This window comes from Vulpes vulpes, chromosome 14 (genome assembly GCF_048418805.1).
Source record: "Vulpes vulpes isolate BD-2025 chromosome 14, VulVul3, whole genome shotgun sequence".
Classification (NCBI taxonomy): Eukaryota; Metazoa; Chordata; class Mammalia; order Carnivora; family Canidae; genus Vulpes; species Vulpes vulpes.
Genome location: NC_132793.1, coordinates 111593262 through 112169977, shown reverse-complemented (window position 1 = coordinate 112169977; position 576716 = coordinate 111593262). Strand labels below are relative to the sequence as shown.

Sequence of the window (576716 nt, the reverse complement as noted above, 5' to 3'; positions counted from 1 at the left end):
GAAGCGCTAGTAAACCTCCGCCATCTTGTATACTTCTCAGAATCACCTGGTGGATGGACATATAACCAACCCCACTTCACACATGAGGATGCTGTGACTCAGAGAGGTTCACAGCCTTGCTCAAGGACATGCAGCCATCAACTAGGAGAGCTGGCATGAAAATCAGGTCTTTAATTTCCTTATCTGTGAAAGGAGCTAATGATGCTTACTATTGCAAAGATGTCTTAAACATAACCACATAGTAAAGGTCTAGTTAGAAAGTCAGTACATGTTAGCTAGTTTCATTATTCAGAAAGAATAAGTTAAAATGCCTATTTCTAATGATATATACGTTAAGGATCTTTGGTTGCAACAACAGAAACCAATTAACTTGCTAATAATCTGCTAAATTATCTCTCATTACACCAGGCCCCCCTTCCACCTCCCACCCCACTGTGAAAAAATAGAATTTATTGGAAGAACACAGAATAGCTGCAGAATCAGAGGAAAAGCAGATGAGCCTGGCCTTGTAGTACATGAGGCAGGAGAGATTGAGATTGACCCACTTTGAACACCAGATATACTCCATAGCTAGGGGAGACAAGGTCGACACACAGCCCTGACAGGTGAGGGCAACTTATCTGAAGGGGACATAGGGGTACTATCATAGAAGAAGAAATAAATACCCAGCAGGAAAAAAAAAACACCATCAGATGTCATTGCTTAGAATATTTCTAGAATGAAGACCTTAAACATCACTTTATGCAGGGCTAATGATAATGGCCTATATTTACTGAATACTTATATGCCAGGCACTATTACATTTATTTACTTGTTTAATCCCCTGATAATCCTACAAAACAAGTGGTAGTATTACTACCATTTTACAGGGAAGGAAGCTAAGGCCTATTTGACCAGAGTGGCAGAGGGGAGTTTCAAACTCAGCTAGAGCACATCATACCAGAAAACAACAGTCTTTAGCAGATTGTAGTTGAAATAAAAAAAAGTTGTTATCAGATGGAAACATGAATTTTTGATATTTAGCCATTTTGAGCCTGGAAAAACAGCAGTTTCCTATGACTTCATGTAATACTCAGAATAGTGCCTGGAATGTGGTCAGTGTCCAATGATGCTTCTCATTATTATTAGATGATCCTGCCCATCTATAAGTAATTTTACAAACTAAAATTGAGCGAGGGTATTATTATTTAAACTAGACTGGGAGTAAAAGCCCAAGAGGGTGCCCTTTGGTTATTGTCACATTTAAGTTCCCCAAGAAGAGAGGTAGATGTTGTACTTATTCTTTTCCACTTATGATCTCTGGGCATCTGTACTGTTTGTTCTCCTCTTTCTTCTCAGATGCCAGTTTATAGCATATTCCTGGGGACTGGGGGCAACACAGAAGCCCATGCAGATGTTTGTGCCTCAGCCTTTGGGGCTTGATCTTCTCTTTCTCTTTGCCTCCCTCCCGCCTTATTTGCCTTTCCATCTCTGCAACTGGAATTTCCCAGAAGAAATTGGATGTGTGACCAGAGCTGGAATTGTCTCTGGGAGCCACTTAGCTCAACCTTTGAACTGTTTATCAACAAGGAGGTGGGAGCAGCTAATCACACTGTTGTGAAAAGGTGGCAGGAAATGGCCCATGCCTAGGAGGAGTAGCTGCCACCAGCCAACCTGGGGAGCTCTCGGATTCTCAGATAAGGTGGGATAATCCATGACTCCACAATTCACTATAGATCCACACACCACCTCTGAAAAAGAAAAATAATTCCTGAGCACAATGCCATGCTTCTCTTTCAAGCACAAGAATCGCTGCAATCTGCTTGAAGAAGCAAGGTCGTGCATGAGCCAAGGGTTACTTATTTTCTGGAAGGATAAATGAGGACCTGTTTCCAGTGAAACTGATTTCCAAGAAGCATGTATCTTCTTGACTGCTGACCCACTTCCGGATTCAATCCTGGCAGTTGCACTTTCGAGAATATCAACCTGCTGTGAGTTCAGGTTGGAACTTACATAGTCTTTAAAAGGCACAAATAGCTGCATTGCATAATGTAACCTGATGTTCTGACAACCCCACTTATACTCAGGATAAATTTAAAGGTCACCATTGTGGGGAAATAGTGGCAAGAGAATGGAAGTGCCTTAAACACAAATTTCACCGATGTTTTCTCATTTTGAGAGTCTTGCACTGTAAAATAGAGGCCAGATTACCAGCGAGCCAGTGAGTTTAACAAAATGCACAATAGAGGCCAGATTGCCAGTGAGCTTAACAAAATGCACAAGCATGGAATCCATTCCTTGGCAACAAGGTAGCTTTAGGAAAAATTGTAAAATAGATAGACGCAAGTGTGAAATGGTCCAAGTTTGTCTTAGATGTCCTCTGGAAGATCATTTATTCTTTCCCCTTATATTCATCAAGAATGGGCTAAGCCCTGCGAATCAAATAGTACACAAGACAAATGTAATCCCTGCCTTCACAGAGCTCACAGCTTATTAGGGAAGAAATACACAGAAACATGTAATCACAGTAATGGGAGAGAAGGGTATAAGAGAAGCAATTGGGAACATTTCAGAAACGGGGTGTGGACAAAGTTATGAATAGTGCACCTTCCCCAGGGAAGTAATGCTTTAGTTAGGAACTAAAGGATGAGAAAGAGAAAAGTATTTTGAAGAGAAAGGATGATGCAGAGAGGGGGAATAGTATATCTAGAAGTTCAGGAGAAGGAGCAGAGGTAGTTGGCACTAAAGATAATCTAGGGCAGGCTCAGCAAATTATGGCCCAGAGGTCAAGTCTATCCTGCTGCCTACTTTTAAAATAAAGTTTAATTGGAATGCAGCTACTTTCACCTGTTTCCTTATTGTTTATGGTAGCTGTTGCTCTACAATCGTTCAGTTGAGTAGTTGTAGCTGAGAATGTACGGCAACTAGCTCATAGTAGGCACTTAATAGTGCCTTTTATACTATCTGCATTCTCTTCATTTTGCCAATGAGAACTTTGAATTGAAATGGCCTAATGGGGAATAGAAAGGGACTCATTGTTCTTTAGCCATATCTTGTTTTAAACCCATCCTACTTGATCAATAACCACTTTGCATTAGCACCCATAGTGCTGGAAGTCATCAAGTCAATAACACTGTCACACAAGCACCCACAGCAAAAGGTCAACCAATCTGTGAACACCCATCTGAAAAATTCATTGATCTCTAAATTCTAATCTTCCCAAATATCTCTATATATTTCCAGCTCTCAGCTTTGCTTAGAGAGATCAGACCTTACAAATTGTTATTTATTTCTAGTTATGATGGCTTCATTTTTGGAGATGGCCCAAGTGAGAAATGTGTCTGAACCAGGATTCGAATTCAGATATATCTTGCTGCAATCACATGCTCTCTTGTCCATCTCTGTATTTCTTATGTTTGGAATGCATACCCTTGGTGTTAGCTGAGATGATAGTAGGTGGTAGACAACCAACCTTGACATTAAATAACATCATGTCCAAAAAAAAAATAAAAAATAACAAATAAAATAAATAACATCATGTCACATGAGGAGGAAGTAATTTCCTTTTCCATCTTCCATTGTCTCACATAGCAATGAAAAAAAATAGGCTCTGGGGGAAGATCATTCTACTGGATTAGTTATCTTTTGATGTGAAACAAATTAACCTCAAACCCAGAGATTTAAAACCCCAATTAAAATTTGTTATGTTATATGGATCATATGGGCCAGACACTTGGAAGCAGGTAAGCCAGTTTGGGGGTCTCTCATGAGATTACAGTCAAGATGTCAGCCAGGGCTGTAGTGATCTGAAGGATCCTCTTCTCAGATTATGCACTCATGTGGCTGGCAAATTGGTTCTGGCTGTTGGCAGAAGACATCAGTTCCTTGGCATGTGGACCTCTCAATAGGGCTGTTTGAGTATCCTCATGATATAGAAGCTGCCTTTCCCAGAGCAAATGATCTGAGACAATAAGGTGGAACTAACAGTATCTTTTCTGACTTAGACTTGTGTTTTTGTCAGTTTGGGTTGCTATAGCAGAGTAACACAGATGGGGTGGCTTATAAACAACAGAAATTTATTTCTTACAGTTCTGGAGGCTCTAAATCCAAGACCAGGGTGCCAGCAAGGTCTGTGTCTGGTGAGAGCCCTCTTCTGGTTTGCAGATGGCTATCTTCTTGTTGTATTCTTGTATCAGGGGAAGAGGGAAAAGGAGCTCTCTGCAGTGTCTTTCACCAATGGATGGGCACCAATCCCATTCATAAGGGCTCTACCTTTATGACTTAACTATCTCCCTATAGCCTCACCTCCTGATATCATCATACGATTTTAACATATGAATTTGGGGGGGACACAAATGTTCAGCCTAACATCTTGAAAGTCACACATTATCACTTCTGCTGCATTCTTTGGTTACACATAGTAATTTGATACAAAAAGGGAATGGATTACACAAAGCTATGAATTCCAAGAGGCCAAGATCACTGGGGGCTATTTTGGAGGCTACCAGTACCACTTATTAGCTGTGTAATGTTGGATACATTATTAAATTTCACAGTGCCTCAGTTTCCTTATCTATAGAATCAGAATGATATTATCAACCTTTTTTGAGAATTAAATATGTATTATCAGTAAAACCCATAAAACATTGCTCAGAAATAGAACATACTAAGAAATATCCACTGTTAGTACTTTGATAACTCTTTAATTCACTGCTACTTAAAGAGCTGATCTTATCAGGAGGTAAGAGGTTAATACAAGAATGTAAATGAAGGAGTTGTGCTACCAAAAAAAAAAAAAACAGTGGTAAATTAAAAATAATTTTTAATTTAAAAAAAAAGCCAACCAAACACAATACTGCATGTTGTGATGTCTCTGACTTACATTCTGGAGCAAGCTGTTAACTGTTTATAGATCAAGGAAACAGTTTGCAGACTAGCAGCCAGTCTCTAAACCACACTTTGAGTAGTGCTTTTCTAATTTTTGACATTCCCCTTTTTAACCACAGGAGTGCAAGCAACAGGGATTAATGCTGTTGTGTTCTTTTTTCTTTTCTTCTCTCTTCTTAATTTCTCAAAATGTAGAAGGAGGTGGGTGAACTGCAGAAGGATGGAGAGAAGCAGCTAAGAGGAGTAGGTGTTGACAGGTGGGAGAGTCATGGAAAATAATGGAAGGGCAGTTACCATCTGTTTTTTTTTTTCTCCACTTAACAAATTCATTGCAGAATTTCTTTTTAAATAAACTTATGTCTTAGCCTGGGTTCCCTAAGAGCAGAGGCAGAGACAAAGACTTGCCTGTAGGCTATTCATCTGGAAAGCAATTCCAGGGAGTAGACACTGGGGAGAATATAGAGAAGCAAATACTAGAACAAACTGTTGAATTGACCATTGCTGCAGGCTCTGGTGTTTTGTCTCACCAGGATCTTCTGAGAGCTTTTTGATATTTCCATCTCCTTGGGATTTAAAGGGAAAAACATTTATCCACAGGCTTCTTTCCTCTATTGGTCTTAATTCTCCTTTCTCCAGTGTTGCATGTTGCATGTAAGTGTTGCATGGGTTCCCGCAGGGAGTTGAGGCCTGTGTCAGAAAAGCTCCAGGCTAGGAAATAGGAAGTGTGTGGTGTAGCTGGAGACCAGGTTCTCTGTGCTTATTCCTTTGCAGACCTCCTCGGAGTCTACTACTTGGAATGTTCACAGCAGCAGCTATAGCAAAATATAGGCCCCAGAAGGTTTCTGTGGATCACAAGAAATGTCCAATAGAATGCACTGAAATAAAGAAGCATGTTTTGAAAAAAAAAAAAAGACAAAAAAAAAAAAAAAAAGCAGTAGGTAGGGACTTCAAGCTTCAGCTCAAACATGTAAAGAGCTTAGAAGCCATCATTCCCATCCTTATAAGGAAAAGCTGAATAAATTGAAGATTGATGACTTTTCCCAGACTCATCAGAATATTAAGGTTGGACCTATCAGAGAAGTGTAAATGCTGGGTCAATTGCCAGCTCAAGGTGAAGAGAAACAGAGCTGCTTACCTAGAGAGAAGTTGCTAGAGCCATGATCTGGTGGGAACATCAACATGGTAATTTTAGCAAATTATTAGACATGGACTAGTGTGATCATGAGAAACTTCTTTTTTTTAAATAAGATTTTATTTATTTATTCATAGAGATGCAGAGAGAGAGAAAGAGAGGCAGAGACACAGGCAGAGGGAGAAGCAGGCTCCATACAGGGAGCCCCATGTGGGACTCGATCCAGGGTCTCCAGGATCACGCCCTGGGCTGCAGGCGGCACTAAACTAATGAGACTAATGAGAAACTTCTGAGGCCCAGCAGTCTTAGGGGTCTCCCAAACTTTCCTGGGTTTTCCCTCTAGGAGTCCCATCAGGTTCTCATGGGGGAATCTGAGAAAAATCCACTGGCAATAATGGCTCTGGCAATAATTGTGAAAGAAGTCCAAAGCCTTCTTCACAACAAGGACCTCCACTTCTAGGGAAAGACTTTGCTAGAGCCTTATTCCAGATGGAAGAAGGGAGTTCCTTCCCCCCTTGAGTCTTCCTGTCCCACCTAAGGGAAAAAACAGAGACAAACTAATTTTATCAGGGAATGACAGCAATGCCACAAAGGACAGGAGGGAGGAATTGTTAATTCTCTAAGATCCCTGCACAGTCCACGAATTGGTAAAGTGTCTTGTGGGCTCAGATTAGTGCTGTGTGGCCAGCGTATATCACAAACTCTGGCAACCACTGAGAGAGCAGATAGTATGGAGTTATACTTAAGATCATGAGGCCGTAGGCCTACATGTAAAATGCAAAACTACAAAACTCCTACAAGATAATGCAGAAGGAAATCTTCAGGTGACCTTGGCTTTAGTCACTCAGATGATTGAGAAGGTGATAATCGATAAATTGATAAGTTTGGCATCATTAAAGTTAAACACTTTTGCTCTTTCAAAGACTGTTAAGAGAACAGAAGGGCAAGTCATAGACTGGGTGAAAATCTTTGCAAATCACATATCTAATAAAGAACTGGTAATCAAACTTTACAAACAACTTTTAAAGCTCAACAATAAGAAAACAACTCAATTAAAAAATCAACAAAGTCCCTGAAGAGACATCTGAAAAGATGCTCAACACAATGTGTCATTAAGGAAATGCAAATTGGAATGACAATGTGACACTACTACATGCCTTTTAAAAATGGCTGAAATCCAAAACACTGGCAACAACAAATTCTGGTGATGACATGGTGCAACAGGAAATCCCATTTGTCGCTGGTGGGAAATGGCACAGCTATTTTGGAAGACAATTTCTTAAAAAAACACACATACTCTTACTATCTGATCCAGTAATCATGCTCTTTGGTATTTATTCAAATGAGTCAAAAAGTTATGTCCATACAAAAACTTGTACATGAATGTTTATAGCCACTTTGTTTATAATGCCAGAACTTGGAAACTACAATGTCCTTTGATAGGTGAATGGTAAACAAACTGTGATATCCATTCAATGAAATATTATACAGTGATTAAAAGGAATGAGCTATCAGGCCACAAAAAATATATGAAAGAGCCTTAAATGCGTGTTGATAAGTGGAAGAAACCCATCTGAAAGGCTATGTACTAGATGATTCCAATATATTACATTCTGGAAAAAAAGTAGAACTATGGAATTAATAAAAAGATCAGTGGTTGCCAGGAGTTTGTGAGAGGGAGGAGGAAGGATGAATAAGTGGAGCATAAGGAATTTACCCACAGTGAAACTATTCTGGGGGATACTGTAATGGTGAATGGATGTCACTATACGTTGGTTAAAACTCACAGTATATACAACACAAAGAGTGAATCTTATGTAAAGTATGGACTTCAGTTAATAGTAATGCATCAATATTGGCTAATCAATGTAAGAAATGTACCACAGTAATGCAAGATGCTGGAGGTGGGAGGAAGTATATGGAAACTCTTCTTTCTGCCCAATCTTTCTGTAAACCTAAAACTGTCCTAAAAAAATAACACCTATTAATTAAAAAATGTTATCATACAAGATGCTCAATTAAAAGCAGAGAAGACAAAAAAAGAGGGAAAAGAAACCAAGAAAAAAACCAGTGAACAGAGAGCAGTTACAAACATAAAAGATATTAACGCAACAATACCAGTAATCACTTTGAATGTGAGTAGTCTAAATACGTCCATTAAAAGATGGAGATGCCATGGCTTACTATGTAGAAAATCCAAGAGAGTCTACAAAATACCTCAACAATTCTTGGAACTAATAAGCAAGTACAACAAGCTAACTGGAAACAAGGTCGATGTGCAAAAGTCAAAGGCCTTTCTATGTATCAACAAGGTACAACTAAAGTCTGAAAAGAAAATACCATAAAAAATGTAATAGTTTAATATAATTCTAACAAAATAACTTGCCACTTGGAATGATATAGATGGAGCTAGAGATTATTCTGCCAAGCGAAGTAAGTCAACCAGAGAAAGACAAACATCACATGATTTCCCTCATCTGTGGAATTTAAGAAACAAAACAAATAAGGAAAAAAAGATGAACCAAGAAACAGACTCTTAACTATGGAGAACAAATTGATGGTCACCAGAGGGAAAGTGGGTGGGAGATGGGTTAAATAGGCTATGGGAATTAAGGAAGGCACTTGTGGTGAGCACTGGGTGTTGCATGGAAGTGTTAATCATGAAACTGTATATCTGAAACTAATATACTGTATGTTAAGTAACTGGAATTTAAATAAAAACTTGGAGAAAAAAATAACAAAAAAATATGGGGCATCTGGGTTGCTCAGTCAGTTAAGTGTCTGACTCGTGATTTAGGTTCAGCATGATCTCAAGGGTCATGAGATTGGCCCCTGCATGGGGCTCCATGATGAGCATGGAGCCTGATTAAGATTCTCTCTCTCTCTCTCCCTCTCCCTCTGCCCCTCCTCCTACTCCTTGCTTGTCCACTCTGTCTCTCTAAAATGCATATATATACACACACACACACACACACACACACACACACACACAAGATATGTATATGGAAAATGCAAAAAACCAATGAAAGAAATAAAAGGAGATTAAATAGGTGAAAAGGTATTCCATGTTTATAGGTTGAAAGAAACAATATCACTCAGGTGTCAAATATTCTCAACCTGATCTATAGATTCAATACAATTCCAATCAGAATCCCAGCAAGCTATTTTGTAGATGCCAACCCTCTGACTCTAAAAAATTCAGACCTTACATTTTTGCATGGACAAGCAAACGACCTAAATATAGCCAACACAATACTGAAGAACAAAACTGGGGGACTTGCATTACTAAATTCAAGAATTCAAGACTTACATTAAAGGTAAAGTGTATTGACAAAAGAATGGACACATTGATCAATGGAACACAATAGAGAGCCCAGAAATAGAACCACAAAAACTTAGTAAACGATTTTTGACAAAGGGACAAAGACAATTCAATGGAGAAAGAATAATTTTGTTCAACAAATGTATTGGAACAATTAGGTGTCCATATGTAATACATAAACCTAGACACAGATCTTACATCTTACTAAAAATTAACTCAAAATGGATCATAAGCTTTAATGTAAAATGTAAAACTATAAAACTTCTGGAAGAAAATATGGGAAAAATCTCTGTGATTCTAGATTTGGCACTGAGTTTTTAGATACAACACCAAAAGCAAGATTCATGAAAGAAAAAATAAGTGAGATGGCCTTTGTTAAAATAACAACTTTTTTTTTTCACTGAAAGAAGATACTTTTAAGACTATGAAAAGGCAGCCACAGACTAGGAGGAAATATTTGCAAATATAACTGATAAAGGACTTATATACAAAATATACAAAGAACTTGCAACTCAACAATAAGAAATGAGAAACTCAATTTAAAAAATTGGCAAAACATCTGAAAAGACATCACTGAAGAAGAATGACAAATGGAAAATAAGCATAGGAAAATAGGTTCAGTATCTTCTGTGTGGTGGGCAACATAGTGGCCCTCCAAATACATACATGTTCTAATCTTCACAACCTGTGAATATGTTACCTTTCATGGCACAGGGACTGCACATATGCTTAAGGTTATGGGCCTTAAGAAGGGAGATTGTCCTGAATTGTCCTGGTGGATCCAATCCTGTGAGTCCTTCAAACTGGACAAATGTCCTGATTGCACTCAGAAGGAGATACAGTGACAGGACAAAGATCACAATGATGCTTAGTTGCTGGGTTTGACAAGGGAGGAAGGGGCCATGAACCAAGGAATGTAAGCATCCTCTGGAAACTGGGAGTCAAGGGAACAGATTCTCCCCCTAGAATCTCCAGAAAGGAGTATAGTCCTGTTTACTCCTTGATTTTACCTCAGTGAGACCAGCGTTGGACTTCTAACTAATTCTATTGGAATATAGCACTTTTGTGTTATTTAAATTCACTTAGTTTGTGGTAATTTGCTACAGCAGCAGTAAACAAATACAATTTGTCATTGGAGAAATGCAAATTAAAACCTCAATGAGATATTGCTGCATAGCTATTAAGAGGGATGGAATAAAAAAATTGGCAATACTAGTTCCTGGTTAGCATGTAGAGCAACAGGAACTCGTATTCTGATCGGAAGGCAAAATGGTACAGCTACTTTGGAAGACAATGGAAGTTCCTTACAAAGACAAACTGTGTTGTCATATGATCAGCAGTCATATCTTAAGGTGTTTACTCAATTGGTTTGAAAACTGATGTCCCCACAAAAACTTGTATGTGAATGTTTATAACACCCTTATTCATAATTGCCAAAAACTGAAAGCAAACTGGTATGTCCTAAAATAGGTGAATGGATAAGAAAACTGGCATATCCGTACAATGAAATATTGTTCAATGACAAAAAAGAATGTGCCATCAAGCCATACAGATACATGAATGAATCTTAAATGCATATTGATAAATGAAAGAAGCCAACCTGAGAATTCTAAATACTTTATGATTCCATTTATATAATATTCCAAAAAAGAGAAAACTATAGAGTCTATAAAAAAAAAACCCAAAATCCAAACCAAAATCAACAAAACAAAATAAAATGGTGGATTCCAGGTTAGAGAAAGGTGTGGTTGAATAGGTAAAGCACCTGTAATTGTTTTATAAGTGAAACTATTCTGAATAATACTGTTATTATACCATGTATTTGTGAAAAGCCATAAAACATTAAAGCATGAACCTTAAGAAGTGAACATTAACTCATGCCACTTAAAAATAATCATTTTGAGGGTACCTGGATGGCTCAGGTCACAATCTTGGGGTTGTGAGATTGAGCCCCCATCAGGCTCTGCATTCAGTGTGGAGCTTGCTTAGGATTCTCTTTTCCTCTCTCTCTCTGTCTCTCTCTGTTTTTCTCTCCCTCTCTCCAAAAAAAAAAAAAAAAAAAAAAAATTATTTAAGAGGTTGGGGTATGGGACATACCAGGGTGGGATGCAAAATGTCTAACTATATTGCAAATGTTTGAAATAACTTTATTGAAGGAGATGGGGAGAAAGATGCTGATCCTTGTGCCTGGAAAAAAGTGGAGTCTGTGAGAATAAAGGTAGAAGAAACTGCACATAAGTGCTGTACTTTAGTTGATAAAGTTATCTCCCACAGGGGTAGTTAACAATTCTGATACCTCTAACATGTATATGGGAATTCAATAATGAAGTAAAGGGGTGGTGAATGGTGGGAGCCAGGCTTCTCATGGTTGGAGTGGCAGGATACAGACAGGCAAGGGAAAAGGCTAGAATGGTTTCTATGGTAACAAATTAGAATTGGAGACATCAGTATGAACTCATGTTAAGCTTAAAATTGATACCGATGGTTATATATAGAGATGTTTACAGATATCTGTATATCTCAGGTTAGTATACACACCTATATTTCTTTGCTCTGTCAACTGAAAGGGACTACAAGCAACAGTACCCAGTAACAATGAGCATATCTAGAACCTAGGTCTTATTTCCTAATATCATTCTCAACAAAGGAACCAAGGCACATTGGAGAAATGACATTCTATGACTGGGGCAGGAAATATATGAGATGAGCCTGGAGCCTTTTACAGTGTCAAAAAGTAAGGAAGTGCTTAAAAAGAAAAGAGGGAAGGGTGAGGCGCCTGGGTGGCTCTGTTGGTTAAGCATGTGCCTTTAGCTCAGGTCATGATCTCTGGGTCCTGGGATTTAGCTCCGAGTTGGGCTTCCTGCTCAGCTAGGAGTCTGCTTCTTCTTCTTCCTCCACCCCTCCTCTCTGCTTGTGCTCCCTCTCAAATAAATAAATGAAATCTTAAAAAAAGAGAGAGAGAGAGAGAAAACTCACAATGATGGGGGCATATCAAAGGAACACAGGAGCCAACTGAAAGAACACCTAATGACCATATCTGAAACAATTAGAGCAGCAAAACAGATAAAGTAGTATTGAGTTAAGAGAATAGAAGAAGTATACGTGTACCTATACTGATATAAATAAATGAATAAATAGGTGGGAGAGAATAAATAAATCTCTCATGCAGAAGAAATCCAAATAATTTATGTGGATGGTTACCCAGTCTTCAAATGGTGGAGCATAACTTCCCAGTCCTTAAGTGCTTTAATAAAACCACCTTTTTGCACCAAAAACATCTCAAGAATTCTTTCTTGGCCGTCAGCACTGGAATTCACCCCACCAAACTTCACCTACATTCCAAAAACTACATCAATTTCTTTTTGATTTGATAACACCTAGGCAATTCAACTGCAATATGTCTGTGTATGCTGACAATCCTTAGCTTTGAGTGTATTGGTGGTGGACACTGTGTGTACTGGGGGAGGCATATTTGAAAAATAAAATGACAGAAAGGCCTATTATCAACCAAAAAGGATAACCTTGAGGTTTTTCTGAAGTCTGGATAGAGAAAGGAGGGCATCTTGCAATTACAAAATTGATATCAGAGGAGTTCTGATCTGTCAGTGGAACAAGCCCTGGTAAGGAAGGCAGATACAGCAAAAAGTGAGAGTCGCACAGCTGTGTATCAATGAGCCCTAAGGGATCATTCTGGGCCAAAGGATTTAGAGACTCAAAGAGTAAACTCGGGGGAATGACAACCAGGATTGCCTCCTCTGTCACTTGCTTGCTTTGTGACCTTGGGCAAATTAACCTCTGAGCTCTTGTTTCCTATCTGTAAAGTAGGAATGATAACAGTACCTGCTTCCTTAGGGCTGAGGTATAGTTTAAATGAGTTAATGGAGTAGCCTTGGCACACAGGCAGAACTTCCTGAGGAGCCCGAGACCCCGGAAAAATGAGTGTCCCCCTCCTGACCCATTCATGCAACACCATTTTCCAAAGCTGCTTCTGTGAGGCCATGCTGTTATGCTGGCCATGGCCACAGAGAGAGCCAGAATCAGGGTTCATCAGTGAAGGAGTCCCAACCGTCATCGATGGTTAAGCTCTTGGGCATCTCCAATGACAAATGAATCAGGGCCTTTGGATTTGGGTTGTTTTATCTTTATAGTCTTAATGACCAGACGGGAGTCCCCTCCCACCTCCACTATGGGTCTGAAAGCTTCCTCCTGTTTGTTCTACCTGTTGACTCTGGTTTCACCCACCCGGCAGTGTGGACCGAATCCTTCCCCTGACACTCCAGCAGAGGCCCTGGAGTCGGCCACCAAGTCCAGTCCTTCTCCCACCTAACTCTGGAACAGTAAGAATGCCTGAGTGCCTTGGTCGGCCAACTCCAGATACCTGAAATAAAGCCATCATATCAGGACCTGGGTGCCTCTGTCGTCCTTAGGCGCCAGCCTCACCGAACTTGGTGCTGTGTGTGTTTGGGAAGAAGGGATGATTTTAAGGGCATTTTGTTAGCAAGTTTGCTCGCCTAAGGGCCTGTATGCTCTGATTTTCTCCAAAACCCTTGAGAAGCTCTGTTTCCTGATGATCGGTGGTAAAATCCCCAGAACAGGATTGGTTGTGTGAAATTTCAGATTTTATGCAAGTTCATAGCTAGAACCCATGCACAATTACTGCTAAGAGTTGATTTTGTCCCTGTGAAAGCCCCGCGGATTAGGCCTTTCAGAAGAAAGGACAAAGCCGCTTCTGAACTTTTAGCCTCCATTGGCTATTCCATGATAAAATAGTCTTCGTACTGCCAGTGCATTTACAATGTAAACGTTTTCTTTTCAAGGTCAGGGTTTTAGAGCCCAAGGCCACTATTGAAACTGCAGGGGCAGAGCCGGAACAATTCTGCTGGCATTCTAAAAATAAGACGCTTTATTTTCAAACTGCAGGATGTGGTTTAAAAGACAGTCTCAACAATTTACTTTTTTGACTGCCACTTGGATCCCTTTCTGTCAATTTGGCCTGAGAGAAAGAGGCTGGTCCCATACAAAGGGAACACCAATTTCTGAGAACTGCCCAAGATAAACTCTTTTGGATTCTCCAAACTTCCCCTCCCTCTAGGGCCCAGGTGAGGAGCTGTGAGAGTCAGGGTGGCTGAATCACAAGTGGGATCAGGCCTCCATCAGATATACCAGCAGGGAGGAAATTCTGCCTGGGAACCAAAGCTGCAGTGACCCACAGAGCTGGAACACTGAAGACCTGGGGGGGGGGGGGGGGGGGGCGGCGGAGGGAGGGGGAAAGCGTCTCTTTGCTGTTCTAGAGGCTGAAATGTGCCTGTGAGGCAGGCTGAGATTCTTTGTCCTCTTCATTCCCTCTTTCTCTCTGTTTTTCATGCTCAGTGGAAAGGAGAGAGTGGCCTTTAGCATAAAAATGCAAATGAAGCATTCAGGACAGAGCACAATAGTGGCACTCAGAAGATTTGCTGGTCCTGAAGATGCTTCTCCACCACCACCCCTCCAAGTCAAAGGTTGATTTGACTTGTACAAGTCAACCTTGCCCTTTCTGGTTGCTGATCTTTGCTTTGGGCATATGGGACTTGGGCAGCATGAACCTGAGGCTGAGTTTCTTGGGAGAAGGAAGGCAGAGGGAGGTTAGAGAATCTGGAAAAAAAGTCCAGGGGTGAAGGGCACTGCCCTATTAGCATCTGCGTCCTGAGGGTGTGTGGATAGAGAGCTGACCCCACAAGATCAGCAAGCACATGCCAGTCTTCTTACCTGATTCATGTCAGTAATCAGGAAGACCGTACTTTCTGTTCAGACACTGCACTAACACACCCATCTGGACTTCCCTGGGCATAACAGTAGCCTTTTACATATTTTTATATAATATATGTAATGAATTACATTTACTACACATATAACTGTATGTGGTACATATGGGTGTGTTTATACATATGTGTGTGTGTATTTTTTTCCAGAGCCATGTTATTCATAAGAGCTTACTTGAAATCTTGATTTTGACAAAATTAAAGTGACCATTTTACAACCATCCTAACCAACATTCTCTTTTCCATAATTCTTTTGGGACTTTTGAATGACGCTTTTTTTTTTTTTTTAAGTATCATTTAGAATTGCTTTTACGGTGCTTGAGAATCCTGAGTGACTGGATAGTTCTCTAAATGGAAGTCGGGTTAATATGCATTTAAGTGCTTTTTTCTGTTCTTTCCTACTCTATAGCTAAATCATGTTATCTGCCTCCTTGCTGGAGTCATGTCACAGATTTAGGATATGTATGGAAGTCTAACATCAGATACGTAGGAGTGTACGCAAGAAGTGTCATGGTGTAGGAAGAGCTAACTGGCTGGCATTCAAGAAGGTGACCTTTATTCATGTTGCCCAAGCTAGGTGGTCTTTTGAAAATACTTTTTCTGAACCTTTGTTTATGTATCTGCATTATGGGAAGGTTAAGCTGACTCAGTGGTGGTCAATTCTTCAAATGTAAGATGTGAAACTCCCTCTCCCTTTTCTTTAACTCTTCCTATGAATCTTTTTCAATACCGGGATTTGCCCTCATTGATTCCTGCTCCTATATTCTTATTTCCCTGACTCTTTCCACAGTTGGTTCATTTTCATTCTGTAAAATGCTCAGCTCAAAAGTTATACCCTCAGAGAAGCCTTCCTGGACTAGTTGGTCTAAGTTGCCCTGTTCTCCAAATTACCCTGTCTGTATATATGTTGTACATATTTTCTCTCTCTCATGAAGGCTAGGATCTTGTGTGTCTTATTCGCTGCTGGACCTTCTAAATTTGAAGAGTGCCTGGCATCTAGGAAGTGCTCAACATCTATGTTAAGGTAAAAGAACCTTTGACAGAAAGAATTCTTTTCACAGAATTAACCTCCTTCAGTGCATATTTTGCTATGATAGAGTTTAATGTCTTAATTGCATCAACTTTAGAGTTATGAGAGATGGGGAGAGTGTGATGGCTTTTGTATTCTTGCCAGTCTGGCTCACAGCCTCTTTGTTGAGGCTATGTGGGAATCCCTGGAATCTGCGATTGAGTCTAGGCATGATGTGTGGGCCATATATCCAGCTGTCTTCCAGCTGCAGTGAAGCACTGATAGAGCAGTTCAGTGACCATCTCTGGGTGGATATGAAGGGACCTGGCAACCATCTCTGATGGAGAAGTCACAAGAAGAATCTGCTATAGTTCCTTATGTCAAACGATCAGTTTAAGTGATTTAGAATTCACCCCATTAGTGTTTGAGGGTAATGAAGAATGCTAGCATTACCTATATACAAATCTCATACTAATAAGTTAAGGTCAGGAAGTGCTCTTTTCTTCACTTCCCCAGAGAAAGTTCTGCATTCTTTGAAACTGTACTATACATAGCAAAGTATACCAGTCAGCCAGCAAATATTTCTCACACATTAACTTGCCACGTGACATGCTGTGATGATGGAAAATCTCTTGTCATAACCTCCTTCAACTTAAAAGCACCCAAGAAGCCCTTTGTGGATAGATTTTAGAATGATTAAATGGGATCCCAAGCCAGGCTTTAGTATAAGTATTGGATTTATCAAAACCATCTATCGTTCTTAAATGGTGTCACAAAGTTGTCACTTTCTACCTTTCATTTTTCAAATCAATACCCAAAGGGGTTCGTTCACTCTTAAAAAAGTGGCTCATGAAATGTAATCCTCTAGTGGCAGCTTTCTAAGGTCACATGGTCCAAGTATTATGGCAAAAATCATAGGCACTCTTGTCTGAGATAAGAGATTAGCATCTTTCTCTAAGTTTTTTTTTTCTTTAATCCAAATGAGTTCTCTTTAATAAAAGAGAAAAGCATGTGCAAATCTCAAGGAAACCTATAAAGTTCATACTTCAGAGCAAACCATTTCTTAAAAGCAAGTTTTTATTTTATTTTTTTAAGAAAAAGAAGACTGTAACATAAAACTAGGTATTTTTTCTTTCTACTACTTGGTGTGTGTTATTAGTAAAAATTGCAGTCTTTTTTTTCTAGTAAGATCATGAGCTCTAATCAGCAGTAACCTGGAGTTTTACAGCTTTGGCAGTGGTTTACCCAATCTCATGCCCTTTCTACAGGAAAAGAGAGCAAAGGAAAACACCATACAATCTCAGAAGCACAGGACAAATTGGGAGAAATATTTCCAACTCATGTCCCAGACAAATGGCTAATTAGGAAAGTGTAAGAGAAAGAGTCAGTGTTTAGAAAACCCTCATGTCTTCATGTCTCTCCATTCCTCTGACACCACTACTGCACTCACAACACTCTGATACCAGGTGTGTCACAATTCAGCAACACCAGCTGGGTGTCCTACAATTTATCTCAAATCCAATGCCATCTACTGGGGGATAGTGTCAAATCACACAGGGTAAGGTCTCAGTCCGTAAGACCGCCCCCAGAGCCCCTTAGTACACAGTCCCAAGTCCAGCTGGTAACCAGTGCTTCTGACTCATCAGCTGTAATTCAGAGGTTCCCATGACCTCCTCCTTGGGTTTGGTTAATTTCTATAGGGGCTCACAGAACTCAGGAAAACTGTTTATGTTTATTTTAAAAGGTGTGGTTAAGGATACAAATGAACATCCAGATGGAAGAGGTGCATAGGACAAGGCAAATGGGAAGGGCACAGAACTTCTACATCCTCTCCAGGTATGCCACTGTCCCATAACTCTGTAGGTTCACCAACCTGAAAGCTCTCTGAACCTGTACTTTTGAGATTTTTATGGAGGGCGCATCACATATGCACAATCCATCATTAACTCCAGTTTCATCTCCTCCTCCCTTGCTGGTGAATGGAAGGTGAGATTGAAAATTCTAAGCTTCTAATCATGGTTTGGTCTTTCTGATGAAGCCGCCATCCAGGTGAGGTAGGGACAAATGGGGCTAGGCAGGGCTAGGTAGGGGGCCATGGAATCAGGCTCACAAAAATCCCAAAAATGTGGAGGTGAAAGTAAACCAGAGATAAATAAACCAGACCATCCTGTCCCAGCTGCCAGAGGTGGGGTCTTGTTATAACAGCTACTTGTGACCAACAAAGAGTTACCGGGCCCTAAAAAGGAAGTAAGCCATTAGAGATGTTATCACTAGTCCTTACTCAATGGCGATATCAATAGATATGTTAAAGGATTTAGGTTCCCTTGTTGGCTTTCAATAAAAGCCCTCAGTGACAACTCTGTTGGGACCCCTCTCACTTCTGAAAGCTTTCTCTGTATCTTTGCTTAATAAACTTCTATCCTTTTACTCACTCTCCTGTGTCCGTGAAATTCATTCTTCCGCTCTGTGAGACAAGAACCAAGCTCTCCCGTATTACAGGAACCCACCAAGAGTTCCCTCATTAGATCAAAAGATTTTCCTATCACCCAAGAAATTTCAAAAGATTTAGAAACTTGGCTACAGGAAGCAGAATCAAAAACCAATTAGAACAAAGGATGCTCCTAGTGCTCTTGTCACTTACAAAGTTGTAAGAGTTTTAGGAGCTCTTAGGCAGGAACTGGAAGCAGAGACCGATATACATATTTTCTATTATTTCACACTCACAATCAGAAGACAAATGGGCAAAGGAAGTGAACAGATAGAAAAAAGATATAAATGGAATCATATAACATATAAAAAAGGTTGTACTTACTCATAAAAGAGATGCAAATTAAAACTACCCAGGAAATGTCATTATTCACCTAGTAGATAGGCAGAAATCTGAAATTTGGAGCCACAGGAGAGCAAATACTTTTATATGTACCTGGCAGCAGTGCAAATTTGCACAACTCTACAAAAGACAATTTGGAAGCAGCTGTGTAATTTACAAATGCATGCATTTTTTGACCTGGCACTTCCACTTCTAGGAATTTATCCAACATTTATGATCATATGGGGAAGAAATGCTGTATATACAAGGTTATTCTTTCCATCATTGTTTATAATTGCAGAAAATCAGAAACAACCTAGATGTCCATCAGAAGGGGACTGATAAATAAATTTTTATTCATCTTCACAATGAAGAAGTTCTTCATGTATATTTGTGGGAAGATTGCTAAGATGTATTAAGTAAAAAATATAAGATTCAGGAAGTGTATAGTAGTCTCCTGTTTGTTTCAAAAAAGGATAAAAACATATGTATGCCTGTATTAGTAGTTTAGTAGGAAAGTATTCACTTGTATATGGGCAAAATTGGTAAAGGGGGTCAAAAGGCATAAACTTCCAGTTATACAATAAATAAGTAATGGAAAGGTAAGCTGCAGCAGGAGACTATAGTTAATAACACTGTATTGCATATTTAAAAGTTGCTAAGAAAGTAAATCTTAAAAGTTTTCATCACAAGACAAGATGTGCAACTACTGTGATGGATGTTAACTAGACATAACTGATCATTTTGCAATTTACATGTATACTGAATCATGTTGTATACCTGAGACCAATATAATGTTATATGTCAATTATATCTCGATAAAAAAGAAAAAAAAACCTAACCCTATGAAACAGGTATCTTATTCATCCCATTGTACAGATGAGGACATTGAAACTCAGAGAAGTGAAGCACTGTGGCAGAGATATAAACTGAGTTCAGACCTGTCAGATTTCAAAAGCCATATTGTTGGGACACCTGGGTGGCTCAGTGGTTGAGCATCTGCCTTTAGCTCAGGGCATGATCCTGGAGCACCCGGGATCAGGTCCCACATCGGGCTCCTTGCAGGGAACCTGCTTCTCCTCCTTCCTGTATGTGCCTCTCTCTGTCTCTCATGAATAAATAAAATCTTTTTAAAAAAGCCATATTGTTAAATATTTATACTGTATCACAAATTGTGTCGCTCTGCTGAGACTCAGATTATCAATTCTTTCACTTGTTAAATGAGGACAGGGGTCCATCTCACTGAATTGGTGAAGATGTGTTGGTAAGAGCTGAGGTTGGTGCTTGGTATATAGTAGGTGTTCAGTATTTCTTTCTCCCATTACTAAGATCCTAGAACCCAGAGTCTAGGGTTTCTAAGTTGATAAGGGCCTTATCTCTGAATCCTGGCCAAGGTTATTGGGAATGTGGTAGTATATTTGTGAAAAATGAACCAGATTTCTAAAAAATACAAAAAGCAAAAGAAAAGAAGCCCAAGAGTGTCAAGCAATTATCTTCTCACAGGAATAAATGCTATTGATATTTTTGCACACTTCCAGAGTTTCCATATTTCTTTTTATCATTTAATAAGTTGAGTACATGTTTCCACCTCAGTACATGTAGCTCTGTCTCATTCATTGTCATAGTTGCATGATATCACATTATTGGAATTCATCCATTTATTTAACAAATATTTACTCAGCCCCTGCTCTGTCCAGGACTCAATGTAGGCAGCAAGGATATAGCCATGAACAGACATAGTGGTCTCTGCCAGTCAGGAAGCTCACATCTTTTATTTGGCAGCCCCTACTCATAAATAGTCAAGTTGTTCCTAGCCTGTTGCTCCAAAGACAATGGTATTGTGACCCCTCAGTGAACCTGTGAGCATTTATCTAAAGCATGGTTCCTGGAGGGTATTTGATCTATCAAAGGGTTTGTGTTCCTTTAGGATCTTGATAGATGGTGTACTCCACACCTAACCCTAATACTTCAAAAAACATGCTCAAAATTTTTATATGTATATATGTATTTTATATATAGGTAGTTAAATATTTGCTTGTACAAGCTTGAAATATCTGTGGAATGAGGAACACACTGCACAAGCAACGAGAGAAGAAATGATTCTCTGACTGTGCAGAATGTGATAATGTAGAGGAAAGTATAAGGTACCATGGGTGCTCAGAGACAAAAGTGACACTCTCTAGGAACTGGTAAAAGGAAGAGTAAATCTTGATCTATGGGTGACAGTTCTCCAGATAGTAAGTATGGAATAGGACACTCCAGGTAGAAAAAGTGCTCAAGGGCTAGAGAGAGGATGATGTGACATTTGGTACTTGGTAAAAAGTGCAATGTGACCAGAGTTTCTGGTGAACTGGAAGGGAGTGATAAGAGATGTGTCAAGGAAGGCTGACTCCAAGCCAAGGGAACAAGATAGGTGAAGATGCTGGGATGGGAAGGAGATCGGTGAATGGTGCCAGCCTCATTGTGGCAGAGCTGTCCCTTTGGGCCATCAGCAATACAACTAAAGATGCAAGAAAGAGCTTTGCACACACTCTTAGCCTCATGACAGTAATCCTTCCTGGGAAGCCTGGATGATAATAAGCCTGGTTCCTACCCTGCCCAGCCCAATGCGTCCTCCACTACACTGAGAGTGTGATTTCTGGTGCCCAGATCAGATCAAACTGTGCCCACCACTGCTCCACTGCTCTCAGAATCAAGTCCAGATTGCTCAGTGCAGAACATAGGCCTCTGTGATGTGGTCTGGTCTCATTTCTCCCAGCCCCATCTCCTTGAGTGGGATTCTCCAGCTATCCTGTACCACTTGAGTGTGGCCCACCAGCCTAATGATATTCCATGCCTCTAGGCTTTTCTTCTGCTGAGGATGCCCAATCTCCCCTTCCTTCTTGCTCGTGCCTACTTGACATTCCAGACCTAGCTCCGATGTCTTCTCTTTTGGGCAGCCTTCCTCAAGGATCCACTCTCCCCTATCCTACTCCAGGCTGATTACAGGGCCCTCCTCTACTCGCCTGAACTACACCATATATGTCTCTGGGAGAAGTGGGGGTGGGGGAATTCAAGTCTGGTGCCAGAGATAATTGGTTCTCTCTTATTCTATCTGCTACTTCAAATCTTGGTGACTTTCAGCCAACTAGTCAACCTGGCTATACCTCTTTGTGTTCTCTTCTATAAAATGAGGCGGACAATCTTATTTTGCATGATCGCCACGTGGTTCAGATGGGATTATGTATACAAAGCATGATTCACAATGTCTGACTCCAAATAGGCAATCAACCAGAGCACCTCTCACTGTGAGTATTACTACAGGTGTTCTCCTTGCTGTTGCCACTGATGAAGTATTTCTTTTCCCCTATCAAAAGTATTTGTTTATGTACTTTATTCTTTTGGGTTTTCCTTTTGCCACAGGGGGACCATCTTCTGAGCATCTCCTGTGCTCAGTGCAGAGAGTACCTCCTATTAGGCACCCAGAAGATATTTATTGAAATCAATTAATTAACTACAAAACATATATAATATATAATACCATAGTCATACTAATGATGGTGATGGCAACATGGATTTGCACAGCTTCACAGCTTAACGAGGCACTTTGGCATACTTTTATTAAGTTCTACTCCTTACTTCATTTTTCATTACCAAAAAACATCATTATTTACCAATGCTCCCACTTAAACCAAGGATGTGTTGTTACTGCATTAGTTTAAATGTTCCTAAGAAATGTACCTGTGTGCTATCTCTTTGATGAATTTGACCTATAATTTGATTATATAAGAAAACATCTCCGCAGGGGCTCCCTGAAGAAACAGGAAAGAACACGGGAGATGAGGAACAGCTGATGGTGAGGAACTCAGCCGGATGCAGGGAGGGGGTGGTGTTAATAAAAAGAAAAAAGACAGGATTTTCATCTAAAATGAAAAAAGAGAGAGAAAAACAGCTGCATATCAAGATAGTATGATTTGCTTCCATTTATGGGCATAATGCGAAAAAATAACTTGAACATTGGGGTTAAAATTGGGTTGAATTGAAAAGAAATCCTCCTGGATAAAATGGCAGATTTGAACTGAAATGTGAGGTATCCTTGAATGCCTTTAAAAATGTAAGGAAAATGGTTATACTTTAGAATGGGTGATTGCTCTGTGACCCAGAGGAGCCTGGGGTATATGTTCATTTCAACTTCCTTGGTTTCTAGCCTATTAGAGCTTACAGAGACCTCAGTTTCATTGGTGTCACTCTGTGCCAGGTAAGTGAAGGGCTGAACTGTGGATGAGGATGCCTGTGCTTCTGCATCAGATTTCACAATCCCGGTGATGCTGCTGATCAGTATAAATTGAAGCCCCATTTACTTCACCTCCATGCTGTTTTTCAACTTGTCATTACCCGTCACCCAATGGTACCACAATTCCCCCATCAACCCAAGACAGAAATCTTGGCGTCATCCTCTTCCCTCCTTTTCTCTTAACTTCCTTATCCAGTCCATCAGCAAGTGTGTCAATGTTACCTTGTAAATATGTCTCTAATCTAAAAGGTTCCCTCCCTCACCACTCCCAGGTTGCTAATCCAAACTTTCAACATCTTTTACATCTAATTGGTGTCTCTGTTTCCCCTTGTGCCTTTTGCATAGCCAGTTTCCTAAAGGTAGCAAGAAGGAGCTCTTTAAACCAAGGTCAGACTTTCAGTGGCTTGAAAACAAAGCCTCCTTTGGCTTACCAACCCTGAATCATGTGACTCACATCTTTCACTCCAAACCCTGCTCCTACCATTCTCCCTCTCATCTAACACACTCTAGCCCAAGCCTTCACTCAGGGTTTTCATTTGGCCATACGTGTTCCATTCATCAGGGGCCACCAGGGTATCTAAGATTTCCCCATCCAACCTCTCACAAATCCTCAATCCTTCAGGTCCATGTGTACAATCCCAAGGTATCCAACCTTGACCTCCAGAATTCTGACTCCCTCATACCCTACCCCTCACAGATGTGGTTACCTCTGCCTAAGACACTTGTCCCTCCCCCACCATGCCCTCTTTGTTAAAACAGTGAAGGGAGACAAATCAAGACCACCTCAAGGTCCCATTATTCCCCCATACAGAGGTTTCTTATCAGCTGGCATAGCAGGTCTTCCTTCCACTCTTCTAGAAGACCTGCAGCTGCAGATCCAGTCCACCTTTGTGTGTGGGATAATGAGTGCTGGGGATATTGTGTACCTTTTGCTACCTCTACATATTTTAGCATCCCTCCAAGAAGCCCATTTTGTGTATTTACAGTGCCTGGCCTTAGTGTGTGCCTGATGACTGACTTCATCTCATTCCCATCTCTAGAATATACACTCCATGGGGGCAGGGCTCCTACCTGGCATGTTTACCTCCATTTTTTCCCTTCCTTCTTGCATAGTGCTTAAGAGTGCTGACTCTGGCAGCCAACAACTTGTGCAGAATCTTAGCCCCAAACTGCTAGATGTGTCAATTTGAAAAAGTGACTTCAAATCTCAGTGTTTCCTTTTTATCCGTGTAAAATGGGGGAAACTAACAGAACCTGTGTCATAGATTCTTGAGAATTAAACTAGTTAGCATACATTAAACATGTAGGCCAGTGCCAGCTACTTGGAAGGTCCCATGTCAGTTTGGATTACCCTTTTTATGATAGGTGCTCAATAAAGGTAGGAAAGAATGAATGAATGAACTATGTAAATATCACCTTAAGTATCACCTCTTTCCTGAAGCCTTCCCTGAAATCCCCGCTTAAAAATGTTCTTCTCCATCAAGGAACATTGTCACAGTTTGTCCTTTCTCTCCTGGTGTCTTAGTCTCAGAGGTTTCTCTCCCCTAACTACATGTGAACACTCCAAATACCAGTCCTTGTTTGCTTCATTGGGTCATTTATCTATACAGTGCCCAGCACAAGGTGTTGTCCAAGATTAAGTAATTAATGAAAGAAATGGAACACAAAGGAAAACTTGTGAGTGTGTCCAAGTGGCTGTGTGTTCCAGAAATGCAGGACATTGGAGGCCAAGGTTGGATACCCTGGGATTATATGCACATGAACCACATGGCTTTGGTGATCCAAGCACAGCTGGTTAAGGGTGCTTTGGGGACACAGATGCCAAAGATTAGTGGAACTGATAAATTTGAATGTCCATGTGTCCACCCTTCAAATCAGAACAGAATCACATATGGCTAAAGTCATGGTCTTAGGGGTCAGAACTGGTTCTGAATCTTGGTTCTGTCACCTGCAGGCCATGTGACTTAAGGCAAATGCCTTAGCATTTTTGAGCCTCAGTTTCTCTGTCTGTACAATGAGGGATCATTACCGTTCATCTCATGGATGTGAGAACTAAATGAGAGAATGCATGTGATTTGTTTAAGATATATCAGTATTGATCTTATGTGTACCTCAACCTCTCTTTGGGTCTCCATCAAAAAGAAAGGAAAAGAATAAAAGAGAAAAGAGCGGTGCCTAGGTGGCTCAGTTGGTCAAGTACCCTACTCTTGATCTCAGCTCAGGTTTTGATTTCATGATCATGAGTTTGGGCCTTGTGTTGGACTCCATGCTGGGCGTGGAGCCTACTTAATAAAAATAAAAATAAAAATAAAAATAAAAATAAAATAAAATAAAATAAAATGAGAGAAGCAAGAGAGGAGAAAACAGTATATGGAGAATAGCCATAACTGTCAGAAGTGTACAGAAGAGGGGTAAATGACTCAGCAGAGTGAAGGAAGCAGAACCTCAGTGCCTACAGGGAGTGAGGAGGGCATAAAGAGAGCCCATGTTTGCCTTATAGAACCCAATAAAATTTGAAGACTTGGAAAACCATGAACCGCTGAAGTCTGAAGATGAGGACCAAGACTGAGAACACTAGAATGACTTGAAAATATGTGACAGAACAGTGAGATCTTAGATCTTCCATTTCTTGCTGCCAGGAAACAGTCCCTCTCTCCTCTCTATGGACTGGAGGTATGGTCTCAGGCCTTGAGGACACTAGTCAGAGTGGAGTGGAAAAGAGAGGCATCAGATTGAAATATGAGGCATCAAATGAAAGTCTTCAGACTAAATGATGAGACACTGCAGCCTACCCTGGTCCCTGCTATATGACTTACTTCCAGAACATCAGCTTCCTATCACTACCAACACAAACAGGAGATCACATATTCTTCTTTGGAGCTATGGAATTGCTGAAGAGAAAACTGCTACATATCTTGACACCCTGCCCATGCAGAGGTCTCCCTGATGAAAGATCCAGTTTGCCTACAACACATCTCAGTGAGGCCCGCCAGCTCAGAGCTGCCACTCATGTCTTTGAGGCTCATTCTCACATATACAGCATCACTCAATACTTGAAAAATTCCAGAAAGATGCCAACATGAAAGAGATAAAAACAGAGAAAAAGAAACTCAGAAGGAATAAAGGCAAAAAAGAGAGCAAAAGAACATGTAAAAATTGTATTATTAATATCCTTAACGATGTAAAGCAACATATTGAGTCCATGAAAAAGACAGGATGACTTAACAAAGGAACAATATGTAAGGAATAACTATTCAATTTTAAAAATATAATAACTGAAATGAAAAATTAAATAGAAAGATTGGTAGAAATGTCAAGAAAATTTTTCAAAAACTGGAGCTAAATTCAAAGAGGTGAACATTAGACTAGAAGAGATAGGAAAAATTAGAGAACTGACCTAGGGGATCTAATATCCAGCTAATGAGAATCCTAGAAAGAGTAAAGAGAAGAAAAATTGGGAGGAAATTATTAGAGAAATAGTACAGAGAACTTACAATAGAAATACATTGCTTTTCAGAACTGAGGGCCTTCCTCTTATCCCCATCACAGTGAATGAAAAGAGACCTCCAGCAAAGCATAACATCAAGAAATTTTAGACTACTACTGAAAATGAGAAGAATTAAGGTTTTTAGATGAAAAAGCAAGTCAATACAAAAAGATTAGGTTTGGAATGGCATTAGAAAATACAACAATGACACAATGTGCAGGAAGACAAAGAGCAATATCCTCAAAATTCTGAAGGACATTTAATATTTTCAACAAATAATTCTCTTTTAAGTCACCTTTTCAAACAAGCCTGAGTGTAAACTAAAGCTATTTTTAGACAGTAAAGGCTTAAAAATTTTTATCTCCCATGCACCCGTTCTTATAAAGCTATTGGAAGATACATTTCTGCAAAAAGGGGAGTAAACCAAGAAATAGGAAAACATGGGATCCAGGGAATCCAATAGAAAGGTAGTGGAGGTGAGTTACAGATTATAGCCATAGAATGGTCCTGGGAATTCATCTAGTCTGTTCAGCTATCCAGCCACAGAATAGGGAACAGGAAGTCAGGCAGAGCCCAGTGTACTCAAGGAGTTGAAGATACAGATGTAGGGGTCCTGGGAAGATGAGGCAATTAAAACTAACAGGGTATAATACCAATGAGGAACATGCTGCCCAGAGAACTCTGAAGAGTTACAGAGGGTCTCCTCCTTCAAATATACAGTTGAGTAGCAAACAATACAAGTCCCTGTGAAAGTCATTCAGGACCAAAGAAAGAACCACCCAAAAGGATTTGAGGGAACAGTGTCCAGAGCTTACACAGGGATAGGAATGATGCCTTTTTCCAACAGCCACAGCAGAAAACCTCATAATTCATAAGGCATTCATGAACAAGAGTTCTGCAAGAATATCTACCACCCAGTCAAAAATTATCAGATATGCAAAGAAACAAGAAAATGTGACCATAATTAAGAGAAACACCATTCAATTGAAACTGATACAGAGATAACACAGATGAGGGGCCCCTGGGTGGCTTAGTCAGCTAAACTTTTGGCTCTTGATTTCAACTCAGGTCATGATCTCAGGGTCCTGGGATGGAGTTTTGCTTTGGGCTTCTCACTCAGTAGGGATTCTGCTTGGAGATCTTTCTCCCTCTCCCTCACCCTTCCCCTGGTGCATTCTCTCTTCTCTCTCTCTCTCTCTCTCTCTCTCTCTAAATCTGAAAGATAGAAAGAAGAAAGAAGAAACAAACAAACAAACAAACAAACACAGATGATAGAATTGGTAGATAAAGCATTAAAAGTTACTACATCCATGTTCCATGTGTTTAAGAAGCAAGAGGAATGAGTGAACACATGATGTAGAGACATAGCAGAGATTTTAAAAAGACCCAAATCAAAATTCTAGAGGTGGAAATTATAATGTCTGAGATGAAAAACACACTAGATAGGATTAATAGCAGATTAGGTATTGTGCAAATCTCATTCAAATATTATCTTGATTATGTAAGAGCTACAACATATTTTTTAAATCCTGGAGGAAGCAGTTCCACTGCCTTAATTCTCATTTATAATCAACACCGGACTTTCCTATTGACAGTACCTGTGAGTTAATTAAGAAATAATTTGGCATTGATGTTAAGAAACCTGGCACATCCTTCATCAAAATAGACTCTTCTCAGGCCATGAGGATAAATGCTGCCTGTTTAATGATACTAAGTGGTTGGCTCATTAGCTTGTCAGGAATAAATCCCCTTTTCCAAATACCTGCATGCCATGTTTTTAACCTTTTGTGCTACAGATAAGAGAGTCTAGTGGGAAAGACTCAGGATTTGAAGCTTGGTTTTCAGTAACATTCAATAAATATATATTGAACATGTTCTGTATTCTAGGCATGGTGCGAGGTTGTGGGGATCCACTAATGAACAAGCCATAGCACCCACGTTTCATGATGCTCAGAATCTAATGGCAGAAGACACACAGGAAACTTGCTGTTGTGACAGCATGATAAGGCTAAGATGGGAGAGAAGAGGTGCTCATGGGAGCATGTAGGGAGGTATCTCTTCAGATTTGGAAGCCAGAGAAGATTTGCTGGAGGAAATGAGCTCTCCTATGGGAGCAGGAAGATGAGCAAGCTTCACACATTGAAGAACTGGAGGAAGACATTTTTCGGAGAGGAACCAGCCACAGGCTCAGTCAAGAATGGGCAGGGCATCTTTGGGAAACGGCAAGACACTCAGTGTGGTCAGAAGTTAGAGACTGGACTCGGTAAGAGTTAAGGCAGGGCAGGTTCAGTTGAGATATTGTCCTGAAGGAAAGAGAAGGAATTGAAGGGATTTAGAATGTGATTGAACTTACTTTTTAAAATGGGGACTTGGCATATAGTGTCAGAATGGAAGAGAAGGGTGCCTTAATAATCCAGGTGAGATGGATGTCAAACCCAACTTGGGCAAAGGCTGCAAGCATGGGGAGAAATGGACATTTAAAAAAATTTATTTAAGTAATTTCTATACTCAACATGGGGCTTTAACTTATAACCCTGAAATCACGAGTCACTGTTCCTCTGACTGAGCCAGCCAGGTGCCCCTGGAGATGGACATTTTCAAGTGGAATTCAGGAACTGAATTCAACAGAATATGGTGATTAGTTACTTATGGGAAGTGGAGAGAGAGGGAGGAGTCATAGGTCCTTGTTGACTAGAGCAACTGTAAGCCCTGTCCCTGGGCCAATCTACTTGACTTTCTCCCTGAGTGTCCACCTGGCTCCTGGGCACTACTGCCAGTGACCAGCATGTGTTTGGGTTCCTGGCCTTTGAACTCACTTGGGTTTTTAACACTTCCTCATATCACTTGTGCTTTTCTGGGATAAGCTCAATTTCCTTTTATATTTTTTTTAAGATTTTATTTATTTATTCATGAGAGACGCACAGAGAGAGGCAGAGACACGGGCAGAGGGAAAAGCGCGCTCCCTATGGGGAGCCTGACATGGGACTTGATCCCAGAACCCTGGGACAACGACCTGAGCTGAAGGCAGCCGCTCAACCACTGAGCCACCCAGATGCCCAGGATAAGCTCTATTTCCAATTCTCTATAGTGCTTCACACCTTTCCACTTTCCTTAAAGCTCCCAACCAATCATCATCCCCTTTTCAGTTCACAGACTCACATCCTATTTTCTAAAAACAAAGCCAACTGAATTGATGTCCTTTACCACCTTCCTCTTTGTGCTCATCTATCCTTGCAGCCTTGTCTTCAAGGATTCCCATGCTCTGTTGCAAAGATGTGCCCCCTTCCTGTGCACTAGATGGCTTCCCTTCACACCTCTGTCACCTGCTTTATGGCTCCCTCAATTATCTACTCCCTCTTCAGCTTCGCTTCTCTTCTGTCTTCTTCCTGTTAGCACCTAAATATTCCCAAGCCTCTACCATCTTGGGACACCCCCTTCCTCATCCCTTGAGTGTTTCTGGTTTCCACAACTCTCTCTCTTTCCATTATGGTTCCCTAAAGACCCAGAACCTTCTCTCTCTCACCACTTCTGACATCTCATTGACTTCTCAGCCTTCTGAGGCCACCAGTGCCTTTCATAGGTTGAACCCAATGGGTATTCTCTTAGCCTTTATATTACTTTTCATACTGAAACTATTGGGCAGTTTCCTCTCTGATGTCCCACAGGCCCTGGAACTCCTGCTTTTTCCCACCTTTAGGTCTTTGCACACTTTGCTATTTTGGTTTGAACACTATTGTCTCCTTTCATCAAGTAACATGATTTTATTTGTCCCTCAAGACTCAAGGAATGAGTCTTCTCTTCTTTGGGAAGCTTTTTTCAGATGAGTTTTAATATATTCTAGAACTATGCCTGTTTTAATTTTCATTCTGTACTATAAATGCCTGTGTTTATGTGTCAACTTTCTGATTTAATTACTCCTTGTAATCACAGTGTTTGGACCGAGACTGGTACACAGTAGACACTCAATAAATATTTGTTGAATATATAAGATCAGAAATAATGGTCTTTACAGCCAGCATTTATTTTTGAAACTGTCTTTAAAAAGGTGCAGCTTCCTTTAGGTTTCCAACCCAGGAACTTCCAACATTTTCTAACTAATACAGTCTAGGAAGAGGAGATGGCAAATTTGACTTCATACCAGCTCTGAGGGTTGTCCAAAGACCTCAGATCCTGTCAGATGCCTCTCTCCTTGTAGCTACTTGCTTTGAGGTCCCTAGTAAGTTTGTCTCCCTTTTTCCATTTCAGGATGAGAGGCATACTGCTCCCGGCTGTGACTAGGTGCAGTTCCTGCACTAGTCCTTATAGGCTTTTCTATCCTGCCTGTCTATGCAAATATTCTCTCTATTATCCTCTCCTTAACTTACTCAACTTGAATATGCTCTCTGCTTCCTACCAATATGGCCAGTGGGCATACTGAACTGGTAACCAGATCCTCAATACTTAGACTGTATCCCATACTCAGATAAGGTTTATGGAATGAAATATTATAAAAGTTGTATACTTTTGTAGTGTCATGCAGTAATCATAAAATATAATAACTGGAACTTATCTTAGCTCTGTCCCGAGTAAGACCCATTATTTTACCTAAGAGGACTTTTAGTGTGGGTTGTGGTAGCACTGGAATGTGAAATAGAAGGCTGATAAAAGACTTTGGAATTGCATAGGCTTGGGTTTGTATCGTAGGACCACCGCTTAGTAGCCTGGAGACTTGGGTATACTCAGTTTTATCAATTGCAAAATGAAGACAATATTAATTTTGTCACTGAGTTGTTTGAGAAGATTAGATGAGCTAATGCATCTGAAATTCCCAGGCACAGAATGTAGCACTTCACTGACTGGATTTCCAGTTCGAGGCATGCTTTCCACTCCACCATTTGGCCAATGAAACTGAAAAGAACATGAAATAGTTCAGTAGATAGAAAGGACTTGATGTGGTCCAGATTCTAGTGTGAACTTCCTTGCTGTTAGACTGGTAATAAGGTGAAGGAGGCTTGCACTTGGTTTTCAGCCTTCTTTTCCTCCAGACCCTGATTTGATGTTTGTGACTTCTCTTTCCTCCTAAAGTTACAGGTGTTTTTATAACTCTAAAATTCTCATTCTCATAGAATACAGAAAAGGAAGCTAAAATGTGGTTCAAGAGAGCTTGATGCTTGTTCCCCAGAACCTTCTTTCCTTCCTAACACAGGTTTCTTCCCAAGGTGATGGGAGCTCCATGAAACCAATGTCCTATGTGAAGGCTCCAGCAAGCTCTTACTTTCAAGGATAGAGTTTGTGAGTCTGCAGTCCTAATCCAGCAAATCTCTTGATAGAACAAACATTTCCTGTAGTCTTATTTCCTTCCCAAGTATTTTGGAGCTTGCGAGCTTGGATGTAATGAATGGAGCCATTAGAGTGAACAATCACTCAACAGCATAAGTTATTTTAATGGGCCCATCACTTGAAACTAAACTTCCACCATCTGTTCTACCCTTTAACTGCAAATGCAAAAAGAACACCATCCCCAATGGCATCATAAAAAGTTAGATATAAGTGATTTAAATGCATGTTTTGGTTCTGTATTCAGTGCAAGATAGATCTGAAAGAAGGCTCATATTGGATGTATTTTTTTATGACAAAATCAAAATTCAGAGTAGGAGAGTTTCTCTGTTCACAAAAGAATGGGTTTTTAGTTGGCATGGAATATGTTCTAATATGTGATTCATTCATTCATTCATTCATTCATTCATTCATTCATTCATTCAATCACACTTTTCTTCCCACAAAGTATTTATGGAATGCCACCCTGTGCCTGGTTTCATACTAGACGCTGAGAATAGAGAAGTTAACAGTGATAATTGGCAAGACCCTTGGCACTTCCAAAGGAAAATAAAACAGAGCATTTCTTATAAGTAAACATAAAAGTCATATAAAAACCCAAACATAAATTTTGTTTTCTGCTTCAGAATGGTAATGTGTTAGAGTGGAAAGTTTGCAATTAGCCAGATCTTGGTTTTAAACTCCCAATTCTCCACAATGGGACTTCTCTGAATCTGTTTCCTTATCTGAGATTTACTTAAGTATCTGATTCTATTAATCCTCATCTGGAAAGTGGGAACAATAATATCTTCCTTATGGGTGTGCTGTGGTTGAATGAGTTATATATGCAAAGCTGCCGGCTCATAGTTGGCACACTACGTTGATTCTCTGCCTACTTTTTAACATTGCATTTTTAATAGATTTTGGGAAATTACTTTTGAGATAAAACTATAGAGTCATAGAACACCAGACTTGGAGAGAGTCTAAGAAATATTCAGCTCTACATTCAATGTTCCTTGTTTTATAGACAATCAAATTTAATTAGCAATGTGTCTAAAAAATTCTGTTTAAAGTGGTGTCTAAAATAATTCATAGACATGAACCACGTTATTAATATATTGTGTACCTTATAAAATATATGTTTTAGAAATAAAGCATGAGGTGATGATGAGTTGAATAATATTTGTTGTTTCACGAGTTGTGATGACTTCATACTATGCTTAAAGCATACATCCTAGTCTCTCAGGAAATACTGTATACTCAAGTGAAGTTCATTATTAATGTGAATTTTAATTCCACAGCACAACACTTTAAAAATATTTTTGAGGGATTTTACTGATTTAATTATTTCTTATGATAAGGCTAAGATTTAGTATCAGGAGGAGAAAACTCAGATCTACTGTTTTCTTATTTTTCTCTTGTACTTGTATAATACTCAATCCAGTTTCTTTGCCGGGGTATTTGTAGTCCCTACATTTTGGGATTATTAGGTTGATTAATATGCTGACAGTGAATTGACATGTGAGGAAGCTCCTGCTATCTCTTGTGCATCCTGGAACTTGTCCTATGGGATCTCCTGTGGACATTGTGTGGCAGGCACAAGAACCCCCTGACATAAGGGCTGAAGGAGGGTGAGAATATCAGTCTGTATACCATATACCAGTGGCAACTGGATGCCACAGTGGTTGAGTTTCTGCTTGGGCTCAGGTCATGATTCTGGGATCCTGGGATTGAGTCCTGCATCAGACTCCCTACAGGGAGCTTGCTTTACCTTCTGCCTATGTCTCTGCCTCTCTCCTGTGTCTCTCATAAATAAATACAATCTTTTTTTTTAATACAATCTTCTAAAAACAACAACAACAAATGCCAGTAAGGATTTTCTAATTTTTTAAAAGGTAAACACTTAAATAATTGCCCTAGTATTTTCTTCTTATATCTGAAATGATGATTTTTGCCCATTTCGTTTTGGAGGCCATTGAATTCATGGAAGAGGAAAAACTACAATCCGAGTCTACTGATTTTCCAATAAGGGCTTTTATTCCTTAAAAAATATGAAGAAGCAAATAGCAAATTTTGTGTTTTAATTAGTATAACATGTATTCATAAAATTGTACTTGGTATAAGTGTACAACTTCGTGCAGTTTCCCGAAGCGAGCCCATACGACCAACCAGGAGTATCAGGAATTAGAACCTTTCCAGCACTACAATGTGTTCTTGTGCTTCCTCCTTCTCCCAGATGACTCCTATTCTGACTTGGTTTTAAATTGTATATACAGAGAATTATACACTATGAATTATTTTGAGGCTGAATTTCTTTTTTTTTTTTAAGATTTTATTTATTTATTCATGAGAGACACAGAGAGAGAAAGGCAGAGACACAGGCAGAAGGAGAAGCAGGAGGCTTCATGCAGGGAGCCCGGCGTGGGACTCCATCCCCGGTCTTCAGGATTAGGCCCTGGGCTGAAGGCATTGCTAAACCACTGAGCCACCCGGGCTTGCCCCTGAGGCTGAATTTCTTATATTTGACCTTATCTTTGTGAGATTGATCTGTGTTGGTAGGTGTGGCAGAAATGGATTCATTTTCTTTGCTAGGTAGTCTTTCAGTGAGTATACTACTATGTATTTATCCATTCTGAAGCTGATGAATATTTGAGTTGTTTCTAATGTCTGGCTGCTAAGAATAAGGCTCTATGAGCATTTTTATACATTTGGTATGTATATGCCTGCATTTCTTTTGGATACATACTTAAGAGGTATATGTAGTAGTGACAGCTCAGTAGACATATGTCAAGCTTTAGTATATAGTGCAAATATCAATCAACTATTATTTTAATAGTGCTACATAATTAACCACATCAAAGTGAGTTGCATACGACAGTAAGCATTTAACGCTCACAAATCTGTGGGTTGGCTGAGGTGCTAATGATCTAAGCTGAATTCAGCTGTACTTAGATCAAAGCTGGACATTCAGTTCAGATCCGCTTCATATGTCAGTCATCCTTGGAGCAGTGGCTTGTTAAGTCACACTTTTCTTACGGCCAGCTGAGCCTCTTCTCAAGGCTGCAAACAATAGGATACTTACTGCTAAAGTACATTTTAAGTCTCTGCTCACATTATGTCCACCTACATCCATCATATAACACAAATCACATGACCAAACCCAAGAGATGGGGGAAATTTGCTCCACCTACCAGGGAGTATTTGTTGGTGTATGGATATATGATTCTATTACACAGAAATGAGGAATTAAAACTCATAATTCAACTGACGATCTAGTCTTCTAAAGCGTACCAACATATATCCCAGTGGTTTCTGAAAGTCCTTATCATTCCACATCCTCAATATTTGGCATTTTCAGTCTTTTTAAAGGTTATCATTCAATGTCATGGCTTAATTTATATATCCCTAATGATTAATGAGCTTGCATACCTTCTCATATGTTTATTGGCCTTTTCTGAACTGCTTGCTCAAGCTATTTACCCAGTAAAAAATTAGGTTGCACGTGGATGGAACTGGAGGGTATTATGCTGAGTGAAGTAAGTCAATCGGAGAAGGACAGACAGTGTATGTTCTCATTCATTTGGGGAATATAAATAATAGTGAAAGGGAATATAAGGGAAGGGAGAAGAAATGTGTGGGAAATATCAGGAAGGGAGACAGAACATAAAAACTCCTAACTCTGGGAAATGAACTAGGGGTGATGGAAGGGGAGAAGGGCGGGGGGTGGGGGTGAATGGGTGACGGGCACTGAGGGGGACACTTGACGGGATGAGCACTGGGTGTTATTCTGTATGTTGGTAAATTGAACACCAATAAAAAATTAATTTATTAAAAAAAAAGATTAGGTTGCCAAGTCTTTTTCTTATTGATTCATAAGATACATTCTAAAATGAAATCTTTGTTGCTTATCTTTTTCCACTCTGTCTTGTCTTTTTACTCTATTAATTGTGTCTTTGCATGAACAAATATGTTTAATTTCAACATAGTCCAATTGATCAGCCCTTCCCTTTGTAATTAATGCCTTTTATGTCCAGTTGAAAAAATCTTTGCCAACCCCGAGGTCATGAAGATATTCTATGTTTTCTTGTAAAAGCTTTATTGTTCTTTTCATATTTATATCTACTATCTATCTGGACTAGACTTTTATATATTTTATGAGGTAATAGTCCAGATTCACATAGATATGTAAGTGACACATACTATTTATTGAAAAACCATCTTTTTTCCACTATACTGCCTTGCTATTCTCATGTCAAATGTCCATTATGTGGACATTCCAGGACTCTCCATCCCATTTCACTGGCCTATTTGTCTATCTTTATGTCAATACTATGGTCTCTTAATTAGTGTAGCTTCATATTACATCTTGATATCTGACACCATAAATCCTCTAGCTTTGTTCTTTAAGATTATCTTGACTTTTTTTGACCCCTATGTTTCCATTAAAAATATTTAAACCAGCTTGTCAATTTTTATGGCAATCCTCCTGGATATTGATTTAAATTACAGTGATTAACTTGTACAGAGTTAATCATTACAGAATTTTTTCAGTCTGTGAACATGATGTATTTCTCTATTTTTCAGGTTTTAAAAATGCCTTTCTCAACCTATTTCTCTATAGAGGTCTTATTCTTTCTCTCACACTATCTCTCTTTTCAATATTATTCCTAATTATTTGGTATTTCTAATGCAAATATAAAAAGTATCTTTTGAAATTTAGTTTTTTTAGTAGTTTGTTGTCAGTATATAAAAATAAAACTGAATTTTTATATTAAGCAATTATTTAGTAACCTTGCTGTGTTTACTTATAAATTCTAATATCTGGGATCCTTGGGTGGCGCAGCGGTTTGGCGCCTGCCTTTGGCCCAGGGCACGATCCTGGAGACCCTGGATCAAATCCCACGTCGGGCTCCCGGTGCATGGAGCCTGCTTCTCCCTCTGCCTGTGTCTCTGCCTCTCTCTCTCTCTCTCTCTGTGTGACTATCATAAATAAATAAAATTAAAAAAAATTCTAATATCTATATTAGTTTAGATTTTCTATATACACAATACTGTTATCTGTGGATAATGACACTCTTGCTGCTTCTTTTCCAAACCATGTCTATTTTATTTCTTTATCTTGCATCATTACTTTGAATATCTTACCTTTAAGTAAGATGTTTTCTGAAGGTTTTTTGGTAGGTACCCTTAATTAAGTATATTATATTCCCTTCTAGTTTGCGGAGAATTTTTAGTAGTGAATTTTATCAGACTTTTGCATTATTAGCATGTTCATATAATTTCCTATGTTCGTCTATTAAATATGATTGATTATATTCATTGATGTTTGTCTATTAAGTTGATCTTATGTTCCTGAAATAAACATGATGTGGTCATGATGTATTATCCTTTATATGTGTTGCTCGATTTGTCTTGTTAATATTTTGTTTGCTATTTTAAAAATTTATGTTCATGTTAGATATTAGTCTCTAATTTTTTCTTGCAACGTCTTTGGCTTTGGTATCAAAGATGTACTGGCCTTATATAATGACTTGGAAAATGTACCTTCTTTGATGTACCAGCCTTGTCTATACTCTAGAAAAATTTATATACTATTGATGTTATTTTTTTCCTTAAGTTCTTGGAAGAACTCACTAGTGAAGTTATCTTGGTCTTGAATTTTTTATGGTAACATTTAATTACTTTAATATCTTTAGTATACATAGGGATATTTAGCTTATTCCTTCTTATGTCAGCTTGATAAGTTGTTTTCTAATAAATCATTTGCTTAAGTTTTCACATTTATGGAAACAGATTATCATAACATTTTAGTACTTTTAGTGTCTGTAGGATCACTACTGTTTTTCACTTATATTATTTTTTGCAATTTGGCATTTTTTTTCTTGATGTGTTTTGCAATTAATTTACCAAATGTATGAATTTTTCAAACATCAATGTTTGGATTTGTTGATTCTCTATATTAAACATTTGTAACATACTGTACTGATTTGAAATTTTGTTTTCATTTTTTCCTTCTTGACATGTCCTTCCTGCTATTATCTTGTGTTACTTACCTCTAGCCATTCTTCCTACCTGATATATTTAATTGAGGCTATACATTTTACTATATGCATGGTTATAGCCACATACCAAAAGTTTTAATATCTTGCATTTTTATCATCATTTGGTCTAAATTATTTTTAAGCTCAATTTTGGTTTATTCTTTGACTCATGAGTTAGAGAGCTTAAATTTAAAATATTAGGAGAGGGATCCCTGGGTGGCGCAGCGGTTTGGCGCCTGCCTTTGGCCCAGGGCGCGATCCTGGAGACCTGGGATCGAATCCCACATCAGGCTCCCGGTGCATGGAGCCTGCTTCTCCCTCTGCCTATCTCTCTCTGCCTCTCTCTCTCTCTGTGACTACCATAAAATTAAAAAAAAACAAAACAAAAATAAAATATTAGGAGATTTTCCAGCTAGCTTTTGTTGTTCTGTTCTTGTTTAATTTCACTATAGTCAAAGAATATACTGTAGTTTAATCATTTTATAATTTGTTGAGACTTACTTTTTAGCATAGCACACATAAGTTTTGGAAGATCTTATATGGGAATTTCAAAATAATATATTTTCTGCAGTTGTTGGATGAATTATTTTATGTAAGTCAGTTAGGTTCACTATTCCATATATGTTCACATGTTAAGGATTTTTTTTTTTGATAGTATGTTCCACCAAGTACTGAGAGAACTATGTGAAAATCTCCCACTATTATTGTAGTTTTGTATATTTCCCTTTTGAAACTCTCTCTTGCTCTTTTTTGCTTTATATATTGTGAAGCTATGTTATTTTGTGCATACAAGCTTAGGTTAATTCTTTTTTTCTAGTGAATTGACACTTTTATCATTACTAACATCCTTTTCTGTACCTAGTAATATTTTATGCTTTAAAGTCTGCTCTGTTTCCTATTGCATGGTACACACTTTCCAATCTTTTACTTTTACTTTTTGTATTCTTTTTTTTTTAAGAATTTTATTTATTTATTTATTTATTTATTTATTTATTTATTTGAGAGAAAAAGAGCAGAATTGGGGGAACAGCAGGCAGAGGGAGAGGGAGAAGCAGGATCCTTGCTGAGCAGGAAGCCCCAAAGTAGGGCTCTATCCCAGGACTCGGGAATCATAATCTGAGCAGAAGGCAGATGCTTAACTGACAGAGCCACACTGGTGTCCCTCTTTTTGTATTCTTATATTTAAGGAATATCACTTGAAATTAGCATAGAGGGGGATCCCTGGGTGGCTCAGCAGTTTAGCACCTGCCTTCCGTCCAGGGCGTGATCCTGGAGTCCTGGGATCGGGTCTCACGTCGGGCTCCCTGCATGGAGCCTGCTTCTCCCTCTGCCTGTGTCTCTGCCTCTCTCTCTCTCTCTCTCTCTGTGTCTCTTATGAATATGTACATAAAATCTTAATTTTTTTTAATTTATGAAATTTTAAAAAATTAAAAAAAAAAGAAATTGGCATAGAGTTGGGTTTTTTTTCCCTTTAATCCAATCCGGCAATCTTTGTGTTTTTTCCATTAGAATACTTTATTTGTTGACATTTTATGTAATTACTGATATCTTTCGATATAAATCTATTATCTCACTACTTGCTTTTTGTTTCATTTTGTTAATTTTCCCTCCTTTCTTGCATCTAGTGTCTATCATCTATCTATCTATCTATCTATCTATCTATCTATCTATCTATCATCTATTTATCTATCTATCGTCTATCTATCATCTATCATCTACCTATCTATCCTTCTATATCTTTAAATTATTTCCCTTTCCTCTGCTGTTTGCTTTTAAGTTTTACTTTTTTTTTTTGAGATTTTATTTATTTATTCATGAGAGAGAGAGAGAGAGAGAGAGAGGCAAAGACACAGGCAGAGGGAGAAGCAGGCTCCATGTAGGAAGCCTGATGTGGGACTCCATCCCAGGACTCTAGGATGACCCCTGGGCGAAGACAGGCACCAAACCGCTGAGCCACCCAGGGATCCCCAAGTTTTACTTTATTCTAAGGCTGGGTTCCCTAGAAATACAACCTAAGATGTAGATCCTTTTTTGAGTAAAATTTATATGAATTTTGTATCTTGAGTCCCCTTTCCTCTGGCTTCCAATAACCAATTCCTCATTTCCATCAGTCTCTCACTAGCAATACCTTTAATATCATATTTTTACCCACAGCCTGTTCACGACAATGTAGGACTTCTCTAGAATGATATAAGCTTTCTTTATCATTATTCTTACTTCTTTTGGGTCCTCATTAACAGAGCAATTAACCTTAATATTTCTACTACCTCTTTTCAAAACAATCCAGGACCTTTCTCTCTCTCTCTTTTTTAAAGATTTTATTTATTTATTCATGAGAGACGCAGAGAGAGAGGCAGAGACATAGGCAGAGGGAGAAACAGGCTCCTCACGGAGAGCCTGATGTGGGACTCGATTCCCAGACCGGAATCATGCCCTGAGCCGAAGGCAGACGCACAAGGACTAAGCCACCAGGTGTCTCAATCCAGGATCTTTCTATCGTGCTTCTCAAAATTTTTCTAGCCTCTGCCCACTGCACAATTCTAAAGCCATTCATATTTTTAGGTATTTGTTTTAACAGCACCCCACTTTCAGGTACAAAATTGTTGCTGTAACAAATTACGATAAATTTGGTGATTTAAAACAACATAAATTTATTATATCATAGTAATGGAAGTTCAAAGTCTAAGATGGGTTTCACTGAGCCACAATCAAGATGACAGGACTAAATTCCTTGTGGATGCTCTAAGAAAGAATCTATTTTCTTATTTTTTCCAGCTTCTAATAGTAGCTCACACTCCTTGGCTCTTGGTTCCCTTCTTCCATCTTCAAAGACAGCAGTGACCACTCAAGTCTTTCTCATAGTATATCTCTCTGACTCTTTTGCCTCCCTCTTTCACATTTACAGACCTGTGTTATTATACCAGGTCTAGATAATCCAGGATAATCATTTTATTTTTTGGCAACTGGTTAATAATCTTAATCCCCTCTTGCCATGTACTGTACTATAACATTCTGGGGGTTAAGATTTTTTGAATTAAGATGTGTACAACTTTGTAGGGCCATTATTCTACCTACCTTATGTTTGCTACAGGTTTCTGTATCTTTTTAACAAGTAACTTTTATTTTTTTTATTTTTTTTTTAACAAGTAACTTTTATTAATATACTTTAAGAAAATTAAGAAAGTGTCTGAAATTTTGTGAGACGCAATTGTATATTCATTCACTTATATATTCATTCGTTGTGAAGATGTTTTTGATTGCCATTGTTGGTTCTGAGTACTCTGGGAGGAGGCGTCAAGAAGGAAACTGTCTCTGAGAGGCAGCAGAGCATTGTAGGTAAGCCCACAGACTCTAGGACTTAATCACCTGGGCTTGAATCTAGAACCTCAGCAGAAACACTATTGAGTTCTCTGATTTTGGGATAGTTTTCGCCCTGCATGCCTTAGCTTCCTTGTCAACAAGGGCTTGAAATAGTGCCTGCATATATAAACAATAGATAAATGTTTACTTGTATTATCATTTTCATTTTCTGCCCCAAAGAAGCTCAAGGTTTGGCTGTGGATTCAGGCAAGTAAACAGAGTGTTATTATTTCCATGGTTGAAGCAAATTTTAGATACAATGAGGTTTAGTTAATTCTGATTACAGAATAAATTCAATTTTTCTGAACATAAGCAAATTATTTTCTTCTCCTCCACTCTAATCTGCCCTTTCTCCTATGTTCTCTCAGGAACCATGGTTCTCCACTCATCCATATTAGAAATATTAGAAATCTAGATACTATCCTGCTCTTCCCTGGCTCCTATCCCTCACATCTCATTGGTGGTCTAGTACTGTCCATCCTCTCTCTTTAACATCTAACCTTCCTCTTCCCTTCTTTTCAATTTTCTTTCTTTTTTTTTTTAATATTTCACTTATTTATTCATGAGACACACAGAGAGAGAGGCAGATACATAGGCAGAGAGAGAAGCAGGCCCCATGCAGGGGGCCCAATGCTGGACTTGATCTTGGGACACCGGGATCATGCCCTGGGCCAAAGGCAGACGTTCAACCAGGCATCCCATTCCTCTTCCCTTTTTGCCATTCCTCTTTCTATCTCCTCTTTCAGGCTTTCATCACCATTGACTTTGATGATTTTAACATTAGCCTTGATGCCTGTTGCAACTCCAGACAACACATCCATGTTTGGGTCAGGAAAAAGAAGGAAGAGCAAAAGACTTCTCTTTACTTCGTATTGTCTAGAACTGAATCCCATGTCTACTCCTTGACCAATCACTGGAGAAGAGGAATGATTAGTTTAGGCCAGTCATGATTTATTCTCTAGGCTGGGGAGGGGATTAACTTCTAGGAGACCAAGAGATCTCTCTATGTTACTTGAATCAAGGTTCTGTTAGCAGAGAAGAACTAGCAAATAATGTTGGTGCTATAGACCGACTATTATGTCTCGTCAAAATTCAATATGTTGAAACTTTATCCAAAATGCAATGGAATTTAGAGGTGGGACCTTTGAGAGGTGATTAGGTGATAAGGGCCGAGCCCTCATGAATGAGATTCATTGCTTCCTAAAAGGGGCCCCAGTGAGCTTTCTTGCTCATTGCACAATTCTGTACATAAGAACATTGCAAGAAGTTGGCAGTCTGTGACTCAGAAGAAGGCTCTTACCAGAACTCCACCATTCTGGTGTCCTGATCTTGGACACTTCCAGCCTCTACAATTGTGAGAAATAAATTCTGTTATCTGTAAGCCACCCAGTCTAAGGCACTTTGTTATAGCAGCCTAAAGTGACTAAAATAGTTGAATAAGCCATAGGCAGCATCTGCCACAGGATACATTCCTGATCTGTCCCAGGGATACCTCTCCAAGCTAATATCTCATCAGTTATAGTTACACTGCCAATCCTTCTCCCCTTCTGCACCCAATCTGAGCCTCAGGTATACATAATTTTCCAAGGTGCCATTGGTGCATGATGCTTCTATGCCTTTCTGTCTGGTGGCTCTCTCCATCTTTCATCCTTGCAAACATATTCTCATCTTCCTGGAAGACATGTTCTTGTCTTATGAGAAAACTATAGCATCAATCCCTCTTGAAGATTTTCTTAGGTCTGTCTGTACTTTCACTGTGCCAGGTACTGAGTGTCTCCTCAAAATTTGTATGTTAAAGCCTTAACTATCAATGCAATTTGGAAATGAGGTCTTTGGGAGGTAATTAGATTTAGATAAGTCTTGAGGATAAGACCCTCATGTTAAGGTTAGTGTCTTTATAATAAGAGACACCAGAGAGCTTGCTTTTTTCTTTCTCTCTGCTCTCAAGCATCAAGAAAAGGATGTGTAAGGGCACAGCAGAAAAGATATTGTATGCCAGCCAGGGAGAGTGCTCTCACCACACACACACCTTGTATGAAAAAGAAATTCTTGTTCTTTAAATCACTCAGCCTGTGGTTTTTTTGTTATAGCAGCCCTAGGAGACTAACATACATTATAACTTGCGCATGCTTCTATCCCAGAAGGTATTATATTTTTTAAAGTCTTTTTCCTTCCCTAGACAGTAACCTCCTTGAGGAGAGACCAATGTGCTATTACCTTTGTACCCTCAGCATAGCACCTGCTACTCTTTGATCATATTTGGCTGTTGGGGAAGTTTCACAGTGGAAGGGGTGACTGAACTGGGTCCTGAAGGATGAGTAGTTTTGGCTACAGATACCATGAAAGAGGCATTCAAGCAAGAAGGAATAACCTACCTCTCCTAAATCACCTTTAGGTTCTTCCTTAAGTCATCTTCTCTGGCCCCAACTCAGGTCACCTTGCTACATTTCTACTTTCCTTATCATGACATTTATCCCTCCTCTCTTTCCATCACCTTCCCTAGCTACCCAATCTCAACAAAGGGAACCAACATTTATTCACCTAGTTACCCACACTAGAAACATAGTACTCATTCTTATTTGTTTTCTTTCCAAAGTTCCCTACTTTTAGGTCAATAGCACAATAGCACTTGTCAACTCTACCTCCAAGTTATAGCCTCACTACCTCTTTTCAAATTAGTTATGGTCAAGCTAGTTGAAGCCAGAGGGGTTCTCACTAGCACTTCTGACATCACCATCCAACTAACTGGCCTCTCTGCTGACATTCTCCCCCCACTCTCTCTCTTAGTCCATTCAGGCTGCTGTGACAATAATCCCATAGACTGGGTTGTTTATATTTTCACAGTTCTGGAGGCTGGAGATTCTCAGATCAGGGTGCTCTCAGATTCATTATCTTGTGAGATCTCACTTCCTGGTTATAGATGACCCTCTCCTCCACGTGTTCTCACATGGTGGGAGCAGCAGGGAGCTCTCTGAACTCTCTTATAAGTGTGTTAATCCCATTCATGAGACTCCATCCTCATGACCTAATCAATCACCCCACAGGGGTCCCAACTCCTAATATATCATATTGGGGCTTAGAATTCCCCATTCCATTCTTTATCCAGTGCCAAAGTCATATTTTAAAAACCTAAAAGAGATTATACCCTTCTTATATTTAAAATTTCCCATCACATTTAGAGCAAAACCCTTATCCTGGTTTTCAAAGCCCTATGTACTCTGATTTCTGCTCACCTCTTTGGCTTCTCCTTTCCCTTCCTCCTTTGCTTGCAATAGTTAAGGCCTCTTTTCCTTCCTGCTGTTCCTGGCTGTCCCCTCTACCTAGAAAGCTCTTCCCATAGTGTCTCACAGGACCAGCTCCTTCTCAAAATTCACATCTCTTCTCATCCAGATAATGTCACCAAGAGAGTGAACTGGTAAACAATGAGGGATCCTCAGCGAGACTTACTGGTTAAAATCCATCACTTATTCGCAGAGACATATTAGGGAAGTTACTGAAAGGGTCTTTGGGCCAGTATATTTATGAAGGGATGTGATACCAATACATCCTATCTTAACAGCTTTAAGATGTGTTGGGTACTGAGTAGAGTCTTGCATATTTAAATAATATGCAAATATTAGTTATTACTATTTTTTAGCTGAAACATCACTGTCTTGGAGAAACTTCTCTAGACTACTCAGTCAAAAAAAAAGTAGCCCCAAGTCACTATCATATTTGTCTGTTTTAGTTCTTCACAGGACCCATAGCATCATCTTGTTTATTTCTGCATTGCTTCTTCCTCTGAGAATATGAGCTTCAAGAGAGCAGAGGCCATGTTCCTGCTCTATGTGCAGCATCTGGAACAGAGTCCAGCACGTGGTAGCTTTCAATAAATAAATGTCGAATTGTAATCTCACACAAACACACACATGTACAAGCAGGCACTCTAATGCTGTTAGAATAAGATCCAGACTCCCTGCTTCATCCTACAAGGTGGATGTGACCTCATTCCTGCCCCTCTGACCCTGTCCCTATCCTCTCTCTTCTTCCCTCATGGGACTTCTTCCTGTAATATTGTGATTTATATTGTATATATTGTCCCAGTTCCTGGCCCACAGCTCCTAAAACCCTTGGTGGTGAAAAACGATAAAGGTATCTTTTGTTATGTTAACAGAGTGACTCTTGAAAAGGATCAGGGGCTGGTTACCAGTGGAACTAACCATGTTGATTAGATAGATGAAACTTACAGCCCTCCTGCCCCTGACTTCCAGGGGAGGGTGGAGGGGCTGGTGAGTTCAAGCACCAATAGTCAATGATTTTATCAATCATGCCCGTGTAATGAAGCCTCTATAAAAACCCCAAAGTATGGCATGAGGACAGCTTCTGGAGGAGAAAACATTTCCGTAAACCACCATGCCAGACCTCAAACACCAGGAGGACAGACGTTCCTTTCTATGAGATCTTGCCTTATGTTTTTCTTTATCTGCCTATTGATTTCATATCCTTTAACATCCTTTCAATAAAGTGGCAATCTAGTGAGTAAGTGGGTTTCCTAAGTTTTGTGAGCTGCTCTAGCAGATTAATCAAACCCAAGGAAGGGTTATGGGGACCTCTGATTTATAGCTGATCAGTCAGAAGCATGGGTGACAACCTGGACATATGACTGGCATCTGAAGTGGGGTCGGTCTTGTGGGACTGAGCCCTTATCCTGTTGAATCTGCCTGGTAGATGAAGTCAGATCTGATTTAGATTGTAGGACACCCAGCTGGGGTCTGAGAATTGGTAGTGTGGGGAAAATACCCACTACACATTGTGATTGGTGTCAGAGTATTACTTCCTTAGCATGAGTTTTTTTCCCTTATAGGACTCCTTGGAGCACTCTGCAAACAAGCTTCGTGGATTTTCCCACCCTCTTAATATCTCTCAGTTTGCAGCCAGCTCATGGCTTAGGTCTTTCTCTAGGGGTCCCGCTCCAGTGTGCCACGACTTCGCCCAGAGTCCGCTTCCATACTTTTAATCAGTTCTTGTGTCACGCTGTTCCTGTCTCCTGCCCACCCCTCCCTTCCAGAATCTTCAAAGGAGTTTAGTGCCATGCTGTTTGGTTACAAATTGAATTCTAGGGACACTGTAAATGTTAACATACCTCCTGGCATTCTTGTCTTTATCTTTTATACAGTGATTTTAGCCAACAACTCATCATGGGCAGAGTGCACAATTCCAATTCTTTATAAATATAATTATTATTCATATTTCTGAGTGAGACCCCCAACCTGGGAGGTAAACAACATCACTGTGATTTTACATGCCTACAGAGAGATAAGACAGTATAACATGATAATAGCTGAAAAGCTATTATGTTGGTTAATTAAAGTTTTTTTTAGTTTTTTTTAAGATTTTGTTTATTTATTAGAGACAGAGAGAGAGAGAGAGAGAGAGAGAGAGGCAGAGAGAGAAGCAGGCTTCATGCAGGGAGCCCAATGTAGGACTCGATCCAAGGTCTCCAGGATCAGGCTCTGGGCTGAAGGCGGCGCTAAACCGCTGAGCCACCGGGGCTGCCCAGTTAATTAAAGTTTTTAAAATGATTTATTTTTGGAAGGGGAAATAATTAATAAATAGGTGGGAATGTAGGGAAATTATGGCACCCCACATAAATAACTCTCTGAAGACACTTGTGTGTAAAATCAGTCCTTTTAAAGGTAGAGTTCTGATTTTGAACTCAAACTTTGAATATGTTTGGAATTCCATGCCTGGTCTCAGATTAATAACGCAGGAAAATTCTTTCCTATTTAACATATCACTGTGACACACAGCTTTCTTGTAAATTGGGAAAGCATAGGACCAAACTAGAATAGTGAAAGCATTAACCTCGTTCTTCAAGAAGAAAAAACTGGAATAAAATAATTACGTACCCTTTGCCTTCTAATGAACCTCATGCAACTGTATCCAATTTCCGCACTGCTTTCCCTTTGATCTCTTTAAGCTTTCCCTTGGTCAAACCTCTTCTGTTTGAATTGCACTAATTTGTAACTCCGCGTCTTCCATCTGGGGATACAGATTTGTGCAGGCCCTGTTCCACGCTGGGCTAAATTTGCCCAGCACCTGGCTGAACATATTGGTTTCGGCATATTTACCCAAATTGTTAGTAAAACATCAGAAACAGTCGGCTCCTGCGAATCAAATCGTGACAGAGTCCCTGTCACTTACGCTAATACAATTTAGACTAGAAATTCAAGAACAGAGGCACTGCATTTCCATTCACATCAACTCCAGCCACTGGAACCCGGGATTTAGCACTTAACGCATCCACAGAGAGGTAGAGAAATTAGGGGAGACAGTTCAGCTGGTTCCAGCCTCGTGTTTTATGTATATGCTGCAGATAATTTCTCGACTCTTCCTTTTCATCTTCTTTTAACTTCCCCAAGCCGTGTGACTAGGGCTGTGTCGAGAGCTATTGCCAATCTCATTTCCTGTGGCCTTTTCAAATCCAATCTTTTTAGCTCCCTCTGTTTGGCTGAGGGATTAGAGCTTCTTAGCCTTAAAGCCAGTTTTGGAATGCAGGTTGAGGGTCAATGGTGAAGAAACTGTTTCTCCCTTCCATTTCTGTCTTCAAGTGTCCCTTTTGATTTACATGTCTGGAAATTGACAAAAGCCTTCTTGTCGTAGCAGGAAAATGGCCCAGTTTCAGTCCAGTCCTTTGCAGGAAAGATTCGTTGCCTCTGTTCCTGTCTTTTGCTGTAGAATTCATTATTGTAATGCTTTATTTACTTACATTTCTACCCGGTGCTAATGAGTTTTTCAGCATTTATGTTTTAAGGTCCCCGGCCAGAGGGAAGGCCAGAGAGAGAGAGAGAGAGAGAGAAGAAAGTTGGAAAGTCTTGCCCTGTGCCTAGCTTCATTGTTCCGATTCTGAACACTAATTAACCTTTTGGGTTCTCCCCAGCTCCCTTAAAGAAATCTGGATCTGGGAATGAACCAAACTATTCTAGCTCTGTGTCTGGCTAGTGTGTCCGACTAAGGGTAAGGTTAGTCACTTTTTGTCCCTTTTAAGGTGGTGTTAGCCACAGACGGGATGGAAAGAAGTTATCAGTGCTGCTGTAAGAGGAAGATCTTCAGGTGGACCTGCCATCTTCTGGGGCAGAAAGGAGACGCCTGCCCTCTCCTCCCCCACACAGCCAGAACCAAGGAATGCTCTCCCACTCTCTGTGGACCTAGCAGCCTTAGGAAATCAAATCTTATGTTTGAATACAAGTTTCCAAGGAATGGATTGAAACTACTTCTATGTTGCTGTGATTTCAGTCAGAATCTGTGTGTTCCCTATATCACTGCTAGCTAGAGAGGAAACTTTTCACTGTACCCATCAGTTTATTCATCCACTTGTTCATTACTCATTTCTTCATGTGTTCACTTATGAGAAGTCCTTCCCAAGTGCCTACTGTCTTCTAGGCCCTGGGCTGAGCCTGATGATAGATCATCACAAAATGCTGATTGGGAAGATCTATATGAAAGCTAAAAAGAGGCTGGAGAGGGTCCCACTGGAATTAATAACCAAGAGTCATTAGTTACCACCTTGATTGAGGGGTAGAAGGGGGAGGAGGTGTGGAGGGTCACAGAATTCCATAAAGTGATTAGGCAACAAAATATTTAGTTGAAAGAAGTAGGGGTGAGGTAGACAGACTTCTGTCTTACTCAAATCAGTGATAAGTTAAAAGAGTAGTTACCTTAAGAATGGGGATTGCAAAGGTAGATCCCAGCCAGAAAACTGGGCCTTGGAACCCCTTTGATATGGCATGCAGAATCTAAAAGGGTTGCACTGTGTGCTATAGACTGGTGTCCTTTTCTTTTTTTCACCCCATCATAAGAACTCACTTCCTATGATTGAGGAAGCCCATCACTAGGACACTTGATGATAACAGGCATAGGCCATCTGCTGTTGTAAGAGCTGGAGGTCAGCTTGTGCCTTTTCTGGGATTCCCTTGCAGCTAGTTTGTTGGCTGTGTCTTAAGCTCAGCTAATCAGATACAAATGCTTTTGGCTTTGGATGACAAGTAGTTGATGTAAAGAACAGAGACAGTGGATAATGTGTGTTCTCATGGCCAGTGGAATAGCTGTGACAGGAGCATCTAGCTTCTAGAGGACTAGTAGCCATTCTGCCATTGGCATTGTAAGGGTCCAGTGCCTTCAGTACAGTGGAACAATGGAGACAATGTCATCCTTGAAAGGAAATAAAATTTTAGGGATTCTTCTGGAAGCACAGTCTTAGAAACTAGGCTTATAACCTTCCTTCAGCTCCTTTTTGTTTGTGTGTTTAAATTTCCTAGTGGTTTTCTATTGTTTTGATAGTCTATTGGTAAAGTTTGATTTTCTTCAAAGATACATACAGATTCATATGAACTCATTGCAAATCTTATTTTTAATATTTTTATTTAAATTTTTAAATTACACTTTCGGTTTTGTAAAAAATACTACAAAAAAGTTGCAATAATCCGCTCAACCTACTCTTGACCTCAAATTCATCCATTTTTGCCTTATTTTTGCTTTCTCTCTTTCTATGCAAACACACACATTCTTCTGTTATTCTCACTATTATTATTAGTTTGCTGAACAGTTATAGAGATCTGACACTTCTCCCCCAAATAATTCAACATGATTCTTCTAAAAATAGTGCCGTTCTTTAATATAATCACAGTGAGATCACAAACTCAGAAAAATTTTTTAAAAGATTTATTTACTTCTTTTAGAGAAAGAGAAAGAGTGTGGAGGGGAGGGGCAGAGGGAGACGGAGACAGAAACTCAGACTCTCTGTTGAGCATGGATCCAGACTCTGAGCTCAATCCCAGGACCCTGAGATCATGACTTGAGCTGAAATCAAGAGTCCGATGTTTAACCAACTGAGCCACACAGGAATCCCTCAAACTCAGGAAGTTAAACTTTTTTTTAAAAGGTTTTATTTATTTATTCATGAGAGACACACAGAGAGAGGCAGAGACACAGGCAGAGGGAGAAGCAAGCTCCCTGCAGGGAGCCCAATGCATGATTCAATCTTCAGACCCCAGGATCACAAGCTGAGCCAAAGGCAGATGCTCAACTGCTGAGCCACCAAAGTGCCCCAGGAAATTTAAATTTAATACAAACTACTATCCAATATATAGTCCATATTCCACTTTGGTAATTGTCCTAATGATGCCATTTTTCTTCCTTAAGCCAGGATCTTGCCTTGTATTTAGTTGTCATGTCTATTTGATCTTCTTTTTTGTCTTTCTCTGTCTCTCTTTCTCTCCCTTCTTTTTTTAAAACAACGTTGACATTTTTGAAGAGCACAATCTGTTGTTTTGTAGAATGTTTCTTAATTTGGTCTTGTCCCATTGTTTTCTCATGATGTGATTAAGGTTATACAGTCACAACTCTTTGACCAGTTCCTTGACTTTGCAACTGAGGACTCCAATCTCTGACAGCCTCGGATCTGTCATTTCGGTTGCTGCAGGAGGGCCCAAGGTGGTAATTCTATTATCTTTGGTTGGATAAGTGACTTTGTAACTCTAGAAAGTATAAAATGTAAGTATATGAATAATGAAGAAATAAACTTGGTATTTAATCCTTTGTGTAAATTGTGATTATGCCAGTGTGACAGAAAATTTTGCATTCATTGCACCGTTTGGATATACTTTGTAAGATGTTTGAAATATTTAAGGGAACCTGAACATTTTGGCGAATTTAGACTTGAGGTTCTAATTTAAAATGTCAAGAGCTTTTATCTAATTACATTGTTTAAAAGCTTAGGAGAATCTACGTTACTGAATTTATACATTGCTTTCAGAGATACTGAAATATTTAACTAACTATTTGATCTACTCATTTTATAAGTTCCTATTTATTAAAGTTAAGAAGATCTTGGAAGAGTTAGAATGATTTTTGTTGTTAGGGTTATACATCTGTCTTATTGGCTGTTTGAAGTACTTAAGAAAATAAAATATTTTTGATATATGATCATAGTTTGACATGTTTAAGGAAATTTAATTAACAATGTTTTAGATAATATGGGAGATTTTAATTTGTTAAGCTTATAACTTTTTGTGACTTTTATTTGATATGTTTGAGAAAATCTGATAAACTTTAAAACTAATGTTCACATGCTTAGGGAAAATTCATCTGTAAAATTATCAGATAAATTAGTAGAAATAAAAAATAGAACAAAAAAGGGTTTTACATTTTCACATCCAATTACTAAATTTATAAGCAAATATACTGAACTTGAAAAGTGAATTTAAAGGCTTAAGGAAAGATAAATTTTAATTAAAAAATTGAAGAAAATGATTATTAGTGAAAACCCAAGCTATGGTAAATATTTTTTTTTCACACACATATTCTTTCTTGGACATTAAAAAACCAATTTAACAAACAAACAACAAAAATTAAATCGATTGAAAGATTTATCAATTGATAGGTTTTGGGAACACAGTCCATGACTGATTAATAAGTCATAGGAGAGCTAGACACATGGCCAGAAAAGCAGGGCATAAAGTGTTAAGTGCAGTGGAAGAGGCTGCACAGTATTTGGAAGACGCACCTAATCTGGTCTCAAGGAGGAGTAGGGTCAGGGAATAGAGAGGAGTGATGTCAGAGCTGAGTCTGATATGGTGAGCAGGTGTTAAAATGGGATGACTTTTCTAATATAAGCAGCCACATGGAGGGCTGAGCATTCTGAGTTGCTGGGTTGTTGAGATGCAACAGAGGCTGTGCTTAGTAAGATCTAACCAGAGTTTACACTTCATAAGGCTCTAAAGAATTACTTCAAATTATTCATTATTTATTGAATGGCTAGTGTGCGCTAGTGTCTGTGTTTCTTGTTGAGGGTTTAAAAAAAAAAAAAAAGGAAGCTCCAGAACCCTCTCTGTATCATGATGTTTATTACATTATAATCAAATGAGCTGGTTTATTGACATGTCCACCTGACAAGGCTGAGAGCTTCTTCAGGGCAGGGTTACTGACTTACATTTTTCTGTATCTCCAACAATTGGCATAGAGCCTAAACATAGGAGGCACTGGATAAAGTCTTGGTAGATGAATAAAATAAATCACGAAGTAAATAAACAATAGTAAGTAAACCAAGCATGTTAATTCAATGTGATGATTAAAATTTTATTTGATATGTATATACATATATATATATGTATACATATATATAGGCAAATATAGTGCCTGTTGTGTGCCATACTTTTTTTTTCTAGAAACTTTGATACATCAGTGAGCAAAAATGTCAAAAGTCTCTGTATCTTTGGTGAGATTCACTGGAGGCAGAGACTAAAATGGGTTTTCTTGTTCTAGTGAGTTACCCAGGAAGTGCTTATGGGACAAGAGGAGTGAGGGAAGCAGGATAGGGGAAAAAAGCTAAACAAGAATGTGCTCTTAACTGGAAACTAGCCTTAGTTTTATTTTATAGAGTTAGTCCCACCTTGAGACAAAAGAGACTAGGCTTTTGAACCTCCATCTCAATCAGTCATTGGCTGAAGTCTGTCTCCAAGAAGAATATAGCATATAATCTCATAGGACTGAAGTCATTGTGCTTGTCCATTTGTAGGACATGGGACCCACAAGAGACACTCTGGAGAGTCACCTCCATGACTAACTTACTTTTTCCTTGTTCCACTATATAGCAGGAGTTTTATAACCTCATGAGAATTAGGATCTATTGCCCCTGGTGGTATAGAAACTGCTTCCTGTGACTGTTGGCTTATTTCACAAAGATCTCCAAAATGACCAGGTAACATTCTTCTGGGTCCCTTGGTGGAAGTATCCCCTTTTCTGGAGACCAGAACCTTTATTCTTCAGAGTCTGAAATTACAGGCAAAGGGAACCCAATATCCTATCCTATGCTCTGTTCCCTACCCTAACAGTGCAACAATGGCACTTTGGATTCCTGGGTAGTAGTGACTATTCATACCCTATATCCTAAAAACCTTGAAAAATCTGGTTATGTTCCTTTCCCCAGTTTGTAGCTGTAAGCCATTTCTTATTTTTATTGTTGCTCCTATTTGCTTCTTTGGGGCAAAGGATTGGGAAACCATTGTTATGTACATTTGTTGTATTGTTGTAGGATTTTTTGTTTCTTCTTGATCTGGTCTTTCCTTCAGTCAGTGTACTCTGGATCTGAGAATGCCTCTGGTCTGTAAACTGGTCAATCATGACTTTCCACTGGAGGAGCTGACTGTAACTTTCTGATCATCATTTCTGAACTCCTCTGGTTATGTATTTTGCTCATTGTCCATCTGTATTGTACTGTCCCTAGGAATGCCAAGTATTATGAGCCATTTCGAAGATCCCTATAGAGCCTATGCTCCTGGCTGCCATTTCATTCTTGGTGTCCAAATAGATTCACTTTATTTCTGATTGCTACTTCTATTTCTGGTTGGTTACCACCTGGCCTCTTACATTCCAGGATCTTATCATCCTCATTGCTATTAGGGAGCCCAAGTCCATAGCAGGATCTATGCAGGATCATAGCTATCATTAGTCCTGGCCTACAGAAGAAAATTACCCCTCAGTTTTTCACATCTTGTGACTCTCTCACTAGAGCATCCTTCATCATCTTGGTAAACAACGTGTCCTCTGAGCGATCCTAAGAAACATGTCTAGTTGGTACATTTTCTGGGCTCAAACAGTAGGTGTACCCTAGCATCCCCATGTCTCTGAGGATCATAATTCCTTCCTCCATGATTTCTGGGACCCTTCCTTCACATAAGGTGGGGCCTTCTTTGCCAAGTTCCCAATAGTTACTCCAGTGAGGTGTTACAACCATCACCTGGAGACTTTGTTAAGATATTAAATGCTGTGTCACAGAGAAGAATACCATATGGAGCTTTCCATTATCCAGCTTTATATTCCTCCACCTTGATCCAGCATGCTCAGGATGCAGTCCCAGTAATATTCTCTGGCCCTGACAGTACATGTTGCCTTGGTCCTACAGTTCCTTTAGTACATAATCTCTTTCTTTGCTTAGCAGGATTGGCATTTCTTTAGTTACATACAGCTGAGAGTTAACTCTAATTATGGATTGGTGGCCAGCAGGAAAGGTGGAAAGAGTTTCTGATAGGGGAAAGTACTATACTGTATAGTACCTGCTTCATTTTAGACTACTGCATGGTTTTCAAGCAAGGGAGGTGTCTATCTTTCAAAAAGGAGGAGTAGACCACTTCTGCAGGCCTAGGAAGTCCAAGGGAATTTGGAAGTCAGTGTTCTCACATACATCTGTCCAGATATCTCCATCCCAAGCCTCAGAGTGCTACTATTTTTGTATCCAATTACTTTTTTATTGGATACTTGCCTAAGCTGATGATTCAGACTTCTCATTGACTCATTTTAAAATTTTAGTCTCATGCCTGATCTTAAGCAATGCCTGCCTTGTAGCTATCAGAGGTAAAGGTCTTTAAATATTGTCGCAAATACCCTATGGCTCTCACATTTTGCTGTAGATTGTTGATTAATAGATCCAACCCTGTCATTTTCTCTTTTTAGTAAATCAATGCTGCTTAGAAACAGCTACCTGATTCCACAGTTCTTATAATGATTATTTTTTCTATATCTTTTAAGGACCAAAGACGTGTACCAGCTAGTGTACCTCTTTCTAACTCTTTAAGGTAAGAGTTTTCACCATTACAATACTTGAATTATCAGGAATGGTCTACATTACATTTAATACCAGTGATGGGGTCTTCATTGCCATTCACCTTGCAAGTAATCCAGTTTGAGAATCCCATCCTTCGAGCTTCTAAGGAGCATCCCCAACTGAGTTCCAACACTTCTGGTGCCAACTGCCTTAGGCTGGGTCCCCTAGAACCAGATAATTTATTGGGGAAATACTTTCCAGAAAAGGTGAAGTATGGGAAGAAATATAGGGCAGAAAAAATGCCAAGCAGGAGTAGAGTCTCAACTGACAACTAGTGTCAGTCCCATCTTGTAGGGAAGCTCTGGAAAACAGTTTGCACTCCTAAGTTAGCTTTACCTCAAGGCAGTGGACCAGAATTTTTGTACCTATGTGCCAGTCAGTCATTGGCTGTGATCTTCTCCTGAGAAGAAGGGCTGGCTTTGTTGGCTGAGGAAAATTCTATGAAAGATGCAGCACACATGTGACAGGTAAATGTGGAATAGATGGAGGGGAGTTGCAGTTAACGGGGATGTTTTGTTGTTCGTTGTTGTTTTGTTAAGCTAGATGAAATAACAACATATTTGCTGCTGGGGATGACCATTTAAAAAGTGAGAATGTAAAGATAAATGAGAGAGGAGAATTGCTGTAGCTGAATGCATAAGTGGAGATAGGATCCAGTTTAAAAGTGAATGGGTTTATCTAACATAGAAGCATGACATTTTATCCATGCTTCTATCCACAATAACACAGACAGAGAAGGAGTATTTGTAAGGGCTATCGTCCAGTTTGTTCAGCTCTCCAGGAATGTGTTCCATGAGGTTCCCAAGCAGATGCATCAACTCTGATTGGTGCTTGTCAGAATGGAAGAAATCTTCTTGACAGAAGCCATGTTTGGTCTGCATTTAGGGAGGAGTAAGAAACATTATTTAGATAAAGAAGAGATAAGAGTATATATTTTATGGTTCTTTCATCTGAGGAATTTTTATTACTTTCCTAATGAAACCTGCTCCTCTGGAAAATACCCCACAAATATTCTCCTGAATCAAGGGAAACAAAAGAAATCAATATTTAGTCAAGACCTACTACGTGCCAGCATAGCAAGACAAACCCATTCCATTGGGTACAGAATGCTCACTTTCCTACTGGGACTTCTTTTTTTTAAAATTTTTTTAAATTTATTATTTATGATAGTCACACACACACACACACAGAGAGAGAGGCAGAGACATAGGCAGAGGGAGAAGCAGGCTCCATGTACCGGGAGCCTGATGTGGGATTCGATCCCGGGTCTCCAGGATCGTGCCCTGGGCCAAAGGCAAGCGCTAAACCGCTGCGCCACCCAGGGATCCCCTGGGACTTTTTTCTACTGGAAATCACAACAGGTAAGAGACACAGCCCCATTTTATGACCTGAAGAGCTTTCATCAAGCCACCTACTCAGGAACAAGAGTTCTTTACAATTCTATTAATCAAATAGTACATTTCCTTCCCCATACACCCCTTCACAGTTCATTGGTTCCTATGTACATCATGTATTAATTGTGCATTTCTTTATTTTGTTGAGGTGATTGTGTCTCTGGTATAATATCTTCTGATGTCTGCCTTGTTGAGCGTGTGCCATGTTAGTGGTTAACACACTATAGACATCATATTCTCTCATCTTGGACTTCTTGACTTTTCACCTAGTCGCATTTCACATAATATGCATATATCCAAAGTTATTGGGATGAAAATGTTGTTGATGATGGTGATGGTGAGGCTGAAGGTTGCCATGTGTATTCTCAGTGACTATAATGTGGTAGATATAACAGTAAATCTTTAATTTGTTGATTGGTTGCATGGATGGAGGTGGAATGCATAAATCAATGGATATCATGAAACTAGAATCCTCAGATACTGTTACCCCTCATGTGGATATGCTCTTTTAAATGTAAAGAACCCAAAACCTGTTATTCAGTTATTAATAAAGTGGTCTTGTCTTTCTTTAGTGATTGTGCTGCTGAGTGTTGAGTTCCCTGTTTCCTGCCTGGAGAGGGATAATGGTGGCATGGAAAAACATGGATTTAGAATTTGAAGACTGATGTTAAAGGATAATTTGTTTTCTTCCTAGCAGTGTTATCTTGGAGGAGTCATTTGCCTCTTTCATTCTTTCTCCACATCTATACAAGCAGAATAATAACATCCTTTATTGTACAGGATTTTGGTAGGATTACATGAAATAGTGGGTTAGGAGGTGGTTCATGTGCTAAAAGCAACATGCAAATTTGAGCTGCTAGTGTTCTCTTTGATGTGGGCAATACCAGCTGTCCTCTCTTTGTGAGTTCTTAGGAGCTAAGCTTTTTGGATTGTTATATTTTCATTTCTGCTGAGAACACATAAAGATAATGTAAATGCTGCTAATGCCCAGGAAAATAAAAAGAATAATGACAATTTTTTACCTCTGTAGAACCAAATGGCTTACAAAGTGTGTTCCCAAACACTATGAGTTCTCACAACAGGCCCAAGCAGTGAATGTTCAAGTGCTTCATCATTGCAGTGAGCTGTGCCCCTGAGCATTCCCCTCTGGAAGGAAGGGCTCCATGGGAGTAGGAATAGACATATAACTGAATTCTCTGTTCAGAAAGTGGAACAGAGGAACAGTTCCCAGGGCTTGGAGATCTTCTGTCTTGTTGAAACCAACTCAGATGGTTAATTGGAAGTGTGGACTTGACTAGGCCACCAGGTGCCCAGACATATGGTCAAATGTTATTCTATGTGTATCTGTGTAGATATTTCTGGACGAAATCACATTTGAAGTAGTAGACTGAGTAAAGTAGATTGCCCTCCCTAACGTGAGTGGGCCTCAGTCAATAAACTGAAGACCTAAATAGAGCAAAAAGACAGGGTAAGAGTGAACTCCACCCCCCTGACTGCTTTGAGCTAGGACACTGGCTCTTCTTGAGACTTGAGCCTGCTGGCTTCTGAACTGGAATTTACATGGTTGGCTCTCCTGGTTTTCAGCCTCCAGGTTTTATGGCAATATGGAAGATTAGATGTTAAGTAAAACTCCTGCCATAATAGCACATCTAAAAATGCTGGATAAAGTACTTTAAAGTATTTTATTAATGAATGTTAAGTTTTAGAACAATTTTTTTCAGATCTATAAAAAATATTGCAGATAGCAATATTCCAAAGTTCCCATATACTCCATATCCAGTTTCTCCTGTTACTTAACATCTTACATTGGGGAGAATCCCTGGGTGGCTCAGCGGTTTGGCGCCTGCCTTTGGCCCAGGGTGCAATCCTGGAGTCCCGGGATCAAGTCCCGTGTTGGGCTCCTGGCATGGAGCCTGCTTCTCCCTCTGCCTATGTCTCTGCCTCTCTCTCTCTCTCTGTCTCTATCATAAATAAATAAATAAATCTTAAAAAAAAATCTTACATTGGTATAGAATATTTGCTAAACTAATTAACCAAATATTGATTACATTATTACTAATTGAAATTCATACTTTATTCAGACTTCCTTAATTTTTACCTAATATCCTTTTTCTGTTCTAGGGTTCCATCTAAGATACAACATCACATTTAGTTAACTTTTCTGAGAGCTCCTTTGGTGGTAATAGTTTCTCAGATTTTGTTTTTGGTTACTTTGATGATTTTGAGGATTATCTGTCAGATATTTTGTAAAATTGCTCCTCAATTACAATTGTCTATTGTTCTTATGTTTAGATTGGGGCAGAAGTTTTGGAAGAAAGTTCATAAAGGTACAATGCCATTTTCATGAAATCTTGTCAAGGATACACACTAACAATATGACTGTACCACAGCATGACTTTATTATTTGAAGTTGACCTTGATTAACCTAGAAAACGTAGCGTTTTCAGGGTTCTCCACTTCAACTCCTTCATCTTCTTTTTCTATACTGTCATTTGGGAGAAAGTCACTATATCTAGCTCACATTCTCCAATGAATCGTTTCCTTTTCTTGAAGAGTGATGTTAGAAACCAAGATCCATGTGCTTAGGTGTGTTTATTGCTATTGCAGTGTTGTTACTTTTAGGTCTTCTCAGCTGACAAAACAGGGGAACCTATGCATGTATATTAATTAATGTATACACAGGTATCTATAAATATTTCTCTATTTGACCATCTGTATAGATAATAAGCCAAATATGCATTCCTACTGATGTGCCCACTGTAATCTATTATCATAGGATTAATTCTAGCATTTCCCCTGGCATATCTGTAACTTTCCACCCCAACAGTGAGAAACTACCATTTGCTGTCCATTTATTTAATTGTTTAATTTATAAACAATTTAATTTTGCTTATATGTAATTTACATTGGCTTTAGTTTTATGGACTCTACTCATTTCCACATTACTCAGGTGAGTACCCTTTCTTCTAATCCCTTCAAATATAGCTAGATTGCCATATTCTGTGTTCCATCCTGGGATTCCTCTGAGGACTTAAAGAGTTTTTCTTTGTGCACGTTAAGATGAATTCTTGCATAGCAGAGTTCAATAGATGCCTATATAATATATCCATAGTATCATACTGTATCATACTTAATAGCTTTACCTCCCTAGAAAATATCTGCTTTACCCATTCAACTCCCTCTTCTTTCCTTTGAAACTGATCTTTTACTGTGTCTATAATTTTTTTTAGAATGTCATAAAAGTGGAATCATAAGCCTTTATACATTAATTTCTTTCACTTAGTAATATGCATTTAAGATTAATCCAAGGACACCTGGGTAGCTCAGCAGTTTAGCGCCGCCTTCAGCCCAGGGCCTGATCCTAGAGACCCAGGATCAAGTCCCACGTTGGGCTTCATGCTTCTCCCTCTGCCTGTGTCTCTGCCTCTCTCTCTCTGTATATCTCATGAATAAATAAATACAATCTTTTTTAAAAAAGATTTTCATGGAATTATCACTCTTTTTTATTGCTGAATAATTTTTATTGTACTAATGTACCAGAGTTTCCTTATCCATTTATCCATTGAAAGGTATCTTGATTGTTCCCAGTTTGTGGCAATCATGAAAAAGTTGCCATATATATTCATATGCATGTTTTGTGTGGACATAACTTTTCAAATACGTTGGGTAAATACCTAGGAGTGCAATTGTCAGATTATATTTAGCTTTGTAAGAAACTGCCAAACCATCTTCCAAGTGGCAGTATAATTTTGCATTTTCATGAAGAATGAGAGTTTCTACTGATGTGAATATTCACCAAAAATTGGTATTGTCAGTTAAAAAAATTTTTTTTAGCTATTCTAATAAGTGTGTGGTAGTATCTTATCTTACTTTGTAATTTCCTTATAATAAATTGTGTTAGTCCATTTGGACTGCTATGATAAATATACCATACACTGGGGGCTTACTTATTTCTCACAGTTCTAGAGGCTGGGAAGTCCAAGATCAAGGCTCCGGCATATATGCTATATGTTGGCAAATTGAACTCCAATAAAAAAATAAAAATAAAAAATAAATAAATAAAAAGACTCTGGCAGATTCAGTGTCTGGTGAGAATACACTTTCTGGCTCAGAGATGGCCATCTTCTCTCTGCGTCTTCACATAGCAGAAGTGGCAAGGGAGCTCTCTGAGTTCTCTTTTATAAAGGCACTAATCCTATTCAAGAGGGCTCTATGAATGACTTAATCACCTTCCAAAGATACCACCTCTTTAAACTATCATAACGGGGACTGGATTTCAACATATGGATTTGGGAGGAACACAAATATTCAGTTTACAGCACAAACTATTTAAGCAGCTTTTTATGTGCTTATTTGTCATCTATGTATCTTCTTTGATGAGCTGTCTGCTCATATTCTTTGCCTATTTTATTTAGGCTTTTGGTTTTCTTATTGTTGAGTCTTAAAATAACTTTTTAAATGCATGATAAACTTGCAGGAAGGAAGAAAGGAAGTTCTGAAAATTCTGAAATGTCAAGAAAATATAATTCCATGGGTAAGCAAATTCTGGAACCAGTGTTTTCTCTGGGGATTTTTGTCAGTACCTGGAAGTTTGGAATTTGGTATTAATGTGTAATGCAATCAATGGAGAATGGAAGAGAAAGGCTAGAGCCTAAATAATGGGTGGTCGTATGGAAGATTAATCCCCAGCCCAGCCATCAAACAGAACCTGCAGCAAATGAAAAAAGAAAAAAAGTCTAACCAACCAAATCAAAAAAGCAAAACAAAGCAAAAAAAAAAACAAAAAACTTGCTTTGCAGAGGAAGTAGCAAAAATAATTTGTTTTTTCAAGTGTCTGGATGGATGTAAGAGGATGGGGAGGGGTAAGAATGAGCAGAGGTAGAATAAAGTCTCTGCTAAGAATTCTAATAATAACTCAAATTCTTGTAAGTATGGGCAAGAATTCACATTATCTGAGTGGCTGTACTAACAAAAATCTCCAGATGAAAAGTCATTTAATTCTCAGTCATATTTTCTATCCTTTAAAAACATCTCCCTGACTGTGTATTAACTGTAACTTCCTCTTATCTACCTTCTAATTCACATATTCTTACTCTGGATTGAAAGAGTCTCCATTAACCTGGTACAGGCAAATTCCAATTATTTCTGGTTGAAAAGACTTTAAACTCAGACATCAAATAATAATCAAACATAAAATTCCATGGAACATGAGCTCACACCCACACACACACACACACACACAGACACAACACATACATACACATCACCTAAAGCACAAACAAAAGAAGCTGTCTTAAACAAGTCAGCAAGATAGAAAAACGTGTGGAGCCAGATCCTCAAACTAGAATTTTTAGATATAAAATACAAGATAAACATATTCAAATGTTAAAAATCTGAGTATTTAAAATATGGTAAAAATACAAGAATGTATTATATAATACTTTCATACATATCGAAACATATATAATTAATTCATCATAATTGGAAAAAACATATATAATATCTAGAATTTAAAAAGTAAAAGCTAACATTAAAACTCAGTGGAAAGATTAATGTAGATTAGATATAGCAAAACAGAATAAGTAAGCTGGAAGATAGATATGAGGAAATTACATAGGATGCATCTCAGAGACAAGAAAAGGAAAATATGAATGAAAATAATAGAATATAAGGAATTAGAAAGTTGAACATAAGTCTACTGGGAGTTCCAGAAAGAGATGAAGGAGAGAAGAGGGAGAATTTACATAAAAATATAAATGGAATATTACTCAGCCATCAGAAAAGACAAATACCCACCATTTGCTTTGACATGGATGGACCTGGAGGGTATTATGCTGTATTATGCTGAGTGAAATAAGTCAATCAGAGAAGGACAATCATCATATGGTTTTACTCATATAGGGAATATAAGAAATCATGAAAGGGATTGTAAGGGTAAGGAGAGGACCTGAGGGGGAAAAATTAGAGAGGGAGACAAACCATGAGAGACTCCTAACTCTGGGAAACAAAGGGTTGTTGGGAGGATGGGGTAAATAGATGACGGGCATTGAGGAGGCCACTTGATGGGAAGAGCACTGGGTGTTATACTATATGTTGGCAAATTGAATTTAAATGAAAAAAAAGTATAAATAAGTAAATAAATAAAAATAAAAATTATATAATGTCTAAGAATTTCTAGTACTAAAGAAATAAGCCATTTCTTATGAGGCCCAAAAACCTCCAGCCAAGATACATAAAATGTAAGCTATACCTAGACACATAGTGAATTAAAGATTAGTAAAAACAGAGATCTTAAAATCAGTAAGAGATAAAAGATAAAAATGTGCAAAGAAACTAAAATTAGGCTGGAAACTGATTTCTCAATAGTAACAAAGGAAATTGGAAGACTGGTAAAAGTTTCTTCAAAGTGCCAAGAGAAAATAGCTTCCAAATTATGATTTGATGCAAGCATAATTATCTTTTTTAAAAATAACTTTGGAATGAAAGTATATCAGACAAACAAAATCTGAGTCAATTAATTTCCATTAAGCTTTCACTAAAGATATTTCTAAAGAAACACACTTCAGACAGTTGAAAAATAATCCTAGAAGATCTGATATGAAAGATGAAAAGTGAATAAAGATAATGGCAAGCCTGTGGGTAAATCTAAACATACATTGAGTATAAAAAGGCAATATCAACAGTGTCTAACATATGGCAGTAGAAAATTAATTAATTAATTAATTATAAAAGATTTTTATTTATTTATTCATGAGAAATACAGAGAGAGAGAGGCAGAGACACAGGCAGAGGGAGAAGCAGGCTTCATGCAGGGAACCTGATGTGGGACTCGATCTGCGTCTCCAGGATCATGCCCTGGGCCGAAGGCAGGCGCTAAACCGCTGAGCCACCCAGGGATCCCAGAAAATGTAAAGTAGAAAGAAAATTCTGAATATTTATATGTATAAATCAGAGGGGTATTTGAAGTTAAATGCATTAAAAAGACATGTTGATGAAGAGGAAGATAAAAATATTAAGTATCTCTTGATTTTGACAAGCTTAGTATGCATTTTAAAATTTCTAGGAAAACCTACAAAAGAATAGAAATAGAGTATATAATTTCCAAGTAGTAAAAGGAGAAAAAATGGAAGTTTGTGTGGATGAGGGAGAGAAATTCAATTAATTCAGCAGGTGAAAAGGAGGGGAAAAAACAGTAAGAAATGATAAATAGGAAAAATAAATAGAATAAATAAAAAAGCATACTCAAAGAAAATTGAAAAGATTCTCATTAAGTTCAATAAAAGACCAGGATGGTCCTTGAAACTTCTCTTATTCAACCTTTTACTAGAAGCCATGCTCATATAGTCAGGCAAAAATTACGAGTTTAAAGATTTGACAAAAAAGGCAACCTAGGGAATGGGAGAAGATATTTGCAAATGACTTATCAGATTAAGGGCTAGTATCCAAGATCTATTAAGAATTTATCAAACTCTACACTCAGAAAACCAAATAATCCAGTCAAGAAATGGGCAAAAGATATGAACAGACATTTCTCCAAAGAAGACATACAAATGACCAACAGAAACATGAAAAAATGCTCCACATCACTTGTCATCATGGAAATATAAATCAAAACCACAATGAAAAACTTTACACCAGTTGGAATGGCTAAAATTAACAAATACAGTTAACAATAAATGTTGGCAAGGATGTGGAGAAAGGGAAACCATCTTGCAGTGTTTTGGGGAATTCAAGCTGGTGCAGCCACTCTGGAAAATGGTGTGGAAGTTCCTTAAGAAGTTAAAAATAAAGCTACTACCCTATGACCCAGCACTTGCACTACTGGGTATTTCACTGATATAGTGAAACAAAGAGACACTTGCACCCCAATGTTCATAGCAGCAATGTCCACAATAGCCAAACTATGAAAGGAGCTGAGATGTCCTTTGACAGATGAATGGATAAAAAAGATATATATCTCACACATATATATCATATATATATAAACCAAAACCAGATAAAGACATTACAAAAAAAGAGAATTACAGGCTTATATCTCTGATAAACATAGATGCAAAAATCCTCAACAAAATATTAGCAAACTGGATCCAACAATACATTAAAAAAAATCATTCACCACAATTTCTGGGATACAAATGTGGTTCAATATTCATAAATCAATGAACATTATACATCACATCAACAAGAGAAAGGATAAAATCATATGATCATTTCCATAGATGCAGAAAAAGCACTTGACAAAGCACAACATCCATTCATGATAAAAAAAAACCCTCAACAGGGATGCCTGAGTGACTCAGTGGTTGAGCGTCTGCCTTCGGCTCAGGGTGTGATCCCAGAGTCCCAGGATCGAGTCCCGCATCAGGCTCCCTACATGGACCCTGCTTCTCCCTCTGCCTATGTCTCTGTCTTTCTCTCTCTGTGTGTCTCTCATGAATAAATAAATAAAATCTTTTTAAAAAAAAAAAAACCCAAAACCCAAACCAAAGCAAACAAAAACCCTCAACAAAGTAGGTTTAGAGGAAAGATATCTGAACATAATAAAGGCCATATATGAAAAACCCAGAGTTCATATCATCCTCAATAGTGAAAGACTGAGAATATCCCCCTAAGATCAGAAACAAGACAAAGATGTCCACTACCATCATTTTATTCAACATAGTACTGCAAGCCCTAGCCACAGAAATCCAACAACAACAACAACAACAACAACAACAACAACAACAAAAGTCATCGAAATTAGAAGAAAGCAGTAAAACTTTCACTATTTGCAGATGACATACTATTTATATATAGAAAATTCTAAAGATATCACCAAAAATATACTAGAACTGATAAATGAATGCAGTAAGGTTACAAGATACAAAATCAATATACAGAAATCCATTGTATTTCTAAACACTAATAATGAAGCACCAGAAAGATAAATTAAGGAAACAATCCCATTTACAATTATACCAAAAATAATAAAATACTTAGAAATAAACTTAACTAGGGAGGTGAAAGATTTGTACTCTGAAAAGTATAAAACATTGATGAAAGAAATTGAAGATAACATAAACAAATGGAAAGATATTCCATATCCATGGATTGGGAGAACAAATATTGTTAAAATGTCTGTACTACCCAAAGCAATCTACAGATTTAATGTAATCCTTATCAAAATACCAACAACATTCTTCACAGAACGGGAACAAATAATGCTAAAATTTGTATGAAACCACAAAAGATCCTGAATAGACAAAGCAATCTTGAAAAAGAACAAAGATTTTTTTTTTCACAATCTCATATTTCAGGATATACTACAAATCTTGGGCACATGGGTGGCTCAGTTATAGCTCAGATCATAATTGGAGTCCTATGATGGAGCCCCACATTGGGCTCCCTGCTCAGCAGGGAGTCTACTTCTCCCTCTCCCTCTGTTCTTGCCCCCCTGCTTGTGCCCTCTCTCTAATAAATAAATAAATAAATAAATAAATAAATAAATAAATAAATAAAATCTTAAAAAAAGATATACCACAAAGCTGTAGTAATCAAAACAGTATGATACTGGCACAAAAATAGACACAGATCAATAGAACAGAACAGAGAGCCCAGAAATAAATCCATGATTACATGGTCAATTAATCTTTGATAAAGGAGGCAAGAATATGCAATGGGGAAAAAAAACAGCCTCTTCAACAAATTGTTGGGAAAACTGGAGAGCTACATGCAAAAGAATAAAACTGGATGACTTTCTCATGTCCTACGTAAAAATAAACTCAGTATGGATTAAGGACCTAAATGTGACACCTGAAACCATAAAAATCCTAGAAAGGAGGACTAGCAGTAATTTCTCTGACTTAGCCATAGCAACATTTTTCTAGATATGTCTCCTCAGTCAAGAGAAACAAAAGCAAAAATAATCTATTTGAAGTAATAAAAATAAAATTTTCTACACAGCAAAAGAAACAACCAACAAAACTAAAAGACAACCTACTGAATAGAAGAAAATATTTGCAAATGTCGTTTCTGATAAAGAGTTTTTATCCAAAATGTGTAAAGAACTTATACAACTCAACACCCAAAATACAAATAATCTAATTTAAAAATGAGCAGAAGATATGAACAGATATTTCTCCAAAGAAGGTATATAGATGGCCAACAGACACATGAGAAGATGCTCCACATTACTCATCATAAGAGAAATGCAAAGCAAAATCACAACGCGATATCACCTCATACCTGTCAAAATACTTAGAATCAGAAAGACAAGAAAGAAATATATGTTGGCTAGGAAGTGGAGAAAAAGAACACTTGCGTGCTGTTAGTAGGAATGCAAATTGGTGTAACTGCCATGGGAAATAGTATGGAGTTTCTTATAAAAATTAAAAATAGGATTGCGGTATGATCCAGTAATTCCACTACTGGTTATTTACCCAAAGAATACAAAAACACTAATTCAAAAAGATAATATGGGGCAGCCCAGGTGGCTCAGCAGTTTAGCGCCATCTTTTGCCCAGGGGAGGATCCTGGAGTCCTGGGATTGAGTCCCACGTTGGAGTCTCTGCATGGAGCCTGCTTCTCCCTCTACCTGTATCTCTGCCTCTCTCTCTCTCTTTCTCTATCTAAAAAATAAATAAATAAATAAATAATAAGCACTCCTATGTTTACTGCAGCATTATTTATAATAGCCCTTGAGACAGCTCAAGTGTCCATTGATAGATGAATGAATAAAGAAGTTGTCTATATATACAATGGAATATTTTTATTTATTTACTTTTGGTTTTTGTTTGTTTTTATCTTTATTTGAGAGAGAGGAAGAGAGAGAATGAGAGAGCACAAGCAGGGAAGGGGCAGAAGAGGGAGAGAGAAATTATTAAGGAGGCTCCATGCTCAGTGCAAAACCTGATGTGGGGCTTGATCTCACAACCCTGAGATCATGACCTGAGCCAAAACTGAGTCGGATACTTAACCAACTGAGCCACCCAGGCACCCCTGCTGAATATTACTCAGCCATAAAAAATAATGAAATCTTGCCAATTGCAACAACATGGATGGATCTAGAGAGTAAAATCCTAAGTGAAATGGAGACAAATACTATACGATTTAACCCCTATGTGGATTTTAAGAAACAAAACAAAACAAAAGAAAAAAGAGATAAACCAAAAAATAGATTATTAACTATAGAAAACAAACTGATGGGTACCAGAGGGGAGGAAGGAGAGGGGATGGGTGAAATTGATGAAGGGGATTAAAAATACACTTATCATGAGGAGCACTGAGAAATGTATAGAATTGCTGAATCACCACACTGTACCCCTGAAACTAATATAACATTGCAAGTTAACTATACTGGAATTGAAAAAAAATTGACAATGACATGCACATAATTTTTGGTAACAAATTAAAAATCTATTGGGAGACATTAAGAAGACTTTAATAAATAGACATAACATGTATATGTGTAGAAAATATTCATGTTGTAAAGATGTTAATTCTTCCTAATCTGATCAATAGATTCAATGCAGTTCCAAGCTATATCTTAACAAACTTTCCTGTGGAACATTATAAAAAAATTCTAAAATTTTCATGAGAGTGCATTCGTAGGATTCTGGGAAGCAGCTGCCAAGATGGAGTTAGAGGTGTAAGAGGTTTTTTGGGGTATGATGCCTGTGAAAGATAAAGAGAAGAGAGGGAGCAGCAGTGGGCAAGCAAAGCCTTCATACTGCTATGTCAATCTAACCCCTGTAAAAAAAAAAAAAGAGAGAGAGAAAGAAAAGAGAATGAAGCAGGAGGAGTCTCAGTGGGCAGTGCAGCTGTGGGGATAGCTCCACTAGACCAGTGAGGAGCTTGGGTGAATGATTGCTCATAGAAGAGTCCTACTCTGGCCAGATCTGGTGAGCCTTTGCTCAACCACCACTATGCTCAGTTATCATCTGAGACCTGTCTGTGGAGTGCATGGATTCAGATTTAGGCTGAAGCAGATTTTGAAGGCACCTACAGCTGGAAACTGTTGGCTGACTGCACTCCCCATGGCAGGTTCTCTTTTGGAAGGGAGGTCTAAGTAGTGTGCTTTTATGGTTGCCACAAAAGGAAAAGTGCTAAAACTGATCAAGATACTTTCCCTTCCAATTTACACATTCAATGCAATCCCTATCAAAATACCATGGACTTTCTTCAGAGAGTAGGAACATATAATCTTAAGATTTGTGTGGAATCAGAAAAGACCCTGAATAGCCAGGGGAATATTGAAAAAGAAAACCAGAAAACCCAAAAGCCTCCACCCCAAGATTGCTAGAACTCACACAGCAATTTGGTAGCGTGGCAGGATACAAAATCAATGCCCAGAAATCAATGGCATTTCTATACACTAACAATGAGACTGAAGAAAGAGAAATTAAGGAGTCAATCCCATTTACAATTGCACCCAAAAGCATAAGATACCTAGGCATAAACCTAACCAAAGAGGTAAAAGATCTATACCCTAAAAACTATAGAACACTTCTGAAAGAAATTGAGGAAGACACAACGGGATGGAAAAATAGTCCATGCTCATGGATTGGCAGAATTAATATTGTGAAAATGTCAATGGTACCCAGGGCAATTTACACGTTTAATGCAATCCCTATCAAAATACCATGGACTTTCTTCAGAGAGTTAGAACAAATTATTTTAAGATTTGTGTGGAATCAGAAAAGACCCCGAATAGCCAGGGGAATTTTAAAAAAGAAAACCATAGCTGGGGGCATCACAATGCCAGATTTCAGGTTGTACTACAAAGCTGTGGTCATCAAGACAGTGTGGTACTGGCACAAAAACAGACACATAGATCAATGGAACAGAATAGAGAACCCAGAAGTGGACCCTGAAATGTATGGCCATCTAATATTCGATAAAGGAGGAAAGACTATCCATTGGAAGAAAGACAGTCTCTTCAATAAATGGTGCTGGGAAAATTGGACATCCACATGCAGAAGAATGAAACTGGACCACTCTCTTTCACCATACACAAAGATAAACTCAAAATGGATGAGAGATCTAAATGTGAGACAAGAGTCCATCAAAATCATAGAAGAGAACACAGGCAACACCCTTTTTGAACTCGGCCACAGTAACTTCTTGCAAGATACATCCACAAAGGCAAAAGAAACAAAAGCAAAAATGAACTATTGGGACTTCATCAAGATAAGAAGCTTTTGCACAGCAAAGGATACAGTCAACAAAACTAAAAGACAACCTACAGAATGGGAGAAGATATTTGCAAACGACATATCAGATAAAGGGCTAGTTTCCAAGATCTATAAAGAACTTCTTAAACTCAACACCAAAGAAACAAACAATCCAATCATGAAATGGGCAAAAGACATGAAGAGAAATCTCACAGAGGAAGACATAGACATGGCCAACAAGCACATGAGAAAATGCTCTGCATCACTTGCCATCAGGGAAATACAAATCAAAACCACAATGAGATACCACCTCACACCAGTGAGAATGGGGAAAATTAACAAGGCAGGAAACCACAAATGTTGGAGAGGATGCGGAGAAAAGGGAACCCTCTTACACTGTTGGTGGGAATGTGAACTGGTGCAGCCACTCTGGAAAACTGTGTGGAGGTTCCTCAAAGAGTTAAAAATAGACCTGCCCTACAACCCAGCAATTGCACTGCTGGGGATTTACCCCAAAGATACAGATGCAATGAAACGCCGCAACACCTGCACCCCGTTGTTTCTAGCAGCAATGGCCACAATAGCCAAACTGTGGAAGGAGCCTCGGTGTCCATCGAAAGATGAATGGATAAAGAAGATGTGGTTTATGTATACAATGGAATATCACTCAGCCTTTAGAAATGACAAATACCCACCAGTTGCTTCGACGTGGATGGAACTGGAGGGTATTATGCTGAGTGAAATAAGTCAATTGGAGAAGGACAAACGTTATATGGTCTCATTCATTTGGGGAATATAAATAATAGTGAAAGGGAATAGAAGCGAAGGGAGAAGAAATGTGTGGGAAATATCAGAAAGGGAGACAGAGCATGAAGACTCCTAACTCTCGGAAAGGAACTAGGGGTGGTAGAAGGGGAGGAGGGCGGGTGTTGGAGGGGAATGGGTGACGGGCACTGAGGTGGACACTTGACGGGATGAGCACTGGGTGTTTTTCTGTATGTTGGTAAATTGAACACCAATAAAAATTAATTAAAAAAAAAAAAAAGAAAACCGGAGCCGGGGGCATCACAATGCCAAATTCCAAGTTGTACTATAAAGCTGTGGTCATCAAGACAGTGTGGTACTGGCACAAAAAACAGACACATAGATCAATGGAACAGAATAGAGAACCCAGAAATGAACCCTCAACTCTATGGTCAACTAATATTCGACAAAGCAGGAAAGACTATTCACTGGAAAAAGGACAGTCTCTTCAATAAATGGTGCTGGGAAATTGGACAGCCACATGCAGAAGAATGAAACTAGACCATTCTCTTACATCATACACAAAGATAAACTCAAAATGGAGGAAAGATCTAAATGTGAGACAAGAATCCATCAAAATCCTAGAGGAGAACACAGGCAAACCCTTTTTGAACTTGCCCACAGCAACTTCTTGCAAGATACATCTATGAAGGCAAGGGAAACAAAAGCAAAAATGAATTATTGGGACTTCATCAAGATAAAAAGCTTCTGCACAGCAAAAGAAACAGTCAACAAAACTAAAAAACAACCTACAAAATGGGAGAAGACTTTTGAAAATGATGGATCAGATAAAGGGCTAGTATCCAAGATCTATAAAGAACTTATTAAACTCAACAGCAAAGAAACAAACAATCCAGTCATGAAATGGGCAAAAGACATGAACAGAAATTTCACCAAAGAAGACATAGACATAGCCGACAAGCAATGAGAAAATATGCTCTGCATCACTGGCCATCAGGGAAATATAAATCAAAACCACAATGAGATACCACCTCACCCCAGTGAGAATGGGGAAAATTAACAAGACAGGAAACAACAAATGTTGGAGAGGATGCGGAGAAAGGGGAACCCTCTTGCACTGTTGGTGGGAATGTGCACTGGTACAGACACTCTGGAAAACTGTGTGGAGGTTCATCAAAGAGTTGAAAATAGAACTACCCTACAACCCAGCAATTGCACTGCTGGGGATTAACCCCAAAGATACAGGTGCAGTGAAACGCCGGGACACCTGCACCCCAATGTTTATAGCAGCAATGTCCACAATAGCCGAACTGTGGAAGGAGCCTTGGTGTCCATCAAAAGATGAATGGATAAAGAAGCTGTGGTCTATGTATACAATGGAATATTACTCATTAGAAACGACAAACACACACCATTTGCTTCCACGTGGATGGAACTGGAGGGTATTATGCTGAGTGAAGTCAATCAGAGAAGGACAAACATATGGTCTCATTCATTTGGGGAATATAAAAAAATAGTGAAAGGGAATAAAGGGGAAAGGAGAGAAAATGAGTGGGAAATATCAGTGAGGGTGACCGCACATGAGAGACTCCTACCTCTGGGAAACAAACAAGGGGTAGTGGAAGGGGAGGTGGGCGGGGCGTTGGGGTGACTGGGTGACAGGCACTGAGGGGGACACTTGGGATGAGCACTGGGTGTTATGCTATATGTTGGCAAATCGAACTCCAATAAAAAAAATACAAAAAAAAGATACTTGCACTTCTTGATACCAAGACTGTATTATACTAAAGCTATATTAATTAAGGTATCATGATTTTGATTTAAGAATTGTTAGGCAGGTGAATGAAAAAACAGAGTTCAGCATCAGATCTACACACATTCAGAAACCTGTTTGATGACTGCACTGGCCCTGCAGATCACTGGAAAAAGAATGGAAGATTCTATAAATGGTGCCAAGACAATTCTTTATCTAGATGGTAAGAAATGAAAATGGATCCTCACTCTATCTCAGACACAAAAATCAATTCCAGATGGATTGACTATTAATGTGAATAGCAAAACTTTAAAACTTTTAGAAGAAAATGTGAGAGAATTCCTTTATGATCTTGAGATAGGAAGAATTTCTTAAGATACAAAAAAAGCATATATCATAAAGGGAAATATTGATAAATTCAGCCACACTAATATTGACAACTTTGGTTCATCTAAATACATTATAAGCAGAGTAAAAATGTAACCCATAAACCAAGAGAAGATATTTTAATACCTATAATCTACAGATTACTGTTATGTACAATATGCTTTAAAAAAAAAAAACTCTTGAGAATTAAGAAGTGAAAAGCCAAATGATCCTAATGGATAAATGAACTAACGACATGAATAAGAATTTCACAAAAGGGAAACATATTTGGTCAATAAACACAGGAATGGTGCTTGATCTCCTTAGTAATGAAAGAAATGCTAATTAAAATATGAGATAAAAGTTCACAAGTATACTGGAAAGCAAAAACCTTGACAAGGCTGTTGGCAAGAATGTAGAATAATGGGAAGTCTTATACTCTGCAGGTGAAAGTGTACATTGACATTATCACTTTGAAAATCAGTTTGAGATTATCTAATAAAGTCAAAGATGCCCGCATTCTGTGACCCTTAGTTCTGCTCCTAAGTAAATATCCTGTGGCAGTGGTCTTCAAACTGGGAGCATATATTTCCTGGAACTTCATAAAGATCTCCAGGGGGTTTGCAAACACTGGTGATTTTAAATGAATTAATTTTTATACTGTCAGTATCTATCTATACTCTTTACTAAAATTGTTCTGACAATATGTTTTGGATAAAAAACATCATGTTGGTTCTCCTTTTCCTAACTCCCCTTTTACAATCACCCTTGTCTTGTTGTTATGAATGAAAACCTCTCGCCAATCTTCTCTTACTCTGGTGTATCACTCTGGAATATAAAGACCCTTGAAAGTGGGGGCACCACTGAGGTAATGCAAGATATTATTACCTTGAAGCCTCCTTCAATCAAGATTCCATATACCTGTGGTAGAGCTTTGTGATTTTTCTGATCCTGTAAATTTTTCTAAGAGCAAAGTATTGTATTAGAAATGGAATAGTTTGGCTCCTATTAGGATGTCCTGAATCCAGCATGAGTGGTGACAATTTTCATTTAATGACCTTACTTCTTGAAATCTGTGACTGCTATCCAAAATACATCAGCCCTGTGAATATCAAAAAATAGAAGCACCTTATTTCATCTGGGTAACAACTTTAGAGCAAGGTTCTATCTCAATCACTTATCTATCCATCCATCCATCTGTCCATACGTTTATCAATCTTAAGTTATATTATAAAAGTAAAATGTTTGTCAGGGCTTCATAGTAACACATTAATTTAGGATCGAAATCAGATTTTCTTCTGACACAAAGTAAGTCTGGCCTAGCTGACTGATTAAAACTAAAGACTAGTTTGCTTGTTCAGTTATAAACTGGATATTATCCTTAGATTGTTTGAGTTATATTCTTACTTCCAAGATTTAGATGAAAGTGTCTTAAGAGACCTTGATAAGATAAAAAGCATCCTATAAAAAATATTATTTGAGCAAAATTTGATGAAAATATACAGTATTTATTTTTCTTCAACCCTTTCCAACCACATTAGGTTAAGCAAGTTTATTCTAAGCGAAGAAATTATATATATGATGAATAGTTATTTGATAAATCTTTCTTGATTAGCTATATGATGAAGCCTTTTGGTTATATTTCTGAGAAACTGAAAAAAATAATGCTAAATGACTGAACAGGGTTTTGTTGTTGTTTTTGTGTTTTGTGTTTTTTTTTTTACAAGTCAAAAATTCTTTACTTTCTTTTACAAGTCAAAAATTCTTTACTGCAATTCTTTACTTTCAACCAAGTTGACAAAGGATCCAATCAAGTTGTCAACTGATGGATCATTAAAAATAATGTTTAAAAATGCTAGGTTACCAAGTGACTTTTTGCATAAAACTTGAAAGAATTCAAGAAATTGGGAGACTTTTCTGTAATAATATTCCTTCCATTTTCAGCTTTAATATCAATGGGAATACTTCTGTGTCTTGAAATTGTCCAGAATGTCCAGAAAAGTGGCAGCAATTGCAGGAATCTCTGCTAGTGGATGCCCATTTTGTCAGCCTGATCTGGGGAGTCTGGGCTAGGAGATACCTAGAGACACAGGAACTCATCTTCTGTCTTAGTTTCCCTGAAACAAGGTTGCCTGTTATTTCCTCATCCAGCTTCATTCTCTCCTTTACATCCCCTCTGTGTCTCACTACTGCAGGAGGTAAAAGCTCATTTGAGAACAGGAACGTGTGGAACAAAATGCCAACCACAACGTCTTCCTATTTGAATTGGCCTCATCAGCAAGTTTCACCATATTTACAGCATGACAAATATCATAGTCTTTGCAACTATTTAAGCCTCTATTGAAAAATTTTGCTTATTTTATTTTATTTCTAGATATTTATTTAAAACTATTGAGGGGATATTTATCTTTTCAAGTTCTTAGCAGATGGGCAAAAATAAATAAAAATTTGAGGAGCATTGCTTTAGGGAAATTCTTGCACATATGTAATAGGGCTCATATATAGGAATCTCTTTTGTTCCTAAAAGCAAAATCCTAGAAATAATCAAATGCCCATTTAAAATAGGGTTAAATAATCTATAATACCTTCAAACAATGGAATACCATACAGCAATAATATTTAAGAAATGAAAGTTATATTTATCTTCATGGTTTTCAAAGCTGAGTGAAAAGAACAAGTTACAAAAGAATATATCACTATGAGTTTTGTAATACAAAGTTCAAACCCCAGCAAGACCGAGTACTGTATTGTTTAGGGTTTATCATGCCAAAATCACACACACACACACACACACACACACACACACACACACACACACACACAAAGCCCAAGGGAATGATAAACATAAAATTTAGGATAGTAGTTTCTTATGGAGGTGGTGAAGAGGTTGAAGCAACCCATTAGTCTTGTGTGGGGACTTCAGAGGCACTGTGATGTTCTATCTTCAATTTGTTAAACTTCAAGGTAGATAATGGGTCATTATTATTATTAAAATTATAAATATGTATTGTATTTTTATGTTTAAACAATTCTCCAGGATACATTATAAATATTTTTAGAAGAAAGGGGAAAGGAAATTAAAGAGTATCTTAGGCTCAACACTACTGTCAAGGGATAAAAGTAGAAGGCAAAATGAATAAGAAGGACCTGAAAACTCCTCCAGATTGTGATCTCTTATTTTCTTGTTGGGGTCTTTTCTTGTCCCCATCCCTGCTCAGAAGCCTCCAGGCAGCTGGGATATTGGATTCAGGAGGGTAGCAATGTTCTTGTTCTGCATGGTTTTCTGTCTTGACACAAGACATTTTCTGGTGGCTGGAACATGAAGCAAAGTCATGATTAGCAAGAGGGTCTGGCAGGAAGTGGGGAACTGAAGTGCTTATCAGATTTCCAACTGATAATTAAGGCAGACACAGTGGTGGTTAGGTTTCAGGGGGCTTGCAAGGGCAAAAGACTCCCCCCAGACTTCTCGGATTCCAAGACTATGACAGCAAGAGGAATTCTAGATGCCACCAGCCTGCAGGCCTGGGTTCCCTGACACATAGTCTGCCTTGTTTAGAGTCCGCTCAGGACCTTGCTTGTTAGTGTGCACCCTAGGATTTTGAAGCAAGCTGACCACTTTATTTACTATGTCCCCAGGTTCATCTTCCTCAGTGCCTTGGGCTCATTCCTTTTGCTTCTAGAATTTTTGTTTTTGTTTTTGTTCCTTTAGTGGATCTATAGGCTTGAAATTGTTGGCTTTTCCTACTGTGCCTACTCCTTGGACTTGGAAACTGATGTCTGAGTAAGACACCCTAGTTTAACCTCAGCCCAGCCTAAAAATAGGACTTATATGGTCTCTGGTCTCATTCCAGCTCTTTCTCCACTTGGGGGCTCCCGCTAGGAACTCAAGGCTGGTGCCAACTTATTACATTGTCCTGAAGGGACTCTGCATGCTGATTCTGAAGAGCACTGAGAAAGCAAGGATTGGCAATAAATCCACACTGTGCAATGTTCTCCTCATGATGCCTAAAGAGTCTACTGTGAGGATAGCTAAGGGCTTTGATGGAACCTGAGCAAAGAACATTGAACTGAGTCATACTCAGTGAAAAGGGAATGCAGGCCTAGAATATTTTCTCCAGTATTCCCCTAAGTGATGTTCATGGAACATTATTCCTTCCAATATGCCATGCAGAGAAAATACAAAACACTGAACATCTGATCCTCTACTTGGAAAGTCATAATGGCTCTGAGAAGTCTTGCAATAAAGATCATTTAACTCTGTGTTTGCCAAACATAAAAGATCATGAAAACTCTTCCTGTCTTTCTCTCTTCCTCCCTTCATTCTTCTTCCCCTTCCTCCTCTCCTTCCTCTCTGCCTTTCTTTATTTCTCCTCATGCTCTGAAGGCCTGGATTTGTTTAGAATATACTTTGGGTAATGCAGCTTTATAAATACGGACCAATCCACAATTGCAAGTGAGAGATGGGTCTCAGAGCCATTGTATGCTGACCAGCAGCTGACCTTGACCTCCTGGTGCACTTAAGGAGGCACAAATCAACAAGCTCTGTGACATCACTGAAAAAAGCATGTTAGAAGGTCACTCTGACAGATGTTCTACATTATTAGTTGAGTTGGATGAACTCATTATGCCTAATGAGAATGAATTTGTCATTTTATTGACATAAATTTACCAGTAAAAATGTAGATCTAAATAATAGAATGGTCCCTTTGCACATAGTTTTAGAATCTTTCACCATATTTCCATGATAAATTACTTAATTGGCAACTTCTGTCATTCTGGTGACATTTTGCCTACTGATCACATAACTAGTTCTCGGTTATTGATGCTTTACAATTGAATATAAGGTAGACATTCCAAAACATTGCACGGTGTTTAAATCATTTATATGTAATCTTAGAGAGTGTTCATTCTTTCAATAAACATTAGAAGCATACTGAGATCATAGTTCCATGTTAAGTCAGAGAAATGGAGAACAGAACAAAACCAATTTCACTTCCTTAACAGAAATTTTGAAAAGAGTGAGCCTCCTGCATGCAAAGTGGAGCCATAGGGCCTTTTCCTATTCCTCGGGCATTTATTCGGTCGACATTATTATCTTCATTTTGCAAACGTGGAACCTGAGACTAGGAGACATTCAACTTTTCCAGGATCATTTACACTGTGAGGTTAAATCTGAGAGAAAAATACAAGATACTTGATACAGGCTGCATACTTAAGCAAGGAGGTTTTATACTACTTGAATCAGCAAACTTTACAAATAATGGTGATGCCCAAATGATGACTTGAGCTAAGCAAGTGCTGCTCAAACCTCCCTGTCAACTGATTTATGAGTCTTTGACAATTCCCACCACCTCAGCAGGGCTGTGATTTAAGGATTTTATGATTTTGGCCAAATACTCTTTGTAGCCAAATTTGGGCTCTTTTTGGCAGTCAAGAGCAGCAGTTTCCTATCTTTTAAAAAAAGCAGTACTTAACCCTTCTTCTGCTGAAGTAGGGCACAGATGTCTGATATATAATAGCTCTGGGAGGAACCTCTAGGCCCCTTCTCTTTAGCCTCTCCTTGGCCTTGGCAGTGGTGGCTCCAGCATATCAATATAGAAGGAGAGTAGAACCATTACTCTGGTTTTAAAAGGTACTAGTGGATGTCTGGGTGGCTTAGTGGTTGAGGGTCTGCCTTTGGCTCAGGTCGTGATCCCAGGGTTCTGGGATCGAGTTCTGAATCGGGCTCCCCATGGGGAGCCTGCTTCTCCCTCTACTTCTGTCTGTTCTCTCATAAATAAATTTTAAAAAAATCTTTAAAAAAATTAAAAGATACCAGCGACCTGGCTATGATTAAATAGCAAGGTTTTATTAGATATAACATTATTATTATTATTGTAGGTTATATGTTATAATTGTAAATACTATCTATTATATTACAAGTTATAGGTTATTATGATTATTAGTATTATAGGCCTTTATTAGATACAGGTTATTTTATAAATTTTATTAGACACAGGATTTTATTAGACTATAGGTTATTGCATTTGAGGTAACTGGTTAGCATACGGGCTGATTAAAGTTTCCTTCACCCAGGTACCCACGTGGTGCCACCTTTATCATGGAGACCCTTTGCAAAACCCCATACAGCCTGGCAAGCAGTTTGAACAGTGTTGGTCTAGGCTTAAAGCCTAGCTCTCAGCTTTTAAAGACCTGCACCTTGTGACCTTGGCAAGCCTCTCCCTCTCCCTGGACACGTTTTCCGCAGGCACAAGAGGATTCAGCATTTTGCCCGCAGGCTGTCCCCAGGATTTTCTGAAGATTAATGAAATCAAGTCCACAAAGCCTTCTCTGTTCCTTGGAGAACAGGGAGACGGAGGGAAGAGAAGAGAAAAGATGAAATTATCAGGTCTGGCCACACTAGGGTAACATTCTTGAATCTAGCCTATCTGTTTGCTTATTTACAAAAGGACTCAGAGGCTCCCTCTGCTTCCCCCTGCACCATGAAAGAATTTGAAAGTGATTGACAGTTTTGTCTTCCTTCTGGCAGCTCTCATATTTTCCTACACCAAACCTGACAGTGATCTGTGGGACGGGAACATGGAGGCCGAGCAAGTGCAATCATGTGACCAACAGCTAAGCTTCCATCCTTGACACAGGCTTACGCAGTGATCCGGCCTGAGACAGGGATTGGTGAATTACTGTAAAGAGAAACCCTCTTCTAAATGCTCAGACTCTCTGGCTCTCACTGCAGGCTTGAAGGATTTGACTGTGAATACTTCTGGAATCCTCCCTTCCTTGTTCTTGATTAACTATTGAGAGGACAATCTACATCTCTGGGAGAAGTGACCCTCATTCTGCTCTAAGCAAGAAAAATGAGATATGAAGCATTGCCCTATAATATTGGTGGATTTCATTCATTCATTCATGTATCAGGCATTGTGTAAGGCAATGGAGAAGCAGAGATTAAACAATGAAATCAGTACCATGGTTCCTTACCTAGGCTGTAGAGGTCTATGGACACCAGATCTTGTAATCAAAATGCATGCCTATGCTAATATGCATTTATCCAGGAGAGAACATATAGCTTTGTTCAGGTTCTCAAAAGTTTAAGAGCTGCTAACTCATGGGAAAGATCAGTTGTAAAGGCTTTTGTCATAAAGGGTAGAATGTATGAGTCTATTCTGTGTTGGTGGGGGGGGGTGGTGGGATGTGTTGGTGAAAATATCAATCTCAGGGGGGCAGCCAAAGATAGTCAGTGTGACAGCAGCCAGATGTGACCAGCAGCGATTTCTCCTGGGGTGCTAATCTGGTACCTGGTAATAGAAAGGTGAACACAAACATTTTGTGCAGTGAGAAGAGGATGAACCTATGGAGAGGGAAATCCGCATGGAGAATCTGTGTCTTAACGGTTCTGAGGAGTCTGCAAATATTCTGGGAAGAAAAAGTGCCTATGGTTTCCCCACCTCAATCACCCCGTTCCGGGCAGGAGGAATCCTAGTATTCTCTTACAAACGTGCTTCACGTCATTTGACTGCTACGGGTGGAATGTTTCCCAACCTGCGGATGTTTGAGGCACTTGATTTAGCATTTTGTAATTATCTACGAATCTATTTATTGTTACCCTCAGTGGAGCTCTCTGAGGACAGCAACTGTGGTCTTAACTCACCAGCGTTTCCTAGTATCTACCCTGAACACTTACTGGGTATCCTTGGCACCCACCGCTCCCCTGCGTCCTACCCTTTTGCACTCTCGTCAAGAAATGTTGTCTGTTTTCTTCACTCCTTGAATGTGGGCTGTGTGACTTGTTTGGCCAACAGAATGTGGCAGAAGCAACATCATGAGAGTTTTAGAGTTTAGGACTTAAGTAGCCTTGTAGCTTCTGCCTCCACTTCCCCCTCTTGGAGGCCTGAGAAGCCACGTTCAAATTATCTTACTAGAGAGCCCACATAGAAAGACAGAAACTGGAGGATGAGAGATCATGAACCAAGAGAGAGATCCAGCCAGACCACAGCCGATCTGGTCATGTGAGCTGAAGATCCAGATGGGGATGTGAAATGATCTTGAGTCCTACAGGCCTGACTGGGCTGTCCCAGTCAACATCATAGACACAGCTGTTCTAATTACAATTAGACCTGCCAAAATTGTAAAATGGTGATCAATTAAATGGTTGTGGCTATTGAAGCCTCATTTTTAACTTTAATCCACTAAGCTTTTAAATGATTTGTTAAGCAGCAACAGATAATTAATATGGTGGCCCTTAGATATTACATATTGATAAATGAATGATGAGTAAATGAAACAAACTGGTTTCCCCTCTAAAGACCTGTAGATTATCTGTCGTAGATACCCCGTCAATGGTATGTACTTGATAATCCCTTATCTGAGTCTGTGGGGCTAACATAAATAGTCCCATCCATTTCTACTGTGCTCATTATCTTTATATCAGCGCTCCCTGGTGGACGTCTGGAAAAATCCTGCATAACAAGGCAAAGAAGTGTTAGGGACTGAGTGGTACAGAGCTCCAAGGAGGTGGGGTGGCAGGAGCATACAGCTGCCTGGGGTGGTCAAGTAAGGTTTCAGAGGGGATGACTTCTCGGATGAGGGGGTTTCCTTTTCCATCTGGAGCAGCAGAAAGAGCTTTGCAAGCAGTAGAAACAAAATGTCCAAAGACATAAGCTAGAATGGTTTTGTAGAATTTTTAGAATCACAAGCAGCTTCTGGGACCATTTTATTCACCAGACCTTACTGACTACTCAAAGATTTCACATGTTTGTGAGAGAGTAGCAGGTGGGTAGCTTGATGGAGGTGATGCTGGGGGGCATGAATAGGGTCTCGGGTATGGGTAGCTTTTTTGGTCCATAGGAATAGAACCTTTCTCTAAAGATACAGGCAGCATGGAAGGATTTTAAGCAGGGGTTTGACATGATCTGACAACTGTGGGGTTTCAAGACTTAAGGAGCCTTCCAGCTACAAGTCTCTGATCCCATGTAACAGGTTCTGCTTTCTGTCTAACCCTGGCTGCCATGAAAAAAAGGCCAAAGGCCACTCCTCAGATGCAATCCTGTGTCCTTCATCCATCTTTTTCCCTCCATGATAGAGACCTTCGAGGACTTTGTGTTAGGATTGGGACAACTGCTAATTCATGAACTTGTTCTTCAGGTGTTGCTGTGGCTAACAGACCCTGGGGCTAGCATTTTCCTCATGTGATTAGATAACAAATATACAGTGCTTTGAGTGTCTATAAATTCTTGCTTGCAGATAATAAAGGCATAGAAAATAGTCTCAGGATGAGGCTTTGTTTTCAGAAATAATTTGGAAACATTTTTGGGTTAGCAAGTTCTGATTTTCTGCATGAACTTTCTGAGGTCTTGAACAAAATATGAGCAGACTTCTGTGAGTAGGGTCAATGTCGTTCTGGAATGTGTTAGACTCCTCCAGCCAGAGAATTTGGTTCTCCCTCTGATCCCTGGGATTTATGACATTCTTAATCAGGAGGAAGGAGCGGCAAGATTTCTTCCAGTTCAAATAAAGGCAATATTTATGTGCCATCGGGTGAATTGGTCATCTCTTTCTAGAAAAGGCCATTTCATTTCCAGTCTTCATTTAAAATTGGGATTGATTTATCCCCTTGGTTAAGTGCCACACAGTCGATCCCAAACCAGGGTGTATGTGAGATGTTGATTAGACTGTAGCATGAGCCTCATGGTATACCTGCTCCCAGTGGGCCCCCTGTCTGGTCCCCACACCAAGCTGCTGCCACCCTGTACCAAGGTGCACTCTAAGCAATGCCAGTCCCAAACCAAGGATAAGTGCAGGGCAATTCAACCTCTACCAAAGCTTTGACAAGATTTTAAATAAGATCTCAGTCTCACTCCCAGTAACATATTTTGAAATATACTTTTGCCATCTTTGCTATATAGACTTCGCTAGAATATTCCATCTCCAAACTCTGTTTCTCTCTAAACTCCCCCATACAACTCTCTTTCAGTGGGAGTACCAAAGATTCTCACTCTTTTCTTTCCTCCATTTTCCTTTTGCAGATTATTTATCAGGTCAATCAAAATCATTCCCCACTCCTCAGTATCTGGATGGAGCCAAAGAAGAGCCAGGAGTGAATGTCATCAGAATCTTCCTCCTTCAACAAGACCATGCCAACACGGTCAGGAGAAGTTCTGAGTTCTCAGCCCAGGTCTCATGAGGTCTTGCTGCTTCTGTGCTTTCTTAGAACAATGTCATAGGAACAGGTCAAGATGCCCTGGGGAGAGTGACAGTGTGAGGCACAGAGGCCACTCGTGACCAGCCAGGCTGCAGTATACACACCACTGATCACAGACCATGAGCCAACCCAGGGAAGGTCAGCCGAACCTGGTTCAGGTCAACAGAACCACTCAGGTGCCCCCACAGAATTGTGAGAATCAATATACAGTTATTGCTTTAAGCCACTGGGTTTTGGGTGGATTTTTGTTAAGCAGCAGTGTTACGGCAATAGATAGCTATCGATGGCTGTCTACTGTCTTAAATGCATTTTAATTCAGGCCAAGACTTAACTTCAATCTCAGCTCAATCCAAGAGATATCTTTGCCGACTCCAGCCTACCATGATTTTCTTCTCAGCCAAGTTTCTTTATGGTAGAATTAGGCATCAGTCTCAGCTTTGTATTGTGACTTTTCGTATTTTTCTCTTGTATATAAGAGACTCATTATTATCTCACCACATTGCCCCCACCAGAATAAGGTCTTATTATGACAACTCAATATGTAACATCATTGTGACCCACAGGAGAAAAGGATTTTCTAATTGTCTACATAAAATCAATATTATCAATTTTTTAAAAGATTTTATTTATTTATCCATAAAAGACAGAGAGAGAGAGAGAGAGAAAGAGAGAGAGAGAGAGAGAGAGAGAAACACAGGCAGAGGGAGAAGCAGGCTCCATGCAGGAAGCCCAATGTGGGACTTGATCCTGGGACTCCAGGATCACGCCTGGGCCGAAGACAGGTGCTAAACCGCTGAGCCATCCAGGGATCTCCAATATTATCAATTGTTAAACCTAACTCATGCCTTTTGTTCTGCAACAGTGTAGAAACAGTTGAGTGTTATCCAAGGGGAAAAAATGGTCCACCAGGTTAGATGGTACTACTCCCTCCCTCTTCCCCTCTGAGTCTGAGAACTCTGCTCTCTCTACGGGATGGCAAGCTTCCTGAGGTCAGTATCCTTCCTGTTGTTCTTATGCATCCCCTTTAAGACCTCGTGGGGCACCAGGTACATAGGTGGTCATAAATGACTGCTGCTGCCCTTTTGATGGATTCCTTAAAGAAACTCCCTTTTCCCCCCCAACCCCTAGTCAATGGATATTTTGCAGTTCTTGCCTGCTTGTTTTCTCCCTTCTTTCTCCTTGATTACTGCCAGGGCAGATTCCTCCATCCTAACCCCTGGGAGTCTATTTCATTTCCTAATTACTTTCCCTGCTGAGAACATTCTTGTCTTGCTGTATCTAACCCAAATTTCCCTTTCTGTGGCTTCAGGCCATTGCTCCTTAGTCTAAATCCTCTGAAAGGAAGAATAATTCCCTTGATTAATTTATATTGTAATCTCAAAGCTGTTTATACATCACAATTTCTGCTTCCCTGGAGTCTCTTTTTGCTAGATTAGAGGAATAAGATTTCTCTCTCTCCATTTTTCCTCTGTACCTAAATTTTTGGTTTACAAACTTCTAAGGTCTTTCTAGGTGCTGTATTTAGATATTTTTCTTTCCGGACTGATGTAAAAATAATTGCTTTCAATTATTGACTATTTCCTTTATGTGCTAGGCACACATTATTTTGTTTGACTCTTAGAATGAGGCAAGGGGTCTTGTTAACCCTATTTAATCCAAAAAGAAACTAAAGCCCAGAGAGGTTAAGTAACACCTGAAAGTTCACATAGCTTGTTAGCAGCAGAGTTGTGTCTTGCAATCTGGTCTTAAGTATGAACTCATAATTGCTCCTCTCTACTCCCTTCAAATATGGCCATTGCACATTGTCTTTCCATTGATTCTTGTTAGGCTATCTATATGACACCATAATCTGTTTTTCAGTTATTTTGTTTTTAAATGACTGAGGAAATGCGTGCCTTAAAAAGAGTCACGTGGTGTAGGTTAGAGTATCAGTCTGAGTACCTACTAACTCAGTGGGCCTGGACAGGTTATTTTTGAATATGTGAAATGGAAGAGTGATCATACTTCTTGTGGTGTTCAGAGTTCAGAGAAGATAACGTCTGTGATAAACTCTGAAGCGCAATACCCATCACAGATACTTGTCTTGTTATTCCAAATGATTTGTTTTTGTTACTGTTATTTTGTTACTATCTTTCTCACTGTTGTCATTAATTTTGAGAGTGGAAAATTAGAGAATTGGAAGCTTGATAAATCCAGAAGTAGAGAATCACCCATGGATCTAGGCTGCAGCAGCTTAATCTGGGCTTGGAATTTGGAATTCCATCCCTGACTTTTACCTCTGGCACTTGGATGAGCCTGGGTCAATCATTGATGCTCTGGACCCACCAACTTATTTCTGTGTCACACCATAATCTACTCTCCTTGTCAGAGAAAGGGTAAATTCCATTTGCAGAGGAGATTTCTCTGCCTCCCAAGATTTCCCTTTGCCTGAGAAGTGGTGAAGTGGTCCCTGGTGGATCACTGAGCGAAGGACCATCTCTCAGGCCTAGCCCTTGCTTGGATGTACAGTTGTGCAGGTTACCTCCAGTCTCCCTTCTCCAACAACAGCAGACTCCTCACCCACCAGCCTTGGAGAATCAGGATATTTTTGTTATTTATTTCTTTATTTTAAGAGAGCCAGTGAGTTTCTTTAAAGTACTTTAGTTCTCTCATCTTCAAGGGAGCAATAATGCTACCTATTTTTCAGGGAGGATAATATAAGTGAATGAGTATGAAACTAGCTATGAATCTTTAGCCCAAATGTTTAACCTTTCTGAGCATGTTCTCCTTTTCTGTAAAGAGATTGTTGGACTAGATGAGGGTTTGGAAACTGAAATATCTGTGGTGTCTGGACAAGTATCTCTGATGATTACAGCAGGCCTGGTGAGAACTGTAGGGATTGATAAAGGGGAATCACTGTTTACCCCCTCACCAATTGACACCATGTGGAATGGAATGCACACCAGGAGTGCTGCCAGGTTTTAGATTTTTCCAAAAAAGTTAGGGATCTGATTTCTTTGTGACATTTCTTGTCTCTTATACGTGGGAAAAGTCACATTTTATGGTAACCTGAATTAGATAAAGTTTGGTGGACAAAACAAAGACCTTGGATGTTGAGCTGCCAGGCAAATGGGCTACCATGACATTTTGGAATGTGTACATGAATTGCCTGGGGATTTGCTGACAGGCAGACTCTGATCCAGGAGGTCTAGAACCTGAGACCTGAGATTGTGGGATGCTAACAAGCTCCCAGGTGATGCAGTGATGCTGGTCCGGGGACCACACATAAAGTTACAAAGGGACTGGATGATCTCAGAGTGCTTTCCTTCATCTCAAGCAGTTGGTGGTGATGCTGGGATTCTTAAACCTCATTAGGCCAGTCTACACTGGACTTGTCTTTTAAAGTCTGTACACTACCCATTCCTGACCTCCATCCTTGTCTCCGTCGCTGCATGTCACATTTCTATCACAATAACATCCTGAATTCCCTTTGATCTTCAAGTAATTGCAGTCTTATTTGGTGATTTTGTATGCCTGATATTTCTGGATATTGCAACTAATAATCCTGATATAAAAGCATTCCAGATTTTTTCCAAGATGATTGCATAGGAATTATCCTATGGTGTTGAGAGTCCATGAATAGAGCTGAGGTTAGTAATTGGGAAACATGAATATCTTTGTATAGTAAATGAGGGTCACAGTTTCAAAATTTGGCTTTGGTCTCTCCTGATAAAGCCCCAATAGTATGGGTTGTTCTGATGGCAGGGGACAGAAATTTATTCATTCATCCATTTAATGAATACTTATTGTCTGTGATGTGCCAGGCAATAATCTAGGTGCTGAGGATGTAACAGTGAGCAAGACGAAATTACTTGCTCTAATGGAGCTACATTTCAGTGAGAGAAACAGATAAGAAACCAGTAAACAAACAAATAAATAATATAATGTCAGGTAGTAGTAAGAGCTGTGAAGAAAAAAAATTATCAGGTTTAGAAGATAGAAGATGGAGATTGTTGGAAGAGGAGTGGGAGCTATTTTGAAGAGAGTGATCAGCAAAGGTGTCTCTGGGGAGTGACGTTTGAGCAGAAACATATATAACATAAAGGAGTGAGCTATGCCAAGTTCTAGGGGAAGAGCATTCCACATAGGAGGTGCAGCCAGTGCTGATGTCCTCATGTGGGAATAACCTAGGAGTACCCCAAAAGCACCAGAAGGCCAGTACAGATTGAGCAAAGTCAGCAAGGGATGAAGTGGCAGGAAGTGAAGTCAGTAAGGGAAGCAGGGCTGCTCAGAGCTGGGAGGTAGAGAAAGATTGAGTTCCCTCATATGTGACAGGAGGTCACAGTACTGATACGAGCTGGGGGCTTATCCTGCTTGATTTGTGCTTCTTATGAGATTAAGAGGTGCTAAGAATCAGTCATCCCACAGCCTATTTTTATAAATAAAGTTTTATTGGAATAGGGCCACACCCATTAATTTAGATAGTTTCTGGCTGCTTTTGTACTACAAGGATAGAGTAGTTGCAACAGGGACGGTATGAGCCACGAAGTACTCATCTCTCAATGGGCACCAAGGAAGCCTGTCTAAAGTGCAAGTCTGACTATAAAAGGCCTGCCTCGCTTGTAACAGCAGCTCTCTCAGTCAAGTTTAAGTCCAAGTTCCTTTCATGGTATCCAAACCTTTCATGATCTGGCTCCAGCCTCACCTTTAGACTTTCTATACTATGTTAGGAATATTGAACCTCATGCTATTTTCCTCCTATTTTTCTTTCTGGCTGTTCCCTCTACCTGAAATGTTGTTCTTCCCTAGCCCCTACTGTCATTCATTTGGCTCCTATTCATCCTTCAAGGCTCCACTGGGTGTCTCTTCCCTGACCTGCCCGTGCAACCAGTGTCTCCCTGGGATCTCCTGCCACCGCTCCTTGGTTTTCCTTTCATACTTTCTGCATATATTCATCTGCTGCACCCCACATTTCTGTTCATTTGTCTCTATAAATTAGGATGAGACCAATTCAAAGTGATTGGAATCATGAGGAAATATATAGACCCTCACTGCTGGGAAGATGGGGCTGATCGGGCTTCAGGAATGACCTAATCTGGAGATTCTGCTCAATTTCTCTGTGATTCTTCTGTCCCCTGGATGCTGGCTTCATATTCAAGTTGGACACATGATGGCTGTAATGGTTTCACTGCAACCAATGGTAAGAGATAGCAAACTTTCCCTCTATCTCACTGACTTCTTTGAGGTCCTGTGTCTGCTTCTGAATCATTCTTGCTAATTCAGAAAGCTATGTGCTGACTGGGTCAGGCCTGCATTCCTGTACCGTTCACTCCCTGGCAAGGCAAGGGGGTTCTTTTAGAACCACCATGCCCAGTCCTCAAACCAAGGATGGAGCCAGCTTGTTCTGGGGCCCATGAGTAACTGAACAATAGCAGGGGTCTGTTAGGAAGGAGGAAGGGGCTACAGATGCTGAATAAGCCAACAACACTGTTCTGTGCTTTGCTTGAATCCACTATTAAGTGGATCGCCTTGAAGACAGTGATGTGTGATGTTGCTTCTTTCATCTTTTTTACTCCCAACATTGGGCACAATGCCTAATATATAGTAGGTATTCAGCATAAATATGCTGAAGAACTGAATTACAATAAAGTTAAAATATAATTTAGTTAGTTAGAAGACAACCTTCAGAGAAAAGTCATACTTTGGCCCAAACTCAGAAAATCAATGTATCCTTCTCAGCACTCTCTTCCCTACCTCCCTAGCCAATCTTGACCTTTGTTATTCCAGATGATTTCTGTCCTCTTAATTGTAGAAATGTCATCATCAGTAATTAAAATTAAGTAGGTACCCACTGAACAAAGGTTCAGAGGACAATGAGTGCCACTAAAAATGCAGACTGATGGACTGCTAATGAAAAGCATATGGAGGTATGGTTTCCACCTTTGCTGGGTGCTGTTGATGGCAATCACTCAAATTAAATGCTGAAGGCAGAACTCACTGAGTTCAGATCATAGCCAAATGTTCTAAAGCTGTTGAGTGAATGATTCCTGGGAACTTTAATCACTGTATTTGAGGTCCCTCAGGGGACAAAAACATTTAGATTTAATTAATATTACTTTCGGCACTCTGCATCATGCCCTGGGCCTGCCGAATGGTGGTGATATAGACAATATGTGCAAATCTCTTCTAGTGAGTCACTTTCCATAAAAGTGTTATAAGAGACATGAATCCGATCAGAACCAGCCTACGATTCTGAAGTTGCTCTGAGTCAGAGGAAGAGTTGAAACCCAGGTGTGAAAGGGACGCTCAACAACTAGACACATAACTCTGATTCCACTGTGATTTACTTTTTCTCCCTCTTGATTTTCCTTCTCTCTGCTTTTGGGCCTCATTTTCTCCCATTGTTTTCTATATGGGACTGGTATCAGGGTCTCCACAGCTCCTTGTTTTTCATCTTCTCAGGCTGGTCTCTGGAGAGACAAAAACTCTCAGGAAATACTCTGATTGGCCCAAACTTGGGTGATAGCCATGCAATCTGGATCTATTAGTGGTCATGGGTGAAGGTCCAATTATCAGGCCAGTTTGGGTTAGTGATCTACCCTCAAAGTACTGTGTCCAGTGTGCTACATTCATGCATCAACTTCTGCATCACCTGTGGGAGAGGCCATCTGGGGAGGTGACCACAGATCCTGGAGCTACTTTTTAGCTGCATGATCCTAGATAAGTTATTTAACCCATTGTGCCCAATCTGTTACATATTTGAAAATAGAGATGACAACTATCAATTATCATTTGTGATGATAATGATAATACGGATATTGTGATACACATACATTCATGTATACATTATCTATATGTATTATATATGTACATTTCATACATATAAGTACTAAACACTCTGTATGTAAACTGGTCACTTGTTTTCACAATATCAGTATTATTATTGAGGATAATGGAGATGATTGAAGATAAAAGTAATAATACAGATACTATTAAAACTAAATATATGTTGGCAAATTGAATAAAAAAAAAAGCCTAAGGGGGGGAACTAAATATAAATGTATACAGAATAAATGTGAAAAGATGTATATGTAATATAGAAAAGCACTAAATACTTTCTCTACATATGTATCTCTGTATATATCTATATATCCATGTCTATATGTATGCATGCATATCTATAAAATATTCATTCAGGACACTTGGGTGGGTTAGTGGTTGAGTGTCTGCCTTTGGCTCAGGTCATGATCCCAGGGTCCTGGGATCGAGTCCTGCATTGGGCTCCCCATGGGAGCCTGCTTCTCCCTCAGCCTATGTCTCTGCCTCTCTCTGTGTGTCTCTCATGAATAAATAAATAAAATCTTAAGATAAATAAATAAATAAAATGTTCATTTTTTTCTCATTTTGTCACGATGACCACACTATTATCACTCTTGCTGCTTAGAACAGTGCCTAACACATGGTACTTGTTACATAGATGTGATGACTTATTAGCTATGAACTAGAGCAGAGCTGGGAGGAATGGTTCTCCAAAAGAAGTAGGGGGCTTGGGTTGCTGTGTGACCTTGGCTATTTCTCCTAATTACAGTGCTGAAATTGTGGCCTGGATGGGTAGCCTTCTCTCTTGGGCTCATTTGCATGCCACTTGATCCCACCAACACTGACCAGATTTAAATTCAGAAGGACTCAATTCTGGGTCATCTGAACCATTTTACTAGGGTATTTTTAATCTTTCTGACTTGGATCAGGCTTGGTGTGTGGGGCCATATCCTCATGTGAAGTCAAGAGTCTTCTCTGTTCATTACATGCCTTTGCAATTGTTGACTCAAAAATGCAACATTGGGTTGAAAAGCAGTTCTTTATTCTCCAGAATGATGCATTAATGCAGAATGTGTAAGACCTTCTTGTCTTCTGTCTTTGGTCTAAAGGGTTAAAATTAAGAACATCACAAAAATATTCTGCTTTGTGCAGTTTGTGTCTGACTCGGGAATCTGATACGAACTCTTAGGATCACTATAGTTAGACTTAAGTCATATTCACTCCTTACAAACACTATAGATAGAATTGGAAGAACAGGTTGAATCAATAGCACACAATATTACATGGTACCCTTGGTTGACAAAGGCATCTGCCAAATTCCATTTCTATTTTCCCGGAGTGACGGGCCTTGTGAATGAGTCTCCTGGCTCTAAGGACTAAGTAGTCTTTAAAAATATATATGGAACTGTGGCACTCCTGAACTTACAAAATTTTCAGTGCTTCTCATGGGTCTTAAAATAAAATTTGCAGTCCTTATTAGTGCCTAAAAGGCTCCTAATCGCCTGGGTAGCCCAGTTGGCTGAGTGGGGTACTCTTGATTTCAACTCAGGTCATTATCTCAGGGTCTTGAGATCAAGCCTACTGCAGACTCTGTGCTTAATGGGGAATCTGCTTGAGATTCTTTCCCTCTGCCCGTTTCCCACTCATGCATTCTTTCTTTTTCTCACTTTCTTAAATAAATAAATAAATAAATAAATAAATAAATAAATAAATCTTTAAAAGGCTCCTAATCTGCCTAATATGGTGTCCACTAACCATGTGTCATTATTTAATTTAATTAAAATTAAAATTTCAAGTTCAGTTTTTTAATTGCACTGGCTTCATTTTCAGTGATATAGCCACATCTGTATTGAGCAGTGCAGATATAGAACAATGCCATTATCCCAGAAAATTCTGTTGGATGGTGGGTGCTGCTCTGTATAGCCTAACCCTGACTACTTCACATCATCACCAGGGGTCTTGCATTTCGGACTCTTTCTTATTTTCTCCAACACATCCCACTCTCTCCACTGTCACTCACACTTCTGTCCTCTCCCCTCTCCACCTCTCTAGCTCTAATTTCAGGCTAAATGACCCTTCCCACAGAGAAGCCTTCCATGACCCTGCCTCTAGTCTAACAATGTCCCACTGTTAGCCCCTCTCTTATCAGCATATAATTTTTGTTTATAGTACTTAGATTTATGGAGGTATTTAGAAATTTTCTTGGGTGATGCCAACATCCCCTTTAAGCTGTAGGCTCATCAGGGGAGCCATGTGTCACTACTTTAAACCCAGTGTGCAAACATAGCAGGTGCTCAGTAAATATTTGTTGTGTGAATGCACGATTGAATGAGTTCTCCCATGTACAATCTCCATGAGGCACATTCTTTCCAGTTTTCAGATGAGACAGAGGTCATAATTTTCTCTTACCATGTACATTTTCCTCCTCCCCTTACTCTGAAGGGTAACTTTGGATCCCCATGGGGTTTTCTGGAGCCTCTCTTTGTGGTATGTCCATGTCATGACCACATTATTGGGATGTACAGTTTCCCCGGGGAGAGGAGAGTAAGTTGGCCAAGTAAACTAAACTTTCTTGTCCATGGTCTATGGCTTGTTTATTTTTCATAATAATAATTGGCAGGGTAGAATATTTTAATTTTCCTATATCTACATAATTAATATGTCCACATTAGAAATCAATTATCCTTGATAATTACCATTGGTGCTATGGCTCATAAGCTGAACACTAGTCTTGCTAACGAACTGAATGAGACATAATTTCTTGTTGTTCAAAGAGATGATCAACTCTAATCAGCAGTAAATTCAATCAAAACTTACTGACATCAATTGAAATCATATTAGAGTTTGTAAAAATAGGATAATTATGCTCATCTTGTAAGTTGCAGGTATTGTAACAACTCTAAAATGTGGGCCTATTTGAATAAACGCTTACGTCTGCTGGCTCTACACTAGCAGATGCAGAAACATATAATCTGCATAAATAAATTAGAAGTCTTTTTTTCCCCTTCATAGCTCTTTAGTTTTGTAGGATTAAATTAATTCAACATTTTTAAAAAAATTTAATGAGCTTAGAATAACAGGCTAAGCAGGTGCTAGTGTGTGGGGGCAGGATAGCCCATGGTACAGAGTTGTCAGTATTAGTTCTTCTTTTCTATCTTCCTTTATTCATTAAAGATAAATTTAATAGTGGCTAAAATAGTGGATACTGGAGCTACACTGACTGGATTTAGACCCCAGCTCCATACTCAAGGCTGCGTCTTGGCCAGGAATAGGGTGAATGTTGGTGCTTAATTCCCATTCCCTTGATTCCCTTCATGGTAGAGCCCCTAGGATGATCCCTAACTAATGACTGTGGAGCGTAGGTATATAAAGGGCTCAGCACTCTGGGGTTCACACAGCTGAGATCACTTATACTCAGAGTGTAAGTGCAAGATGAGGCTGACACCACTCGGCAGACTGCCTCATTTCTTACCTTTTGCTTGTCTTCCTCTCCTGCCCTGCCCCACTTCCCCTGCCCTGTTCTGCTTCTCTGAAAGGCAATTCCTTAAGAAATCACTTGCCCATGAATCTTCCTCAAAGGGTCTGTTGTTGGAGAGCCTGACCAAAGACAGCAAGTTCCTTCAATGTCTGTGCTTTCCTTTCCCTGTCTGTTTTGGGCATGGTAATAGGACTTTGCCCCTAGGTTGATGTGAGTTAATTCATAAAGCACATAGAGCTTTATGTGCTTGACAGGCTCTACACAGAAGTTATAAGTAACAACATGATGGCAACTCTATGAAATGACAATACTGTCCTAATTCAATACAGTGTTGTTAACGAAGGAATCTGAGACAAGAGGCTTGCACTTAAGTTTTGGATGTGCTGTTGACTGTGTATCCTTGAATAAGCTTTCCTTAACCTCTCTGAATTGGCTTCCTCATTGTGACACTAGGGATGTTGAGGTGATATGGATGCCTGATTTGGCAGTTGTGAGGATTTAAAGAGAGAACAGTGGTCATATGGGCAATTTCATGCAGGGCTCATAGTAGGTGCTTCACAACCAGCAGCTCCCACTGTTAATGCTTATTGTTATTAATATGTAAAGTATTGGGAGTATTTATTGTAGTAAGAGTGAGTACATGAGAGTTGCCCCAAATACTTGAAGGATAGAGGTAATATCGAAGTATTATGACTACCTCATGGGGCCAGATGGTCTGGGTTCAAATCCAGATCCACCACTTACAATGTGACTTAGATCACAATCTCTCTCTCTGCTCTGATATTTCATCTATCAGTTGGGTTATTGTAAGTATTAAGTGGATGAATGTGTCCGAAGCAAGCCCAACTTTTCCATTAGACATTGTAAGCACATGGCTAGGGGTCACAAAACTAAATTTTAGGGACCCAGTAAAATGTTCTAATTTTTTTGTAAAGCCAGAAGAGAAAAAATGAATTTTTAGGTGGAAGAAAGTGTTTTTATTATTTGATATTAATACAGTGTAGTCATAAAATGCAATTTTACATTATTATACTATTATTATTATTTTCATGGAAGCAGGGACCCACGAAGGCAAAATACCTGGCATTCATGGAAGGTATAATGCCATCTTGGGAGGAAGTATTTATTTATTTATTTATTTATTTATTTATTGGTTGGGAGGAAGTATTTAGACCAGAGTCTGGCACCATCCAGGATCGGTATTAAGCATTTCCACCTCTAAGGGCTCTGCAGAGTTAACTCAGAGTCACTGGGGTTGGGAGAGGCCCAGTGCACTCACACATTCCACCCTCTGCCCTCTTTCCATGAGAACTCCTCTGCTTCACATGCAACAAGATAGAGAATACACTACCCCGATCAGACCTTCTTTTAGGAAGGACTTCAGCAGACTTCATGGGTTAGAAAGGCAGACTTCAAAGCAGGGCTGAACATGGATGGGACTGTTTGGGACCAGAGCAGGGAAGACCTTGACCACGACTCAGGAGTGTGTGTCTGTAGTCAGGGGAGGTGGAGCAAGAAGATGGTAAGAGGACAGCCTGGGTAGCTCAGCAGTTTAGCACCACCTTCAGCCCAGGGTGTGATCCTAGAGACCTCGGATCAAGTCCCACATCGGGTTCCCTGCGTGGAGCCTGCTTCTTCCTCTGCCTGTGTCTCTGCCTCTCTCTCTCTCTCTCTCTGTCTCTCATGAATAAATAAATAAATAAATAAATAAATAAATAAATAAATAAATAAAATCTTTAAAAAAACCAAGCAAAACAAAAAGGAAGATGGTAAGAAAAGCTGGTGGATGGACCCAGTGGGATGGCAAATTCAGTGTTCTGTGGGTGTGGGCTCCAGCTGTGATCCATCTAAGTCTTCAGTAAAGTTACTGAATACACAGAGCTTCTCCAGCCACATCCCTGGGTAGAGTCACTCTGACACATTCAGGGCCACAGGCATAACTGGGTCATGGTGTGAAGCGGTAAAGCTTTGGCGGTGAAGAGAGATGACATTACAATTCTTTATCCCATGCACTTGAATGCCTTGTCCTTCAAAATGTGGCCCAGCAGTGCTAGTAAGGACAGAGTTAGAAATACAAACTCTAGGCCCACCCTAGGCCTGCTGCTTTTTAATAGGATGAGTGACCTGTAGAAACATTAAATTTGAGAAGCGCTGCCCTCATTTGTAGGCTGTGTAGTCACTGATGTACACTGGATCTGGGACTCACCCACTTGGAGGAGGGTGGAGTAACCCTCTCCTTCTGAGAAAAGGGAGCAGGAAGGGAAAGAACAAAAGGAAGCAGCCCCCAGAGCCCCTACTTTTGGTTTAGGTCCAGATTTGAAAACCATAAATCCAGGCCTTAAAGTGTTTAAGGTAAAGGAGTTTCAGTGTTCACTGGAGGTTCTTCACCTTGCAGTGGAGAATTCCCTATAAGGTTTTGGGATCAGATCTCCGGTTACAACAATGGGATGGTTTCCCTGAAGTATCTCTGGATACATGATGGCAACCATGGCAAGTGACTAGTAGAGGGTGGAGAATTTGAGACCGTGATGATTTCTCTTTGAGTCTTTGAGGACTACTTGTTCTATGGCCGGCTCAATGCCTCTCACACTATATGGAACAAAAACAGTAAGAAGAATTTGTAGCCTCTGAAAGGAAGATCTCTGAGTGGCAGGTGTCCTTGATGTTTTTAGTGTCTAGACAAATGTAAGGCCAAGATTTCCTAGTCATGGGACATGACTAGATGATGGTAGGATGGGAGTTGAGTCTGTATATATCTTATTCCTGGATCTGTTTCACTAGCAAGCTTTCTGTTTTGTGATAAAAAGGGGGAAAAAAGATGTGAGGTGGGACTTTAGGACTTAGAAAACAGGTATAAAGTAGTCTGCAACTTTTGAGGTGGACATAATGTCATACTTCTGAATTTGTCTCAACTGAACCAACTCTAGCTCAGATTCCCACCTTACCAAGGTCCACAAGAAGCCCAAAACAGCCATTCTGTGGGGTTTGCACTGGGGCTTCTGTACACTATAATGTAGGGAGGGAGTTTAAGTCACCTGTCAGGCCATGTAGATCATGCTCCTTCTGCTGCACAATTCAGGGGTCAGAAGCTAGTCCTAAAATGTCCATCTAGGCATCTCTACTGCCAGCTACCTCAGAGACATGCCTCAACCAGATCAACACCATGCCTCAAGGACCCTCACTTGTCCTCAGAATCCCTGTGCTTAGTGTCTGCTCTCTCTCTGTGAGCCCCCACACAACTTCCATCCAAAGTTCTGCTGTCCCTGGAGTACTATTGGAAGGTGAAGCCTCAGCCTCCACCCCTGGTGAATCCTCACACCCTGTCTCCTCCCTTTGTTCTGCGGGCTCCAACTCTCTAGTAATGAGCCACTTCTTTCCTCCTCAGAGGACAAAAGCTTCTGTCTAAGATGGTGGCCTCTTGCCCAGGTAGCTCCTCTGCTGAGCACCTGAACTGTGGTCAGTGCATACTGTGGTGTTGTAAGTGTAAAATGCACACTGCAATTTGAAGACTTGGTACAAAAGAAATGTAAAAGAGATCAATAATTTTTATATTGATCTGATGATGAAATAATATTTTAGATATATTGAATAAGTAAACATAATCTTTAAAGTGTTTAATCTTTAAAGTGTTTATTAGAAAAGTGAGAATTCATGCTTGGGTCACATTACAGGTGACACTTGAACAACATAGGTTTGAACTGTGCGGGTCCATTTACACATGGGCTTTTTTCAATAAATACAGTACGGCACTGCAGATGTATTTTCTGTTTCTTGCGATTTTCTTTCTTTTTTTAAGATTTTATTTATTTATTTTAGAGAGAGAGAGAAAGCATGTGTGAATGAGGAGGTGCAGATGGGGAAGGAGAGGGAGAAAGAACCTGAAGCAGACTCCATGCTGAGTGTGAAGCCCTGTGCAGTGCTTGCTCTCACTCCTAGGAGATCATGACCTGAGCTGAAACCAAGACTCAGATGCCTAACCAACTGAGTCACTCAGACGCCCCCCTTGTGATTTTAATAACATTTTCTTTTCTGTAGCTTGCTTTATTTTAAGAATATAGAATAGAATATGTAGAGCATATAAACTATTTGTTAATTGACTATGTTATCGGTAAGGCTTCTGGACAACCGTAGGCTATCAGTATTTAAGTTTTTGGGAGTCAATAGTTAAATGTGGATTTTTGACTGTGGGTAGGTGCCCCAATCTCCATGTTGCTCAAGTGTCAATTGTGTTTCTATGATAGCACTACTCTCTGCCAGTTTGCCCTGCTCTCTTTAGAATAAAAAAACAGGACCTGAAGTCACTAACTCAGTCAGCCCATGCTCTTTTCCTGTTCCACCTTATCCTGGAATCCTGGAACTCCACACAAAGGCACCTGTTGTCCTGACAACCCCTGAGGCGTAGGGGAGAAGCAGTGGGGAGGCCCTTCCATTTTTCTTTTTTTTTTTTTTCTTTTTTCTTTTTTTTTTTAATTTTTATTTATTTATGATAGTCACAGAGAGAGAGAGAGAGGCAGAGATACAGGCAGAGGGAGAAGCAGGCTCCATGCACCGGGAGCCCGACGTGGGATTCGATCCCGGGTCTCCAGGATCGCGCCCTGGGCCAAAGGCAGGCGCCAAACCGCTGCGCCACCCAGGGATCCCTTTTTTTTTTCTTTTTTCTTTTTTTTTAAATTTTTATTTATTTATGACCTTCCATTTTTCTATCATGTGTCTGTCAGGAGGGGAACAAGATTACGAAATTGTGAGCAAATGTGAGTAATTTGGTCTCTGTTATTTGTAATCTTCTCTCCCCTTTTTTGGAGGAAGAGGCTGAAGCCCAGAGAGAGCAAGTGACTTACTTCAAGCCACACAGTGACTTATAAGAGGACAGAGCATACAGGGCCCTTGTCCACACTGCAGTATCTGCCGTCTTTCCCAAAGGCAAGAGAAAACAGCAGGAAAAGTCAGAGAGGAAGGGGAGTGCCCGTGAGAAGAGGTGACCACAAAACATGAGTTGTGAGGATGCTTGTGGGTGACAGGTGGTAATTATGGCTGATATGACTCCTCCCCTCTCCCATCTTTAAACTTTTACTGGCCTCCATTTTCCATTATTATTTCTGTAGAAACTATTTTGGTCACAGTAGTTTGTTTCTCTGTTTGCTCATTTATCTTAATGATTTTTATTGAAAGTTGCTTCAAATCCCTTGTGGAACAAGGCAGGGTGCAAACAGCCAAATAAAACACAAATCACAGTGATTTCTGTGCATCACCTCTGGTGTTGCTTTATGAAGGATCTCCACGGAAGAAGGCTGAAGAATCGGTTACACAGCTGCATACATCCAGGGGAAGTGGAATGATGGGTATGTTTCCTTTAATAAAGTACAGAACAGCCACAGGGTGAAAGGTTGTTAGAGAGCCCTTGGTAGGCCTGGAGAGAAGTTGAAAGACTCAGGATCATGTTAAATTCCCTGAAATCTCCCATTACAACTTCAGTTTCTTCCCCCTTCCCCACTCCTTGGGGGATAGCACTGCTTTTCTGCATGAGAAACTCTAGGAGAAGAAGGTTGTATTTCTCTGAGGAACTTTACCCTTGTTCTTATCTGAAAGCAAGAACAGAGATTTTTGAGGGCAGACCAGCATGTCTTTTTAGGCTGTAATAAAAATCCTTGAAAGTTCTAGCTCACACTGTTATTTCCTGAACACTACCACAGCATAGGAGTTGGAAGGAGGAGCCCTGGGCCCTCCTTGCTAGTGCTTGCTGAGTAGACAGCCCATCACCGAATAGTCTGATTACAGAGAGTTGATTCTCACTGTATCAGCCCTTTCTCGGAACACATCTTTAAGGAGAATTTTAAAGGAAGAATGGGTTAAATAGATATTTGTTAGAAGGCAGGTGAATTATCTCATGGGGACTCAGTTATCTCATCTTTTAAAAGGCCAAAGCATCATCATGGATCATCTACTTTGTGCTAAGCCACTGAGGTTCATTATCTTATTGAATCTTCATGGCACTCTGTGGATTTGGTATTATTGTTCCCCTATTACAGATAAAGAAACTGGAGCTCAGGGAGGTGATGACCTGCCTCACGTTGCATGGCTAGATGTGGAAATGTAAGGTTTCAAGCAAGGTCTGCCCACCGTCGAAGCCAGGTTATGACTGGGAGTAGGACCAGAAGCATGCTGAAGCCCCTTCAGTTCTAAAATTATCACTGCGGACCTTAATATGATTTGCAAAAGCAAACCTGATGAAACACATTCCATTGACATGCTTTTTCCATCACATTTCTCCATATTTTCATCAAATGGGAATGTCATGGCTAAAAATAAGTAGAGAGAACCATGAGGGTAGAGAGAAGTCTGGTTCTTGAGCAGCCTTTCTGAAGGGCCCTCCTCTTGAAAGCAGGCAAATGTCCAGGGAAATATTAAGCACACAAAGTCCAATCCCTTGTCTGAGTGGGTACTTATAGGACCAGTGAGTTCCCTTGTGGGATCTCTTCCTCCTCATACAGCTCCTCCAAAAAACCTCCATGCAGTAACCTGGCCCCATTTGTGGACTTGGTAATCTGATCCTTCAATAATCAGCTCCATGCTTCTTCTTCTATAGTGTCTTTTTTGTCTCTTTTTCATCCCCTTGCCTCCCTAGGAACACTTCATCCTTCCATTGCTAAGCTTCTAAAGCATGCTTTCATTTTCTGGCCTGCCCTGGGAGCGGGACACACCCAACAAAGCAAATTGGAATTGCTGGGAAGTCCCTGCCCAAGGATTCAGAGCACTTGTAGGAGGTCCCATTCTACCAAACGTGAGGGCCATTCACAGTGGGAAAGCACATACATGAGCATCTTGCTTTCTCCCTCCATACCATACTCCATTCCTTCTGCCCTACGAGATGGGGCATTATATTTCTACATGACCAGTCCTCTTTAAATTCAGAAAATGAAAGGCAAATTTTATTTTGCTAATGAACTAACTGAATCTTGGTTACATGGAATTTTGTGAATGGCATAGAAGATTGATGTGTGGCCAAGAGAAGAGGCCATATCTCTGAGACTAGGAGATAAAGCAGTTATGAGCAGAAACTCAAGTGCAGAATGGGCAATGCCCCCATGTCTCCTCTTCTTCACTGTTTTGGAAGAGTCCTCATTCTTGCTGAGTTGCTGGAATTTTGTGCTATAGAGATAGACAAAGAGCCAGAAAGAAGTCTGACCACAGTGGGGAATAAAGGCAAGAACAAGACTATGAGTCCTGCACTTTGAGAGGATTTGAACAGAGAGTTGGCATTGGAGATTGCAGATACATATGTGGCAGGTTGGGGCACAAGGGTAGCAGAGAGGAGAAAAAGAAGGGAGAATACTTTTAAGAAGCATGGAAATGGACTGCCAATCCGATCATCCTTAAGACCTTTGAGAGGCGTGTGATCTCCAATTCCACCTGGCTGCTTTTGTGGCTGGGATGTTTCTGTGGGACACTGAGACTAAGCTGCTTGGGGTCGTGAAATCTGCATCTGCTTGCAGGAGGAAAACAATGACCATGAGCTGCAGCCCATGGAGAAAGGCAGGACAAGAAAGCATGAATTCTAGAGAAGCCACATGAGCCGCCTACCCCTGGCTTTCTTAGTTGGCGTGGCCTTTTGTGTGTGGCTTGCTGGCTTTTCTGAGACTAGATGTCAGCTGGCTGGGCCAGCCTCTCACTTGGCGAGAATGAGTATAACCTTTTGTGGGGCACCTGCCTCCAGGGAAGCAAGGACTTTGTCCTGTAGGGTGGGTTTGGATATGTAACACTTGCCTGGGGCTGCTTTTGGAAGTCAGGGATGGAGAGAACAGGGTTGTCATACACACAAATGTGAGAGAGGAATTCCCAAATCTAAACGGGGGGGGGGGGGGGTGGCGAGGAGAGGAGGGGGAAAGTGGGAGAGAAATTTGTGAGAGCCTCAGCCGGGGGTGGGGGTGGGGGCGGGGGGGGGGTTGGGGGAGTGGAGTGAGCTGTGGAAATTCCATGGTGTTGAAACAGCCAAAGTAGATTTTAAAAACAACCTATTGTAACGCTCAATTTAAAATTGCTTGCTTTTCCATGATGTAAACCCATTCTCCCTCTCCCCCTGCTCCTCTCCAAATATTCACAGAAGTGTGCTATGCACGTGCACTCACAGATCATTGACACGAGCTGCTTTTTTTTTTTTTTTTTTTGTCATTGCTGGTAAAGTTGAGGAAGGGTTTGAACTTCACCTTTGGATTAAGATGTAGAACACTGTTTCAGCAAAAACAAGATGTCAAAGGCAGAGAAGCCACAAGAATATAATTGTCACCACCCTTTCCTTTTTAAAAAAAAAATATTGGCAGAAAGCTTTGGGATTTTTACAGATCATAAAATAAAGGTTCTAATCCTATCAAGATTTCAGGAGTCTGGGAGATAGCAGAAATTTCTAGTTATATGTTATTGGATAATTTTTTTCCCTCTCTCTTCTCTGTGATCTCTCTCATCTTAAGCCTGTATACAAGAATCTGCATGTAAAGCTATGAGTAGGTTGAGAAAGATTTTATAAAACCCATTTTAAAGAATTTTGCCTGCTAAGAGGATGAAGAGGTGAAGGGAGACAGTGGATAGGGAGAGCCTACTCTATGCATTACAAATTCTTTTGAAGTTTTCTATCATGAACATAATTTCAGGTAGGAAACCTCAATACAAGATATAGCACCATACAACTTAGTATGTATATGAAATGCACATATATATTTTACCTTAATTGTGCAAAAAGTTTTAGTCATTGTTAAGTACCATAGACAGCAAAGTGGTTGAATGTTATACCTCAGCTCAGGATTGGTCATATAAATCTTTCAACTAACCCACTTATTATATCTCATGCCAGGAGTTATTCAGTGTCTTTTATTGCTCATATAAATTGTCTTTATCAATATTTTCCTTCACATCCAACTTTGTTAACCCCTGGGTGCCCATAGCATGTTGCCAGTGTTGGAAATGCACTGTTATCTTTATGGACGTGTTAGTATCTAATCTGGCCATATATATTTCAGGCGTTCCTAGCCCTGTTTGAGTGATCTGGATGTCTACGAGCTTCTTGATAAAATACTGCCTTCTCTGCGATAGTAGACTTATAGTTTACTTTTAAAATAACTCACTTGAAATTTAATAGGAGGTTTTAAAGTCACATCTGATTTAAGCCGTGTAAGTTCTAGCTTTTAAGAACACTCTTGGCACATCAATCTTGGGATTTTCTGAGCTATTGAGAGGAAACACCAGCTTGCCATTGTGTTGTGCCTTGTTACTTTATTAACTATATATCAAAACAAGGCAAAACAAAACAAAAAAAACAAACTGGGGTAGCCTAGTAATAATCTCATTGACACATGATAAACAACTAGAGAGTGTCTAAACTGGGGACACATCTTTTTTTGGGGGGTAGCAAATCTTCTTTTATAGGTAAAATGTTGGAGTTACTTAGCAGGAGAAGGGAAAGAAAACACAAACCCTTTAAGACATTAGCTTATTAGAGTCAGTGATTTCTAAAAACTGAAGAAATCACCGGATCCATGATATTTCTTTACTAAGCTGTGATGTAAAACCACAACAAATGGGACTCTTGGCTTTTTTCCTTGCAAATCCAAGCATCCTTGAGGAGGAATGGGAAGGAGTTAGGTAATCATTCAGCTTCACAAGGAAAATCCTTAGCTTCCAGAAGCCTTCACCGACATTTCCTTTTCCTGTGTTTTGTAACAACCCTGCATGAAGGTATTGCTATTCCCATTGTACGGATGAGGAGGTCAATACCCAGGAAGCAGAGGTGGAATATATTGTCACATATGTAAATCTCTTTGGCTTTCAGACACATCATCGTGCTGCTCTGCCCAGCTCCTCCCTTGCCTTTCCGGTACTTGTGGTGCAGTCTTCTTTTTGGCCCCTCTGGACAATCCTTCAACATTCAGTAATAGATTTCCAAGTAGTGCATTTATATTCCTAACCAGCATCTCAGCTTGACTGGGAAATGAAGAAATCAGGTACAACCAGCACACTTAACTGTGCAAAAAGTTTTTGTGCAGTCTTCCTTACAGAACAGCATTTGTTTTCTGTACAGTGTTGATTTCATAGCACTCCCTTAAAGGCATCCTTGCTGCTCATGGAGTTCTTCCTGCTGTTCCTCTTCAGGATTCCATTTTGATTCTATCCACGGAGAGAAGTCTTGCATCTAAAGATACAAAAACAAACAAACAAACAAAATCCTCTCTCTATTCCAACATGGCCTTGATTTAAGATATGAAGAGCAATTTGCAGGGCACATGCTCCTGAGCTTGGAGAGTCTGTACACTCCCATGCTCTGTTGGTAGGTCTGTTAACCAATAAAACTATTTTGCAAAGGAATTGTGAAAACCTCTGAACTTAGTTACTAATTATATTTCCAGAAATATATCTTAAAAACAGTAATCTCAAAGATAAAAAGAACGTCATGCATAAAACGATTCATTAGTGTGTTGTTTCTAACAGTGGTAAAAAAAAAAAAGGCAATAATTTGACTACCCAACAACTGAATGATGGTTATGTGAACATTAATGCATCCACTAATAAACATGATGGAACCACTAAAACTGATGTTTATGTACATTTCAACTTTAATGTGACAAATCAAATATATGTATTTACAACATTTTGTCTCCAGATCTAACTAAAGTGACAGTAAAGGGGGAAAAAAAAAGAGAATAAAACCAAAACCATAGAGTCCAAGATAATGAGACAGGAGACTAAAGCAGATGGGAGATATCAACACATTTCTAAAAGCTTAAAAGCAGATTTACTGCTGGTAACTGGGTTCTGTGGCTGAGAAAGCTGAACTGTAAGTGCCCATTGGGGTAAAGATAAGAAGGAAACAGATATGAGCTACAGAATACTGGAAAGGTCAGGGACTCGTGGCATCAGGTAGCATTGGAGGCAGGGAATGTGATGAGCTGAAAGCAAGAAGCTTGCTTGAAAGTTCTTAGGGGAGCAATAAGAGCCTGGATCTTTTCCCCAAGTAGGCAACTATCCTTCCCCACTTGGTAGAAAACTGGGGGTTTACTCTCAGCAGAGGTTAAACCAGATAGACTCTGGACTCTGGGGCCTGAAACATAGGTTAAAAAAAGATAGATGCACTATAACAAAAAAAAAATGTGGATCGAGAGGCTGTCTACATATTCAGCTGTGAAATTCCCTGTCTCCTTTTCCTAAGTATTAAGAATGCTAGCAGACAAACCTATAGCCCCTCACAGAAGGTTGGGGATTCTCTGGGTAGAAACTAGCAAACCTGGAGAAAAAAATCTGCAGGAACTCTTAGTTATAGAGAAAGGTCCCACACAATGGCCAGGTCCAACAGGTTCTGTGTCCAACAAGTGATTATTCCAACGTGATGCTGGAATAAAGACATTTTCAGCCATTTGTGATCTCAAAAGAATCTTCCTTTTCATACTCCCTTTCTCAGAAGACTATGATTCACAATAAAAATGGAGTAATATTAGAAGCTGAGCAGTATGGAATTCTGGAGGGTAAAATTGAAACTTGAGTAAGGAAAGGATTCACAGGACGAATGGGAATGCTGTTTTGTAGCAGCCTTCAAGGGCACCAGGTGCCAGAGAAGCTGAAGTCCAGAGAGCCATGGAAGAGGGTTTCTGATAGAGATATGAATGATGGATAGGTTGAGAGGGGTTCTCAGAGGGTTTGGAAAGGAGTTTGTGATGGGTAAACAGAAAATTTAGCAAATTAAATTTAAGGCAATTATTAACTTGAGGGAGAATAAAATGTTTCAGAAGGGAAACCTAATAATGTATAGGTAACATGTACACAAGTCAGTCTGATAAATATTGAACACTGAATATTACTACCCCGGAGAGATGTGGAGAGGGAACGGTCAGCATGTGTGTGTACGTGTGTGTACGTGTGTGTGTGTGTGTGTGTGTGTGTGTGTGTGCAGGGAAATGCAAGCTAAATTCCTAGAAGGAAGATAATGTCTAAAACTGCAAAATTAAGAAATAATTGATTGAACATTATGGGAGACTGCTGTTTGTCCTCCAATATCAGTTTTCCATTGTGAATTTATCAAATTTGCATCTGTAAAGATTCAAAGCACAGGGCTGGTATAGAAGCTGCAGGGTCCTGCCTAAAGAATCTTGTGGTCTTAGATGATGAACATATGACAACCTGTAAAGAAAAGATCAGAAGGACCTTCTTGAATATTCTAAATAGCTTAAGGCCTGGAGATTGTGGGGGGGAAAGCATCCAGATGATGACTGCAATGGACTTTTTCAACACTATATACAAGAAAAGTTCTGATTATATTTTTATTTGATATGCAAAAAAGGCAATAAAATATTTTATGAACCTCAGTATTATAATGGAAATCACACCTACTAAAAAACATAATTGCAATACCTAGTGGTGAGGGCTGTGATAGATGAAGCAAAGAGCACTGCGGAGGCAGGAAGGTAGAGCCCAATCCAGCTTTCAGAGTCAAATGTTTTATACACAAAACTGTGAGCCTCAGCTCGGAAAAGAACAATCTTCAAAGACTGTAGGATGTCAGTGTTACTCCATGAAGTACCACAGGGTGAAAATAGAAATAGCATCAAGAAGAGTTCAGATAAATGAATAGGTGATAGTTCTATAGATGTGTATTTTGAGAAGGGATTGAAGATGTTTAGAATACCTTTCCTTAGGATAGATTCAGAAAGGTGAACTCTCTGCGTGTCCTCCTATCTTTTAAATTTGACAGCCAAAAGGAAGCCAGGAATTCTAACAATTTAGCTCTTATCTTTGTCAGAGTTGGAAATATAGTGTCTTCACTGTGGGTTCCGGAATCACATGACCTTAGAGTCTTCTTCCCGGTCTGACTAGGCTTCAAATGGGGTAACAGCTCCATTTAGCACTTATTATAATATTTTGTATGTATACCTCATGCAACTATACCATAAGTCTCCCCACTGGAACTCATTGTGTACAAGATTGACCCTATCACCTGGACAATTAGCTCTAGATTGTCAAATAGGAACTTGAATTGTGAGAATAGGACCTTGGTCACTTCACTTTGACATTCTCTTCTTTGTCTCACAGCACAGACTTGAGTCCAGGTGTCTGAGGAGTGGATGTACTTTTAAAAAGGCTTCTTTAATGGAGGACAGCTGAAAGTTATCCTATAAAGCAGATGATCTAGATCCATATTTTTCTTTTGTGTGGATTTCCATTTATCATATCCTGACCTGTAGTAAAGTCCCCATAGAGGTTTCTGTTTAGCAACACCTATGTTAGGGCCATCAAGAAGAGAATTGAAAAAATCTCATCAAACTCCTCATTTTACCATTGAGAAAAGGAAGGAATAAGGTGTTTTTTACGGAAGGTTTAGGTGTTCATGGTCATCCACAGCTGCCAGAACAAAGTGTTTCGTTTCCTATTCTATTCTCCAAATTGTGAAGATTCCTATGGCTCAAAATAGGCAAATCTTTTGCCATGAAGCTCTGGTGCCTCCAAAACTCAAGTCTGAAAACTTTCTTTGACTTCGATTTATTCAGTCATTACAAATTTATCCAATAAACTATTGCCATGGTTGTGTATGATTCACATCAAATATTAAGTAAATTTAAAAAACTAGATAATCTGTATAGTAGTCTATTTTATGTGCTTAAATGTACGGTCAATCTTGTGGCCATAAACATGAATAAGGAAAATTTTCCTTTTTTAAAAAAGACTTATTTATTCATGAGAGACAAACAGAGAGAGGCAGAGACATAGGCAGAAAGAAGTAGGCTCTCTGCAGGGACCCTGATACAGGACTCAATCCCACCCAGGACCCTGAGATCATGACCTGAGCCAAGGGCAGATGCTCAACTACTGAGTCACCCAGGTGCCCTGAATATTTTCCTTTTTGAGTGGTATTCTATTATTGGAGGATATCTGGTTGCCCAGAACACCTCCAAGAAGCATCTGCCATTAGAGCAAGGCTCACAAAACTAAACTATGACTCATCAACCAATTTTAACCTATAGCCTGTTTTTTGTAAATAAAGTTTCACTGGAGCACTCATTCTTTTACATATTGCCCATGACTACGTTCACAAATGGCAGAGTTGTAGTTATGGCTGGAACTAAAATTAATATCTGATCCTTGACAGATGTTTGCCAATCCTTGCATTAGAGCATGATATCTTGTGGTAGAATATGGGTGCTCCTCTAATATTGAGTGATTTTAAATTAGCTTTTTCTACAGTCTTTTTTCAATTCACTTCTGTGACCATAGACACATCCAGAGAAAAAAGGTATCACGAACAGAAGTTTCCAAAGGTGACTTGTTAGAATTGCTTGGGGGAACATTTACATTAGAAATTTCTGGGCCTGTTCCCAGAGATTGTGATTCAGTAGGTCTGAATACAGCCTGGGAAACTTGTTCTTATATAAATTATTCTGCTGCACAGACAGGCACGAGAAACCCCATGGAAGCACATGGAAATTGGAAATGGGATGAATAAGACATGGTTGCTGACTCAGTCTTACTGCGTGATCATGGACTAATCACTTCACTGAGACTTGGCTTATCTCATTGGTAAAGTGAAAACTATAGTTCTTCCTGATAGGAATGTTGTCAGGACCAAATGAGATAATAGTTGAAAAATGTCTATAGCACTGCACTTGCACACAGTGGATACTGGGTTAATGACCATGTCCTTTCTTCCATTGGAGAATCCAGTGTTTGGGAAAGCCCACCAAACAGATTTTCTTCACTTTGCCTTGTGTGTTACATTTTCACCTCTGTTTATGTAAATTTTATGTTATGTTTATGTACAGTCAGAACTGCTCTTTTGTCAGACTAGTCCTGGATTCACAAGTCGTTCTCCATACGTATTAAAGCCAAGGGTGGTTTCTGCAAACTTGTTTCAGGAAGCACTCAGGGAGTTGAATGGCCCTAAATGGCTTGTTAGACACATGGCTGCCAACGGTCTTGATTAATTTTGCTAAAACATAATTAAGCACAAGCTCTTCCAGCCTTTCTCAAGTTTTCTAAGAAACCTTGATGTAAGAATATAGACCTTATAAATTCAAAAGACAAATCACTTGACAAATTGGGATGATATTTAATTAGAATCTCTTTCCTTAGACGTAGAAAGACTAATTTTGTGTCTTTGCCTTGGCGTTCTAAATAATGTCCAGGAAGCAGTCTCTGAGCAGCAGAAACTGTTGATATTTTGCCCACATGCTCTGTTGCCCCACCTGAGCTAACTAGCAATCCTGGAAGACTTGTCAATGCAGCGGCAACTTCCCACCTCAGGGAGCTTTGTCTTTCATCTTTTCTACCTAAAGACTTTCTCTGTACCTCTGGGGCTTGCTCCCAGTAGTCAGACACAATCCAGAAATAAGGGAACCAGTGGAGGCAAAGACAGTGGATAGTTACCCCAGATCCTCTGCTCCTAGTGGGACAATACTGAGGGTTATTCTATATGGTTCCTCAGAGGTACCCCAGTGAGGTTGAGCCCCGCTTGTCCAAAGTGTTTATCTACTATCTAATGCATCCCTTACTCTTTCTTTCTTATATGCCTCAATTTCCCTTTCTCCTCACTTGGGCTTCATGGACTCTTCTACCAGACAAACTGCCTATTTGTAAGTCCTTGTCTCAGGTTCCACTTTTGTTGAAAGTGGATAGAAAATGTGTGGAAAAGGTTTTCTTTAGACCACAATATGTGAGTGATAATGGTAGGTAGTATCCGTTGGTTACTATATGTGCCAAAAATTGTTGTAAGTGCTTCACACACACAACTTATTTATCCCATATAAAAATTCCTGAAATAGATAGAGTTATAATCCCTATTTTTTTTTAAAAAAAGAAGAAGCTGAAATATAAAAAGATCAAGTAAAGTCACACAGCTTGCGAGTAGAAGGTAGAAATTTGAACTCGACCAACTTAGCGTTGAAGCCTACGCTACTCCACACTATTGCTCTGCCAACTCAGAAATCCAGCCATTTCCATCGATGGCTGAGATTCAACAATTGAGTGATTGCTTGGGTTAAGGTCTGGCCCCTATTAAATGCAAATGTCAGAAGGTCTAATGTATCATTCTGAAGGCACTTACACCTTGTAGAGAGAGATATAGTTACCGCCTCAGCTGTCTATGGCAGAGACCCAAAATCAAAGTGACTTAGAGAAACATGAAAGCTTAGTTTTCTCTTGTGTGAAGTCCAGGGTGATCAGATGGCTCTGCTCTGAAAGTTGTCATGGCCCAGATAACTTCTGTCTCATTGCTTGACATCTCTTTGTCTTCATGGTCTCGCATGGTTCACCATGGATCCATCTGCCGAACATCAGCATAGAGGAGAGACTACAGGGAAAGCATTTTAAGCACATGTCCTAAAAAATGCTCCTGTCACTTGTATTCACATCCACTGGCCAGCTCTGAGTCACATGGGAGCTGCAAGGAAGCCTGGACATGGATGTCTCTAGTGCAATTGACTCTGAGATCATCTAAAAATTCAGCTCCTGTGAAGGAGAGACTAGTGAATCTTCTGCTCCTAACCGGACACCTGTGAGAATCTTCTTGATTCAAGCCCTCTACCATTGCCTCATTCTGTGCTGTGATGTGACTTGAGTATAAAGAGCACCCCTTACTGCTCTCATCAAAAGTCAGTGTTACTGGAGCCACAGTAAAAGCCACTTGTCTCTGCTTAGGGTAAACACGCAGCTTTTCTACCTCTTTCTTATTACCCACTTGGGTTTTGAAACTCTAGGTTATACTGGCTTCATGATGTTGGACTAATAACTAAATCTCCCTAAACCAATGGTTCCCATATGGGATAATTTTGCACCTCAGGGGACATTTGTCAATGTCTGGAGACATTTTTGATTGTCCCAACTAGGGGAAGCAGTACTATTGATATCTAGTGGGTAGATGCCAGGGATCCTGTTAAATAAACTACGATGCACAGGGCAATGCTACAGTAACAAGAATGATCTGGTTCAAAGTGTTATTAGTGCTGAGGTTGATAAGCCTTGCTCTAAGCTTTAAGTTCTTTCCAGAAAACTGGGGTGATGACAAGATCTGCTTCACAGCATATGTGTGAAGATTCACTGGACTAGCACTTGTAAAAGATATAGCAGAATGCTTGGTCCGTGGTAGGTTCCAGACAACCTCTGTCCTCAGAGACCTTTAATCTCCTTGCTTGGCCTAACTTGTCTAGGCTTGTGTTCTTACAATATCTGATTCACAGCACATATGTCTCTTGGGAAGGGAAATGAGGAAAATTAAATTTTATTGAGGAACTGGTAGATGGCAAGATTTCAACATAAATCATTTTATGTAAACCTCTCCAAAGCTGTGTGAGGTTGCTATTACTGTCTCCAATTTCCAAATGGGCCAGTGAGTCTCAGGGAGATCTGACATTATCATGACAGCAGAATTAATTAGTGGGTGTGTGAAGATGGAAAGTCAAATGTGTTGACTCCAAGACTTGCACATAGCTTTCAGATTTGGCCCCTCCCAATCCTATAATGTGGAAAGATTAGGAAGGTAGAAGGAATCTGGGGGACTAAAATGCTCTGAGGATAATTGGGAGAACTGGGGGGGGGGGGGAGGGGGGGCGGAGAAAGACGCAGACACAGGCAAACAAGTGGACATCAATACAGACTCACTTTTACCTCAGGCCAGGCTTAAAAAGGCAGCTTTTACTCCCATCTGTTTAGGAGCCTTGGCCATATGATCTTGCCCACAATGCAGTGGTGAGCCTTATCACCTTTGTTTTGGTTTAATCCTGGGAATTAGCATCTGTATTAGTTTCTTAGGGCTATCATAACTTGGTGCCTTAAAAGAAATTTATTCTCTCACAGTTGTGGAGGCCAGGAGTTCAAAATGAAGGTGTCAGCAGGACACCTGAAGGTATCCTAAAGCTGGAGAGGAGAATCTATCTGTGCCTCTTCTAGTTTCTAGTGGCTGCCAGCAATGCTTGGCTTCCCTTGGCTACAGACAGCATGACTGATCTGTGTCTCTGTCTTCACACAGTGTCTTCTGTTTGTCTGCTCTCCACATCTCTGATTCTCCACATGGCCTTCTCCGGAAGACACCAACTATTGGAACCATTGGATTGTGGCTCGTCACAATCCAGTAAGACCTAATTAACTTAATTACATCTGCGAAGGCCTGATTTCCAAATAAGCTCACATTCACAGATGCCGGGGTTGGACTTGACCATATCTTTGTTGGGGACACAATTCAATACACATCAGGGTCTAAACAATATTTTTTAATGGATAAAAGCTAAAGCACATTTCCTTAAAATAAATTAAAAGCCCTTGTTACCCAGTGGCAACTTTGGATGTACAAGATGGCTCCCAGGTTCTTGACAGTGCTGGTCCCTTCTCAGGAGAAAAGGCCTCTACCAGCCCAATCCAAAAGTCTCCTTCAGTGTTTCAGTACATGCAAACAATATGAAAACTCATCTTAGTGTTTGAGGAAAATATTGAAGGATAACAATATAGATTTTTGTTTTTGTTTTGTCTCCACCTATACTTTATTTTTTCCATTAGCAAGAAAAAAATACAAATACAGATTAGGGTGAGAACTCTTTAAATTTTGGAGGTGATTTGAAAGAAGTCCTATCCAGTTCTGGTCTTTATATGGTGCTTTTGAACAGAAAATCTTAATTATGCCAATCAAGGCCACATCCTTTTACAGTGAACTATGCATTATATTTTTCCCTTCTAGACAAAAAAAGAACATTTATGCAATTAAAATAGGCTGATTGAAAAAATGCGTGGCAGGCATAAGCTTGGATTTATACTTTTGGGCCCAAATGACTGGGGGACATTAAAAAAAACTGCAAAACTGAGCAAAAATGGTCTTTTTTTCAGCACATATTTTGAAGAGGAATGAGCAGTTGGCTTTCACCTCCTCATTAGTCCACTGCAGAGCCGGGGCTGCTCCCTCAGGCCCTAATCAACTTACTCAAACAGGCTGCAAAATCGATCTGACAGCCCATGAAAGGGAGTTTGGAGGCAGGGAGGGAAGCACAGGAGAGAACTGACTTCGGTAATGTGGAATTCTGTTTTTTCAAGGATTTGCCTAATGTCAGGGACTGTGACATTAGCAGGGCCCTCTGATCTTTGGGCTACAAAATAATTGTGACAAGGACCCTACAGTGTGTGTGTGTGTGTGTGTGTGTGTGTGTGTGTGTGTGTGTGTGTTAGAGGGTATCTTTTGGGTCTGGGGCTTGGAAATACTTATTCTAAATAGTGAGAAAGAAAGTTTTCTTTGATTTAAGCCTGAATCACTTTGAAGTGAAAGGGCAAGGTACTTGGCATGTTGATCATTTAATAAATGTTAAAAGTGTTCAGGTTTTTCTTTTAATCTTCATAATGACCCCTTAAATTGATATTATTGCCCCATTATACAGATTGGGACACAGAGGCTTGAGGGCAAGAAGAATATTCAAAATATTTAACACCCAGAAAAGCTCAGGCAGCAACAATTTAGAAGCACACTGGCCGTGGTCCTGGAATTACCCACAAAAGTGTCGGGATGACTGCGGCAGTGGGTGGTGCCCCAAGGAAGCTTGAGACAGTGACTATAATAAGTACAAAAGTATCTTGATAACTAGCAGAGTATACCAGGTGAACTGGCTGTGTTGGAGAGGAAAGTTAGTTTCCACTAAGACAAACCATTTCCAGTGTAAAACCTGGGATTTGAACTCTGCAAAGATAACACTCTAATGTACCATACTCTTATCTGCTCTTTATGTGAGAACAGCTTGCAGACATACTTGGGAGGAGGAGCACTAGCAAACTCTCTTGGAGAGGTCAGGGATATCAGAGCCTTTCCTTTGGATATCTTTGTCAAAGTGGTAGGGAGATTCTCCAACAACCTCGAGAATGTGGGAAATGAATCATGAGGATCGGAGACAGTATTTCAAAGGAGGAAAAGGTGTCCAACAGCAGAGTTGGATCACTGAAAACCAATATTGCCCACATCTTTTATTTTCCCCAGATTTAATGCTGTCTTTAAGGTGGAGAAAATATTAACATAGATGATACAGATGCTCTTCTGGGGAATCATAGGTGTTCTGATGCAATACTTCAACAAAATACCATTTATGATGTAAGTGGTTATGCTAAGCATATTGGGAAAACTTCATTGAAGAATTTTTTTTTCTCCCACACATGTAAGACTGAGTTTGGAATTTAGCAAGTTTGTAGTGTTCCATGGCTTTTTCTTTATGGATTGTTGCAGGTGACACTAAAACCTATGCAACTTGTATACATTCTGATATGTATGAGGAAACACAGTCAATTCTCTTTACCGACAACCCAAAACTACAAATGAAAAGATGTTGATGGAAATTAAAGGGGAATGCCCTTTCTATCCTGTTGAAATAGAAGAGACACGTAAAATCTTTTCATTTTTTTGAGTGAAAGAAAAACCAATATTCCTCTTCAAATACAAACAGAAATTCACTCACTGGCTCTGAAAAAACAAGCCCAGAATGGACACATTTGCTTCTCCAGGGATCAGCTTAGCTCTTTTATCTCTATTTAAAAACCTTTGAATTTATGCTTCCTGCTGTTCTCTTGCATTTTTTAATTGCATCTCTCTTGCTATGCCATGTTTTCTTCATCAAGCTAGCATTGCATCTCCCTTCCTTCTTACAGGTTCAAACCTCTTCTGTGATAATCACAGAACTGTAGCATCAGAAGGCAATCTCCAAAGTGTGGTCTCCACGTCCTTGATGGCAAGCCAGGTGATCATAGGTGATGGAGAGTCAATTACCTTTTCTTATTTTAAAAGTCATGTGTTTATTTTAATGAATATTAAAACATAGAATTGGAACATCAAGCTGTGGTTACATAGATATTACTGCCTAGGACCATGCTAAGCTTTAAAAGTGAATCCATTTTTGCTCAATTAAAATATGTTAAGAAAATAATGGTACAAGTAGTGTGTGAATATAGCAAAGAGCATAAACTATTTGGGAGATGATTCTTTCAGGGCCTAAAATAGCATTCTTTACCATCAGCTATATTCTCAGCAGCTAGACAGCCAGCACCTGCCCACAAGGAAAGGAGGTAACCACAGGATCACTGTATGAAAAAGGGGAGGTGCTGGATGTTAGAAGAGCAAATATCTCCTTTTCTTAAGTTTGGCTAGCATGACATGCTGTTCACAAAGTGAACTCAAGAGACTTGCTCCCTCTACTTGCCTACATAAAGCACAAATTTGAGACTTAGATTTTACTACTCCAACTTGAAGAGGAGCTACTTCTACTGTGGAGAAACAGAAGAATATGCAAGAGCCCTAGAGCAAGTCTGACTGGGGTCCTGTGCCAGGCCTTTCTACACTGGCTATGTCAGGGGAGGTGGCCATGGGGCCTGACCTCAGGTAGGCCAGTTCTTCCTGCATGTGGGAGAAGAAGTAGCAAAGTATAGAGGAAACAGAGAAATGTTGAGTTAACTATAAATTAGCTGCCAGCTATAGAATTCAGTGTTCTGTTTATGAATGTAAATTGAGTATATCTTTATCTCAACTGTGTCTCTGAGGAAAGGAAGCAGTCCTTTGCTAAGGGGTGAATTTACACTATATATTCAGAGCTTGGAAAATGTACAGCTGACTGGTGCTTATTTTGGCTTGACCATGGAGTCTGTCCTTAGTGCTAGAAAAATAACAGAGAGGAATATGGAGTGGATTTGTTCAGGTGGACAGCTTCTGGATACAGTATTCAGTTGATGCTAGAATCTGTCTTCTCCCAAGATCTTGCCTTTGGAAAAGAGTTGGATAAATAAACTCTAAAACCTATCTCAATATTACCTCCTCCATCAGGTCTTTCCTAATCATATCTTCTCTCTTTCTCTGCTTTTTGTTCTTTCATTTCCTGTATCTCATTAGCTGGACAACTCTTTGGGTGAATACACTTGCTAATTATGTTTTTTGTAAGCCATTCTATGTTCATCTCTGCACACCCGATCAGTGCTTTGTGTGGAATAGTGATGCAGAAAAATTTGGAATGGAATTGAAGAAAAGGGAAGAAGTTCAGAGATAGTGCCAAACGCAACAGCATAGAGCCATGTGGCCACAGAACTGCCCAGGAGACAAATGTGCCCAGCTAGCTCTGAGACAACATTTGTTGAGCACTTCACAGCTGGTTACTGCTGGCTAAGTGGAGGAGGAAATCCCAAATACACTTGGCTATTCTATATTCAAGGTTTGTCTTACTGCTGCATGACCATAAGTGAAATGTGGTGATTATTCTGGGGACAAGTTAAATTGTCTCTAAAGATACACCAAGAAACACCCTATGTTCGTGTTCACCTTTGACATGCCCCTACCCTTTTGAATTAGGATCATAGGTGATAACAGTTTTCACATCTCTGCAACTTTTGTAAAATCTACAGGGTTTGTTTACAAGGTAACAAGTAGCCAAAGGAACCAGGTAGAAGAACAGGTGCTCAAGTGTATGTTGCTTGAGCAGTCAGAAAAGAAACAGACAACAAAATCATTAAATTTTAGACTTCCTGGGAACATGGCAGCGTAGGAAAATCCGAAGCTCACCTTATCCCATGGATACAACTAGATAACACCCACGTCAGTGTAAGTAACCCTGAAAATGACCCGAGACTGGCAGAGTAGACTCTCCACAACTAAATGTAGAGAAGAGGCTGCATCAAAGAGGGTAGGAAGGGCAAAGAAATGGTTGGGAACTAAGTGGACCTATAGGACTGCCCCGGGAAGTAGGGACACCACAGATATGGAGAAGGGAGAGAAACAGACTCTCATACCAACCACCCCAGACATGGGGGACCAGCATGGGGAAGATGAATCCCCATGACATTTGGCTTTGAAAACCATAGGGGCCCAATTTTGCAAGTTCTTACAATTAGCATGGCTTAATACCAGGAACTTTAAAAATCAGGGGGCTCAGCTCTGGGAGAGCCTAGAGGACAAGAGGAAATGGAGTTCTCACCCTTAAAGAGACAGCACAACAAACAGCCCTGCAGGGATACAGTATAGAAGCAGCAGTTTGAAGATTGCCAGTGTTATACAGGAAGATTTATTTACTAATCTTAGAGCATGTGCAGAGATCTTTAGGAGACTTCTCCAGGACCAAAGGAGCAAGAGGGCACCATTTCCCTTCCTTGACTGCCAACCTAGACATAAAAACACCTATAGGAACCAGCAAAGCATCAACTCTGTTCACATAACTTGTTAATAATGTCTCCTACTCCCATGTTCTCCTACAGACATGCCTCCTCCAGGCAGGCCTGGCTCCAGGTCCCCTCCTGCAGCAGACCTGTGCAAACCTTGCTAACATTGTGTGCCATGCTTTCTTGTTCTCCTATGGACCTACCCCATCCAGTACAGTTAGAGCCTATCCAAAGTGGTGCCATAAGTTTGCAGTGTGCAAGTAGCCCTGAGAGGGATCAGCACCATACCAAAGTGACTCCTGCCCCAAGGAGAGGAGAAGATACCCACACATACCAGCTTGACTGTGGCCTAGCAATGGTCTAGGGGCAAACATCTGGTCTGACTGCAGGCCCTGCATGCCAAGGGAAACTCCTCAGGGGACAATGTGAAGAACATGCTCTGCAGTTCAGTGCTATGGTATCTTTGGCAATTGCCTGTTCTGACTTAACTCAAGCTCAAGGTAGCCTCATACTTGTTGACTAACAATATAGGGACCAAACCCTGCCCACAACAGCAAAAAAAAAAAAAAAAAGCCATTATAGATGACTGGACTAAAGGTAAAAATGCCTCAGCCACAACAGTAGGGTGCATGCAACACACATAGGAGACATTCCTGAATTCCTGGTTCTGGTGAACAGAGGACACAGCAGGGCACTAAAGAACTTCTTCAGGTTACTACTTTCAAGAGCAGAAGACAAAATTTACTTTCCTAACAGAAAAATAAACACAGAAAGTTAGACAAAGTAAAGAGACAGAGGAATATGTCTCCCTCCCTGCCCCCCAAAAAACGAACCAGACAAAAAGCACAGCAACAAAGCTAAACAAAATGGAGATAAGTAATATGTCTGTTAGAGAATTTATTTATTTATTTATTTATTTATTTATTTATTTATTTATTTATTTATTTTTAAAAGATTTTATTTATTTATTCATGAGAGACACACAGAGAGAGGCAGAGACACAGGCAGAGGGAGAAGCAGGCTCCATGCAGGGAGCCTGATATGGGACTCAATCCTGGGACTCCAGGATCATGCCCTGAGCCAAAGGCAGATGCTCAACCGCTGAGCCACCCAGGTGTCCTAGTTAGAGAATTTAAAGTAATAATCATAAAAGAACTCAATGGACTTGGGAAAAGAGTGGAGGACCTCAATGAGAACCTCAACAAAAATAGAAAACATGCAAAAGAACTAATAAGAGATGAAGAACTCAATAATGGAAATTGCAAATACACTAGAGGGAATAAATAGTAGACTAGAAAAGTAGAAGAAGGGATGAGCTACCTGGAGGACAGAGTAATAGAAAACAATCAAGCTGAACTAAAAGGAGAGAAAATAATAATAATAAAAATAGAGAACTCAGCAACCTCATCAAGTGTAATGATATTCACATCATAGGAATTCCAGAAGAAGTAGAGAGAAAAAAGAGGGCAGAGAATTTGTTTAAAGGAATGATAACTGAAAACTTTCTATGGAGAAGGAAATAAAAATCCCAGGAGGCACAGAGAGCCCCCAACAAAATCAACCCAAGTAGTCCACATCAAGGCACAGTAATTAAAATGGCAAAAAGTAGTGATAAAGAGAGAATTTTAAAAACAGGAGGGGAAGAGGACAATTACATACAAGGGAAACCTCATAAGTCTATAAGCTGATTTTTCAGGAGAAGGGAGCATGATATATTTGCAGCCCAGAAGGGAGGGGCATGATATATTCAAAAAGCTGAAAGAAGAAAAAAACCCTTCAACCAAGTATATACTATCTATCAAGGCTATCATTCACAATAGAAGGAGAGATAGAGTTTCCCAGACAAACTAAAGTTAAAGGAATTCATGACCACTAAACTATTCCTACAAGAAATGTTAAAGGGGGGTTTTTTGAGGGAAAGGAAAGACCATAAGCAGGAGTAAGAAAAGCAGGAAGTACAAAGGCAGTAAAATGCAGTATATCTATAAAAATTAGTCAAGGGATTCACAAAATAAAAGGATATAAAGTATGACACTATATACCTAGAACATGGCAGGGAGTGGAATAAAGAATGTGTTCAAACTTAAATGACCATCAACTTAATATAGACTGCTGTATACATAAGATATTGTATATAAACCTAATAGTAACCACAAATAAAAAATCAGTAATAGATATACAAACAATAGGGGCACGTGGGTCGTTCAGTGGTTGAGTGTCTGCCTTTGGCTCAGGCCGTGATCCCAGGGTCCTGGAATTGAGTCCCACATCAGGCTCCCTGCAGGCAGCCTGATTCTCCCTCTGACTGTGTATCTGCCTCTTTCTCTGTATCTCTCATGAATAAATAAACAAAACCTAAAAAAAAGATATATAAAAAATATAGAGAAAGGAATCCAAACATACCACTAAAGAAAGTTGTCAAACTGGGGCACCTGAGTGGCTTAGTTGATTGGGTGTTTGCCTCTTGATTTTGGGTCAGGTTATGATCTTGTGGTCATGAAATCAAGCCCCACATAGAGCTCTGCTCTCAGCATGGAAACTCCTTGCCCCTTTCCCTCTGCTTTTCCCCCACTCACTATTTCTAAAATAAATGAATAAAATATTTTTAAAAAAGAAGAAAGCCATCAAACCATGAGAGAAAAGAGCAAGAGAAGAAAGGAACAGAGATGAACTACAAAAACAACCATAAAACAAAATGTCAATAAGTATGTACCTTGCAATAATTATTTTGAATGCTAATGGACTAAATACTCCAATCAAAAACTATAGGGTGACAGAATGGATAAGAAAGCAAGACTCATCTATATGCTGCCTAAAAGAGACTCATTTCAGACCTAAAGACATATGCAGATTGAAAGTAAAGAGATGGAAAAGCATTTGTTATGCAAATGGAAGTGAAAAGAAAGCCAAGATAGCAATACTTATATCAGACAAAAGACTTTAAAACAAAGACTATAACAAGAGACAAAGAAGGACACTATATAATCATAAATCATAAAGAGAACAATCTAGCAAGAAGATTTAACAATTGTAAATATTTATGCACCCAGCATGGGGACACCCAGTGCATAAAGCAACTAATAACAAACATAAAGGAAGTAATCAATAGTAATACAATAATAGTAGGAGGCATCAACACCCCACTTACAGCAATGGATAGATCATCCAAACAGAAACTCAATAAGGAGACAGTGACTTTGAATGGCACATAGGACTAGATGTCCTAACAGTTATGTTCAGAACATTCCATCCTAAAACAGCAGAGCACATATTCTTTTCAAATGTGCACAAAACATTCTCCAAAATAGATTACATATTAGGCCATAAAATAAGTCTCAACAGATTAAAAAAGACTTAAGTCATGCTGTGTATCTTTTCTTTCTTTCTTTTTTCTAAGATTTGAATTACTTATTCATGAGAGACACACAGAGAGAGGCAGAGACACAAGAAGAGGGAGAAGTAGGCTTGCTGTGGGGAGCCCAATACAGAACTCGATCCCAGGACCCTGGGATCATGCCCTGAGCCAAAGGCAGACACTCAACCACTGAGCCAGCCAGGCATCTCACCATGTATCTTTTCCAACTACAATACTATGAAACTAGAAATCAAACAAGAAAACTCTGAAAAGAACACAAATACATGGAGGTTAAATAACATGCTACTAAACAATGAATGGGTCAACCAAGAAATTAAAAAGGAAATTAAACCATACATAGAGACATAAACTTAATAAAAGATGTGAAAGACCTGTACTCTGAAAACTGTAAAACACTGATGAAAGACATTGAAGGGCAGCCCTGGTGGCACAGTGGTTTAGCACCGCCTGCAGCCTGGGGTGTGATCCTGGAGACCCGGGATCGAGTCCCACATCGGGCTTCCTGCATGGAGCCTGCTTCTCCCTCTGCCTGTGTCTCTGCCTCTCTCTCTCGCTCTCTCTGAATGAATAAATAAATAAATCTTAAAAAAAAAAGAAAGACATTGAAGAGAACACAAAAAAATAGAAAGATATTCCATACCCATGGATTGGAAGAACAAATATTGTTAAAATGTCTATAATACTCCCCCAAATCTACACATTTAATGTCATACCTATCAAAATACTAACAGTATTTTTCACAGAACTAGAAAAAAACAACCCTAAAATTTATATGGAACCACAAAAGACCCCAAATAGCCAAAGCGATAATTTTTTAAATATTTTATGTATTTATTTGGCAGAGAGAGAGAACACAAGCAAGGGGATTAGCAGGAAGAGGGAGAGGGAGAAGCAGGCTCCCTGCAGAGCCCAACATGGGGCTTAATCCCAGGACCCTGAGATCAGAACCTGAGCCAACGGCAGATGCTTACCCAACTGAGCCACCCAGGTGCCCCTAGCCAAGGAAATCTTGAAAAAGAAAGACAAAACAGAAGGGAATCACAATTCCAGACATCAAGTTATATTACAAAGCTATAGTAAAACAGTATAGTATTGGCATAAAAATACACAAGTAGATCAATGGAACAGAATAGAAAACCTGGAAATAAATCCACAATTATGTGGTCAATTTTTGACAAAGGAGGAAAGAATATCCAATGGGGGGGGGGGGGAAACAGTGACTTCATGGACACCTACATGCAAAAGAATGAAACTAGACCACTTTCTTATACTATACACAAAAATAAACTTGAAATCAATTAAGGTCCTAAATGTGAAACAAAGAACCATAAAAATCCTAGAAGAGATCATAGACAGTAATTTCTCTGACTTTGGCCATAGCAACATCTTTCTAGGTATCCCTTGTCTCCTGAGGCAAGGGAAATACAAGCAGAAATAAACTATTAGGACCTCATCAAAATAAAAAGCTTGTGCATAGTGAAGGAAACAACCAACAAAATTAAAAGGCAACCTACTGAAAGGAGAGGATTTTTGCAAATGACATGTCCAATAAAAGGTTAGTATCCAAATATGTAAAAAATTTATACAACCCAACACCAAAACAATCCAATTAAAAAATGAGCAGAGGACAGGACAGACATTTCTCTAAAGAAGATGTACAAATGGACAACAGAAACATGAAAAGATGCTCGACATCACTCACTATCAGGAAAATGCAAGCCAAAACCACAGTGAGATATCACATCACACTTGTGAGAATGGATGAAATCAAAACCACAAGAAGCAACAAGTGTTGGTGAGGTTCTGGAGAAAAAGGAGCCTTTGGGAATTGGTGGTAGGAATTCAAATTGGCACAGCCAATATGGAAGACAGTATGGAGATTCCTCAAAAAGTTAAAAATAGAACTATCCTATAATCCAGTATTCACATTATTGGGCATTTACCCCCCAAATACAAAAACACTAATTCAAAATGATATATGTGTCCCTATATTTATTGCAGCATTATTTACAATAGCCAAATTACGGAAGCAACCCAAATGTCCATCAATAGATGAATAGATAAGAAGTAGTATATACTATGAAATATTGTTCAGCCATAAAAAAGAATGAAATCTTGTCATTTGCAACAATATGGATGGATCTAGAGAGTATAATGCTGAGGAAAATAAGCCAGTCAGAGAAAGACATATGATTTCACTACTATGTGGAATTTAAGAAAGAAAACAAATTAAAATAGAGACAAACTGAAAAAAAAAAAAAGAAAAAAGAAAATACTCTAGAGAACAAACTGATGGTTATCAGATAGGAAATGGGGGAATATGGATGAAATAGACAAAGGGGATTAAAGGCACACTTATTGTGGTAAGCACTGAATAAATTACAGAATTATTGAATTGCTATATTGTACACCTGAAACTAATATAACATGATGTTAACTATGCTGGAATTAAAAAAGAACAATATTAAAATGTCCTTATATTTTATAGCCTGGGGACCTGGGATGAGGGCAACGTCTAGGGCCGTGTTGAGCACATAACAGAGTAGGAAAGCATGGAAGTTGCTGTCAACAGACGAGATTTGAATCCTGCCTGTATCACATAATATGTGTGTTAACTTAAGCAAGTTACTTAACCTTTCCAAGGTTCAGTGTTTTTCTACTAGAAAATAGATTTTAAAACATGTGGCCCAAGACCCAATGGGCCAATAGTGTTTTGACTATTATTTTAATTCTGAATCTCTTTTAATCCTACAACAATTTTGTGAGTACTGTATCAATAACCCCATTTCACAGATGAAGAAACTAAGGCAGTGGAGTCTTGGAGAGCATAAGATTGCCCTTGGTAACAAAGAGGCAGAGCTGGATTTTGAATGCATGTTCCCAGGCCAATCACTGATTCCACTAACATGGATTGTTGGTAAATTATATTCTATAACCAGCACAAACATGCTAAATGTGTAAATTTGAAAAATTGCCAACTGCCATTTTCTTCCAAGATAGTAGAGAGAGAGACTCACAAATATAATTTAAGATGTATTTCTGCCCTCTTCAGTGGTGTGCCATGCTGGATCAAAATGCAATAACTACTTGAACAGTTGTCTGGAAGCAGACAAATCACTTTTTTTCTCCAGGCTTCAATGTCCTGCCTGAAAAACAAGGGGGTTGACCTCTGAAGAAAGAACCTTCTGGCTCTAACATTCAGTGGAACACAAAAGGCAGAGATATTTCATTGGAAAGAAAAAAATCATGTTTGGATCACTAGAAATAAGGACAGGAATAGGAAAGTGACTAGAGTTTGGCAGATAGGAAACCTGACTTGTCATGTGGGTGAGAAGGAAGAGGAAGACCACGATGGGTGGGGACACAGGAAAGATTTGTGTTGTTGGGGGTTTCATCTAGGAGATTCTCCACAACTATCAAGAAGCTTAAATGGTTTTTGAATAAAGAGGAGTGAAATTATTTGACTCAGAAATATAGACAGAATGCCGTGTGTGTGTGCGTGTGTGTGTACATAGGCAAAACTGATAGGGAATGAGCCAAAAAGTGAGCCTCTGGTCTCCTTGCTACAGCTGCTAGGAAACACATGAGTCCATTTTGGTTTTAGGGTTTGAGAATATAAATGGAATTTGGATTGTGATCCGAGGGTAGGTGTAAGAACTGGTGAGAATATAGTAGACAACTTGTGTTTATGGGATCGGATAGGAGTAGCTGAAGCTGTAAAAGAAAGATATGAGTCAGTCTCATTTTCTGTGATTCTTCCAGTTGCCCCCAGAGGGAAGAAATAATGACTGGGCACATCCATTCCAATAAATAAATAAACACATACACATTTTGCAACGATTGCTTTCTGCTAATATTTAATATACCTCCCAAGTTGGGAAAATGGCTCATATTCTCTCACCATCTCGCCTGCCCTGCTGTTTCCCCAGATCCTCTCCCGCATCGGGGCTGAAGGCTTAATTAGTCAGCTGAGACACTCCTCCCCACATAAAAAAAATAAGTACTTGTTCACTAAACGACTCCCTATCTCTGATTGTGCTAAAAAGGGCCTCCAAGGTTTCAGCTGGGGACAATTTCTGTTGTTGTTGTTGTTGTTGTTGTTGTTTAAACACTGATGGGCTCACAGATATTGTAGACCCCAATGGGGTGCTGAGAAGTGAGGGAGAGGAACTTCTGTATCAGTCTACAAAGAATTAGAGTGGGAAGCAGTGAAAAGAACCCCTTGAATTGCTAATGCCTTTCAATTGGAGTACAAGAGGAGGGTTATCCTTTGTCAACCATCCAAACCCGTTTCCATAAATGTTGAGCATTTGGACTAAAACAAGATCTTGGCTTCACTTTCGTTCCCAATGGCCAGGGAGAAGGGAACACTCTCTCATCGGGTGCAGAGGAGAGAAAACCTGGCACCCTGCCTGGAATGGGGATTTTTCATTTTAGAGAAACAATTTAGGGAGGACATCCCGCGAGAAACTGTTGATCAGTGAAATGTGCATTTGCTCAAAACACACTTTCCCTGCTGAGTCCCACCCCTCCATTCCAGATCTTCCTGGCTGGGTCCTGCTCATTTGGCTGCCCCGTAGCCATGTTTAGGACAGTTTGTAAAGGATTTTACTTTGAAGGGTTTCAAAGTAATTCTGCTAATGCAGGAGCTTCTCCTATCTTATGGATCAGAAGGCTTTTGAAATCTGTCTTTAGCCACAGTTAAGAGCATCAGGAAAAAACAGGCATTTATAAAAGCTAACTTACTAGATATGCCAGACCCATTCTGAGCACATGAAAAATATTTACTTATTTAATCCTCACGACAAACAGTCCTTTGAGGTATGTGCATTTATTATTCCTATTTTACAGATGAAAAAAAATGGTAAGTAATTTGCCCAAGGTCACATAACTAATAAGCGATGGAGACCTTGTTTCATCCTAAGCTAACTCCAGAGTCCACACTTTTAAGAACATCGCCATATGAGAAATAATGCCTACTTCCAAGAGTTGTTCTCACCAAATAGAATTATTAGTAAGTGTGAGCTATAATAACTTAATATAGGAGAACTTCAAATATTTGAGTAGTGTTTCTATTAATACTTCTTTTTTTGTTAAAGGTTTTATCTATGGGGTGCCTGGGTGGCTCAGTCAGTTAAGCTTCCAAGGCTTGGTTTTGACTCAGGTCATGATCTCAGGGTCATGAGATTGAGCCTCAAGTCAGGCTTCACACTGGACATGGAGTCTGCTATGGATTCTCTCTCCCTCTCTCTCTGCTCATGTACTGTCTCTCTCTCTCTCTCTAAAATAAATAAATCTTTTTTTTTAGTTTATTCATTTATTTTATTTGAGAGAGAGAGAGAGAGAGAGAGCAATAGCCAGGGGAGGAGTCCAGGGAGAAGGAGGTGGAAAGAATCTCAAGCAGATTCCTCGATGAGTGCAGAGCCAGACACGGGGTTCGATCTCATAATCCTGAGATGAGGACCTAGGCGAAACCAAGAGTCAGATGCTCAACTGACTGAGCCACCCAGACACCTCTTTGTTATTGCTTTTGATTCAAAAATCAGAATGCCAAGAACTTATATTTTTTTCCCTTCTCTTCTGCCCTCTTTTTCTTCCTTCCTTCCCTCCTCCATTCCTTCCACATTCCAGAAATCTTCTCGGTGAGATCAAGTATCCAGTCACCTTATTTTCCACCAATGAAAAATAGAAGGCAGGCAGGAGGCAGGCAGGCTCTCTTTTCTATTTCACTTCCCCTTCCCTCACTTCTGCTCCCTGAGCTCACACTTCCAAAATAACTTTCTCACACATAAGCCCTTGCCTCTGACTTTGCTGCAGAAGAACCCAGGCTAAGAATCTCTATCTTTCCTTCCCATCCTCCCTGTTCTTCCTTCTTTCCTGATTCTTCATTTTACTCAGAGTGATGTTGATTTGTTTTCTCAGATAAAGAAATATTTTGATCTTAGGAGTCATCTGGTTGAAAGACCAAGTTCAAATGTAGCAGATTTAGGGGCACCTGGGTGGCTCAGTTGGTTAAGTGTATACTTACAGCTCAGGTCATGATCTTGGGGTCCTGGGATCCAGCTGTGTCAGGCTCCCTGCTCAGTACGAAGCCTGCTTCTCCTCCCTCTGCAGCTCCCCCTGCTTGTGTGCTCTCTCTCTCTCTTTCTCTGTCAAATGAATAAATACAATCTTTTTAAAAATGCAGCAGATTTGGAGCAGGTACCTCACTGCTATTGTTCACCTCTGAGCCCACAGCCAAACAGCCTGGCACATGGACAGTGTTCAATAAATGTTTATTTAAAAAATTTTCACCAGTGTGGTTAACCTAACATTGCCCAATCTACCAGAAACATAAAGTACAAAGGTTGTTTTTACATTAACAAAGTGAGAAAATTATGGATATTTTTCTTACTTTTCATAGCAAAAATCATTAATTCACAATTGACATTCTCTGTTTCACTTCACAAGTGGGATTTCAATAGTTCAAGAGGATAAGAAATGAGGAGAGATATGTTATGATATATCAATTTTGCAACACCAGAACTTTTTTCTCCTTGTCAATGTCCCTCAAATTACAATTTTGAGGATCACTGGTCCACTGATGTTTTTATCTCTTTAAATTCTTGATCCAGACCAACAACTTAGAATGAACATTTTTCCAGGAGAAACTGTTAGCCAGAGGACTAGGAGGTGGGAAGGCATAAGGAGGTACAGCTGGTGAGGCTCTGACAAGCGTGTACTATAAAATGAAATCATCCCACCCAAAGATCAAAAGTGATAAATGGAAAGTAAAGGATGGAGATGTGAACAGAGGAGCAAAATGACTCACTGGCAAGACTCAGACTTTAGGATAAAGGAATAATTGTGCTTTGTATTATAGAAGTAGTTTGTGGTTTTATTTATAGATTGACTGATTTATCATTTGTTGAGTGCCTGCTGTGTGACGGCTTCTCTGCCATGAGCATCTGTGAGTATCATTGCGATTACCTGTAATTGAAAGCTGTAGTCCATGACCTTTATAAATGTGTAGGCTTGTTTTATTTCTTTTGATTTCATCTCTAACATAACTAAGCAGTGATCATAAGGCATGGCCGTCAACCTTTGTAGCTGCCCTCTTAAATTTGAGAACTTTCCTACATGATGGGTTCACTTTTCCCCCACATGAAGCCAGAAATTCACCTTTCCAACTTCCCTTGCTGGAATGTGACTTAGGTATGAGATTTTAGTCCAGGCACTAGCAAAGAGAAGATGCAGATGCTGGTCAGAATCTACATTGGTGAGGCCAGTGACAGGACCCAACATGCAAAGGTAGCAGAGGCAGAGGTTCCAGTGGTGCCTTCCAGAACCAGCAATGCCATCCATGTATCTGTGCTCAGACATGGTGGTGGTGGTGTTACGTATGGAGCAACTCTTTGCTGTAATTTGAAAGTTCTTACTAGATCTGTAGGAGCCTTCAGGTGCTATTCTCTGGTCCACCTAAAATTTCCTAGAGATTTCTAATTAAACCAGTTAGAATAAATCTATAACTGATTCCATGCCTTGCTCATATTTCTAATTTCAGAGATGGTAGCCTGAAAAAGTTTTGCAATGTCCCCCTTCCCCATCAAAGACCTACGAATGGTAGAAAAAATATAAAATCATAAATGAATCTATGTTGAAAAATGATAAATAAATAAATAACACTAACACCTGAAAATAAGAGAAAACTCTTCATGGACCAGAAACTGTGAAAAATCCTTAGTGGAAGGAACAAGATGTGTCAATCAGCTATTGCTGTATAACAAACCACCACAAAAGTATCAGTGGCATCATGTAATGAAAATTTACTTCTCACTCATGAAACTGAGGGCCAGCTGGGTGGTATTGTTTTAAGTGATGGGATGTGAGTGGGCTGACATCTAGCTGATTTAAGCTGGGCTTAGTTTTTTCTTGGCTCCAGGCCATGGGTTTGGTTCAGATCTTTTTTCCCAAGTTTCTCATTTTTCTAGGACCAGCAGCTGTGCAGGAATGTTCCTCTAAAGAAGATGGGAAAAGTTTAAGAAGCACGATTAACCAGGAAAACAGGTCACTACTCATATCAGGCTTGCTAACAGCTCATCGGCTGGGGAAAGTCACATGACTGGGCCTAATATCAAAGGTTCATGGGTGCATACTCATTCTGTGGATGTTGGGTGTGTGGGAAGTATTATTCTTTGAATAATGATGTAATACCACAGGACATCATAGCTGTTAATGAAGGTTATCACCCCGCCAAACTCACATAAGGGAGAACAGAAGACTCATGAAATATCTGAGGAAGGCCCAGATTATGAAACAGACAGCAAACCTTAGAACGATAAACCTGTATACATAAGGAGATAGAGTGAAAAATCAAGAATAAGCAGAATTAAACTTTTAAAAGTGCATTCAAAGATTTCTAAAACTTATTTGAGAGAGTGTGAAAGAGAGAGCACAAGTAGGGGGGAGGGGTAGAGGGAGAAGCAGACTCCCCATTGAGCTGGGACCTAATGTGGGGACTCCATCCCAGGACCCTGCGGTCATGAACTGAGCCAAAGGCAAGCATTTAACTGACAGAGCCACGAAGGTGCCCTACAAAATGCATTCAATATTATTTGAGAGATAAAGAGGAGGAATGCAGTAATAAATCAAAAAATGTGTATGATGAGAAAACATTAAGCAGATAACAAACATAATTAAAGATTTTAAAGATGAAAAAATGTAACTGTTGGAATGGAAAACTCAGAAGATGCACTCAACAGGATGGATGCAGCTGAATAATGAATTTGTGAGCTTGAATATAGGGTTTTCAGGTAGTAAGTGAATACTGGATGAATGCTTGAATGAGTAGATCAAAAGGGAACTTTAGGAGATCATGCAGTACAATGTTTGCTAGTGTTCAACATGTGTCAGTGTTCTACTGTGACCAAATTCACTCAGTTTTATATCAAAGCATCCCAAATCTGTTCCCAGTGCAAGCCACCATTGTCTTTGTCCTACCATCATTGCTTCCTTGTCTCCCCTCATCAAACTGCTGCCCCATCATGATCTATTTAAGGTGTAAGTCACTGTCTTTCCTTTTTAAAATGCTTCAGTGGCTTCCCCTTGCACTCAGGATGAAGTCCCCTATCTGTGACATTGTCTACAGGACCCTGCACACACTCCCAGCCTCATCTTGTACTGCTATCCGCATTGAGTGCATGCCAATCACACTTATCTTCCCTTAGTTCTTCCAGCCAATCCGAATAGTTCTAGCCTTGGGACCCTTATACAAGCTGCTCCTTCCGTGCAGGATGCTCATGTTACTCCCTTTCTCCAACTTGCTGGGCAAATTTCTCCTTTCTCTTGAGGAATCAGTTTATTTTCATCTTAAATATGCCAGCATAAATGCTACATCCCTATCTCCCCAGGCCAGAATAGGCTTCAATCTTATACACTCCTATGGTGGCTGTTGTCTCTCCTTTGTACACTTAATCACACTCATAATTATACGCTGTATGCTATACTTTGTTTAATGTTTGTCTCAAATGTGACCACAAGATATTGGAGGGCTGGAACTGTGACGTTTTGTCCAGTGCTGTATCGTGAACTCATAACCCAGTGTTGAGCATATGATAGATGTTCGAGAAATATGAGTGAATATGTTTAAATAAACAGATCCATCAGAGTACAGACAACCAAATCATGAATGTATACCACTGGATTTCATGGGCTTAACTTTTGTGATTGATTGAATCCTACATAATCATGAAAAAAGAGCTGTAGGGAATTTTATAGCATTTGGTTTACCAAAAATAGGAAAATTAGTTTGTCCATTATTCTAAGACTGTTTTCTAGGTGATCAGTTTTGTCATCCTAGCGTTGAGCTTTACCAATGAATTAAATGGCCTTGTAGCACTTTTCAGGAAATACAGTCTTCCTTCTCTCCATTAACTATAGTTTCTTTACTCTCCCCCTCTTCACAGCTTCTATCAAAACTTGGAGTACCTCTGGGGAGGTGGCACCAGGCATTTTTAACTGCCAATCTAAATCCTACCCTCTTTCTTTCTGATAGAAGCCCAATTTTGTTCAAGCCTTTCAATTGCAGGGCTAACGGCCTGATAAGGGGCAGCTAAAGTCTCAGTCCTGGGGGCGAGTCTTGATTACTCTTAACTAACCATGACAGTTAATTATGGATATATTTTAGACAATTGAGGACTCTGAGAAAGTTGAAAACACACTGATATTTTACTGTACAAACACAGCCATTTTGAGCATTTTGTTGAAATCCCTTCCAATCCTTTTTTCTGTGCATCAGAGAATTGTTTAAGCATATAACGTTCATAATTTTATAGATTTTTGTGCTCTATTTACCTATAAAACATTGTAACCCTTTTTCTAAATATTATGCAGATTTAATTTATTTTCAGTCGTTGAATATTCCATTGAGAACTTGTTTTTCAAAGAACACAAATGTGTTATGATTTGCATTGGTTTCTTAGGGCTGAGATAACAAATTACCACAAACTGGGTGGCTTAAAATAATGGGAATTTATGTGCTCATAGTTCTGGAGGCTAAAAGTCTGAAATCAAGGTGTCAGTGGGATCATGCTTTCTCTGAAGGCTCTAGGGGAGAATCTGTCCCATGGGTTCTTCCTAGCTTCCTGTGGTTGCTAGTAATCCTTGGCATTCCTTGGTTATAGATGCTTCTTTTCAACCCTCTATGTACATGTGGCCTTCTCTCTGAGTGTCTGTATGTCTCTTCTCTTCTCAAACAGAAGAGATTTGGGCCCTCTCTACTTCATTGTGACGTCATCTGAACTTGATGACGTCCAAGGTAACCTTCACAGGTAGTGGAGGTTAGGACTCGAACATACCTTTTTGGGAGATAGAAGGCAACCTATCATGCCATTCTTTTGAAGTTGAAGAACTCTGAAAATTTTTCACTATTCTACATACCACAGTATTTAACATCTTTATTCATAGAGTGTTTTCTCTACATAGAATTATTGACTTAAGGAGATTCCCAGAAGTGGAATTGGTGGGTCAAAGTATGCAAATGAGCATTTTAAATTTCTACAAATTGCTTTGTTCCTTTCCAAAACTATCCATTAAATTGCCATTAGTAATACATGATAGATTCTGTCTCACCTCACTTTTGCCATTATTTGTCTTTTTTATTTTATTTTTTTAACACATACACAGATAAAATGGCTGATCAGCAAAAAATAGTATCCCATAATGATCATTGAGGTTGAACATTTTCTCATATTTTATTTACTAACTACAACTCCCTTCTTGGCAGATTTTTCTTTCCTTTGCTGACTCGTCTGTGGAAGTCTTCATGCATTTCTTATCTGTTTTCACATTTGTTAAATTATTTTTCGTAGTTTGCTAGTTAGCACTACATTTTTGTTTTCACTTTGCAAACATTTTAACTGATATGTAATCATCTACAAGAGTGATTTTTGAAATGTAAGCAAGTATAATGTAAGCAAGAATCCATCAGGTTGGGTGCTGCCTGTACACTGCACCAGGATGTGTCTGTCTGTCTTTCCCTCTGTGAATTAATCCAAAAATAATTATTAGAATAGAAAACTTTCTCCCTCCCAAAGCAATGAACTGAGTTCTCTTTTAAGTTTTACTTATATACATTTTATTTCTATATTTCTATAATTTCTGTAATTTCTATATTACTATAATTAATCAGAGGTGTCTCTTAGTATACGGAACAAGGTAATTATTTAAATGTATTGTGCTCCAGATTGTTAGCCGACTGTCCCAGGCTTGTTTATTGAAAAAAATCTTAGCTTTTCTGGGAATTGACTTGTGATGAATTCTTTATCATATATTAGAATATGATATACAGCAGGACCATTTTTCTGGGTTATTGTTCCTGATGCTATTTTTGCACCATTGTCACATTATTTAAAATTTAATAGCTTTATAAAATACAGGCTACTGCCCCTTAAAAAATTTCTTAAATATCCTGTTTATTTTTTATAGGTTAAGCTCTGAATCATTTTGTCAAAGTCAGGTTGGGACTTTTATTGCCACTATAGCAAGCCATGCAGTAATTTAAGAATGTAAACCTTTGCAACACTCCTCATCACCATGTGTTCTGTCTCTCTTCTTGCATTCAAGGCTTCTTTTACATCTCTCCTCCAAGTTTTTCTTTATATAGGTCACAGAGTTTTTATAAGCATTATTTATGATACCTCATTCTCATTGCTACTAGGAATAGGCTTTTAAAAGATTATTTTACCTGTTATTATTGGTAATCTTTGTTTATCTTGGATTCAAACTTCTAAATGTCATCAAATTTTGATACTTTCTACCATGTTCCTTTAGTTTCTAGACAGATAAGTAATGATCTATAAAGAAAAATATTCTCTTTGTACTATTTCTGTTTTTTAATTTCTTTTTCCTTGAGTCAGAATTCCTCACACCATGTAAAATATAATGCAAAGAAGCTTGCTTTCTTGGTTCTTGACTTTGATATTTTACCTTTAAGTGACTGCCAACTATTACAGTGAAACATATTTCCTTTTTATGCTAAAGTGGCCTTTCTTATTTTCATAATCAAATTTTTAAAGTAGAAATTGGTTACAAATTTTGTAAAATACCCTGCACCATTTATCCAAATGACATGATTTGTTGTTGCCTTTGACCTACTGCTGTAATATGTGATAGTAGTAGCTTTATTATTTGCAAAGCATTAAGTCTTACATTATATCTTGCATAGCTCTGGTCCTAGTAGGCTTTAAAAAATACAGTTGAATGCACTTAATATTTCATTTTATTAATTATTAACAATGGTTTGCTTATCATTCATTACTAATAGAATAGCAGCAATTGTTTATTTTTGTCACATAGACCTCAACTTATATAAAATAATTTTATAACCCAGAGAATTAGTCTGGTGAAAGAACATGGAACCACTCCAAGATGAAGATACTACTTATTTATTTATTCATCAACTTGGCACTCATGTATCCCTTTGATGTGAATTCACAAATATTTTCTGAGCAATTCCTAGGCTCAACAGAACTGAAAGTTCCAAGCTCAGTCTCTGCCACCAGAGAGACTTGAGTTCACATCCTAGCTCTGTTATTTCCTGGCTGTGTGAACTTGAGCAGGTTACCTAACCTTGCAAAGCCTCGAGTTCACTCACCTGCAAGGCAGGATAATAAGTAGCACCCACCTGAGAGGGCATTCAAAAATAGTATCTGTAGAGCTCTTAGCATCTTCACACACAATCTTCATACACGCTATTGCAATGTTACGATTACATCCTGGAGACAAACAGGAGTAGGTCTGAGCCCATGTGGTGGGCAACCAAGGTTATGAGCTACCTGCTGTTCACTCTGTCCTTCCCAAGCCTCCACTTCCCTGACTTGCATGTTGCTCTGGATCTCTGTAATTCCAGTCCACCTCTCTTCTTATTCCTCAAATTGGCACACCCATTCCCCATAGCCCACCCCTCTTCTCCCCCCCCCCCCACCATGTCAAGTCTGCTGATTAAAAATTAGACCAGTTTGAGGGACTCCTGGGTGGCTCAGTGGTTGAGCAACTGCCTTTGGCTCAGGTCATGATCCTGGGGTCCTGGGATTGAGTCCCGCATCCAGTTCCCCACGGGGAGCCTGCTTCTCCTTCTGCCTGTGTTTCTGCCTCTCTGTGTGTTTCTCATGAATAAATAAAATCTTAAAAAAAAAGAAGAAGAAGAAGAACTAGACTAGTTTGAGAATTATAGAAGCACAGCCCCATAGCCAGGTCACTTGTGCCACGAAATCTGATGATCTCTTGGTAGGGAAAGTTGAGGTGACTATCCTGATGGCAGTTTTCTGTTAAATAGTGTACCAGCGGGCACCTGGGTGGCTCAGTGGTTGAGCATCTGCTTTTGGCTCAGGTCATGATCCCAGAGTCCTGGGATCAAGTTCCACATCAGGCTTCCTGCAGGGAGCCTGTTTCTCCCTCTGTCTGTCTCTGCCTGTTTTTCTGTGTCTTTCATGAATAAATAAATAAAATCTTAAAAAATAATAATAAATGTAGTACCAGGTCAGTACCGTGAGCACTCACTTCCAAGGATGTTCTCACCTGACTTTTTCAGCACACATCAGCAACCTCAGCTGCAAGGAAAATTCAGAACATTCTGATGGCTTCACCTTGCCCAGTGCTGTCCTGATGTCTTCTCTCACAGGCTCAGTTTCAGAGGCCTTGGCCTCCACCGCCAGTAAACAAGCACCCTCTGCACTGCACATGCTCCATCAGTATCACCAAGGATGACCAGCTGTTATTTTCCTGGTGATTGTGATGATTTATTTTATTTTGCAAAAATGACTTATTGTTCCAACCTCCGCACCTTTGAAGAAGCTTAGCTAAGTTGTCTTGTCTCCTAGGCCTCTGCTCCAATCCTTTCTAATAAGTCACATCTCAGAAGTCCCACCCCACCTCCCTCCTCCACCATGGGTAATTTAGATCTCCTGAGCTGCTGGATGGTGTCAGCCTGGGAAACAAGAAGTTTGTTATGCATATTTTGTCAGCTGCAGACATAATTCACTAAACTACCCCAGACACAGGATGTCACCAAGTGACACTTCAATTTACAATCTCTTAGAGGTCCTGTTGGCAAATAGTGCTAACTGGAAGCTGGGAGGGTTTCAAAGGCTTGGGGCATGTTTCTCAGCCCCTTGGTTTCCCTCCACCTTGCCTCCTCCTTCCCCTTTCTATGTGGGTTGTGCTGTGCGCCCTCAAGATTCTAAGGCCAATTAGCAGGTTAGAAACTGTCAAGGCATATTGACCTACGAAATCACAGTATTAACTGTCACTATAATTTCTCATAATATTGAGGCTTATCCTGGCCTCTCTGCGGCTTTGTTCCAAGCCTGCTGGTGAGAAGGTCATTTATACATTGTAATCGGAATTCTTGAGCTGAGCCATTTTTTAATTATGGCTTAGGTAGGGGGAGTTGTGCAGTTTGGGAAAGGAGGCCAGCTGGGAGTTAGCCTCTCTTTGATCACTAGGCTGAGTGATTTGCTTTGATCATGGAGACAACAGTTCATAAAAGAGCCTGGTCTCTTCCTGAAATTTGCAGGTAAACAGAGGGATCATTTGAATGGATTGTGGAATGAGCAATTCAGATCCCAGACAATGGTCTTCTTTGAACTAGATTTAGGGACCTATTGATTAACATAGCAAAGGGCATCAGTGACTTTAGTCCCCAGGGTGGAAGGTACATCAAGAGGCCACCAGCTTGGTCCTTTGTGGCTGGACTTCCAGGTCCTGCGTGGACCTTTCTGTGGGGCCTGCATGGAGTTCAGGCAAATCGGTATTAAAATGAGCATCACAGGTAGCCCTGAAGGAAAGAGTAACTCATTAAAATGAAGGGGCTTGGAAGAGTAGAAAGCTTGCAGGCTTTGGAGTCAGGAGAATCCCAGATAAATTCCTTGCCTTTCCATTTATCGTGTGGTTCCTTCTGTGCCTAAATATCTTCATCTGTACAAATCAGACATAAATGCTTCAATGGTTATTTTTAGGGTTTAACAATGTGCCTTTTGAGAAGGGAGCCCTGCTAGGCGCCAGGCATTTTGGAGAAGAAGAAAATATGTCTTAAAGCAGGACTGGAAAGTTCTCCTATTGTATCCCTACACTGTGGAGGGGAAGTTTAGTGATGTTTTCGATGCATGCAACTGTTACCTTAAGAAGATACCCAATGTCCCCAAGCAAATTGTTTCAAAGTGATTTTTTAAAAGATTTTATTTATTTATTCATGACACACACACACACAGAGAGAGAGAGAGAGAGAGAGAGAGAGAGGCAGAGGGAGAAGCAGGCTTCATGCAGGGAGCCTGATGCAGGATCCGATCCCAGGACTCCAGGATCACTCCCCAGACTGAAGGCAGGCGCTAAACCACTGAGCCACCCAGGGATCCCTCAAAGTGATTTTTTGAATTGTGTTCTGATAGAACGTGTCTGAACAATTAAATGTAATCATTTCATTTGTTTAAATTAAAGTGTTTGAGCTTTTGGGGAGTTGTTGAGGCTATTGCCATATGGGCGAAACATATAGCCACTAGTGGTCAGTTTTAGAAATATTAGCTGAACAGAGATTATGTAGCATTTGAAGTATTTAAATTCTGTTAGTTGTGAATCTGGAGTGTGTGATTTTGTTGGTTCCCCAGGTAAGACCTCATAACACTAGTCAGTTGCCATCTGACCACAACATACAGATAAGTCACTGCTACCTGATAGTCATTGTGAAAAAGACATGGTCTTGAATAAATAAACCAGTCACCTTGGGCAGAAAGGCAGAGGCCCAGTGTCTCCTCTGCCATGAGACTTCTCAGACAGTCTGTTCATAGGGAGTGAACACCCTCTGAACAGTGGTCCCCCGGCTGCCTTCCCTCATCCTCTCCCTATAGTTACCTACGGCTCTGCTTTTGGCTACTTGTATTCTGTGCCATGTCCAATGCATTTTTTACAGAGGAGTCACAGAGGCATGGGAAAGGTGGCCATGTGGATACCTAAAATTTCTTGCCATACCAGAACCAGAGAATGCCAGGGAAGCGAGGTGTGGGACCTGACTCCTTTAAGGGCTCCAGGTCTGCAACTCTATCCCATGCGACTTCAGTGAGTTATTTTTGAACATCTACTGCATTCATTTGCTAGGGCTTTTGTAACAGAATACCATAGATAGTGGGGCTTAAACAATAGACATTTATTTGCTCACAGTTCTAGAGGCTGAAAGTCCAAGATCACAATGCTGGTGTTTCTTTGGAGACCTCTCTCCTTGACTTGTAGATGGCCTCCTTGCTGCGTCCTCACATGGTCTTTCCTCTGTGTGTCCACATGCCTGTGTTCAAATGTCCTCTTCTTCTAAGGACAACAGTTACACGGGATTAGGGCCCACCTCTATGACTTCATTTTACTTTGATTACCCCTTCAAAGGCTTTGTCTCCAAATGCAGTCACATTCTGAGGTGCTAGGAGATAGGACTTTGGCTTACGGATTGGGGCGGTTGGAATCCAGCCCATTATACCTGCTATGTTAGGTGCTGGATTAGCAGTTGGGGTGCAGTGTAAACCAGACCCAGTCACTGCTCTTGAGATCTCAGTCTCAGCCAGTCAGTGAAATTGGCTACTGAAAATCACAGCAATGTTTCCATGTTCCATGATCCACTAGATACTAGAACCTGACTTTTCCCATTTGGCAATCCTGAAAGCACCTGTTTGTCGAACTCTGTCCATTCTTGGCTAATAGGCAAAGTTTATTCAGGCCTAGTTATTCTTTTACCCCTCTGACCATTTCATCTCTAAAACTCATGAACAGGCCCTATGTCCAACCTTGAAATACTGGTGTTCCTATAGGTGTATGTTGTCAATTCATTGCTTTTTCTCTAAATATTCTTCCTTGGGGCCTCAAACATTCAACTACTTTGCTACTTAAAGTGTAGTCTGCAGACCAGCCACATCAGTATCACCTGGAGCTTGTTAGAAATGCTGACTCTCAGGACCCATCTTAGATCCACTGAATTGTTATCTAGATTTCTAGCAAGATCCCCAGGGGATTTCTGTGCCCATCAAAGTATAGAAAGCATGTTCTATTGATGTTGGGGCTCCCACTGTGGATAGGTTACCTGTCAACCTCTTATCTCTAGCCTCCAGACTTCTAACTAATCTCTACTCATGGGGGTAGCTGCCTGTTGAGCATCTCTAAGACATCCTATGGGAATAGCCAACAGCATCCCCTAACTGAACTCCTCATTTTTGTTTCCCAGTGCTGCCCCTTTTCCAGCATTTCTGGCTTTGGGGGGGGCGTGTGGAGCCCAGCCAGACCCTCTGTGAGGCATTTGAACTCCTCTTTGTCCTATCTCTGCACCCAATCAATTATATCCTGCTGATTTTTTTTCTCTTTTACAATACTCTTATCTGTCTCTCCTCTCCTTTTTTTTTTTTTAACAGCACCTGCCCTAGTTTGGGCTTACATCTCTACCCCCTGGATAAGCTAAAGAGACTTCCAATAGACTTATTGACATGCAGCTTTTTCTTCTACTTTCAATGCCTCTGCCTGTAACCTCCCCCTAACCCCCACTCCCACCCTGGTTGCCTGGCAACACTCACTCAGGAATCCTTTCCAGAACCCTTTCTTCATCATCTCCACCCTCAGGAATCCTTTTCTCTGTCTCCTTAGTAACTCTGCCTCAGTGTCCTCACCTGTGAAATGGAGCAAATAGAAATGTTTTAAGGAATATATGAACTAAGTTCATGGAGTAGCACTTGACACAGAGTTTAATAACTGTTAGTTGTTATTTGAGCAAATCTTCTCCCAACAGGTGGTCTGGAAGCTATTGTTTCCTCTGCCTAGACCATGGTTTCTGAAAGCATGGTCAGGTGACCACCAGAATTGGTGCCATCAACAGTGGGATGGATCTGAGGTGGTCTCAGGTCTGAGAAGCCCAGTCTGGACACAATCTCTTGGGAGCAAGATTATGTCTGAGTCACCTGTGAATTCCAGATCCTCTTCCATTTGCAGCCCATAGCAGGTGTCCCTCAAATATTGACCATGCCAGGTGACAGCTGGAAATTTTAGATGGGTATAGTATTCAAAAAAACAGAATCTACAAATGACTATGGGGACATTTCCTAAATGAGGATGCTGAAGAGGAGAGTGCTGTCAGCTTGGCCAATTTATAGTTTTGAATTTGTGCCCAGAAGCTGTTTGCAGAGAGGGTATTTTTAGAAATGTGAAAATAAATACAATTAAATTAGAGAGATGTGTCAAGTAGTTTTTTTCTTATTAAGACTGTCCTCTGACCATTACAGCTTAGGTAATGACAACTCTTTGAATAATGGTGCCGTATTTCCTAATTAAACAATCAAGGCTCTGTGATCATTACTTTAGTGAAGATGAGGTCAAAAGCCTAGAACCTAAAAGAAAAGAGATTTTTAAATGGACAGAAATGGCAATAAAAATGGAAATATTTTCCCTTGACTATCTTGTGCCTCATTAACTCTTGGTGGACTGTACATCTTTTCTCTCCTCACTTAACCAGCTTTTTGCTCCTCGATGTAAACGTCATCCCATGGAGTGGAGAAAACAAACAGACGAGTTAGAGACCTGTCTACATTTGAATCCTGCCTTACTAGCTTTGCAGTCTCTAAGCCTCCAGAATCTCGGTTTTTCTCTCCTTTAAAATTTAGTATCAGCTCTGTACTTTGGCTTTGGGAATTAAATTAGATAATGTATGTATAATGAATAGACTTTTTGCTTCATCATAGTCAGGGTGTAAGGAATGTTGCTTTAACTTTTTTTCTAAGCCAAATCAAATCAACCAATACATACCAGAGTTGGGTGAAAAAAAATTCCAACTTTTTAATGACTTCTTCTTGGAGTCATTATGAGTTGGACGAATGGCTATAGGAGTTTCTCAGGCAGGCAACATTTTTCTGAGATTTGTCTTGCCCAGGACCACATGGTGCGGAGCTCTGCTGAGAGTATCCCCTTCCTACTTATGAGCATACTTAGCTATGAAGCTGTTTGCTTCAGCTCTCAAAGACCTGGGAATAAAGGCAAGATCTCAGGCAACCATGCAATCAAGCCAATCTGAGGCTTTGCCACTATTAGTTATGACATCTGGAATTTATGTACTTCAGAATATAACATGTGACTATGTGTATATGTGAGTATGATTGTGTGTATGGGCGTGCACGTGTGTGTGTTAGATTATTACTCACATGCTGCTCACCTCCTAACTAGGAGACCACCCTCCCTCCTGAAGAATTCTACTGGTACCCAACAGGAGCCCCATACTCTGATGGATATAGACACAAATGTCTGCTCCCCATACTGGATTAATCACCTGGGTTTTGCTGAGTAAACTATTGAATGTCTGAAATAGTTTTTACTTGTGTCATTAGTGTGTTTGTTAGAATGAGGCATGTTAGAAATGGATTCTCAATGGTATGTGAATTCACTAGAACGTTTGAGAACACTCCCCACCATGATGCCCTGGGCTATTGCTTGCTGGCTCTCCCTCTCTGTCCCTGTTTGTACTACCTGCTTCGTACCTCTTTCCTTGAGGAGCTGGCCCAAAGCTTCCTTCTCAAGGATGAATCCTGCTTATGATCACGTCTTTTCTCTCTGAGCTCACACAACTCCCACGTGTGGAACTGTTACCCACATGCTCCATCACACATGCAGCTCCTACTCTAACCTTCCTCACCCTCATTGCCAGATAGACAGATGGAAAGGCTACAAGTGTTCCACTGTAAACCATGGCTGTGTTCCCATGTGATCTGGGGAGCTGGAGACCCTGACCATGTATCACGATGGGACTGCTCGTATACCAGCCCAGACCACGGGATTGCACTCTGTATTGTCCTCTGCCTGCCCACATAGTCTGTTGTGACTTCAGGACCTTTTGCTGACTCAACGCCTACCTGGTGCATGACTGTCCCTCATTCCTCAGGGCAGGGTCTTTCTGCTTTCCTCAGCCTACTCACTCTCTCACTGCTAACATGGCCTGAGTGAATCACTTTTAAAAAGTTTGCCGTAAGGTTACTTCAAAAAGGTTCAACTAAATAAACTAAAAGTAGATTTGAATTTATAAACATTTAACTCACAAGCAACTCCTTATACCCACTTATTCCTCCCACATTTTTTTTTATGAGTGCTTATTATCTGATAGTTGCTGGCAATGCATTGGTGCTCCAGACATGCTGCTCCAGCCCTCAAAAAGCTGTGAGCATTTGTAGGACACACAGGAGAGTAAGCCATCAGCACAACATGATGTGCTAAGTGCCCCAAAGGGAAATGGGGCTGTGTGGGAGAATGAGGAGAGGTATCAGAGCAGGTGGGAGCCACCAATAAATTATACCACTAACAAGCTGCTTTGCAGTGATTTACTCAATTAGGTTTGATTCCCCTATAGGTTCTGTAAGCTGAAGTTGGATCCAGATATTCTGCTGCTTTATATTCAGGGCAAAGTATAATCCTGAGTGATGGACATAGTAAGTGTAAAATGACCTTTATGAATGAGGCCACGTAAGTTATATACCATGGGTAAATCTAACGCAATATTATTTTTAACCTCGAAGTTGAATGAGCAGGAAGGACTTTGAAATGAGACCACCTTGAAAGAATGAAACAGGAATGCCTGGGTAGCTCAGTGGTTGAGCATCTGCCTTTGGCTCAGGGCATGATCCTGGATCCTGGGATCTAGTCCTGCAAGGAGCCTGCTTCTCCCTCTGCCTATGTCTCTTCCTCTCTCTGTGTGTCTCTCACAAGTAAATTTTTAAAAAGGAAAGAAAGAATGAATGAACCATTCATTGTGAATGAACCATTGCTAAGACATCCTGACTACTGAACGTAAAAGATTGAGGAAGTGACTTCTCCCCACCAGCTTGTGGAAGCAGGTGTGGGGGGCCTACAGAAACCCCTCTGACCTTCAGAGAGGGGAAGACTCAGATAGCCAAGAGCCCACAGGCATGTGCATTGGAAGAGGAGGAAATTCATGTGTTCTAGCCATGCTTTTCAGCCACACCAGTGGTCTGCCCTGGATGTGCAATCAGACAGCTTGACATCTCAGGAGAGAGAGTATTTTCTTTTTTTTTTAAGATTTTATTTATTTATTCATGAAAGACACAGAGAAAAAGAGAGGCAGAGACATAGGCAGAGGGAGAAGCAGGCTCCATACAGGGAGCCCGACGTGGGGCTCCATCCCGGGTCTCTAGGATCATGCCCTGGGCTGAAGGAGGCGCTTGACCACTGAGCCACCGGGGCTGCCCAAGTATTTTCTTTGAAGATAGATGAGTTCCTTGCTTTCCTGAGGAAGGTTGTTTAGGCTCCAAAATACCTTTCCCTAGGTTGAGTGATTCCCAACAACAAGGGATTTATACTGATCTTTGTCCATGTACGAAAGAGTTTGATTTTTGTGGTGCCCAAGGGATATTTTGACTGGAAAACATAGTTTCAGAGGGGGACCTCGGTTCTTTGTGAAGTTCTCTCTTGTTACCTGGCTTGGACAGTGCATTGGGAGTGGTTCATAGTCCCAGACTAACCACATCTGGCTTAGAATACTGGTCTTTCTGATTATTGCTCAGCTACCTGGGCACAATACCAGTTCTACCTCCAACTGCCTGTGTGCTTCTACACATGTTCCTTAAACTCTCTGACCTTCTGTTTCTTTATTACACGTAGATGATGATAACTTTCTATGGCTTATAGAAAGGAGTAAGTGATAAGAAAAAGAAGGCAAATGGTGCATAACAGGTTCTGGGAAAGTGATAGTTTCCTTCCCTTCCTCCCATCACCCAACCCTCCTGGAGTCCCCTAACCATACCAATGCCAGGTGACCAGAGCTACATTTGCATGGGTGTCAGCAATTTCATTAAATTAGAGAAAAAAATGGAGAAAAAAAGGTTGAAATTAGTAACACGGTTAGTGAATTAGTTTTGTGAATTGACATGACATCAATATAAGAACTGGATAGTATTTTTACTTTCCAGATGGTGTATTTGATGATTATAAATCTTAAAAGAAGGGTAGGGTCAATGAACTCTCCAGTGGCAGCACATACTCTCAGGCAACACATACTCCCAGCCCTGCCTCTAACCCTACAGACTAGAGAACAATGTCTTTGTCAGACTCCGGACATGTTTCTATACATTATTACATGTAACCCTCAAAGAGGCTTTCAGGATTAGATTGGGGAGGAATTATTATCTCTCTTTCGCAGAAGATGAAACTGAGACACAATGTGTAGGTATGGGGAGAGTCACAGCAGAAAGTAGAATTCATAGTGTCCTTATCTGCTGCTTTTTGACTCTGCCAATGGTAGCAGGCACTGCTGCTTGACTATTCAGAGTCCGTACCCTCTCCTTTGTCCTTTGTAAAAGTATGAAAATTTTGTTCACATATTTATCTCTACTTGGCCATGAATTTAATGAGTTGGATCTCACACCCTGACAGCCAAAGCCAGTGATGGGACATTTGGGAGGAAAAGGGATGAGAAGCAAAGCAGTGTAAGTGGCTTTTAGAAACCAGAAACTCTGGTGCTCAGGACATCCTTCTGTGTCTGAAAGCAGCACTGACCAATAGCCTCAGGGGCTGGTAGATGACTTACACCTTGGTCTAGAGCAAAATTTCTCAAATTTGAATGTGCATCAGAATCACCCGGAAGACTTATTAAAGCAGATTTCTGAGACTCCCATCCAGAGTTTCTGATTCAGTAGGCCTAGGGTGGGGCCCATTAACCTGTGAATCTGTATTTCTGACATGTTCCCAGGTAATGCTGATGCTTTTGGTCTGGGAACCACACTTTGAGAACCATTGAACTTAGGGAGTGAATGGTTCTTAACATTGGCTGTACGTTAGGATCACCTAGGGAAGCTTAAATAATTTCAAATTCCAGACTGTACCCCAGACCAATTTAATCTGACTCTCTCAGGGTAGGATTAAAGTTTAGTAGTTTTTAAAGCTCTCCAGGTGATTATAATGTGCAACCAAGTATAAGAAGTAACTTGGCAGTTTAGAAGGCCTGGGATCAAGGTGCATGTGGGATTGAGGGAGTGTTAGTGGATTACATCAGAGATTCTCCAACATGGAAGAAGGAAGTGTTGTAACATTGCATAAATCTTCATGAACAAACATGAAACTTATTTTTTTTAAGATTCTATTTATTTATTCATGAGACACACACACACACACACACAGAGAGAGAGAGAGAGAGAGGCAGAGACACAGGCAGAGGGAGAAGCAAGCTCCATGCAGAGTCTGACATGGGACTTGATCCCAGGACTCCAGGATCACACCCTGGGCTGAAGGCAGGCACTAAACCACTGAGCCACTCAGAGATCCCTGAAACTTATTTTTAATACAGTTTTAATATTTAAACCATTATGAAATTTTAAAAATTAAATAAATGCATGGGATTTGTATGTTAGACCCTAGGAGGCATGGATCATGGTGTGCAAGATAGAGTTCATGTAGTAGGCTTGATGTCACTCATTAGATGGGTCTGTTTTTGGCATACACGAACTGAGCTTTTGGAGGCTTCCCTATGTTACTAATCGGTAAGGCTGTTTTGTATGCTTAGGGCACTGAGGGATGCTATAGAACTTGCTTAAACTATAAACAGTATGGACAGTAAATGCCTACCTTCCTTCTGGAAGTGACCAGCTACCTTGGTGGCCAGCCTCCAATAAAAACCCTGGACACTGGGTCTAAAGGATTCTTCCTTGCACAGAGATGGTGTGCATTCAGTACAGCATTTCTTTGCTGCAGGAAGGAGCACTTTCTCCATGATCATTCTCTTGAAGGGGAACATTGAAAGCCTATGTTTGAACTCAGACTCCCTCAATAGTGTTTTTTTCATGATGATCCTGCTGTGTATTTCTTTACTGTAACAAAACAATGACGTGAATACAACCACCTCTAAAGCTGTTGAGTCCTTTTGGCCAACTCATCAAACATGTTTGTGGAACTTCCAAAAAAGATGGGTAAAATTTTTTACATTAAATCAGAGATAAGTTTTATTATGGAACATATACTAAGTAGGGAGTTTTAATATAGCCCTGTATGTTTAGAGGCAATATGCATGTCAAACAGAATGTAGAAAATTATGGAACTAGAGAAAGGAGATTAAGCAGATTTAATATTCCTAAAACTATAGCAAAAAGAACTAGGATAGAGTCTGGGCAGATGACAGAGACTATGTGTCCATTAGGACAGGTGGCTTTACTGAGCCTCTGAACTTGTCCCTCCTGCTGGTGTGGCTGTGACTAGGGAAAACAAACCATGAATTCCTAAATCTTCACCCTGTCCTTATCCTGTTTCTCACCACATCTCCGTTGTGTCTGATGGCCAAACCCATTTTCTGGGTCACTGGCCACTGTGACAGCTGGCCACTTAGTTTTCTCTGCCAGCCTCTTGATGTGACCTAAGAGGGATCAACTCCCACCCACTCCTTTATAAGAGGGAGTAGAATTGAAGACAGGGATGCAAATAAAGAATTTGAGAGGTCAAGAATCACTGGCAATACATTCTCTGAGGATCCTTATGACCTAAAAGTCTATGATTCAGAGTCCCTGGCATTCTGAGTCTTGGTCTTCTCATCTGTATCATGAGTGCAATGCCTACTGCGGCCTTACAGCAGTGGAAGGGAGACAGCCCAATATTCCAAAGAATAGCAGATGATCAGAGCCTAACTAAGACCCTTCATTAACTCTTTGCAGCTACGCAAATACGGAGTCAAATGGCAACTTTATACTCAGTGCCTACTGTGTGCTAGGTGCCTTATGGATAGTATTTCATTTACTTCCCACATCAGTGAAAAATGAGAACACTCAGGGAAATGAAGCACTTGCTTAGGGTGGCTTAGTGTCAGTCCTGAGTTTAAAATCTAGACCTTCTCTCATGTATAGTTTCCTGCGGAATAATATAATTGATAGCATTTCCTCAGTGCTGACTGTGGGCAGACATCATGCATTATCTCATTTAATCCTTCCAACAGTGCTAGGGATGAATCATGGCTGCACCATCTAATTTCATCTACTCTTAAAGGAGCAGGATCCCCGATGAATCATCACCAAGTATGTGGTAAGTTATTAAGTCTAAATACCAGCCCCAGGGTCCTGAACCCAAGCCAAATGCCAGTGATGGAGATTGTTAAGTCCAATTTAGGGAAGCACTGAAGTCAAAGCTTTCTAATTCGACTGTCAAACCCTCCCTGACTGAAATCAGCTCTACCCGTAGTACTCTTAGAAATGATGGTTTCCATCTCCTTCCAAACCACCAGGCCAACTTCAAAAGTTAAGGGTTTGGTAGTTACATTGGCCTGAGATTGAATCCTAGGGTTGATTCTCCCAAGATTCGGGCAAGTAATTTAAGTTCTGTGAGCCAGTTTCCCCACTGAAACAATGAGGACATATACAGTAAAACCTATCTTGTTAAGTACAAGGTAGTCCAGCAAAAATACTTAACAACTAGTCCAGCAAAGACACCAACCTATCAGTATGGAGTCTCCATGGAAGTCCCCAGCTGTACTGGATAACGAGGCGGGAGCAGTTCAGGGGGTCTCGGGAGAGGTCAAGGTAGGACTGCCAGTTGAGCCTTTCCTCTCCATATTTCAGATTCTCCACAAATGGACTGTGGCCATGAACTTGGAGTGGGTATAGAGTGATTCAGAGGATGCAACAAGGAAAGGAAGTTGGAAAGTTGCAGAGAGTAGATTGGGAGACCTACAAATTGGGAAGACTTTTCCTTGAATAACTAAGAGGCAGTTGCAGTTGAAACCATGGAACTAGAGGGAAGCGAAGAAAGCCACTGAGTGGCCACTCTGAGCCAGGTGGTGTCAGAGGGCAGTGGTGAAACAAGGGTTGCCCTGGAGGCAGATAATCTGGAAGTGATCCTGGCTCCATCCCTAACTAGCTGTGTGAGCTAGGGAACATATCATAACCTCTGTGTGACTCACCTTTTTCATTTGTAAAATGGGCATAACAATCATATACACCACATTTTGACATTGTAAGAATTAAGTGAATTAATTGGGGTTAAGTAGGAGAACTCAGAACAGTGTCTGGAAAAAAAAATTACATTTTGAAAGAAAGGAATCCTATGAATGTTCTAATTGTGGGAAACATTCTCCCAGAATGCAAATCTAATTAGCAACGTAGAATTCACACCAGGGAGGACATGTGTAGATAAAGTGAGAGAGAAGGTTTCATCAACACATCTAAGAATTAAAACCTATGGATATACTGGATGTCAAAAATCCTGCAGCAAGAAATCCAGTGTCACTGTATTTAGAGATTCATAGCAAGGTGAAATTCTACCAGAATGGTGAATTAGAAAGAGCATTTCTCCTAAAACTAATGATAGAAGGATAATGATGCTCTAGAATGATATATTTTTATAGGATAGATTTAATTATAGAGTGTATCTGTATCTATATTAACTGTGGATATTAAGCTGTGAAATCTGAATAAATGAAATCATTAAGACAATAAGAAAAAATGTACTGGCTATTAATATTATCGTTAATATTACATTTGAGCATTTTATCTCATTTGATTATACCACAAACTTTTATTATTCTCCCCATTTAATAAATGAGGATATGGAGGTTAAGAGAGGGAAGGATACCAGACAAAGATCACCCATATGAAAGGACTGATTCAGGGTTAGAACCCAAATCTTTTTGACTCTAATCTCAAACTCTCCCATAAGCCTATACTTAGCGAAAAAGTGATAGGGCATCTGACATGAAATGAAATAAGAATAGAAGAAGTCCTAATGATATATATGGCAACCACTGCATGGCATCTAACCAAGTGACAAAAGTGAAAAAAGAAAAAAAAAAAAAGACCAAAGTTCAGAGTCTTGTTTAAATGGGGGGTGGAGGAGACAGAGGCATACTAGAGGGAGCTTGTATCAATTTGTAAGGGCTGATTGTTAAGTTGTCAGGAATTTGTCCACCAGTTGACGTCTCCATGGGAACTTGCAATTGACCACCCCAGAAATATTTACACCATTGATATTGGCAAACATACTGAAAAGATAAAAATGCACACAAAATAGTTAACTGTAATGGAAGAGAGAAGGTGGAGGGATAAGGAGTAGAAACAAGTTTTGTCTGAATGGACCTTTCTGTGTAGTTTTGACCTTTAAATCATGTAAATACATTGCCATTTAATACATTAAAGAAAAAAACTCCTCTTAAACTGAAAATAAACAAAAGAACCTAACCATATGTCAACTTGGCAGCATAGCCACACAGTGAACAAATTTATTTCATGGAACTTTAGAACACTGTAATTCCTTAAGGGGAAATATTCAAAGAATGAAAAGAAGTACAAAGAAATTTTAAACTTTCATAAATTTTATAGTAATTTAAGCATTGGTATTCTGAAATTATTTATAATGTTGGTTGAAGTAAATGAATAAGTGTGTTAATGCTTTAAGAAGTCATTGTTTTCAGTGGAAGAAACAATTATAAAGTCAGATAAAATGTTAAAAAATAGAAATATCAATAAGAATACCTGATTTTACATATATATACATATATATGTATCATATATTTGCACACACACAAATACATAGTGTTTCCTAGCTCTACCTATGCAAATGGTAGCAATAAGCATCTCTCTAGCGTCCAGATTATGGCTTCTTGTTTAATTGCTCTCTAGAAGGCGCTGGAGATTCCTGGAAAAATGGCAAATTCCAGCTCTGGGGGCCAAGATGAACTAGAAATATCTTCTGTCAAAATGCAAGAAAACCTTCAAAGTTTAATAGTGTAATGTAAAAAAGACCCAGGAGTCAGATTACAAAAAATTGTCATAAAATGTTATGAGATTTGAACAAGAAAATAATAATTATTATAGTAGATTTAAACATTTAATCAATAAAAAAAATCCATGAGTCTGTAATAATAGTTTAAGAAGGGAAAGGAAAACCTCATTTATTATCATCTGAGACAATTTTTAAAATAAGTGATTGCCCTGAAAACCGGTAATTATATGGGCAGTGATAAACATTTATCCTACCTTTTCAGTAGAACCTATGTTTTGTTGTACCAAATAGCCTTAGTTGATGAAAGAAATCTCTATTTTGTAAGACAACATTAATTAATAAATACAGGAGTGATAAAAATAACAAATCTCATTTTATAAACCCTCTGGAAATATTGATTGAAGAAAAGATTGTCTGCTGGTACTAAAACAATAGATGAATGTTTGCTGGAGAATCAGACAATTGAATAGTGCCAAAGAAATATCTCATAGGTTACTTTCTGGATGCAAGTGAAAAATAACAATTGTACAATGATTTGGGTAAGATTGAATCTTAGCCACCCTTCCACCCCAACCAATGATAAGTGTATTAGTTTTGCCATGGCTGCCATAACAAAGTACCACAGACTAGGTGGTTATTTAACAGAAATTTATCTTCTGGTCGTTCTGGAGGCTAGAAGTATAAGATCAAGATGTTAGTAGGTTTAGTTTCTTCCTTGACCTCTCTCCTTGTCTTCTCCATCCTATGTCTTCACATGGTTCTCCCTCTGTGTCTGTCTGGGTCCTAATCTCCTCTTCTTATAAGGACATTAGTCATATTGGATTAGGGTTCACCCTAATGACTTCATGTTAACTCAAGTACTTCTTTAAAGACTCTATATCCAAACAGTCACATTCTGAGAGATTAGAGGTTGGAACTTTGACATATGGATTGGGAGTGGGGGAAGGAAAGGAAATATTCAGTCTATAATATGTCTTTCACATGGCTGCCTTCTAGCCATGTCCTCGAATGGCAGAGATAGAGAAAGAGAGAAAAGAGAGAAAAAGAAAGCTTTTAATTGTCTCTTCTTAGAAGGGCACTAATCCCATTATGTGAGCCCCATTCATCCTAACTGCCTCCCAAAGATTACCATTTCCAAATACCATCATAGTGGGATTTGGACTTTGGCATATGAATTTTGGGGAGACACAGTTCGATCTATAGCAATGTCTTTAAAACATGATTGTGGTAATGGATCCGTGAACCTACACATGTAATAAAACTGTACAGAACTAAATACTCACAGGTACACATCAGTACAAGGAAAACTGAGGAAATTTGAGTAAGATTGGTAATTTGTATAAATGTCTATATCCTGCTTATGATATTGTGCCACAGTTTTGAAGTATATTGCCATTGAAGGAAATTGGGTAAAGGATACATGGAACCTCTATATTATTTCTTAGTCTACAATTTTCTCAAAGTGAAAAGTTTAATTAATAAAAGATAGTTTACTGTTTAAACAAAAGTAGTATGTAATCTGTAACATTATATAAGAGTAAAAGGTATAAAAATGATGGCACCAAGGTGGAAGGGGAAACACTGAGGTATACCATTGTAAGTTTCTTATACTGTACATGGATTATATACTATCACTTGAAGGTAGGTTGATAAGTTAAAAACATACACAGTCAACCCTAAAGCAACCACTGCATTAACACAACAAAGAACTATAGCTTGTAAACCATAAGGGAGCTACAATGGAATCATAAAAACATTTCGTCCAAAAGCAGACAAAAAGAAGGAGGAAAAAATGGAGCCAACAACAGATGGGATGCATAGAAAGCAAACAGAAAGGTGATAGATTTAGATGTAGTTATGTTAAGAATAATTTTAGCACAGGTTATCAGAATGAATAAAAAAGTAAGATCCCTTAATACCCTGAGTACAATAAATACGCTTTAAATATAAAGGCACAAACAGATTAAAAACAAAAAGATGGGAAAAGAGATAAAAGGCTGACACTAAGGAAAGGAAGTCTGGAGTGTCTATACTAACTTTAGACAAAGTGGATTTCAGAGGAAAGACTCTTTCCAGAGTTGAAGAAGGTCATTTCACAATGGTAAAGGGCTACATTCATCACAAGAACATGACAATTTTGAAGTTTTATGCCACCATTAACAGAGCATCAAAATACATGAAGCAGTAACTGATAAAACTGAAGGATCGGGACAATCCAGGATTACAGCTGGAGATTGCAACATGTGTCTTTCCATAATTGACAGAAGACCCATAAAGATGCTAAAGATTTGAGGATGTTAAGAAATAGAAGAGGCAGGATTCAAACCCAGGCAGTCCCACACCAGAGCCCTTACCCTCCGTCTTTACACCGAGCTGGCCTGTATGTGGTGGCCATCAGGACATTTCACTGTGTCACTGGATGGACGGGCACAATGGACCTATTCAGAATGAATTCAGTGAGTACTGAGTACAAGTCTTCTCTGACTTTCAAAGATGCTCTTTCTTTCCTAGGGAGAAGGCTTGGAGGAGATGTCAGTTACACAAGAGTTTTAAGACCAGGTAAAATTCTCCATCTTGTGAGGCCATCATTCTCCCAGAAAGGGAAAGGGGCTCACTCTTGCAAAAGATACAGAAGTTGACATGGTCCTAGGCTTAGTCTCTGGATGAATTTCTTTCTTAGATGAAACACTGATGTCAAAGTTCTACCTTTGAGCAATTCACAAAGCGTATAGAGTTGGTCTTACATGTGGCCAAAGTAGCAGGTTCCCTACACCTGGCCTGCAGGTTAACATGCTTGGTGGAGGCCCCTCTGCCTCTGGTCCTGCCTTTTGCTTCATTTCCTTGTACTTTCAAGAATTTTCATCCTTGAGTTTTATTTGATTGATTGACTTTCTTTCTTTCTTTCTTTCTTTCTTTCTTTCTTTCTTTCTTTCTTTCTAAATGAGGCAGAGAGAGAGAGAGAGAGAGAGAGAGAGAGAGGCAGAGACACAGGCAAAGGAAGAAGCAGGCTCCATGCAGGGAGCCTGACATGGGACTCAATCCCAGGTCTCCAGGATCACACCCTGGGCCGAAGGTGGTGCTAAACCACTGAGCCATCCAGGCTGCCCCATCCTTGAGTTTTATTTATTTATTTATTTATTTATTTATTTATTTATTTATAGATTTTATTTATTTATTCATGAGAGAGAAAGAGAAAGAGAGAGAGAGAGAGAGGCAGAGGAGAAGCAGGCTCCATGCAGGGAGCCCGACATGGGGCTCGATCCTGGGACTCTAGGATCACACCTTGGGCTGAAGGCAGGCACTAAACTGCTAAGCCACCCAGGGATCCCCATCCTTGAGTTTTAAAGTGCAGATGTCCCTCATTGGGTTGATATGTTTGGGCTTGTGACTACATGGTCTGATGTGATGAATACTACACTAGGAGTTCAAATCTCAAATCTGTTGCTTATTAGCCAGACACTTAGCTACTCTGAATCTCAGCTTCATCTCTTTTCAACTGGGTTCACAATGGTGGTTGTGCGAATTGAATGAGATTACGTTTCCTACTCAGTACCTACCCAACTGTCTCTTCCCATCGTTCGCTTCCGTCCTTCCTAAAGAATAAGCAAGGAGGAGACCCAAGACCAGGACAGAGAAGAGAGAGAAGGGGTTAGCAGTCATGTGACAGAGCCGATTTTCTTTTTCTGCATGATTGTAAACTGCTCTGTATCTCTCTCTCTTTTTTTTTTTCTCTGCCAAAAGCTACCCTACATCAATAAACTCAGCTGAAATAAAATTTTTACTTTTTATTTTTTAAGGTGCTGCTAAAAAATTAAAAAAAAAAAGCCTGCCCCAAGTGATAATATTCCAGGCTATGATAGGATTCATTCTAACTTTACTCTGAGTATTTGATCCTGGAGCAGAAAATTAGCAAATGGAATTGTTAATACTGTTCATCCCTGAAAGTAGCTGAAGGGTTAATTCACTAAGTAAAATAAAGGTTTAAAAATAACACCTGAGTTATTTCAGAGCCATTTTCCTAAAGAGGCTGGTGGAGCTCCTGAACAATGTTGTTAAAAGCTTTCTCAGTCCTTCAACCCCCCAGAGATCATTTAAGGAGAAGAATAAAACTTTATGTGATGAAATGAGCACTGAGGGAGAATATGATAAGAAGTAGCTGATGACGACATCAAATCGAGTGTTTGCCAAAAATCTTCTGAGTGCATTGACAGAAGAGAAGCCACTGAAAGTCCACATGGCCATTCAAGAGAGGGGTTCCTGACTGGATCAGATTTGGACAAAGTTTTGAAAGCCACACTTTTAAGTAAAAGCAGTGCAAGAGAAACAGTGTCTTCAGAGGAGCTGTTGCTAGTCCTTTGAAGATGTGATATTATGCGTTCTTTTCTGTGTTGCAGTGTCTTGATCTGTACAGAGGGAACAATAATAATATTCACCTCAAAAGGTTGTTATGAAGATTGAATGAGAAAATTCATTAAAATATCTTAGAATGGTGCCTGCCCTATAGTAAGTACTCAAAAAATTAGCTATTTTAATCTTATTAATTACTTTCTTCCATCAAACTTGCAGCACCTACTCTGTGCTTGGTGTTGTGGGACGTCATAGTGTATTAGTTGGGTTTGTAGTTGCAAAACAACAGAATATGTGGTAGCTCACAGAATCTCTGGGAGGGCTGCTATTGCCTACTACTGACAGCCATAATGTCAGTTTCTTCCAGAGGACTGCTCTGGTGGACCATCAGCTCTTGTCACCAGGAAAAGGCTTCTCAGTCTGCAGCTGTTACTGAAAGGCAAATGTCCACCTTGCTGGAATGGCTTCCACATGGTCTCCCCTTCTTTAGGATACTATATCTGAACTGAAATTTCTCATGAGTTCTGCTGATTGGAAGAGCCTAGCTCACATGCTTAGCTGCCCAAGCTGCAGGGAATCTGGCAATGTGTGTTCTAGATTTTTAACTTGGAGTTAGATTCCCCAAAAGCCACGACAAACATCCATTGGACCTAGTCTCTGCCTTCCAGGAACTCATTCTAGTGCCAAAATCAGAGAAATGAATAAATGGTTATGATAACGGGAGCATGGATGCTTGTATTACTATTCAGGGAATTTCAGATTCTTTCTGCGTGATGTGATACTTGGCCACGAGGCTTGTTTTTGTTTATGGAATTTTGAGTGGAAACAATGGCTGGCTATATCCAAGTAGAGGTCTTAAAAATTCTCACACATTTTCTCCAACTTTCCCTCTACCATGAGAATTTAACATCCCTAATTAGGGATTTTTCTTCAGCCTGGATACTTGAATGAGAAAAACACGTGGATCAGATCCAGATTCAATCACAACCTAGCAGAGCCACAGCAGTTGGCCCACTGCTCCTAAAATGCGTGCAACATGAGTAAGAAATATGTATTTGTATTTGCAAGTCTTTGAGATGGAGAGATTGTTATACACTGTTGTTGCAAGACAAAGCTGACTGCTGATACAGAAAGATACAGGTATATGCCAAGTGCTAGAGGAAACCCAGTGTAGGGAATAAGGTGTTAGACCCCAGGGAAGGCATAGCAAAGGAAATGAACTTGGTGAAATGTTTTGTATGTATTTAGGTTTTATCCAGGTAGAATAACACAGGTAAGTCTATTTCAGGATGAATAGACTTCACAGAGGAGTGAAGTGGTCAACTATGTTCTGGGAAATTCAATGGGTCACCCCAGCGTTTCCCAAGTTGTAGTAATATATCTCATGTTATATCTGCAAGCCACTAGTATAATTTTACTTAAAATTTCTGTTCAAATCCATTTACTTCCCTGCCTTGCTCCCTTCCTTAGTATCATTATAAAGAAAAAAATTTTCTAAAATCTCAAGTTTGGTATGCTAGTCACTTTTTTCTAATAAGTAATTAAATGCTTAAAAAATTAATACATTGGTTTTCCATATACCGCCAATGTTGTGTGCTCAGTGTTGTGTTCTGCAAAATATCCCTTTGTCCCTTCTATCTAGGGGCAGAACACGGTTTCATTGGAAGTGACATTGGGCCTGACTAAAAATGTTCACCTCTCCACACTCCTTTGCAAACATCCCCTGGGTGCCCACATGACCCAGTTCTAGCCAAAGAAATGTGAATCCACTGGGTGGTGCTTTGGGGAAGGCTATTGTTTTCCTAATGGAAAAAAACAGATTTAGCTGGCAGGTGCCTTTTGCATTTTATGACCCTATTTCCTCTTCCCTTCTTTTCTGGGGCATAGATTCAGTGCCTAAAAGTGTAGTAGCCACCATGGGCCTCTGAAAATGAAAGGCATATGCTGAAGACTGCAGAACAGGAAACTAGCAGGAGCCTGTTGCTTTCCTTCAGCAGCTACACTAACTGCAGCTCTATTTTCAATTAAGCCATTACAGGAGAGTGTCTGTTAGATGCAGCCAAACACAATCCCACTGATACATATGTTTTGGGGAGCCCTGGGCTTGACCTATAGGGTGAAGTTTGGGGGAGCAGGAGATGATGCTTCAAATGCCAGCAAGGGCCACATCCCAAAAGGCCTTGTAGAATGGACCAGCAGGTGCAGGTTTTATCTGTAGACATGGAGTGGAATAGTTTGGAAGGTAGGGCTTCTTGGATTTAGGACCTGGTCCTATCTAGTCTTCATTTTGACTCCTGTTTAATCAACTGGACTATATTTAACCCTTCTTCCACTATTATCAAACTCATCTAGGAGCCTTACTTCTAGATCTTCATTCTAGATCCAACTATATTAACTACAAGCTGGAAAAAAAATCACAACTCTGGACCTCAGTTTGTTTAACTACAACATGCCATGGATATCTATACTAGTTTCCTGGGCCCTGCCATCACAAGGAACTGCACCCCGAGTCTACTAATATTGTCTCAGAGCCTGGAAGTTGAAAGTCTGACATCAAGGTGTTGGCAGGGTTGGTTACTTCTGAGAGTTGCAAGGGATAAATTGTTCCAGGCTCGTCTCCTAGCTTCTGGGGGCCTCAGATATTCCTCAACTTGTTGCCAGTATTCTCCCTGTGTCTTCACATCTCCTTCTTGGTAGGTGTTTGTCTCTGTGTCCAAATTTTCCCTTTTCACAAGTACACCATCATACTGGACTGGGGGGCATTCTCAACCATCTGCATCTGCAAAAATCTTTCATCTGCAAAAGTAGATCATCTGTAAAAACCTTATTTCTGCATAAGGTCACATTCACAGGGACTGGTGGTTAAGACTTGAACATCTTTTCAGGGGACACGGTTTGACCCATAACAATGTCCATCTCTTGGATTTTTTCATAATACATGTCACGCATGTGTATGGATTGGAAAGTGAGCTATGGAGAGTGAAAAATTGTAAGACACGTGCTGGTTCATTGAAGGAAGAGAACATGACTGTCTGAAGAAACAAAGTGATGGAGAAGAAGCTCTGGCTATGAGTCAAAACACTGTCACTCACTAGCCAGTGTCTGGGAAAGCCATTTCCTTACTTTCATGACAGTTTCCATGACCATATAATAAGCAATCTCAATTGGTCCCCTTTTGCCAAGTGTCTCGATGTTGTTGGATGCTCTCGGCCAACACTTTGAACTTCCATTGAAACCTTTCTTTTTCTAGTGCTTTCTGACACTAAGCCCTGACCTAAGCCAGGTGAGCTCTTGCTGAGGTCTGAGTAGCAAGCACAATGGTGGTAATGAAAGTAACAAGCTTATAACAGTAACAAAGCCAATTGGACCACCCTTAGAAAGGTCTAAGATATTATTTATCTAACTGATGAGAGGATTAGCTTGAGCTGAAAGGGTTTCTGCGGAGCACAGCAGTTGATTAAGTTGGATACTGGGGAATTCTCTGCAGTGTGAACTGTTTGTTGTGGAAAAAATCTAGAGTACACAAATGATGAAAATGCAGGATAAGCAATCCCATCCTTTATCCCTAGAAAAGGCATCCTATTTCTTGGTCAGTTTCTTTAATTGCTTTATGAAAAAGAAGGGTTTTTTCCACAGTAAATGTTTTAAATATCCCCTGAATTTAAAATTGGTTAAGGAGGTCAACACCACCAGACCCAACTTAAAGGTCCAAAGAGCCAATCACAAATATATTTTGCATAGATGCAGTGGGCTACCTGGAGTGAATTTTATTTCCATGATGACAGTTTCATTTAAATTCATCTTGCCCATACTTGGAACAGGAGGAGGGTTTCTATGAAATTAACAAAAGGCTATTTCTTATTCTGTCTTTGCTTTTCTAATGAAGGATTCAGGTTTGTGGCTGTCCTTTCAGCCAGGTTCACTCCGAACCAGCAGATTCAACTGCTTGGGAATAGGACTTGGGGCTCTAGAATTCAACATTCCTTGGTTCGAGTCCAGGTTCTACCACTTCAAAGTGCTGTGACTTTGTGTACTTCATCTCTGGGACTAAACTATAAGATGGGGACAATAAAATACAATAGTCAAGTTTAAGTTGACCTCTGGAGAGAATACCCAATAAATTTTTAATTTCTCTTCTTTTCCTTTTATGGAATCTTCCTTCCAGGATTCTGCTGTACCAGATGAACCTTTGAACCTACTGCATTTCGTCATCTGTTTATCTATCTATCTATCTATCTATCTATCTATCTATCTATCTATCATCTATCATCTATTTACCTATCTACCTATCCATCCATATCTCCATCCATCCATCTCATCATCCATCCATCCATATTTTGACCATTCCTTCTTCCTTTTTTCTACCACTACAAACTTATTTTTCCTATGCTCTATCCTAAAAGCTCTCCGGACATCTGAAATTTATCAGAGAAACCAATTCATGGGAATATTTATAGACTTAAACAATAGAACATTTTATTTATTTATTTATTTATTTATTTATTTATTTATTTATTTATTTTTTACAATAGAACATTTTAAACCCGGGAAGATCTTGAGGATTTTCTCAAGATATGGACTTCAAGTCCATACCTCTTAATTAACTTATGAAAAGAGTTGAGTAACCTAGGCAGTGTTTCACGATTTAGTGGGAATACCACACTAACTTGTGTAGGTTCCCTGGCTTTGAATACGGTGAATCTAAATAGGTCAAGTATTTTTCCCTGCTATATTTTGCCATGAGGAATTATGATGAAAATGATGATGATGATGATGATGATGGTAATAATGATGATAATAATAGGCATTCTTCTCAGCCCTTATCACATATCCAGGATTATACTTCTTTTTTACCTTATTTTATCTTCCACAAAACCCTTCGAGGCATACGTTGTGATTTTATATATGAGAAAACTGAGACATAGAAAGGTTAAGTGATTTGTCTAAGGTAACACAACTGGTAAGTAGAAGAACCAAAATATGAAAATTCCAACCAAAATTCTTTGCTGGAATTCAAATGCATGTTCTTAATCTCTACCTTTTTCACCTGGTCCAATCAGGCCAGAAAGTGATGATGATGATGCTGATGGTGGTAATGATACCAACAAATGCTTATTGAGCATTTACTATATGCCAAGCATGGTTTTGAATATGAATTAACACATTTAACCTTCATACCAACCCAGTGAGGTTAGCACTATCATTATGCCCATTGTTTTTAGATGTGACTGCCAAGGCACAGACAGGAAGTTAAGGAATTTGTCCCATAGCTGATAAATAGTAGATCAGAATTCCAGCCCAGGCACTTTGGTTTTGTGACCCCACTCTGAACTCTGTGGGGCAGCCTATTTTGCAAAGGTCAGGAGCCTTGTGGGCTGGGCTGTGAGGTAGAAAGCAGTCTGTAGGGTAGTTCCCAGAGGAAAGCAATGTGTACATATCTGGCTAATGAGATAATGCAGGCAAAGGTATATTGTAAAGTCTAAAGTACAATCATGGTTACTACTGCCCATCCTCAGCCTCACCTATGACATGGCCAACAATAGTCTGCCAGACTGATTATCAGTCAGAAAGACTTTTAGCTGTCCCTAGGATGCAGACTCTGTCCACTGACAGCTCATAACCAGAACAGTCTGGAATTGGGACGCAGACCCAAATGCCCATGGGGCCAGGGAAACAATGTGATTGAGTGAAGGTGCTGGGTAAGAAACATAGCTATTGTTTACAAACTAAAACTAGAGGAATAGTTTTTATTTCAAAAAAAAAAAAAGGCTGCTCACATTTTTCTTTTTATACAAAGTCACTTCTTCCTTTATTTTTCAACTCTTGAAAGAGAGAATATTGGAAATCTCACTTTCTTCATAATTCTCTCAAAAGTGGAATGATATATAACCCATTTGCTACCCGGCCTTGGAATGGGAGGGAGATGGGACTTGGGGTAAAAGAGTGAGCTCTGGACTCAGCAGAGAGGGGAGCTCCTATTCAGTGATTGTTGGTACAAGTACCCTATATTGATGAGGATCTATCAGGAAAGCCAAACACGTTAATCATTTTAACCTGGAGACTAATAAGGAATGGGTAAGCAGAGATTAGAGGACTGAAAAGGCATAAGGAGCACGCTGAGATAATGCTGAGCTGATATCTGCAAGAGGCCGCCATGCTGCTGGTGCTGGGGTATGAGTGGCAGAGGGAGTGGGCTTCCTAGAACGGGAGCTCTGACATCCAGTATGGTAGCCACCAGCTCCATTTGGCTCTCAAACATTGAAATGTAGCCAGTCCAAGTTGTGAAATGCTCAGTGTGTAAAATATATACTGAATTTCAAAGACTCAGTATATAAAAAAGAATGCAAGCTATCTCCCTATTGATTTTTTTTTAATATTGATTTGATTACATGTTGAGATCATGGTTTGGATAGATTGAGATTAGTAAAATTTATTACTAAAATTAGTTTCTCCAGCTTCTTTTTTTAAAAATCATTTTTCAAGTGGCTACTAGAAAATTCAAATTACTTCAGTGACTTGCATTTGTGGCTCTCATTATCCTCCTCTTGGACAGCACTAACCTAGAAGCTTAGAGTAAGGGACCCATGGAGTCGAGACCCAGGCATCTGAGAGGGAATCCCAGCTGGCTGGTGCCTGAATCTCGGTGAGGGGTACAACTGCACTAGTTGGGAGATGTGGAAAAGCCATAGACCAGAACCTCTGCCCTGCCTGGTTCAGGAATTGTTGCTGGGGTGTCAATGACAGAAAGAAGAACCCAGGAAGGTATTGGGAAGGTATCTTCCTCCTCCAGCCTTTCAGACTCTGTCTCCTAACACCTTCCTATTGGAGAACCTAACAGGGAGCCAGATGACACAAAAGCAGTGTTAGCAGAGTCCTAGTGCCAGCATCATAGACCAGACAATGAAAAGATGGGTTTGGGGCAAGGAGCCTATGGTTAAACAACCAGCATGCTGGCTTCATAAGAGTTACTTATTTTTCAAGAGAAGCAGCTCTAAATTATTTTTTATGAGAAAATTTCCTAGTTCTAAATGCTGATGACTAAATATTTTCCAAAACATTATGCATCTAAACAAAGGGCATTTACAGATCACATTGCCTGTGGGCAATAATCTGAGGACTGTAGTCTAGATGTCCTGAGATCCCCTCCAGCTCTGAGTATCTATGGTTCAATGAGCATTTAACTGAGTGTGATAAAGATGATAGAAGTTCTCTGGAGAAAGAGCACTGTAGGCTGTGATCTGGGAAGGCTTCCTGGAGTTGGGGAGGCCTAGACTAGACACTTGGACACTCTTTCTTATAAAAAGACCCTCTTACAATGTCCCTGGTCAGTCATTTGTAGCTTTTCATCTGCTTACCTCCATGAGACTGCAAATACTGGTCCCAACATTTTTTTATACCTGAGGGTGAGATTTGCCCGATCACAAGCTGAGTTTCAGATCGGGGCCCAAATAAGAAGCCCACTGAAAACCTTCAAAACGCCTTAGAAACAAGTGGTGACTTTCAGACCAGGGGTAGGGAATGAGGGGGCATTTTGAAACTGCTCAGATACAGTGGCTCTTCTCTATTGAGGTATTTTTGTTGTTGTTCATATCAAAAGGAGGTGAATCTCAAAAGTAGGAGTGTTTCCATTTCCAGCTGTTTGTGTTTGTTTACTGATAAGAGAGGAATAATATGTAATAAATCTTTCAGAAATTAAAATGCTAATGTTAATCTTAAAAGTTTAATAAGGAAGACACTTTAAGTGTGCTTATGAAAATCTAATACAGAATGATTATTTGCATTTTAAAATTCTGAAAATTATAGCCTGGATCATAATGTTGTCCAGGCCAGGCTTTTCTCTAAGGGAAAACAATATGCATGTCATTGTTTGTAGGAAAAAGTAGTTGCAGGTACACTCTCTGATTGATTAACCGCTGATTTTGGCTCCTGTGTCTTGCGGGAGTGTCGCTCTCCTGGATGTCCTGTTCATTCAGCCATCTTCATTGGATCCCACTGATAGCTCCACTTTAACAAATCGCTACAACCCCTGGGGGCTTGGAACTTGGCAGTCTTCTGCGTGTGTGTTTTAGTTCATACTCTGTGTCTGTGCAGCTAGTTGGAGGCTACTTCTGAATCTGGTTGGGATTAGCTGATGGTGGCATCTGTAAAGACCACATTCACTGGACTTTTCTCAGGAAAGTGCTTTTAAACACTTCTCTTTTAGATAAGCTGTTGAGACTTCTGATTTTCAGATAAAATCAGGTCTATTGCACAAGCTCCAGCTGTGCACAATGCATTAACATATGAACAAAAGGTGACCGACCCAGAAGATTGGCTATGATGTGGCCAGCTACTTCCAGGGTGACTTGGAACAAACTTGAGCTAACAGGGATTCTCTATACTGAGTGGTGGCAATATCAACCAACCAATTCCTATTTTTGTAGAAAAATAAATTCAAGATAAGGGGTACCTGGGAGACTCAGTGGTTGAGTGTCTGCCTTTGGCTCAGGTCTTGATCCCGGGGTCCTGGGATTGAGGTCTGAATTAGGCTCCCTGCTCAGCAGGGAACCTGTTTCTCCCTCTGCCTATGTCTCTGCGCCTCTCTCTCTCTGTGTGTGTCTCTCATGAATAAATAAGTAATTAAAAAAAAAAAGATAGAGAAGGTACCTCATTCAAGATTTCTTTCCAAAGAAATGAGTGTTTTCTTTGACTTTCTGTTGACTTTTGTACATACTCCAATGTCAAAGTTGTTGGAATGCAATTGTATGGTTGATTCATTGTTTCATTCATGTATTTATTAAAATGTCTAATGTAGGACAATCACTTTGCTAGACACTGGGCATATGACCAACCACAAAACAGTCTTTACTATCATAGAACATAGTCCCTACCAGTGAGGGAAGACAGTAAGAAGAAAATGGTAAGACATTACATACATTCTGAGATAGAAGTAAGCACCCAATGATGTGGAAGCATAGAGAAGGCAATATACCTAGTTTGAGGGTGTCAGGGAAGCTTCTGGACGAAGCACTGAGCTATCTACATGTGACATAGCCATGTGATGGTGGGTCTTTCTATACTATCCCAAGTTTCTTGCAATAAATCTCCACTTCTGAAGATCACCTGTGTATGATCTTGGGTCTCTAAGGAATTTTTCCCTAGTTGACTAGTACAAAGTTTGGAGCTTAGTGGCCTTAATAGACAAATCTTTGATATAGAGAAACTCTGATCCCAGCTTCCTACCCTGCCTCCAGCTTACGTGTAGGACATGATTGGAAAGTGTGGTGGAGCACCCATAGGAAGTCATTGCAGGGAATTCAGAAAAAGACAGTGGGTAGCTAGGGTTCCTTTCTGACCTGTATGAACAGAACTTCAGGGAAACATTAGATCTTCATTATGGAAAAGAAAGTGGCATGCCCCAGAAGTTTAACAGTTCTTTCTAAATTAACCCTGCCCCCCCCAAATAAATTAACCCTGCCCTTTACTAGCTGTGAAATTAGGTACAAGGTGAACCCCAACTTCAATTCTATTCAATTCCTGCCCTGACATGAAAGCCTAATTCAACACTCATCTCTTCTCCAGGTGGAATATATACTTCTTTCCTCCTGTATTTCCATAGTGTTTGTTCTCTGTTCTCTAACATCATAGCTTTCTGTTGGGGGGCAGGTGGGAATGGCCTATGGGTGTCTCTGAAACCCTGAGTAGTTTGAATACCCCTGGAAAGCAAGACCCACCTTTTTTCAAGTCCTTGCACATCATAGGAATCTCAAAAACAATTTTTTAAAATGAATTGTTGTGTTGAATTTGCCTTAAATGTCACCCACCATCCTTTGGACAGATAATTTGGTTTAAGAATACCTTTTATGCTTACCGGTATTTGGTTAGAAAGGTATCTACAGATGAAAAGAATGTTGGAGAGAATTTGAAATTTTAACACGCACATTTCTCCCAAAACTTGGCTGGAGCTCCACATGACATCTATTACAAAGGACCTGAGCTTTGGAGAGTTAAAATCTATTCTGTTCCGTGACCTGTATTTCCTGCTGTGATGCTGTCACAAGGACTACTTTCCTGGGTCAGCGTCTTAGGTGACTCTTACAAGAAGAGGTCAAGGGCTATTATAATGGAGTGTGGTGAAGAGTGTGCACTCAATAAATGTTAGTTCAGTTCTTACTATTATCTCACAAATCTGAAGAATTGGAATCTAATAGATGAACTCAAATGGCAAAATACAACATGCCTTTGAGCCTTCTTCTTGTTCCTCTTCTCTATTCCTCCCCAATACCATAACCCTCTGAAACTTCACTATTAGTAGTTCATTCCTTTGTGACTAACACAGTTCTGTATTAAAAGACATTCTCTCCCCTGTGGGGAATAACCATTCAGATCCTATGAATGAATCCCAAAGATCATTTTTGCTGCTGTTATCAGTATAAAAGCATTGGTCTTGGAGAACATGGAAGGGGTACATTGCTTTGAAAAGGAAGTTTGGATTATAGCACCAGAAATTCAAGTTTTAGCACCAGGAATATTTGCTTTCTAAGAAATTGTTTAATCTTTGGATCCTAATGCTGGAGTAGGGGACAGTGGGGTATGTGTGCCCTATTCTTTATGGAAGGAGAACCACTGGCTTAGTACTCTTGACCTCTCTCAACCCTCCTGCCTGGGCAGTGAAGTGTCCTACTGGATCCATGATTTTGAGAAGGGAAACTAGATATAGCCCTCTGCCCTCTCCTTGCTCTTGGGAAAGAAGCATACACTCCACTGGCTTGGCTTCCTGTCATGTGGAGAAGCAGGCCTCTTGGGGAGGTCTTCAGGTTTGCAGGGCCACCTCTGGCTGGCTGACTAAGTCTCTCTAATTCACTCCAGAAAGCTGCGTTACCTGCAGATATAAGCCATATTCTCCATAGCAGCATTTACAAGGCAAGTATTTTGGTATCCACATAACTTAATCCATATTTAACTCTAAAATGATTGAAACCTTGGTCAGGAAAGGGGTTCCTTTGGGATCGCCCCCACTCCGACACATAAAAATCATCATTCATAATTCCAACATTGTCTTAGCTGTCAGGAAATCCAGACCCCAAGAGATTAAGTGGTCAACTTTAGTTTATTAATATATAGCCAGATGTAAATAAAATGCAAAGGGATTTTTGATATAACTTTTCTACTTTTCTTATACGAGGAACTAGTGAAATCGCTTGGCCAGTTGTGAATCAAAGAACTGTTTATATTTATCATTGTCCCAATTTCTCTTTATTTGTTGCCCAGATTCTGCTGGTTTTCACCAGTTTATCCCCTATAACTTTGGTCCTAGGTCAGTCATCAAGGTGTCTGTTTTCCCTTGATTATTGATATGATGTGAGACTTGCAGACCAAAATCTTGGTTTCTGCATACCTTTGTTCAAAACTCAAATTTTAAATATAAGCACTTAATGAAGACTATTTCTGAAAAGGTATTGTCCCAGGATGGATGCCCTGTGCTTTCACATGGCCCTCCCCATCTCTGTCTCTCGATAGTCCTCTACATCTGCCTTTCTTCCTTTCAAGTCTGGCTGGCAGTGTGTTTATATTCCACTCCTCTCGGCAATAAGAGCAACCCTTTGATTGGGGTCTGATCTGAAAATGGATTCCTCCTTTGAGCAGAAACTCAGACGCTATTACATCGGCTATAAAAATGATTAAACATGTTTCCCTCTTTCCCAAGCCAGCAGCTGGAGTTTTATTGTTTAACTACTTCGTGCCCATGGTAATGGGGTTTATAGCTTCACCTCCCAGAGCCTCAGATTTTTCAACCATGAGGAACCAAATATATGTTCTATGACCTCGAGTCCCTTATTTCCCCTTTCTTCCTCTCTAAGTGAATCAGGTATCCATGGAAACAACTGAGGATTAATACTCAAAATAGACAATCACTCATTACTCTCTGAACAATACAACAATAAAGATTGTATTAGGAACAATCTGAATTCTTACAACAAATTATGAGGTCCAGTTGCAGAACAGAAGTAGAAAGGAAGAGGCCACTCCTCTAAACATTTTTTGGGGGCTTCTGAATACGAAAATCATGAAATCCAGAGACAAGCATTTATCACACAAAGGAACATCAACTTTCATAAGCATTTTGAAATTTTTGTCACTTAACAAATACTACCTAGGATCAGGTCCTGCCAGATTTCAGTGGTAGTGTGATGCCATCCATATTTTTATGATAGAGGGGACCCAGGTCAAGCCTGTCCTACTGTGACCTCAGGAAGGACACAGAGTAGCAGCAGGTAGTTCTAGCCCACTTTCTTGTTTGTGTTCTTTGTAGCTCCATCACCATCTGAAATTACTTACATATTTTCTTTCTTCCCCAACTAGATTTCCTGGGAGCAATATCTGAATGATCTATCTGGATCACAAGCCCACCTCCTTGGCTATTGGAAAGTACAATACCTTGATTTCCAGTCCTACCAGTATTTCACTCAATAAAGAACTAAAGGAAATAGACTGTCGTTACTAGAAGGAAGAAGAATGGGTGCTACGATCAGAAGACAATTCATGTCAGTTACAGAATGAGAGAGAGAGAAAGAGAGAACATGCAGAGGCAGAATGACCGCTTGAGCCATGACACAGGGAAGCAATGGTTCATGGAAATAGTGGGGAGTGCATTGGAATTCCTCTGGCTGTAAAACTGGGAGAACGAGTTTAGTGAGTTGAGTGCACCTGACATCTAAGATACAGGTAAATGGCTGCTGTATTTTTTGATTACTCATAGGTTGACCATTAGTCATATATTTATTGATAATAATAGTTTTACAAATTTTGTCATATTCTGCTTATTTTTCCTCTAAGAGTTTTATCATTTTTGCAAATGCTTTTGATTTAAATAGCAATGGTAACCGTTTGTGTAGTATATATGTTACATTTAATTTTCCCAGTTAATGATTTCCTTTTGATCTTCATGTTGTGGAGAAGTTTTAAATTTTTACAGCATAAAATCAAATTTATTTTTCATGAAACATTCTCTATTGTTTTTATACCAGGAAAGTTAGTCTCTTAGATCAGAAAAATAATATAGTTATAATTTCTTCTTAATTTATATTTAAGAAAATATATTTGTAATTTATTTATTTGAGAGAGCAAGAGAGCACAAGCAGGGGGAGGGGCAGAAGGAGAGGGAGAAGCAGGCTCCCCATTGAGCAAGGAGCCCAGATGCAGGATTCTATCCCAGGATCCTGAGATCATGACCTGAGCTGAAGGTAGACACTCAACCAACTGAGCCACCAGGCATCCCTTTTATGTTTTTGTTTTAATCATTTAGCTCCTTGTTGCATATGGGGTTTTTTTCTGAGTGCTAAGTATCTACAAGTATGTCCTCCTCTCATAGCTAATTGAGTAAATATTTATCAAATAATTTTTCCTCACAAATGGATTTGTGATGCCATTTGTGTCATTAATGAAATCCTTAAATATACTAGAGTTTATTTCTCAGCTATGTATTCTGGTTTCACAATCTATAAACTGTCATAAATACAGTATTTTTGAATTATTGATGCTTTGTAATTCATTTAAATAGGAAAAACACCTCTCCATATCAATTGCTCTAATTTTTCAAAAAAACTTTTTAAGTAATTGTTTCTCATATTCTATTTCTTAAAGAAAGTTAGACTGATGTTTCTCACAAAAATTTATTTTGGAATTTCGATGGAATATTTGTGTTAGAGATGAACTTACATCTTTGTGGGAAAATAATCATAACAGAAGTTGGTATTTAATGAGGCTTTTGATGTCCAAAAGTGCTATATAAATATTATCTCATTTAATTCTCAAAATAATCTCATAGAATAGGTACTATTATGGGATTATCTGACAAATTAGATTTAGAGAAATTATTTCTCTTCCCCAAAATCACATAGCTCATTGGAGGCAGAGTCAGGGCTTAGGCTCAGGTCTGTCTCTAATATCTGTATATGAGAGAGTCCTCCAGTTGCTTTGTGTGTGTGTTTTCTTTATCTTAGGAAAGTTTTATTGTTTTGTCCATAGATATTTTGTGCTTTTAAAATTAAGATTAGGGCAGCCTGGGTGGCTCAGCAGTTTAGCGCCTACCTTCAGCTCAGGGTGTGATCCTGGAGACCCGGGATCGAGTCCCACATCGGGTTCCCTGCATGGAGCCTGCTTCTCCGTCTGCCTGTGTCTCTGCCTTTCTCTCTCTCTCTGTGTCTCTCATGAATAAACAAAAATCTTTAAAATAAATAAATAAATACATAAAATTAAGATTATTAGAAAATAAATAAAATTAAGATTATTTCTAGATATTTTATATATACTTTCACTTTTATTTATTCTATTTCTCTATGGTTATTTGTGGCATATATAAATATGCTCATTTTTATATTTTGCAGCTTAGTAACCTGTTAAAAATGCTCCCAAGGGGTGCCTCAATGGCTCAGTCAGTTAAGTGTGCAACTCTTGATTTTGGCTCAGGTAATGATTTCAGGGTTGTGAGATTGAGCCCTGTGTAGGGCTCCACATGCTGGACATGGAGCCTGCTTAAGATTCTCTCTCTCCTTCTTCCATTGTTCTTCCCTCCTCCTCTCTCCTTGTCTCTTAAAAAAATGCTTTTAGTTGATTGTCTTGGATTTTCACCAGCAAAAAATGATAATTTTAATAAGATGGTGACTATCTGTAAATTGATCCACAGATTCAACACAATCCCCAACAAAATTCCAGCTAGTTTCTTTGCAGAAATTGGCACTTAATCCTAAAATTCATATGGAAATACAAAGGGCCCAGAATAGCCAAAGTATGAAAGGAAAAAAAAGTTGGAGAAATCATGTTCCCTGATATCAAAGCTTATTATAAAGCTACAGTAATCAAGACAGTGTGTTGCTGGCAGAAAAACAGGAATTCAGATTAATGGTAAGGAATTGAGAGTTCAGAAGAAAAAAAAAAACATCTCTCACATTTATGGCTAATTGATTTTCAACAGGAATGTCAATTAATTTTCAACAAGGATGCCCAAATAATTCAATGGGGAAAGAATGCTCTTCCTAACAAATGGTGCTGGGATAACTGGATATCCACATGCAAAAGAATGAAGTTGGACTCTTACCTCATAATTTTTATAGAGGTTTATTCAAAATAGATGACTGTCCTAAATTAAGGGCCAGAATTATAAAACTCTTAGAAGAAAACATAGGCATAAATCTTTGTGATTTATTTTATTTATCCTGGACTAGATAATGATTTCTACAAATGATCATAAGCTCATGAATAGCTCAATCTAGAGGAACTCAAACAACAATGAGATACACTTTCTACTCACAAGGATGACTAAAATAAAAAAGACAATAACAACTGCTGATGAGGATGTAGAGAAATTGGAACCCTCATACTTTGCTAGTGTCAATGTAAAATGGTGTAGCCATTTCAGAAAACAGCCTAGAAGTTTCTCAAAGATTAAACATAGCATTACCATATACCCAGGGATTCCACTTCTAAGTATTTAACTGACAGAAATTGAAACTATATCTACCTGAAAACCTTGTACACATATGGGTATAGTAGATTATTCAAAAAGCCCAAAGTGGAAATAACCCAACGTTCATCAGTTAATAAATGGTTTGTGTATATGTACATCCATAAAATAGAATATTAGTTAGCAATAAGAAGAAATAAAGTACTGATATATGCTACAACATGCATGAACCTTGAAGACATTATACTATGTGAAAGAAACCAGTCACAAAAGGCCACATGTTACATGATTCCAATTGTATGAAATATCCAGAGGAGACAGGTCGATAGAGATAGAAAATAGATTAGTGGTTGCCTAGGACTGGTGATGGGATGGTTGTGGGAAAAGAGGAATGATTGTTAATGGATATGGGTTTTGGGGGGGAGCACGATGAAAATATTTTAAAATTGATTGTGGTTATGGTTGCACAATTCTATAAATGCACTAATAAATACTGAATTGTATATTTTATTTTTTAATTTTTTAAAGGATAGCTTATTTTATTTTACTGTTTTGTTTTTATTTTTATTTTTTTTGAGAGAGAGAATGCATGCATGTACACACGTGCAAGCTAGGGTGGGGGGATGAGGAGGGCAGAGGGGCAGAGGGAAAGAGAGAGAGTCTTAAACAGCTTCCATGTTAGGTGCTCAGCCCAACCCAGGGCTCTATCTCACAGCCCTGAGTTCGTGACCTGAGCCAAAATCAAGAGTCAGATGCTTAATGGACTAAGCCAGCCAGGCACCCTTGAATTGTACATTTTAAATAGATAAATTACATATTACATGAATTGTATCTTAGTAAAGCTGCTGTAAAAATTAATTCTGTATTCTTTCTGATAGATACACCTATTATTTCCTGTTTCATTATGAAAGACAGGACAAATGTCACACAGGGAAACATACTTTCAAGGATGTTGGGTCAGGTCACTTAATGGTAACCTTCCAGGTAACCTTCTAGGCTTGGATCCTGCCAGACTCAGTGGATCTGGGGTGCCATTTTGTTTGATTAGCCAAAACTTTAAAAACGACTAAATTTATTGTCTTATTATGTGCCTCTTACCTTTCCAAGTATTTTCTTTTACCTGTATTACTTCATTCAATTTCTCAACCATTATCCTCATTTTAATACATAAGTAAATTTTAAAATATTAAATAAACATGGTGGTAAGAATACAGTGGGACTGTTAGTCCTTATAAAAATTTGAGGGACCCTCAAACACTCTCACTAGATGGAAATTATAAGTTTCAAATTGTATCATTCTCAAGCAACAAAGAATGGAAATTAAAAAGTCAAGCTTCAACTCAGTGAATCCCTAAAGCCCAGTGAAATAAAGGTAAGAAAAACAAAATAGAAAATACTCCTAAAAATAACAACAGAAATTAATTAATTTTTATGTCAGTTTGAGGTGAACTTAAATCTCAGAAGAAAAATCATAATAGTGCTTTCAAAAGCACTCTGGGGTCATATAGTTATACTTAAACCATATAAACTATTACAAAACCCAGAAAAGACAGGATCCTTCCAAGCTAATTCTATGCAGATAGCATAATTCTGGTAGCATAATAGAGCAAAAATAGAACAAAGGAAGAAAGCAATAGCCTATTTTCTCTCTGAGCACAAATGTATGCAGCATAAATGAAATAATAGCAAATACAATGTAACAGTATATTAAGGGAATAATTTACCATGACCAAGTGGAGTGTAACCTAGTGAAGTAGGGACATAAATCAACAACATATATCTCACTAATAGCACAAAAGGGAAAAGTAAACTTGATGATGTCCTTAGTTGACAAAACGGAATTTGCTAAAATTTAACGTCTATTGATGATTGAGTAAAAAGCATTAGAATATCTTAAAAAAAAAGAAAATCTTAAAAAATTGTCTCCTTTACATATCATAGAATTGACAGCCTCATATTAAATGAAGAAACACACAAGAATCAATTTCACTGAAACCAAGATTATTACAAAAATGTCTGTTATCATCATCACTATTTAAGACAGTTTAAATTTTAGCCAGTGCTTAAGTAATGAAAACAGAAGATACATCTATCGGAAAGATGGAGAGAAAATTTTCAATATTCACAGGCAAATTGATTATATACTTTAAAAAGCACAAGAGAATGGAATAAAAAACTATTAGAATTAATGGGAAAATTCAGTCAAGTTGTCCAATGAAGACATCAGTGTCCAAAAATCACAGAAATAACCAGAGAATAGAATGGGAGAAAATACCACAGGTTTTTATGAGCAACTTTCATTTTTTCTTATTTCAAAATAGCATGTAGGAAAAAAAATAGCATGTACATATTAATTTTATTTTTTCTTTAACCCAATTGTTATTTAGGAGAATGTCTTAAATTTTTTTTGTCTTAAATTTTTGAATGTCTGGTTAAGAATATTTGTCAACATTTCTGCTAAACATATTTGTGTCATTATATTGTGATTAAAATATGGGACCTGTATAATTCTGCATTGGCAAAATGTTTTAAGGCTTTTTTATGGATTTATTATTGGTAAGTTTTGTATATATTACATTAAAATATAATATGGCATACTTCTTAATTCTCTAAAGATAAATATGTATCTGTTAATTCCATCTAATTATATTATTTAATATTCCATTATGCTGTAGTCAAATTCCTGAGTTCTAACAGTCTATATCGTGATGTTACATTGGTTGGAATATAGCAGCTCTTTTCATCAATATAAAATTTAATATTTTAAGACAAATTTTAACTTATTTAAAATTAATATTTTTTAAAGATTTATTTGCTTTAGAGAGAAAGAAAATGCATGATTGGGGGAGGAGTAGAGGAAGAGGGAGAGAAGCAGACTCCCTGCTGACCATGGAGCCTAACCCAGGGCTTGATCCCAGGACCTTACGATCATGACCTGAGATGAAAAACGAGAGTCATCCACTTATCAGACTGGGCCTTCCAGGTACCCCTAAAATTAATATTTTTAAGATTTAAAAAAAAATTTTAAGTAATCTCTACATCCAAAGTTGGGGCTTAAACCTGCAACCCTGAGATCAAGAGCTGCATACTCCACTGATTGAGCCAGCTAGGTGCTGCTAAAATTAATATTTTTAACACCTAATTTCTCTTTGTTTATGTATAACTGATAAATGATTTCCCATCCTTTAAATTGTCATTGCAGGTCACTTTTGTTTCATGCATCTTTTCTTAATTGTTGAGTATCAATTCTTTTATGTCTTGGTCTCTCTTGTAGTTTGCTTTTAAGAGAGGAGCTTAAATCAGTTAAGCTTACTATCATAGCTCTTACACTGACTTTATATGTATTGTCTTGTATTTTCTAATTTTTATATGTACTTGATGTCTACTGTCTTTTACTATAAAAATATTAATACAAATAATTCATAATGTTAATTGGTTTCTTACAGTGTGTTACATGTTTTACATAGCATATCACATTTAGTTCGAAACACATTTTTTGAGTAGGAACTATTAAACATATTTGGTTTTGTTTTTTATTTTTAAAAAATATTTTATTTTTACTTATTTGAGTGAGAGACCACGTGCATGTGAGAGAACACGAGTGAGGGCAGGGGCAGAGGGAGAAGTAGGTGAGGTGGGGCTCCATCCTCAGACCCTGACTGAAGGCAGACACTTAACTGACTGAGCCAGCCAGGAGCCCCAAAACATATTTGTTTTACAGAGAAGCCAAATCAAAGTCTATCAGAGAAGTTGATTAATTTGTCCCAGATCACACAGCCAGTATGTGTCAAGGTCAGGTGTGGACCAAGATCATACTCTCTTATTAGTTCAGATGTTTCACAATTCAATAGTGTCTACCAAATAGGTTTATTTAAAACAAAAAGCAAAAAGCAGGGATGCCTGGGTGGCTCAGTGGTTGAGTCCCTCCCTTCCACTCAGGGCGTGATCCTGGGTTCCTGGGATCGGGTCCCACATTGGGCTTCCTACATGGAGCCTGCTTCTCTCTGCCTGTGTCTCTGCCTCTCTTTCTCTCTGTGTCTCTCATGAATAAATAATAAACAAAATCTTAATAAAAAAAAGCAGGGATCCCTGGGTGGCTCAGGGGTTTGGCGCCTGCCTTTGGTCCAGGGCGCGATCCTGGAGCCCCCAGACCGAGTCCCACATCGGGCTCCCGGCATGGAGCCTGCTTCTCCCTCCTCCTGTGTCTCTGCCTCTCTCTCTCTCTCTCTCTCTCTGTCTATCATAAATAAATAAATCTTAAAAAAAAAATAAAGGAAAAAAATGTTCTAGTCTTGGTATTTAGAGAAGAGAGGTGATTTTTAAATTCCTATTTTAATAATTTTCTTTTTTGCTCTAGTACTTTTGTTGTTGTTGTTTTTAATGGCTCAGTCTTTAACTCATCTGAAATTTTTCATATAGATTAAGGTAAGGATAAAAGACAATCATTTTGAGGGATGACTGAGCCTAAGTGGCTCAGTCAGTTGAGCATCTGTGCCTGGCTGGGGTCATGATCCTGGGATCCCGGGATTGAGCCCCGTCTTGGGCTGCTTCTCCCTTTCCTCCTCACTTGTTCTTTCTGCTGCTCTCTCTCTCTCTCTCTTTCTCTCTCAATAAATAAATAAAAAATAAATAAATAAATAAATAAAATCTAAAAAATAATAATTTTGAAATGTATAGCCAATTAATTAAATGCTATTTAATCCTATCCTTTTCTGATAGATGAAAAATACCCTAAATCGAGATACATATATTGGTGAATTTCTCTCCTGGTGCATCCACTTCTGGGCCCTGTTGCATCATTTGCACTCCACTTTGGTGGGTCATGAGGTCAGATTCCCCTCATTATTCTTCATTTTCAAAAATGTTTTGGGCAGTGGCTTCCATATGTGATTTTGATGACTGTGACATCAATTGTCCCCTGTTTCAAGGGCAGTGGCTAGAAATCATATTAAATTGGGCATCATTTTAAGTTGAAAGTTATTCGTGAACCTCCTTTCAAGGAATATGAAGCAATAATTCATCTGTTTCTTTAAAATACGGAGCCAACTTTGTGCACATATTGAAAAGAAAGAGAGAATTAAGGATGTTGGTGGTCTCAACGGCTAGCTAGATTAAATTTGCTAACAGAGACGATTTGCTTTCTTCTAAAAAATACCGTGTCCTCCCATTAAAAATTACAGCCTATGTGTAGGGCACCTGGGTGTCTATTGGTTGAGCATCCAACTCTTGATCTTAGCTCAGGTCTTGATCTCAGGGTCACAAGTTCAAGCCCTGTGTTGGGCTCCACGCTGGGCATAGAACCTACTTAGAAAAAAGAAATTACAGCCTGGGGATTAGGCCATCTCATTATCTGAGCTCTGCAGTGAGAGGTAAGCAAAATTCCGACACCCTTGGGTGGTGGATAAAGGGTAGATCTAGTGGTTGAGTTTGGGAAGATCCCGCCCTGGAGAATCTTCCTTTCACCCCAGAAGACAAATTTCCTTTCTAATTAGTTGTGAAGAACCTCCCAAGATGCACTTGGCAAACGCAAACTCCCCAAACTCCCCAAACCCAGTCGCAGAACTAACTGGACTGAGTTTCACAGATGTTGTTGCCTACCCTCTTGCCTTGAGCAAAACCACAGGCCAATCATCACCACAGGCTGGATTAGCCTCCGTTGCAATGGAAATGGGCCCCTGGGATAATCCTTGGTTGTCTGTGGTAGGTTCCTGATGTCATTTGTCTGGATACTTTCTCCTTGGCCTAATGTAATAGTGCACAGTAGCTTCTTAAATCATCAGCATGACGGAGTCAGTGGAATTCCCCTGTAGCTGAGTGACAGTGGGAGCATACAACCAAGACTCTGGTTCCTCAGGAATTTTTCGGAGTTTCACCATCTCTTAGTCAACTTTACATATTGTACTTACCTTGGTCTTATTTAGAATAAAAGTTCAAAGCCATCAATGTAGCCGAGAGAGCACAGGCTGTAAGCCGGTCACACCTGAGATCAGATCTCAGTTCTGTCTTGTTCATTAACTGGAGGTCCTTGGATGTCTCCCTTAATGTTTCTTTGTTCCAGTTCCCTTACCAGTAAAATGATAACTTTATTGCCTGCCCCCTCCTTCCCAGAGTGGGTTTGGGGTTTACAGTCCCCATGTGATGATAAGTGCCTGGAATGCAAAAGATGCTCTGGAAGTAGTGGATGTTGATTAGGATTCATCTGTTTTGCTGCAAATATGGGCGGGTTTGCCTGAAAGTGAGGAATTTCCCAGAATGAAAAACAGTTAGTGTTAATACTGTGACAGTTTTAGGAAAGTGGTGTCAGTCACCCTAAAGTAGGGAAACGAGAATTCCAGAGGTGTCTGCCTTTGAAATGCTTGTGATTTACAGTGGAGAAGACAAAAGCAGGGAATCTGGGCTCTCCATACCTTAGTAGGCTTTGCCAACATTCACACCTCCCCCCACCGCAGTGAGCACTAGAATTGAGAGTGTTGGTCAGTACTGGCTAGAGGAAGTGAAACCTATTTGATTTCTTAGTGCCCAGGTTTTCTGAAATTCACTCTTTCTACAAAACGTTAAGTTTTTACTTTTGTGACAATGGACTTCAGCGAGGCTTTCAGAAGTTGAAGCTGGTTCACACTCATTTGAGAATTTTTGCAGATTTCTCTGAAGTGTTAACACTTTCATGACAGGAGAATCGACAGCCCCGCAGAGAGTGAATACTACTTTTAACAAATTAAGAATTAAAAGAGAAAGAATGGCTCAGTATTGGGGAAGGGCTCAAGTTACATCATGCCAGCTCTGGAAGAGATACAAAGAACTTCCTTCCAAACAGGTTTGCTTAACTCAGGAATATTTTCCAGAAATTCTTTGAAAGTCATTGGGAAATAAGACACATTTTCTTTGTCCAGGATGATGATGTTCTAGAAGGAAAACGAACAGAGAAAAGGATAGGGCTGGGTGGGGCCATAGACATTACTTCATCAGTTCCCTTAATTTATAGTTTTAATAACCTTTCAATGCCTTTTCCAGCTCAATGGCTTCAAGCGCTGAAAATACCTTTATGTAAACACCAACAGTGCTGATGTATTAGGTTTTGTTCAAAATTCAAACTCCTCAATATTCCCAATAAACAGAGCCATTGTCTTGACAGTAGTGATGGACAAAAATGAGACCAGAGAGCATATTGAGAGAGGCAGCCAGACACTCGGATGCGGGTGCATTGTCCCCTCTCACTGTCACATGAAGTCATTCCTTCCAACACTTTGTCACAGCATTTGCTGTTTCCCCGGGGATTTCCTATGGCTTACCAGCCAAAGAACAGAGTTTGGAGTCATGTGCTGCTTTAAACTTGATCTTGCTATTTTCTATCTGTGTGAACTTGGGTGAGTTATGCATCCTCTCTGAGATTCATATACAAAACACTCGCATCCCCTAGATACATTCACGATGAATGTAAATTAAATACCTTTAAACTCCCAGAGCTTTGATCCTCTGTGCATCACTGACACTCTGAATATATTCAGCTTTATATTCTTAGACAACATTTTGTGTACTCGTGCTCTATCCCAAGGGAATTCTAAGTACCCTGAGGGTGGGACCAGGTACAGGAATGCCGTGTAATGTTCAGCATGGTGCTAGGCACACGGCAAATACCCAATAAGTGAATTTTTATTTAACAAACTCTTATCAACCTTGGACCAGCTTATTAATGATGATGAAATTCTAATGTGATGTGAAAAAGGGAGTTGACCAGCCATAAATAAATGGCTTAATACATTATGGTATATTCCATTAGTGGATCATTATATGGAAATTAAAATCATGCTTTTAAAGAATAGTTAACAGAGGTGGCCCATGAGACAATATTATATGAAAAGGGCAGGACACCTTATTGTCTATTCTGTATCTTATCAACACTGCAATGTATATGAGCCAAGAAGAAAAAACTGGTAAGATATGTATCACAATATTAGCAATGCTTACATCCGGGTAGTGGAATTACTTTTTTTTCTTCTCGTTCATGTTTGTTCAAATGATCTACAATGAACATGTATTATTTATTCAGAAAAAAAAATCTGGTAATTTTTTTAATGGAGAAGGAGGGGTACCCCATTATAAAATGAATTTCCCAAGGATCCTGCCAATCCCAATCTGGGGACACTGAAATTGTTGGCCTTGTTCCCATCACAGCCCACCCCATGTAGTATCAGTGCAGTTTGTGTTATCTTATTGCATTAAATGCTCACCTCAAGGTTAAGAAGAAATGGAAAGGGAAAAAATTTCTTGCAGGGACTTGGCCACTTATTTCTAAATCTCTGTCAGATGCCCTTGAGATTTCAGGGTCTTAAATGGGGGCCTCTCTGCTTCGTTCCATTACCAGGTAAGTGGCAATTCTTGATCTCTGGCATCCTCTTTGACAACCTCTGAAAATACATAGCTAAAGGTAGAAAGGTGGATACCAGGACCCCTGTCCCAGGTCAGAAAGCACCTCCAAACACTCAACCTTCAGACTGTGTACCTGAGAGTAAGTCTGATAAAGTGGTTCGGGGTCAAGGTGACATGATGTTGTCACTGTGAGCTCTGTGACCTTGGGTAAACTGTTTAACTGCTCTGAGTATCATCTGCAAAAGGAGGGGTGATAACCTGACCTCATCCACAGGGAAATTGCGAAGATTCAATGCTATCATGCTTGTCACATTCCTAACCGAACGCACGGAGGATAACCACCACTGTAGATCCTATCAAACCAGTGTGATTTGGTGAAAGCAGCACTGGCTTTGTCCCTGCAAGCCCACTTCACCACTTACTAGCTGTGTGACAAATGGGATCAACTAACCTGGTTGAACATTAGTCATCACATCTGTAAAGTGGAGCCCATAATGCTAACTTTCAAATGTGGTTTTAAGGAGTAGAGAGCATGAGTGTAATAGCTACGATAGCCTGTAGAAGCCAGGCAGGTGAAGTGAATTAGTGAGATGCATTGAGTGTGACAAACTGAAGAGCCTCCAAGCAGGGTCTCCATGACTGGGCACCAGCCAACTGTTACCATCCAGGGATTCAGAAATTGAATTGTTGTTAGGTTTGATTTGTTAAGAGAGGCATGAAAATTTTAATTTGAAAATCAGTTTTTAAATGTTAGCATATAATTAAAAGTTTTTCAGGCAATGTGTAGGTCACCAGTGGTAGATGAGATTCCCACTTGTTTATTCACAGCCTTCGCCATGGGACTTTGCAGGAGGCAGAGTAGACCTCCCCACCCAGCTGATGTTGGGCTTGTCTTTGTGCTTGCTTTGGCCAGCGGATACAGGGAGAATAGATGGGTGTGGATGATTTGGCTTATCTTTTCACTTTTTCCAGAATCCACCAAGATGGGAGCATGCTCTGGGAACCCACTGTCCCAGAAAGAGATCTGAGGAGCTGACCTGATACAGAATTGCCCTAGGTGACCCAAGCGCCATGAGTGAGAAAAATAAGATGTTTGTTGTTGTAAACTGCTGAGGTTAGGATATTACTACAAAGCAAAACCTAACTCATGCACTACTCTTGGATTCCCAGGTTGAGACCACCCTAAAGCACCTAGCAAGTGACTGACATGTAATGTGTACTTAATAATGGTTGCCCTTAGGATTATTTGGGGCATGACAAATCTGTTGGGGTTCCTATAATAGAAGTTAGGCTTAGGCCAATGCCTTGTGAAATGTTTTGTGTGTGTGTGTGTGTGTGTGTGTGTGTGTGTTGATTTGACCCCTGAGAAACTTGAACCCACCCATCTATTACCATCTTATATACCTGCAGAGATAACTGTCACCCTACATCGTGCCTTAGGATTACAGACTGTGTGAAACTTAACAGGCATTATCCTGTTAAGTTTTACACAGTGGTTTCATAATTTCTTGCTTGGGAGTTCTAACTGTATCTGTTTCATTAACATATATGATAGAACTACATATTAAGAATTCAGATGGAAAAAAAAAGAATTCAGGTGGAAATGATTCAACTGCTCAGACCTGGGAAAGTCTAATGGGACAGTGAGGTGTGTTCAGCAGCATCAACAAAAGCTTGTAAGGAAAGTGATGTGGTGGAAGCAAGAACCAAGTGTCTCTTGGACCTCAGAGGGACCAGGAGACCCTGACCAGAACAGGAGAGGCAGCTCTGCAGATATGAAAATCAAGCTGGGCTTTTAAAGATGAAGAACTTTGGTTACGTAGGAAGGTGGGGGACAGCGTTCTAAGGAGGAAGAACAGGCAAAGTCACTTGTGACATGAGGAACTGCTGTAATCAGAAAATTGGGAGGAGCCTAGCTGGTTGGAGAATCAAGTGCAAGTGGGGAGGGGCTAAAAGCACAACAGCAAGGTAAGCGAGGATCAGGTGTGAACTGCACTGCATGATGTGGATGTTTGCTTCCGAGGATGGCTGCCATCAGTTTCTCCCCTTCTGTAGGCACACACCACTTATCCTTAAAGAGTAGAGGCTATGCCTCCAGGCCTTGAATCTGGGCGGCTTTGATGTATAGCACAGAGAAGAAGTGATGTTTCGTCAGTTCCAACCCTGGCAATTTATGTTTCTCCTCATTTGGGATGCCAGCTCTTGGATTCCCACGTTGAGACCACTCTAAAGCACCTAGCTTTAGTGACTGACATGTAATGTGTACTTAATAATGGTTGCCCTTAGGATTATTTGGGGCATGACAAATCTGTTGGGGTTCCTATAATAGAAGTTAGGCTTAGGAACATCCCCTCTCAGAACCCACATTCTGTGAGAACTCTGTAGAGAGATTACATGAAGGCACTCCAGTCACCAGACCTGGCTAAGCTCCTACTTCATAGCCAGCCATGTGAGTGCACCATCTTGTCTGTTCAGCCAGGTCAAGGCTCCGATGACTCCAGCCCCAGTATGTATGAGCCTTTAAGTGCAGACCACCCAGCAGAGGCCGATGAGCTCTCAAAAGGGTAACTGATAATAATAGATTGTCCTCTTGAGTCTCTAAGTTTTGGGTTGATTTGCTATGCAGCAATAGAAAACTAGAACAGGTGTCAAATAATTTGTCCGAGGCATCAGCTGTAATGACTTAAAAGACTTGATAAAATGTCGAGTTGGGTGTGGGATAAACTAGAAGTTCTCTTAGCAGTTACTAAAGAGGCAATAAGAAGCAATAAAGTAGTGGTTTCCTATATGTCCTTTGGCTCTTTTGCTATTGTACTGAACATTTTCCTCAAAATGCTAATATTCTAGAGAAGTATAGATGTTGTAGAAAGGATGCAGGCTCTGTAGTCAAGGGACATCCAGATTCAAATCCCAACTATGTCACCCATGCATTATGAGCTGAGACAAGTCACTTAACGGAGTAGACTGTGACCTGCCAAGATGCCCTTTCTGAGACCAGCACACCTATGCCAGGACACTATGACTGTTGCCTTCTAGATGGCCCTCTTCTTCTCTGCAGAACTGCTCTGAACTGATGGGGACCACCTTGTTCCAAAGGGTACAGTCTCCTATAGCCTGGGGATGGCTCCAGCCAATGACTGACTGGTACAAGTATGCAAAAGTCTGGCAGCTTAGCTAGCTCGGGAAAAGACAGTTCTGCAGTGGGGTCTGTGTTCTGAGTCCTCCCTTCATGGACCAGGTCCAGAAAGTAGACTACATGAGTCCATAGCATAGTTTATAAACTCCTTCCCCTTCCCTATTCTATACCTCCCACTTCCTGGAGAAAGATTCCCTTTATTTTACCCAACGAACACTCTGTCAGTAATCTTGTGCCTCCAGATCCTGATCTCAGGCCCCATTTCTAGGAATCCCACCGGAAGACACGTGGCCTCCCTTAGCGTCTCTTTTTCAAATTCCCTTTTCCAGAATTTGCCAAGATGATAAATTAAAATCACCAATTTAATTAAGTGCCAACTTAATACGCATCCAACAAATGCTAACAGATTTCATCTCTCCTATTCCTCACTGGTGAAAAACAGTGGAAAAACAAGAGGGAATTTCTTTAAACAAAAAAGTCCTCAAGTGAATTAGCCATAGTCTTACATAGCAACTTTTGAGAAAAATAGGCAAGCAAGGCATTGATTTTTAAAAATGAAGACATTAATGCCAACTTTGTGAAGTTCTGAGGATTAGCTGAAATAGTATCTGTGGACCTTAAGTAGGGTTGTTTGGTGCAGAATAAACACTCAGCGAGTGGAAGTCACCGCTCTTGCCTTTGCCAAGCTCCAGAAGCACAGGCGATATTCTCTTTGCTCATCGTTGTGTCCTCAGCCAGTACGTGCCCAGCACAGTGCAGGCACCCCCACATCTGCCCAAGCGAACTGCAATGAGTAGGGAAAGGAATCAGACTTTACAAAGGACTGCACAGCTTTCACAATTCCACTCCATTTGTAGTCAGGTGATAAATCCAAGCTCCAGACTTCTCATAATTGTGGGCAGATTTCTCCACCCATGCTCACAAACAACCCGACTCGCTTGCTTTGGTCGTTAACACAGTTTATTATTGGCACACTTATCAGTAAAGCATACATAAAATACAGCTGTTTTATAACACACGGAGCCACTGTGTCTTTACATGTGTGGAAGAACATATTAATATGCAAATGGAAAAAATTAGTTCTCTTATAAAGTTTCACATAAATACACTGGAATTGCCCCAAAAGAAAAATCCCCATAAAAGAATCAAGTGAGGGCTTTACAAAATATCATACAAGAAATATACTATGAAAAGAAACAACAGTCAACTCAGATACAATAAAAAAACACAAAAAAGTTTCAGGTTTATTAAACTGCCCACAAAATCAATGGATTACATGGCTTGAAAAGATTTGGATCAACAGCAAGTTTAGAAACGCCTAAGTTCTCAACGGGCCAGGTGTCTTTCTTTACATAAAAATGCGCCTTGGTGTCTTCGATGACAAAAAAGACATTTCTTGTTTCAGCACTTGGGCTCAACTGAACCAACTCGGGTTGGAGAACCGATTGATATTAGCTCCCCCATCAACTACCCTGCTAGGCCCTCTTAGCTGTTACCCAATGAAAGAAAAGATGAAGGAAAATTAATAATAATAATAATAATAAGGAATACACTTAAATTACTGTCCAAAAGCTGATTTTTTTTCTTTTCTTTTTTTACTGAAACAAGAAACTCTCAGATGCAAGTCAAAAAGCAGAAAATATTTTACAATATTAAAAAGTCATCTGTAGTTAGGGTCGGCATATAATGAGGCCCTGAGCACTGAGGGCGTATTGACAATATGGCCTTCCGTTGGGTGAGGGTGGGGGTGGGGGTGGGGGTGGGGGTGGGGGAGGGGGGAGGGGGGGTCGTTAACAAACATGTGGTTAAACACCGAGCCAGGAGAAGCGCGAGCCTGCCCTCTTGATTTAATTACGACCAGTGCCAGTCTCTGCGTTACCTGTGAAGGCCTCCAGGGAAGGGTCATGGAAGTTTATTGGAATAATCGTCTCCATTCAAAAAAGACCAAAAAAAAAAAATCCCCAAAAAACAAAAAACAAAAAAAACAAGAAAAGGAAAAGAAAGAAAGAAAAGAAACTCAAGACTCAGGTCATTGTGGTTCAGAAACAGGTGTTTGCGTGGAAAAGTGTTCACTTCGCCTCCTTCCTCTCCTGTGAGCAGGGATCTGCGAGCGCGGGTGCACCCGGCGCCCAGGGCAGCGGGTGCGGGTGCGGGTGCGGGTGCGGGTGCGGGTGCGGGTGCGGGGTGGGTCTCACTGGGGAGCCTGGGGCGGGGCGCTTTCTGATTTGGTCTCTTGGGCGGCGGGGGGTTTACTGCTCCAAGGGCTGCTGTTCCCCAGGGCGGGGGGGCTGTTGAAGTCTTCCTCGTCGTCCACGCCGTTGGCCGCGTCATACTGCGTGTTTTCTAATCTAGTGATTAGCCTTTCGTCCTCGTCCCCAAACTCACCTCCCATCAGAGTTGGCTCTCCTACCACCATCACATCCTGTGAACAGCAGCTGACATTATTACAGGGAAACCTTGGGACAAGAAGCTCAGCTTAAAACACTAGTGGGAGGAGCTGGGGGGCCTGGGACCCACGCGCTCGCGTGCTGTGCACCGGGGTCAAGTCTCAAAGTCGGGGGGCAGGGCCGAGACGCATATTTGATTTCTACAGGAAATAAACATTGCCTCCTGACGTGGAACAACCACGCGAGTTTATGTCCTTACTGCGCAGCCTGACACCGGAGAACGAGCAATGCTAGCAATCTGCAGAAATAAAAAAATGGATTTTTCAAAATTAAAAAAATCCACGCTTTGAACTTGCCGACATTGGGGACTTCAGAGAGGGCTGTGGAACCTTCTGCTGGGCGCTTTCCAATACCTCCAAAAAGCCTCTGGATGGCTCTGGAAACCAGCAGCCAGCACGGGGCGGATGCAGGTCTACAGTATTCACGCGACTCATTCCAAATGGCTTTCTCTCTGTCCCAAGGACGGTATACATTTTAATTGAAGACAGAATCTCTCTTTTTTCTACTCAGCCAGGCCCTTTTATGCAGCCAATATCCTTGACATTCTGCTACTTAATTATGGTAATTAATTTAGGTAAAGTTTTCGATAAAAACAATGTTCACACTGATTTGACAATTTGCATAGCTAATTAAGTCATTAGCAAAAACCTGCTGATTGCCAACAAGCCCTGAATTTACCATCTGTTATTTCATGGTGCCTGTCACCTATCCCCGCACAGGCAACCCTGCCACCAATCTGGGCGGTAAAGAGAACCAGTCTGTCCAGCTGGTGCCATAAAAGGAAGATGAAGAGCGCTAATTATAATTACATTGATGAAGCTGGTAGTCATCAGAAATGGAAGCGTGCGAGAAGAATCCATCTAATCACTCCTTTAAGTACAAATTGTCCTTCCATGCAAACAAGGAAGCCACCTACTGTAGCCAGGAGCATCCTGGAGGCCACTGCTGGAGAGGCACCAGGGATGGGGGATGGGGGACGGGGGATGGGAGAGAAGGATGCATACACGGGGCACAACTCTGGCCTCTTTGTTCAAAGGGGGCCATATGGGGTTGATGGGTGACCTGGGCACGGGGCAGGACACCTGTCAGGTGATGCTGCTGGGCAGCCTGTGAGCAATAGTCTACTCAAAAGTGCACTGACTCCAGGAGAGTGCCCGGTGCTATCAGCTTCTACCCCTGCCAGAAAGAGCAGGGCTGAGTCACATGCTTTCGGAGATGTTATTAAGGGTGCGTGTCCTGACAGGGAGGCTAATTGGACAAAATGCTTTGGTAAATGGGCAAAAATTGTCCACACTGGAGCAGGAGGGGCTTTCCTGGGACAGTACAGTAGAACACTGCCTTTGGTCAGGAGGAGGTCCAGCAGACCCTCCAGTTCCTTCTAGAATTCTGAAGGTGCCAACTGAATAGAACTCTTAATTGCCGCCTGGTCGATTTCAGAGTGGAAAACCTTGTTGGCTTGATTGATTGATTCCCCGAGAATTATGGGGGAGATAATCAATAGATTTCCAAACTGTGTTTTCTGACTAGTCACTCTTGTGATTTGACACACATGACTTTAAAGAGCATTAAATAAATGCCTCAAGTACAAATTGGGTAAACTCAGCAATATAGGTACTGGCAGGAAAATCAGCAGTGTGCTTCGAAGAACGTATTGATTATGCAGCAAAGAGCCAGACGTGACACGGACACGGAAGGAGGACTCACAAGGACTCGAGGTGAGGTACAACATAGACAGGACTCTGACTGGCAAGAATACGGACAGGACTGGAGATGGAATGTGCTCTCCAGAGAGGAGAGGATGTTATCGGGTTAGCCAACAAAGGTAGGGAGAAAGAGTAGGGCAAGATTGGGGAGAGGATGACATGAGTTAATCTCATTTTGTGACTTTTGTGCAGCACATTTTGGAGGGGTTAGAAAACACATGCGTGAGGTGTCACAGGGCAGGAGAAGGGCGTGGGGACCGACCACGTGGGTCTGCATTAGTATTGTGAGTCCAAGGTCATCGAGAGAGGCTGGGGCAGTGTGGGGAGGTAAGCATCATTTGGAAACAGAGGAGAAAAATAAGAAGGCAGCTTAAGCGTGACATTAGAAAAAGGTTCTCAACACTCCAGGTGCCTTCATCGCATCAGAAAAATAACAGCCATTCAAGAAAAGTACTATGAAAATAGTGATTTGAATCATTCCAAATGGGGCTGATATAGTTTGGTAATGTCTGGAATAGCCGGAAAAGATGCCCAGGCATAGATCCTTGGCAGCATCAGAGATTTCAGAGAGGTGCCACATTCGCCTTCCTGATTATGACAGAAAATCCTTAGCCAGATACATAATCCTGTGTTTACGAGTGTGAGTGATTGATAGATGGCAAGCTATGAAAGAGGCGTGTGCTAAGGGCTTCCTATGCACATAGATACTTGAGGCCACTTACACAAGTATGCACAGGGCTCTACCTGGCTCTACTAAACCTGCAGACGAGACGAGTGGTTCTCTGCTCAGGTGGTCTCAGGTTTGTTATCCTTACACAAAATGAATGGAGACATAGTGCACGTTCTGGGCTGCCTCTCACTAGTGGATGTTGGCTCCATTTACCCCACCCCCACATTTTAAAAAATCCCCCCAACATTCAACATCGGTAGTGAGAGAGAGGTGCATTTCCTTCCCATGTCTGCTATCTCGTGTGTCCCACAGGAGGCAGGGCTGGTCTGTCTGAGAGTGACCCAGATGCCCTCGGCTCCCCATGAGGCAGACCTCTGCTCCTCGCTGGAGGCCTGGAGGTGCCACCAGCTCTTGCCCATGTCACATCTTCTCACTAATCCCCCGTGCAAGGACCACCAACCTCTGAGGAGGACTGGAAGTGACTCCTTTCAGGGCCCCTCAATGCTTCTCCTTAAATTGGCCAGAAGGGGTCACTGCTGTTGAATGACACAGGTCTCCATCCCTCCCAGGGTTGAGGCTGCAGTTCGGGATCGCTCCTAGCCCCTGCTCATGGAGTGAGAAGCAGAATCCAAGGATTAAACCCTAGTCCTCGCCAGACACACACGTTGCTGCCATGGCAGCTAGGCGGACCACAGCTGTGGTCACGGTGGCACATAAAATCTGGTCGTGCCTGTGAACGAGGCAGCCGTGGCTGCAGATCACGTTCTATTTTAACAGTAAGATCTTGTTGGTAATTCAGTACACAGGGTTAAAAGATGTGGCCACTACAAGCCAGACGATGTTTATCATTTAACGTTCATTCAACTGGAGCGCACACAGAAATGTGCACATTTTTCCTAACCTAGTTGCCTTTCCCTGCCCCTCTTGGCCATCTGTAAGTTTTACTTGATTAAAACCTCTTTAATTGCATGGTGCGGGGATTGTGCTGAAATTCTGCTCTTGCTTTCTAATGGTGCCTTCTTACCAAATCCAAAGGGTCTCAATCCATTAGGAACCCAACCCTTCTGGACACAGGTATCCACTATGATGCAAGTGCTGGGCTGGAGAATAAGAGCATAAGGGAGTAGAACAAACTATGTGCCCTTTAAAATAAAATTGAGATGTTTCCAACTAGGCCAGGTATGTCAAAATACATGACACTTATGCCACTATTCTACTCCTGAGGCAGACATCACTAATGGACGGCCCACCAAACTCAGGCTAGGCCTCAGCATCCTACTCGGTGCTGGACCCTGTTAGCTGATACCAGGAGACTGAGCTGGCAGGAAAGAGGAAACCTCTTGGCCATCCCTTGAGTAGATGCTGAGCTCCTCAATAACAGGCTGGGTTTTTGTTGTCGTTTCTTGATTCTTGGTATAGTGTGGGGCACATAGTAGGAGCTCGGGAAACATTTGTTGAACTGAACTAAATTCTTGCAGCCATTGTGCCTTTTAAGTACCGATGTCACAGTTCCTGAACTCTCTGGGATGTACTCTCATTCGCTAGGGGAAACTGACAAATGTTAGTTTCTAAAATTCCAGGAGTAGATGAATAATGGCCTACTTCTGAGCACTTTGGGGTTGATTTATTTATACCAGGCCATTTTCTCTATGCATTTTCCAATTTAACCAGGAATGGGCCTAACTTATTGGTATTTTAATAAAAAGACTCTGTTTTTCTTTGATTTTTTTTTTTTTTTTGTCTGACTCTTTAGCCCAGTTCAGAAAACAGAGGTGAGTCTGGCATTATTTAAAGACTATAATTCCTAGCAGCCTTAAAATTAAAAAGGTACCTTCCCCACAGGCTGGCCACTCTCTCCATGACCCTTTCTTTCTAGTGCAATAAGGATGAAAACCATACCCTCTGTCTATCGAAGACAGGAGAAAAGTGGCCCAGGGGGTTCTCAGGTACCAATGGGGTTGGTTTTAGCCAAAGAAAACGGACTGATGGAAAGTGGGTAAAAGTGGGTTGGGGACAGGTTTGAAAGACACATTTAGAAGTCAGTGGAGAATCCCCATGAAAGAAGGGTCCACTCTCACATGGAGAGAGATGTGAGGACAACAGACCAAGAGGGGAAAAAGGTGAGAAACAGGGGGAAAAGTCAAATTGCATTGGTGGAGGGAAGTAATAAGAAATAGAGCACATTTCCCAAGACATGGTATCTAGAGGATATCCATGAAGCACCACGGAAGTGTCAGGGCTCAAACGACAGTCAAACGCCGGGTGACGGGGTGGTATGACAAGGGCAGCCGAGAAGGAATGCCCACAAGTAATCGTGGAGGGGACGTGCGACAAGAAATGCTTAGAGGAGTGAGAGAATTTAAAAGCAATAAATGACACTGGGCTGAGGGATTTGGAGTTAGGAAGTAATTGAGCAGACAGGACAGAACTTGAAATTAAAAGTAATAGGAGATGGAGAAAGACGAAGAAAGGGCCCACAAGGTGTACTATCTGGGGACACCCATCAGCTGTCAGCCTTGGAGTTCAAAGAAGCCCCCTTTTACGTGGCCCATTTCCTTGGTCAAGACCCAGAAATGAAAGAAAGGGTCAAGAGGTCAAGAGAGTTGAGACCAAACCAGGGGCCGACCCTCCCCCTGAGCTCATGAAATGGGTAAAGTGGAATCCACTGAGCTGCATTTTTAGTGGCCAGGAGTTAATTACCTGAGTCTTAAAATACGAAGGGACACCCATGTCGGGAAGGCCCAATCCAATTACAATACGGAGCCTGAACGCCGGGAGCGAGTTTCCAGTGGAGCACAGGGTCTCCAGTGATGGTGCTGAGAGCCCCTTCTGTGCCACCAGGCATTGCCGCTAAGTGATATTTTAATTAAACCTTAAGTGACATATCTCCTGTCTGTGACTCTGACGGCTTTTTAATTCAGGTCCCTGCGCAGCACAGACTCTTAATATTCCTCCCTAATTCCCAGGTTGCAAGGGAAGGTTTCCAAGGCAGAGCTCCTCCCCCCCCATCCCACCCCGGCCCCCACCGGGCCCTCCCCCGCCCTCAACCGGCGTTTGGGGCTCAAGGAGGCTTTCACGTGGGCCCCTGCAGGTGGAAGGCAGGCAAAGGCAGGATTTCAGGCCTAAAAGGAAAGCGAGACTTACAGGTACCTGACTGGACAGACTCAGGTTGGCGGCCGGCGTCTTCTTCTTGCTGCCGGTGCTGTTGGCGTTGTTTCCGGCGCTGCTGTTGGAAGTGCTGCTGGTAGAGTTTTTCCTTTTTCTCCGTTTGGTTGTCGGCTGCCTTGTGGGTTCTGCTGCACAATGGAAAATGGACACGGAGGATCAGTTCCAGGGCGACGGTCAGAATAGTGTCCCTCCAAGGACGCCTTGCTGGTACACTGAAAAGAGTCGACTCTAAATTGTTTCCATTTCTTTTAACTTTACACAGAGGGAAGGGAGGAAGCCCTTGTTTTATCTGTAGCACAAAATGCGTGCAATTCTCTTCTTTGGTATCTAGATAAAATGATTTGTGTTTCATTGTGTTATATATGTGTCTGGAATCTATTAATATACCTTAGGGGGCAGCCTCAAATACCACTTTTATACTGGAGTTAAAAATATTATCGTTACAGAATTGGGTAGAGCATTTCTCTCTGGGTTGTTTCCTTTAAAAAAAAAAAAGATTAAAAAAAATAAAAAATAAAAAATAAAAAATAAGATTTTATTTGTTTTTTTTGAGAGAGAGAAAGAGAGCGAGAGAGCACAAGCAAGGGAAGGAGAAGAGGGAGAGGGAGAAACAGGCTCCCCACTGAGCAGGGAGCCCCATGGGGGGGCTTGATCCTGGGACTCTGGGATCATGACCTAAGCTGAAGGCAGATGCTTAACCGACTGAGCCACCCAGGCACCCCTGGACTATTGTTTCTTTAGAGCAAAAGGAGGGCCCTGGGTTCCCTCGGGGGTAGGGGACCTCTGAGGTGTAAGAGAAAGGACTGAAACCAAGCTAAGGTGGTGAACCTGTGTAGTAGCAGTGTCTCCTGGTAGCGCCCTGTTGCACCCCAGTCCCATCACACCTAGAGATGCTTAAGTACAAAGAAAGGGGGGTATGAGTTCTGTCAGCCATGAATGTAGAACGTAGGGTCCCAAGCTCAGTATGGTTCTCAGGTTGCATGGTTTGGACACCGATGTTTAAAGAATGCTACTAATTTCAAAGTCCCTGGGTGTTAAGATGTCTTAGTGTGCCACAGCAGGAATATTCACGAAGAGGAACTAGATCTTTTCAAGAAAGTCCTGTTTAGGGCATCCCCGGTGGCTCAGCGGTTTAGCGCCACCTTCAGCCCAGGGCGTGATCCTGGAGACCAGGATCGAGTCCCATGTCCGGCTCCCTGCATGGAGCCTGCTTCTCCCTCTGCCTGTGTCTCTGCCTCTCTCTCTCTCTCTCTCTCTCTCTCTGTGTGTGTGTGTGTCTCTCTCATGAATAAATAAATAAAATCTTAAAAAAAAAAAAAAGAAAGTCCTGTTTAGAAACAGAGGAAAATATTCTGGACTGGATGGATGGGCAATGTCTTCATGAAAACATAGGGACCCGTGGTGATGTGCAGTCAGATGAATAGTATTTATTTATATATTATGTAGTGAGTGCTACTCAATGTTTTCATGTTCTTCATGGTTTCTTTGTCATGACTATTTCATATTCACAGCAACTCTATTAATTAAATACTATTCTGACCTGTGATTTGTAAATGAGGCATCTTCAGAACCTTTTTCCAGGCAGTCACTAAGCTGGAAATGGCATGCAAGAGCATCCTTTTTGCTAACCCTAGTCTTGACCCAACTCTGATGGAGAGAAGATGAGCCAGGGCCATACTGGATCCAAGTGAGAGAGAGAGATCCTGCCTCTCTCAGAGAGGCCAGAGAGAGGCAGGATCTCCTTTAAGGCTTTTCAAAGACCGCCTAGTCCACCAAATTATCCCTGGCTGTTGGGGAAGAAGGGGATTATGTTCCTATTTACGCACCATTTGTTTCCTTTCAATATTTTGTCAATATTGATGATGCTTAACCAATATATCAATACAATATTTTGTCTCATGTTCAAAGATTTTTCATCAAAGGGCCTAACATGTCTATCCATAGAGAGTTATGGGTGCTTGTCCCGAAGGTTGGGGAAATAGGAAATAGAATTGTTCCAGCTCATGGCACTAAGAAGGAGCTGAGTGACACATTCAAAGTCAAGCAAGTACTTAGTTTTCTTCTGACAAACTTCGTCCTTTACCTCAAAAATTAAAATCAGCTACTTTTTTTTGATATCTGTGCTTCCTTTATGAAATTTGGGGGAATATGCCTAAATTGCATACTCTGAATTACTCCCATGGGCAGCAGGTAACTGAGGTAATAGAGTCATGAACTCTGGAGATGTAAAAACCTATTGTGACACAGACCTCCTTCAGTACTATTATTACTATAATATTATTACTAATATTAAGCCAATTATTACTTAAATCTCAGGCCCTGTACATTTAAAATGGAAGTAACATGAAATGCCTTATAAGGTTATTTTGAGGATTCAATAAGAGAACAGAAGATCTGGGAGCGCTGGGATTTCTCACTGTTCCATTCGGTGCTGTACTCCCAGTGACCAGAACAGCACCTGACACCTAGTAGGGGTTCAGTCAATAACTGCTGAATGAGTGATTAATGAATAATATAGAAATTATATATGCAAATTTTGGAAAACATGGGTTCTTAAGGCATTTATTGTGTAAAATATTTTTTCCCGGAAAGCCTTATTGATATTGAAAGAGAAAATAATTTAAGCACATTTAACAACATTGAAAAATCATGTTCCAAATGTCTAAAATTCCTCTAAGACCGGGATGTAACTATTCTATGTAAGATGATGCTCGCTTTCTCGGATTTCTAAATAGGTACTTGGTGAAGTCTACTATATTCATTTCATACAAAATGCCTGGGCCATTACCAGTAGAAGGTGACCATTCTATTTTGTGATTCAGAAAGCTATGTGCTTCGTGTTAATAATTACTCTTTATAAAAATAATTTTTAGCAAACGGATACATTTTGCTTTTATGATCAATGAGGCTCGACATACGCCTGGGAGTAAAAATGTATTAGATAGAATGACAATTAATGATAACTGGAAGCAGTAATTTCAGAGCCCCAGCAGGAGACTATAGTATCTAAACTGCATTCTAAGGAAGTGTGGAAAATGGAATCTTTTATGTATTCTCTTCATGATCAGAGCACCCTTTGATACTAGATCTATCTTTAAAAAGGGAGCAAATTTATTTTTTTTTCTTTCTTTCCTTCTTTCTTTCCATACTCCCCCTTTCCATCCTTCCCATAATTTCTATCATTCTTTTAAAAAAACCACACAAGCAAAATAACAGTAGGCCACGAGAAGACATCAGTCTCGTCCAATGGAACAGCCAGTGGACTGGAAGGCAGGGAACCTTGCTTCTGACTTCGGCTTTGTAACATTAAATAAATCAACAGACTTCTGGGTTTCAGGTCCTAAGTGAGATTGTAGATGATTCCTAAGGATGCTTGTACTTCACAAATTCAACGTCCCCAAGTCCAAATATCCGTAAGAAACTACATTTCCTGACAAATTTACGATTCCTTCCTTCCTTTTCACATCACTTTATCCCCCAAAGAGGCCTCAGAAAGTGTATTTGGAACAAGAGTGAAGAACGAGGTCGTACCTGGCGGCGCCACCATCCGCTGCCACTTCTGAAACAAGCAGGTCTTCAGGCAGTCTCGTGGACTGAGGTTGTAAGTTTTATGTCTCGACATCAGTTCCTGCATTGGCTCCAGTATTACACACAACTGCAAAAAGTTCAAAGACATCGGTGTTTCACTAGTTGATAATATTATTTGCAATAAATAATGTTAACAGCTGGAAACAATTAGAAAGCTCAAAGGTACTTTTCTTCCCCCCATCCCCCCGCCCCGGTTTTGATTTTGTCCATGCAAGTTTGGAGGAAAAGAAATATTACCAACACTTGATAATGCCCACTTTATTTACTATTATTTATAATAGCATATTAGAGCTGAATATGATTTACACACACACACACACACACACATCCAGAGACACATTCTGTACAAACTGTTGGGTGGATATATGTAAGCTCTATTCTGAATTCAAATGATTCTTTCTGGTTAAAGAAAAAAGCTCTCTTCCATGGTGCACAGCATGCTCTGATTTCTACTCTGGTTTCTGCTGTTGTTCCTGTTTGTATAACCACACACTGTGAGTTACAATGCTAGTTTATGTAGATTATGTGGCAGTGAAAGCCATCTTTTAAACTGGGGAGAACAAAGTGGCAACTACAAGTACTTTTTTGATCCTGATTCTTATCAAGGCCCACGACAAACACTATTTTATTTTTATTCATGTACTCATTTGTATTTTACACATAATGATAATGTCAGTAACATATGCCAACATTAGTTCAGAGTGGGAGCTTTTTCTGTGGCTCCGTACATGATTGCTTTTTTCCCTCCTTTGGTTCGATTTTTCAGATTTACTTTGGTTCAAGACATCTGATGACAAAGATTAATGAATGAAACAGGAAGGTAAATCCATTTAGGATTGCCTTGAACTTTTCTGAATTCTTTCTCAGTTGGAAGCTCATCGGAATACTGCTGCATTGAGAGTGCTGGATCTAAGAAGACAAAGACCACAACACAGCCATATACATAGTGGCAAAGCACTCTGCCACGTGGAGAAACAGCATTTCATTATGAAAGGCAGATGTGCAGGCTCCACGTTCATCACTCATCTATTTTTCTACTCCCCTCTGTCATTACTCAGAGGACATGCTGCTTTTTGTCCACTGGGTTCCCTCTACCTGCAATTCTTCCCTCTTCTCTTGGCTAATGCCCACTCATCCTTGAAGACAAGGTTACTTCTTCTGTTACACCTTCAACTCCACTTCGTGCACTTCTCCTATGCAGGCTGAATTGGGTGCCTCTCTATGGTTCTCCCATGCACCCAACCCTTTCTGCTCTATGAACTTATTCACCCATGCTTTGCTACCATCTGCATCTCCAAGTCTCTTTTCTACTTGACCTTGAGCTCTTTGAATGCCCAGACTGCCTTTTCTCTCTGTTTTCCTAGGTTTGGCTCAAGTGAATGGATGCATTTAAGGTGTCCTTAAAAGGAATGGAGGATTTCTCCTTGTCATTGTTCCTGAAAGTATGGTCTAAGGAATACTTCCATCAGAATCATGGGGATCCCTGGGTGGCTCAGGGGTTAAGCACCTGCCTTTGGCCCAGGGCATGATCCCGGGGTCCTGGGATAGAGTCTCACATCGGGCTCCCTGCATGGAGCCTGCTTCTCCCTCTGCCTGTGTCTCTGCTTCTCTCTCCCTCTCTCTGTCTGTCTGTCTGTCTCTGTCTCTCATGAATAAATAAATAAAATCTTAAAAAAAGAACCAAATGAGTTGACTATTAAAAATGCAGACTTCCAGGATCTTCCCCTTCTGTTTCACTGGGTCTGGACCTGAGGTCCTGAATCTGCCTTTTGGAAAAGCATGCTCCTGTCTGACTCGGATACATATTACTGAAGTTTGAGGTCTGCTGCCCTACATATGCTGGGCTTTAGGATAGATACATATGAACAGTAAGATGTGCAAATTCCCCATGGTTTCCATTTGAATTCTACTTTGTTTTTTCAGTTAACCTCACTTGCCCAGGCTCTTCCTCTCTTCTCAAGCCTAAGCATGATATAGCAAGATTACCTTCATCTAGAAAAATTTCTCTGCCCTTTTTACCTGTTGATGATCTAAGATTGGCCCAAACCTCTAACTCCATTGAAAAGGACAATTGTAATCTCTTCCCCATTGCAGTTTCTCAGAGGAAGAGAGCAATATTTCGAAGCTTGAATGACTCAAGTACAGTGTGAGCCAAAGAGACAAATCTACTCAACCCTACTGAATCAGGCTGTCAAGTAATGAGATCTGGATTAGTTATGGGGCATCTTCAATCTTGTATATCTTCTTACTTACTTATTTTGGAGTCCTTTCTGAAACTTAAAATGTTAGTAAGGAAGAACCCATGAAAGAGAGGGAATTCCTCTGCAATTAACTCCACATTCCCACACTATGAAGACTCCATTAAGAATTCCTTGCTGAAATCAAAGTCTGTGCAGGCTATAGACAGCCTTGAGTCTCCACCAGCCACTGATGCTCACCAGTCCAAACGGAGTGAAGAATTCCACAGTCATCTCTACAGAGATAACAGGGGATTATCCATCAAAGGAAAACCATTGCTAGATTCAGACAGGGTCAGAAGATGTTTGCATCCATTATTAAGCTACGTTAGTAAGAAATGCTTTCAGGGAAATTCTAAGGACTAGAAAAACACTGTTTCCTTTTAAAACTAAAATAACAAAGTTAGGTTTTCAACCGTTTCCTCTTGGCCCATTCCCCATTTTTGAGAAATGGGCTTACAGTGGATGTAAAATACATGGAATGGAGTGGAACAAGCATGGACTTAAAACTCAAGAGGTGTAGGTATGGATGTCTGTCCTGTATTCATTCTGTCACTAGGTGTACATCCTTGGGTGAGCCCCTTGATAGTGCTGGGTCTCAGTTTCACCTGTAAAACAATACCCATATTGTGTATCATTGTTAGAATTTGAGATAATATGTCTGACACATCAGAGTTCAACAAACAGTAGATATTACAATTCTGTATTAGCAAGAACAGCACAGATTGTGAAACAAATGACATTTCTATTACTTCAAATCAACAAGCATTTGTTGAGCTTCTTCCTATGTGTCAGGCACTCTACTTTGGTGCTAGGGACATAATGAGGAGGATAACACCATCTCTGCCTCAGTCTCAGGTCCCCTTCAGAATGATTTAAGCATATTAAGAAAACTACTCTGGTTTACACATCGAGCATCTTTGGGAATCACATCTTTATGAAGCAAGTCTTTTCATTACACGACAAGTTAGATGGCAAAAGTGACCTCTGTGGACACAGAAGGGCAGGGGCCATGGAACATACCAGCGCATGGGAGAGCTGCATTTATCGTGAGAACCTGCGAGCTCATTATCTACTTCTTTCTTGCGGGGTTGCCTTTCCTCCCTGGGTTTTGGGCAGCACTTTTTTCAGGTGCTAATCCTCAGGATTTATTCCTTTCCCTTTAATGTAAAAATATCTTCCCATCGCTGTAACCCACCCCAAAGGAGTTCGTATCTCTGAATACTAATCAGTAATCCCCAAAGCCATTTTTCTTCCAGTGAGGGTTCCCAGCCCAGAAAGGCAGCCTTCCCCTTTATTCACGCGTGCAAACGAGCCTGCTGTGGAGCTGTGCTGGCTTTGCTGGGCTGTAGGTGGCAGAACTAACTCAGACAAAAGCCTGCCTTCTCAGGCCGCAAGCCAGTACATTTTGGCAACAGCAAAGGCCCGGGGCATTATGAAATGAGATCAGGAAGACGGTTGGGGAGTGGGTTCCCGCAGTCACTAGCCAGTTCCTTCTGGAGCAGGGATTCCTACTGTCCCTAGGGTCTTGGGCCCCCTTGAGAATCTGAGGAAGGCTACACAGCTTGTCTTGCAAAGTTTGTACAAAATATCTGGACGTTTACAAACCCTCTTATATCCCCATGCGTTGACTCGGAGTAAAGAGTTCCCTGTTTGTAATAAGTATAAACCAGGCTACATTCCTTCTCTTCCATGCTACACACACACACACATATTCACACACACACACACACACACACACACACACGTGCATGCACACATCAGTCAAATGCATATTAATGGAGCTAAGCATAATAACACAGTCTTCTGATTTAGAGGAGCAATTGTATCTGCAGAGTTGGGACTTCTACAAAGGTCTCAGCAGACCAGTCCCTTTGCCTGAAAAGGAAGACCACAGCATTTCTGCAACATCTGCAGTAGCCTACATGCAGAGCTGCCACTTAGTTTTGCTTCCTCCTGTGGTGGGGTTGGGGGGACACCAGGAGGAATTCTAGAACACTGTGAAAGGGGCAGGAGTCAGCAAGGCCTGAGATTTCGTTTTGAGTATGAAGCTCCAAAATATATAATCCCTGCCAGGTCCATGTAGGATCCCAAAGAAAGCTATTGCCCATCCCAACAAAGCTGCAAGCACACCTTTCTGCAGATTTAGCAAGAGTTTTAAGCTAGGCTTGGTGCCTTGACGCTTCTGACTTCATCTTCTGGGATTCTGGCCCCAGCACTGACCCTGGAGTATGGAATCAAAACCTGTAACTACAATAGCAACTTGCTGGGTGAATAAAAGGATAGATGGATGGATGGGTGGATGAGTGGGTGGATGGATGGATGGATAGATGAGTGGGTGGATGCGTGGGTGGATGGATGGATGGATGGATGGATGGATGGATGGATGAGTGGGTGGATGGATGGATGGATGGGTGGATGGATGGATGGATGGATGGATGGATGGATGGATAGGTGAATGGGTGGGTGGATGGATGGATGGATGGATGGGTGGGTGGGTGGGTAGATAATAAACAGATTGGCCAGATATATGGTCAAGAGTCATCTACTAATAGCAGACAAACCAAATTGTCTTGGGGGCCTAGAGGTGGTTTGTCCACGTGATAAATAACTGATTGCTTCCTCTGTACAGAAGGCTTTGTACAAATGCACACACACATGTACCCAATTACTGTATGTCCAGGCCAGGCAGGAAGATCTCCACTCATCCTGGGACTTTTCATTGTAACAAAGGGCCTAGCAAATGTAGACAGACAGTATTGCGTTTTGCTTTGTTTTCATCTCACAGTAATCCTGGAGAAATTTGATTCTCTTTAGTTATGTGTTCACACTTATTCTTCTTGCTCAGCTCCTTGCCCAAACCCAGTTCCAGAAATAGGTGATGCTTGTCAGAGTTGGCTCTGGCCTATGAAAAGGCTGATGCCCTGGGCTGGCATTTGGCTTACTCCCAAACCTAGGTCCTGCCTACTGCCAACATTTTGATCCAATCTCTTTGGATGATGGATGACATCCTCTGAGCTTGAGCCACTTACTCTTTGCATATAAAGCTTGCCCGAGGTTACTATTTCAATACCAGCTCAGGCTTTTGTTCATGTTGTTCTTCTTGCCTAGAAGACGTCCCCTCTTTCCCAGTCCTTTTAGCCAGAGGTTGACATGTGGGCTGAATACGGCCATGCTTACATAATGTTGGTAGCTGCTTTTGTGATATGACACCACAGTTGAATAGTTGTGACAGAGTTCATATAGCCCACAAACCTGAAAATATTTACTATCTGGCCTTTCACAGAAAGGTTGCTGACCTCTATTCTAAACCAGTGCTGTTCAAAGTAGGTGGTCTGCAAACTATTTGTTGTGTTTCTGTGACAGGAGAAGCAGCTTGAGGCAGAGTATCATTCAGTTCATTGCTTCCTCCACTGAGAAAGTCTTATGTCAAAAAAAAAAAAAAAAAAAGTCAGAGAAACTAAACAATGTGTTCAATAATGTAGTCAATTTACATTCCAGAGCAAGCTTCCTCATCTTATCGTGGACCACTAAGAGTTTATAGTCTGGCACTGGCCTGCAAACTATATTGGAATCCCACCAATAGACCATTAATGCCCTCCAAGGTCCAGCTCAAAGCCCACATCTGTCTCTGACAATCCCTGCTCGCAAGAGACCCCTGCTACTATAGCAGGTTCAGCCCAGTGTTGATATTTGCATTGGTTCCTTTCTTGTGGACTTGTTTCATCTCCTTATCTATAGCAAGCCATATTTTACTTTTCTCTCCCTCCTATTTAACACCGTATTAGGCATACTCAAATATTTGCTGAGTTGTAATTTAATAATCACCATGGAGTATCTAACCTATGCCTGTCCCTGGAGTATGTCCCTGACATATATCATTAACCCTCACCAGCTTCTGGCTCACTTTTACAGGTGAGGAAACTCAAACTCAAAGCTATTAAATCACCTAGAGCTGAGAGTAAAGAGTGTGATTCCTATAATGTATCCAAGGTTTTAGAATCATTTGAAGGGCAAAGAAGAGGTTTATTGTCAAGTCTGCTAGATTCCAATGCTGTGTTCTTAACAACTAACTGCTCTGTTGTCTAATCTCTCTAAATAGGAGTGGCTTAAATCACTGCTGAGATACCAAGTTCAAAAGCTCTCATTGTCTTTATATTGCTTTGTATACACAGGATTCACCACCACATGAGTGGCGCAGGCTTTGAAACCAGATTCACGTGGACTCAAACCCCCAAGTCTGCCATTTACAAAGTGTGTGTTCTTGGCCAAGAATTGCAGCCTCTCTGAATCTCCTCATCTGCAAAATGGGGATAATGACACTTATCTCTGGTACTTTGAAACAACATATGGAAATACTTAATGCAATGCTTGGAACAAAGTCAACGCTCAAAGGACTGAAATTGGTATTGTGATAAATACTGGTTGCACCAATAGCTCTCCACTGAGCCAGGAGATCCATGTGTGATGTGATTGGTTAGCTACTGGGGAGTAAATCATTTGGTCTCCTTGAGACTTAGGGGGTCACTAGACTCCAATGGTAAGTGGGCCAATAGTTACATTCCATTTTAGTGGCTAACATCTCTAATAAAAATCTATTTTTAGAATTCAGTGATAAATACAAAATGTTTAAATCCACAGACCAGAGTTCTTTCTCTTTTTTTTCTCCCCCACTAGTTACTCCTCTAGCTGAATCTGGATTAAAAAGATATCAGAGTGTGGGGTGATTAAAAACCAAACTCTTCTCTAAGGTGAAGGAGTATCTCCTAATTAAGAAACACCTCACAGAAAGAGATTTTACATTAAAACAAGAGAAAGATACACGGAATCTAAAAGGAAAACAAAACAAAACAAAGCAAAAATAAATAGATAATCACACCTAGAAACAGATAAGAATGAATAACAGACATCCACAGGAGTAAAACCTACTTTGCCTCAGAGGATGAAAAACAAGAGAGAAGGAAATGCTTTCCTTTAGAAGCTATGCAATTCTAAAACATCAGATTATGATTTGGGTTTATTTCCTGATAGGATTAAAGGTAGATTGGTTGTCAAATTCAAAACATCCTCTTTTTTATCTGAAGATTCAACCAGGGGAGCCTTTGCCTTTTCTCAATTGTTTTGCAAATTGATTACTGGGGAAAGTTATCACATCCAACCCTGGAGACAGACAGCCCTCTTCTGTTCTGGGAGGGGGTGGGGGGTGCTGAGGAGCTGGCTTTGCCAAAGCGGCAGCTGCCACTTCAGGAACAGTCCTTCTGGGGGAAGGAGCAGGCCAAGCATGCGCATTTCAATATCTATGCCTTGACCTCAATTTTGAGGCTACCAGAAAGGACTCCCGTATGTGACCACTGGCTGCTTTTCTGGCCAGCCCCAGGACAGAAGTGCTGGGGCTTTTTTGTCTTGACCTACAGAGGTGCCATCAGACTCGCCAGGCTCAATGTTTCTGCGGTACCTGTCAGGCCAATGAACACAGTTCAAGGCCTTGGAAGTACATTCTCTTTCCCTCTGACCCTATGCACTTCATTTTTCCACCGTGTCATTTGGTGTGAGCATCCCCTTCCATTAGTGCCCTGGCTATTTGCCTATTTGCTCTTAGACTCACCCCCTCCCTTCCGTCTCTGTATTGCACAGGACAGACTCCTGCACACAATTTGCTAGAAATTTTTCCAACCTGCTTCAGAGATTGGAGGGAATTGTGTTGGGTTAATTTCCTAGGGCTACCATAACAAAGTACCACAAATTCAGTTCTGGAGGCTAGCAGGTGTTAGCAGGGCTATATTCCCTCCAAAGGCTTTAGGGTTGAATCCTTCCTTGCTTCTCCCAGCTTCTGTTGGCTCTGGCAAAACCTTGGTGTTTCTTGGCTTGTAACCACTTCACTTCGATCTCCATCTTCACATGGCCTTCTCCCCTATGTCTCTGTGTCTTCTCTTCTTATAATGACCTTGGTCATTAGATTTCTTTTTTTTTTTTTAAGATTTTATTTATTTATTTATTTATTTATTTATTTATTTATTTATTCATGAGAGAGAGAGAGAGAGAGAGAGAGAGAGAGGCAGAGACACAGGCAGAGGGAGAAGCAGGCTCCATGCAGGGAGCCTGACATGGGACTCTATCTCGGGTCTCCAGGATCACGCCCTGGGCTGAAGGTGGTGCTAAACCGCTGAGCCACCTGGGCTGCCTGGTCATTAGATTTCTAAATAAGGTCACACCATGAGGTTCCAGGTGAACATAAATTTTTGAGGGGTAGTCTTCAATCTACAACATAGGTAAAGAACCAAGTGAGGGTATTTCTTGTCCTTTCTGGTTTAGATGGCTTCTCCAACAACTGTCACTATAGGTCCACTATGGTTCCAGTTTCTACCAGGTGACCTGATAGTAGCACCTCCTGCCTTTGTACCTTGGAGTGGCGGTGCTAATCTTAGGGTTGTCTCTTCTTCCTCTGGTTGCTTTTCTTTTTTCTTTTTTAAAGATTTCATTTATTCATGAGAGACACAGAGAGAGAGAGGAAGAGACATAGGCAGAGGGAGAAGCAGGGTCCCTGTAGGGACCCCAGGATCATGACCTGAGCCAAAGGCAGATGCTTAACCACTGGGCCATGCAGGTGCCCCCCTCTGGTTGCTTTTCTAGCTTCAACATCTTTGTACATAATTTACCATATAAAATTTCCTCTACTAAATTACCTGGTGGGTGCTTTTGATAAATTCTGATTGACGATGTGGTTTGTAAGAAATTAGGCAATATATAAAAGATGAAGAACTTTGGGTATAAGGAAGCATCATGTTTAGTGGAGTTAAGCATGCTTAGGTTGGGTTCAAATCCCAGCTACTTAATAGTTGAGTGACCTTGGATGAATTATCCAATCTCTTGGTGTTTCAGTTTCCCTAACAGAAAAGTCAGGATAACCATAGGTCTTATCTAATCAGGTTATTAGGAAAACAAGAAAATCCACCTAAAATATGTATCTAGGTCCTAACACATGCATGCCTATTATGATGGGGGTATAGTCAAATTGAGGGGTAGGCAGGGGCCTCATAGAAGATATTTTGAAACTTCTCAAGACCTACTTACTAAAATTTTGTATGTTTCCTGCCCTATGTATATATGCATATATGTATATGTATATGTACATAGCCTAAAAATTAGATTTTTTTGCCTGAACAAAGGAAGACCATAGCCTAGCTAAATCGACACATAAAACTGCCAGTCTCCCCACTACAGTGTAAAGAACTAGAAAGCTGGATTATGTCCTATTGTTTTATTATTATTATTTATTATATTACCTAGCACCCAGCAATGGATCTGATGTTTGTGGAACAAATGAATGCTTGAATACATGAATATGACAGACTGGACAACAAAAACAAATAGGTGATTAGACATCAGAAAATAGATCAGTTCTTGCTTCATGCACATTGTAACTATAGTTACTTGGGTACCAGGGATGCAACGGTGAACATTGCACAGCCTCCCTCCCTTGAAGCCTCCTTCCAGAAGGGAGATGGGATAAACAAGATTCCCAAGTGGGCTGGCAATTATAAAGGAGAAGCATAAGAGGTGTCAGGAAAGGTTGCCAGGAGGAACTGATATTTGAGACCTAAAAAGATGACTTGGGAGTCAGCCAGGTGAAAAGAGGCGGCTAGGACATAGGTTGGGGACATCTTGGGCAGAGGGTATACAGATGTGAATGCAAGCAAGAATATGGTGTTGGACACTGCCCATAATGGAATCAGAGAGCCAGCTACAGTGGCGAGGCAGGCACCGTCAGGGCCTCAGTTTCTGGCCCACAGCAGAGCTGAGGGGTGCGACTGATGTAGACAAAAGCATCCTGGGCATGAAGTGCTCCCACCAGTGCCATCAGCGTGGACACTGGACTGCAACACGGTACATACCATACTGTTGTTTCTTCCATCCATGTTTTCTAAGCATGAGAAAAGCATCAGCAGTATTTTGATGTGGTGGGCTAAGCAAAAGTACCAAATATCCCCAAAGGCAAATACTGGCTGCTTGGAGAGTCTCAAGCAGTGGAGACTAGCCCCCTAAGTGCTGTTGATCACAGCACTGGGGGCATTTGCACCCGTCCATGCTGTACCTCACCGGAAACAGGTAGCATATGTAGCATGCTGGTTATTTCTCCCAAGGAGCTAAGAGACTGTGTACTTGCAGTGAGGTGACATTTAAACCCTAGCATGTATAAATGGGGCCTGATAATCTTCGTCCTGTGAGTAAGGGAATTTGGAGATGGTCCTTGGGAGCTGTCAGTGCCAGTTTCCAAGGCACATGGCTATCTTGTTCGTGCAGTTATAATCCCTCCTGAACATCAACTGCATGGTTACGCCTGCCTCCTGCCCTGGTGTAAATACCCACAAGACTGTTAAAGACAGCGCTATGCTCTGGGGTTTGGGCCAGCATCCCCACGGCCGCTGTTCGGGAGGATTTCTGGGCCATGGTCAGTATGTGGGGGTAGGGACTTCTCTCTCCTGGCCCCGAGCACCCCAGCACACAGCTCTGTTAGGAGTGCTTGCCTGCCTGCCTGCCTTCTTGGGGGCTTCTGCCAGCAACAGCCCTCCAGCTCCACTCTGACACAAAGGAAGGAGCAATTTCTCAGTAATGTAGCGCTCAGCTGCTCAATTGCTCCCGCCGGCCGCGATCATTGTGAGCCTGTGGAGCCTTGTATCAGCAGCCAGTTCTCCTCCCAGGGATAGAAGTGAGATTGGTGAAAAGCAGGATTCATGTTGACAATGGCGACACCGTACGTATGAAAATGGAGTTGGCAGAGATTGGGATTCATTCATTTATTCACTCATTCATTCAACTCATACTAATTGAACTTGTACTATGTGCGCCATGGTATGTCCTAGGTGCTGGGGGTGTGGTTAACAGAAATAAAGGAAATCACTGCTCTTATGGAACTACATTCCAGTGAAGGAGACGATAAATAAGCACAAAATATATGTTAGTGATAAGTAAGCAGGGAAAACAAGGAGGGAAACGAGGCAGGTCGCGTTGAAGTTCAGAGGGTTGAGAGTCTGGATACTCTGGCTAAAATCACTGCTTGGAAGAGTGGCTCCCTAGGGGTGCCCGTGCCCTAATCCCTTGAGTCTGGGAATGTGTCAGGCTACGTGACAAAGGGAATTAAAGTTGCTGATGAGCTGACCTTGAGATGGAGAGATTAGAGTGGATTATCTAGGCCAGCCCAGCATAATCATAAGCACATCTAAAAGTAGAAAAGGGTATCAGAGAGTCAGAAAGATGGCAGCATGAGAAGGACCTGATGTGACGTTGCTGTGGGCATTTGAGGATGGGAGGGGGTCATGAGCCAAGGGATGTGGACAGCCTCTAGAAGTTGGACAAGGTGAGGACAGGTTCTGCCCTAGAGCCTCCAGAAAGGAGTAGAACTCTGCCAGCACCCTGAGTTTAATGTGCTGAGATCCATGCCAAGACTTCTAATCTACCGTGAGATAATAAATCTGTGATCATTTGTCTCAGCAGCAATAGAAAAGGACTACAATCACTCAGAAGGTGACATCTGAGTAAAGATCAGATGGTGAGGTTATCATTTTTGGCAAATAAAAATATAGGAATGCCCAGTTACGTTTGAATTTCAGATAATAAACAATAATTTATTATAACATTAATAAATATAATAGTCATTTATTCATTATTTTTCTGATATTTAAATTCAACCAGGAATGTTATAGTTTATCTGGCAATCCTAATCTCAGGTATTTGGGGAAAAACATTTCAGGTGGAAGGTACAGCATTCTGAGCAGAGGGAAGAGCAAGGGCAAAGGCCTGGGAGCTCTGAGAAACATCTCAGAGAGGAGTAGGGTGGCCATGGAGAGAATGAGGTGGAAGAGAAGGTGATTTCAGAGAGGCTGTGAGGTACTAGATCATGAAAACCATCAGGAGGATATTGGCCTTTGGTCTGAGGGGGACAGGAAGACATTGGAGGGTTTGGGGCTGGGGAGTGCCAATGTTTGGGGTCTCCTGAGAGTGGAAAGATGCGGACTGTAAATAATGCTGACTGTAAATAACTTGAGGACAAGGTCTAATCTATTTTTGCATGGCCCTGGAGTTAGCACAGAGGTAGGTATTCAAGCACACAGGTGCTGGAAGGGCAGTAGGCCTTTTAGTTGGTACAAGTCAGTGCTGTGCCACCTGATACTGGAATCAGAAAAGGTATGGAGAGGTGTGCATGGTTGGAAAAGGGAAGATTTAAGAGGAAAGAAGTGGCTCATGATCGCAGTTCACTGCACAGTCTGGAAGAAGGCACCCAGCACACTGGGCCATAGACACCGGCTCCCTGTCCAGTTCTAGACACCCAGAAGCACCTTGGCAGTGGCCGCCAGACGGCCAGGTTTTGCGACTCCCCTTCTGCCTTAGAGGCTGCAGAGCCAGGCCTACAGCAGCTCCCCGAAGCCCCACAGGCTAAGCGTGGGCTCCTGTGGGCCTCTGGGCCTCTGGACACGTGTGTCAGTGCTGACCTGCTGCCCTCAGCAGCCGGGTCTCCGAACCCCCATGTGGTGCCTTTCTGTGTACCCGTTCTTTCAATCCTAAAGTTGAATCTGCAAACACCTTACTCCAGCCACTTTGCCTTCTCTCTGTGTTGTGGTTTCTTTGGTGCTTGTGATTCCATGTGGTTTCTGTTTAAAAGGGTGTGTGTGAGTGTGTGTGTGTGTGTGTGTGACTGCCTTTGCTGAAGAGTTGAATGTCATGTTTACCAATAAAAGTAGTAATTTAAAAAAAAAGAAAGAAGTGGCTCATGAAGAGAAATCTGAAGTCTGTAAGGAGATCTGTAAGGATGGAGAAAGAATAGATGTGTGGGGAATCTCAAGAAAGTCAAGACATTATTATTATTATTATTAAAGATTTTATTTATTTATTCATAGACACACACAGAGAGAGGCAGAGACACAGGCAGAGAGAGAAGCAGGTTCCATGCAGGGAGCCCGATGTGGGACTCGATCCCAGGTCTCCAGGATCACACCCCAGGCTGCAGGTGGCACCAAACCGCTGTGCCACCGGGGCTGCCCAAAAGTCAAGACATTATGCAGAAAGCCAGATTTTATTCTGGAATCAAGAGTTAGGAACCTCAGGAAAGAGTGTCATGTCCACTATCTACTCCAGTTAATTCAGAGCAGCAGAGTCTAAACCAAGACCTGAGGAGGCCATATTTCAACTCTTCAAAAGTCCTTGAAAAGTTGCAAGAGGAAAGAAAACTGTGATTGTAAAACTTTTTTTCAGTAGCTTGCTAGTGAATCACTCACTACTTCTAATCACGACTGGAGCTTGGTGTTCACTAGGTACCCGGCAGCAGGTTTAGTGCCTCCTCTGGGTTTTCTCACTTCATCTTCCAGCACATTAACTACATAGACATACAGATGAGAAAAGAAAGACCAGAGAGAGTGGGTAACTGGCCCAAAGTCACAGAGCTTTCAGGGACCCCTTAGCTTTGATTTTGTTGCACTTAGCCCCTAAACTAAGCAGTTCCTCCCTCTCTTAACTTTTATGCTCATGCTTATGAACACATCACTATCATCCTGCATTGTAATGAGCTGCTTCCCCAATAAGATTGGGATCCTGGTGGTGAGGAGAGTTGTCCACCTTTACATCATCAGATATTGACACTTAGTAGGCAAGCATACAAACAAATTAATTCTGAATGAATGAGTGAATGAATGAATGAGAGGGCAATGTCCTCTAAGGCTCAAAGCAGACATTTCAGTGTAAAAAGATTGATGAGGCCCGGCTGCAGGTTGAGCAGGGCACTTGTTCCTTCATCCTCAGCAGACCAGTTAGGCACTCAAGGTCCCACCCCTTTGCTACTTTTTCTCTAGGGTTACGTGAAAACTTGAACATGCATTGCCTCTAATTTCACTGTGCTTGTTTTCCTACAGAGTATTTAAAGTCTCAAGAGGGATCACAGGTTGTAGGGCCTGTTTTTATTTTTCTTTCATCTATCTACAGTTATGCACATTGGAAGCTCCTCTTCCTTATCTTTCTTCATGTATTTGTCTAATTGTTTCCTTTTCACTTCTGTGCTCTGAGAGCATCCCTGGACCCTGGGCCCTTGACAGAAGATCTGTGCAGGATGATGGAAAATCTGTTCCTCGTCTAGTCATTAAATCGATCCAGCATGCTGGAGCTTCAGCCTCCATCCTTTCCTCATGTGTGTGCGCATGTGCATTTAAGAGTTTTATGCTGGACACCTGCCTGGACTTGCCCTCTTTGGCACTGAATCTTAGACATGAGAATGAATAGATTCCTCAGGCCCTCTGAGCACCGTGAGGAGCTCAGGTGGGCATCTCCGTGGGAGCTGGCGGGACCAATTAGCAGAACTAACATGGCGGCCTTCCAGAAAGAAATAAGAAAACATAACTACAAGTTCACTCTAGGCTACCACATTTGGATGAAGTCACAGATTCTCAAATTATATATAAAACAGATAGCACAAGGCTCCTAAACAGACTTTTGGAAGCTGGAAATCTCTTGGACATTTTTACAGTCATGGAAACTGAAGCTCATAGGGTTCAAGAGTTGTCTGGACTGTGATCTTTGCTCTGCTTGCTTGAGGTCTATCCTTTCTACACACTGTGACACGTTCTAGGGTGTTCCCCTTAGTAAATAAGACATTTCCTTTCCTTTGGAGAGTCTGGTTTCAGCACTCTTAACTAGCACTTGGAAAATTCTTGAACCTGAAATTCTCCCCTGGCATCCAGAACTTTCTGTTTTGCTCCACTGTTATGTCTGGGCAAAACTCAGTTTGGCCACTGGGAAAAGTAAGTTCCTCAGCAGTACCTTGCGAGTACCTCCTTCATGATCTGAGGCAGAACCTAATGTCCTAAGTCCTGAAGGGGTGCCAGGTCATCTTGGTTTAAAAGCAATATTTATTTGGTATGAACATAGAATGAGGGGGTCACCATATTCTTCCTTTCTTCTGGATTTTTTTTTTTTTTTTGCATGATAAAAGTTTGTGCTTTTTTTTTTTAAAAGATTTTATTTATTTATTTATTCATGAGACACACACACACACACACACACAGAGGCAGAGACACAGGCAGAGAAGGGAAGCAGGCTCCATGCAAGGAGCATGGTGTGGGACTCGATCCTGAGACTTCAGGATCACACCCTGGGCAGAAGGCCGCACTAAACCCCTGAGCCACCCGGGCTGTCCTAAAAGCTGGTTTTTAAAGCTTAGAGAAGCTTCCCAGTGTGACAAGTCCCCATTTTCCCTGTAGAAACGCTCTCAAAGTTTGTTCTTTCCTGAATTTTACTTACCTGAGCCAGTACCAAAAACTCCTAAAAAGGTCATCTACTATTTTGAGAGGTCTGGCACACAACTAGTTGCTCAGTCAGCCCACTTACACTTCACAATAGCTCTATGACTTAGGTATTAGTATCTTAATTTTGCAAATGAGCAATCTGAGGCTTGGAGAGGTCTAAGTGACTTACCACTCATAACTTATCTCATCTTATCTTCACAACCAGTGGGTTAGGACCAATTATCCCCCACGTCCAAGAGGCTACCACCAGAGTTTTAGAGAAGCTAAGTGCTTTGTCCCCAGACCCACAGCTAGAAGTTAATGGAGCCAGATTTGAGCTTAACTCCTTTTAATCCTATAGCCACAAAGGGGCTCAACGCATAGCAGGTGCTCAATAAACATCAATTAAAGAGGTGAATTATTCCAAAGCTCACCTTGTCTCCACTACTCTCGACTATTGTAAAGTTGTTACCTCTTCCTTTGGCACATGGTTTTGAAACCAAAGCTGATTAAATAGCATTCGGCCAAGTCCTTGTTTTTGGGGCCAGCTCTGGGCTGCCCAGGTCCTCCATTACCTCCCTGGAACCCTTTGCTCCCAGCGATATCTTTCGGAAGCAGCCTAGGAAATGACAATTTCCCAGTCTACCATCTTTCTTTGCTATCTTGTGTGAAGCTGCAGAATGACATTTCCTTCCTCTTAATTTCTCCAAAAGGCAAACAACACATTATTCAGGAGTTCTGCGTCAAATCCGAACACCTGATACGTCTGATATGCAAACTGTTCACTTTTTCTGTTTGTGCAGCAATGAGGCCTTATCGCTTTTGCTGCTTTTCCTTGTGATTATGAAATGCATCCTCTATCACTCTTCACCTGTGTCCTTGGCAGCTCCCTCAGGTTCACATGGCTTCTCAAAGGCTATTTGTCTTGTTCAAGTTCTTCTGGGTGCAAAATAAATCATGGATTTAGAGAAATCATCACTGTGTCATCCATGCTTGAGCGCTGGCATGGCTAATAGACAGACAGACATTCAAACAGGGATGTGGTTGAGGAAAACCTTACTGTTGGAATAATTTTTATCTAGGAATGTTCTGTCCAAAAGCACCCAAAAAGGATGTAATTATATAAGGCATCATATAAGGAAATATGCCAATCAATCATTTTTCCACAGCCACTGTGCAGTTCAAACTGATAAAGGAAAGCAGAATAGGACCTAGTAGGAGTGCAACACAGTTTTCATTTAGGGAAAAAAGGCTCTAATAAAAGGCCAGAACAGCCTTTTTCTGGGGTTTCATTCTAGCTTGGCATGATCATTTCATGCACTAAAAATAAACAGAGATTATGCATAGCTAGGGTTCTGGGGGGAAAGAATCTGCTTCTCTCTTCACTCTTCCTTTTACTTTTTCTCTTTTAATTTTCAGTATGCCCCAAAAGAAGGCTTCATGAGAATAACAAATTATGGGTATTAGGCATCACAATATTTTCTCCAGGTATACACACACACACACACACACTCTTCCATATTTCTCTGCCATGGCTCAAACAGAAATGCAGTGTTTTTCGCAGAACTGATGCTATTTTTAGACTAAATTGTAGGAAGTCTGCAACATTAATAAGTGGACAAGAAGCACAGAACCACAGTGCATGGTAATATGCCAATGCAAAAGCTAGGTTGGCCTTTCGCCAATGAACTGTGATTAGATGTTGCAGCCATGAAAGTAAAAACACCGCTTACAAAGGAATGATTAATAAGCTGACAAACTTCCAGGCATTTATTTCCTATTTTTTAGTGCCAGCTATATTAATACTAGCATATTTTCAACTTTATTAGTAAAGTCTTGAAGCCTAGAATTCTTTGGTGTGTACACGGAGGGCTTCTTAAATCAGCTGCAAATTGTCTAGACAGGTGAACATTTGATAAACATTGCTCCCCTACCCCCCCCTCCCACAGACCTATAGACCAGGTCTGTTTCTCTCCATGACACCTTGCACTGAATAATAACTGTTATGCTTCCCCAAACCCAATGCTGGAGGAAATCTTCTCCAGCAGAGAATCTAATCCCAGACAGAGGGATTAGCATCTGGTGGTAGCTGGTCTGCAGGCCAGTTGGTTTGACTTTCTGGGTCATGTTTGTTGTTGGAGAGTTCTGCCCTTTGTGGTGGCAATACTGCTCCCTCCATGTGTTTGACATTTCTTGGATGTCAACCACTTCCTACAGAGGGAGCCAGTCAACAGACTCCAATCCCCTCTCTGGAATAAACTCTGTATCTTAGTCATCTGAGAAGATGGAGTAAAATGAGGAATTATGCGATGGAATTAGGGCGACTAGGTTGTTTCAGTTTGCCTGGGACTATTCCAGATTTTAAAACTGGAAGTCTCACTTCCCAGGAAAGCCCCCAATCTCATTCAGATGGGACATTTGGTTACCCTAGATCAAAGAGTCACCAACTTAACCCTAGGAGAAGCCAGGAAGGGGCTTGGGCTTGAGTCATATCCAAGTTCAAATCCTAGTTGGGGCCCACCAACTGTGTTACCCTGGTGAGGCTTTGATGTCCTCAAGCTTCAGCGTGACAAAAATGGGGTAACGATACGTAGTCTTAGATTGTTATGAGGTCTCCATAAGATAAGCATTTAAGCTGTAGAACACAATGCCCTCCCTCCTGCCTATCTGCACAACATTTCTTAAGTTAAAAAACCATTCATGTCTATAAAAAGGAAATAGGAGCAGCTAGTCCACAAATCTGAGGAGACAAGGCAAAATCATGTATGTAAATGTATCTGTTCATTCAAGAAATAGCGAACTTCAGAAACCAGGTCAGTAGGCTCCAAAGTAGTTTGAAATGGACTCTCATGAATGAGTATTAAAAAAGCAACAGCAAAGGACAGAGTCAAATCATACCCTCTATGGTGTTCTCCTCCTTTGGACTCTGAACTTGGTTTTATTCCTATCCATAAAGCTGAAACTTTTCTCAGGAGAGTAAGACTCCCAAAGAGAAGGCTAGCCTCCTTCACCATCTCACTGACACCACCGGAGGAGGCCTTGTCTGAGGGACGCCACCTGGCTGGACAGATGGGTCCTTATATAAAAGACCCTGACCTCCAATAAAATTCCATTTTGGGGTTACATAAAAACAACAATTACTGGGAAGTCAAAATTTTTAATTAAATGTATTCAAAGGGAGTACAGATTAATGCCTCTAAGCAAGAGAGTATTTAATGCTTATAGGCCAGCTCATGCCCTGCTAAAGCAAAAATCTCACTGCCAGCAAAGCTTTTAAGTATTGATATTTCCTGCATTAATAATACTCTAAACCACATTCATAACAATATAATTAGCAACACAATTCATATCACACAGCACACAAGGACTCTGCATTATTAATTATGCCAACAGAGCCTTTGTGCTGAGCACCAAGGCTCTAATTTTAGCTTTCAAGGTAAACGATCCTAAACTTGGGGGTGGGGGAAACTTGCAGAGAGTGATGTCCCAGCATGGTCCATGTCTCTCTGGTGATCCCTAAATAATGATGAACGCTCTGTTCACAATGCCTTTGGGGATGACACCCGTTTTAAAGTCCAAGCCTGAGTGAATTTGGCTGCACTCCCAAATTTTCTATGTGGCAAAACAAGATTAATGTCCTAGCCGTGCTTATTCTACTTCAGACTCTATCTTAAAACCCCCTGGACATTATGATACTTTTATGTGAATGAGACAAAGTGTCTCAGTTTGGATCTTAGAGATGGAGTCTCATCCCAGTGGGGCTTGCCCTGCAACTTCTGTCTCCCCTCCTTGAACACTCCAGACTGGCTTTGTAGGAGTTTTTGCCCATAGTCCTGGGAAGCACTGGGGTAAGGGAAATTTTATCATTGTTGCTTCCACTAAAGGCTTAGGCTAGTCCTGAATAAGGAAACAAAATGTGGAAACACATAGTTGTGCTAATTTATATTCCTCAAGCAGCTTAAAAGGGAATTCCTTTTCATGTATCTTCCCAAACACTAAGTATTACCATTTATAAGATATCTTTGCCAATTTGATAGATGACAAATGCTATGGAATTGGTATTTTCATTTTCCAATGTGAATTTTGAAGAGCACAGCTAGGTGGAGATCTCAACAAGAAGGATATTGGAGCCAGATTGCCTGAGGACAGACTCGGATGGAGCTTCTGGAGGAATCTCCCTTGTCACCCTCCTATCCCCATGTGGCACTGCCTCCCCCATAAGACCTTTCTGAACTTCCTGGTTACTTGAGGACTCTCAAGTAACAGGACAGCCATTGCAAGTACTTCTCCACCAGAATGTAGCACTTCATTGTTTTCTTACTCTTTACGTTAAATTCAAATAAATAATGAAAGAAAGAAAGAGTGTTTTTCAAGGATCTACTAGATATTAGGATAGTCTGGAGATATCCAAATAAATAGGCTCTGTTCTTTAACCCAGAGGCGCTCATAGCCTAGTGAGGAAGATGGATAAGTAAAGACTAAATTATAATTCAGCATGGAAGACAAAAAATAAAAAAATAAAAAAGATCCAGGTAGAAGTCATAAAGTACTTATTCTATCTCACCCAACCTGAGTTACAAAGCATGAGTGTATTCAGAAGATGTCAACAGTCTTCACTATAAATTTATGATTAGAGCCAGAGTAAAGAGGAGCATGTTGGTTGAGTTTTTGGTTTTTTTTTTTTTTTGCATCTTAGTTGAGGTCTTACAAACTGAGTGAAACTTCAGTGAGGCTCTGGTCCCTTTTATCACTCAGAAATGGCTTGGCAGGGATCCCTTGGCTCGAGAAAAGAATTGTTCTCTTTCCTGGGTGAGGGTCAGAAAGGAGTCTCCAAAGACGGAGATCCACTGAATGAGGTTTCGAGTGTGAAAAGGAATTTGCCAGGCAGAAAGGAGGGACAATCATGTGCAGATGTATAGAAGGACACAGTGCTGTGATATATCTGGGGGGGTGTCTGGTATTGTTGGGAGAAAGATCTGTAGGAAATGAAGCCTGGGTTCATAAAATGCATATTATCAATATTTCTTAAAATGTATTTTGCAGATATTAAAAGTGTTAGGCAAAAACAATTTTAAAAAATCCCAGGTTGAGGAAGTTTGGGAAAATATTCTGAGTGAATTAAAATCAAGGAAGTTTTTCTTCACTGTAGAACTTGGCAGCGCCTTCAGCTCAATTTCCAAGAGGAGGACACAGGATTTCTAAAACTTACTACTTACTAGGTTGGAACAGTTTTTGGTGAATCAAAATTGTCATTTTTGTAGATAATAATGGCCAAATAGTGGTAATTGTATATGATTCAACCTAACATTTTGCTATCAAGCTATTTGACCAGGGACTTCTGTTTTGGAGACCAGTGTATAGAATGGAAATATAAATATTTTACCAAACCAGAACATAATGCCCTTTGAGGAGGAAATGGCTGTCATATTTTCCTTGTATGCCACCCCCATTTCCAGACTGATAGTTGTTCAATAAAAAAATTTTAAAAACAGACAAAATGTAATAGACTTTTCTATAGGACAAGAAGACCTACACACAGCTGAAATGTTTCTAGCACAATCCTTATATAGGAAGGATATAATATGCAAAACAGAGAAGAGGGTCCACTGGAGGCTGTCGCTGTATGCTCAGGGGGTACTAGCTAGTAGGTCAAATGTCCATGGCACTCAGCCACTGTCCACAGAAGTTGGTGCTTCTTTGGGATGCTTTTGTCTCAGGTGACACAAAAAACCATGACACCTGGGTTAGGAGAAGAAGCCAGAGGTGTGATGAACAGGCACCGTGTTAACTCATATACACCTGGGTTGAGAACATTGGTTCTTACTTAACAGGGAGTTGTCCTGCAGCAAAGAATCCTGGTTCTGTAATCCTCACAAATCACATGACTTGGATGGCTCAGGGGAGAGAGAATGGCCAGAGATGGAGGTGGCAAGGCTGCTGCAAACCTTTAGAAGGTTCAAGGGGCAGGGAAGAAGGCCTAAAGAGATGAGCGCAGGTTAGAAGCCACACATTTCAGGTGGCTAATCCGACTTCCCTGTTTAAGGACTGTGCAGCCTGAGGCCAGTTATTCAGTCTCTCTGTGCTCAAAATAAAGCACCTTTCTCAGGGATGCTCTGAAAATTAAGCAAGATGATGTATGTAATGTGCCATGCCCCATATTATGCTGGCACATGGCAGGTGCTCTGTCATCAATCACAATATGACTCATGTGAAGTTGGTTTTTTTCCCTGAAATTATATTTATATATTGCCTTTTCAGAGGTTTTTAAAAAGTCAATATTTGTTTCACTGCCATATGCATGTGTGTGGCTATGTGTCTGTGTTTTGTTTTGGAGAGAGGGACTTTCTTTCCCTTTAGATTCTCCCTTATTCCTTGGAATTATTGTTTTAAAAACTCAAGACTCCCAGAAACATCAATTCTCTCCCCCTCCCCCCCTCCCCCTGAGTGACAAAGCAGGAAAACTATGGGAGAATTTGATAGGCAAATATGGGTTAGTTTTCACTAAGTAACAATGAGTTTCCCTTGACCTCCCTTCTTTTGGAAAGAACTATATAGATTTCCTTGATTTCTTCCTTCTATGTAAAGGCATAGGCATAGAGATTTTGCTTCACAGGAAAAGATAATTCAGGAAAAAAATGATGTATGTGTGAAACATATTCCAAGCAAAAACAGTTTTAAAAATCCACAACAGCCTGGTAAGTGTTCCATTCTTCTCTTCTTTACTGAGAAGACCTTAGTTTCTGAATGAGAGCACAGTAAGGTGTTGGGAACTCGGCATAACAGTGTCTGAGGTCAACACTTGTCTCTCTCCTGTGGTTTTATGTGGGCACGGATCATAACAGCTTACAAAGAGCTTTCATGGAGGATGGTTTATTGTTCCTAATGTCCTCCTAAAAATCCCGAGAGAAGGGTCAATAAGGGGGTCCCTTCATCCTTTTTACAGGTCCTCAAAGCAATGCAGATGTTATGTGCAATGCCCCTGACTCCCTAGCTGATCAATGCTGGAATGGGGCTAGAATCTGAGTTTTCTGCTGTCTGTCCCTGGCTGCTACTGATTTCTGAAAGCACCTTCATTCCACTTGGTTGCCTAGAATATAGGACAAGGCAGTCACTTATTACTTACAGAAGTCACCTCCGAGGGTAAGAAAGGAAGCCAAACTGTCAAAGATGGGAGCTCCTTTGATTTATATCATGTAACTTTGTCTCTTTAAACATCAGGGTTTGGGGCAAAGAACTTGGTTACAGGTGACTTGGCACCTTGGTGACCGAAGAGCTGGATTGTGAAAGTGGCTCTGAGGGTGTCTACTCACAGAGGTAATGCTCAAGGTCCCTCCTGCTTTTGTGCATTACACTCAAATCTTACACTTGTTTGGCTTGTGTACTGGGACTACTTAACACCCCCCCCCCCTCCTTAATGCAGCAAAAGAAGAAAGTGTAATCACTCTCTGATGGGCCTGGACCAAACTGCTAACAACAAACCCTGTTTTGCTTTCTCCCAGCATCAAGGAGGCATTAAGAATAAAGACTGACTTTGTGAGCAGGGCTGCAGAGAGTTGCGTATGACCTGTGAAATGAAAAATCCCTGCTCTGCGCCCAGAGCCTTCCAATCCCACTGCTTGGGTTGTTTTCCTTTTATATCTGCTGGAAGGAAACCAGAAAAGTCCAATGAGCAAAAAATATCACAATAGTAAAGATTCAGCAGGAGACAAGGAGGGCTCTCCTGAGGCTTCATTCAACACGTCCTTTCCCTTCCCACCATTCTGATCTGGTTGGTCAATTTTGATGTTTATTTCACCCATTTATTGAGCACCTGCTATGTCCACATATAGCTTTAAAGAAGGAGGTTTTAGAGTCAGCCAGCTCCCACTAGCTGGGTGACCTTGAGCAAAAAACCTCCCTGAAGCTTTAGTTTCTTCACCTGTGAATACCACCTCATGAAGCTGAGTCAGTTAATCATTCCTTCATTTGCCAAATAGTTACTGGACACTTACTATGTGTCAGGTATTATTATTAAGTACTCTATATGTATTTTTGGTTACCATTATGACAACCCTGAGGTAATCCCTTTTGTTCTCCTCATGTTACAGATGGGAAAACTGAGGCAAAGACAGGTGGAATTACCCATCTGGGGTCACACATCCTATAAGTGGTTGATTTGAGATCAGAATTAGTCTTAGTCCTGAGCCTGCTCTGGTGAATAAAGCATAAGACTCAGTCCCTGATCTGAAGATGCTCACGGCCCAGTAGGGGAGACATATAGAAATGGTTAAGTGACAAGTAGACAAAGTTTCACAATAGACATGGCATAAGGAGGAACTCTAATCTCTCTTAGGGTTGGGGGCAAGGAAAGCTTTATAGATCAGGGGATTTTGAGTTAAGCCTGGAGGGACCGACAGGTATTTTCTGGATGAAGGAGAGGAGGGAAGGAGAATGAAGGCATTCCAAGTAGAGGGTAAAGGGTGTACAAAGGCAGGGAAAAGATCAGCATGTTGGAAAATTGTTGGGAGTACAGAAGGGTTGTAGTGCGGGATACTTAGAAGAGAGAGAAAAGAAACAAAGCTGGAAAGATAAGCAGGGGCTTTAATTCTCTCTGGTCACATACACAGACCTCAGCAGTCTCTGCCCTCCTCCACTAGGGTAACCATGGTGATGATAGTGGTGATGCTGATAATAGATTAGATTTGCACAACACCTAGCAGTTTATAAAACACAATCACCTACATTACAGCGTATCATTTGATCCTGTGAAGAAGGCAAGACAGGGAGTATTTTTATCCCCATATTACACAAAAATAGTTTAACTTCCAATTGCTTACATGAATTTGTGCCAAATTTACTCCACTACTCCAAAAGGCATGGTCAAACAAAGGGTTTTTTGTTTTTGTTTTTGCTTTTTTTTTTTTTTTTCTCCAATTTGGAGTCCAGGAGTTCGCTGAAATTTCTCTTATCTAGTTAGGAAACAAACAAACAAAACAACTAATTCAGATTCACTAAAGGCTCACCATTACTCTGGCAGAGTTAGTGCTCACTAAATATCCATGTGGTCCCCTGCATCCTCTAGCCTTGCCTGCAGGTGAGATGAAGTCACACGACTAATTGTAACCAACAGGCTGGGAATGGAAGTGAAGTGTCACATCAGGCTAAAGTAGTTCATTGCTTTCTCCTAAATGCTTTTCCTTTGACACAGCAACCTTGGGCAGCATGTCTTAAGATGAAGAAGGGTGGCCAACTCAAACTGGACTTTCAGAATAAGAAACAAGTCTTTACTGGGTTAAGCCAACTGCAATTTAGGGTCTTGTGTTTACGCCAGCATACCCTAGCCTATCCTGACTACTACGGTTTTCAAAATGTTGGCATTTGTTCCTTACTCTCTCTCAGTCTTTACCTCAAGTTGACAAATGCCTTCTGGAGAATAGTAAGAAATAGAAATATTCCAGGAAATGCTGTAGAAAACATGGTACTACTAATCTCATACTCCAGAAGAACAGCTGAGATCACTTCTATTTCTTGCTCAAAAGTCCTCAAAGACACTTCACTGCTTCAGCAGATAGTTTCTGAATTACTGTGCCTGGCATGTATGACATTTAGTGATCTACTTTTTGTTTTGTTTTATTTTTTGAGAGTGAGCATGGACATGCAAGCGAGGGTCGGGGGGCAGAGGAAGAGAGAGAATCCCAAGTAGGCTCCACATTCAGCACAGACCCCAATGTAGGGTTCAATCTCACAGCCCTAAGACCATGATCTGAGCTGAAATCAAGAGTCAGATGCTTAACTGAATGAGCCACCCAGGTGCCCTAATCTATCTTCCTTTATATTTTATTTTCCACTAGCATTTCCTCTCCAATGTGCTTTTTTTTCTTCACTGGACTACTTACATTCCCTGGATATACCCTCCAAGAATATATATATATATATATATATATATATATATATATATATATATATATATATATGAGAGAGAGAGAGAGAGAGAGAGAGAGAGCTTTATTCTAGTCTCCTCTTCCCCTACTTGATTATAAATTCCTTGAGAGCAAAGCTGTAACAATCATTTGGGGAAAAAATTATTCACAGGAAGAGCCTGGCACACACCAAAAAATAATGTTCATAGAACCAAATTTCACTGAAAAAAAGGAACTATGAGACAACAAAAAGAAATAAAAGGCATCCAAATTAGCAAAGAAGAAGTCAAACTTTCCCTCTTCACAGGTGACAGGATAATCTATGTAGAAAACCCAGAGACTCTACCAAAAAAAATCACTGGAACTGATACAGGAATTCAGCAAAGTCACAGGATATAAAATCAATGCACAGAAGCTAGTTGCATTTTTATATACTAACAATGAAGCAAGAGAAAAAGAAGTCAGGGAATCAATTCCATTTACAGTTGCACCAAAAACCATAAGATACCTAGGAATAAACCTAACCAAAGAGGTAAAGGATCTCTACTTTAAAAACTATAAAACACTTATGAAACAAATTAAGAAAGACACAAAGAAATGGGAAAACATTCCATGCTAATGGATTGGAAGAATAAATGTTGTTAAAATGTCTATGGGCAGCCCCGGTGGCCCAGTGGTTTAGCGCCACTTTCAGCCCGAGGTGTGATCCTGGAGACCCGGGATGGAGTCCCACAGTCAGGCTCCCTGCGCAGAGCCTGTCTCTCTTCCTGCCCAGCCCCCACCCCCGGTCATGAATAAATAAATAAAATCTTTAAAAATAAAAAAATAAAAATAAAATGTCTATACTACTGAAAGCAATCTACACATTCAATGCAATCACTATCAAAATACCATCAGCATTCTTCACAAAACTGGAACAAACAATCCTAAAATGCATATGGAACCAGAACAGACTCTGAATAGCCAAGTAATGTTGAAAAAGAAAACCAAAGCTGGAGCCATGACAATTCCAGACTTTAAGATGTATTACAAAGCTATAATCATCAAGACAGTATGGTACTGACACAAAAACAGACACTTAGATCAATGGAACAGAATAGAGAACCCAGAAATGGACCCTCAACTCTATGGTCAGCTAATCTTCAACAAAGTAGAAGTTTTTCCACTGGAAAAAAGACAGTCTCTTCAACAAATGGTGTTGGGAAAATAGGACAGCCACATGCAGAAGAATGAAACTGGACCACCTTCTTATACCATACACAAAGATAAACTCAAAATGGATGAAAGATCTAAATGTGAGACAGGAATCCATCAAAATCCTATAGAAGAGCATAGGCAGCAACCTCTTTGACCTCAGCCGCAGCAACTTCTAGCTAGACATATCTTCAAAGGCAAGGGAAACAAAAGCAAAAATGAACTATTGGGACTTCATCAAGATAAAAAGCTTTTGCACAGCAAAGGAAACAGTCAACAAAGCTAAAAGGCAACCTACAGAATGGGAGAAGATATTTGCAAATGACATATGAGATAAAGGGCTAGTATACAAAATTTATAAAGAATTTATCAAACTCAACTCCCATCAAACAAAAAATCCAGTCAAGAAATGAGCAGAAGTTTCTCCATGAACAGATATTTCTCCAAAGAAGACATACAAATTGCCAACACGCACATGAAAAAATGTTCCACATCACTTGTCATGAGGGAAATACAAATCAAAACCACAGTAAGATACCACTGTACACCAGTCAGAATGGCTAAAATGAACAACTCAGGAAACAACAGATGTTGGTGAGGTTGTGGAGAAGGAGAGGCCCTCTTATACTGTTGGTGGGAAGCCAAACTGGTATAGCCACTCTGGAAAACAGCATGGAGGTTTCTCAAAAAGTTAAAATAGAGCTACCCTATGACCCAGAAATTGCAGTACCAGGTATTTATCCAAAGGATACAAACATAGGGATTTGAAGGGGCAGCTGCACCCCAATGTTTATAGCAGCAATGTCTACAATAGCCAAACTATGGAAAAAGCCTAGATGTCCATCAACAGATAAATGGATAAAGAAGATGTGGGATAGATAGATAGATATGTAATGGAATATTATTCGCCCATCAAAAAGAATGAATTTTTGCCATTTACAATGACGTAGATGGAACTAGAGGGTATTATCCTAAGATAAATAAGTCAGTCAGAGAAAGGCAAATACCATATGATTTCACTCATATTGGAATTTAAGAAACAAAACATATGAACATAGGGGAAGGAAAGTAAAAGTAAAATAAAATGAAAACAGAGAAGGAGGCGAACCATAAGAAACTCTTAACTATAAGAAACAAACTGAGGATTGCTGGAGGGGAGGTGAGTGGGGGATGGGGTAGTTGAGTAATGGGCATTAAGGAGGACACTTGATGTAATAAGCACTGGGTGTTATATGCAACTGACGAATCACTAAATTCTACCTCTGAAAATAATAATATGGTATATGCTAACTAAATTGAATTTAAAGATAAAAGGAACTATGGGAAAGGACCATTTTTCTTGGGACACTTATAGATACCCAAGGCAGTTTAGTGGATTTCAGTAATGATACCATTTAATGTCAGATGATTCTCTGGCTAGGTTTTTCAGTCTTGGACAACTTTTATACCTTTATCTAAAATTAAGAATATAAAAAGGTGTACAGAGAAGTACCTTATCTTTGCTCAACAAGAATTTCATTTGATCTAGGACATAAAACATAAATAACACCCAAAATTTGGTAATTCAGCTCCCACATATGGAATTACTCATAATGGACTGTGATACACAGGCGCTGGGAACTGTTATTTCAGGGAATATGTGAGGGGCGTGTATTTGGGTAGGAGGATGGGGTAACTGGGGGATGGGTACTAAGGAGGGCATGTGGTGTGATAAGGACTGGGTGTTATATGCAACTGATAAATTACTAAGCTCTACATCTGAAACTAATGATGTACTATATGTTGGGTAATTAAATTTAAATAAAAAAATTTAAAAAAAAATTTCATCCTAAAGGAATGAAGTTTCAACTAGTGAGGTTTGTTGTGGGTATTACCTTTCCAAACTGTATTATGCCTCAGTCTTTCTACTTCCTAGAGTACTTTCTGGCAAGAACTGTAGCTGGTACCTAACTCATTACCATGCACCTAATAGCAAATCTGCAAGCATCTCTCATCTGCGATGTTATCTGGACAGGGCAGGAGAGCACAAAGAAGGTCAGTCAGCACCCTAGAAGGCAGCCTTATTTACTCATTCACTAAGTGAATGATGACAAAACTCCCACCATGTTTCAGGCAGAGGTATAAGACCTTGGCATTCACCACTGAGCAAGACAGACAGAGAGGGCCTCTGCCCAGACAAAGATCATAATCTCAAGAAGGAGAGACAGAAAAGTAAGGAAATAAATAAGACACTTTAGATATCGATAAATGCCATGAATCTAATAAAACAGAGCTATATCATAGGAAACAGGTAGAGAAGAAGATAGTAGGAATGGTGAAGATTTTTCTGAGATAATATTTGGGCAGGGCCCAGCCAGGTCATCCCAGTAGGCTAGGACAACTGCAGTAGACTGGGAGAGTAGTGGGGGGAGGGGATGAGAGGCAGAGGCCACGTGATGCTAATCACTATTATCTATATAAACATATTTGGATCTTTCTATAAGTACCAAGGGAAGCCATTAGAGTGTTCCTTTTGTAAATTATTATTAAGGCATTAAGTCTCAAAAGACCATCCTATTTATTGGTCTACCCTCCTTATTACACCTTATTATACCTGCCTTATTAGGCAATCTTTTGAGAAAGACTTTTTTTTTTCCTTTCCTTCTCTCTCAATCATTCTCTCTTTTTATTTCCCAACAGTATTGGGAACCCATTCTATACCAGATACTGTGCTCAACAGTACAAACAGTACACAAAAACTAAGTTCCTACTCTTGTGGGTTTTATAATCTAGAGTAGAGAGATAAACAATTAAAAAATATATACAATGTTTTAGGAAATGTTAAGCTTTGTGAAAAAAAAAAAAAAAAAAACAGAAGATCATAAGGGAAAATAGTGTCATGCATGTGTATAGGTGCATGCTGGCTGCTTTTGATTAGGGATCATGGAGGACTTGTTTGATGGAGTAATTGGAGAAAAGACTGGAAAGAAAAGGTCTCTGTGAATACCTGGGGGGAAAACAGTCAAGGAACTGGGGACTGCAAGTTCAAAAACAAAACAGGCACAGCTGAGAAAGAGTGGGTGGCTGGAGGGATGGAGGAAGACAGTGGCAGGGAAGGCTTGTGGGGGCAGCTGGAGTCCAGACCATGTAGGTCTTCCTTGGCCCAGGTAAGGACCTTGACTCTGGGATGAGAAAACATTGGATAATTTTGACTGAGGTGTTGCAGCATTATTCAATTTAAGCTTAAAATGATAAAATCTGGTTGCTGAGTGGAAAACAGATTGAGTGGAAACAGGGAGACTAGTTGGATTGGTTTGGCCATAGGAGGTGTGTAGAGTCATTTGACTCAACACATAGTTTGAAGATGAACCAGCAGCGTTCCTCAGTAGGATGGCTGGGGGATAGAGAATAAAGAGCGGAGTTGAGGAGATGCCCCCGGTATTGGATGAGAGTAAATAGAAAAGGCAAGTTAGGGAAAGGGTGGAGTAATTCTCCTTGATTGTGAACAAGGGGAGTTTGACCTATCTGTTAGACTTACAAGTGAAGATGTTGAGTTGGCAATTGGGTCTGTGGGGCTGGGCTTTAAAGGAAAGTGAGCCAGGAAGTATAAACAAAGGAATCATCAACTTAGTGCATCGAAAGGCATGGGGCCGGATAAGGTCTCCTCAGCAATGGGGGTAAAAAAAGGGCCAAGACGAAACCTATGTACTGAGCCTTGGGGCAATGGATTGAGATGAGGTAGCCTGTGTAGAAGGAAAACTAAGAGAGCATAAATCAAGAGACAAAAGAACCAACATGAACTATATCAAGGGAAAGGATACTTAGATTTCTTTTTAAATTCCTCCCTTCCTCCCTTCCTTCCTTCCTCCCTTCTTTCCTTCCTTCCTTCCTTCCTTCCTTCCTTCCTTCCTTCCTTCCTTCCTTCCTCTCCTTCCCTCTCTCCTCCTGTTATTCTGAGATCCCACATGCTATATATATTTTTTTTCTCTGGTCCTCATCACAGAACAGAGGACTGTAGCTTTCCTCCTGATCCCCCCTCCCCTCGCCCCGCCCCATGCATACAAAGATATAGCAGATACAGATATCTAAGTACCAAATAGATAAAATCATATCTAAGTACAAAATGCATCCCTTGCACTCTGTTATTATATTAAAAGCACCGTTGGTACTTCCCTCCCAACTTTTACCCGTGGAGAATTGAAAAGGCACTCCAAGTGAAGGTTCAGAATCATCAAAATGTGTACACGATCAGCATAAATGTCTCATTCTAGATGAATCCACTTCAATTATATATTTAATTCAGCTGAGAGGTCCCCAAAGAAGGGTTATTCTGTATTCACCAGCAAAAGTATTTCCGATACCCTCGTGGGGACAATGATTTGCCAAAAATTCATGCAACCTTTTTTATATTAATGCAGAAAAACTTGAAGGTTATTAAGTCCATGCTTCTGACAGCCCCTGCAGTTACAAATAAAGCAGCTAATGAGAAGAAAAACTGCCCCTACCGCCTTATTCCCAAATCCCCAGCCATCTTTACGCAAGAATGCTGTGACAAATGATACTTTTCACCTTTCTACCGTGCCCCTTCTCCGATTATAGATTTAGATGGATAACATGACCACAAGAGTTAGGCCCCAAAGCAGATGATTGCCCCTGGCACCCGCCGTATGCAATTCGGGTGAAATTTCCAAGAGCCAAATGAAATAATTGCAACAGGGTAAGTCTAACTCTGCAAGTGAATTTATAAAAATTAAAAGGTCTGAGAGGTAATGCTCATGGACCCATTTGTCACATTTTTGCTCATTAAGATTTAATTGAAATGAACTCTGGTAACTGTAAGAAAAGTTACATTCTTATTTTAGGCTAGCAGATAAAAGAAGATAATTTTTTAAGCCTCCAAACTTGGGATCAACTCCATGAACTGCTACTTCACAATCAACGCTCCTGCAATCATGCTAGAGAAATTTCATCTATAAGAAATATCATTTAATGCTATCAGAAATGGAGCCGAGTTTTGACATCTCAGGAGCACGGGTATCTATGTTTGAAGGCACAATTAAAACAGCTTCTGAGCAAACTCTAAAATGTGAATTGGCCCCCTACCACGTAAAACTAATTTAGAGGAAATGGAAAGTCAAAATATTGTCATCTAAAATAATTACCTTATATAGACAAAGTCATCCATTTATCTGCACTTCAATATATTTTATGAGAGAGTATTAATGTAAAGCACACTCTTATGTATGCATAAGAGATGGAGTGTAAGAACATGAGAATGTCCTCATTGGGGTTTTTCTAAGGCTGCTAATGTGTATAATGCCAGTTAACAGCTTGCAAATGGTATGACGGCACTGGTTACCAGAAATTCCAGCTCCAGGCTGTTCCTACTCCCATCAGCACTGCCAAGCTGAAAAACAAAACAAAACAAACCCCAAACCAACCAACAAACCAACAAAACAAACTGTTCTTGCCAAAACCTCCTCTCTGCTAACCCCCTGTGTATGTTCCACTCTTCTTGGGGTACTTGACCTTGTTGCTCAGGCCATGCTTTTTATATAGAATACACTCTCCTTGGGTTTCTAGCTCTGGGGGCTTCTTTTTGGTCTCCTGTCAGCATTCTCCATGTGTTCCTTCCCCCCAGAGTTGATCCTCTCTCACTATTATGCTCCATGTCTGTTTGCCTCCTGGTTCAAGACCTCCTCAGAATGAGCTCATCCATGGTTAGTGAGTTAAATGTTTGTCAAAAAGATACATCTAAGTGTATGCAAACCATTTGAAAATAGAGTCTTTACAGATGAATGACGGATCTTGAGATGATATCACAGTGGATTTAGGTCAGATCTTAAATCTAACGACTAATGTGCTTATGAGAAAAGAAGGGGATACAGAAGCACACAAGGGGTAGGTGGCCACATAAAGATAGACGCAGAGGATAGAGATGTGCAGCCACAAGTGAAGGAATGCTTGGGACCACAAAAGCTGGAAGAGAAGAGGATTATTCCCCAGAAACTTGAGAAGGAACATGGCCCTGCCTTCTCTTTGATTACATACTTTTGGCTTCTGTAACTTTGAGAGAATAAATTTCAGTTGGTTTATGCCTTCAAGTGTGTCATAAGTTTTTGCAGCTCCAGCCCAGAACTTTCACCTGAGTTTCTGATCCTCTGATGCTTGGCACTTGTCTGTCCAGTTGTCTTAAAAATATTTCCCTATCAAGATGCACCTCCAGCTTAAAGGTCTTGCCTGCTCTTTGATTCTGCTGCTGCAGCTAGACACTCAAGACTTAAACCATTATTTGAGAACTATCTACACAACCAAACTGCACCCCGATGATAGAGGCAGAAGCAAGACACAGGTGCTAAGAGCATGGACTCTGGAGCTTGTGTCAGGCTTGAATTCTTGTTCAGGCACTTGCTCACTGTTTCTACCTGGGCAAGTTCATTTCTTGTTACCTGTCTCCTCACCCATAGCACAGAATAATAATAGTATTTACCCCAACAAGCATTATGAGAATTGAAATAATTGCTGTTGGTAAAATGCTTAGAATACTGCCCACTCCACAGAAAATATTATTTGTTTTTAAATAAGTTAAACATTTTACAAACACCTCAAACTTTCTTGGTTCTTGACTCAAACTCAAGGTCAGCAAGTTCTCATCCTCATCCATGAAGACTGCATGGGCATTGACCAGATGGCTCTGAAGCGTATATCTGTGTCCATCCGTGTCTGAGGCCAGAAGCCCAATTCCATAGTTTACCATGTGACTCTAATGTAGTCCATTTTCCTCCAGGGGGTTCCAAGGCTTCTAACTCCCAATCCATTTCTGTATCCTGAAATGATCTTCCTTTCCCCCCTCTATTCTTTCCTATTACCCCTACTTTTGTCCTTGAATTGGACTCATCTTAGATGCAACCTCTTCCAGACACTGTCCACTGACCCCATGGGCTGAAGTATAATGATCCATTTATTAATCTGTCTCTTTTATTTGACTGTCAGCTCTTCCAAAGCAGGAACTATGTTTTATTCCTATCTGTACCTCCAACGCTTGCAACACTGCCTGCATATAGTGGAGATGCAGGCAATCTTTGTCAAGTGAATAACCATTTGTTTAGCAGTTTCTGCATCCCTCCAGGTGGTGAATGTCAGGGTAGGCCTGAAAAAGGATCTTGGCTACCAAATTATAGCCCTAAAATCCTCTATTTTAACAATTAGAGCTGAAAGCCTTTGGGGAAATGTAATAGTTACTATTTAGATTCCTACAAAGTACAACACCCTATAGTCTCCTTACTGATTATATGCAGAGTGCACTTTACGGAGAGCGCAGCAAAGTGTGCCAGTGGCAGAGATGTGATACTATGGAGATTAATGGCAAGGAATAGGATTTCTAGAAGATTAAGGACATAGAGCAAGACCCCAGAAACTTGTGCCTGGAAGCAAATGAAGGAAATATAAGCTTGACATCCTATGTGAGTAGGAGGTATTGCAGTATCAAGATCTCTATGGGTCTTGAAACTGATTTTATTTAGCTGTGACCTAGAACTGATGCAGCAATTTGATACCAGCCATTCTCCTATTCAGAGCTTTTTCTGGATACCATGGAGCCAATGAGAAAACAACTTCTAAGAGTATCTTGCAACCTGAGTTTTTTCAAAGTTTCAAAGTTTCTCTAGTTTCATCTAGTTGCTCAGGCCATGGCCTTTACGGGAGCTCAGTGGTCTTCATTTTGATGACAAATTGATGGTCAAGGCAAAGTAAGTGTCCCCAAGAGGAGAGAACTTGTGTCAGGTGTCTACGCTTAAGGAAGCCCCCACTTGTTTCAACACTACACTTTGCTGAGGAAAGTGTAGGAAACCAGGAAGGGCTACCCCTTTTTCTCCTCAAATCCACAAGCTGTTCATCAGGGAACACTGTTGGCTTTACAGAGAGCCATCGCCACAGCCATGACTCAGCTCCAAACCCCTGCTGGCCATCTTCATCTGGATTTCTGCAACAACCTCCTAACCTGTCTCCCTGTTTCCACCCTTGTCCACTTCCCATCTATTCTTGCTCAGCAGTTTCCTGCTGAAACTAAGTCAGACCATGATGCTCCTATGCTGAAGTCCTGCAGCATCACCCAGAGTCAAGGCCCAGTTTTCTCTGCAGTCCACAGGGACTTCTCTGACCTGCCTCAGGGAAGGATTAGTAAAGCTACTTCTTTGTAGCCTCAGTGCCATTAAGCTCAGATCTGAAGGAGGAATATGGCAGATTCTTGCTGACACAGCAGTTCTCCCTGCGACAATCACAAAATATTTTGCTGACAGGAAGCAAAAAATTAATGACTCTGGCAGAGAGGCTGAAGCCAAATGAAAATTCAAATGATGTGTGTGAGTCAAATCAGATATCTGGGTGAGCCATCTTGTGTGAGGCACACTTTTTTTGCTCTTTTCAGAGCTTACCCAACCTGTGCCCACAGGACTTTGGTATCAATGGAGACTCTGAGATTTCTTAAGCAATGTGCTGTCTTTGGCTGTGCACTGGCATTAGAGACTAAAATCCAAGTGTAATGACTTCCTTTACCCAACTGTGTTGTTGTAAACCCCCAAGGCCTTACTCTCTGCACTGGTAAGGTGGGGTAATAATAATACTTTAGAGGATTAGATGCATCAACCCTGTTTATCTTGAATTCTGCTGAGATGCCACTTTGTGCAGGAAGTCTCCTTAGGCCTATAATAGAATCAGTTTCCTTCTGTAATTTCCCTTTCTGCTCTAATTTATTAAATTATCAAAGTGTTTATCATCCCTTCATATTTGTTCTGAATGTCCACTCTGTCCTCAAGACCATGAGTTCCCAGGTTAGCAAGGAGGTGTCTTATTCATTTTGTATTCTCAAACTGGTAACATTTGTTGAATGAATACATGAATGAGCTCTCAGAACTAATTGGAAGGTATATTTCTTGAAAGTTAGTCATGATTTTTGTATTTCCAAGAGATTTTTTCCTTTATACTGGTAAATTATATCAGTGTACTGGAAGAAAAGGAACTGTTGTATATGAAGAGAGATGGAAAACAACAAGAAACCATTTCATATGAGTAAGATTGGTGAAAATCCCAATGCCAACTATTGACAGGATGGGAGTGATGGAACCTCCTACACACTCTTGGCAGGAGTGTAAATTGGTTCAACCCGTTTGGAAAACAAAGCTTCAGATGCACATGTCATTTCACCAACAATTCTACTCCTGGAGATATGCTCCTGAGAAATTGTGCACACATAAACAAGGAAATTTATACAGGCTATTCATAGTGGCACAGTTTATAAGAGCAATAAAATTGGAGACTATCCAAATTCTCACCCACAGCAAAATAGATATAAATTGTGGCATATTCCTACCACACAACTCCTTACAATAGTTAAAATCAATAAACGAGAACTACGCTGATTTGCATAAATAAATCTCAAAATCATATTGCTGAGAAAAAAAACAAGCTGCAAAAAGATGTATACTATACTGTATACCATTTATATTAAGTTTGAAAACAGAAAATAAAGCCGTATATCATTTCTAGTTACATATATATGTAATAAAGTACTAAATCATGCAAGAAAAGGTAATCACCAAATTTGGATGGTGGGGGTTGGGAAGAGTAAAATGGAGTTTAGGATGAGTCTCCTAGTGCAATTATAATGTGATTATTTCACAAATCAAAAGACTCAGAGAAAATATGCCAGAAAGCTATTATTTTTTAAGAGAGAGAGGGAAGGAGTGGAGGAGGGGCAGAGGGAGAATGAGAGAGAATCTCAGGCAGTCTCTATGCCAGCATGGGGCCCAAAGTGGGGCTCAATCTCATGACCCTGAGAACAGGACCTGAGCCAGAATCAAGAGTCGGATGCTTAACTGACTAAGCCGCCGGGAACCCCCAGAAAGCTAACATTTTTAAAAAATTGTGTGGTAGATACATGGTAGTTCATCTTTAAACATTCCATAAAAATTTTTTCATAAAAATTTTTAAGAGTTAAACAAAAATCTAATCTCAACTATGGAAATGGCACGTCCACTAATTATTTTCAAGGCTCCTGTGAGACAGCCTTCATATGTTTATCTAGGATATAAACTCCACTGAACAAGTCTCAAAATGGACTGGCTGCATGAAAAAGTCTTCTGTATGTATTTGTTCATTCCTTTCCACTATTTATTTTTTCCTTGTATTTTTTTAATGGAAATATTTTGAAGGGCATAATACATTTGAGTTTCTTAAAGATAATGCAAAGTTCATAGTTTTAAATACCTACACTGTATTCTTCACAGAGTCATTTTCTGTTTCTCCCTGCTTTAATAAGTCTTATGTATATATTGCATTTGTTCATTCATTCATTCACCTGTCCAATAGGTATTTGCTGAAGTAAAACTACTTACACCCATTTCCAGGTCCTGAGGGTAAATTGTTGAAAAAGAGATCTTCAATTTGATTCAGAGTTTGTCCTTGCTAACTTGTATTATAGTTCTTGAATCTGTTTCAGTTCCTTGAAAGCAGCAATGGAGAACTTCTCACTGTTGTGCCCAATACAGAGTGGATGCTCAGTAAACATAAATACTAATTAAGTATATTAACCGATGGTGCTGACTTACAAATGTGTTCAAAGCATTAAAAAGTCTCAGCCTTTACTATTCAAATTCCTTTGAAGTTTGTCTTACTGAGAATTTCTCCATCTCTTAGCTAATGTCCTCAATTAAAATTTTATTAATAAAAGTGTTTTTTTTCCTTAAAAAATATCTAACAAATTAAAAATAACCAAGCCTTTCCCTTTCTAGGTGTTCAACAAGTCCAGCTACTTAGGACTCAGCTCTCTTTGCTCTTTGCTAGGGCATATCTGTAAAATAAAGGATATCCATAGGACAGAAAACATCTTCAGAGATGGTTCTGAAACAATGCTCACTGTCCTTCCCTCTATGCCCACGCTACTTACCCCAATATTACCATTTTCCCCATTCCTGAGATGACAGTTCCTGAAACACAAAGTTCCCAGGAACTAACTGCTTGAATACCCAATCCAAGCAAAAACACAGGCCAGTCACTCTCATTGATCTTTGTATCACAGCTCAACAAATATTTCTTCAAGCATCTTATTTTGATATTCTCCGCATTTGGATGACTGAGAACAAACAAGCCAAAAAGTATAAAACATGAACAGTTACAAGGACGGGGTCTTTATAGGCAGGTGATGTCCCTCTGGCTGAGAAAGGATCTCTCTAACTTTGCAGCATCAGCTCTAAGACAGACTCAGCCAGGCAGGGTCCAGGAGGTGGACAAAACCAACTCTGCCCAGGGCAGGCTCCTTCGTTGGCCTGAAATGGGGTCAAACCCCAGAATACAATCACTCTCACACATTTAGCATAAACTAACCTCACTCCAAGCCTCATGCATCCTGGGGAACCAAGTCAAAGGAGGAAATAGCCCTTTTCAGGCATTAGGCAAACAAAAAGGAATTTTTCTTTGGCAGATTTAACATTCCTGGTAAACTGAATACAGAGTATTTTTATGATTGGCATTTCACAGGTGAGGAAATTGAGGCACAGAGAAGTGTTTTCACTTCTGGATTTGCTTGGGACCAGACTGCATGGCCAGCAGAGGTACAGATGAAGCTGGTACTCCTGAAACTGAGAGTGTAAACAAGGTCTTTTTCTTATTGATTGCCTTAGGCTTAAGTTCTTTTGTGAAAAGTGCCCTGCCCTGCCCCGGCCTCAGCTCTTCACAGTAAAGAACTGGCATTTATAAAGGGCATCTGATGCAAGTTTCTGTTGTAGGCCCTTTGCGTGAATTAGCTCATTTAGTATTCATGACAAGCAAGGTCCCCCTACTATCCCATTTTATACCTGGGCAAACTGAGGTCTAAGAAAGTAATTGATTTGCCTAAAGTCACCCCACTAGTAAATTGGCTGAGCAGGGATTTTTTTTTTTTTAAGATTTTATTTATTTGAGAGAGAGAGAGAGAGAGAGAGAGCTGGGGGAGGGACAGAGGGAAAGAGAGAGGGAAAATCTCAAGTGGACTCCCTGCTGAACTCTGAGCCCAACTCTGGGCTTCATTTCATGACCCTGAGATCATGACCTGAGTCGAAATCAAGAGTCTGATGCTCAATTCATTGAGCCACCCAGGTGCCCCTGAATAAGAATTCTTAACTACACCCTCAGGCATTTAACCACTGCTGTCTGGATTATGACACCACTATCAGAAAGTGGGAGTTAGTCCCCTGTGTCTCTTGCTCTCCCATCAACCCCAATTAGACGACTGGAATCATTACTGTAATTCAGTGGTCTGAATATCTATACACCTGACCTCTCCTTTCTGTTCCCATTGGGTGCTGCCTCCTTCAAGAACTATTATGGAACTCTCCCAACTCCTTCCTGGCTTTTAATCTCTGACAAGCAGCAGAGATTGTCTCTCTTTCTCTCTCTCTCACTCTCTCTCTCTCTGTCTTTCTCTAAACCTTAAGCTTGCTTACAATTGGAATCACTTGGGAAGTGTAAAATGTCTGGGTGCATTCAGAGGTTCTGATTCTGTTGGTCTGGGACATCCTGAGTATCAGGAGTTTAAACAGACCCTCCTCCCCCTCACCGTACTCCACCAGCAAGTGAATATGATATTCAGTGGAGCTGGAAATACTGATCCAAACTCATAAATACGAGCTATAAATGGTCCTTTACCTATTAAAAGACCACAATGACTATGGGATGGTCCAAATTCCTTAGCATGGCAGGTGGTGCTGCTTTGCTAATGACCCAAGCTGAATTTCTTAAAAAAAGAAAAATATATATTTATTTATTTTAGGGGGGAGGGGCAAGAGGAGAGGGAGACACAGAGAGAGAATCTTAAACAGACTCCCTGCTGAGCATGGAGCTGAATGTGGGGGTTGATCTCATCACCGAGATCATGACCTGAGCTAAAATCAAGAGTCAGTTGCTCAACCAACTGAGCCACCTGAGTGCCCCTCACAATCTGAATTTCTAAAGCCATCTTTTAAGACTTTTGAACCCAGTCCTTCTGTATGTGTGCATGTGTGCATACACGTACACACACACACACATAAACTCACATACACACACTATGTACACTAACAACACATGCCTTCTGAGCACACCATGTTCTTTTACGTTTCCAGTTGTCCTAATCTGTTTGGACTGCTGTAACAAAATTCCACAACCCAGGTAGTTTATAAACAACAGAAATTTATTTCTCACAGTTTTTGAGGCTAGAAGTTCAAGGTTAGTGTGCCAGTGTGATCTGCTGAGGGCCCTCTTCTGGATTGCAGACTGCTGACTTCTTGCTCTGTCCTCACATAACAGAAGGGCCAGGGATCTGTCCGGAATATCTTTCATAAGAGCAACTATTCTCATTCACGGGGCTCCAGCCTCATGATTTAAACACTTCTCAAGGCCTCACCTTTGAGAGTTAGGATCTCAACATATAAATTTGGGACGGGACACAAACATTCAGAACATAGCATCAGCCTTTGCATATTCTGTTCTCTCTGCATGGAACATTCATTCTCTCTTTTCTTCACTGCTAAGCTCCTGTTCATTTTCAAAAACCTACTTTTATTTCCCTCTACCAGGAAGCTTTCCCTGATCTCCAACAGAATGGTTCTCCTTGCTGAGCTCACAGAATAGTCAGCACATGGTTTTACTGCAACATGCCTGATGTATAAGCAATTGCTTAGGTTACAGTATCTTTTTTACTGTCAAGTCCTTGTGAACATGGCTTATAGGCTCTGTATTATCTGCTATCAACCACTCCCACCACCCCTAATCTTCTCACATCACTTTCCAACTCACTCCACTTCCAGCCATTATCCCTCCTCCTCTTCCTGCCAGGGAGCCTTTGTCAAGATTGAAGCCTGACTCTGTATTGCCCCTCTCCAGCTCCCTTCAGTTCAAACCAACTTGTCCTTAGTTCAGTCCAAGCATCACCTCCTCAGGGAAATCTTCCAAGATCTTTCCTACACTAGAGATGAATTTCCTTTGTTCTATTCACTCAGAAAATCATGTTCCAAGGTGGAATTGACTTAGAAATTATACACACATTTGTTTGTGATTATTTGGTAGATGCCTCTCCACTCGATCATAAACATATGAGAGCAGAAATATAGCTATTCTTGCTCATCTTTATATTTCCAGGACCTAGCACTATGTCTGGCACCTAATAGGTGTCCTATAAACATTTGTTACAAGAGAGAGTGAATGCCAGGTACACAGTAAGTGCTCAGTATCTTTTGGTTATTATTGCTAAGCTTGGTAAGAGAAGCAACACATCTTCATTTTTGTAATCCTCAGGTTTTAGAATATAGTGGCACTCAATAAGAGATTATTTCGTGTATTATCAAACCTAATGATTATTACTTCCACTTCATCTAATAATCAGCATTTTAAGTATATCAAAAGTGTTTTTTTTCCATCATAAAGCCAGGGACAATAAAAATTGTATATTTGCATAGTCATTGCCACAGCTAAATATTGCCTAAAGCCACTGGGAAATTAGTAAGGAGATAATGGTTTTCAAAGGGGTGAAAGACCTCTAATAAGAGAAAACTTAAGTGAACATATGTAGTTAAAAGTTGAATCAACATGTAAATATAATTACAGAAAACATGGTTATAACTACCTTTATTTAAATGAGGCAGTCTCTTTACCAATTTATAGTTAAATCTAATTCAGTCAGTCCACCAAATATTTTTTTTTTTTTAGAAAAAAGAAATAACATAGGAACATTACTTAGACTCATAGTTGGGGGAAGGCAGATTCTAGAGTTTTCCGGAAAGCTCTATGTCCAGAAAACTGAAGTTAACCTTTATTAAATAGATTTTTAAAAAGTAACTCCATGTGTTAATATTATCATATCCAGAGATTATTCCAAAGAGTTATATTAGAACTATGGAACACTCCTTCCATAAATAATTTGTGGGATTTTCATAAGTGGGCAAATCTCCCTCAAGATTCCAGGCATTGGCTTCTATATGTGCATCTTAATGGTAGAACTTCTTTGTATTAAAAGACCTATATGTCTTGTTCAAGGGGATCTTTGGGTACATGAACCAAATTATAAGGCACCATGTTACTAAAAGCATTTAAAACATCCACTCAGAGATTCTAAAAGAGCATAACACAAAGACTAGAAGGCAGTCACATCACTTTTGCTACAACTCTGGACATGGAATATCTCCTTAAGAAGAGAAACCAAGAGCCCCCCAAGTCTCCCAGTCAGAGCTGCTCTTTTGGAGGCTCTCCATATTATTCCTCTTCAAATCCCCAGAAGCCCTGACAAGGAATCTTAGTGGAAAGCAAGACAGATCAAGTTCTCAACTGATGGGATTGTCAAAAACAGCACACTTGCAGGGCTTTGGCTAGGCCCCAGGCTCTCTTCATCTTTCTTTCTCCTCCTCCTTTCTTCCTGGGCTTCATCCTTCATAATGATCCTCAAGGTTTTAATTACTGGATATTCAGAAGACCTCCAGCTTACATCCAATCACTTTTGGGGTCAATTCTAGATGTCTCAAATGTCTTCAAAGACAACATATCAAAACACACACACACACACACATACATAGAAACCAACTCAGTGTCTCCCTAAAGTTGACCACCCTATGCCCACCCTACACAAAATCTTCATCTTATCATTGAAGGGAAGCAGCATCCAGCCTGTTTGATAAACTAAAAATGAGACATAGTCGATAACTCCATCTATGTCACACACCTAATACAATCTAATCACCAAAATGTACTAACTTTTCATTCCTGAAACCTTTCAAAGGCACCCACTTCTCTGAGTGAGCTTTCCTTCAACAGTTTTCCATTGCTTTAGGGTAAATTTTTTAATACTAGATGGGCCTGATATTCCCAGCTTCAGGGCTTTTGTTTTGTTTTGTTTGTTTTTTAAGATTTTATTTATTTATTCATGAGGGACACAGAGAGAGGCAGAGACATAGGCAGAGGGAGAAGCAGGCTCCCTGCGGGGAACCCAATGCAGGACTCAATTGCAGGACTCAATCCCAGGACTCCAGGATCATGACCTGAGCCAAAGGCAGATGCTCAACACTGAACCACACAGGTGCCTCCACTCCAGCCTCAGGTTGAATCATGCTCCCCATCTTGCTGTTTTCAGTCTAGCCACATTAGCCTTCTTTTGGTTCCTTAAACATATAAAAATCCCCCATCCCTGCAGAGCCTATATTCATTTTGGAAGAGTTTCTCCTCCACCTCCCTTCAAACACTGACCTCCATGACTTTTACTTTCTCTTGTACAATATGTGCTTCTTTCCTTCCTGGAACTTAGTGTGATTATAATTTTACATTTCTAAACTTTGCTCATTTCATGTGTCTAACTCCCATATGTTAACCTATACTGACAGTAAAAAATAATAATAATCCAGCTAAAAAATGGGCAAAGGACCTGAAAAGACATTTGTATGAAAGAAGATATATGACTAGCCAACAGGTCCATGAAAAGATGCTCAGCATCACTAATCATTAGGGAAATGCAGATGAAAACTACAATGAGACATCACTTCATATTGTTATCAAGAGGACAAGAGATACATGCTGACAAGGATGTGGACATAAGGGAACTCCTGTCCCCCTGTTGGTAGGAATGCAAATTGGTGCAGTCATAATGGGAAACAGTATGGAAGCTCCTCAAAAAGTTAAAAATAGAACTACCCTATGATCTAGCAATCCCACTTTTGGGAATAGAGCTGAAGAAAATGAAAACACTGTGTTGAAGAGATATCTGTACCCCAATGCTCATACCAGTATTATTCACAATAATCAAGACGTGGAACCAATCTAAGCACCCATTGACAGATGAATGGATATAAATATGCATACATAGTAAAATATTCTTCAGCCATAAGCAAACAACAAAACAAAAAACATGAGGAAATCAAGCTATTTGAAACAAAATAGATAGATCTTGAGGGCATTATGCTAAGTGAAATAAATCAGACAGAAAAAGACAAATATTGTATTATCTCATTTGTATGTGGAATCTAAAAATAATAATAATAAATCCATAAAAAATAAATCAGATTTATAGTTATAGAAGGTGGAGAGTAAGGAGAGGGAAATTGAAGGAAGATGATCAAAAGGTACAAACTTCCAGTTACAGGATAAATAAACACTAGGGATGTAATGTACAACATGATGACTATAGTTAACATTGCTGTAAGATATATATGAAAGTTGTTAAGAGGGTAAATCCTAAGAGTTCTGATCACATATATATATACATATTTTTAAAGGTTTTATTTATTCATGGGAGACACACGGAAAGAGAAGTAGAGACATAGGCAGAGGGAGAAGCAGGCTCCCTGCGGGGAGCCTGATGTGGGACTCCATTCCAGGACCCCAGGATCATGACCTGAGCCAAAGGCAGATGCTCAACCACTGAGCTACCCAGGTGCCCTTATATGCATACATATTTATACTTTTTAAAAAAATATATTTATTTATTCATGAGAGACAGAAAGAGAGAGAGACAGAGACAGAGACACAGGCAGAGGGAGAAGCAGGCTCCATGCAGGGAGCCTGATGCGGGACTCGATCCTATGATTCCAGGATCACGCCCTGGGCCAAAGGCAGGTGCCAAGCCGCTGAGACACCCGGGCTGCCCTATTTTTTTCTTTTTACATATTTCGTGTCTATATGAGGTGACAAATGTCAACTAAACTTATCGTGGCAGTCATTTCACCATATATGTAAGTCAAATCATTATGCTGTATACTCTAAACTTATACAGTGCTGTATGCCACTAGAACAAAAGGTATAGTGAAGGCAGGGTCCAAATAGACCAATTACCTAGAATGAATAAAGAAAAGTTATCAGGAAGTCCCTTTCCACACACACACACACACACACACACACACACACACAAAAGGCCAGGACAAGATGGTTTCACAGGAAAATTAGTTTGAGGTCGTTTCATAAGGGGATTCTACAAATATTTAAAGGCAAATTTAAATGTTATTCACATTATTCTGGAAAAATTTAAAACAAAAAGAGGAATGTTTCCAAAATGTTCATGGAGTTATCAATAAACTCAACACTGGCAAAGATATTATAAAAAAGACAATTTTAGCTAAATTTCCCTTTGAATGATGATGCAGAAATTGTAAATTAATATTAGCAAATGGAATCTGTGACCCATTAAAAGGAGGATACAAACTGAACAACATAGGGCTGCTTCTAGGAATGGAATCATGACTTGCTATCAAGAAATCTATCACGATGGAATTTTGTACAGTGTTTATACCCAAGGCATTGGCCTGGGTCCAATCTCAGCTCTGCCACTTACAGGTTGTCTGACCTTGTTCAAGTTACTTGACTTTCACAAATTTCAGTTTTCTTAAAAATTTTGGAATGAAAATAAGAATAGTAATGAGTTCTAGATTGGGCAAGCAATTAGATACTGCCTTGGGTATCAATTGCACCAAATAAGGATCAATTATGCTTATTAATAATCTGAATCATAATAATAAAAAGAAAAAATAATACCATCTCCTCGCACACCAGAAATACATGGGATAAAATTCAACATCCATTTTTTTAACTTTAAATAGCTCTTAATAAAATAAGAATAGATAGATATTACCTTAACATGAGAAATATATCTATCTCAAATCATAAGCCATCATCCTGCTTAATGAAAAAATCCAGAAGCATTCCCATTAAAGTCAGACACAAGATAAGGATGTTAATTATCCTCACTATTATTTAACACTTTTCTGATGATACTAGCCAATGTAATTAGAAATAAAATATAAAAGTTGGAAAAGACTTAGTTAAAGTCTCATTATTTGCAAATGATATAACTTAGCTAGAACACCCAAGAGGATAAACTTTAAAAAAAAATTATAAATACTAAGAAGATTCTGTAAGGTTCTTGGGAATAAAATTAAAACACAGAAGTCAATAACTTTCATAACTATAAACAAAACTAATGAAAGTATAAAATGGAAGAAAAGATCATGTTTATGACTCTAAACAAAAAATAGATTCTCCAGGTCCAAAGTTTCCAAGAAATGGAAAATATATACATATCTATATCTGTATATAAAACAATACACACACATGCACAAACACATGCACTTACAATACAGACAGACAAAGAAAAACCTCAAAATATTACCAAAGAATACCAAAAAGACCTCACTCCTGGAAAAGCTATCCAGAATTTTGGATAGAAAGAACCAACATCATAATGATGGCAATTCCCCCAACATTAATTTGCAAATGTAATAGAATTTCAATGGGATACCAATAAACTTATTTTAAAATTAGATAATCTAATTCTAAAGTTTAGACGGAAAAATAAACAAAGATCTAAGAGTCCTATGAAGAAGAATAATGATGTGATGTCAATTCTACTAGATACTAAAGTATATTATAAAGCAACAGCAATTTGTTTTAAAGTGTAGTATTGATAAAGAATATAAAAAGAAATTAACAGAACAGGAATTGGAGCCCAGAAACAGACTCAAATACCTATGGCAATTTAAAATATGCCAGAGTAGTATTTCGAATCAGTGAAAACACTATGTATTAATCAACAAATTCTGTTTGAACAATTGGACAATTGAGTAGGTTCTCCACACTTTATGCTGCCCAAACTCCATGTGGATCAATTATCTAAACATAAAAAGTAAAATGTCCCTCCAAATTTTAGAAGTGCATTAGAAAACAAAGAGAAATGAATTTTTATTATCATAACTCAAAGAGGGCTAACACTAAATACAAAACACAAAACAGAAGACATGGGGAAAAACTGCTTCATTTAACACACACACACACACAGCAAGACCAAATTCAATGAGCAAAGCAACTTTATACACATTTTTAAAAAATAAAACTACAAATGTGCAATGTAATTCCAATTATACCATAATGAAGTGTGTACTTCTTTAAAATATAAAGCCCTACATATCTATAAGAAAAGAATAACAATTCAATAGAAAAATGGATAAATTATGAGCAAATAACTCACAAGAAAGGAAATATAAATGGCTCTTAACTATAGGAGGAGATAATAAATCCCTCTTGTAATAAGAAAAATGCATATTATAATGAAAATGAGATATCATTTTTCACCTATAATATTGGAAAATAGGAGAAAATTTTGATAGCTTCTAGTTGTTAAAAAGTGTGGAAATAGTCATTTTATATGTTGCTGGTGAAGCTGAACCTGGTATAATCTCTAAGTTGACCAACTTGACAATAGTTCCCAAAATTACAATGTACATGTTTTTTGACTTGGCGATTTTATTACTCCTACAAATTTAGGTTTTTAGTTGCTCCTATGTTTTCAAATATAAAAAGATATTTGCAAATCACTGTTAAGAGTAGAAAAAGTTTAGAAGAATCAAACCAAGTGCCTGTCAATAAAGCACTTGGTAAAATAAAATATGGTCTATCTCTAGAATGATACACTTCCTCAGGATATAATTCAGCTGCTTTTATTTTATTTTATTTATTTTTAAGATATTTTATTTATTTATTTATGAGTCACAGAGAGAGGGGAGAGACATAGGCAGAGGAGAAGCAGGCTCCCTGCAGGGACTAGATCCCAGGACCCTGGGATCATGACCTGAGCCAAAGGCAGATGCTCAACCATTGAGCCACCCAGGTGCCCCTCTCTGCTGCTTTTATTAAGAATGCCACCGTTCAATACTTAGAACTGTATGCATGGTATATTACCATTGGTTTGCAAGTGTGTATATATGTGTGTGCTTAAAGCAATATATGCTTGCATTTGTATAGAGTGTTCCAGGAAGAAAACCTGACCATTGCAAGAACCTGACAATGTTGAGTGCTTCTAGGGAGGGAAACTGAGAGGTTGGGGCCAGGTGTGAAGGCATATATTTTAAAAGTTTTTACACTTTTTGAGTTTTGCACTAGTATATGAGTACATTATCTATTCAAAATATAAATAATTAAGTTTTAAAAGGAGATGATCAAGGTTAGTTAAGTCACCTGAGTGCCTGGTACAAAGTCACCAGGCAATAAATGGCTGTTGTGTTTACAATTATGATGCTGAGTAGGAATTGGATGATAATAGTGGAAACATAAAAATCATGGAATCAAATGATTGTTTCCCTTTGATACAGGGTTGTGTTTCTCAAATATTAGGATGACCCATATGAAATAGCCAACATTTGGCAGTGTTTGACCTGCAAAAATAGTAATTTTGTATCATTCAACCCCAATTATTTTCTCCTGTATAAACTAGACTGTGCTAGTGGCCATGATTGGTGGCTACTGGTTCAATTATTTCTGGCCACCTAAACCCACATAGCTTCCCGATTTGGAGAGCAAGTGTGCTGAATGATAAGGTTCCTGAACTATATGAATCAATTTGGCTCCCGTGTTTTGGGTAGTGAATAGCTTGAATTGCATAACGAAAGATATATATTAAAATTTCATTTACAACTTCTTGATTTCTGAGTTAAGATAGCAGGAATTTGGACACTGAAGGCTTGGAGAGTGTGTGAGGAGGTCTGTTTTCACAGGAGAACCTTACAGCTTACAGAGCATTTTAGTATAAGAGGCCTCATATATCTTTGAATTAATGGAGGTAAGTGTTAGCCCACCCTCCACCCAACTATACAGAAGAGGAATGGTTTCTGCTTTTAATGGCAAGCCAGGACACATGCAACACAATTGGGGTTGAGGAAATTGCCAGAGGACTAGACCACTGCCAGGGCATGACCATTTTCAATACTCAGCCTACATTTCTTATTCTAATGCAAAGTCTGGTCCTTCCTGCCTCTTATCTGTTAGTGAGATACCCACTGAAGCTCAGAAGTTGAGTCCTGAAGCTCAGAAGTTGAGTGTAAATGGTAGTGTTGCTCTCACTTCACATGTTTATAAATTCTGTTAATCAACATCACAAAAACTTTCAGTTTTCCCCTTAAGCTTCCCACTCATGGTAAAACTGTTTAAAAAATATATGATAGGTGGGCACAAATTTCTTCTTTGGTAAAGGCTGACAGAATCAAAAGAGGGTGCTGAGAAAAGAAGGAAGAACAATGGCTTCATTGATTAGTTCCTTAGGCAACAGATACTTTTTAAAGAAATCCATGTGGTGAGGTTTCTGGAGTTGAGTTCTTCTCTTAGGACAAAAGTTTCCATGATGATCCTTGGCTATTGACCTAAAAAGGGGTAACTCCCTTACCTTATTTCACAAAGCTTGAGAAATAGGCAAAGAGAGAAGAGGGAGAAAATAGTATGGGGAGACTTCCAGTCTTATGCTATGATGAGCGTATAAAAGATTTTAAGGATATCAGAGGCAACGTATGTAAGATTCTCATGAGCCCAGAAATATTTAGCAGTAATAGAGAAATTGATACCTAGAGCCTAGAGCAGATCCAGACATAAAGTAAGTGCTTAGTAAACATCTGTAGACTGAATGAGTGTGAATGGATCCTGCAAACAAAGTATAATACAAAAAGAAAACCAGAAACCATCCTACACTAACAGGCAGATAGACTTGGGTCAGCCTCAAACCACTTGATTTCAGTTTCCTCATTTCCAGCATGGGGTTTATTAATATTTTACTTGTAGAATTTGCTAATATTTCTGCTTTGTATTTCTTCTTTTTAGAATGTTTAAGTAGATGTGCTTAGAAGTCACGCTTATCTTCTTTGTCTTGCGGATGAGGCACATTTATCAAATAAAATGAATCCCTCACCTACCCTCACAGACAAGGCTGTTTATGAATTGCAAAAAATATCAAATCCTTAAAGGAAAGCACTCCAGGTGTTCAGTCTATGAGGTCAAGGATGGCTAACAGCCTTTCCAAAGCATTCTCAAGTATTCCAAGGCTATATTTTGGTTTGAGATTTTATAAATGATTTCCTCTTTAAAAACGTCCAGCTTGTCAAGGAGTGCATCTGGAGCTGAGTAGACTTAAAATTATTGACATTCTAATCACTGAATATCAGGTTGTGTTGCAGACATCAGGGAAAAAGAGACAGGGTTCCCGCTTTCAAACTATATTCCAGTGGCAGGCATGAAAGGTCAGAAGGGTAAACAACAGAAAGGCAAACTGATGATTATGCAAGATAATTCAACTGATGAAGATGCTACAGAGAAAATAAAATTCATAATGAGGTATGGTAGAAAGTAGCTGGGGGTAGCTAGGTCACTTGAGATGGAAAAGACGATGTGTCCAAAGACCTGAATAATGGTGAGCCAGTCATGCAAAAATCTGGCCAGAGTATCTCGGGCAATGAGAATAATGATGATGATATAGGGAGAGTTTACTGAGCATTTACTATGGACCAGGCTTTATTTCAAGCCCTTTACCAGTACTATTTCATTTAAGCCTCTCAATGAGGTAAGGGACTTTTTTTAAAAAAAGATTTTATTTATTTATTCATGAGACACAGAGAGTCAGAGACATAGGCAGAGAGAAAAGCATGATCCTTGCTGGGAGCCTGATGTGGGACTTGATCCCAGGACCCTGGGATCACGACCTGAGCCAAAGGCAGATGCTCAACCGCTGAGCCACCCAGGTGCTCTGAGGTAAGGGACTATTGATGAAGAAATTGAGGCATTGAACGAGTAGGCCATTGCCCAAGGTTCTAGAGCTAGAGGCTCCGCCACAGGGAGGAACTTGGTATGCTGGAAAAGCAAAACTCAGGCTGGGGAACTGGACACTGCTATGGAATGAAGACTGGGGGGAAAGGGAGATGGGGATCATATTCCATAAGGCCTTTTGGGCAAACCTAAGGATTTTGGATTTTCACTGGATGCTTTTTAAGCAGATGATTTTAAGGTCTACCTCAAAGGAATGACAACCTGATCTGTGGTTTTAAAATATATGTTTAGGTACTGGGGATAGTAGTCTAGGAGTTTAGGGGGAAAATCTGGGTGATGGGTAATAGCTTGAGGCCTGAGATTTCGAAGAGGTCTGAGACAAAGAAGGATGTAAGACATGGTGAAATGAGTCCATGCTGGGCTTTGACCCCATTCTGCATAAGTGTTCCGAGTTCTCTATCCATTGCATCTGTTGACAATTGCCTGTTGACAATTTGGCAGAATAGCTTGGTCATCTCAGTGGAAATGACTGACCTCATCCAGCTCTTCAACTCAGCTCTCATTAGGAGGTGACATTTCTGCAGCATGACAGAGTGGTGAGGGCATCAGGCCAACATGGGATCCAGTCCCAGCCTGGCAGTTTACCCACTGAATGACGTTCAGTGAGTCCCAGAACCCCTTATGAGTCTCAGTTTCTACTTCTGTAAAATGAAGCCATTAACACCTACCTCCCAAACTTGTTGTGGGGATCCAATAAAACCAAGTCTGTGTCTTGCACATAGTAGGTACTCAACAATACCCAGTCAATGCCTTCTCTTTTCCTTTGAGTGGCATATCCAGACATTGCAAATCTAACTTGTTTTCTTTATTAATTAATTATAATTAATTTATTAAATTAATTATAGCACACATTTTTATAGCCATCTCCAAGCTTGTTATGTACATCAGCACCAGGGACTTCGACCTCCCTTTCACCCCTTATGTGTTTCTTGAACTCTACTAGGGACAGATGATGAGGCCATTCAATCTAAGAACTGTCACTTTATTTAAATAATTTGAGCTTTCTGTGTGCAGTAAGATGGTACCTATGCCAAGGTGGAGAGCAGCCTGAAACCAGACATAGAAAGGTCTTGGGCCTTATCTCTAAGCAGTGTGACCTCCTAGCCCCTCTTCATATTTCAGGCTACTTCCCTGCCTATGCTCTAAAATTCAAACAGTTCTCCTCTTGCCCCCTTCCCTGCATTTTCCTGACACACTTTTTTTTTTACCCATTCTAGACAAATAGGAAGACTATTTTCCAGGAGAATTAACTCTGGACTCCATCTTGCACTTAACTGCAATCCCTCAGCTTTTCTTCCCCCAGACTGCCAATTGCCCACCTTACCATCTCCCTTGATTTTCTGTGTCTCGTTGAACAAAAATTTCTTTCTCTTCCTCTGTGCCTGAGACTGGGAAATAACTTTCTTTAATTTGAGCCCTATTTGTACATTTAAGTCCAAGAATTTTAGAAGCATTTGTGGCCCTGAAATTGTTTTCAGTTAGTATTGTTCTGTGAAAATAGTGTTGCTGTTTGTGTGTGTGTGTATGTGTGTGTGTGTATTTTTTTCTTTTAATGTTCTGATAGCCATTCCCTCTGCCTTGACTTTAGAAATCACTGTTTTTCTAGACGCTGGGATGTCTCTATGTTACAATTATTTCACTTAAGAGTTAACTACTTTAATTCCCTTATCATACAGTCATATGTACTACTTTTCTACCTCCAAATGCAATTAAAACTGCCCTTCGGGTGTTCCAAGTTTTAATCATTCTGTGTGTGGAGCATTCCCATGGCTCAGAAGGGCTTTCTCTGCCTCCTCTCAGATGGAGCCTTTCTCTGAGGAGGAGGAGGAAGAGTGGAAGAATCAGAATGAGGTGTGACAGCTTTGTTTCAGATGACAAATTCCTCACTTTTTAAAGCATTGGCTCTCCTGCATTGGCCAGCACCAAGAAACCAGTTCTCACTATAGCAGTGGCCATGTGTAGCAGTCTGGGGGGACAAGCCAGGCCTGAGCCAGGAAAACACTGCTGCCCCAGACTGGCTTTGTCACTTTAGGCAATGACTGATTTTTATCTGTAAAATGAGAATAACAATAGCTATCCCATTGTTTTACTGAGAACATACAGTAGTTGTTCAAAACTGATGGTATTATGATGATAATTGTTATTCTGGATGGTCCTTGGAAAAGCTGGAGCTTATCTCTGAATCGGTTCATGTCACAATGCTCTACATGCAAGTGCCCATCAAACTGTCTGTGACATGTGTTCCTCCAGCCTTTGATCAGTGACCATCAGTGCCATGCAAGTTTGATAACACCAGAACAGCTCTATAACCTAATCAGTGGGATGAGTCTATTGGTCATGCACTTGGATGTCCTCGCAACGTCAAATTGCTATTGTAGTGTTAAAATTCTTACTCTCATTTTCTATACTTAATCACAGACTGGTAACAGTTTGCAAACCCACAATGAGCCATGGACCGCATCTTGAATAGCACACTCTGGGTTACGAGCCTTTGGAGAGTCTAAAATGTGCAAACACTGTGGAAGGTACAGAGGGAAGATCTGCTATGGTATGGTTCATGCAACCTCCCCCTCCAAACTTTAGTGTTTAATAAGCCTGTTCTGAGCACTAATAACCATGGTTCATCTCAATTGCTGAGCAGGGATTCCTGTTCCATCCTTGGGCTTGGCTTGGCATTTAGGAAACAAGATTGGACTGTTGTCCCTTCTCATGTTATAAGACCAAGGAAAATAACATGGTTGGCAGTCAAAGCCTTACAAACAAAAAACAAAAACCTTGACAAGATTCCAAGTGTTGACTCCAGCCACACTCACTCCCCTAGAGGCCACTTCATGTCATTCTTTTGGGGATCATTTTCCAAAGCCAACCACCCAATTCTTCCAGGCATGGATTCTACTTCTTTGCTACCGGTAGAGATTACATGCGGGACCAATGTTCTTATAGTATAGTAATAACAACAAAAGTCTTCACTCAGGAAATTAAAGATATGGGGTCAAAAGCATTACTGTGAACCTCAGCTGCTTTCACACCTAGCTGATGCTGGTGCTTATATGAAAGGTTAGACTTATTTAACAATACCAACCAGAAGGTTATAAATGATATTGAAAACACCCAGTGATATTACACCCTTGTAATAACATTTGTACTGGGGGGGGGTGCCAGTAATAGGGCACATGTCTCAGAGTCCTTCTTGCCTCCTTCCTCAGCAGGTATTAATCAATCGCTTCTGTGTTTTCTGATCTATCACATGACTTCAGAATGTAGGTGTAGAATTCAAGGCCATGACCAACACACAGGAGATGATAAATGGGATGAGACTCCCTTGGCTTTCTGGTGTCATAGTGTAGAGTTAAATGTGCTTTTTACATGCATTATCATTTCAACCCTCACCTGTGATGCAGTTACTATGATTCACAATGTACCTAATCAGAAAACTGGGGCCCCAAAGAATTAAGGCAGCTAATGAATATGATACAAGAAGTAAGAAGCAAAAGTGAAAGCTAAATCCTGATCCACTGCTCTCAGATAGTAAAAGAAGGGACTGGTATTTATTATGCTCCTTCTGAGAGCCAGACTTTTATAAACCATAAGTCATCTAATCTTATAACTGGTGCCAACCTGTGAGACATTATTCTTTCTGATTTCCAGATAAGGAAAGTGGGGCTTGGAGAACTGAAACTTGTTCAAGGTCAATACAGATATAAGGGGGAGAGGATTTGAACCCACATTTCTCTGAATCTGAAGCACATTTATTTTTCTTAGCACATGGACTCCACGGTCCAGCCTCTGCTTGCAGACAGCACTGCCCAGAGCAGGACACAGCAAAGGTGTTCAGAGGAATGGTATTAATGACAGTGGCAACTTGAACATGAATTCAGTGTTCGATATTTAGAGAAATGATTAAATAAACACTATCCTAGCACCACACTGGAATATTTGCCTATTATAAACCAATAATATGATGACTATGTAGAAACATGCAAAAGTATTTACCAAATAACATTAGGAAATCATAAGTATACTGATTACATTTATGCAGAAATTATGCATATGAATGGATAAACAGTAAGAAGAAACACAAAGAAAATATCTTTTGGCTAGGGTACAGGATAATAAGATGTTTTAAAGTCACGTTAAGCATAATGCAGAAAAAAAAAGTCTATGGATCTCAGCTTCAGGAAAATCTGGCCAAAGAAAACAGACAAAAATAATCACCCATTAGGGAATTTGTCTTCGAGATTTGAAAGAACACTATTTCCAAAATAATGAAAAGGGTATAATGGCATTTAGAGTAAAAATTAAATAGTGATTCAGAGCAAGTGGAAGTAGTGATATTAGAGTAAAAATTTCACATTGGGAACTATGAGAATTTCAGGGGGAATTTTGCACACTAGAGATCTGGAGGCCCATGCCAGGTTTTCCTTTCATTTTCTCAATGTATTCAAATTTTCTGCTCTTTAGATTTCATGGTGAGGTTCTAGGTAGTGATTTTGAAAATCAATCACACATTTTTCCCCCTTAGACACTTGGGCAAGTGAATTCATCTGAATTCTATTGTGTTTGGCGGGGGTGTGGGGGGGGGTAGGGAGGAGAGTGTCATTCAAAATCTAGTTTCCATTTACCAAACTCCCATCTAGCGGCCATCCATTCAGGAGACATTTACTGGGTGCTTATTGTGATCTACAGCTTGTGAGGCTCTGGAAACACAAGATAATCAATCTGTTGCTGTGTATGGAGGAGATAGATGAGTGGAGAGATAGTTTTTATGCAGGACCTATCAAGAGCTAAGCAAGAGACCATGTGCACAGAGCTCCAGGAGTAGTGGGGAGGGGCAGCTGCCCTGGGTGAGAGTCAGAGAGAGAGTCTTGGAGGAGATGAGGCACAAATGAGTCCTGAAGGATGAGAAGGAGATGGCCTGGGAATACTGGATGGGGAGAGAAAGGTGGGAACAGTGTTCTAGGAAGTGAGACAAGTCAAGTTGTGCTATGCCAATGCATGGAGGCAACAGACACACAACACATTTGAAAAACTGCCAGTGGTTGTGTGACTACAGGGTGACATGTGAGATGGGGAAAGGATGTGGGGCAAGGCTGGAAAGCAGCAGCGGTCTGAGCATGGAGGGCCTTAGACAAGCATGATGGAGTAGAGCACTCTACTCATGCACTAGAAACTGTAAACAGTCCAATATAAGTCATATGCTGAGACCAACAAGGAAGCGTATCCTCAAGGATATTAGGAGAGGAAGAAGTTCTGGGATGACTCAAGTTCCAGCTGAGGGGGGACTATGAACTGTAAATGGGATCTACTTGTTCCAGTAACTTCAACTCCTAGAGAGAGAGAGTATATCTTATCCATTCTTGTCAACACCCTTATTGTTGACACATAGTAGATGCCACCTTTTGCTCCTGGCACATAGTAGATGCCACCACAATAGCTCTTGGTTAACCAGTTGACTCAAAACTTAAACAAACAAAAAAACAAAACAAAAAACCTTAAAAACAAAACCAGAGTACCTTAGATTCTTGAGGATGAAGACAACTGTACAAGCCAATGTCTCCCTGCAGTGTATTGAGAGCATGCAAGGACCATCTCCTCTATTGTTGATGTGAGATAATTGAAAATACCACATTCCACTCATGGTATCCTGGAAATTTGCATCCTGCAGGTTTTCTTTAAATGCTTAAGGACATAGGGTGCCTGGGTGGCTCAGTTGGTTAAGCGTCCAACTCTTGATTTCATCTCAGGTCATGATCTCGGGGTCATGAGATTGAGCCCCACATCAGGCTCTGCACTCAGTGTAAAGTCTGCTTGAGATTCTCTCTCTCCCTCTCCTTCTGCTCCTCCCCCTGCTTGAATGTATTCCCTCTCTCTGTCTCTCAAATAAATAAATCTTTAAAAAATTAAAAAATAAAAGTAAATGCTTCAGGACATGATTTCTGCATTGCCCACCCCCCATTCTCTTTGTGGAATTGAAATGAAATTGACATCAATTATTTCTTTTTCAGTTTGAAAATCAAATTCGTTAAAGCTAGTTAAATTTAGAAAACAGTTAACTGCATTCAGTAAACATTCACATGCAAGAAGTGCTTATAGGAAATTTGAAGTGATGGCAATTTCAAACCCTGAGTGAGAAAGGGCTTTCACTCTGATGAAATAAAAGCCAAGAATTTAGGAAGAAGGACACGGCTGCTGAGTACGTTGTCAGCTCTTCTCATAAGCTCTGAGTGCAAGGGAATCCAATGAACGATTTGACTTTTCCCAGTGACCCTCACAAAAAGCACACTTGGCAAATGAGAAATAGGACCTCCGCATGCCTCCATCTCACTAGAATTCAGTAAAGGTGGTATAATAACCCATTTTCCAGATTAGGGAATTGAGGCTCAGAGAGGTCAAGTACGTTGTCCAGGGTCACACAGCTAACAAGTCTCTGAGTACAAACACATCCTCCTGTCTGTCTGGCCCCCAAACCCAAGTGCCAGTATGAAGTGCTTTCCCTTGCTATGCTGTATTCTTACTGGAGCAAAACTCTCTCTAGAACTGTGGCACTCAGTTCAGTCATACATTTTGGGTGATAACACCTACTTTGTGTTGGCACCTAAAACAAACTTAACACTTACATTCCAGCCATGTGAAACTGTCTAGAGTTCCCCAAACCCACAATTTTCTCCATCCTTCTCTGTCACCACTTGTGGTGGACATTCTGTTTAGTGTACCTGGGACAACCTACTCACCTTTCAGAATCAATTCAAGGGCCATCTCCTGCTTAAAGGTTCTGAGTCTCCCATGTCCAATCTCCAACAATCTCTCCCTGCTTTGTGCTTAGCTGGACCTAGGCTGTGGGATTAAATCCTAACTCTGCCACTTATCTGGTCTGTGACTCAGTCACAGCTACGTCTCTGTGTCTCAGTTTTCTCCCCTGAAAAATAGGACTGAAAAGAATCCCTTACTTATAAAGTTGTCATGAGTATTTAAAAAAAAAAAAAAAAAGCAGCAGCATTCCAGCAAAGTACCTAGCAACAGTACTTGGCACATAGTAAGTGCTCAATAAATGTTAGCTACTCTATTGATCATTGTACCCTGGGCAGATTCCTCTCCCAGTAGATTTGGTTTTCTTTTGTAACCGATCTACAATGACCTCCTTGAAAGCTATGGAGACCTGACACAAAGGAGGCCTGTCTAATAGATGCTTATGGAGTGAATAATGAATAGCAAACAATGAACAGTGGATCTGTCAGGAATGACAAGGTTGCACAACCAGGTCTTGTTGACTCAGATGCCCCAATACTATCAAACTGCACCCTGTCTTCCTGTGGTTGCTGAACTCGATCTTTTCCTGACCGTGGCAGGCAGATAGCAGGACTTGCTGCTTTCTAGCAAACATGGCAAAGGATGTGTTCCTGAATTCCTAGCCCTTAATTCTCTTGTTTCCTCACTAGAATGCACTGAGGGGTGCCATCATCCTACATTGGGAAACAATCTCCCTCTCCAGGATTCGAGGGACATGTTTTGTGAAATGTGGAGGAGGCAATGACTCCTCACTCTGCAGGCTTGTTCCCAGCCCCAGCTTAGGTAACTACCACAGGAACAGTAAGCCTTGGCCTACCAGAGGTCACTGAGGCAGGAAATGTGACATCTCATCAGAGCCCCATCCCTACTCGGCAACCACCAGCTGCTGTTCCACTGGGACCAGAGAGCCAGGCGTCATCATACTTCTTAACACAGAGCACCTCCAGCCTTGTTATGCTGGGAGGAGACAGGAGGCAATGCCTGGCAATTTGACAACTCAAATCACATCTGTTCTGTTGTCACTTCAAAAGCATCAGGTCACCAAAGTTCCTTCCAAAGTGCTGCCAGGCGAGTGTCCAAGTACGGTGCCATCATCAGCACTTGCAATCTCAAACCGCATGCACAGTGTTCACTTACTCCTTCCAATGACCAGAGCCCCGCCGTCAGCTCTGCAGCATCCCTGACAGCAAGACCTTCATGAGAATGATTCGGAATTTCATGGCAGTGAATGAACCTGTATTGGCGAAGCTAGATGACTGTAATTGCTTACTTTCTGTAGTGCTTAACTGTGTTACATGAAAGACACAGCATATTGAAATTTCAGATGTCTGTAGCATTTAAAATCTCTTGCCCTCCTTTCCAAAGAAGGATGAATCAATTAAAAACATTTTTTTTTTGTCTGCTGTTTTAGAAGGCCTTGGATTAATACTTGCCAACACACATTTCTGACCTCTTTTCCTGATCTGGGTGTGGTTTTGGAGCTCCTCATTAACTATTTAAACAATACCTCAGATAATGCCCTGAGTCTTCAGGCAAAGGCTTGGCTCCTCAGAAAGATGGGAAAACTCCAGGTCTTAAAGAAGTTTTATAAATTAATGGATTTGGTGATTGCTCAGCTGTCTTATGAATATCAGGTGATAAGAGCATTAAGGAAATCTTTGATCACAGTTCTAATCCAAAAAGAAAATCCTTGTTTGTCATTCTTAGTAACCACTAACAAGGCCAGGTCTCCTCATGGAAGCCCATGTGCCTGGTTTTGGGAACTGAGTGTAGGGTTCTGTTCAGACTTGACCTGCTAAGTGGCTCACAACTGCTTTGAGTTATTGCTGGAAAAGGTGGCTTCTATCTGGAGACCAGATGACCAGCTCCCCAGGCTCCCCCAAGCCCTGTAGGTCCTTCTTTGTCAATACACCTCACTGGAACTGTGGCTGACCATATTCCACTGGCCTCACCCAGCCCAGGAAGGGGCCACATCTTCTCCACAATGAAGGCCCAGCACTTGGCATAAGGCCAGGAAGACAGAGTGGGCTCATTGAAAGAGTACTGAACCAATTGACAGAGGAATAAGTGATGGAAGGAGTAAACAAAAGGAATAATAATGGAGGCAGGAAGGACAAACAGCTGCTGACCCAGGATGCGTGAGCAGACAAAGTAAAGGAGTGTTAGGCGGACCCAGAGTGAAAGAAGAGAGCCAGATGCCATGTTGCTCTCGATGGTTCCAGTATGAACAGCAATGGTGGGCACATAGTAGGTGCTCAATAAATTACGAAAATGAACACAACAGAGTGCCTTCTGTCCTCAGACCCTGTGCTAAGCCATTTACATGGATTAATCTGTATGTGAAACCTTACAAGCAGCTGTCATTACTTTTGGCAAAGTGGATGAAGGACCCAGTGATAGATGGTGCTGCCTCCCCTGTCAAGGCAGGAAAGACACAATCTGATTCCTGTCAATATCATTGTCTTCCCTTCTTACTAGGAAGGCAGCAGAGCTCTGTATGAAGCACAGATTCTAGAGCCAGAATGCCTGAGTTCAAATCCCAGTCCAGTCACATGGTGGTGTAAGGCTGGGTGACTGAGTTCACTTACTTGAATTCTCCATGCCTGGCTCTCTTACATGAATGGTGTTAATGCACGTGGACCATTGTGAAGACTAGTGAATTCAGGACATGCTGTAAATGCTACTTAAGTGATAGCCTTTGAAACACTACTCCATATTGCCTAAACCCACACACATCTTCCTTGCATATCACTGTTGGGAGATGAGTTGGTACCAATCCTTGCCTTTCTCCACTTTTGCAGATATGATCTTCTCAGTCTTTGTGGGTTAAAATCAGAGAATTACAGAACATGGGAACCAGGTGGAACCACCTTGTTGACCCAAAGGTGAAGGTCACCATTTTCCTGATGATAATAAGAGGAGCTAGGGAAAGGGGAGGAAGGAAATTTAGCATTTATTGATCTGTGTTAAATGCAGCTAAAAGATGTAATAGAGCATCTGTCCAGATTTTACCAGAGGGTCAGTGACCAAGTCTAGGATAGAATCCAGAGTCCCAGATTCCTATGTAGGGTCAACTGAGGACATATAGTATAGAACCTCTCTATCTGAGGAAAGGCATCTTCAGATAGTTTAAACTAAACCATTCATGGTCTCTCACAAGATGAAATGCCTAGCAGGAGAGAGCAGCCTTCTGAATTCCCATGGCTAAAGCATGCCATAGACCCCCACCTCCCAGGCCTTGCCACCCACTTCCACTGTGCCCACAGCCCTATGGGGGCAGTTCTAAATGCAGAGCTTGTTTGAATGAACCTAGCTCTAAATGCAGAGCTTGTTTGAATGAACCTAGCTCCAGCTACCCTAACTGGGGGCTCTCGCCTGTCCACCCACCCTCCTGGGCAAACTCTGGTTTCTCTCTGAGCAGGGACCACAGGACCATTTACCAGAGAACAATCTGGTTCAGGGCTACCAAAATGGTGGTAGTGTTGGGGCAAGGTAGGAGTGGGGAGCAAAACTGACTCTGGCTTTTACCATACCTGGATTTGGATCTAGGACATCTAGGCTGGATGGAAAACAGCTCTTCTCCCTGTACTCAGGAGGGGGACACTACTATGCTTAAGTTTAATCCTTTTAGAGGCTTCTGGCCTGGTAGCCTGGCCAGGCAGTTGCTCTAAGACCTGGCTCCCAAGATACTCTCCCACCTGCCTCTCCTGGCTTCTCACTCCATGTTCTGGATCAGTAGCCTGCTTGGAGTTCCATCCCCTAATCTAGACCCCCTCTTTTCCCTCTAACAGGAATGACCTTCCTGCCTCCTTCCCCTGGTTTACCTTTATTCATTCTTTCACATTCAGGGCAGGAACCATCTCCTCCACAAAGCTTCTGTGATGTATTCTTCTGAGAGGTCTCCATTTTGTACTCTCATAATTCCAGTTGGAAACTTCAATCATTGTTATTTGGCATTTTGTATATAATGTTCTCTCTATGGGTCTCACCCTCAGAAGAATGAGATTCTTGATAGCAGGTACCATGAGTTTTGTCTTTGAATCTTGACTGTCTAGCCTAGGGCCTGGCACATGGCAACAAGTGCATGACTTGGAAGCCTTTGTTCAAATCCTTCTTAATTCACAGAAGAAAAAGTCTGACCAAAGCATTTCAGCATTTTGACATATGCAAAATGATTGTATACAGAAGGTTGGAAACACAAAACAAAATCACAAACTAGCACAGCGCTTAGCAATAAAGAAACAACAGCACAAACTCCATTGCGATATGGACCAGAGAAGTGGCCACACAATGACAATGAGGGAGCTCAACGACTCAGAGGCAAAAGGATGTGGAACATGACCACTGCCTTTCTTATGGAGTCTGGCAGATGATGCTTGCTTTATCAAGGAAACCACATCCTCTACCTGCAACATAGTGACTACAGTTCTACACTGCAAACTGGTGTGTCAAGTGCTTCCCTTTTAGACCAAATACAGAAGCTATAGTTATCAATGCAGACAGAGAATTTTGCCTAACTCTTTATTTAAAAACAAACAAACAAAACAAAACTGACTTTATATCCAACTCAGAAAATCTATTACATGTTACACAGAGAGTCCCTAAGAAGATTTAAAAATAAATGGCTGTATTCCACCATTGGAATGAACTTTGGGGGACCCTCTCTGGAGGGCACACTGAGTCTTCTCAGGGACACTCCCTGGGTGGAGATGTAGAGGCAGTAAACTCAACAACAGTACATCAAAAATGAGACAACTACAGGGGGCATAGCGCCAAAACATTGTATGAGCAGACATTGCTGGCCTTTGAATAATTAATTCTAAGAGTCATACAAACAGAGAGAGAAAGTTCAACCCTGACAAAGTCTAGGTTTGCTGCTTTGTTAATTAAACTCCAACCTCCATTGAAAACACACACACACACACACATTGTAGTGTAAGATACACATATTGTGCTATATTACCTCTTTTAACTCCTTCATTCAAGATACATATACACCTCTAAAGCACTTTTCAAACTCACCAGGAAATGTGATTATCCCATTGGTCTTACCCTGAGGTAGTTGAGGGTGAAATTTGTTAGTCCCATCCTAGTGATGTTTTTGGACAGCTGATCCAGGACCTGAGGATCTTGTGCCTAAACAGGAAAAAAAAAAATCACATATTTTATCTCTGCAAGATGGTACCAAGAAAGTCTCAGACTGGGCTACAGTTGCTAAGAAATGCAATCTCGACACTGTTGATTTTTCTCAGAGGGGAGGTTGCTGGAGATAATTTAATTTACATTTTGAAGACACTTGCATATAATGGCTCAAGGACATTTTTGGATCAATGGTGCAAGATCTGTTGCCAGGTTGAACCAAAATGAGGCAGGCATGCTTACAGTTCTTGGGAGAAACAACTACTTCCTCCATGAGCGGCCCTTGTATCTTCAGGAGGGGAGTCATTAAGCCCTGCCAGGACACTTCCAAGTCTCAGGCACTCAGCAGAAAAGGCAGAGCTTGTGGACTTGGTAGGGCCAGGCTTTAGTACTGGCCTTTGTTTCCTGTTGTGATACTGTTGTGTTTGACAGCTTGGAGTCCAAGACTGTATTTGAAAACTTTGCCACTTCTATGAAATTACATATATTTCATAGAAATATATATATACATATATATATATAATTTTTTTTTAAGAATTCTAAATTTCTTCCCCATTAAGCTGAGGCTAGAAATAGATGTTCTCAACAATTTTCATCCTGCAGGACTGTTAGGGTAAGCATCACATTTTCCAAAATATCTGCCACATTTAAAAGGGGGATATAATGTTCCATGGGCTACCCCAGATGTTCTGTTGGGCTCCCCAAAAAAATGAAAATTCTTTCTGGATTTCATTGTGAGATGAATATCTTGGTTGATGCTCTTTTTTTCTGTTTGTCTTTCCTTCTTTCTGAACTGGTAAAAACATATTGGAGCTAAACAGAAAAAGACTCTGTAAACATCCTTTTGTCTTCATGTCTGCAGTCACAGGACTATCTAGGTTATTCTAACACTTTAATTTATTCTTTCCTGTATTTAATTTTCCTCATAGTCATGCAACCAATTGGCTGTGGTATATCAATAAAAAACTGAGTTTCAGAGAAAAGAGTCAGAGCTTGTCATTTCTTGTGTCAGTTTATGGGAAAGGGGTCTTGTATGGACACGGAATCAGTGTTTATGGGACCGCTTCCACATGCCAGGAACAGCTGGTTCTATAGATACACATCCAGTAGTTATGGCCAACATCATACGCATCAACTCCGCAGACAGAGGACAGGATAATAATAAACAGAAAGAAGGATGTTACCACTGCTGAAGCTGCTAAAAGCTGGTCACCACTACTTAAGAGGACCAACTACATGCCAGGCACTGTTTTACAACCTTTACATGCATTAACTCTTAATCCTCAAACCAGTCTTCTGAGGCAGGCTCTACTACTGTACCTATTTTATAGATGAAGAACTGGAAGCCCAGACATGCCATGTCACTCACCCAAGGTCACACAGGGACAGGGATACAAAGGTATGCGGTCTCATTGCAGGGCCCAGTCTCCTGATCACTACCCTCTGCTGTCTCTATTTTGAGAACAATACGAGTGGCTACTCCAGGCTGCTTCCAGGGGAGAGGAGGATGTGAAATGGGCTTTGAAAGTGAAGAAGAACTTGGGGATATGGAGAGGCAGAAAGACTGGACCAGGGGAGTGGGGTGTCACAGCACAAAGTACAAGGTCAATAGAAAAGGGAGAGATTGGCTTAACCAGTAGGGAGGAGAGGGTCGAGGACAAAACCCTGAGGAGACAGACTGGAATTGGATAGTCAGGAGACAGATGGCTCATCAGCTTGGGTTTTGGAGTCCTTACCAGCTGAGTGGAAATCTCGATTTGCCCCTTTCGGGCTGAGAAATATGGAACAACGTATCAAGCCCAAGCCTTGGTTTTCTTACTTCTAAAGCAGGGATAATGATCCCATACCTCTCTGGATTACTGGGAGGGTTAAATTGAATGTGTATGTATGCTTAGCACAAGACCTAGTGTAGCAAACACCCATTAAATATTAGCAACTATTATTGTATTATTTTTTGACTGTACAGAGTCTTAAAAATCAGGCTCATTAAGTCTGATTTTGCTCCAAAGCTTTTTTACAGAAACTGCTGCATCATGCATTATGGAAGAGGGATTTATTTACGTCAGTGTCTTTGACGCCTTCTTCAGGGACTGCACTGAACTAGCTCCTACCAAGTCTTACCTCTAAAACATATCTCCAGATTGGCATCAGATCTGGCCATACACCTAGTAGATGTTCAATAAATTTGATGTGATTTATGGTCAAATGAAACTGAGAGAACCCCAAATCATCCGCTTCATTCCAGCACCATGGTTAGGAAGGATATTGACACAGATCTGAATTACGTGAGCCCCATGTCTTGTCAGATGGTCCTAATCAAAACTGAAAACTGTTTTTCTTACTTCTTGTTTCATTTCTTTCCCTGGTTTTACATAAGAGGTTTAATAGCCCAGCAGAGCAGTACTTGATAATGACTCAGTGGAATTTAAGAAAAGTACAAACTGTTTATTGAGGTAACCTCAGTTTGGAGTTTAAAATAATAAAGTATCAGAAAAAAAAATCTCACAATGCACCAAACTCAGAAACAAGGTGGGGGGAAAGGCCTGTGGAATAAAATGGCTGAGGGGAAAACTCAAAATTGAGAGTTCATTACCCAACAGGTGAGGACTGCTGGTATTCTTTCAGAGAGAGAACCAGACTTTTCCTCCTTGAGTAAATGATGGGGGAGAATAAAAGAGAGTAAAATAGTGTTGAAATTACTTACATGCATGGCTAGAATGCTCCTTGGGACTAACTCTCTGTATTGTCTAATGGTAAAGTGCCATGTTTTTATTCTCATGAGATCATCAAAGGTGAACTCCAAGATCAGTCTGCCTTCTGTACATACCTAGAAGCGACAAACAACACACTCATTTGCTGTGCACTTTGTGAATGCCACATTTTTGTAACTCACACGTCAGCTGCTCAGCATGGTCTCCCTGACTGTCCTTGGGCAGTGCTGGATCCTCGCAAGGATGTGACACAAATGCTTTACCCATGGCACACTGAGACAAGCATGAGCTCTAGAATCCACGGGTTCAAAAGACAGCACAGCTGCTAACTGGCTGTGAGCTACTAGTAACTTGACTGGTTGCTGCCAAAATTCCGTGAGCCTCTGTTCCTTCAACTGCAAATATGGGAACAAAACCTGTATTATTGCAGTATTATGTCAAAAGCTCCTTGCACATGGTGTATCTCTGCAAAACACTCCCACCCCTTTTATCTCTGCTTTCATCATCCTTCTACCATCGTAGTTTGAAATCTTGTTCTAATCATGGTTGCCCTACTCCTGGAGAAAGTACCTAATAAAATATTTCATGCTTAAGTGTGTCTTACTACAAGTTTACTCAACCAGAGTAAGTTTTCATTTTCAGGGACAAATTCCAGAGGGACAATGTTTAAAACCCAAGGCTACCAGGATCATCTACTGGCATGTGGAAAATGGAGGCATGCTTAGGATATATTCCTTCAATCACATCCTATGAGCAGTCTCAATTTCTGCTTGCATAAAAGGCCAGTCTTTGGGGGAGGGGGCGGTATCTTTCTCAGAAAAATATGTATTATTAATGAAACAGAATTTGCAAGGCTCTTTTCCTTGACAGGATGATCATTTTTTTTCTTCTTTTGATATTCAGATCATTTTCAGCATGTAGTTTCTATTTAATTTACCTATTTTATTTCACTGTTAATGACTTTGAAATGGGAGAAAATGCTAAGCAATTGGACACTACTGATCCTACTTCAATTAAAAAATAGGAAGTAGTGGTAGCATATTGGTCCATTTTAAATAGTTACAACTGATTATTCAGTCCATGTTTGCTTTAGAGTAGACAGAGGCTTTGACATCAGAAAGTCCTAGATTCACTCTAACTCTATTTTTTACTTATTTTGAGACTTTGAGGAAACCAAATAAATTCCCTAAGTCCCAGTTTACTCATCTTTAAAATGAGGATAATACTAACCTTGTATGGGGTTGCTAGGGAAATATATGACTGATAATGCATGTGTAGAGTGCCTGATATGTACCTGGCACATAGTAGGATGGCGGTAAATGATAGCTCTAAAGATAAAAGAAATGTAACTAATGAATGCAGAACCCCAGACTAGTGGTTGTCATAAAGTGCTCTCTGACATCTAAGGATCCAGGGATGTGTCTCAGGTGCTCTGGGAAGAGTTCAGCCTTCATCCAGACCATGTGATCCCCACCTATTTTCTCAATTTGACCAGAGCAGCTTCAGGTTCATCGTTTTGAGATAGTGGACTTCTGATCAAGCTTTCCTGGAGAAAGGTTTCCTATGCTAAAAACAAATTATAAAATTTTGGAAATCAATGAACTACGCAATTTTTAAAAATCATAAATAACAATTAACTCAATAGGGGGTACACTCATTTCTAAAACTATAGTCCCATGAAGATAATTAGCAATTCATTTCAACCTTTTATGAGATATTACCATTTCTCTCTTTGGGAATTTAGTACAAAAGGCTACTATTTATTGAGTTCCAACTATGTCCTAGGCACTGGGTTAGGTGCTTTCTATTTACTCTAATTTAAGGGTATTTTCTTTACTATTTTTCTTTTTTTTAAACTTTTTTTAGAGAGAGAAAATTTGTGAGTGGAGCTACCCAGTGTGGAGCCCAACAGAAGGTTCAACATCACGATCCTGAGATCATGACCTGAGCTGAAATCAAGAGTTGGATGCTTAAAAAAAAGAGAGAGAGAGAGTTGGATGCTTAACCAGTTGAGCCACCACACGCTCTGATAATATTTTCTTTAAACAACCCAAATACCAGCACAAGTAGAGTTAGTAACGTGCTGATAGGACATTACTTAAGAAAGATGCTATTGATGTCTACCATTTTCTTTTTTTCAAAGGTCTCAGAAGCACTGTAGGATAATGATAGAAAATCTGGGTGAAGACCTCCAGCTCAGACCCCACTTGCAGACAGAATCCATGGGTAATTTTAGGCATTTAGACACCATGCCCCTAAACTCCTCAGTTGAGTGGTCTTCAGAGCTTCTTTTCTGGCATCTTAGCCATGAGAGTTGTGCACTCTGAAATGGGGAAGACTTTCTTGTCCCCAAACCACTCCTCTAGAACATCCCTACTATGGCAATTAATTCACCAAGGTGAATTAATTCAAAAGGGTTGCATGGAGATTAAGCCACCAATTCCTCCTGGGGGTGTTAGTATGATAGAAGCCACCTGCAGTGAAAGCTCAGACAAAAGGGTGGTGACTGCAGTCAGCCAGTGACAGCTGAAATATCTTGACAGTAGAGGACAGGGATATTTGGATGCTATAATCCTTTTTTTTTTTTTTTTAAGGAAAGGGGATTATTAGATGTTTAAACAAATATTAGCCCAGTTAAATGTCATGCTTTTTTTTTTTTAATCTAATCTATTTGTTTTGTGTTTATGAACCACAAACCCAGGGCAGATGGAGGTTCTGGTTTACTTCTACTGGGATAGAATTTCATAATGAGAAGGTATAGATGTAGTCCTTCTGATGAATTACTCAATTGGAGGATCTGTAAGGTCAAGTTAAATTGCATTCTCTGTTTACCATGACATAGCAAACCAGTTGAAGACCCTTCTTGCCATCAAACTGTAGTGAGTCTACAAAAGGGAGAGCTGCAACAAGCCTTGGGCTCCTCCTTTGTCAGCCAAAATCAAGAAATCAGCTTTATCCAGAGCATATCACATGCAAGAGAGGAATCCTTAAAATTGAATCTGAGTTGACTGTGTTGGGTGTTTTCTTTAAGGAAAATTAAATGACTTCCTCAAACAGAAGAATGGAGGAGAATTCGGTCACCCTTGGTCTCCCCCAGGGTAGTTAAACCCATGGCCTTCTCCCAAGCCCTATTTGGCCTCCCTGACTCCAGCCTGCATCATGGAAGTTAAAGGAAACTGAAAGCTTTGTGATTTATTTTACATGCAACAATCAGCAAATGGAATAGAGGTGCCTAAGGAAAAAAAAAAAAAAAAAATATATATATATATATATATATATATATATATATATATATATATTCCTTGTCTGGAAATGGTAAAAAAACAGACATAGCTTATAAAGGAGAATTAATATTCTCTCTTTTCAGAAAAATTCTGTGCATTCCTCTTAATCAATACAATTAATGTAGCTTTTATCTAAAGTTGGCCTTTTTTTAAAAGCTGTCTTTCACTTGGAATCCAAAATCAAAAGGGTCCCCAATTAAGAAAACATTTTCTGTTGTGCTGAATTCATGTTACCGTACTGTGAGCTCTGACATTTTGTTTCTGTGGTAACCAAAATCAGCTGATTAGTTGGCATGGCAACAGAAAAGATGTAATCCCAGCAGACACACTCTAATCAATGCCCCCAGCACAGATGGTCTCCGGAGGATCAACAAGAAAGAGGCTGGCAGGCATTCAGCGGATCACGTGCTAGCTTGAGACTAGGCCAGGAACAAGAGAACTAAAAAAGAACATTTCTCAAACTAACCGGTAGCTTTTTAACCCTTTTCTTTCTTTGACTAATTGTAAAGCAATGTTGACCATGCTGTTGTATAATACAAATGATTTTCATAGAGTTGTTACGAAAGAAAATGTGTTTTTTAGGTAGAAGTGTTTACTTAGTTTACTTATTTCTTTATGCATGAAATACTGTTTTCAAATTAACAATTGCATAAAGCTCATTGTATTTTATGTAGAGATACTGCAGATGTATATGCATAGATATACACATATTAGAGCAATATGATCATTGATATTATGCTAATTCAACTGGACTTGGAATAAGGGTAGAAATGTATAAATCCTGTTGTATAATGCTATAGACAGGCTAGGATAGGAATGATGTCAAAGACATGAAAGAGTGTTCATATAGGAAAAGTGGCTGGGGCACTTCCAGAGTATTTTTCTACAGTGATAAATAATTGCATAATAAATAATCAAGATCAGAGAATTAGCTATGTTTATAGAGTAATAAGGGTGTTTGGTAATGGCTGTAACTATTACTACAGTTTGGAAATCTAAAAGTAGCTGATGTGTACCCCAGAGAGGCCTCCTCTCAGCATCTGCCAGTATTCACACCCTCAAATATAATTCAAGGGCCTTTGATTCTGAAAACCTTGGTGATTCCTCTTCAGCTTATTAAGCCTTGTTTTCAATTTGATTCAAAATTGAACACAGAAAAGAAAGGCTTCATAATGTGTGTTTTAAAACTCTAATTACATATTTATCCATAATCTATAATGTTCCTAGGATCAGGAAATTGCAAAATGTGCACGATACTCCTGAGGAATATTAAATATTACTGTTGATTAGGACTGTGGCTGATTTTTGATTCACCAGTTGACCAAATTTTCATAAAAGCAACTCAGAACCACTGGGTCAAATGCTATTTGGGGAATTAGAGTGTATTGATAGTCTAAATTAGAACAATGTGATACTGCCTTCACATAATGTGCTAAAAAGTAATTCCATGTACAGTGGGCTCCCCTTTAAAAATAAAGCAGCAGCTTCCAGACTATATTTTTCTTTGTGATAGTGTAAGGTCATTAGCTTACTGCTTTATACTAAATAGTCACATTTTTTTATTACATGAAGATGGGTTATTTTTAATTAATATAAGAACAAAAGAAAAACTGGAAGGATTCTTTGGGTAGTATAATAATAACCAAGGGGGGGGAGGAGAAGAAGAAGAAGAAAAAATTAACTTTTTAGAATTTTCTAAAAATAAACGTGCATAATTAGCATCTGGACTAAGTCCACATAGTTAAGTTGCATTTCCCAGAAAGTGGTATTTTTCATCAGCGTATGGAAATATTCATTATAAGAGTTAGGAAATGTATTGCCATGGAGTAGAGTGAGAGGTGACCTGAATAATTGGAAGTTTCAGGCTGAAAGAGCTAAGTTCAGGAAGGGGTTGCTCTGGTCTTCCTGGTGGCTACCCTGGATGCCTGAGCCAACCATTGCTCCATCTAAGAGGGGAGCATTCCTGTATAAGGAAAAATTGCAACAGAGGAAAACTTCTGCTTGATTCGAATAAAAAAAAGGCACTTTATTGATTCATCAGAAGAATGGGATTTTTTTTTTAATTTAAAAACTCATCCTGAATATATGGCATTTTTATCTTCAAAGCAGTTGACTATGCTCATTAATGAAAAAACTTTGGCCTCAAAAGAAAGAAATTGAGAAAATATAAAGGACTACCTTTTATCATATATTTTACATGCACATAAAATGTTATATATGTTATTTTAAAATTATTTATTATAAAATATGTTTATATAAAATATTTTACATTTTATAAAAGGGTTGCCACAAAATGCATTTTATTTCCAATGGCTATAGGCTTTGGAAGTAGCTTTTTCATTATAGCCATTTTATTTAATTCTCATGGATTTCTTTTTTCCCTTAAGGTATAAGAAATTGGTGTGTTTTTCTTGATTACCTAAACAATGCTAAACTTTGACAAAAAACAAAACAAACAAAATAATAATGAGTTAACAGAGAAAGCTTTTCTCTATGGGGCTCTGACTTCATAACATTTGAAATAGATTGTGTTATCCATCTGATATGCAAGATTATGTAAATATTTTAGGTCTCCAAAATGAACTGAGACATCAGCAGATGAAATCATCCAGGTGATCATTCCTTTCCATGTAACAAAACTCTCTTCCCAGCATGGACTTCTGCACATTAAGGGAATGTTCTTTGTCCTTGATAGGCAACTTTCCTTCTCTGTTCAACTGTTAAAAAGTCAGAAAAAGAAAAACCCAACTCCTGCCCCACATTTAAAATGTCTATTGACACAATCAAGATACCACGAAATCAATGGCATTTGTGATTTGCTTTTGCATTTTATCACCATTTGCTTTGCCTTTGGTTTTTTACATCCTCGTGAGTACTGGGAAGATGAAGCTATACCAACAAGATCAATGGGTACTTTAAATGATAAACATTTATTTTTATTCTTTCAGCAAAACTATACACAAGTAACAAACACATCCCCAGTCTTGTAATTTGGGCTTTTGCAATTAACCCTGATCATTCAACTTCTCAACTATAGAGGATCATCATGTGTGTTTTCAACTAAAAGAGATAGCTGCTGTCATTAATATTACAAATTAGTTTCATGTTGAGACTTCATCAAAATGCAATGAACGAATGTACATTAAAATAAACTTCTGTTTGTCAGATTCTTCTGCTAAATTTTTGTTCTTACTATGTTTGCTACTTGAGAGAGGACATTAAGGGGTCGTCTATAGTGTTCTAGAAAAGTCTTTGCTCAGAGGAATATTCCACATGTTGATTGTCAGTGGATGGGAAGAGTCATAGGTGTAGAATGTAGAGAAAACATGTTGATCCTCTATCTCTTCTCTTTCACTTTACATCCTTCATAGGGACTTGAATTCTGCCTCACAGGTCATGTTACAGGGTCCTCCACCCACTATCCTCCCCATTTTCTCATAACCAACTTTTGGCTCTACTGTGTTCACTTGGTGACTGACCAACCACAGAACTTCTCAGAATTTGGGGAAATAGATTTTAAACTCTGAATTCCCTAGTTTCATTTATATTTTTATGTTTCTATGTCCCTTAAAGATTACAGCTATCTGAGTTGTAGTTAGTTGCTTTTTCCCGTTTGTTAACATTTGAATTTAGCTTTAAAAAGTATTTAATTTTAGAAACAAAGCACAAATACTGACCACATAACAACAAGAAAATGTTCTTTTAGCTGTAGAAGAGTCTTTGTATAACAATCAAAATTCTAACTTAGCAACCTGAGCTTAACAGGCAGCCAAAACTCTTAGTTTTGAGGATCTATCATATTTGACATTCATATGCTCTGTATCACACACACACACACACACACACACATCTTAGAACAGTGTTCACCAAGAGTCTAGCCATGTCACAAACAGAAGAGATTATCTCATAGCAATGCAAGTATCTGAGATGTGAGAAATCAGCTCAAAGTTCCAGAAGAAAATCATAATTATTATCCTTTAATACACCCACAGAAGAACAAGTCATATTGCTGAGTACGTCCTGTACCTTGGTAAACATGGGCTTCCCATGCTGGGTGACCATAGCACACTGGTCGCAGTCCACTGTGATGGATGAGTTGTGGTATGACTCTTTAGAGTGTTTGAGGATGTAATACAGGTCGGTCACCCCTCCTTCAAACACAGTGCTAAAATAACGAGGGATAAGGGTCCTGCCGATAGCTGGGAGAGAAACACAGAGAAATAAACAATTAACAAAAATATCCATTGGCCCCACGCACCCCACATCATTGCCAGACCTCCAACTGGATACGAGTCATCTCAAGAAACTAATCATACCAGGAGGCAAATTTCTTTCTTTTATTAACAGCCATGACCCTTCTAGGTTACAGTTAGTAAAATAAAACCCCTAGCTGGTCAGCAAAAATTTGTACATTCATCTCTCCAGATTTTGTTTCCATTGAAAGTCAATGATGTAAGGATAACCACTTTAAAAAGGGGAACAAAAGTATTAACTACTTTGGATCTCAAGTGTCCTTTAAATGAGTATATTTTTTAAAAAATAAAACACATCCAATCTACTTGGATTTTTCAGTGAATTGTTTATAGGCCAGTCATCTAATCATGTTTTATTAGTAATAATAGTCATAATGTAAATTTTGATAATGTAATGCTTTGCAATTGTAAATTACTTTGGCATTCTTTAATTGGATCTTCAGAACAACCTCAAGATAGTAGGGAACTGGAACCCAAAAGGATTATTATGCAAAAAACAAAAGAGGTCATTAAGACTTGGTCAAAGTCACACGACTTATAAGTAGATAATTAGGATCTCTAACTCCAAATGTGCAAACATTTACTGTTTTCAATACTATGTCTCCAACTGCTTTAATGCTTGAGAATCTTTAAAAAGTGATCTGAATCTGCATATACAAAGAGGTCCATACCTATGTAAATATTGATTATTCTATCTGCTTCTGGAGCAGGATATCTTTCTAGAACAAAAGGCCAATTTTAAGAGAACCTGATACCTTCTATTTGGTCTAAATTGGTCTCTTTGATTCCATGTGTCCTGTCCTGCCCCATTTTAGTTTGAACGATTGGTAAGTAGCTGTGTCTCTCTGATATATGATGCTTAGAAACACCTAACAAGCCCTTGCTTTAGCAGAGATTTTAAATCCTCTTAAACTGAAAATCCCAACTCATAATATCAGGAATTTTGCCTATGTGCAGATTTTGAGGCAAAGTACTAAAGCACTCTCAAGCGATCCAAGGTTTTTAATAAATCTCTTACATTCGCTATATAATGCCTCCTGAAAGACAAAAATAATATTTAAGATAAATAAATTACCAAAGAGAGCTTTAGTAGGAAAGATCATACAATCTTCACTTGAACGTTTTAAAATGTTTAATTTCATTTTAAAAGAATCAATGTTAATCCATTCCATATGGATCTATATCTCTTTTGTACATGGATTTGGAAAAAAAAAAAAAAAAACTATAAAAAGAATATCCTGCCAAACTGTTTTCTGAAGTAATCTCTAAAGAATCCTGCTGTGGATGACTAGTTTCTGAATAATTTATATAGTTGTTATTGCTTCATATTTATTGCAGTAAAATCAATCAACAAGTGTGTATTAAATATTCCAGGATTTTTGGCAATTCCATTCTAAATAATCCTTATGCATACATTTTCCAAATACTGTTTAATCCCCAACAGCGCATGTTCATTTGCTAAATATAAAATTCAAACAAGATTTGAGTCCACCATGTCTTTAAACATACACACAGCCGATATCATAAAGAAAACTTTGTTAATGCGAAAAACCTTATTGTACTTTGCTAAACAGATAAAATTAATTTAATGCATTTCAAATATTCTAACCTAAAACTAATTTCCATAAAACAGCTCTAGTAATTTGACATTTTGGGATCTGTACTGTGAAAAATAAATACAAACCATAAAAATGTAGATGTAGGGTGAAAATATTTCACTACGATTTCCAAGGAATTGTCACATTAAAAAGGTTACTGCAAATAAACACCACTGGATTAGCCACATTATAGTTTATTCAACATGAATCCTGCACCATTTAATTCCTTTGTAGTAGTATCTGCTATATATTATCATCATTTTCATTCATAGAATAAACAAATTGAACAGGGAAAAAGTTTGCAACTTCTTAACTGTAAACCTAAATTTTTAATTACCTCTCCAACCCCAGAAAATGTACAAACTATATAGTAAATATATTTAGAGGGAAATGCAGCTTTGCTTTATTTAATATTTTCTACCGCTCTTGGAACTGATTGTGAGAGATACCTGAGGTTTGTGTTCAGCCCCTTTGCTTTGTGGGATAGCCCTTACAATTTATTTCCCCCATGGTCTTGTGGGGATTATCACTCAAAAGCTCCACTATCCACTGTGGTAGACTGCTACTGGTGGCCCCAGTGAACCATAACAACAGCATTCACATCTTTGTGGATGCAGTCCCCTCTCCTCAAATCTGGACAGGGCTCTGTGATCCACTTTAATCCACAAAATGTGGCACCTTGTGTCAGTTTGGGGCTAAATCTTAAAAAGGACTAAAGAAAATTCCACTTTGCACTTGGGTGGGAAGCCAGTGTGTATAAAGTTCAACTACTCTAAGACTGCCATACTGTGAGAAGCAGACATCTGGAACAGACACATGAAGAACTTAAGTCTTCCCAGCTGGTAACCCCAGCTGAGCTACCAGCAAACAGCCAGCACCAACTTGCATGAGTGAGGCCATCTTGGAAGTGAATCCTTGCCCTCCAGTTAGCTGGCTCGGGCTGGTGTCAAGTGAAGTGGAAAGGAGCTGTCTCCTATAAGCTTTGCTCAAATTGCAGAATCATGAGTAAATAGAATAAATGTTTGTACTTTTAGCCAGCAAGTTTTTAACGCAACAATGGATAATCATAGTACCCTTCCATCCTCCTATGCTACTAAGATGGGTAAATAAGAATCCTTTCCTGAAAGCCAAAGAGGACATTTTCCACTAAAAATGTGAATTACAGAAACATGGAAGCTTGCATAGAAAGGAAAGCAGATTAGAGAGACAGAGAATCTTTGTGGACTGATTTGGGACCTCAGCATAGTTAGGACTGAATCCCAGTTCCATCCCTTAGAGTTCCCGCTTATATGAGATGTACACCTTGTGCTTCTTTTGCTTAAGAGAGTTTGTGTTAGCTTTCTGTCATTTGCAAACAGACAAATCCTGATTGAGGCTGTCCCACTCTGGCATGGAATGGTGTAACAAACAGTAATGTGAAAAAAAGAAGCGATGAGAAAAATGAACTACAAGAGATACTTGAGTCTTTTTGTGCAACATCCTGTGTCACTGAAGGGGATACAAAGGGTGTGTCAGAGACTGTATTCATTTTTCTATTCCTGCTGTAACAAATTACTACAAACTTAATGGCTTAAACTCTCTTTATTGATTATCTCATAGTTCCTGACAATCTGACATGGGTCTTGCTGAGCTAAAATCAAGGTGTCAGTGGGACTGTGTTTCTTTCTAAAGGCTCTAAGGGAGAATCTGTTTCTTTGCTTTTTCTAGCATTTAGAGACTGGCTGTTTCCCTTGGCTATGTCCCCTTCCTAGATCACCCAAGCCAGCGATAGCTGTTGAAGACTTCCTCGTCTGCCTCCCCCTTCCACTCTTCAGGACATTTGTGATTGCACTGGACTCACCCAAATAATCCAGGATAATCTACCATCACAAGGTAACATATTCACAGGTGCCAAGGATTAGGACTGGACATTTTTGGGCATCATTATTCCACAGAGGCAATCTTTGCCAAAGAGTTTTTGTTCTACAGGGGAGTATTTACAAAATATAATACACACGTGACAAGCAATATATAGATAATGTGTAGTGAAGGGGACAAATAACCAGAGAAAAAAATCACATGTACTTAAGTTAAGGAAATCACTCTATAACTCATTCATTGATTTCTTCTATAAACATCTACTGAGCCCAAAGTAGGCATAAAGCTCCGTGGTAGGTGCTGGATTTTTGTCCCTGTCTTTCAAATTCACTTCTAATAAGAGAGTTAACAAATATGTATCTATAATACAATGTGATAATAGAAAAATGAATTTGTGATATTGAACTCTTTCTTGTCCAGTTTCTTCTGAATCCTGATTTTAACGTACAACTTTATTATTTTTGAAGCACAAGAAGATTAAAGTGTCCTTTTAATTTAGTAAATCATGCAACCACACTGCACAGCCTAATATACATGACTTTACAGTGACTATTTCAGGGTTAGATTCAGTGGTCCCTTAATGCATCAGGCACACCAATTCTGAATCTATTCACATTTTATACTGTCATATTCACAAGCTACATTTACACTTTACATTTATACGTTAATCCTTGGAATTAAAAACAATTTAAATATTGATATACCTAAATCTACATTGTGCTCCCATGAAAAGGATTACATCTTCAAATATTCTCAAATAGATTAAAACTATAGTAGATTATAAAAGAAATCCCATTTTTCTTACACATTTAGGTCAAAGTTCCAAAAGTTGGGAAGGGGAAGTAGGGTGAGCATGATAGCACAAGAAGATTTTCTGTGAGTGAAATATAGGGAAGTAATACAGCATATGATATATATATATATATACATATATATATGTATTTTTTATGAAAGATAAGAAAATGACAAATTAAATTATTCAAGAGCTTGAAATGTGTATAAAGAATGTCTAAATAATATTCTACATTGTAGGTAAACATTTAGAGATAGCTAAAAGTTTACTCATAGTTAATTTAGATATTAAGCTCTAAATTCCAGTTTCTTGTGAGGTTTGTTGCTGTTTTGTTTTGTTCCAAACCATCAACCCCCATTCTCCAGAAGTTCTTACTATTGGTGTTGGTAGGCTGATGGTGCTGGGAAGCAGTATCTAATGCCCATCTTTTCTCGTGGGTATTACTTGTGGATATCAGAATGTCTATAGGATACTTGTAGATATTAACTAATTTCCCCCCATTTAGAAACCAAATGGTACATGCTGAGAACTCTTAATCATTGAGAAGATATACACTACTGTACATCTGGGTTTTTTTGAGCATTTCATGTCTATTAATCATTATGAAATGTTTTTCTTAAGCTCTCAAGAATGTGTATAGGCAGTTCAGATGAAAGAGATTATCAGTAGAAAATAATCATATGGGAAAATATTCAAACCAGTAATCAAATTACAAAATACAATAATAATAAAAAGATTAAAACAAAAACCTGGTAAGCTTGCGGTGAAACAAACATACTTGAACACTTCTAGGCAAATCAACATAGCAATTACTCCTTATCTTGAGACTCTCTAATTCTCTAATAGCTTATTAGGTGTAAATACCCTTGCCAAACTGCAGAATCTAATATGTAGATCTCAAGTACTCTGAATTTCTCCAAGTCTTTTGAGAAAATACTGTCTAATGTTATGACTTTTTTATTTTGGGGTGATCATTTGCTATTCTAAATGCCTGTAATTTCTATCTTCCAAAGACAATTCACTTCAAAAAATTGAAAAGAGTTGAGAACCATTATTTAAAATGTGGAATAGGAAGATGTATTAGTATTAGTGCCACTTAACATTTGGCAATTCCTTAACTAATGATTTTTCTCTTCATTGGAAAGAGAAAAGTATATAACCACACGTTTGTGTTTTTAATTAGGCAAGGTTAATTATAATAAAATCATCAATTACTCTAGTCTTAAAAAACTTTTTGATAAATATGATAAGGATAAATTGGTTGTCTGAATCTGGATTGTTTTATATAGTTGTTCTAAGGCTGCAGTACCTCAGAAATCCACAGGGAAATTCTACTACTGAGGTAAATAATTAACACAAAGATTCATTAAACTTAACCTTACATGTATTCAGAAATCAGTGAATGCATTATACTAACATGTAAATGGAGGTGCTCCTAGTAGTGAAATAAACAATACTGGAGATTTCATTTATAGTAAATAACCATTATAAATAGCCAAAACAAAGTAAATAAAACATGCTTAAAATTAAATGGGAGTGTTAGAGGTTCAAAGCAAATTCTTTTGCCCTGAAGAGAAAGCAGGTCAAACAAACGTACTTTACTTTCATAAGTTGACATTTGAAATCTTTTATTAACATATCTTTTAATGCCAACACCGTTTACTTCTTTTTGCAACCAAAACAATTTGATTTAAATATCTTCTTTCTGGGCAGCCCAGGTGGCTCAGCAGTTTAGTGCCTGCCTTCAGCTCCAGGCCTGATCCTGGAGATCCGGGATCAAGTCCCACGTCAGGCTCCCTGCATGGAGCCTGCTTCTCCCTCTGCCTGTGTCTCTGCCTCCCTCTCTCTCTTTCTGTGTTTCTCATGAATAAATAAATAAAATATTTAAAATAAATAAATAAATATCTTCTTTCTGATTACCTCTTTTACTATTTCAAAGATTCATCCACTTAATATATGATTATTAAGTACCAACTAGGAGCCAGACATTGTTCTAGGGGCTGGACATTAACAGCAGGCGATGGAGAAAGCAGAATAAACTTGGTGGTCGGGAGGGCAAGCTGGTTTCGACTGGCTGGCCTGGAAGGCTGCAGTGGAAGGTAGTAATGGAGCTGATCCTGACTGCAAAGGGCCATGTGAAGATCAGGGAACAAAGTAGTTCTGGCGAAGGCACTAGCAAGGGCAAAAGCCCTAGGATAGGAATGAGTTTAGGTTGAATGAGCTTAGTGTCTCATAGTATCAGAAAGAAGGCAGTGTGGCAAGTGCACAGCCAAGAGAATGAGATAACAGATGAGCTCAGAAAAAAAGAGGCAAGACCAGATGATGTGGAGCTTTCTAGGCCATGGCAAATGGCTTGTGATCTATTCTTTTTTTTTTTTTTTTTTGTGATCTATTCTTTAGTGCAAGAGATCTCCCTGGACATTTTTAGCCAAGTTTAAGATCCTATGAATATATTTTTAAAAATATTTTATTTATTTATTTGAGAGAGTGTGTGTAACCACCAGCCAGGGGAGGTACAGAGAAAGAAGGAGAAGCAGACTCTGCTGATGAGCCAGGAGCCCACCTCGGGGCTCAATCCCAAGACCTTGGGATCATGACCTGAGCCAAAGTCAGAAGCTTGACCCACTAAGCCACATAGGTGCTCCATATCCTATTCTTCTTAAACGTGTTATCCATCTGCCAAGAAAATCCCAAAACTCCATAAAAAAATATTTGATCCTTCAAGAAATCTAATAGGTGTTTTGGTCTTCCATTTTCTACCTATCAAACATTTTAATGATGAACTAACACTTTAGCCATACCACCTTGCACTAGGTGCTAGAAAGATACTGATGACTATGGTTGAACCCATCTTGCTCTTAGGGAGCTTTGGATCAAATTGTAGAAATTTCCAGGTGAGTGTGTCTCATTTCATCTTATTTAATTCAGCAAGTATTTTGGCATATTCAGGGAATATTGGGTTCTGATTCTGTCAGCCATACAACAGGGTATTTCTCTAATGTATGCCTTTCATTGTGAGGAAAATTCTTTCATCCTTTATCCAAGGTACTGACCATAGCATAGAGCAAGAATGGTCCACAGCCATGGCTGGACCTCTTGCCATGAGTCAACATATTTTGGGTATGAAATTGAAATCCTTTACTGATTCACAGAAGAAGGCCATGCTCTAGTTACTGATGCCTTATGGCTGGTGCCAGGTCAGTAAGGTATAAGAGTAAGATCTAAGCTAAAGGATGAATAGATGTCAGTCAGGCACAGGGGACCAAGGGAACAGAATTGTATTAGGGAGTGTAACACACTTCCCATGATTTGGGCTGCTGCCTAGACCAACTATTATATATTTATACCTTCGACAGTCTTGTCTGGATGAACTACTCCGTTACATAGACTTGTCTCACTATCTTCCTGTGATAATACAATATTCTTTTAGTTATCCAAACCTTAGCATGCAGTTTACATCCAAATAGATTTGCTTCTTTCCTCTGTATGACTTTTATTTCAACATTTTTCAAATTGAACACCAATAAAAAATAAATATAAATAAATATATATATATAAACATTTTTATAATGATATTCTATTCTTTAAGATGAACCTTAGGATAATTTTGTCAAATTCCCCCCTCTCTCTGACTCCAAAGTTGGAAGAAGGTTAATTTAAATTCAATTTGATTTACTAAGAAAGAGTTGGCAGCTTTAAAATACCCAATCTTCCCATACAGGAACATGAAATGTTTATCCATTTAAGTCTATATCTCAACCATAAAATAATTCTGTAGTTTTCTATATTTAAGTAGCTAACTTCCTTGTTAAGATAATTCTTAAATATTTTAGGTATGCTGAATGGATAATGCAATTTTTTCATTATATTTCTACTTGGGAACACAGACATTTAATAGGATGCTCTTATTAATTTTAATAGTTTTTTGGAAGAATTTTGCAAGTTTTCTAGGTGAAGAAATCTATCATTCCCAAATACAGATAGTTTTGTTCCTTTCTTTTTTTCCAATATATTTATATCATTACTTTCCATAATATTGCAATAGTTAGAAGAGAACCTCTAGGAAAAAGTACTAAATAATGAGGGAAATAGTAGGATTTCTTTTTTTCCCCCTCAATTTTTTAGGGAATGCCTCTCAGATTAGGGGACGTACTATATGTTGATTTGAGATCAGATCATTTTACTTATAATGGAAAGAAAATCAAATTATTCTTCTAATCTTTGTTTTTATGATTTTCTTTTTTTTATACTGATGGATATTTAATTTGATTAAATGCCTTCTCAGTTACTACTGAATTGGTGGTCTAATTTCCCTTAGAAAGCTATTTATTAGTATATTTTCAATTATTGAATAATGTTTTTACTCAGTATAAATCTTGCTCTCTCTTATGCACACTTACAAATGTACATTTTTGTATAAAATTTTGCATAAATTCAACTGATGGATTTATTCATTCCTTTAACAAATATCCATGTAAGTGATGTCCTCTATAAGGCACTATCTTAGCTACAAAATTGAAATGTTAGAGAAGACCTCAGGTTTAGTGTCTGGTGATTCCCAGTAGCATTTTCCAGTTCCAATGGGCTTCTGAAGATTTTAAAATATACCTAGATAAGTTCCATATTTCAAGAATACCATTAAAACAAAGACTATGCTTGTGTTTCTGTGATTTGAGTAGGAATGAACTCAACTCATGGTGATACTGATTAGCTCCTGATTAGTAATTATGAATAGCACTTAACATATGTGGAAAAAATATAATACAAAATACTAACAATTATTTAATAAATGTAATTAGGTTATTCATGATTATATTCCACACCCTCATTTTACTGTGGAGGAATGTGATAGCTCAGAGAAGTAAAACTGCATAGCTACCTGGAGCCAGGGTGGGATAAAATAGAATGCTTGTTGTTTTTAATCAACCAACATTGGTTTATTTTTATGCCCACATTTTATTTTTATTAATTTTTAAATTACACAAGTTATACACATGCAAAAATTAACATATGACTGTTGCAGAAACTCACAGTTTACTAGCTCTGATATCTTTTTCTAGGCAGAGTCAGATCTCACTTTCTAAATTCCCTTTCGGTTAGGTGCTGCCATGTGGTGAGTGGTAGCCAGTGTCCGGGGACATTTCCATTGTTTTCATTTTTTCCAACCAAGTAGACATCAAGAAGGAAAATTCAATGTCTGGACATGACAAGTAAAATCATTCTGTGTGTAACTGGCACACTCTTGCCAGTGACCAGATGCTGCAGACTCGGCAAGGGATTCCATGGAACCTCATGGATGGAAGAGCCAGGAGACAGGAGGAGCTTTGGGTCACTGAATTGCTACCAGAAGGATAGCTGCTACATATTGGGAAAACCCATTTGGACTTTGAAGCAAAATCCACTTTTCTATTGTGTTAAGCCATTGAAATTTCAAAATTAATTTGTCTGAGCTGCCAGGGTTGACTAATACAATTGCTAAGTCTAAAGTTTCCGTGAGCACCCTCCTTGCACCCACCAATGTCAGTGACTTCACCCCTTCCTAGGTTACCTTTGTTATCGGTATGTTGCATAGCCTTCTAGATTTTTAAATTATACATTTATCTTCATATATTTGTACCCATAGAAAACACATATCATTTTGTGTGAGTACTTTGTCTTGTTTTACACAGAAGTTATCATAATAAATGTATCTATATGGAATTTGTCTTTTTTCTTTTTTTTTTAAATTTTTATTTATTTATGATAGTCACACACACACACACACACACACACACACACACACACACACAGGCAGAGACACAGGCAGAGGGAGAAGCAGGCTCCATGCACCGGGAGCCTGAGGTGGGACTCCATCCCGGGTCTCCAGGATCGCGCCCTCGGCCAAAGGCAGGCGCTAAACCGCTGCGCCACCCAGGGATCCCGGAATTTGTCTTTTTTCACTCAATGATATATTTTTGAGCTCTATGGTTAATTGATTGATTTTAAACCCTGCATCATATTCCAGAGGTTAGCTAATTTACAGGTTATTTAGACATTCTCATGGTGAGGGATGCAGGGATTATTTTTCAGCACGTCCCACAGGGTAGATGCTGAAAGAGGAAAAGATATATGTAGTACATGTTTGACTCACGACTTCACCAACACTGAATATTGTCAAGTTTTACATTTATTTATTTATTTTATTTTATTTTGCCATTCAGGTCACAAAGTATGCCCCTTACAAAGGGACAATGACAGTACTCAAGTCCTCAAAGCTTTATCTACATGCCCATGGTGAAATTAAACAGTTGATCCAGCTCATGTGGTTATTACTCTGGGTGAATCATCCACATTTGATGTTTTCAGGTGGTTTGCAAGGGTTTTGTTTTTATTTTTTTTCACCCCAAACCCATTCACTCACCTAAAGGAAAAAATGGCTCCAGGAAAGAGAATTGAGAAAGACGTCATTCCTTGATTTTTCAAAGGTACCAAACTTCAAGAATTCTTACAAAATTATTTCAATATGATTTATCGGGCCTTCTCAAACCCAAACCCACGGGGATACCGCAAGTCATTTCATTTTGTGTTTTAATATCCGCACAATTCAATGGAGTGAGAGAAATGTTGCCAGAGAAACAGACAAATGTGTGTGATTCCAAACTTAATAGAAAGCAGGGCTTGGCCATCCTTAGCAATGAATGCCAAGAGATGACTTCCTCCCTACAGAGAGACGCAGACTTGTGCAGAATGGGGCCCTTTCTCTGGGCTAGATGTTGCACAAGACGTTTCCTCTACGGTGTTAAGTGGTCACTAAAATAGAAGCTAATAAAATATAACCTTTTAAAGTGGATTTTGAAGTCAAGGGAAAGGTTTGTAGAATTAAAATAACAAATGGGCTTTCTCTACCATCTTTCTCTTGACTCCACTTCAATCTGACCCACTTCCACAGTGTTTCCTCCACTGGGCTCCTCAAAACTTTTGCCCCTGAAGCATCCTCTGTCTCACAGGTCCTAGACCCCCCCCCCCCCCCATCTTCTACTTCATCTCGTATCTTAGGCATCCTCATACCTCATCTAAAGCACCTGTCCTCTGGCTGAGCAAGTGATTACAAACTTGGGTCCACAGTGAAACTTCTGGATTTATTTACTGGCTGTGCCATTTACTCACTGGGTGACCTTGGACAAATAATTTATGCTCTTTTATACCCCAGTTTCTTTGTTTGTCAAACAGTAATAGAAAAGTCACTAATTCAGCGAGCAGCTACAAGTAATCATAACATCATCATGCGTGTGAAGTGCTGAGCAGAGGCCGATGTTGCTAAGCACGAGTGAAAGTCATCACTCTCATAACATTTCTCTCTGCACATTCCATGTGACTTACCCTGCTGTACTGGAATCACCAATTTTATTGTCTTTCCTTCAGTGACTGCAGTTCCCTGAAGGCAGGGAACATTCCCTGATCATTTCAGTACCACAGCACATTCATGATGTAAACAGCTACTTAAGAGATGTTTGGCACATGGATGAACGTGGACTTGGCATCTCTGTTTAGACAATCTGCCAAGCTCAAGCTGGTTATGCACACATGCGGGTTTCTAATGCAGAGGCAAAGCCACTTTTCAGAGTTTTGGGCCAGAGAATCAAAACCAGAAGAAGGAGAAAATGAGGTTTTAGGGCCCCATATCTGGAATGTTCACATCTGAATGCTCTAATCCTGATAATTAAAGATTAGAAACTAATCATTTCAAAAGACTCATCTTGGGATTAAGGTTAATTTTGAGTTTTGCAGGTAAAAAAGAAAAAAAAAGTGCCCCATCTGAGGAGACTACTTAGTTTGAAGGGGTTTCTTCCTTATTTTATCTGTGTGTTCAATTCATAAACATCTGAAGTCCATAAAAAAGGACACTTCTTTAAGGAGAGAGAGAAAGAGCAAGAAAGAAAGAGAGAGAGAGAGAGAGAGAGAAGAGAGAAAGAGACTGACTCCATTTGCACGTCAAGTCAGCATTCTAGGGGCACTTTACAAGGAAGTAAAAAACCCTGGAAACGAGAAGTAGTAAAAGAGGGTCAGCTTCACATTCCACAGAAGTCCACTGGGGGCTGTGCTTCTGACCCTCAGATTGTGTCTACAAGAAAAGGAACAACCATTCTGACAGTGAATTAAATGTTGCATAGTCTTTCTGGCAGCAGGACTTAACAGCCAAAACGCACCCACCCAAGTTTGATAAAGCCACATGGGCGCCAGCTGTTGGAGTCTCACATGCTGTGTGCAGATTTTCAGAAAAACTTAGGCAAGAGAAGGAAGCCTCTGGGAATTCTCTGGGTTCTGGAATGGGTCTGGTTTGACTGAGCCTTGGTGCCAGCCTGGTTTCCAGCGCTTGCACACACCTGTAACATTCCTCCTGGGTCTAACAGCATCAAGAACCCCCATCAGGATCCACCACTATGTGGCAGTCTCTTCTCTGAAACTCCCGTTTCCTTTCAGTGAGAGGACTGTGGCTCCTTTCCCCAATATGAAATGACACTTATAGCCTCTGGACTCCATTGCCTTTGGGAGGAGAGGTGGTCCTCTTTTTTGGAGATAAGAAGTGTCCTACATCTACTGAACCACATGAATCTGGATGGGCATGGCTCTGGCTTCTCTCTGTTCCCCCTTTCTCCTCTGTCACTATTAAGAACTGATAGAAAAGGTCCAGGGATGCTTCTGGCCTTGCTCTTCCCAGGCCTCACTAGGCCTGAACTCCTCCCAGGAGAAGGGCCCCAGGGTCAAGAGTGTGGAATTGGAGCCACTCCCACCTGGACTCAAATCCAAGCTCTGTCCCACAGCAACTGTGTGACTTTGGGCAGATTGCTTAATTACTCAAGCCTCAGATTTCCCTTCTGTCAAATGAGGATGAGAACTGTGTCAGCCTCATAGGGAGGTCCTACAGAGCACACAGAATCATCCACAAAATGCTCTTGCCTCTGGCTAAACTCTATACCCATATTCTAATTAATTTTTCTTCATAACAATCATCACTCCTCATATGATGTTATTTTGGTATGTTACCTGCTTCTTCACAAGAATACAAGCTCGAAGAAGGGACGAATTGTGTCTGTTTGCTCCTGGCCATATTCTCAGAACCAAAAGCAATGTGGAACATGTAGTAGGCACTTAGCAAATAGTTATTGACTGGCTGCACTTTGCATGGGGGCACATTAAGACATTGATAGTAGTTATTCTATTATTCTACCTTTATTATTATTCTTATTAGCTTGCCATAAGAATTAAATAACATGAGCATACCTGAGTATTGAGTGTGTGCTCAACACAGAGTGAATAAAATCTAGAAAGAAAGGAAGAAAGGATGAGAGACAGAGGGCAAATGGAAGGAAGGAAAGGTAGGCATATTCTCAAGCAGAGGTGCAGGGAGAAGAACTAACTTAATGTATGGGGAGGCACTGAGGGTGAGTGGTGGGCAGTGCAAGGAAGGGAGAAGAGCCAGGACCATGTAAATCCTTGGCCAAGCTCCTGTGCATGAGTGAAGCTCGTGGGTCAGGGAGACAAGGCCACCAGAAATCATTTGGTGAGTGACTCGCTGCTGCATTGGAGCTGCATGATGGTTGCAATTGGGATTTGGAGGCATCTCCTATGCCAGAGATGGTGCCTTTTGCTATTTCCCAGGGCTAGGAAATCAGGGATACAGACCTTGCTGACTGCTCAAGTAAAAGGTCCCCAGACTTCCCTATAAAATGAGCTGGCTCTGCTCTCTTCCACCCTCTTACTTATTAGGTGGCTAGAGAGGAATCAGCCTGGGATAGTGCAAGAAACACAGGCTTGGAATCAGACAAACAGGGCCCAAATCCCACTTCTGCTGTTATAGGGAGCCATGGTTTAGGACAGTTAATGGGAATGAACCTACTTGTCCTTTATATCTGCAACCTCTCACCCAGAGCCCCCACATAAATACACATGCACTATGTACCTAGATGGCTGGTCATATGCTAGTTCCATAGGAATAATATTCTTTTCTTTCTCGATAACCTTGAGGATTCATTGGAACAGAAGAAGTACACTGAGTGTCTAGCCAAGCTCCTAGGACATAGCCATGCTCAATAGACTTTACCAGCTGGAGATGCACATTTAGGGCTTTGCATACAGCAAGTATTCAATAACTGTTTTCTGAGGTAGAGAAGAAAGGTTAAAATACAGACACCATATCAAAGATCACATACATCTTGTCTACATTCCACCATCTATACACCGAAAAACACGATAATTCGAAGCATTTTAAAAAATGAATGTGCAAGATGGCTGCTAGAAGATTTATAGATGTCAGTGCATGGTCCTCACACTGTGCTTTCTTCCTTTCTAGCAAACCCAGGACTAATTTCATTTACTAGTCCACAGTTCCTGACTTGTCCAAGATTCCAAAGATTAAAAACAGCAGGGCAGGTTAACCCAGGTACATTGCTCCTGCCTTTCTCTGTTTTCTCAAACCTCTGGAATTTGTATGAATTCTCTTTGTTTGCATTTGAATGACTGCCAGTATGTACCTTGCTACTTTAACATCTCTTCAAAATATTTCCCCCTCCCTCTCACCCTCCCCCTCCTTCTTTACCCCCAAGGCTTTTGTTATCAGAATTTCACCCCCTTCTTAGAGGGAACATTTTAGCAGCATGGGTTTATGGCTACCGTAAAGAAGAAAGTTTGAAAGGCAAAAGCTGGAGACGTGATCCCCAGCTTTATAACAAACTCCTGTCAAAACATAACAAACCACGGCCAGACATGAGCCGCAGTGACAGAATGAAGACCATAAAGATGATGGAGATCAGACGGGACAGGCACTTTATAGAAACAAACACCTTCCCTGCAAACAGATAGAGCGAGCCTAGCACTGAAAACCCTTCCTGAGGAAAAAAAAAATGGTTGGAAGAAATAAGGACAAAAACATAAAATTCAAATGACAACCCAGCCCAAGGAGATAAACCCAAGGCAGACAAAGAATCCAATTTTACTAAATCAAGCCGACATTGCCTCCTGACTTTAATTGACCTCAGTAACCTGGATCCTGAACAAACATAAAATTAAGAAGAAGGTAACACCCAGTGGAGAAATGGGCCATCGGTTTGGAAGTGTTTGAAATTTCACTCTCTGGAGACATCCTTGGTTCTGTATAGGGAATATGAAGCCATCCACTTCACTGGTGGTAACTGTAGTGACTGGCATAAAATCAGAGATTCTGTTCCTAAGAGTACCAGGAAGGTTCCAGATCCGATGTCTGGATCTTGCAAAATGTCCAAACAACTGTTGAGGTTTCTATGGTCTTGTCACTATTGGAAAGTAGTAAGCACAGGAAGAGGAAATGGAACTAATGTATGTAGTTTATCAGGTTGCCAAGGAAAACCTTGTCTTCCTTTGCTCTAGAAGCATTACAAATGGAGGAAGCACCACACTGGTCTCTATTTATGGAGTCTCTTAGTTACTAAGGGCTGTATGTTTTGAAAAATCTCCCCATAGTCTCTCTGACTTTCCTCTGCTGCACAGTCTTTGTGGTTCTTCTTCCTTCCTTTATTCCTCTCTCGATAACTTCTTTTCTTCAACTCCCAACTTGGGAAGTACCTCTTCCTAGGTGCTTTCTCCGATCTCCACAGTAGGACTGGGATGAGATCAAGGTCTGGAATTTGTAATGAGTATATCTGAGGTGCTTTAAATGCCAATGATCCCCAAACCATACCCTGAGACCCTTCGCCTGATAGGAATTGTCTTTTTGTCCTTTTAGTATGCAGGCTCCATGAGAATAGATGCCACATGTGCCACATTTTACAGTTGTATTCGTAGGACTTATTAGAGCACCCAGCATGCAATAACAGCTGCCTCCATATATATATATGTGTGTGTGTATGGGTGTGTATGTGTTTGTATATGATACATGTATATACACACATGTACACACACATTCAGTTGAGTGAATGTGACATGAAGTTGTGTTTGGTATGTTATAGTTTGCTCTGTTCAACAGGGATGAAAATGACCATGGCATAAAGTACTAGAGTGTGGTCTCTCATAGCCTCCAGTTATCACGGATCCCTCCACAATGGGTTACCAAGAGAATGGATGGGGTTCCCAGAAAACAAAACAAAAGCAAAAGTTCCCTCATGCTGTTACTAACAACTAGGTAACATGCTGGCCACGTCCATGCTGCCAGAAACTCTGCACAGTTTACCCTGCCGACTACTCCAGGGTACAGGTCCTGACAAGGGAACTAAATACCACCAAGTGAGAGCCTCCCCTTGTGGCACTTCTGCAGAGAGGGTGGATACTTCAATATTAAATAACCGAGACTGCAGTGGGCCTGAGTGGCAAGATAATTGTGGGAAACAGATCTGAAAGGTGAAGTCTCTTTTCTAACATCCTCAAATTGTTCTCTTTCTGAGACTACCCACACTCCACTTAACATGTTAAAATACAATTGAATGCTGAGCTTTACCCAAGGTTCATTATAGTGGGGACTTTGCATGATGAATTTGTTGGAGATGAGGGATTTGCAGTAATCCAAGAAGGTAATTCCCAGAGCCACCAGGCCATTGTGAGCATGTATGAATTGATAACCAGGGTGATCATTCGTGCAATTTCAGGCTGTGCAGATATGAACAATATCTCACTAGTGGATAATATCAGTTGTCAAGCATATGTTTTATAACCTCCAGAACTACCTCTTGTTTTTGCAAGCTGCTGGTGGATATCTTCAATTTTTTTTTTCTGGCTGCATAGAACTCTGAGAAGATTTTATTCTTTTTTCTCCTTTTACCAGAGAAGTGAATAGTAGAGAAAATTATGAAAGATAAAAAATCAAGATAGTAGATAAAAAATATCAAGAATAAGCATTTCATCAGCACTTTAAATACCATTGAAAGGATTTTAAAGGCACATTTTAATATCTATAGCCAATGTGGGAAGGATTGTCTCTATGTCAAATGCACAGCTTTCTCTTCCTGAAGAATTGTCAGGGTTGGGATGTAATCTCTACTACCTCTCTCCAACCCCTGGTTGTCCAAAAGTTCCATGAAGGAAAGGGTCATATTTATCTCGATCACTTCTATATCTTGAATGTCCAAAGCAGTGCTTGCCACAGTTTCCATAGGGCTAATGTGTTCACTAGTGTTGCCAAGGAATGTTTTTCCAGACTCTAGAAGGTTCTCTCATGGAGGAATCCCCATAAGTGATATTCCTCCCCTGTCTCTGCCTCTTCATACCCTTCTGCCTGGGGGAAGCAAGGATTTCTCTGCCTGAGAAATCTTATCAGAGTTTCAAGTTCAAAAGAAGAAATTGGGCATGTGTAGTCCAGCTCTATCCTCTTCCTTTTCTTGTATACAAGCTCTATAGGGAATGCGTGTTCTGCTCGGCTTCTCTGAGGCAGACCCTCTCCTATTCGGTAAGCAGGCAACACTGATGACTGGGTTGGTGGGTCTCCATGTTCTTGGATTTAATATTAGGAAAGCCATGTAGAGCTGTAGATATAAGCCATGTTCTCCAACAGCTGTTTGTACCAGAATTGTGGATGGTGTCTTGTACGTCTGCCATCTCTTTTGTCTTGTTTCCCAATTGGTTCAGAGCTTAAAGGTTAAACAATATGTCATTTACTATAACCTCAAATCACTGACAAGTGGAAGGTAGCAAACAAATTCCAACCCAACTGAATTTCACAAATGCTTTTACTCACCTAGTAGGAGTATAGTGCCGTGTTGCATTTCAGAGTGATTATAGCAGTATGGAGACAGGCCAGGGTACCTCCATAATGTTCCAGACTCAAGACAGAGGAGTAGGTCTCTAATGTCATGAAAAATGATTCAATGACAAATGTCACTGTCCAATGTCCAGGTTCAGATATCCAAACTCTTGAGCGGACCTGAGACTTCTGCAGTCCCAAATGCACCTTGTAACAGGAGCTCCTTGAGAGCAAGCACTCTTGTCTGAGTCTTAGTCCTGGTCCAAGACAAATGATTGGCTAGCTGAATGGACAGAGGAGTCCTGCTGGATATCGGAAGATGTGTTTTGAGAAGAAAATAAAAATCATCTCCACCTCAAATGATCATAGAAAGGATTTCAGGTCTCCTAACAATTTCACTTCTAAATACATTATGTAAATTTAGGACAGTATTTTCAAAATTAATATAGTAGGGATTTTTCCCAGATTAAGAACCGTATTTCAACAGTACAAATGTAGGTGCTTTGAAGTAAAGACAGATGATGTCTGCTAGGCAGGTGGATAATAAATCTATATAAAGAGCTCCTGCCTCTTCCTACTATGATTCTTTTCTTTTGGTCATACAGCTAGGAAATAATCGGTGGAACAGAGAAACTAGCTTTTTGATAGGGAAAGCTACTTTGATTTTCTAGATGAATGGGCCAGGACCAGTTGGAGAACCCACGGTGAATGCTTATTTAGACTCAGAGAAACCACAGATTGGATTATACATTTCAAGGGGGAACAAATAAAGATAAAAACAAAAAGTACAAATGTCTGGCACACGGGAGGCATTCAATGAGTATTGGTTGAATGACATACATGAAATAGCCATATGTTTAAAGAGGAAAGCCAGGATGGGTACAAATCACACATCACTGACATGAGGCAGTGCTTCAAGTTATGGCAATGGCTTTTGTATGATTTTCCCTCCACACCAAAGCCCCTGGGTCTTCAGGAGGCCTTGGGGATTAAGGATAAAATATCAAAAAGAACAATAGCTTTGGCTAACTTCATAAGGCAGTTTTGAATGAAAGCTTTAGAGTTCATCTTTTACTCCACAGACACAAGTTATTAAGGGGCTTGAGCAAGGCAGGAGCAGATCTGGATTTAAATATTTCTCAGCTTCATATTTCTATGACCTTTTTTGGGGGGGGGGGGGTAACAGCCCAGTATGACTTAGTTTTCTCTGTTAATATTTTATCAAATTACTGAGGAACTAAGAAGGAATTTTATGGATCTGGGGTGGGGTGAAAGCATGAGTTAATGGGGAAAACACACAAATGTCTATGTGCAGAGTCATTTGTGTAATTTCAGTGAAAACCTCTATAAAGGCAATATCACAAAAAAGCTTTGTCCTAAGGTCTGGCATCCTTTATAATGGCCTAATTCTGATGAATTTATCATTCTATCGATGCTGCATTTTATCACGTTTATTTTTCTATAAGTAACTCTAAATACCTCTATACAACTCCAACAGATTATCACTGCTCCATTCCGAAGCCAAACCTATGATTAGGATGTCAGTTGCAAGAGGGAGGGCCTTTGTCTTTTTGCTCATTCCTCCATCTCCAGCACCCAGCCTGCATACCTAGCACATAGCAGCATTCAACAGCTATTTGTTGAATGAATAAATAAATGAATGGTGACTGCTATGAATTTAGTAAAATTACACTCATTGAGTGTAACTGGGGGAAAGCAAGGGGGAAGAAAGGTCATGCAGAATAACCAGCAAGGACAAAATGTTCTGCAAAGAAATGCTATTTTATTGCTTTTAAACATGTCCTTTACAATCAATGACCATCAAGTGCTACCAATTTAAGTGATCTTGGGAGACACTTGAATAAACCAATATGGCTACATTTTTAATGATTATATGGCATATATACCAAGGAAGTAGCTTAAAGTACTAGAAATATATATATATATAGATAGATAGTTCAAAGAGTGTCACACCCACTCCTCCAATCCTCATCTCCTCTGCCATCTCCAGAGTTTCTATTATTCATTCATGAAGCAAACTGGCTCTGGTCCCATGGAGAAAAGAATTTCATAACTAAACCAAATTGTCATGATTTTGAATTTCAGGTGTCCAAATAGAAGAGATTTTATTGCAACTGGTAATATAAGAGCAGTAACAGCCTCTCACTGCTGTTACAAAAAACCTTTTCTGCCAATTTCAGAAGATACCAATACAACTACTATCACTATTACTACTACTATTGAGATTGATGCTAACAGCTAGCTACCCGTAAATTCTTATGTGCCAATCATTAGATTAGGTTTTTCACCTGTACTATCTTCTCCAATACTCTCAATGACTTAACAGGGTAGTATTGTTATTATCCCAATTTTATAGATAAAGACATTGAGGCTCAGACGGATCAAGGTCACACATCTAGAACACCTGATTCCAAAATCAATCAATCAATCATCTATCTTTTGTCATCTCCTTTTATTGTGCAGGATACAGTTATGAGTCTCTTGCAGTCTTCCTTAATTTTGTGCACAGTGGAATCCCCAATATACTCAGTATGGTATCAGCCACGCCATAGACAATAAAAGACGAACAATGGTAGATTGATGCATTATGCGAATAAAGGCTACAAAAATGCAATTGGCTATTTTAAAAAATATATTAAATAATTTCTTTCTCTGGAGAACATTTCAAACAGAATACAATAGTATCTGTTTGGGATGTGTTAAATATACAGGGACCTTAAAGATCATCTGGTCTAACCAATCTGCCAAAAGTATCCAGCCAAGGTCAGTGTCTCTGAAATCTTTCAGTGGTGCCCCCATTGCCTTCAGGAAGGAAGTTCAGACTCTTGAGTATAATTTGCAAGGATCTTTCTTGCGCTGGTTGGTCCCTGCTTACCTCTTCCACCTTATTGCTTGCCACTTACCTGCCTCTCTGTTTCTCCTCATTCTTTTCTGCTTCTCTCTATGTCCCTACCCCCACCCCCCCATCACAGGCAGACACGCACTCTTGGTTCTAACTGCCTGGAACTTCTGAGAGCTTCTCTGAACCCCATAGCTCTATTTTACTCCTGCATGTTAGTTCATGAGGGTCTACCTGCTTGGAATGCTGTTACCTTCCTCTGGTTAATTTATCCTTTAAGAACCGCTTCCAGGAAATTTGGGGCAAGTGTCTCTTAGCAGTGTTTCTGCCGTACTCTCTGCTCTCCAGCAACAGAGCATGTCTCACGCTGACTTGAACTGTGTGCTTGATCCCCATGAGATTATAAGCTCTCTAAAGGTAGGTCTACAACCCTCTATCTCACTGCTGTAGCCTGGCAGTATCAGGCTGGATATATATTTGGTGGATGAATGAGGAAGACCCAGAGGCCAGGATTTCCGATGCCCGCTGAGTTCTCACCCATGAATATATCAATTTCTCAATTGGGAAAAACACAAAGACAATGAAGTTTTTGCGCAGTACAGTGTTCTGAATACTGAGGGTAGTTTTCATGTAGGAAGCCGCTTGAGCCACCCTGAAAACTCACAGACTATTAACCACAGTCCTGAAGACTGCCAGTTTCTGTGGCTTCTTTCAGCAATGGGAAGTGCTTCTTGATCCGGGCACACTCTTTTACCTATGATTAATCACATCCTTCATTGTAATGGATGCCTCGAAGATTTTTAGGGAGGCAAGTCACTCCTGCTTCCCACAATACCTGCACACACTCTTCATTCTCTTCTGCTTTGCCCTGGAATCACAGAATGGTTCAATAAGAAGGCTCTGTGAAGATCATCTTGTCCAACACTGTACTGTCACTCTAATATCAGTTGATATAGGACAAGGCACTGAAATCCTGAAAGAACCCCAGGTAGTGAGCAGAACACTGCATATTTGAACCAAGATTTTGTGTATTATCTTACCTTGTTGGTAGCACAACCTTATGAGGTGAGAACCACCATTAACTAACTCATTTGTACAAATGAGGGAGGTAAGGCTTAAAAGTAAGTAGGTTGTCCAAAGTCACAAAGTAGCCAGAATGCCTAGTGTCCTATTAACCCATCCACTATTCCCAACCACTGCATTCTAGTTGGAATACATATCAGTTCCTGGACTCCCTAGAGCAGGTGAGATTGGACCTTCATTACCAATCTAATCCCTGAGTTTTATTTGCTGCGTCTTATTCTTTCTCTCACTGTTTGGCAGTTGAACAATGCCAGATATCATCATACTCACTCTCAGTGTACTGCCCTGGGAGGTGTGTCATCAAGAAGCCTAAAGTATGAAATTGGTCATGAGTAAGCAGCATATGTCGACAACTTCGAAAAGACCTTATTCCTAAATCCTACTGTCTCTACATCCCAATCCCATACACTTGAAACCTAACCAGGTTCTCAGAAAAGTCAGGTAAGTACAACTTGTACCCTTTTCCAGTGGTCAGTTCTCTAGCCAAAGCTTCACTTTATTGTTAGTCATCACAAACATGTTTTCATTTACTAGCTGTGTGACCTTGTACAAGTTGCTAATCTTCGCCATGTCTCATTTCATCATCTATAAAACAGAATGACAATAGACCCTACCTCAAGTGGCTGCTGGGAGTTTTAGACAAGATAGCTTATATAATGTCCTCGTTAGAGTGACTCTCAGGGAAGGTCAGCTAACCTTGTATTTAACACATGAGCACCAGGAGAAAACTTCCCCTGCTCGCTCCTCTGAAGGGATGCTAACACCTGGATGGAAATGCTGCCGCAAACAAATCCATTCAGATGCTATAAAGTGAGGCCTGAGCTATAGACAGGATTCTCCAAGTATTAGACAGGGCTGAGCACAGACAGCTGCGTTGCTGCCATTTTAAAGGCTGCTGCTTCTATGTAAAGAAATCTTGGGGAGGCTATAAGAAAAAGCACCCACTCTTTAACTACTTCCCTGTTGGCTATGTATCCATAGTCAGGACTTCTTGGCAGTGAGACACAATCCATGAGTCACACTGAAAGACCAGTGACTAAAGAATGTTTCCCTTCAATGTCATGCCTAACATACCGTAATTCCATTTTGCATTCTCTACTTTATGTGCTTGAAGCCTCTGGAAAGAAACTTATTATTGAGAATACTAGAAATGTATGTGGTGATTATTGCGTGGCCCATACTACTGGGGCAGTGTGCTTCTATTCTCTCCTAGCTCAGTAGAAAATGAGTAGTGAATGTTAAAACCATTAGATTCACCCACTCAGTCAGTCTACTTTCCCATACAAATGATCACTTCTATAGATGCTCATGAGGACCTCTATCTCCAGCAAGAAGCAAAGAAAAACTAATATTCATCATCATCATCATCATAATCATCATCATGATTACTTTTGACTGCCATTTATTAAGTATCAGATCCTTTGCAATGACTGTCTCCAATTTGTGGGTGGAGAAATCAAGGCTTAGAATAATTAGATTATTTGGCCAAGTTCACACTCTGCTAAATGACAAAGAAGTGGGATTCCTGGTGTGATAGGCAGCTTCTAGGATGGCCCCCAAAAATCTTTGCTTTCTAGTTTTCATTCCCTTATGTAATCCCTTCCCTTTGAGTATGCGCTTGATTTAGTGACTTGCTTCTAGAAATAAAATAGAACGTGGAAGAGGTAATGGGATGTCACTCTCAGGATTTGGTTACAAAAAGGCTATGGCTTCCATCATGGCTGCGCTGTCTTACTTGCACATCTTGAGGGAAACCAGTTACCATGTTGTGAGGAGCACTATGGAATGGATGTTTCTGATTCACAGACACCAAGGACCTAAACCTGCTAACAGTCTCAGGAGTGAGCATGGAATCAGAACCACCCAGGTGAGTCTTGAGATGAATGCAATTCCAGCTGACATCTTGATTACAGCTTTGTGAGAGACATTGATCCAGAGGCTCCCAGCAAAGTCGTACCAGATTCCTAAACCACAGAAACCATTTATTATGGGATAATAAATGTTTATTTTTTTTAAACTGCCACATTTTGGGGTAACTTGGTACATAACACTATTTAACTAATACACTGACTCAGTGTGGTTAACTCTATAGTCTGGGTGTTGGGCTCTTTCTACATGGCGTGATAACCTTGGGACACTCGCCTTTACTTTATAATGCTGCAAGTCCGTGATCTGGGGACCTCATCTCAATGATGGTCCACAATGGGATATAATGCAGCAAGACTAGCGGCTGGGAAGGAAAGAAGAAAGAGCAAAGGAAGTTGGTTAAGAAGTTCCAAAGATTGAACATTCTACTATCTACCATCGCTAGGCCCTGAGGACAAGGATGAGAATTGGAAGTGATGAGTCTACAAGTATTAGAGCTCAGGAATCTCTATCTCATTGCCCTAGTGTGGCATATGGGAGGTGCTACATGATCTGAACAACACTGCCTGCCTATCAATACCACCAAGCATCCCATACTTCCATAGGCCTCAGTGTTTTACCTGTGCAACACCTTCCACCATGACCTGCTATTGCCTGCCATGAACCTTTTTTCCTTCCTTCCCACATTATAATCTTTCTGCTGAACTCCTACATATACTACAAAATCCAGTTCAAAGACCATTTCTTTCAGGAAGTCTTTACATCTGGTGACCTGGCCTCACCTAAGGATCCCAGGCTGGGTTAGAGGAGCTACATATGGCCTCCCATAAAACCAGACATTTCATCTAATGTAATATACATTGCACTATTATAATTATCTGTATGTATGTCTTCTTCCCTATTAACTGAGTGTCTGGAGGGCAGAGCCTACAGTATGCATGTCTGTATCCCAAATGCACTCTGGAGGAGGTCAAAAATATTTTTGAAATGCATAAATAAATGTGAGGGGAGACCAGGCGAGGCAAAGCACCCCATCCAGGAAGACTGAATGCTTTGCCCCTAGGATGTGGCCCCACAAAGAGGCACGATGCTCTGTCCCTTTCAGCGAATTAATAAACATTCCACTGAAGAGTGGGAGAAACTGACTTCTTAAGACTGGCCTGACCACCCAGCCACTGCAGGCATGGAAGGCCAAGCAGCTCAAGTGAAATGACTCAGCCATTTACAAGCTGATCTGCTCCTTCTCACTGTGCATACACCACTAGGGAAACACATCCTGATCCCTGCATGGGTAATAAAAACCCAGAGAAGATGAGAAAGGTTCCTAAATGGGCCAGAAAGTCCCTGAGCTTTGGGTTAAACACCAGGAAAGGAAAAGTTGTCTCTGCTGCAAATGTTTTGGGTTTAGTGAAATTGGAGGATGCATCTTGCCTAGCACTTCTTCCCCTGACTTCTAAACCCTCATAAACTCTGTGAATCAGAAACATACAAGATGCATGCCTCTGACTCAACTCATTAAAATGTGGTTTTGTAAGGATTATGTGAGTTCCAGAGAACCCTTGAAAAATGGCATTCCTTTATCTCATGGCTCTAAAGTTCCAAATAGTCCCCCAAACATGGGAGGATGCCATATGACTTAGAATCTCTCCAGAATCTCACAATGCCTTTGGCTCCCTTGGAAGCCCTGGCCCAAAGTACCTGATTCTACCCCCAAACTGACAGCCAGTGAGATCAATTTGCCCTGCTCTGTCTTCTTAATGATTTTAGGACAAGAAAAATAATTATTGGGAAGGCTTTTCTTAACTTTCTTACTTGATAAAATCCTATTCATCCTTTAGTAAGTCTTATCTTTTTTACCACTGCCCCTACCACCGTCACCATTAGAGAAAACCTAACTTAAAAATGTGGTTGGCCATGTCCTTGTCCTTTTTTTTTTTAAAGATTTTAATTATTTATTCATGAGAAACAGAGAGAGAGAGAGAGAGAGAGAGAGAGAGAGGCAGAGACACAAGCAGAGGGAGAAGCAAGCTCCATGCAAGAAGCCCAACATGGGACTCAATCCCAGGTCTCCAGGATCATGCCCTGGGCCGAAGACAGCACTAAACCAGGCCAGGCTGCCCCGTCCTTGTCCTTTTAAACAGTCATCACTTACATGGAAATAGGGAAGAGATTTTGGTTCCTGGATTCAGTTCAAAGGATTGGGAATTAGTGCCTGAATGCTGTGCTGGGAAAGATTCTGGAGCTAGTACAAGGGTGTCTTGTATTAGCATCAATTATAAAAGTATCAAGGTTGATTTCCAATGTCTGATTTGTTTGGACACAGGTGGAAGGAGTGATGGGATGCATGCTATGTATTCATTGTCTATGGATCGTGCTAGAAGGCAGTCAGGCTCTTGAGGGCTATTGAAAGGTATGTGGGGAAGTTTATATCTATATTAAGCCATCATGGCATTTATGTTTTTGAATTGTTGTGTTGGGGTGGGGGGAGGGAAGGGGAAGACAACAGTTCCGTGTCTTCTTTTTTATGCCATCACTTGACTTTTGTGTTGGATTGCCATTGGTAGCAATCCTCTCTTTTATTTGCTGTTTCTAATCTCCCATTAATTAGAAAACCAAGCAACCAAGCCTTCTGAAAATGTGTACAAAGAATAAATACAGTTTCAAATCAGGGCTTGTGGACTCCAGTATGAATAAAATATAGGAGCTTTGCTGCATGGCATCAATCATTTGGGGAGGGGAGGCTTTGGTCATTTTTTATATCCTAGTTTCTCAGACATGTTCCATATAAGCAGAGGTTCTCACTGAGAATGATCCCTAAAATCTGGAAGAAGTGTGATTATATAGATGGTTCACCATCTAGAATTTTTTCAGGGCTTAGGATTATTTTATATATGGGTGTTTGCAGCATAAAATACCATCACAAATTACTAAAGCCACAATTGAGTTCCACTGAGGGTCAAATCCTGAAAGTCATGATTATGTCGTCCCCATTTCATGGATGAGAACACCAAGGCCCAGGAAGGTAAAGCAGCAGGCTCAGGGGCATACCACCATGCATGTCAGAGGCAGAGCCAAGATTCCAGTCTGCCTGGATCCATGGGCAACGTCACACCAACGTAGAAAAGCCTGTATCATTCTCTGCTGCCCCAGGCTGCCTATGCTTGCTCGTCTTCTCCTAAAGTCATCAGACCAAAGAAACTGGACCTGAGGATGCTCAGAGATCACGCTTAACAGGCATAAGGCGGAAGGCAGCAGACCTTGATGTGGGTCTGTGGGAGTCTACAGGAACGTTGTGTTTCTGATAGGGCTCTGATTATTTAGGAGGTAAGCTGATCCCTAGACAGTAAGATTCTGTAATTTACCTGAAGATCCTTCCTGCTGTATGACAACTTCTATTTTTGTACTTTGTTTTCATCTCTGCATCTTTATTCTTTGAGGTTAATAAGACGAATCATTTTATTACAGTAAATCCTCTTACATTTGGACAACGGAATGCAGGGGGCGGGGTAAGGGAGAAAAGAGGGCAGTCTGAATTGGTGAGAAACCTAAACCATATAATGATTTTAGAGAGATGACATGTTTTTTAAATTTATAATTTATCTGCCAGCTAAAACAAGAAGAACAAAAAGCTCCGAAGCAGCTTGGTGTATTAGAGCTCATATACGTCAAAGCAGTTCAAACATGAATTTGCACAAAGGAGAGCTTAGAAGCCATTTAGAAGGAAAAGCAATATAATTGCCCTAAGACTTTAGAAAGCACTATCTGTGCAGCATTCAAGTTTACTCTGCAATTTGCACTCCCTGATAACAAAGAATTTCCAGATAGGAGTCTGGTTGGATCTGCTTTAATTGAAATCAGAAACCCCCATCTGATCGCAAGCAGTTTAGGTGCTAAGATTCCTCAAAACCATTTTGCAGTAGGAAAAACAAAAGCTCGTACTTTTCTGTCTAGTAAATCATTGGCTTCAGAAACATGTTCTTCAGCCCAGCCCAGCCCAACCCAGGTAAAATATTCACAGAGTCTACATTTGTGGAGGCTAAATGAATGAGGTTTTAGACACAAAACCTGGGTAGCTTTTTCTCAACCTCACATAAGGACTCCCAATTCTCTTCCAGAGAGGTTTGAATGCTCCAAGGAAATCCTTTTCCCGGGGCTGCTGTTTTTTTTTTTTTTTTTTTTCCTGCATCCCCTTCCCTTATAGAGAGGGTGGCTTTTCAAAGAGGGCTGGGACTCATGTAAGCAACCCTGTGGGTGCTTAAATGATATACACTGTGACTACCAAGTTAACAAAGTTAACAATGCTTTATTCATGAATTCCACAAATATTTCTGGAGTGCCTACTCTGTGGCAGGTGCCGCATTGGCTACATGATCAAAGGAAGGTCCCCATCTGTCCTGATGGAGCTTAAAATCTACACAACAATAAGCAGATGATTGTTCAAGTGAATGTATAGTAACAAATTGTCTTAAAAAAGAAGCCTGGATGCTCAGTGAGAGTCTAATGGGTGGACTTAGTTAAGATAAGGGCGTTAGGACAGGCCATGGAAAGAAGTCTGGGAATAAGACAGTGGAAACAGGGGCACAAGAATGAATTATTCTTCAGTTTCTTAATTCTGGAGCTTTCTTCTTCCAGTCTACTGAGAGTTGGCGAGGTAATAGGCAAGGCAGATGTTGAGATAAAAATTGAACTAGCCATGCCCTCTGTCCAAGGAGTGGGAGCTGAGCATACTGGGCTCTGTAGCCAGTGCCAGGGTTCAAATCCTGACTCCGCTACTTACTGGCTACATACCTTGGGCAAGTGACTTCACCAATCTCTGCTTCCTTTCCTCTTTTTAAAAATGGAATGTTAACAGCATTCACCTCATTGGATTATAGGGTTCTAAGAATTCAATAAATTAATATTCATGAAGTATTTAAAATAGGCCCTGGCACACAAGGTCTTTGTTAACCCCGTGTGTGTGTGTGTGTGTGTGTGTGTGTGTGTGTGTGTGTGTGTGTTTGCAACTATATATGGAGTTTGGGCGTTTGCAACCTCCAGGGAAGGAACAATTACATATCTAACTACAACCTAACTGAGCAAAAGGGCTTTATGACCCAAGCATCATGTCTATGCAAAGAAGAGAACAATGGATTCTGCTAGAAATAAAAAAAAGGCTGAGGGGCATCTGGGTGGCTCAGCTGGTTAAGCGTCTGCTTTTGGCTCAGGTCATGATTCCAAGGGCCTGGGATTGAGCCTCACATCAGGCTCCCTGCTGAGTGGGGAGTCTATTTCTTCCTCTCCCCCTCCCTCTCCCCTGTTCATGCCCCCCCTCTCTCTTGCTCTCAAATAAATAAAATCTTTTTTTTTTAAATTAATAATTTAAAAAGGCATTGCAGAAAGAAATACATTAGAGCAAGCCGAGAGCTCTGTTCTTTGATTTAACATCTTCTGCTTTCATTTGCTATATCTGTGTAATGGGCATGACCACCTCCTGGATTGCCATAGTCGAAGGACATGACCACAGGACCCTTCTCTATGTAGTAGTTTAAGAGGTGACCTGGAGGAAGCACACTTCACAAACATTTGCTGAATGAACACACAAAGCAAGAGGAGAGCTCTGGGAAGTTGCCTGGCCCAGCTCAGTCAGATCCAATTCAGGCTTGCTTGGAGAGCAGGAAATCCATGAAAAAGAAGAATGAGTATTGGAAACAAAACTTAAAGAATTTTCTAAATAGGGGCACATGGGTGGCTCAGTGGTGGATTGTCTGCCTTTGGCTCAGGGTATGATCCTGGGGTCCTGGGATTAAGTGCCATATCAGGGTCCCCATAGGGAGCCTGCTTCTCCCTCTGCCTATATCTCTGCCTCTCTGTGTCTCTCATGAATAAATAAATAAGATTTTAAAAAAAAGAAAATAATTTCCTAAATGAAAGGGAAATGAGCACAACTTTAATGATACCCAATGTGTCCATCTTTTCCTCTACTTTCAAGTTGACTTCTGCTGCTTCTGTTTCTGCCAACCTTTTTCACACTGTAAGTACAGCCTACATCTTCTTTCATTTATTTATTCATTGGGCAAATATTTATCCAGTGAATTACTTGTACCTGCCAAGCAATGTTTTTAGGGTATAAAGGTAGGCACCTTACATTTCCTACATCCAGGTTTATCATCTGGTACTCAACAGAAATAAGGGAAGATTGTTACAATAAGATAAAAACAAGCATTCTGTGATAGAAGTGAGCACAAGATTTTATGGGAACAGAAGACCATCTCCCATTTGGAATTTGCAAAATACTGTTTAAATGTTTTATTCCCTCATGATGCAAAAGAGAAGAGTAAACTCAGGCTCGGATTCTTCAACTTTGAAATAAAGTTTCAGAGAAGAGTTTTAGAGCTTTGAAAAAAAATGGATAACGTTTGCAGAAGGAGGAAAACAAACTAAATAAGAATTATAATCCTTACTTGGTTTCATATTTCTCCTCCTGAATAATTACATGTAGAATTAATTCTAGACAAAGTGTTTCTAACATTGTCTGGGGGAAAAAAACTCGCAAATTTCTGTTGCCATGTGAAATAATTTAAAGGTTAAAAAGCTAATTGTGCTAAATTGGGTCTACAGAAATTTGGCATGGGCATGACTTGGCTTCAGAGAGAGCTATAAAACAAAACCCAAAGATAGGTATAACATGCTAAACACATACCTGGCAAAAACAAATCTTTTAATGAGAAAAGGATAGCAATTATGATGAAAGAAAATAAGTATAGAGGAAGCTGGAACCAAAGAATTTTTTCAAATGTTGAACGTTGCTTTGCTCCCATTTCACTTAAATTTATTCCTTCGACGAATATGTAACCAGAGACCTGGCTGTGCAATGAGCAGGAGACGCGGAGCGGGTGGAGCAGACGGGATTCTGCCTTCAAGGCACTCACAGTCATGTAAACAGCCAGAGAAGACAAAGATGACAAACCTCATCCATTACCCGTCTATTTCCAAATGACTTTAGGGTAGTCTCACTTTGTCAAGGTGGTTAATTCCCAAATTTTCATCCAACCATCTATCCATTGTCCATTCATCCACTATTTGTTAAGCTGCTAGTATGTGCCACCTGTTTTATATATTGTTGTAACATCCCAGACTTTTCTTTTCTTTTTTTAGAGAGGAGGAGACAGAGTGAGGGAAGGGCAGAGAGAGACACTCTTAAGCAGCATGATCCCTGAGATCATGACCTGAGCTGAAATCGAGAGTCAGAGGCTAACCCAACTGAGCGCCCCATAGATTTTCTTTTTAGTACTTCTCTTTAGAATATACTACTTATGAGTCTTATTATCCCTTTCGTTGGTAAGGAATACAAGATACCTTGTAGGTCTGCAAATGATTTATAGAATAAAAAAACAGGTGAACAAGTAGACACGTAAAGCAAGAGAGGGGTAAATGGAGAACAGTTATATGGCCTGGGAAGTGGAGTTACAGAAATTTTCTAAATAGCTGATGGATTACACCAGCTTAACTGAAATATAAAGGACTACCTAAGTGTGCTAGGCCATTAGAGAAGCTTCAGAGATGGCCCTGACTTTAAGGAGAACACGCCACCAGGACAATATTAGGGATGTCTACTGAGCTGCTCCTTCGTTTCCCAGATCCATGGGATAAAGGAAAATAATAGTAACAGCTAATAGTTTTTGACCAGTTACTGCCAGCCAGGTACTATTAAAATCAGTTGCTACTTGTAAACTAATTTAATTCTCACAACAGAGTCCATACAGTGGGTATTACTTATCTCCCATCTACATATGAGAAAACTGACCAATAGACAGGTGTGGTCACCTGGCCCAGATCTTACAGTGGTAATTGACATACACAGGAATCAAACCTGAATTGTCTTGCTCCGAACTTTTCTCTAGAAAAGGCAAATTCTATTCTAAAGGACTCCTAGTTATCTGTTTCTTTATTATCTTGGATCTAACATAAGATTTATATTTGGAACTGGTCCTTATTAGGAAATACTGTCATTTTTAGTTCAAATTCAACCCTGATTTCTAGATGACACTTCATTTAAGTTTAGCCCATTTTCACTTAAGACTGAGAATTCTTGTCTGCTTGATGCAGTGAAGCAAACTAAAGTTTCACTGTTCTTGTTGTCCTGGCAGATTCAGCCTCACTTTAGTTCTCAATATCAGGCAATTAGGAGAGTACAGCTTACACCATACCCTTTAAGTGTGTGTGTGTGTGTGTGTGTGTGTGTGTGTGTGTGTGTGTGAGCACAGACACAGGCACATGCATTTAATTACTTCCTATCTCAGAACTGCAAGTTTAAGACATAGGATACCTGTTCCAATGATAGTGCAAAGTTGAAAACTATAAAGACACAAATAAGGCTAAGGAGACGGAAACATTTTGAATTTGGGTTTTACTCAGAGGGCTGGAGGTGGAGAAGAGGGTGATGATATTTCTCTGATGTGTGAACAGCATTTTAAGGGAAAGAAACAGGAAGGGCATTGAGAGAGAAGCAGACTTCATTTCAGGAGATGACAGGTGGGAAACAGGGAGTTGGTATCTGAGGAGTGTCTAGAGTAGCCAATAGTTTTCCAATAAGGGGGCTTACCTTTTAGTATCACTAAAAGGAGCGGAAAATGAGCCTCTGCAGAAGAAATGATGTTCAATAAGAAAGAAAGAAAGAAAGAAAGAAAGAAAGAAAGAAAGAAAGAAAGAAAAAGAAAGAAAGAAAGAAAGAAGAAGGAAAGAAAGAAAGAAAGAAAGAAAGAAAGAAAGAAAGAAAGAAAGAAGGAAAGAAAGAAAGAAAGAAAGAAAGAAAGAAAGAAAGAAAGAAAGAAAGAAAAGATAAAGTTTGTAGTGTGAGAGCCCAGGGTCGTATGGGTAACTATGCTGGGAAAGTAGGCAGTTTAGAAACCAAAAGGACACATACAATCCCATAGAAAGAAAAGTCAGAGTAGTGGGGACAGGGAAGAGTGCAGGTGTTAATATGAAATTATATTAACAAAGAAAAGCAAATGACAGCAAAACAAACAAACAAACAAAAAAACCCAAAACACCGCACAATTACTCAGAGTAATCAAAGAAGTAAAGGAGAGTGACTTAGTGTAATGAAATTCAAGAACTAGTAGCCAAGGAAGAAAAATAAGCATTCTGATATGGAATGGAGAGTTGAAAGATAGCATGACTTCCAGAGCTGGTCTCGAGGAAGTCAAAGCAGTTTCTGACAGTATAGGAGAGAATAAAATGCTCATGCCTCCAATATCAGGCCAACTAGGAGGCTGAACTTCCTACTGTGATTATTATGACAAAAAGCCAGATAGTAATTATAGGAATATACTATAGGAAAATAATACTTAAAAAAGAAAAGAAAAAGAACACACAAGATAAAAACACAGGAACCCACTTCTGAGAAAAAAATAAATGAAAACAAAAATAACAGGAAATGAGCCATAAAACGTCCGTGATATAGAATGATTTGACAAGAGCATGAATTCAGCAAACCAAAACCGTAGAAACAGGTTGAAAAAATACTAGGAGATACATTGAAAGTTAAAAATGAAATCTAATGAAATACACTAAGGAATAGTATAGTATTACTGCTGAACTAATAACAATCCATTAAGTTTATTTTTCATGGACCAGGTCGAAGGCCCATTTCGTCCTCACTGCCGATGATTCTCTTTCAGGTGGCCATGATCAACCACATAATGTGGGTCTCATAAGGAAACCCATGTACCTTTATTCCATATTGTCCTTATGTGTCTAATTATTGCCCCACCTAGACTGTGTGCTCCTGGAAAGCAAACATTATCTCTTACTATTCATTACATCCCCATGAGTGAGCGCAAACACTTAGTGAGTAGATGTTGAATAAACAGACAGATAATTAGTATCAAGACTAATGAACTGTTTTCATGAAGACTTAAGGTAGACTAAAATGGAAAAAACAGAGGGGGGTGCAGATGAGAGAACTTCTTCTTCTTTATTTTTCCTAAGGAAAGAAAAATGTTCTCCTGCCTGAATTGGAGAGTTGTTTAAGATACTGGACCTCACCTTTGGTGCTGATGAAGCCACCTCTATGAGAATACCTTTTGCATCACCAACATCATAGATTTGTATATTTATTACAATATTTTTTTCCGGTAGATGGCAGTAGGCTGTCTACACAATTAGTTTGTTATAACAACTTTCTAACAGATGGGGATAAAAGTATCTTGAGGGAGACTTTTTCCTAATTCCCATGGAGACTCCATATGTGCTAATTGCAACAATGCCCAGGGCATGGATTCAGACATAACTATATTCAAATCCTCATTCCACTGGTTACTAGCTGTATGATCTTGGAAAAGTAACATAACTGCTTCGAGATTCAGATTCCTTATTAAAAAGTTTGACAAATTTCCTTTCTCCTAGAGAGATACCAAGAAGTCATTAAGACAAACAAGAAAAATATTTAGCATGGCTTCTTGTCACAAAATAAGACCTAAATGCTACTTGATATCAGGGGATCCCTGGGTGGCTCAGTGGTTTGGCGCCTGCCTTTGGCCCAGGGCGCAATCCTGGAGTTCCGGGATCGAGTCCCACGTCGGGCTCCTGGCGTGGAGCCTGCTTCTCTCCCTCTCTCTCTCTCTATGTCTATCATAAATAAATAAGTAAATCTTTAAAAAAAAATGCTACTTGATATCATTATTATTACTCTTAGCACTATTATTATATTAGCATTATTGTTAAATGGTGTTAAAACCTTAATTCTTTTGCATTTTCCATACTCAAAATGAGTGTGAAGATCATGGCTGAAAATATAGTAACTATTTCAAACTAATAAGACACATTTTATGTTTTAAGCACTTTAAAATCTTTTGTATTTGCATATAGACATTTTAAAATAACTTCTACATTTTGGTCTTTGATGGAGAGTAATTAGTGATCTCAAAAAAAAGTTATTCAGTAATTCAGTGCATCTCACAAATAAAGTGTAAAGAATAAATTTATAGTGTATTATTTCATTTACTGACTTTTTCTTACAGAGATAGCTTTGAAATGCATTCTGAGAAATAATGTTTTAGTGCAACAGCAAAAATAGCACTTTGACTTGTTCTTCCTGTTTCTTTGGGAGCTCTTAAACAACAAACAACTTCTCCAAGTGCTGTTTTTGAGTAATTGTTGTTTGTCAATGTTTTGTCAACTTGTCAATTGCTCACACACAGTTTATGAACACTATCGTAGCACAGCTGTCTACAGTCTGACAGAGAAGCTCATCCCTTTGGAATGCCATCAAATATGGCAGCCCTGTTTGAGTAAGTACTGTTTACATCTAAGAAGAGAGAAAGAGTTCACAGGAAATTTATTGCTGCCATTTTGGCAAATTCTGATTTTGACAGAATTTCTTTGAATACTGAATGCCAACCAACGTAGAGACACAAATGAATGGTGTCTGGGCTTCAATACTTCATTCCAAGCTCCAGGTGTTTCCTTAAGGAATGGTTGATCTAATGCCATTAGCTCCTACCTCCAGCAAGATATCCATTTTTCACTACTAGCCTCATCATTAGGTATTTCACACAAACCAATTTCTGCCTTAGACTTTCTGATAAGACTCCTCTCTCTCATAATTCCACCTTTTCGGTCCCAGTAATCCTCTCTTGTTAACTCTATCGTTTCTCTTCACCTTCCATAGCAGATACATATCCAGGCCAATTAACCTTCCACACATCCTTGCTTTTTCCTTCTTTCTTTCCTACCATCACTCTTTTACCATTCTAGCTACCTTCCCACAATCCCATTTGCTCCCAGGGGCCCACTGATATAAAAACACAAGAACAAGCACTTAATTTGGAAAAAGAAAAATTCTTACTTATGTTGAAATAAAACAACTTTCTGCTGTACATGTCACCTGGTTTCTCTTTAGGCTCCAGCTAAAGGAGAGAAGCAAGGACTACTGAAACGCACTGATAAAGTACAAAATCTCGTAGGCAGTAGGTCAAACCCCAATAATTTAGACTACAGCAATTCAGAACCTAAGTGGCAGTTCAGGTTTTGTTTTGTTTTGTTTTTTTAAATAACAGCTGTGATAAAAAAAAAAAAAGGATCAATTAGGTAGATTCAAACTAGAAGTCAGATTATAGGAGTAATGGGTAAAAACCTAAATGTCTTGCCTACTTAAAAATAAACAAAGAAAAACTAGGATAAATGAATTTTTTTAAAGGGTGGATTTGGGTTAAGAGAGGCAGATTCAGAACCAATAGCAGCAGGACTTTTTCTATCCAGGAACATTTGGGTCGTGGCTGATCTGTGTGCACTTGAGTCAGAGAAACCCAAGATCACATCTGTGACCTGCCCCCTCCATAGCTGATTTTGGGCTTGATCTTCTGGTCTGTTGCCTTATTTGTACAATAGAATGATAATAGCATCTACTTCAAGGGTTGTCTTGAAAATAAGTAGAATGTAAGTAATTATTACGAGGATCACTGGGGTGGCTTGCAGAGAACCAAGTTGCCTCAGGAAGTGGATATCATTCACTCTGGAGCTGGGGCTTCTCTCAGCATTTTTTAGTGATTCAACAGACAAAATAAGATGTACCTTAAGGCTCTTTTCACCCCTAAATTTCATTATTCTATGAAGTAACCAGCATTTGAGGACTTCTTGAGTGCTGAAATGGAGTATGTAAAATCAATGGGCTAATTACAAATATCTTCACCTTTTCATGAGAGCACATCTCCATGGGGATCCCTGGGTGGCTCAGCGGTTCAGCACCCTGCCTTTGGCCCAGGGCGTCATCCTGGAGACCCGGGATCGAGTGCTGCATCAGGCTCCCAGCATGGAGCCTGCTTCTCCCTCTGCCTGTGTCTCTGTCTCTCTGTCTCTTTCTCTCTCTCTGTCTATGTGTATCATGAATAAATAAATAAAATCTTTTAAAAAAAAGAAAAAAGAAAGCACATCTCCAAAGAATGGCTTCTAAGTTACTATGACTTTCTCACATTTTAATTTTTTAAAAATAGGCTATAACTTGGAATCTCTCTTCCTCTTTATTTTTCTGCTTACCATTTTGACTTAGAAAAATTCAGATTTAGAGTACTGTATATCCTGTACTGACTGGAATATCAGAGCATTCTTCCCAACTCTTTACTCCATCCTTATAAGAGGATTATGTAAACACACAGTTTGCCATGTGACACTGCAGAACTTTCCAGAAAAAAAATGAGAGCATAATTTCCCTATAGCATCAACTCTGGGGCTTAAAAATAGAATCACCATAGGGGTGCCTGGGTGGCTCAGTCAGTTAAGGGGCTCATTCTTGATTTCAGTTCCAGTGGGTGTGGAGCCTGCTTAAGATTCTCTCTCCTCTCTCTCCCTCTGTCCCTCCCCCTCTGCTCATCCCCACTTGTGCACATGCTCTGCCTCTAAAAAAAAAAAAAAAAAAGATTCACCATATAATTCAGCCATACTACTACTCTCATCTACACAAGAGAAATGAAAACTTATGTCTACACACAAACTTGTACATGGAGATTCATAACAGTATTATTCAGAGTAGCCAAAAGTGGAAACATCCCAAATATCCATCAATTGAGGAATAGATCAATAAGATGGGGCATATCCACATAATGGAATAGTATTTGGTCATAAAAAGGAATGTAGCACTAATACATACTATAAATATGAATGAACCTTGAGGACATCATGCTAAGTGAAATAAATCAATTATAAAAGACCCCATATAGCATAATTCTACTTATGAAATATCCAGAAAAATCAGTGCCATAGAGATAGAAAGTAGATTAGTGGTTGTCCAGGGATTGGGGTAAGGAAGAAAGGGAAGTGACTGCTAATGGAAACTGGCTTTCTTTTGGGGGGTGAAGAAAATGTTCTAAAATTAGATCGTAGTTATGGTTGCACAGATCAATGAATATAATAAAAGCCAAAGAACTGTGTACTTTCCATAGGTGAATTGTAATATGTGAGTTATATCTCAATACAACTGATATATAAGAAAGAAAAGAGAAAAATTGCTCCCGAAGAGTGCATAGTAAGAGATGTGCAGGCCCTGGCAACTGATCTTTTTTTCTGCTAAGCAACGGGACCCAGACTCCATCTGACTCTATATTTTCCTTTTTCAGGGTCCCCGGGATAGGACCCCTGCTCCTGGAAAGGCAATCAAGTTTCCCCCATCAGACTCTGCTTTAGCGGGGCAACCCAGTCATTCCGTTCTGATTGTTCCAGGGCCTTTGCTCATGACAAGCCTTCTTTCTGACATCCACCTGAGTGACTTGATTCAAAAACCAATACTGGGGGATCCCTGGGTGGCTCAGCAGTTTAGCACCTGCCTTTGGCCCAGGATGCGATCCTGGAGTCCCGGGATCGAGTCCCACGTTGGGCTCCTGGCATGGAGCCTGCTTCTTCCTCCTCCTGTGTCTCTGCTTCTCTCTCTCTCTCATAAATAAATAAATAAATAAATCTAAACAAAAAACAAAAAACAAAAAAAAAACAATACTGTGCTCAGACCCTCTCTGTGAGTCCTTGTTGACTCTTAGACCCACCCTGAGAGAGGGGGAATGCATCCAATGTTTAGTATATTTGCAGCTGGAGTTAGTATGCCTTGTAGGCTTACTTAGCTTTGTCCTACCCTAACCTTACCCTCTCAACATATCTCTATTGTTTTAGTTCTCACAATATCCTCTTATTGCTCACTAGTCTATCTTCCTTAGTCGAAGATAAATTCCTTAAGTTGCTTTCTTTTGTTAGTGCCTGAATTAATAAATGTCACTTTATTATTTAAAGTTTTTTTCTCATGGAAGTATAGTTGACATATAAGATTACACAGTTTCAAGCATACACCGTGGTGATTCAACAATTATATACATTGCAAAATGCTCATGCTCACCACGGTAAGTGTGGTCACCATCTGTCACCACACATAGTTATTACAATATTATTGACTATATTCCCTATGCTGTGCTTTTCATTCCCATGACTTATGTATTTCCAGTTACAGGGAAGTAACTGTTTCTTGTATCCCTAGCCCTTCATACAGCAACACAGCACATAGCAAGCATTCAATATAAGTCTGGAATTAAAGTAGTTGATCTCAGCTGTGGAGACACAGTAGCCTTTCAAAGTGGTTGTTCTTGTCTTATACAGGAAGGGGTCGAAAGGCAGGGAGCAGAGAGCATTAGGTAACTTGCTGGAACTCCAAAGCTAGTGAATGTTATAACCAGGACTGAAGCTCAGAGCTGCAACCTCAGATTCCAGTTCTTTCCACTCCCTCATCAGAAATGAAGACTTTTCAGCTAGATCTGATGAGAATTCCATAGTACATGGAAGTGCCTTTCAGCTATTCAAAACACAGACTTTTCTGGGAGGAAAACATAGTCTAAGGTATGTGCTCTTAGGCAAGCAGGCACTGCTCATCCATCTTTGTCCCTCCCTGTCTCCTCTTTCTCAGTTCCCCAACCTGGTGAACCTTCCCACCAACTGGTCCCAGGAAAAGCTCTACAGCCTATCGTGTGTTCATCCTTTGCAGTGATTAATGGCCACAGCTTCCTTTCACAAGTCCGCAGGTCAAGTGAGAGAGCTACTCCGGAGTCTGGTAAACACCATTCAATTCTTTCCACCTTGACAGTAAAGCTTATAAGCTGATTTGCAGAATCTTAGGAATAAAGTATATATACCATACAAGCACAATATTTTAATACAAAAAGACTGTATCGTATTTAATCGCTCCTTTCAACTTAACTCCTTTTTTCCTTCTTTAAAATTTCTCTCTATTTTTTTTAACTGAAAACTCCAAATCGGTCTGGTTTTTTTTGTTTTTTTTGTTTTTTTTTTGAACCCAGCCATGGCTGGAGCAATTTCATTTATATTTATAGCTAAATTCCAACTGCATATACTCCGCACATGATTAATTCACAGATGAAGGGCTCTGAAGTTTGAATGTTCTGAGTAAGTACAAAGCAGGGCAGAGTTTAGAAATGGTAGCTGAAGCCAATAATTTGAATTTATAAAAAAAAAATCAGAAATCACAGACAGTCTCTGGTTTAAAAATTTATGACCCCTTAGAAAACTACTTTTTATGTAGAAAAGTAAAATATTAATCCTATGTTAACTAGGTGGTGGCATGAAGCCAAATCTCAGCTTCAAACTTCATTTCTTTATATCTTCTCTTGGCAAATGCCTAGTAGGAGTTTTACCCAGAACCCTCTACCATCAAGACGGGACTACAATATTTGGCCTTCAGGGTAAGCTGAATTAAGTCTTGCAGGGCTAGCTGGGTTTATCCTGGGAATGAAATACTTCCATTCCTCATGATGAAGTATAAGTTTATCCAAATGTTCCCTATAAAATATATGACCAAAATCTAATTGCTCCAATGTGTTATAAACTTTTCACTTTCCTTAGGTTTCTGAACACACAGGCAGATTGGCGTAGGTTTGGAAAAAAAGAAAGTTTAACAGATTTCTCTTATACAAAGAATTGCAAAACTGTAACCTATCTTCTCCATTTCGGTAGAGTAAATTAGTGTAAGGGGTGCTTTTCTTTACTCTTCCTTCATTTCATGTACATTAAGACCTACTAGGAGGGCACCTGGATGGCTCAGTGGGAAAGCACAATCCTTGGGTCCTGAGATCGAATTCCACATCCCCAGAGGGAGCCTGCTTCTCCCTCTGCCTATGTCTCTGCCTCTCTTTCTGTGTCTCTTATAAATAAATAAATAAATAAATAAATAAATAAATAAATAAATAATAATAATTTAAAAATCTTAAAAAAAAATAAAAAAGACCTACCAGGAGTCCTGGGAGTGGATGTAGATCCAGACTGCCTGGATCTCAGATCTACCACTCACTAGCTCTTAACCTCCATGTCTGGATTTCCTTTTTTGTAAAATGAGGATGTGGAGAATTGTGCCTACTGCACAAGTCTATACAAAGCACTTTGAGCAGTGGATGGCATACAGAAAACAGGGAATCAACATTAACTCATTATTAATTATTAATTATTATTATCATCAGAACTTAGAGACTAGAACAAATTACTGAAAATTAATAATGAAAGCCATGCTATCCAAAGCACCTCAGAAGTGTAGGCTCTTTGGAACAGTATGTTAAGGAATTTACATAGCGGGTGACTGTCACAGAGAAAACAATCTGTTTCAAAGAATATTTATCTTTTCCCTTTACCCTGTAGATGCCTAGTGGTGGTGGTGGTAGTGGTGAGGAAATTTTCTCCCAATTATCCCCCTAAGTGTGGCCCATGTCCTGGATCTTTTTAACCTGCTCATTAACACAGGAGAAACCATGCTCCCCTTGAAAGAAGGCTCTTCTGCTATTTAATCAAGTGAAGGAGTGGCTAGAAGCCCAGTTCTGGAACTGGTATGCTTAATTTCCAATCCTGGTACTACCACTTCCAAGCTGTGTGACCCTGGATAAGGTCATTGACCTCTCTGTGCCAGGTTTCTTCATCTGTAAAATGGAGATAGTGACAGGACTTGAGAGTGATGTAGGGGCTCAGTGAGTTAACATATATAAAGTACTTGGAACTGGGCCAGTAACCTAGTAAACTCTAAACAGCACATTTGCTACTATTATTATACATATTCTCCATGTCTTGTCTGTTCACTTATTATAATTTTTTCATCCATGCAGTAAATTTTTTCATTCCTCGAGGGTTCACTAGTTGAGTTGAGGTTCATGTTGCGTATTGAGATTACAAAGAATCTAAATTCAGGACAATTTCTCTAAGATATAGGTTGAAAGGAAGAACAACTGTTCCATTTCTTTCCTGTAGTCATTTATACAACTTAAAAACAATATGTCCTGAAATTCAGCTTACACCATTTAATACTCTAAACAGATTTGTGTCTGTATTTTGAAATACCAGTCTTGCAATGTGTAGCAACAGTTGGTATCTTCCTCGTAGCAACTGGATTGTGACATCTCTTCAAGTGAACACATTGAAAGACACCCCCAAGATTATCAGAGCCATTTCAAATGTGGCTCCTCCAGTTATTTTAATTCATGTGCTTCTATAGTATGGTCGGATCAGCGATCGTTCTTCTTTCTCCTAGAAGAGACAACACGTCCCTCTCAAGTCCAGGTTCTACTTCCCAAACTGAAATGTATAAGCCCTTCTAGAATCATAGTCTCCTAACTCCCAGCACATATGGGTTATGACATTCACGAGCAATTCAGTTTTTTTTTTTTTTTGCCAAGCTTCCTCCCACTTTCTTCCTAGGTCCATTCATCCCCAGAATGTCAAACGTTCATTTTGTCACTACAACTGAAATAAAATCAACTTTTGTCTGGAGACTTTGGGTGGATGTTTCTCTCTGTGTTTTATATAGTTCGGGGGATGATGGTATGAGGAGAATCTACATGTCGTGTCCAGTTCTGCTTCAGGAATCAGTTATTTATTCACTGGTGTGGCTGTAGCTTCGCTCTGTCCAGGCACTTGCCTGACGGGGGTCATAATGGGTGAGGTGACTGTCAGAGAGGCCAGTGATTAGGACAGGACTTGGGAGGACTTTGTTGCACCTCCACTGTTGAGCCAATCAAGTGTGTATATTAAGTACAATTCTTTGTTTTTTCTTAAGTCATAAATAATAAATTAAAATGAATTAAAATGCTTTAGAATTTCCATTATTATTTTCACATGCCCCAGGAGGCAAATTCCAGTCAGTATTCCCCCCAGAGAACAGTGGTCTGGGGAGGAGCTGAGTCTGTTCTGTAGCTAACACAGGAGCGCCAGACTGAGCTGCTTTACTCCCTCAGCTGACCCTCTTGGAGCATGGGGTTGTGTCCCAATTGCCTTTTCAAAGAAACGTCTAGACCTATAACAATAATATGAAAGCTGAAGATATTTACCCCAACTAATAGAAATTAGAATAAGAATGCGGTCTTCCCTTGGCTTTGCCATAACTGGATCTAACCATGGCCAGTTATAGCTCTCTTTCTCTTTGCCAAGGGATCCAGATGATTTCCCCGATGGACTCGGTCACTCAGTCCTGACCAAGGAATATTAGCAAAACACATGGCTTTACTTTGCTAGAGATGGCAAGCCATAGTCAAAAAGATGCCATTAGGATACTTGCTCCTCGAGAAACCTCCTCATTAGCCACAATATCGAAAGAATGCTATCAAGGCTGTACTTTCTTTTTCAAGTAAAAAGAGTACTTTATTTTGCCTGTTAGCGACACATATCCAAAACACCTGAAATTAATGAACCTTAAAGAAACAAAATACCTTCTTCAGAACTTAAAAGCCACTTAAACAGATTGGTTTACCTCAGGACCTAGAACTAGAATGTCAAGTGTGAGGCCAAAGAGGATGCTCTGTTGCCGAATGGGAACCCCTGAACAATTCTGAGCTTATGATATTTTTAAACTTCCCTGGTCCCAACAGAAGCTTCTGTCCCTCCTTGGGGGTGGAGGGTGGGGCCAGTCTACAGAGACACAGATCTGGAAGGAGATGCTGAGATGCTGAGACGCTGGACACCTCAGGAGTGTCCCCACCTCCACCTGTCTGTAGGCACAGGGAGAGACAAAACAGCTTTAATGAAGCCATATCCAAAATACAGCAGGTGTGAAGCAGGAAGTATCAGGAACTCCCACTCTTCAAGGGAAGGGGGCTACTTCAGTGGCACTTGATTATATTCAATCGTTCACACAGCTCCCCTGAGGACACGGTTTTTATTTTTAGAGGAGCCTCCATTTGCTGACTGTCGTGAAGGGAACACTCAGGAGGAGCTATTAGCAGTCACTTGTTTCAGTAAACACTGAATGTAACATATGCCTCTCAAGTAATGTGTATCCAAACATACAATTTACAAATAATTAACATCATGTTAATTAGTCACATTAATTTATGCCACTTTGTGGAATTATTTCCTCAGAGTGTTTAGGAACGCTGCCAGGAGCTTGAGCCAAACAGTGTGAAAATGTGCTTGAAGTTGACTGTTGTGAGTGGCTGTGAAACAGCTTGAGTAAGTTGTTCCCAGGGCCCCGCATGGACCGAACCCGCCTCACCTTCCAGGGGCCCCGCCCAGCAGAGCCCTCACATATCAGGTGCACAGCACCTTTCCCACCTCACACCCTCCCTTTCGTGATGAGAGGTCTGCTGATCGCTGCTGGGCGCCCACTGTCCCTGCCACCAAACATACACTGTCAGGTCCACGCAGGTGGGGTAGGATAGGCGAACCGTGATGAGTTTTACACACAGTGGTAATGTGCTGACAACTGGTTATTGGGGATTTAAAAAAAACAATAAACTACACTAAAACAAAGTATTTCCTATAAATAAAGCTTTCTGAATGGCAAATGGCAAAAGTATAGTGTTAAATTTCCAAATAAAGGGGGAACTGCAAACGTGCTCACCTGTCTTTGAAATGCTGGCACCCTCACAAAGACCGAACCCCGCTCTTCTCAAAGTATTTAAAATCGGGACAATAGGGTGGCTAACTCCAGCTGAGCCATTGAGGAATAAAAAGAAAGATATTTGGAGAAAACATATTTGATAGACTTTGCAAATAGAGCTCAAGTTCGGTAAGAAAAACAAAACCAAACGACACAATCAAGTCAAGGTAGCAGTGCCCATGGAGGCATTGGGCTCATTTCAGAGCTGAGTCATGGTGGACCCAGACTGCTCCATCACAGACCTCGCAGGCTGTGATTTGAGAGTCTATGAAATAGGTTACAATTGCTCCTTCTCAGATCTGCTCCTTGTCAGCAAGTTATTTCACGGGGGTAACTAAGTTGCTAAAAAGAGATGAAATTCAGATTCCTTTACTGAACTTTGCAGTATAAATTCTGGAAAGCCTCAGACAAGCTCTACAACCCCTTCACCACTGTTTTGATTGAATTTGTCTAAATTAATGATAGATAGCAAGACTAAAAATCTATAATCAACTGTATATTCTCAAGGTCCAAATATTAATGCAGAGAACGTGCCTGAAAATTTAAGCAGACAGCTTTTGAGTATGAAAACACTGACCAGTATAAGGAAATTGTGGACAATACAGGGGACAGGAAGCTACGAACCTCTCTTGAGTCTCTCTAGTGACTAGTGAAAACAAGATTAGAATTCGTTATCAACATGATTCCTTCCCTCCAAATCCCTGTCTCATCTATTTATTTACAGACTAGGTCATTGTAAACTGCCCCACCGCCAGCCAAATCCCAAGAAATTTACATTAAGTCAAGGGACAAAGTGATGAAGAGTCTAAAGGGCAATGGGAAGGAGCTGGGTGGTATGCAGCACCCAGCATCATCCCTGTCCTCATGGAGTTTAATAACTGAGCAGGAGCAGGAGATGTGTGTGTGTGACAAAACAATATAAAATATGATCGAAGTGCCAATAAAGTATGACATAAATGCCAAAAATGAGGCCTGAAAATGTGTTGCAGGATGCAAAGGAAGACATGATCCGTTCAGAAAGTTTAGGAAACTTGTCCGAAGAAAGTTCTTTGCTTGATATCTGATCCTAGCTGTCTAGGAGAGATAAATTCTGAGCTTTATTTCCATGTGGACACACTGATATGTATAAGGAGAGGGTATTTTTTTTTTCCCATAAGAAACCCTTGATTCATTGGAATGAGAATCACATTTAGCCTGTAACTTCCCCAAAAGTCGTGGTTAATAACAATATATTTTAAGTGTTGCTTTTTAAATTTTATTTAGGGCCTATTTGATTCATTTTCACTTTGATTCAATTTGGTTCTCTTTAATATTTATCCAATAATGTTTCAGAATCCCAAAGATGTGAATACATGAAAGCTCTTCCCTAATGTCCAGGAAACCATTGAGAATATAAAAGCAGCAAAAAATCATCCTAGGGTTTAAGGACGTTCTGAAACTTCAAAGAGATTCGAATGAAATCTGCACCTATTTTGCCCAATCTGAAATTGCACTCGGCAGGAGCAGCACTTCTCCCCATGCAGAAATGTGAAAATGCATTTGAAAAAATAGATCCATATTTTAATTAAAAGGGGCCATTCTGAGCCCAGCATGTAGAAGCGTGGCATTAATATTTGTGACACTAGCCATGGGGGACAGGGGGGCAAAGAGGGTCTTGCAACAGCAGCGGGAAGTCAAAGTTGATCCTTCTTGAAATCCAGAGTCTCACAGACATTAAGGGGTCTGCTCTTGCTTCAAAGTATTACCCAAAGACAAGGCACATTGACGGCAGGTCTAGAGACCCGTTAGGGGGGCTTGGCAGGATCAAAGTTGAAGCAGGGTAGTGCTTCTGGAGAAGAAAATGCTTGTGAATATAGGTAAGTACAAGGCTGTGTGTGTGTGACAGCCAGCAATAACTCCACCTATCGCACAAACACATGAATAAGTGTCAATCCACAGTTACACAAATTTTAAAATGAGTGTAATTTGCACAACAGACTTGAGAAACGTTTCAGTCTACTGAATACTGATGGCATTTATTGGCTTTGTTTGTTTGATGAAGTGTGACAGCTGTTGAACAGCCCCATATTTGGCGTTTAACAAAAATGCACATATTCAGCAAACTTGTGGCAGCCACTCCTTAAAGCCATAATATGGACACCAGCCATAATGGCTGGTAGCCAGTCCTGGCATACTCAGTGTTACTGGGTTTGTGGACATGTATATTTAAAATGTAACAGGTAAAAAAGAAAAATTACATTCCTGTGCATGACTCAATTTTTTTTATGTCAAATGGATTGTTTCTCTTTTAAAGAAAATGGCCACTGTCCTGGGAGGAAAACATTCTTAAAAAATGTAATCTGGTTCCTAAGAGCTTGGTTTCATATTGCCTTGACTTGTTTGTTAACCAAATGCCATAAGCACACCCTGATAGTTCAGTTTTGTGTACCAAAGGATGGAAGAGCAGGGCATAAGCAAGACAGTCGGCATTTAGACCTTCTTCTCTGCTCTCTGAGGCACAGGATAGGAGAGGGGAGAACAGGACCACCCAGCTAGGAACCTTACTGGAGCCGCACTGTCCAATACGGTGGCCATCAGCCACAGCTGGTTAGTAAGCAGATTGAGGAGATGAATTTGAATTGTAGTAATTTGAATTGATATCAAGTTAAATTTAAACATTGAAGCAATACAAAGTACTTTCCCATCAAACACGATTATGATGTTGCCAGGATTATATTTCTGCTTCACTATTGCATCACATAAGATAATACCATCATTTTGTAGTGAGACTGTCAGGTACATGAGTCGTTTCTGCTATTAACCATAGTCACTGGGCAATGTGTGTTGGTTCCTGTCAATGGGTTGATTCAGCTGGAATTTTTTTATCTGCACCGAGTAACATTATAGTGTGTTTATCTAAACATTTTATGCAGGCAGCATGAGTTATAGGGATACCTACGTAATTCGGAATTCGGAATTAAGTAAAAATAATTGTTCTAATTATAAATGATTCAATTAGTTTCTACTGAAAACAAAGAAGTATAGACAGATTTTGCAAAGTAGAAAGATAATACCTGTGCAAAATGGAGGAGCAGACAATAAATTGCTCCTGCGACCAGAAAAGTTAAGAAAAAAAATGATTAGAAGAAGGAATATCACAGCTTTTAGGAGGAATGCCAATTGCCATTTGCCGCAGCGGAACAAAACAAAGTTGTTTGCTACATGAAAGAAGTTTAAAGGTAATAAAGTGAACAATAAGGAGATATTTTTTGGTAAATATAGTAAATTATAAGTTTTTTCCTCAATTTTCAAGCCCAAAATGTTGCTACTAGAAAATGCGGTTCCTAGAAGTAGTAGAAAATTTAAAGTTATACATGTGGTTGGCATTATACAACCATTAGACAGTGTTATGGTGTCAGTAGATGATGTTGAAACTTCAAAATCTGTCCCAACCCTGGTTGCACAGGTACCGTCATAGTGTAGGCATCACCCTCTGCCCCTGGTTTGTTCCAAGCAACCACCTATCTGGACTCCTGGCTTCCAATTCTTCCCTCTTTGTAACCCACACTGAATATAGTGGCCAATGGAATCTTTTAAAAATCGAAATAAGATTTCTCATTCCCTCTATACTTATAAAATATGGAAAGCCTGCAACAAGGCCTATGGGCCCTGCATAAACCAGCCACTGTTGCCATTTCTCATCACTGTTCTCTCCTCTCCCCCAAACACCTTGGCCTTCCTTCTGTTTCTTGGAACGTGTCCAACTTTTCCCCATCTCAGACCCATTGGACTCTGTGCCTGCGTCTGGAAGACTCTTTCCCCAGCTCCAGCTCTGTACATATTTGATGATTAAATACATAAATGGATGTGCAGAGGGAGGAGGGTGAATTAGATTAGATGTTGAAGTTTCATCCATCCATTCAATGTTTTATCCATTCATCCATTTATTTTAGCAAACGAACGTTACTTAGTCTCATACTACTAGGCACTAGGCTAGAAGTTGAGAAGCCAGATGTTTTAAAAACCTTCCCTTTATAGGAAATAAAGGGGAAAATGGTTTCTATTTGTGTTTCCTGTTCTCCAAATTTTAGGAAGACTGAACTTATCTACAGCTAAGTCACTGCAATAATTTTATGCTGTCAGTATATTGAAAAAACAAAAAGGCAAAACAAAAACGAGGCCTGGACTGAATGATGTCCTAAGCGGAACATAAAAAGTTAATGATGTTACGAATCTCAACCAGGGTTGGAAACAGAAAACAGAAACTCCAATCCAGAAGAGGTCAGCAGAGCAGGTTTCTCTTGGGCAGGGGCCATATCTTATTAAGTTTTGCATCCTCGCTGCCAGGTCTGCAGTAGGAATTCAATAAATTCCTGCTAGATTGAAATCATCACTTACAATAAGCCTTTAATAAGACTGTGAATTCCTTACAGGCAGGTCTAGGGCAGTAGGTGTCCGCATCCATGAGGCCTCCCTGGTATCAGAGTCTCCATAATTGTTGATGTGCATTGTGGCTAACTCTTTAAGTCCTAAACATATAAGGCACATGACATAAATGTGTGAAGCAGGTTGGTATGAGGCATCAGAGAGGGATGGATATTGGGCGGCTGGGGGAGAATGTGCCCCATCTATAGGAGTCCAATGTTGCCAGATCTTTAGACTTTTTATTCAAAATCCTATAATATAGATTCTTACTTGAAATCTCCAATATGGGGGCACCTGGGTGGCTCAGTGGTTGAACATCTGCCTTCAGCTCAGGTTGTGATCCCAGGGTCCTGGGATCGAGTCCTGCATCAGGCTCCCTGCAAGAAGCCTGCTTCTCCCTTTGCCTATTCTCTGCCTCTCTGTGTCTCTCATGAATAAATAAATAAAACCTTTAAGAAAGAAAAGGAAAGAAAGAAAGAAAGAAAGAAGAAAGAAAAGAAAGAAAGAAAGAAAGAAAGAAAGAAAGAAAGAAAGAAAGAAAGAAAGAAAGAAAGGAAGAAAGAAATCTCCACTCTGTAAACAGCAATTCTATCAGAATATTTGAAAGTACTTTGCAGATAAATACAAATGCAGGCCAGTTTGGTCTACTGTGTGGTCGTACCATAACCCTTAGTGTTAAGAAAAAGGGGCAGAAATAAACACCTTTTAAGCAACCGTTCATGTAATAGGTACTGTACTATCCATTCTACTTCTGTTCCACACTTCCTTATATCCTCCAAACTTCCAGGGAGGCTTGCATCATTAGCTCCATTTATTGGAGAGAATAATAGAGCACAAAAGGGATAAGGAGTTCACCCAAGGTCGCACAAACCAGTAAGCTAGTGTGGTAGGGTCTGAAAGTGAAAGCCATGATCTTTCCAATACATTGGGCTGCCTTCTAATTACAGATACAAGACCAGTTCTTAAACAGAGAGAGAGAAAAAAACCAAAATGACAACAATAGGTTTCTTACGAATAGTCCTACCAAATGGGTATGAAATTTAGGATGGGGTTATCTTTGAAACAACAGGAGCACCATGCGGGAAATGCTCTCCAAAGGAAGACAATATATCCAGGTTCTGCTGTACTTTCTTCAAGTTTGTAAAGACCAAACCTCCTTTTAAATATGCAAGCTGCATATATGAAAAAGGTCTGAGATACCCTTGGCAGTTTGATCCTTCTGTCTTTGGCTTGCAAAAGCTCATTTTGCAGACATATGTTTTTGCTTAGAAATGCGCAGAGGTGGATAAATCACTGGATCAGCGGCCCCAGAGCCAGCTCCATTAACTTTCTTGGCATGATCTCACCACTTAAGTCAACATGACTTAAGAGTTTATATAACATTTTATTAGGCTTTAATTCCATACTTTTCCTGAATTTCAATGTTCATCTGTCGGGTACAAAATAAATGTTACCCATGACTTAAAGACCAAAGTTTTCTAACTTTAATTTATTTTTAATTAATTTATTTGGCTAATTCAAATTTCAAGTAGGCAGGAAGGAGAGAGTTACAAATACTTATGAAGGAGAAAACTCATATATATTATATATAAAGTATATATTACATATATATACATACGACAAAGTCCAATGTAATCAGCCTTCTGATAAAGATAAGTGGACATAAGTTCAAAGTTCAATACAAAAAAGAAAATAGAATCATTTAACTGTGATTATGAGTCATGTGACCCTGGTGATTATATTTGACATTGTCTCCTGACTCTTGACCTCTTGTTCTGTAACCCTTTCCAGACTTATAGTACCTATGTAGCTCAGTGTTCTCCTTAAAAATAAATTAATTAATTAATTAATTAATTAATTAATTAAAGTAAATAATGTGACCAGAACTCAGTTAATTGAAAAGTTATTGTTTGGATAAAATCATTGCCTCTCAACAAGGGATGATTTTGCTCCCCAAGGGACAATTAGTGACGTCTGGAGGTATTTCTGGTTGACATGATTTGGGGGAGTCATACTGGTATCAGGTAGGTAGATACAGTCTATAATACATAGAGAAAGTATGACACGAGGAATGTCCTGAACAGATTATGCAGGCATTGTTCATCTCAGCAGGAAAAGAAGGTGTATATTTTTCTACTTTCTCTAGAGCAAAAATCTTATTTTTTAGTTGTATATTGGCAATGCTTCCCACAGATGTAGAGAATGCACAAAATTTGAGAAGGCTAAGCCTAAGACCCAAATTCTGCATGCAGTCTCAGACAAGATTTTTAACTCATTGGGACTCAACTCCCTTACTTATAAATGAGGCTGAAAAAAAAAAAAAAAGAGGCTGAAGATGATGAAACCTTCTCACCTTATCTCACAGGATACTAAGAGAGATAATGCCTCTCAGGCATTATCAGACATCAACACCACCGCCACCATCACCAACATTATCCAGAGGAATTAAAGATGTCCATATGGAAGTAACCTAGTTTCCATTTTCAATCATTCATTTCTTTCATTCGTTTATTCAACAAACATTTACTGTGCACCTGCTACATATCAGGCATCCTGGTAGGTTCTGGGATTATATATATGAGACATCAACACTTTATCCCCTTACTGATTCCTATTCTCCATGTCTTGTTATAAGTACCTGATAGCGTTAAGAGAAACAAATATGAGAAGAGAGGATACAGATAGTCCTACATTCCTTATTGCAGAGTCCCTTTCCTAACCAGTGATTCTCAAAGAAGGACACAAGTGAGATTGCAAATGGCTGGAGATATGTATCAGCTGAAGTTCTGCCCAATTAGATCCAACACAGGCTCACCCCACTCCAGAAGCACTAGGAAGATAGCCAGTGTCCTACATAGGATTATGGAGAATACCTTCACAAAAGTGCAAGGCTCTCCAGGATTCAAATTTGATTCCCTTGAGGATTTGGTACATAGATTTCTGATTTTATTTATTTTTTTAAACTTTTTTTTAAAGATTTATTTATTTATTTATTCATGAGGGACAGAGAGAGAGAGAGAGAGAGAGAGAGAGGCAGAGACACAGGCAGAGGGAGATGCAGGCTCCATGCAGGGAGCCTGATGTGGGACTCGATCCCAGGATTCCAGGATCACGCCCTGGGCTGAAGGTGGCGCTAAACCGCTGAGCCACCCGGGCTTCCCCCGATTTCTGATTTTAAAGCCAAATTACATCCTGTCCTTTCCAACCTTCCTTCCAACACCCAGGAAGAGCTGCTCCCCTTTATCTTCCCACTCACAGCCCCATCACAATGCTTTGCACTAGACTCATCACGTGGTGTGTCTGTGCACACACACATTTGCATTATTTAGCATATTTGTCTCCACTGCTGCACAGTAAAATTGAGGACAAAAAAAAGAAAAAAGACTAAACAGTTCTGGACAAATGACCTACTATATGTCAGATACTATCACCATGGCAATAGTTTTCAATTTCAGAAATACATCAGAACTTCTGGGGAAGTGTTCTAGAAATATGGAGGCTGCATAGCACGGTGACCAAGAAATGGACTGAATGGGGTCTAGGGCCAACTTCTACTTACTAGATATGGACCTTAACCTCTTCAGGTAACAGTTTCCTGCTCTTTGATGGGGATGATAAACATCTAAATCATAAGGTTCTTCAAGGATTATAGGAGGTAATGTATGCAAAACAGAACAGTGCTTCCCCCAATAAATGTTTGCTGTAGCTGTTACTGGACTTATTGTTGTCATGGTCATCATCATCATCATCATCATCATCATCACAGAAGCCCTTGGCACTGGCCCAAATGGGTCCCATTAGTTTCAAGGAATTAAGGCCCAGACATCAGTGCATTTGAAGGGCTCCCCAAGGTTGAAAACCACTGACTTAGCATGCAGAAGACACTTCATAGTGATTAGAAAATAAACGAGCAATTGAATGAAATGAAGACCACATACCACAGAAGACCTACAGAGCATAGAGTGAGTCAGGAAAGAATGGGAGCCAGAGGGATCTCTTGCCAGGAAGAAGTCAAGCTCTGTAGGACATTGGCCAAAGAGTTCATGGAATCTTCTTCTCTGGGAACTTTAATTAATGGGGCAGGTAACGTTTCATTCTTGGAAGGTTTCCACACAGATTCTAGCCTAGAGCCAAAGGAAACCCTTGATGAACTCTTGGTCCCCTTCCAGCCTTGCAATTATTTATTTCTCCTTTCTATTAGACACAAACACAGGTAGAAGAGGAGAAGGTAACTGACTCCTAGAAAACTCTGGATTAATTCCATGCAAACTCTCTTTGTAAATATCTTCCTGTTCACATTTTGCCCTGCAATAGTTGGTTGACACCCAGCTCAGGCCATTCTTCACCACTATGCTCAATACACATTGGACTGTAGCCCTTACCACATCCCACCTAGTCCTGGAAATTAGCATCTTACTAGTCTTTGCCCAAACACAGGAGATGCTCTGTAATCATTTGTTGAACGATGAAAATAACCCTGATGAAGCTTGTGCTAATGGCAGCTCAACAATAAGCATTGGACAGAGACTTCTGTCTATTCCTCCTTTTTGTAAAGCTCACCATCTCCTACACAAAGTTTTGCATAAATTAGTATGTGGTGAAAATATGTCACCTGATCATAACAAATGGCAAGGAATATTTTAAAATTATACTTAATGTTACATAGTTTTATTTTTTTCATGGATAAGATAATGATTTGGAACATTATAATAACAAACAGAAAAAAGAATCTCCTCCCCCCTATTGACTTTCTGGGCCCTGGAAAAGAAAGCAAACTATTCCAAGCATTTGTTTCCTGGAGTCAATAAAGAAAATAAAGCTTTTCTTCCAGGGAGCTAAAAGCTCTTTCTTTTGTCTACTTTCTTTGGTCCTCATAGTTTCCCTTAAAAGCATGTGTGATTCTTCTCACTGAGCCAGAGATGCTAAATGGTTTGCTCCAAAGTGAATTACAAGTCAAAATGAAGGAAGGTATGGTGGTATGCTGGTAAATGTTTAACAATGGCTCTCTGGAAACAAAAAAAGTCTGGTTTGCTGTGCTCACCAATTTCTGTGGTGTAAATATTCCCACTGTGGCTGCTTTCAAGCTCTGAACTGGACATAACTGAGAACAGAGTTGGGAAGATTGGCTGCTGTGAACTGTTGACAGCTGGCCCCAGTGCACTGCTATCAGACTTCCCAACCCAGTACCACTCTCACAGATGTCCGAGGGTGGTGACTTCCACCCTCTCCACACCACCTTCATGCTATGGACAAATAGAGTTTTTGAAGCTGTTATATTTCAAAGCACAGTGCATGTTTCTATGAAGCTCTTTGAAGGCGAGACGGCCCTCTGTGTTTCAGGTATTGGGTACCATGTGGCTAGTCAATAAACACCTGCTTCTAAGGATCATTCATACATATTTGTAATTTAAGATCCTTTAGAATGAAACATGTCATGCCGAAAAAAGTCCTCATTATCATGCTTACTTAGATATGTTCTGATTTACACTGCTTTGTCCCAATATACCATCTAAACTTCCCAGATTGCCATGTTGATAGGAGCCGATTTTCAGGCAACCCCAAGGAGCCAAATCTTTCTTTAAAGATGACACTGTTTCCCCAAGTGACAGCTATCACCTTGGGGAAGGCAGTCAAAGCAATGACCACGGTATTAAGATGGACAAAAGTGCACAAGTCACAGTTTCCTCCAGTGCTCTTGGCAAATAGGCAGGAGTTGGAGGGCAAAGCAGTGTTAAGGTGTGATAAAACCAGGAGAGAAAACAAGAATTGGAAAAGACGAGGAACAGAAAATTGGGCAGGGGCATGACAGCAAGGGTGCTGGGGCATTTGAAAGAGTCAGAAACACAGACATGGAGAGCTAGGTGGAAACCAAGAGCCCCATTGTTGGATAGGAACTGAGAAAAGAGTTTTTAAGTTTTATTTCTTCTGCTACCAATGAGGTGCTTTTTTTAAAAAATAAAATTAGGAGAGACCACCCAGTATTTCATCAGTCATAGATGTGATTTTAAAAAATCCCTGCTATTTAAGTCTGCATTCCTCACATTCCTATTCCAAATGGATACAGAACAGACACACACTTATACTTCTGCGTGATTCCAGAAACTTCTGACTTGATTTTCGACAGAGACTTCCAATGTCCTATGCTGTGTCCCCCTTCTTTTCAGTAGATGAAAATTAGAATAGTGGGAATGCCTTTGTGAAAAGAACAGTCCATACAACTAGAGTAGGCACTTCCTTTTTTCCATTGCCACAAAGCAGCTAAAGCAATAACCAAGAGCAATGCATGTTGGAGATGGCAGGACAGAGCTATGTGCAGACAAACCCAGAAGAAGAGCCACCAGATAAAAAGAGACCATAACTGAAGCACAGGAAACTAGTGAAGAGATTTCTTTGGAGAGGACCACCCTTTCTCCAGGTTGTGGGACTGGACGCCTTTCAATCCTGAGCCTCCAAAAGAGGCTTCGGGGATACGCTGAGGTTCATGAAGTACATTTCTGGCAGTTGGAAGTCACAGAGCACTGAGGCTGACCCTCACCTGAGAAAGTTAGAGGGAGTTGGGGACAGGAGTGTGAACCCTGAGGAGTGGCTACTGGGAGGCCAGCCAGGAGAAGACTGCTCAGCTGGGCTGAGCTGAGCCCACATCCGAGAAGCTATAGGGGCAAGTGTCAGGTATATGCTTCCCATGAGCCAGAAGTGCAAAGAGAGTGAGTGCATGTCCAGGAAAGCTATTCTGCAGGCATTGGCTGAATGCTAGGTCTCAGAATCAGTTGCAGAATCAGCCTGGGTCTTGCTGGAAAGAGGGGACGAGTGGGGAACACACAGGCACCTCCAAAGCCCCCATGAGAGAACAAATCTACTTTCATCATTAGGTAGGCCTATGCAGGTCTCCTCTTTAAACATTTGCTAGACCCAGATAACACAAAGCCACTCAGCCAAGCAGGAACTATCCCAGCACGCCCACCTCACCCACCTCAGACCCTGAAAAAGAGCAAAACAGCAGATGTATGTAGGGGGAAGGAGAGAAACGAGCAGAAAAGAGTAGAAAGCAACACAGTGCTTTCCTTCCACACTTGCCTTCCAGTTTGAATCAGGTCTGAGCTGCAGTGAAGAGAGGATCTAACTCAAGTTCAAACTTTGGCTGTTGCTTCACATTAGATATTCTAGTTACTAAATTGAGACCATGCTTAAATCTCATAGTGATGGAATCCTACTTGAGAACAAGCAGAAAAGATGTGGCTAGCACGCTCCAGGGACATGGGAGAAAATCCGCCATCGTAGGTAGAATATTAGCCCCCCAAGAATACATTTACCTGGAACCTGGAAGTGTGACCTTATAGGGAAAAAAAAGGGGGTGTTTCAGATGGAATCAAGATAAGGATCTTGATATAAGATCATCCTGGATTAGGGTGGACCCTGAATCCAATGACAAGGAAGAAGGGAAAGAAGAGGCAAGAAGGGAAAAGAGACACAGGACCCAGGGAAGAAGGCCATGTGGACACAGAGGCAGACATTGGAGAGGTGTGTCTCCAAGCTAAGGAATGCAAATGTGCCGGGGGCCAGCAGAAGCTAAGGCAGAGGCATGGGGCAGATTGTCTCCCAGACCTCCAACCCTGCAGACACCTTAATTTCAGACTTTTGGCCTCCAGAATTATGACAGGGTAACTTTCTGTGATGGGAAGCAACAAGGTTTGTGGTCATTTGGGATAGCAACCACAGGAAACAGATGCAACCTAACATAAATTTGAAGAGATGCTGGGAACACAAAATAAGGTCATGTTGTATCACAATCCACAGGACAAGCGTGGGCCATACACAAAGTAGAGGGTTTTTTTATTTTCCATGCTCTGGCTCACATGGGGCAGTAATTGAGAACTGAAACTCGGCTGTAGTCCCGCAACGCTGCTCAAGGCAGAATCAGGGGCAAACGGGCAGCATCAAGAAGGAAAGAAGCCCCCGTACCTTGGGCTGTCTTCTGATTTGCAACCCTATGGAAGGTCAAGGGCTGGAAAGTCATGACTTTTCCCCCAAAGCCCCTTTTTCTAACCTCTGGAAGCAAGCAAGTTGCTGCCCTATATCAAATTAGTGCCGATGAAGGCAGCTTCCTGCTGTCAGAATGAGCTACTTCTCTGCTGGTTCTCTGGGTCTTGCTCCATGTTCAAGACAATCAAGGTTCCCCCAGGTCTGCACTGTGGAGACGTCTTCCGAAGCTTGGCTTTTGTGCTGTCTGTGGCTTCACTCCAGTTACCTACTGTTAGGTGACGGGTTTATGGAGCCAGGCCGTTAGAGAGAAAATCTACAATATTTTGCAAAATCTAAGAAATGGAAAGACTCGGGGGGTTTTAAACAGCGACAAATTGGACATGGGCCAGTCCGAAAACAGTGCCATAATCTCTCCCCCTTGACTCGATTTTGACAGAACAGGCGGTAGTTTGTTTCCCGACAGAGCCTCATTGTGTTTAAAAAAAAACAGGGGGAAAAAGGCAAAGAAAAAGACCTTATTCCATCCACATTGGTGGGCCAGGGACTTGCCTTTTGAAAGGAGTGGGGGTGGGCCTATGCCAAAGGTTGGTCGGGCCCCTGAGCACTAAACTATGTCCCTCTGTCAGATCGAGATCACCCAATTCCATTTTAATTTTGTTTGTAGAGGAGTAAAGTGAAGCACAAACTGATAAGCCAAATGACACACAGAGACAGGGAGAGGACCCATGTCACAGCCCAAGACTCTTCCGTTTCTAGGCCTGGCCCTGCTGAATGTTTCAGGATGACCTTGAATGAATAGCCCACAGAGCCAAGAAAAGGCATCCCCATGGTGCCACAGGGTCTCCCAACTTGCTGCCAATGGTCTCCTAGCATTTGTTGAGCATCTGCAGTGGGCAAGGCCTGGGGTCAATGCTTTGCACTGTCCTCCCAACAACCCTACAGATAACGTGCACACTAGCATCTTGTCTTGGGGTTCAGGGTACTGGGGTCGAAAGGAGGAACCATCTGGCCTCACGAAGGACAATGGCCCCAAACACTGGGGTAGCAAAGAGTAATTTACTTCTTACTGAGGTTCATCCATTCAGACATTAAAGAAGATAAATGTAGTAGTGGCCACAGTGTCCAGGAAGGGTATCTTTTCTCCCTTTGTTTTTCTATAAGTGCCTGAGATTTGAGCACATTGGAACCTCATCATTCCCAGACTTCGTGCCTTTCTTTATTTACCTGTTTCTCATCTTTTCACCCACCCTTCAATGCTTTTGTGCTTTGTGAAACCATTCAAGGCCATCAAGACATCACTCCCCTCTGAAAGTTCGGTCCTATTCCTTGCATCTGAGCCTGTCATATGCTAGCATACGATACGTCTTGTGTTTGTGGTTATTTCAGGCTTCCTCCATATGGGTTTATGTAAATGGTGTAGCAGAAGGAACTTTGTACTCAGAAAGATTTGAGTATGAATCTTGCCCTTTTTTATTTATGAGCTCTGCAACACAGGGCATGTCTCATAGCTCCTGTGAGTTTGTTTTCCTCACCTACAAATGGGGTTATAATATAAGCCACACTGGATTCTGCAGATGATTATGCAAAATTACAATGCAAAGAAACTTTGCACATCGCTAGCACAGAGTAGGTGCTCAAAAATGTTATTCAGGGATCCCTGGGTGGCTCAGCGGTTTGGTGCCTGCCTTTGGTCCAGGGCGCGATCCTGGAGTCGCAGGGCTCCCTGAATGGAGCCTGCTTCTCTCTCTGCCTGTGTCTCTGCCTCTCTCTCTCTCTCTCCCTCTCTCTCTCTCTCTCTCTCTCTCTCTATCTCTATGTCTTTCATGAATAAATAAATAATATCTTAAAAAATGTTATTCAGTAACAACGGATGTACATCAGAGGGTGGTTTCACAACACTTTGAAAATTGCAAAAACAACACGAAAACATGGTAATAAAAATCATTTCAGGGCCAGACTCACATGAGACATCAGCAGAAGAGTAAAATGGTCAGGGCAAAGAAGATTCAACTCATTTAAAGTATTTGTGAGATCATGTAGCCCATGGAGAGTCTTCGTGTGCAGGCATGATGGGAAAGGCATGGGAAAGGCACAGAAAACCTGGATCCTCATTCTGGGATGTGAAGTTGAGAAGGATGAGACTGGCTTTGCTGGAAGCCTCACTGCTGGGACAGGTCTGAACAGATAACCCTATTCAACCCACTCAATTTGTAAGAAAGGACACACTGGGATTCAGAAAGCTGACTCGTTAATGTTGCCCTGCAATCATCATGAAAGCCAGCACTGAGCCTGGGATCCCAGCCCAGCTCTGTCTTCACTGCTCCCAGACATGCTTCCAGGCCCCTTCTTGCAACCCATGGCTCTCTGAGGTCTATGAAACCCTAGCCATGCATCCATGCCTACTATTTCCCAGCTTCTCTCTGATCACCACTACAAGGATATAGTCAGATATTGCCCATTGTCAGCCTGGATCCTTAAAAATAAACAAATGAACCACTATACAAAAGGTGTTATGGATGATTTGTCTTCCCTCCCAAATTCGTATGTTGACATCCTAACCCCCAATGTAATGGTATTAGGAGGTGGGGCCTTTGGAAGTGATTAGGTCATGATGGTAAATGAGATTAGTGTCCGCAGAAGGGGATGGAGAGGCCAGAGCTCTCCTTCAGCCTTGGGAGGACATAGCGAGACGGTGGCTGTCTACAGATAGAAGGGGCTCTCGCCAGTCATCAGACCTGTCAGCACCTTGATCTCAAAGTCTCCAGCCTCCAGAACTGTGAGAAATAAGTTTCTGTTTTTCATGAGCCACCCCGTGTATGTTAGTTCATTACAGCAGCCTGAACTAAGACAGGTGGACATAGGAATTTAGTTAAGGTAATTCTCAATTATGGTTACAAATGCTAAACCATTACAAGGCTGTATGAAGAAAGAAATGGTAGATAACATAAGAGAAGTTTAAAAATACTCTTTATGTGTGAAGAGCTTAGAACAGACCCTGACACACAGCAAGTTACCAATGTAATGTTAGTAATAATGACAATAACCATAATCACAGCAATCCTTCTCTTCATTGTCACCACCACCCACTTTATCACCACCACCCTCCTCATCACCACCTCCCATCCCAGAACGGAATATTGTATATAATACTATTTTTCAAAGCTAAGTCGGAATCCATTAGAGTTCATGAAATCAAATTACGGAGTCAAGACCAGCACCTTGAAAACAAAATGGAATAGAACAAATAAAAGTGGAATAGAAAGCTATCAAAATGCATTTCATATAATGAGTAGTTTCATGAAAATTTTTTTTCATATATATATTCATTCATGTACTGGATCACATGTAAAATATGTTTACAACTAAGTCATGGTCAAAATGGCTCGAAAAACAATGCTAGGCAAAGTGCTAGTGCCAGAAAGACCCAGACCCTGGAAGGGCACGATGTTGCCTCAGACAGTGTCTGTTCCCTCCTGGCTGAGGAGCTTGTCCTGAGGCAACTCCTCTCATCGTCTGGACTGAGCTCTGCCCTCTGGAGGGATAGATCACCGAGCGAATCCTTCTTCCCCCGGACAGACCTTAGGCCCTTCCAATTCTTCTCTCTCCCAAGCCACATGCCTTTCCTTCTTTCACATTCTCTTCCTCTGATGGCATTTCTGGACCCCAATCTCCTGTTCGGTGTCACCAGGGTCACTACTGTTTTTTAATAGCACTTCAGCATCTTTTTGCAAAGTACTCTCACAAATAAGAATCATAAAGTCTATAGTATTTTTCACCCCTCCTACTTGTCAGACCCTGTACACATTGCTTTACATATTCTATCAGCCTGCATCCTTTAGTGCCAGCGACAGAAAGACAAATCAAAATGGCTTAAGCAAAGACAATATTTGCTCATGTGACTGAAAACTCAAGAGATTCAGGTGTAGTAAGATGCAAAGAAAGTGATTATAACTTTGCTTCCTTCATCCCATGCCATCTCTGCTTGGCTTTATGCTGACCTCCCTCACAGGCCGACTTTCCACATAGTGCCAGCAGCCCAGGACCAACTCCTCTAGCAGACAAGGAGAGGGGCTTCTCTTTCCCAAGAGCTACAGGTGAAGCCCCAGTTACAGTTCTCATTGACCTTGCTTGGGTTACTACGGGGTCAATTCAATGGATCATTCCTAGGCCGAGCTTAGGCTCGGAAGGTGTTCAGAAGAAAACCGAGAGGAAGGAAGTTGTTGCCAAGAATGGGGGAATGAATGTGGAGACACAAAAGAGCCACCTACCAGGGTCCTCACAATTCTACAAGCAAGATGTTATTTTTATGTGTGGAAATGAAGGTCAGGATGGTTCCGTGATTTGACTAAGATCTCCTGCCAAGAGGTAACAGAACTGAGACTCTCGCCTGAATTCCTAATTCTTGTTCTTCACCCTCCACCATACTTCTCTGGCCACACTGATGTCAGTTCTGGCCAATGGACGACCAGTTCTCTTCATCCCCACTCCCCAACCCAAATGTGCAGGGAGAGCTGCAGCTTCCCTTGGGCCCAGGGCTGGTCCGTCTCATGCCTTCAGTCAATGAAAATCTGGACCCTGGATTTCAGTCAAGCTCTTCCAGTCTATACCTCTCTCGATTGATTATCTTCTGAAGCTAAATGGATAAATCTACATTCATCCTCCTGTAATTAAAAAAATATGTTTACAGATATCGATAAATACAGTGATATAGTTGAGCTTTACACAGGTCCACAGAGAGGAAGCCTAATGTTCTCTGTTTTACAAAAGACCTTATGTGTGATTCAGAGAGATTAAGTGACTTGAGTGATTCGTCAAAGCTAGACAGGTCTAATTAATGGTAGACCTAATTAATGACAGAGGCAGAATTCCAATCCAGCTACTCACATAATTTCCAATGTTTAATACCTGCCATTGTCCTGGACCATTGAGAGTTTTATGATCTTCATTTTCCTCACCCACATTTCACCAGCCCTCTCTCCTAGATGTTTGCCATTACTAGTGTAATAACTCTGCCTTTTGTATCTTGACCTAAATCTGAGGTCAACAAACCATGGGTCAGAAATCCAACTCACTGGACTGGCCCATTGCCTGTTCTTATAAATAAAGTTTTATTGGAACATAGCTATGCACAATCATTTAAGTATCTTGTATGGTTACTTTTATGGTATATTGCTAGAACTGAGCAGTTGTGAGAGAGACCTAATGGTCTGCAAAGCCTAAAATACTTATAATCTGGCCCTTTACAGGAAAGGTTTTTTCTTTTCTTTTATTTAATTGTATTTATTTATTTGAAAGAGAGAGAGGGCAAGGGAGAGAGAGAGCATGAGCAGGAGGAAGGGCAGAGGGAAAAAGAGAAGCAGACCCCCACAGAGCAGGGAGCTCCGGCACAAGGCTCTATCCCAGGACTCTGGGATCATAACATGAGCCAATGGCAGACACTTAACTGAGCCACTCAGGAGCCCCCAGAAAAGTTTTTCTAATCAAAGTCACTGATGAAAAAGCTGAACTGTACCTAGCCAAAGATCTGCTCAGCTGCCTAGCACTGGAAATCTTCCCCAGGGGCCAGTGATTAGCACTCCTTATACTCAGTCTTGTCCAGAGATAGGACAAGAACCGTTTACTGATGTGAGCCAGTTGAAACAAAATGGCAACCCCAGATAAAACAATCCTGTTAATCCATTCAATAGTGTGTTTTCCATTAACATAAGCCAAATGACCCTGAACAGCATTTCCAAATGTCTATCACTTTCTTTCTTTTTGGAAGACATTTCTTTCCTCCTTTCTGCAAATCTCTTACTTTGGAGGCTGACTGCCATGTGTGTTCACACAACAAATACTATGTCCCTACCCCCGGGCTCTTTGTTGGGCATCATCCAGAGCAGATCTCAAGGGTGAAGTCACAGCACAGTGGCCTCACAGTGATCTGTGAAGTGTCTACAATCAACTTCTTATTAAGGATAGCTAAATCCTGAGTCCTGACTATTAAAACAAACAAATAAACAAAAATCATAGCCAGTTCAAATGCAAACGAAAACGTGACCTAGCCCATAGAAACAGTTGAAGACTGCAGACCATGAATTGAATCAAATCTGCCTCAGTTTATCTTTTTTTTCTTTTTTTAGAGAGAGAGAGAGAGAGAGGCAGAGACATAGGCAGAGGGAGAAGCAGGCTCCATGCACCAGGAGCCCGACGTGGGATTCGATCCAGGGTCTCCAGGATCGCGCCCTGGGCCAAAGGCAGGCGCCAAACCACTGCGCCACCCAGGGAACCCTCTGCCTCAGTTTAAATCCCAACTCCACAGCTTTCTACTTCCATAGCTTGGGGCAAATTACTTAACTGTCTCTATGCCACAACATCCTCACCTGTAAAATGGGAATAATAATAGGTCTTATCGCAAAAAGGTTTCTGCGGAGATTAAATTAGTTACAATAGGAGTTTCCCCTGTAAGAGAATATTCAACATATTGTAAGGGCTGTATGTAGATTTAGCTTTTGTTACTTACTGTTTATAATATGCAGCTGTATGCTAAGAGCTCTGCATGGATGGTCTTGAACCTGTAACCCTGCCTCTGTCACCTGATTTATGAGACACTTCCACATGAGAAAGAAGGAATTCGTTACAGCTGGTGTGTGGGGAACTGCACGGCACCCACAGCCTGTGTTATCTATACCACATTCAGAAATAGATCTTTAACCGGATGATATCATTACTCAAATGCTTGGAAAATTTATTTTTAAAATACCACATACACAGAAACAAGAGCTTAGAGCTTAAACCCAATTTTCTTAACTTCCTCTTAAAAATTTTGGAGGAGGGCTTATTAAAATCACAGATATATCCCGGAGAGTATATCAACCATGTGAACATCATCTGTCAAGCGTATCTTGCAAGGAAAATTCTTGCAAATCTCTATTCTGGGGTACTTAGAAACACATTCCCTTTCAGCCCGTCATGAGTTCCTTCATCTGTAAAAAGGCTCCCAAGTTCATTGTGAAGAAGAAATGAGATTCTCCAGGTAAAACCTGCTTCACGCAGCCCCTGGCTACTGACACACGGGCTATCGTCACCCACCAGAAATCTCAGCTCACCTGCCCTGTCCCATCAGTTGTAGGCTTCCTCAGCAGCCTGAGAATAAGCACATTCCCATCCCTGGAGCTCAGCCAGTCCCACCAGAAAAGGAAATAAACCTACAATTAGAACTCTGGGCTTACAGCATGCAAACGGATGAGCATTCCATGCCAACACTGTCTGGGAACTCAGAAGGCCAGAATCCCAGACTCTTGAGTTGGAAGGGCCTGGTGGATGAATCATGGAGTTCAACATCTCCCTCACTATAGGCTGCATCCATGCCACTGAGCACCACGTAGGAGCTCAGGGGACATAGCAAAGCACAAAGATGCTACCACATTCCCTAAACCATCTGTATAGAACTCCTCCACAGCAGTAGGGTGATTGGGACTGTAATTCAATTACGCACACCAGGTTCAAGAAATAATAGTTGTTTTCTGCATGGCACAAAAGTGGGCTGCAGCTGGCTGGCCCCTGTTTTAACGATTCACCATTTTCTTAGTTTGAGCAGGAAAAATGCTGCCTGGGGTCCCTGGATGAAGTTTACAGAGCCACCTCCCAGCCCTGGCCAGGATCATGGAAAAAAAACAAGACTCTGGTGACACAGCCCACCTGATAGCGACATCAGCAACCATGACTATTTACTAAACACTTACCGGGTACCTTAGAGATATTTCTTCCTTCATCAGTCAGAGATAGCCCCTCTGAGGAAGGTACTATTATTATCCCCATTTTTATGGCTGAAAAAACCAAGGCCCAGAGACGTTAACCAACTAGCTTGGAGTCACACAGCTCATGAGTATCAGAAATCTATGAGAAGCCAATTCAGTTTGGTTCAAATACTATAAACCTAATCCCTAACATTAATGGCTCTCAGGATAAACATGCATCCAATAAGACATTATCTGGCCAGGTCAGAAAAGGAGGTGAATACAAGGGGAGAAAATGTCCAGGGAGTGGAAGGGGGAGCCCTGCTGGAAGCTGGGTGGTGGTGCCTGAGCCCTGGGCTCACTACCAGAGAGGCAAGAGTTAAAGTAATGGAACTGTGCCCTTGTTTACTTGTGTTCTAGTTTCTTTTTTCAACTATACTACTGGGAAGGACTACAAGACTTTCCCGCTCCTTATTAAAAACAGAAAATCTGTTTATGCAGCAGCTACAGCACAAAGGCAGATAGATATATTACAGGCAAAAAGGAACCAAGCTATGGGCCGGACAGCATCAATGCAGAAGGAGCTTGGCATCAGCCTGTCAACAGACCTGAGGATCTCTAATTAAATATTCAACCTCTCTCGGGGTCAGGAAAATGAGAAACAATGGCAATTCTCATACCCCAGAGTGACAGAGAGGCAATGTTCCTTCAAGGAAAGAAAAGAACTACTGCCTCCCTCCAGCCCTTCCTGTTCCCCTTCTTCCTCCCTCCCTCCCTCCCTCCCTTCCTTCCTTCCTTCCTTCCTTCCTTCCTTCCTTCCTTCCTTCTTTCCTTCCTTCCTTCCTTCCCCAACTTATCATCAAAGATTCTGGTTTGTGACCAAGGGGTTTGGGATTCCAAAGGAAACAAGTTATTACCATTCTTTACCTTTTCAGCAAAAAAGGCATTGGATCTGCCTCATAGGAAATACTTTCACCTAAAATCTATAAATACCAAGTTTTTATTTGATGAGATCTGCTGAAAACACCAGTCCAATTTCTTACCTTTAAGAGTTTCTCAGTCCCCAGAGCGTCAGCACACATAGATTCCACTAAGAGACAGTGTTGAAAACACTTGTGGATACTTAATAATTGTTGAGTGAATACATGAATACTAGAAGTAGGAGAACTCCCAAATCCAGGTTATTCCTACAGCTCTAGTGTTGGATCTTGGAGCTGGGATTGTGTGTCACCTTTAAAATAAGTACCAAGGGAAAGGTTCTCACAACCTGCATCTTGCCACACATACTCTCTGTTTAAGGATACATTTTAGCAAGCTCTGAAAATTGTTCCATTGGCTTTTTGGAACCATCAGATTCTTGCAGAGGGTTTGGGTTTCCTTACACTGCTGAGTGCTCTTTCTCTTTGCTGTTATTATAATAAGTAAGTTCTGGGGTGAGTGACTTACTCCATGCAACATCTGGCAATGCCTGGACACACTTTTGGTTGCCGAGGTGGTGAAGTTTAATTGGCATCTAATTGAGGGGCGGGGCCAGGGATGCTGCTGAACATCATACAATGCCTAGGACAGCCCGTTCCCCTCAACCCTGAAACATAAAATCACTCAACCCAGAATGCTGTGGTGCTGAGGTTAGGAAACTGGATTACCCTGGCAAGAGGGTCTCCTAGAAAAGGAGGTGAGCTGTGCATATCATGATGAGAACGTCTCTCCCTTTTTTGCATTTCTTCCTTACTTTCGTAATGCCCATTAAATTCATGGGATATCTGTACCCAGAGTGCAGAGTCCCTAGGGAAATTAGAGCAAAGATCAATAATAATAATAACAGTAACTACTCACATTTGTATATTGCTTTACTGTTTACCAAGTACTCTCTCAACATTAACTCAACTGAAGCTACACTGGGGAAGGAAGTTGGAAAGATTTCCCTAAGAATATTTCCCATTTTATGTGTTTCCAGAATTAACGGTTTAAAACAAATTAGAAATAGATTAAACGAAGTACCTTTGGTCAAACAGAAAAGCAATTACATGATAGGAAATTGTAATAATCCATCACAGGCATCTGCTTTCCGCATCCCAATGCTGGCTGCAGTTTCTGCCAGCCTCTGCCGCTGAATGCACAACTACAGGTAGGCTGCTCTTCCGTCTTCTTTGAGACACCCAGGTAAGAGCAGTCACCATGGCAGAGGTGATAGAAGAGGGGATGTAACTTTTCTCAGTGGCAATTCCTGAATCGCCTGAAGCACCTGTCTTCTGCTGCATACCCACATACCACATACTGGGCTGGACTGGGCCGGGGGTGGATACCTATGTGCTATCATTTCATTCCTGAGCACCGTATTTTCACAAGGTAAGAAGTGTCACTAACATATATTTGGTAAATAAACTGAGAAGTTTGACAACTGCTCAGAGCACACAAGAAAGCAAGCCTGGGAGCCAGGATTTGCACCTTTATCTGTCTGCCCTCCACCTTTGCATGTATTATCTAGTACATCACTTGAGATTGGCAAATACTTGGAACCTAGTCCACAGAGGAACTGAGTCAGGATTTGTTGCTACTGCCATTTTCCCAGGGAAAAATCAAGAAGGAAGGAAAATATCATCTATTTACGACATATACATACCCCTTCTCCCTTCTTTGGTGAACTCTTTGTCAATGGTAAAGGAGTAGCATATGGCTTCTAATCTTACTCAGTACTATGATACCAAAATATCTGATTTATTAGCCACCAATCTGAAAATGAATCTCTCACTTGCCCTCATGTTTACATATATGGAAACTCAACAAACAATGGGGTATTCTGGTTACTAACTGTCTGTAATTCTAAATATTATCGCTGTACTTTCTCTGTCACTTGGATATACTTACTTTTTAAACTTTTATTTTGAAATAATTGTAGGTTCAGTTGTAAGAAATAATAGAGACATCTCAAATATTTTTCACTCAGTTTTCCCCAATGGTATCATCTAGCATAACTCTACTACAATATGACAACCAGAGAACTATGGCTGGCACTGACACAGTAGCCCCACCTTATTCCGATCTCATCACTTTTATATACACTCATGTGTGTGTGTCCGTGTATTTTCATGTTTAGTTTTATGGAATTTTATCACATGTACACTTATTTTGTTCCATGGCATAAGTAACTCTGTATAACTTCAATACAAATCAATAGCACAGAACAATGATGAGGCACATTTCTAATGCAGAGAGAGTAGTTCAATTGGTTCATTGAAGACATTCTCTGTGCCAGTTACTTTTATAAGAAAAAATACTAGACGTGGGGCTCCTGGGTGGCTCAGTAAGTGAAGCATCTGACTTGTGATTTGGGCTCAGGTCATAGTCTCATGGTTCTGGGATGGAGCTCCAAATTATGCTCCATGTTCAACAAGGAGTCTGCTTGAGATTCTCTCTCTCTCTCTCCTCCAGTGCCCCCCTACTCATGTATTATCTCCCTCTCTCTCTAAAATAAATAAATAAATAATTTTTTTTACAAAAAATACTAGATATGAAAAGAAAGAAAACATGGAACTTGTGGTCTCCTGAGAGAGGCAGCAACATAGATAATCACAGGACCCGATGAATGCAAAATGAAAGAAGCCTTTCAATTAGTTGCAAAAATAATCAAGATGAATAAATTATATATGTTGGTGGGTTATTATACTGGCCTTGATCCCAAAGTTACTTAGACCTTTAACACTATACATGTCTTAATATATTGCAAGCGTTCGTGCAACATATGTTTAATATTTTAAAATATTAGCTCTAATGATCTATCAATATGGTGTCTGTGTATCTTTTCCCATTGCAACAATTCAATTCAATATGTTGAAACATAAAAATAAATCAACTCCAGATTTGATTTATTCATGCATAGACTTCCCCATTTCTTTATCATAAGATTATTTAGAATTCCATAAAATACATATATCTGTCTGCGCTTCATTAAACAAAGATGGTTGTCAGATGAGAAGGGAATATTTGGCATATTGACAAGTGCTCTTTAAGCATTTATAAATAATGGCAAGAAAAACAGTATTTCATACTCACATGAAAGCCTCTTTTGGGAGAAGCCAGACGAAAAGTGTTTTATAACTGAGTAACATCATGTCTGCATACCTGACACACTCAGCTTCCCATCATGGGGTGTGTATCTGCATGCTTAACGAGGTGTGTTTTTATGTTAAATTGCCTCACCTACCACCAAATCCAAATGTACTTTTTTCTTTGTTACTACAGTTAGTCCACTCTCTCTTGGAGTCTGTTCCCAATTTAGTGTTCAAGAGGCATGGGAAATCCTGGGAGATGTTGACATAAGGGGATAAGACAGGACTGCAGGACATTTCACATCTTTTCCACTCTGTCCTCATTACTGCTAGAGGGTGGAGAGCTAATCTAGGGGTGTTTTAACTAGGAGGGATCTAAGGTACACAAAGGCACAGCCTCTGGAAGGGGTCGCATCACACATTGGTGACCTGGCTGGAATTAGAGCCTGTACTCCTACAGTTCCTGCCTTATACAAGGCATAGTGATAAGTACTGTAGGGGACTTTAAAGAGGAAAAAAAATCTATCAATCAGAAAGCATTATTACCACCTATGGCATATCTAGCACAGTGCTAGGTTCCAAAGATACAACCAGCTCTAAGACATCATCTCTGCCTTGGAGAAGTATACAGTGTACATACGAAGCCAGAAACTAGAAACATTTCAAAGGTATATAAGAATGACATAATAATTGATTTTTAAAAAACATATGGTCTACGCTATAAACTGTAACAACACCAAGAAGAAAGGAGTAAGGAGGTGGAGTGTGCAACCTAGAGTTGTCCAGGGGTAGTGCCAAGTGCCAGAAGAGGCCAAAACAAAGATCCTACCTTTCAGAATTTGAATCAGACAAGCTGAAATTTATTTTTTGGCCCCTAATTTATTAACAATGAGTTTGAGAAAGTTCCTTAACCTCTCTGAGACTCAGTTTCATCTGTAAGTGGGGATAGGACAGTACCTACATCATAGGGTTGTACTGTGGTCTGAGTGTGCTAATACCTGTGAGGCACTTAATATAGTCACTAAGTTCTGGAGGAAGACAGTTATGAGGGTGGGCGAGAAAGAAGAGGAACAGGATAGAAGAAGAACAAAAGGATAAACCATGTTCAAGGGTAACCTGAAGCCAGGCAGAAGAATTGAGCTTTTTCCCCAAGCTGCAAAAGGTCTCCTGAGTTAACTTAACTGAACCAAAATAAATAAATGTACGTGCATAAAACAGGCGAACAAATTAAACATTCACAGCCAACAAAACAGAACAGAGAAAAGCACTGAAGTATGTGGGTAAGGATCACAAAAGATAAACGGGGAGAAGGATGGCTGAATTGGATGAGAGCGATGACCAGTGCTGAGAGATAACTGGAGAGAGAACGAGGTTGAACACCAACATCACCCAACTTCAAAACTTCAACTCAGCAACACAGCTAAACTAGTCCCTATGAGACAAGACCCAGCCTCGGGAAAGTTCTGATAGCTTACTTAATCTGAGGTTCTATTTGACTCCATATACTTCCAAAACATGTTTTGTTTTTAGAGCAAGTCTCCTGTTCCATATAATTAGGATGTTCATACAGTTTATTACCCAAACTGGGAGGATTTTGTTCTGACAAATGTTAAACCAAATAAAATGTCAGGAAAATGGGGATAAATTGGAACTCTCAAGCCAAACCAGAACATGTGCTTGAATTGCATACAACCCACAAAAATAATATTAAATTTCTGTTTTCAGTCTATTCTAGAACCACTAGGAAATGGCTGGACATATTTCACCATGTTTGGGGGGTATATTTGGAACTGTCTGAATTAGAATATGGATCTCTGAAAGTTTGTATAAGGGACCTGGAAAATACCTCGTAGATGTAGACAGACATTTCCACCAGCATCTGAAATGATTATGAGAGGTTCTGGGAACTTCCATGTAGGAGAGATAAGCCATTGTATTAGGACCAGCAGTGAATAGAGAATGCAAACAGTGTTTTCAGAGCTCAGCCCCAAATCAGAAGTCCCTAGGCAGGATGGCCAAGCCAGCCAAACAATGGTACCCAGAGACCCAGTGAGTCACTTCTTGGTTCTGTAGATCTATGGGGCATATTAAGGATGAACTGTTATGACATTCATCTTCTCAATAGCAACACAGCAAAGGTCAACTCAAGAGTTAACATGTGTTGAGCAATTATTTTGTGCCAGGCCCGCTGGTAGATTTTCTTTTTTAATAACTGTACTGAAGTGTAATTGACATACAACACACTGAACACATTACTGATTTGGGGGTGTTCTTATTTTCATTTGGTCACAAGATATCCAATCTACATGTGCCACAAACATATAGTGTGCAAAGTATAATGTTGGGCATTGGTGGGGTCTGGGAGGCACCTTGCCCTGGGCTTCAGGTCTCTAAATGGAGTGAACTTCACTAGAACAATGCCCTGGGCCTCTCTTGGGACCTTTCCACACATTCTCTCTCTCAGAAAATGTGGAATGGACTATTTGGTAAGTTCTGGAAGTTACTGAGAAAATCCAGCTTGGCCTCATCCTGTCCCTTCTATGGGACAGATGTACAGAAAGGATTCAGTCTCAGCTCCTCTGTGCTTTTCAGGGCAGGACCTGGAAGGAAGATAGGTGCAAGGATTATGGGTTGTTAGCACTGCCCATTTATGGTGAATAAATGTGTCTTCTCTGGGGTCCCCTATAGAAAGCCCACTTGATTCAGGGGCTAAAGATCTATTTTCTAATGCAGCCTTTGTCTTTATAGAAATAGTTTTTTTTTGTTTTGTTTTGTTTTTTTTTTTTTTTTTTTACTGTTTGTATTTTCTTTTATTTTTAAACAAGTATAGGGATGGGGGGTCCTATTGCTAGGCTTTCCCAAATCTCAACAGTAGGAAACACGAAAAATACAAAGCACAATCTCTGATCTGATTGCCAGGTTGTAGAAACAAAATATATATTTATATAAAAACACATATATAAATACATCTGTACAAATTAAGAAAGTTAAAAAAAAAATTTAAGAAAGTTGACAAGATCTTAAATACAAAAGCCCATCTTCTCAACACCTTGTAATAACGTAAGTTGTACTAAGGTGATTGTCTTAAGCTTAAGATCTCATCCTTTTCATTCATATGATCAAGAACTGAAAGGCAATGCAAAAAATAAAAAAATTTTAGTAGAGTGACCATGGATGAATGGTACTTCTAATTATTGATGCTATGAAATTTTGGGTAGTAAAGAAAAGGAATAACCAAGAGTGAAGGAAGGAAGAAAGGAGGGAAGAAAAGAACAGAAGGAAGAGGAAGGAAGGGGAACTTTTCGAGGACAGATGGCAATAAAAGCAATCACAATAATAATGATAAGCGCTAATGCCTGCCAAGCATTTACTGTGGGCCAGGCACTAGTCTTCCACCTTCATGAACACCTTTCATCCTCACAGCAACAAGATAGACACTTTTGTTTCTCATGCCCATTTCAAAGATGAGGAACATGTGGCAAACAGAAGTCAGATGACTTGTTTGCAGTCATGGGACCAGTAAGGGGCAGGACAGGATGTGGGTGCCCATGAGCTGCCTTCAGGCCATGTTGCTCCTAACCTTTAAGCTCTATGGCCACTGATGATGGGTCACTGAGCGAAAGTGGGGAGGAAATGGGTGAAGGAGGGGCAGAAGAGTGTTCCAGAAGGAGGAGCTAATGTGAATTAAGGGTCAGAGGAGGGCAGCGAAAGGACCTTCTGCAGGACACCTGCCAGCCAGCCTGATGGGAGTAGAGGTCTGTGCTGGGAGAGAGGACACAGATCATCCTTGTTCTGCTTGGAATATTTTTCTCTTTCTTTTTCCTTCTCCTCAATCAAAGCTAATTTCAACTTCCACCTCCCTCTAGACTCTGACATGGAAGCTGAGAAATGCCATCTGCTCCTGTCTTAGCTTTCTTTTACCAACTGCATTTAAAGACCACCTCTGGGAATGGGTACCAGTACTTGTCTTCTTAAAATGTACTATGTGAGTGATTAAAATAACCACCATTTATGGGATCCTTACAATACATAGAGGACTGCCCTAAGGACTTACTCCATTTACTGCATAGGAAGTTCACCCAGGAAGACACTGTCGCTAGTTTAGGGATAGGAAATTGAGGCTCAAGAAAGTTAAGTAGCATACTCCATGCCACAGAGCAAGTAAGTAGAGAAACAGGGCTTTGAATAGCCAAACTGTGGAAGGATCCTCGGTGTCCATTGAAAGATGAATGGATAAAGAAGATGTGTTTTATGCATACAATGGAATATTACTCAGCCATTAGAAACGACAAATACCCACCATTTGCTTCAACGTGGATGGAACTGGAGGGTATTATGTGGAGTGAAGCCAGTCAATCAGAGAAGGACAAACATTACATGGTCTCATTCATTTGGGGAATATAAAAATAATGAAAGGGAATAAAGGGGAAAGGAGAGAAAATGAGTGGGAATTATCAGTGAGGGTGACAAAACATGAAAGACTCCTAACTCTGGGAAACGAACAAGGGATGATGGAAAGGGAGGTGGGCAGAGGGTGGGGGTGACTGGGTGATGGGCACTGAGGGGGTATTTGACCAGCTGAGCACTGGATGTTATACTCTATGTTGGCATATCGAACTCCAATAAGAAATATATACAAAAAAAAAAAAAAAAAAAAAAAAACCCAGGGCTTTGATTCCTGTCCTATCCTGCCTCAAAGCCATGCTCTTACCCATTGCTGCACACTTAAACCTTTTTCTACCTTTTCAATAAATGGCAGAGCATAAAGAATGGAGGGAGGACAAATGCAAATGAAAACAAAAGAAAAACAAAGAACCTTTATGCAATCCAACATATCCGCACCCTCCCTAGCTTACTATTTAGAATCCACAGCCCCCAGTGCTTACACAACTAACAAAAGGCAGAAACATCCACACCCAATTGACATAATCATAAACTTGGGAATTTACCATTCAGAGAAAAAGCCACAAGGAAATAGAATGGTGGTAGGCACAATTCTAGGATGGCACTGTAGGATCCTGGCTCCTGGTTATTCAATACAATAGCAATCTCAGTGCCCCTGCAAAAGGGTTTTGCAGATGTCATTGAAGTCCCAAATCAATTGCCCTAAAATGTGATTATCCAAGGGGTTTAATCCAATCACGTGAGCTCTTTAAAATCAGAGAATTTTCCCTGGCTGGTCATAGAAGAGGAAGTCAGAAACATTCAAAGTGGGAGAAGGTCTTGAGATGCAGGAGAGGATGACATGGAGAGGATGCAAGATCCCTGGGAGCTGAGAGCTCTTCTTGGCCAACAGCAAGCAAGAAAAGGGGCACCTTAGTCCTACAACCACAGAAACTGAATTCTTCTAGAGCCTGAATGAGCTTGGGGCCCAACATAGTTGATACCTTGACTTGGGCCCTGAAGAGCATAACCCGGGCCCATCTGGACGTCCAACTTACAAAACCTAGATTATAAATGAGTGTTATATTACACCATTAAGGTTGTTGTAATCTGTTAAACAGCAATAAAAATGAATGTAAGAACTTCACTGTGAGAGTGTGAATTATTGAAACACACTCTATTTCTCATTTTAATAAAATGTATGCATCCCCGTTCTGCAAACTTAAGAGCTGGGGAAATCTTTTATACTTTCAGTGGCATTAAGTTTAACCATCCGGAGACACAGGAGATGGGAGCCTATTTATAAATGAAGATTTACAATAATATGCAGAACTGCCTGATTTTCCAGGCGAGTATGTACCTTTTTTAAAAAGTTTTAATGTCATTTTGAACATTGCTCATCAACATGTTTATTTTATATAGACGGAGAGAAGACAATTGTGCAAGATAGTTGACAGGATCTGAGTCTTAAATAAGAAAAAGTGTGTGCTCCTGCATTGTTATGTTTTTAATCTGCCAGGAAAAAAAGCAAAGCCTGAGAAACAAGTCAAAAAGGAACCAGATTATAGAAAAAGATCATAGTTTAGATTCTGCTAGTCCTGAAAAGCAGGTTATTTTGTTTTTCTGCGGAGGAGAGTAAGAGCTAGAGAAATAAGTACGATGATACCCAACAAAAGAAGAGAAGAACCAGGCTCTGCCAATGGGCTTTCCCCTTCATTTGCCCACTGACCATTGAGCATCACCACAAGATGGCTAAGAGGACAATCAGTGTTATTTTGTAAAGCACTTACAATAATGAAAGTATCGGTAGATACCCAGGGAATGTTCATTCTTACCCCTCTGGACTACCCATCATAGAAGCACCACTTCTCTGCTCCTGCGATGGGTTTCTGCTCCTAACGTTTCCTTCCTGTGACACCAGATCAATTAATTTAAGACCCTTGGCATGCTCAGTTACATGCTTCCCTTCCTCCTTCAAGAAGTCAGCTCTTCTTCCAAAATCCAATTCAGCTCCATAGAAGGAGGTTTACTGAAAAATAGCTTTGCCTGCACTCAGTTCTAGGATTCAGAATGAGGAGCTTTCATACCACATCCTCCAATCTGGCTTTCAAAAGTAAAGGTAATATTTCAGTCTCGGGATCCCTGGGTGGCGCAGCGGTTTAGCGCCTGCCTTTGGCCCAGGGCGCGATCCTGGAGACCCGGGATCGAGTCCCACGTCGGGTTCCCGGTGCATGGAGCCTGCTTCTCCCTCTGCCTGTGTCTCTGCCTCTCTCTCTCTCTCTGTGTGACTATCATAAATAAATAAGTAAATAAATATTAATATTTCAGTCTAATTTTCAATGCTCTGTTCTATTTTTCTACATGTTTAGAACCAACATGGGAAACGGAGTTCTAATTATCGGGATTTCTATCCTGAGCTCCCAACATTTCTAAGAAACTATAACTCATCTCTGTTTTATTTTGAAGTACATGATTGGGCTACCAAAAGCAGAGTCTCTGATTCTAAGACATGTCACTTGGTGAATATTCCTTCTTATTTACAAATCTCTCTGATAAATTACATTAAGTAGTTTTTCCACCTGACAACTCCCCCAAACTAGGAGTATTTTATCCCAGAAATAAATGAGAAGTAAACTTAATTACGCATATGGGATTTAGAAGATAATAATATAGCACCCTATATAATCCATTACAAAACAAGTAAATGTATTTATCTCCAAATATATTTCTGTTTTGGAAAATCCCACTTGGAGGTAACTGTACAGCTGGAAGATGTCACATAGGCCTACTTCCTGTCTTAATACTAATATTATGTTTTACCCATTCCCAGAGCTAACATAATTTTAAGTATAAACTAAAATAGACTTTAAATGGTACTACTAATATTAAAAAAAAAAAGAACCTAAACTAAATTTAATTTGTGGGGGGAGGGAGATTAGGATGCCTGAGATCTAGATCCAGTGTTGCCAGTGATTAGCAATGGGACCTTGATCATATTGCTAGACATCACTTATAAACTTTAGTTAACTATCTGTAAAAGAATTTGTTGGACTGTGATTTCCAAAGTTCCTTCCAGCTCTAAAATTGTGTCCTTCCTTAGAGCCAATTAACCAAGAACATGGGAGTAGAACTGATCAGAAAGGTGGGAAAGTGTCTGTCCAGAAGGGGGTTAGCTTCTGTGTTGAGTACCATGGTCACTGGAAATTGTTCACACTAGGGAGGTGCCATGATAGAAAAAAACAAAATTATGGATTAGAGTATTAAAGTAATACTAGCTGCTGTGGCAGATAAAACCCCCAAGTCTCAGTGGTTTAGCACAACAAAAATTTGTTTCTGGTTCACTGACTCTCTGATGGGAAGGTTCAGCAGTGACTTGAGGACCCCAACTCCTTCTGTCTTGTGGCTCCCTCACCCTAAGGTTTTCTAATCCTTCAATTCCATCCAGTATGGAAACACAGAGTGAAGAAGGCCCTCCTTCATAACTACTCAACCAGAAAGAAACACACATCACTTCTGTCACAATCTACTGGCAGTAATCAGTCATAAGACCTTGTCTTGATATAAAAGGTCAAAAAAGAGGGTATGGAATTCTAGTTCCTGGCTGGGCATCCACTTAGCAACAGTAACTTCCACTTCCCTCTGTGGAAAATGGCAGTCAGTCTTTGGAGAGCAAGAGCCACATTTCCCCCAGTTAATGTGATGTGCTCCTCACAGATATGAACTTCCTATTTTCTATGGCAACTTCCACATTAGCAACCAATTTCTGCTTTATCTGGTTTTAATTATGTGACATAAGGGTGCCAAGTAAAACAGCACCATTCATGACTACGGTCAGGCTAAAGTCAGCTGAAATCTAGCGTATGTTTTGCTCCGTGTGCCTTTTTGTTTTTAATGTATGTAAGCAGAAATACATGCCAGATGACTATAAGAAGAAACGTGACAGCAGCTACTTCAGCCCAACTGTAATAAGAATGAACACATGAAGAATGGCTGGATTCAGGTAGACTTCAACTCATCAAGAATATTTCACAAAATATGTATATATTCCTTGATTGCTCATTCATCATATTTTGGCTTATTGAGCTGCTGACAGAGTTATATTACTTGTTTTGTGGGGGGAAAATACTTTGAAAAAGTGTCATGTTATTATCTGGATAGCTGAGCCTTGTTTTAAATTTGCTCTCAAAGGCGATTTAGAAAAGCCTAGATTTAAAAATGCAGGTTTGTGCCAAGTAGAAATATTTGGACCTTTGGATTTGAGATCTGGTCACATCTCCATCATACAGTATCACCTACCAGTGAAAAAAAACTGATTAAAAATATAAATTTAGATCTTTAAACAAACAAATATCAACTATAGCATGGGTAAGGAAACTTTCTTTAAAGGGTAAACAGTAAATATTTTAGGTTTTTATGGGCCATGTAGTTTCTATCCCAACGCTTTGTAACATGAAAGCAGAGAGCAGACATAGTTGATGGGTAAGCAAAAGGGCATGGCTGTGTTCCAATAAAACTTTATTTATAAAAACAGGCAATGAACTGGATCTGACCCTTCAGTTCTAGTTTACTGATCCATAAACTAGAAACAAGATGGCAGAAAACCCTAATGGAAAACTTCCTTGGCCTTGACTGAGAGAGGACCTCAGTTTTCCTCTTTCATTTTGGAAGTGAATCTTCTGGGTTTATTTGGATCTTTCTTTATAAAATAAATATTTCCATTATCAACAGGTGATGAAGGAGAAGAATATGTATCAGCTCCTAATGAACAGAGTTTGAGACCCAGGAAACCAATTTCTAATTCTGATTCTGTCAGGATGGAGGATGGGATGTTGCTTGCCTCATTTAACTTCAATAGGTCCTTGTTTTCTGGGATGCCTGGGTGGTTCAGTGGTGGGGCAGCTGCCTTCGGCTCGGGTCATGATCCCAGGATCTGGGATCAAGTCCCCCATCGAGCTCCTGCAAAGAGCCTGCTCCTCCCTCTGCCTGTGTCTCTGCCTCTCTCTCTCTCTATCCCCGTCTGTCTCTCATGAATAAATAAATAAATCTTTGGGGGGAAAATAGATCTTTGTTTCTGCTTCCCTAAAATCAGGGAGTTAGGCAAGATTACCTCAAACATCCTTTACATCTCTCAAGTTCTTTTTAGACTGGAAAGCTAACTGTGCTAGGAAGACTTCAGATTTGGACTCACAGCTCTACAGCTTGCTACACATGTCACCACGGATGAGCTACTTAAATCCTCCAAGCTTCCAATTCTTTGACTGTCCAAAGGATCCAGTACTCCCCACCTGACAGGATTAAATGAAATAATGTATGTGAGAGTAAGTGGCAGGGGGCCAGAAGCAGATTGGATGTTCCAGTGTGAATCCAATCTAGATGCAGTTTCCATGACTAATTTAAAAAAAAACTTCACTCCACGTACCCTGATAATATAGTCAAAGCTGCTGCTCCCTGGCCCCTTAAAATCTGGACACATCTTCTAGCAAGTGATCATCAAAAACTAAATAAAAGTAAGTAAAAAATATATAACTATGGCAGATCAAGGCTAGTTACAAGGTCTCAAGAGAAGGAAGTTCCCAGGAAGGGAATGGCCATGAATGGGGATTTCCCCAAAACCCTTTAGTAGATGCTCATAGAACTGTTGTTCAACTTTTCCCTTCCTTATGACTCTTCCTTTATCACAGACTGAGCCAAACATCCATGTCTTAAGAGAAGGCTGCAGAATGCACAATTAGGATAAAATTTGTTGCCTCCATTGTGGCAGTCACCATGCTGGCATCCTAGGACATTTCTTCTCACTGTAACTTTACAATCTTGACCTGCCTGCACTTTGCATTATAATTCCCATTTTCACTGATGAGCTAAGGCTACACAGACTTACACAACTTGCCCAGAAAAAACATGCAAGAGAACTATTTAATTCCACAGATTGTGCTCTTGTTTTGGGGGAATAAATCTCAAGAGAAGGTAGACTCTGAGTAGAAATGGTGACAAACTGAAGCACAAACTCTGAAACCAAACTTCACCATAAACCTACAAATCAGAGACGGTCCCTGCCAAACCACAGGACTCCCAGAAGATGGATAAGGTAGAGGGACAATCAGAAGCCAAGTCTGGAGTAGTACCAGATTGTTCTTGACATTGGAAGAGAGTCTTGTACATTGCGGGTGAACTCCATGTGTTTTTGAATGAATGAATCAGTGAAGGATTGGCCTATATGCAGGTTGCCAGTACTGCACGGTCCATGGATAAAAATGACTATTGTTTTCGTGTTTTTTTGTTTTTATTTTTAACGTATGCCCTTGCTCTTGCTGCAAATCACATTCTTGTCCTTATTCATCCAGCATTTTTCCTTTCAAATTCTGATCTGTTTTCTTTGCTTTTTCTCCCATTGTTTCTGCCTTTCACCCTCCTTCATCTGTATCCCAAATGCTTCCAGAAACCTTGAGTACAAATTATCTTTTTCTTTTTTCACTAGCAGAATATGGAATGAGAGGGTAAGACTTCCCATTTTTATATACATTTAGATTGTAAAACTTTCTTCTGTAAACTTAAAAAAAAGGGCAGCATTAACTTGAGACCATTAATGCAATGCCAAGTACTTCATGTTAAGAATCTTATTCTTAATCCTGGAAATAATAATAAGAGGACAATTTAAGAAACACATAAACTAAATTTGGATTTTGTTAGAAGCTAAATAATACCAGACCATACTGGGAGATGTATCTACTCGTACCAACTAGTGTTCATTCCAGGAATCACTTTCCCCCTGTGTTTTGTCTGTGCAGAGTGCTGTGCTAGACCTGGATCAGAAAGGACTCCAGGAAGAAAGTTAAAATGTGAGAATATGTGATTCTAGGAACTGTCTCATGAGTTTTCAGGATGGAAAAGTTAGCATGTTCTGGAACTGGGATTAACCTTCTTATTATAAACAAAAACGAGGGGAGTAACTGGTTGAGAAGGAGTTTTATTCAATTCAACACACATTATCTATATAAATGCTAGGTTAGAGTTTCACACTTGTCCAGCTCCTAGTAAGTGTCAGGCACCAACTAGATTTTTTTACATTAAATTTTAGTTTTATGAGTCAGATTTTTAAAAAGAGCCACAAAGACTTAAGTAAATTACTCTAAATTACAAAATATGTAAGTACCTGATGAGGATTTGAACTCAAGTCTGTTGGACCCTGAAGCCCTTACTGCTTTTGCAACCACTCTGCACCTATGAGTGGTCTCTACCCAGCAGGAATAGAGATGATCCACAACAGATGGATGTAGGAACTTGGTAAGCAGACGAAGGAAATGCCCATGAAATCAACATCAGTTGAATAAAGTATTACTGATCCCACCAAATTCAGGCAGGTGCTCCTGCAGCCTCCCACCCATGCACAGCAGAGGAGGCAGGTCTCAGACACTGAGCAGCTGCCTGAGTCTCTGGCAGCACTGTAGCACTCATAGGAGGGATCAGAGGGCAGCAGGGACTTGCCTAACTGGTGAGAGGATTAGCACACTTCTTGATTTTAACCCAATATTAGGACAGCTCCCATTTAGTGTTTAGCATGGACCAGTCAGGATGAGTTTTATTAAGCACTTTGCATATGTAATTCCATTTGACCTGTGTAACCCTTGGAGGAGGTATATTTATTCATTCATTCATTCATTCATTGTTATTAACTGAGGAACCTGTTGCTTAAGAGTTTGCTTTTCCAGAGCCCACAATTTAGTTGGTAGCAAAGCTAGAACTGAACCCTATCTTTGCCCCACACTAAAATCTGTGCGCTTAATCTTAAATCTTAATCTTTCCATTCATGAAACAATTATACATACTGAAACCTGGTAACTATATGCAAATCACACATCAGCCCAGATGTTCACCAGTGATATGTGTGACTTTAGTGCACAGAATTTTCTGTGGGATATGAGCTGGAATAGGATGCAGAATGCAACTCACAGAGGACAGAAGAGCTAGCTGCCAAAGATGGTGCAGACAGGGCCAGAGAGAGGAGATACCACAGCAATTTGTAAGAAAGGATTGGTAGTTAATGCACACACCACATCCATGGAATATTATTGTGGCTTTTGCTATCAACCACACAAAGACACACACCCACACATACACACTCACACACACACACACACACACTGCATAGAGATTTAGGTATAGTCTTCCTCTACTAATCTTTTTCATGTCTATAAATCTCTAAGTTAAAAGAACCCATTCAGATATTGATAAGGTGGTGTGTATGGCCTGGGACAGAGCATCTGACAGGTTAGCCACGTTTACTCTGGCAAAGAAAAGCAAGCATGAACATTACACTAATTTGTTTGCTGGGGAACAATTCAAAGTCCATTGTGGAGTCTATTCCAAACTGCCCAGGTCACCTACTCGACGCCAAGGGCTGGGATCTGGATTAAACTGGTATGTAGATATTTCTTTGGGGAAGAGAAGGAAAGACAGATGAGGAGAAGAAAGCAGCATGAGGAGGACATCTTAGTAGTTCCTGAAGAAGTTATGAGGAAAGAAGAAATCTCTTTAGATCCAAAAGAGAAAATCAAGTAAATTCTAGTCTCTTCTGAGCAAGGGGGGAAAGACGCTTCTCTATCACCTGCAGGGAGTTTGGAAAGGTTCTGTAGCTGGAGGATAGGTGGTGCAACTAAGGAGACCCCACTTGTACTTAAGAGACATTTAAGTGTTTAAAGCTGCCTAAATGCCAGAGACTGACAGAGGCCACAGCAGCTGCTGCCACTGCCCACCCACTGGACAGATATGAAATTATAGGGTCTTGCTTTCCCTTTTATTCCCTTTTCTTAAAAAAGCACAGAATGGCATTTTGCTCTATAATTACCGCTCCCACATTAGATTATAATATGGGCTCTGATAATGATTTTCTTAAAATGTTATAATATAGCTTTGCTTCTCTTCATATCTTGAGTAATTCGTCCAGGAGACCTAGTTTGGGGCTGTTTCAATTTGGCTGTGTTTAAAACAGAGAATGGGTTGAATTTCAATAAGGTATTCACACAATATAAAGTTCTCCACAACAAATCTGCAGGCTCAATGTCAAGAACAAACAGGATCCATAGCCTAAATTCAGAACCTCTGGTTTCTATTCTTGTTCCCAGCAGTCCTTGTTCTCTCCTAAGTCGTTTGTCCCAGTCTTAATACATTCTTTTTCAAAACAGTTTTTAAAAATATGAAACAATATGCCAGTTTTATAGTTTGGGATTCTGCCTCAGGCAGGGTACAATCAAATAAACAAAAACCAGCTTAGGTATTTCAAGCAGAGAGAATATAATGCAGGGAACTGTTTTCACAGATGGTGGAAGAGCTGAGACCACACATAGGGGACACTGAGCAATACAGAAATTACCTACAGCAGGAAGTTACTCTGATTCTTGGAGCCAGGGGGAAGATAGGAGCTCAGGATCTAAAGCCATTTGGTAGGAGCTGGAACCCAACAGGAGCTGGGACGTGGAGAGAAGGGCTCCCATGAGAACTGGATCAGAGGACATGCAGCCTCGGCTGGAGACAATGCCCAAAACAGAAGGCAGGGTACATGCTACCTTCTTCCCTGCTCTTTCCAGTTTCCCACCAGTACCTACCTATGGTTAGGCTTGCCTGGTACCAGGGAAAACAGAAAGGGGAAATTCCAACTGATTCCTTCATGTGTGGTTCACAAACTACTTCCTCTCTGAACTCTCTTCTTTGGAGCTCTTCATCCTTTTACATAAACTTTCTCATGATGCCACATGGACCATCCATGATAGTTGTATATGAATAACAGCTGTGAGGTTCCCAAAGATAAGCACTACAGAGGAGTCTTCGAAGTATTCCCAGGCCTTAGGCATATCAGAGACAAGCCTGATAGACCTGGATTCAAATTCTGACTCTCCCACTTACAATATTTCTGACTCTTGTTACGTTACTAAATCTGCCTGCCTCCATTTTCTCATCTATAAATAAAGGGGCTGATAAACTCATCCACTTAGAGCCAGTGTGAGGATTAAATAATATGGCACATAGCTCTGGAAATGAGGAGATTCTTACTGTCATGCAGTCTTCCTGGATTGCAATTGAATTATGTTACATTTGGAGAGCTAATATTTTCTGCTGGTTCATCTCCCTAAATCACTCATTGTATACTATATAACCTAATGGAGGTGACTAAATCTGGCTAGAAAGTTCTAAGAACAGTTAGGCCTGGAAGCTGTAAATGTGAAAATCTGTTTGCAGAGCTCTACCTTCCTTAACATCATCTCTAATGAGAAAATTGCAGTAGAAAGCAGCTTCAGAAGGAGGCTGCAGAAAGAGTCAGTCCAAATTGGATAAAACCCACCTGTGCATTTAGTCAACTTTAGCTAGCCAAACAGATACACAGAAATCGCTGGGCCACTTTCCATTGTCCACAATGTTCTTTAAACAGAAAGCAAGGGAAACAAAAGCAAAAATAAACTATTGGGACTACAAAAATAAAATAAAAATAAAAAGCTTCAGCATAGTGAAGAAAACCATCAACAAAACAAAAAGACATCCTACTGAATGGGAGGTGATATTTGCAAATGATATATCTGATAAGGAGTTAATATCCAAAATATATAAAGAACTTACACAACTCAGCATCAAAAAAGAAAAGAAGAAATCCAATTAAGAAGTGGACAGAGGACCTGAATAGACATTGTTCCAAAGAAGACATACAAATGGCCAGGAGACACATGAAAAGATGCTTACCATCACTAATCATCAGAGAAATGCAAATAAAAATCACAATAAAATATCACTTATGCCTGTAAAAATGGCCAGCATCAAAAAGACAAGAAACAACAAGTACTGGTGAGGATATGGAGAAAAAGGAATACTTGTGCACTGTTGGTGGGAATGTAAATTGGTGTAGCCACTGTGGAAAACAGTGGGGAGGTCCCTCAAAAAAAATACCAATAGAGATATCATATGACCTGGTAATGCCACTATTGGGTGTTTACTAAAGTCAACGAAAACACTAATTTGAAAAAACATATGCACCCCTAGGTTTACAATAGCATTATTTACAATTAATATGAAAGCAATCTATGTGTTACTGATAGGTGGATAAAGAAGATGTGGTATATATGTGTGTGTGTGTGTATATATATACACATATACACACAAAATAGAGTATGACTCAACCCTAAAAAAGAATGAGACCTTGCCACCCATAACAACATGGATGGACATAGAGGGTTTTCAGACAGAAAAACAAATGCCATATGTTTTCACTTATATGTGGAATCTAAAAACAACAACAACAAAATGAACAAATAATAGCAAAAAAAAGCAGAAACAGACCCACAAATAACAAGAACAAGTTGGTGGGTTGCCAGAAAGGTGGAGAGATGTGTAAAATGGGTGAAGGGGAGTGAGAGATTCAGGCCCCAGTTAAGGAATGAGTAAGTCAGGAGATGAAAGGTAAGTATAGGGAATAAACAGAAGAGGTGGGGGCAGACAGAGAGAGAGAGAACACACTGTCTTCACTAACTCATGGAGAGGTTTATCACAAGAATATGTGATATAAACAATGCCACACCAGGTACCATCAAGATTTTCCAATCAAATACCAATATATATTTAGAAGATTGATGGTTTTTTATATCTGCAATGATCATCATGGGAGCTAGGATTGGTCTTCCTAAACCAATAGCCAGCCTTCAGGCTCAGGGGAAAGAGGGTAAAGAGAAATGTAAATCCTGACAGCCATATTTGGTGAGAATCTTCAATTTGAGATTTGAAACATGAGAGACTTATGGGAGAGAGAGACAAACTTATGCTTTAGTAACTTAAGTTCATACTGGTGTACACTTCCTGAAGTTTAAAATAATGGGATTCTAGAGATGTTTTAAATATAGTTAAAACCTCTCTGTAACTGATCAGAGAGAAACAAATTCAAGTCAGATGGATAGTTTTTCCTGGGTTTCACAAAAGGCATCTCAGTTTTCTTCTCCCACCTCTTAACAATAAGCACCCACTACTACCATTTACTAATCATATATTGTAGCCCAAACTATGTTCATTAATGATTTCTACGTCTTCTTGCATAACGGCAAGGTATGCTTCATTATCCAAACTTACGAGATGAGGAAACCATGATAAGAGAGGTTAGGTAGGTCCCCCAAAGTCAAGCAGGTTCCAGGGAGTGGGAGTGGGATTCCAATCCAGTTCCCCTTGCCTTGAGGCTCTGTGGTCTTTCCTTTTTCAGCTGGATCACGCTAGCCAGGTCGCTTATGTGAGATGATATTATTCATTCATTCATGCTGTCATTCATTCAACAAATAGTTAATGAGGGCTCAGCATGTGCATGTAACTGTACTAGGTTCTGAAACCACAAGAATAAACATGGCACAGAGCAGCTTTGCAAATACGAATTATTCACAGTAACTGTAAAGTTCTCTGCCCTGAAGGGAAATAGGTCATTCTGTAAATAAGAACTGCATGTGCTATTATAGGCATTTATATGATGCTATCTATTAAGCAGATGAGACTTGTTAACCACGAGACAGAAAGAAGGAGATGGAATCAGAAGTAAAAGACCCAACACCATTGTTTCTCGTGAGTACAAACAATGCGATATCCAACTTCAGGGTAAGAAGTCTGCTAGCACATCTGAGGATCACTCAATATGGCCTATCAGCTTTGGTGGCTTTTGTTTTAAGCCTTCGTTGGGGAATAGAGATAGTTCAACATTTTCTAAACTCTGATTCTACCATTTTCTCGTTCTAAAATGAGAGGAAAGAGGCATCTAGGTTTCTCATTTGGTTAAGCGATTAACTCTTGATTTTGGCTTGGGTCATGATCTCAGGTGTCTGGGATCAAGCCCCACATTGGGCTCTGCACTCAACATGGAGTCTACTTGAGTTTTTCTCTCTCCTCCTTCTTCCTCTATCCCTCCCCCTGCTCACACACTCCCTCTCTCTCTCTCTCTAAAATAAATAAGTAAAATCATTTAAAATAAAAGGAAAGGAAAGGAAAAATTCAACATATTTTCTCTTGTGATGATCATCAAAACGAGTTTAGGTGCATAAGGCACATGGGTTTTCAATGCCTCTGTCAGGGACCCACTTCTTTGCCTAAATAAATGATTCTTCAAGCCTCTTTTCATGTGTTTGTTGGCCATCTGTATGTCTTCTTTGGAAAAATCTCTAGTCAGGTCCTCCATACATTTTTAATTGTATTACTTGGATTTTTGGTGTTTAGTTGCATAAGTTCTTTATATATTTTGGATATTAACCCCTTATTGTATTTGCAAATATCTTCTCCTATTCAGCATGTTGCCCTTTTATTTTGTTGATGATTTCTTTCAGTATGCAAAAGCTTTTTATTCTGGTGTAGTCCCAATAGTTTATTTTTGCTTTTGTTTCCCCTCCCTGAGGAAACATATCTAGGAAGATGTTTCTGTGGCTGATGTCAAAGAAAGTACTAAGTTTTCTTCTAGGAGTTTTATAGTTCCAGGTCTCACATTTAGGTCTTTAATCCATTTTGAGTTTATTTTTGTGTATGGTATAAGAAAGTGGTCCAGTTTCATTCTTTTGCATGTAGCTGTCCAGTTTTCCCAACACCATTTGTTGAAGAGACTTTTCCCCATTGTATATTCTCACCTCCTTTGTCAAAGATTAATTGGCCATATAAATATGGGCTTATATCTGGGCTCTCTATTCTGTTCCACTGATATATATGTCATTTCTGTGCCAGTACCATACTATTTTGATTATTATTGCTCTGCGGTATAACTTTAAATCAGGGATTGGGATACCTCCAGGTTTGTTCTTCTTTCTCAACATAATTCATCATCAGGGAAATACAATTCATAATGACAATGAGGTATCACCTTATACCTGTCAGAATGACTAGAGTCCAAAAGACAAGAAATAAGTGTTGGCTAGAAAGTTGAATAAAAGGAATCTGCATGCACTGTTGGTAAGAATGCAAGCTGATGTAGCCACTGTGGAAAATATTATGGAGGTTCTTCAAAAAGTCAAAAATAGAATTATCATATAATCCAGTTATTCTGCTACTGGGTATTTACCCAAGAAAATAAAAATATAAATTTGAAAAGATATATGCATACCTATGTTTTCTGCAGCATTATTTACAATAACCAATGTACAAAAGCAACCCAAGAGTCCATCAATAGATGAATGGATAAAGAAGAAATTATATATATATAAATATATAAAATTTAAAATTTATAAATTAATTTATAAATATGTATTTATATTTATATATATAATGGAATATTACTCAGCCATAAAAAGAATAAAATCTTGCCCTTTGCAACAACCTAGACAGATCTACAGGACATAAAGCTAAGTGGAATAAGTCAGAAAAAGACAAATACCATATAATTTCACTCATTGGTAGAATTTAAGAAACAAAACAAAAGATAAATAACAACAACAACCAAAAAAAACAGACTTTTAGATACTGAGAACCAAATGGGTTGCTGCCAGAGGGGAGGTGGGTGAGAGGATGGGTGAAATACAAGAAGAACACAACATGATGAGCACTGAGGACACAACATGATGAGCACAGAGTAATGTATAGAATTGTTGAGTCACTATATTGTACATCTAAAATTAATATAACACTGTATGTTAATTATACTTTCATAAAAATAAATAAGTAATAAAATAAATATATAAATAAGCAATAAAAAAATTAATGATCTTTCGAATAGCTGCTTCCTGTCCTGAACTTCATTTACATACTTTCTCTGCCTGCTAATTACCAACACTGTGGTTTCAAGAAGTTGAGTTCCTGACCTTTTCTCTTTGATATTCCAGTGACTTTTTTGTGGCATTGGTGACATCCTAAGATTCACAGTATTAAAGTATCATAAATACAACATGACAGTAGCACCATTTGTTTCATCCCAAGAGGCAAAAACTCATACATGGAGCAAGAGGTCCTGTAGGAAAAGAAGTATCATTCAAGCATCAAAACATCAAAATATATAAATGTATAGAAACTTACGTGGTTATACATCCTAATTTGATAAAGTAAAAGTTAAATGTAAGTACACTGTCTCATGCCTGGAGGATACAAGGCAGAAAACAATGTTCCATTAATTGCCAGGGCCTTAAAAATAAATATAATTGAGGTCTTCCTATCAAGCTTCTTGCTCGTATACTAACAAACAAAAAGTTAGGAACAAACTTGTCACTAGAAATGCATCAAGCCTAAAATTCTATAGCAGCAGGAAAGGGGTTACTTCCAACCTAGCCTTGGAACGCAGAGATATACCGGTTCTGGTGCCCCAAGCATGTAATATTTATAACAGTCATACAAATTTAATTTTTTCTTCTTTGCTGTGGAAAGAGAGAATACTTCTCTCTCTCTCTCTTTTTTTTTCTTTTTTGTTAAAGCTCAGCACTGCAGGGGGAAGAAAAAAAAAGAACCTCTTCAGTTTGGAATTTCCACCGCCCCCATCAGTCTAGGTAGGTGAACGTTGCAGGGGATACAAAGCCAGGAAGAAGGGCACAGACAGGATTTGTCGGGGAGTTTCAGAAATGCTTCATGGTCCCCACAGATGATTTCACCTTTGCTAAGTTGGTGGTTATGCCTGATTCACGTTCGCATTCTTTATGGATCCACATAGTGGCCCATATGTACACATGCAAAGCACGAGGCTGACGTCTGCTACAGAAACTCAAGGCAATTTGTTCCTCACTGAGAGTGTTTGCATTAATTCCTATCTTCCTTTGAGTAGAAAATAGTATAAAAGTACTTACTCCCCAAATTTCCTTTTCCCCCACCTCCCAGCCCCATTTATTTTTAGAGTGAGAATTAGGTAATTATCTGGACCAGGCCCCCTGTAATTCTCATAAAAAGCAAGCAAATAAAATGAGATTCAGAGATGTTGGCTTGGCTTCATGGAGGATGTTGGCAACTAGGACACCATGTCATGAGACGTGCAGGGAGTGAGTCCCAGAGAAAGAGCATCAAAGACCTGTATACTTATGAATCATGATTTTATATGAGCCTCATCAATTCTGGTACCTAAGAATCTTTAGAGAAAAGATCCAGGCAGCCTAGAATCTCCTGGTAGGGGTCCCTTTGCACTATGGGGTTTCTTCCTCCCTAGAGCAATGATTCTTTTTTGTGGCCTACATCCCTTTTCAGACTCTGACAAAAATCTATAAACACTGTTCCTAGAAAAATGAGCAAACACAGGTATATTAAAAATTTTGTATATGTTTTCAGGATACTGAAAGGCCTTTGAAGCTCCACCTTGGGGTTTCTCGGACCTCAAGTTATGAATCCATGCTACAGGAACCTATGAAATAATCAAAACTCACTATTCATCAAACTTGCAAAATAATAATTAATAATTAAGAAGAAGAAGAAGAAGAGAGTCAGGACAGGGAAGACAGATTAAAAGGAAAGGTGAGTACAGAAATTCCTGTACCCAGCGTTTTTATTCTTTCATCCAAACTGGTGCCAAAAAGCCGTGAAATTCTTGCATTGATAAAAAGCAAGAGTTATAATAATAGTTCTAGTGTTTGTCAACTAATGATTACAGGCTGGCATTGTCCTAACCATGTTAGCTTTAAATTTGCACAGTGACTCCAGCAGGTGTCCACACAAAGCAGACAAGTAAGCTGTGGCACAGAGAGAATAAAGCCATGAATCTAGGCCATACGATGCCAGAGACGCCATGATGAATAAGACGCCACTGTTTTTTTTTTTGTTATCGTGGCAGAGCCTACAAAACCCACCCTGTTGGAAGTTGCAATCCAGGTGAGGCCTGCCAAGATTTGGGAGAGCTAGAAGGGGAAAATGACTTGCAGGAGGTGGTACACAAGCCAACATGATAGATCTTCCACAGATGTGGATAGCTTGGATGCCTGATTCAGTGTTTTGCTTTTTTTCATAGAAACACTCTTCATTAAAATAAACATGAACTACTTTTCTTTCATGCAGTGAGTATTCTCTCAGTCATATGTTCTACCACCAGCTGTGACAGTTCAATGTGCTTAAAACAGAGGGGAAAGAAATGTAGAGAGAAGGGGGCGGAGGATGTAGAGAAAACCTCTTCTGAGTTTCTTCTCAAAATCAGAGGAAAGTGTTAACGTGCAAGTAAATATGGCAACATGTTTGTGCAATGCTGTCTCACAAGCAACTAACAGGGTCAGGAATCCATTAAAATTGTTCCACTAAGTTATCCCAAATGTAGAGACCAAATCCTAGCTGAAGAAGCTTCCTCACTGGGTGGGCATTCAGCTCCGCTCTGCAGCTTTGGGGTAGAAGAAAATAAAAGCCACCCCAGATTGCATTGCCGGTCCCAGAAGTGGTCCATTGGAGCTGTGCTTTGCAGCTTTCACTCAGACCCAGTGGAATGATGTGACCAACCAAGAGAGGCAACAACAGGTAACTTGCACTGTTCAAAGTCTGAGCAATTCATTTTGTGTAAATATTGAAGTGGGTTTATTAAGCTTACACCCAAAAATTTGCATCCCAGTTGAATTCCTCTAGAAGAGGAGAAAAAAAGGCTAGTATGTCAGGTCATTAACTGTACCTTGCCCTGGTTAGTATCAGCATGGGAACACATGCCTCAGCAGAAAGGGGAAAAAAAATGAGAACTGCTGCATTCACATTCCATGGGGACACGAACACACTAAGGATCAGTGGTTCTCAGCCTAGCTTTGCCCCTTCCTCTCCCAGATCTCTGCAGTGATCAGGATTTGTCAGAGAAATGAAGACATCTACAAAGCCTTTAAGAGAATGCAAAGCCCAATAAAACTTGCAAAAAAGAAATTATACTCCCCAAAGTGTGATGCTTTAAAATATATCTTAATAGTTTTTAGCATGAACATCATCTAATCAGAATGAATTGAATCACAGATTGCCAAACTTTTTCTATAAGGAGCCAAATAGTAAATATTTTAGCCTTTGAGGGCCATAAGGTCTCTGTGAAGACTACCCCAATCTGCCCTCACAGAGGGAAAGGCAGCCATGTGTACATGGGTGTATGTACGCCCATAAAAACTTATGGACACTGAAACTCGAGTTTCGTATGACTTTCATGTGTCATGAGACATTCTTCTTTCAATTTTTTTTTTTTTTTGCAAATATTTAAAACGTAAAAACCATTCTTAGCTTGCAAGCCATACACAGAGATTGGGCCTGCTTTGAATTCTTGTTTGCCCACCCGTGGATTAAATCACTGACAGAGCAGTATCAGAACAATGGGATCCCTGAATGACTCTCAGGCGGTTCTAGGGTGACTCCAGGGCACCAGAGGCCTTGGAGCAAAGGAGAAGGAATGGACAGTGGGACTTGCCTCAGAGCAGAGGGACATCTCAGCCCTTCTTCATGGCCGAGGGACATTAGGAGAATTCCGATGTAGAATAAAACCTCTGAATTGTTTTTGGCTCCAAGGGGGAAAGGAAACATTTTTTCATACCACCATCCTGGCTCCTAGCAGGGCAGTGAGTGGCTCTGATGAAGAACAGGTTCTTTACGTGGTGGGATGCTGCAGAGCCAAATAGCAGGCTTATCCTTGTCCATCTAACCATGGCAGTTCACACTCTGCGGACAGCGGGTGTTTTAGTAACGAATTAATGATCACTGACAAAATTGAACAAAAATCATCAAAGTTGCCACTTACAATTAAGAAACTTTTCTTGAAAGAGTTAATAGATATGAAAAAGAAAAGTCAGCCCCAAGAATCAGAATGGGTTGTCTCTCCACAGCCCGGTTTTGAAGCTTGAGGATCTCTGGGCTGAGGAAGAGCTCAGATGTGGGAATGCACCAAAGACGTGTGAACTCACCACAATGGCAACAAGATTCCATTTCTCTCTGTTGTAAGCTGGCCATGGAAGAAGGCATATTACCTGTTTCTGCATATTATGTCGTTTTTTAAGAGAGACTACAAAGCCCATTCCAGAATGGGTCTAAGTGACTGTTACCGCCATGCTGTCAACAGGGATTTCCCCCCCCACACACACACACAACTCCCTGGTCCCAGGCATCTGTATCCTACTCACTTGCAGGGCTTTAAAGAAGATAGATTCTCCGGTCCAATAAGATTCATTCTGATTCAGGTCTCATGGGATGCCAGGGGATATGTATTTGAAAAACATAATAAAAAAAAGTCACCCCGGTCGTTTTAACATCAGTTCAGTTCAGAGCTCACTTCTCTAGTTAACAGACTATGTAAGCTAGTTGGGGAGGGGAAGGAGTATGGAAATAGTAGCTTAGAGTCGCCATGGACATCACAGTGGCCAAGAACAGAATGAGCTTCAAGGACTGCCAAGTGCTCTATTTCTGTCTTTAGTAACACTGAATTATAAGTTCTTCAAAAATCTTGTCTTTGCTAAATCCACCACACCATGTGTCTGCCCCAGTAGAACTATACCCTTCCAAAATATATTCATTTATTCACAATTTTTCCCAAATATATCACTTTCAATTCAACTACCAAAAAGCATTTGTTAAGCATGAACTATATGCACTACTGACAGTTACCTGTGGCCTTTGCAGGTGACCTCAGGTGCTATTCTCCACGTTTATAATCGCTTGCTGTCAAGCAAAAGTGCCTAATTACACCTTGCACCTCAAGGCGAGAAACACACGCCTCCCTCTGCCTAGATGGATTATGTGCTCCTCCGTTGGCAGATAACTAACCACTACCTGTCCTTCCAAATCAGCTGAACGTACCGCATCTGCCGGGAAGCTCTCCCTGCCCTCCTGGTCTCTCACCTGGACCCCTGGGATAGCCTCCACCTGCTTTCTGCTGCCCCTCTGGCCTCCTTCAGTACATTCTGCACCCAGCAGCTACAAAGACTTTTGAAAAATATAAATCTAATCAAGTTGCACCCTGCTTAAAATGCTTCTATGACTTCCTATCAAATTGGAGGATGAAATGCTGGGACACCTGCACCCCGATGTTTCTAGCAGCAATGTCCACAATATCCAAACTGTGGAAGGAACCTCGGTGTCCATTGAAAGATGAATGGATAAAGAAGATGTGGTTAATGTATACAATGGAATATTACTCAGCCATTAGAAACGACAAATACCCACCATTTGCTTCAATGTGGATGGAACTGGAGGGTATTATGCTGAGTGAAATAAGTCAATTGGAGAAACATTATATGGTCTCATTCATTTGGGGAATATAAATAATAGTGAAAGGGAATAGAGGGGAAGGGAGAAGAAATGGGTAGGAAATATCAGAAAGGGAGACAGAACATGGAAGACTCCTAACTCTGGGAAACGAACTGGGGGGGTGGAAGGGGAGGAGGGCGGGGGGTGGGGGTGACTGGGTGGCGGGCACTGAGGGGGGCACTTGACAGGATGAGCACTGGGTGTTATTCTGTATGTTGGCAAATTGAACACCAATAAAAAATAAATTTATTATTATTACAAAAAATTGGAGGATGAAGCCAACTTCCAGCCTTGGTCTCTGAGGCCCCTTGGGGTCTGGCCTGTGCACCTACACCTGACCCTCCCCACGTCTCCTTTGCTATTCCTCCTCCACCCTCACCAGCCACCCTGCTCTCCTCAAATCTCCTCACCTGTGCTCCTGCCTTAAGGACTTGGCATTTCCCTTCTCTCTACCTCTACTCTCCAATCCTGACAAGAGTTGGCTCTTTTTCATTCCCTGACCCTGTATGCCTTGGGGGGACATGAGGGGTATAGGTGATGGGAGGAAGGTAGAGAAGGGGAAGGGGAGTTGGGGGAAGGAGCTGCCAGAGGGGGAGGCCTGGGGAGGGAGCCTTCCTCAATCCCAGGACAAGCGATGGCAATAGGGTGGTGGGCAGGAGAGAGACAAAGTTCCCACTCCCTTCAATTTGCCACTTCAGTGAGAGAGGACAGACAGAAAACAAGAAATATATGTAAGACTGGCTTGGGCAGTGGTAAGTAATGTAAAGGAAATTGAAACAAGATGATGTGATAGAAATGTGGTCAACATTGCAGTGCCAGACACTATAAAATACCCCAAACACTGTAGGCATTGCATAAGTATTTACTGAGAAATAAATTCTCCTTTATGGATGTATATTCTCTCTTTATATTTTTTTTTATAATTTTTTTTAATTTTTATTTGTTTATGATAGTCACACAGAGAGAGAGAGAGAGAGGCAGAGACACAGGCAGAGGGAGAAGCAGGCTCCATGCACCGGGAGCCTGACGTGGGATTCGATCCCGGGTCTCCAGGATCGCGCCCTGGGCCAAAGGCAGGCGCCAAACCGCTGCGCCACCCAGGGATCCCAATTCTCTCTTTATATTTAAACAAAATGGATCATAATTTATGCACCATCCTCTGCACTACTTTCTTCTGTTAATAATATATCTTGGAGAGTATTCTACGTAATCACATAGGCACCTATTCTGTTATTTATTGTTTTCCTCCAACTGAATTGCACAGTTTATTTTTATTTATCAAGTTTCCTGGTGACAGAGTGTTTCCAGTTTTGTTTTTCCTCATTTTTTTTTTGTAATTCCCAACAACACTTCAAGAACATTCTTGAAAGTATATCCTGATACATTAGGCACCGCATTAGTGAAGAAAATTCCTGGGGTAAAATTATTGGGTCAAAAGAATACGAGTAATACAATTTTCGTAAATATTGCCAAATTACCCTCAAAAAATGAAGGCGCTGTTTGAAGTCCCGTATGCCCCCAGTGGATGGTAACAGGGTCTCTGTACACCTCACAGGTGTCCCTGTTACAGACTTGCAGTTCCTGGATCTGATAATCTCTCCTTGTTCTGTTTGATTTGCATTGCTTTAATTATGAATGAGGTTGAGCATCTTTTCATATGTTTATTGGCCATTTGCATTCCTTTCTGAACTGCCTTTTTCATATCCTTTGCCCTTTATTCTGTTGGGTTGTTCATCTTTTTTCCTTATTCTTTCCTGTGGGTTCTTTGTCAATTAAGGAAATTTGCTTTATGATTCATATTGCAAATATTTCTTCCTGGCTTGTCATTTTTTCTTTTTATTTCTTTATTCTATATTTATTTATTAGTGTATTTTTATTGGGACTACAGAGAAGTTTTTAATTTGTATAAATGCAAAACATATTTCCTTTTATGGTTCGTAGGCAGTGATTTATTTTTCATGTAATAAGTGTCTCATCAGAAACAAAGTAATTGTCTTAATCCATCTGGACAGCTATAACAAAATACCACAGACTGGGTGGCTTGAAAACAGAAGTGTATTTTCTCATAGTTGTGGATCAAGTTGCGGGCAGATTCGGTGTCTGGTGACAGCCTGCTTCCTGGTTCATAGACATCTTCTTGTTGTGTCCTCACATGGTAGAAGAGTGAGGAGGCTCTCTTCCATCTCTTTTATAAAAGCTCTGATCTCATTCATAAGACCCCACTCTCATAATCCAATTACCTCCCATAAGTTCCACCTCCTAATACCATCACATGAGGGATGAATTTTCAACATGAGACTTTGGGGGAAACATTCACACAATGGAACATCTGAACACAAGTCAACTGACACAATTGAACACAGACATTCAGTCTATAGCAATTATATAGAAAAAAGAATTCCTAGAGTCGTGGTAATAAAAACACTCTTAAAGAAAACCCAGGAAAACAATCAATGACAATCTCTTCCCTAATATCTCTGAAGGAAGATTAGCCAGCTTCTCCTTCAGCTTCCTCAGGAACTGAGTGTGCCATTTTTAAGAGACAGCCCTTTATACTGTTAAACAACTTTTTATTCATTTGTTCAATAAGAGGTAGAGGAGCTGTGGTCCGGGCAAGAGGGTAGCATACACAGAGGTTTATCTTAAGGGGCTACACATTCTTCACTTTTAATGTGACCTAGTTCCTCTGAATACAAAGCCAAAACCTGCCTCCTAGTGTTTTCTCATGACTTTGTAATAAAGTGAACATATTTGAAATAAAAGATTCCACCAATCTTTTCTATCCATGCTGCAAAAATCAAACCAACACTGCATGATAAGGATCATCACTAACTAATTACGTAGTAAATCCTGGCACAGATTTCACTCTCTGGTGATATTATCAAGTAATAAGTACTTCTTTCTAGTTCATGGGAATAAGATGTACTTCTGTGAGTTTCCCTGTAAAATAAGTTCTGTATATCAATACCATTTCCACTGACTTTTATTATGTAATTAGGTATATGATGGTGTTGTATCAACATCCATTATGCAAATAGAGATATGTTCCCATGGAGAATACTTGAGATGAAGAAGTATATAGAATACCTAGAAAAATAAAGAAACTGCACTAAGAATTGTGAGACAAATAAGGCAATAACTCCAACCTTCAAAAATAAAAACTATAGAGAAGAGAAATAGGGAAGAAAAGGCCAGAGATAGATTTATACCTTAAAATGATCATTACTCCAAAAAACATCAGCCCTTCATTGCTCACTTCTCTTCTCTGTGGGAGGGAATGGATAGAAGTGCCTGAGAGGCTAAGATGCCCAAGATGGCTGCCACTGCATTCACTTAGAATACATGGACGGTAGCGTTGCCAGTTTTAGCAAATAAAAATACAAAACACCCAGATGAATTTAAATTTCAGATAAACAGTAAATAATTTGCAGTATATATATTTCTCTTGGAAATTCCAAACTCCATGAAAATGACTCTGAAGTAACCCAGAACATACAAACTCTTTAAAATATGTGTTAAATATGTTTGGTTATCATGTAAGAAGACATCCTTGTCCTGAAAACTTCCAAACATCTTAGGAAAAAAACCCAACCACATATTTCACTTATACATAAACACATTCTGACCTGAGAAACAATTACCACTTGGTTTCCCACTGGAAACTTCCAATGGCTAAAAATAAAATAAAATAAAAAATTAAATCACCCAATTTGTTGTATTTCAAGTGATGTTTCATATTCAATCACATAATACCCGCAAATAATATTTTGAATTAGAATGAGACAAGTTATGGTGGCAGAAGCCAGACCCTGTAGTGAAAAGCCTATGGAATCCTCATAGCAATGTCTCCTTATAAATATACGAAATGGAAGACTTGAGATGAAAACAAAATCTCATCAGATTCTAAATAAAAGCAGTCACTTTTGACATTTCCTAGACCAGTCCGGATATAAAAGCAAGTTTAGGTAATGACTTCATAAAGAAAGTTAAAGCTCCTTACTGAATAGATACAAATAAATGTTCTCATCAGCTAACACAAATAAAGGAACAAATGAGTGAGCAAATCACAGTGTGTATCGAAGAATACGAATACAAATAGCTCTCATTTTGCATTAAGTGTGTTTTATATATATTAACTCATTTGATCTTCAGACTACTGCTGAGAAGACTAAATCATGGAAGAATTAAATAACGCCCCAAGGTTACACTCCTAGGAAGGAACCAAGTTGGAATTCAAACCAAGGCAAGGTATATGATGTTTCCTTTCTATGATGACACTTGCTCCTCAGATTGTTGGACAGACAAAAGGCAAAATAAAATGTTCTCACTATTCATGCAGAGAACATCCAGTGGCCTCTCCAGAAGGTTCTTTCTAACTCCAACAGAGTCCTTACTGGGTAGCCTGTCTCTACAACAAAAACCTAAAGGCTCATGAGATATCCTTTTAGCTGACAAGCATAGTTTTAGTCTACTGATCAGCCTCACCACTCATTATGGTCCCAGAAGTGAAGCAAAGTGATGACAAAAGAGCAGAGTAGATTGAATGTGACCTGCCTGGAAGCCATGTGACTTTGGACAGGTCACAGGCCTCAGTATTGTGGTAGTTTCCTCACCAGAATGGAAACTGATAAAATGATAATGGCGGTCAGCCTAGAGTAAGCTCTTACTAGTTGTCAAGTACAAGGCCAGGTATTTAGCAGGCACAGCACTAAGAACACTAGATGTAATCAGACCCCTTTACATCTATTCTACACAGGCCAACTATTACTATGCCCTTCCTGTTTCAGCACATTGTCTCTGTCTTATAGAAGGAATGATTTACAGCTCACAAGGTCTGTAATTCCTGAAGTTCTAGAAATCTGGAAGTGAGAGGAGAAAAAGAAAATGAAAAAAAAAAAAAGAGAGAGAGACAAAGACCAAAATTCCTTTAGGAGGAAAGAAATCCTTATGAATGGCTACTGGGAAAAGATCAAAAAAGAGAAAAGATCTGAAATACCCAATCCTTTGAGTTTCAAATATTTTATTCCCATTTGCTTTGCAATCTTGAAGTGCCAACACAACGCTCGCAATCAGAAAGTTCTCTCCTTGGTTATCAATGTATTTGTTAGGAAGCAGCCATGAAATGAAAAATCCAAACTGCATGCCCTGCATGCTCCCCTTCCCTTCACCCCTTCACCTAACAGGCATACCACCCTGAATCACCTGAACATAGACTGTTTTAAAAGTCAGTACTGAAGGCTCCACGGGCACGTCTTCTTGGTCCCTCTACCCGGGAAAGACATAAGGCATTCTCTCTTCCAGTGTAGTTTCCAAAGGCAGGTAAGCATGAAATAAAGGTGAAAGAAGCTGCTCTTGGCTTTTAGGCTTTATTAGCCTTTAGTTTCCATGCTCAAGTGCCACTCCCCTATAGACCCTATAATGTGGGTTAGTGTTATTCTCTTTTTATCTACCTCATTCAGAAGGAGAGGGAATTGATAATTCTTAGAGGTCAAGGAGCATTTTCTGCATGGGGATGGGGGAGTGGTCCCAGTTTTCAGCAGCATGTGTTTAGAGGAGCACTGGCATCATGGCTGAAGCTTCATTCCTTTTTTTTTTCTTTTTAAGATTTTATTTATTTATTCATGAGAGGCAGAGAGACAGGCAGAGACATAGGCAGAAGAGAAGCAGACTCCATGCAGGGAGCTTGACATGGGACTCAATCCCGGGACTCCAGGATCACACCCTGAGCTGAAGGCAGACGCTTAACTGCTGAGCCACCCAGGCAGCCCTGGAGCTTCATTCCTTACTGCGATGTATGGGGCTGCCACTGAGTGCGCATGATGACCTTCATGTCTTAACCCTCCTGCTTACCCACACTGGATTCCTCCCAGCCTTTGAATGCCTGATGTGCAATCCCTCCCCTCATCCATGTCTCTTATGAATAATTCTTCCATATGGAAAACTCCTTTCCCCCCTTTGCACACCTTTACTCATTCTGAATGGCTAAATGTAAATTTAGCATCCTCTAGAAAGCCACTCCTGATCACCAGAAGGAGTTGTCTTTTATATGTATGTCTATATCCCAAGTGTTAGCATATTCAATGTGCTAAGCCCAGCTCTAAACAATGCAGAAAATAAGTGTTGAACAAGTCAACATGGGGAAAGAAATAGCCACATAAGTAAGGCAATTTCAGGTAGGAATAAGGTCTACAATAGCTATCACAAGATGATGTGTTGAAAACTAAGTGGAGGCAACTCCACAAAATTGGAAAACCAGATTTTCTAAAGAAGGAACTAATATTTTAGCTGAGTCTTGAAGTCTGAGAAACAAGCACCCATGGAAGGATCTGGGCCAGAATGTTCTAGCTAGAAGGAGCAAAGATGCTAAGGCAGAAATGAGTTTGGTGTGTGGGAGGGACAGAGAGCTTCCTGGGGAGAATACTAGTAGTATATTGGCATGTCAGTAGAATCATCATCATGGTCAAGTTTACGTTCACTGATCATCCGATAGGCAGAAAGTGACTGTACATATGAGCAGAACTTTAGAATAAGACAGTCATCTCCACTGCTTATTGGCTGTGTGTCCTTGAGCAAGTTACTTAGCCACTCTGATCATCAGCTTCACCAGCATATGACAGTTCTTAAAAGCAGACTTTACAGTTAGACAACTGCTACTTTGATAATCGAGTGGCAAAATATTTAACTTTTCTGAAGCTCATGTTTCTTATATGCAGAGTATATCACATATATAAACCTGGCATTTAGGATATGGTCAATACATTGTGCATATTACCATTGTTGTTGTTACCCATTTGTGTGAAAGGAATAATACCACCAACTCAGGTCTTTCAAAAATTGGATATAATTTATATACAGTGCCCAAACTTCAGTAAGAATTTACCATGTTTGAGCAGTGGATGGTTCCTGCTTTGTATCTGCTCTGCAATCATTCCCCCATCTACCAGCACCAAGAGTTCCTTTGGGAAAGACTTCTCCCAATGGGACATATTTAATGAGACTGTTAGTTGGGTGCTCTCCCATTTCCCAAGCCAGTGACCCACAGAAGCCAAGCAGATACTTTTTCTCTGGAATCTGAGTTTAGAGCAGTCAGACTGAAAAGGGGTGGCATTCATTCATTGTGGCAATGGTCCTCAAGTAAGTCTCTTCCTGTAAAAGACCATTGTTGTGATTTCTGTTTCCTCTAGTCTCTTGTAAGGCCTGTTCTCCTTTTTGCTTACAATAACCAAGGTTATGCTATTTTGCTTGCAACCTCAAACTGTAATCAATCCATATAGCTATATTCTTGTTCTTATTATTATTATTAGTCCTATTAGGAAGGAAAGTTTAACTAACATTATTATTGTTTATTATGTTTTGGGGGGGGGGGGACTTATAACCCTGCCCACAAATTTCCTGCCTAAATTGGGAGTAGATCATAAAATCAAAAGCAAGAGACATAAATCTTTACTTGCTTTTACATTTATGCCCACACCTGCTCTTTACACATATCTACTCACATGGCTTGTATGATTTGTAGTTAAAGACTAAATACTGGCTAATGTTCAAAGCAAAAAAAAAAAAAAAAAAAAAATTACACATGATAGGCTGCTGGTTTTGTGTCTATTCTCAAGGTCAGTGATGTAGGCCCATAAAGAAAAGCCCTGATCAAATATTAGTAGTAAATGATGCTTGCTAGGCCAGGCTCTCTGTAGGGAGGACAGGAGAACATAGAATCAAGTGTCCCCCACATGTAAAGCTCTGGACAGCTGTCACAAGTGACTCTAATGAAACACTAAGGCCGGGAGGTGGAAAATAAAGATGAACAAGTAGCATTCCAGAGGATCTAGAGGAGTTCTGTGTGTTTTCTCTAGGTCTGTGACTCTGCCAGTTTATCAATAATTTTATCGATTTTTATTGATTTGTGTGTGTGTGTGTGTGTGTGCATGAAGATCATTGGTTTAGGAGGAAATTTCACTACATACACTATAATCTCTAATGTGCTCACGTTCCTTACCTCTATCATGGGTATAATACGACTCCTGTTATGAGTTGCAAAATAATTATGCATGCTCCTTTCATCATTTATATAAATACCATCAAGTATAATTTACAAAGTTGCTGTAAAGAGTAAAAGCATTCCCCGTCTGTCCTGGCTCACCCCCGTAGCAATCGTACTGAAACACTTCTCAAGCCCTCGCTGTATCAGAACCACACTCCCTCCGGCTTCCAACTTTGCGATTTCTCCTGTTAGGGTGAGTTGGCATATCTTCCCACCCATGGCGGGTGAGTGTGACCACATGACAAGCTTTGGCCATTGGAAAGTGAGCGAAAGAGACGATGTGCCTGTTCTATGCCAAAGTCTCTGGGGGATAGAAGTTCCACTTTCCCTTGGGGAATTTGCTGTAAGGTCCTGACCCAAAGCTGCCCCAAGGGGAATGACATGCATTAAACTCAACCAGTGTTCCGGAGCCCAGCCCAGTTGCCTGTAGCCTAATACACAGCTGCCCCAGCCTTCCTAGACCATGAAGCTAAAAAAAAATTTTAAATATAAATAAATTTTAAAATGAATAAAATAAAATAAATAATAATAATAAAATGCTTGCTGTTTTAAGTCACTCTGCTTTGGTCTTACGCAGCAAGATTGCAACAACAGCTGAGCAATATATTAGATTTTATCACACATTATATCATCCTTTGAGTGATTTTAAACTCTGAAAAGCCAGGGAGGGTCAAGATCCATCTGGCCCACTGTTGTTTTCTGCACTCTTTAGGATGGTTCATAGCACATAATATTTCACAGCCTTTGAATCTACTGCATGGGTCCCTGAGATTAGTCCAATCCTCTCTCACTAATAAGCTGTGAATTTAAGAGAAATAAGCAATCCTTTTTTAAGAATGATACCCACAGGGATCCCTGGGTGGCGCAGTGGTTTGGCGCTTGCCTTTGGCCCAGGGCGCGATCCTGGAGACCCGGGATCGAATCCCACATCAGGCTCCCGGTGCATGGAGCCTGCTTCTCCCTCTGCCTATGTCTCTGCCTCTCTCTCTCTCTCTCTCTGTGACTATCATAAATAAAAAAAAAAAAAAAAAAAAAAAGAATGATACCCACAAAATACATGAGACTATCTTTCACTTTTCCCAATAACTGTATAATGCTTTGTTTTTAAGAAAGCAAAATAAACAAGGCAAATCTTGGGGACAATAGCTCAGATGTCACTTTTAAAATGTTGGAGAAAATACTTACTAATTCTTTGACTGGTGGTGGCTCCAATGATGCTGGTAAAAATAATTCTGAGATTGTGTATGTATATTCACTGAACAAGCCTTTTGACAGCGAATCTATTTTGTGTTAAACCCCATATTAGGCCTTTGAGCTATGGAGAGCAAGCTGATAGCTGCTGGCCTTAAGTCATTTATGTTATGGTGGGAAACACAATTCCACAGACATTTGAAGTTTGCTGCATCGTTTGGACGAAAGTCCAATAGACTTTAGATAGAAAGTGGGTTCTTCCTATAGAAGCATAAAAGAAATAACCAACTCAGACCTGGGAGGAATCAAGGCCAAACCTCTCTGAGCAGGTGATAGATAGCTGGCTTCATTCAATTCATTCATTCATTCATTCATTCATTCATTCAAATTTTATTTATTTAATTCCTAGAGAGAGAGACTTCATGTGTATAGGGGAAGGAGCAGAGAGGGAGGGAACAGGAGCAGGAAAGAATCTCAAGCAGACTTCGAAATCAGTGGGGAGCCTGACCAGGGACTCAATCTCATGACCCTGAGATCATGACCCAAGCTGAAACTGAAAGTCAGATGCTTAACCAACTAAGCCACCCAGCCCCTAGCTGGCTACACTTTAAATAATAAGTAGGAGACTTAGTAAAATCTGAGTAAATAATAAAACTGAGAAAAATAAAATAGCATCTACAGCAACTCTTCTCAGAGACATCGTGGCTGATAGGCTAATAAATATCTCTCAATTAGGAAGTAGCTTATGATTGCAATATTCAGTGCTTAAGCATGGTGTTTGTTCTGTATATCTTCACTGGCCACAGTTCTTTCCCAAAACCTCCCATCCTCTAGGAAAATGCTTATTTTCCATTTTGGCAAGTAATCCAGAACAAGGCAAAGTCTGTGACACTTTTAGACAAAATATTCATAGTTTCAATTTATTTGACCTCTATAATAAAATTAATCATAATCCTATTGTACTTCATATGAGGGACAGAAGCTGCATATGAAGTCTAGAGAATACTTCAATGAATCTGATAATTTGTGAATTATTTCACAACACAAAAGACAATGTTTTGGGTCATTTTATGTCACTGAGAATTGCCCCTTACCACTTGTGACACAAACTCAACTGCTATCTTTCTATTATATACATTTTGGCAAATAACTGAGTTTAATAATGAAACACAATTCTAATTTTGTGCTCTAACCTTTTAGAGAAGAAAAAAATCCTATAATTAAAATATTATACAAAGTGACCAAATGGACACGAGGGTAATGTAAAATAAATCCCAGAATTTAATGAGATTTTTAATCATCACTAGTTAAGACAATTGGTTGGGCCTGTTATTTTCAGTAGCAAGCTAAAATCATTTCACGTGATAATTTCGAGAGTTAATTGTTGCAGTTTATTCAATGCAATCTTCTCCACCGGCTTTATTTTTATCTGCCAGTACACCAATACGCCATGATTAGCATAAATTAAACTAAATAAATTCTGTGGGTTACTAAATTATTTTACACTGGTCTTTTTTTTTTCCTCTCCAAACATTTAAAGGTTAGGAATGGGTGAATGGTTTGATGGCAAATTCCAACATCCAGCTGCTCAGCCTCCGCTCAAAAAAAAAGAAAAAAGAAAAAGAAAAGGCTTAAAAACTGGGTGATTGATTTTCAGAAATCTCGGGTAGAAAAATACATCGTGAAAAATGTCATCATGCAAGATGTTGTATCATTATACACTGACCTTTTACAGAGGCCCACATGACTCACGGCTGGGAAGCAAGGAACTCGACATGCAAACTTAGATAATGCAGAATGAGAAAGGTTCCAGCATGTTCCTCAAATGAGCGATTTCCAGTGTTCAAACTGACACGCAGTGACCTTGGATGGCTCCGGTAACATTTGTGCTTAATAAAGTGAGTTTTATCTAATTTAGAGACTCTGTTCTTTTAACCCTGCCTTATTGGCGGTAACTCATCTTTCACCGAGAAGCTCACCAAAGGTTCCCTTGACTTACACCCAACTTTAGAAAGAACATCTCTTATAGAACAGTCAGCCCACTTCAGTCAGCCCACTTCAGGACCCACTTCCCACCTGTCTTATCACCACCCAGGATCATAGCCATCCAAGACACCTCCTCCTTCTCCCCACTTACATGGTCCCATGCACACTTCCCTATCTCCCCACAGATACTCCTTCCTCCTCATGACCTCACTCTTGTGAGAATTCACCTGCCATCTACCACCTACCACTTTTCTCCCCTGCAGATGTGGCCTCAGTCAGCATCATTGATTATGCACCTACTATGTGCCAGACTCTGGGCCTGTTGGTGCTGAGGATGCATTCTCAGACAAAGTGCAAATGGTCATTGCTTCACATAGCTTAGAGTCAAAAGGAAAAATAGTAGTTACAGGAAGGGCACAGACATTCTACATTTGAGAGAGTGTAGAGACCTATAAGAACAGGGGAATGTAAAAAAATAAATTAATTAAAATTTAAAAAAAAAAAAAAAGAACAGGGGAATGTCTCTTCTCCCTTTTCAAGTTTATGTTCTCTCTGGAAGCTGCCTCTCCCTGGCATACCTGTGTTTCTCCCTAACAGCAGAGGGGAGGGCCAACACCTTGGCTTTCACTGGGAGGTAAAAGTTGACTACAATGATGTACTCCTCCTCCCCTGGGCCCTCCAACACTTTGGAGGTTAGAGCTAATTAATTCTTTTTGGCCAGAGGTTTGGGTCCAATGGCAGCTCTCCCTCTCGTGACATGCTCAGTATTCAGACCCATGGGGATAGTTCTCCCCATGTTATGTAAGCTGAATACCCATTACCAAGTTATCACTTATTTTGCCCAATGCCCCATTCAAAACAGGTGCCTAATATTTCTTGGATAAGGTCAATGAATAAATACTCATTAATGGATTATTTTAAAAATCATGATCTAGTCAAATACAGTGGATGATGTTCGGGAAGAAAAACGTGACCACACAAAATTATTCTGCAGGGTAGGATAACCTAAAGAAGTTTGAAACTATCATGAGTCCGTTTCAAAGCCCAATGGGAAACTCAGTCTATCCTTTGTATACCAAATGCCTATGACAAAGAGGCCTTGAGTCCCAAACACCTAAAACTGCCAGGTCCATGAGTACAAGGGGTCTACCTCATCCAACACTGAGCCCCACTATGTAGCACACAGCTTTCGCACAAAAAGGTGCTCAATTAACATTTGTTGACTATATTGAAAGGATGAGCAAATAAGATAAGCTGCTAGCTCACTTGACATTTTTATGTTCAGGATTTCTGTATAGGAATTCATCGAGTGGCCTGCAGAAGTATTTTGTTTGATCCACATGTTGGTTTTGTATTTTTTTAATTTTGAATTTTTTAACAACATAAAAAATTTTAGTATCAGAACATCTGACATTTTTTAAAAATTTGACTTTCACATTTCTTTGATATATCAAAGGACCTAGAAATAGCATAATTGGGAATAATGACAATAGGGAATTTGCCTGGAACTTAGTGGGGCTCTCTTGTTCAGATAGGGCATGAACTGTCTACTTACCAATGGTCCCTACCCAGTCAACCTCATGCATGCATACACCCCTATAGATATTTGGCTTTGTGACCTTGACCTTGATAAACATATTAAGAAGCAAGAGAGACTATTTGAAATCAGAAGCTCCAAGGCTCTCTTAAGTTCATAACAATTATAGTTTAAAACCTTTGCTTGTTTTTTTCACACAAAAAAAAATTAAAATACAGAGTGATGGGATGGGGAAGAAAAGCAGCTTAAAACATATTTCTGCCTTTTTAAATAAAACTAGAAATACTCCCAAACTAGCCAAGCAAGCCGAAAAGAGCAGGGTGGGGTTAGCTAACTTATTCTCCACATCTTCTCTGCTGGCCTGTGAGGAAGAGAAGGGATGATTGTGAAAACACACAGCCTAGAAAATGTTAGAAGAATGCTTTGTTTGACAGTGAGATCAACTGGCACCTTTAAAGAGTGTGGTTGCATTCAGAGTCTGGTATCTGACAGTCAAATTATTCTTTCTTGGGTTACCCTCGTCAGTAATATAATGAAGCGAAAATTATGAGAGTCTGTGGAGGATCCAGACTTCCTGAGAAATCTGGAGTCATTTATGTGTGGGTAAAACCCTAGAAGGTGACACAAAAGACAAATAATAGCTATTGAGATGGGATAAAATAGACTCTCCAAGTGGAAAGCAACCTTAGAAACCATCTCCCGAATAGCTGACAGGAAGGTTTTCCTGAGGGCCTTATTTAGGAAATAAGTAAAAAGAAGAAGAAGGAAGAAGGAAGGAAGGAAGGAAGGAAGGAAGGAAGGAAGGAAGGAAGGAAGGAAAGGAAGAAGAAAGAAGAAGAAGAAGAAGAAGAAGAAGAAGAAGAAGAAGAAGAAGAAGAAGAAGGAGAAGAAAAGGAAAAGAAGAAGAAGAAGAAGAGGAAGAGGAAGAGAAAGAAGAAGAAAACGTATGTCTCCAAGAATATACATTTTATTTGCATTGGGACATAAAACTCAGCAATTTATTCTTAAGCAGTATTCAGACTGAGCTCTATCATGATGCCAAGAGCTGTTCTTGTTTAATTTTTTTACTCTTCTTGTTTCAAGTTCATTGTTTATTGGCTCAGAACCATTTCAGAATAATAGGTTGAGTCAACAGGGAAAGATGCAAAGCTGAGGGTGGAGAGCAATGGGCTCCAGAAAGGGCCAAAAGACAACTGGCTCTGCCCTTACTGCCTAAGGCTGTAAAACAATTTTATTGCAATCAGCAATGGATCCAGACTTCCCAGATCTTGAGGTATCCTTGGATAAGTAGGCTGTTTCTGAAAAGCTCTGGAAGATACATTTTAAAACATACATTTAACCATTTGTTCATTCAACAATGTTACTGAGCATGAGCATCATTAGGACCAATGTGGAAGCTCTTACAATCTAGGGGGAGGGATACACGTAATTATAATGTAATATGGCAAAGAATAGGGTAGCAATATGTTTAGGGCACCTTAAAGCATATAGCTACAGGGAAAGATTTGGTCATAGAAATACTTCTGGTAGGAGTTAACCAGCTAAAAGGAAAGAAAAAGAAAGAAGAAAAAGAAAAAAGAAAAAAAAGAAAGAAAGAAGAAAAGAAAGAAAGAAAGAAAAGAAAAAAGAAAGAAAAGAAAAGAAAAAAAGAAAAGGAAAAAAAGAAAAAGAAAAGAAAAAAAGAAAAGAAAAGAAAAGAAAAGAAAAGAAAAGAAAAGAAAAAAGAAAAGAAAAGAAGAAAAGAAAAGAAAAGAAAAGAAAAGAAAAGAAAAGAAAAGAAAAGAAAAGAAAAGATGGTGGCCAGGCAATGGCTACAGTATTCATAGTTTACCTTATACAGTGGATATCTACCTTGCTCTAGGCACTGTGCTTGGCTCCAGGCCAGTGTGCTGGGTTCTGGCACTTAAAGATGCTAAAGCATATGGCACCATTAGGAAACCTGAATAGCCCAACCATACAGGAATGAAGTATGAATGAGGTAGAAAGAGAGAAGGAGGGACACGTGGGTTGCTCAGTGGTTGGGCAGCTGCCTTCAGTTCAGGTCGTGATCCTGGGATCCAGGATTGAGTCCTGCATCGGCTCCCTGCATGGAGCCTGCTTCTCCCTCTGCCTGTGTCTCTGCCTCTCTCTCTATGTCTCTCATGAATATAAAAATAAAATCTCCAAAAGAATTTTTTTAATAAAATAAAAATTTAAAAAAAAAGAAAGAGAGAAGGAGGAATGGATAGGCAGGGCGACATTACCACAGTAAGGTTTAGACTTTTCATTAAAACCAGAGCAAATGAAAGTCTTTACATAAACATGACAAGTCAGATATGGGTTTTAGAAAGATTTCCACTGAGGCTGTGTAAAAAACAAACTACAAAAGGCAAAGAGTGGAGACAGGGACTAGTGGGGAGGATGGCCTAATAATCAAGGGAATAACACAGAAAGGCCTGACTTCAAAAAAAATTCTTTTTTCCTTCAAAATTATTACAAAGCAGGGCACCTGGGCGGCTCAGTCGCTTGAGCATCCAACTCTTGGTTCCTGCTCAGGTCATGATTTCAGGGTCATGAGATGGAGCCCCACGTTGGGCTCCACATTCAGTGTGAAGTCGGCTTGAGATTCACTCTCTCTCCCTCTCCCTTTGCCCTTTCCCTCTGCTCACTCTTTCTCTCTCACAAATAAATAAATAAGTAAAATCTTTAAAATATTACTACAAAGCTATTAGAATAGAGACAGTATGCTTTCAACATAAGAATAGGCATATAGATAAATGGTATCAAATAAAAGTATAGAAATAAATCTTTATATTTGCAGTCAATAGATTTAAACAATGATGTCAAGACAACTCAATAGGAAAAGAAAATCTTTTCAACAGATGTGCTGGGGTAACTGGATACTCAGACACAAAATAATTAACTTGAGCCCCTATATCACATCAAACATAATAATGAACTCAAAACAAGTCATAGATCTAAACGTAGAAGCTAAAACAATAAAACTTTCAGATGATAGCATAGACTTTGGAGTGGACAAAAATTTCTCAGGTATAACATCAAAGTACAGTCCAGAAAAGGAAAAAAAAAAATCAAGGGGCACCTGGGTGGCTCAGTCAGATTAAGTCTCTGACTCTTGTTCTTGGTTCAGATCATGATTTTAGGGTCATGAGATTGAGCCCTGTGTCAGGCTCTGTGTTGAGTGTGGAGCCTGCTTGAGATTTTTTCTGTCTGCCCCTCCCCACTGCTCATGTGTGCTCTCTCTGTCAAATAAATAAATAAGAAAAAATGATGAATTTGCACTCATCAAAATTAAAAATTTTTGTGCTTCAAAGGATTTTATTAAGAAGGTGAAAAGAAAACCCACAGAAAGGGAGAAAATATTTTTAAATAATATATACACTAAAGGACTTAGACTATATTAATAACTCTGTTATAAGAAAATAATAATAAGATAATAAACAAGCAATAAAAAGATGAATGACCCAATTTGAAAATGGGCAGAGTGAGTGCACGTGTCCCCAAAGAAGATTTGTGAGTGGCCAAAAAGCACATGTTCAACGTCATCAGTCACTAGGGAAACACAAATCCGATTCACAATGAGATGCCTTTCCATACCCACTAGGACCACTACAATCAAAAAGAGAATCCCCAGCGTTGGAGAGAATGTGGAGCGATTGTAACCCCCACACACTGCTGGTGGAAATGTAAAATGGTACAGATGCCTTAGAAAACAGTTTGGCAGTTTCTCAAAATGTTAAACACAAAATTACCATGTGACCCAGCAATTCTACTCTTAGGTATCTATTTAAGAAAAATAAAAACAGATTTTCTACACAAAGACTTATATACAAATGTTCATAGCAGCATTATTTATAATAGCCAAAAAGTGGAAGTGACTCAAATGTCCATAACTGGTAATGAATAAACAAATGAACACATATCCACGCCACGGATGACTATTTGGCAATATATAGGAAATTAGTACTGATACATGTGATAGCATGTCTGAACCCCAAAATATTATGCTAATTGAGGGAAGTCAGACACAAAAGACCGCATATTGTATGATTCCATTTATAGAAATGTTCAGAAAAAAAGCGAAAATAAAGGCAGAAAGTAGTGGTTGCCTGGAGTTAGGAGTGGGAGTGAGAAGTGGGCAAATAGGCACCAGAGGTCTTATTTGTATGATAGAAATGTTCTAAAACTGCTTGTGGTGCTAGTTATATGGTTTTGTAAGTATGATTTAAAAAATATTGAATTGTATACACTTAACATGGGTGAATTTTATGGTATGCATAAAAAACAATGACGCTTTTGGGGGAAAAAAGATAAGGAATGGAAGGAAGTGATATGAACCAACAATAAGAAAATATCATCTGCAGAACATGTGAACCAAAAGGATAAAAGAATTCTACAAGGACGATACTGATGGCTAATCTTCACTGAACAGCCATTATGTGGATACTATTATTCACCTAATATAAATTAGTGTAAAGTTTTTGTAGAAACCTTATTAAGAGTTATGGTATCATCATCCATGTTTTACATGTGAGCAAACTCTGCTGAGGCACAGAGAGGTTAAATTTTTTTCTGAAGGTTATACAGTAAGTGGAGATCAAACAAAGCCATTTGTGGAATAAATAGGACAAGGGGAGAGATGAATTTCATAAGCTGCCCTGCCACTCCATCAAAATGTTTGACAGTCCTCTCTTTCCCTGACCTTCACACAGCCCATCTTGATCTACCCAGGTGGGGAAACATTCACATCTCTTCTTGTTGTAGACCCTGGTCAGAGCAAGTTGATTCTGACTTTGGCCATCACCTTCTGCAAGAACATTCATGACATCTTGGTTATTTTTGCCCAAGACCATCAGGATTGCCAAATGGTAGGTCAAGGACAATAACCAGAAAGAAATTAAAAGTAGTAGGGCTCACTCATTAGTGAGAAGATATTTAAAAGACAATTAGCTTCCTTATGACAAGCAGTTGGAAGTAGCCATGGAAAAGTCAGGGGGTGGAAATCCACTTCCTTCAGGAACTGGAAAGCCATTTAAAATCTGTTTTGTGCTAAGAAGTTTATCTTGAGAAACAGTTTTTTGGTTTTTGTTTTTTAACTATCATTCAAACCAGGCTACTATTGTTTTGGAAGATGATATGGAAAAGTAATAAGTACATGTTTATTTTACCTGCTCAAGAAATAAACAGGCAAGGGACACCTGGGTGGCTCAGTCAGTTAAGCATCTGCCTTTAGCTCAGGTCATGATCCTGGGGTTCTGGGATCGAATCCTGCATCAGGCTCCTTTCTCAGCAGGGGGCCTGCCTTTCCCTATGCCTGTTGCTCCCCATTGTGCACACTTGCTCTCTCTCTCACTCACTCTCTCTCTCTGACAAATAGATAAAATATCAAAGAAGAAAGAAAAGAAAGAAAGAAAGAAAGAAGAAAGAAAGAAAGAAAGAAAGAAAGAAAGAAAGAAAGAAAGAAAGAAAGAAAGAAAGAAAGAAAGAAGAAAGGAAGGAAGGAAGGAAGGAAGGAAGGAAGGAAGGAAGGAAGGAAGGAAGGAAGGAAGGAAGGACAGGTGAGCATTATTGCATCCCTGACCACCTCAGGTAGTTGTGAGAAAGCCTGCTCAATCAAGACTCTGCTACCCTGACCAGGCACATTTCTCCTGGGGAGAGCGGCATGGTGTGGGCAGTATTCAAAAGACATTAGCTGACCACCCAGAGGCCTTCTTTGCACTAGGGCCCTTGCAGTGCTGTGCCACTTTTGTGGCCTCAGGAGGACCTCACTGCCTCTCTGGGCAGAAAATGAGAAGGCTGGAGGAGATGGGTTCCAAGGTCTCTTCTGGCTTAAATGTTCTTCTCTTCTATTTTAGTCTGTGAAACAGCTAGGCCTCCAATCTGACCCATGATAGTTAGAAGGGTATATTAGTTCCCTAATATATGGTAACATATCACCACCACAAAGTGGGGGACTTAAAACAACTGAACTGTGTTTGCTCAGTTGTAGAGGCCAAAAGTTCAGAATCAACAATTTTGGCAGGGTGAGTTCCTTTTGGAGACTCTCAGGGAGAATGTCTTTCTCCTGCTTCTGGAGGCTGCTGACAATCCTTGATGCCTCTTGCCTTCTAGACACATCACTCTGACCTGTTCCTCTGTCTACACACATGACCCTGACCTGTTCCTCTGTCTGCACATGGCTTCCCAATGGTGTTCCTCTCTGTTTCTCAAATCCCCTCCTTCCATCTCGAGATGAAGATGGCATCTCAAGATCTTTAACAACATCTGCAAAGATTCTATTTCCAAATAAGGTCACATGCACAGGTACTGGGATGAAGGCTTAGGAATATCTTTTGAGGGGACACCATCAACCTGCTAACAAACAGCTAACATTAATTAGATTTAACATGTACCTGGCATGTTTTCAGGTGCTTCAAGTGTATTAGCACATTTATTTGCACAACAACCCTATGTGGTAAAAATTTGTGTTGTATGCATTTTTATAAATGAAGAGACCAAGAGGTTGGGGTGACTAACCCATGCTACTGGGCTACTAAGCCAGGCATGCAGAATGCCTCTCATGTCTCCTCACAAAAGGATTCCATGCTGCCTCCCATGCAGGCAGAAGCACACAGAGTGCCAGCTTCATTCAGGTTATAGGTGCTCTCAGATTTCAGTCTTTCCTTCATTAACAAATAACACAGTGGGCTCTCAACATGTATTTATTGAACAGATAAATGCCTACAGTGCCACAGGCTCTGTACTGGACATTGGGGTACAGATGTCAACAAGGTTCTAACAGGTCCTGGTCAAAAATCAGAAATGACTTTTTTCTAACTGGGCCTAATTTGGAGTTGGATTAAAACTAGCAATAAGGCAAATATTCAAGGTTCTCAGAGTCAGAGATATGACACCAGAGAGAATAACCCTCTCTATCCATTTTTGGCTCTAATAATAAAATGATATCAAAACATAAACATCATGTGACCATGACATATGGGTTTTTCACATGGGTTTCAGCCATCTGTGAAGTTTCTCCCTCTTTATCTCATTCTCTCTCATATTAGGAGAATCACCTCAACTTTATTCTTCTGTGAGTTGGGGGCAATCACTAAGTTTCAACTCACAAGCAAGGATCTGCTGCCAGGAACATGATGCAGGGGAATGGGGTAGAGGTGGTTCTAGACCTTTTTATAATCTCTTATGGGCAACCAACCTCTGAGTGGCAGGCATGGTATCCACTCACAGCTCCCTTAGCTCTTTGAAGGCAGAGTTAATGGCTGGGTCCCTCTTCTTCCTTGGTAGTAACATTTGAAAGGTAGCAGAATATGCTACCCCAAACAGCCACTTACACATAAGGATTATTTATTAAGAAAAAGCAGATGTATTTACATTCTCCCTATTTATCTAAAAGTATATACATATTCAAAGTAATAGACTAATGTGGAGAAAAGGAAAGATTGACCATAGTCAATAATTCAATAATTTTATAGTTTCTTTACTATTTTGCCAAAGCTGATGGAAAATAATAATGATAATAATGGTGATAATGATGCCTAGATTCATTTCTCTCTCTCTCTCCATCTCTCTCTCTATCTCTCTAATTCTCTCTCTCTCCTGTTACCATTCTACAAGGACTACCAATAGGTGAATAGCAGATGATTCAGCAGAAGGAACAATAGCTCTGGATTTTTTTACAAGCCAGAAAAAGTAGGCCTCATTAATTGGGTGTTAGCTGGAGAAGACTGGATTGTTACTCTGAATACAAAGCATCTCCCCTCGCCCCACCCCCACCCCCAAGCATATTAGGTGCATTCTGGAGAAGTCATGGGTAATGCAAATAACTGCATATGGAGTCATTATTCAATGACTGACTTACACTGGCAGGGAAGTTTTCCCAGAGGAAGAAAAATGATCCCAAACTATGATTAAAACTCATACTTTAAGAATCTTAATAATCATATCAAAAAGCCTTCTGTATTTCTCAGTGCATGAGCATTTAGCTACACCACAGCCCTGCAAGTGAACAGTGTAATCCATAGGATCATCTTACACTCATTTACTGCTATGTTTCTATTATATCCAAATCTCTCATTTGCTGAACACCCCACCTTGGATGGACTGATTATGTTGCCTGGTATTTTGCCCAAATTGTCAAGTCAGCGACTCCCATGTGCATTGATCCCCTTTAAGTATTCCTTAAAGTGGCAAAGGGGGCCTCCAAGTCTCAAGGTGCTTAAAACACATCATTACTTCCCCAAATATGGCTGCCACAATTAACTAAAAATATTAACTTTCTTTGCCTTAGGCAGGAATTTTAGAAACTCAGTGTGATAACAGTGTTTATCTCCTGCAATCAGAAGCTCTATCTTTCATTAGCAAATAATTGGAAAATAAGTTCAATGCTATGTAATAAATGCCATTCAGTAGACAAAAATCTTTCAAAATGTGAAACCCAGGGAGGATTAATAAAAGATACCAGTGTAAGTTTAAAAATGCAAATAAATAAGAAGCATTGTTCCCTTTGGGGAGAAAAAAAATGATAAAGGTGAGTTTTATTGGCAAGGAGAGGATATTGGTAGTGGTGCATTTTCATTCATGTACTGGAGAATTATGTATTCAGATTCTTCTGGGTGCTGGGCATTGTACCAGTAACAGGGAAATAAAAGAGATAGAGAGAACTAGGACATGGGTCCTATCCTCAAGGAATTGCCGATCTAGAAGGGAAAGAGTTTTAATATGTAAATAAGTAAATAAATGTGACTGTGTGCATATATTCTTTAATCCATTGAATAAGCTGAGTCTAAGGCAATGAAAGAAGAAAATGAAAATAGTTTGAAAGAATTTTCAAGATAAGATTGAGTTTATGAATTTTTAGTGGCTGTAAACCAAATGTTATTCTGACAACTTTTACTCCTGCTGCTATCTTTAGGCATAAGACAAATGGGCAAAATTGAGATCTGCATATTTGAGACAGCCAATCTGTGTATGCATAGTCATTGACCTAATGGCTGCTCTATCATTTCTCAAAGTGTATCCTGCAGATTATCATCCCTTGAGAAAACAAACCAGAGGGTGGGAATCACTGAATACTTTCACTCCATCTGAGAGATTCATGACAAATCTTCACATTTTAAAAGCTGTGTGAGGTATTGCATTAAGGAATCTCATTTAATTTATGAAATTAGGTCTTGCCCAAACCTACTTCATCATGGATGGAATTTGAGGGTAGCACCTATTGACATTCCACAGGACGATTGCTCCCCAGAACATTCTCTTGGAAATGCTACAGTCCTAGATAATAAACATACATCTATTGCTCTTAAAAGAATACTTGTAGACCACTTGTACTCTTGACCCCCAGGGACATTTCACAGAGAGAAAACTGCTAAACCCTGCTGTGCACATTTCCAGAACCTAATGTTTATATATGAAGCAAATTGTGCAAACTGAAATTCAAAATAAGTAGGTACGTAAGCAGGAATAATGTAAAATATGAAAGGTTATGACCAAATGCATAAGAAAATAGTTTTTACACAGAGCAACCAATCTGTTGTTAAACAACCTTTATGATCTACTTGGTTTACCTTATTTCTTTCTTTTTGACATAAACGTGATTCACCCATTTGAATCAATTTCTACATGATCACTTTTTAGCCTCACGTTGTAGATTACTCCTTTGGAGAAGGCTAAAATACCTCAGCAGAAGACATGGTCAGCAAAGGTAGTCATGTTCTTTGCTCTTAAAGAAAATGCCTACAGAAAGCCATGGGGAGTTCATTAGCTTAACAGAATATATTTATAAGATCAATGATGTAAGTCAAATAATTTTATTTCCATTATTTCTTGGTTCTATAGAGAATGAGTATCCCTTTAGACCTTTGTTCTTTGATGAGGCCTTCTATGGCATCAAAAACCACTTAAAAATAGACCTCATTCTCAAAGGGTATGGGTTTCAGTAATGCAAGATGAACAAGCCCCAGAGATCGACTGTACAGCATAGAGCCAACAGTTAACAATTCTGTACTGTATACTTAGAAGATTGCTAAGAAGGCAAATCCCATGTAAAATGTCTTATCAAATAATAATAATAAATAATAACAATAATAAATATAGCGGAAAGGAGGAAACTTTTGGAAGCAAGGATATATTTATGGCATAGATTGTGGTGATGGTTTCATGGGTACGTTCTTACCTCTAAACTTGTCAAATTGTACATATTAATTATGCACAGCTTCCTCTATGTCAATTATTCCTAAATAAAGTGGCCTTTAAAAAGAAATAGACTGATGTAAAAAACAAAATAAAATAAAATAAAATATACACTAAAAGTTACTTTACCCTCTATCCCATTGATTCTTTTGAAAATGCTAGTGTCCTAGAACCCCACTCTTCTTGCTCCTGGCCCATGGAGGTTCTAGCTAAGTTTTCTCTGTAAAATAATCATATTTACAGTGTAGTTATTAATGTTACTAAGAGTAATGTTAACTGAGGCTCTTACATGAGGTAATGTAGGTGATACATCTGCAATAGCATCTGCCCGGAATAAATACTGCCTAACTGTTGGCCATTATTACTATTTGCCAGTAATTTGAAATTCAATCTCTTCTTCATTACTCAGCAACACTATTAGGTAGATATTATCATTCTCCCCATCTTATAGATGAGGAGACTAAAGTTCAGTGATAGTATACAACTTGAAGCAAAAACCAACCAGTTAAGGATCCTGGGGATAATTTTAAGCATAATCAAAGGCCAATTTAAAAACCTAGCTTCTGGGGATCCCTGGGTGGCTCAGCGGTTTAGTGCCTGCCTTTGGCCCAGGGTGCGATCCTGGAGTCCCAGGATCAAGTCCCGCATCTGGCTCCCTGCATGGAGCCTGCTTCTCCCTCTGCCTCTGTCTCTGCCTCTGTCTCTCCCTCTGTGTCTATCATGAGTGAATAAATAAAATCTTAAAAAAAAATAAAATAAAAAAATAAAATTAAAACCTAGCTTCTTTTTTTTCTTTTTCTAAGATTTATCTATTTATTTAAGGGAAGAGAAAGAGAGCGCACACGAGGGCTGAGGGAAGGACCAGAGGGAGAGGAAGAGAGAATTCTCCAGCAGACTCCCTGCCAAGCATGGAGCCCAACTTGAGGCTCAATCTCATGACCCTGAGATTATGATCTGAGCCCAGATCAAGAGTTGGACATTCAATCAACTGAGTCAACCAGGAGCCCCTAAAACCCTAGCTTCATGTAATTCACAAAACTTTATTATTTTTTTTTTTTAAGATTTCATTTCAATCCCTCCAGTGAGCCTGATGTAGGATTCGATCCCAGGACCCCAGGATCATGACCTGAGCCAAAGGCAGACACTCAACCACTGAGCCACCCAGATACCTGGCAGGATGGTCAGTTTTATGTATTAATTTGGCCTGGTTCTAATTCCCCATAATTCAAATACTAATCTAGGAGGCCTTGGGAAGGATCTTGTAGATGTGAGTGAAATCCATAATCAGTTGACTTTAAGGAAAGGAAATTATTCTAGATAGTCAGATGGATCTGATTCTATTAGTTGAAAGACCTTAAAAGCAGAGCTGATGCTCCCCTGAGGAAAAGGAAATTCACCTGTGGACTGCAATATCAGTTCATGCTTGGGCGTTCCATCCTGCCCTTCCCATTGGGTCTGCCCTGTAATTTTTTAATTTGCCAGCCAGCCTCCACAAGCACATAAGACATTCCTTACAATACATTTCCTATATATATATCTGCTACTGGTTTTGTTTCTCTGGTTGAAACCTTGACTGATATACCTGGATTCAGACCTGAATCTCTGTGTTCAGAGACAAAGTTAGCTCTCAACTACTAATGTCATGGTAACCACCAAAACTCAACTCATTTAGGTCAAATGGATCTTGACTTTATCAGGTCCCCATTGATTCCACTAAGCAGCTTTAAGCATATACACTATGAATAAGCAATGCAAATGTTCTTTTATTTATGTAACACTACCTTTCTTGCATTATTACTAAGACAATAACTAATAATAATTAACATTTACTAATGAATTACCATGTTCCAGCCAAGGACCAAGACCTTTGAATTCATTATCTTGTTTAATAGGTGTAAACCATAAAGAGGTAAGATTCTTCTCAACACAAGGAAGAATTCCCTAAGCATGAGAACAATCCAAAGATTGGCTGGGCCGCTCCAGGAGATGGAAAACTCTCCATCTGTGAAGATATTCAAGCCCAAGTTCAAGTCATTTGACAGTGAATTTAAGGAGGGAATTCAGTATTGGATGGTAGCTAAAGATTGCAAACACCAAATTCCCTTATTCCAAAACACTGTCCTCTGGCAATTTATATATGTAATCCATAACACTTCATTTTTAAACCACTAATAAAACTGTCCTCAAATGACTAAATGTGTACATGCTTGGATTTTTTTTGCAAAATTATAAATAAATCGATGAACCTTTTCTTTTGTGGTCTCCCACAAGAGTAACTACAAAGATCTATAAACAGACACTCAAAGCAATGTGAATTTTCAATTATCCACATTGATAATGGAAGCAAAGGGACAGATAATCCAAAGTAGCAGTGCAGTGCTGAAAATATTTACATTTGGCCTTTAAATTCTGCACTTTGCCTGCTCCATGATCAAAAGGCAACATGGCTCAAAAACTATGTACTACCTTAGAAGACTTCTAGTTCCTCCTATTTTTAAATCTGTAGGTTAAATTTATTAGAATTTTAAATTAAATCGTTAATAAGAATGAGCACCAATCTTTTTCTCCTCAATTCTCTTAAGTTCAAACCATTCACCTGAAAATTTGAGGTAGAAAAGGGCAAGATGATTGCATACAAATGTTTCCATAGTATGTGGGTTAGGAAACCTAAAATGGTGAAGCTACTTTGTCATAGATAAAAAGTTCTTTGCACCAAAAATGTTCATACTAAATCTTCCCCCAGTGGTAGTCTTATCTTGACCTGTAAACACTGTCTTTGCTCTCTTGATAAGGTTGGGCTGCAGCCAGTCAGTTTCTAGACGGTCTAAGCCAAAAGGCTAGAGAATGCCAGCACAGTGACCTTTGCAGGTGGTTTCAGAGAATTTTAGGGTGCCAGAAATAAAGTATGAATCAACCGAGTTCATTTTCTAAACTATGAACCATGGCAAAGTGAAAAAAAGCTTCAACTTCATTTCTGTTTTGTTTAAATAAAAATCTAAAACACCATAAAGTATTCCAAGGCAAAATGAAACACCATGTTCAGGAGAGACCTCTGGACCAGAAAGTAGAAGAAATGGGTTCTAGATATAAAATACAGATCTGCCAATAATTACCTAGAAGAAGAACAGCAATTATTTACTTTCTGGGCCTCCATTTGCTCATCACAACAACACTTCTTCTTTGTTGAAAGCTTTCTTACTATGTCACAGCTACTTTTCTAAGAGCGCTTTTGCATTTCAACTCACAGAATCCTCCCAATGACCTTATAAGCTAGGTGTCATTGGTAACCCCATTTTACAGAGGGCAAAAGAGAGGATCAGAAAATCACTTGCCAAAAGCAGTGCTATATAATGGGGTCAAATACGATTCCACTTACACTGAACCATCATACTCTAGTGCCTCTCAGCTAGAAAACAGAATTGAATTATATGTTCTCTCAGGATCCTTGAGCTCTTGTGTTCCATGGTTCTGTGACACAGTAAAAATATCTATTAAATAGATAATGTGAAAGAGCTAGCCTCAGAAGGAATGTCTATTTGAAGAAATACTCATCCTTTAATATCTAGATCACCTCCTCTATACTCTAGGCATATATGCCAGTATATCCTAAGAGAGATAAGTAATGCCTTCAATCTTGGCTTTGGCATGTACTATACCAAATGGTACTACCATTAGCTTCTCTTCCAGGCCAACATCATGACTTGATCATCTTCGTGTGACCCCAGAAGCTATAACATAATAGGTGCTCAATAAATATTCCATTTATAAGTATTAATTTCATAGCATATAAGCTACACAAGTATTAAGAAACCAATTGTGATCAAAATTTGAGGCAAAGAATATTTAAGAATAAAGTATTATAACAACTGGCCTTCTTTCCCTGAGACCCATGAAGTCACCTCATCTTACTTCCACAAAATGTCTTCTTGGCCTTATCCTCAGGACCTTGAATTTTCTTTTCTCTTGCTTGAAAGGCCCTTCACTTGGATCCTCATGACACCTTTTAAAATATTTTTTCATTTATTTATTTGAAAGAGAAAGGGAAAAAGCATGCTAGAGAGCACAAGCAGGGAGAGGGGCAAAGGGAGAGGGAGACACTGACATCCTGCTGAATAGGGAGTCTGATGCCAGGTTTGATCCCAGGACCCTGAGAGATCAAGACCTGAGCGAAAGGCAAATGTTTAACCAACCGAACCACCCAGGCACCTTGCCAGATCAATACTTTTTAAATACGTCCATCTCAATATTTAGCAAACCAAAATTATGATGACGAGGGACTGTATACAAATCTGAGTTCATTCACCCCACAAAATTTGGGTTTTGAGACTCGAAAATGTTATGTAAGTGAATACAATTTCATAGAAAAGCTTCCCTAAGAGGTTGGTGAGCCCTTAGGAGAGACTTCCTAATGCATGTATATGCTGTTCTTGTCAGTTAGTTTACTTGTAGGTATTGGGATTTTTATTTTAGAGGCATAGGAAGAGAAGCCCAGAGATACAAAATGATTTGCAGATGGTGGCACCACATGTCATTAGTAGAAGCAGGAGAAGTCTGAGGTCTGTTTACTCTGCTTCAGAAATCAGAAAGTGATTTTAATAAGGCTTGGCCCTGTTCTCTCTTTTTGCAATTGCTTATCCACATACAGGAGAAGCAGAACAGCTCCTAGTTTACTGCTACTCATTCACTGGCATGGACTTGAGTTATTAGTAGTTGTAAGCCATTAGTACATAAGATGTCTAAATGTCTATCTCTCTGGATGGAAGAGATAGATAGATAGATAGATAGATAGATAGATAGATAGATAGATATCCATATAATATAAACAGAAAGGGAGAGAGAGAGAATATACAAATGGACAATGGCCATACCATATATAAAAATAGAACCTTGAGCCACAACTTATAGCAACCTTCCCAGGCTTATCAAAAATAAACCACACAGAAGGTGGTTTAAATCAGACCTGCAGGAAGCCAGATTTCTGTCTCTAGTGACAATCCAGAAAGTGAAACAGTAGCTTCTCTAATAATCAGCCTAAACTGTCCAGGTCTTGATTAATAAATAACTGAGCTTCCCTCAAATTTTTCTCCACTTCTGAACTTAGGACCGATTAAAGAAAGCCAACTATGCACTGCTAACCAATTACATGAGACATGCCATTTCTAGTCAGCCTACCTCCAGCTTCCCCATGACCACAACACCCAATCAGGGCATGCCTGAAGCCTTCCTATTTTTCACTATAAAGCTTTCCCACTCCTCTCCCTGCCTTTGAGTCTCTGCCAAAACCCAAATGATGGTGGCTCACTTCCTTACTGGACCAGTCTCTAAATAAACAGCCTTTGCTTTTCTCATATGGTTGGTATTGGTTTATTTATAGATATGTAATTAGTATGTAAAATATCTATCTGTATACACACACATATATAAATTATATATACATAATTTACATGTGCATATATATCCCATAAAACCAATGAATTATTGTTTCTTTAATATTTTTCTTTACATATATTCCTTATAAAAGTCTTTAAATTTTGGGCAGCCCAGGTGGCTCAGCGGTTTAGTGCCACCTTCAGCCCAGGGCATGATCCTAGAGACCTGGGATCAAGTCCTATGTCAGGCTCCTGCAAGGAGCCTGCTTTTCCCTCTGCCTATATCTCTGCCTCTCTCTCTCTCTCTCTCTCTCTCTCTCTCTCTCTCTGTGTCTCTCATGAATAAATAAATAAAATCTTGAAAAGAAAAAAAGTCTTTAAATTTTATTTTAAAATTAATTTTTGCATTGCCATCTTAAATAGAACAATAGTAATTTTCTAATATGCACTAAAAACAATGCTTATTAAATTAAATCTCTTGCTTCAGTTACCACCTACCCTTCACATACTACCAGTATTTAGTGTGTGCAATTTAGTTAGGCAAATGCTGAGCATAGGAATAAAACCCTGTGTTTGAACTCAACTCTTCTCACCTATGTGGTCTCAGACAAGTGATGCAACCTCTCTGAGTTTTGAGTCCTCAACCTGACGGATGCCCATGATAATTCCAAAAGGTTATGGTGAAGATGAAATTCAGTAGTACTTATGAATGCACCAGGTATAGGCAGGTGCTCAAGAAATACACTTAAATTTTAACAAATACAACATAAAAGAGAGCAAGAAGGTTGAGAAAAAGGTATAGCCATTAGAATGAAATTGCTTGAGTTTGTTCAAACCCAGATGAGTTTCTGCCATCCACCATGGGTCAGCTGCACAACAGCCAGGAAATGTTCATCCACATTAAGTGCTGACAGTGAAAAGCTATTTAAACCACCCTAGCTGAATCACAACATTATCCATAAGGAAGGCTTTCAGGGGAGGGAGGATCAGCCTGTGGTCATTTACAACCAGTCATTACCCATAACCTGTGTTCAATGGCCACTTAACGCGTCTTTGAGCATTGATCAGAATTAAATCAAAGAAAGAGAAAAAAATGCAGCTGATGACAAAACAGTCTAGAATCCATCTTTGCACATATTCCAGAAAAGACTGGGTCTCTCTTGAAAGCCTTAAGTGGACTTTAACAGCAAGAAATCTGGAACGTGGAAATTACGTATGTACATTACAGGTGTCTGTGTATAATTATTTTTTTAATGTTTGCACAAGTGCAGGTCAGGTGGCTTTAGAAAAATGGCATCATTAAGGTGGTTTGCAGGCAAGTTATTTCATAAACAATTGCGCAGATTAATAAATGAATTTTAATTTAATAAATGATGGGCAAAGGACCTCAGTTTTCACTTGGGGTAACTTGGAAGCAGAACCTATTAGTAAGGTAGATGCTCCCAGAGGCACAGATTGCTGATTCGTGGACCCAAAGAGAATGCAAAATGCCAGGCTCCAGAAGATGGAAGAAAAAGAGCAGTGTTACCAGGTGGTGCCCCCAGGACAGGAGCAGGAAAGGTTCTATTCTGCAGATAGAACAAACTACACTGGCAATGTCCATGCTGATGTGCCAGCGGTGATATAAAGCAAAGCCAGAAACTGTCTCTAAGGAGCCTGAGTCTATATGGAGGCACATTGCACACCCGCTCTCCATAAACCAGGAGGACCAGGGCCTGGGAAAAGCTGTCGAGATGTGGCTCAGAAACTCTTCGTCCAGGGACACCTGGGTGGCTCAGCAGTTGAGCATCTGCCTTTGGCTCAGGTCATGAACCCAGGGTCCTGGGATAGAGTCATGCATCTAGCTCCCTGCAGGGAGCCTGCTTCTCCCTCTGCTTATGTCTCTGCCTCTCTCTGTGTGTCTCTCATGAGTACATAAAATCTTTAATTAAAAAAAAAAAAAAAGAAAAAAAAAAAACCCTTCAGTCCAGGGCATGCCTCACCTGATTTTTCTCCTCTATTCTGTATTGTTCCTCAAACACAAAAGATATTATCTTGCTTTTAAAGAGTTACGTTCCAGCCACTCACAAAAAGCTTTGTTTCACCCTATCAGTAAGCATCTCTATGGCCTAGTATCTCCCTCAAGGTAACTTTTATTCAGCAGCCCTTTCTTTCTATGCTAACACTAAACCTACTAATTTCCAAAGTGTGGTTAAGTTTCACCTCTCATTTCCTTGTTTTTCTTTTTAAAGTGGAGGCAGATCAAATAATTAGTAGTAATAATATTAATAGGGATGACTGGGTGGCTCATCGGTTGAGGGTCTGCCTTCAGGTCAGGGCATGATCCCGGGTCCGGGGATTGATTCCCATATTGGGCTCCCTGCGAGGAGCCTGCTTCCCCCTCTGCCTGTGTCTCTGCCTCTCTCTGTCTCTCATGAATAAATAAATAAAATATTTATAATAATAATAATAATAATAATAAATAAAGTGGCGGCAGATCCAATTTAGTTAAATGGATGGACATATGATAGAACGTTAACATGGAAAGGAGCCTTGGTTGTTATTTGGCCCAAGTTTTACAGATAAATAAATGCAAATTCAGGAAGGTTTACTTTCCAAACATTCTCAAGGCCATAGGATCAGCCAGCCATTGACAGACTGCACTCATCTTCCTATTATCCTGTGGGAGAGTTGAGAAAAGATATCCCCTGGGGGCACTGAGTGCTCCAGGGATTTCTGAAAGCTGTGTTTGTTGTTTCATTCTGCTTGTAAGAATGAAAGAACCTAATTAAAGGATTAAGGAGATGGGATGGGAATGGAAGAAAAAGAAAAGAAGCATAATATGGGGATCATAAGGGGAGAGAAGGAATAATCGATAAAAATCTGCTTGAATAGAAAAGCAGGGAAAAACTTGGAGGCAAAGACAGGGCAAATCCTTCCATACAAGAACTGTCAGAAGCAAAGCGTACCCTCATGAGGCTTACAGAAGTCAGCTTTTCCAGAAATTTTGCTTTTTAATATGTGAGAGGAGAGAATGCATGAAAATTAAACAGGACACTACAGTTTTAAGTATCAGGCAAAGCATTAATATTAAGCTGAAAAATATTTAAGGATTCAAAAATTAGCAAGGGGAAAAAGGAAAAACCATGATTTCATGTTGCTTCTATAAATATGTTAATGACAGGCAATGATATATGTATGTAATTATTAGTTTTAATGTATAGACAATATATACATTGACCATATGATTAATAATCAATGATACGTTTACAATTTGAACCTCATGATCACACAGCAAAATAACTAACATAATGTGTCTACCCTTCATATGGTTGTGATTTCTAGCAGTCACAGCATGAAAATATCCCAGGACCTCCGTCTCCGGGGATTACCACCAGAATAGCCTCCTTTTGAGGGCAGGGGCCATACCCTGCGCATCTCTGTATCCTTCAACAGGTGCAGCCAAGGCTTTGTGCAAGACGAGAACACAATAAACATTTGCTAAATGACTCAGTGAGAGAAACTAATGATCTCACTAACAAATAAAGGAGGAGCAGAGGCTAAAGTGAGGCGCTGCAGGACTGTTTGCCCCAGCAGCCTGCATGCAAATAAAGTGCTAAACTCTCCTCAAGAAATCAAAGCCACATTTAAAAATCAAATGAGATCCCTTTTTTATTGGAAGGAGTTGGGTCTGGATCTATGGTCTGCTAATGCGTGAAAGATGGTCCATGTCATTATCAGCCAGATCCTGAAAATATGGATGACAAGCCCCAGAATTACACAGAAAGGGAAAGAGTCTTTGCCTCACTAAACATTCAAGAGCCTCCTTTTTCTTATTGTATTTCCGATTATTTCAGATTTCAATGCAAACTTCATCCTTCACATGAAAAACACAAGCCCTCTAGCCCTTTCTGCTCATGCTGCAAATTATGCTTCTCATATTAAAAGAGGCTTTATAAGTTCAGCCTTTATTTACTCCATTATTTATCATAAGGCCGCACTGTTTAAGGATAAGATATATTTGCTTACAGAGGATCGGCCAAAGTAACAGAGCTGGCTTATGTGAAATTTGGTCCAAAATTCAAGTTTAAAACTAACCATTTTCTCTTTGAATGGCAACGGAAAGAAAAAATACAACACACACCAGCTCAGCCAGGGAGCAGGAGGGGGAGGAGGGGAATTAGCAAATCTCTGAAAAATAAAGCTGCATAATCTGCTATATTTCAGCCTCCTTTTATCCTCCAAATCCCCCATCTTTGTTTAAGCTACAAACGGACTCCATAAAAATCAGCTCACTGGCCTCCCATATTATACACCTCCCTGCACAAATCAAATGAAGCCTTGCCTGAAAAGCTGATAAACACACACACACACTCACATACACACACACACACACACACACACACACACACACCACCCAACACATGAGCAAGCTGATGTGTTTAAAAAGTGGTTATCATTTCTAATTCTTTCCTTTCTCTCCGGGGACCAGAGCATCTTTTGGAGGAGCACACAAAACTCTGGCACTGAACACACTTCGCCCCTGCATTTGTTTTGAATGGGGATTTTCGAAAATCGCCACCACACAAAGTGTTTCATCATTAGCATCGATTTTTAGCACCTCGGGAGGGAAGTGAACAGTGGCAGTGTAACTGTTTCACGTCAGGGCATAACCAGGACCACCTCCTAGCATTTGCTCTCAAGATCCAGTTTTTCCCAGAGAAGTGCATTCTTCTTAATGTTAACAACAGCGCTGGTCTGTACCTTCCAGGTACTTAGGTCTGTCCTGTCTCATTTTGCTTGCATTTTTATTTATACTAAACTCTCAATGCTGGCCAGCAACGTCAGAAACATACAGCTTTTTTGTCATGGCTTTCCTCCTCATCACTAGCCTAGTGGGGGACCCTGAAATGCTCAGCGTCCATATCTGTCCTAGTGCCACATTACAGGTCCCCAGCCCAAGCCTCAGTACCCCTTGGCCCAGCCCCACAGCTCTAGATATCTTGGTTATAGGTCACTCAGCGACAAATGCATATTGTCTACTTTTTGACTGATGTGTATCCCACCTGTGACCCTGGGAATTCTGCAAGGAAGAGATTGTTATCCATCTTTGAATCCTCCACGCCCGGCTCGGTGAGCGAGGCATGATAAACCCTCAATAACCACACCACTTACCACAGTACAGATTTTTTGTAATAATAATAATATCAGCTAATATTTACAGAGTCTATGCTATAGACCAAGCACTTCACATCCACCCTCTCACATATTCCTCCCTCAAACTCTATAAGGTGGCTAGTAGTATTATATTCTTATCTTTTAGATGAGAAATATAGGCTTAGGGAGGCTAAGTCTTTTGCCCAGATTTTAAATCATGGGATAGAATCATTTTTTTTTTTTAAGATTTTATTTATTTGAGACAGAAAGACAGAGAGAACACAAGTGGGGAGGAGAGGCAGAGGGACAGGGAGAAACAGACTCCCCACTGAGCAGGGAGCCCAACTCAGAGCTCGATCCCAAGACCCAGGGATCATGACCTGAGCCAAGGGCATATGCTTAACAGACTGAGCCACCTAGGCACCCAGAATCAGGTTTTAAATTCACATTGGCTGACTCCAGAGGACAAGAGCTGACCCAATAGATTAATCTAAAAACAAAAAATAGATTAATCTACTCTCATGGTTGCTCCCTCATTGAGCCAAGCAATGATCAGGTTAAGACCAGCATGTCTCACTCTCATTGTAATTCCCTGTAATTTAGGACCAGGTACTAAGCTCCTTGTTCTAACACATGCCTAGTACATGCATCAACCTTGTTCTACTAAATATTATATTGTTATCCCTACTGACTGTCAAGACCACTGCCATGCAGACTTCAAGTGAATTCTCGAGGGTATGAAACATAAGAAACAGAGTTTGGTATAAACTCATGTTTACAGGGCACCTGGATGGCTCAGTGTTTGAGCGTCTGCCTTTGGCTAAGGGCATGATCCTGGGGTCCTAGGATCAAGTCCCACATCAGGTTCCCCGTGGGGAGCCTGCTTCTCCCTCTGCTTGTGTCTCTGCCTTTCTCTGTGTATCTCTCATGAATAAATAACAACAACAACAAAAAAAAACCTCATGTTTGTTAGACCAAGTTTTCCCAGTGCTTCCCCAGAGGAGTTGGAATTAGAAGGGAAAAAAAGTGGGGAGAAAATAAAGGAATTACTCTTGGCCACCAAAAGTAATCAAATAGAAATAAGGAAAAGATATGCATAGGAGATGGAAAAGGAAGTCAAACAAAACAGTGTGCTGGGATGGTAGCAGGGAATCAAGGAGGCATTTGTTGCACTAGAGTGGAATGGAATGGAATGGAATTAAAGCACATGGCCAACTTTGCACTCACTGCAGGCCTCTTCCAATTTCTGGCATATAGGTTTATTCATTGTCACAGACTGAATTTATATTCATCTAGCCCTACCCAGGGCTTTGTCATCATCAATGTGATGATATTTGGAGATGGGGTTTCAGGGAAGTAATTAGGATTAGAAGAGGTCATGAGTTTGGAGTCCTCATAATGGGATTAGTGCCCTTATAGGAAGAGTCACCAGTTTGCTTGCCCCTCCCCTCCTACTGTGTGCATAGAAAGTGGAGGTCATATGAGCACAGAGCAAGACAGTGGCCACCTACAAGCCAGGAGGAATGTTCTCACCAGGTAGCAAATTGGCCAGACCCTTGATCTTAGACTTTCCAGCCTCCAGAACTGTGAGAATATCAATTTCTGTTGTTCAAGCCACCAGTAAATAGCATTTTATTATGGTGGCCTGAGCTTACTAAGTATTCATACTTTCCTAAAATGTCTTTGGGGTCCTCTTCAGCCTGCTTCAGTTTCTAAATTCCTTGATGTAACCTAAACTGTCTTCAGCTTAGTAGTAACATTCCTTGGGAATTTTTTCTGCGCATCTGGTCTGCCCATTTACGTCCTAAAGCAGTCACTTCAGGAAAGCAAACCAGTACAAATCCAAAGCCATCTGAGGCAAATCCAACTCCTTTTTCAAAACCCACCCAGTTGGCCTTTCTAGTTGTGGGTGAGATTCTGAGAATGTCCCAACAGGAATTCAGAAGCCTTGCCTTGACAAGTAGATCTGTTCCTTCAAAGCAATTTTGTGTAAACAATTTAGCCTATCAATCTCAAGTTGCTCAGATTCCAATCTGTCTTGTTATGGATTCGAACCTGCTGCACAGAGAAAAAAAAGTTTCCCTCCCTAAAGAACCATTATTTCAAACACCCAGTTTTATGATTTTTCACCTCCCAGCTCTGCCTTTTCAAAGGCGCTTAGGACTTGGTTGGAGCTTTCTTTTATAAATGAAGTACAATTATTACTTATGCATTTCAATACATCCTAAAAAGGTAAAGGACAATACTACGGCACTCACAATAACAATACCTTCCTTTTTATCCCCTGCCGAGCTCCAAACGTTACTTCATTAGTGTGGATTTGATCACAATGCTCTTTGCCACCATAGCGTGTATTCCAGAGCCCAAGGAAGCTGCAAATGCTGGATAATGTATGATTATTAACCTACATCAAGCAAATCACAGTGGCTCAGTATACTGTTTTTCCTCCCAATTCAGTCCCTTATTAATAACTTTAATTATTATGCATGGATAGAATAGGATTTATATAGTTCAGAAGCCTGAAATTGCCATGGCAAACTCATTACCATCTCCGGCTATAGTTCTATACAAAAGTCAAATTGGAAAATGTGAGAAATTGCCTAATACAGAAAGTTGTATTTTGATAGAGAAAGCCAAGATGGTTTCTCATCTGTTTGGACAAATACACACATCTGAAGTATCAGCTGTTAGGGACAAGGATGGGGGGGGGGGGGGGCGGGAAGTGGGATGCATTCTTGCCTGAAAAGGAGTTTGGCAACAAAGCAAAGCCAGTGTAAGCTAAAAATGAACACTCTGCACTTAGGAAACAGATTATGCAAATCCATGCAACTGTCCACCTAGTTTCTGTTTTCCTGCACTGGCTGACTTTGTAAGGTTGGGAAGAACAGCATAGGAGGGTGTTCATAATCCTCTGGGCTAGCGGCTGTGGTTACACAAATCACAGCTGGAAAACTACACTTGACTGGAACCGGGCACACATTTTTTAAAAACTGACCAGAACAAAAAGAAGAAAACTGCCTAGGACAAGCACCAAATCCAGGCCCCTCGACAGATGAAGCGTTCAGATGACAGATCAGCACAACAGAAGACATGGTCCAAAATCAGAAGAGGCTGCTTGTTACCTTGATGTGCATATTTCCCCATCTTTAACAATAATGCAAGGTAGGAATAAAAAAGGATCTAATTTAGTCACACATGATTATAGAGTGAATTGACATGGCATAAAATTTCAACCTGGGGAAGATGCTGTGGGCAGCATAATTCAGACAAATTTTAATAAATCCCCAGTTATGGTACAAGAACACTTGGCATCGGATTCTTGAGGAATCTGGAAGTTCTTGACAAATACAACATGCCCAAACGTTGTCTGGGAATTGGCCTTGGGATCAGGAATCTGGCTGCTGACAGAGTAGGCAAAGGACCCTGGGTTCTAAAACCAAACATCTACAGTTTGGGGTTTGCTAGGTCTGCCTCCAAGGGAAGCTTTGGTATATGATGAAATAATGGAAGAGAAAGCCCTGTGGGGATAGCAGTCCTGGGTAAAAATTACATGTGTGGCACCAGTGAATCCAGAGTTCGTTCATTTTCCAGTTATCCACTAATAGGATGAACATCGCCTTGTGGTATGGCAGGCATTGGAGAAGTACCGCCTTCTGATATGATGTTTTCCTCTGTCTTAACTACTGTACACAAACTACCCTAGTCATCAAGGCAATAATTAACTTCATTTTGATGTTGCCTAATTACCATGTTTACTCTTCACATTATCATCACATATTGTCTTATTTTTTAAAAACATTGTTATTAGCGGTAACAGATAAAATAAATAAAAATCTCAGTTGGGGAAGCTATCTGGCAGACATAAAGCTGCAGAAGACAAGGTATTTCTTTAGGGAGGCATCCTGGCACAGTGAAAGAGAAGAGGGTTTTGGATTTGGAAGAAACAAAATTCAACAATCCAAGTTCAAATTCTGACTCAAAATTTCTCTTTACAAACCCTCCAGGACCCTTCAGATCTCCCCTTCCGCATATTCCCACTATGTCATTGTCAGGGGACACTCATCTGATAAATAAAATAATAATAATCACCCTAAGACTTGTAGTAGCTCTCCTTAAATGGCTATAATACTAGTGATGGCAATCAATCAATCAATAGCTTGTGTGTCTGACCTTTGCAGCACAATGTTTGAAAGCCCACACACTGAGGCAATTCATTCAACAGCTACATATATAATTCTGTTGATCATTAAGTAAATGAGTGAATGAGAGAATGAATGAATGAAAATTTAAGAAGCATGCCAACAGTACTAATCACTAAAAACTTCAGAAGTTGAGGCTCGATCCCTAGAACAGTGCCTGGTGTTCAGCATTTGTGGTAGTGAATGAAATGGAACCTTATCTAACAAAATTCTCAAATGCACATTGTTGCACCAATGGCCACCACTACCTGGCCTTCCACCTTCACCTCATACTACCTGAAAGGGTTCATCTGCACATGGCCCTCTCCTGACCAACTCTCTTCTCTCTCTACCATCACAGGTAGCCCTCCTCTACCAATTTCCCTTGGGCTCCTGCCCACACCCGAGAGGCCCTGACTTTCGATTTTTCACCAAAGCTGAGGAAAAACTAGTTCCTGTCTTTTTTAAGGACATAAGTTGTAGGGCAAAAATGCCATAACTTGGGTACAAAAAAAAATGCAAACAACCAACATTCCTCATATTGGGGGGCTGATTATGTATCTAGGTGGGACACCAAACCATGAGTGCCTGTTTCATACCAGGGACCCTAGTATTTTGTATTCCAGCTCACCTTCCTCTCCTGCACCACTCTACCCATGGTCCCCAGACACAGACGTGGTGGAAGATGGGGAGGGGGGAGATCTAGAGCGTCCCGGAGGGCCTGTACAGAGAAGAGTTCTCATCCATAGAGCTGGTCCTGTACGCAGGCACAGTGTCCTAGCCACTGAGTAACAGCCTGTGTGTGTGTCCAACAACACCAACCATGGCAGATGGAGGCCAGCCCCAGCCTCCTGCTTCTCGTCCTCAGCTCCTTATTTCCTCCCACTCTCTGGGCCCCTGAACCTCAGCTGTAGGCAACAATAGCCCCTCTACCCACCTGCTCCTTCTGGCTCTCAATCACACACATTTCACAGACTTCAGCTCCCCTGCCTCATTCACCAGCATGCATTCCTCTCTAAATTTCCATCCCTCCCAGAGGACTACCAAGAAAAAAAAAAAAGCAATAAATTAAAAAACTTTCCAAATAGAAAACTTAATCCTCACCACATAGCATTCCTGAGTTTGCCCCCTTAAAAAACAAGAGTCCAATAGTCCAATCTTTATATTATCTATTTGCCCACATTTCTTAAAGGTTCTTTCCACCCTCAACTTTGACTCTTCTTTATCCAATACCTAATCTAACATTTCTGTAGCTCTTTGAATGACAGGAGGGAATGTTAATACCTTTAGTAGAAAACAACAGAGTAACATATTATCCTAAGTAGAGGAGGAGCCTGGGTGAGTCACAGAATCTTCTTGAGTGCATAATATCAACCTATGCAGATTTGAAAATATAATCTATATCGTATCTTTGGACCTTCAGATTCTGACGTGTTGACTGTTTATTCTTCACTTTATTAAGCAAACAAACAAAACTCTTTTTGTTTTTGTGAAGTAACATTAAATGTGGGCAGAAATTCATCTCCAATAGAGACCTCTACACAAAAAGATCTGCTATCAAATATTTAAATAAAAAGGAAAAGCAAAACACAAAAATTTCAGGTGTTTCTCTGAGATATTAATTTTTATTTAATCTCCCATAAAAATTCCGTTTACCAATTTATACTTAGTTTTAAATCTAAATATTGGCAATATGGATATTTTTATATATATAAATATAATGAATGAGAATAGAAATTAAAAATATTTTTTTCTGTAATAATAACTAGTGTTATTGGGTGTACAAGAAACTGTATATATTTTCCTTATACATTTTTGACAGGTGTTCAAATTGATATGAACTTTAAGGAATAAATTTGGCCATATCTATTAAGAGTCTTAAATACAAAAACATTTTTAAAATCTACACTATTTTATCCAGTAGTTTTTGTGAATTTATTCCAAGGGAAAGAATACATTTGTTCACAAAGATTTAGTGAGGGGATGTTCATTCAGTAAATAGTAGTACAAAAAAAATTAAACCGAATATTCAAAAGATCAGCTAATTATATAAAGTTCAAACACGAAATAGAATAGTATATAGGCACTTAAAATGATATCATAAAAGAAAATTTTATGACAAAAGATGCTGACTATATATTGAGCAAAGATAAGAGCAACGAGCAACTTACAGAATGCATGCAGGATGGTCCCAGTTTTGAAAAAAAAAATTGGAACATGGGAAACAAAGATCAGAAGTATATAAGCCAAATATTACATTATTTGTCTGTGAGCTATGGAAAATTCTATTTTCCTTTTCTGTATTTTTAAATTGTCTTCAAAGAGCATATATCACTGATTTTTTAAAAACAAATTTAAATTTCTTGAGGAAGGGACTTTTCAAATAGGATTTACCTCTTATGGTCATTCAATAACACTTAAAGACAGCTGGTTCCTAAAGTCATTTTGAGTTTGTTTTAATCCCAAATTACATTGAATTTAGTTTAATAATTAAGTTCCATAGTTAAGCTGATGGGCATACAGTCAAAAATACTAGATTTAGGGGCTCCATTTAGAATACCCAAAGAGTGATATCACTCTCTGGTGCCATCAGTTGTTCAGGAGGGATCTGTAAATAGGACATGTTATTCCATAGAATATCAGAGGAGAATAAAGTTTCAAAATTCTGCTAGCTATGTCTTTGTATACCACTATTCCTTGCCAACCTCCTGTCCACCAAAACTTTTGTCATTGGGAGACCAAAATAATGACAATGTTGTAATGTTTCTAAAAATGAAGAAGAAGGAGGAGGACGAAGATGAAGAAAAAGAGGAATCCTTAATGATAAAACATACAAAGAGTGTTGAGCACTGGAAATTATTTTTCCACAGCCTTCATATGATCCATGGCCCAAAACTCGAAGCAATCACCAAGCCTCGATAATTTTTAGAGTTTATTCCCACAGTACATAAAATTATTTTGTATTTTGCTACACACACACACACACACACACACACACACAAATCCAGATTTACTTATGTCAAATGGAAAGACATGTTTTTGCTTTCACACTGTCTATGAAGGCTTTTAAGGCTACCAGAGGTGTCCTCAGCGGGACATGAAAATCTGGTTCATATGTATTAAGTACAAGGAGACAGAGAACATTTGGCAAATTATTGAACAAATGTTAGGAGTGTTAAGTGTAGAATGAATGAATATGCGAATAGATGAAATAACATTTGCAGTCCCATATTGAATAAATTCTTATCGTGGATTGTTTATCTGTAGTTTATGCAAATCTTCCCAACTCCCGCTGGCTGATATTTCTTGTAATTTGGGGTCCTTTGATGTAGGGGGCAGCTGAAAACTATGAACCCAATTCTTCCAAATTGGAAAATCTCTATCATTTTAAATATCTGTCCAAAAATCTTTGTGATAGAAGAAATAAAAAAATAATTTTAAAAACTGGAGAAAAAGAGAAAAGATTGAAAGAAAGAGACTGCCTTCCAATTTTTCCAAGTGGAATTTTTCAGTGAGGCTTTTCTTCAACTAAACCAAGGGGACCCTCAAAATCATCTTCCTTCAGAAACTTGAATCTTGACCCTCCTCCCCATCAATTTCTGTAACTCCTTTTGATGATCTAAATATTTTAAATTTTCCTTTGCACATAACTTTTTGGAGGAGTGGGTAGTGAATACAACACAGAAGAGGGAAAAGAGTAAGTTATGATTTTATTTTATTTTTAGTTGTTACAGTTTTAAAATACTCAAAAGTAACTTCTTTTTTAATGGAGATTATATTTTATATCAGAATTCAAATGTCTGTACTTTTAAAAATTGTAATTAAAATGTCTTGTAAAAGCATGTGTTCACCCGTTAGATGATATAAGGAAGGTTCCTCAAATATGAAGTAAAGGAATCACGCAATAACATGGTTCAATTCATATGATAAATGGCAATAAAACATTTAAAACTTAGACTTGGAGACAGAAAAAGATACTGCAGATTTTATTGCAAGACCTCAATGACTATTTCTTAGTTTTGTTGTATTAACACTCAACCAGGACATCTCCATTTGAAAGAACTCAATTTTGTTTTTGATTCTTAAGAGACAGCTTCCAACACTTCTTCCCTGTAGATGCCTAACCATTTAAATTCTTCTTTCATGTTGTTGCATTGCTTATGTTCCCAGCTGACGCTGCCCTAAACAGGCCACTTGTGAGCCTTGGAGGTCTATAGGTGTCTATTCGGATGCATTCTCTGGTAACAGTTGCTTAGCTACATGGAAGATCTTTTGTTCTTTGCCCATGGATCAGTCCCACCAGGCCTCCAATAGTGTGAGCTATTCTTTTGATTGTCCCTCCATATCCCTTTGCCCTTCCTGCTGCTAAAATCAGCACGTCAGGTACTAACTCACGAACTTTCTGCATCGTTCTGACTTTTTGTCTCATGCTAATGTGATACCTATCTAATATAATTCATGGACTTCTGGGGCATACCCACTCCTTGAGCTTCTCTTTGCCATTGGAGAACTGTGCACTGGATGACTTTTTAGCAGTGTGTATGAATACGTATTTTTCTTCTATACTAAGTGACACAATTATTCTGTCTGTCTTGATTCCTTACTCTGCCCTACAGGCATATTTTCATTCACAGTTTGACAGACTTTTCAGCTCTAATGACTACTTGGACTATTTCCTTAATGTAATCCATGAAATCTTAGGTATACTTAAAAAAATTTTATCTCCCATATCATAAATGTAACTTTCAGAAATGAGACCAAAATGCATAGCTCAACTCAGAAATACATGGCCAGGAAAGACTCTCCCAAACAAAAATAATACTTGTGGAACTAAGTCAAGCCTTTAAAAAAAAAAAACCGCACAAACTTTCTCAAGTAATCAGGATCAAAAACATAATTTGATAATTGATAGTAGTTATATAATCAGGTTTTACAAATTCTATTTTAGTTCTGATTTAGATACACAAAATTATGGGACTTTCATCACATCCAGAGATGGTGAGCTCTGCCTCTCATTCTGAGGCAGACCATTTCATGTTGGACCACTGGTTTTCTGAAAGATCTTCCTTTTAAGCATGACAGCTTATCAGCATGTTACTTCCATCACTCCCAACTAGTTCTGGTTTATTCATTCAACAAATGCTATTCAGTGCCCACTGTGATGTCCGATGAAGTGTTAGGTATTGGAGAGGAGAGATGAAAAGACTGTAATCACTGTCTGAAGACAAGGGCAATGAGGTCCCACCTGAGCCTCTCATAAACAAATAACCGAGAACTACTGGAGCTACGCCATGACAGATGCATGTGCCACATGTCGCAAGCACAGAGAGAAGAGAGCAATCAGTTCTCTGGGGAGAACTAGGGAGAGAGGTGGGAGGTGAAAAATGAGAACTGGTTCATTTTATCCCCAGTCTAAAATTTCTTCACCTTGTCTACCTGATAGATGCATGGCAACCCTTGTGTTCACTTTAATTTGTCTCTTCTCCCCAGTATATTTATTTTCCTAGATTTTGCTCACCCTTTATAACTTCCTCAGAGAAGTTTAGCTTAACCTGCCTTCTATTGCAACTCCTACAGATTGGTTTAAGCCTCCCATTTGCTCTCATGGTATCCTGTATATTTTACACATACTATTTATCACCCCTGAAATTAATGACTAATGAATGTATCTCTATTTTGTTAGCCATCTATCCCTTGAGACTCTAAAGTATAAATCATCTAAAAATATCCAGATTCTAGAGTCCATGAAAGCAGGGACCCTGGCTGTCTCATTGACCGATGGTAACTTCAGAGGAAAAGCAGATTGAAGGGCACAGAGGGATACTGTGCACAATGTTGAGGGAACACATGAACAATTAAGTGCACTATTTCTTTTTTAAAAAATTTATTTATTTATTCACAAGAGACGCAGAGAGAGAGTGGCAGAGACAGAGGCAGAGGGAGAAGCAGGCTCCATGCAGGGACCCTGACGTAGGACTTGATCCCAGGACCTCAGGATCACGCCCTGGGCCCAAGGCAGGCGCCAAACCGCTGAGCCACCAAGGGATCCCCAAGTGCACTACTTCTTATACAACATGATTCAGAATTCCTTTATTTTTTTTTAAATTCAGAATTCTTTTACTACAACAAGCTCCAGCTGGTTTAATATGCAGTTTACAGAATTGAACTTATGTTTACAGACCTGTCCATCCTGCTTCTAGATACAGGAGAGAATTCTCTGGAGAATGGTATTTTATAAACCATAGATGCCTCAGAATTTTAAATACTTTGTCAGAAAGAGTAGAGGAAAAACAACTGTCCCAAGGCCCTAAAGGCTGGTCACCACAGAAGGAAGATTCCTAGCTCCATGAACAAGGGACACATGGTCAGGTCCACTCCCCCCTTGTTGACAAGTCAGTACATCAAAAAGTAAAGGACACTCATGGAATTTGATGGTCTTCATCCCATTTTTTATAGGTCTCATGTGTTCAAAACCCAATAGTCCCTTGAAAACCATGGAGAAGTTCCTTGAAGCCAAACCAAACCATTAATCATTTCTCCAAAATACCTTCTTTGCCTACTTTGGGATGGACTTCTTTCACTCTGTTCTTTCCTCATTGACCCCACTTGCCTTTACCTCTGCCCACCCAAATTCTATACATTGTCTCTGCCATGCCTACCAACCCCTTCCTCTGCCAACAGGAAATAACCTCTCTCCTTGGGCTTCACTGGGCACTTTATACTTGTTTGATGACACTCGTCAGGAAATCTTATATCATAACTATGTACTTGTCCATATTCCTGGTAGGCAGAATGCTAAGATGGCCCCCAAGGTTCCCACTCATTGTTGTACACTCTACAGAATTCCCTCCCCTAGAGCGTGAGTGAGACCTATGACTAGGATGAGATTTCACTTCATGATATGTTACATTAAATGGTAGAGGAATTGTGCAAATGGAAATAAGGTACCTAAGCAGATGAGTTTGCATTCATCAAAAGGGAGATTGCTGTCATCGTGGGCCTGACCTGATCAAGTAAGCCCTTAATGTCAGAGAGATTTGAAGGTAGAGAGTACTTCTGTTAACCCTGCAAGAACAAGCTGCCATGTTGTGCAGGAGACCACATGCCAGAAAAGAGCGGGAGGCTCCTAGGAGCTGAAAACATTCTCTAGTTAACAGCAAACAAGAAGGTAGGAACTTCTATCCTACAACTACAAGAAATTGAATTTTGCCAGCTGCCCTAGCCTTAGTTGGGATCATTAGCCCAGCTGGCACCTTGATTTGAGCCCTGTGAAACCCTGGACAGAGGATTCACTTAACCAGTGCCTAGACTCTTAGCCCACAGAAAATGTGAAATAATAAGTGTGTGTTGTTTTAAGCTGCATTATTTGTGGTAATTTGATATGCTACAATAGAAAACTAAAACACCTATCAGTTAGGTTGTCTCCAATTTTTTGTACATCATTGAATTTGACGAATTCACTGAACCTTCTTATTACACTTGACTCTGAGAGATCTCAACGATGATTCAAAGAACAAAATTTAAAAACATATGGTCCCTAGAAACCATGTGACTTCTAGGCTATATCCACTAAAAAAGGAGGGTAAACTTTTAAGTAGTCAATAAGTAGAGTCTTGTGTTTCATAAAGAATGGAGAGACATGAATTTGATTCCTGGCTCTATCACTAACCAGCTGGATTCCCTTGAACAAGTCAAAGCCAAGTCAATTTCTTGGTATGTTATCTATAAATAATCATTATAATAGCTACTTCTTGTTGATAAACTTCCATGTATTGGGGACTGCATATATATTGTTTGCAAATGCCTTATATCACTGCCAGATAGGCATTATGTTCATTTTACAGATGAAAATAGGAGGCTCAAAGTGAAGCTCAGAGGCCTCAAGGGAGAACAATCAAGGTCATGTAGTTATTGCAGGACAAGGTTAATACTTGAAGCTTGTCTGTCTGCAACCTAGGCTATTCTCCTTTAAAGTGAAGGGTTACTTGTTACTCTCTAATCAGATCATCCCAGAAACACAGCCTGAGTGTGCAATTTGCACAGCATAAAGCAAAGGGAGAGCCCTGCTCCCCTATACTGCAGAAGTGAGTCACATCTGAGTTCCTGGCACTCCAAATGTGTGCAGGCTGAGACAATGACAGAGACCCAGAGCCCAGGCCAGGAGATTGCATGGATTTAAGAACTCGTTTACTTAGAACAGTGGAAAAGGAAGTCAAGCGTGAACTTCTGAGCTTCAAAGATATTCTCAAGGCCCATTGGGAATAAGCATAAATCTTCAAATTTATCCAAAGTTTAGCAAATTCACAATGACAAATGTAACAGTTCCTCTAAATTGAAGTTCATCTCTTGGCAGTTTTGAAGGCTTGGAGAAAATGCCAGCAACAAGGACTTGGAAGGAAATAAATCTTTAGATTCCCTGAAAACATAGATAGTTATTATGGAAGACATATGGAGGATCCCATACTGCGTTGAAAAAGAAAATTTATAAATGTCAGCTTCGTAGCAGCAATCTTGGAAGGATTTAAGCAATCTACACTTAACTATGATGAGAAAAATATGCTGGGGGTACGCATTTGCCATTAAGAACTAATTATTCTTAACCTGTGCTGTTTCTGGGAGGAGCAGATGAAGAGAGAGGGAAGGCTCCAGAATCCAGAGCAAGAAATTAGATTTTTTTTTCATCCAACAGATAACATTTAAAGATTCTCTAGTGCTTTAGAAAGTCTCTGAGAAGCAGGATGCTGAGGATCACAACATGAGCGTCTATGGTGGGAGAGCTGTCTTAAGGAGCCTCATTTTCTTCATCTCTGAGAATGAATGTTCAGCACAACACCTGCATATGGGCTCATAGAGAGGATGGAATGAGACACTTCCATCCAGTCTTGCTCAGCCAATATTAACCACACACCTCCTCACTGTCCCTTATAGCAGCAGGCACAGAGAGAGGCTACAGAAAAGAGTAAAACACTGTCCTCTCCCTCCACGAGCTTACAGATGGCCCTGATTTATGAAAGAATTTTATAAGCTGCAAAGCATTATCCAAATGCTTGCCAGTCATTTTAACTCATTAACCAATCCAGGAGACTGCTCTCGGACACATTTGAAAAACACCAACACAAGAATCCACTAAGTATCTGACTCACTTTTTTTTTTCAGATTATATCATAGCAAAAATTACTTTTTGGGGACTAAAAACTGGAATCTATCGCCTTTCCAAAACCACAGCTAACATTAGAAAGTCTCGTTTTTGTTGTTGTTATTTCCTTTCCAAAAAAAAAAAAAAGAAGCAATAAATAAAATTATAGACAAAACCAAGGAAAGTAGTGAAAGAAAAGGTATCATATGCACTCCATGTTTCCTTAGGGATGGGTCATCTTTCCTTCTCTTCCTGAAGGCTCTGAATGCAGATGGTGCCAATTAGATGGTGCCCTGGTTGGTAGCAAAGCCCAGAGCTAAGAATGAGAAGAAGACAGTGGAAATGCCAACTGTCAAAAGATGCAAAGGGACCTCAGGAAAGATACTACAAACATCTAATGAGAAATACACAACTTTTTAGAACTTCTGTAACTAATGTCCATGAGGCAATGCTGAAGACAAGACTGGATTTAATAAATCTTTTAGTATTTCCACAGCTGGGTCTGCCTGCACGGGGCTGGTGGACCATTTTCTTAAATAAGGCATGGCGCTGGTCTGACATTAGTTTAACAAGGTAATTATCAAGTGAAAAATAGCTGCCGCACCGCTGTGAACCTGAATAATAACTCTCATAATTACTGATTTTTGGGCCCATCTCCTTTAAAAAAATAATAGATCTCTAAGTACTAAAGCATTTTATAGGAAATACAGTTGGGTACAGTGTCTAGAAGTACAGAGAACTATTAAGGATATAATTAGCAGTTTATTTACATAATCCATCAAACACCATTTATCATTTCTCTTATAGTTCTATTGAAGAGAAGCAAATAAGCATAGGGACATTAAGCTGTTTTACGCAGGCAACCTTAGAAAAGTTGATTGTTACTAATTTTTTTAAAGCTTCAAAGCTGGACTTTCCTAAATACCTCAACTATAAAGTGAGTCAGCGTAGCATTTGACTTTATCAAATACTTGTACCCCTTCATGTGTACGACATGACAAAACATTTCCAGAGGAAATTTTACATTGACAAATGTATCTTTTATTTAACTAACTTCAATTTTGGAATGATTTTCAAAGCTTGCCTTAATTCTGAAACACAGACCCAAATATTCATTCTTTCACTGAGAACTATCTGAACTGATTGATTTTTACCTGGAATGTGAGAGTGGCACAGAGATACCACATACATCTTTGAGGAAAACCCCTCCCAAACATTACTGACTAGGCTTGCCTCCTAATTTGATTCTGGAGGACTCTTTTGTTTTTGTTTCTTTATTGTTCTCAATGTAACTAACCTATCCTAGCATAGCAAATAACGTATTTTTAAAAGTAAAACACAAAGAATCAAATTGTAAATAAGATTATTCAAAGACAGGACAAAGTAAGATATATGTAGTTTCAAAAAAGTTTGTAAAAATAATGCAATGCTCTATTTGCTCTAGATATGATGGAGAACTTGTCTCATAAAAAGGGAGTAGCTTTATTACCATGCTCCCAAGTGACCTTCCTTCCTCCTTCTACCGATCTTCAAAATGATTATGAGCCTCCACTGTTGTCAATTTGAAGTCCTCCTGACTTATTGAAAAGCTAAAGATACATGTTGCACCAGGGAAGTTATCATCGAAGAGTAGATTAAAGACAGCCTCAATTAGGAAAGGACTCACTTCATAAAAGGAAACAAGTATATCATGATGGTTGTGTGAAGCTGATTCTCTTGGAATGAATAATAAAAGCAAAATACATGAAGGCACTAAGTTCCATAAACTCCTCAATTCAGATACTCCAACATGACTACCTTGATTAAGCAATAAATAATGAAATACACCATGATGGGTGATTTCATCATGGAGCCTTTCTTAATGAAATCCATTTGACCATTGCTTAATACAATTGTAAAGAATGCTAATTTAACCCGACTACAACAAATGCTGTATTTTAACCTCATTTACCTAAATAAGGGGCATCCACATCCTGAAAACATAGCACAAAGGTGAAGATGAAGATATGGATTGACTTGTGGGGACAATGCCTCAAATAAGCTCACCCCACCAAGTAAGAACATCAAAAATCAGAACTATAGGGGCACCTGGGTGGCTCAGTGGTTGAGCATTTGCCTTTGGCTCAGGTCATGATCCTGGGGTCCTGGGATCGAGTCCCACATCAGATTCCCTGCAGGGAGCCTGCTTCTCCCTCTGCCTAAGTCTCTGCCTCTTTCTCTATCTCTCATGAATAAATAAATAAAATCATTTTTAAAAAATCAGAATTATACAAAGGAAATACTGCATACATCTCAGCTTAGCACTGTTTTTTTACAATGCTTTGTTAAAAAATGATGCCAATATTGCATTCGGATATAGAGTCTAAATGTAATATAGTGGTGACCATTATTAAGAACAAGTTGATAAACAAGAGCAGATGACATCTATTTAAAAAGATCTGGCTAAGACCTGCAAATAGCCAAGTCCTAGAAACTGTAGTTCACTAGAACTTTAGCTCCTCCAAGGAAGAGATTTTGTTCACTCATCTTCTTATTGCCAGGGCACAGAAAGATGACACATGGAAAGTCCTTGAGAAATGTTAAATAGATAAATAGGTGTTCCGACTGAAATTGCATCCATTAAGATTCATTCAATAAGATTCATGTACCTAGTCAACCATTGCTGAGGACTACTTACTCTCTGAAATCTGGTGGCACAATTGGACTTAATAGGAGACCAGCAGACTAAGTAAATCATGAAATTACCAACCCATGGGCCAAAGCACTAAAGGAAAAAAAAAAATCACTCCTGATATTGTGGGTTCGGTAGATATGATCTTAATTTGGTGTTTAAAATGTGAGTCTCAAATACTGGTTCTGTTCGTGGATATACTTCCAAATTGCTCTGTGACATTTCTGTTTCTCCATAATACAAAAGGAATTGCTACAATTTGAGATTATGATGGTGGAAACTTATTAAAACTGGGGGGAAAGCATATATGCAATGATGTGTCTGTCTAAATAACCAAACCCCTTGGAGCACCTGAGTGGCTCAGATGGTTAAGCGCCTACCTTCAGCTCAGATCATAATCTCCAGGTCCTGGGATTGAGACCCCATTGGGCCCCCAGGTCAGTGGGGAGTCTGCTTCTCCAGCTCCCTCTGCCTTTCCCCCTATTTGTGCTTGTTCTCTCTCTCTCTCTCTCTCTCTCTCTTTCTCTCCCTCAAATAAATAAATAAAATATTTAAAAAATAAATAATCAAACCTCTTGAGTAATATTTGCACTATTAACAAGTACTGCATCATTCATTCAACCCACAAAAATTTCTGAAAGCCTTTTATTTGCAAAGCCTTGTTGTGGCAAGGTGTTTCCTGTCATGGCTGTAGGAAACAAAAGGGTCTTAGAAGGTTAGAAAGAAATCTTTGCCAGCCTGGGTCTTTCCTCTCTAAAAGTATATTTAAGCACTCCCTTCTCAATGCCTCATGGCACTTTGCCTCCCCTACTCTTCCAGTGTTGATGTTATTGCATTAGTTAGTTGTTTATGTGCCTCTCCCTTATTAAACTGTAAGCTCCTTTAAGGCAAGCAATTAGCAATTATCACACTCATGTGTATGTGCTCAGCACTTGCACAAATGCTGGTGGAATGCCTGCAATGTGGACTTTGGATTTAAATTTAGGCAGGCTTCAATCTGCAGTCCCACCCTCTATTAAGCTGTTTCATTTTTTAGGTGGGGCTGATGAGCACTGTTGCCAAACATAAACAGAGGCAAGACCACCATGAATAACAAGACCGGGCAAATCTCTTAGAGATTTTTTTTCATAAGATAGGTCATGCTCATATCCCATTTTAGCTGCTCTGGAATTATCAAGATTTCATATTGGAGAATGAACTGGGTTCCTTCAAATAGGGCTCCCAGATTTAAGAAAGAAAAACACAGGATGCTTAGTTAATTTTGAATTTTAGATGAACAACAAACAATTTTGTAGCATAAATATGTCCCAAGAATTGCATTTGTATACTTACATTTTATCTAGCAACCCTATCTTTAAGATGATGAGTATATTGGAAGTAAAGAAAGTAAGATGTTTCTCAATAATTTTTATTGGGCAAAACATTTATTTTCCTTAGCCTCCAGACAATAAATACCACTAGCACCCCCTGCCATTGTGATAATGAAAAAAATGGCACATTCATCCTGTTACTCACTATAGTATATTACCATCTTGGTTCAAGAACCATAAGAACATAGGAATAGGAATGTATTCCATAAAACAGGAGTCAGGAAATGCATGTGCCAGGATCCCACAGTTATCTTAATCACACAGTCTCAAAAACAACTACATAATGTCCACTTCCTGGTTAATATCTCATTCAGACCTCCCAACTAAATTCTTTTTTTTTTTTTTCCTAAATTCTTAAAGGCAGAGGCCTGGCATGCTCAAGTCTGTGTATTTGACAATGAATTTTTTTTTTTTTTTTTGGACAATGGATTTTCACCCCTGAGAAAAGATCCAAAAGTCATCCTAGATTTCTTAATAGTTTAACATTTAAAGGGAAAATTAAAAGTCATCAAATCCTAAAGATCAATTATAAATACGATAATTGAGATGCCTGGGTGGCTCAGGGGTTGAGCTTCTGCCTTCGGCTCACGGCATTATCCTAGTCTGGGGATGGAGTCCCACAACAGGCTCCCCTCGAGGAGCCTGCTTCTCGCTCTATCATGAATAAATAAATAAATAAAATATTTAAAAATAAATAAATAAATATGATAATTATATCTTTAACTTGTCTGGAGCTTTAAATTTATCCAAAGCACTATTCTGTCCATTATCTCATGTGACCATTAGTGTGGTATCTATTAGTCATGAGAGAATGGAATGTCTGCTCAATCTACTGTTACAGCCAATTTGCAACTTTTGATATAATCAATTTGAAACCACAAATAGGAAGACATTCAGTCTCTTTTTTCCATTTCAGAAGTCTGTCCGTTCATCTATCAGTTATGAGCTTTCTCTCGTGTCTTTTTTATAGCTAGTCCTAGATTTTGTATTAATGCCACAGAATATTTTCTTTTTGAACTACTTAGTTGATTATGTTAACTCAAGGTAAGGGTTTTAAATAGAATGAAGTCAAAAGTAAATGAAAAAATTTGTGATGAACTGTCTTCCTTTCAAAAACTGTCTGGCAAATAGCAGAAATTTGTTGAGTTCTGAATGAATGAATCAAGGAATGAGTACAGGTGCAAATGAACTTCAAATGAAAGTCTGCTTTCATCCTAACTTAATGTACTCCAAGTCTTGCCAGCCTAATGAAGACTGCCATTTAAAAGGGTCACATACTGGGCTTCTGGGTGGCTTAGCAGTTAAGCGTCTGCCTTCAGGTCATGATCCTGGGACCCTGGGATGGAGCACCACATTTGGCTCCCGGCTCAGCAGAGAGTCTGCTTCTTCCTCTCCCTCTGCTCTCTGCTTGTGCTCTCTCTCTCTCTCTCTCTAAATAAATTAAATAAACAAATAAAATCTTTATTTAAAAGGGTCACACACTAAAATCACAACTTCACAGGCTAGAGCTGCCCAGAAACCATTTAGTGCAGCTCCATGCAAAGGAAAGCATTTTTTCAGAGTCATCTGAGACAAAGACATCTATTTCAGTATGTAACGAAAACACCACAATCACCCAGTAACTAACCATCAAGGCTTACTCTCAGGAAGTGCATTCTTTCCTCTAAGATACACTTGTTAATGCAAAGTCCATTTCCTTTTGTCTGGTCATCAGTAAACAAAATATGGAGCCCACAGGTGCCTAGCATAGTGGCTGATACTCAATAAGTGTTCAATAGCTCCTTGTTCCGTAAGCAAACTAGAGAATGGAAACCTCACCCTTTTTTGGACAGGTCATAATTGTAATAGTTTGGTACTTGCTTGTTTAAATGGCCATCCTGGAACCCCTGGATGGCTCAGTAGTTGAGCGTCTGCCTTCAGCTCAGGTCATGATCCTGGGGCCCTGGGATCAAGTCTCACATCAGGCTCTCCGCATGGAGCCTGCTTCTCCCTCTGCCTATGTATCTGCCTCTCTCTGTGTCTCTCATGAATAAATAAATTTTAAAATCGTTTAAAATTAAATATATATATATATATATCACCATTTTCTGTTAATATAAGTTTTTCTTCCAATTGATCTTTAAATTCTTAAGGTTCCCATATAAGAAGAAGACAGGTACGACTTGCCCAAATCTCGAGTTCTCCCTGCTATGTGCCAAATGACTGAATGAGTAACAGGAATTATCCTCTATTTTAATTCCATTTATTTATTCATGTAATAAGTATTTTCCATGGGCAGCACTAGGCTAAAGTTACATGTTATTTAATCTTACTTAAACTTAATCTTCACTAGTACTCTCTGATGTTGGCATTATTATAATCTTAATGCTGCATATGAAGAAATTGAGGTTAAGATAGTGTAAGCAACATGCCTAACATCCTGTCACATGCTGACATCACATAGCTGTAGTGGGACAAAGAACTAAATGCATCTACATGGAACCAAAGGCCATAATTTTGATCTCTACCTCTACAAATTTTTGAAAAATGAGGAGTTTTCAGAGTAAGAAAATTACTTTACTGAAGAAGATCCCAAGGACCAGCTGGCACTTGTCTCTTGAGAAAGCATAGGGTCTTTAAGCACCAGCGACACAAACCTATGCCTTTTCAGATCTCAGGTGAATTCTATAGAGACATTCTTCATAGAAAAGACACATGCACAGATTCTAGCCTTGCAAATCCCTTTTTCCCATGTGCCACTGCACACTTTTTGCATGTAACTTTTCTAAATGGCCATGTTTGTGCCACAGTAGTTATTAAATGTCATGTCAAAACACCTATGCATATATTCAAGGAGTGATTTTTCCCACAAATACATTTTTAATCATGCAATATGCTATTAGAGAAAGAAAAAGATGGGGAGAGAGGAGAAATGCTTTCAGAATTCCTATATAGCAAGCACAATAAAAACACAGTTGGACGAGGTGAACCAATAAAAAGCAGGAGAAAAATAGTAACCAGAGATAGCGAAGCTACTTGAGCCTCGTAGAATTTCTCTACCTTAGGGGGACACATCCAAATACACAACACATAAAAACACATATTACAAGACGAAATTGAAGAACTTCGTCAATATCGCAATGTTATCAGAGCTTTCAGGAAAAAAGGGATGTGAGGAAGCAAATGTTAAGGAGAAACAGCAAGTATAGAAATGGCTCCACTGAGGGGTTGATGTGCAGTTCTTCACAATATCTAATGGGACCGGATGACTGAGGACAACAGAAGGAAATAATAGCATGGGGGATGATATGTCCTAAAACAATTTTCTTTTTTGTTGTTGTTGAGTGAAATGTCCCCCCAGCAGCCACAGAGAGGAAAAACAATAGCCTTTGGCTAATGTGACTGTGTAAACATGTAGTCTTTCAAGAAATCTTTAGTCCAGACAGAATATGGAAGTCAAGATGAAATAAGTATATGATCAAAAACTACTGGGCGCACCAACCCAAAATTACAAATAGTAGTTAAAGGATTCATGATAGGGCACCTGGGTAGCTCAGTCGGTTAATTGTCCAACTTTTGATTTGAGCTGAGGTCATGATCTCTGGGGCGTGTGAGATCGAGCTCCTAGCTGGGCTCCACACTCAGAAGGAAGTCTGCTCAAGATTCTCTTTCTCTCTCTCTCTTTCTCTCATCCTACCCTCTTCATGCTTGTGCTCGCTCATGCACTCTCTCTCTCTCTAAAAAGATTTTTTTTTAATTTTTAAAAATTTAATGACAATTTTATCCGAATTGTCCTGGATCTCAATCTAGAGTCACCGATGCACACAGAATTCAATCAAACATAGCTATTTAAGTAGCATTTTCTCTTTTTTTAAATTAATTTATTCATTTATTATAGACACAGAGAGAAAGAGAGGATGGTGCCCTGGGCCAAAGGCAGGCGCTAAACCACTGAGCCACCCAGGGATCCCTTAAGTAGCATTTTCAAGGTGCTAAAAACTCTGCTGAGAACTTTATATACATCATTTCAGAACGCTCTCACTTTTCAGATGAGGCCACTGATGCTCAGAAAGTGATGCATACCAAATCACACAAGTAGTAAAAGACAAAGCTAGGGCAGCCCCGGTGGCCCAGCGGTTTAACACCACCTTCAGCCCCTTCAGCCCGGGGTGTAATCCTGCAGACCCAGGATGAGTCCCATATCAGGCTCCCGGTGCATGGCGCCTGCTTCTCCCTCTGCCTGTGTCTCTGCCTCTCTCTCTCTGTGTGTGTGTGTGTCTGTCATGAATAAATAAATAAAATCTTTAAAAAAAAAAAAAGACAAAGCTGGGTTGGAGCTCAGGTCTCAGAAGCAAAGCCCCACCTGAACCCTTCTTCCTGAAAAGCAGGCCAATGGGCAGAGCCCTGAAACGAGATGGCATTTTAGTAGTTATATCACTTCTTACCCTAATTTCCTAGGCAACGCCAACCTAAACAGGTTTAGTGTTTAGTGTTTGGAGTCTTCAGCCCCTCTGAGTGCAAAGCTCCACACATTCTCAATCACCCTTCCCCTGTCTATTCCCCTCCTCCTGAACATAACCTACATACCAGAAATAACTGAGTTTCTGTGGAAAGCCTGGGAGGACGTAGTCTCTTCAATGCTGCATTTCAGTAGAAACTGCCCATCAGTGCGTGGTCATGTGGTTCCCAGCTGACTAGCGAGTCTCTGCAGCAAGCTCTACCCATTGAGCACACTAGAAAAGCCCCTGCCAGATGGTAAGCTTCTCACCCTCACAGAAGCTATGTGAATGCCAAAGCTGTGCATTATTATCAGTAGTAATAATCAGTGCTGCCTCCAGCATGCTTCAAGTGGTCTGAGGCTCTTTCTATTATCTCACTTGATTTTTCACCCCAAGCCAGTGACGGTAGTATTACATCTTGCAGATGAGGAAATGGAAGTTTTGTTTACCAATCAAAGCACGAATTAACATCCCAAAATGTATGCTACACGGTGCAATGTCCCACCCTCCCCAATGTCATGAGAATCAGAACTTTCTCCTTGCACCTCTCCCAGTTAAGAGAGGTTTCATGAATGCACTAGGAACCACATATTCCCTACAGACGAAGAACATAGCCAACGTGGACCTGGACACAGCCTAAGTCTCCTGAGGGGCTTCCCAGTCCCATCACCCAGAGGGTGCTTGTGATGGTCACAGAGGGATAGGATGGTATGGGACACAATTCTACTACATGCTCAAAAAGGCACAGAGAACTAGAAGTACTTCCTTGAGGCTCACAGTGACTGATCAAACTGAGAACAATCACTTTTGTAAAAGATGGGGAAGGGAAACAACATCCCTGGACTTAGCACTATAAAGTGAAGAGAGGGCATAAGAATCCCATTCCTCTGCTTCCCTGGCCTTCTGTGTCAACTAAGCCTTGGTAATCATTTATGACTTATGTTCCAGGAAATGTGTGAATTGACAAATCCATTCCTTCCCCTTTAGCAATGGGATGATATAGACATGAGATGGGGGTAGGGAAGGGAGGGTGCCTTGGCTTGGACTATGGACTCAGCCGACCTAAGGACCAATGACTCACCAGCTGGGGCTCACTAGACCAAGTTTCTATTTTCAGAAAAGATGCTTTTCAAATCCAACAGTCTTTAACTACTGATCCGCTGTCAAAGAGGGAATTATTTGCCCCTGCTCTCTTCTCCACTTGAGATTCAATGTCACCCTGGGACAAAACTACCTCATAGACCTGCCCACTTCTCTAGCTGCTGAAGAAACACCTTCCTGATGTTTCCACCAGGCAGGGATGCACAGCTCAATTTCATGGCCTGGTAACCTTGTCCCCCTGGCACCTCTCGACACCAACCTCACCCCTGGTCTTCCAGGAAGACATCAGCAGTCTCCATCTGGCCCAATTATATCCCACCTGGGGAAGGAACTCCACCCCCATCAGGAGAGGAAAGGGCTTGAGGACTGGAGTGGTGGGAGGAACATGATCAATACGGAGGAGTTTTCTGGAAAAAAAAAAAAACTGTGTGCTATCTCCGAAAGCATAATTATTTCCTGAATTATTATATCGCTGGTCCACCCCCAACCCACCCACCCCTCAATAGCTTAAAGTAGATCAGACCATATCCTAGAGCTTATTTGAAAACGCCAGCAGAGTACTGTGGATTACATTCTTCCTGTTTTAGAAAGTCTAGTGATCTAGGTCAAGGAACTGTTTTGCCAACATTCTGTTTGGTGTTATAAACTTTTCCCCAAATGTCCTTTATTCATTCAATCATTCATTCATTCATTCATTCATTCAACAACTATTTATTGAGCATCTATTACATACAAGCTCCTGTATTAATCTGAAAATTCATCAATACATAATATAAAGCTTGTGTTCACACGGAGAAGACATTCTAATAGGACGGTGACAGACACCAAATAAATAAGCCAACACATATTATGGGGTTTACTGTAGCTTAGAGATAAGATATCCTAGAGCCAGACGGACCCTGTAAACACAGAGTCATGGGGAGAGAAAAGGAAAAAAAAGAAATTTCTGGTAAGGGCTAAATAAGCCCCATCTGGCATACTTCTCAGTACCTAAGATAAATGTAATTTTGGGAAATTCTTTACATATAGAAATATAACAGCGAAGTCTTGTTTTTTTTTCCTCAGAAATCCAGGGCTGTCGGCTCCCCAGGAGGTCTCAAGGAAGAGCTGAAGCATCCAGTCCAGGGCTGGCAGGTGTTTTCCCTGCCTGGCCCAGACTGCCTGGACCGCGAATGGGTTAAGGTGGCCGCGCCAAAGCTTGGAGCGCTGCATAAACAGTGTGCGTCAGGCGTTCTATGCATGCTTCATCTTCCCTGTCTCCCCGTCCTGGGCTGTCAATCAGCTGTCACTTGCCCGCACATCAGCAGCATGTGCACATCACCAGGCTGTCAGCAAAGCAGCTGATGAGACTCGGCTCCAAACTGTCAATCATCTTTGTTTCTCTTCTCTGCTCGGGAAATATTTTGGCTCACGGAAACAAAGAAACCTGGACAACAATGGCTTATAGTCAGGCGTTTACTCCTGTGCATATATGTGTATAAGTAAGATCTTAAATGGGTACCGATCGTGCCTTACCCTGGTGTTGGGGGAGGGGGGGGACAGGGAGGAAGATCGAGACTCTGTGTATTAGTACAGGCTTTAAAACTGTCATTCTAGTTCTCTGAGCAGACCCGGATGGATTCGCAAACCAAAAACCAAAAAGACAAAACAAAACAAAAACCCACAGGAACATAAAACAATAATAACTTGAAGTTATCTGAGCTTATGCCTCAAAAGAAAATAAGAAGGCTCAGAGGATGGATGACTGCATGGTTTGGAATTATTCACCATTGATCAGGCGGGCTTTTGGGGAGAGAGTAATTGTTGGATTGCTGAGTTCATTTATCTCCTGGGACTTCTGAAACAGCAGCTTCTGCACCCGACTCTCCTCCTCTCCAGGGCATGAGGCTGCTAGGAGGCACCCCCCACACACAGGAAAGCAGGTTAACTCTTCAGGACCCCCATGAGCTGGGCGTGCCAGTGCTTACAGTAGGAGTCTTTATGTTGAATGCAAAGACACTCTAAAACAGCACACCAGCAGCCCCCCTCGCCCAAAATACTTATTAGAAATGTTCCATGCCCTTAAAAGCTCACAACAAAGAAATCTAAAGAGCTGCTCCTGGCAATGAGTTCCAATTGGGCAGCAAACTCAAGTTGTCCTGCTCTCCCCAGTTCGCCACTTGGGCGACATCACCAGGCACGTAGTAGCATAATTAATCAGCTCATCATACAATAGATCAAAATACTACTAAGTTGTCCAAAGTCCTCTAAAGTTTAAAAAAACCCTCTAGTGGCTTTTAAATACATTCAGCAACAAGCAGAGCTTTTAATCATGTTTATCATGAGCCCTATTATCTATCAATTGCCCAATGCTCTGGATTGACTTTTTCATACATACAGTGGCTGGTTCCATCATCATCTCCGTGTTTGTGACATTTAGGATGTTTTACCCTCTGACAGATCCTTTCATACGTGCAACGCTGATTTCTGAAAACACATCTCTTTCTGATCTAACCAGACATTAATTGCTTTTGTGCTGATGTTTCTCTGCCTCTTGGTCTTATAGCACAACTAGCAAATCTGATCTCTGACAAGTTGGCTGAACCTAATCAGGACAGATCAGCTGCTACCCAACGTGCCACAGGCAGTAATTTGAGGATCTTTACAGAGTTATCACTTGCCAGAAAGACAAGGAACTATAATTCTGTCAACACTAATCCAAAACTGTATGTTCAAAGCAGCGATGGCCCCCTCCACCCCGAAGAAAAGATAGCACTTGTCAAATAAATACCTGAGATAATTGATAAGAAGAAATTAGGAGGCTGTGGCTGATACAGTGACTGTGAGAATTTCTTTTTTTAAAGGAACCTTCAGAAGCAGAACATTGGGTGTTAAGTGTCAGCTGTCAAGGATAAAGGAGGGTCACAGGAAAGAGACAGATGCAAACCCCGCAATCCAGCTCCCACTTATCATTGGGTGACTTGGTTCATATTTGCCTCGCTCTCTAAACAGACAGGTGCCCAAACATTCTCAGCCTCGAAGGAAAGCTCTCACAGCCGACTCAGGCTGCCACCCGGTGACAATGCCTTGATCGAAAGCAAGAACCTCGTCAGGAGTGGAGGTGTTATTGTCAGGCTGTCAGCCCTGTGCTATTCTCCGAAGACCCCTGTGGTTTTCTTACAGGCGCAAAAAGAAGGAATATTAGAAAAATAAACTTCTTTCTTACTGTATCGCTTTGGTCCATCTTCCAAACAAAATGAAAGGGTTAATGTGGCATCGTCTTCAAAAAACTCGGTGGCAAATGCGTCCCACCAAAGGTTGTCACTATCCTGCAAAGAGACAGATAATTTATTTAACAGGCAAGTACAGAAAATACCTCAAAAGGGGAAAAGAAAAGGAAAAACAAAGACAAACCCCGTCACCACTTGCTTGTTATTTAGCATATATGTGTGTGGGTGTTCTAGAAGGCGGGTGGGCGAGCATGTGGTCACTCCTCAAACTAATTGCCTCAAATGGGGACTGAATTCCAATTCAATAAATTCGTTAATGTAAACTGAATGAAAATTAATTCTCCAGGACATATTTGGGGAGACTCTGGAACACAGTGTGACATTTTTTTAACAACAGGGTTTACATTCAATGTAAAACACATTTCAACTTCTTTTTGGTCTCTTTTTCTCTTTGCTCTTTTAAGAATTTGATTTTACAAACAGAAACTGCCATATCGCAACTAGGTTAAGGAGAGTACATTTTTAAGACGATTAATGCAATAAGGGGTGTGTGTGATTGGTAGCCCTACCCTATGCAAATATCCTATGAGAAACACGTATTGCCACATGGGTATACAAAGATAGATAATACTTGGGGTACTCGTTGCACAAACACCCATCACACACATATAGATTGTTCTGGAGGATTGTTTTAAGATTATAGGCAATCTTGTTGCCTTGCTATTAACATGCTTATTAAAAATAGAACAGTTCAGCAGAATGCAAACTATCCATGTGAACTCTGTTTGTCTTGGGTTGAGCTCCTTTTGCTCATCCAGAAAACACTTTGAAACTGACCCAATTTAAGGCAGTTAAAATCACTCTTAATCATTGAGGGGGACAGGGACTCCTACAAACAGTGAATTAGGAAGGTTACACTGAGTGCCATATTCAAAATGGGAAATCATACCTGGCCTTGTGCTCTGCATCTTGCCCCCTGCACCCCCAAATTCTTAAGGACAATCTTTTCCCAGAGAACTGCTGGTCAGTGTCAGACTTTGGGAGGAGATGTTCTGCAGCTGCCTGTCAGATGAGGGAAGGGCAGCTCCCCACTCAGGGGCCCCCACGGCCCTGGCCCTGGCCGAAATACTGCAAGCCTCTCTTCTTCCCGTTAAGCTGCTCTGCTTATGACAACATTAAGTTGTTGTCACTGGCAGGCGTCAGGAATGAGCCTTCAGTCCTGGCAAGAATAATTAAAAGACCACTGAAGATTGATGCTGTCTGTTCTCATTTCAGAAGAGCAACAGCTCAAGCAAATGAATTTTTTGGTCTTTTTTTTTTTTCCTGGCTTCCTCCCAATCACCACACCGAAAGCCAACACTTTTCTTGGTAAAACACAGTAAATATAAAAGCACCCAGGGGCGATTCATGGCTCCACATACAAACTACCTCCCCTTTTTTTTCCTCAAAAACAAATATTTATTGAGCACTTATTACGTGCAGGCCCTCAGAGCACACAGCTGGTTGAGAGGCTGGTCCCTACCCTCAAAGGGCTCAAACCCACTAGCAGGAGACAGCCAAGTGAGCAACCAACAGGCAGCCTCCCTCCAGACCGGAGACCACAGCATGAAGCCTGGGTGTCATGGAAGCTGTCAGAGTTTCTAGAAAAATCAGTGGGCTTGGAAGTGGAAGAAGCAGCTGTGGAAAGAAACCCCAACTGAGAGCCTGGGTATCCTGGTTTATTTTATTTCAAATTGCTACACAGATGGAAAAAGAATAATAGTTAACATTTATTGAGTGCTTACCACATGCCAAGCATTATTCTAAGTACTTGATGTGTATTTTTCCCTCTCACTCCTTACTACTTCCCTGTTTCTTGTTTGGTGCTGTTTTGGGGTGGTTTTGCTGTTTGTTTGGTTTGTTGGTTTTTTGTCCTTTCTCTCCTGTATAACTTTCTTTCTGAGGAGGGGCTCTGTTTTACTCGTCTCCCAGGCTCCTAATGGTGTCGAGCCCATAGTATTACTCAACAGAAGTTGTTCAGTGAATGAATGAAGCCACTCACATTATGTATTATCCCTACTTTACAACTGCAGAAACCAAAGCACAGGTGGTAAAGGTAATTTGCCACAAATGTAAAGTACACTCAGCCAATAAATAGTGGAGCTGGGATTTCAACTCAGACCCTCTGACTTCAGACCCCAGCTTCTACCTGACTCATTTCACTGGCAGTCTTTGCAAAGGCAGAGGTTAAGAGTTGGAAAGAAAGGGGGACGCCTGGGTGGCTCAGTGGTTGAGCGTCTGCCTTCGGCTAGGGTCGGGATTCCACAGTCCCCGGATCAAGTCCCACATCAGGCTCCCTGCGTGGAGCCTGCTTCTCCCTCTGTCTCTATCTCTGTCTCTGCCTCTCTCTCTCTGTGTGTGTGTGTGTGTGTGTGTCTTTCATGAATAAATAAAATCTTTAAAAAAAAAGACTTGGAAAGAAAGGAGAGTGGAAAGGGAGTATTTTGTCTCAGATTGGTTTCTTTTTCCAGCTCCTTGCTTCATGGTGCTGCCATGCTGCCAGGACTCACACCCAGGAGAATGCCACAGCATCCCATCTAGCACCATGCAGTACCATCAGTGATACGACATCAGTGGCAGAACTCACTCCCATGGGCAATCTTCAGACTCAGGCTTCATCCCAACACTGTCTCTTCCCAGCTATGTGAGCATGGACAATTTATTTTACCTCCTTGAGCCTGTATCCTGACTTGCAAGTTGAGGAAAATAATAAGAACACAACAGTAGTAATTTTCTTGCAGAGTACATGTGACAATAACAACAACAATAATAATTATCTCTCAGGATTGACGTGAGGATTAAATAAATGAGTGGGCCTTAAGTGCCCAACAGAATGCCCAGGACACAGTGAAGATCAATAAAATGCTCCTTTCCTGCCTCTACTTGCCATCTTTAACATCATTTGTAAGTGATGAAACATTGCATGCTGTAAAGAACCACATCAAAACTGCACTTTGTAAAGCAGCCTGTTGATGAATCAAGCGTGTTTCTTCTCATCTCACTACTCATAATGCATTTACCTGGCAAAGGCACCTGCCTGCAACAGAATTAAAACTCAGAACAGAGATGTATCAACTCTCTTTTACCCTGGTGACTACTCATAGGCCCCGTGACTAGATCAGATCCTGCACCTGCGTTTACCTGGAACCTAACTCTGGGTTTCTGGCATTCCCACTAGGAAATGGAGCAGTGAAAAGGAAAAGCCCAGGGAGAACCCAGGCTGAGGGAGGACTCGGGTTGAAGTGAGGTGTAACAATTGCCTAGGAGCAGTGGCACGGGGTCCATTCCACCTAGACATGCAAGTGTTGGCGGGTGCTAAGAAAGACATAACAATCCAGGAAGGGGACATGCTCTTCAATTCAACCAACTGCAATGTAACAAGATGAGTCAGTGTCTCAGGAAGTGTTAGGACAGGTGCGGTAAGAGAAGGTTACATCGGGTAACTATACACACACACAAAAGTCAATTGGCTTTGGTTAGAAGAACATTTCAAAAATGCAAATGAAACATGTAAATTATGCCAGATACAGAATAGTTACAAAATATATATGGGGGGGGGGGCTGATTGAATGAATGAATGAATGAATGAAATCCTTTAGTGTATACCATCACAGACCCAACTCGAGAAACTCACTCTACAAAGTTTTCAAGAGATCTTGATTGTTGGGGCACCTGGGTTGCTCAGTGGTTAGCGTCTGCCTTTGGCTCAGATCATGATCCTGGGGTCCTAGAATCAAGTCCCACATCAGGCTCCCTAGAGGAAGCCTGCTTCTCCCTCTGCCTATGTCTCTGCCTCTTTCTATGTCTCTCATGAATAAGTAAATAAAAATCTCAAGAAAAAAAAAAAAAAGATCTTGATTGTTGAGACCCTTTGTCTCTTGACAGATATTTCCAGAATGGCATATAAAATTTTTGATAAATTTTTAAATTATAATTGACAACTGCCCCCAACACACAAATAGAAACTTTTCAATTTAGTCCTTATTTATAAGAGGACAGGTGTTTACGTAAGAAAGGAAATAAAAGGAGTAAAGCTTTGACAAAAAATTGCTAAATGTCAAGTATAGACCAATCTTGTGTTGACTGTGTGTGAGGGAAGCAGATTATGGAAGGAATGTTGTGGAGGCTGAGGGGGAGCTGGGGTAATAGTAGTACCATAGCCCAGTATGTTCTAAGGGCTTTACATGAGTTGTACCCTCTTATATTCACAGCTATTCAAATTGCTACCAAGGGGCCGGGCAGGCAGCCTCATAGAGAATTAATATCTCTAACCTCTATGTCACATTGACTTCAACATGCAAGCCCTGCCTCTTAATAGCTGGAAGACCTTAGTCACATCACCTGACTTCTTTGCATCTATTTGCTCATGTGTAAAATGGGAATAATAATTTCAGTGCCCATTGAGGCTAAAAAGTAACCACTTAGCACATAATAAATATGTTCAATAAATAGCAGCTATTATTATTCATTATTGTTTCTTTTGACCCTAAAATAGAGAATCCAAACTTCAGAAACATTCAACTACTCAGTAAAGATCACACAGCTAGAAAGTGGTCAATCTAAAGTTCACTTACAAGTCTGCCTGACTCCAGTCCGGTTTTTAAAATTGATTTTATCTTTTAGAGCAGTTCTAGGTTCATAGCAAAATTATGAGAAAGGACACAGATTTCTGTTCTATCCCCTGCCCCCACACACGCACAGCCTCCCACATTATCAATATCCTCCACTGGAGCAATATCTTTGTTTTGATTGATGAACCCACAAGTCCATGATTTTCTTCAAATAATTCTCCTTAAAAAGTGATTTTTCAACTTAGGTTGAAGATGAAGGTGGTTCACATGTGTAGAAGAAGTGGCCAGCATTGCCTAGAGGAAATTCTGCTAGAGCAGATCTCTGACTTGGATGTTTTCAGATTTTTGTCCCCTTTCCCTCAAATTCATATGCTTGCCCTGGAAATCAGCTTCTTCTTTATATACCCCTTCCTTCTATTCTGCTGCCTCCTATAGTTTCTGGGATCAGTTAGACAATTGGTGGAAGACATTTGCATAATAACAAGGCGAGGTGTCCAGGCTAGCTGAAATGCAGCTACAAAGGTTTCTATGGAACCAAGTAAGAAACCTCTGGCAGAAATCGGACAGTCTTGAGTGGTAGAAGCTCAGTTCTTAGCTCACAGCCGCTTCATGAGCTGTGGGCAATGATAACAAATCAGTCTCTCTGTCATTCAACTTCAGTCATCTAGAATGATATGAGCCTTGCAAAGGCCACAGGTGTTCTGCTTGGCCACATGTGAAGAAGAGCAAAGGACTGAGGGAATATAAGGAAAAATGACTGGTTAACATTCTGCAGTTGTATCTACAGGCTGTACTCTCACCTCTTGACTGTAAACATAGTGCCTCCATCTTTGGAGAAATGGAAGAACCACAAAATTCCCAGTTTTCCTTGCAAAGTGGACAACGTGGCCAAGCTCAGCAAGTTGACCAGTCGGAGGCTGCATGAGTAAAGTTTCCAAAGTGTTTTGAAGCAAGGATTACAAAGAGAAGCTCACCAAATCTGAAGTTTGAAGGGGATGAGGTGCATCTTAATCCCCTCAAATCAAACTTGGAGATTAGCCTAGAGGTGCCTTGAGACTGACAAGTAGGCCAAATTCAACGTTTTGGTACTTCCAAGTAAAGGTTATGGTAAATTACCTCAAAAACAAACCAAGGGCCCAACCAATCATATTGCTAGATGTATGGGATGGGTGTGCACATCAGTTACTAGTAGTTATAATAGATATGACATTTGCTATGTACATGGTAAAAGATATTGAGGGAAAAGCCATTCTTATCACACTAAAAAGGCACCAGACACAGCCAATTTTCCTGTGTGTAGCCAAAGGACCTCACACAACTTATCTTTATGAACCAAGGGTTCCTGGTTAACCATTGCCTGCCTCCCTATCTTTGCATATGTTGCTCTTTTGGCCTGCGATGCACAGCATAGGCCAAGCCCCAGTCTTTGCACTCCTTTTTCACTGTCTCCTATGCTGAGAAACCTTGAAAACTCTATCCCCATTAGCACATGAATCAAAGTATAATTGAATCACTGTCTTTTTCTTAATTTTTTTTTTAAAGGAGCTCTTCTTTATTTATTTATGATAGTCACAGAGAGAGAGAGAGAGGCAGAGACACAGGCAGAGGGAGAAGCAGGCTCCATGCACCGGGAGCCCGACGTGGGATTCGATCCTGGGTCTCCAGGATCGCGCCCTGAGCCAAAGGCAGGCGCTAAGCCGCTGCGCCACCCAGGGATCCCGAATCACTGTCTTATAATCCTGTAGTAAACTGGGAAATACTTAAGGAAGGAAGGGATGAGACATTAGGCACGGCTCCATCCTCAATAGAGCTCCCACCTATAGATGACCCAATAAGGAACAGGAAAATGGAATGAGCAAATGGAAAGGCCATACCCACACAAACTCTCCAGCTAGTACCCTGGGAGTCTTGAGAGTCTAAACTCAGTGGCCAGGGAACCAGGATGGCGTTCAAGCTAAGTTGTCTCTTTCACTCTGTGCGAGCAGATGCACCACCCGTGCATGTGAGAAGTTCACATGGAGACAGAAATTTTCAAAATGATCTCATACCCACGTCGCCACTCTATTGCGCCACCTTTGGGGTATTTTTCTTGTGCTTTTCAGCAAAATGTTGGTTAAATGAATACACTTTACTGACTGTAACTTAAGTAAGTGAGGTTTTACTTTATTAATTTTTTAAAATAGAGAATAGAAGATAATGTGAAGACCCATGGGCCCGTTATCCAGAATTAACAATTATTAAAATGATATCTTATTTTCCTTTTTAAAAGGAATTAAAAATTATAAATAAAAATAAATGTCCTGGGTCCCCATATCCTGCTCTGTTTTCTTCTCCCCTCCCCCAGGCTCCCATAAGCAACTGTCTTGTGGAATTCATATGGCTCTCCCTACCCCATCTTTTATATTTATACACATGCATGACTCCATTCATATACAGTCTTATTTTATGTTTTTAATATTTTATTTAAATGATATTGTACATTATGTTTCTTTCCTTAAACTTGCCCTTTTTTTTTTTCATTCAACATTGCTTTTTGGAGACATATCTATTTTATATATTAGGGCCTCTTCTTCCCTGTAGAAGCTACATGGCAGTGCACTGAATGAATGTAATGTATTTTATTTAAGCATTTTGCTACTAATGATCTTTAGATAGTTTCTAATTTTTTGCTATTACAATGATGAGATAAGTATCTTTATAGTGTCCCTTTGTGCACATGTGTAAGAAGTTCTTTGGGGCATTTATCTAATTTGCCCGTACCTAGGTATAGGGTATGTACTTGTCTATATTTTAACTCTTATATAAGGAGGTCTCTGTGCTTCCAAATTGAATACTTCTGGTTGGACTGATGCATGGGTAAAAATGAAACAAGGTGCATTTCTAAGCAATGTCTTTTTCCAAGCAGTATCCAATAAAAGGATCGACCTAATTACAAAACAAAGTCCAGCCTGCCAGGAGAAGGATGAGCATCTAAGAGTCCAAAGAAGACACAATAATGGAATAATAACAAACTATTAAATTAAAAAATGAAATTAAACAGTTTTCCTATTATTCTCTTAAAGCAGAGGGTATCTCCGGGGCTTCATTCACCAAAAGGAGGATTATTTCTTGATGCTGACACAAGAACGAAAGCCTAGGCTCTTCATGGTCCTTCAAAATAACTCATGAAACAGAATCAGCGTGGGAGGAGGTGGTGATCCCACTCTGTACACCCTGCCAGCCACAAGGCTCCTGATCAAGGCCATGCGTTTTCCAAACAAACAGATCCTTCCAATCCTTGCTATTGTTTGGTATCTGAACAGCACATATTTAGTGTTTAGTGAATATTAATAAGAAAGTGGATTCTTTTCCCAAAGCTGGAAAGTAACAATAGCAGAGAGCAGCCTCCAGGTAAATAAAGATGAAATTAACTCAACCTAAACACAGGCAGGGGGTGTGATGTCGACAATTCTCGTATATTTTAATTAGGCAAAAATGCCACAGAAGCTTCTCCACTCCAAATAAACTCCTGTATGCATTTCTGTGATTAAAATCCTTGGTCCTTTCGTCCATCTCACAGGTGAGTCCGAGTATCCCTGGCAGCCAAATCATATATCAGGATGAGAGATACACTCAGGTCAAAGAGCAGAAAAGAGGCTTAATTACATTTAAAAATCCACAAAAGCATTTTCTTTCCATCCCAGATTCTCTCCTCTTCCCATCTCTGTCCCTCTCCACCAAAAACAGGATCCTGGTGCTAGGGCTGCCCCCCGGCATCTGTAACTTAAGTACTGACAGGTTATGTGGGATTTTTGCCAGAGTAATTATTTTTCAATTCAACAATAATGAGAAATTACCATGGCAACCACTTGTCACGTGGCACACATACACCCCCTCTAAAGAATGAAACCATACATAAAGCATCTATTTCTTGAAAAAATGTGTTTTTTATGAAAATAAACTTAAACAGGTCAAAGTGGAGAGAGTGTGTGAAGGGGTCTGGAAACAGGAAGATGAGAAGAGCACTGCCTTTCTTTAGTATCTTGTGGTTCTAGAAAATAACATCTTACAACCCTGCCTCCTTGTACTCACACATGGACAGCACTCTATTAATTTGTATCTTACCAGTTGGGTCACTCCCATTTTGCACATGTCAGCTAACCTCCCTCAGAAGACGCTGAAGAAAAAATGAACGTGCTCAAGGACATGGGAAGAAGCACATTGGATCAGACTTGCTTTCCCAAAATTTCTTTGCCAATCACACTCCTATATTGAGACAGGAGACAATAAAAACCCCCAGCCTCATGCCTTTCCCTTCGTGGAAGCCCCCTTGTACTAAGGGAGTGCGGGTCACTTATTTTCTCTAACTACAAAAGCCTTTTCACTTCCTTAATCCCCAGTCACTTTTTCTTCCAACCAGAAAGCCTCGTATCAAACCGGGTTTATTCCAAATTAGCCACATTTAATAATCGTAGTCAACCATCACAGAGCACTTATTATGTGCCAGCCATCATTCCTAACGCTTTGAATAATACAAACTCGTGAAATTTCACAGAGATCCTATAGGATAAGTCCTTCTAAGAACCCCATTTCATAAATGTGAAGATCAAGGGACAGAGAAGTTCAGTATTTGCTTAAGATCACGTAGCAATCAAGCCGCAGGGAGTTCAAACACAAGGACCCTGGCTCTTGAGTTTGAGCTCTTATAACCACTCTATCATGATGTTCTTTCATCCAGAACAGTAATCTTCCAGATATCTATGGTCTTCTTACTTGTTTCAACATCCAATAGCCCTAAGTGCACCAAATGTTTGGGGTTCCCCCTCTTGAACATATAGCCCAAAGCACATCTGTGAAATTCTACATCAAGACACAGGAATAAAAGTAATATGGTAGCCTCAGTTGCTCTGACCAACCAGTAGTTGCAAGAGCATTTGATGGACACAGGCAGAGCATTCTAAATCCCCTCTTTTCATTTATCATGGGATTTTTTTTTTTTAATGCTCATGTCCCAGGGATTGCATTTTTCTTCTCTCCTTGTCATCTATGATTTTGCTCATTCTCGCTTAAATTGCATCTTATTTAACAATAAACATTAGCTATCATTTTAACAGAAATTTTAAACTGCATGGTATCAACTAGTAAATTATGTGTCTTGATAGAACATCTCAGGGTTCAACTCACAATTCAAGGCTTCCCTTCAGAAAGTGCTCAATATATTTCACTCTTTAGTGTTCGTCAACGCTGCCTTGGGAAAGAAGTGCATTAAAACAGGCAGAAAGACAAGTCTTGGCATCTGGCAGGTACGGTTCTTGAGCAAAAGATACATCAGTGCCTTTTCCCCCATACACCAGGAAAATTCATGTATTTCAATCTTCATTCTTGACCTAATAAACCATTAATTAATTGTGAGCATTCTGGAGAGAAATGTTATTTATGATAATCTAAAAATAATGACTAAGATGTATACATGTTTTATGCATCCAAAGCTGAGCTTTTTGCCACTGGACTTTTCATAACTATGATAAAAGAATAATTTTTTTTTATTCCTGTAAGCTTTATGAGGGTAGGCTCTATATCCATACATTTGGCATATACAGCACAAAAATAGCTAGCCAAAACGCAACAGCTAAGTATTTGTTTTTTTTATTATTATAATCATATAATTAACAAAATAAATATTTATTTAATGAAAACCAAGCATATTTTTGAAATTCTGAAGAAAAACAATAGTTGTATTTTCATTATGGTTGAACACTTCCACTCTCTTCTCTGTTCACATGCCTGGTACATAGCAGTATTACGTATTTACTATATGAATCAATGAAAATGCTAAGAGTTCTGCAATGACTTATTTCCTAGACTTTACAGTATCCCGATCAAACTGGTACAATTTATGTGAGGAAACTGATGCCTCAGGTGGTCACAGACCAAGTAAGAGGCAACCCTGGAATTTGATTCCTAATCATTTTGATCCCTGAACATTCAGTTCTATACACAGAGCTTCAGTGCCAATTCTGATCTGTATCATTCTGATAGTTCTCCTCTGGTGAAGGAGAACTAATGTTTTCTTCATAATTAAACTTCCTGTTTTCCACTCCAACATGGAGACATAGACTCTAACATATCAAAAATAATATATTAGGGACCCCATGCAAAATCCCTTTTGAAAATGACACAGCAAGGCATTATTCTAGAAGGAGGGGTCTTGGGGTGCCTGGGTGGCTCAGTCAGTTCAGCGTCTGCCTTTGGCTCAGGTTATGATCTAAGGGTCCTGGGATGGAGCCCCACCTTGGGTTCCCTGCTCAGTAAGAAGCCTATTTCACCCTCTCCCTCTGCCTCTGCCCCTCCTCCTGCTCATGCATAAAATCTTTAAATTAAAAAAAAAAAAGAAAAGCAGAGGTCTCGTTGGTAGCCCTTCTGCAGCGGTAAGCACTGTAGCTCATATTACATCACAGCACCTGGGTGCCACGGGTCCTGAGATGCAACATGATGTGATAAGGCACCAAGTCGTATATCTTGAGAAAAGCTCATCATAAAATCAGGTACAAATTTTCTGCTCCAACATAAACACAGCAGGCAGGAAAACATTTCTGGAAACACTCGCAAGATGCAAAAGCTTGTTTTTGTGACCCACCCAATCGCACCAGAATCAAATGAAGGAACATTTCCTGGAGTCATCACTAAAAATTGGAAGAGACTGGGCCAGGACTGAGGCATCAGGGACCCACTTAGAAGAGAAAACTTGAGGAAAACTTTTCCTTCTTTCTACCTGGGAAAAATTTTTTTTAAAGATTTTTGTTCACAAAGCTAAATACAAGAAAACGAGCATATTCAGAAGATAGTTTATCTTGACCATGATTGAAGGTTTCCATTCTCTTCTCTATTTACATATCTGTTTACTAGAGGACTTAGATTCTCTGTGATTTGCCAGTCACCCCTGTACCACATCTCTCAGCATCTCCCTGGGACTCCGGAACTGTGGCACCAGCCGCCTCATTGACTGCCCCACCTATGAACCAGGGAAGTGTCAAGACAGAACATGGCTGAAGCCAGACCCACTCCCATTTCCACCCCATCCCAGTCTTCTTCTCTCCAGTCTTTTCCCTCCCAACAGAGTAATGCCAGTTTCCCAGTCCCCTAGGCCAAACTTACAGGACACATTCTTGATTCCTCTCTTCTTAACCCCACTCTTTTCCACTCTGTCAGCAACTACCATCAATCTACTTTCAACATTTAATGAAACCCATCCACCATCTTCTCTCTCTGCCATCACCCCTTGTCTGGGCCTCTAGTAACTCCAGCCTGGACAACATAACCGCTTCCCCATCCTTCTCTCCACCAGGACCCTGGTTCCCTGGAAGCATGTGCTCTGCAGAGAAGCCTGTGTGACCTTTAAACAATGCCTACCGGTTGCTTCACTCCCTGTTAGAGCCCTCCGGTGGTTTCTCATTGCTGCTCTCGCCAGGGCATACACTGCCCTCTGTGGTCAGGACTTGGTCCTCCTCTCTGGCTGCAGTTAACTTCACTGTCCACACAGATTGTAAATCCAGGCTCTTGCCACAAGGACCTTGTTTCTGCTGCAGGGCCATCCTCCACTCTGCCATGGAGCCCTTTGCATAAGCTATGCCACCAGCGATGAATGACTTTCCTCTACTTGGCCTGGCTTTCTCTCCCTTGTCATTCAGATCTCAGCTTCCCCATCACTTGTGACCATGCCATCTATAGGATCCAACTCACTATCACATCAGTCAATGCTTTTCCTCCAGGAAGTACTTATCACTAGACTGTTAAATTTGTTTATTGTCTTCCCACCACCTGGAAAAATTCACTGGGAGCATGGGATCCTGCTGCCTCCTTTAGGGTGGAACCAGGCACATAATGGGTGCTTAGTAAATGACGGAATAAATGAATATACAAAAAATGTGCTAAACAAACAAGAAAAAAGACAAGATAAATCTATTGAGGAGACCGCATTAATTGCTTCCACTGGGCAGCCATTCCCAGACTCAGACTTGTCATAGCCCAGTTGACTGCAACTACATAATGAGTACCAGGAACTTACCAGAATCTTTATGCACTTTAATTTTTTAAATAAATATATGCCATGAATTAAAAGCATTAAAAATATTTATGCCCTTTGACTCAGTAATTCTATTTCTGGGAATCCATCCAAAGGACATAATCCAAAAATATGTAAATGCTTTATACACAAAAATATTCACCATAAGAGCATTCATAACAGCATAAAAACTACAACAATGTGCTGCCCTACAAGAGAGGAATGATTCAAGAAGCGATGATAAGTCCACTAGAAAAAAAAAGAGAAATCTTTAAAAATAACGTGTCCCCATGGTTTATAATGACACGAAGGCATTCTTATGTTATAATGTAAAAGGAAGAAAGCAAATAGAACACAGAGCAGGACAGCATGGTGGCCTGGAAAGCAGACAGAAACCAAATGTATGGTCAAAATGGCACAGGGGAAGATGGACTCTTTGATAAGCATGGTTGAAATTATTTGATAAACACGGCTTTTCACATGGAAAAAATAAATAAGTTTGATTCTACCTCACATAACCCAATATAAATCCCAGATGGATTAAATATATAAATGAAGAAGAAATTTTCAAGCTCTTTGAAAATAGGAGAATATCATGTGTGATCAGCAAGGGGAAACTTTTGTCAACAACATACTACAAGGACAAATCGTATAAGAAACAAGCCATCCATTTGAATATATCAACATATAAACATACCACATAACAAAAGACACCATAAACAATGCTACAGTCTAAGACAGGCTGAGAGAGAGTAACTAGAGTATATAATGAACTGTAAAAATCAAAAATCATGTTGAATCACTATACTGTACACCTGAAACTAATATTAAACCATACATTAAAAATAAATAAATAAATAAACCATACGTTAACCAACTGGCATTAAAATAAAAACTTTAAAAAATCAGAAATCAACCAAATGCAAAAGAGTAAAGGATGAGAAAGTATCATTCCCAGAAAATGGTCAATAAAGCCATGAAAAGATTTTCTATTTCATCTGTAATCAAGAAAAGGTAAAATAGCCATTGCACACCCAGGTCATTGTCAAAAAATTAAAAAAATTGAACACACATGGTGTGTTCCTTGCCATATGGTGCTGGAGAGGTAGAGATACGGGAACTTGTGGATGGTGATCACTTCTCTTAGTGATCCAAGAGCCCCAGCGCACAAAGTGAGAGGATTCCAGCATGCTTACCAACTCATCACCTACCGCCCTCCCCAAGGACATTGAAAACTTGACAAGCTTTTACCTTTACCCCTTCTGTTCCTCCACCTGCAATACCCTCCTCACCCCACATTCTCTTACTTTTTCCCAACCACCTGTGTTCATTCATTAGGACTTCCACCCAAGTGTTGCCTCCAGCTGAAAGCCCCCCAGGCCTTCTAACCTACTGAAAAGTCTCTATTTTATAGACTGAGATCGATTTTTTTTTTTAATTTTTTCTACTAAAAAGAACTTCATACTGACTACTCCTCTAGTACTATATTTTTATTTTATTTTGCATTATGTCTCATTATTATATTTTTCACGTCTTAGCAATTAGACTCCAAACTCCATGGGCGGATACATTATCTCCTTTGGGTTGCTCTTTGTATTTCCATTGCTTACCTGGCACACATTTATTGTGTGTTTAATTATGAACTGAGCACTGTGCATTATCTACTTCAGGCATTTGAGCATTTCCAGGCAAGCTACTGTTATTATCCTCATTTTACAAGTGGAAAAACCAAAGCTCAGAAAGGCAACTTAATCCTTGTAATCACACATCTGATACATGTTGGAGACAGCATTCAAATTTGTGTCATCTGATTCCAGAACCTGTCCCTTTGAACTGATGGGAGAGAGAGAAAGGACTGTGGGAAAATATTAGTAATAAAAGGTCATATATAAGACTTGTACGCGGATGTTCATGGCTTCATTATCCACAATAGGCAAGAAATAAGAAAGAATCCAAATGTCCATCACCTGATGAATAAATAAATAAACCAAATGTGGTATCTTCATGTAAGAGAGTACTGTTGGCAAAGAAAGGAAAGAAATGTTGATGAATGCTATAACAGATACCCGGAAAGCATTATGCTAAGTGAAAGAAGGCAGACACAAAATTCTATATATTGCAGGATTCCGTATATTGTATGCATTATACAATGTCATGTATTATATGATTCTGGATATCAGAATACATATATTCAGTCATATATATGACTCCATACAATATATATAGTATCCAGAATCCTGGTTGCATCACTTAGTAGCTGTGTAATCTCAGGCAAATTACTTAAACTCTCCATGTCTATTCACTGTGTGTAAAGGTACCTCACTTTCATCATGAGGATTAAACTAGATAATGCATGGACCAGTGACTGGAACAGAGTAAACATCAACTAAAGAGCACTGTCGTTAAATGGTAGAAAAAGTCTCAAAGCCAGGGCTGCCAAGAATATTAAATAGTATTTATCAGTAATGCACTTTATGGTACAGCCTCCACACTGCAATCAGACAGCCTGGATCTAGACACCAGTGCCAGCACTTTTCGGCTCTGTGATTCTCGGCAAGTTACTCAGTCTCAGTGGCCTTCACTGTGAAGATGGGAACAATAATGGTAGGTAATTGTAGAGCTATTACAAGGTTTAAATGAACGGATACGTTCAGGTGCTTAGCACAGTGACTGGCACAGAATAAGCACTGATGAGTTATTATTCATCATTACAATTCTGGCCATCAGTGTTAGCTGGTATAAAAGACACCCAAGATAATGTTTCCAATTCTCAGAAAATTTATAATCCAATTAGCCAGTTGGTGCAGTATCACCACTAACTGTGGATTACCAACAAGGTGCCCTCCTCTGTGTATCTCCCTCAGGAGACTGATAACCCCTTGAGGGCAGGACCACTGATTCATTTTTCACTGGGTCCCTTGTGCCTTACACAATGCCTGCCTGGGAAGAGTGAGAGTGCCCATTGATCAAAGTGAGTTTTCATGCAGCCCGATGGAAGCAAAGTCTCTACTTTGCACGCCAACCTCAAATACACAGTTGCATGTGGTTGGGGCTAATTTGCATCTCAGCATCTCAGAAAGCTCTGCATTTAGCTATTCGATTTGCTTCCTTGTCAACTAGAGATCACAACTTGTAAGGCAAAGAGAGCTTTAGAAAACTATGGTTTGCCTGCCAGCTCCCATATTTGGTCCGGCAGGATTTTTCACTTTCCCCCTTCCATCTCCATGGAAGGCAAGAAACCGAGTTCTAATTCTAATCCTGATACTTTGCTGGGTGATTTCAAGCAAAAACAAATCAAACAATCTTACAAAATGTCCTTAGAGGATGTGCTTTTGCCTCAGTTTCTCTATCTGTCAAATATAATGACGATTCTAAGGGTGCTTTCAAAGGCATCCTTCCAGAACACTGATTTCTTCAGGAATTTATTGCTTACCAAGAGGACCTACCTGCCACCATCCCCACTCTTGCCTTTAGGGAAAATATTTTGGGGGGATCTTGGTCAGGGCTAAAATGGAGGCAGCATCACCACCAAATGAGGTAAAAGGGAAAATTTCTCATGCCATCACCTTCTAGGGTTCAAGAATAGTATCCATAGGGAGAACAAGTGGATTTCAAATCAAGCAGATGCTCTAATGAATCAGCAATTGTTACCTAGGACTCTGAATTCATTCATACCTGCAACAAATATGTATGGAGCACCTACTATGTGCTAGACAATGTTCTAGGCATCAATGATAAAGCAGTGAACAAAAATGGCACAAATTTCTGTTCTCATAAAGCATATATACTCGTGAATGACAAATAATAAATAAGTAAGTGAAATACAACATTTATTAGAAAGTGGCAGGCTCACAGGAGAAAAACAGTAGAGTAGAAAATGAGAACAATAATTGAAGTATGGAGGGGCTCCTGGGGGGCTCAGTGGGTTAAGCAACTGTCTGGCTCAGGTCATGATCTCAGGGTCTTGGGATCAAGCCCCACATGGGGAGGGGGTTCCCAGCTCAGTGGGGAGTCTGCTTCTCCCTTTCCCTCTGTTCTCCCCTCCTCCCCACTCATTTTCTCTTTCTGCCTCAAATAAATAATCTTTTTTAAAAAAAAAGTATGGTGGGGTGGAGAGGCAGTGAAATTTTAGATAGGGTGACCAAGAATGGCCTTGATGGGAATGTCACTTTCGAACAAGATTTCTCAACCTCATTATTACTGAGATTGGAGGCTAGATAGTTCTCTGCTGTGGGGACTGCCCTGTGCTCTGCAGGATTGTGGCAGCATCCCTGGCCTCTACCCACGGGATGCCAATATCACCTCCCTCAGTTGTAACAAACATAAATGTCTCCAGACATTGCCAGGTGGCTTCCAGGTGGAACACAGAGATCTAGAAGGATTCTGGGCAGGTAGTGGAGGCAGAGGGGTGAACAAAGCTGGCCTCGGCCCCCCACTCCCATAGGCAACTTACATCACACAAATATCTTTTCAAGTATATTTGCCGCAAGACGGGGCTTGGCCAGTTGGGGCGAGAAAACAGTAAGTGCCCCACCCCAGGGATGGAAAACTATGATGTATTTAAGGAAATGAGAAGAGGGCATCTGACCCAAATATTGGGACCCAGGAGACAGAAGCCAAACATGAGGCTGGTGAGGACAAGAGGGTAACTCGCTACAAGCAATGAGACTTCACAGGGAGGTTTTAAGCAGGGAAGGTGTTGTGGTCAATGTAGTGTTCTAGGTCCTAGGGACCTTCTATGACAAGGCCAAGTAGCCTCCTCTCCTGAATAGCTGTGTGACATTGGGCAAATTCCTCTGCCACTCTGGGCCTCAGTTTTGTAACCTATAAAACTGGGGATGAGGATAACAACAGAATCGACTTCATAGGTTTCTGGTGAGGATCAAATGTGTGTGAAGCACTTCGACCTTGTGCCGGGAACACAGAACAGGCTCAGGAAACTCTTAATCTTGATGAATATCACTCTTCATAAACAAACGTTAGCTATTCTTTCCTTCTCTTTTGGAAGCTTACCAATGCCCAACTGACAATTATTGCTAGGGTAGCTTTCATACCTACCTTCCTCGTCCCTGCTCTGTCTCCTGTCCCCCAGCCATATCCTAGGCCAGCCCATGCTTCTGCTCTCAGGGCCCTGGTTTCCTACTTCTACAGCACCACCTGCCTGCTAGCTTCTCTGCACACCTGGTCTTCATATTATTTATCAATAGTTTTTATTGGAGACAAATACTTCTACTTGAGAACTAGTGTCAAAGAGGCCTCCTTCTTGCTTAGAACCCTACATGTATATGTTAATTCTCTGTCCTGTCTTGGGAATATCTTCTAAAACAATCAACTATCATCATTGAGGGTCATATAACCACACCCCATCCACTTAACACACACAAAAGACATTGTACCATGTTCTTAAAAGCCATCTAATGTCTATCCAATTCCCCTACATGTATTGCCTTTCTTCCTAGTCTGTGGTCCAGAGAATTTCTGCTAGTCAACACGTGTCAGAGCTTCCCTTCCCTCTCCTCCCAATTCCTTTCCCCCACCACCTTTAGTAGCAGTACTTCCATCCTGCCTAACTGGGAATGCCAGCTTTTGGCTCAGGGCCTGGCACTAAGCAGTGCCCCCCTCCACCCAGTCAATATTCATGAGAGGGTCGATGCATGCACAGTAATGTCACACCACATCCTAGCTCATCCTTACACCACGCTAGCAAAATCAGCAGCACAGACAACCAAGGTTCAGAAAGGTTGAACAACTTGTTCAAAGTTACCCAGGAAGCAAACATTAAAGCCATAAACCACACAGGAATCTTATAACTTTCAGTGGCAAGACTTCTAGTTTGTATATAAGTGCCATTTGCCAAAACTTTAAAATACATTTTAGATTCAAAATATGCAACATACATGTATACACAGAAACATTGCCTCTATGTTCCTGGACTTAGCATTATCACAGTAATGTGGCGAGAGTAACAAATTAAATAACGAACAATTATCAAATATTTTCTTTGGGCCAGGCAGTGTACTGGGCCCTTTATAGAACTCTCATTTAATTCTTGTAAACATCCCCATGAGGTAGATATGACCATGTCCAATTTACAGATGAAGAAAATAAGGCTCAGAGAAGTTAAGTAATCTGACCAACGCCACTTAACTAAGTAAATGATAAAGGCAAAATTCAAATCTAGGCAGTTGTGATGGTTAATTTTATGTGTCGACTTGGCTGGGTCACAAGATGTACAAATATTTGGTTAAACATCATTCCAGATATGTCCATGAGGGTGTTTCTGAATGAGATTCAAATTGGCAGGCTGAGTGAAGCAGACTGCCCTCCTTTGTGTGGGTGGGCCCCACCTAATCAATTGAAGAAGACATGAATAGAACAAAAAGACTAAATAAGTGAAACCTCCATCAGCCTGACTCATTGTGCTGAGACATTGATCTTCTTCTGCCCTCAAGCTGGAACTCAGACCTTTGGCTGTCCTGCTTCTCAGGCCTTAGGACTCAGACCAGAACTACATAATCAGCTGTTCTGAGTCTCCAGCTTGTCACCTTACCCTGGAGTTCTTCAGAACTGTCAGCCTCCATAACTACATGAACCAATTCCTTATAAGATACACATAACTATATGAGCCAATTCCTTATATATACACATACATCCAATTAGTTCTGTATTCCTGCAGAACCCTGACTAATATAGTGGTTGGTATACCCCTAAGCTCTAGTATGTTACCATTCTCTGTATTAATTAACAATAGAATTCCTTTTACTCCAGGTAGAGAAGAAGCATTAATTATCAATAGTATGCAGGAAGGAACTCACTAAAAGACTTCATTAGATGTAATTTGTTTTGTTCTAACATCTTGGAAGCAGGTTTTTTCTCTCTGCTCACTTATATTTCAGGAAAACACACTATGGATGGAAACAGAGAGATGGCTTTGGATTTCCAGGAGCTTGGCTGACATTGTGCTTCTGACACTTAGCACAGATGACCTTAGACGAGTCATTGCACCTCTCCAAGAAGTAAAATGTGGAATGTGTCCCAGGGTGCCGTGAGGCTTAAATGAGTTCAGATATTGATTACTTTTCTATTTTATCCTTCCCCGAACCACAAAAAAGTTAGTAAGCAAGGGGAACCATTGGCTTCAGAAGCAGTGCACCATGAAAAGTAGATGCTAATTCTATTTAATCTGATTCTTGTCCAGTCATCTTAACTGAAGGCTAAAAATGATTCTGCAGTAATAAAGGGAATTATAATACACAATTGTAGAAGCTTGGAGAGCAATTCCAGCACAGAAGCAAGCGATTATACATTGCAACAAATTAAAAACTCAAAAAAAAGGGGGGCAGGGGGAGGAAACCAAAGACCACTCAAATCCCTTAAGAAACGCTATTTAATAAAGCAAACTCTATTTTCCATAGAATTCCAATCAAGGAGCATGTTGGCTCCTTGGAAGCAATTAGAGACATCTATGATTTAATGAAAATGAAAAAGCCAAGGACAAACAAAACAACTGTGTAACAAGAGGCCACTTCTCGAATCCCTGCCACCAAACTAGAAGGCATAGAAGAGCTGAAAAGCTTGTACCAGAGACTCACAGCTAATATCAGCTAGCATCAGATGCATGATCCCCCAAAAGTCAGGTCTGCCTTGCCTTTTGCCAGAAGACAAAGGAAATGAAGCTTTAAACAAAGCCAAGTCCAGGCATAAACACCACAGCAAGTGAGGACGGCCTCCGTGGGTGGCCATTCAGACTGTGATCTCACGAGGAGAAAATGCAAGGCCTGGCTTCTCCTCTCTTTGGCCTTGGTCAAACCCTAGCCCCATCTCTTAGGCAAGATTTGGTGATCCTTGAGACTCCCTTTTGTCAGCCATAAACCTCAAATGTAATTTTGATTCTTAAAAAATAAAATAGAATTTTCATTTGAAGCAACTTCCCTGCAGGAACATGCAAGTCATTCTCCTATGACAGGAACTCTTTGGGGTTCAGAGGAAGATGCAGGAGACAAAAATGTCTCCTGATGTGATCCCCTGCCCCTTGGCCCCTACACCTTGCTCACTAGCTTTCTGTCTGTTCTCCAAACACCATGTGGTAACTTCTCTTTCCAGGCAGCATCTTGTTATTTCCTCTGCCTGTAAGGCTTGTCTTCCATGCCTTCGAAGAACTGAATCTTCCTTATGATTTAGGTCTCAGCTCACACATCCCCTGGAGAGAGGGCTTTCCTAGTGCTATCTGAGGAAACTCCACTGACTCTACCCATTATCATATTTGATCTTCTGAGCACTTACCACCATCCCAAACTAGCTGCACTATTAATACAACTGTGTGTTTATTTCCAGGCTCAACCTGCCCCCTTCCTAGATAATGAGCCCTTGAAAAGCAGAAATGTTGACCTTTTATTGTTTATCATTATGTATTTCACAACTCCTGGCACCAAAAAGACATTTAATAACATCAATAGAATGAATACATAAAATGGCGAGTTGCTTAGAGTTTGAGTCTTCGGAAAGACCGCTTTATTTTATTCATTCATTCATTTGATATTGTTGAGTGTCAAGTATGTTCCAGGAGCTGGGGATAGAGTGATGAATTAAACCTGTATCTCTGCCCATAAGAAAATCAGAATATAGGTAGAGAGAAAGAGAAGGACACAGCCCATCACAGTAAGATGTGAGATGAAGAATGGGTCAGGGCACACAGGAACAGCCAGCACGTGACAGCTGGCAATTCTTCCTGGCCTGAGGAATATAACTGTAGAAGTCCTCACTGGTTCGTAGGTGGGTGTATTCATTTCCATGGCTGCTACTGGACAAATTGCCACATATTTGGTGGCTTAAAACCATAGAAACTTATTCTTTCATGGCTCTGGCATCCGGAAGTCTGAAATCAAGGTGTCCATAGAAGCTGGTTCCTTCTGGGGGCTGGGAAGAAGAATCTTCCATGCTTCCCTTCTCATTTCTGGTGGTTGCTGACCATCCTTAGCATCCCTTGGCTTGTAGCTCCATCCCTCCAATCTCTGCTTCCATCTTCACATGAGCTTCTTTCTGTACATCTGTCTCTGTGTCTCTGTTATCATCTAAGAGCATGGAACAGTGGATTCGAGCCCATCCTAATCTAGTAGGACCTTATTTTAACTAAGTGCATCTTGCACTTATTGATTAATAAGTTATTAATTATTAATTATTAGTTATTAGGGCCTTGTTTCCTAATAAGGTCACTTGTTCAGAGATTCCAGCAACTGTGGTAACAGAGGTGGGTAGGGGGTGAGGATAACACTCTTCAACCCAGTACAGTTGGCTACACCTTAGTCTTTGATTCTGGAAAATATATTTACTTTCACAAGCACTGGTAGTCTGATGGATTTAGCATGACAGAATTTTACTCTCCGCTGAACACATGGATATGCCAAAGTGTGAGGAGTGACCCACATACTTCTCCCCCTGATCTATCTGATGTACCAGAGGGGATGAGGAGCAAACTAGGTCAGTGGCAGGCTGCCGACTCTACTTACTGCCATGCTTTCTCTCCTCCAGCCTCTCCAGCTGAGGGCCCAGGCTCCATACTTTAGCTTTATTCTCGAACTCAGCAGTCTGCTCTGTGTTCAACCAAGGCAGCCGTGCAAGCCCAGTGAAATGCTTTCTCTTGGAGATCTTCTACAGGGAGACTCAGTCTGAAGCACACAGAGGAGCTAAAGAAACTGCCACAAATTATAGCCACTTTTGTGAGGCCCCTGAAATCCTGGCCATGCCCTCTGCTGCCCATTCTTGGTTTATTGGTGGTTCCTGGTCTTTTGCTCTCCTATCACTTCTAGTCCATTCTTTCAGGGCTTCCTTCCATGGCACTTTCTTAGCCCCTGTCTGTGATGGGAGCTGAGGTTCCTGAAATCCATATTAAGGGCCAGTCATTGAGACAGCTCACTGGTTCCCTCAGTGAAGGGCTTCTCAGCCACCTCTGGGTAACCCGAACCCCAGAGATGTCCAGGAAGATCCACAAAGGGTCCTCAGTGGAGATATGACAGAAGTAAAAATCAAACAGCCCAGAGTCCAAATCTGAGCTCTAATCTTTATTAGACATCTCACTGTAGGCCAGTTGCTTAACCTTTGTAGTGGCCATTATCTCATTTATGTCAATTCCTACTGTATAGTATTAAAATATACATAAATTTTAAAAAAATAAGAAGGCATCTGGCACAGTTCAAGACACATGGGATACATTCAATAAATGTTTTTGAATTGCACTAAGAAAATCGGAATACCTAATATGGAGCTAACAAAGTTGTAAGAGAGAGGGAAAATATACTGGATTGAGGTCTGGGAAGAAATACATGTATTTTCATTATATACAAATACATTTTGTTCCTCCATGGCTTGTACCTTCTTGTTCTTCAGGTCACTTAAATATCAACTCCTCAGGGAGGTCTTATCAAACCTTTACAAAAGACAATATCTCTCCTTTATTTATTCTCAGTCCATTTTCCTCACACCACTCATACGAATAATTATTTTGTTCATTTGTTTTATTTGTTCATGTGTTTATTGTCTGCCTCCTGCTCTACACTTTTTGCAGTGTAAGAGTACTAAGTTCATCTTGTTCTAATCCCAGTGCCTGGCATAGAGCAACATATCAAAAAAAAATTTGTCAAAAGAAAATCTGAAGAAATCAATAAATCCTGTCACAGCAAATAGAGAAGCTGCCATATTTTTATCATTTTAACTCTTTTTAAAAAATGGAACAAGGTTGTGCATTTTGAAGAAGAAAATAAAAGAAGTCAAAGTAATTTCTGCTAGTGGGATTATCAAAGCAAATTAAGAATGTCAGGAACCTAGTATATAATCTAGAATAAGCATCCAACAGATTCCTAAAATTCTCGGACATTTCTGGCCATTGTGTTTTCGGACAAGTAAATTGAAGGGAAGATATCAAGGGAACAAGGGGGAAATTAGTTTGCCCTATTCCCTCATTTCCCTTGGCAGGATACTTGACATTAGGACTGGTTCACCATCTGAGGGTCCTAAGTATTAGTCTCATTAAAAAAAAAAAAAAAAAAAGGCCTTCAAACACTTTAGGATACAGTCATGGCTCCCATGACCCTTCCTCTGCTTTGAGCTAATCATCCTTGGGTCTTTCAACTCTTTCTCCAGTAACTGGGTTTTCATGTTCTCTCATCATTCAAGATGGCACCACTAAAGTGAAACAGACATTTAACTTGCCACCCAGTCTCCTTCCTATGTAGATAACAGTGTGAGGGGAAAAAAGACAGGCACATAAACCCAGGCCATCCGTGCTTAGCAAGCGCATTTAGATTTCCATAAAGCCATAAAAGGTTTCAGATGACACATTTGCTTCAAAAACGACAGAGTCTTAAATGAGAGCGATTTCAAGAAGATCAGGCATCCTGTGGTGCACTTAGGGAGGGAGAGCAAATCGCACAACCATTGCTCATCTGAGCAGCAGTGAGAAGTCCTGCCAGCAGCGGCACAAGTTCAAATCCCTGGGCCACCTATGCCAAGTTCTGCAAAGAGATTCCCCTCCAGCTCATTGCCCCCGACAGCTAGATCGCCACGCTAACTCATTCTTCCTGTTGCGTTTCCCTGAAAAGGGGAACATAAGAAAGATAGAATATGAGCTTTGTAAAAACCGTGCATTTGTCCTGAAATTTCCCTCCTCTGAGTTATAGGTAGACAATGAGATTGAGATAAAAAAGCATTGGCCTGGGAGTCAGGTTCTTTAGGTCTAATTTTAGAGCTGGAAGGACCCTTAGACATGAGCTAATTTAGGTGTCTCACTTAATATTCGAGGACACTGAAACTTAGGCCTCCTTCGTTATGTATTTATCTGTGTGATCTTGAGCAAGTTGCTCAGACTTGCTGGCCTCAATTTCCTAATCCGTAAAATGGAGATGATAATGTTGTCTTCCCTTACAGTTGTGATGATTAGATTATATGTGACAATGCATGCTGTGTGTCTCAGAGGGAAAAAACACTCCATAATGGCTAGCTCTTATTATGTTTCATTCAACAAATAGTTATTGGGCTTCTGCAATGTGTCAAACACTGCTCCAAGTAATGAGGACACAGCCAGAAATGAGACAAATGCTGACCTTATCTTTCTGAAGGGGCACACAAGGACAGATATTAAAACACAAATTCATAGACACTCTTGATTACAGCCCACTAAGTGTTGGTGCTTAAGATCACACAGCTAGCTGCGGACATTTCTGAAACTAGAATTCAGGTCAACCAGCTTAGAGGGTCTTCATTTTCACAAGTGCTCCTGTCATCCATCCCACCTTCCTCATCCATACTATAAAGGAGCTCAGTGAGCTATCGTGGCAGGTGTCACTAGAACTCCTCTCCTCATATTTGATGGGCCAGCTATGGACTCAGTTATGAGAGCCCTCCCACTACATGAGACAAGGACCATTTGGAACAAAGTCTGTGGACCAGGATGGAAGAGCTCTGATTTTAGAACCAAACACACCTTGTTTTAACCCAAACTTGACTATACTCTTTATAAGCTATGTGACCTTTGACCAATGACTGAAGCCAGTTAAGCCTCAGTTTCCTCATTTGTAGATGGTGGCTGGTAATTCCCACCTCACGAATTTCAATAATCGCCAGCTATTGTTAGGAAGGAGAGAGGAGAGTAAATATGGGCATTCAACACAGATCATATCCCTTCTCTATGCAAATCCTCCTGGTAGCTTTCCAATTGATGTAGAAGACAAAGAAGTCTCTAGAATAGCAATAGCCATGGGTCCTCATCAATCCAGATGCTCACTATCACTTCTCTGTCCTCATATCCCTCTACACCTTCTCTCATACATTCCACTCCAGCCATACCTCATTATGCCTGCACAACCAAGTACAGGCCACCGTGGTGCCTTTGAACTTGCCATCTCCTATATAAGGCAGGATAGCATAATGATTAAGAACATGGCCTTCGGGTCAGATCCGTGCGTTTGAATCCCAGCTCTGCTACTTATTTAGTGTATGACTTGGGCAAGTTACTCGTGCCCGAGATTAAAACCTCTGTGTTTTAATCTCCTCATCCGTGAAATGAAAATAATACCACTATTACCTACCTCATAGAAGTTAAGCTCTCTATAGGAGCAAAAAAGAAGTAAGAACAAATGTAATTTATTGAAGAGTTACTAGCTGCTAGAATGTCTAGCCGACATATGGTACCAGCACTTGGCACACCTCATATCTAATCCCCACAGCTATTCTGAGGTAAAGTATCACTCATCTCCATTTACAGATAAGGAAACTGAGGCCAAGAACAATTAAAGCACATCCAGGACTCAGATGAAGGCCTGGCTGGCTCCAGAGGTCTTGGGACTCTTTACCTATCCTAAATCTGTTCACACTCTCACAGCGCAGATCCAGGCTCCAGTCACTAAAATAGGAGATTTCCAGGGGCACACATTTGTATGCTGTCCCTCTGGGCCTTAGTTTCATAAAGGGGCCCTATATCTTCTTAGTTGTCCAGTAAGCACACATGAGCTAGAAAAGTCCTGGGCTTTCTTGCCCTGTAGAGGCACAGTGGGCAGACCCCCACAGTGAGCAGCAGGGGAGGGCAGCTTGACCCCTCCAGGACCCACAGTGCCTAGTGGCTATCTCATAAATCAGTGGGTAGAAGCCTGAAAGCACTTCTTCAGTGATTTAAATGCTCTCAAACTTCATATAGCCCCCAACCTTGCAATGAGTGAGTATCTGTGAAGAGCATGGCACATCCCTGATGGTGTTAAATCTTATTTTTCTTTCCTCCCTTGGCCAAGTGTCTATCACCTCCATTCCCTCTGATCCAGGTGGAACATGAGAGAGTCCTGCACGTGTGCATGTGTAAATCACAGACACACAGAGTACTCATATGGGAAGCCAGGTTGCACTGGGACCTGGGCTTATAGGTAATCTCTGCATGGGAAGTGTTTTATGATCCACACAGGTGACCAGGTGGAAGGATGGAGAAGGTACAGACATGCTCAGGGGTAGAGTTGAAGCCTCTAAACAAACCCATGTCCTAATTCCACTTGAAACATAGCCACATACAAAAAGTCCTGTTTCTCTGCCGGGGGATGGAAGAAATCAATAGACTAAATCCACTGCAATATCAAAGAGGCCAGGGCAGGAATAAATGCTTCTTCATCATAACCCAATCACGGGGTGCCCATGGCCCTCACTGTAATGGGTGCAAAATTGAATTATTTCTTAAAAAATCATCTTCTAGGGCCTAGTGATAGAAAACTTTAAATTAGGAGGATTACTAGCAGGCAGGGAGATATTCTTAAGGCCTTTTTCCTGGACCAGTGCTCATGGCAATGATGAGTCAAGATCTGCCTTTTACTAGCCATCTGACATTAGATTTTGTCAATACCACTAATGTTATAATAACTCCACTACAGGGATAATAACAATGATAATGATGATGATGTTGATGACAAGTGATGAGTCACTGCTCCCTGGACACTTTCTACAGGTGCCAACACTAAATACTTGACATGCTTTGTGCCATTTAAACCCATCAACAACATTGCAAGCCAAGTACTCCATTGTCCCATGTTACAGATGAAGACACTGAGGCTTAGACATACAGGCAACTCACTCACAAAGATGCACTCTTAGAGTCATTGCTAAATCCCTCTAATTTGCTCTACTCCATGGATCTCAGTTTTTGGACATGCAAAATGATGAGGTTATACACCAGGTGAAGTGATATCTAAACGAACATATGACACCAGCATTCCAGACTTCCAGACCACTACCCAGTCTTGAGAAAGAGGCAGAAAGCACCATCCCTTTCCAGGGTCTCAAAGACTGGTCCCAAGCCTAGAGGTCTAGGCCAACAACCTCAGCTCATTTCCTTCTTCCCCTCATGAAGAATGGCTCAGAACCCAGAAATGGTTTCAGACACAGGTGACCAAAGGCTGGAAACCCAGCATGCTGTGCTTTTCCTGAAGCCCACATCTAATTTTTCTCTCCACTGGTCAGAGTCTTGAATGAAATTTCCTACTTAGAAAACAAAGTTCAAATTTCTCAGTACACCAATCAAGGCTCCCCGGGGTCCAATCTCAACCTGCAATGTTAGCTCATTGATCTCTTTCCTTCCACCTTCTACCCACAACTCTATCTCCAACCTGATCCAGACCCCATTAGCTCCTGGCCCTCTTTTCGTTCTGCCTAAAGAAGTGACAGAAAATATCCATTTAGCAAGTGCTAACATATCCATTTGGTGGAAGTTCTGGCTCCCTGGGCATAGACTGCCACATCCTTTTGTACTGTCACCCACCCTTAAATATACTCTGTCCCCTACAGTTTCTGATTTTCTGCAACAAGTGGCTGCTTTGGTCTGGATGCTTGTGTCCTCCAGCCCCCCAACCCCGCCACCCCCGATTCATATATTGAAACATAATGCCCACTGTGCCTGTAGTAGGAGATAAGGCCTTTGCTTAGGTCAGGGGGTGGAGCCCTCAGGAATAGGATTAGTGCCCTTGTAGAATAGACTCCAGAGTGCTCCCTAGCCCCTTCCTTCCCTCTGCCATGTTGGGTCACAATAAGAAGAAGGTGATCTGCACCTGGGTGTGTGTGGGGGAGCTCCCCTCAGAACCTAGCAGTTCTGGCACCCTGATGTTGGACTCCAGCCTCCAGAACTGTGAGAAATAAATGTCTGGGGTTTTTCGGTATATGTGCTATTATGTTATAGAAGCCTAAAGGAAATAAGATAATGGTTGTTTCTTTATGATTGCAGAAAAGAGGCATTTTTCAATTATGAATAACGACATGGGAAGATGCTTACCCAATAGTGAAGAAAGAAGAGCCATATAAAGTTAAATATATACTCGCAGATGTATATTTAATGTCCCCAATTTTGTAAATATGCATGTATTTTTCAAAAGTCTAGAAGAAATTCTCTGGATGGTTAAGTTAAAGGTGACACAAAGAAAACATTGGTTGGCATGATAATCAGGCTCCATCCTGGAGTCCCGAAGACCCCAGGCCATAATTACCCCAGTGCTCAGAAAGAACAGAGACCTAAGAGAGCACAAATCAATTCCAACCTTTTCCCTGTCGCTTCCAGGGGCCTAGTTTCAGGGCAGGCAAGGCCAGAACAGAAGAGGGCAGGGTCAATTCCCAGGAGAATCCCTGGTGCTCTGCTGAGATACATAGGGGCTTGGTGTGGAGGACAGACACATCCCCAGGATACACAGTCACAAGTACCTGTTCTGGTTCCACAAACAGGCCAAAATGCAATGTGCAAGCATCATCTACTGTGGCTTCAATGACAGGGCAGCCACTGCATCAGGTGAGAGCAGAGAAAACAATGTTCTATAATGTTCCTGTGATAATAAGCTCTAACCAAGCATGCGAAATGCATGATGAATAAACAGGGCAGCGTGCAGAACATATTTGCCGGCTGGCTTGCAGGCTCACACTTGGCTGCAGGCTTGCTGCCTGCCCCCCATACACCCACACCAGATGACAGAATGACCTAGCTCCGCTGTCGTTTCTCAAGAAATCCACATTTCAGGGTTTGTTCCTGGAATCACATTAGGTATTTTTGCTTATCCAGAAAGGTTAAAAACTCTTGTGACCCCAAACCAGCTTCATTTTTCTCCTCAAGTTTTGAAAGCAAAACTCAAGGGACTTTCCCCAAAATGAATTATGCAGAAGATATGATAAGATGAGATTCCACCTGCTGCTAAGGGACTCGCCTTAGAAAAATGTAATCAGATATTCATTTCCTGATATTAACAACCACTAAAAGGGAGCTCTGATTTCTGGAACAAATACCTTAAGAAGAAAGTTTAAACATATACATTTTAATTGAATTTCTTCCCAGCCAGAATGTAATTGACAGAATCCTCCATCCATCATGATCCACGAGCTTCTGTAACTCCTAAGTTGGTCGATCTACCAGTATGACTTTTCTAGGTTCTTAATCCTCTTATCAACCACTCAAGTTTCCAGGGAGACTCATTAGCCGAGCTGGCAAATGCTGAAGTCGGCATCATTACCAACCACAAAAGTTTGGAGCATCTGCTCTCCTCTAGGTTTATTTGTTTATTGTCTGTCTTACCCCAACTAGAATGTGAGTGCAACGAGGCAGACATTTTTATCTGTCGTGCTCACTAACCATAACCATGCACCACCTGGCACTCAGGGGTACCTGATACATATCTGCTGACTATTGAAGGGGACTAGAATAGGCCACCCCAAAATTATGCCACTTTGGCATGAGGATAATTCTGAGCTGAAGACAATTATGAAGAAGCAAGTACAAGAAAGCTCTCTGCCCTCCCCCATATGACTAAAGGCAAGATGTAAATTTGTAAAGGTGACTCCCCTTCACCAGGAAGGACAGAAGTCAATCACCAGAGACATCTCTAGACCTGTCTTAGGCCAGAGACAGCACCAGAGGAATCTACATAATAAACTTTGCCATCTAGTGCTTATCTTCCCATCAGTTCCCCCATATATTTACCTACCCACAATTGTCACGCCTAGAAATACAAAGTCTTGTCACTTCTCAACAAATGTATTGTTCTTTTATTAAGATGCTAAATAAGCCCAAGTTCTAGCCACCTCTTTGAGTTACTCATCACTGAGTGCTCCCATAGCAAATGCTAATAAACTTCTGCTTAGTTTTCTCTTGCAAAGTCGTCTTTCAATAGCCTATTTTACAAGGCCCCACTCAGAAAATCTAAGATTCTAAGAGGAAAAGATTCTTTTCCTCCCCTACGTTATAAATTTCTTATGTCCTGAGAAACCAGAGCCTGGGTACTGCACACAGATTCTACCATAAATGAATTTTTAGTCTCCCTGACTGGATGGCGACATGCACACAGAAACACACATTCAAAGAGAAATCATGGCAGTATATCGGAAGGGCCAAATGGTCTGCACAGACATAGAAGCTTAAGAAGGGGAAAAACCACGCTGTCAAGACAGGAAGTTCTCTTGTTGCATTTTCTCCTCCCTCTGAGTGTTGACATAAGACTTAGAACAACTGGGAACTCCTCAAATGGCTGACCCTTCCTGTCCTTGGAAAATACTACACATGCCTCACCAAAAACCAGAGGTGCCTGCCTCTCCTTACCATGCCAAACTGAATTCCAAGTCCTGCAGACTCTGCTCCTGAATTGTTCATAAAGACATCCTTGCTCCTGGCAGAGTGATGACTCAGCACACCTTTCTTCCCTCAGCCATCTTACCTCAGAAGTAGTGTTGCCTTATGAGCATTGAAAGGGAAGGGGTTCATTTGTTGATATTTATAAATAAAGTAAGTCACAAAATGGAAGTCAAATATTCCCTCTGATATAGGCTGATTTTTTTTTAAGGCTGCTGTGGAATAGGGGAAGAAGTACCAGGTGATGAAGAGGGATTTATTCATTTCCTCTCTCTTTTATTCAGTACATGTGTGGTGACCAGCTATGCTATGCCAGGGATTACACTAAGGGATTACAGTAGGAAGTCTGCTTCTCCCTCTTCCTCTCCCACTATCACTCCCCCTCCTCATGCACTCTCTCTCATATAAATAAACAAAATATTTTTTAAAAAGTAGAAACATTTTCCTGTCTTGTAGGACTACTGTAAGGATTCAGTGCACTTCCATATATAAAGGGCTTAACAAAGTGCCTGGCCCACAGTAGGCAAGCACTCATCACATTGTAAATATTGTTATTAGAAATAGAGTTGTAAGGACCTGACTTCAGATTTGCTTCCCACTACTTGGGTGTGAGTGAAAGCTTGGGGCGTGAGATACATGGATCTCATTATTCTCCTCCTACCTGGCTGTAGAAGTACTTCCCTCCTTCTGTGTCTGATGGGAACTCCCTGTGTAGTATTGAAGTTTGAGCAGTGAAGTGGGATTTAGGCATCAAGACCCAGGCAGGTGTTAGATATCTGGCCCTAAGACAGTCCTGAAAGATCCTCACTTGCCCTTCACCTATGTAGGTAAGAGTAGCCGGGTCACTCCTTACCATTCTATTAGCATGAGACTGTAACTTCCATGGGAATAGGACACCCAGGGCTGGCTGAAGAAGGACTTTGGGGTACTGATGGGAAAAGTAGAAGAGGGTGCTACATTATCCATGTCACATTTCTCCACCTCAGGCAGCCCAGATAAACATAAAACCAAAGTCAAAAAGGTCCTTGCTATATCATTCTTCAAACACAAAGCCTTCCTGTCTCTGCAAGATCCACAGGGCGGGACCTATTCAGGTGTCTAACCAGAAAGCAAGAGAAATCAAGAGGCAATTTAGATCCTAGACCAGGCTTCCAAAAATTGGAGGCTCTCAAGACACCCCACCCCCAATAGAGCTCCCTAGGACCAGCTTCTTTTCTCTGCTATAATTCTAACACAAGCACAGTGCCTGGCAAAGAGCAGAAACTAGATGTGTCAGATGAACAAACAAACAAATGAATAAATGAATGAATGAATTGAGGAACAAATGAATAAAGGAAAGAAACAGCTTAGGATTTGGAGCTGCCTTCTTTCAAATGACAACAGTGAATCCTTAGGAAGGGTCAAATTTGTAGGGTGAGTGTTGTCTTGACACTACTGGCAGCAAAGGGGCACCTCTGTGCAATTAACTCTTTCCAGTCCAGGTTAGTGGGGGAAAGGGGCAGCCAGCAGCAGCACAGCCATTACATGAACAGTAGGGGGTTCACAAAGCTGCCAGACCGGATTTCATTTTGGAATGAACTCTATGATTTTTTTTTCTGCTGTTCCAGCAGCGGCAACAGCAGATTTACTCTCCTAATTATGTTTGGCTTTGGCTAAATTAGTTTGCATTCCCTGAGCACACACGGGGTGGGGGAGGGGGAGTAGGCAGGAAAGGAGGTGGCCGGAGAAGATGCCAAGAAGTGGAGAGAATCTTCTCAGAGGATGATACACACGACAGAACGATCAATCAGGCCCCGGGCAGACACTGGAGAACTACTGCACCGTGGTCCAGGGATCCCAAAGGGATGGAGAAAGTGCTCTGCCTCAACCTCTAGTCATTCATTCATTCACGCTACAAATATTTATTGAGTGTCCAAGATGAGTCAGATGTAGAACTAGGAGGTGCAGGGAATTGCAGTGAACCAGACGAATAAAGGCTCCCTGACCTTGTGAACTTACATTCTAGAAAGGAAGTGAGACAAGAAATAAGCAAAAAGATAAGCAAAACTTTCAGATGCCATGAAATCCATAGAACAGAATAAAGTGATAGGGACTATCTAGGGTGAGTCCATTATTTTGTCTCAGCCAGCAATAACAAAAGTAACACAACCACTGAAAATCCATGTACTCAGTGGTTACCACATTGCAGACACTCACCGAACATTTCATTTCATCTTCACTACAACCTTGAGATGGGTATAGTTGTCCTTGTTTTACAGATGAGGAAACAGTCTCAGAGAGTTTTAGCTACCTGCTCGAGGACACACAGCAGGTGACCTCAAATGCAATGCTCCCCCTATGCCTTTCAAAGTTCTGCAATCAATAATAGTAAACGATGATTAAAGCATCCACTGATGCAACACACAATCCTGGCAGCACATCCTCAGCGTCAGCCCTTTTATCAAACACAATTTACAAACTGAGACCTGGAGAGCCTCATTAGGTGAACCAGCATGATAAATCGGTGAAGGGGTGAAGGCAGGATTGAGACTCACATCTTATGGCCTCTCAGCCTTGTTGCCTCCCTAGAACATAATACAAAGCAGTCTGATGAAAAGGATATATTTTTTCCTCGATAACCAGGAGGAAAGATTCTGATGTTAGAATGTCCTGGACTCAGTGTCCAGAGATCCGCTGCATTGGACCAACATTTCCTCTGAGCTGTCTAGCTGCTGTTCCAGGTAACCAGCCTGGACTTAAGCTTAACACGTTTGCAAAGTTTACTTTGAGGAATAAACCAGAAACAGGAAAAAATGCCTAGAATCCAAAGCCATGGGGCAGCTATAAAAGGGCCTCCTGTTAAACTGTGGTATCCTCAAAAACAGACACAAATTGGCAACCGAGGACTTAGTACTGTGTATAGATGAGAGCTGTCTATACCTTTACACCAGGCCTTCCTTAGCGTCCTTTCTGATCAGTGACTCTCTATGTTCTATGTCCAACTGCCCATCTCTGGAAATTTATTTACATAACTAGCTGTCTTTACTGACTGCTGAGTTAGCTTCTCCATGCATAGCCCAGCCAACACCTCACACCATCTCAACAGTTAAGGACATTTTAGAATTTCCATAGTAAAACCTGTTCTTTATTCTTTAATACCATGTCTGTTTTTCACATTGGTAGTGAACTCAAAGCTGAAAGGGGGATTGTCAAATCAGAATTTTTTTTTTTTTTAAACAAAATGCCATTACAACTAGAAGCAGCTGCTTTTGATTTATAAACACTGTAATCTTCCCCAGGCCTTAGATTTTTTTTTTTTTTAACAACATCCAGATCAGAACCAATTTAATTTTGAAAGATAGCTAATCAAGTAATTTGTTGTAGCACCTCTCTGGTTTTCACTGTTGCAAAGGGGGTTGGGAGCTGCATCCAGATAAACTAACACTTTATTGAAGATTATAAATGGACCCTTCAGGTATCATGAAGTGCTTACCTATAATCTCCAGAAACACAATAACTTCTATACATTCATTTCACTGCCAACTTCAGCATTTCAGTGATTCACAGGGAATGATACATGTTAATACAGTTAAAACTTGAAGCTACACACATTTTTATATGCAGTAATTCTTTTTAAACTTACTAACTTTTTAGAGACTTATATGGATGAATTCCCAATTTTGAAGAAGAGTTGAACACTCTCAAACTTGATTTTGCAATTTTCTATACAGTAGTCCCCCTTATCTGCAGGGATGCATTCCAACATTCCCAGTGGATGACTGAAGCCAACAATAGTAAAAAAATCCTATATATATTATTTTTTTTTCCTATGCGTACATACCTATGGCAAAACGTGATTTATAAGTTAGGCACCGTAAGAGGATTAACGATATCTAATAATAAAGTAGGACAATTATAACAATATACCGTAACAAAAATTATATTAATGTGGTCTCTTTCTCAACGTATCTTACTGTACTGAACTCACCCTTCTCCTTGGGATGACGTGAGATGATAAAATGCCTACGTGGTGACAGGAAGTGAGGCAAATAACGTAGGCATTGTGACGCAGTGTTAGGCTACTACTAATTTTCTGATGACACCTTGGAAGGAAGATCATCTGCCTGCCTCCAGGCCATGGTTGACTGCCGAGGAGTGAAACTACAGAAAGAAACTATGAATGGGAGGCACGGCTACTGTACTCCCAACACCTGAACATATATGCACTTAATAAGAAATAAAGTGGGCACAGATTTGAGAATTTCACATATTTTGAGGTCAATATAGTCACCTCGACTTTTTCATTCACTACACTTTCATTAAGCACCTCTACACAACTGAACATAGCCCACCCTTGGAACTCATGTTCTAATAAAGACAGCAGGGCCACCCATTGACTTGTACTTCGCAAATACTTATATTCCTCCCATGTGCCAGCCTGTTCTAAGCGCTTTATAAATATTGAATCCTCATAACAACTCTGTGAGATAGGAACGGATTTGCCCCCTTGCTTTCTTATTCTTCAAATTTGATCTGACCTGAGTCTTCTCCATAAGATTCTATCCCTCTCTACTGCATAAGAAAGAAACAGCCATCACACCACACTGGATAATTATTTCAGGCCTATTTCACATTCTAGAGCAGATGAAAGCATCATGGGGGTGACGAGTGCTCCTGGTGTGGTTAGTCCTCTTCCCCAGAACCAATTAACTAATTACTCTTTCTGGGAAACTTCTCATGTCCTTTCAAAAGATGCATCATGATTATGGGGAAAGTACCAAGCCCAAAGACATTGCCCTGCCAATCTGGGCAGATAAATGTGAAGACCTGGCATTCCTCCCAGGTGTCCATGTCCCCCTCCCCTTCTCTTTACTCTGGCCATCTCTAAAATTAAATAGCTCTCTCTGTTCAATGACTTTCTGGCAGGAATTAGGAAAGCTCCTGCAAGAAGCTTTCACAGGAGGAAGGAGAGAAAGCATGTGGTGATACATTCTATTAATGTGCTCTGAAAGTATTTTCTGCATATTGTGGTAGAAATAAACATGGATTTGGGGTTCAGATCCCAGCTCTGTTCCATGCTCACTCTGTGACTTTGAGCAAGTAATTTAACTTCTCTGAGCTGTCGCCTTGTCTATAGGAGACCTACTTCATAGATTTTTAAGAAAATTGGGTAAAATTAAATTATGTGATACAATATAAGCATAATGGCCCATTGTGGTCACTTCATAAATGTTGGGGTCCCTCTTGATTTCCTTCTCCTTCCATGTATATTAATCTATTTTGTCTCTCCAGGGCAATCTGCTATCCCAAGTACCAGACAATAAATAACACGTGAAAGTTTAAAAAGAAAAAAAAGACCCTTCTCACCGCAACATCCTGGGAAGGAAATGCTCCTATTTTATCAATTTTCCAGGGTGGGCTGATTCCCACCCAGAACACCAATTCTGCCCCATTTTGTTGCCTCTAAAAATAAAAGCTGGCATTTATTTTTCTCCTACATTTGCAAAGTAGGAAAATAGTCCCAAGTGTAAGAGGAAAAATGTCAGTTTGGGAGGTCCTGATTCTACCACAGTGGGTAACAAGGTAGACGATCTCAAGCCTTCCTCACACCCAAAAGGAAAGAAAGTGGATCCCAGAGCAACTGCTTCTTCCCTGGGTTGAAATGCGGTGTAATAGGACTATGGGTAATATACGTTGAGGTTGAAAATGGCTATTTTCTTTGTACAGCTCAAGCACTTAATTTTCCAAATCAGGAAACTTCATTTCTAAATGTGCTCAATAGAAACTATAGGCTTCCTTCTGCTGACAAAAGAAAAGCAGCTGAAAATTGGCATACATGTTGCCTTTAATTTAAGCTTTTGTGCCCCCTTTCCTGGTCCTTACAGTTCACGAGATTACATGCAGCTCTCGCCCCGGGGGGAAGAGAACAGTATCAAAGTACCCTCTAACCAGGGCAGGATGGGTCTGGTGACCTTAGAGGCCTTAATTCTGAATTTTTCTGGCTTCCGTGGGCTTACATCCAATCCTCCGTGTTCCTTGAGGTGGCGTTTTGTGCTTAATTATATTTAAAGGTTCGGTAGGTGGGATTTCATTTGAAGCCTGAGACTTGGAGCCATCAGCTCCTGGGGTTGTCATTTCAAGCTTCTCATTTCTAATCATTTGGGTCTTTACCCGAGATGTGTTTTTACTCAAGTTAAAGGAATTTTTGTCTTATAAGCAGCCATTTATACGCACAAAAAGCAAAGTGTTTTGTTCACAGAGAGAAAGAAACATCTGAGTCGATTTAAATCCATCCTGTAAATAATTCACAAATTATTATAAAGGGATTTGTAATGATTCTATTTGAAACCTCTGTTTGCAGCCGAAGTCACTCTGTTGGGGCGGCATATACAATATGCTTCTGGGAGGGATCTGAACCATGGTGTGGTGAGAAAAACCCTGCAGACTGGAGGTTCAGAGGGGCTGGAGCTAAACAGAGCCGGCAGTACTTGATGGGTATCAAAGCTAACCAACGTCTTCAAACACTACATACAGTCATTAGAGCAATTAAAGCTCTTTTCCCGGCTTTTCAGTAAAATCTTAGATTTAACAGCTAAAGGCCATGAAACCACATTGCCTGTCACAGTAAATATTACCATATCCAAAATCCATTTGCCTTCTTCCAGGAGAAGAGCCTTGGCAAAAGGAGGAAGCAATCCTCCATCTTGCCAGAAAAGGGGCCTTTTGGAATTTGCTAAAGACCTAGAATCCTGGGATGCCTGGGTGGCTCAGTGGTTGAGCATCTGTCTTTGGCTCAGGTCGTGATTCGGGGTCCTGGGATCAAGTCCCACATAGGGCTCCCTGCAGGGAGCCTGCTTCTCCCTCTGCCTATGTCTCTGCCTATGTCTCTGCCTCTCTCTGTGTGTGTCTCTCATGAATAAATAAATAAAATCTTAAAAAAAAAAAAAAGACCTGGAATCTTACTGCAAACAGCACAAATACATGGCCTCCAGAGGGTTAGGTGGTAGGGGGCTGATACCCTGAGGCAGAGCTGGGATGATTTGGCTGTAAACCACCTGGAATGCCAGGCTGTGGTCCATATCTCCTTAAGACAACTCGGTTGACAGAAGGTGGGGGCAGAAGGCTAAGGGCAGAGGTGCGATAATCTCAGGATGATCGTCTGAAGGTTGCTATAGCTCCTCCTAAGAAGTCACTTCACCCTCAATTGGCCCAACAGATCTCTATGGAATGTGCCTGTCTCATCTCCATACACTTCCTTAATGCCTCTCCAAGTGCCTCTCCTCTTTGCTTTCAAAATAAAGGCTAAGGCTCAGAGTTCTGAAATAGACACCCTGGGCTGGAACCCTGGCTTTGTGTCTAAGATGTGTGGCCTTGGGCCTGTTGCTTCTCTGTGCCTCCAATGCTTCATTGATCAAAGGTAAATAATTGGAGTATTCCCCTAATGGAGTCAATAACATCCATAATGAATTAATACATGAAAAGAACTTAAAACACATATTAAGTGTTCAAAAATGTTAGCTATTATTAGGTTGACCTTTTTGAATAGTCAACCATTTTTTACTTCAATGATGGTTTCATATGGTTCAATCCCTCATTCAAGTTCTCAGCTTTACTAAAGCCTCATCTTTTCTTCTCTTGATTTAACTCAAGCATCACCAGTTCCTGGAATCCTCCCATGAGGCCTAGTCTGGGTTCATTTCCACATACACATATGTGTTCACTTAGTCAACAGCAGAGTGTTAAGCCCCACAGCTGAGTACCGAGAACTGAGAATTCACTAGTGAGCAAGGTCGATATGGTCTTTCCCTCAAAGAGCTTAGATGCAGACAAGACAGTCAACCAAGTTCTGACAACCAATGGAGTAAGGGCCTCTCCAGGAAGGTAGAGGGCACTATGAAAAGAAGCACTTGACAACAGGATCCTGATGGAGTGCATTGTTTGAGAGCAGGGAAATCTTGGAACAAGTAATCTTTACCCAAGACCTGAAGAGTGAATTGAGATTGGTCAGAAGAAGAGGAGAAGAAAGACTGCTCCAGAAACATCTAGACCTATCTGTCAAGGTCCAGAAGTGAGAAAGAGAGAGGCTGAGGATGAGAAGAGTGTTGGCTGTGGCTTTTTGAGACAGTCTGCCCTGAGAGAGCAGGAAATGGGACAAGTACCAGAGCCCCCTTGGTAAAAGGACTTGAAAGTCACCTGAAGACTTTGGGGCAAAATTTAAGGAGGCACTTACTCTCATGGCCATACAAGGTTGTACTTGAGAGCAAGTTCCTACTTAAAATTTGCCCCTTGGATATCTTGCTAGTCTCATACTAGTGCTACCCCAGATGGGCTTTACCCTGAGGCCAATAGGAGGCCCTTGAAGGGATTTCAAAAGAAAAAAGATACCTTCGAGCAGTATTTTAGATAGCACATTTGGGCTCAGCTTGGCTGATGAACTGGAGGGAAGGAAATGAGGAGCAGAAAGCTGGGGTAGTTATTCAGGCAGTGGGGGGTCCTTTATATGGGTGCCCAGAATACAGTGGCTTTCTCTCTAGCATATTACTCATGATATAGACTTTTAATTGTTTCTTTACTTGTTTATGTTCCATTAGACTGAATCCCTTGAGAATAGGAACCTAGGAGTCTATCCTACCACCCCGACCTCCAGAGCCAGCACCGTGCCTAATACAGAATAGTACAATCAGTAAATAGTAAGTATTATTATTATGACTTTTGTTCTTTAATACTTATTGCTAAAATCCAGATACACAAATGCTCTTGCTATGGTGCCATGTAGTAAACTGATTCCGTGGAATACTCATCTTCTGAGAAATGGCAAGCAAAGTTTTGGCCATTTTGGGATAGGCCTATATTCAATGTTTGAAAAACATTTTCTTAAAAACATGAAATGGGGTTAGTATACAGACATTTATTTCCAAACTCTCTCTGCTGAGAGGGCCTAGAATCAATAGCACACCAAGCACCCAGATTTTCCAATAAACAGGAACCAGGGCTCCTTGAAAAAAAAAAAGTGGCTAACTCTAGAGCTGGTGCAGTGAATATAAAAGATGAGCCTGGAGTACCTCGTAGCATTAGAAAGTAAGGAAACACACACAGACACACTCTGATGGGAAAATGGAAAAAAGAACCAACTGGAAGAACTTTTAATGGCCATTGGTGGGACAATCTGAATAAAAAGATGAACAACATAGTGCTGGATTATAACCCAAAGTATAAAACAAATATCCATGAATCCATATTGATATAAATAAATGGTTGAATAAATACAAAGGAGAGAAGAGACAAATCTCCCATGCAGAAGAATTATAAATGATTTATGTAGATACTTCCCATGCAAGAACGTGGAGCATAACTTCCTATCCCTTGAGCATGGGCTATGCCTAGTGTCTTCTTTTTAAAGAGTATGGCACAGAAAGAGAAAAAACAGGATGCAGAAACCAAATACTACTTCAGCCAGGTGGTCAAGCTTAACACTCACACTAATAAACCTTGATAATATGTATCTTTGAGATGATGTAATGAGAGTGACATTATAACACCTGTGGTCTTCCTCCCAAAAATAAATACCCCTGTGTAGCCACAAGGAAAATAATCGACATGTGCAATCTGAGAGGCATTCATTCCATCAGACAGCTACCTGCTCAATACTTCTCAAAACTGTCAAGGTCATCAAATACAAGGAAAGTCTAAGAAATTGTCCCAGCCAAGAGGAGCTTAAGGAAACGTGATGACTAACTGTAATGCAGGATCTTGGATGGGAGCCTGGGAACATTACATAAAAACGGAATAAATCTGAGCAGAGTATGGACTTTAGCTAATAATAATGCATTAATATTGGTTCATTAGTTGTGACAAATGTATCACACCAGCATAAGATCTTAACAACTAGAAAAATGGGCATAGTGTGCGTGGGAATTCTCTGGACTATCTTTGCAACTTTTATGTATATCTAAGAGTATTCTAAAATTTTTATAAGTCTATTTTTAAAAATTAAATAGTGCCTTTACTATCTGACTTCTCAGATACTTTAATATGATGATATACATTATGAATCTTTCCAAATTAATATGACTAAGGGACTGAATAGCTGTTATATTCCCTTGAGCCCTGCCTAGTGTTCACTAGAAGAGTTGGGAATAGTAATAATAATAATAATAACTAACATTTTTAGAAAGGTTCTGGACATCATGTCTAATAATGTAGTCCCATGAGCCAGACTGCCTGTTCACATATTAGCATCAGCATTTATTTATTTATTTATTTATTTAAAGATTTTATTTATTTATTCATGACAGAGAGAGAGAGAGAGAGATAAGCAGGCTCCGTGCTGGGAGCCTGATGTGGGACTTGATCCCCGGTCTCCAGGATCACACCCTGGGCTGAAGGTGGCACTAAACCACAAGGCCACCAGGGCTGCCCTAGCATCAGCATTTAAAAGCTACACAATCTTAGGCAAATTCATTTAATTGTGCCTCAGTTTCCTTAGCTGTAAAATGGGATTAATAATGCTACCTGTCTCAAAAGATGACTGTGAAAATTCAGTGTGTTTATTTGGATGAATGTGTGGTCAATACATAGTCAATTGTTCAACATGACACCCTCATTGTGACTTCTTGAGAGGTTCCCATATGTTGTTTCCCTACATAGCAAATATTATCATAGGAGGTAGTAACCAGCTACAATTTTATAAAGAGAGAAAAAAATTTAAATAACTTGCCCTAGGTCTCACAGTTAGAGAACTGTAGGGTCAGACCCATAGTTCTTAGGAGGAAAAACTCACAGAACCCTCTAGGAGGAAGCCCAAGGCTAAGTTACAAGACTCAGGATCTTGGAAAGAAGCAATAGAACCCTGACCCCAGGATAGGGAGGAAGTTCCAAGGGATAAGAGAGAGAAACTAAAAGCATGAGCATACAGCATCAAAACTAATCTTGGTCTACTCTGCAATTTCATAAACACTTTCCTGGTTTCCAGCTCCCAAATCTTGATAGAGAAACCACCTCTGCTAATGCCACAAATACCCCAATCTCCCTCTCCCCACATCTCCTAAGGACCAGTGCCTAGTGGACCTTTCTCTATGTGGCACTCTCTGTAAGGACAGAATTTGCCCGTGAAACATGGAAGGCTTCTCGCACACTTTTCTTTCTCTGCGTCTGGCCTGGGAAACTGGACTCTGTAATCTGCAGTTGCTTGAAATTAAATGACAAGAGATTTTACCATATTGATGCATCATGAGATTGAGATTTTCATCTGTCAGCCAACCACACAATTAACAAAAAAGAAAATTCAAAGCTATTCAATAGGAATGATTAAATCCTATAAAAGTCTGCAAGAACCAGAAATGGATCCCTCCAACACACAGTGCTCTGTGAATCCCTACTCAACATGGTGCCTGAGGCCCCTGCTGGCCTCCAGCAGACACATGGCAACCGAAGTCCTAGGTTGAGCTGGGCGTATTAGAGATGGAACTCTTCCCTAAGACCAGCAAAGAGCTACCCCTGTAACATAACACACGTGCCCCCTTTCCTCTCCCACAACAAGCAAATACCTGTCAGAGCCCATCACCTGTAAACATTGAATCTGAGGGAAAGAATGAAAAATTCTCTCAACTGGCTTCTTCCCCCTTTTTCCTACTTTCTTCTTTTTTTTCCAGGAACTTAGGTTCGTGCCAATCTGTAGCCTATGCCCTAGTTTTATATTCAGCTCTATCTCTCCCCTCACATCTACCAAGGACTTATGATTAAGCAAAATAAAACACCAATCAAAACCGAAACAAAAAATTTTTAAATGGCATCTCCAGCTTCCTGAGTCTTCTTGAATTGACCATCTTCTCTTCCAGTTTCTTAATTCTATAGTCTATACCATTTGCTTAACATTTGGCATATAAGTAGAGTAAAACACTAAATACAGATGAAATTGTAAACACAGATAAAACACAGGTTGCTTAGTTAAATTTGAATTCCAGACAAACTAAGAATACTTGTTTTGTTTTGTTTTTACTGTAAGTATGTCCCATTCACTATTTGAGATATACTTATACTAAAACAGTATTTGATGTTTGTCTGAAATTCAAATTTAACTGGGCATCCTGTATTTTTATTCGTGAAATCTGGCCACCCCATACAGAGTGTAATTATTTTTTTCAGTAGATTGCTTTGTTCAAATGGTATCACACACAGATGCCCAGAACATGAACAAATTAAGATGACAAGACTGAGATCTGGAAGGGGAAAGTGACTGAGCTCTGTTGGGTCCAAACAAGAGCAACAGAGCTCAGAAATGAACACAGGCTTCCAGAACTCAAGACATATGTTTCTTTACTATTAGGGAAAAAATGGGAAAAACAGAAATGGCACAAAAGATTCAGAGTTTCCTGCCCATCTGGGTTATCCTTAGCTTATATTGTCTTTGGGTTATCCTACAGCTCCATAAATTGTAGAAAACTGATAATAACGTAAGTGATTTTTGTCAGTGGATGCATATCAGTTTTGTGAGATTGATCACTGTGCTAGAAATGGACTGGTTCCTGCATCTATTTATATACTGACTTCAGTGTCCCTTAGTGCATATAGACATGTGTGTGTTCTTTGAATCCTCCTTTTAGCTGGTTGCAATGTCGTACCATTTCCCTCATTAATTAATGAGTTAAAATGAATCTCTGACCTGTGTTTGTAAGATTCACTCTTTTACCTTTTATAAAAAATTACCTTTGGGCAATTTGTCATTCTTCTCTGCAAGAAAGTCTAAGTGGAGATGGTACCTAAGCAGCCGCAGGGGTGTTATAGAGTCATGAAATGAAAAGACACACACTGGATGAAGAGGAATGGAAGAGACTGCATTTCTGAAATACAAATCTGATCACTGCACTCCCTGGGGAAAGCTAGGCCTGCCGGACTTCACAGCCATGGCCCTGAGGACCAAGGCAGTGCTCCTTGTCCACCTGGGCTTGTGCACCTTGCAAACACCTCTCTCACCACTGCTTCCTGGGGTTCCCTCCAGCTCCCCTTCTGCTCCCAGTCTGGCTTAGATGGATGCCCATTCTGTGGCTCCCATGAGCCCCTTGGGTTTCACGAGCCATAGCACTTTCCTTATTGTGTTGCAATTATTGTTTAATTGTCTGTAGCCTGCATTAGACTGCTCTCTGGGAGGGCAGGGACCAAAACTTGCTTTGATTTGTTTACTTGTGCATCCCCAACTCTAAGCAGAGGGTGTTGGCTCACAGTGAGACTCAAAACACAGAAGTGTGGAATGAATAAATGGATCTGGAAGCATAATAGGATCACTTACGCACGTGAGAGAGGGAAACTAAGGGAATAAGCGGCACAGGAAGCCAGGCAAGCAGACTCACATGAACTATGTTTTCTTATAAAAGTACTTTGTGGGACAAGACACTAAGCTACCTGCAACCGTCAGATACTGACTCACCTTCATTCAACGATTTCCTCCCATCTAACTGGACAGATTTTTTTTTTTAAAGATTTTATTTATTCATGAAATGACAGAGAGAGAGACAGAAGCAGGTTCCATGCCGGGAGCCTGATGTGGGACTCGATCCTGAGTCTCCAGGATCACACCCTGGGCTGAAGGCAGGCGCTAAACCGCTGAGCCACCAGGGATCCCCTAACTGGACAGATATTATTCAAGAGAGCAGCATAACAATTTTCATCACTCTTTATATAATACTAAATTATAATACCAGGCAGGTTCATCTAAAAACTCATACGGTTTCATAGCCTTTCTTAAAGAAATTTAAAAATGTTAAAAAGCTCCCTATGTAGATAGAAGAAAAAAGAATATTTTTTGTACCCCACCTACCCACAATCTGGATAAAAGCCAATCCATTTAGGAAAGATGCTTCCAGGAAAAAGAGAGACTCCCAAACTCTTTTCTAATGGGTTTTCCTATCCCTCCCTTCAATTACCAAGTAAAAGCTCCCACAGAATTCCAGGATCCTATAACTCCTCACAATTCCCCAACGGCAACCTGATTTCCAGCCCTCTCTTTCCAAAGTGCTCGCTCTGGAGGCTGTGGTTTCCATTTCTAAAAGCTGGTCCCTTTATTGCCCCACACAGGTGAATTAGCTAGATGGTGTTTACTGCAGAGCTGAGTCTCAGCGAGCATTAAGAGTGGTGCTTTCCCTACCACCCACTTGCCCCCCTTGCCAACCACGCCATCTCCACTGCGGGTACAAGCTGATTCCTCCTTGGGAGAAGGAGATCTGAGGCCTAGTGCTGCCAGCTTCATTCCACCTATACTTCTCTTCAAACAAGGCCCAGCCTGCCTCAGAGGGATAGCAGCCACTTCTGAATGCCTACCGTTCCTTTGTCCTTCAACACCCATTATTCCCTGTCCTTCCTTTAAATGTCCCTCCTTTAAAATACAACCTGCTGGCAAAAGAAATCCCAGAAAAATATAAAAAGGCCAGGCTAGACTCAGGATGTAGGTTTGATCCTTCTGGAGGGAGAACACGGGATAGTGCACCAGGAGGCAGATGGGTGGGTGTAGCGGGTAGAGTGGGCGCAGGACCCCACCGTTGCATCTTGCTGGATAGCTGGCTCGAATGTCCACATTTCAGGAAACAAGTTAGGTCTGGCTGCAAAGACACATTCAGGTATGAAAGAATTCTAAGAAGGAACAAGAGCTAAAATGTACTGAGGCTTACCATGTGCCAAGCACTGGTGCTGAGTGCCTTACCCACATTCTCTCATCTACCCCTTACAGGGTTTATGTGGGAGAAGCATTTCCATTCTCATCTGAGAAATGAAGAAAATGACTCTTGAAGACGTTATAAAACATCCCCAAGGTCTTATAACATGGTGGTGGCAGCAACAGAATTAAAACAAATCAAAAGTTAGGACCCAAACTCATAATTAGAATACATTTGTTTGGAAATTAGGTGCTAGGGTTTTTATTCCTGTTATCTCATTTATCTCTCGATGATACTCTGAAGCATCTGATTCCCTTACAAAGCATAAGGAATGTAGGGAACTGGTCCCAGACCACAAAGCTAGGAAATGGGGGAGCAGCTCTGGAGAGAGATCTGCCTGTAGTCAGCTGTCAATGGAACTGCTGTGGGCATGGGGTGGGTCGTGGGCGAGACCTCAACTCTCAACTTCATGTAAGAGGCTCTAAGTGCTAGTATTAGCTCCTGACCACCAGAAGCACTGAGCTCAGGCCAAGGTTTTAAGAGAGAAATCCTCTAAGCTGGAAGAAGCTGAAATAGAACCCAACATTATATGCTTCCTTGAGATGTGAGCTGAGTCATTAGGACATTCCGGGGACAGAATCGGACCCAGAGGTCCCCTCCACTACTGGCTTTGAGAACAAATACATTTCACATCTCATCCACTACAGGAGAGACTTCACAGGACTAGCTAGAATCCTAGAGAAATTGTTAGAAGCAGATATATCCCACCATAAGGACCCTCCCTGGACTTCACCAGAAATAGCACTAGTTCTTTGTGCATTGAGCAAATATCACTTAGCTTTGATTCAGAAATCACTGACCCCAATTTGTAAGGCCCATTCACTGTGTACTCATCTCCTACCCCCTTTTCAGTTTAAAAGTTCCCAAGCCTGTATCAAGGCATTGAGTCAACTTACTGAATTCATCAATTTCTTGGGAACCAAATAGAAAAATATTACCGCTCTTAATAGCACAGAAGAATGCTGACTTCCCAAGAAACCAGCAATGTTATAAATACTATGTAGGAGTGTTTGGAAATGAGAAGAGAGCAAGTATAATTTTATATCACTGAAGAAAAATGGTTCAGAGTTCAAATTATAAAGGAGGGTTTTCTGACCTTGGGGCAAAATTTTTGTTTTAAAATTAAATCAGAGCTCATTAGGAAGTGGACCCACCAAAGTGCTAACAAGTGATGAGGAAGAAAATGCATCTATCTCACCTTCACATATAACTAACAATTTTTCAACCATGTAAATCATGAGAAATAGGGCAAAAATGAAGTAAGAACTGAGCTAACCTCAGGTTACAACTCTGTGCTTTTTTTTGTTGTTGTTGCTTAACCTCACTGCATCTTGATTTCCTCATCTGTAAAATGGAAATAGTCATACGTCTTTCAGATTCACTGATGTTCCAAGTGAGACAAAGAGAGCAATGCTCTTAGCAGTGTGGAGCACAAAGTAATTGCTTAAGCAATGCATGTTTGTTGGTAATAAAACTTGCTGTCTTTTAATTTTTCTTAGTAAGTAATATGGGTCTGAAATAGTTTCCAAATTAGCCAAGTGTTAGGAATAAAGAACCTACAGCCTTCTACCTTTAAAATTTGTTGAGGTTACTGCAGAAATCAATTAGATTCCTTAAGACTATAAACTGATTTCATCACTTGACTGAATACCCTTAAAATATAATTATTAATTGCCTGTTGGAGAAAGTTTGCAGGGTCTTTTTTAACCTATACAATAATGTTTTTATACAATTAGATTTTATGTATATAACATATATGCATACGTATGTAATAAACACACATAAATATATGCATGTAGATATGTGTGTATGTATAGATACATACAGATATGCATTTATACACACACACATGGGCACCTGAGTACACACACGCATGCACACCCACACACACAGAATGAGAGAGTGAAACAAAGGAAAGAAAGATAAACAGACATTTGTAAGAGCCTCTCTGCCCAGGGGTGAACAGGATGCAAAATGACAAGAAAAAAGGAACTAACTCTTCTAAGTTGCCTTTTGCACCTTATCATTAACAGATTTTTTGAGACTTGTTGTGAATCATACAAGCAACTTTATTGTGTTTGATTTATGCAAATACAAGCAGAGGTCAGTTTTCGGCGAAGGTGTACCCCCAACAAAAAATTCAAAGCAGGAACACAAAGCTTGAGTGACACTTACCTTGCAGGTAATGTATAGGTACGGTCTGCCAAGTATAGCAGAGGGAGGCGATAGGAATTATTGACAATTGTGGCAAACGGGTTGTTCCAGTGGAATGAAAGGAACCTGCACTGAGTCCAGGCAATGTGTTGCCATGTGGAGAGCCAGGTATTTACTGAGCTTTCTTGTTTTATTTTGTTTTGTTTTCTTGCTTGTTTATTGTTTACTTATTCTTTTTTCTGTGTTTAGCGGCTATACAACTGGATGTATTAGGTTGCCCAGACTAATATAACAAAGTACCATGGACTGGGTAGCTTAACAAAAATGTATTTTCTCACAGCTCTGGAGGCTGGAAATCTTTGATCAGGATGCCAACATCAGCTAATTCAGCTAATTCTGGTAAAACTCTCTTCCTGATTTGCAGATAGCCACCTTCTCACTGTGTCCTCACATGGCAGAGAAAGAGGGCAAACTCTGGTATTTCTTCTTATAAGAACACTAGTCCTGGGGCATCTGGGTGGCTCAGTGGTTGAGCATCTGCCTTTGGCTCATGTCGTGATCCCAGGGTCCTGGGATCCAGTCCCACATCAGGCTACCTGCAGGGAGCCTGCTTCTCCCTCTGCCTATGTGTCTGCCTCTCTCTATCTCTCTGTGTCTCTCATGAATAAATAAATAAAATCTAAAAAAAGAAGAAGACTACTCCTATCTATGAAGCCCCACACCCTTACTCTCACAGTCTCATCTAACCCTAATTACCTCCCCAAAGCACCATTTCTAAATACCTACACATTGAGAGTTATAACTTCAACTTACAAATTGGGGCTGGCCACAGAGAAGGGGTACAATTATTTAGTCCATAGCATTATGTTCAAATATTTAAAAGTACTAGTAGGCCAACAAAATTCACTCTATATCAAGAAGTGTTCATTCACTCAAGTCATTGTTTGGTCAATCAGATAGATCCTACCCACCATGCTTCACCATGTTTTATCACTTTGAAATCACAACATACACACGTGTGTGTGCACATACACACATACATGAACACATTTGCTTTAGAAATTCTATCAAATGTTTATTCAGGGGTCCATCTTGTCTTGGGGAGGGAGAGATGGAAAATTATGTGCAAAGCCAGGACCAGCTTCCTTGATTGAAGAGAAGAGAAAATCCAGGGTACACCAGGAGGTGAGATGAGGCTGTTGGGTATGAGGGAAGGCTTGAAGTCTGTGATCAATTTCATTCACGCTGATTCAAGAGGCAATTGGGAGCCACTACCTACTTCTCAGGAGAGAAAATGCTATGATAGCAATTATGGCAATGAAAGATGATTCCTCTGACTGTGTGTAGAATCAACTCAAGTAGGCAAAGCCTGCAGAGAGAAAAGGCAGGTGGAGCCTATTGCCAGACAGTATTCTTTGGACTGTGCTCTAGGGACAAATTATTCTGTGGGTTCGTATGCACCGATTTCTGGCACAGCAATTTTCCTCCATCTTCTCACCCACCCTCTCTTCTCTGCCTGACAGCTGGCCTCACATCAACCACAAAGCCATCTGTGAAGTGTCACAACCTCCGTGAAGCTTTCAAGATGGTTATGAGTGTTATCATTACATCTCCCAAACACTCGCTCTGTGACCAGTTTCTTAGAGAGATCTCTTCCATGATCCTCACTGTGGCCTTGGGGAGGCAGGATTATCATTTATATTTGCCAAGATAAGAAACAGGAGTTGTAGTGAAAAAAAGTAATTTTTCTAACATCTCCCAGGTATAGATTGACTTAGCCATGACTTGAACTGAAATCTCTCTGGCTTCAGTTCCTGAGCAGACAATTAATACCCCACTGCCCTGACTTCTATTTCTTGAGCCCAAATTAGCCCCTTTTCTCTGGCTCAAGAAGATCACTGCTCATACCTGTTATAGCACGCATTGCATATCTTATCCTTAATTACCTGATTCCACATCTCTATCTCTCCCCTTGAGTCTGTAATCTCCTTGAGGGCAAAGACCAGGATGTCTTCACCTCTGCGTCCTCATATGCCTAGCTCAGTGCCTGGTTCATGGTGAGGACTCAGTACATGGCAGATGAATGTATAAATAATGCCCATCAGGCTGGTTTGAGTTCTATGTGCTGAGAGGGACAATGGGACACATGTAATCTGCGAAACTGGACACAGATGCACTCCAGCCCTTACGGGAAGGGACTGTTGCAGAGGACCTGCCTTTTGGGTGATTTTTGTCTCCACATATCTGTACAACCTTTCTGCAAAAGTTCATCAGGACTCAGGAAAGAAGACTGATCAGTCTTAAATCTGAACTCTAAATCCTCAAGGCCATGGAACACCTTCAAGAACTGTTCATGGATTTTGGAATTTATAGCTTTTTCCTGTTGAGAGGAGGTGTTGCATGGAGGTTCACAACACAGGCTTTGCATACAAACTGCCTGGATGGTGCTTCCGGCTCCTGTTCTCCCCAGCTACATAACTAAATGTAAACTACTGGATCTCAACTTGTCCCCACTTTCTCCTCTATAAAATCATGCTAATAATTATCCCCATAGCATTGCTTTGAAAACTAAATGAGTTAGTATATGAAAAAAAAAAACTTAACAAAAAGGCTATATAGGTATTAGCTATTGTTAGCATTTTTCTGTCTCTAATCTCCTTGGCAGAAAGAGCCATGGATTGGAAGTTAAGAAGACTGTCTGCTGTCCTGGATCAGTGCCACTCTGGACCCATACTGTAAGTCCTTCCATGGGGCGATGGCTCTGTTTTAAGTTATCACCCCTGAAATATAAACCTAAAATATATGTGTCATCTCATCATCCCATCTGTAGAATGGGTTGTAAATTCTTGTCTTGTTTACTTTGCAAGGTTAAAACTGAATGTGATCATGCTTTGAAAAATGTAAACAGTTGTGGTCCTATTATTATTATTATATTCACAACTAGAACATTTCAAGAGCCATATGGCCTTAATTAATCATAGCTAATAACCAAAGTCATCCTTCGAAGCAGGAATAATGCTGGATGCTAAAAATAGCCCATATGCAAGGATGGAATACAATGAAAACTCTCTGAGTATGTCAGAAACAGAACTGACTTCTGCAGGGATGTGGAGCATGCTTTCACTCATTCTTGCCTTGCTTTACACGTCCCCTTTCTTCTTGCTTTCTTACTATTCCAGCCTTGCCTAGCATAAATTTCCCCAAGGAATAGCTGCTATTGGTGAATCACAGAAGATTATTGGCTGCTTACAGCTAATGAGCTCTTTCATTTGCTACACTGCAGAAAACCCACCAGATCTTTCATTCTGATGCTCATAGACATGTGAGCTGTAGAGAAATCAAACCCTCCCCCCACTGGTATCCTCTTGAAATACTGTAGTTAGAGACACAAACTAAATGGCTAAAATATAAGACACAGCTTCCTCATCTCCCTCATCCAATCTTGGTTTGGGTTTGCCTGTGTCCTTTCAAATATCCATTTAACTGCTGGTCCCAACAAATGAGAAATTGCCAAAGAGATCAAAACATGGCTTAAGTAAATAAATAAATAAAAACTACATAGGAAGTCTCTCTCTTGCTGATGGGGGATTTTCCTCCAGAATTTAAATATTTAGGTTCACCGGAAAAAGGTGAAGGTAGGGTTTCTCCAAAGCATTTTTTTTTTTTTTTTTGGCTTCTCCCAACTCCATATGTTGTCAAGGAGTTTCTATCTAAAAAAAAAAAGTATTGGAAAACAGATACCTTTAAATATTCAATATAGTTTGTATAGTCATTTAAAGAGAAAAATGAAGAAGGAAGAGGAGGAGGAGAAAGAGGAAGGGAGGAAGAGAGGGAGAGAGAGGGGGAGGGAGGGAGAGGGAGAGAGGGACAGAAGGAGAGAGAGAGAGACAGGGAGGGAAATCAACAATCCTGAAGTTGGTGGACATCTCTTTCTTCAAATACGCCTCTCTGGAAAACTCTGGGATCTTTAATTACAGCAAAACACTAGCAGGAACTTCTCTTTGTCTTTGGATCTCAAATGCAACTCTGGATAGAGCCCCCCGAGAGAGTGATAGATATAATTTTATTAGTTTCAGCAAGACACAGACATAGCTGTTCAGCAAAGACTTTCACAAGAGGCAAACAGAAGGCAGATAGCAAGAAAGTCCTGAGACAAATAGAACTGCAGCTAGATTTTATTAATGACCAGTGGAACTTGGGAGCCTGAAAGTTTAGTGCAATTGCCTCTTTTGAGGTCATATTTTCAAAAGAAAAAGAGAACGTGAGATGATTATGAACTCTTTTTCAGTATCCCTTAAAACCGTTTAACTGTTGCTGATAACAGAACTCTCAAAGGAGAGACTTAGGACACAGTTTTGATGTAACAACTTTTATGACAAAAGTAGAGGTCCATGGAAGCCCAGAGAAATAAAACTTTTCAGCATTTAGGGAGTTTTGTCATGCAGATTAGTAACAGAGAGAGAGAGAGAGAGAGAGAGAGAGAAGAAATCACTGGGAAGTGGCTGTCCATCTAGGACTAATTGACAAATCCCTTTTTGCATCTTGTGGTCCTGTTTTAAGTTTAGGATTTTAAAAAGTGGCTTTCTCTTTCTATCTTCTCTTCTCCTACTTCCACAGACTGAAAGTTTCAGATCACTCTGATGCTAAAGGATGCCACAGATGGAAGGAGCTTGGGTCCCTGAATCATTATGTAAAGGAAAACACTCGCTGTCCAGAAATGGTTACATTGAACCATAAATTACATGGTAGGCACTGACATTTTAAAGTTGGTTTGTTACAGCAACTATCCTTATCCTAACTAATACACTTATTTTTGTATATGAACTTGAATTGTAGGTGTTTTTCCTTAGCCTGAAGGTTTAATTCAGTTCATATAATAAAAACTGTAAAGCAAACCTGTTCAGCAAACAGATATTGAGTGCCAGTGTTAAAGGCTGTCTTAGAACAAGGGTGAAGAATTGCTGATAAGTTCTCAAGCTTTCTTTGAGATAGAGAAGGGTTGAACGTTGGGCAGGCATTGGCACAGATGACTATGCACTGAGACTTTTAAGTATCCACTTGACTTTTGAAGGTGGCTGCCCATCACCACTATCTGTGAGTGGGTCTCTCTCCCTTGTAGGGATTTACAAAGAGCCTTTGAGCAAAGGACTTTAATCAAGGTCAGTGCCTCCAGGCACACTTACAAGGCTTGCACCTAGACCATGTCAACGCTCCTGCTTTGGGAAATGATCTTAAGCCTCTGCTGGCCTGTCAAAAAAAAAAAAAAAAAAAAAAAACTACATGGGAATCGCTGATAAACTGGTATTGATTTTCACAGATCACCCTTGTCAAAAGGATTTATTGATGTGTCAATGCGTGTTGTCGAGAGGATCATAGCAGGATAGCTTTGAAGGATTTATAAGAAATCTACAGGCTTTAATACACTTGGCGGTAAATAACTAACAAGTACTGCACATATCGATTCTTGTCATGTGGTCAATGCAATCTTTAGCCCACTAATTGTCAGTATTGACAAACAGTTCATGATCTAAATGAGCAGCTGGACATCCGTTCTGAGCAGAACATTTCCAAATGGCGTTTTCCTTGCTGTTCTCAGCCTAATGTTGAAGCAGTCTTGCAGGTAATCTGCTGTAGGCAGAGGGAAACGTGTGGTAATTAATTCTTCCTTGCTGTCAAATGTCACTCTAAGTGGAGAGAAGGGAGGCAGGGGGAGCCCGGTCAGAGTACACAAGGCTGGAACCCAGTTCCATGGCACCTCCAAGGCCCATTTTAAATGCTGCTTTCCAGGAAAAAGCTTCCAAAAATCACACCATGCATGTGGTTTCTACCACTTCCAACCCTATACTGTCCCCGGCAACTATTCCCACGTTATCTACATGGAATTTTATTCATTTACATATGTTGAATCTATCTTTTCTGTTATGATTGAATCTTATTTTTCTTCAATTGTATACAAGCTCTTGAAATTTGGGAGGAAGATACAGGATCTCAGTGTGGATCTCAATGAGAAGACAATGAAGGCTATTAATGGTTTCCCTGGAAAGATTTACAGTTGAATTTTAAAAAGGCTTTCAGGGTTTTCACAGGTCTAAGGAGTCCATGAACCGCCAAAACAAATACAATCAAACCCAGGATTAGATTCTAGCTCCGTTATGTCCCAGATATCTGACCTCCAAGAAGTCTCTTAATCTGTCAGTCTACCCATCCTTAATATAAGAATAATCTGTTACAGCATCAGTATCTTGTAAGGATTAAGTAGACTGATCCATTGGATGTGCTTTGCACCTAATATCTACTCAAAAAAAAAAAAAAAAAAACTACTGGTATCAATGAAGATTTCTTATTTATTCATTTATTTATTTAAGAGGGGGGGGTGCATGTGAGGAGAGGAAGAGAGAGAGAGAATCTCAAGCAGACTTCTCAATGAGCATGGAGCCCCAAACAGGGCTCAATCTTACAACCCTGATATCATGACCTGAGCCTAAATCAAGAGTTGAACACTTACACAACTGAGCCACCCAGGTGCCCCTCAATGAAGGTTCCTGAGTTCATTTCTTCCTTCATATCATAAATATTTGTTGACTAATCAGGAGTCAGGTATGGACCTAACTGCTACGCCCCATGGCTGATCCAACCAAATCCAGCAAAGCCCCCATGCTTATCATAGCAGCTCAATTAATGTTTTTTAATAGGTTGATTGGGATCCTTACCACTGGATAGCACAGCTGTTAAATCATTCTACTATATTATTTTAATCAAGAATTCAAACATTGCTATTGAGTAAATTTTTAATACTTTAAGTCTCCATTGTGTACTCATTAAACTTGAAATAAATCTTTTAGAGAAAGGGCATTTATCATACCATATTTTCTACAGTGATCTTCCAATCTGTTATTTCTATGGAATGTGCAGGGATCCTGATGCCTGGCTCAACCCCAGGACCCTGGGATCATGAACTGAACTGAACTGAAGGCAGACACTTAACTGACTGAGCCACCCACGCACCCCACTATGGAATGATATATTTTTAAATACAATTTTCCATCCCTAAATGTATACTTGCTCCCCCTTAAACATGTAAATTTAATTAAACAGAATAACCATTTCATATACATTATAATGCAGACATACCAACTTATATGTAGGTCTGCTATAAAACATTTTGTTCTCCATTGAGGAAGAGTGTTATAAAATCGTAATTAGTTAAGCGCAAGTAGAAAGAGTGAAGCCAGTATATGCATACTTAATCTTCGAAAGTACTTTTTTTTAAACTTGGAAGAGCCACCATAAAGACACCAAGAATATTGTTTTATCCTAGTCAACAAAATTATCAGAGCTCATCCCTAGGCTTATGGAAATCTTTCCAATTAATTCTATCAATCACTTTTTTTTTAGGTTCCCAATCATGGGCCATCATGCCTTAATCTCCATTTTGCCGACAGGGAAACTTGGTATTTTCACAAATAATCTGAAACTCTATCACCTAGACGAACTCTTCTGTCCCATCATTTATAATTTCTCACTGTATGTTCTGATAATTGAGGTTTAGCACATTGACATTAGCAAGGCATAGAGCCCTGTGTGTCTGTAGACAATGACAGACACTCCATTGTCAGAGATGTAGCTTCTTAAGGAAGTGATATCCTGTCTGATCTTACAAATGTCTCCTATGTCCAATTATCACCAGCCATTTGGGTGAGTGACAATATCAAGGGAAAATTCTTTCCAGATCAGTTTCTCTCCCTCTCTCTTTTCCTTTCTTCTGAACACAGGAAGGGCTCCTTATTATGATCTAAGAAGCATGACATTAACTTTGTGGTTGCAGCTGAAGTTTTAATATAACACTGCTTGTTTGGTTCCCCCAAATCCAAATCTGATGATCTGCCTACCAGGGGAATTACAAATCTTCTTTGACCCAGGGTTTAATATCTTATAGTCCTACACCTCTGACGCTCAAGGGAAAAACAAAAGCAAAAATGATAAATACTAAAGACTGAAATCAATAAATGATATATATATTTATAAAATTAGAGAGGAAAAACTTAAGAAAGGGCAATATTCTGAAGTCTCTGGTTTTGAAAAATAAGTTGATTGTGAGCTAGGATTGGGAAGATTAATTAAAGAGAACAAAGCATAAAAATACTATGATATTTCATATTTCATTATTATGAAAATGCACAACAATAATTGCATTCACCAGAAGCTTTCTTCCTAGAAACACTAAATATTATGCCTACATTTCCTCATTAATCTTCTTCATAATCTGGCAAGATGGTTAAAAAGCAAAAATTAACATTCAATGTTACCAACGGGATATGGAGTGTTGATGATGATGTTGATGGCAAATACTTCTATCTCTTCCATATGCCTCAGTTTACTACTGGTAAGATAAGAATATTCATAGTATTTTATGCAGAGGATTATTGTGAGGATTACATGAACAAGAACAGAGAACAGGCTTAGGTGAGATCCCAACACATAGTGAAAATTCAGTAAAATAGAAGGGGACATTATTACTATTAAAATGCACGATATGCAAACAAGAGAAAGTCTCCTTCACAGTTCCTCTGAAGCCATAACACCCAAGACAGGAATAAACCTCTCAATTCCATTCTATGACCACCTACTCAACAATGGCACTGCAGAATGCACCAAAAAGCCATAAGAAGAGTATTTGGCACTTATATAGCACTTATCATTTACGAAGTACTTCTAGATATGTTCTCTTCTCTGACCCTTGCAACCATCCTGCAAGGATTTTAGAGAAGCCAAGTGATTACATTTAGGAAGTGAGAAAGCAAAGAAAGGATAAATGACTCACCCAAGGTCACCAGCCAGTAAGTAGAGAAAAATTCAAAACGAATTTCATTACGGTGGAGTCTTTGGGCTTCTCCCTCCCTCTCCCACCCCCCCCCACCAACACACACACACATACACATACTGATCCTCCTCACAGAACTTAGATCTCCTTCTGGAAAATTAGCACTTCTGGTTTGATGGTAAACCACACCATCTACGGAAGCTGAGAGAATCCTTCATGCTACTCTTCCAGGTCTCTTCTCTTCCTGCTCCAGTACAGCCATGTGCCAGTAAGGAGGCCTAGATTTAAGTGGGCCAATGCTCTCTCCTATGACTCTGAATTTTAAATAGCCAGAAACAAAGTTGGAAGAAAGAACGGTTTCAATCCAGTGCTTGCAACCAGATATGAGCATGACGTCATTTCCACTAATATCAGATGGAGTCTACTAGTCCAGCTCTCCAAAGCTTGATTCTTCTGTCTCCCTGACGATGGTCCGAGCAACCCCTGCAATACTCCAATAAATTATCTCCTCACTTAGATTAACAAGAGTTGAAACCTGTTTTCTGCAACGTGAGAGCCCAAGCTGATGCAACAGTGCCATCCCTTTCTCTCATCCATTCCATCAACAGACACACTGAGAATTTATCAATCTACCAGAGAATTTATCAGCTGCCATGGTAGGAATTATGGTCTGGAATATAATCAAAATGAAAAAAAATGTAAGCATCTAAGTGAGTTAAATCAAAACATAATAATAAAATATGACGAAGTGCCACAGTCAGGAATATAAAGTGATGGACATCAGAAAACAGGCAGATTGGAGTTAACTAGAGAAATAATGAGGGCTCCCTCCAAGGAGGAGCTTCACTTGTGTCCTGAAAAATAAGCAGAATTTGCAACACATTCAAACATGCAGAACCGACTACTGGGAAGAAAAAAAATATTGGTGCTCCATTCAAAAGCAAATTTATTTTCCTTCTAAGAAGCAATGACTGATTTATGGAGAAGAAAAAGATTTGGGGAAATACAATTCTGTATATTTGGATCAATAAAATGTATTATTTAGCATTTGTTCACATCAAAATTGAAAATTATCACAAAGCAGGAGAACAAGAACTTTAATAAACTTTTCTAATTGCAAATCCAAAGCAAAGTATTATGTTTTTCATTGCCGTCATCAGATTTATCACCAGGATGAATATGAAATCCTACTGGATTTACAACCAGATTTTCCAACTAAAAGCTATAATAATCCTATATTGGTCAGCACTCTAACCAAACCAAATACTTCAGATTCAAAAATCATCTCTAATTATCCCTGACATGAGTGGTATCTTTTGGTGCAAAGAAACATTAAAGAACCTCCTTTAGTTGTTTTTCCTACATTCAAAAGGGTTTCTACTCCCCAAAAATTGTCACTAAGGTCTTAAGTACCCGTGAATTTTTGTTGAAGTTAAATAGAATAAATCCAAAAAAGCTTTATGGTATTTATTGAAATCTATTATTACTCCCAGCAAATCCCTATTTTTCCCAAAGCCTAGTTTGTAAGATCCCCTTACCACAGGGCCTTTGTACAGGATGCAGTTTCTGTATAAACTGCCCTTCTTGGGGTACCTGGATGGCTCAGTCAGTTAGGCATCTGGCTTTTGATTTCAGCTCAAGTCATGATCTAAGAGTTGTGGGATTGAGCCCCGCATCAGGCTCCCTGAACATTGGAGAGTGTGCTTGAGATTCTCTCTCTCCATCTCCCTCTGCCCTCCTCCCTGCTCTCTCTCTGTCTCTCTCTAAAATAGGTAGGTAGTGGAACACTGAAACTGGACTCTTTTCTTACACCATACACAAAAATAAATTCAAAGTGGAAAAAAATAAAATAAAATAAAATAAATTCAAAGTGGATGAAAGACCTAAATGTGAGACAGGAAGCCATCAAAATCCTGCAGATCACAGGGAGCAACCTCTTTGACCTCAGCCACAGCCACTTCTGGCTAGACATGTCTCCTAAGGCAAGGGAAACAAAGGCAAAAATGAACTATTGGGACTTCATTGAGATAAAAAGTTTTTGCACAGCAAAGAAAACAGTCAACAAAACCAAAGGACAACCAGGGCACCTGGGTGGCTCAGTGGTTGAGCATCTGCCTTTGGCTCAGGCTGTTATCCCGGGGTCCTGGGATTGAGTCCTGCATCAGGCCCCTGACAGGGAGCCTGCTTCTCCCTCTGCCTATGTCTCTGCCTCTCTCTGTGTCTCATGAATAAATAAATCTTAAAAAAAAAAATACAACCGATATAATGGGAGAAGGGAGAAGATATTTGCAAATATCTTATCAGATAATAGGCTAGAATCCAAAATCTATAAGGAACTTATCAAACTCAACACCCAAAGAACAAATAATCCAGGCAAGATGACATTTCTCCAAAGACATAAAAATGGCCAACCCACACATGAAAAAAAAATGTTCAACGTCACTCAGCATCAGGGAAATACAAATCAAAACCACAATGAAATATCACCTCACACCAGTCAGAACAACTAAAATTAACAAGTCAGAAAACAACAAATTTTGGCAAGGTTGCAGAAGAAAGGGAACCCTCTTACACTGTTGGTAGGAATGCAAGCTGCTACAGCCACTCTGGAAAACAGTATGGAGGTTCCTCAAGAAGTTAAAAATAGAGCTACCCTATGACCCAGCAATTGCACTACTAGGTATTTACCCCAAAGACACAGATGTAGGGATTAGAAAGGGCACATGTACCCCAATGTCTATAGCTACAATGTCCACAATAGTCAAACTATGGAAAGAGCCCAGATGTCCATCAACAGGTGAATGGATAAAGAAGATGTGGTGTATATATACAATGGCCTACTACTCAGCTAACAAAAAAGTGAAATCTTCCATTTGCAAAAACATGGCAGAACTAGAGGGTATTATGCTAAGTAAAATAAGTCAATCAGAGAAAGACAATTATCATATGATTTCACTCATGTGGAACTGAAGAAACAAAACAGAGGATCATAGGGGAAGAGAGAGAAAATAAAACAAGACGAAATCGAAAGGGAGACAAACCATAAGAGACTCTTAATCATAGGAAACAAACTGAGGGTCACTGGAGGGGAGGTGGTGGGGGTAACTGGGTGATGGGCATGAAGGAGGGCACATGATGTCTTGAGCACTGGATGTTATATACAATTGATGAATCACTGACCTCTACCTCTGAAACTAATAATACACTATATGTTAATTAATTGAATTTAAGTAAAAATGTATTAAATTAATTAACTGATTCATTTGGTAAGTAAATCTTTAAAAAAAAAATTGAAAAAACTAACTGCCATCTCTTCCTACCTCTGTAACCCATCCTTCAAGCCTCAAGTCAAGCATCACCTTTTTAGAGAAGAACCCCTTCAGAAGCCCCTCAATATTACTTTAGATCCTGGTTGCCTCTCTCAGAGCTCACTTTGCTTTTCCCTCAAAAGTGAGAAAGTTATGATTATATATTGGCATAATTATTTGATTAATGATTCTTTCCAGCTGGACTGAAACATTTGGAAGAGCAGTGACTATGAGTTGTTATTCCATCGTGTCAGCTTTGCTCAAGGAATGAATAAATGAGCAAATAGAGAGTTCTAACATATTTGCCTTAAAATCCTACTACTTCCAAAGACAATGCAAACGCCTTATGTGTGGATATCAGTGAATTCTGTTTTCCTTTATGAAATGTGTTTTTCCCAAGTTCAAAAACATCTTCGTCATGGATCACTTTTCTTCAATTATATTAGATTTGTAACTCTAATGACAGCTTGTTAAGTCATCCTTTTTTGTCTTTATTGTCCTTCACAGAAAGAGCACAGCCCAATCTGATTCTCAAATGTACAACTCTCAGAGGCTTCTATTTTTCTTTCTCTTTATATATGCACTCAGTTTCTGATTTCCACCTCTAATTTTTATAGATTTTGTTTCCATACCCGCTGTTGTACACACAATCCCAAGTAGAAACATTGATTTTGGGGCAGCCCAGGTGGCTCAGCGGTTTAGCGCCACCTTCAGCCCAGGGCCTGATTCTGGAGACCCGGGATGTCAGGCTCCCTGCATGAAAACTGCTTGTATCTTGTGTCTCTGCCTCTCTGTGTGTGTGTGTCTCATGAATAAATAAATAAAATCTTAAAAAAAAAAGAAAACATTGACTTTGTCCTCTCTCGGACATCTGTACCCTAGACATACGTTTATTCTTGCACACATCATCCTGTATTATTTGTGTTGGCTTCAGTCTGCATTGCCTACAGGACTGTGAGCTCCTTAAAGGGAGGGACAGGCCATATTTGCCTAGGAATTCCCATTTTTTAGCACAGTGCCCGGTGTGTGACACACCTTCGGTAAATACTTGTTCAACTGAAATGCTTCAAATCATTTTTTTTGGAAAGGATTGCTATATCAGCAGATCCAATTCAAAATCCTGAACTTGACTGCGTTTAATCTTACTGTTTCATTTTCTTTCCAGCTCACCTTCCTACTCCCTCCGGATATAGAGATGTAATCCCTGTTTTCTCCTGTCTTCTACATGATTTGATGTCACAAATATGATTAATGTGCTACTCAACCTCTTGCCCACACCACTAATAACAACGTTAAAGAACATTGGACCTGTTACTAAGTGCCACCCCAGCAAATGGGATGTCTCTCTGCCCCTTGTTTACAATTCTTCATCTCTTTTAGGTTCCATGGGAATATTCATTTCTATGACCAATTTGAATTAATTTTGCAAGTCAGATTTCAGGATACCTGAAGACCCAGAACAAAGGCCTGTTCACAATCCAAAAGCAGTACCAGCTGATCCTGAGCTCTAGTCTAAATCAAACCAAATGTATATTTTCCTGTTCTAGAATAATAACACAGATTTCCATAGTACTTTCTGTGTGTATAGAGCCCTGTCCTAAGAATTTTATATGTTCTAGTATTAACATTTTTTAATCCCCAGAGTAACCATATGAGGTAGATAGTACTCTTTCGGATTTCAAGATGAGAAAACTAAAGCCACAAAGAGATTCAGTAACTAGCCTAAGGGTTTAGCAAAGGCAGTCTTGCTTCAGGATTTGTGCCATGCTACACTGGCTCTAGGAAACTGCTCACTTGAACTTCTTCTTTGTAGCCGGTCAAGTGTTCTGGTTATCCACTATTGCATTGCAAAAGTACCCTAAAACAGGATGCTTAAAACAACTGCCATTTGATTATATCTCTATTGTGCGTCTGTGGTTTAGCTATGTGAATCTCTACTCTACATAGGATCAAAAGGGTTCAAACTGGGTGGTACTGAACTGGAGGCCAGGTTGATCTGCAGGGTCCCTGAGAAACTCAAAAAACCACCTGCCTGGTGCCTTGATGGGGACAGATGGAAAGCAGGTCTGTGTGGAGCTCCTCTTCCTTCTCCACGGAGTCATGAGACCTCTCCACATGGTCTCTTAGCAGGGAAGTCACACTTCCCAAGATGACTGGGGGCTCTGAGGCAACAAGGTGAGAACTGTTGGTCCACTTAGCAACCAGGTCTAGAACTCGCATGGCATCACCTCCACAGTGGATCCCTGGCTAATACAGTCCCAGGCTAGCCTGAACTCAAGAAGAGGGAAAATGGGAGCACCTGGGGGGGCTCAGTGATTGAGCATCTGCTTTTGGCTCAGGTCATGGTCCCGGAGTACTGGCCTGGAGCCCCCCCCCCCATGGGGCTCCCTGCAGGGAGCCTGTTTCTCCCTCTGCCTGTGTCTCTGCCTCTCTCTGTGTCTCTCATGAATAAACAAACAAATCAGAGGGGAAAATCTCGATAGCAGAACTGTTAACCCATCTGTAGCTGGCTCAGTCTGCCACATCAAGAATTGTAAAGAAGGTGGACTTTTAGACAGTTGAACCAAAATACAATATTGTGTATTTCATTTCTTATGTTTTATTCTTTCTTTTTAAAATTAACATTACTTCTTAGGGAAGCAAGGTAGAAAAGCAGGAGCCAAGAATCCTATCAGGCATTTTTATCCATGTTGTTTCAATAAGCACCTCACTGAGCTATGTCGAGGCTCATTATGGTAAGAGTTTAAGTCCCTGCATAAAAAGTGAGTACAGCAAGGCTCTGAGAGGGTAGGGAACTTGCCCACTGGGGACTTGGACTTAAACCCAAGAAATAGGTTGTATTTTTCTTTTTAATTAAACTGTAGCCACTTCTTATGATTTTATAGGATCATTGATTGGAATGAAAGAGAAGACACAGTCTGTGGACCAACGTACACAACTTAGTGACCAGGTTCCTTGAACTTGGTATGAAGTAAAAGGATGTAACTTCCCCTCCCAGCACCTTTGGCTTCTGAGTTTGTAAAGCAAATGACTTGAGCCAGATTAGTGTTTTCCAAAATGAATGTGTCTTAAAAATCAGTGTGTAAAAGCAAAACGAACTTTTTTTAAGTGCAGCAATATGAAATAAAAATAAAATACATCTTATGTAGGGAGGGAGAGAACTGTGAATCTTTAGTTTCAGTTGTGGTTGCCTATTTGTGTGTGTGTACTGGGTCATACCAAAAAATGTATTTCTCACTGTAGATGATAGAAGAGTTTGAAAGCTACTGGGTTAAGTGACCTTTTATGATTCCTTCCCAGATCAAAAAGCTAGGACTCTGACAATGGTCATGATTTCAATCATAATTTTGTATAAAACATCAACTATATCTAACTTGCTTTGAATAAGACCCGTAATAAAATGACTATTTGTTAGAATATATTTGACATATTTATCAGCTCATGGTATTATTATTCAAACTCAAAAAACCTCTACTTTAGGCCAAATTTTGTTTAAAAAAAAAAAAAAACAAGAAAGAAAGAAAAAGAAAAGGCTTTTACTGTAGCCAAACTTCCTGCCCTCCAGGCAAAAAAACCTCTGCCAGCAAATATTCCCAAACCTTAGCTCACACATTCTGTATTTATTTCAAGCAGTATTTTTTAAATGAAATTTTGCTACCTCTAGAAATTAAATCTCAAGAGAATCTTTTAAAACACAAGTGTGAGCAATAACATATTGATACTAAATTAATTCAGAGGATACAACCTGCAGAATTAAAGAAGTGACTTTGGGATACAAGTGTCGAATTTGGGGGCTGGGCAAAGCAAAGGAAACTTTAAGTTTCATTTTATGCCAAAATTCCATGATTCAACGGTTCTACAAATGTTGACAGGCACATATTCTGAAGCATTAAGAATCAACAACATGAATTGTGGATGACCTTGTTTCTCTGATCTGCTGGATTCTGTTGGCCAGAAGATGAGGCCTGGTCATTTTTTTCTCTCAAAGCAGGCTCTTCCCTATGTATTTGGCCAACAAGCAAGATATATATTTACTCTAAATGCAAAAGCACTTTATCTTGGAAAATACTGATTTCCTAAACTTTTAGAAATTGGCACTTAGTAAACAGTACCTGAGGAGTAAAGTTCAAATGGTCTTTGGGGAAAAAATATAATGCCCTTTGCTCAAAAACTTTAGAAATGATGTCACAAATAACATCTTCATGGGTTTTTTTCTGATTTTAGTTTTCACATAATAATATATTAAGGGGGCACATCACTATCCCTAAGGCACTTTTTGCATTCACTTATTCAAAAATATTCATTAGGTACGGAATTTGCAGCAAGCACCGCTCTTGGCAATGGTGAACCAGGCAGGGTCCCCTGGAGTGTATAGGGCTCAGCAGAGGAGGGATGTCAAGGAACAAGAAAACAAATAAAGGAACCAGATCATTGCAAATTGCAGTAAGTGTTATGAAAGAGAAAAACAGCTTGTGCTGATCAGTGATGACTTCAGATCTGCAGGTCAAGGGAACCTCTAAGGAAATGACATTTGAGCTGCAATCTGAAAGGCAGGAAGGAGTGAGCTCCATGCAAACGTGAGCGCAGAGTTTTCCTGGCAGAGAACTTGCTGGGCCAAAGAACCTCCAGAGGAAAAAGGCTGGAGCTGAGCTATGGGAAGGCAGAGAGTAAAGAATCTCACATCCCCAACACTTGCTTTCCATGAGAGTATGCTACATTTCAAAAGCTTGTTCTTAATCCTTCAGTCCCTGGTATTTCACAGTTTGAAGAAAAAAAGATGATTGAGAAAAAATACAGTAAAATTTTGGGGGCACAGTACACATTCAAAATAGTCTGATAACTTTTAACTATTATTTTTAAAGTCACTTCAGGACAAAGATCAGACTGATAATGTCAGATTGTATATGAATATTATTCTTTCCCCGGAGTCCAATTTCTCCAAATGCCAAGTTTCCATTAGCATGGTGTTGCCACATTCTAAATATTTACCATTTTTTACTTCTTAATCATCATTTGATAATTTAAAAATGGGCTGACTAATCACCAAAAGCTTTACAGCTGCAAAAGGAAAAAAAACAGTACTATTTTTGTGAATGTGCAAAGCTGGAGTCGATTTTCCCCAAAATATTTCACCCATTTGGCACCTTCCCTCTTCTCCTCCATCACCACTCCCCCTGGTTCTGAGGACTGGAAGTGACTGGAGAGGTGCTTGAGGAGGAGACACTAAGCCATCCTGAGGGTTCCAGGACAGCTTTGATATCCCAAGCGCTGTTTTTGTTTTTGTTTTTCAAAAAGGCTGAAAAATAGACCACAGCCTTTCAAGCCACTGGCCTTTAACATAGAATATTTGAAAGAATTCTATCCTTGGTACCTGAAATGGAAGCCATTTCAATGTGTGTGTGTGTTGTTTTTTTTTTTAATAGAGAACTTATTGATAAAAATCACCAGGCAAATTGCTCAAGTTCTCTGACCCTCACTTCCTACAGTGAAACTCTGCCTCTATTACCAAATAATGGAATGGTAGACCAGGAAGGAAAGAATCCTAGAACCGATCTCTCCCGTGGCTTTGGACATGACGTTCATTCTTTCTCCCTAGAATATTCTGGCTCACTCTCTTCACCAGACACATCTTTAAAGAGCTTTCAGATGAATTGGCTTTGGCCCCAAAGAGACCTAAACTCAAACTTCAGCAATTACCTAGGGCTTTGGGGCTCATTTGTAAAATGGGCATGAAAGATGACTTATGAGGATTGTAAAAAAAAGGAAATGTTAAATGAGATAATCTATGTAAAATTGTCATGTCCAGCTGAGCTGCCATCTATGCCTAGGATCTGCCCCCTGAATATTAACAGTTATTTTCGCAGTAGATGCTCTTTAATCTGGAATCAGAAGGCCTGGTAATTAGTAGGTTTGCAGAGGTAGCATGGCCAGTAGGCCATGAGCTTTGGGCAACGACCAATAGATTCTACAGAGGAAGGAAGCCTGTCAGCTAACATGGGGAGCATGGTAAGGGGGAGATGTCTTAAGATCTTCCACTATATTTTTTTTCAGGTCTCAGTATAATATTTTCCCTCAGCATCTACCCATACCCTCTAGGTAATCTTAGTACTCTGTTTCCCATACTAACAACTAATATTTACTGAGTACGTATTATATTGCAAGTAATAATCTGTGTATTTCACAATAGCCCAATTAATGGGTATTGGTGATTTCTTTCAAGATCGCACAGCTAGTAATGTCAATGTGGCTACGACACCAGACAGTTTAGCATCCAGACTCTGTGGACATAACACTACACAGTCCTAGTAACCTATCACACCCACCTCTGACAAGATCCTTAGCACCCTTGATCTATGCCCGCTACATCTGTTTTCCTGGGCAGCTGAGCTCCACCAGGTGAGAATCATGACAGAATGCAATATATTACAGTGCTCAATAGACTTGAGGTTTCCATCCCTCATTTTCACAATCAGAGAGTGGGGTCAGGAGAGGTTTAGTGACCTGCCCAATGGACAATGCCGATCTTAGAATGTGGGTCTCCTTGCTCTGCAACCACTTTCTAGTCATTTGGTCAAGCTACAGCTTGCACTGGTTTCCTGCGCCAACATCTTCCTACTCATTTGACAGCATACTGTCTCTGAAGTCACAGCCCCAATCCCACCTCCAGCCAGGTCTTAGATTCTGTTTCCCTGAACCTGATTTCTGTCTATGATACGATGAGAGTTTTAAATGCATCCAAAAAAAGTGTTAATACTAAAACATCCAGAAAGAAAAAAATAGAAGCCTAGCCCCCACGAGCTGCGATCTGTGCCAGCGATGATACCGGTGCCCACAGTACCAGGTTTCCTAACGACCTCTCTGGCTGAGGTGCCACAAAACCATACCTTTGAACTAAAAAAGAAAAACAAATAAATAAATAACTAGCTCTGCTGATTAGCAAGGTACTGCAGCTGCTGGAAAAACCTCCCACATCTAACTTACCTCGTATCATCATCCCTGATGTTTGTTTCCTCTTCCAGCCGAGATGAAGAGAGAACTGAATTGTGCTTCTAGTGTACAATCTTACCTAATTATGCCAGCTGATCACTTAAAAGTAATGTTTGCACACAGACCGGGAAGACGCTTACAAGAACCAGCTGGTTGATAAAGGCTATAAGTGAGGATTTGATTCCTTTTCAAAGAAGTGTTAACTATTTACATCTATTTTTAAACACGGCATCACAACACCAGGGACTGTGTGGCGCTGTGAAGCTGTGCTGTACTCAAGTTCCACAGGATAGGCAAACAGGAGTGAAGGAACACCCCACATGTAACCAGTGTAACACCATCATTCACCACCTAGGACATCATTAGAAGGAGGATGGACTACTGTCTTTTGATTTTAGACACAAATGAAAGATTAATGAGAGTTACTGGGAGGGAATGTGTGTGCGTGCACACACATGCCCATGTGCTCTCATGAGCAGGTGTTTTCTTACAAAACAGAAGGGTACCAGTTAATCACTGCTAACTTCTGGACATAGAAGACTAGAGTTCAAATACTGGCCACACCACATGCCACCCACATGACTTGGTCAAGTTACCTCATGGAAGGCTGTGATGAGTCCATGTGCCGAGAACTGTCTTAATTAATCCACATGACAGTGTCTTATTTAACCCACATAACAACCTTATGTGGGAAGTTCTCAAAATCATTATTTATACCTGAGTAAAATTAAGAATCTCTATCCAAGAGACAAAGTAGAATGTGAGAACCTAAACCTGTGTGATCTCAACTTTGTCTGAGCCCCAAAGTCCGTGTTCAATAACTCTATTTGACTTTCCTTGTTCTCTCACACACCAAAGCTTTGGGCATCTTTAATCCAACCACTTTCTGAAGCATTAACACATAGCATGAATGTTCATCCATGCTTTTAAAAATGAAGGAGGATTCCCTTAACTCAACAGATGTTGCCAAGTACCAGCCATGTACCAGTACATGCCTGGGTGCTGGGGACACAAAGGTGAATAAGACAGTGGGCATCTCAGTCCTCTTAAGGGCTATGTAAGGGAGACATAAAGAAATGGAAGCTTTACAGTATGGAATAATACTTGCTAATGGCACCTAAATGGTACTTGGCATGTGGCAGGTGCTGAGAAAATACACACGTGGAATAACAGAAATATTTGCAGTGCAGTGGGAGCTGAGATACTATGTCATGTCAATTCAGAGAAGGCAGGCTTCCTGAAGGAGGTTGCTAGAGAGTGAGCCCTTATAAAAATGAATATTTCACCAGGCATGTAATGTGGAAGTACACTTCAGGCAGAGGAAAGAGATCTGTTTCATGGCTTAATGAGATTTCAAGACTTAAAATAAGCAGCTCCAATTATTTTTCCTAAATATGAATCTTAGATGTGTCACTATTCATCAAATAAAGAGACCAAAAAAACAAACAAATAATACCAAATAATAGTACAAATGATAACCCTGAAACAGGAGCTAAGGTTTTCCAGATTAGTATTCCAAAGCATGAGGAGCACTCAAAGACCCTGACCTTTCCAGAGACTCTACATCCCAAAGCAAGCATGGTACTTTAAACATCTATGAGCTACATCCAATCCATGACCCATGTGGGTCTTTGGGTGACTGCATGATATCCAAAATAATACCAATGCAAGATCTTGAGGGTAATGCCATGATATATAATGCAAGACCTTGAGGATAAAGAAGAAAAGTGTTCTTTCCTAAATTAACACACAATTTGCACCAATTCTGTTCATTTAGTCAGATGGGGCTGGGGGGGACCACAACTTAGCATGTCTTCCTATGGTCTTTCTTCCTATCCCATGGTAGACATCACTGCTTGATCTATTGCTCTCACCTGGAACATAAGCTCTTAAGGGGAGTGAACTCATCTATTTCTTCCTTTGTATTTCCCAATTCCTAGAACATTGAGCACATTGTAGGTGCTCAATAAATATTTGTGGCACCAATGAATTAATCACTACTCTTTTTTTCGTTTAATACTGAGCCCAGGGTTACTACACTTCCAAGAGCTAAAACAATTGGAGAGACCTCATGAGATGAAATTGATTGGCTTTTCCAGTGAACTAGAAAACACTCTGAACCCAACTGGACAATTTTGGGCAAAGGATTTCATTCTTCATGATTTGGTTATCTCAGATCTGCATCCTGGAGTCATTATAAGAATTAGATGATATATGAGATGTGATATATGGCCAAATTTTCTCTAGAAAGTCTTAAGAAAATGAAAGAACTCCAAATTTGGTTTACTTATAAATCACTCTTATTTTTTCAAAACCAATTTTTATATACAGGTGTATATACAACACACACATACATATTCATTATATATTACCATATATAATCATTCTGCATACGTAAATCACCAATATCAGTAATATTGGTTTAGCTCTAATGTTCGATCTCATCTATTTGTGGATTACAGATTAGACAGAGAAATATATCAGTAGAAGATAAAGAGAAGAAAGAAAGAAAGAAAGAAAGAAAGAAAGAAAGAAAGAAAGAAAGAAAGAAAGAAAGAAGAAGAAAGAAAGAAAGAAAGAAAGAAAGAAAGAAAGAAAGAAAGAAAGAAAGAAAGAAAAGAAAGGAAGGATGATAGAGCCAGATAGACAAAAGACAAAAACAATATTCAGATCATAACTTGAAAAACTGATTTTAAATTACACAATTAGGGGATCCCTGGGTGGCTCAGCGGTTTAGCACCTGCCTTCGTTCGGCCCAGGGAGTAATCCTGGAGTCCCGGGATCGAGTCTCATGTTGGGCTCCCTGTGTGGAGCCTGCTTCTCCCTCTGCCTCTGTCTCTACCTCGCTCTCTGTGTCTCTCATGAATAAATAAATAAAATCTTTAAAAAATAAATAAATAAATCACACAATTAACACAAAACGAAAGTCATCAGAGCATACTTAGCCCCAATAGTGCGGTACCTACAACCTTCAAGGTTTTATTTCGGTGTAAACAAAAGCAAGAGGACAAAAATGTAACTCAGTTTTTGTGATCCTAGCCATTTAAAACAAAGAAGTAAATATTACATTTACAGGATGCGGATCTACATTTCCTACTTCCACAAATTTGTAAATAATGAAACTTCTACCCCCAGAATATGAATATTCACCAACAAATGGATGGATTAAATTGTTATGCAAAAGACATTGTCTCTCTGGTGCATTGCAATTCCCTTTGCCTCACTCTGGTGAGCAAGGCTCCTCCCGCAGATGGTTTTATAAGATAGACAGAGTTCTTCAGCAGCATTTCCAACAACTGCTAACGCTGGGTTCTAATGTATGCCGTGAAAAGGGAAAATCCTCTTCCTAAACCCATATATAATTTATTAGCTTATTCATTTGACTGCAAGCGCTTGAGAAAAACCTGCTTTTTTTCAACTAGCTTAAACATTTTGGGAAGGGCCAAGGACATAAAGAAAAAAAGAGGAAAAGAAAGAAAGAACAGAACAGAAAGAGTATGCTAAATGCAAATGGAAAGAGCCCAGGGAGGCTCCTGGACTAACATTTGAACTGCAATATCTTGGCGGGTAATTCGAGATTGATTAAATACTGAACGAGGCTTGATTGGTGTAGAGGTTCAATCATAATCATGATTCAGAGACGGAACCTAAGGGAGAGAGGAAGATTCCCCGTGAGAACCTCGAGTCTGAAGAAAGCACAAACCAGTTCCACAGAAAAGGCATTTAGAGAATTCTCATGCGCTATTCATCATCACACCCTGCCATGCCTAAAGGAGCACCCATAAAGTAAAACAGTACCCCACCACCACCAGAAAACATGAATCCAGCTCAAGAGTTGTGCTTTGTGGCTATCTCCTGGCAACACTGCCGACCCCCCACCAGGAGAGGAGGCAGTGCCCTGGTGGGTGGCCTTACTGGGACAGCTCAGGGACAGCGCGTGGGAATGGGGGCAACGTGGAGAGACTGGAGGCAGGCTGATATTTTCAAAGAGAATTTGGAGTTATGAAAAATGAAAGAACTAAGTACTAACACGCATCTAAAAGACACCATTCATTATTTGCTCTTTAAACATATTCAGAATTTTCCTACCCTACTTGGGAAGTTAAAACACACACACACACACAGGATGAGAACAAGCATAACAGGTTAAGAAAAGTCTACAATTCTGACATGCTTGGCAATAGGCTTGCAAGGTTTTCGATTTAGTTCATAAGATTTGCTAAGCAGATTAGTGTTGAAGAGTCCTTATTTTTGAAAATGGTAAAAAAAAAAAAGTAATCTGGAATGTGAATATATCATAAAATTCTATTGTCTGCATACAGTTCAATATTCAGATTTTCCCCTAACTGCAAAAATCAACATTATCTTGTTTTTCTTATTCCGAAATTTTGCACCTATGTCTGTGCTTTAATAACTGGAGGAGTGAAGGGGAAAGGGGAGGAATCCAAGGAGGAATCACACAGATTTATGGAAAAGCCCCAGGGTTATCAGCATCTGGGATATCTCCCTATCCACGTAACACACCCGACCTCAAGGCCCTTCGGTGATTTTCCAGCCGCTATGCTCCTGACACAAATTCCTCCCACCAGGCAGGCAGGCACAGCTGGTTTTCTCCTCTCTTTGACTCTTGGTTGTTGCCACTTTTATACTTCTGGTCCCTTCCTGGAATCTTTCTCTTGCCCCACCCTCACTTCCGCCAAACCACTGCCTTTCCTTCCAGCCCAGCATTCATTTCCTCCCCTTTGCCAGTGTGTGTGTGTGTGTGTGTGTGTGTGTGTGTGTGTGTGTCTCTCTCTCTCTCTCTCTCTGCTCTTCAATCCTTCCCTTCTAGGAGCCCCACCCCAGCTCTTACACACACTCCTTACTGCAGCTGTTTGTAGGAAGTCAGTGGCAAGCCACCATCTTAGGACGAAATAATACCTACATTTCTAATCAGACATTCAAGACCCACCTCCACTTGGCACCCAGGGGGTTGGTATATTAACACTTCCTTTCATGCATTCCTTCTCTTAAGCAGATGGAGTCACTGTTTCTTCTCAGCCCCTGAACCTCCCTGCCTTGAGAATTTTGTGCATATTGTTCCCCTAGTCTTAGATACACTTCCCTCCACCTCATAAAGTATATCTCTCCGGATCTCTCTGGGTAGGAAGGGTCCCTCATTCCAGCCCTTAATCTGTAGACTTGTTCTTTGGTGTGCAATTGTGTGCCCACATTCACGGTACAAAATCTACAGGTGTGATTTCATTGGAGCTAGATTATGAGACACTTGAGGGAAGAATCCCTAGAAGGTTCTTCTTGCATCTCTCCCAGAGTTTAGGCAGAATGTGACAGACAGAGGTACTTTAATGATAGAAGAAGCAAGCCTAGAAACTTCCATTTTAGAATTGTGGCAAAGCCACATACTTTTTTTTTTTTTTTTAGTTCCATTGAAAGAGATGGGGAAGGATGAAACTTCGGGAGTGAAAGGGAATGGAAGATGAGAAGTGGATATCTCAACCAATTTTTGGAAGATGAGAATTGAATGGAGAAGTAGCAGAACCTTTTACATGGAAAGTAGAGACACCAAGACCATAGTAGTCTGCAGAAAGAGATACCATGAGAAATGAGCCAGTTTAACCTACAGAACTCCAGAAAGGCTCGGAACCAGAATGTGTGTCTGAAGAAGGTGTGTGAAGCATGGGATTGAGAAGGGGGAGTGCTCTGTTTACACAGCATGTACATGCTTTGATAAATCCCTGGCCCCAACCTCCTCCTACCAACTAGAACTCCTAACTGCCTCCTCACAAGACCATATGTCTCACACCCTAAGCAGAGAGTTGGAAAGTTATTGTTTGTACAAACATAAAGGACCCAGAAAAATAACTCTAGACACTAATGTGGGTCCCTCTAGTGAAAATACCAGCTGGCTACCCAATCCCCAGTGGTGTGACCCACGAAGCAAAAAGCTTTACTCATACCCTCAGAGCTTATAATTAGCTCTCTGACAGCATATATTTAATACAAAAGGATAAGCAAGGATCCCCAGATTTAAGCAAAGTTTCCAACATGAAACAGAAAAATGGACACATATAAAAGGAGGGATAAATCCAAAGGAAAGAGACAATGCAGGAAGCAGAAGAAAACTAAAAAAAAAAAAAAAAAAAAAAAAAAAAGCACCATTTGATTTTTAAAGTCATGTGTCTATATGCTGCTTTGATAAAATATATGCCAGTAAAAAAAAAAAAAAAAAAATATATATATATATATATATATATATATATATATGCCAGTATAAAAATAGAGTACATTTTTGGGACTATAACAGATTTGGATTTGAAATATGATTCCCAAGCTTAAAATCTATGTGTGATATTAAAAAGGAATTGAATCTCTCTGACCTGAATTTTTGCATTTATAAAATTACCATGATAATATACTAACTCATAGGGTTGTTTTGAGGATTAAAAGGAAAACTGCAACATAGTATATATATTCTGTGCTAAATAAATGGTAGGCATCTAGGGAAGTTTTTATTACCAGTAGTTCTCGCCATGTTTTAGAGTGGCAGACCCCTCAGAGAACTTGATAAAGTCTCTGTATCCTTGCACTAGAAAAACAAATACACGTATGTACACAGACAAGAGTTTGCACATAATTTCAAAGGAATCTCAGACTCTCTGAAGCCCTAACAAGAACTCCCCAGGTTAAATAACTGATCTAAACAAAGATGTCCTTAAGGGCAAGGATGTTCCCTTTCATTCCCTTTAAATCAACTGCAATGTTCAGCAAAAGAGGCAACTCAGTGAACAGGGTAGGAACTGTATTCAACTTTGCCTGTGCCAAACAGACACCACTCTGCACAAACAACAGAAGAGTCCACAGACCAGAGGAGGTCCAACTTTAACTCCCAAAGCCCATCATTCCATTTGGTCCATGAAAGGAAGATGGCTGATACAATTAGCCTGTGCTGACATCATGCCTGATGATGCTTATAATTTTCAGCTCCAGGGTTTAAGAGTGGGGGCTCCTAAAGGGTTCTAGCCGAGGGCAGGGATAGAACCTGAGAAGACATTGTTTTCTCTTACAGAAATGCTCATGGATCTTATAGAAATGCTGAACAGCCTTTTCTCAGAAAGGACTGACTGCCTCCGTGGAATCTATTACTGAGCAATCAAGCATTTATTAAGAATTTATGCAATGGGGTTAAAGAAAAAAAAGATATAGAACTTGTAGTTGGACTGACCTGGTTTTGGATCCTGGCTCCATTACTTCTAAGCTACCTGACCTTGGGCAACTTCCTCAGCTTCCCTGAGCTTGTTCTTCTATCTGAAGCACAAAGAACAGAAGGAAAGACTGTACTTTCCTTAGCAGTATAGGAAGAGCAGGGAGGAGGCTGGTGTGGCCAGGATATAGTGAGGGGGAGTGAAAGAGAGAGAAACTCAGAGAGCCAGGTCATATGGATCTCACAGGGCAGGACAACGATTTTAGATTTTCTTCTGAAGAATATGTCATTGGAGGATACTGAAGAGAACAGAGACATGATCTGACCTACATTTCAAAAGCTCACTTTGGCTATTGTGTGGAAAAGACTGTGGGCACAGAAGCAGAAGTTCCATTGGTGGCCACTACAACAATCCTGGGACAGAGGATGGTGGCCTAGACAAGGACAGCAATGGTGATGGTACTCATGATGAGAAGAGTCCGACTCAGGATATCCAAGTTGTATTCCTACATGCTCTAAGATGAAAGAAATAAAAGAAGAATCCAAGTAGCTGAAGACAACTTCATAAAAGAATGTGGCTTCTGCTATGAAGAATGTGACAAAGGAAAGATGCTAGTTGTTCCCTTCTTTCTCAGTAATTGGACACCCTGGGTTTTAACTGAACACAATGGCCCAGGGGGAAAAAAAAATCTATATACTTCAGTCTCCCCAGCAACCAAGCATGACCATGTGACCATGTTCTAGCCAATGGGATGTCCATTAAAGTACTGTATGCATCTAGCAGGAGATGCCATTAAGGGAAGCAAGTGCTACCTTCCCATTTTTCCTCTTTTCTACATGCTAATAATACAGGCAAGACCAGAACGGGAGCAGTCATCTTGGACTTAAGTGCAAGCACTGAGGAAAGAAGACTTTGTCCTCACTGATCCTGAGGTACCCTTACTAATCCTGGATTGCCAACATCCTGTGAACAATAACTAACCTCCAACTGTTTAAAACACTGTAATTTGGGATATCATGTCACTCAAAATTGAGCCCAATCCTAACTGAATCAAAGAATAATAGTTTTTAAGGTAAAAAATTCTTTAAAGAAAATGTTTTGGTTATTTGCCAAGCACATTGACACCAACTCTACTTCTACAGTATAAGTTCAAAACTCATAGTGAACAAAATTACACACCCTAAGTCTTGGAAATTGGTTAAAATAGAGATCAATAGCTAGCTTTGAATCTTAGAGCAGCATTTTGACAGTCTACCTACAATGCCCTGAGAAAGGCTATTGCCCAGATTAGGATCATCAGACTCAATGGACCCCTCTAGGTGCTACCAATACTACTGACAAATGGGAACATAAATGACATACGAGTTGGCTGGGGATGAAATTTTGAGAAGCTCTCACATTCTTAAAAATTAAATTGCAGGACCATCTGAACAATTTGGGAGAAAAAAAAAAAAACCCTATAAGTTGAGGGACTCAGGAAAACTTAGTATCTACCCAGCACCTGCTTAAGGATTCCAAACTTGATTTGAATATTCTTAGTTTACTCATAAGGAAAGTGAGATAGTGATAAGGTTAGATAAACCTTAATTGGGGTTTAAAAATAATTATTGTATGAGTGAGCAAACTTTGCAAGAGATTATAAACCTGTTCAGCCTGTAATGTATTTTGGAAAAAAAGTGAATGAAATCTCAAACTTTCACAACCAAGATTTCCAGATTCTCTTAAGAAATCAGATCTGGCATGACTGGGTCATCACACCTCCATGACATGGTTTAATTGAAGTGGAATAGGGGCTGTTCCCTTTACCTTCAGCATATCCTCCCATTTATGATAGAATCCCATCAGTCCACTATTGTCTTAACCCCTATAAGAATGTGACCCTAGGGGCGCTAGCTTTAGAAGGTAGGATCCATGAACGACTGGAAGAATCCTTGTCCACATCTTATTGTTAGCATCTACACAATGACTGGTACAAAGAATTAATGGTTGAAAGAATAAATGATTACACTGTGTCTACATTTCAAACAGAAGTTGAAAATCAGAGAGGCTAAGCAACTTGCCCAAAATCCCAGGCTGGTAGATGGAATTCAAACACTAGATCCCTTGACTCCAATTGCTCATTGCCTGTTTCACAAAGATAATGAAGGAAAAATTCATTTCAGGCATGTCCTATATTCCAGAATATGGGCCCTGATTTTTTTCACTGAGGCCACATTTAAGTACCAGAAAATGCTTGGATCTCAAGTCCACAATTTGAATTTTTAAAATGCATATACCTATGTAACCGCCATGCTTATCAAAATATAAACATTTCTATAACCCTAAGAAATTCTCTTGGGTTCCTTGCCAGTTTCTACCAGAGATAACGAGAAATAGCCAATGTTCTGGTCATTCCCCTGTTCATATAAATAGAATTATTGCTATAAACTCTTTTGTTCTGGCTTCTTTCCTGTAAAATAATACTGTGAGATTCTTCCCTGTTATTGCATGAATCAGTGCTCGATTCGTTTTTATTGTTGAGTAGTGTTCCATAGCACAGACAAGCCCAAAATGTTCATCTATTTTCCCACCCTGATTTGTGTCCATTATTTTTTTCTAATGTGGCTAACAATATTTTTGTACAAGTCTTTCTGTTGACATAAGTTTTCATTTCTTTTGGGCAAATATCTAAGAATGAAATCACTGGGTCATAGCAATAGATTTAAGTTTCACTTAATGAAGAACTGCCAAAGGGTTTTCCACTGCGGTTGTACCATTTTATACTCCTAAAACCAATATCTGAGCGTTCTAATTACTCTCCATCCTCACCAACATGAGATGTTTTCAGTCTCTATGATTTTAGTCATTTTGTACATGTGGTGCTTTGCTTTAAAGTTGACTCAAAAAATAAACCAAATTTCAGAGGTAGGATTTTCCTCCCAGCTTCACCAGATAGCTGTCCTCCTCAATTTCACACTTAACATTAGTTGTACACAGGGATGTGCTGGTAAATATTTAACAACTGGAACTTCAGGGGTGGTGGGGTGGAGAGCCCTTGTTTACAGCATTTGCTGATTTCTGGGGTATAAACATACCCACTAAGGACAATTTTCAGCTACCAACACTAAACACAGAATTGAGAAGAAATGTGCACACTGGGCTTTTGTGAGCCTGCTCCAACACATTACTGTCCAGTATTTCACAGTAGGATTCAATTAATAGAGAAGAATCTGCAGGGGCCCCTGGATGGCTCAGTCAGTTAAACATTTGCCTTCAGCTCAGGTATGATCTCAGGATCCTGGGATGGAGTTCTGCATCAAGCTCCCTGCTCAGGGGCTAATCTGCTTCTCCTTCTTCCTCTCCCTCTGTGATGTCTCTCACTCTTGCTATCTCTCAAATAAAATCTTTAAGAAAAAAAAGAAAAGAATCTGCATTTTCCAATGATAATGAATATGAATAAACATGCCCATGGTGTGAACCAAGGTCACTAACAAAGAAGAAACAGGAAGCTTTCCATCTCACTATTGGCTACACTCCCAACATTTGAAGAAACTCAAATTATTGAACTTCAGGGACTAAAATCTAAACCTCATTTGCACTGATTGTAAAGCTTGCCTGGGAAGAAGAACCTGGATAGTAAAGAACCCAATGGACTTTGAGGATGGCTGAGTTTGAAATCAAATATACACTGTAATTACTCCCAGGCCCCAAGGAAGTCCATAGGTCCATTTTCCAACTTGGCAAATTTATCTCCTCTACCTGGACATCAGGGCCTCTCAAACTTGGGCTTCATCTTGCCTAACCATTGTTACTTTCTACTGATGCCTGCTATAAACTGGCAGCTCTCACAACTCAGACAGAAGCCAAGTCATCTTTGCTGTCAGGTTTCTTCCCTCTTTCCAGCATTGCTCTTCTTACCTAAAATACCCTTTTCTTGCTCTGCCATTTTCCCATCCAAATCATTCCTGCCTACCATTTGTTGAGTTTCATCTAGGTACCAATATTATGCTCAGACTTTTACATACATAGAATCATTTAACCCTTAAAACTGTATCCTCATTTTAAACATGAGATCACTGAGGCTCATAAGGTTTAAATCATGACACACTAGAAGTAGCTCTTAGCACTTTTTATAACCAAACTTAGAGTTTGAACATAGCTCTTTTTATAACCAAAGCCCAAAACCTTCCCATTTTGTAGGCAGGCCCAGTCAACATCCCTAGAACTCACTGAAGATGTTCCAAAATTATTAGCCCTTACAGTAGATCAACCTTTCACATACATAAAGCTGCTACATCACCGTTACCCGCCTAAGGCAATTCCATGCCTGATCTTTTGCACCCCACATAGTTCCTAGGCCAAGCCTAGGAACTAGGAACTAGGAACTAGGAACATGTCAATCCTGGTTTATGGAATTATTTATTTTAGTGTAGAAATCCTGGCCATTTAACATCTGTATGGCCTTAGACAACTAATCTCAGAAAAATTAGGATAATAATACCTATTGAAGAACTATTCTATAGATTTAATAAAATAGCCTATGTGAAGCACCAAGTCCCATATTGGGCACATGGAAGGGGCTAAATAAGTGAAATGGTCGCTATTATTATTTAGGTCAGAGCTTGTAGTTGTTAGTTACAATAATGACCCCCAATAAATGATACCTCCTGTATCAATGCTTTGGCATTTAATACACCCCACAGTGACTCTGGGCTTGGCTTTGGTCCATGGAACATTAATAAACAGAATGAAATTAGAGACTTGAAAGTCACTTGTACACTGGGATTGGTTTCTTGGAATGCTCCCTCCCCATGAAAAAGCCTGGGCTAGCCTGCTGGAGACATGTAGCCTAGCCCAATACCCAACACCAACTGCCAGACATGGACTTCAGGCTATCTGCGAACACCCAGCCCCAGGAGAGCTGTAAGAAGACTGCAATCACGTGAGTGATTCCGAGACGATCAACAGAAGACCACTGAGTCCAGTGTAGCCAAAGTTGTTAATGACCAGGATTTTAAATGAATAAAATGGTGGTTGTTTCAAGCCACTAAATATTGGAGCAGTGTGTTAGACAGAAATGTGCCCTTCATATTTGAACACTCCAGCACTTAGCACTCTAGCTCATACATGGAAGGCATTTGACGCACATTCAGGGAGTTCTGTAAAGGAGAAACTTGTGCACAAAACTGAGATCTCTATGCTTCCATGGCATCTCACGTAGCTCAGATATAGAGAAGGCGCAAAATAAGGTTTTCCTTGGTAAAACAAGCTTGACTCCATTTGCATTTAAAGAAAATCAAAGCGGGACGCCTGAGTGGCTCAGTGGTTTAGCACCTGCCTTCAGCCCAGGGCATGATCTTGGAGTCCTGGGATGGAGTTCCACATCGGGCTCCCTGCATGGAGCCTGCTTCTCCCTCTGCCTGTGTCTCTGCCTCTCTCGCTCTTTCTCTCTCTGTGTGTCTCTCATGAATAGATAAATAAAAATCTTTAAAATAAAAAGAAAGAAAGAAAGAAAGAAAGAAAGAAAGAAAGAAAGAAAGAAAGAAAGAAAGAAAGAGGGATCCCTGGGTGGCGCAGTGGTTTAGCGCCTGCCTTTGGCCCAGGGCACGATCCTGGAGACCCGGGATCGAGTCCCACGTCGGGCTCCCGGTGCATGGAGCCTGCTTCTCCCTCTGTCTGTGTCTCTGCCTCTCTCTCTCTCTCTCTCTGTGACTATCATAAATAAATTAAAAATTAAAAAAAAAAAGAAAGAAAGAAAGAAAGAAAACAAAAGCTTTGATATTATGAACAGGTAGGATTTTTAAGCATCTTCTTGAGCAATGACCTCTCCCACAACCTGGACTTTTTCTGACATAGAAGTATGTGAACTAGACTTTTCATTGAAAAGCACATTCCAGCTCCAAAACTGGAAGGAGTTGACCTTCTCCCTAATTAGAGGAAATTAGAAATGGAGATCAGGGAGCAACAGATGCAGAGAATCAAACTAACCTGCCTTTCCTTCGTCCAGGCCCCCTACCGCAAATCCCTCAGTGTGTGACCACAAGGGCACTTTTCACCATAGCTGTATTGACATTTCTGTGGCTCCGCATCTGGAAAAGCAGCTTTTAAACTTGATTTCACAAGCACACTTGTGGCTCCCTTTTGGCCTTTAAAGACAGAAGATACATGACTGTGAAACCTACAGCTAAGAACTTTGCGCCAAGATTTAGGAGGTGTTGTTGGGATATTAGTGTACTTCTCCTTGGTGAGTGTTTACAGAAGGACACCCCAGAGTGGACTGTCACCCTTCAGAGAATGCACTGGGGGAAGCACGTCACTGCAGAGTTCTCAACGTACAATGAGATCACAAACTCTGGCTAAACCATTTCTCTGCCTGGCAAAGCAAGAAACTTCCAGTACGAGGCTAAAAACATTAACCTCTCTTCTGTTTGTGCTAATTAAAGACTCAGCCTTCTGTGAAAAAGCAAAAACATAGTTCTGTGCATTTTGGAAGAAATTACTCTAAATGTCTGATGGGGCCTATAGTCGAATCAGTGACTCTGCCTCAAAAGCTTCCAATTGTCTTCATTTGTTAGATCTCCTTCCCTGGGACCTATGAGGAGCTGGAATTGTGTTCCGTTTTCAACAGCAAAGAGCAGCTTCCCCAGGTATCCTACAGGCAGGAATGCAAATATCCCAGCAATGGGGGAGGAAGGGAGGAGAGAGAATGAACCATTTTCTGAACTTATGTTTCAGGCATTCAACATACATGCTTATATTTAGGCCTAACTATGACTCAGTTTGGTGGGAATTATTTTCATTATACGTAAGAGGACACTGAGGTTGACAGTATTTGTAATCTTCCCAAGTCGAGTAATATGTCACAATTTAAGTTATTTGTCCAAGTTAAGGAATTTGCCATGATTCATCGGGATGGAAGTGGGCGGCTAATTAATGGTAGAATAGATATTTAAAAGTAATCCAGACTATATTCTTTATAAGAAACCTTAAACTGAAAAAAAAATACCATTATTGCAAGTTGCCTATGTGCCAGGCCGTGGGCTATGAGTTTCATACCTGTTTTCTTACTTAAACTATGAGAAAATTATTACCCTTGATTTGTAGATGAAGAAACATTTCTGCCGGAATCTGGCTTTTTGTGAACAGACCTATTAATCGTACACACACACACATGCATGCACACACGTGCGCATGTGCTTTGTAGGCCTTTAGAAAGGGGCTACAATTTTCATGGAGCTCACTAAGTCTTTGGGTGAAAGAGATTTCTAAATCCTTTTGTGCTAGTAATGAGTACCTTCTGTTTCTATAGCCTTCTTTAGTTTATAAACCACTTGCAGAATCATCATCTTGTTTTATCCTTCCAACAACCCTACCCAGAAGGAAATGTAATCACTCTACAAATGAGGAGCTAAGGATGTAAGAAGTTGAGTAACTTATTCTAAATCCATGACCCAATAATGGCAAACTCAGGCACTGGCCGCAGTGGGTCCTCAGCACCAGTGGTAAACTTGACAAAGACAGGACTTTCAGTGACAAAGTGCAACGTACTATGATCACAGCTACGTAAACTATATATAACACACCTCACATTATTTTTGAATGAACCAGATTACAAATAGATGCAAAAATGCATGCCAATATTTTCTGTTTCATCTTGCCCAGCCACTAAACATTTATCTGGAAGCCATAAGAGAAGAAAACTCAACAGAAGGTCAGCACTGGGGAGAAGAAAGACGGAAAGAGGGAAAGCAGCCATATGCACCATGTGGCTTTAGCACCACATCAACAATGTGAAGGCTTTTGGGATTGTGTGCATGATAGAATAGTTCAGTGGCTAGACCATGAATTCTGACCCTCAATAACACATTTGGCACCTCTCAGTCCCAGACCAAGACACTCAACTCAAAATACTATCAATGTATTCTAGCACTTGGCACAGTATGCATAACAAGCACAGAGTGCTCAGAAAACAAGAGCTCTTAATATGACAAAGCACTCATCTTCTTGTCTAAGAACAAAGAGATTTTCTTCTCTTCTATGTGAAGCAACTGGGGTGATGTTCCATCCTCAGCTCACAGCTCCTTGGTCCTATCGCGAGGAGATCCTACAAGGAAGCAACTGCTGCCAGTAACAGCCTCTATTAAGAGTATCCAAGGGTATTTGCTTGGTTGCTGCAGTGTCCCCTCGTTTCTGCATGCACACCCAAACCCAGGTTCCACGAGATAGACTGCATCTCATGCAAACTCATAACCTGTGAAATTGTGTTTTGATTGGGTACACCACATATGCCTAGCCTTATCTACCCAAGTCCCTAAGGAAAATTATAGAATACCATTTTTTTTTCTTAGCCCCCGTAGAAAAAGATTCAGTTATTACATTTTTTAAAATTCAGGGCAGGCATAACCATAGCTAGCCTTGACATTTCTGAACAGAGCTGAATTTCCAGGGAAAGCATAGCTAACGCAACCAGTATACCAAGGTCTATTTCAGAACATAGAAAATGTGAGTGGATTCTCAATATCCCAGAAAAATCAATATTTTCCCTTAAATATCTAAAGTAGATGAACCAAATATTTAAATTAGATGATGACATGATTTATTCAAATTCTCCCACTCGGCGAAACAACTTTTTCAATGGCATTATACATCATGTGTGCACCTACTTAACAGGTGTTTGATAATCCTTTAGAAGACGTTGCATGTGAATAAGATTCTAATTCTAACATAGTTACCTTTGAACGAGAACATTACTTTCCATCGCGAAAGCAAACAACACACAGAAAAATACAGGAATGTGTTATATAGTATGTATTCAAACCCAGATTTAATGGGGACTTCTCCCCTACCTTTACCCTCCTTTAAGTTAGAATGGAGTATATGAAAAATGGTTAGTAAACTGGGAAGCCCTACACAAACATCAGTTGTTGTGCTGGAAAATAAACTTTACATTTATCTGAGAATCAAACAACTACAAAAACTCCAGAGTTGGGAGGAAACCAGGAGGTCACAAAGTCCAACCTCCCATTTTCAAGTGGGCCCCTACAAATGAAAACCAGATGACATTTTCAACAGACCACTTTCAAATTAAATGTCAACTGCATATGATGCAGCCTAAAACATCATAAACTCTTAGAACACAAAGCTCTTCCCCATTTTCTTCAGGAGGCCATCAAGGCCCACGTGGAATTCATATATTCATTCTAGAAGTCTATAAAGGCATATTGCTGGGTACCTCTTGGGGAACTCATCTATTTTCATGGCTTTGGTGAGCACATTTTAAGGTTATAATCCTTCCACATGCTTTCAAGAGTCACCTTTGTAATTCTACCCACATATTATATTTGACTCATAGTCAACAGATATAAAGCATAATAAAGCAACCTAAGCCTGGAATCCCAATTGCCAGTTGGGAATTTAAAACTTTGGCTGCCAAATACCTCCAAAGTGCAGATTATAGTGGTTTCTTGACCTTGAAGGAGCTCGTTCAATGAAAGGAAAAAGTCAAGAAAATCATTCAGTGGGTGGGACTGAGGATATCAGAGAGGGAGAAAGAGCAAAGAGATGCTGACCTAGCAGCAGAAACTAATTTTCAAGACAGACTTTAATCAGTATGGTTTTTCATCAATTTTTTAAAAATTCATGTTCTGAACTGTTATTTAAAAATACATAAACCAGGGGATCCCTGGTTGGCTCAGCGGTTCAGCACCTGCCTTTGGCCCAGGGCGTGATCCTGGAGTCCCAGGATCGAGTCCCACGTCGGGCTCCTGGCATGGAGCCTGCTTCTCCCTCTGCCTGCGTCTCTGCCCCTCTCTCTCTCTCTATGTCTATCATGAATAAATAAAATCTTATAAAAATAAAATAAAATACATAAACCAGCTAACTTACATTTCTATATTTCAACAAAAATGTGATTTTTTTGATATACACATTTATGAAGACATTCAAAAATATTTTGAATACACACCATGACTGACATTTGAACAGAAATTTAAAATTTAGAGAAGATACCCATACACATCATATATGGTACTTCTTTTGGGCAGTGGATATTATAAAGACTTCCATCTTACCAACAAGACTTAAGAACTTGAACTCTGGGGACCATGGCTTGGATTTGTATTTTTAAAGCTCAACCAATTTATCTCTTTGAAGAGCAACTGGACATAGTTACGAGGTCAGTTTTGGGAACTTGAGATTCTGGTTGGAACTCAAGCTCTGCAGGTATCAGTGCCCAGTTTCCTCACCTGTAACATCGAGCTATAATGAAAATTAAATTAGTGAATGTACATAAAGCTCACGAAGCCTAGCAGAGTTAGTTTACTGGAAAGGAAAACTGTTATCATTATACTAAAACGAAAAGGAAACACTACAGAATGAAAAAGAAAGTCCACCATAATCTCCTCACTCAACCATATTTTTTTTTTTTGCTGTATTTTTTCCTTTCCTCATTGTTAGCATAATTGTCATCATCCAGTATATACAAATCTGTGCTCTGTTGTGTTTACTTAATATAGCATAAACACTTTTCTCACAAACACCATGTTTAATATCTACATTCAGAAAATTTATTATAAGTAATCATCTCCTTAGTTTTTAAACAGTGAGGTTGCTTCCAATTTCAGTGTTAAAAATAATGCTGCAATAAACATCTTCATGAATTTAGCATTTTCCGTGTACTAGATAATTTTCTAAGAATGAATTTTTTATATATATGCTTCTTAAGGGCCATGTCTTTCTTCTTTATTATTAAGTCCCCAAAGACTAGTAGAAAGTCTGGTTCAAGATATAGTTGGTGAATGAATGAATGAATCACTTCAACAGATTCTTATATGTTAATTATTGGGTGAAAATGTATAGATCTTATATTAAAGTGTAAATGCCAAATGGTAAAAAAAAAATATATAGGATACCTTTATTCTACTCTTACTCTATACATTGTTGAAGCTATCAAATGACATAAGAATGGTGCCACATTGTTTTTTTTCAATTTTTGTTCCTTTGAAAACTAAGGTGTGCTTTTCCTGTTAGAAGCAATTAATGGTGGGTCAGCAAGCAGGTGTAGAGATTACAACTAAATCTCTCACTCCTCTTCTTTTCCCTGGGTGCTTCATTTCAAATTCCTTGGCCAATGACATCCTTTCACTAAAAAGACATCCTTTCCATCAAGTGTTATTTACATTTCAGCCTTTCTACATCTGGAAAAGGGACTTTTAAACTTTATTTCACAAGAACTCTTGTGGCTCCCTCAAGGCCTTTTAAATAGTAAAGATATTAAAGATTTGTCTTTTATTTTTCTTGTATTTTTTACCTAATTCTGCTTTTTATGATGTAATTGGAATATGTCCTTGAGGCACAGAAGTTTTTCATTTTTAAGGAATCAAATAATTGACTTTTTGCATTCAAGAAAACATTCCCTGTGCTTTTCCTCACCTTGAATCTTTTTCTCAATGACGTCTAAAGAGAGTGGTTCAAAGTGCTACTTCCCTAATCTTATTGCCCAGCTTCTTCATAACATTAGCACATTCTTCAGAGCCCCTGAAAACATCACTCTTCCCTGACCTCCACAGCCTAATGTTTTCTTCCACCTACATTTGTTTGATTTCAAGCTTGATACTGTATTAAACGTTCAAAGCAAATGGAATGTGGTCTGCGGTTAAAAGGTACAAGAGGGAAAACTATATCATGTCCTGTTTCAACTAATGGTGGGTCAGAAGTAAACATCCATAAGCAGATTCAGTGAAATCCACAGCCCACGGGGAGGATAGTTCACTCTGGCTCTTTAAGAGTCAATACAGTAGACATGTTGAGTCAATATTTCAGCCCAGCCCCAGATTAGAGGCCACTTCCTCAGACTTGGAGTCTCAACATCATCATGCTAAAGCTGGGGGTGAGGTAATACCAGGTCTGCAGTCTTTGTTCTTTGCCCAAGAGTAGTGAGGTAGGAGGTGGGAGCGTATCTCCCTACTCCCAAGTTGACATTGAGCCTTCACGTTACAGAGTAGCTCTGGTAACCACAATCACAATGTACCAGGTGCCTCTGAGTTCCCCTTTCAGCTCAGTCATGTGAAGATTCAATGGTCATACCTGTTTATTTTGAGCATAGAAGAGCATGTTAGCCCTCCCTCTCAGTAGCAGCTTTCCTATCAAAGGGAGCCAGATGTGTAGTAGGGTTCATTCCCCTCTCTTGCCTTCTGTTGGCAGGGCCAAGGATGGGGTTCCTGTTAGGTGCTCAATAAATGTTTGTCATGATTGCTAATATTAGTTATAATATAGTTATTTACAAAATACAACGTTATCTATTATTCCACATGCACTGCTCCTTCCAGCAACAAAACAAATTCCTTGATCACAGTAGTTGTAGATAATAGTAATCATACCGATAGTAACAGCCTAACGACTTATGGAATTCACATCTTATATATACTATCTCATTCAATCCTCAATTTTCAGGCCGGGTAGGTATTATTAATCATGACTTATGGGGTCATTTATGAGGAAACCAAGTGCCAGAGAAGTCCAGCAGCTTGCCAAAGAAGAAATGAGCTAGTAACCAGCAAGCCTTGGTTTTCAGGCCAAGTCTTTCTGATCTCAACTCTCATTATTTTTCCACACTTCACACGGTCTCTAAGACTTTTGCCCATTCTTGACATTCTTCATATTACCTAATATACACTTGGTTTGCCATGTAGTTGCTAGTTAACAGATGAGAAGCCTCACCTGTAACATGGAAGCCCTGCACCATGGCTGACTCGGGTTTAATCATTTCAACCAACGAATAGACCAGTAGTCGCTGGTTTTATAAATAGAAGGCAAAGTAAGTTCTTTCTGGGGCTGTTGATAAGCAAAAGATCAAACTCTCAACAGAACTAGTTGCATTTTAACTTATTGAAAATGGGGCTAAAGATTCTATCTATACATTTTTTATGGCCTACATGCATAGAAATCAGACTTTTGAAGGATGTGTTGTTACCTTCTGTGATAGTTTGAGAGAATCATTCCAGAGCTATAAAAGCCCTGAATATGCAAATTTGGGAAACACTTATATGTTAAAAATACCGTAAAGCAACCATGTTTAAGCATTGCTCAAAGCAGGTAGAAGGCAATGCCACATTTTCAGTTTGTAGGCTCCCCAGAGCTCTTTATTAATTCTACCATGGCATTTACATGAAAATGGGCCTTCCTTTGTATTAAGATGCTAAAGCCACATCACATGGACAATGCAAATGAGTCAGCAAAGAGAGCTTTGTCATAAAAATATATAATTTATTTCAGCAGTTTCTGTGGATTTTTGATATCAAAGTCTCTTTATGACACTGACAGTCATCAAGCGGATGTTTGTCAAAGTACATTTCCCAGATGTCTAAATAAAACAGTTTTTGCTTTGATGAGTTTTATACTGAGAGCTAGAGAAAGACTGTGCTCTATTTGAATTTCTCTACTTTTGGAGTATGTGTCATATCTTTCTCTTTTTAATTTGCTTCTCACCCAAAATTTTAAGAGTTAATGTTCAAGTTAGTTGGACTCCAGTTCATGAAAATCTCCCATAAATGCTTTTATAACAAGCGAGGGAATAATAATGTAGAGGGCAGAAAAGTGTCTTTAAAATAACAGAGATTCAACTGATAAATGGGAAAAAGCAACAGCAGACAATTCAGAAACAAAATTTAATGACTTATAAACATATAGAAAAATATTTATCCTCACTAGTAAGCCACAGAATACAAATGAGAATATCAACACCAAACAGGTTTTTGTCTATCAAATCAGCAAATGTTTCTTGCAATGATATTCAGCAGAGGCCAGAGTGTGGTCAAATGACCATACTAATGCATTTCCATAATAATCAATTGTATAACCTTGTTAAAAATTCAGTGGTGAAAAAAAAAAAAAATTCAGTGGTGATACTTAGTATGAAGAGTCTCAGAAACGTCCATACTCCCTGAATTTGTGACCAACTTAAGGATGTTACCCAAATTATAGAAAAACCCTTATAATCAAAGCTGTTCACCATAGCATTAAAATAACCATAATCATTAAAACTTGAACGATAAATTAAATCATCTTATTGACTTAAAAAAAAAAACCCAAGAAGTGTTTATAAGAAATACTCTTTGAGAAACTCCTTAAAAGTAGTATTTTTAGGGGCAGCCCCAGTGGCTCAGCGGTTTAGCACTGCTTCAGCCCAGGGCCTGATCCTGGAGACCTGGGATCAAGTCCCATGTTGGGCTTCCTGCATGGAGCCTGCTTCTCCCTGTGCCTGTGTCTCTGCCTCTCTCTCTCTGTGTCTCTCATGAATAAATAAATAAAATCTTTAAAAAAAAAAAAAAAGTAGTATTTTTAAATGTCTGTTATAATTCAACTGAGAAAAGCAAAATATAAATGTATAATACAAACACCATTTCTCCTGAAAAAAGTAAAAGAAGGGGCGCTTGGGTGACTCAATTAGTTAAGCATCTGCCTTCAGCTCAGGTCATGATCCCAGAGTCCTGGGACTGAGACCTTAGTCAGGCTCCCTGCTCAGTGGGGAGTCTATTTCTCCTTCTGCCCCTACCCCACTCCATTTGTGTGCTCTCTCTTTCTTTCTCTCTCTCTCTCTCAAATAAATAAAGAAAATTTAAAACAAAGTAAAAGAAACATACTACAAAAAAAAGTAAGTCAAATACTAACTGTCAAGGTCTTTGGGTGGTGTGAGGTTGGATGGTATTTATTTTTTCAATCTATCTACTTGTCTCTATTCTTATTATACTAGACCATAAGCATATATACACTGAAACTAAGTGCAAAGTGAATTATAAAAGGCAGAAAACAGAAAACAAAATTACATAAAGAATTTTGATGACAAGGCATCACTAAATATTTGTCATTTTCTCCAAATCCTAGTGCAGCTCCTGGGGCTACTGAGTCACCACATGGTGGCTACAGCCATCAGACTCAACAGGTTTGACAAAGAAAAGGCAGATGTTACTCCCAATGGTTGCATTTTCTGGGGCTGTGAGCTGCCTGATATCTCATAACTGCCACCAGCAAAGGTTCTCCTGGGTACTGGCCTAGAAGTGCATGGCATAGGGTACTCCCATCACAGGGGTCCCCCATGAGGAGTGCTCAGTGAAAATGGCTTGGAGGAGAAGGAATGCTCCTAAAACCTCCATCCAAAAAGTGGCCAAAGATAGTGTACTCAGCGCTTGACCACAGGTCACAGTTTAATTGATCACAGGGCAAATGGCCATGACAGGAATCCAATAAATATTCACCCAGTAAGTTTAAGGAAACCACCCTAGGTGCAACAACAGATGCCTAGTGAAATGAACCAAGATGGTGCCAACATTGCTGAAAGCACCTTCCAACCAACCGCCAGGCAGAGCAAGGAGCATTCTCTCATTAAGCTTCACAAGGAAAAGAAACAAAATACACACTTCTTGTTCCATTTGAAACTAGGGCTAGGGACGCCTGGGTGGCTCAGTGGTGGTGCATCTGCCTTTGGCCTGGGGGGGGGGGGGGGGGGCGCGTATTCCAGAGTCCTGGGATCTAGTCCTATATTGGGCTCCCTGCATGGAGCCTGCTTCTCCCTCTGCCTATGTCACTGCCTCTCTTTCTGTGTCTCTCACGAATAAATAAATAAAATCTTAAAAAAAAAAAAAAAAGAAGAGAAAGAAAGAAAGAAACAAACAAACAAACTAGTACTACATAACATGGTCCCACACAGATTACACAGTTTGGAGAAGTCCCACATCCACATAGTACAATTTAATTAATGGCATTTTTACCCAAACTAATTTGAAATTTTAATGTTTTAAAATATTGTCAAGAATCTCAGTATTCAAATATTTAACACAATTTTCTAGAGGAGACAACAGATGTGTTCCATGTGTTTCCAGAGAAACAAGAATGTTCACATGGATGGAAACTGCAAGAAGGCAGAGCCTAGATTAGTATGTGGAAAACATTTTCACCTTTATAGACCACCAACAAAAAAGTGGGCAGCCTTCCTCAATTTAGGTTGGGAATTTAGCAGTGGCTGCAGGGCTGTGTGCTAAGATTTAGGAGCAATCATTCCCTCCCTAAACTTTTTCCTGCATCCATGTGAGTAATTCCTATCTTGGCAAATGGCACCAATACCCACGAATTCACTGAAGATAAATATTTGAATCTTCTCTTTCCTTTACCACCCACATCCAGTCCATCAGCAAAATATATCTCAAATTCATCCACTTATCCCTAACCTCACCACCTCCACCCTCCTCCACACCAGGATCTTGTCTCTAGTGCAGCTCCGGAGGAGCCTCCCAACTGTCCACACTCTTTCTCTGCTCCCTGATTCACTCTCTGCATGGCTGCCAGAATGATGTATCGATAGCAAATCAGATCATACCACTCCCCTACTTGTCGCCTTCCAAAGGCTTCCCAGAGCACCACAATTAAATCCCAAATTGAAATTCTTTTTCCTGCTCTCCAGGGACCAATAAAATTCAGCTCCCAACTACCTCTTAAATCAAATCTCAGGCTGTTTGCTTCAGTCATATTGGCGCTCTCTCTCTCTCTCTCTCTCATGCTCTCTCTCTCCTCTTTTCCTTCTGTGCTTGCCATTGGCTTGCACTTAGAATGTTCTGCCCCAAGATGTTCATGGGGCTGGCTTATTCTTGCATAGAAGCTTTTGCTTCAATAACAGCTTCTGGGGGGGGAGGGGGACTTCTCTAATTGTCCTATCTAAAATGGCCCCAAATATATTCTCTACCACCCCCTCTCTTATTTCTTCCTATTACTTAGATCACTACCTGATATTTTCTTATTTTTTTAATTGATTTAGTTTAAAGCAAGCTCCATGAGAGAGGAACTGCATCAACCTCGTTCATTGCTTCATTCAAAAATTGCCTTTATGCCTGGCATGAAACAGTTGTTTAATTAATACAAATGGAATGCACGTTAGATATACTGTGTCATGACCAAATTCCACAGAGGGAGAACACAAAGACACTATCTCAGGAGCCGAGTGACTCACTGGGGTGCATTCCTAGAGAGTTCTGTAATTTCCTTCAGATCCTTCTGACCCAATTGATGTATTAACACTTTGGGAGTCATTTAACAATATAGTGACTAACGGAGTCTTAAGTGACACTTCATGACATGACTGTTTCCTGATTATCAAAAAATAGCACGTTCTTTGAAGGGTAGCCATTGAACTATGACTATCAAGACGACATGAGCTCTGGCTTGCATTGTCCCTCCTGTCAATCTCTGACATGGACGGAGATCCTGTCCCCTACTAGAGAGTCAGCACCTTGAAGGCAGCTTTACATCTGGTCCTTGTTACATGTTGTTATATGTGATCCTTCTCAGTGCTTCTCATGGGAAGCACTTCCATACTGATGACCGACTTTTTCAAAAGTGCAAAAATCATGCCTTTATCAATGTTCACAAGAAAGTAAAGCTCATTCAGCCCAAAAACTCCAAAAAATATTAATGAACTTTGCATCCATTCATCCAGATATTTCAACCAGTACTATGCTACATAGGTCCTTTGGAGGTATTAAGGTTTGGATGCAGGAGAACATGAAGGCAACACTAGAAAGAACATGGGCCTTTAGAGCTCCTGCATAGGGTGATGGTAAGAGGCCCTTTCTGTGAGTCTGTTATTGAAGCTGCCAGAGGGCAGTTTCCTGCACATTGAAACACCCAGGTAAGGAAAGGGTCACAAGCTTTGGTGTCCAACAGGTCTCTCCAACTCACAGCTCTACCATCTACTAGCAGTGTTTCATGGCCAAGCTATTTATTTTAGCTGAAGCTCAATTTCTCCTGCATGCAGAAGTATTATGGTAACATCTATGTCATAGAAATATTCAGAAATTAAGTAAACTTATGTATGGAAAAACTTCTAAAATCTTGGCATCTAGTAGATGCTTAATTTAAATAAGCTTATTTCCTCCCTTTCCTGAGCACAGAGGAGGATGCTGTTTTCACTGCAGAAATATTGTGGGACTTGAGGATGTCAGATTTCCCACACTGCAGAAATTTGAACACTCTAAGATTCAAAAAGAAAGGGAAACAAAACCATCATTCAATATCACCGTTTCCTTCACATTACCAACCCAAGAACTAGTTCCTAGAACGATAGTCCCTTTTAATAATGTCTTCCTAGGCTCAGCATGACTCAGGAGAGAGACATCATACCAAATTTCTGGAATGGAAGGAAGGTAGACAGTGGAGCTATGTAAGGGACATAGGAAAAGAACAAGATGGTGAGTTCCATTTGGGACTTGGTGAACTTATGATGTCTGTTCAACATCAAAATGAGCATTTTCAGGAAGTGGTTGGATATACAGGTCTGAAACTCTGGAATGAGTTCAGGTCTTCAGGTAGATACTTGGGTTTCTACCTGAAGACCTGATGGATGTTGGGTCAGGTGACAGTCAGAACCACAAGTGTGTGTGTGTGTGTGTGTGTGTGTGTGTGTGTGTGTTAGAGAGGGAAAGATATTACCCACAAAGAATGTATCAAGAAGGGGGAACTTGTTAAGAATAGGAAATATGGGAGCCCCTGGCTGGCTGAGTCGGCTGGGTGTCTGCCTTCTGCTCAGGTTGGGATCCCAGTGTCCTGGGATTGAGCTCCCTGTCAGGCTCCCTGCTCAGAAGAGAGTCTGCTTCTCCCTTCCTCTCTCCTTCTACCTCTCCCCCTGTTTGTGCTCCTGCTCTCTCTCTCTCCCTCTCTCTCAAATAAATAATAAAATCTTTAAAAAAAAATAAAAGAATAGTAAATACCCTCCTTTATGGGGTGGGGGGTTGAAGCTGTGGGATGCTGGTGAATAGTAATGCTCTTGGGAGTTAAAGGGGGGCTGATTTTTAATATTTGCTCATTTCTATGTGTCAATACTCCACCGTAGCCAATTTCAAGCTATCAACATGACATCAACAAGCTCACAGAGTTTCAGAAACATTAACAATAGGTCTTCTCAAGCATTTAGGAACCAGACCCAGTATACCACACATAGCAGAAAAGAAAGGCTGAACAGTAAATAGTCAAGGAAATAGAAGAAAAAACTGGAACAACAGTACCATGAAAAACAACAGTCTTGAGTTTCTCACCAGAGACTGTGCAATTACAACAGAAAGGCTAAGTAAACACAAAATACATCATTCAATTTGCCAACATGTAGGTGAGTGATGCTTCTGAGAGACTCACCAAAGGGAGGGGAGGGGAAGTCAAGCTGCCTTGCCTTCACAGGGAACAAATGGGAAAAAAGGTGGAGAAGAGCATGGACCATCCTTTCAAAACATGGCTTAGGAGAGAAATAAAGCACTGGCCACAATGGGATGCAAGCTCAAGGGAGAGTTTGACAATAACCTGAAAGATATGAGCCACTAAATGAAGAAGAGTATAGCAACCAAAACATGGCTGAAGACAATGGCCACCATGTCAACAGGACAAGAAACAGGTCAGGTGGTCAGGAGCACCACCGTATGCTAGAGGAAAAAAAAAATTGAGAAACGTTCCTCCACTTGCTCTGATATTAACCATCTCGGACAGGAAAGAGATCATGATGACCGTGCTTGCTTTCGAAGGCCAAAGACAGAGCAATCCTGATTCTGTTACACTCAAGCTTTGTGATTTCAGGCTAGACTCATTTCCTCAGCTGGAAATGAGAGGCAGTAACAACTTCACCTCATGACGTTTTAATGAAGATGTGACTGCCTGAAACATGTGAAGGACCTATCAGAGTGCCAGGCATAGGGCAGACCCTAGGTACGTTTTAGTTTCCCTGCTCCACCCCTACCAAGAGCATCAAGACATTTAAACTAAAATTACAAAGGTATCCTGTGTTCTACCCATGACTGGGGAGGAAGGAAATGTTCCTTCTGCTGGGTAAGTCATGCAGCTCCCGGGGCATGAGGGGATAAACAGGATGGATCTTTCCTCCCCTCCTCACACCCATCTGTTGCACAATGAAGTGGTAAATTTTTATACACATGCTCCTAGCGCTGAGCTAGGTACTGACACATGCAGAGAAATCCACCCATAAAGCACTTAAAGAATCGTCTGGACAAAAGATGTTACATGAATATCGAGGATCATTACCAATCACATGTTCTGTAAGGTATGAACCATGGGAAGATAAGAAGTATGTATAGCTTCAAAAGATCATACCTAGGAAATTAACTTGCTCCAGCTTTTCCTAATTCGACATGAGTTATTTTTAGGGTTTTATGACCTCATTTCTTATACGAACTCAATACAAGAGTAACATTTGTTTTAAATCTCTAAATGGTTCCTTTGGGGCTGAAAACTTTATTTTCCTATGTTAAACATAAAGTTAGGTGGTTACAAAAGTGTAAAAGTCAGTCACTAATATTTAAATCCAACAAACTGATCCAAATATTTTAAATAACAGTGGTTACTGTACCAGGGATTTCATATAAATATTGAATTAGGCTTATTTATATTAGGTGGTCAAAATTTGGAAAAGGGAGAAAGGAAAGGTCACTAAGTTTAGTGAAAACTGTGGCTCACATCTCCATAACAGGATGGGTAGGCATCATTTCTCAGTAGGAAACAAGTGATAAAAAACCCTTGAATTTCCAAAAACCACTTCTATTTTTTCAAGTATGCATGCACTCTTATTCTTCCTATGGCATAGGGCAAACCTATTCCTTATGTGGTATTATGCCAGAAAGATTAAGAAGCCATGTTTCAAAAAAAAAAAAAGCCATCTTTCTATAATTTTAAAAGTTATGAATTTTAGTCAATAAATTCACAAATATAGCCTCCTTATAGAAGTATTAAAATAGGGGATCCCTGGGTGGTTCAGCGGTTTAATGCCTGCCGTCAGCCCAGGGTGTGGTCCCGGAGTCCCAGGATCAAGTCCCACATCAGGCTCCCTGCATGGAGCCTGCTTCTCCCTATGCCTGTGTCTCTGCCTCTCTCTCTCTCTCTCTCTCTCTCTCATAAATAAATAAACTCTTTTTTAAAAAAAGAAATATTAAAATAACATATAAATCAAAGTCACAATCAATATAACTCTGTTGTGGGTCCTCTCCCTTCTTGTAAAATAACTATTATTAGAATGCCTGGGTGGCTCAGTCTGTTAAGTATCTGACAATTCCAAATGGGGTCTTGATCTCAGAGTTGTGAGTTCAAGCCCTATCTTGGGCTCCATGCTAGGCATGGAGCTTACTTAAAAAAAGAAAGAAAAGAATTATTATCATTGTGTATTATAATTTGGGTGTTTATCCTTCCAGACATTATTTTCCTGTGCATTTAAATGCACATATTACATATACACTCACAGAACTATTATGTATATAAAATATATATACATATATGTGATGCACATAATTATTTAGGCTTTTGGCCCTATTGGGAAAGAAATATTTGCATTACATGTATCAAAGAGCTCTACTCTCAGGATGCCTGGGTGGCTGGTGGTGGAGTGTCTGATTTCAGCTCAGGGCGTGATCCCAGTCCGGGGATCAAGTCCCACATCGGGTTCCCTGGGAGGAGCCTGCTTCTCCCTCTGCCTCTCTCTCTCTGTGTCCCATGAATAAATAAATCAAAATATTTTTTTTAAAAAAAGAGCTCTACTCTCAATGTATACCTCACTTCTGAAAATCAGTAAGAAAAAGACAAATAACCAAATGAAAAAAACTGGCAAAAAATATGGATAGCCAGGTTGCAGAAGAAAGTACAGACAAAAACATACTCAACCTCAGTATTATCTAGGGCAGTAGTCTTCAAGTGGCCCTCAAAATCATTTCAGGAAAAAGATTAGATCAAAGCTATTTTTATCATAACTTGATGTTATTTGCTCTTTTCTCTATGTTGACATGTGTACTGACAGTGCATAATAGTGGTGGAAAAAACCTAGGGAGCCTTAGCACATATCATGGCACTGGTACCAATCATACAGGAGTAATCGTATTCTTCACCACCAGGCACTTGGAGTTAAAAAGATGAAGCTGTAAAAATTGTAAGTTGCGTTATATCTCTACCATTGAGTATTTTCCTTTTTATTATTCTGTGCGACAAAATGAGAAGAGCATGAATGCTACCTCTAGGGAAGGCATTTGTGGGATTGTTGTAAGTTTAACCAGTGGCTTATTTCATTTCAACCATTTTAGTTGAAAGAACAACTGATAAACTACAGTTATTCAGATGTATATTTGGCAGACATTTTCGCAAAAATGAACAAAGTTAGCTGATCACTTCAAGAAAAACAACTGGTGGTATTTGTTGCCAACAATAAATTTTGAGCTTTCAAGCAAAAATTAAATTATGGTAGACCTATATCTGCCACTTTGAGCTTGACAGCTTCCCAATACTTAAAGACTTTTCTGATGAGACTGGTGCTGATATTAACAAATGCAATTTTTTTTTTTTTTTGCTCTTGCATAATGAAAAATGTCAGATTTGGAAGACTGGCAAATTCAATGAACAAATATTTTCCAAATAACCTACACATGGTATTACAAATTCATGAATGGGTGAAAGATCCATTCTAAGTGCAAGATAGACTAATGAATTTTAATATTACGAAGCATGAAAAGTTCAATAATATGGTTTCATAGCCCACACTGAAGCTCATCTTCAAGAAACTAATACTTGTACAGTTTTGGTAGAGGAACAAAAAATTATTTCAAAAGCCATTTAGAATATTCCTCCCTTTTCCAACCCCGGGACTATGCAAGGCCAATTTTTTACAGACTTTCTTCAACCAAAACAACATATCAGCAGATTGCATGCAGGAACTGATATGAGCCTCCATCTCTCTCCTGTAAAGTAAACATTAGATTTGCAAACGTACAAAACAATGCCAGTCTTCTCACTTAGCTTCTAATTTGTTTGAGAAAATATAATTTTTTTAATCTAAAAAATGTCATTTATGTTAACATGTAATAGGTTTAATATTGCCATTTTTAAATGAGTAGGAACTTTGTTTTTAATCTCTCAGCTTTAATTTCTAATATGGTGACTCTTGATAGCTATTACCCACAGAAGCAAAAGCTCTTAGGGGTTCTCAAAATTTTTAAGAGTGACAGGCGGTCCTGAGACAAAATCTTTGAGAACCTCTGGCCAAGGAAATGTAAATTAAATTTAGATATTAGGTTTAATCCATCAGCTTGGCTAAAATTTTCAAAATTAATAATATCAAGTGTTGGTAAGTGTACATACTCTGATTGCTTAAGGGATTATAAATTGGTACAGTCACTTTGAAGGATAATTAGACTGTATCTATTATAGGGGTTGGCAAACTTTTGCTATGAAGACTAAAAGAAGGGGGGAAAGCCTTGTTTATATTTAAAGCCTTATTTATGTAAGATAACATTTGTAATAAACAACAAAAATAAGAAACATGTGATGGGTGTTAAGGAGTGCACTTGTGATGAGCACTGGGTACTGTATGTAAGTGCTAAATCACTAAATTGTACACATGAAACTCATGTTACACTGTATGTTAAGTAACTTAAATTTAAATAAAAACTATAAAATTGGGACCCCTGGGTGGCTCAGCAGTTGAGCACCTGCCTTTTGCCCAGGTCATAATCCTGGGGTCCCAGAATCGAGTCCCCCATCGGGCTCCCTGCATGGAACCTGCTTCTCCCTCTGCCTGTGTTTCTGCCTCTCTCTCTGTGTCTCTCATGAATAAATAAATAAAATCTTAAAAAAAAACTATAAAATATGTATACTCTACATTCAATTGTTCTGCTTTTAAGTATCTACCCTAAAGAAATGCTCATACCTATAGGTGTGTGTGTGTGTATATATGTATATACTATATACACTATCTAATATGTGCTGGGCAATGTTTTCATCACTTTACAAATATTAACTCATTTAATTCTCACAAGAGCCCTATGAGGTAAATACTGACAGTTTCTCCATTTTATAGACGAAGAAAGAAACGGAGGCCCAGAATTGTAAAGTAACTTGTCTAAAGCCACATAGCTAATACACAGATGTTGGATGAAGCATTACTTTGTATGGCAAATATCTAGGAATAACTTAAATATTTAGAGACTTTACACATTGTTCTGGTCGGTGTATTTCATCATACAGATCTCTTTAAGCAGTTTCCTGCCTTCATTTCTTTTCCTATTAAAATTTGCTGAGTTACATTCAAAGTGTCACAGTCTCCTTAAAGCTTTGGTTGGCCACACCAGCCCATAATGATCCCTCTTCTTAATCCCCAGAGAACATTAGATCTGGAGTGTATGGAGTTTAATATTGCCTCGATAGTCTTCTATCCCCTGGCAAACCAGCAATTCTTTAAGGATTGAGCATAAATGGATCTTATGCTCCTTTTTTATGCATTAGCCTGTCACCATCTGTACCACCTCCACTCCTCCACCTCTGCCCAAGTCACCATCTTAGCTTGTCTGAAACTGGAAAAAAAAAAAAAAAAATCTCCAGATCAATGGAGATTGATCCCCCCACCCCCACCCCATACTGCCTTCCTGCAAAACTGTTCCCTCCACAGGATCCAGGATGAGCTTGATACAAAGTTCAATTCAGACAAAAAAAAAAAAAAAAAAAAAAAAAAATTAGCCCCGAAAGCCTCTAAATGGTTTTCCTTTGGGTAAAACCATCAGTCTTCACCATGGCCTCCAGAGCTGGACTTCATTCGACCTGACCTCTTTCCTTGCGCTGTCCTGGCTCACCTTGCTCTGGGCACCCAGGCAATGGGTGCCTGCCCTGTCCCTCCCTGTGAAGGGCTGAGACCCTCTTCCTACAGAGCCTTTGCACCCCCTGTTCCCTCTGCCCAGGTGTTCTTCCCTGAAATACTGGCAAGACTCAGGAAGGTCTTTGCAAAAAGGTCCCCTCACCAGGGAGGCTATCCCTGATTACCCTGCCTAAACGAGCCGACCAACGCCATCCGGCTCCTTTAGTCTCTCTTCCCTTCCTCGGGGATACAGATCTTCATACCACTTTCCAGAATGCAGTGTATCGTGTATTTATATGTGCATTTGCTTACCATCTCTCCCCTCGGCCCAACCCGCGATGGTGCCCGGGGCACAGGTGCTCCATAAAATGCTGATGGTTTGAGCCTCAGGCTCCTCGCATCTAAAAATGGACGTAATACTACCCCTCACCAGATTCTTGTTAATAATTATGATTTCAGGGCGCCTGGGTGGCTCAGTGGTTGAGTGTCTGCCTCTGGCTCAGGTTGTCATCCCGGAGTCCTGGGATCGAGTCCTGCGACGAGCTCCCTGCATGGAGCCTGCTTCTCCCTCTGCCTGTGTCTCTGCCTGCCTCTCTCTCTCTCTCTCTCTCTCTGTCTCTCGGTATCTCTCATGAATAAATGAAATCTTTAAAAAGATTATGTTTTCACCGTTAAAGTTCAGCAAGCAAGGCCAGGCAGGCTGCTGCACCCTTTCCCAGCCTGATCTCCCCCAGATCTCTACCACGACCCCAATGGCAGTGTCCGGAACACCATCTCCCACTTTACAGAGGAGGTCACTGAGGCTCCGAGGGGGGGAAGAGTCACAGCAGGAGCCGCCTCCAGAGTCAAAAACAAAGGGGCGAGCGCGCTGGAAGCACGGAGCTCTCCCGCAAGGCAGGGACCCGCCGTTTGCGCTCGCGCTCCGGGCGGGGCTCTAGACCGGATGTGACCCCGGCCCCGGAGCCGGAAGTGCGCCCCGTTGACTTCCGGGTGAGCAGCCTCGTCAGCGCGCGCAGGGCGGGGCCCGGGCAGGTGCAGAGGGGGCCTCTGCCCCCACCCGGGACTTTCTTAGACAGGGTTCGGGAGGGGTGTTTGCTAAGACCAGTTTCTGATCAGATAACGAGCTGACACCAATTCTTCTATTTTCAGCTGGCACCGAACGGGGTCCGACGTTATCACCGGCCGGTTATCTGTGTCCCCTGGAAGGAACTCCGGGTAAGGTACAGGAAAAAGGTGGGGGTATTGTTGGCGCTTCCTGCTGGCCCGCACCCTGGCCTATTGTTGCCTTTATTTATTTTTTTTTTTTTTTAGACGATCACATCACAATTATTTTGGCAACATCCTTTTTCCACCCTGGACCCAATACAATATTTATTGAACTCTACAAACTGCGTCAATATCGAGTGCTTTCTGTACTGTTTGTTGCCCACGCTCTTTGGGGGCATGTTTTAAAAATTTATTAGAAGACTGTGCTTGTGGCCATGTGGTCAGCCCACGCTGCACACTCGAAATCACACGTTTTTAAACCAAAAGAAGCCTCCGAGAAACTTGGCTCAACCACTACATTTAAATTAATAATAATAATAATGGAATAACATTTCTCTCCTTTTTAAGATTTTTTTTTTTTTTTTTTTATTCATGAGAGGCACAGAGAGAGAGGCAGAGACACAGGCAGAGGGAGATGCAGGCTCCATGCAGGGGGAGCACAATGCAGGACTCGATCCCAGGACCCCGGGGTCACGCCCTGAGCCAAAGGCAGACACTCAACCACTGAGCCACCCAGGCGCCCCTGGAATAGCATTTCTTGAGATGACAGTGAGCCCAGCACAATACTGTGCATCATCTCACTAAAGTACTACCTCCTCCATGACTGTTAATTCTGTTTCCCATTTTACAGATGACAAAAGTGAGTCAGGAAAAGGGGTTAGGTTGCACTCTCAGTCAGTCACAGCTGTGGGTACTCTGGTCTACAGAAGCCTTCCCGCAGACCTCTACCCTAGAGATGAGAGGAATGACTTTCCTTGAAGCATTTTCCCACTTTAACTTGTGTTCACCTGAGTTTGGTGAGTAATGGTCCTGCAGACACGGATCCCATTCGTGGTGTCAAGACTGGTAGTATGCCTGCGTGATTCATCTGGGTGCCAGTTAATAGGACCCAGTTAAACTGCATTTTGAAAGCCATAAGCAATATGGCAATACTGAAGCTGCCACAATGCCTCATTCCTATTTTCCCCTCCTAATTATTTCTGTTTGCTTATAGGGGCGAGCCTTCACAATGGAATCAACAATCGTGAGCCACCGTCCTTTTTGACAGTAGTTTCACATCACTTTTTTCCCTGACACTGTCACTTTGGATTCTTTAACTGTGGTGTGACCAGATTCACAAGACTCAGAGACTCCGAACAGAGACCATGTAGAGGTGGGAGTGGCCATCTTCATTTCGTTCAAAATTGGAAGCTGAGGCCCCAAGTGGAGGGTGCCTTTTCCCAGGCCACACAGTCACTTGCTAGCAGAGGAGTTACTCAAGAAGTAGCATTTGTTGAAAACCTCTTATGCAGGGCACCTGGGTGGCTCAGTGGTTGAGCATCTGCCATCAGCTCAGGGCATGATCCCAGGGTCCTGGGATCAAGTCCCACATCGGGCTCCTGGAAGGGAGCCTGCTTCTCCCTCTGCCTGTGTCTCTGCCTCTCTGTCTGTGTCTCTCATGAATAAATAAATATAATCTTTTAAAAAAAAGAAAAAGAAAAAAAAACTTCTTATTCAATGACACATTTCATAATAAAATAATAATGATAGCAATAATAAAAACTATAATAGCTAATATATAGTGAGCTCTTATAATTTGTCAGGCGTTATGCAAAATGCTTAATGTGAATTAAAAAAATAATCCTCTCCAACTTTGAGACAGGTACTATTATTATTCCCATTTGACAGAGGATAAAACCTGTCAGGGAGGTAACTCAGTCATAGAGAAAGAATTCAAAGCCCCAGCCCTCTCTGGCAAGATGGCCCTGGTTTTACTGCACACACGGGGAGAATGCACATAGAACGTCACTGTTTGATGCCTTAACCTAGCTGAAATGGATCTTCCTAACATGGATTTCTGCTGAGACAAACACCGAGAAAGATAGATGGGTTTCAGTAGCCTGGAAAGTAATATTATCTGCTGGCCCCACAGGCACTTTCCTTTACCTGTACTTTCCTGTACCATTTAAATACTGATGGGACTTTAAAAAAATGTGTTATAAAAGCACTTCCAGACCATTTCAAAGCCTTGATCGCTTAGATACAGAGAGACCCCCGTCACAAAGATAACAAAGTAGTCCTCTTGTATAAGCAGATGTGCAACCCTCTCAGTTCAATGAATATCATGGAGACCCAAAGGTGTCTATTTAAATGATCTACCTTTGCTCAAACAAACAAATGCTGCCCAGTCATCTATGAATATAGGATGCCAGCATGGTGCAATTGGTCTGCTTTTGAAAGTCCATGCCCTTATAAATAGGCCCCAAAGGCTGCCATCCATCAGCTGTGTGACCCCAGACAAATCACTCGATGTCTCTGACCCCCAATTTGTTCATCTATAAAAGTACATGTGGCCTGAACAAAATTAGTGGTCTTTCCCATCCAATGCTCTGTGGCTCCTTGACAAAGTATTCTAAGATGATCTCATTCAAATAGCACTTGTTTCATGACCAGCCTATTCAATGAGAGACTATAATGCTGAAGCAATGTTGGCAGTGGTCCACATTTGTGGACTAAGTCACAGTTGGAGAATTTATTTCATATCTAGCAATATACTGATCTCAGCAACACTGTGGTTCTTTGCCACAGGGATCCATATCTGCCCAGGGAAAAAACTGAATACCTCAGAGGCATAACTATGGCTACAAAAAAAAAAAAAATCAATTTAAAATAATTTGCCAAAAAGGTGGGCATTAGTCCTGCAACAAGGATTCTGGAGCTTAAAAGTAACAGACGTATTAACTAAAAGGACCACCCCCACCACTTCTTTAGGTATGGAGAATTTCTCCCCATGCTTGACTGTAAACCTATAAAGAACATATTTATTAAAAATAATCATTGGAGGATTCAGAACAATTTTTGTCTCACCACTGGAGTCTTTCTAGTATCTTCTTATATCTATTTTACAGATGAGGAAACGCAAGAACAGATTCATTAAGTTAATCAAAAGAGGTAAAAAAAAAAAAATCTTTTAAAAAGAACATGGAGATGGTGATGTTCAGTCCTAACCCAGCCAGTTTTGCCCAAATCACTGTAGCTCAGGGTTCTCAACCATGGCACCATTGATATTTTGGACTGGATTGTAGATTGTAGAGGACTGTCTTGTACATTGTCTGATATTTAGCAGCATCCGTGACTTCTGCCCATTAGATGTCAGTAGCTCTCCCCTCTGGTTTTGATAGGCAAAACTATCTCCAGATATTGACAAGGGTTCTGTTCTGAGGCAAAATCACCCCAAGTGAAAGCCAAGGCTATAGATGTTCAAAGAAGGACAGGATGGATAATAAGTTTCCAGCTCCCCTGAACTGAGGTCTGGCTCAGGCCTCCTCTCTCCTTCCCAGGTGATTCCCTTCCAACTTTCTCAATACCAGCCCTCCTTCTAATCCTAGTAGTATCTTGCTGAACCCTTGCTTTAAAACTCACACCTTTCCCTCATTGGCTACAGAATCATGCAGACAACTTTGTGTGGCCTCTAGACTTGATTTCAGCCCCAGCCCTGATACCTCCACCATACACACCACACATTCCCCAGACCACTATGCATTGCCACTCTTCCTTTGCATATACTCTTCCCTCTGCCCACAATGTTGTTCCTATGCTCCCGGACTGATAACAGTGTGATTCATCCTCCTGAACCCAGGTACCTGCTGTGAACATTCCACAGGTGCTCAAGAGCTATTGGAATTGAACCGAATGGAAATGACTTATTTTCAGTTGTCCCAGCCCCTGACCTCAATCAGAGCTACCCAACCACTACAGACCTCAGTTACCTCATCTGTAAGATGGGCACTATTGATGCCTTCCTCTCAAGATTTTTGTGAGAAATAAAGAACATCAAGTGGCTGCCACATAATAACATTTTCAGTGAAAAGTTCTTTTATCTTGCTATTCTCACTAATCCATGAAAATTGTTTTACAAGAACGGGCTCACTTTCTTGGCTACAAGATCTTCATGCGTTTGGCATACAGAAATAGAACTAAAAGCCTTCAAGTCTCTTTCTCTTGAATCCTGAGTAATATTCCGTTTTTTCCATTTTTGGTTTTTGGATTTTTTTCCCCTAAATATTCGGAGACAAGAATACAAGTTTGATACCAGTGTAACTATAGAAACAGTCCTATCTTGTGGGAATCAAAGAGCCCTCCAGCTCCGGCCCTGGCTGAGTTCTCTCTAAACAGTGCTATCTGCAACCCACACTGTTTGCAACCATCAGTAGTTTTTCAAAAGGTTTCCAGTTTCCCACGGGAATATAAGGAAATTGGAATTATTAAACCAAACGATAAGAGAAACAGGAACAATGCCACAGCCCTCCACCCCTGAAGTCCAGCGAATTTGAAGTTCTTTGTGTAACGCTTATAAGGATGCCAAGCCCTGCAGAGATTGGTCACCAGGAAAAGGAAGAGGATACCGAGGGTCACAGCCACTTGAGCAAAGGAACCATCCATCACCAACACTTCCCGGGCAGCCTGCACGTTTCCAGTCACAGAGGGCACCAGATCCGGCCAGCCAAGGACAGAGGAAAAAAACAACCTTGGCTTTGCTTTATTAGTTAAGTGAACAGACTCCTTAAGAGTATTGATGTATTGACTAATGATTCTGACATCCAGCGTGCTGAGAGCTTACATGTTTAAAGGGCAAGAGTTACAAATCAACAAGTTATTAATTTAATTCCTCTTTGAAAAGGTGCCAAAGGTAGAGAGAGCAGAACAAGAGGAACATTTATTATGTTGACTTCAATATAAGTTCACCCCCTACCTTCTTAGCTTGTGAATTTTAAACTTGAGGGTGTTGAAAACATAGGCTGGGGCAGCTTCGTAAAATGCTGGTCCCTGGGCCCACACTCCACTCTTCTGCTTCTTTAGATCTTGGTTTGGGCCAGGAAATGTGCATTCTTACCACTCACCTCCCACACCAATTAGATGTGATGCAGGTGAGCAGCAAACCACTTTGAGAAACACCATACCAGGGCTGATAACTGTGTTCTCTCTTACTCGACAGCTGTTCCCAGAACAGAACACATTTTTCCATCCCCCTTGCATGGAGCTGGGGCAGTTGACCCAAGTTCTGTTCAGTGTGGTGAGAAGCAGTTTGGACCACTTCTAGACCTGCCTCAAAAACGTCCTGCACCATCCTCACACTGTCTGTCGTTGGCTGGTTGGATGCAGAGGACCCTAGGGAAGTCCTAGGCAGAGGAGACAGCATAGCTGCTGCCTGAAGAGGTTCCTGAATGAGTGAGTGGAGTGGAGTTCCATCCCTGCTCCCACCAAGCCACCACTGGACTGTCACAGAGCAAGAGGGGGAGAAACAACTTTATTTTATTAAGCCACAGATTCTGGAGTTTTTCTTAGCATGGTTAGTCTAACCTGACAAATACACATTACTCTTCTCTCTTCTCCAATTTTATTAGATCTTCATTCTAAAGATCCAAGGTAAATGTTTTAAGGGCAAAATTGGTAAACAGAGGAAAACCCAAGTTGATTCATCACATCAAAATCCAATCCTACCCTCAGATATGAGAATGCAAATGGCTTAAAATAGAATAAGTCTCTTGAACTTCCTGTATGCAGCCCAGGTTACACCTCAGATCTCTACCAGTCCTGGTGCCAAACTAATTCAGTAAGTGTTAGACTTCAGTAAAAAGCAAGGACTAAAGACATGTAGGTAATTATCCCCAGGGAATTAAAGGCCCTTCTCCAGGAATGCAAAAGAATCTGCCAGAAAGCCAAGAACTAGGGAGCCATAGCCAGATGGGCCCATGCGTAGACTTCACATGGGCCATTCTGAGACCCCCTTGGGCTCCACAAATAGGTATTCAGAATCCGCTGCCCTCCACCCTATACCAAGAAGCCTCTGCCTTCTCAACTGTGTGTCTGATGTTTCCGATGTTTTGAGGCTCAGGACTCTCAAAAGCCCCGCTGGAGACTAATCCAGGAAGTTTTCACAAGGCAGCCCCAGCAATAGGATACTGCATAGCCTTGAAGAGCAGGACCATTTTCCATCTGGTTAATATGCCCTCACCTGTGAAGCCAACCCTTGAGATGGAGGAGGAAGCATCTCCCAACTCCTCCCTCACGATTCCAAACTCAATGCCATTTCCTTAGTGTTCCACTTCGGTTTCTTTAAACCAAGTCAGCCTCACATCAGCAGAGCAGCTGAGTTAGAATATGTGATTGGTACTCTGCCTTGTGACTGTCTGGTCACTCTGGGAAGGATCCAATTTGACTTTAGAAAAGAGAAGAGAAAGGTTATTCATCCCAGAGAGCTCAAGGATAGAATCTTCTATTCCCACTCCAACCACAGTGGTCTTACTACCTCACAGACATTCCAGACTCATCCCCTTCTCTTTCTGCATAGACTATTCTTCCCCCAGACCTTCACATGGTTCATGTCTCCGCTTCCTACAGGTGGCCTCTGCTTCAGGGTTCCCTCAGCAAGACTTCCCTTCATCACCATTTCGAAATCAGTTGTCCCCACCCCAGTCACTCTCTAACCCCTAGTCCCATTTTATTTTCCTTCAAAAGCTTTCTTGCCACGCAGCAGTATAATAATTGTTGTTCTAGCCTAACAATATCTACAGAGAACTGGGTGCTAAGAGCTGGAGAAAAGGAAGGTGATTGTGCAGTTTTTTTTTTTTTTTTCTTTCGGAGTGCTGTTTAAAAACAATCAATACGCAAAAAAAAGTCCTCAATATGGAAAGTACACATGATACAAGGTTAATGAAAAATGTGGGTTACAGAGCTGCACACTCACTTGCAACTACACTGGAAATAATGCAGATAAAATAGGTAAGTATGAAATTTAGGTGATGGAATAAAAAGTAATAATACTTTATTTTTTGAAATTCTATTCTATAACAGTATTAATTTTAAGAATTTTATTTAATAAATAAGTACTTAAGTATGTAAGTCAACTAAATCCAATAAATAAACCAAAGACTATTGTAACATTCTCAAAGACTATAGAGGCTGTCGGCTCTCACACCCTCATTTGCCAGATGAAGAAGCTGAGCTTCAAAGGAAAGTGAATGCCCAAGGTCACACTCAAGGTTAGTCAATGAAGAGAGACAGAATAAGAAAGCAGAACTTGGACTCTGGGCCCCAGTGTTTTCCCCACTGCATCATGCTTCATCATTAGTCAAACAAAGGAGTCTCTTGAGAAGGGACAAATCCTTTCAAAGCATAAAAACCAAAGTAATCCTAACCATGCATACGCAGAGTGTAACGTAGGAACATTTCTCGTTCATATGGGGCACTCACTGCCCGAGACCCTTCACCTTGGTGCTCTTCTATAACCCAGTGGCTTAACCTCTCTGAAGTTCTGTTTCCTCCCCTGGGAAAGTGATGATGGTGGTGGTGGTGGTGGTGATGTTGGCAACAATGATGATGATATTAATGAGAATAATGTTGATGATGTTACTAATGATGATGGCTGGTCCTACCCTTTGTCAGGCACCATGCCGAGTGCCTCAGTGCTTCATAAAGATCACTTCATTTAATTTCCATGCCACTATGAGGTGGGCATGGTAATCATTACTGTTATTACCATCCCCTTTTATCAGGCGAGGAACTGAGGCCTACAAAAGTTAATTAACTCCCCGAAAGATACTCAAATAGTAAAATGATTAAAATTAGAAGTTAAACTCAGGCAAGCCAGCTACAGAAGTGGAATTCCATTACACATGTTGCAAAAATTCCTAACAAATAGTTTGCAAATGCCTAAAGTTCAGGAAAAGTAGATCATGCTATGACGACCCCTCTGAAAAGGAGGTAGAGATATTGGCCAACCTTCATCAGAGACTTGTTTTGGGCTTCATATCTGTTCCCCCTCACACCACTAAAATTCATGTGTTAAAATCTTTTTTTTTAAACATTTTATTTATTTATTCATGAGAGACACACAGCGAGAGGCAGAGACAAAAGTAGAGGGAGAAGCAGCTTCCCCCTGGGGAGCCTGATGCAGGACTCGATCCCTGGACCCTAGGATCACACACTGAGCCGAAGGTGGACCTCACCTGCTAAGCCACCCAGGCATCCCATGTGTTGAAATCTTAACCCCCCCCCCCCCCCCCACAGTGTGATAGTATTTGCTGATGGGGCCTTTGGGAGGTGATTAGGTCAAGAAGGTTGAGCCTCACTGATGGGATTGATGTCCTCGAAAGAAGTAAAGTAGACTAGAGCCTGCTCTCTCAGCCGCATGAAGACACAGCAAGAAGGCAGCTGCCTGCAAGGCAAGAAGTATGTCTCACAAGATACCAGATCTGCCCGCGCCTTGATCTTGGACTTCACAGCCTTCAAAACTGTGAGAAAGAAGTGTTTGTTGTTTAAGCCTCCGGTCTATGCTATTATTGTTATAGCAGCCCAAACTCACTAAGACAGAGGTTGTTCTAAAGAAAAAATGAAATCATAGGTTATGGTGGGGCTTCTGAAACTACCACATCCTATAAACATGATGTAACAGCATTAATTCATCTAATTCTAATAACTTCCCAAGGTAGTTACTGTTACTACCACCTTCATTTAACAATGAGAAAACTGACTCACAGCCCAATAACTTAGCCAAGGAATGGTTGGCCTGGGATGCAAATGCAACAGTCTGGTACAACTGCCTGAAATCATAACCTCTGCACTAGGAGTGTTTCTAAAAATCACGATTATTTTTGAAGCAGAAAGTTCCTAGGTCATAAAGATACAGTTCATGTGCTTCATCTCTTGAGTTTGGAGTTGATCATATGTAGATAGTCACTCTCCCCAGGATGCCTTCAATCATCCTTCATCCTAACAATCTAAGGAATAGCCAGCTGTTGCCAGTTCCTAATTTGGGAGTGGTCTAGAAGAACAATGTGGAGATCCAAGAGCAGCGCTCAGTGAGTTCCTTGAGTCCATTCCCCTTTCTTCAGCCAGGCATCTCAGTCTCTGGGGATTTGGTCATTCTGGGTGACAGTGACATGAGCTGATGTGAGTGGGTGCCCAAGCTGCATGCTAGCCAGCAACATTTAAAATGAATGAGGCTGCTCTCCACTGAGCCCAAATGCTTCACTGGAAAAAGCCAGTCACTGTATTTTTTGCAAGACAGCTGCAAAAACAGGCCACCGAATTCAGAGGCAAGTAGGAGATGCAGAAGAGACAGGGATTCACAGTGATTGGGGAAAAAAACATAACCATATTACTATGGCAGAAGTGCTGAGAAAGCCCGGGAGTCTCCACATAGACAGTCAAGAGACAGCAGGACCCATGCATTCATTTTAAGAAAAGGATTTGAAGGCTTGTCTAGATTCAGAGATTGTTAGAATTGAAAGGAAACATAAATGCCATATTAGTCCACTTCCTCGTTTTACAAGTAAGAAAAGTGATGGCCAGGAAGGTAAGTGACTCCCTCAAAGTCACATAGCTGACTAAGAGCTCTGCATCTATGTAGAGGGTGGTGTGTACGAATAGAGGGTGTCCCTACCTGGAGGGTATGGGGCCCTGTGGGTCACTCCCACTTCCCTTCAAATGGGCCCTCCGCAAGGTGCAAAGTCCTTTCTGATCTGGCTCCATTATTTCTGCTGCCCACCTCCCTCCTCACATCCATCCTGTGCCTACAGCCCCAACCTCCTGGCTTTCCTTTAACCTGGCAAGCCTGCTACTGCCTGAGGTCCTTTGCACATACCTCTTCCTCTGCCTGGAATGCTCTTTCCTCAAATACCCATGTATCTCAGTCTGCAATGTGCTGGAACCAGCTCAGATCTGGTCCCCTATTGTCAAATTTTCAGGAATTTTGTGAGACAGTTGTTAATTTACAGTTAAATGTTACTATATTAAAAACAAAGGTGGGGCATCTGGGTGGCTCAGTCAGTTAAGCATCTGCCTGTGGCTCAGGTCATGATCTCAGGGTCCTGGGATCATCCAGCCCACATCTGGATTCACTGCTCAGTGGGGAACCTGCTTCTCCTTCTTCCTCTGCTCCTCCCCCTAGCTCGTGCTTTCTCTTTCTCTCTCTCTCTCAAATAAATAAAATCTTTAAAAAAAATTTTTTTTATGACAAAGGTAATAAATGCCCAGTGCTTCCTAATTATTTTGCTGCATCCTACTTTTACCTGTGCTCTTGAGGTTATTTATGTGTATTGTATCCTTTTGGTGGGCCTACAACTCCACATTCATGACTTTGTGTTGGTAGCTTAAAACTGGCCATCGTGGGCATATTTACAGAAATTGGCACATCCCACAAACCAGGGCTTGCTTTCCTTATTTTTCTAGACTTACAAAAGTAATGGATAAGAATACTAGTAATTTAGATTAAGCATAAAATTGTATCATGCTGATAGCTGTTACAATGTGACTAGCACAGCATTTGAGGACATCTCCCAGTATTGGAAAACTCTTGTCCTTTTCAGAAGAGCAGTAACCTAATGACATTGATGAATGGGTGAAATTCAGATATTCATCTCTGTTGTTTCACTTTTTCTTATTCATTAAGGTGAAAGAAAATATCAGCTAACATTCATGTCAGAACTACTCTTATCAGTTAAAATTATGGTTTGGCTATAATTACAAACGAGTTCAGCAAAAATCAACGAAAGCCTTTTGGGAGAATTAACTGGCCATATAGAGTTTAACATAAAGAGTATTATGTTTTGTTTATTATATGTAAACTATGAACTATATATCTTTTTATCAGTAAAATTCATTTTAAAACCCATGTATATATGTTTATTTATTTGTTTGTTTTTTGGAGAAACAGTTGCTAGTTACCCACATACCTGTCATCCCTTGCATTTTATCTGGGTCTCTGCTTAACTGCCATTAGCTCAGAGAAGTCCTCTCAGACCACATTAGTGAGGTTTATCATGGCTTTCTATCGTCTTATTCCACTTTATTTACCTTCATAGTATTTATCATTACTTAATGCTATATCATATATATAACTATTTACCTGTTTTCTGGTTCCTCCACTGAATTATAATTTTTAAACTGGCAAAAAAATAAAAATAACTTGTTTGGATTACTGCTTATTTTTCTCCTGTGTTGAGAATAGAAGCCCAGTACATATCAGGCACTTAATAAATATTTTTGAAAAATGAATGAATACAACTGGCATTCTCAGATTCTTAGGTAAATTTGTTGGATCGTTTGTTATAAGTCAATGTTGGCAGGACTCTAGACCCCTCTCATTGTGTTACACTCAATAAGAACATTTGCAAGTAATCTAGAAATCAGTATAAGAAGGGAGGAAGAAAAAAAATATTTTACAGCTTCTGATCAGTGTTGTATAACTAGCCTCTGACAATTACAAGATTGTTGTAATACTTTCAATATTCTTTTAATACTGGGGCACCTGGGTGGCTCAGTGATTAAGTGTCTGCCTTCAGCTCAGATCACGATCCTGAGGTCCTGGGGTCAAGTCCCGCATGGGGCTCCCCACAGGGAGCCTGCTTCTCCCTCTGCCTATGTCTCTGCCTCTCTGTGTCTCTCATGAATAAATAAATAAAATCTTTTAAAAAAATTGTTGTAATACTTTCAAGATTGTTATAATACTTTCAAGATTGTTCAGTAAAAGGTGATAAGATCTATAAGTAAGCTTCTTATGACATCTGTAAACAAAGCAGGGAAGCCACCATATTTGAACTAAGACTGGCCACATCCCCTATGGGGTGGCTTTCCTGCTTCTAAGACATCCTAAGAGTCCCATTAATAATTCAATGGCTAGGGGGATCCCTGGGTGGCGCAGCGGTTTGGCGCCTGCCTTTGGCCCAGGGCGCGATCCTGGAGACCCGGGATCGAATCCCACATCAGGCTCCCGGTGCATGGAGCCTGCTTCTCCCTCTGCCTGTGTCTCTGCCTCTCTCTCTCTCTCTCTGTGACTATCATAAATAAATAAAAAAATAATAATAATTCAATGGCTAGGAAAGCAACCAGGCAACAGAGATGCCACTGTCCCAAGAGGCAACAGAGATGCCACTTGTCCCAATGTCAAACAAGAGACCAAATGTCAAAAATGTCATGAAGGAGGATGGCATGTGTGCCTACACAGTGTCTCTACAGCACCGGACTAGCTGACCCCCTAAGAATAGTGAACCCAGCAATGAGAGGACCTAGAGCCATAGCTAATTAGCCCCCAATATTGAGAGAGTAGAGGGTGATCTTACAGAAGAGAGAATGAACTTGTTCTGTACAAGCTCAGAAAAGGACTTATGATTGAAAGTGATGAAAAAACTGACTTGAGTTTAATTTTTTATATTCATTCTAACAATTGGAAATCTCACACAATAGGAAATATTGTCTGTTCACCTGAAGATTTTCTGACAAAACATATTCTGTCCTTATGCTTTCTACACTTTTAACCTTATACCTTGGAAAAAAATAAACTAAATCACTTGAATTCTAAAAAAGTTTTCTAAATAAATGGCATTTTAATATTTTATATTTTTAGTATATGCTTGGTCTTAAACTTTATATTCTAGGAAAAACAAAAGTGGTGGCAGATAGCTTTTTTAGTGATTTTCTTGAGGTATAATATTCAAACTATAATATCATGTGTTTTCACTTTTAGTAAATGTACCAAGTGATACAGTCTTCACCACTATCCATTTCAGCATATTTTCCTTGTGCCCACTTCAGGAACTCTGTTCCCACTCCATGTCCACTCACATAATCACACAATATGTGTGTGTGGTCTTTTGTGACAGACTTCTTTTATTTAGTGTATTTTTGAGGTACATGCTGTAGCATGTATTAGACTTCATTCCTTTTGATGGCTTAAAAGTCTTCCATTGAATGGATATACCACATTTTGTTTATTCATTTACCAGTCAGTAAACATATGGATTATTTCTGCTTTTTGACTATTACAAACAATGAGTAGCATCATTTGAAATACCTTCAACTCCCCACACAAACCAAACACGGTTGTGCAATATCAAGAACCCATGGAAAACACAACAAAATTGGAAGAAGACAGAAAGATATTTATTATATATACCATGGTGCTACATAGGGTAGAAAGTATTCAGACCTTAAAGTCCAATTTTACAACATACTTAATGAAAAAAAAATGTTTAGGATATATTTTCAGGTGGGGAAGTAGGTTATAAAATAATAAGTGCCGTAAAATTATTTATATCTGTATATGACTTCATTAATTCTAAGGATGCACATATTTTCCAATATCAATGGCTCTGGGCTCTTGAGTTCTCAGTGCATGTTTCCCAAGTAGACTTTAATTTACCGTTTCTGTCAAACCATTGTTGTCATTGCACATGTGCAGATATTGAAAACAGAAGCATCAGTATTTGCAGAATAGGTGTGAATGACTTAGAAGAAAATGCTAGACAAAAATGGACACCTCTTCAACCACTCAAAATCGATGTTTCAAAGGAAGAGTCAGGGAGATTGTGCATCCAACAAGATTAGCTACATTCCTGAAAGCTGAATTCAAAAGTAGGCAAGCTCTACATAATGCAAAGTGTGGTCAGAATCCAGCCCCATTTTTTTTAATGTGTTATTTTGAAGACTGCTGTCTCACCAACATGTTTAATGTATAGAGATTATGGTACATGGAAAATCATGGACAGCTATGAGTCAAAGAACAATTCTGAAAAGTTAGATCCTGACTATGAACAATCTTAGGAATATCGAACCTATTTATATTCCTGTTTATGTATGCACAGGAGGGATGTTGGATTAAAAAAAAAAAAGTCAAAGGCTGAAAGAACTTTTTCAGTAAGTATAAAATAAAAAGTCTATGTGATAGGAAAAAGTGACATGAGCCCCCAAACACAAGCAGGTGAGACAGATCACCAACAACCCCAAGACATGCATGTTACCAGAGTCTGGGCAGGAAGGAGCAGAGGGAAGCTATGGCTCATCTTATCAAACAGAAAATAAGTGAACCAAAATAGCCAACAGGTATTCACTGGAAAGTGAGGCAGGCCAATTTTAAAATAGCAGCTGAAACTGGTAGGAAAAACATCAGAAAGTTAATACCAAAAAAAGTTCACTGATACTATATAAGGAGGGGTTGTGTCTAGGACAGGGCTTCCGGGCTGGCCACAAAATTCTGATCTCGGTTGTAGCCAGATAACCTCATCCTAACCACTTAAGCTATATGAAATTAACTGATTGATTTAAAAATAAATTTTTAAAAATTACCATGGTTACTTGATGAAAAGCAGATCCTGAGCCCTACTTCAGAACTATGATACAGAGAGCTCAAGAGTGGAGCCAAAGAATACTTAAAGACGATTCAAGTTTATGTGATTGATTTTATTTAAAATTATTTTTAAAAATCAACTGTATTTTAGAATGAATCATAAGTTTAGTCAGTACCAACATTTCTTCCAATTTTATAAAAGGAAATTGTCCAATAAAATAGCATCTATCTAGAGCCATCTCCCAATCTAGACTCACAGAGAGGGAGGCCTAACTGTTTCTGGGCGATGATTCAGATCTCTCAACCAGAAGGGCCGGGAAGGCCTGCAGAGCAAAGAGACATCCTGTTACGTAAGCCACAGCCAAGGACGGGCCCTCCCCAGGGAAGAGAGTCACAGCTAGTCTAACTTTGGGGGGGTGGGGAGAGGTTGTTTGCTTATGAGGCAGTGCACGCACTAGCAATGCCATCATCCATATAGAGGGCTTTAGAATCTAGAAAGTACCCCATATCCTCCTCCTCCTCCCATTCTGATTTGAGATACTGAGAACCTTTGGTAGTGGGCAAAGGATGCATTATAGGAGGAAAATGAGGTTCAGTGAGGGAGGCTAGATGCAGATGCCTAGAAATGGAGGTCTGGGGCATTGGCCCACATCTTTGTAGCCTCTGCCACCCTCCCGTTGGACTTTTCCACAGCCAGCTCAAAACCACAAGATCATCTTGCATTGCCATGTTTTAGTTTGGATAAACTGACTATGGAGACAGAAATTCTTAAGTACCCTACGTGCAACAATTTCTTAAACATTTAGTATTCTGGGTCTATTTCTTTCTCTGAAACAACTACCGAGTTGATTGATAATTTATGCAAGAATGATGTTCTGCTGCATTTAAATCTAGGGGTACGCACCTCTGCCCTAACGTTGCCTCTAATTTTTCCTACCTCATTTTCCTTGAAGGAGTCTAAACTTGGTAGATACAAAAGAGTTAGAGCAGCTAAAGTCTGAAGTGTAAAGGATAAAGAGCTGCTAAGGTCACCCGAATGTGTCCATATTGCACCTGTTCTATATAGTATTTTTCTCTACTAATAGACGATCAGATGTAAATCCTAATGTACACTCCATTTTACATGCAATATGGGTTAGTTACTGTTGCTATGGAAACCTTCACTTTTGCATTTACTGATTTTAATTCTGTGACATTTGCTGACTTTAGTACAATGTAAAGTTTATAAATATAACATAAAGGTTTGTAGCGAGTTTTTTTAAAGTATTCAATTTGCATAGATAATTCCATCACAAATCTCTAGGTACATTAGGGGAAGGCATTAAACTGATGCCAACTAACAGGTATCAGCAAACAACAGGCTATTTCCAGAAATAACTATTTCCATTGATCTTCAAAAATCTCCTTCCACTAACCAAATGCCCCATCCATTGTAGAAGCCTTCCAACCACCGATTCAGTGATAATTGCCCAGCATAGATTTGTAATTTTATTTATTCAAAACACTTTCAAATCTGTTACCTCATTTTAGCTTTAACATTCATCTGGTGAGAGAGACAACCAGACGGGGTTTGTGGGAAGAAATGACCTCACTTTAGGGACTATAATCGACCCTTGAACAACACAGGTTTGAACTGCTCTAGGCCTCTCACGCATGGATTATTTTCAATAAATACAGTACAGTACTGTAAATGTATTTTCTGTTCCTTATGATCTTCTTAATAACTTTTCCTTTTCTCTAGCTTACTTCATTGTAAGAATACTGTGTGGGGCAACTGGGTGGCTTAGTCAGTTAAGCATCCAACTCTTGATTTTGGCGCAGGTCAGGATCTTAGGGTCGTGAGATCGAGCCCCTCATCGAGCTCTGTGCTGGGTGTGGAGACTGTTTGAGAGTCTCTCTCTTCCTTTCCTTCTATCCCTCTTCTCCCCTCCTCCCTGTAAATATGTGCTCGCTCTTTCTTGCTCTCTCTCTCTTTCAAAACAAAAAACACACACTGTGTAATACGTATACCATACAAGATACACTAATCAACTGTTTATGTTATCAATAAGGCTTCCAGTCAACAGTAGGCAATGAGCAGTTAAGTTTTGGGGGAGTCAAAATTTATACATGGGTTTTCAATTGCACTGGGGTTGGCATCCCTAATCCCCATGTGGTTCAAAGGTCACCTATACTTCAAATCCAGGGCAAACAATCCTTTGATATTCAACTGGATCTTCAAGGGGCTCACTAAACAAATCATCCTCTTTCCTTTCTTATTCCAAGTCTGAGTCATCTTTGCATCTTTGGAATCTAGCAAAATTTCCACATGTGAAATAAATACATACTCTCTAAATGTCCCTACATTTTTTTAATTCCTTGATTATTGTCACTTAACAGATGTAGAAACTGAGCCCTACAATCATTATGCAAAGATATCAGAAGTCATCTAGCAATTAACTGGGAAAACAAATGCATTGATAAGAATTGATCGAACTGACATACATTTATGATGCTCACCCAACACTTGTGAGGCATTCTCGCAGGCATGGGTAAATATCTACCTCCCTGTTACCGAGTCACAGAGAAATGAATGATTTTTGTTAGTGTCCCCAGGGAAAGCCTGGATTCAGATAGCCACACACATACATATTTAAATATAAAAGAGAGCATGTACAAGAAGCATTTTAAGTGGTTCCATCAAAGTCTGTGCATGCAATAAAAGGAACAAATTTAACCAATATTTATTGAGCTTCTATATTGTGTCAGACACTGCTTGGCAATCTTAGAGTAGTGAAGTGTCTATAGTTGTACCTGAAGAAGGAAAGGGGATGAAAGAAAACTGTAATGCCATACTTAAGGCTTATAGCGGAAAGGAAGACAGGCCAACAAAATGGCAAATGGGTTTAAGAGAGTCACAAGAGCTTTTCAAAGATAAGAGGCACTTGAAAGAAAACAGGACCACTAATCACCAGGAAGAAACAGGGAAATAATGAGACTCAAAAATGAAGAAGAGAATGAACTCAATCTTTGCTTTAAAAAAAAATGTAAAGAATGTCAAACCAACTGGTGAGTAATGAAGGTACTGTGAAAGTAGAAGGTAATCAAAAGTAAGTTGGGCAAGGAGCTTGTGCTTATCCTCAGGGGAGGTGGATAAGGCTACAAAGGAGTTTGGCAGAACTGATAAACACAGAAGATGCTGGTATAGCTATTTCAAGTGGATTCTGGGAAGCACGTAGAGTGGAAAACATTAAACTATACACTGATTTTGAGCTTGAGGACATAAGTACACACTGTTGATAAGACTAGGTAGAGATGAAACCCGAGAAGAGTTCCTACTCCTATCCCAGCCTAGAGACCTCTTCTACTCCACACCATCCACAGCCAATCCATCGCACCAAGCACTGTCCCATCCATGCTCACCTGTCCCCTCTCCAGGTGACCCAATGCACTGTCATCTTTTCCTTGGAAAACTATAATACCCTTTTCTAACTTGTCTTCTTGCATCTGCTATTAAGTCCTTCCAAAACATTCTCCACTCAGCAGCCTGAGTAATGTATATTATATCCACTTTTAAACCCCCACCAAAAGGAGTACACTTCCCATTGCTCTTAGTATGATTTTTTTTAAAGCCAAACTCCTTAACGTGGTCCAATCACAGTCAAAGATGTAGTGGCCCCAACATGTATCTTTAGCTTCAGATTGCATCTTACATCTCCTCCAGACAACCTGGCCCTCAACTACCACAGGACCTTAGCACCTGCTGTTCCTCTTTAAAAATGCCAACTTGGTGCTCTAAATTCCATTTTTCTAGTTAAATCTCTTTTGTTCTTTAAATTACAGCTAAAACTTCACTTTCTCAAAGAAGGCTTTCCTGATCTCTGCTTCCACCAACATAGATCAGATTTCTTTATGCTATGCTTTACAGAAATATGCTTGATTTCTCTGGTGCATTTATCACACTGTGTTGTATAGTGCATTTTATCCATTATAACTATATATTAATTAATATGATTCTGCACTTGCTATATACCTTTCCTACTTGGTTGTAAGTATCCTACAAGAAAGGCCTATGTCTGTTTTTCTGTATCACTGTATGCTAAACACTTGGCCCCTACTCAACATAAATGTACTGAATGAGAGAACCAATAAAATTTTAAGGGATCTGCTCAAGAACATGCTATGGTTCCAATTATTACAAAGTCAAATCTAAACTCTTCAGCTAAATTTTCAAGTACCTCCCAAACCACACTATTTTACAGCTGAAAAAACAAACATTTAGCAGAAAAAAGTGTGATGGTTCATTCTATGTGTTAACTTGACCAGGCCATGGAATACCAGATTATCTGGTTAAACATTATTTCTGGATGTGTTCGTGAAGCACTTCTAGAAAAGACTGGCATTTCATTTTTTTTTAAGGTTTTATTTATTTATTCATGAGAGAGAGGCAGAGACATAGGCAGAAGGAGAAGCAGGCTCCTCACAGGGAGCCAGATGTGGGACTCCAACCCAGATCCCGGGATCACACCCTGAGCTGAAGGCAGCCACTCAACCGCTGAGCCACCCAGGAGCCCCCAAACTGGCATTTCAATTGGTAAACCGAATAAAGCAGATGCCCTCTGCAGTGTGAGTGGATATCATCCGATTGGTTGAGAGCCTGAATAGAACAAAAAGGCAGAGGAAGGTCTGATAGACTGCCTGACTCATTGAGCTAGAATAATGACCTTCTCCCATCTTCGGGGCTCCTGGTTCCCAGGCCTTCAGACCTCCAACTGGAATCTACGCCATCGGCCCTCCAGCTCTCCAGTCTTCAAACCACACCACCAGCTTTCCTGAATCCCCAGTTTGCAGATGACAGATCATGGGACTTCTCAGCCTCCATAATCAAATGAGCCAATACTTTATAATAATTAATGTCTTCCTAGATAGATAGAGATAAAGACAGAGACAGAGAGAGAGAGATCCTAGTAGTTCTGTTTCTACGTAGAACTTTGAGTGGGCAGAGAAGGTAGGGCGTCTCCCTCAGAAACAAGAAGTAAATTAAACAAGTCCATGAAGCCCCATTCACACTGCATTCTGGGGACATGGTGATCAAGCATGGGATGGATGAGACTGGTACCGCTTTCAGATGTGCAACTGCCTTCACACCTGCAGAGACTTCTCTGAGCTGAGGTCAGCCACCCATATCCAATTCCAGCCCCTCATCTGTTTGCCTGGTGGCATCTTAGTCCTCTGTCCCTTCCAAATCGGATTCCCTTCTTCCTCCAACAAATCCCAAGCCTATAATTCCTTATAGAACCAATTCAACACCAACCTCCTCCACAACACACAGCCCAAACACTCTACTGTAGTTATTGCATTATAAGGCCAGAAGACAACTTAGCACTTCTTTAAAATGCTTCATGTGTTCAATCGATATTTAGTGACTATCAGACAGATTCCAGGTCCTGTATTAGATTCTGAATGATTAAGTTAAATAAAAACAGGCCTCCTTGTACAGTTGAGCAGTTTTCACACTGCAAAAAGACAGCTGGCCAAGAGAATAGAAAGAGGAGGCTGAAATCCAAAATATTTCACAAAGTCCTATGGAGCTTGTCCCTGCCAGGAAAACCAGAAAGCTTTCCCTTTGTAGGCTCACCTAGAGGGAGCACCTTTTACTAATTCACTTAAACATATCCTATAGGCTGCTATGCCTGGAAAGACAGACAAGCTTGTGCTGGGTTGAGTATACAGTTACTTATGTTCAAAATTCCAAGCCTGCTACTTCTCTCACATTCTTCATTCAGTCTAAAGCATTTCTTCTGCACTTGGCTCTGCATTCTATAGCACTGACACAAAGATGAGCCAAGCGTGGTCCGTGACCTCAAGAAGGCCACAGTGATATGACATTCACAGTGATGTGACACTCGCAGTGGATTCTCAGTGTACACAGGCTGGTTCCCACTTAAGAACTGAAGACAAAATCATCAACCAATGAAAAAGGCTCCTCCCGGTGTGACCACAGGCCTGTGTAACTTCTCTGGGCCTCAGTTTCTTCATCTGTAAAGTGGAGCACTATCTGGAGAGTCAGTAGAATTAAAGAGTGAAGATTAACCCTGAACTTGAGTGCAGCCACAGAGGGATTCTTGCTTGCTGTGAAACCCTGTGCTTATTACTAAACTTCTTAAAGCCTCTGTGTCCTTGTGGGAAAAATGGAGGTAATAATACTCCCTAGTAGTACTGTTATTAGTACCTAATAATATTACCAATACTACTATTGGTATGTGACTTAATTGAGACACTTAGCTATGAGATTGGCATGCAGCAAAATACTCAGTAAATGTTCACTATGATTTCCATTGTTCCTGCTCTTGCATTCTGAGATTCTGCTTTATTCTTATTAAATCCCTGCCTTCAGTTTTAGGGATTCCTAACCATTTAAGGTTTCACATGATCTTTTTCTTCCTCAATTTTTCTCAGCATTGTCTAAGTAGATACCATAGCTGGAAGAGGTTTTTTTGTTTTTGTTTTTGTTTTTTTAGATTCATTAAGTAACAACTTAGAAGTTTAGAAGTTTCGTGAAAATTACTACAATCACCAACGTGGTAAGGATGAAGTTTTCTACCCTACACACAAACAATTTCTCAAGGCCAAGGAAAAACAAAAGGACTATTTTTGCTATATCTTGGCTTTTTTTTATTTATTTTTTTTTTATATCTTGGCTTTTGAAGTAGGCTTAGAGAGGTTGCCTTCTTTCTCTCCCTCATCTGAGGTTTAGAGGGCCTCCTTGCAATCATCACTTTAATGCTGCAGCCATCACTTTAATGCTGCAGCCATCACCTTAATACTTCATGGCTTTATCTCCCTGGGTTTGGATGTTTAAGCAGCTTAATACCTCTAAAGATCACCAGATATGCAGCATTGTCAAAAAGTTAGGAGTGCCCTAGATTAAAAATATGAATATTTGGGTCAAAATTTACTACATATGATAAGCAACTTAGAGTGTGAAATGTGCACATGTATGGGTATATGCACTTATGTGCATGTGCATATGTACATGTGTGTGTGTCCCAATACTACTTTCTGCTGGGATGATGTCCATCCTCACTGCTCTCCACAGCCTAGTCTTGCCCATCAGGATTCTGGTCACCTTTCACCAAAAGTATCTATTTAGCCGGCTGTCTTCCCCACTGGGCTATGAGCATCCTGAGGGCAGGGCTTGCTTGTCATCCTCCATCACCAAGCACATAATAAAAAAGCTCAATAAGTTATTGAGATATGAATAAGCCATGCAATCCCACCATAGAAACTCCAGGGTGCCACAGTAAATGCTACTTCTTTAATAGTCTAGAATCAAAGCTGTCATAAAAGTAACAGCATTCTTTCGTCTCTCCTTTTCCCCTGCTTCCATTAAAAAAAAAAAATCACAGGAAATATAGAATTAGGACTGGAAACCATTCCCCACCATTTTCTCCCCACCTCCCACTCTCCTGTTATACCATGAGTATCTGGTATCCCTTCAAGGAGGTCTCTGGAGACCTGGTAATACTATATATATGGTTAGGCTCTTTGGAAATACGATGGAGTGAATTAAGGCAGAGATTTCAGTTTCTAACTATAAGTGTCTTGACATATTTTCCTTACAGACAAATGCCTGGAAATATAATAAACTATATTTTAATATTTATTTATCTCAAATACAGTATTTTTTTCAACAGACAAATGCGAAGTTTTGAGTCCAGAAAAAAACAGGTTTAAATCACCATCCCAGCAAGCAGGTTTTAAAATAGTACACACAAGTGATCATTTCAAAGCAGTTTAATGCACTTAGCCAACAGGCATTAACAGTCTTTTCAGAATAACCTAACACCTTAAGCTTATTTTCTAGTCTTGGTTCAGATGAATTTTAACCTTTCTAAAAAAAAAAAAAAAAAACCCTGACAGTACAGGGCACCCACTGATCTCTGTAATTTCAGTACATCCTGCATTTGCATTTCGAAGTTCTTTTACGATGACCAGAAAAAACAATCCCTGGACCTTCTTTCATGTGCAGGTTTTAAGACAATGGTGCACAGAGCATTGGGAGAAGTGTGGCTCTCCAGCTCCAGCCAGTTGGTGTGGAAAAGCAAGACACTGTGACTCAGCAAGTTCCCTTCACCAATGAGGGTGGGAGAAAAAGAACAGGAGACTTGACAGGGAGTCAATAACACATTATTTAGCCTGATTTTATTTTTAATGTGGTAGATTAAAAACAGAAGCAAACTGTCCATCTATTGGGAATCAGAGACTCTGGGACCAATGAGAGAACCTTGCCATTCACATCTCATCTACACCGGAGCTGTTGGGAGAGGATACAGGCTCAGGAAAAAAGAAAGATTTATCCAAAGCCATAGGCTCATGTTTAGAGAGAAGAGTTATGGGAAACCCACCCCTAAAATACACCAAGCCTGTGGACCCGAGACATCACATGAAGCGCCATGTTGGGAAGGGAAGGGTTGCTACCAGATACCATCCCAATCTTGCCAATTTACCTCCATGGTCCCACTTAGTGTTCAAGATGTCCCTGACGTTGATGTAGTGTTGTTCTCAATCTGCCACTTTGGAAACTGAGTCTCTGAGACTCACGTTACATGTCCTGGATAGGGTAGGATTTCAACTCTGTCTTCTTTCTCCCACTCTGCCTTTTCACTTGACTCACTGTCACATCACTATGGGGTCCTGGTGCCAGGCTGGCTACCATGTAAGGAGGTTTTTCCCAGAAGGCATAGGCCATTACTTCCGTTTTCCCGTTTCTGGCAAAGCAGGGAAAAAAGTCAGGCTGGAGACCCTGGGGACCCATCCTCTAAAAATGACTGCTAAAAGTTTCATGAACCACATCATGGGCCTCACTGGTGGACAATTAAAGTGTCCCTGGGCAAGTTACATAACCCTGGCTTACGGTAATTTTGCATCTTTAAAAAAAAAAATGCCATGAAAATCCATCCTTTGCTTCAGACACACTAGGCTAAAAATAGCTCAGTCAGCCAGTAACTGTGTGTGATTTTTCCTTTGTGCATCTCCCCATTCACCGATTCCTTTCTCTCAGCAGACAAATATGCTCCAAGACAGACGGCTTGTTCCTCTCCACAAAGTGACCAGAGTGATCTTGCCCAAAAGCAGATCAAATTGTTACACACACACACACACACACACACACATACACACCACCCAGGCAAAAAACTATCTTTTATCAATTCCCTTTGTCCAGTACAGTAGATGCTAATATTGATTTAATCCCTACTATGTCTGAGGTGCTGGTCTAAGGGCTTACAAACCTTACCTCATTAAATTCCTCAAAACAATCATGTGAGAGGGGAACTACTTTTGTATCATTTTCCAAATGAGGAAACCAAAGCACAGAGAAACTAACCAATCACATCAGGGCCCTGTTTGTAGTCACCATGGTAAGTCCAATAGATAGTCTCTGAAAGATGAAGACCAAAGGTCCTGGAGTGGCATACCAAAACCTTCATCATCTGTTTCCCCCCTTCCTCTCCAGGCTTATCTCCTACCTTCGCCAACCCCACCTGCATATAATGAACAGACTCCCCAGACCCTAAGCCGCAGTCATTCTAAAATCCTCACCTTCATCAAACAGACACTCACATTTCAAGGCTCAGTGTCTTTGCATGTGCCATTCCTTCTGCCAAAAACCACCTTCCCATCATCCTTCTCAGACTGGCAGACCCCACACTCATCCCTCAACACCCTCCTTCCCATAAATCCTTACTGTGCTCTCACTAGCTCCTTCACCACAGGGATGCCACCCTATTCATCTCTAGACCAGTAAGACCACATAAGGTAGGTGCTCAATATCCACGGAACAAATAAGCCATGATAACAGTGGTTAACACTTCTAGGGGACAGGCACTATGCTAACTACTTTATAAGAATGATCTCATTCAGTCCTCATAAAAACCCAAAGACTTCGTTTCTATCATCACTCCTACATTACCCAAGAAGGCAACTGCGACAAGAAGGGGTAAATTAATTCACTCACGGTCATACAAATAGTAAGAAACATAAATCTGCATGACTCCAGAAGTTAATCATTTAATGCTAGTGCTGTAGTAGGGGACAATACTGCACACCACAACATTGTCATAGAAGCATATGTGTATGAAGCTTATCTATAAAATGCATATTACCCATATTAAAACAGTGAGAACTCAGAATCTAGTTACAAAATGTCTGCCTCTGTGAAATGTGCCTTTAAAAAAAAAAAAAGACCACTATTGGAACAGAGAATGTAAATTATCACGAAGGATACAAACATGAATAAGATAGTACCTGACCCCAAGGATCTCTTCGATCCAATGGAGAAAATAAGATAACATTGCATACAACTCATGACATAGCTCACTTTTTGAGATTTCACTTTTCTCCTTGAATCGAATATATGTCCTTCAAACAGTGTCATAAATTAACTTGCTATAGCTCAACCTACTGGTTCTAGATCAACACTAACTCTTAACATTAATTCAAGCTCCTTCTTCCCAGTATAAATTGTGCAAAAAATCTTTTGATTTATGGACCTTGCACAAGGTTGCATGCCAGCTGCCTCTTGACTCAGAAATAATACAAGAGAAAGAAAAACAAGGGGGAAAAAACATCTGTCCTCAAATGGGAGGGGAAATCCTTAAAAGGAGACAGGGAACACTCGGTGAAGATTTCTGCCTAGTATTAGATGCTAACAGTAATCATAATAGTCACCATAGCTAAATCCTTAGTACCAGCATCCCATCTTACTGGGAGATAAGCTTGATTATTAAAAATACTAATTCTTTGAGTTTAAATCATGGTACAAAGGAGCCAGATAATTTTTAAAATATTTATATGGTATTAATTTTTAAAACATAAGCATAAGTATAAAGAATTCAGACAACTCAAAATATATTTTTAAAAGGCTTAAGAGCATGGTGAAACACTCATAATTTTAGTTCAAAGAGCTACATTCAAAAGAGTGTTCAAAATGCTCCCAGACATGAAAAGGTTGACGTATATACTTGTGTATATTACATTTATACACTAATATGTTAAAAGCAATTTTTTGCATAGTAGAATTAGAGAAAATTTGTATTTACTTCTTTGCACATTGTTGTATTTTATAAATACTCCATATTGATGATGTATCATGTTTTTAAAATCAGAAAATTTTAAAATCAGAAAAGCACACACAATTTAATTTTAAATAAATTGGCAAAGAAAGCAATCACACATTCTAAAACAAGGTAGGTTAGTGTTGTGTTTTTCAATATCAGTAGCATGATACTAAAGACTGATACTATTTTAGGGCAATCAGAAAACTGGAAAAGGAGAAAATGGTTTGAAACGGACGTTTTTGCAAGATTGAAGAACAAATTAGTGGTTGGTAAGAGTGTTTAATTTGGCCAGTCCCTGGTTATTACCAGGCAACAAGTGTTATGATTTACAAAACCTGAGACCATTTAGCAAAACTTCAAGGTCCAGATAAGTCCCACCTGTGCCTGGTTTCTGAACTTCCAAAATCAGAAGCTTGGACTTGATGACCTCTCATATCTATTCCAGCTCTGAAATTCTAAGATTCAGCCAATTTGAGAATGGTAGGCTCCATTAAATATTCTCCATCAAAACCTTTCAAAGGTAGGAGATATGTACCAACTGCCTAATTTCAATTTCAAGCAAGACATTTTAACCAATTGCAGCATAATCATGACTAAAATTAGAAGGTATAAGAAGACTTGTGTATGTGTGTACCATCGAATGAATGGTTTGCCTTGTTGACTAGCTTTTGCTTGTCAACATAATTTTCAGTCTCAAGATAAAATCTTCATGAGTCCTTAGAAATGACCCATATTGGGGAGCAAAATTTAACAAGCACTACCCTCTCCAAAAAATAATATATATATATATATATACACATATACACACACACACATATATATGCAAACTATTTAATGTTTGAGTGACGCAAGATACTTGACTAGAAAGACTGATAAAAAATTATTAACGTGGAACTCTAAATAAAAATCACCAATGACCTGGTCAAAGAGATGAAGTGTAGGAAGGTATGTGTAATTTAAAGAATTCAATAATGAAAAATCAAGGAAGCCCTACACTGAAATTAATGGGACAAATGAGCACACTAATACCCAGGTGCATCTCTAAGGCAAGCGGAAGGAGGCAGCTTTCCTACCCATCAACGTGATCCCTCTGGCCAGCACGATACCGCGTGGCACCATTCAGCGCACCACCACTTCCACGCGAGTGCAGTTTCACTGTGTTAAGGAGTAAGCCACAAGGTGTCACAGTGGATCAATTGGCAGGGCTGTTAGCAGTCCAGACACGCAGGTGGTGCTTCAGGCTTCCTTCCGACCAGTGCTGACACAGCTCCCTTGAAGAAGTCTGTGCAGAGCCGCATATTGAGAAGTGCGCCTCTTTAGACGAAATGGCCAGTCAAGGACAGCAGGTGTGTGCTCCTCGGCCCTCCCTGGGGCCCCCATTAGGTGGCCCTGTAAAGGTGCTGCTGGTACCAGAGAATATTTCGACGTTCTGTTCTCTCCGCTGATCTAAGCAGGAGCAAACCCTGAACACAGCTTTCTCCCAACAGAATGGAGTGTGTGTGTCCCACACATTGGTCAATTCTTAGTCCTTAACTATAGGTATATCTCAGAGATCATTATAACCTGGATGTAAGGGGAGATCATGGCCACAAGAAGGTATAAGATTATTATGTCAGCACTACTATGTAACAGTGAAAAACCCTGATGGCATTATCTTATATAAGAACATGGAATCGATAAGTCTTACAACATCATTACAAGTTTTGTCCATTAGATTGCAATGTGCTAGTACAAACTATGTAAAAAGTATTTGTAAAAAAAAAAATTTTTTTTAATTTGTAAAGATATTTTCAGGATATCAAGCAGCCTTACTTATTTATGCGACTTAATTTGCTGATAGGATAGAGAATAGGGGCCTCAAATCATCATCACCATCTTCATCTTAGTTCCCATTCATTGACCACTTACTATACACAGAAATCCCCCCTTATCTGTGAAAAATGCATTCCAAGACCCCCAGTGGATGCCTGAAACCATGGAGAGTACCAAACCCTATATGTACTATGTTTTCTCCCATCATACACCCCTAGGATAAAGTGTAAGTTATAAATTGGGCACAGTAAGGGATTAACAACAATAATTAATAATAAAATAACTATAACAATATGCTATAACAAAAGTTAGGTGAATGAAGTCTCTCTCTTAAAATATCTGCTATACTGCAGTCACCCTTCTTCCGGGGATATATAAGATGATAAAATGGCTATGTGATGAGGCAAGGTGAGGTGAATGACGCTGGCATTGCTATGTAGCATTAGCCTGCTGTTGACCTTCTAACAATATAGCAGAAGGAGGATCATCGGCTCCTGGACTACGGTTGACTGCATGGAACCGAAACTAAGCAAAGCAAAACTGCGGTGGGAGAGTGGGGAGATTACTGTACCAGGTTTTTTTTTTTTTAAGATATTTTTGAATTTATTTGATAGAGTGAGAACACAAGCAAGGGGAGCAGCAGGCAGAAGGAGAGAGAGAAGCAGGCTCCTGGTAGAGTAGGGAGCCCAGTGCAAGGCTCCATCCCAGGACCCTGGGATCACAACCTGAGCAGAAGGCAGATGCCTAACCAACTGAGCCACCCAGGTGCCCCTTTACCAGGCATTTTACATCTATTAGCCATTCATCTCCCAAGCTAAAACTCAAGCCAAGAAAACAAACAGAAAAGTTAAGAAATTTCCCTAAAATCACAGAACAAGCAAGAGGCAAGCCAGGGTTTGGATCCAGATCTGACTTGTTATAGGTCATACTTCCGTTCAGATCTTTACGTTCCAGGGACGTCACTCTTTTTGCTCCAAAGGAAAAAAGCACTGGTGGAAATACTGTGCATGTTTCCTAACTAGAAGGTGCACACATACACAAATACAATCCAACTGGGGAGAGCATCTCTGTCTCACACTACAGTTAGCAAACACAAATTTATTATAAACCACAACATCACGTACTAACATAACTTTCCATATTTTCTGTTGTGTAAATCACTTCAAATAGCTAATTAATGGCCCTGAAAGCCCTTTCCCAAAGTGCAAAGTGCTCCAGGAAATATAAGTTACACTCACGATTCATATCCTAATTCATGGCTGTGAGCCCCTTGGTATACCCAAAGAGAGAGAAGTGGTAGATATATCAAGTGAGAAAAAACACTAGGATAAGTGTAAATATTTTTAATCAGAAGTCAGGAGACTCCCAACAGATTCATAACACCCAGAAAGCAAAATTCTCAGGTCAACCCTTTCTTCTCATTCCAGCCTTCTTTTTCTTTTTTTTCCCCCTGCAAGTCTGGCTGAGCATTCTATCAGTGAGCACTCACCGGGCTATTAGGCTCACAGATTCTTTGGTGAGATTCAAGATCCAGTGTCATTCTGAATGGTACTGATACAACTGAATTTCTTTTATTCAACTGATATATTTTGCATATCAACTGTGCGCTGGGGAGGATTGAGGGGACAACTGCAAATAAGACAAATGAGGCCTCTGCCTTCACACAGCTCATATTCCATAGGGAACAAGCAGATATTTAAGCAATAAACTAGAAGCAAGAAAATATCAGTTTGCTACCATTTCTATGAAGAAAATTATCAGGAATTATCGGGACATGTGATAGAAAGTGAATGGGATTAAGGAAGGTCATTTTAATTGAGGTGATCCAGGAAAACTACTCTGTGAAGGGGACATTTAAGCTGGTCAGGAGAGGATCTCCTAAGTGCTGGGACTCTCACCCTTCATTGTGATTACCTTCTTTGGGATATTTAATTGATTACCTGCAAATAAAACCGACACCATGTCAAATTCTAATTCAAATTAGATCTTCTAATACTTGTATGGGTTATTATAGAGGAATCTGTATATCCATCCCACCGCTGAGGGCAAAGGTGTTGAGATATGGACAAGCTCGGAGAGTTATTAGATCCAAAGATGCTCCTTGTAGCTGGAGTCTGCAGAACATGTGGAAGGAGATAAGACTGGATCTCAGGAAGGAGCAGATCAATCCATTCTTACAGTTAAAGCAATGAGCTTATTCTGGGTGTAAGGGAACACTAAATAGTGATGTGATCCAATTTATGCTTCAAAAATATCACTTTGGCTGCTCATGGGGAATAGATTTTAAGATGAAGAGAGGGAACAGGGAGGGCAGTTAGGAAACCATCCTAACCCGGAAAAGAGAGGATGGGGTTGTGATGTCACCAGAACAGAGTAGCTCCCTCTTCTTCAGAGGGGTCTGTCAAAAATCTCTAACACTGTGCCTTCTGTTTTTAGTTGGAAGACTAAAACTTCAAATTAGGTAAGTCAAAAGTGGTGGCAAAGTGAGGGCAAGTCAGGGCCTCTAAAGGAGTGCATGGGGCCTGTACCACACACATGCTTTGGGAGAGAACATTGAAGTGGGGAGTCAGAAGATGTGGCCCCCAGAGATGCCCAGGTATGGACTCAGTCTACATGTCTCTGGGCTTCACTTTTCTGGTATCTGTTAAAGGACAACCAGAATGCAAGCATCTCAGGTTTGGGGTAGATCAAATGAGGAAATCCATCCTATGTCCAAAAATTGGCAGGCATTTACTATAAAGGCAAGGGCCTCACTGGAACCTGAAGTAGGCTACACGTGTAGGTAGGGGACATCACCTCCCACAAAGAAAGGCAGAGACACAGAGGGTGGAGATTGCCTCTTAGAAGAGGATCAAACTGGTGAGCAGGAAGCCCTGTATGCCTCTATTTTCCCTAAGATTGTTCAATGAGTACATGCAAAGGAAGCCAAGGTCATCCCAAAGTCTAATCCTAATTTAATCTCCTGGTATTTCATTGTTTAAGACAAAACACCATCTTCCACAGAGCATGCCTGAGAAGAGCCAAGCCCTGGATGGAAACCTAAATATTTTTAAGTAAAAAAGTAAACCTTTAGATGATTATGCATAATATCCTACAATCAGTCCAGTGACTCTTCAGAGAATATCACTTCAGTGAATATTGAAGACACTCATTCTTCTAGAGGGAGTGTCATTTCGGTTCTTTTCTCAATAACCAGGGTATATTGTCTAGCTCTTTGCACCATCCTTAGAAATTTCACATGGTGTCTTTTGAAAATCAGTCAGAAACCTGAGAGACAAACAGTCAAATCAAGTCAGATAGATGAGGTCACCTTTCCAACCACTGCAAAAGTCAACCTGTTTTAGGGAGAAAAAAAAATGAATTTGTTCACCAAATAAGTTTCCACAGGTGAAACTAGAATCCTAGCCAGTACTTCTCTCAAGAGGTGCTAGAGCACAGAAATTAACAGCACAACCTCTAAAACTGAACTAGCATGTTGTGTGACCTTGGACAATTTCCTTAACCCTTTGTTTCCTCAGTAAAACTGCAATCAGAGCACCCACCTCCAGAGGTGATTATGAGGCTTCCGTGAGCTGACGTACAGAAAGCACTCAGCACAGTGCTCAACACATAGTAAGCAGCCCATAGATGTAGCTCTCTCTGACCACCTTTCAGAAGGGCATTTACCCCTCAGTACGTGGACACACCCATAATACACCACGTATTAATCTCTCATGGCACCTCATTGTAAGACCAAGTTTGTGTGTCTTCCTTCATTACCAAATTATAAGCTTCTAGAGGACAGAAAATGTTCTAATCATCTCTGTATTTCCAGCCTCTGGTATTGTCATTGCCTGAAATATGGCAATTCTTGAAGAAATAATTGGATTTTGTTTTACGTATTAATAGTTGCCTATGTCCAGATTCATGCTTCTACAATTTAAGTTTAAAAAAAAAAAATCTAGGCTTGAACTGAGAAAGAAAGAAAAAAAGAAAGAAAGAAGGAAAGAAACCAAGCAAGCAATATCTTTGTCAGATAATGACAAAGGTATATGTAATATCTACGTCAACTGAACATTTGTTAAAGCTCTGTTTTCTGACACTTTTAAAAAGAGACTGTTTTCCCAGATCAATTGTATTTTGAGACCCACCAACCAAATCCAAATAAATTTATGACTCTTGTTCTTGACAATGGATAAAGTTGGATATTTGAGGTTGTTTGTTTTATGTTTTGTTTGCTTGTTCAGAAAGGAGGTGTTCTGTGTTCCTCATGAAAAATGAGTTAATGTGGACAAATGTAATAAAAGGAGATTTATAGCCCTGTTCTCCATACAATTTAAATTAATTTCTTTCTGAAACCCAAACAAAAAGCTAAATGCATAAAAAATGCATACGGTTTTAAATCCTATATCATAATTTACACACCAGAAAGGGTGAAATTTAAATGTGCATTGATTTTAGACTGATAAGAATCTGTGTTGACTGTGAGTTGAGAGATTTTTTTTTCCTTCTTGGCCTCCTACTAATAGTTAGTTTGCAGCAATTTTTAATTAAAAACAGTTCCCATAGTAAGAACATAGTGGGGAAGAAAGATGTCAGGAAAATAAAATCAGTACAAGAGTCCTGCGATTTGTTTTCTGAAGTCATGTAGAGATTTTGAAAAATAAAAGAGTTTGGAAGTTCTCATTTTTAAAACTGCACTTTTGGTTTCATTTAACATTTTCAAAACAGCTTTCCTTACCACTACCAATACCCCCTCCCCCCACTCCGCACAACCCCCTTCGGAAAAACTTGAAAAGTTCTGGTTTAACACTGAAAATCATTCATATGAGGCAGAGTAACAGCAGCATTTTTCTTTCTAAATTTCTAGGAAAAAAAAAATCCAAGTTATCACAAAGCATTTCTCATGTTTTTCCACCTATCCAAAATACCTAATCTCATTTTAACTAGACTCCGTCTGAACATCAAGGATACTAAGCTACCCCATGAATAAACATGATGTTACAACGTGAAACCCTGGGACTGAAGTATATAAAAATGTAACTGAAAGAGAAGAATGAGAACCCCCCCACCCCCTCCCACACCCTCCCCAGGGAGCTTGAGAGTTGAGCAGGGAGGGGTGCAAGCAGCAGATTTAAATTTCAAGGTCTTCAAACATTTTTCACGTTCATATTAAATCCTGCAAAACCAAAAACTGTAATTCTAATAAAAACCTTGTGTGTGTGGCTTCCAATTGTAATCACAGTTTTCTCTTTTGGAGTGGGATGTGTAATGTTGATAAAAGGAAAAAATAAAAAAAAACTCGAAACAGAAGAAATGCATAATGGAATGGAACCCACACTTTCCTGGAGTTTGTGGTACTTTATTAAAATTAGTGTATTACCAGCAGGAAAAAAATATATATACTTTAAAACAGCTTTATTGCAATGGAGACATGTTGGGTCATTTGAGAAAAAAAGGTACAGAAAGTTAATCTACGAGAATGAAGATGTTTTGTAACTTGATAAACTTTCTTAAATTCTATAGTAATCCAACATCAGTGAAATCCTTTCACTAAAAACAGAGGTCACTATGATGTGTCCCATATTTTACCTATATTTTCATTTCACAGACCTCAGGAAGTGAAAAAAATACTGCTTTTTGTGAATACTGAAGCTTTTTACAGAACAAATTCTGGTATCTGCAGACCATGTTGTTTCTAGCCTATCCGACTGCACTCTGTGAGCAATGCTAAACTAACTATATAATTGGGCAGTTGTGTTCTTCCCAAATACATCTGGGACAGCAAGACCATGCAAATAGGAGAATTTTGGAAGACGTCGGGTAAATCATGGTAACACACACAACATAAATGTCACCCCCTTCCTACTGCCTGGGAATCACAGTGACCAACAGTGACGCAAAGCTCAAAGAGTTTCTCTTAATTTCATTTAAAGCCGGGGGGGTGGGGGGAGTACACCCACATATTTCTTTATGAAATTCCACTGAGATTCTGACGTTGCAAATAAATTTTATTTCCCAGAACAGCCAATAGCATTTAAAACATATTTTGTGTTGTTTTGGTTTGCTCTGTGATACATCCATATTCCTTTTAAAAGGCTCTATAATCTCTTAGACATTTGGTTTCCTTTGCCACAAAGATTAGGCACCTAAGTCACATCATGGTAAAATAAAGGTGGAGAATGTCCCCACATGAACAATTTTAGGGGAATGGAAGGCAGATTCCCAAAGCAGCTTCAGGGCATAGCAGGACCCCAGAGGCACTAGGATTGTTTCTGGGGAAAGGTGCTAATTCCAGTGACATAGTTCTCAAACTCTCTCCTCTTCCACCTACTGACTCATTGACTGGCAAGTTAACAGATGTTTACTGAGTACCTATTTTGTCCCAGGAACTGGGAGCTCCGAGCGCTACTTTAAAACAAGATTGGCAGAGTCTCTGCCTTCAGCTCTTTCTCCACTATGACTTCATTGCTTTCAGTACTGTTTGTGAGTTTGAACTGAATACCATGAGCAAAGAAATCATGTCTGTGCTCTTGCTGGGTTCACAATACTTTCTCGTACAAAAGAAAACCAAACCCAGGACTTTTGTAGCATTTGAAATTTTGGAGAATTTTAGGGGTACCACAGGGTAATTTTCAAATGAGGAACCATTTTCAAATGAAGAACCATGATTTATGCCAAATAGTTTTAGGAAGTGACAGAAACAAGAAAGGAACAGGATTACCTCCCAATCCAAAGCTCTTTAAACTCTCATTACCCAGTTTCGGAAGGACTTTGATTTGATTTAATTGGAAGAAATGCACCAATCACAGGACAGAATGCCTGGGGGAGGGAGGGTTAGCTATGGAAGGATAGGTAAACCCCATGGTTCTTTACCACTTTCTTTCCTTTCCATAAAGAATTCCATAAATTTCTAGGAAATTTCTATGAACTTGATTATAATTTACTCATCAACATTGATTTACTATGATTTCTTCCTAGCCAAGTCTATGTTCAAAAAGGAATGGGGGGGCAGCCCGGGTGGCTTCAGCCCAGGGCATGATCCTAGAGACCCAGGATCAGGTCCCACGTCGGGCTCTCTACATGGAGCCTGCTTCTCCTTCTGCCTGTGTCTCTGCTTCTCTCTCTCTCTCTCATGAATAAATAAATAAAATCTTTAAAAGAAAAAAAGGAATGGGGACTTGAGATTCTTACTCAAATTGTGTGTGTGTGTGTGTGTGTGTGTGTGTGTTGTTAGGAATCAATGAAATAATACCATGTAATATAGGATCAACAACCAGAAAGAAGACAGAGGAGAAAAAGGTGAGTCTCTCTTGCCAAAAAGATTGAATGCATTTGGTTAAGTTACAAGAGTCACTCAACAATCTATTTGATTTTGTGTGTGAATAACCTGGTAACTCTTGCTGGGTATTATTATATTTTGTTTCAACCGTCTCTAGGATTCAGAACAACTTCATCATCAATAAACATAGTTCGGTGAAGGCACAATGTAACTTTCTCATGAAAAGTTTTTTTTTTATCTAAACATTTTCTTTTCCAATTACAAACTCTGACCAAAATTTAATACCTATTATTATATTTAAATATCTTAGGAGAAATTATTTTATTCTCTCCTTTTTTTCATATGAAATGAAAACAAATTGATGGCCTTTGGGTTCATGACATCTTTTACTGCTTGGCAAAGAGAAAAGAAGTGTCAGGGCAATTATTTGGATAATTATAAAAAAGATCTAATTAAGGGGGGTAATGTTCGGGGTTGACTCTAGAACATACCAGAAAACAGTTCACAGGACTTTTTTGTCATGGTCAGAGAGGTTTTAAAAAAATCTTTAAGATTTGTCACAGCAAGCTTTCCTCTCCTGTTTCTTGGCTGTGAAGCTGTTTTTTTCTACTCAGAGGAAAATCTTTAAAAGTAATACCCCATAATCCAAAAGATAGGAGTTCTTGAGTTCAGCTCTCACAAAAGATAATGTGACAATTTTTAAGAGACATACTACAAATGGGGAACTTTTCGAAGGTTTTTCTCTCAAATGGGAAACAAATGTGGGATCTTTCTGCATCTGCAGATTTTCGTGAGGGCCAGGACAGGGAAGTGCCCCAGGTAACCTAGCTCTGAACTGACCAAGTGATAATTTTGGAGCACAAGGGAGCACAGATATCAAGGAAAACTGCCTGTTCTCCTAACCAAGGAGGATGGCAGCAAAACCTCATTCCACAACTTCTCAGAAACTTTCTAAAACCTAAGCTGGACGCAGGTTATTTTTAAATCCTGCTCAAGAACCAAGCCTTAATGGCCCTCGTTCTCCAGTTTTCAACCAAGTGTATTTTTAAGACCCCTTGAACTCCAAATTTGTATGGCAATTAATGCGCATCTGAAGTACAAGACATTTCCTATCTCCCTAATTCTGATAAGCAGGCTATGACAACCAACAGTTTATGCAAGAATTTAAGAATCCAACAGATAGTCCCAAAAACACTGAATGAAATATACAACCTTGCAACACACACGACAAAACACAGGAATATCGTTTACTGCCAACAGGTCAGCACCCTAAGCAAAACAGGGTTTCACACTTCTGTGAGAGCTACGGGCTTCTGAGAAGAGCAACAGTATCATCAATGATATTTAACTTCTATGATGTATGAATAAATAAAGAAAATAGCAGTGCTAAAGACAACCCAGTTTAAAAAAAAGAAAAATCAGTCCTTGTCCAGCAGTTAGCCAATCAGAAAGCAGGTCACATCTTGTTAGCTGTATTAAATACATCAAGCGTCCTGAATTCTCCATGGCTCTGTTGACAATTTAGGCAAGTATGTTTTATTTTATCATACAACATTGATTTGAGTCCCCCTTCCAAAGCTGAGAGTCAGCCTCCAATCTAAAATTCCACCAAAGCTATTTCCCCAAAGCCCTTTGCCATCAACCCTCTGGGTATTTGCACTCTGGCAGAGGAGACGGGATTCCCAGCGATTTCTACTTCCTCAAGTGACTTTGGTGCACCTACAACTAACTCCTGCTCAGAACACTTCAGCACAAAGCCCCCACTTCCAGGCAAAGGGACAGCCCAGCAGCAAGACCTGCCAGCCCAGCTAGCACAGAGAAAAAGTCAACTGGCATTAAATATTTAAATTGCAGGAGGCAGTCTGGAGTTTTGCATTTACAAAGTTCTGAAAGTCCTGTTCTCCTCTCAGCTCCCAGAGTTGCTGGCCGGGGAGGCAGAGGCTCGCTCCCTCTCTCAGGCACAAGATTACAAATATGCAAAACTCGAGCTGACTTGAATGCAGAGCCAGCTCCGAAGGAAGGTAGAGCTTCTGGGGAGACACTCCCATCAGCGATCAGAGAAAGTGGAGAACCCCCTTGCCCCGAGCAACTGGTTTCTGAATTTCACACGGAAATACACAAACAATGTGTCCCTCCAGGGCTAGTTCTGAAAAGTGTATGGGGTTACCCCGCTGCCCCCTCCACCTCGATTTTGCTGACTTTGAAAAGCAAATGCAGGTCAAAGCAGACTTCCTCGGGGATTTGTGAAAAAAAAAAAAAAAATCTCTTTTGCCAGATGCAAATGATCCCCCAGATCCCTTGGAATTGTATCTCACGAAACGCCAGCGGGACCGACTTCCGAGCCTGCAAGCCCCAGAGTTGGGGAAGAACCAGCATTTCTGGAGACCCGGCAGGCGAACCAAGTGCCGGGCTGTCTATTTCAAGATTCCGGCAGAAACTGTCCCCAGCTCCAAGAGTTGCTGCGCCTGGAAAGCCAGCGTCCAAACTACTGGATTCATCCTGGCGCTCGTTTCCACGTCCGTGGTAGTATCTAGTGGGACACTTCCCGCAGAATTCAGCCAGCGACCCAGGAAAAGCCCATGCACAGTTTAAAAAAAAAAAAAAAAATACAAACACACACACACACACACACACACACACACACACACACACACACACCCGAGGCTGAAGTACTTACCTCTGTGCGAGACTGCAGTCTCTTGTTCATCTCATAGATTCGGTACTCTGGCTGTACCATGTAGGGTGTATGTCTCCTATAAAATGGGCCGAAAGGAGAAGAATAGAAGGGGTCATGTGGTGTGCTGGACATCTTGCCTGCTTGTCGAAAATCAAGCTAAACAGAGTATCAGTAACGTCCATGCAGAGCACATGGGCTGTGTTCCTCACAGTACAAAGTAGACGCACGCACACGCTCACACACACACACACTCACACACACACACACACACACACACACAGAGGCGGGCAGGCAGGCAGGCTGAACACACTGGCTGGGAACTGCTGTTGGAGCCCTCTATAGCAGGAGAGGAGAGGGAGAGCGGGAGGGAGGGAGGGAGGGAGGAGGGAGGGAGCACGGGAGAGGAGGGAGAGGGAGAGAGCAGGAGCTTCAGGGAGGGAGGGAGGGAGGGAGGTTGGTAGGGAGGAAGGGAGGGAAGGAGGGAGGGAGGGAGAGAATGAGAGGGAGAGAGAGAGAGAGAGAGAGAAGCTGGATAGCTTTAGGCACCACTGCTTGTTTTTAAAGAAGCAGTTTGTGGAGAGGTCATTTCCTGTCCACACTGTAGACTAGTTCAAAAATACAATTCTCCTCACAGTCTGACAGAAGTCTAAGGCTTGGTTTTAATTTTTTTCCTCCAGCCAGGACCCCTCACAACCTGATTGCTGAGCTTGTTAGCATATAGGTGGTTTAACCGCTGCCTGAGCCACTCACCCCTGACAGCCACACGGTTGTAATGTATCAGAAATGTGATTACTACAAAATACGGCAACACCGCACCGTGGTCCCCCGCATCAGAGCCGGCGACTCACTCGCATGCCAAGATTTCCCAAGCACTCATCTCCCTCTATAGTTTTGGTTTTACTTGCTGTTGTTCTAAGGGCTTGTTCCAGCCTTTGCATTTCGCCCCCTCCTCACCCTCGCATTTCACCCCCTCCCCATCAACCCTCTTCCCAGCCTCTCCCCCTCTTCTCCAAAGGCTTCACTCGGGCAGGTTTAAAGGGGGCCTGGGTTCAGGTTACGGAAGCATTTTCAGGTTAAAACAATCATTTGGAAGGTGGAATGCCTCAGTTACATCCATGGGGCAGTGGCTTTTTTTTTTTTTTTTCCTTCTTGGAAAGAAACAAAAACAAAAACAAACAAGCCAAAAGCTACTCCCAAAGCCAACCTCCGAATGAGATAGGAAAAGCAAGAAGGAGAGAACACCCACAAAAATGACCATGGAAAATTCAGTTGAGTAGGAAATTGCAGATAATTGAATGGCTCATCCCCAAATAACATGTCCAACTCTGATGGAGGCAAGGTCTTTATTTTACAAGATTGGTCAAGAACATAAATCTTTTTGCAACTGAGGTATATGATAACGGGAAGTAAATCTGCAGGGCTCAGGGAGGGGTAAGGGTCTCTACAGGGAATTAAATGATCTATATGACAATCAAATTCTACTGGAACCAATGATAACCAGACATATACCCTTAAACAAAGCCCAGACACCGAAAATGTAAATGTATTGAGCTAATACCTAGCTAGGTCTGTGGTATTACGAAAAGGAAGCAGAGACCACCAAAAAGGGTGATGCATGCAAGACCTGAATGTAAATGCATGCAAATGAGACATTTCTTCTTTTTAATAAGCAGATTAATTAACTTTCTGCCCCAATCATGGCTTGGGGTATCTCCAAGTCACTAGCCAACAGGGGATAAGGTATTGCTAATTCTGTAATTTACACTCTTAAGAATACTCAGGAGGAGAAATACCCCCAAATTGCTGTCTTGATCAGTCCTATTCTGTGACTGTATGAAATGTTTGCAGAGTCCACCCCAAACTTCCAGTGCAACCCAACACAGTAATGTCCCTTGCCAGGATGAGATTAGGGGAGGCATTACACTAAGGCTGCTTGGAACTTGTTCACGAAGACCCCAGGGCAAGCCAGCATGCTTGGTTTCAGGTTTCATTACAAATCCAAAAGCTGGACTAAATTTGCTGCAAGGTTTGTCAAAACACACAACCTTCTAAAGACAGCATTTCAAACAAATTTGGCTTGATTTATGTTTTGGAATGATGGCCACTGCAAAATCTAACGGCTCCTTGTGTTTAGATTCCCAAACTAAAAGACGCTCCAAGAGTTTAGTGCCTGCCCGAGTTTGTGTTTACGTGGCTGTTTCGGAAGAAGCAAAGTAACACCTAGCAGGCATGTACAGCCCAATATTGATCCAAAAAAAAAAAAAAGGAAAAGCTCAAAAATCCATTTAGGGAACTCCTTTCTAATAAGGTTAAATTTTACTCTCATTAATTCTTGCAGACCATTCCAAGTTATCATTGGAAATATTGCTTCCTGTTCATACCTAAAGACTCCAAATTCAGAAATATCTGAAAGTTTATAATGCTTGGGCCACATAGTTTTTCATCTCTGCTACTTCAAGAGTCTCCAAACTGGCCTCCCTGCTCAGATCCACAATTCTTTTCTAACTTGTGATTCATCCTTGTTATAATCGGAATGTTGACTGCCGAAAAGAAAACCTGATCTTGCCCCATATTTTCCCTTCAGTGTTTCCCTGCCCCAAGTAAAAAAACGTCCATGCTCCTTAGCTTGGCCCACTGGGCTCCTTAAGACCTACACTCTCGCTCTCGTTCTCGCTCTCTGTCTCTATCACACCCATACACACCACTTACTTGCTTGCTTGTTTGTTATCCCTGGTCTTCCTAAAGTTACAATCTTGATTCATGCATGCACACATTTGTACTTTTATCCCTTGTTTCCTTGCAACTCCTACTCATTTATCTATCCAATTAAATTGTCTCCTCTCCTCTGAATCGTTTCATTCTTCCTTCACTAATTCATTTATTCCACAGATATTCCATTCACAGTAGAAAGGGGCACGGGCCATAGCACTGGCCAGAGCACTTTCCAACCCTGCTTCCGCCACTTTTCTGCCCTATGAGCTTGAGTCAGTGACTCCACCTCTCTGTAATTCGGCCACCCCATTTTTAAACTGGAGACAAAGAGAGTAACAATCCAAAGACTGTTGTAAAGGATTAGATGAGATAACGCACTATGATGTATTAGAACCCACACATATAAGTTCTCAAAAAATATCATGCTTGGGCAGCCCGGGTGGCTCAGCGGTTTAGCACCACCTTCGGCCCAGGGCGTGATCCTGGAGACCCGGGATGGAGTCCCAGGTCGCGCTCCCTGCATGGAGCCTGCTTCTCCCTCTGCCTATGTCTCTGCCTCTCTCTCTCTCTCTCTCTCTCTCTCATCTCTATCTCGAATAAATAAAATCTTAAAAAGGGATCCCTGGGTGGCGCAGCGGTTTGGCACCTGCCTTTGGCCCAGGGTGCGATCCTGGAGACCCGGATCAAATCCCACGTCGGGCTCCCGGTGCATGGAGCCTGCTTCTCCCTCTCCCTATGTCTCTGCCTCTCTTTCTCTGTGTGTGACTATCATAAATAAATAAAAATTTTTTAAAAATCTTAAAAAAAAAAAATATCAGGGATGCCTGGGTGGCTCAGCGGTTGAGTGTCTGCCTTTGGCCCAGGGCGTGATCCCGGGATCAGGGATGGAGTCCCGTATCAGGCTTCCTGCAGGGAGCCTGCTTCTCCCCCTATGTCTCTGCCTCTCTCTCTGTGTGTGTCTCTCATGAATAAATAAATAAAATCTTTAAAAAATATATATATGTATGTATATATATATATATATATATATATATATATATATATATCATGTTTATTGGTAACCTAATATATGCTTGGGTGCTAGGGAACATTGGGAGGCCAAGGTGGATAGCAGACAGGCTCCCTGCCTTTCTGCCCCTTGCAAGTCACTGACAGTAAGAGGGGAGACCGCATAGGAGAACTAAAAAGACTCTGGGAACATAATTTCAAATTGTAGTGTGTGCTGGGGCACCTGGGTGGCTCAATGGTTGAGCGTCTGCCTTTGGCTCAGGTGGTGGTCCCAGGGTCCTGGGATCGAGTTCCACATTAGGCTCCACACAGGGAGCCTGCTTCTTCCTATGTCTGCCTCTCTCTGTGTGTCTCTCATGAATAAATAAATAAAATCTTTAAAAAAAAAATTGTAGTGTGTGCTATGAAGGGAATACAGTAGTTCCCCCTCATCCGAGGGGGTACCTTCTAAGACCCCCGGGGGATGCCTGAAATTGCCGGTAGTACCAAACATATATATATATATATATATATATATATATATATATATATATGCTATGTTTTTTCCTACATGTACATATCTCTGATAAAGTTTAATTCATAAATTAGGCACAGTAAGAGATGAACAACAATAATAAAATAGAACAATTATAACAATATACTGTAATAAAAGTCATGTGACTATGGTCTCCTCTCAAAATATCTTACTGTACTGTACTCACACATCTTGTGATGATGTGAGATGATAAAGCCTCTGTATGATGAGAGGAAAGTAGGCGAATGACATAGGCATTGTGACGTAGTGCTGGCCTACCATGATGTGCTGACCATTCGTCAGGAGGAGGAGCATCTGCTTCTGGCTCACAGCTGACGGCTCGTAATTGAAACTGCAGAAAGCAAATCCAGGGAGAAGAGGTGCATAGGTACTGCTGCAAATAAAAGCAAAAGATGGAAAATAATGTCGCCATTTGGGTCAGCACTATATCTTCTGTATTCTTCCACTGGAGAATTTACATGTAAATGTGCTAACTGTGCTGCCCTATGTGGGAGGCACTGTGCTGAGTGGTTTACACAAATATTCTTTACTGATCTCACCATAAACCTATGTGATTGATTCAACCACTCTCCCCATTTTACAGATATGGAAACTGGTGCTTCAAGATGCTATGAAACTTCTTCAAGGGCATACAACTAATAAGTGATAGGGACAAGATTCTAATGCATTTTGCTGCTGGAAGCCCAGGTCCATCCTCATCATTGCGGCACCCCTTTCTTCGACCCCAGTGGCCAGCATGGTACCAAACCCACAGTAGGTGCTCAAACCATACACACCTAATTAAATGGAAGAGAAGACAAGAGGATGAAGTGTGTCCCATTACCTGGATTTTATTCTTTGTCCTACTTAATTTCAGGCATTCATTGTCCCCTGCCCCCATTTCTACCCATTCTCCCTGAAGCCTTGCCAAGTTACTCCCACTTTTCTTACTGTCCCAAATCTTCCAGAACATACTCCTAAAATTGCACAGTTAGGTCTTTAACGCTTTGCACAATTAGGTCACCTGGTTGGTTTTGTCACTTCCCTATTTCTTGAGGGACCAACTATGACTCATTTTATTCTGGCCCAGGGCTGAGGATGATAAGTGAGAGAAATGACACGCTCATTTTAAGGCTGCAAATCAATTCCTTTGGGAAACCATAGGGAAATTCAATAAGCAATGTTTGTATACCATAGAAGAATGTACAAGCCTAACCCCTGGTGTCACAGTTCTATTTCCCCCAAAGACTGAGCCATGAGTTTACATATAATTTTGTATGGTGAGTGTTAAATAAGCTCCAAAAGTCCTCACACAGACATTCGAGGTGACTTAAAGTTGGCATGACCTTTACACTTGGGACCTCATCTTGCTATAGTCACACTAGGCTTAACCCACAGAATGTTTATTTTTCCTTTAATTTGAAATACTTGCCAACAGTTTCCAAAAATAAAGAAGTTGCTATGAAATCCAGATTTTCAGGCAGCCCGGTGGCTCAGCGGTTTAGCGCTGCCTTCAGCCCAGGGCATAATCCTGGAGACCCGGGATTGAGTCCCATGTCGGGCTCCGTTCATGGAGCCTGCTTGTGTCTCTGCCTCTCTCTGTGTCTCTCATGAATAAGTAAATAAAATCTTAATTAATAAACAAATGAATAAATAAATAAATAAAATCCAGATTTTCATCTTGTCTTGAAAAATCATAAGCTCTGGCAACCTTTGGCTGCATCCCCGCCTGCACGGCGGCATGCAGTGGGACCTGACAATTAGCACTTGTGCCTCCTCACTCGATGGCCCTCTCCAGCCGATGTCCCTAATTTCCATTTACCTGACTGATCCCTTCAGGTATTAAAATCATTGTCTTTTTTAAAATCTATTCAATTGCACTCTCTCCAATTCTCTACAAGCTCTGTTTGCTTCAGAAGGCTAGTTTTCTTACCATTCTTAAGTTACCCTCTTGGCTCTCCTTCCTATTTCTGTGCCCTATTTCTTTCTGCCCCTTCATCCTATAAGTATTCAGCTAACATACATGTGCAAAATACACCTGAGATGTGGCAAGGGGATAAAGACAACCAAAGATATAGAAGAGATATCTATAGATATGATCTCTGTTTTCAGGTGACTTAGAGATATATGAATGTGTGCTTCCTTCGTTCATGACAAGTATATATTCAACTCATACTGTACTAAGTACTGTGCCAGGTGCCGAGCATACAGCTACAAGAACAATAAACACAGAACCAATCCCCAACTCCAGTGTCTTTATGTTAGAGAAGCAGCCTTGAATAATCTTTTAGGGGATGAACTTTGGAGCCTCACTGACTTGGCTTGAATCTTGAATTCTGCATATATAGCTGTGTGACCTTGGGCCCTTAACCTCTCTGTGGCACAGTGTTCTATTCTGTAAAATGAGGCAAATAACAATCCTCTGGTTCTTTTGAGAATTAAGTAAGTTATTACATGTCAATTGACTGGAAGAACGTTTGGCATTTAGTAAGTGTTCACAATACTGTTATTATAAGAGGAGGTGACAGGGATTCCCCAATCTCAGAAATAAATGTAAAAGCAACACTGTGAAATTTAATGGACAGGTTGGGATAAGGAAGAGGGAATTAACAGTAGAGATATGAAAGAAAAAAAACCTAAGGCATACCTTTCCTAAGGCATAATATGGTAGACATCTTCAAACTTATAAATGAAATGCTAATCTACAAAGAGCCTCCAAGGAAGGAGGGATTCATTCAAAATACTTAAATCAAGGAAGGCTTCTCAGAGGAGAGATGGCACTTGTGTTTAACTCAACAGATTTGTCAGAGAGACAGGCATGAAAGTCTGAGAAAGGTCCTGCCAAGCCGAGGAAACACCATGGAAGTGAACCTGTTTGAAATCAAGCAAAGTCAAGAAACTTTGAGAAAGTAAACAGTAAGAAGCTGTTGAAGCTCAATTCTGGAAGACTGAAATACCATTTTAAGGAAAGTACAATTTATGGCATGGGCACCAGGGAGTCAGAAAACGACAAGATAAGTGCTTTGTTTGAGCAAGATGACTTGCAGACATGAGGACAATAGATCGGACTTAGACCCAAGGATTAAACTCTGCTTTGGGAACTTGGTTTCACTCAAAGGCATCCCTAACATACATTTGCTCAGAAACTTCTCCCTGAAACATCTCGGACAGAAGACCCAGAATAGAGGCTCTTGTTGCTCTTGGCTCTCACCTAGAATTAAAATGACTGATGACTTTGTGGGATCCCTAAAGGCCATCTTCTCATTGGTACCAGTCATCATGGCTCGGGCATTTAAAACTTATAAATGGAGTCAGTCTGTGGTTGACGAGGGCATTGCTGACTGTGCCAAGAGCTTGAAAATCTGTCTCCACCCTACAGTTTTGAAGACATATTGGGTTTCCTTTCTTGTGGTGTTCACTGTCATTCTCTAATGTCCTCTTGACTAAACCAAATCTAATAAGTAATTGTAATGACTAAGGAAGGCAGTAGCCACTGAAAACAACTCACTTCTCAAGTATTAACTGTAAAATCCAGCCCACAGCCTGGACCATCCAACATTTATTTCATCACTCCAGAAGTATTCGCTGAGGGCTTACTGTGTGCTGGACCCTCCCCCTTCAGACTCTGTACGATCTGGCCCTACCCTTCCAGCCACATCCACACCTTGATTTCTTCTCATGACTCTCCTACCACTTCATTCCCAGTACACATCAAACTCATTCCTCTAGATTCTAGAAACCCTTCTCTCTTTGTCCTCAGCATGACTATCTCCTCCTTAGCCTTCAGTTTCAGCTCAAGATGTCACCTCTTTGAAGTGGTCATCCATAGCCAAATGATCTAAAAACCCATCCCTGATCCCTTGCTTTCTATCTCTGAATTCTGTTGGTTCAGTCTTTACCACTGATCGCTATTTGTAATCAGGTCTGCATTTGCTATTTGCTTGTATGTTGCCTGTGTTCACTATGAGCTTGTAAATTCTATGAGTGTGCATGATGTGTTAGTTTTATCCGCCCATTCACACTCAGAATTTAATGTGCTGCCTGGCACATGTGGGTGTTCAGTATATTTTTGTAAAATAAATGGATGAAAAGTTATCAGAATGAATCCCAAGAGACCCATCCTAGCAATTTGCATTCCCTAATTCCAGGCCAGGCTCTCCATTTAATAAGGATGCATGAAAGCTCTTACTCATTCATTCATTTATTCATCCAGAAACTATGTATTAAGTACTTATTACAAGTCAGTTATCATGCTAAGTACTGAGTAAAACAATGGGCAAATTTTATGGCTTCAGAGACCCCCTTCCCAGGGTCAAGTTATCTATCAGGGCCTTTGTTGTCATGAAAAGTTTAATGTCCAAGAGATCTCAGAGCTGCTATTGAGATGTCTGTAATCGGTTTCCAACCCACAAGAGACCATGCGGCCAAGTGTCAAAGACACTGCACTCTGGATCTAGTTTTGTCACTTTACCATTGGGTGAACTGAATTCCACACAATTCCTGTAGGACTGAAGCTAGTTTTAGTTTCTTTATTTGTAAAATGGAGGTAATAATCCTAATTTCATGGGGCCATTATGGGAATCAAGGAAGAACACTTAATAATAATAAGTAATCTCTGATATAGCTGTTATGAAATGTCAGGCATCGTTCTAAGCACTTTGTAAAGATTAACTCATTTAATCCTTACAACACTCCCATTAGATAAAGACTATTGTTGTTCCTATTTTACAGATGAGGAAGCATAAGCACACAGAGGCTGCATAACTTGCCCCAGGTTACCCAGATGGTAATTGGTGGGATGGGAGCTGGACCCAGGCAGTCTGACTTCTCTCTGTAGATGCTGCCAACCAATGTGGTCCACGACCTTTGTCTATCTCCACACTAGGTCATGAGATGCTCAAGAACAGAGAACAGACCTTTCCTAGTATATGGCCACATAGACATGCAACACGTATTGTCATGAAGAAACAAAAATATAAATGAGAGGATACAATGTATTATTTGTGACTCTTTTGTTTACAAGTAAAAGAAAACTTACTCTCAATGCCATAAGCAAAGAAGAAAAAAAAACCCGTGAATTTATTGGCTTACGTCATTGAAAAAAGTTAAAAGATCTGAGTTCAGTTACAATAGGATCCAGGGGCCCACATTAAACTACACAAGCTTTCCTCATTCAGTGACAGACAGGCTTTGTCCACATGTGACCACAGGCAGGGGGCTGAGCTTTTATCTGTCCAAATTAGCCCAGCCAAGAGAGAAGTTTCCTCCATGAGAGTACCAATAAAAACGTCAGTGTTCACTCTCACTGCCTGGTTTGGACATAAATACCCACATCTAAACCAATCGTTGTGGCCAAAACAGTGGTCAGTCTTAGGTCACCTGTTCCTTTCCAGCCTGAGCCAGAGTTCATCCTTCTAAACCTGGGGGCCTGATTGAATGGCTGGGTCCTTAGCAGAAGGGAGGAATATTGGGTTGAACTATGTCCACCCAAAATGTATAACCCTAACAAGTCCTAATCCTCAAAACCGGTAAATGTGACCTTATTTGTAAATGAAGTCTTCATGGATATAGTCAAGTTAAAATGAGATCTTATTGGATTAGGCTGGAGACACAGAGACGCAGAGAGGGAAGGCAGCCATGTGAAGAGGGAGGCAGAAACTGCAGTGATGCCATTCTAGGCCAAGGAGCACCAAGGATTCTGCCAGAAACCACCAGAAGCTAAGAAGCAAGAAAGGATTCTTTGCTGGAGCCTTCAGAGGGAGCATGACCCTGTCCTCTAGAACTCTCAAAGAATGCATTTCTGATCATTTAAGTCACCCAGTGTGTGGTACAGTAGCCCCGGAACTTTAATAGACGGAAAATGGGTCTGGTAGGCAAAGCTACTGATATCCAAGCACAAAGATGCTTGCTTAAAAAAAAAAATAATAAAGATGCCTGCTTAGCTCAAAACAATGCGAGCAGGAAGGCAGTGCAAAGAGACCCTGTGTGTTGTCTCTTCTTGTACTAATAAGAGTAATAACAATAATAATAATAATAGCATCATTTACTGATTGCCTACTAATTGCCATGCAAATATAGACTTTGGTGCTTTACATAAAATTATCTTTCACCATGCCCCTGCTGAGTTAGATATCTTTCCTTCTCTGCATGAAGGAGCTACCATACACAGAATATGGTCCTCGTTCTGAAAGTAGGGGTAAGATCCCTGAAGGCCAGTATCTTACTAATCTTTATATGGCACCTTCTCCCCAAATCACAAACACATGTGCACCTGTATCACACCACCAAGCTGTGTTTGCACAAAATAAAATGGATGGTAAATATTTCACAAATGGATAAATGGTAGCCTGTGCTAGCTAAATCTCTCACTGTTGCACAATTTTTTTTTTCTAACATACTGAAAGCTATGATCTGAGATCTCACTTTTTTCTCCTGTTCTGTTTTACCCCACCTTACTTTCAGGGCTGTCCTCCCCCCACCCAAACCTGCTGGAACTAGCTTCACTCATCTGGATTTCAGTCCCCTGCCTCCCTCTCCTTCCCTGGGAGCTTCACAGAGCTTCACAGTGCAGATAGGCTGCAGACCTCAGGACTCCAGCAGACAGGCTGAAAGCTGGAGGAAAGACTGCGGGGCTGCACAGTCTCCTAAGCCTGCCAAGGATGAACTTCGATGGCGCAACTCGGACCTGGACAATCATTCGCGAACAAAGGAGCCCAGACGCCTGTGCCTGCTCGAAATTGACTTCTGAGTCCTTCTATTATTGAAACTGACATCGGATGTGCGTGTGTGTGTTTCTTTCATAAAAGCCCTATCCTAATCCAAGATCAAACAATTTATTTTGGAAAATAACTGCACATAATGGTACATTTTCTAGAACTGGCCAGGTTCCCCCTGTCATTTGCCATAGGCTTTGAAGTATTTAATAGCTAAGGTAACTTAAAGAAACTCCCATGTTCCTGAAAACTGCACTTAGTGTTCCTACCATTTGCTAGGGACTTATCATTTACCCACTGCTTTATCAGTCCACTTTTTGCTTTTATCTGCTTATTTCCCAAGTGGATTGTCATTACCATGTTCTCTGCACATCGTTTTTAAGACCTGTGGAGGATTTCCTTCCATGAATCGACCGTAACTGATTGAACTGTCCCCTAGAGTTGATATTTGCATGATTTCCAATTTTTCTCTAATACCATTCTTTTTTTTTTTTCTAATACAACAATTCTTGAATGAATATTATCCTATCCTTTTCCCCAGATTTATTTAGGATAATTGACCAATAAAAATCATATCTACTTAAGGTGTACAATGTGATGATTTGATATATATACATGCTGTGAAATGTTTCCCACAATCAAGCTAATTAACACATCCATCACCTCACACGGTTACCCTTTTTTGTGTGGCGATCTATATCTTTTGGTACATCCACATTTATCACAACAGAATTCTAAAAGTAAACTCATTTTAAGGCAAAGGTTATGTGCTTGGTAAACCTTTAGTTGTGCACTTTGCCAAACTGCCCTATAAATGACTTAGATGGATCTAGTCCACCAGCATGATTCATACTTGTGAAAGAAGTTTTACATAATACTTCACAGTATGAAGAAAAATGTGAAACACACCTGGTTTTCTCCGTGCATACACTATGAGAAGACCCAGCAACTCATCTCTGTAAGGCCCCTCAGCTGTCATACCCCCACTAGGAACTGGTGGAAGAGCATCCATTGTGTGATGTATAGTTTTGGAGTTGACAGATCCCTGGCTCGTTTCCGATTTCTCACAATTGCAGAAAAACAATGACCCAATAGTCATTCTTCAGGCATGGATGGAAATGTCACTTTCTTAAGGAGCCTTCCCCAACTCCCCAATCCACATTTCAACTTTTCTCTGACTCATTAACTGGACCAAGAGGCCCCGAGACCTCTGAATAGAAACTAGCACCCACATGATCTCTGTACTTAGCACATCGTGACAAGCGAAGTCTGGATGCATTTACTGATAGTACCAAATATTTCAAAACATATATGTTGTGAGATGTCTTATTAGTTACAGCCTAATTTCAAAATGGATCAATATTTTATACACACAATGCCCTGTATGCTCAGTTCAATTGAATAAACATCTGTTGGCATCATGATGTATCAGATACTAGGCAAGAGTTGGGGACTGTGATGGTTAATTTCATGTATCAACTTGATTGAGCAGCAGTACGCTCAGATATTTGGTCAGGTATTATTCTGGTTATGTCTGTGAAGGTGTTTCTGGATGAGATTAACACTTGAATAGAGTAAATTGCCCTCCCCAGTGTGGATGGGCCTCATCTAATCAGTTGAAGGTCTAAAAAGAAAAAACTTGACCCTCCCACAAGTTAAGGAAGAATTTTTCCTGCCTTTGAATTGGAGCTGAATTGGCTCTTTCAGATCTCAAGTCAGGCTTCAGACTGGAACTAAAACAATGGCTTTCTGGGTCTTGAGCTTGCTGAATGACCCATAGATCTTGGGACTTGTCAGCTCTGTAATCATGTGAGTCAATTCCTTTTAATAAGTTTCATATAGAGTTAGAGACAGAGAGATAGAAATAAATATCCTACTGGTTCTATTTCTCTGGAGAATGGGACTAACATAGATTTTGGAACTGAGAGTGGTTCTAGAGGAAGAGTTTTAAGGATAAGTTCCTGAATTATGGTTTCCAGAATAGGTTCTCTGATTAGATTTAAATATGTTAATGACTCTATTTATGATAGCAAAGAGAGCACTGAAAATCCAAGGCACGACTTTGCAATGGAGATACACACAATATTACCAGTGAATACTCCTAATAACCCACTTATAAGAAGCAATGATCTAAATGACTGTGTATATGATACTATTAAACATTTCTGTCAAACTAAAAATAGGGTTGATTGGTTGCTCCTAATGTCACTTATCGAAGTGGGGAAAAAAGGGAAGAGCTAAGAGATTCAAATTCTTAGCTCTAGCACTGAATAAATGACCTGAAAGCTTCTGTGGATGTTCTTGATTTTCTATAGCCACAGGGCTGAGACTGCTGCAAACCAAAGTTGGGATCTTATCGTGTGACCTGTTGAGTTGTATCATGGGTGAATGCCCCAGCTTGTAGTGTGTTTGTTATTGAAGTGAGGACATTGACTGGGGATGAATGGAATCCTGGAAGTTGGAATAAAGATATCTAGAACTCAGATGAGGCTGGGGACATTGAGCCCCTAAATTCTGGATAAATCTTCTTTATTAGTGAAATAGGTATCTCCACTCCCAATGTGAGCTGCTTTTCCCTTGTTCCGGGGGATTAATATGTGTCATCCAAGGAAATAGGAATGGCCTCCCTTGAGTCAGTTATTATGCACAACACTGATTCTCCTTAAAACCAACCCACTCACTACCCCTCTTTGTTTCTAGACCTATAACTAGACTGAGGTCCCAAAAGGCCCTTAAAGTGAGGTACAAAGCATGACTGATGAGGACATGCACTCAACTGCAAAATAATTGCTCAAGTTTTCCAATTTATGCTGGCAGAAATCTGAGGAACATGTGTAAGAATAGATATTAAGGGTATGGGATAGTGATGGAAGGAACAGAAAGTTGGATCAGAACAAACTGGGCTCACTAAGAAGAGATTCTTCATTTAAGGCTGCTGCTTGAGGAGTTAGAAAGGGCTCTAGGTCCGGGAACAAAAGAGATTTTGGTTTCTCAGTGAAACATGGAGCAAAAAGGAATCCACAGTGAAGAAGCTGAAAATGCTGGACCTGCTTGTTTCATTGTAGATGGAGGGATTCAAAGGCATAAAGAGATCGGGAGTGGATTTGTCATTGAAAACCTTCTCACCAATGCTGCCCTTGAATGAGAGGAAGGCTGGGTCCCTTTGAAGAAGGATCACAGTACCCGGTCAAAAATTTACACCATTTATCTTTCTCTCAACTTCCTCCCAAAGGAAACAATGGCCTTCTGTCTGTATCTATCTGTGCATTGGGGAAAAGAAAATAATCAGACCTTTTGAGGACTACTGGCCCCTGGCTCTGAATTGACACTGATTCCAGGAGACCCAAAACATCACCATGGTTGACCAGTCAGAGCAGGGGTTTATGGAGTACAGGTGATCAATGGACGTTTAGCTTGGGTCCCTCTCATGGTGGGCCACTGGGCATCTGGGCCATTCTGTGATTAGTTCCCCAGTTCTGATGCATAACTGGAACAGACATACTCAGTAACAGGTTGAATCCCCACATTGGTTCCCTCACCTGTGGAGTGAGGACTATTGTGGTGGAACAGGTAAAGTGGAAGTCACTAGAACCGCCTCTATCTAGGAAAGTAGTAAAAACAAAAGCAAAACTGCATTCCTAGAGGGATTGTAGAGATTGGTGCCACCATCAAGGACTTGAAAGATGCATGGATGGTGCATCTGCCTTCAATGGTGCATCCCCATTCAACTTGCATATCTGGCCTGTGCAGAAGACAAATGGATCTTGGAGAATGACAGTGGATTATTGTAAGCTTAATCAGGTGGTGACTCCAATTGCAGCTGCTGTATTAGATATAGTTGCATTACTTGAGCAAATTAACACTCGCCTGGTAATTATGCACTATTGATCTGGCAAATGGTTTTTTTCTCTATACCAATCAATAAAGACCATCAGAAACAGTTTGCTGTCAAGTGACATGACCAGCAAGGCACCTTCACTGTCCTACCTTAGATGTATATCAGCTCTCCAGCCCTGTGTCATAATTTTTTTTTCCTGTGTCATAATTTAGTTCATAGGGATCTCCATCACCTTTCCCTTCTATACCACATACATTGGTCCATTATATTGATAACATTATGCTGATTGATCCTAGTGAATAAGAAGTGACAACTATGCTAGACTTATTGGTAAAACATTTTCATGTAAGATGGGAAATAAATCCAAAAAAAATCAGGGGCCTTCTATTACAGTGAGATTTCTAAGGATTCGATGGTATAGGACATGTGAAGATAAACTGTTGCATCTGCCATAAAAAGAGGAACAATGGGATGCCTGGGTGGCTCAGTTAGTTAAGTGTCTGTTTTCAGTTTGGGTCATAATCCCAGGGTCTTGGCTTCAGAGCCCACCTTGGGCTCCCTGCTCAGTTGGGAGTCTGCTTCTCCCTCTTCCTCAAATAAATAAAATCCTTAAAAAAAAAAAAAAAAAAAAAGAGGCACAGTACTTAGTGGGATCTTTGGATTTGGGAGGCAACATACTCTCTATTTGGGTGTCTTGCTCTGGCCCATTTACCAAGTAACTCTTTTTTTTTTTTTTCTTTTTTTACCAAGTAACTCTAAAAGCTGATAGTTTTGACTAGGTCCCCGAACAAAAGAGAGCTTTACAATAGATCATCCTTTAGAGATACCATGCAAGCTGCTCTGCCATTTGGGGCATGTAATCAGCAGATCCAATGGTACTAGGAATGGCAGTGGCAGACAGGAATGCAATTTGGAGCCTTTGGCATTCCTGTAGGTGAATCATAGCACAGGCCTTAGGATTTTTTTTTTTAAGATTTTATTTATTTATTCATAGAGACACAGAGAGAGAATGAGAGGCAGAGACACAGGCAGAGGGAGAAGCAGGCTCCATGCAGAGAGCCCGACGTGGGACTCGATCCAGGGTCTCCAGGATCACGCCCCGGGCTGTAGGCGGCACTAAACCGCTGCACCACCAGGGCTGCCCCAGGCCTTAGGATATTAAACCAAGCCTTGCCATCTTCTGTGAATAACTACTCTCCTTTTGCAAAACAGCTCTTGACCTGCTATGGGACCTTAGTAGAAACTGAAGGCTTAACCATAGACCACCAAGTTTTCTCTTCTGACCTGATCTACCCATCATCAACTGGGTTTTACCTGGTCCATCACACCATAAAATTGGGCATGCACAGCAGTAGTCCATCATCAGGTGTAAACATGAAAGTTGTAAAAAAAAAAAAAGAAAGAAAGAAAGTTGTATGGCATTCAAGACCAAGAGAGTGGAATATGCGAAATCATAGAAGAATAGATCACCGTTAAGTGATTAGAAACTCCAGAATCCTGAAGAATTACAAAGCATATCCACATCAAAGACTATCCACATACAGGTTCTGGTATGAAATAACAGAAGTGATGTGAAAACAATATATCTTTTCATTTAAATACTATTTTTGGTACCATTGGTTAAGAAAAAATTTAGGTTGCTTTATTGGTCATAGATAATTCAATTTGATGATCCAGACCATAGTCAGATGGTTGGAACCCGATACTAAGTATTGAGAGTGACACAAAATGCATGCCCTCAAGGTACTTACAAGATAATGTGTGTACCTAGAATGTGATTTGCAGTGAAGATTGCTGAGTGGTCAGGATGAAAGCTGAGGACATTGGGAGTGCAGAGTAATTCATTTCAGTCCCTGAGAACAAGGAAGTCTTCCCATAACTGAGCACATGACTCTACGGGTCATTTCTTCTTGGGATCACCATACCACACTCTTTTATTGACTTGTTTCTTCTGAAATGCCAACGCCCTTTCCCTGAGAGAGCTACACAAGAACTAGTCAAGAGTTGCAAAAAGGAATTAAGTGAGAGAGCACTTGAAAATGTAAGCAATAAAATAGAGAAATAGAGAAGCAATAAAATAGATATACTATATATTTTATTTGTCATATTTAAGTAAAACTGAAGGAACAGTCTATTTGTGAAGTGGTTTTCCATTTATAATTATAGTAATAATTGTTATAAAATTTTTAAAAATTAAAAGACTAGCAAAATTCTCAGGTGCCTGGGTGGCTTAGATGGTTAAGTGTCTGCCTTTGGTTCACGTCAGGTCCTAGGATCGTCAGGTCTTAGGATGGAGACCTGAGCTGGGCTCCCAGCTCAGTGGGAGTTCACTTCTCCTTCTACCTGTCCCCCTGCTTGTGTGCAAGCTTTCTCTCTCTGTCTCTCTGTCTTAACTGAATAAATAAAAAATCTTTTTTTTTTTTAAAGAGGAAATTTTATCACCCAGGAAAATAATCACTAACATTTTGGCATATTTCTTCCTAGTTTATGCATACATAGACTATTTTTAAATATGATTGTGATAAAATTACATTTAACTTTTTGTACAGTTTTACTTAATATTTTACATATATATATAAATGAAACAATTCTCTCTTATCATTAATCTTAAAAACATAGTTTTAAATAACTGCATGATATTCTAGTTTAGGGGGTCATATATCACAACTGATATGACCATGTTCCTGTTGTTGGATTTTTAGGAAATTTCCTTTTTTTTTTGCTCTTTTGAAAAAAACTGTGATGAATATTCATTTGAAGTTTCCAGCACCATCTCTTAATACCTCCTTTAGAGATACCTTGGGCCAGGTTTTCTGAGAGGCAGATGCAAGACAGAATTAGAAATGCAAGAGAATTATTAGGGGAAGTGCCTGAGGGAAAATGGGAAGGGACCTGGAGAGGCTGGCATCATGATGCAGATCTAACCCCTACAAAAGAGAAAGGAAGGGAGGAATGTTGGGTAGAAGAGTCTTAAGCAGACATGCATTTTTAAGAAAACGGCAGAAATCTAATGGGGAGTAGTCAAACCAAAGTTACCCATCAGAAGAGTCCCTTATTTTCTTGCAGGAGCATCCTGCCTAGGTATCCCTGCTGAGTTCAGCCATTGGCTGCAGCAGCCCATGGCAAGAGTGGCCTCAGCTGGGCAGCAATGGTGGATTTCAGAGAGCAGCAGCTGGGATGTCAGTCAATTATGCTCCTGGCATTCAGAGACCTGAGAGACGCACTTTTGTGACCACCATGGGAGAGATTCCCATGAATGGGATTCTAAGTTCTAAAGGCAGAACCAATTTTAAGGCTTTTGAACAATATTAAAACTTCTTTCCTATTCAATAAACATTCTGACAATTATGAGTATGAAATTTTTGTTATTAAAAAAAAATCTCCATTATTTCTCTAATCTTGAGACTATCTGTTCCTTCTCAGGGACCTTTTTCATGGCTGGGTTCTTCACACCTTCTATGCAAATTTTTGCAGTCACCTTCTGACCATGCTCTCCACTTTTAAGTACCTCATTTTGTAATCTAATCTATACTTCACTGCCCAAATAATTTTGGTAAAGCTCAAATCTGACTGACCACATCTCTGTTCAGAAATCTTCTAAGGGTCAAAGAAATATAAACTCTGTATGGAATTTCCACAATATAGTATAACCCAGATTCTCCCAAAATATGGCTAATTATTGAATACATTTGTTTCCTAGGGATGTATACTATATGTGCATGCATTTATACATAAATATATAAAAATTCTATTTATAGTATATTACACACACACACAGAGTTCTGGAGGCTAGAAATCCAAAAGCAAGTTATAGACAATATTGGCTTCTGTGCAGAGTGCTCTGAAGCTTCGAAGATACGTCTCCTTCCTGTCTCTCTCCTAGTTTCTATAACCCCAGGTGTTGTTTGGCTTGTAAATGCATCTCTCTAATCTTTGTCTTCACATGGTGTTCTCCCCTTGTGCCTCTGTCTCCCTGTGGCTGTCCTCTTATAAGGATACCAATTACATTGGATTAAGGACCTCATCTTTATTTAACTAATTATATTTGTAATGACAGTATTTCTAAGGTTACTTTCTAAGGTATTGGGGGTTAGGACTTCAACTTATCTCTCTCAAGGAGGCATACAATTCAACTATAATATTAGGATCTTCTAGAAAGCTTCCCCAGTGAACAGTAAGAAAGATTATCACATATGTTTTAAGTGAAGCTACATGTATTCCATTTAAGGGTTGTACTTTAAGATTATGTCCTCTTATCTTTTCAGTATTGAGATGATCTTTGTTTTAGTAAATGATGTGTCAGTAAATAATATAGGATTTTTAAAGGAAAAAGTGAAAAAGCTAGCAACTTTTGGAAACATTTTTGAAATTTTACTTATTCAAAAAAACAAAAAACCAGACTCTAAAATCTTCTGCTTATACATCCTAATTAGGAAAACAAATTCCATGAATAACTACAAAAAATGTCCTACCCCCAGTGTAGGAGTTTTAAAAGATCAGATAAAAATGAAACACCATGAATGACAATTTGGGAGAAATCTTACTAAAGTTATCATAGATAAATGCTTAGTAATAACAATAGGTTTTGGTGAATCATAGTTTAACACAGGGATATAGTATTTAAAAACTAGATTTTTGTTTTTTGTGGGTTTTTTAAAAGATTTTATTTATTCATGAGAGACACAGACAGAGAGGCAGAGACATAGGCAGAAGGAGAAGCAGGCTCCCTGCAGGGAGCCCGATGAAGGACTCAATCCCAGGACCCTGGGATCATGCCCTGAGCCAAAGGCAGATGCTCAACCACTGAGCCACCCAGGCACCCCAAAACTAAGTTTTAAGTATAATTTATTTATATAGTTGATTATCATAGTTGTCAGGACTGAAAAACTACGTTGAAAAAGCTCATACATGCAATATGTACTCAAGAAAAAGTTTATGATTATTGATAACGGGCATAAAAACTCATATTTTAAATAGCTTTCTTGATAATATCAAATTTGGAATTGGGCAGATCTGCAGTTTATTCTTTTTAAACCCTATATACATATCTTGATTTATAGACCCAACAAAAGCAACAGTGAAAATCCAATTAAATATTAATAAACCTAAACTCCTCTCTTATATTCTGATAAAATTTAAAAAATCACTATTAGGCAAATACCACAATATTTATTGTTGCAGAAAGGGGCTACTGGTGCATGCTAATCTTAGTGGGCTAAGGTACGATGAGAATATGCTATATGCATAGTTTCAAACTCTCTCTCCATCATAAACTTTATCATTGCTGAAACAAAATTAATAACTCTACAGTGGACCTAACAGATGCCATCTCAACCAGGTGATCAGAGTTCATAACACCAGTAACAAGACATGTTGGCATCATGTACATACAATACAATATGATGTACTGAGAAGGGCACATGACTCCTGTGAAGTTCTTGCCAAAAATGCATGACCTCAGTCAAATCATAAGAAAACATCAGACAAATCCAAACTGAGGGCCATTCTACAAAATAAGTGACCAGTAGCCTTCAAAGATGAAAAACAAAGACTGAGGAACTCTTCTAGATTGGACAAGACTAAGTAAACATGGCAATGAAATCGATGTAGAATCCTAAATTAGATCCAGGACTAGAAAAAAGATGTTAAAAAAATCAAAATTCGAATTCAGTCTGTGGATTAGTTGATGGTACTGTCTTAGGGTTAGTTCCTGGCTCAGATCATTGCAATATGATCACGAAAGATACAATAGAAGGTGAAGCTGGGTGAAGCACATAGAAGTCTCTGTACTATCTTTGCAACTTTTCTGTAAGTATAAAATGTTTTCTATATAAAAAAAAGTTATATCTACTAGTAGAATTTGTACTATGATTTTCTTGTGCCCAGTGGGTCCTCTTGCCCAGTCTGTGTTAGAGACCTTGCTCTGTAGAGTCCTCAAACCATACCTTCTGCTCCAAACTGTGCTTGCAGTTCCTATGCTTTTGCGTAAGCTATTCTCATCAACAGAAACTCACTCTGCAGTTATCTGAGGTCCTACTGTGTGTACAGACAAGTAATGTCTGCAGTGGTTGAATTCAACACTATCATTACCAACCTACCTTTCATTCTAGGTTGCCAACATCCTTCTAAAATGTGCTCTCAGATGTGTAATGATTCCAAATTGATCTGGCCAAAACCCAGAGAAGGAGGACAGGTACAATATCTTTATGTTCCTTTTACAGTTGAAGAAACAAATTCCAAGATTTTCAGTATGTCTGCTCTGGCCTAAAGGGACGTTTGCTCTTGCCCTTCTATTCAGCACATCCCTAAATTTAGTGCTTACAGAAACATCTTTCTTTGATGAAACCATCATGTCGCCTAAGCTGAGTGTGTGTTCTCACCTAAAGACACGCTCTACAGGTAGGTTGCTGTGATCATTAATTTCATGTGTCAGTTTGAGTAGGCTATGGGATACCCAAATATTTGGTCAAACATTATTCTGGGTGTTTCTGCAAGGGTGTGTTTGGATGAGATTATCACTAAGTTAGTGGACTTCGAATAAAGCAGATTGTCTTTCATTAGGTGGGTGGGCCTCATCCAATCAGTAGAAGGCCTACATAGAACAAAAACTCGATCTTCCAGAGGTGAGAGAAAATTATCCAACAGACTTCTTTCAGACTTCATTTGCAACATCCACTCTTCTTGCCTGACAGGGTTGTAAATGGGATCTATTATCTACATCTGTATATCTCCTAGTGATTATTTCTGGAAAATGCTAAGAGTTGTTTTATGGTGTTTTGTTTTTTAAAGATTTTATTTATTTATTCATGACAGACACAGAGAGAGAAAGAGGCAGACACAGGCAGAGAGAGAAGCAGGCTCCATACAGGGAGCCCGAAGTGGGACTCGATCCTGGGTCTTCAGGACCATGACCTGGGCTGAATGCAGTGCTAAACCGCTGAGCCACCTGGGCTGCCCCCCGAAAGCACTTTAAATACAAATTTTCGGTCTATCAGAAACAACATAGGTTATAAATACACTGACTTCTAGCAATGCTTAACAGAAGTATACTCATGTCTTTGCTTTATTTAAAAAGAAAACTCGTGGTCATCTTCACTTTTCCAGTTCTAGGATGTTATGGGTTACCATGTGTCTCCCAATCACTGAGTAACTTTAATCTTGGCTTTAGAGTATTTATTATAAGTATATATTTTTAAAGGCAAGTTAGAATTTCAATACCCATAGTCACCACATAAATGGCAACAATGTCTTAGAATTCCACAATGTGTCAAGCTGTAGTAGTCAATGTGGTCAGTGACCCAGATCTTAGATCACATTCTCTTGCAAGGAACCTTCTTCTGAACCTAATGTGGTGAAGACATCTCTTTTGCCATTAAAGTCTTCATATCAGCTCCTTTGTTTGACCTTCTACTGTGTTAAAATCTAAGACATAATCCTAATTATTTTGCTATATGTGAATTGTGATGCATGAGTTTCAGTAGTTTTAAAAATAAGCATGTCATCTACTGGAACCTAATTTGATTACACATTTTTCTTTCCAATGCATTTCCTGTAAGAAAATTTGACCCATCCGTTTTTGCTATTTATAGGATTCTGCTCAAGGTAATGGTGAAATTGAATAAATACCCAAGATCCAGGGGATGTGGAGTTTTGGAAGATGGTGGTGGTAGTGGCCCAAGGGTTCCTGCTTTGGAAGCTAGATGATGAACCAAGGGGAAGGGGATGGTGGCTCTGTAGGATGGTGTCATCAGTATATAGTTATTAAAGAGAAAGTGACCTACCCACCCCATATCTGGAATATGATTGACCATTTAGAATTGAACAATGAAAACATAATCCAACAGATTAGTTGAGTATATATAAGGAAAGACTGTAAATCAAAAGGGGGCATTGATCCCAGGATGAAAGCCACCATTTTGCAGTGTTTGCCACAAGCTGGCCCTGTGACAAGAGTTGCGTGTGTTCTCATTTAGTCAGTCCTACAACAATTTTAGGAAGTGGACACTATTATCCCATCATCCCCTTATAGAGATAGGGATGTAAAGCTCAGATAGCTCATCACTTGCCCAAGATCACAGAGTTAGTGGGAGACTGCACCACAATTAAAATTCACTCGTGTTATGCCAACATATGCTCTCAGAAGTGCCATGCTGAGTGCCACCTGCAACCAAGAGAGCCAATAAGGCAAATGTTGGTTGTGCCCATTCAAGAACTGCCAGCAGAAAAGCACCCCCTGCACCACTGCCAAATTCATGTTGACCTAGCAGCTACCTGTGAAAATCAGAGGCAGATACCATTAAATATCTTCACTCTTTTATATATGCTCTGTTCACTAAACAATGTGGCTGGCAAAGGTTTGACTTCCAGTTTTGTTTTATTAGAGGAACAATGTACAAGGGCATACCTGCCTGGCTGGGGGTGGGGGTTCCTCGTTGTAATCTGGCATAAGACTATCCTGGTTTGTAGATGCCAGTCTCTCCACAGTGACTGAAATGGTTCAGCCTCTATCACTATTGCCTTGGGAGCACTGATAAAACATCAAACTCCTAAACTTGCTAAGGGCCCTACATCCTGGAAAAGTCACCAGAGTCCCTGGCACCTTGTGAGGTTTGCATGGCCACCCAGGAACCACCTAGCTGGTCAGTCCTAAGGATGCATCTTTCTTTAGTTGCTATGGAAAAAACAATCTCAGAAATGTATCTATAAAAATCTGTTTAACTCAATTTTTTTTTCTTTAATTAGACAAAGTTCTTGGCCTCTTTCCTAATCACACACACTCTGTTCCCCTCCTGGTCATTTCCTCCTCTCTAAGTAGGTAATGCCCTAATGGAAGGTGAATTTCCATGGGGAAGGATGGGAACTGGGGAGCTTGAGTGGTGACTACCCCACCTCCCCCTGCCTCCCTCTAGTGGCAGCTTCCAGGATGGCAGGTATACAGATGCAAATTGAAGATTACACCAGGGGGTGCCCTTGTTAAAAATCTTCCAGTGTCTCCCCATCATTTAGAATACCCCCCCTTTTTTTACCAAGTTCTATAAAGCCAAGCACCATTTGGACCCTGCTTACCTCGACCACCTTCCCTTTTCCTCCTCCCAATACTTCCGCCTTCATTCTGACTTCAAATATTCCTGGCTAGTATCAACATTGAATACTTTGTACTTGCTTTTCACTTTCCAAAGTTTTCTTCCCTGAGATTCTTTACACCTAGCTTCTGCTCATCACTCAGGTCTCTGCTCAAATATAACCTCTTCAGAGAAGTCTTTCCTAACTACCCCAACTAAGGAAACCCCTTTTCATCACATTGCCCTATTTCATTAGTTTTTCACGGCACTCATCACTACTTTACATTTTTTCGTATTTGTCATTATATGAAGTTATTTCTTTTGCCACTTCAATGGCAGCTCCATGCTTGTATTGTTCAGTTCTGCATTCCTGGAGCTTGAAGACATGTGAGCCAAAGGGTAGGGAGGGGCTCCATGTGCATTTATTAATGAATCAATCCTCCCACTCTCCCATGCAACATCCATAGCAGATAGAAATAATTAATTGTGGTGTTCTTTCCACTCCATATTCCAGCACTGAGAGAACAATTTGCTAGAGATCCTGAGTTGACACCATATGCAAAAAAAAAAAAAAAAAAAAATCCAGGCAGAGTAAAGAGGTTCATGTAAAGAAACCTAGAGATAATATTTAAAGGGAATATTCTTATAATATCACAATGGAGGGGAATAATCTCAATGGAAAAGATATTTTAAAGTTAACAAGGCCAAGAAGGTAATTAAGAAAGGAGTGACAATCTGGCAATAAAAACATGGTGTTTGTATGGCACAGCAGACCAAGATAAAAGATGAATGAAATATCTGGTGGAAATAT

General features: G+C 40.2%; 1 protein-coding gene and 2 long non-coding RNA genes across 23 annotated transcripts; 2 read left to right on the top strand and 1 right to left on the bottom strand.

The window, feature by feature from the left end:
• Positions 1–179907: 179907 nt before the first annotated feature.
• On the bottom strand, positions 179908–552698 carry LDB2 (LIM domain binding 2). Of its 16 annotated transcripts, none has more exons than XM_025998616.2 (9): positions 552059–552698; positions 415283–415385; positions 262681–262853; positions 255364–255486; positions 252573–252656; positions 190485–190608; positions 186930–187081; positions 184246–184388; positions 179908–181650 (listed from the first exon to the last, which is right to left on the bottom strand). In XM_025998616.2, exons 1-8 carry the CDS (start codon positions 552188–552190, stop codon positions 184284–184286), a joined length of 996 nt encoding a protein of 331 aa, XP_025854401.1. In that variant the 5' UTR covers positions 552191–552698; the 3' UTR covers positions 179908–181650; positions 184246–184283. The 16 variants fall into 16 exon arrangements, with proteins under 16 accessions (XP_025854401.1, XP_025854408.1, XP_025854420.1 ...); XM_025998623.2 differs by having other exon boundaries at positions 179908–181387; XM_025998635.2 differs by having other exon boundaries at positions 186936–187081.
• LOC140595496 (uncharacterized) lies at positions 258989–272855 on the top strand. The gene is made up of 3 exons (XR_011997168.1): positions 258989–259122; positions 266213–266377; positions 272256–272855. It is a non-coding gene; the product is annotated as an uncharacterized lncRNA (long non-coding RNA).
• LOC112920038 (uncharacterized) lies at positions 343919–363944 on the top strand. 6 transcript variants are annotated; one of them, XR_011997167.1, is made up of 7 exons: positions 343919–343974; positions 348062–348135; positions 350949–351020; positions 351787–351969; positions 352147–352323; positions 352460–352953; positions 355069–355203. It is a non-coding gene; the product is annotated as an uncharacterized lncRNA (long non-coding RNA). The 6 variants fall into 6 exon arrangements; XR_011997164.1 differs by lacking the exon at positions 355069–355203 and adding an exon at positions 355236–355807 and having other exon boundaries at positions 352147–352953; XR_011997166.1 differs by having other exon boundaries at positions 352286–352953.
• Positions 552699–576716: the final 24018 nt, after the last annotated feature.

Bases quoted from the DNA above. Each gene is read 5' to 3' on its own strand.
- LDB2 (XM_025998578.2), bottom strand. From the start codon at position 552,190: ATGTCCAGCACACCACATGACCCCTTCTATTCTTCTCCTTTCGGCCCA. The intron at 252,657-255,363 runs GTAAGTAATTTC...TTTCCTGTTTAG, and splicing joins GGAGCATTCTAGCCATGCAT to GCACAAGATCCTCAGGTCCT. The intron at 187,082-190,484 runs GTACGACCTCGT...TCCATTGTGCAG, and splicing joins GCGGATGGTGGCGCCGCCAG to CAGAACCCACAAGGCAGCCG.